This window comes from Periplaneta americana, chromosome 9, assembly GCF_040183065.1.
Source record: "Periplaneta americana isolate PAMFEO1 chromosome 9, P.americana_PAMFEO1_priV1, whole genome shotgun sequence".
Taxonomy (NCBI): Eukaryota; Metazoa; Arthropoda; class Insecta; order Blattodea; family Blattidae; genus Periplaneta; species Periplaneta americana.
Window position 1 is genome coordinate 54,178,830 of NC_091125.1, and position 573,844 is coordinate 54,752,673.

At 36.0% G+C, this 573,844-nt stretch overlaps 2 protein-coding genes and 1 non-coding gene across 6 annotated transcripts; 1 reads left to right on the forward strand and 2 right to left on the reverse strand.

Moving 5' to 3' along the window:
- The first annotated feature begins 20,879 nt into the window (after window positions 1–20,879).
- Window positions 20,880–366,113, forward strand: Imp (IGF-II mRNA-binding protein). 4 transcript variants are annotated; one of them, XM_069834736.1, is made up of 12 exons: window positions 20,880–21,205; window positions 70,378–70,441; window positions 94,004–94,060; window positions 287,126–287,296; window positions 288,845–289,096; window positions 320,864–321,001; window positions 327,776–327,892; window positions 335,626–335,761; window positions 336,069–336,260; window positions 344,051–344,242; window positions 351,875–352,126; window positions 359,163–366,113. In XM_069834736.1, exons 1-12 carry the CDS (start codon window positions 21,031–21,033, stop codon window positions 359,271–359,273), a joined length of 1,857 nt encoding a protein of 618 aa, XP_069690837.1. In that variant the 5' UTR covers window positions 20,880–21,030; the 3' UTR covers window positions 359,274–366,113. The 4 variants fall into 4 exon arrangements, with proteins under 4 accessions (XP_069690837.1, XP_069690838.1, XP_069690839.1 ...); XM_069834737.1 differs by lacking the exon at window positions 94,004–94,060 and having other exon boundaries at window positions 20,881–21,205; XM_069834738.1 differs by lacking the exons at window positions 20,880–21,205; window positions 70,378–70,441; window positions 94,004–94,060 and adding an exon at window positions 180,814–181,246.
- Window positions 366,114–402,627: 36,514 nt separating this feature from the next.
- On the reverse strand, window positions 402,628–456,404 carry LOC138705577 (nuclear receptor subfamily 2 group E member 1-like). The gene is made up of 9 exons (XM_069834179.1): window positions 456,283–456,404; window positions 453,866–453,981; window positions 423,029–423,182; window positions 420,087–420,262; window positions 418,545–418,727; window positions 415,306–415,514; window positions 408,323–408,416; window positions 405,203–405,358; window positions 402,628–402,866 (listed from the first exon to the last, which is right to left on the reverse strand). Exons 1-9 carry the CDS (start codon window positions 456,402–456,404, stop codon window positions 402,628–402,630), a joined length of 1,449 nt encoding a protein of 482 aa, XP_069690280.1.
- Window positions 456,405–482,135: 25,731 nt separating this feature from the next.
- On the reverse strand, window positions 482,136–482,212 carry TRNAC-GCA (transfer RNA cysteine (anticodon GCA)). The gene has a single exon. It is a non-coding gene; the product is annotated as a tRNA-Cys (tRNA).
- Between the last annotated feature and the right edge of the window lie 91,632 nt (window positions 482,213–573,844).

The following is a 573,844-nucleotide window of genomic DNA, read 5'->3' on the forward strand; positions in this document are numbered from 1 at the left end:
GCTTTCCTCTTCGTTTCCTCATACGATCCATATATCTTAATATCGTCTATCATTTGATATCTTCTTCTACCCCAAACTCTTCTCCCGTTCACCATTCCTTCCAGTGCATCTTCAGTAGGCAGTTTCTTCTTAGCCAGTGACCCAACCAATTCCTTTTCCTCTTCCTGATCAGCGTCAGCATCATTCTTTCTTCACCTACTCTTTCCAACTCAGCTTCATTTCTTATTCTGTCTGTCCACATCACACGTTTCATTTTTCTTCATACCCACATTTAAAATGCTTCTATTTGCTTCTCTTCACTTCTTCGTAATGCCCATGTTTCTGCCCTATACAATGTCACACTCCATACAAAGCACTTCACCAGTCTCTTCCTTAGTTCTTTTTCCAGAGGTCGGCAGAAAATACTCCTTTTTCTATTAAAAGCTTCCTTGGCCATTGCTATCCTCTTTTTGATTTCCTGAATTAAAATTATTAATATTATATAAACTCCTAACTATCCTAAATTTGATTTTTAAAGTTCTAAATCTCTCTTTTTAGCACCTAGAAATCCGTTTCTTAATGATTAGTAGCCAACCAGTAAATGAAAATGTGTCAAATTTTGCTAATGTTTTAATAATTAATTTCATAGCACATGATTCATTATTTTCCCCCTAAATTGGAGGTTCGGATACTATTATTATGATAACAGAAAATGATTAGTAAATTTAACCATACTTCCTATGCAGAGAGTCTTAATTGTCTATAAAATGGAAAGAGAAATCATGCGATTATAAGATAACTACCGCGCGCAATCGATGTATTCTATACATTAACCGCTGCGCGCAATTCTGTACCTCAGAGGTAATGTATGATAAGGCAAAATTTGTCAGATTTTCAGATTATAGCACTATAGAATTCCTTTGGACGAGATCTATCTGAAGGTAATTATAATCTATTAAGACCTGGGGCGATTGATTTCGGATTTAATGCATTTCTTTTTTCAAAATAACATGATCTTATATATATATATATATATATATATATATATATATATATATATATACTGCGATAAGTACCGCATAACTCTGTTTACTTCTATACATATCTTATAATTTTCAAGACATGCAATAGTTTCACTATACCAAAAATAAAATAAATATATTTTTTACTTTACTGGCTATGAAAGAAAAACACAACTGAAATTTTGTTTTCAGTCTTTATCCTAAAGTTGATGAAATGTATTTATCATGAAATACAGAATTGATGCACTTCCGAAACTAGTGGTCGGCATTTCTTGACTCGTGAGTCACCTCTTATCACACAAGCAGGGCGGAGGGGTAAGGCATGATCTCCTTCCCTTCCCTTAGCCATCACTTTTTCATTCAAAGTTAAGCGGTGTTCAAGTAAACACGACAGGATCGGTAGTAAAGCCAAAGAATAATTTCGCGTATGACAGACGAACATCTCCTTGCTCAATTAAAATTCGCTACGTGCAGCTTGACTCCTAATTTTAATGAGTTAATTACACATCCATTCTAATGTTTAAATTGTGTATAAAACAGCAGAAAATAAAAACCAAGTCATACAGAGAAATTAAAAAAATAACAAATACATATTGACATTGCATATCATTACCATTTCACAGTACTCCCGATCACCGACTAGCAAAGCGCTGAGGACGCTGGTTCGAGTTCGAGTGGAGTTGCCATTTCGCAAGCCGAATACATAGCCTTAGCGTAGTCAGCTTTTATGGATTGGGAATACGCCTAGCTCGGGGTATGGTGCAATAGACCAGGGATGTTTTCGTGCCAGGTCTTGACCCCACGCCGATACCAAAATAAAAGAAAACTTAACCACCTCTAAGCGTAAGATTAAGCAAAAAAAGTTCTGAAAGTAATCTATAGGTCTACTTAAATTTCTGATATGAATGACATAAACAAGTACTTAAAAATATCAATGTATGTGAGTTATGTAGCCTATAGCCTATTTGTACATATAATATACAATACTACGTACTACGATATATCTCAGTGTGACAGCTGTAATGTTTATAGCTACCAGTTCTCAAGAAAAAAGGGAAATGTAGGCCTATCATTCTTCAATTAGCACTGATCGTATATTTCTTGCCTCGTTTTCGTCGTCATTTTGTTTTAAAAAAGTCTTGTGTCATGCTGATCATTTAACCAGTAATGCTGCTTCTTCTAAGTCTGATGTGGTTCATCATTCTCAAATCTGTTTAGACAGAATAATCAAAATATCTCAGTCGTTTATAATGTTAATGTACAAAGTAGGATATTTTCGGCGAACTATTTTTAAAGTGTGATAAAACTTTATGGATTGAATCAATTATGTATTTAAACAACCTAATAGCTTATTTATATTTTTATAATTTTATTTATTTGCACAACTGAAGTTATTTTTAAAAACTACAGCCTTTAATTATCTCATCCACTTGCAATACACTGCTAAAGTTTCTTGTGGAAACTTATCATGGCACGAACACGTAACTCCTAATCAATCTGTTCAATTTCATGCCGAATTTTGTTCTTTAGGTCTTGAATATCTTTTAACCTGTGAGAGAGTACCCTCTGTTTCAAATATCCCTGTAGGAAAAAAATGGAGTCGTCAAATCGGGTGAACGCGAAGACCATGAAATATCACCAGATCAAGAGATGGGTTCAGGAAAGAGCGTATGCAAAGTCTATGAAATTGCTGAGAAAAAAAAACATTAATTCAGTATTAATTATCCAAACGATATGAGACACAGCGCTGTGAAATACGAATTTTAAAGAAGATACATTCTTAAAGAAGGAGAAAAGGAGAAAAACGAATAATGAAATGGAAGAAAAGATGAAAAAAACTAGAGAGAAGTAAGAGGTTAACGGAGAAGAAATGGAAAGAATATACAGGCTAAAAGTGGGGAAAAGAAGAAACGAGTACCATGAGAGAAGAAGGGAATGAACAAAAGAAGATAAAAATGACAATGACAATAATGGCGGCGGCGGTGATGGTGATGACAAAGAAATAATTTCTTATTATTGATGATGGGGGCTGTAGGAGTGACAATGATGGAGCTGATGAAGAAATAATGATGTTGAAGGTTGTGGTTACATTTCACGAGAACGAGAGAAATTTTACAGAAAGGAAAAATAATTCTGATTATGAAATAAATCTCCAGAATTCACGAACACGACGAAATCAATAATATTTTTACGTACAGTACAGATTATCTTCAGTCTCTGCTTTGCTGTGAAAGTCCGTGCACTCTTTGCAGTTGTTTAGTGTAACAAAAGGATATTCATTTCTTTGTTGTTCACTTAGTATCCAAGTACGAAGGATTTTTTGACTCAGTGTCTAATACGTTGTCTCATGTTGAATTACGGAACAAGAGAAAAAAAGTAAAAAGAGAAAGTAAAATAAAAGGTTAGTTTTCAATGAAAACCTGGCAAGTAATCAGAGCACAGGTATGAGTACAGAAGGCTCAAAGAGGACATTTGGCGTCTACTCTTGTTTTTCTCCTTTTAATTTCCATCGTCGATGCAGCCGTCACTTTCGTCATCGTCTCCATTATCATCGTCGTCTCCTCCATCACCGTCAAAGTTATCATTATCATAATCGTAACCGTGGTTGTGTTTTTGTTTCTGTCATTAGACCAGCACTATTGCAGAATTCAACATATCCGCTTACCTATTTTCTTTCTTTATGTTTCATCCCTGTTGCCTTAACCACGAGATCATGTTTCATTCACCATTTCACTAATGTGACGTCATCCTACTGTATATCAGTGAAATGTAAAGAAATCTTGAATGTAAACTATGACAGTTGTATACCCTCTATCTTTGGAATTTTATAATTTACTTTTTTTCCTTTTTCGTCTTGTCATGTCGACGTGCATTTGCTTTCTGTGTAGCCAACTCTATTTTCCCGTAAATCTCTGCGCAAGGATCGATTAATCGCATAACAATCGTAACATAAAAATGGAGGGCAATTTCATTTCATTAGTATGTATTTAAAAGGTAAAAAATGCATGACTTGAGGTTACGAAAATATACTCTTAACAGTTATGATAAAAAGAGAGAAGCACATAACGTGCAATTTTTATTGTTACACAATCAGTACTTCGTTTTCTTCAGTTGGCATTACTGAGTGAATCGAATTGCATTAATCGATCTTCTTCTGTTCCAGTATCACAAATAATACAGCGATACACAACTACACATTCATAACTGTGATTGCAATTTCTATACATAATTACTTATTTGTAAACGTATTTTATGGATAAATTATTATTAAACTCATTTTATTCGTGAAATACGAGTAGTTATACGCTCCGCTCATGAACTTGTCAATAATATCAGAGCGTGTCGTGATATTTTTTGCTACAATTTTTATTGTTGCACATAACTTTTTCAGACGAGTCTGTCTACAAGTATATCTATCTGTCTGTCTGACTGTGTGTCTGTCTGTTCTTGTCTGTCTGTCCGTCCGTCCTTATCTGTCTGTCTCTTCCTTGCCTATCTGTCTGTCCTTGTCTGTCTGTCTCCCTTGCTTGTCTGTTTCTGTCTGTTCTCGCCTGTCTGTCTCTGTCTCTGTCTCTCTCTGTCCTTGCCTATCTGTTATCGGTCTGTCTGTCTGTCTGTCTGTCTGTCTGTCTGTCTGTCTGTCTGTCTGTCTGTCTGTCTGTCTGTCTGTCTGTCTGTCTAAGAAGCAATCGATTTCTTTACCTATTTCCTTTTCTTTTTCTCAACTCTTGTATTTCGCCAAGTTCTTTTTTCTCTTAGAATTGACGCTAGTAACAAAACTCCCGCATTCACGAGGTATTTCGACATTCTTGCCTATGACGTGGTAGCTACTTTATTCGCTCGTATGTATTACACGGAGCGACCGAAGTAGCCAGCGACCAGCGAATAGGCCTAAAGTAGAACAGAATTCAACTTTGGTCGCTGTCGTTTCTGGATAGCGAATTTGTTCGCTAAGTCTTATTACACGGAGCGAATTTACACAGCTGTGTTCCAACTAGCCAGGGAATAGCGAACGAATATGCCCTGTGTCAAATGTCCTTAAGTCCCTCTCCACGGAAATAGAGAGCAAACAGTGGATTTTAGCAAATTGTAGATGTTTATTCACAAATTTCAATTGGGTAGAAACTATTCCGATGATATTTCTAAATAACTCATTATAAATGCAGAATTCATTAGTGTACCTACACTCTATGGGTTGAACAGGTCATCGTTTGTTCCTGACCCTGCAGCCCTGGCTTAACTCGATAGTTTATTTTCTTTGAAAGCCTTATGTTTTTCATGACTAGAAACACTGCACACTTTTACTACTTCTTTTATGACCTTGCATAAGCAGATCGCTCGAGTCGACGCTTGTGGAAGTACTGCAACGATTCAAATGGACAATTTTCTGAGAGTACTCTCCAACATTATATTTTCACTTAGCTTCCTGCGCGTGCAAGCATTCACTATTAGTGTACAAAGATCTCAGAGTGTACCTTCGATAGTATACTCACAATTTGATACACAGCTTTAAACAATAGAAGATATAATTTTACAACAGACAAACTTTCATACTCCGAGCGAGATTCGAATACACGACCGTGTTTACCACGCAAGGATGAAATTGTGCTTCAGCTGTTTCATACATTACATCGTGTATGATTTAATATAATAGGACAGTTACCTAAGGGGAGTCTGTAGGGCCTACACCGAATTTTAACAAAAAATGAAATGTTGGTTTTTATCGTTTTTCAGTAGTTTAATATGTGCAAACTGATAATATGATTTTATTTCTTCTAATTGTCGGCTTTCAGTCCTCTTCAGCAAAAATATTGTAGTAATTCTCAATGCAGAAAATGTTGTCAATTAAACTTTTTTTTTGCCAACCCCTCAGTGGAATTTTAAATTTATTTAGCCTATTTCATGTTACATGTGCCCTATTTTATCTACATTTGTATCTTTTATCACTTCTGAGAAAAGTGCTCCAAAAATTGAGGAATTTAACATTGCAAGACATGGACACTTTGACACCATTTTCCTTCACTTTCTTATTTTTGTGACATTGGTACACTTTTCTCAGAAAGTATTGTACTCCGAAGGCTGAAATTAATATACAGTATCAATGTGATGGCATTTTACACAGCAAGTTAAAAAAAGATCATTTCTATCTTCAGCAAAAATAAAAAGTAATTTGTTGTAATTCTTAATGCAAAAAATGTTTTCAATTAATTTTTTTGTCAACCGCTCAGTGGAATTTTAAGTTTATTTAACCGGTTTTATGCATAAAGATGTGTTATATATGCCTTATTTTTTCTATACTTGTATCTTTTATAACTTCTGAGGAAAGTGCACCCAAAATTGAGAAATTTAACATTGTAAGATATGGAAGTACAGTCTCCTTTTAAGAAAAGATGAGAACCACCGTTGTGGAGTAACGGTTCCCCTCTTTCATTATCATCTCCGCTTCTTTCATAGGTTTCAGGCTTTCTTTGATGTAAAAACGGCTGCGGGACGCCGTGGATATGTGGTCGTTCGTTGTTGGTGGTAGTGCTATGCACCGTGGGTTATCCACTCGGCTCATGGTAAATCGTGGGACAGGGGTTGAGGCCTACATGGAAAGGTGGCGCGCAGGAGGATCTGTAGCGCGGGTGGCTCATTCTATCCGGGTATTAAGTGGGCTCACCCGAACGACCTGCGAACGAGGACAGTCTCAGTCCGTGTCCTTCAACGAACTATGACTAATAGACTTGAATAATACAAAAAAAAAATAGCACCTCTCTAAAACGAAGTTTGATCCGAGTTTTTCCGAAGATTAGTCAGTGACAGAATATCACTAAAGATTAAATAGGCCTGTGTGCTACATTAGACTGATTGAGTTACAAGAACGATATTACTAATTGCAGTTGATAGTAAATTAAAATTGGATCATTTTGTTGATAATTTCTGACTTAAAAGCGTTAAAATGGTTACCTTTGTGACTCGGCTAACCTCCACTTAGGGTTACTGGTATATCTGAAATTAGAGAAAGCTGCGAGTGAAAGCATACTGTCCTCAACCTGTCAAATTTGCTAACAAAATGTTAAATATTATGTTTTATTTAACGACGCTCGCAACTGCCGAGGTTATATTAGCGTCGCCGGTGTGCTGGAATTTTGTCCCTCAGGAGTTCTTTTATATGCCAATAAATCTACTTACATTAGCCTGTCGCATTTAAGCACACTTAAATGCCATCGACCTGGCCCGGGATCGAACCCCAAACCTCGGGCATCGAAGGCCAGCACTATACCAACTCCGCCAACCAGGCCGACTTTGCCAACAATTCTGATACGATAATATTTTAGGGACGCACAAACTCTGGCTCTGCCATTCTCCATCTTTTTATTTCAATTCTTTTTTCCTCAAACCATGAACACCTGATTAAAAATTACTGAAAATGGACAGATTTATTAGCAGTGATTTTAAAAAAATCATTGATAAGTAATTTTGTCTTCGACTCAGGAGGAGTAAAAAGAAAACAAAAAAGGAAAGACATAGACTATTCAAGTCGAGTTTTATCATATCAGTAATTAATAATAAACCACAAGCGCATAGGTACTTCATGGCATATATGTTGTAATATTCTATTAGGAACTTAAATCACATTATGATATTTATTATTATTATTATTATTATTATTATTATTATTATTATTACTATCATCATCATCTTCTTCTTCATCACCATCATTCGATTAATACTGTCTTTGTTTTGCTCATCTCTTAAGCTGTGAGTTGAACTGAACAGTTGAACAAAAATAATTCAACTATCCCTGAGGTCTGGCATGGCCTATTTCTCTATTTGTTCATTAGAATGCTCGGCTTATAAGATAACGAATTTCACTATTTTTCCATCAGTATCTCGTTGAAGTTTAATAATTTCTAGAGCACTAACTTATGATAACTGATAGTCTGTAGGTTTATTGCATCTGGTTAATATACTGGAGACCACAGTTCATTTTCTGATGCTGGAGCTACATTTTGTGGATTTGTTTGTTTGTTTAAACTAACGTCATCGCTAGTTCCATATTTAAGCTTCATTTTATATTTCTCCTCGTTGGAGTAATGTTCAGTGTGTCTGACTGCGAAACTAGCGGACTCTGGATCGAATCCTGGTTGGGAAAAGTTACCTGGTTGAGGTTTTTGTGGGGTTTTCCCTGAATCCATTAAGAGTAAATGCTGGATCCTGGACCCATTTCGCTGGCATTACTATCTTGATTATAGTTGTAAATATTGTATGTGGACTTTAACTTAATTTTCATAATCGATTTTTTAAATTGAAATTGTACCTAGTTTTTAGTGTTGAGTAAATAATGGGGGAGTGTACAATTAAATACAAGAACAATATGTCAATCAGCAGAAGAGAAGAAAGGCATTGCATAGCTCACAGAGTTGCGAATTTGACTCGTCCTACGAGCCTGCGCCCAGGCGTGAGTTTGAATCCCACTTCAGCTCTCCATTTGGTTAAGATTTTCCAAGGTTTTTCTTTACTCTACGACGAATGTCAGTCAGGCAGGCCAGTGGCTAATTCTCGTACTCATCTTTTGAACTGTTATCTCACTAAACCAATTCAACAGACGTTAAATAACGTCGCAGTTGACATAAAAACGTTAACTGACCAATTGAACAGCAAGAAGGAAAGTAAAATTAATTTTTAGGAGCAGATGCACCTGCAAAACACAGACATATTGTAACAAAATATGTTTTCTTATTAGGAAGAAACTATTATTGAAAGTAGCATGAAGGGATTATACAGTAATTTAAGAATAATGAATTAACGTCTTCACAACATTATGCATCACAGATGTTAGGATACCAACGACTACATTCCAATGAAGCCTGTAGTATCTCTATGGTATTTATTTGAGTTTATTAGTAAAAAACGTTGTCACTATTAACGGTTAAAACATTCTGAAAAGTCTAAAATATGAAAGGTTTCTCAATGCTTTTATTTGTGTTCAACTGTTCCTTGAGATACTCGAAGAGATCGAAATCACGCCCATTTTTATAGACCCAACTTATTTATTTAAAAAAAGAATGTACGAAGCGTCAGAAATAACGCTTTTCTGTGTTCTGAACTAATTATGTAAATGCAATCCAAAATGCAAAACATTCCTGTTCAATAATGGTTTTAACAACTAAATTAAATCAAAATTTTCTGTTTGCTCTAACCTGATTGCTGTTTGCAAATAGCAGTCATTTGTGCACACTTAATGGAAGAGGATACTGTATTTGACTAAAATTCACATTTTTTTTATTTATTTATTTTTTTTGCATAAAATAATGTTTTGACTGCAGAGATTATATTACAAATAAAATTTAAGCCGTAACTCAATGCTATGACATTTAAGGACGTCATTTTTAAAACTCTGTTAGCCAGGTATTGAAAAGACTATCCCCGCTTCATTTTCTAATCTCGTTTGTTTTAAATTTACCGCATTCTCAATCTGATTTCGGTTGTTTATTTTATATAATTTAATTCTTCAATAGTGTGGCAGCCCTATCTCCAAATAGTTTTTCGTTTAATTCATCAGATAGCAGGAGATGGTATTTTTCCTTCCGTTGCTTTTGTCAGACACGCTTGAAGATTGTTTTGATCTTCTGAAGTGTAGAATTGCAGTTCTTACATCTTGGTAGAAATAGTTATTGTAGTGTCTACAAACACATAGTATGTAAATAGTGTGTATTATATTGGTTACAGTTAGTGCAGTTTTGTAGTGCATTTTTATATATAATTCATTATACATCATGGGCAGGATTAGCAAACAGAAGGCTAAACTTGTAAATCATATAAAAACTGTTAGGAACTGCTCAAAAAATTAGGCAGAAAATGTAAAAAAGGTAGTAAATATAGTAAGTCCACAACAATCATTGCCTGGCCCTTCAAGTGAAAGTATATATCAAGTGACTCTTTAGATGTGTTTTTTAATAAATTGCTTTTTCTGGTCATCGTCCTCACTATAAATTGATACAACTCAAAAACTATTATTGATAGGAAGCTCAAATTTTGTACACATTTTAAACAGGCTATTTAAAAATATTTTGCTTCATTAGAATTTTAATATTTAAATTGAATATGAAAATAATTAAAAATATGCAAAGGAGTGGACTCGAAAACTGAAATCCATGATATTCTAAAATCAGTTATAATGTTTCTTTAAAGCATATTATAATTCAAGTGGAGCCATTTTGTAGTAAATCTTTTTTTTTAATCTAATGATAAAAGAACGTCTCAAAAAAAAACTGAGTTACATTAATTTTTGTAAATAGTTAGAAATGGGAGGCTAATTGCCAAATCTGGACCCATTTTTGCTTTTTTTTTAAAACCTAATGCTCAAAATTTAGATTTTATACGTATGGTTGTTCAGCAAACAAAAAATTATAAGTTTCAATGAAACAAGAAGGAATTTAAAATTTCCAGTATCCTCTTCCCTTAAATGCCATCGACCTAGGCAGGGATCGAACCCGCAACCTCGGGTACAGAAGGGCGGCACTATACCGATTGCGCCACCCAGGCCGACCCTTTGATGTTAAGAATGATTTTTGTAATAAGCTGTTTTGTCTAGAGATATTATTCTTGTCTCATTGGAATGTTGAGGTGCCATCTTTTTGCATAACTGATTTGTTGCTATACATAGCTTCAGCACATATTGTCGCCATTTATTTAGAAAGATGTTATTCACTAACACTTATTTCATAGACAAGAAAGTTATTTCTTTGTTAATATGCCATAATAGTACATATTATGTTGTACTATTAAACCTACTTACATTAATGCAATATTCATATTCCAATCTGATTACAATCGAGTACGATGCACTGCAACTTTGAAGATAAATGAGTTTCCATTTGCTTGCCCCTATAATCAGAAATGTACCTATTTTATGGCATGATTAATTATTTTTGGCGAAAAAATGTTTTAATTCGGAAAAATGACTTCGAACAGTGTATTGGTATGTTAGCCAATGAGCCTTGATGCGACTTACTTCATTACTACCGTCTGATTTCAATATATTAACTTAACTAATAATCCTACGCGAACGTTTTTCAGCCAGTGAAAGAGTTCATTGACGTTAGATTGACCAATGAGAATCGAATTGCACTTGCAGTTAAAAGCATTCAACTCAAAATTAATAAGTGATAGTTTTTTTCTCTCCTACTTTCATTTGTTTTATTTGCATCGTCACATCTTCCATGTGTCAGCAATCAAATAATAAATTACGTCAGACTCGCAGTCTCTACATGCAACAACAATTAATTAAGAAGGCTATTTGTAAAGTAACGATCGTTTTACAATAAAATATGAACTACGAAACATTTTGGGTAGGCCTACTTTGTTTTTCTCGGATGCCACACACGTTTATGTATTTTTCTATGTAGTTGCAACTATTGTTATTGAAACATTTGTTGCATCGTAAGACAAGTTTCTGTAGACCCTCTTCATAGAAGTCCGCGCCTGAGAAGACAACCATTCCTGGGCAGCTGTTTTCACTTCATCGTCGGTGTTGAAATGCTTGCCTTCGAGGAATCTCATCAGATGGAGGAAGACGTGGTAGTCTGTCGGCGCCAGATCTGGACTGTATGTGACGTTATCCATTTGGCAGTTCAGATCTTGCGCCGACGCACTACCACGTCTTCCTCCATCTCAAGAGACAACGTGCAGGCTAGGAGATTTTCGTGAAGTGGAGTCAGCCCGACATCGAACTTAGATCACGCTGCTATAAAGACAACGGACATGTGACCATTTATGACGTGATTATATTGTCTTCATTCTAAACACACAAAATTGAAACTGAATCTGAAGGAGCAACTTTTATGAAGACGAAAACATTCCTGTATGTTCTGAAACAACTAGATTCTTTTGTTTCTTAGTATCCCGATATACATTTTTAGAAACAATTGTGTTCCATTGGAAACGAAAATTGAAAATACAATCGTAGATTGCAGGTAGACGAAAAGAGACTTTAATATTTGCACTGAGGCTTACGAGAAATGCCAGTCTAGAACTGAAGATACAGCAAATATATGAAATATGGATTAATTTGTTATGAAAATAGATGGTTTGACCATATACAAAGGCTTGAGTGAAAAACTATTTACGAACTAGAGCTTGAATGTAGACCGAACAGTAAAAGAGACGTACGAAGAAGAAGAGATAGTGTAAACATTTGGAATTGCACGGGCTACAGAAGGAAACGCCAAATGATAGGTAACTGAATTGGGAAAATAAGAAGAATAAGAAAGAAGAGATAGAAATAAAAGGATATACCGGTATAAAGAAACAAAGGAAGTAAAAAGGAACATTGTAACTACTTGACAAAAAATATAACTCGTTAATGTTTAGTAGTATATCGATGAAGACTGAGTGGAGTAGCAATTTATCACAGGTGGTCCGAGTTTGATTTCCGATCTGGCTAGAATTTTTCATGTGAAAAATTCATAGTGATAGTTGTGGCGAATGAGGTCGCAATTGAGATTTTCTCGGAGTTCTTCCGTTTCCTCACATTAGCCATCTACTGTTCATCATTCTGTCCGATCTCCATTCCGTCATCATTTCATAGTCCAATATTTCCCAATGGCGGCTGGCGACGCACGGAGAGGACTGGTTTAAGGATGAGTGTGGTTGTTGCTCGAACCTGGATACTCGACGAGCCTTAGTGTAGTCATCCGGTGTGAATAAGGAATGTGTCTAACTGTAGGGTCAACGTAGTAGGTCGGTATCCTTGATCCCGAAATTTATTTCAATTGATTCTTTTTTTTTAAAGAACCATAGTCCAAAAAAATGCAAATTTGAGATATTAAGCATGTGGTGAGTGTATTGTAGCGATCATATACTGAATTGAAAAAAACACCATAAGTCTATGTTATAGAAATTTTCAGTGGGTTTCATAAATCAACCGTAGTCCAAAGACTTTTTTTGTGAAAACAGCCAATGTCCAGCCTGGGCGATGGTAGCATTTACAAATATGCCATTATCCATACAATTTTAAACTGTAGTAGATTGAAAGTACTTCTTCTTACGTACGCTACTAAAGCCACTTCAGAGAAAAATACTTCAGCACGTGAATTGTATTAGCTTTAGGTGCAGAAGTAACCCCATGGAAGAAATTTAAACAACGAAAGGAGAAGAAACAGAATATAATAAATAAAAAGAAGAGTAGGAAGAGGTCTGCCTCGGTAGCGTAGTTGATATAGTGCTGGCCTTCTACGCTCGAGGATGCGGGTTCGATGCAGGCCCAGATCGATGACATTTAATTGTGTTTAAATGCGACAGGCTTATGTCAGTATATTTACTGACATGTGAAATAACTCCTGCAGGACAAAATTCCGGCACACCGGCGACGCTGATATAACCTCTGCATTTGCGAGCGTCGTTAAATAAACCACAGACACACTTCAGCCACAGCAGAGTATTTTTTCTTAAAACAATCATTGTCCACAATTACCTACATTTACACATGCATTTCTATGAGGAAATTTAAGTTATAAATGTACTTCTGATTTTCCATTTTCTACAACACTTTAAGAAATGGCATGATGAATTTCATATTTGATGTGTCACCGACACCCATGCCAGATAGTTTTTTGCTTTGGACTATGTTTTTTTTTTTTCAAAAAACCCTTCAATTCAAAACGATTTACCATCAGTCTATTGAAAGAAAGGGAGAATTCTAGTTGAAGGCAATGCTTCAATGCAGTCAAGATGCATGGAGCTGTGAATTTTTCGTTAACGATAAGTTGGTGCATCAATGGAATTAGCAACTATAACTTGTAAACATTTTCTACGTTGAAATTAAAATATTGCCTAATCTTTTGAATTGTATTCGATGACTGAAGTGCACATTTTCGTGTATTATTATTATTATTATATTTATTATTTTTATTATTGTTATTTACTTACTTACAAATGGCTTTTAAGGAACCCGCAGGTTCATTGCCGCCCTCACATAAGCCCGCCATCGGTCCCTATTCTGTGCAAGATTAATCCAGTCTCTATCATCATATCCCACCTCCCTCAAATCCATTTTAATATTATCCTCCCATCTACGTCTCGGCCTCCCCAAAGATCTTTTTCCCTCCGGCTTTCCAACTAACATTCTATATGCATTTCTGGATTCGCCCATACGTGCTACTTGCCCTGCCCATCTCAACCGTCTGGATTTAATGTTCCTGATTATATCAGGTGAAGAATACAATGCATGCAGTTCTGCGTTGTGTAACTTTATCCATTTTCCTGTAACTTCATGCCTTTTAGCCCCAAATATTTTCCTAAGAACTTTATTCTCAAACACCCTTAATCTCTGTTCCTCTCTCAAAATGAGAGTTCAAGTTTCACAACCATACAGAACAACCGGTAATATAACTGTTTTATAAATTCTAACTTTCAGTTTTTTTGACAGCAGACTAGATGACAAAAGCTTCTTAACCAAATAATAACACGCAATTCTCATATTAATTCTGCGTTTAATTTCGTCACGAGTGTCACTTCTATTTGTTACTGTCGCTCCGAGATATTTGAATTTTTCCACCTCTTCGAAAGAGGTTATTATTATTATTATTATTATTATTATTATTATTATTATTATTATTATTATTATTTATTTATTTATTTATTTATTATTGATTTATCTATTATTTATTTGTTTATTATTGATTTATTTATTTATTATTTCTGTGTGTGGTACAACAGTTCAGTGTTCCAGTAAAATAACAGTAACTAATGTAGGTTGAAGTATAACATGAAAATATCAAAAAGAATAAACTAATATTAAAAACTAAACAATTAATGAATGACAAAAAACTACATTTGACAAACAGATAGTATTAGTAAAAATGAAGGTAACATTATTAATCATATAAAATAATAGAAAAGCTAAGATTAAAAAACTGATCAGTTAGTGAATATAATGTTACAGTGACAAGAACTATAGCTTTGGATTTATGAAAAAGAAAAGAATCGTAATCATACAGTATATCAACAGTGACAATTATTTATTAGTAATCTTATTACCCGAAGGAATGCAAGTTGGAAATCGCAAGCAGTTAATTATTATTAGGCTATGTTTAACTTATTTTTAAATTGATCGAAGTTGAAACTATGGTCCAGTTCAACTTGAATTCAGAGTTCATTGTATTTAGAACACAGCCCTGGATAGTGGTGGCAGGAGTAGTAATGGTGGTAGTAATAGTAGTACCACAGTCTAGTAATACAGTCACGAAGCTCAATACGTAGGAAATATGCATCCATAGATAGTTGCTAACCACTAGAATCGCTACTATCGCCTCATCACAGACAATGCGAAATAGTACCTGCACAGTCTCTTGTTCCTAGTATCCTCAGAACTCAGGCTTCGTGACTGTATATATACCTCATTTTATTTCATGGAGTGCAGTTCGGTGGCTTATTTGAACACCGAACTGCACTCATTGAAATAAAATAAGGTATACTAGACTGCGGCTTTACCGATAGCTACTACTTTATCCTTAAGGTCAAATATTCCTTTGATTATTAAGAGAAAAGAAAATAAAGGTTATGGAACCAAACCTACTTGTATTAAATACCTATTTGGATTAAATATTTATCTAATGCAAATTTAATTATGAATTTATAAGGTGAATGGAAAATTTGTGTTATAGTTTAAAAGTTGGCAGTTTTATAGAGTAATAATAATAATAATAATAATAATAATAATAATAATAATAATAATAATAATAATAATAGTAAAAGTAATAATAATAAACTGATAGTACATAGAACTATTCTATTGATCAAACAATATTGTCAAATTTTATGAGTGAAAGAGTCTATTTTTATGTTTTTATTGTTGCATTCATACATGTTGTATAAATTATTGTATTGTATTGTATTGTATTTATTAATATTCCATTGTATTCATACATTGCTTTACAGGTAGAATATGAAACAAGTAAAAAAAACTTAATACTATTATAATGTCTTAATTTATAGCCACAGTCTAGATGAAATATATACCGACGAGATTTACAATATAGTCTACTAGTACAACACATAGTTTTAGTATCAATTTCATGAAGTGTTATTGAATGTAATGAATTCACCTACAGAATAGAAGGCGTGAGAAATTAGGTACTTCTTTAATTTGGCCATAAATAATCTTATGTTTTGAGTTTCATTTTTTATATCGATAGGGGGACTATTAAAAAGTTTTACTGCCATTAACGCACTCCTTTTTGATAGCACGATAGACTTGCCGATGGAGTATGAAAGTCATTTTTTGACGTGTATTTATGCTATGAACTGTTGAATTAGTTACAAAGTTTTCACGATTACATACGAGGAAGATTATTAATGAAAAGATATACTGACAAGTCATGGGCATTATTTGTAGTTTTTTGAAAATAGTCCTACACGATTCCCTAGATTTGGCACCTACTATTATTTTTTGTAATAGAAATATACTGTTACTATCTGTGGAATTTCCTCAGAATATTATTCCAAAACTTATTACCGAGTGGAGGTATGCAAAGTATATTGTTTTTAAGGTACTGATATTTACTATCTTTTGCATAGATCTAATAGCAAAACAAGCTGAATTTAGTTTGGGGGTAATTTCTTTAATATGATTTTTCCAATTTAACACATTATCGATTTTTAAGCCACGAAATTTGGTTGTAGTTGTTGTTTCAAATAGGGATCTATTGTTAATTATTGCGCTAGAAATTTGCGAAGTTGAATTTGGATAGGATTTAAATTGAATTATGTTAGTTTTGTTACAATTTCATACCAATTTATTGACTGAGAACCAGTCAGCCACATATTTTGTTCGCGATGGGTGTGATGTAGAATAAGCCAACACTGGATTTTTATTTCCATTGGCTATAATTTATTACTCGTACAGTACAATTACTTCTCTGTTTTCTATTATTCATAAAGAATCAGAAAATATGTTATACTATTAGACAACACTGGTCTTATGCCAATTATTCGGAACGCTGCCGAGTTATTTCGCGGGAGACTAAATTTTGAGATGGGCAATGGTAGTCTTGTCTTAAGACCTTCCCCACTGCAATCTGTTATAATGTCGCAGAAGAGAGCGAGCCTACGACTGTTCTTCAGGCGTCGCTTCTTACAAATGTAGCAAGATTTGGCTCGCCAGTATAACGCCCCTCTCCCTTCAAGCCGATGTTATCTTTAAGCTGAGCGCACAACTTACATCCCACCTGCCCGACGCTTTGTTCCTTAGGTAAGCCCTTTCCCTACAATGTTTTATTTATTTTATACTTTGTTGCCCTTATGTTGCGCATGGGTCCGTCCTAGTCTCTTAAATCAACATTGGACGGATTTGCTTAAAATACTGGGCGTATAGCTATAATTAAAAAAAGATGGGTAAAATATGAATATGAAATAAATAAACATTCAAATAAAATTATACACAAAACATATTAATTAAATACATATGATGATGATGATGATGATGATGCTGTCGTCCTGTTCCGTTGCTAAAGCGGTAGTGTGTGTAGTTATAAATCCAGCGGACCAGGTTCGAATCCCGGCTGGAATGAGGGTTTTATCTCCCTTCTGAATTGTATGCGCACTCATTAATTTTGTTGTTTCATTAAACGGCGACCATGTGTCACGCTAATCACGTAATGTTTAATGTTGGATCATAATCTTCACAATATTGAGAACAGAAAGAATTGAAGAGCCGAGTCTTTGAAGTCGATGAAGATGACGGTGGTTATTTTTTAGTATTCAAGATAGTCATACTAATAATAGTAACAATAGTGTTGTGCTTTATACTTGGTATTTGTTTGATTTTAAATGGCATTAACCATAAATTGCCAGGTCATATTTAATTTGTATTGAAAAACTTACTAATAATACGAATTGCAATGAAAGAGGGTTATTTTATATCCTTCAATTTCTTCGTTGGCAAAAGCAGATGCTGCAGAGCAGTTTTTTTGTTTCAAACCATTGGGACACAAATAATTAGTCTGCTCTCGGTGATATTATTATTATTATTATTATTATTATTATTATTATTGTTATATAAAAGTGGTACAGATTTTCGATCTCTTTGAGCAAACTCTTGACATGTCCTTGTCACTTCTGCATCGCTATATTTTTTTAGCAAGTGACATAGTAATGTGCTTAAGAATGACACAGTTTTTCCTGTTATTTTAATTTGACATGCAGATCTAATTCAAGTGCTGTGTTTATCTATTTTTAATACAAAACAATAATTATTGTAGGTCAGATAATTATGAGAATAATCAACGCATTGGTGTAATATTTTTGCAAAATTTAATTTTAAAAACAAGTAAAACTGTATTACACATATTATTGGAAAACTAAGTTTCCTTATAATTCTTCTGTTACTATAAGTTATTATTATTATTATTATTATTATTATTATTATTATTATTATGTTTAAAATCCTTCCCATAATTAAACATTATACCATTACATACTTTTATGGACTTATTTCTAATGATATTATTCAATAGGAAGATGTGAAATGTTCATATTCATATTATACTTGAATACTTAATTATCTCTTTATCATATGTTATGTTGATAAGCAAGCAAGAAAAATTCAAAATTGACTATACAACAATAGCTTTACACAACTTAAATTGCGCTAATGATGTTCAGTTCTTTGAAATAACCCCAAAAATTGAAAATTCTTGCCCAAGGTACTGGTATCTAAGCTGATACAAATTAATAATATTAATCCAATTCTCTGCTATAAAATTTGCAATATTATGTTGGCACATTGTTTTGTACTCACAAAGATTAGATTCTTTTATTAATTATTATGTATTAGGATTGACCTTTGCTATAATTTTTTTAAACTGACGCAAATAATTTCATTTTATTTTTAAATTAAAATTTTTAATAAGTTTTATTAAAATTAAGTTGAAATAATTATGTCCAGAAACTTACATACCTCACTAAACACTTAGGATGTTTGTACGCGGAAAGCCAATCAGGTTTAAACATTTAAATGAAAGAATAAAATGCGATTTATTAAATACAAGCCCTTCATTAACTATTGTTGACTTGGTCTTGTAACAGACTTTCTCTCTGTTTCAATTTTTTTTCTGTTTGACCTATATCTGTCTGTATATTCCTCTCAAACATACCTGCACAGGAATTAACTATCAAAGCTATTTCAAGAGTCCAGAAGATAATACATTTAACATATATAATCTATAAGGTATTGGATAAAGCAAGAAAGAAATTGTTTTACTACAACATCGTTAAAGTTGAATATATTCCTTAGTTTAATATATTTTAGAAGAGGTTTTTTTGACCACAAATCATAGAGTAAGGAATTTTACTACTCCATCCGTTAAAATGTTTATAATTATTTTTTTTTTGTACTGTATTTTCGAGTACATAGTAATAATGTTCACGAAAGCTGTAGAATGAAAAAGACATGTTCAAGAATTCTGTTGAAGTCTCCAGTAGTATTGCTTTGATGTATGATGTTAATCACTAATAAAATTTATGAAATCACATAATGTTTAGTTTTAAGGTAGTGAAGGTTTAAGGATAATGATCACTTGATTTTTCGAAATTATTTTTACTTGCTTCATATATCTATTTAACGGATGAACTTCTTGGAGATGAATAGTGAAAGTACAAGATAATGTGTTTTATGAAGGTAACATTTTGAATTATCATTTTTTTAAATTTATGCATGGCTTTATGTATTTATATGTAATTATCATTATAAACTGACTATGGAAAACACTGTTTCCTTAAATTAATAGCACTACCTGTATAAATTAAGACTTAAATAGTAAGTTAGATGACTTTTTATGAAGGGTCTTCATAATAATCATAATAATTATGAGGAAAGCACAGCTGCAGTAATGATTACACTGTAGTAAAGGATATTGTATAATTATGTTATTGTGATAATTCAATTTCTGGAAGTACAGTATATAATTTATTTTTCAATATCAGAACTAGCTATTAGATAGATTACTATACAATATAAAATTAATATTATAATTGATTTTAAATATTTAGTGTCATTACTTCAGTATTTTTAATGTTATTAAATAAAGTCATTCTTCGGTTTATAGCCAAACCTAGAAAGTCCTTTAGATGTAGTCGACAATTTATATTTTTATTAGAGCATAGCATCCGAGAAGCAGTGACTTGATTGTTGAAAAGAAAGGTTCAGATTTTGTTTTGTTACTCAACAATGAGAATAATTGTCATTTGTTACTCATTTCGATTGGATTTCGGTTACATGAAGCTGATTAAATTTTATTTAATAACACATATGTTATTCGCGTCCAACATGAAGCAGGTTTAACATAAAAGTTCAGGATTGTGCCTTCAGTCGTTCAGTTCTGCTAATGCATTGTGAATTTAAATGAGTTATTAAACAGTTTTGCATTAGTTGTGTCGTGTAGTTTGAATGCATTATGACGTTCATAGTATTTCTGTCTTAATGTTCTATCTTGTGATAGGAGTGTGTACGTTATCAGTAGTATGAGTGCCTTTATTGAATGTAGAAATCTTATCAGAAAACAATAGTGACATCATTTCGAAGTCTCAATTCAACATGCCGGTAATTTTCATATTATGTATTTTGTATGTTATTTAACGTCTTATTTAATTGCACAGTAGAGTAGTTATTACTTTTGCTATAACAAGTTAATTTTACATACATATTGTATTTGCACTTAATTATCAATTCTTATAAATACTATTTCCCCTCCGACCACGATGCCTAATAATAATGCCGACCAATGATAGGGAGAGGCGGGAATTATTGTGAGCACGTGGTTAGTTGCTCCGCCAATCAGATTCAAGAAACACTTTTTCAATCTTCCCGGCTACAGCCATAGTTGTGGCGTGTCGAGGGCTAACGGGCTTGGTTACGTTCGTTCCATATTTCTGTCTGTTGCAGTTCTTGTTGGACTATCTTGTTTGTGTGTGTGGACGGTGCTAATAAGTTTGTGATTCTTTCACGTTTTAGTGTGTAAAAGTTGTGGACACTGACGAACTAATAATGAGTAAGCTGTACGTAGGAAATTTACCAGCGGACGTGAACGAAGGCACGTTAAGACAACTTTTTCAAGATCATAGTTTATCGTGTACCACGATTCTTGTAAAGCGTGGTGGATATGCATTCGTCGATTGCCCGGATCAATCTACAGCAGACAGAGCGATTGACAAATTAAATGGTAAGTGTGTAAACATAGCGTATCATAACACCTTTCGTTGATGTAGTGTTTACAACACGTAGTGCTTTTAGTGTTGTAGTTCTATAGAATACCCATGCTTTCGGCCTATCACGCGCTTCATTCCCTTTTCACACGATTCAATATGGCTGCCGGTTTTATAGCTGAAGGTCATGTGCGTAGCATTAAAAAAATGCATTATTAATTCATAGGCTATTGCAGATCTGTTGTTTCATCAATATATCCCCAGTTTTATAAGATTTTGATTGAGGGTTGTTCAGTCACCCCGGTATTGATCTCCTGTGGGAGTGTTGCGTGAAACGAGCAGTCCCTCCTGCACCGGCGCCAAGCTCACGCCGCAAAAAGCCGGTTGCCAAGCCGCTTGAAATTAGGCCTACAGGCATCGCCCGTCTCAAGACTTATTCTCATGTAGCTAGATTGATACAAAATGTGTTTCGGACGCTGAACATGCGTGTAAGGAAGATTTACGCCTGTGTTGCATGTAAACACATCTACCAGTTAGATATGTGACATTTTTGGACACCACTTACTATCTACAGAGATTCTAAACATTCCATTTGTTTACGTTTCAAAGTTAATGGTTATTTACATCTGAGCACCAATTAGCTGAGTGTAATCCTACAACATAACATGACCTAACCTAACCTGACCTTATGATATCAGTAAGTAACGTTTACTATGTTGCAGAATATAAATTAAATAAAACATTTCTAGTCAACAAATTGAATACATCCGAAATGGATCTGGCTACCTTGCCATTAGTATATCCTGCATTATCTCAGTTAGCGTTAGTCTATTGCAATTTTTATTTTAGTGTAAAATTTTAATTTGGTCTGCAGTAGGTGTGAAGAATATTATGATTTGATGTCTACAGTGGTGGTAGCAGAATGTATGATTTAATTTATAGACCTAACGTATAAATATAGTTAACTTAAACCTATTTAATTTATATAAATTTAGTCTGGTAATTTAGGCCTAGTTTTCTTATTCTTGTAGGTGAGGTATTCACTGTACAGAAATTAGTTGAATACCGGTAGGCCTACATAAGTTTTGATTTTTGAACATTAAGTTATCCTAAGAAGCACCATTATTTGAAATTAACCTTACATTACGTTAATAGTAGGCCTATATTCTTCAAGAAATTCCTATATAGTACGCATAGGCCCTACCTTCAATATGAATTTCAATCATTCTAGACTTTTGTAAAATTTTGTTGCTTATCTCCCACGTTCAATATCCTGTATTTGCAGGGCAATTTGTATTTCAATCTTGTGATTGAGTAAATGTATTGATATTTAGATTTATTCTATTAATTTTAGAATTTATTTAACGTACATTTTGTTAATTATATTAGATTGTCTTCATTTTCAATGGAAGGGACAAATAGATTAGCAAATTTCGAAAGCCCTATAATAAAATATTTGTATTATATGGTAGGTATGTAGCTAGACTATATTTGGTTTCTGATAAAGTGTGTTTATACAGCCTTAGAGAACTTTGTACTATGACTAGCTCTGAAAATCAAATAATGAAATGAAATATTGTCAGCGATATTTTAGGTTTTGTTGGATTTAGTCATAGTCTCGGTACAAAAGTTGTAATGTCACTTTGCTAGGGAAGAGTAACCATTACACGTTGAACATAAAGTGATATTTTGTATGAGGAGTTAGTTGCAAACGCATTCTTATCTAAAAAAAAAAAATAAATAAAAATTAAAAAAATGATATAAATTGATTTATATTATTTTGGTACTTCTCCAAATTTCTGCTACATTTTTGGTACACAAGTTCTGTTCAATATGCAGTTCAATGAAAATTTTCAGTTTACTTAAATATTGAATCATGTTTTGTAAATGTCTTTTGTTATTTCTTCAAACTAACTATTTATTCAACACTATGCCAGATGGATAAAAATGCCTTTGAATCTAAACACCTCATATACCTATAGGTATCTATTTGGGAAATTTGGATGGATGAATTCTATTGCAAATAATGTTAGTAACGAATGACACACCTAGAAATTTTCCTTGCTGTTTGTAAGAATCACATTACTCATATGGTATTTAAAGAATAAAAATTTCGTGTTTATATCCTCTAGGCTTAACTCACATTACAAAATTGATGTGTTTAAAGATGAAAAGCGAGAGTGAGCAGTGGGGAGTGAGCAAAACTATTTATTTTTTTCTATATGTCCCTAGTTTCTATTAATTTATCTCTCTACCTGTAAGTTCACATCTGAAATGAAAATTCCAATACACAATATGAAAACATACTGTAATAGTAATAAATGAGGCTATCCTTACAGAAATCGACATTTCTTTATTTGTACTGTGAATTAACTTCATGTTGCAACATCAGTACTTCAATAATTTTTACAGAATATTGCATTTCGGAAAAATAGGTATATTCTCATTCGTAAGGTAATAAATGTAAGTTATGGGCTACATTCTAATTTCAGCCATTCATATGTGCACATTCCAAAACCCTATAGCTTATCGCAGTATTAAATATTGAAAAGGAATTGTGAATTTATTATCTGCAGTGCAGATAATGTAGTTTTTATAATATCGGTAGTATAACCAATAAATTGTGAATTAGCTTACTTATTGTTTGTCAATTTCATATTGTTTAAGTCGCAGTTGACATTTTTGGAGTTCCTTCATTGTGGTTTCTCAAGAAAAAAGGGAAATATTATGTGAAGCAAAGAGAGTTGAACTTGCATCGAGAAAGAAGGAAAAGTTAGAAATTAATCTAATTCAGAGCCAGTAAAATATTTGCAAGTAATATCGGTGGATTGATTTTGGGCGGCATAATAGAAGGTTTTTTTCAGTGTGTTAAGAACTTAAAATTGGAGCCGTTGGCATAGCCAAAGATGTTAGACATAGATGACAGAAACATTGTATGTGATATAACTTACATGCACCAGGAGAATGAGCTTGTTAACATTGTTAAATACAGCGCGCACGAGATATTTTTTGGGTCTAGTAAAGGAGAAATATTCGGCTATATTTATTATAAATATGTTTTCTGTATTACTCAAACGCTAAGTTGCAGCAGATTGCATTTTCAACCCCTATCTAAACGAATACATTACTCGCTCATTTATCATGACGTAAATTAGTTAAAATATAAGATAGCGGCATGTCAGGTGCCCAAATTGATGGAATATATTTCACCACAGCGGCTTGAGTTGCGTGATGGTGTAATTGGGCGTTTGATGGCGAGGGGAACGTTGCACAAACAGGTAAAAATAAAAGGGATGCTGTACAAGAAGCAATGTTGCATCGTTATAGTAGCCCCCTTTGTCTCCCAACCCCAGTGCGGAAGTGTCCAGCTCCGCATAGGGTTGCAACGGTCGAGTTTATTTTGGAGGCACAACAAATTTGCAGGACCACCCCGGTGTGATGACTAATGGATTATTGGAACAGGTTTCGTATGTCGATACACTGTCGAGCTCTTCCATCGCTGTTGTTACCTAACTTGTTTAAACCTTGGCGCCAGGTGGCCATCTATTTTCATTTGCTCGTTATTTTTGTACTGTTTTCATAATTTTGTTACATACAGTGATTTTGTCTTACTTTGACTGTAAGGACATAGTAATAATTAAGTACCTACTTATATGGAGGGAATCGTCGGTTGCTGCAGTGACATCTTCGACAATCTACATTTTCCAGTGATGTCGGTTGGCGATTTCATTACAGTATTTTCTTTTGTTTCAGTAACCGAAAACGAACAGCTTCCATTCTTCAGAGTATCGAAATTTTAGTGTAGAAGACGGATGTTTTAGAAATTGAAAAATCTGGCGTTAAATTTATTTTCGTGGACGGGAGGGGGGCTCGTCATTTTTCGGTAGTTTGAGGGGCACTTGCAGGACAGGTTTGTCCAGTCCGAGAGGGGAGCCTGCCAGCCAGACTACTGTGGGATTTACCAGCATGGAGAATTTGGTTGTTAACGTGGAATATTTTGTCTAGCACCCAGCAACTATTGTACTGCTGAAAATGTTCCGGTTTTTTCCTTGGAGTAACTAGCGAGAAGGGCTCCGAGGTATGCACAAGCATTCGTACCCTTCATCTTGGACACTTGTGGTTTGAAACCTCTTTGCTCGGGGAAGGGGCGAACAAGAAAAGAAGGGTCAATTTCAGAGAGAGGATTGAAGTTTCCTATTAGCATATGACATATGTATGGAAGGTGAGGGGGCCGCAGTGCAGGGACTTGAAGAACTGACTGACAATCCCTTGCCAAATTAAAATCATACTGCCAGGCATCTGCAATTGAACCACAATAAATTTATCAAAATCTTGTCCATGACACTGCACATTCTGTCGGAAATGAGTGCGTTTGTTTGGTCCGGTACCTTGCACCACTATGTTTTTTTTTTTTCCTTATGATTTACTAATATAAGAAACCAGAATTAATATCTAGCACGCTGCTCCTTAGGGAAAGGGTGGGTCGACCCTTGAAATCGTTGACTTCCCTTTCAAGTGCGTTCTGAAGTATGCTTGTTGGGATAAAGTTTGGGGGTTGGGGAGAGGCCGTTAGTTTTCAGAACTATGTTGTACAGGAATTATGAAATGCGGTATTCTTTTATTTTCAGAATGTAATTACAGTGTTGTAATAGAGAAATAATTATTGTTTTTATTAAATACGTTTTCAGTCTATCTTATGTAGGCTAATAAGATTTGCTAGGCATTCCAAAATAAAAGAAGGCAAAGAAATTACCTGTCAGGTTTTTTGAGACCTTTTCACCTTTTGTTTTATCTCTCAATATTTAGTTTCTTTATGTAGGTATAGTAAGATAGGACTATATAACGAATGTCATGCAACTTGTGTAATACACTATTAATTCCCCCCCCCCCAAATGAATACCATTTATTCAATTTAATAAGTTACTTTGATTTGTGACCACGAAAACAAAATTAGAAAAGAAAATTATTATTTTTTCAACATATTTGTTTTGATATTATTCATAATCACTGTATATAGCCTATATATTTTAATTCTGTCATAATCTTACAATGTGTTCTGACATAAGGAATGAATAGTGATAAATGTCACATTGATTATTAATTGGTCAAGCGAACGATAATTATTCGTTATACTTATCCAAAGAGCGTATTGAATTGCATTGCTTCTGTGTTGATAGTGAATAAACATTACAGATAAGAAGGTACCGTAGTTAAGCTTTTAAATGTCTGTCTTGTACCTCTTCCGTTAATTATAATGCAAATGGAATAGTGTCGAATTTTTTACTGTTAAGTAAGGGTTGATTGTAACGGAATCCCTTACAATTGGGTAGTCTATATTTGTTTCTTGTCAAGATGCTGTATAATGAGTGATTTTTTTCGATAAAGGAATTACGAATTACTTCAAATTGCGTCCGCATCTCTAATCAAATACGTTCGAATTTGAGATGGCTGGAGTGATGAGAGACCATAACAGACAGCTCAATTATAAGACTGAAAGAGATTATTTAATTATTTTCAGATGTTCTAGTTAATAATTTGAGTGTCTTATGTTCTTTGAAGTCTCAGTTATCAGAGTGACATTTCAAAATTTCGTTCTGAAGAATATCTTCTGAGCATGTATTGAAAGAAAATATGCTTTGAACATGATGCGAGTAACATGAATGCATTTTCACTTACGGTACGTTTAAGTTCTGAAAACAAAGTTGTAATCAATATAAACCCAAGAGGCGATAGCAAATTATGCTTTAAGAAAAAATTAATGTTTCTTTAAGTATTGCTTTTACTTACTGACTGACTTACTTATTTACGGCTTTTAAGGAAGCCAGAGGTTCATTGCAGCCCTCACATAAGCCCGCCATCGGTCCCTACCCTGAGCAAGATTAATCCAGTCTCTAGCATCATATTCCACCTCTCTCAAATCCATTTTTATTTTATCCTCCCATCTATGTCTCTGCTTCCCAAAGGCCTTTTTCCCTCCGGCCTCCCAACTAACACTATATGTGCATTTCTAGATTCTCTCATACCTGCTATATGCCCTGCCCATCTCAAACGTCTGGATTTAATGTTCCTAATTATGTCAGGTGAAGAATACAATGCGTGTACTACTTTTAGGTAATTAAAAAAAAATACCATACTAAGTTATTTTCCATTCAAAATAATTATTCTTGTTTTCAGGAGATGTGTATCATAATATAAGAAAGTATTACTAGTAATATTACATGAATATGTTAGAGAGTTTGTTGTGTTGAAATTTTAAGTTACACGCCAGAGAGACGAAAGTATTTGACCGTTGTTCTTAAAATTAGTCAATTTTATTCTAACCAGACAGATCGAAGACTCAGAATTGGCGCAAACTGTGGACCACAGGTTGTCATGCCTTCATTAATGTAATGTATGACTTCCTTTAGTTATCATACAAAGAACTACTATATATTCAATTTTAAACCGTTTTTGATAAGGAACAAGCTTCATAACATCTTGCCAAAGTGTGTTTTTATTTGTACGAAATATCACTTAATATTTTTCAATATCCGGAGCTGCGCTCGGGTGTGTTTGGACCGGTTGATGTTTTTCCCGAGGTTTTCCCCAACTGTAAGGCAAATGTTACGTAAGCACATAATTTTCATCGACATTAAATAACCTATTCATTTATACAGAGTCGTTAAATAAACTAAAAATATTTTTCAAAGGTCGCCATTTTCAGAGCTGAACAGATACTTTATTCTTATCATGATTCATCATTTAAATAACTTAATTGTTTGTATCTTTAACAGAAGTTCTTACCTTTATTACTCCTAGATAAGTAGAAAGGAAAATAGTTTTGTTCATTATCAGTTGTTTTGATTAAATGTCTCGTGTGTGAATTCACACTTACGTCCAAACAACTATCATGCTCAATAACGTCAGTAATTTGTTCTGTAATTGAATCCAGGAATCGTTCGTTACTCGGAAGCTCTAAATTTTACTGTATTGAATCAATAAAAATAACTAAGCATTGTAAAGCTTCTCTTTATGAGTAAACATCTCACACGTTAGATTGTAAGATGCATAAATTTTTTCCCCATTGCCAAGCAGTTAATGTAGTTGTGAACAGAGAATTGCTTTGCACGCAGAAGAGTAGTTCATACGTCGCATCATATTCTTCTCCTCCTCTCCCCACTATACAAATTAGACAGAAAACTTTTTATTGCTAGTTACTATGTTCTATCAAGTTTCAGTGTTAAAAACCAAAACGTGTTGTACGGCGAAACGTTAACGGATGTAACTAACTTTTTGCATTGTGTGCCTGCAGTATTAAAATGTTGAATTTATGAAATTTATTTCAGGCATACTATCTTTCTCTAAATAATTTTAAACTATCGGGGTATAAGTGTGGAACACAGTAATTTATTTTTAAATTTAGTATATAGAGAACATTAAAGATGGATGAATTTTAAAACCTGAAAGGGTAAAGGGGAGAGTAAAGAAGATATAAAGAATGAACCTCCTGTAAGGCAATAAAACTTTATTTAAATGCTGAGTCAAAGTTCATGGTACCTTATCATGAATGAGGAGATTAAGAATTTCTGGAGATAAAAAATTTCTGTTTAGATTTTTTTCGAACTTGTATGTTTCCCAGTCGAAACTGTCAGTATTGAATGTAAGATGAGGTTAATAATTGCTCGTTCTCGACACCCTTTTAGCAACGAATTCAGTTTTGTGAAATATCTCGTACACTTTGAATGTTAATTTCATATTTCATTTCGTCAGCTCATAGATACTGTAATAAAACTCACAGAATCGGTGGTTCATTGAAGGAATATTCTTTCTATTGGATAAAGATAACGGGTCACTAAGTTAAACAATTCGAAAATCTGACTAGGTATATGAAAGAGTTTGTGTTATTTTGTTTTCAGACATGATTATTTTCATAGAAGTCAGTCGTTGAACAATAATGCAGATTATTTTCACATTATAAAGATGATTTTAAATTGAATGATTCTGTTTTCTTATTCAGTAAAATTGCCCTTTTTAGAAACAGGAGCCAAGTTATTGGTTCCTTTATTCATAAGTACTGGAGAATATATTAAGGTCAATACGGATAGAAAATGGACTAAAAGGTTTATTAGGGATTCCTAGAGAAAATAGAAAATTTATTTGTTCTCTTTCCAGCTTTACTAAAGAAGAAATTTTCAGCAATCTTGTCACAAAGATTGGCTTTATAATTATAAGAAAACAGCTTTCATATTCGGAGACAAATAATCGTTGAATCGTTAATCTTTACAAATTTTTTTTTTCCACCACCACGATGCCACATCAGTATAATATACAAAGTTTAATAAGTTAGGCGTAAGGGTTGGCTTACAAAACTGAGCTTTGTTGGGCCTTATTTACTGCGTCTTATTAAAAGATAGGCGCACAACGTTATCGTCCTACAGTGTAGTTTTTTGGGCGTTATCAGCCTCTCCCTCGTCACCCCTCTCACTTCAGGATGATGTGACGAAGTATGTGTGTGATAAGTAAGCCTGGGAAATGGAAGACCGAGTCATCACACTCTATTTGGACCATTCCGAAATTCTTGAGTATAAGCATTTCATTACTCCTTTTGCTGTTGTATAAGGTTGTATAAGGACGAAAGGAAATAGTTTTTTTTTGAACCGCATTAGATCTGGAAGGAATTTATGTTAGAAAGACACACCTACTTAATTTTAGATGTGCTGTTTTCAAGCAAATTACGTGTTATTTCTACAGCATTGCCGGACGGATTTACTGTTCTTTAATGCTCATTTGAACCAAATTAAGTGTGAATATGCGTGAGATAAGTATATATTTATACGAACGGTGATCTGTCGACGTGTACTGAGTCTGATCGTAACATGAGTGAGTAGTAAGGATTACTTATTTTGAAATATACCTCATGAGCTTCCATGGTATTACATCATCAGACATGGTTGGACGTTTAAAATCTAGAATTGTAATACAATATTATTAACTCTTCACTCCAATACTATCCACTTGCTCATTGCGCTTCACTCAATGTATCGCGCTCTACTTTTCAGTCTTCTCTCTCGTCTCCACTCATTGATCTAAAGTTTCCAATGTTTCTCGCGATATTTCTCTAATAAGTCTAGTTCTTATTCTCTTCACTCCCATTCCATCCGTTTACTCGCCCACTCAATTTTATTCACTCGTTCACTTCAATCACTCTTCTCTCTTCTTCACTTACGCACATAAAATCCTTTCCTTCAATTAATTCAGTCCTCTCCAATCATCTCTTTTCCATTCTCTGATTCCTCTCCTCCCCACACAATTAGTCCTCTCCTCTACACTCGCTGGCTCTTTTTCCCCATCCATTCGCTCATTCCTCTCCTCCATTTACTCCCACAATTCTCTCCACTCACACTCGCTCATTCCACTCCTCGCCATTCGCTCATTTCACTCCTCACCATACATTCGCTTAGTCATACTTAGGGCCTATATCAATTCACTCATACCTGTCCTCTCCGCTATCTTTTTACTCTCCATTCACTCGCTCATTCCTCTCCTATCTATTCGCTCATTCTTCTCCTACCCACTCACTCATTTCACTTCTCTCCACTCGCTCTATTAGTCCATTACACTCCTATTACTTCTCATTCCATTCACATCCATTGCTATTCTCTCGCTCATTCTAATCCTACCCAGTCGCCCTTTCCACTTGTCTCTATACGCTCATTTCACTCGTCTCCACGCACACCCTCATTCCACTCCTCTCCACGCATTCGTTTATTCCTTCTTACTTCACTTAATTTCTTCAATCCTTTCCTCTATTCACCTACTCTCTCATTCCTCTCCATTAGCTCATTCTTCTCTCTCATTCACTTTCACATTCGTGTTCATTCACTTGCTCACACCTCTTCTCTTCTCTTCTCTTCTCTTCTCTTCTCTTCTCTTCTCTTCTCTTCTCTTCTCTTCTCTTCTCTTCTCTTCTCTTCTCTTCTCTTCTGCTCCTTCTCTTGCCCTTACGCTGTTCCCTCCTCAGTCACTCTGTCTTAATAAGCCTACACAATTCTTATACACTTTCTGGCATTCTTCATTTGTCTTTAGACCAATAAATGACATGGGATTTAAGTAAGATATGAAAAATACAGTCGAACTTCTCTAATTCAAAGGCCTTTAATTCGAAATTGTGAATAATTCGAATTTTAGAGCAGTCCCTTGACATTTCTATGCAATGCAATGTTAAAAAGAAGTTTGTAATTCCATATGCAGTAATAACACAATCTAGTATAGTCACGAAGCTTGATTTGTGAGGGTGCTAGGAATAATAGGCTGTGCCGGTACTATTTCGCATTGTCTGTAATGAGGCGTTATTAGCGATCCTAGTGGTTAGCCACTATCTATGGATGCATATTTACTACGTATTGAGTTTCGTGGCTGTATATATTAGACTGTGGTAATAATTCAAAGTGAAATTTAACGAAATTCAGTTCCAGAATTACGAAAATCAGTCCGCAATGTAGTGCGAGCAGACTGTCTTAAGAAGAAGAAGAAGAAGAAGAAGAAGAGAAGGGCCAGAACATCCCGAGAAACCATTGGCTACAATTGAAGGGTCTAGTGCAAGAGAGGGGTTACTCCACTTTACCACATTTCTCAGGAGAGAATTAATTGCCTGCTCTTGCGCCAAACACGTTCAATTGCCAGCGAATCTACTCCACTCTTGTACCAAACATGCCACTAATACTAATAATATAAGCTGAAGAGAGAACTTCAAGTTGCCATTGTCACCACTATAATAAAATTTTCCGTAGCGATATTTCGCCAGTATCTTTATGGAGTAAACTCAATTTAAATTGTACTAGATCTCTTTTTTGTTATGTCTTAATTTATTTTGTATCAAAACAGTTTACATTATTTTTCATTTTAAATTTCATTGAGAGTTGTTCTGTGTCGTAAGGCAATCCCACAATATTGAGTCAGACTAATAAATAAAATAGACAGAAAAAATGTTCTGTGAATTTTGTAGTTATCTCTCTCTTGCACCAAGCTCCTCTTCAATTGTACAGACCACATTCAGAAATTAAGGTGCACTATTAAAGGACAAAAAAATTTGAGTGAAATAATTTTCCAATCGCTCAATAAACTTGAAGCGTTTTTTAATTTGAATGTCCTGTATTTTGACAATGTTCAAAATCTTGAATAAATGCAGTAGTCTTGTTCTTACTGTATTGCATTGATTGTTATACAAGCGTATCCAGGTACGATTTCACATGGACTGTTCCTTTCGAAGAACGTTGGTATATTCAATTATAATGCCTCAGGCGTAGAAAGTAAGATGTAACTTGTCTAATTTGAAATCTTGGATAATTCGATTTTCTTAATGGTCCCTTCAACTTCGAATTAACCAAGTTCGAACTGTATTAAATTTAACGACACACATTTATATACAGTGCGTATAATTTGTTGCTAAAGGGATTAAAATGTCTGTACTCCCACAAAAAGTAGGTACGGAGAACCCACTTTATCTCACGGACTGACTGATATTTTTGTCATAAAAAAGAATTCTGTTTTTGTTGGTAGACTAATATAAATTAAAATTGACTGATCTCTTGGGAGCAGTTAAAACATAACGTCTTTACAATTGATTTCGTGTTTTAGAGCTTCAGTTCGTAGAAAAACACATAATTTCGAAAGCAATCACTCTTCCTCTGTGAATTTCTTCTACTTCCATGTTTTCAGTACAGGTGTAGAAAAAGTTGTAGTCTATGTAATAATAAAGAATATGTTAATATCTCTTTTTGATTCAAACCATAACAATATGCACGTTATTACTTCTTTCATATAATTATATCATGCAATATAAAGTACCGGTAATGTTATTTAATTGAATTTATGCTTTTACAGTATTAAGGACATACAAAATTAGTGGACTCAGTTCGTAATATCGAAACTACCGGTGGTATATGTACATATAATAAGCCTTCTGATGAAACCAATATACCAAAATGCTACTGTAGTGTATCTGATAATGTTGTCAATATATTTCTTGAATATGTACGAAATCCGTTTAGCAAAATCTTACAGGCTACACGGTATATTGCAATTATGTACAATCTCTCAAATACCTTTGGTTTTGAATGTAATAGAAATTATATAATCTTGAAAGTTCAACAGAACTTTAATTGAAATAGAAGAGTAAATAAAGTGAACACGTTTTCTGAAGTATTTAATCCTCCCCATGCAACTTCAGGGCACTATGTTGCTTTCACAATTAATCTTGTGATATAAGTCGTGTTCCTTGAAATACAGAACAGTTGTGTTCTACGAAATTGTTAGTGACTGTGAGTGTCTTGTTAATTTTGGTGCTGATAAGGACTTTAATCTCGCATTTGTATACAGGAATAATCATGGTTATACATTATCTCGAATTTTGTATAATATGATTTTAAAGACTTGGTGAAGAAAGAATGATGCTGAAACTGATCAGGAAGAGAAAAAGGAATTGGTTGGGTCACTGGCTGAAAAGAAACTGTCTTCTGGATGATGCACTGGAAGGAATGGTGGACGGGAGAAGAGTTCGAGGAAGATGAAGATATAAGATGATAGAAGACATTAAGATCATATGCGGAGACAAAGAGAACGGCTGAAAATAGGAAATATTGGAGAATGTTGAGTTGTAGTGCAATACCTGCCCTTGGGCAGAAAACTATGAATTAATTAATAAATGAATATAGATTTTGCATTAATACAACAGTGAAGAAGTAACATTCGTTTTAAAGCTTTCCAGATTTATAATTCTGATAATTGAGAAGTACGTATACTTCTGAAGTTCATCACTACTTAATGCCTCATAACTGTTTTTTAATTTCAGAAAATAACACTAAATCCTGAAAGCATACAAATACATGCACAGATTCTACATTAAATTTTTCACACAACATCTGTCCATATTAAGATAAAAATTAAAAAGAATTCAATATTTTTTATTGAAAAAAATTGTACGACGCTTCATCAACTGTTGTGATTATCTAGCATCTGAATGATATCAAGTTCATAATGCCGGCGAAGTGAGTCCAGGGTCCAGCGCCGAAACTTACCCAGCATTTGCTCTCAATGAGTTGAGGGAAAATTCCGGAAAAACCTCAACTATGTAACTTGTCCCAACCAGGATTTGAACCCGGGTCCGCTCGTTTCATAGTCAGGCATGCAAACCCTTACCCCACAGCGATGGACTATAAATTTTTTTGTTTAATTATCAAAGAGGATTATAATGAAAATAAATAAATAAATAAATATATATATATATATATATATATATATATATATATATATATATATACTTTTACACTATCAAACATATACTCATATTATTTAGTAAACAAACGTGTATTATCGCATGTGTGTTTTTTACGCGTCATAAAACTTAGTGAATGACGTTTCATTACAAATGTTTTACAGCTATTTCGCTAAGTTCATTTACTCGTTTCATTGCAATGATTCATCTCTTCGTTAGTATGGAGAGCTATGATTCTATAGAAGTAATCTGATTTCGTTACTGGTGGGAAAACATTTCACTTACTAGGCCTCATAATTAGAAGAGGTATCAACAGCATTTTAAAATTAGTCCTGGACACAATTTATAGAGAAATGGGAGTCGAGAGGACCAAAGTAATGACTTCATGAATTCTTCCAGATGTACAGAAAATTGAAACAAGAAATGGATTAAACTCCAAAGAAGTGATTCAATAGCTGTCATTAGGGAGATAAAAATAAATATACAGCTACATTAATAAGAGAACCAGAGACATAGTCCTGAGAACAATGTGTGAAATTATTACAGTTTTATAAAGTGACAGAAATGTTGTAACGTTCTAAGTATGCAGAGAGTTTCCTTTGTATATGTTTATGGTTGTTAAAATTTGTTTGCCAAACTATCTACACTTATCTTCATAGTGTACAAACTGTCATTCTCGATGGTCGAGTGCTTACCATGTAGAAACTCCGCAGATGGCAATGGATTTTTAAAAGGTGTTGAAGTACTCGGCATGCATGTTTTGCACCGGAGGAAAAGTTTAATAAAGGTTTTTCATACATATATATATACGTAAAACGTTACTGTCCCTGTCCCTGAATGAGAGAACATGAAGAATGTTACCGACCATTTGTTCCTAACGTTATGCAAATCTACCGGTATCACTTATCCTAAGGGGAATAAATTCCTCTAGAAAGATCTTCGCCGATAAACTGGATAAACCAATGTACGATTAAAAATGGGTGTAAAGATGTTACACATAATTCCTCATGTTACCAGTGAGATTTCCGTTTGTACTTTATTTTATTCATTCATCATTCCAAAAACAAATTAAATGATATACTATGCACCTAAATATGAATTCAATGTTTAGTTTTCAGGATTCTGCTCTGAAAGACATTTTCAAAAATAATATAAAAAAGCAAGATACCTGACTGAATTGAGGTGTACGATTTAAATAGATGTTTGTAATTCATTTTTTACCCATTCACTTGTAACAGCTATATTGTATGTATTTATCTATTTACTGAAATCTTTGTTTAGAAATGACATGACTCTTAAGTGATAATAGTGATTGTAATGAGATTCTATTTATATTCTTGTACTGTCAAATAATCAGCAGTACTGTAATATAGACCGTTCAATGGGAAATTGTAAAAATAATGCTTCTGTGAACGTTTACTTACACAATAATGGGTGTCTAGAACTACTTACTCTTTAAATGAGGAATCCGGAATAAATTATTGTTCTACATTTTTATTCTTAAAAAAAGTAAAACCGTTGTTAAAATTTCATTCTGATATCCTTCCTCCTTTTATTGACTTTCTATCCAATTATTAATAAATAAATAAATAAATAAATAAATAATAATAATGGCTTGGACCGTAATGGTCCGTTCCACTCAAATAGGAATTTGTGTGTCTACGTCGTCTTCCGAATTATGAAACAGAAAGCAATTTTGTCTGATTATACTGGTCAATTAAAGTTTAAACTTTTGTCTGTTAAATGAGAAACAATGGGTGACTTTTTTGTGCTGATTTCAAATCTTTTTACAGAACTTTTCCATCACCCAGGGGTTTAGAGTAATCACATGAAAAACATTTTTCGTATCTATACATTATAGTATTACGATATCTTAGCTGAAATTACATTTATTGACCTAAAATGTATGTGAAGCATATTTTCGGCTGCACTTTGCTTGAGGAACATCTCTTTTTAGTATCCAACAATAGTCTGCCAACGTATTTGGAGATCATTTACTCTGGTAGTGCCTTTCCATTTCCACGTTGTCCTGGTGGGTGAAACGCTCCCCGTGTTCGTCGCTCACAACCCTAGGTTTTCAGGAAAGAAATCGAGATGGGATGCAGAAAGTGTATTTTTTAAGACATATTACATCCCATGATCGTGTAGTTCTCAATCATCTCATTGACAAGTTCTGTATAGTTCTCAGACCTGAAGTTTCCTAAAAAGTTCGTGACAACATTTTTGAAATGCTCTCATGGAGCTGTTTCTTGCATATTTAACTGGTTTTCAAATTGCGTATCTTTCATCAGTTCCCCTATTTGAGGTCAACAAATATTCCTTCTTTTAGTTTAGCTTCACTGATTCTTGGGAACTTATTTTTCAGGAAGAGAAATGCACTGCCATCACGATCCATTGCTTTCACAAAATTCTTACTCAAGCCTAATTTGATATGCAGTGGAAGCAATAAGATTTTTTTCAGAACTTACAAGTGGTTGGTGAAGAACATTATCTTGTCCTGGATTAAAGTGATTCTCTCTTTGCCCAGTTATTTTTTTATATAATGATTACTTTTATCTCTGCTATCCAACTTGCACAAGTAGCAGCAAAATTTAGTATAGCCAAGCTGTAACGCAAGTGAGATAGCTATTACTTTCAAATCCCCACATATCTGCCAAGAAAAATTGTTACACTTGATAGTGGTTAGTAAGAGCTTCATATTCTCATAATTTTCCTTCATACCAACTGCAAGGGCTAAAGGAATGGATGGATATTTGTTTCCATTATGTAGTAACGCTCCATTCAAAGTTGTTTTCGAGGGGTCTATGAACAAATGGCAATCCTCAGGTTTATGCTCAATACCTACTGACTCGAACAAACTCAACATCAATGCAGAAAACTAAGTAGGTCCTCCTCTTTAGAAAACAAATGCTCAAACTCCTTTTGGCGTTGGCGAAAGAAACTTACTTTGGTGTTACCTACAGCAGCTTCCAGCCTTTCAATCTTGAGGCGAGTAATTCTGCCCATGCTGTTACTTAAACCAAGATCCCGAACCAAATCATTTAAACCCTCCTGTGTTAGAAGGTGAGGTTCATTTATAGTATCATCTTCCACAAAATATGGATCATTTTGTAATTCAGTCTGAACATCAGAAACACTTTGAATTACTTCAGTCAATGTTATGTCATCTGGTGGAGTTGGTATGGGAAGTCCTGGGCTATGAAGCACCGGCCGAATTGCAGAAACTAAATATTGATATTTAACAGTGTCTGTACTTCGAATTTATTCCAGATATATTTGTCAAGCAGAAGTAGCAGTCTGTCAAATGATCCTTAGTTTTGCGCCATATCATAGGGACTGCAAAAGCCATATGACGGGATCCTTTTAACCAGTCAGTTAAAAGTGCTACACATTTAGCGCAACAGATTTCCGGGGCCCATATCTTGTTCTGGTGTATTTTGTTGTTAAAACAACAGTCATAAGCTCTTTACTTAGAGGAGTAAAATTTTGCCTCTGTCATTTTAAAGTGAGCTCACAACACACTCTTAACAGAAGTTGTTTCTATCTATAGGACTCTTTCAAGACATGTTTCTTATACATTATACTCTACTCCTTACAATGCACTATTAGGTACGGTATTTTATACTTCTATCACAATTCAATCGGCAACGAAAGAGAGCACAGGATTAGCTTCTTTCTTTAAAGAAAGCTTCTATTCATCTGGGAAATTTACCTTAAAATCACAGTTTTGTGAAGGAAATGTCATTGTTGTTATTCGTGAATTCACAGGCAACAATATCAAATGTTACAAGTCAATTGTTGACATAATGTAATGAAATATAAATGTAAAATACGCCTTCTAATCAGCATGTTATACACCACAAATACTAATAAACTGGTGGGTGATGGAAAATTTCTGACTTCATTTTTGGAATCGGCAGATGGAAATACGTAAGAAACACCCGAAATTATTTATTTAACAAAATCATTGTTGACCAGTGATTATCCTTTTGTCAGTGCAACTTATATTTAATAAATTATAGAGAATTTTTTGCCCAGACTAGTGATTTATGAATTTCTGTATAGGGATGTGTGCTTATGAATTTTTTCACTGTTCATTTAGTACCAGGATGAACCATCTCTGTTAGTTTAAATTAAGTACCTGAGCTATCAAATTTAGTGTACAGGAATTTGTGTGGCATGCATCCATCATCACATTTAATCTGTTTGTCCTTCCGAATTCATCATAGACCATTTTTTCGTTCATACGTAATCAACGCAATATATTACAATCAATCTGTTCGTCCGTCCGTCCGTCCGGATTCACCATTCACCAACTATCTGTTCGTTTGTCCAGAATCACTATATCACTCTCTGTTCACCCGCGTGAGTTCACCGTGTCACTATATATCCTTTCAGATGTTCTAATTCATCAGTCGCCATCTATCAGTTCGTCCGTGAGGAGACACAAATCACTATCTCTCCATTCGTCTGTTCAAATTTATCATGCCACTATCCGTTCTTTTGTCCCTCTTAAGTCAATTCATGCATACACCAACTCACCCATCAATCAATAACTGGTCTGTCCATTTCTCCCTAGTTTTTCTTTTATTACTTCTTCTGTTTACCCTTCTTTGCATTCTCCCTTTTAACCACACATCCATCAGTTCAAAATTTCTCCTACCCAACTGTTCATATGTTCGTCCGGGTCAATCACAGTGACTATCTATTAGTTTGTCCGGTTTCACCATGAATCATCCGTTCATCCCGTTAGAGTTCATCGTAAATCACCATTTATCCATTCATTTGTTCGTGTTCATCATAAGTCACCATCCGTTTATCCGCCCGGGTTCACCATCTCATCATCTATCCGTTCGTTAGTCCGTATTCACCGTAAGTCACCATCCGTTCATCAGGAGTCACCATCTCAACATCTATCCATTTGTCCGGATTCACAGTCACACATTCGTCTGTCCGGATCTACTATACGTCTAGGTCACCACCCGTTCATTTGTCCGGCTTCACCATAGTCTTCACCATAGTCACTATCTATCCGTTCATCCTTTGCATTCTTCCTTCCTTTCTTCCATCCAATCATCCATCGACTCATAATTCTTTCCACCCATCTGCTCGTTTGTCCAGATTCGCTATATCACTATCCGTTAATCCGTCCGATTTCATCATGTCACCATTTATCCGTTCGGATTCATTATAGTCACCATCCGTCCATCCGTGTCTCTTAAATCAGTTCATACATTCATCCTCACACACAATCTTTCCTTCCTGGAATTCATCCTTCGCATTTTTCCTTCCTTTGTTCCATCTATTATCCATCGACCCATAATTCCTCCCACCCAACTGTTCATACGCTCGTCTGTCCATCCATCCTTCTGTCCGTCCATTAATATATCCGTTCATCTATTTCTACATCCATCCTTCCGCTATTTCATTAATAATTTTTTCAACGTTTTCAAGCAGTCATTGCTGCAAAAAATACATGTCATCAAATTCTTCTCAATAATAATAATAATAATAATAATAATAATAATAATAATAATAATAATAATAATCTTCCTGACAAGTATTAGATCGAGTAGCCTGTTACGGTACTTTCTCAATAATAATAATAATAATAATAATAATAATAATAATAATAAATGTAAAAATAAACTACGGGGAAGTTTCGAAGCCTTCTCCATTCATAGAAATGTAATTTCTAATGTGTGTATGAAACTTGATATGCAGTCTTCTGATCGTGTAATATAATGGAATTTGAAAGGAAAGTCTTCTATGGACATGGGAATGGCCTCTTATGACGGTTTCTTGAAACTTAGGAAATGTAGTACAGCGAGGAGAGGTTGCAATAATAAAGAACGCTTCAAAGAGAAAAAAAAAAGCTTCAAGGTCATTCTGCACGATAGGTCTGAGAGTGACTGGAAATGATGCATAGGTAGACTTACATTACGACGATAGAGTTATATAAGTGAAAATGTTCTTTCACATAGGGCTATTTCTGATAACAGTTCGGAAGATACATATTCATAACGGTCATAACCTCATAAGTCACCAGAAGTGACTCAGGCAACCGTGTTGATGTAATGCAAGAAGTATTCAACCTCATTACACATTGCAACTTGTGAGTAATTTATTTCTAGAAGTCGCATTGTTCATCTTAGTTGTGAAGAAAATGTTCCTGCCACCTCTTTCATAGTCTTCATGTCATTACGTAAATCTCTGTGGCAGATTTCTCTTCTATGGTATTTCTGGCTCTGCTCTTCTAATAAAACTGCAGGGAGTCTTGTGGAAGATTGCAAAATTTATGCAACTTTAGGCACGTAGAAGAGATTTGAGTAGCGATAATTTTAATTGCAAGAATGAAAAAAAATGAACGAAATTTTCCATTCCCTAATTCGCATAAGCAGACAAGTTGATGAAATATTTAGGGTCTATGCCCCGATTGATAAGAACAAGAAATGAAAGTTTAGTCTAGATGCTGAAAATGTGATGGCGGTCTAGTCACCTGGTATCTCTCAGCTTCAATGCGACACGATATTTAGGAGAACGCTTTTTGTGCTAGAAACCACCTGAACTCGGTGAGTCATCGCGTTTTGGCGTCCGTGTGATTTTATTGTAAGATATTACACAGGTTTTGTAAGTACAGCGTCACTGTTCCAGTCGAAGCGGGTACAGAGGAAGGTTTGAATGTCTGGCGCCTTACTGCTTAGTGCTTGATCATAGCATTTTATAATTTATTAAAATTACGAATGCAGCATGATTGCATTATTATGTAAACTTATATGTATTTATATCTGTGCATATATAGGTACTATGTAGCCTACTTACGCTTTTGTGTGTAATGTAACGTAATGTTATGTGTGATGTATGTATGTATGTATAGGATAAACACGTATAAAATTTTTGCAAAAATTATAATTTCTTTCAGATCGACACTCGTTAATTAATTCTTATCTCATAAATGTGACCTCTTTTTCTCATAATACATTTGGTAAAATTGCTATCTGCACACTTCAACACCAAATTACCTTTCGTCTCGTTTCTCTTATCTATATTCTAACCACGACGTAAATACCAGACCACTTATCTGTGGCACGCTAAGTATACCTCTTCATAGAACATCTTGTTATTCATCATCTTTTACAATATCCACCTCTCGTCAATGGAATTCCTTGTCACAAAGTATTAGGGGCTGCAAGACAACAAACACCTTTAAGAACAGCTTAAAAGATAACCTTATTAGCATTTCACTCCAATCATACTGATTTAAAATATCACTGACTACATTGTTACTTTTTTCTTTAGACATCATCCTGATTGTGCTGTATTTTAATTGTCTCATAATAATCTTTTTCTATTATCTAATATTATTTGAAATATATTAACATTCTATGTATTTTAGTTTAATTCTGCTACACAGTTTATTTCAGTGTTTAATTAATAGTTCATAGTATTTTGTTGTTTAATTTGTAAATAACTCTTGTATACATGTAACTCTCATCTAAATCAAATTGTTGAATTCTTTGCAAGTTCATGCATATGTATATACACTTTTTGCTGGTTGAGTGGAAGAGAAGGCCTTACGGCCTTAACTCTGCCAGCTAAAATAAATTATTATTATTATTATTATTATTATTATTATTATTATTATTATTATTATTATTATTATTATTATTATTATTGTTTCTGCTAGATTGTAGAAAGTTAGTCAACGCCACCATAATGTTTCGCAGGGATAGTTGTCAACAAAGGGTATCCTTGCGTTGAATAGTTAAGTTCAAGATCCTTAACGTAATGAAATGTGGGAAAATACTTTTTGAAAACTGTTATCGAAAATCGCAATAGAAAACTAAGAATAGTTTACATTGCGTAGTTGTGGATGAAGGATTAGTTAGAATTTGTTTCGTATAATCGAAACCAGTTCAATGCATAAGATCGTAAACTTCAAAGGTTTTGTTTGTCATTATTTGTAAATAAGAAGTAAATTGCCAAAATCCTGAAGTTATTTTGTTATCGTTTGCGTGTTTACACATGTATGACACGAATGTTTAAAATAATGTCCTATCATGTTCCATGAAAATTACAAGTTACTGAAGGTTAGACACATCTACACTTTCAAAACTTGTTCTGAATTTTGTTTTCTTAAAAGTTTTCATGTTCGAAAACTTCTAACTTCTAGGATTTTTTTTCGACTACATTTGCAAATACCAACTTTTTTAAGTATCCTCATTTCAAATTTGCCTCTTCTAGTAGTTGTCTTACTTATATTTCCTTACCCGTCGTGTGTCGAAAGATCCATCGGAATGTTAAATTAGTTTCTATTTATGGACATTTACAGTTTTCGTCAATGTTGTAAAACATTTTAGTTGCATAATCATGAACTAAAGTGTTAAGTGTTCAGCTCAAATGTTAGTGAAAACAACTCGTGAAATGGAATCCTTCCTATTTGTCAGTGTGGTGATTTGTGTTGTCGTAGTTGAAGACGTTGCGGTAGCTTGTGCGGAGCGGACACCATACCTTGAAAGTTACCGTGTGTCCATTGTTCAAAATATACCCAAAATGTGGACATAAGGTGAACCTCACAGGAATATGAAATAACAAAGACATGTGCGTTTTTGTAACTTGAGTCACTAAATTACCTTATGTAAGTTGTATGCATATTTAGTCAACAGTCCGGAGATTGGTTGGCCTGAATAGTCATTAATATGTTTAGCTTGGCTAGATAGACCTGAACCTTCCAAAGCGCATGCGCCAGTACGACTTGTTTATTGGCCCCGCCAATCACAGTAATATTCTACACTTTGTCACTTCATTATTGTTACATTGTCGTATCCCATTTGAACTTCGTCCCGTTATCAAAACCTTTCCTCTACTCTAGTAATCATGTTACGTTTATGGTCAGTTTTTGAATAGAACTGACATTTCAGGATACGAATTTCGCGAGCAGGAAAGAAATAATGCAAGGTCTGACCATACAAATTTAAGTTGCCGAACGTTGCAAAGGCTACGTATGATATTGTTTAGTTAACTGTCCGAAGACAGGTTGGAACCTCATAAGTTACACCAATAAGGCAAAAATGTCCTTTCGCTTAATGGCATTGTGAAAATGGATTAATGTACAATTCTCTCGATTTACCTTCCGCCCACGAGATTCTTTACTAGTTTGCAGCGCTGTATTTAATTAGGCGTCGTTACACTTTCTAGATTAGCATTATTGTGAATATGTAATAATGTGGAAGTTAATACACTGTCTTATCGTATCTTCAGAGAGTTACGCAACAATGTTCCTGTCGAGTGAAAGATTTATGGTTACGAAGTATATTATTGTAGTATATGTTGATGTGTAATTAATTGATACTCGAACTGTAATTTTATTATTGATCCTTTTTCTGTAGAATTTAAATTTAACTCGGGTATTAGAATCAAGAACGATTGTAATATAGGCCTATATGCATTTTACCAAATTTGTCGATGAAAAGCTGTTTACACCATAATGCGTAGTTATGGGGAAAGGGAGAATTCCTGCATTCGATGGGTACAAGAGAAGAGGGAATTTTGAGTATGTTAAATACACTAATCACGGTTTTTAAAGTAGCATTACTATCGAACGAAATAAGCGTAATATAATTTGAATTATTCTATGTCGGAACTTACTAATTTTTATAAAAGTTATGTCTAAATACACAACATTTTAGTTTATTTTAACAAAGTTTTGCTTTATTTTATCAAGTTACATTTTGCAACTGCAAACAAGCGTACCATTGGCAAAACATCTAGAGTGTAGGTTTTCCACTTTAGAGACTCGTATTCAAATCTCGCAAAGTTCAAGTGAAATTTGTGGTGGGCAAATGATGGAGAGATGCATCGATATACCCAGGAAATATGCTTATAAGTTGAAGAGGGGTATACTAAGGATAGGTATCGGGGGTTAGAACTAGGACTCGCAAACTAATATAAGATGAGAGAATGAGAATCTTTGCTTCTCCAAGTGTCGTATGCTATTGCTGCTGAGAGGGTCGGAAGGAGGGGACGGTATTGTCATTTTTCTCGTAGAACTTTAATTCCCCTTGACTTACCATCGTGGCACTATCAACGGGGAAGCTTCAACATACCATCTATCTTAGGAGGCTAACTCCACGAGATTCATGGAGCAAGTAGGCTAACTACGGGAATGTCAGGAATTGGCGCCTGGTATTCGGGTGGGGGACAGTAAAATACAAGGGCAATAAATTGATTTTATTTGCATTAAAAGGTGACCACCATTATCACGTGGTATGAGGAATGTGCCCAGTGTTAAACCTACCTTAGATACCTGCTAAGACAAGTATCATATGTATGTCTCTACAGGTCTTTTTTAGTAGTGGAAGTATGGTAAATAATGTATAACAGCTATACAGTAGACTGTTACATGATTATCATAATATTATGTAGAATAATAATAATGATATACAATTTATTATTATTATTATTATTATTATTATTATTATTATTATTATTATTATTATTATTATGCTTTAACGGTAGCACTGAAAACATAAACTGTTTAATTCCCAGTTTCGTACCAGTATAGCTTTCCATGGAGGATCCCGTGGTAGGATTTTTGGCCCTAGGGACAACACCCAACCAGGAGGACCAAGGATGTCATTTTGGAGGAAAAACATAGAGACATTAAATATTCGTTATTGGAAGAAGATCTATACAGGTGGAGCATGATAATTTTATTGTCAGCTCAGCAGGCTTTCGTAGCTTGGAAAGCTAACATTATTATTATTATTATTATTATTATTATTATTATTATTATTATTATTATTATTATTATTACCCAGATTATTATGGTCACTTGCTGTTGGAGTAGTACATAAAATGGACTGTGTCGTCTTAATATAGAATCAGGCTTTTGGTGGTGATTTCGAACGACCTGCTGTGTCCTGGGTTCGAGTGTGTTGGGAGGAGGAGTCAGCCACGCTACGCGACCCGGAACCGGTTTCCACCCGTCTCTCCCGGGCATGATGGATGTAAGGAATGTGCTTTGTTTTTATCTGTGCGTACCTGTGCCACTCTTGCTTGGAGTACTTGACATCACACAGTTCGAGACGCCCTTCTCTTCAAACTAAACGAAATTCTCATATCCCCCCATATACCCTCATCTGCATTGGAGGAGAGAGTGCCGAAACTTCTTCATATCTGAACATCTCAACCCTTGTTATCGTAATGGTCGTGGCGACTAGAGCCGTTTGCTGTTCTATATCGTAGTTAAATTCTTGTGTTTCAATGTTTTGAAACAGCATTTTTTCGACGCTCTAGAACGCAAACAGGTTGCATTACCCAAATAATGGAGAAATTTTCCTGACGAAGATTTTTATTCTACATACAGTACTTCTCTGCAATGGACATGGTAGCCTATGTGCTTCTAATGTGTCGGCATTAAAGATGAAAATTTTACCGGGGAAATATCCTCTTACTGATGAGTTTGGGTTCTTAAAAAAAGGCTGTAGCGCCACGAATTATTATTAAATATATTAGTTGGTAATGTAGAATCACAAAGCTCTCATAAGCTACCACTTTAATAATGTATTTAATAACTATCTTAAAATCTGGTACAACTCCGTATTTCAAGGTGTTGTAATGGTTTCAAAATAGATAAAAGAGTTTATTTTTACTGCCAAGTTAATGTACTAACTGGGACGTTTGCCCTTCTGGTAGAACGCCGCCATATTTGATTTGAACGTTTGTCCTAATTATTATTGAACTAATTATAATGCGATATTTCAAAGTACAGTTTTTAGCCTACTCAATTCAAATTAAAGATTTTAATTAGCTTCAGAAATGTTCATATTAATACCTTTCGCAAAATGTTTCAAAAACCTTAAACTTTATTCTTAAATTATAAGTTCTACGACCTTAATCTCATTTTTGAATCCGTAACAATTTACAAAGCTTCTTAATAATAACTTATTATTAGAACACAATGAAATTCAAACTTACCTGTTATTGTTGTACATTTTAAACATCCAGTGGTGATAAATATTTATATTGCAATTTATTAGATAACTGCCACAGTAACAATTCTATTAGCGAAATTCGCTCATCAAATACGCTGGATAACCAACATTCATAAATTAAAGAAATTAATTGAAACAAAAAATATCGCAAAATACAGCTTTATAAAGGAAGAACTGTGTTTTTGAAAGCTATATTTTGTTTTTATTGCCTCTGTGATATTTAAAAAGAAAAATCAGTAAGTATTTATGACATCGTAACAACATCGCTTATATACTGTAAACATAGGTGGTTGGCCCTTTTGGTGGTCATGTCTCATTAACATCGGCCCCAACAACCAACATTATTTTCTCGTTTACGGCCACAATATTGCGAGAAAAACGTCAGTTCTTTTGCATGTTGATGAAAAATATGGCATAGAATCACGTAGTCAACATAACTCATTTTATGAAAAAATATTACATTGGCCCTTATGCCTATAATGGGACGATATATATGTATATAAAGATTTCTAGAACAACATCTTACACACTTAAAAGGGTGCCTTTGATTTCCGTAGGTGCGAGCTTTCCAAGTTAAAAAATGCCACTCTAACCATATTTTTCTTGGTCCTTTGTGCCATCTTCTTCCTTCTCTTCTACTCATAACTACGATCTTAGCTCAATATGCCGTAACCACAATTCCCTCCGAAATTAAATATTAGGTATATTTATATAGACGGGTTGATTCAAAGTCGGCGACGTAGACAAACTCCATTATTAGTGCAGATAGCAAGAAATGAAAAGAGGGGAAAGTGTTGAAAATATGTAGTTTTTAATCTTATAAGTCATTGAGGCTGTACACTAGTACCCGCCAATCCCAATGCTGGCAGATTAGTGGTTTTTTCGCTAATAGTAGTGGATTTTAGATATTTAGTCTATTATTTGACGGAAACAATAATCACCAATTAAGATCATGATTCTTTGTTCATAAAAGAATAAAATTAACAAGGTCGAATTTATCGGTGACAGGTTATCGTATTTAGTACTTAAGGGTAGATGGTGCGATATTGTAGTTATATATGCTCTACAGAAAAGAAAGATGACCATATAAAGGATAGCTTCTATGAGGAATTGGAACACACTTTGGTCAGTTATCTAGATATCACGTGAAAATTTTATTGGGGGATTTCAATGCTAAGGTAGGACGGGAGGATATTTTTAAACCGACTATTGGAAAAGAGAGCCGACACGTGACTAGTAATGATACTGGCGTTAGGTTAGTCAACTTTGCCACATCAAAAAATTTAATTGTCTAAAGTACAACATTTCCCCATAAGGATATACATAAATATACTTGGACTTCTTCAGATGGATTGACACACAACCAAATAATTAAGAAATAACTACATATTGTTGTTTAGTCAACTGTCCGAAGATAGGTCTACATGTGCTTATATCATCATGGCGTTTTCAGTCCAAAGGATTTCTTCTAGTAAGTATAGATGAATGGACTTTTATTTTTGTAATTGTGTTGAATAATTATAGTTGTCAGTAGCGCAACTGCTTGTCAGATAAGGCAGGTTCGATTCGAAGATTCTTTAAAATGTGGTGCACAAAGCGTATGTGGACAAACTTAATCTGATTACTTTGTTTTACTTTTCATTCATTAATTGTATTCTGCTCAAAGGCAGGTCTTTCACTGTAAACCCAGCATTCTCCAATCTTCCGTACATCATCTCATCTCCTAATCTGGAAGATATTTGTAGTTTAAAATTGTCCATTTGTGCCTACTTGCTTGTCAGAACAATACAGACTGTACGAAAAATTTTCGTAATTTGCAGCACTTACAACCTCCAACAATAAGACTATTTTCCGTAGCCAGAGAAAATGCGGTTATTGCTTCTGAATGTGAATAAAGAGAGATAGCTAAAATACCGGAGTTTACTTGTATCAGTTAAGTAATAAAAGGTCATTTTGATATCGAGTCTGCTAGTTACATTTATATACATATATATGTATATAAATGTAACTAGCAGACATATATGTGTATATATATATATATATATATATATATATATATATATGCATTTGTTATATATGTAACAAATAATCAGAGAGTTGTCTACTCTAAGGCGGAAAATAGGAAAGATTGGAGAATGCTGGATTTGCAGTGAAAGACCTGCCCAAAATATTGAACTTGGTTTTTTAACATAATGCGTCTGCACAAAAGCTTCGCCATTGAAGTCCTTAATTCCTGGGTTTCGAGGACACAAAAGACGACTATCGAAAGACTGCGAAATCCTAACGGAATAGCTAGCTGGTTACAAAAGACGAATGCAGAAAGGACTGTGCTCGAATAGAAACTACAATTTGACATTGCTTTCAGTCGCACGCGAGACTTTTTCGATCTTCCTTGAAGTGTGTATTTCAGTGAACTGCCCCGTTATGAAGAACTGTACTGTAGTTGGTCCACCATTGATGTAAATTTTGGACTCAGCTGCGTGGGTACTCCGTAGGAACTGTTATAAATTCTAAGAATAGCGTCCGTGTTGAATTATACATTAAAGTGTGACTGGAGTGCGGCGGAAATTGCACCGTGCGGTCATATATCGAATCTGCATTCAACATTGTGTAGCGTAGAATTTCATGTCTGATCCGAGCAACAATGCCCAAGTATAAAAGCGTTTAATATTATTGTCACTTCTTGGAAATTGTATATTCTTTAGAAAACAGGTTACCATCTCTATCCTTGCAAATAGCAAATTATTCACAGTTCGTTCTGGATGATTTTGAAGCAAAGGAATATATAACTTGAAGGCATAAAGGAGTTTATATAAACCAATTTAGTTCGGTTGCAGGAAATGCACGTAATAAATTTCCTGAAAAATATTTCGAATGAATTATAACGCAAATTCAGTGGTTTTTACACTGTAATACAAATCCTGTATCTGAAAATCTAAATGAGGCAGGAAGGCACTCCTGGAGATTGCCTGATGAAGCACAGTAGAAGCAAGCTTAAAGGATGTATGATATTTGATACACCATATTCCGGCCATGAGTAAAGCCCAGAAGTTTAACGAAAGATTGGGAGATCTAACCTGTGCCTTTCTAGTTTTCAGCCGTTGATTCTACTGACTAAGCTATCTCATCGTGATATGTCAGATATGGGAGAATATTCGGTATTGACTAGTATTTGAGGATTGGTTTTATTATGTACGTTTTTTAGATATATTTTCACGAAATTCACAACTTTAGAAACAGCGTAAGGAGTGAAAAGTCTTATTCACCTTTCCATTCTAAGTGTGTGTTGTTAAAAGCAATTTAACTGTAAATTTGACATCTGTAAATTTGTGAAATGAGTAGGAGAATATTTGCGCATTCATTAAGGTAGGGCACTTAGTGCAATTTAGTCATTGCTATTGAACACAGTTTTCGGTTATGTGCAATTTTCTATTCTTTAATCTGTTCGCAGTTATCCCAGTCCTGTACCTTTTAGTGCTAACAACCAAAATTTGCATTACAATGTTGTAGATTTGTATGAATTTTGTGGTCATTGTTATGACCGAAATAAAAGTATTCTTATAATTTGCAAACTATTCAATATGAAAGTAGTTTGTAAGGTCAGTTAATATGTGAGGTCATTGCAGAAGAACGCTCTCTTTCAGGGGAGTGCTAGAATTTTGTTAATTTACAGTTTCTTTGCATTATATTTTTCTGACAAATATTATTTATTGTACCTATTTAATATTCTTCGTGACTATTATGGTTGATTTCAGGTTTGAAATCTCTTTCTCTGACCGGTTTTAACTATTGGTCCGTTTTTCTTTAAGCAAACTGCTAGTTCCATCTCTTCTTTAGTTTCCTACCCCTTCCTTTATAGAAGAAGGTATTTTATGGCTACATTGCGATTCATTGTTTGCAGATATTAATAAATAATTTGCCATTATACTTTTCTGTAACCTGATTTGTTTCCTGAACATCCAGTACATTGATATTCTTTACAATCTCTAATTTGATATTATATCCTGAGTATTTTTTCTGAACTTTATCCTGGAGGACCGGACTTTTGGAGTCGTTGTCCTGCAAGAGTTTTATTTTTCTTGAGATTGATTTATATTAGTCGTGAGATCGCTTTCGTTTCCAATACTGAAATAAAAAGTTGAGCGTACTTCAAGCGCGAACGAATGACAGGGAAAGCGTAACACAAATAATTTTGATGACAAAATTGTCAACACCGAAAAATCGTCATTATTCGATGCATACAGTACGGATTTCCAAAACTGTATTACTGCGCCCTGTTGAAGTAATTACTGAAAACTACCAAAAGACTTCCACTTCCTTCATGATTTTTAATATTTAATTCATTACTTATTTTGTGTTACACCCAAGTTGTCAATATCCCTGTCGCTGAGGTTGAGAGAAGCTTCCTTATTATTTGGTATTGTGTAAAGGTATGTGGCATGAGAGGCATGATATTCCTCTTAGTTGTAAATATATTTCTAAAAATTTGCAATTCGATAATTTTCATTAATTAGTAGCTTACAAATTTCGAATATATTACTTAGTTGACAAAACTAGGAGTTACGAAAATGGTTGAAGAATATGGAGTTTTGAAATATGGTAGAATGAGCACAATTTTCATTTGCTCAGAATATGAAATATTATATATTGCTATTTAATACTTGGATTTCAAGATTATAAATATTTTATTTGCTCTGTACCTAACACAACACAAATAGCCCTGGCTTCCTATACCCATACGCTGTTTAAAATGGGGAGTATATTTTATGTGAAGTTTCCTTTACAATTACTAGGAGCATGATCCAAATGAGTCGAATCATTTGACTTGCCCGCCAATACCTGCCCTGTCGGTCGGCCTCTAGAGGGTGATGAAGTCTGGCAGCTGTGCTCGATTGCTAAGCGCTGCGTATGAGACCGATGTGGACTTATGCTTGTCGCTTCACATTGCCCAGTTGTAACAAGTTGAACGAACTTTTATCGTGATGATCGTCTGAGCTTCAAATTGCAATTTTTTTTTAACTAAACAGTGTGAGTTCCTATGGCTGGGTTTGCCCAAAAATAAGAAAAACAAAGGAAAATAAGCTAGACCTTGCAAGATTTCACTCCTTATCTCTTTTGTTCCAAATTTGGCGTTTACCTTGAGAATATTGTGCTGCTGTAAGGTTATATTCAAGCTCGCACTGCCTTTTTGTCGATATTCTAGAGTTCTTGAAGTCATTGAATAACCTTCTTATCCCTCACGAGGTATTTTTCAATAGAATTGAACTCACGGTATGCTGTGTAAACCAGTAAATAATTAATTTAGCATATTGTCCGCTATATTTAACTTTCATGAGGAATTAAAACAATTACTAATTGATATTAACAAAATTTGTACGATCTTCAAAATGCAGGTGGCGACAGATTCAGACATTTCGTTCGTGTGTAAATTGAATATTTTTACGTTATCCTGCATGCTGCGAACTTGATCCGTACATGAGTTGTTTTTACATTTAACACTATATGGACACATAGTGCACAAGCTAAGGAACCCTCTTTGGATAAAGTTCGTCCGTCCGCAAGAACCAGTCTGGTCTAAGAAACTGAGGGAATATTTTAGCAAACCATTTTGAAGTCCCTCACCCCCCAAACCCCCAACCGCTTTGACGGACGGTCACTGGATAGAGATACGAAGGCTGCTTTCTTGTTTTTTGGACACTAGATATGATTCTATTCACGATAATCCATGTGTTTTGAAATTACGCATTTACGCGAACAGAAAGCATTCATTTGTTGAATGCTCATATTGCATGTGAAACCTTAAACCTGTAGCCAAGAATGAGCTTGGATGACACTTGATTTACATTCGAATACCGAATTCCTGGAAAGACAGTACGTATAGGTAAATTTAGCAGCTTTTAAATGTAATTATTCTTGAATATTCTTATTTGTAATTTTGAAAGTACAACCCTTTTTAAAAATATGTATGTATTTTGTTTCAGTTCTCCAACGTATAAAACAGGTGTTAATAATAACGCTTGAAATGATCAGATGCAGGTAGTTTTTGGTCAATACTCCAGTATCTTGTATATCTATCACAGGTATTTCAGTGTTTACCGTTACACGTTTGTCTGACCACCCAGTTCCTATTCCCCAAAGAGCCAGACATTCATTTTCCAAAAACACTTAAACCTGTTGAAGAAAACAACATTTCAGACTTAAGCTTTCACCAGACTGTCAGTATTTGCTTGACATAACGGAACTGAATACGCTAGAGCTAGACAGACTCAGGTGACTAGCATGACAATAATTGTAAAGCAGCATTGACGTTGTCTCACTCTTAAGAAGTAATTATAATGGTGGGATGATGGGTCCACAAAGCAGTGCATCCACCCGGAAATTTTACAACTGTATCAGTAGCCGTAACTTTCTTATTTATCTGTATATTTAAGTTAAACAGTTTTTTTTTTAAGTTTGTCATACAACTTACAAATGCTTTTAAGGAACCAGCAGGTTCATTGCCGCCCTCACATAACCCGCCATCGGTCCCTATCCTGTGCAAAATTAATCCAGTCTACATCATCATATCCCACCTCCCTCATCCATTTTAATATTATCCTCCCATCTACGTCTCGACTTCCCCAAAGGTGTTTTTCCCTCCGACCTCCCAACTAACACTATATGCATTTCTGGATTCGCCCATACGTGCTACATGCCCTGCCCATCTCAAACGTCTGGATTTAATGTTCCTAATTATGTCAGGTGAAGAATACAATGCGTGCAGTTCTGTGTTATGTAACTTTCTCCATTCTGCTGTAACTTCATCCCTCTTAGCCCCAAATATTTTCCTAAGAACCTTATTCTCAAACACCCTTAATGTCTGTTTCTCAAAGTGAGAGTCCAAGTTTCACAAACAATCAGAACAACTGGTAATATAACTGTTTTATAAATTCTAACTTAGATTTTTTGACAGCAGACTAGATGACAAAAGGTTCTCAACCGAATAATAACAGGCATTTCCCATATTTATTCTGCGTTTAATTTCCTTCCGAGCGTCTTTTATATTTGTTACTGTTGCTCCAAGACATTTGAATTTTTCCATGAAGTAAAAAGAGACAGTATTGTGATTCAAAAATTCGATTTCGAAATGTTTGTATAAATATACTGTAGTACATATAATTTTTTACCTTCATAAGATTCGAACAAATAATCTTCGAACATCTTTTATTGTAACGATTTCATATTCAGGATCTGCAAGTCAATTCATTTGGGAATTATGCACAATAAATATGATTATTTTTATTCTACACTAATTTCATGTTAAAAATAAAATAGCGACTTGTTGAAAATATGCTGTGACGATTTCATTTTGAGTACATTTCCTATAATAAAATAGCAATTTGTTCAAAATAATGTTGTGGCGATTCGCTTCTTGAATACATTTCTTATATAAGATGTGACAAATGAAACGGTATGTATATCATATCACCAGATATTGTTTCAGGGATATTCATTATTTACATAAATATTTCTCTATTTGATAATTTCATAAACAAAAAATTAGGGTTATCAAATATCTACACGAATTAATTTGCGATTTCAACGTAAATATATTGTTAATTTTTCTGTACATAGGTCTAGACTTTTGTATAGAATTAAAGACAGTCACAAATATCTGCGTTCGTTTCTTATCAGTTATCACAAAAGATTAATAACAGATAGACTAGGTAACGTTTTCCTGCGTGTTATTCAGCTGGAAGAGCCGCTAAAATTACCTACTCTCTTTGTACGCACGGATAACATGTCCATAGTAGATATTGCTTTAGAAACGCATTCGCTTACTACCGTTTATTTGAAGAGTAAGGAATGTATTTAAATCTCATGAGCTAATAATCCCATTACTTGTCAATTTTATATCAATTTCAATATACAAGCAACTATTTTATGTGAAATTGTACAGCATTATACTTTAATCCATTTAAACCTTCTAATTTATATACAAAGTAATATGTCTCGCATTTTAGAATTATTAAAATAAATAATGTCTGCAAATCTATAAGACGTATGCACATCTTCTCGAATGTACAGCAAGTTATTTAATTTATTTATGTCTTTTGAATAATTCTTCAACGAAATAAAGTGCATATAGATACGTAATCGGTTACGTAATAAAATCGCCTTTTAGACAAAGAGACGTAACTCTAAAAATCGAATTTAAAGATTGCGCCGGTTTTGAATGCATCCGTATATATGTATGTATGTATGTATGTATGTATGCATGTATCGTATGTATGTAGTTCGCCTTTCAGACGAAGAGATGTAGCTCCAAAAAGTTGATTTTAGAGATATATCAGTCTTGAATATTTCCGTATGTAAACTGGAAAGCAACGATTAATTCTCCGGAGGGCGGAGAAAAGGGCTGAAGTCATTATTTTTGTAATATAAGATTTCCTTCATTAGACCCGTTTCCTAAAAGATATCCTAAAACCAGTGACGTCAACAATAAAGAAACTCATGAAATAGCCGATAGTCACTTTTTGGATTTACAGCAGTTGTTTAAATTTTTCCAGTAAATTTTGCATAGAGTGACTTAAGCCATTTGCCCGCCCACTAGAGAATTGATAAATTACTGTATTGTTGTCAAACACAATATAGGTTACATACTACGAGACATTGCCATTTTTATTACTACATTTTTTTTTCGGTAACTTCCATCTTATAGCCAGAGTCACCTACCTCGAGGACAGGAACTACAGTTTTGGGTGTTCTCCTCAGATACATTGTTTTCATCTGCAATTGGAATCCTTCTTGTTGACTGATAGTCAATTAATAACAAGAATTGAAAACGAATTACAAATATTTTAAATTACGGTGTATTTACATAATTTAATAAATACGAGGAACCATAAAGACCATGGATTTCTATGGAAAACTTGGTAGAAAGTTGTACTAGAAGACAAAAATCATGGATCAAGGCATTTCATTTAACTATTAAAGTATAGTAGCCTAAATGAAGTAACATAATTTTGGGGTACCTGTAGAAAAATAAACGAACATAAAACAAATAACATAAAAAATCCAATAAAGATGCTCTGGAAATTATTGAAAGAAGTTTTGAGTAAAACAACTGTAATAGTGATGAAATTTTACGCTCAGTTAAAGATTTTATGTAATAGAAGCACCATAAAAAATCATGCAGAGAATTGAAATGTTCACAATAAAATACGAAACAGACACCAAACATACATACGTGTTCTGCCCAAGGGCAGGTCTTCCACAGCAAACCCAGCATTCTCCAATCTCGATTTTCTGCCTTCCTCTTAGTTTCCGCATATGATACATCTTAATGCCGTCTATCTGATATCTTCTTCTATCCTGAAATCTTCTCCCGTTCACCATTCCTTCCTGTGCATCCTTCAGTAGTCAGTTTCTCTTCAGCCAGTGATCAAACCAATTCCTTTTTCTCTTTCCCAATAGATTTGATAATATAGTCTAAATACAAGAAAGAATAGGAAAAAAATAGATACAAAACAAAACATAAAATACGAAGAAAGATTAATGTCAACTAGAAGGAAATGGTATTGAAGTGGAGTCTAATTCAATAACTTAACCATCTGTGTAAATATATGATGATGGCGATAATGGCTTCGCCATTACTTAATCGTTACGTCAGTGAATGTTAAATGGGAAGTGAAATACTACAAAATTGTTAAAATATTATTACCACGTTTTTAACTTTCTCTTAAAGATTCTCAGTATTTGTGTCTGCGACACATTCATGGAGCTATTTGGAATAATGCTTTAGTTGAGTTTAACCAGTAGTTTAGACATTCATGTTTTAATTATTTGTTACCTGATTGGAGCCATACATGTATCGCGCTCAAACTGAAGATGTATATGGGTGCAGGGTTCTGTGTAAATTATTTTTAATCTCTGGCAATTTCTTGGAAGATAAGAAAAGCTAATTTTATAACCGCCAACTGAAGATTGAAGATTCGTGAAGCTCATACGAATTATTTCTTACTACAACATTTAAAATATATTTGTGTGTTTTGGTACACTTACGTGATACCCTGGTTAGGCTTTACCGTTCGGTAAGACAATTCAGGCTAAAGATTAAGTATATTCATTGCGAAAGATTAAAAAGTTAATGATGTTTAAATTCTTGTAGGAGGAGGAGGGTACGAAAATCTCTTACAAATTCTGGCTATTTCAATTGTCGAGTGTCTTTCAAGTGTGGCCGCCAGGTCCAGGTATTCTCATGCATTATCCTATGAAACTCATTCCAGCCTAGCAGTTACTGTAATAATAAGCAGGTTTGTGTCAAGTTACAGTAGTTTACCTTTGCATTCTGCACAGTAATATGAATGATTGTGAATTTAGGAGACATAATGGAATGAAGTAGAGTGCGAGAGAACTCTGAGAAAGCTTGCTTCAACACTCTCTTAGTACAAATTCCACTTGAGCCTCGACGAGATTTGACCACGTTTACGACATAAAATCAATGCATTGATCATTCAATAAATATTGCACCGTATTTTTAAAACGTTACGATGTTAGGGACTCTTAGGAACTACATGCATATTATATTTATCTCACTGTGTTTCAAACGGATATCTTTTTGACAATGATACTACAGATCATATATGATTTTAATAATATTGTTAGTGATACTGTTCGCGTCCTAGCTATGTATTCATGTAAAGACAGAAAATCGCATGACAGTAGGAAAATAAGAATGCGGGAGAAATTTATTATTTCAACATAATCTTGATGCGACTTTTATGAAAAAATTATTTGAACTAAATCTACGGTCAGTATTTTGAGATAATTGAACTGAAAACCTATTCTTTATAGTTTACTGCTTTTTCCGTGCTTCTCACTTCACCTTGTAAGATACGTAGACTGAACATGTAGTAATTTTCGGACTTTATACTAATTGTTAAAACACTTCTTAGAAAATATAATTTTAGTTATTTTTAATGGAAAGACGATTATATCCCATTAGGACATCCATATAAATTCCATTCCACTAAAAATTGTCCGCTAACACACAGCTGCTATAGATTTTGAGACCCAGAGAAAGTAGTGAAAACAATACATAACATAGACCTACATAACACAGCCTTTTGATACCACAACCTATATCTTCGTATAATAACATCTCTAATTTAGTGACGCATTGTTCGACCTTCATGGGGCAGAGACCTACGGTACTGAGCGAGAGCATTAACTGAAGTTTTATCTTATTCGGCCGGATATGACCACAGCTGTCTGAGAACTCTGGCTCCCATGATGCTCTCTTGATAATTTGAAGTATTTATTGGTAATGGAGTTCGAACTCTCAGGTAGCTAGTTCTGGCTATAATTTATTAAAATTTTATATACATGTTACTACTTTTTGACCATTGCTCCAATCTGAGTCCATCAAAGGTCTTCGTGAAGTTTATTGTTTTTTTGTGAGATCTTTTATTTAAATTTCTGCCTTATCTATTGTGTTAGTGATCATATTAACGATTCAGAGTAAGATGATAGTAAATACAGGACTACATTTACAAGGGCGCTGTGTTTCTATGAAACTCTTGCATCGTTAATGTCGTACTTAAGATTTTATATATTTTGCAGTAATTTCATCACCATTCAGTTTGAAATGAAGACAAAGCGAGAAGAACGCTTCATGTCACATGTCTGTGATGTTGAGATAATCCCAGCAGGTAGTACGTGGACATGAATCTTGCTTTTCCCTGTGGCGGTCAACTTTCGAAGCAACTTTTCATACGTCTCTGATCGTTTTTCCGTTTCGTGATTTAGGCACTTAGTGTTCATGCTAAGTCACTGTATGGTAGCATTAGCTCATTTTGCACAGAAAGTAGGTATGAAGCTTTTTTCCTGTTTGATCTAGCAGTAAGTATTGAAATACTCTAATATTATCATAATGAGAGATTTATGTATACAGCTTAATATGAAAATAGAATCTTTGAGAAACACGAGTGAAGTGTTGAACGATTGTAATTTAATATTGTATGTATGTGTGTACGTACGTACGTACGTATGTATGTATGTATGTATGTATGTATGTATGTATGCATGCATGCTTGCGAGTAGATAGCCTATATGTTTATGTGCGTTTGTGCGATTACATATGTTATATCAGTAATATACATATGATGAAGATTGTGTTCGGTAGCCAGCAACTAGTCTTCTTGTGACGTGTTAGTGAAATTGACTTGTTCTAGATTCCATTTGGATCCACAACAGTGGTGGCTGCGCTAATCACAAATGACTAATAAGTCTGCATATGAAAATTTGAAGTCTCTAACTTCTCAAAAAGTGTAATGAATCGGTGATGTTGATGATAATGACAATAAAAAGTAATAATAATAATAATAATAATAAAGGTTTTATTTAACCTGGCAGAATTGGCCATAATCAGGAGTAAAACTTGATTACATAGTCAAACATACAAATGTGTAAGATTTAAGTAATTGCATATTAGTGTGAAGTTAGAAGAAAATATGAAATAATAAAATCAGAAAGAGACAATTGAATAAAACATAAGTACGCTACACAAAATAAAAATAAACTGGAATATAATGCATTTTACGTTTTTTTACTGACAACTCATGATAAGATATTCTTTTAATGTATATATTTCAAAGTTCGGCAGCCATCGACTGAGAATTCCAAAGACGAGAAGTAGCAGCAGTGAAAGATGAGTAATGAGACCTGTGCTGTCGACTTTCTACCGGGTTATCGTGTTGTGACTCAGTATTTACAGTAAGTTATAACGGAAAAGGTTGTGAAATTGTACAAATAAGTAATAGGTGATTGAGGTGTGCGAAATTTGATATAAGATATATAATGCGAGGGAATGGTTATTTCATATGCGTAATAATTTATTATTGCACCAGAGATGGCAATCCTTTCTTTACAACAGCTGCAAATTTCTGGAATAATGTTTTCCTAAATGTTAGCGAAACGTTCCCAATTCTGCAATGTTGAGAAAGTGGTGACGCTTTTTATGATTTTAAAGTTCTAAGTCGATAGTAATTGTCAAGTATTCTCACGCATTTGTTGGTGGTGGTAGGCTTTACTGCTCTCTACTAATTAATTCTAATTATTCTGGTTATTTTCAGTGAAAAGTGGAAGACGGCAAGGAGGGTATAGAGTTTTGGGGGATCTGTGTAACGGACAAGGGCGATGTGGGAACGCTGGTGTGTTGGGGGTAGTTTGATCTAAATAAAAACAGTAGTACAACGTACATTTTGGGTGAAAAGTATTGGCGGCCTGCCGACGGCTTACCCCTGCCCGCATTATTGTGAGTAGAACCCCTCGCACCCTACGACATGTGCACCTTGCGCTTCTCATACCCCTGTGATCTTGCCCTTTGACTGTTCTCATACTCCGTACCATGTTGTGGTAGCTCAGGAAACAGCTGCATGTGCGGGCCAATCGCGACGATGCTCTCACGTGAATCCGGTTGCGCGGGTAACGTTTGTAAGCCGGCCCGCCATTGGCTGTAATCTGGCGCGCCCAGTTGTCATTGACATATCGGCCCGTAGTGCATCATCCATCCCAGCTTGCTTCCCTTGCAGCCTCCCGTCCGAAATTTCGTTATTCACGAGAAAAGCTGCAGCCGCATCTTGCGTTTGTTCAGAGCTTTACTACAGCTAACTGAAATGAGTACGCCGTCTTGCCAGGCACTAAATATTGAGCATGCCTGTGTTTAACTTTTAAGAGTAAACGAAATCATTGCTATATATATATTTTTTAATTTGAATCGGAATTTTATTTTAGCTTCTCTCATCAAGAAAGACAATTGAATTTGCATGTACGTATAAAATGCATACATGCATTTATCTATCATACATTAAAACATAATGTAAGTCATATTTATGCCGGATGTTTTTGCCGCTTCTTTACCAGTAGGGTTGTACAATAGTTCTTCATAGCGAAGCAGATTACAACTTACCATTAGTCTACCTGTTTTCATACCATACATTTATAGAAACATGTATATGAAGTCTAACCTTCAGGATTTACTGAATGAGGCAAGTAATAAATAAACAAAATGTGACCAAATATGTGGTATCATTAAAAATATATCAATGAAACAATTTATACAAGACAGACTAATTAAACTTGTAAAATTTCATGAAAAGAAAACATTAGAGGGCCAAAAGAATTTGCTCCTTAAAATCGGCGATAGAATGGAATAGTAATGTTTTCATTCATGGATTGATGTGATTGATTGATCGATTCATTCATTCATTCATTCATTCATTCATTCATTCATTCATTCATTCATTCATTCATTCGTCTCAAAAGGCAAACGAGAATATGTTAAAAACATTTTAAGTTACGAACCCAGATTTACAAGAAATAGAGTAGGGTCATATTGAGCACAGATTGATCAGTTTAATTCTATTACAAACATACAATAAATTAAAGACTTTTACGAAGTATCGTGGTGCCACGGATTTAGTACTTTTGCATTGTATCAGATGTAAAATTTCTCTACGTTTGGAGGCACATGTATATTTTGGATTATAGCAAAAGAGACTAGGAACTGGGGACTTAACTGTTGGATCCATTACCGAGAGCCAAGGTCCAGAACTGGTAACGAATCTAAATACTATAATAGATACGTTCCGTTTCACAGTTTTCCTGAACGTGTAGTTTACACGTAGCTCCGAAGTGCTAAAGCCAACAATTTCGTACCATTCTTTAATACCAAAGACGCCAACTACCTAATTTATATCATGCTAAAGCGAACAAGATCGCGTTATATCGGCATAAGTATGGATTTCATAGGTATTCCATTTTTATATTTTAAATGCCCTCTTTCTCCATATTCTCTGTGTCGTGGTATTCTCAGTTTATCTTGTAAAACTCGGAATTTTGAAAGACCTCGACACCGTAAATTGAAGTCGCTAGCTGAAGACGCGATATTCGTGAAACATTTTAGTAAATTTGTCTACCCGAGCTTGAAGTCTTCACTTCAACAAGCCATCAACAAGGAAGCTTGATATCAGACCAGTCACTTCAGCTAGGAATAATTAAAACACATCATATATTAATGTAATTTTGCAGTTCATTAGTGATGTTGAAGAATATAGTACTTCATGTCAATCCATCTTTTACAAATATATTTTCGAAACCCTACTTGGGGTAAACTTGTTTCCTGTGCCAGTCGCCAAACTTGTAGACTAAAGAAAGATTTGAAGCTTCTTACGACGGTGTTAATGCTCTTTTTTAAAGTAAATAATAATTAAGTTTATTGAAATAAAATGTAGAAATTCTTTAGCGCACTAGTTTTCAAAATACCATGCTTTTTACTGTCGTGTATTACGAAAAACGTTTTAGTATCGCTAGTCCCAGTGTGGATAGCATTACTACAAAAGTCTACTAGAACACTGTGCTTTGCTACTAGCATACATAAGACAACTTTGGCTTACTGTTAGTGATAATACTAGGCTTAAGAGATACCTAATTTATTTATATACATATAGTTTTTTTTTAGCTTTGAATTCGGCGCACTGGAATTCCATGCAGGATCATTACATGTACAAAAAGTAAACAATGAATTGCATGCAGGAATCTTTTAAAACGCATTTGAATAGCCTCCTGAGTTTCGAGCGTATGGTATTACTATACCATACTTCGTACATGATTATGATGTAAGATGTATATGCAGAGATTCGAAGTCTGGTATAATATATCTGCATTTGTGTCCTAACTGTAACTTGTAGAATTTTTTCAGCATTTTTCGTCATGTCAGTGACTTTAAGTGTAGAATTATATTGAACTTTAAAAATAAAACAAATGTCTCAGGACTCGGAAGGCTAGCATGTGTCAACGACTCTCATAAGAGAAAGGTCGACATCCCGAAAGCAGAACAAAATTAATTTGAAGTACTGTTGTTTAGTCAACTGTCCGAGGGCAGGTCTGAACCTCACAAGTGATACCAACATGGCACCACGTGTGAGACAACTAAACCAGGAGATGATGGGGTAGGTTGGCCAGGGTCTTTCCCCTCTATTGCATACTTGGCCGATTACATATTACACTAATCAGACTTCAGATGCACACAAACAATTATTTTTCCTCTGACACATATCGTCAATTGAGATATACTGCCTGTAGGGTAAAGTTGCCTATTTCCATCCTGTGATACATTTTTTAAATTGAATGTCAGTCAAAGCTTTGTCGTTCGACCATAGCGCCAGACATCTTTCTCAAAAGATTGCATCTTTCGCCTACTTTTGAGATATCAGTGAACTTCCTAGCAAGATACCCAATCCTGTGACATTTAGTGAAAAAAATATATCACGGAATTAGACAATTTTACCCTATATAATAGATGTACGTATCGGTCAGAACTTCAATCAGAGGTGAAACAAATACTGTAAATACATGAACAGGTCAGCTGTCTTTTCAGTAATGCAACACGACAGGATGAGAGAAACAAACTACCCTTGTTAATAGTTTTAAGTGTTATTTATTGTAGTAACCTACTGGAAACTTATTTAGATACATTCATCCCAAGAGGGAGATTCAATCATAAGTTATAGCCTATTGTTGCTACCATGATGAGTGAAAAATTAAACAATTTGTTATTTAATAACGGAAAGTGGACATGTTGACGAGAACAGAAACTCGTTGAAGAGAAATAAATTGCAATCAAATAAAAAAAAATGAAATAACAAAAGTTCAACGAAGTAAAATATATGTATACTTTTTTAACCACGGCCTTACCAAATCTTAGCTTCTTCGTGAAGCTGTAGCTATCAGTGTTAAATGTAAAAAATTTAAAAAGGAAAATGTTATACATTCATACATAGCTAAGTGTTCTACCCATGGGCAAGTCTTTCACTGCAAACCCAGCATTCTCCAATCCTTTCTATTTTCTGCCTTCCTCTTAGTCTCCTCTTATAAACCATATATCTTAATGTCGTCTATCATCTGATATCTTCTTCACCGAACTCTTCTCCCTTCCAGTAGATTCTTCAGTAGGCAGTTTCTTCTCAGCCAGTGACCCAATCTTTCTGATAAATTTCAGCATGTCCACACCTGTGGAGTAACGGTTAGCGCGTCTGGCAGCGAAACCAGGCGGCCCGGGTTCGATTCCCGGTCGGGGCAAGTTACCTGGTTGAGGTTTTTTGCGAGGTTTTCCCACAACCCAATATGAACAAATGCTGGGTAACTTTCGGTGTTGGATCCCGGGCTCATTTCAACTGTATTATCACCTTCATCTCATTCAGACGCTAAATAACCTAAGCTGTTGATAAAGCATCGTAAAATAACCCACTAAAATAAAATAAATTTCAGCATCATTCTTTCTTCAGCCACTCTTTCCAAGACAACTTCAGTTCTTATTCTGTCTGTCCACTTCGCACTCTCCAATCTTCTCCATATCCACATTTCAAATGCTTATATTAGTTTTTTTTTTTTTTTCATTTCGTCGTAATGAAAATTTTATATAATTTTAAATTTGTTTACACCTATATGTGATGGCACGCAATTCGGATGCCTCCTATAAAATCGTCGCACTCAACTCGGACATTCCTTTTCCTTTCCACAAGTAATTCGCATGCACCATTTTAATTGTTAACCGCACAAGATTGTCCAAAAATTTAATACATACGTTGAAATATACACACATTGATTATGAAAGGAACTCTAACGTACTAAGGATTGCATAAGTAATGGGAGAAAAGGGTGCTTTTTTTTTATAAATGTCTTTTATTTTCAGAAGTGCTTATAATTAAAACATTTCAAAGTATTTACAGAGAAAAAGTAACACTTCATGGACTGTTTAGAAGTTAAGTGAATTTATTACAAATGATACGCCAAGTGAAGAAGTGTGTTGTTTGAAATCCTTAAGTTGCCTTCGACTGTAAGAAGAAATTTATTTAAATAGTACTATGTAAACTGAAAAGTTTAATTATTTTTTAGATAATATAAAGAAAACAAGACGTGTATGCTAATGAAGGAGGACAGTTTTATTGTAGTGAAATAGAGAATGTATTGTGGAAAGCAATTTGCTTGACCATGTACATAGAAACAATGATGTAAAGCGACGCATGGAACGACCAAAGTGAAAATAGCTTGAACAATAAAATTTGAACCGTCACGGAGCCAGTGATAAGTGATGACAATTTTAAATTTAATTATTATAAAAGTTTTTCTAAAATAACTGAAAAGGTAGCCCATTATTATTTAAGTAACTGTTAATTATATGTATCTTTTTATTTATCGCCTGTTGCATAATGCTGTCATTGATGGATCAGTGCAGGTATTTCCTGGGTTGTCGCACTTGACACTATAAGTAATGACATGACACAGTATTCCAGCAGTTCTTTGGCTTGTACTTTACGTCTTATATAATTTCAGTCCTTACGATTGAGTTCCCAAGTATAAACTGAACTATAAGGTATAGCAGTTGATTAATTTACCATTGCTATATGTAGGCCTGTTGGTTTTGTTAATGCGTATCACTTCCCTTTTAGATTTGGAAGTCGTACGAAACTATTGTTTATTATTAGAGGGACAATTTCAGAGGTATACGAGCGTATTTCATAGTTTCTTTGAGGCAGTCTAATTAATATTATATGCAGAGAAAGGGCGAACTATTATGTAATCAATTTAACATTGGGAGTTTTCAGACCTAAATGGGAGGAAAAAGTGAGAAGAAATTTTCTTGTATCATTGCTTTGGATTTTATTATTGTTGGTATAATCTCCTATACTCTAATTGTATATTGGTAACGAATTGTTTAAAAATTATGTTTGTCGTTTTATTTACAGACTTTTTTAATCTACTAGAAAAAAGTTATTCGTCATTGATGGAATGATACGATAATTGGTTCATTTTAAGCGTTCTCTTGGCAATTTGAAAGAGAGGCTATGATGAAAACTAAAATCTTTACTGATGATACTTAACTGAATAAGAAATGAATAGGCTGCTGAATTTTCGGACGATCTATCATTTTTGACTCCGATCATTAAAAACGTAATTTTTTCTACGTATAGCCTATATCATAATTCATCACATGTTTGTGCGTAGAGTAGAATTTGAAGCTATAATGTTTTATTAATAATGTCGTAGGCATAGACATAGAGGAAATGACGAGCAATAATGTAATGCAGCCTACCTAGTTTTTTAAAACAAATATAAAATCTAAGAAAGTCTTGTTACAGCTCTTCTGTACCTAATTATGATTAATTCTCTAGTTTGAGGAATCTGTGTTGTGGCGAATCCTTAAATTAACATTTACAAGAACTTTTTGTTTTATTTTGTCCATAAAACCGCACTTGTACGCTGCCGTCAAACTATGGAATCGTAAATTTGCAACATATCTGGCATCTGATGTCCCTAGAGGCGTTAAGTAAAGGAATGCGTCTCTTTCTCGCCATTTTCGTCCACATGGAGACATCGGGACTGCAAGAACACGCTTGCTAATGGCCAGTCATACAGTTTCGATGTCAGATTGTAAGAGGCATTAGTGCTCTTCAAGTAACAGTTTAGACATGTATTCGCTTTTTTTGAACATGGATTTGAATTCATGAGTTTACTGAGGTATGCAATTAACACTAGTTACACATTTTTAGGCAATCTACTCGTAACTCTGCCAAGAGAACAATAAAAATATATTTAAATAAAGTAGTGTACAATATTATCAGTTAGCAGTTTCATTGTTTAAAGATATTTGAAAATTTAAACAGGTGTCATGGGTTCAATAATAATAATAATAATAATAATAATATAATAATAATAATAATATGTATGAAGTTCTGGTAGTTGAACTAGTATTGGCTTCCCACGACATAGACACAGTTTCAAATTCAGGTTAGTTCAAGTGGGATTTGGGTAGTGTGTTTTTGGCATAAGTTCGCGAAGTACTCCCATTTCTCCTGTCAGCATTCCAAAATGTCTCCGTCATCGTCATCATCATCACCTTCACTTTCATCTTCATCTTCACTTCTATGTGGTACGCAATAGGCAAAGCAAAAGACAGCAAACTTATCCAGAGATGTTATTAAAGTACAATTCTTTAGCCTATATTATATGGGTAGAAATGTATGGTGCTGTTGTCTATTAAAATAACAGTCATTACATTCTGAATTGACATCAAAATATTATTTAAAATGGTGGTTTGCCATGAATGTTTGCATGACCAGTTTCTCCTTAGTATCTGCTATGGCTCAAGCTGTAGCAGTTATAACTACATATACAGAGAACTCGGATTTTACTTCCTCCAGGGAAGTGGATATTATATTCTCGTCGTTGGGGCAAGGAACATTATATTATGTCCCTTTGCCTATTACGTTTAGCGATAGTTTTGCGCTAAGCTAACATGACCGAAGATCAGTGAATTTGGTTCGCAATCCTCACAGAGGACGAGATGGATAAAGCGGCCGAAATTTTAAATCTGATGGTGGTGGTGGTGGTGGTGGTGGTGGTGAAGATTATTTTCTAATTACCCAGATTTTATTTGTAGATTTTAATATAAATTGTAGAAATGTATTTGGTAAATGTATTAAGCTAATTTTAGTGTGAAATATCCGCAAAGAAAACTAAGATGATGACATTTTCTGGTACTTAAAATTGTTACAGCTAACAAATTATAGATAAAACAAATTGAATTAGTGATTTGTTTTAGTTGTGTAGAATCAGGACTTTTATTACAGATAATAAATATATTTGTGTTAAAATAGGTCAATGACATTTTTAGGGTATTTTAGCGTATAGAAGTGTGTATGGTAGGTAGGCATTGCCTAAATTTGGACTAATTCTACTTTATTTTGTGATTGCGAAAATTGAGTTTCAAAAGGATCTGTTAAGGATTGAAGAAGCATAGATGTGGTTCCTAGGAGCAGCAGCAGGCTTCAAACTTTTGGAACAAAAGGTAGAATGAAGTTGTGAAAAAAATAATTCAATGTCAAAAGCTTAATGGGAAGGGAACATTGGAAAAACAACCTGCTACAATTGGACGAAGTTACGCAATAAGAAACCAACCACCAAAAACCTGTTTTCGAGATATTGACCACTAAAATAAATCTGGTTATTTGTTAAACATTTTATGTATGAAGCATTGTAACATTCACACTATTAAAAAAGTAGCACAAATAATAGCAGTTGATTTAATATTGAAAAGGAAAATAAATAAATGAATTGTATGCAATAAACGAATTTTGCTTATAAACAGCAACAGAATGCATTCTTGAACTTTTGAGAGTTAAAAAAATCCAGCCATCAACAGATCTATGCAAATATCTCATTTTTTTTTCAAATTGTCGATTGGTATATTATTGCACAACTTCGTCCAATTATTACAGGTCACTGAGTTAAGAAAGAAACATGAAAAATAAGGACCAAAATTACAAAATATTAAATAAAATAAAAATACCAGGATCATCCGTGGATTTCATTTTGAGCTGAAAAGAACTAATTTGTATTAGTCAGTGATGTGTTGCCGTTGAAGGATTGTGAATGTTTCAAGTGTAAGGAGAATAAGAATTTGTTCTGTGTTACTGTTCAATTGAGAACACAGCTTTTGGGTAACATTAAGGTTTCTTGTGAGCGCTGATAGCCCGCACTCATTATGGACATGAAGCTGACTGCAGACAGATGGACACGACCTTTCCCATATGCGCACAGTTGTGCAGGCTGCGAGTGGAGTGTGGCTGCTGTGCGCCTGGGAACTAACAGCTCATTATCTGGGGTGATTCGCAAGAAAACCTGGAAAATTACGGGAATTCCAAAACAGGGTTTTGTATGTTTGCACCGGGCAGAGGGAGGATTACTAAATGTAAGATACTGCTCGCGCTTTGTTAGTCTCGTGGTGCGTTACTGCAGCTTTGTAGTGGCAGCTGTAGTGATCTCCCCTTCTCCTAAACCCCACCTCTTTCATGAATCCACACGCGGTCGGGAACACCGGACAGGGGAAATATGGTGGGCCATGGTCTAGACTATCCTAGTGTAGAACGGCGTAGGTCATGGTTTGCTACTTTTAGTTCGTCACGTTGCCAACTCAGGGTTGCGAGCCAAGACGCTCCAATAGTTATGAATTGATCGAATTGTGACAAGTTGCGGGCTGTCATAGCTTCGTCTCGTCGTCTCGGCCGATGGTAACCAAGCCTCTTTAAAACATTTATCATCACGCATCAAACGAATGATGTATTTTATTTTGGAAAAGATGTAAAGAATAACCCTAATGTACGGTAGACGCATATTCAACTCCTGTCTTGTACATTTTTAGATAAGAATTGATGATTTGGCTATAGATTTATTTCAATTTTGTTATTTTATTCTATAGATGGAAGGCATTGTGAGAGACTGGACATCCAGGATGAGTTTTTAATCTGTTATTTCAATACGTTGTAACAAATTCGAGACTATCTAGCGTCAGTGGAGTTCGCAATAGCGAGATGGGACAGAGAATTCACCATAGATTAACTGACATTTGTCGTACAGTTGGGATCAGTCTTGGAAAAAACTCAAACCATCCCAAAGAAGATTCGAACCTACGTTCAAGCGCAGCTTCGGACTAGGAGAGCAGTTCCTTACTCCTAAGTCGATGGCTCGAGTGTTATTAGAGTTACGTTTTGTTACACCTTGATGTACGATTAAGAAACTAAAATGATCTAAAATGCAAATGATCGACTTATTACGGAGCAGTTGAGAATATTCACATTTGAAATAGAAAAAATAGATCCTGAACACGATTATGTATTTCATTCAAAATTTGCCGATATCACAAGTTCAATTTTTTTAAATTGCCGGTTGTGTGAATTAAAATCACAATACACGAAGGCTGTAAAAATCGAAATTAGAAAAAATCAAATTAAATTTCATATGAACTTCATGTTATAAAGTATATCTTCTATCGTTAGCCTACTTTTAAGGTGGTGTAACTTGGGTTAGGCTATATAAAGTAACAAAGCAAACGTCTCCTTTTAGGGGAGATGAGATGTTTAAGAAAAGTAGCCACAGCCGAATACAGTCTAAAATAACTTTCTGGAAAAATTGTACTCATAAATACAAAATAAAATAGACAAATGAACTGATCCAAACTATTAATAGAATTGAATTGGCAAAACTACTTTCTGCCTGTAGTCTGATATGATGAAGCAGTTTAAGGCGCTCTAGAGAGAAATGAAAAGGTTGAAGTGGGGGTGTAACAGGATTCAGAGAGTTTAAAGCATAATTCTGGAAATTATATTCTGCATTAGTAGTGGCAGGCATTCTCTGTTTTCAAAAAGAATCTCACCTTATAAGCACATGGAAGACATCGAGAAGGTTGTCTCTTGTAATTGGGATAAGCAGTGTGAGGGAATCTTAATATAATGCTGGCGTTTCGGATACGTCTTGTTGGTTTCAGGAATGTAGAAAATACAGTACATACTCGTATTTGCATGAAAATCGAGCGTTCCAATTTCAGACTTTTGTGGAATATAGCCTATTGACAGATATTTCGTCTTTTCCCCTGTCCTTTTCATTCATTTAACACTTCTCAACGAATTTGTATAAACTCTGCAATTTAAAATTGTCTTGTAATAAGGAGCTATCTCGTTCTTGACCAATCTTAGTGCCATTATTTAATATTGTTTTATCTCCGATTCGCAGATTCTTTGTAACATCTGCTGTTTAGGTATCTGTAAGTAGAAACTGCTACTTTATTCGCCTGTAAAAAATTCAGTTCCTTCATTGTAAAATTGGAGGGTCTGTTAGCGTTACGTTTTACAGCATTGCACGTTTTGGTACCGTAATGTTTCTAATTATAATGTATTGTTTATATTTTTTTTATCGAACATAAAATACTTGAATACTAATTTTCGTTTTGAAAACGCTATAAAGTGAAATATTTATACATAAGTGGAGCATGTCTCGCTTACGTACACCGTCATATTCTGTATGAACTTTATGTGGCTCACAGTGTGTTTTTTTTTCTTCGCAGGTTACAATTTCTTGGGTTCAGCGTTGGTTGTAGAACCATCGGTAGCTGGAGGAGCCAAGAAGAGGTGAGTATACTCGACGTTTCCATTTTTAAGTAATATTCCATTTAGTTACTTTGCACTTTATTTGCTTTAGATTTTCCTAATGTCTGTGAATTTTAGACTGAATGTAATCTGTGTGATGGCAATGAAATTATTGCATCTGCAAGTTCCGTCAATTTATAGACAATTGGAAGGGTATAAGTATGAGAAATCGACGAGGTAGTGGGATGCACAACAGACCAATTCGGAATAATTTCACACTGCTTGTGTAACCATGACTATATTCTATGTAGATTTTTATTGTATGAAATGCAGGATAAGAGAGTACTCGGAATACAGAGGTTCTGAAACTACGGTAGATGATTACGTCTCCACAGAATGATCGTGAAATTACCAGTTATTTGAAATACATCAACATTTTATAAGCAGCAACCTGATATTACTTACTTAGTTCTTAATAAAAGAACATTATGCATATAGGCTACCATTGGTGTGGGTTGGAAAGAGAGAAGACTGTTCAGTAATCTTTGTATGAAATGAGTGAAAGTCAGGATAGGAGAAGAAATGTCAGAAGGAAGTGAATTTGGGAAAGGAGTACGTCAAGGGTGTCCTTTATCACCTACCCTGTTCAACATCTACTTGGAGGATTTAGTAAAGAACTGTTTTCAGAACTTGGGAGGAGTGATAGTAGGAAGAAGAAGAATAAAGTGCATAAGATTTGCTGATGATATGGCATTGTTAGCAGAAGAGGAAATGATACTGAAGGATATGTTACTGGAGCTAAATGACAGCTGTGAGCAGTATGGAGTTAAGATAAATGCGAATAAGACGAAGAGCATGGTCATAGGAAGAGAAATAAAGACACATTTGCGAATTCTAAATGAGCCAGTAGAGCAAGTGGACAGCTTCAAATACTTCGGGTGTAATATAAGCAGTAACATGAGCTGCAGCCAGGAAGTCAAAAAGAGGATAGCAATGGCCAAGGAAGCTTTTAATAGAGAAAGGAGCATCTTCTGCGGACGTCTGGAAAAAGAACTAAGGAGGAGACCAGTGAAGAGTTTTGTATGGAGTGGCATTGTATGGAGCAGAAACGTGAACATTACGACGAAGTGAAGAGAAGCGAATAGAAGCTTTTGAAATGTGGTTATAGAGAAGAATGGAACGTGTGAAGTGGACAGATAGAATAAGAAATGATGCTGTGTTGGAAAGAGTGGGTGAAGAAAGAATGATGCTGAAACTGATCAGGAAGAGGAAAAGGAAATTGGTTGGGTCACTGGCTGAGAAGAAACTGCCTACTGAAGAATGGTGAACGGGAGAAGAGTTCGGGGTAGAAGAAGATATCAGATGATAGACGACATTAAGATATAGGCCTATGGATCATATGAGGAAATACTGACGAAAGCAGAAAATAGGAAAGATTGGAGAAAGCTGGGTTTGCAGTGAAAGATCTGCGCTTGGGCAGAACGCTAAATGCTAAAGTAATGTTTGTGTATATCGTATATAAAGCATACCAACACTGGGTCTAATTAAAAGAGTAACAAGAAATCGTACCGTTATATACTATAGCTACTTTACGGATTTAAACTCTTAATCTCGTTACTTATAATACTTCAAGACTTTTGATATAAAGAATAGAGTTTAGTGCCACTTAATTATGTGACTAATTCTGGCAATACCATGTCTTGCATTAAATACTTAGGCCTATCTGCATCGTCTTGGCATTGTGGAAACGAAATGTGAGATTTTATATTCATCCATATTTTTCTAGTAGTGCGAACAACTGGTCCAATGTCTAAGTGTTCTCCATTTCCTATGAAACTCTACTCTATATTATTCGTATTCCATAGGTATTCAATATGATTTAGGTCTGGGAACTGAGCAGACCACAGGAACACTTGAATATTGTGCATTTGCAACCACTCAAAGATTGTTCGAGCAACATGTGGTCTAGATTTATCATATATAAAGAAAAGTTCAGGGCCAGATTTTTCAGCAAATGAAAAGTGGAACAGATTGCGATATGTTCTAGATCTCAAATTTTAGGCTAAATTCCTATTTTTGTCTATAAGGATAAACTGAAACTAGTTGAATATCTTCACTTCTTATTGTTTTGGTAGGGTTTTTATTGTATCTCAAATGCTTATTTTGTTAATATGCGTTCTTAATTTTTTTTGTGTAGTAATGAATGACAAAAGTTTTGAATATTATTATGGAGTGGGTTTGGTTCAAAGACCTTGTAATAGTTTTATTATAGAAATTAAGAAATTCCTGGACAGTGACTGGTTTTGTTGAATACTTGAGCAGGTAATAAAATGTGATGAGTGGGAGGGATGTAATCATCATTGTATATGTTGTAGATTTAAATATTTACCTTTAACTTCGGTATCGTTGGAAAGGTACTTTTCCGGTTATAAAATGGTTCTCTCTGAGAAAAGACTAAGTTTCAAAGCAAAAAATTTAGAGAAGAACCTTGTTATGTATACTGGCGTTCAAGGATATCTGACCTACGATTTTTTTATTGTGTAAGCGAATTTTCTAACAACGAGATAACTTAGAACCGAAGATGTAACAATGACAAACTTTGAAATAGTTCCGCTAGTCTCAATAGGTGACACTATTATTGGAACGGGTAAAAATGTTGGAGAAAATGATGGGGTAGATTAAGTATAAATTATTCTGATAATTGACAGTATCAGTATATCAGTGGTTTCCTGCTAAAACTGGTACTTACTACAATCATTAGAGGTAGACGGAAATTTAAATTCTATAATGCGGGTATATTTATACACTATTGCTGACTGACGTACCTTCGCCATCTATTGGTAGAAGTAAAAATTAAAGAAGCCACACTTAGGCTACACAAACAAATTATTGATCACTATCAATTTACTAATTAAGTATCTTCTGACGCCAGTGTACCTATTTCAATTATGAGTAATATGTTTATTTTAATTGCAAATTCATTGGTAAAGAATTTAATTGTAATTATAATACTTGTGTATCAGCAACTATGGAGCAATGAGGCCAATGAATTTATTAATAGGCTAATTATTAATAATTTACGACCTAACAAAAAAGTTTTTAACCGCAATAATGCTTTACTGGTTTTGTCACAGTGTGCCATAATGCGTAATACTCATTAATTAATGCTTTGTTATTTTAGTTTGGGTGGATAGGACACATTTTGTGTCGATAATATCGCATTTTTAGCTGCCTGAAATTGTATTTTTGGGTGTCGAAGACTATATTTTTAGATAATTCTATAATCTAATTTCGGAGCCTAATCTATACTTGTTATTACTATGTACAATGGTTTGCTCACAAAGATTCTGTAATCAAAATGAGATCAATTTTATATTAGTCATTAATTATAGGTCTCCTCCCAACATCCCAATGCTCGAAATTTGTTAACATCTTTTACATATTTCAGTTTTTCTGCATGATTTGGTTGCCTCCAAATGAGTATCATAGAATTTGGATGCAGGCCGAAGCGATATTCATCCGAAAAGATAATATGGCGTTATTGGTAATCTATCAAATTTTCGTGTTGCTGCTACCACAGAATACACCGTCTTCGATTTTCATGCCGAACAACTAGACATATGTTAATGGGTGACCGACATGAAGTAGGCCTACTCATTCATGTAACAGTCTGAGCTAAAATGGTTACATTATGAACATTCTGCGATGGATTTCTTAATAGTATCTGTCGAAGTTCTTTCTCCAAGAAGTCAGTCTTGCTGCAACACTCGTAGGGTAATCGTTGATTTACCTGGGAGTCGTTTTTCTGGACTCCCGAATTGCTGATTGCGACTCGTGTTACGACGCCTCGTCCAGTATTCAGAATTCTAGCGGCATCAGCTTGGATTCCATAATTTTCAGTTATTCGAAAGACTTTAAGCATCTCATCACGACTGAAATGCCTACACCAGCATTTATTTTCACTCTTAAAACTCCCGAAAGTTCATTTCTAAAAAACAATCTCACTGTATCGTGCTAATGTATGTTGCAATAATGTACGAAAACAATACTGGAGGTTGCCATTGTAATGCTAACACGTTGGAGCAACCAAAGCAAATTTCCAATGCAGGCAAATTAGTCGCGTGCCCTCTGTACAATGGTAGAGATTCTACTCAATCAGGAACATGTAGCAAACAATCACTGAGCGGCCCCAGCGTGTGCAAAGTTCAGCTCAAAGTCCTTTGACACGTGACACAAGAACCGAGAGCGAGGTGAACGGTAGCAAAGTTGAGAGCACAGATCAATGCAAGCGAACTACACTTCTCCACGCTGGCGTTCATCAACATTTGGGCACGTTGGCCCAACGTAGCAAGGAGTAGGCTACGTGTCGGCACGGTTTTCCCCTTCTCCCTTCGTCATCATCATTACACCATACACTACACTTAACTTATACGAACACTTACACATGCACTCACCCTAGTACACGACATAACCCTCAACGGATACACATCATGTACAGAGTGGCCCGCCGAAATGGTGTGCTACTAGAAAATGGATCACAGTCCTGCCATCTACCCGCTATATGCGGAACTCGAATCACGTAAAGTGATGTGGATAGGCATTGGATACATACATACATACATACATACATACATACATACATACATACATACATACATACATACATACATACATACATACATACATACAGGAAAATTAATTATGGTCCCATATTTACTCAATATTGCTTTAGTTGAGTAGGTACACAAAAGTTTTCTTTAAAATAATTTGTGTTCACAGGAAAATTTCGACGTATATATTTATGTCCAGTCAGGAAATAAAATGCAGATTTTAGATATTATTTTGGATATTTATTTGTGCCACAGAACAATTGTGCATCTACTGTATGTGGAAACGGTTCACTGTACAATGTATTAAATTTAATTCTCACTTTTAAACATCGTATGGAATATTATTAAGCAATCCTGTTTTTATCAGTTTTGGATTCCACGTAAAGTAAAGGAAATTTACATACTACATAAATTTTAATGACATTAATAACTTTATTATTTGGTTTTGTACAAAAAAATTATTACTTTCATGTGATTCTTTGGTTTGGTATGAATTTGTGTATTGCTTTAATACGGCCACATTAAGTTTGAGAGCCCCTGTAATAGTAGTGTAATTTGTACTGTTATTTTTTTTTGCTAGTAACCTCAAGTTTATGCTTCATTAACATTTGCTTAGTTGTCGCTGAAAGTCATGAAATTGTAGTGTTGTGTACTCTGTACCGATCCATTGAGATGTTGACAGAAAATTAGTTATCTAACGAATGAGGTGCATGTCACTGTACTTATAAATTTGTATTGAACGTATTTTATTGCATTATACGAAGCAAAAACTGAATGTAGGCTATGGAAGTCTGCTGCTTACTAATTTCTCAGATCCAAATTCTATAACGCTATCTCTCAATTCATTGAGATATTGTGGGTAATATGAGCCTTTTCCTCTGTCCCTCTAAGTTGGCAGTTGCAAGTTGTAACTGTATTTACTTTTTATTTCGTAATCACATCTATGCCTAAATATTCACTGCAATCAATGTACTAATTACTCGTGTGTGGATAGAATATATGAAGGGTTCAGAGCCATAGTGGGCCAAGCGCCATTTATTAAAAACGGAGAAAGCAAGGGTTAAAGTTAAGTGAATACCATAGTTTAATGAAGATTGACATATTTAGTTTTAATGTGTATACTTTATATTACTTGCTATATGTTTCCATTGAATTATGGTAATAACTTCATTTTAAACCTTGTTTTCTGTGGTTTTAGTAAATGGCGTTTGGCCCACTATGGTTCTGAACCCTTCATATTTGGTACATCTTAAGGCTGCATTTTTCTGTAGCAATTCTCAAATTTTCTCAGGATGTGATTGAAAAATAGTTTTCATCTGAACAGAAAGAAACATGCTGGTCTTGGCTCTCAAGGTTGATTTTTTATTAAATTGATCTTAAACTATAACAAAGGATTTTGAAGATTAACCCACATCCGAAGGTGAAACTGGCCATTACACCTTCCTGTCAGTAGATTGAGGACCGTGAGTAGTGTTTGCATCCCGGAAGACTGTTGTTTCATCCAGGAAGTGGTGGGAGCAGTTCTTCAGAACTCCTTCGTTTTCAATAAGTAGAAAACTTGATTAAAATTAAGGTACTGTATAATTATTACAGATTTACATTGACAGACACATACAGTGGGATGTAAGACGAATACCGTCGTCCTCTTGTCGAGTTTGTTAAATTTGCACTGATCAGTACTAATCATCTATTAGTTTCACTGGACCGATGGACTTGATTGAAGATAAGTTCAGTTTGATCTGTTAGATAAAATCTTATCGCTCGCTTACGCCACTCAATATTTTAAGCTCACTGAAATTGATGTTCAGTGTACACTCCAATGTAGAACAAGAAAAATTAGTTTTAAAATATGTCTTCTTCTCACAAAAATATCTTGTAGCTATTTCTGAATTTCGTTTTTTTATAAAACGCAGACTAATGGTGCACTCATAATCAGGCACATATAGCACACAGAGTCACTGAGCTGTGTGGAGGGCTCATAGGCTCGTCGGCCCAAAGTCCTTTGACTCTGGACACAAAAAGCCGATAGCAAGGAATGTAGGAATGTTACATTTATATTTCATCTCTATTAAAAAAACAGCTAATCAAATATGTTTTAATTTGCAAATTTTATTTCAAAATTCGGAAATAGTTTTTTTCTTGGTTGTTTCAATTTCTGTAAATACCTTTGAAAACTACACATTTCAGAATTTGACGTATTTTTGTCACAATTGAAGGAAACATCCTGTGATAATGGGGTGAGAGTTTTCCGGTCTAAGAAGCCGTGGTCTATTGGCGATTTTACATCCAGACGTTGTGTTCTACTATCTGTGTCACGGAATTGCATACCGTAAAATTTTATTACTGCACTAATGTACATTTACGTTATTAATACATAATATAAGCAGTCATACATCGGCAGCTTTATAAGAAATATAGGGTTACTCAGATAGCATTAGGAAATTGTTATGATAGAACGTTTAAAGTCTCTTTTATGTCGTACTGCCTTACATATTACTAATGATCTCTGTTTATTGTTGCCCATTATTATTCTTGTTGTAGACTAACGATTCCCAGTTGGTGGTCCGCGAACAACCGGTAGTCCACATAATCCATTCAGGAAGTCCGTGGTATTATTCACAAGGAAAAACGTACTACCTTCACAGACAGATTCGGAGTTTTAATGTGAACAGTTCAACATATTCTGCTTAGTTGATTCTGATAGCTTACTTAGTGGATGTTATGGCACACGCCATACATGAACACTTCGAATCTTAGTTTTCAAGGCAATTCTTACGTTAAAGATAAGATTGAAAAAGTGGTTAAAATTAGTTATGAGGAAACAGAATTAATGGTGGTGGCAATGTCACCAAACCTCTCGGGAGGTAATTGATGAAAAAATTGCTATAGAAGTAAATATAACATTGGCTACGAGTTAACGACCAGATTTAGAGGTTACTTTCGTGCTCCAAATCTTGAAACTTATGAGTAAGAAATCCTTTGGAACGTGGTGATGTACAACTAGCAATTATATTTACGAAAGGGCTAGTTGCACTCGACGTGAAAATATTTTTTTCAAATAATGTACACTGGACTGACATTTTCTGATTACAGAACGTTGCATGAAAAACTTTGAACTACCTAGTTCCTTATTGTTCCATATATTTTTATTTAGGCTACATATCGACATTTTTAATTAATATGAGGAGCAAACATAGAAATCGGTCCAATGTTGGTGCAGATTTGAAGCTAAAATGGGAAGTATTGAGTCGGCTGTGAAAGGGATTGCTCGGGACAAAAACTCTATTCATCTCATTACATTTACGTTGAAAGCTGTTGAACATGTCACTGTTTTCACTTGTAACATAAGTTAGCAAAATTACCTTTACATTTGTTTCATATCTAAGTTATTTTCGTTTTTATTTTATGATCTGTCTACAGTTATAAGGACTGCGCTATATTTTGTCTATCATACAAGTATCGACATTTTTAAAAGTAGGGATTCCATGGCTTCCTTTTTTAAAAGCAAGACGTCCGCTGTCTTTAGCTAATTGGGAACAACTGTTTATACTTACTCACTGGCTTTTAAGGAACCCGGAGATTCATTGCCGCCCTCACATAAGCCCGCCATTGGTCCCTATCCTGAGCAAGATTAATCCATTCTCTATCATCATATCCCACCTCCCTCAAATCCATTTTAATATTATCTTCCCATCTATGTCTCGGCCTCCCTAAAGGTCTTTTTCTCTCCGGCCTCCCAACTAATACTCTATATATGCATTTCTGGATTCGCCCATACGTGCTACATGCCCTGCCCATTTCAAACGTCTGGATTTAATGTTCCTAATTATGTCAGGTGAAGAATATAATGAGTGCAGTTCTGTGTTACTGTTTAGACTATTAGTAATATTGTACATATCATTAAACTTAGTTTAAATTTGCGGCTACGGATAATGCAATAAAAATAAACATCTAAATTTATGTACACATAGTAGTTTCGATTGTCCAATCTCAACGGAACCAAATGCCAGCCACATAATGGTCACATTTTGAAATTATGTTTTTGTAAATGGATTGGTACAGACGTTTTATTTAATGGCGGCCTTTGAGTTTGGGATGGACAGAAAACTTGGAATAGTCTACTTGTAAGAAAGTACATTACAAATTATGTATGTATTGGCCAGTTTTCTTGTAGCAGTGTAAGAACGAGATCGCGGGTAATGTTCTAACCACCATAACTAACCATAAAACATCTATCACAGCATGTTATTAGCAAAAAAAAAAAAAAAAAGAGGGTCTTGCCAATTGAGTCAAGAGAAGTAGTGGCTAATGTAGCGTTCATGAGAAAGAAGGTTGCCTCTGGAAGTGCGATTAATTTAGAAAATGTTCAAAACATAGTTTCAGAGGCAACAGATGTATGACATAGAACTCTTAGGAGAACTGTTAAAAATTACAGACAATTGAATTTGGAGAAATATTTAAGAATTTTTCTAACAGTAGGTATAATATCGATTTTTGAAAAGCGATGACATTAGAATTTTACATTTCAGAACAAAAATACTCTGCACATTTTCTTTTTTGTTGTAGACTGATAAAAATTCATTGCTGAAACTGTTGTACAGGCTTTATCTGTAAAAATTCATTGTTGAAACTGTTGTACAGGCTTTCTCTGTAATAGAATACTTACAGGTACGTGCAATATATCGTACTACTTACAGATTTTAGAGTTACAGATCTGATTTAATAATTCTAAGGTACTTTTTAACTGACAGAATTGCCATTGACATTGGTATTGTAAGTTACTGATCGCGACTATCCCGAAACATTGCAGCCCAAGTAGGTTTTTTTTTTTTTTTGAACGCGTTATGAATTGACTGCTCAGCAAAGTGATTCTACCATCCGTCGTACCACATATTCCTCCACAGCCAAATCCTAATACCATACTTTTATTGTTGATGGTCTGCCATTCTTTAGGGATCCATTTAATCATCTTGTTCTTCGTTCTGGAGATTCGAGGGTTCCTTTCCTCTGTAAATATCTGAGTCGTCTAGAGTCGACGGTAATTCGGAAGGCGGTAGTCCGCTAGCGTTTGCGTCGAGAGAGACAGATAGAGAGGGCAAGGCAGCGTACAACATTGCCACATCGTACTTCACGCGCACGTGCAATACAAATAATGCAGGAGAGAATTTAAATTATCAAAAGACAATAATGACCTTAGCCGTTGATTACTGCAAGCATGACACTAAACAAACCCTCTTTCCTTCACTAACAATATTCTTTGCACTTTTCTCAATCCCACACACATGCTTCTACATCGTTTCTTGTGCGTTGGCAACGTTGCAGTCATCATCAAGATGGCCGGCAGCGTTCTGCTCGTCAACGTTTTTAAAATAATTATACACCTTAAACACTATTTACCGCGCCTGCCTGTGCAATACTTGTTTTTTACAGTCTCTTTAGTATCTTACACATACACAGTAAATGTCAGTTTTACTTATTCAGTGTATTGAAACACTCACACGTGAATAAACTAACTTTGGAAGTACTTGTTATAGACTGATTCTGATTAGTTCTACTGTACTAGTTTGTGACGTCACATACCAGAAATGCTACGGCGCATCTAGCAGCTAACCGCCTTCCTAAATGCCGTCTAGTCTAGTAGGACTTACCCACCACCACTGCCATGTACCAAACTTCGCATAAACTACGAGAAACACTTGCGACGGTGGATCGCCGATACAATGCCGAAAAATCACGTTTTTAATAACGTAGCCGATAATGGAAGAGGAATCGTGGAGAGTCTTGGTGGATTGAGTTGTGAAATGGGAGAACCCCGAGAATCCCTCACAACCTTGTCTGTGTCAATCACAATTCAGGTCCACCATTGTTACGATTTGAATTCATCGTGGTCGTCATAAGCCATCGCTCTGCTAACTGAACTACCCAGGCTACTGTGTACGCCAATATTTTTGGAACCCCAGTACCCCAATATATGCTAAATTCTGTAGTTAGGCTAGAACGCTCATAACCTTATTTTAAGGTATTTATTCGATAACTATGACAAAAATTCAGTAGCTTATATTCATACCTGATGCTTAAGCCCAATGAACAAGTGTAAAACATTTTTCTATTGTACACTTAGGAATAATTCTCTCCTCTTCGTATCATAGAAACGAGTACGTTCTCTTTTATCTTACTTTTTTTCTCCTTCCACTCCTCTCGTGCAATTTCGGCTAACCATACAATGAAACATGGATGTACAAAGAAGGAAGAATAATAAAAAAATACTTTATTATAATTCTAATACACTAGCTCACACAAGATTATATTTTTGTGTTGAGTTCTTGTTCTGTCAAAACATTATAAAATCAATGGTTTTGCTCTGTGTTCGATATAATTTAAGTTATTTAACAGCAATGTTTAACGTATGTTTAACAACAGTTCGAGAACCGCTGCAAAAACATAAAACTTAAACCTAACTGAAAGCAAAAATATGTCGCAAAAACATGATTTGCTATAAAGTACATTTTTCATTTTGCCCTTCGAAGATTGTGACAATTATTACATCGCTGCAGGTTTTCCTTAAGTCGAGGATTAAGTCTCAGAAGAAAACAAGATAGTTCCATTAGGACGATCAAGACAATTGGATTATTATTATTATTATTATTATTATTATTATTACAATAAATGCTATTACTTTGAACTTAATTATTTGTCGTAGAAGACAGTAGGAATCTTCGATAGAAATGCATATTTGTTTTACAAACCTTTCCATGTATGTATTATATATACAGTGCAATTATTAGTAAGCCTATTAGTCAGATTCATAGGATTTTATAATCTCATACAGGCCTATTTTGATGTATTCCTATAATGTTAGTGAGGAATAATGAGCCTGAGCGTGATGTTGACCACAATTCAAGCGTGTAAATTTCAGCCGAAGCCGTACAGAATCTCTTACTATATACCAAAGAGTATTTAAACCATCACAGAATGCGTAATAATGGAAGCTGATTTTAATTGGGATAAAGCGAATGTGAGGTCATTTCTTTTTCGAATACTGATAAAAAGTTGCCCATTTTATAATAGAGCAGGTGCATGTGTAATGGACTCTCTTAATTAACCGAAGTGAAGTGTATTGCCTGACACTGATTACAAGTTGCTGCGAGATGTCTTCATCGGGTCCGATTCCCGTACTTCTCATTTATTCAAGACTAGCTGGCCGTCGTGAATCTGTTTACCCCCTGCCATAGTGCAATTACTAGGTTGCGGCATGAACTTGGGACACCTGTCGGCTTTTCTGGGAATTAATTTCTTGGCGGAAGCAGCAGTGACTGTGTCCACATCTGCCGGACAGCGAGCGCACTGCTGTGTGGATTGCTTGAGGTCATGCCTCAGCACGTGCCACGTGCTCGATCCGATTTTGAGGGTCGTTGTGCTCTTCTATCTGCAATTCACGTCATGGAATTGCATAGCGTAAAATTTTATTACTGCACTAATGTAAATTTACGTTATTAATACATATAAGCAGTCGTGCATCGACAGCTTTAAAAGAAATACAGGGTTACTCAGAAAACATTGAACTGTCTGAATACCGGTAATGTAATGCTCACAAATCAAATAAGATATAAGATATATTTCACACCAAGACTGCGTGCAGTGAGCGAGATTTTGAAGGAAGGTACAAATAGTAAACCTAAATAAAATAAAATCGGCAAAAAAAAATAATAAAAATACTACTGATATCCTTCTCCGAACTTAAAATTGAGAAAGCGCTTAATTAGCAAGAATCAGGAGAAAAAAAAGAAAATCGTTTTTCCCTCCATATTCTAATACTATGCACGGGAATGTTTACTCTTGATCTTTTTTCGTGTCTTAGATTTCATTTAGGGTATAGTCATTTCAACTTGAAGATCATTTCACAACTATCGTGTCCACGCACGTGGAGTAACGGTTAGCACGTCTAGCCGCGAAACCAGGTGGCCCGGGTTCGATTCCCGGTCGGGACAAGTTACCTGGTTGAGGTTTTTTCCGGGGTTTTCCCTCAACCCAATATGAGCAAATGCTGGGTAATTTTCGGTGTTGGACCCCGGACTCATTTCACCGGCATTATCACCTTCATCTCATTCAGACGCTAAATAACCAAAGCTGTTGATAAAACGTCGTAAAATAACCTACTAAAATAAAAAAACGACTATCGACTGTCTGAAGAGGTAAATTTGTTGTTGATACATCGGCCGCTATTTTTACCCCCATGATATGTAGTGGACTTATCAGCAGACATGTCTACCATGTACAATGGGTAAGTAATCATTGTGATCTTGAGAAACATTATCTTTTTTCTTTTGTATGTCGAAATGAAATCAAATCCGGCATTTACCTTTTAAAATAATTAGAGTTCTAGTTATTACTCTAGTTATTTTATGATTGAACGAACCACTGAAAACTCCGATCAGATTGGCCTACCACGGGATTTGAATCCGGAACCTCCGAAATGTAAATCCATTGTTTTACTACTGAGCCATTTCTCTCGGTAAAACCTATCTTGGCCAGTGAAAAATATTAATGCATGCTTAGAAAGTGGTCCACTCAACCTTCTGTCAAATTGACTTCAAGAGCCTTTGCTGTGGAGTGGCACCGCCTCATTCTAGAGCCGATGTTATGAAAGCACGGATCTCTACCTTCATGTCCCATATGCGCATTCATGACGTGTAAAGGGGAAGGTGATCTTTACCTTCAGAAGCGAGTCACGTATAGTCAGCATAGAATTAAAATCGTTCGAACCTACAAAGATGCATTTAATGTTTCAATCCGTTGAACTTACAGAGAGATCCATTTGTAATTTGAGAGTCTGAGATTCCGGATATTTGACGAAACTTTCGAATGCACTTTGCGACATGTTTTACAGCGACCGGCGTAGTTCAATCGGCAGAGGCTCTTGCCTGCTGATCCGGAGTTGCTCTCGGGCGTGGGTTCAATTCCCACTTGAGTTGATTACCTGGTTGGGTTTTTTCGGAGGTTTTCCCCAACCGTAAGGCAAATGTCAGGTAATCCATGGCGAATTCTCGGCCTCATCTCGCTATCACTAATCCCATGATGCTAAATAACCTAGTAGTTGATACACCGTCGTTAAATAATCAACTAAAAAACGTTTCTTTACAGATTTTTTTTTATTTTGCAAGTAAGCTTTCACTAAAAAATTGCCTTATTGTATCGAACCATTTCTTTAGAATGAGAGACACTAGTGTGCATTAACGGTAACATACTGTTTCGCACAGCACATGCGCAAAGAGCTATTGTATAAGCGTTGGTAACTTATTACATCGGTGTGCTCTAGACCCGCTCTCATTATAAAATGTATTCCACTTGCTCTACTGCCTCATTTAGTATTCACGTTTATCTTCATTTTTCTTCCGACAAGCATGGCCTTCGTTTTATTTGCATTTATCTTCATCCCATAATGCTCACAGCCGTCATATAGCAGCTCCAGTAGCATATCCTATGGTATTGTCTCTTCTTCTGCTAACAACTCCATATCAGCAAATGTTATGCACTTTATTCTTCTTTCTCCTACTATTACCCCTCCTATGTTCTGAAAACAGTTTTTCATTAATTGCTCTAGTAGATGTTAAACAGGATAGGTGACGTACTCCTTTCCCAATTTCATTTTCTTCTGACATTTCTTCTTCTATCCTGACTTCGACTCGTTTTTTATAAAGGTTACAGAACATCCTCCTCTAACCTGAGATGTTTATAAAGCGTCGTAAAATAACCTACTAAAATAAAAAAAAACATCGTTCTCTCTTTCCAATCCACACCTATTTCTTCAGGATCTCTATCAGTTTTTTTATTTTTTTTATTTTTGCATCACTAAGCCCATTACCTCCCGAACAATGATCACAGCATTACGTTCATCCTTGACGAACCCAGAGAAAATTCCTCCGTGAACCATGCTTAGAATGCAGACATCCTGCTAACATTCAATAATTTCATACTTTTCCACTCTTTTCAGGCTTATCTGTCACTCTTATTGCAGTCAAAAGCAAACTTTGATTATAGTGATTTGATATAAACGCCTATGAAGAAAGTTGTTTTCCATTACCTTTGGTAAGGAAATACCCAAAAAAAAATGTCTAGTTTTACGACATAATTCAAGGGATATCATGTAGCTGATGGTTATAAGTTGAGTTTGCATACCGGTGAAACTGTAGTAAAACCTCGTTAATCCGGACCCCAATAAGCTTAATTCGGATGGACAAAAAAAAAAAACGATGACTTTGGTTGGTTTGGCTATAGACATGTACTTCAAAGCATCTTCAGCAGCAAGAGTTTTGAGTGATGCAGAGCAAGGTCCGTCGGGCATATCATCATAATTACGGGTGTCACGTATGTACTGCATTGTATGTAAGCCTATTGCTTTACATTTTACAGTACTGTATAGTGCATTTAGGCCTATGTCCTTCAAATACACCATAGTAAACTTTTGTTTCTATAAACGGAGTTTTAATGCAATCTCTACCGTTCTTTTTGGTTATTTCAGTTAATCCGGACTTTCGTTAAACCTGTCAACTAATCCCTCAGTTAGTCCGGATTAACGAGGTTTTACTGTTTATCGTATTTTTTAGGGATATTTACTGTTCTGCTTGATAATTTCGGTTCTTCCAGTGCACTATCGGTCAAATTGATAACATCGACTAAGAATATGCTTCTTATGAAATAATTTTTTGATTTGAAAGGAACTGGAATTGAGTAGATAAACAAACTGTAGGCTATAACATACATATGCCTTTCCTCTTGTCAGTCTCCCTTCTTAACTAGAAACTCAATTTGAAGCGGCAACCCTTTCACCTCGAGGCGTGTGTCGCCTAATTTACTTCCGTTTGAGATTGCGAGCGCACGATGGAGTCCAGACGAAGCTTATTACCGATTTTAACCAAATTTGTTTACATTAGGAGTGAGTTCATATGTAGAGAATCGCATTTTGAGCAAAACTGGTATCAGAACAGTGTTAGATGAACTGTAGAATTACAGAGTTCTTTAATGTTCGTATGACAAACCTTTATAATAGGCTACTCTGATTTCGAGAATTGTGCTTCACTAGTTGACCACATTGCTGAAATGTTTTGCGTGGAAAGTGTGTTTTAATTATTTTAGTCACATTAATTGTGTGATTACTTCAGAAAGCTAAAGACATAATAATACAATATTTTGGTTATGTGTCATCACAGTGAAACCACTAAGTCTCACCCGAAATGTTTAAAATGCTTCGTAGCGATTCTTTCGTTTTCTTTTGATTAATCTCCAAATATCATAAGACTGTACTTGTGCAGAAGATCTGGCAACAGGTTACGTAGATTTCTGCAAGAAGTGGTCACATTTAATTGATCATGTCTTTATGTTTGTACGGTACCCTATATTTATCCAAATTATATATTTTAACAATGAAAAATTGGATTGTATAAGTGGTGGATATTTTCTGTCATCCTGAACGAAGACGACGAAGTCACCCACTCATGAGACAAACTTAGGTCGCTGTTGCCATGTGGCGCCTGGCTTCAGTGGGTTTTATGGTGACCGCGTGTCCATTGCCTGGAGCCAAATGTAATTAACTTTTGTGAGGGATGTATTTACGGGCGAGGAACGTGCTTCTTAATTGTTTTTATTTCCCTTACGTTTGCTCCCTTTCCCCTCCATTTGGTCTTCTTCCATCTCGATAAGTGTTGTAGCCCGCACCTCCGCCAGAATTACGAAGTCCTGAGATATGTAAACGTTCAGTATGATCCACCCTCCGTTTAATGTTTCTACAGTAGCCGTGTTGCAAGCTGGCAGGAAACCATCCTCGCTTACTGTCCACTTTATCGGACACACGTTACCAGTTGGAAATCTGAACCTTTACTAAGTTTTTTGTTTTGCAAGCTTCGTTGAACCTGGACTTCACAAGTTTTGGAAAGAACACTTTAAACATTTAACAGATTATATTGGTGCCTACAGTGGTTCACACAAGTAAAGGTTAGATATTAAATTGAGCAGGTAAAATAAAAATCGGGTCGTCAGAGATAAGGTTTCTGCGTGAGCTAGAAGGGCACAATCTTAGATAAGAAGAACCTGAAAGGTACCTACGAACATAAAGTGGTTTGTTCAACTTCATAGACCGAAACAATAATGGTATGGGTATCCACGAGTTTTAAAAGTGTCTATAAGAATAATTACCTCCCAAAGTACTAATAAATTACAAATAACAAGACACCGAGAATTCGTACGCCCATTTCCTGTGGAAGCATTAAGTTTCTTGAAGCTGGAAACAGCCAAAAAATATTGTAGACGATGATGATGATGATTGACTATGTTGACATAATAAAATTATTCACCTGCTTTGCGTGTATGGCACTGTTTCTTGTTGTGAATGAAAGCGAATCTGAGTTCTGTTCCTAGTGAGATAATTTCTCTTATGGGGAACTGCATTTGTGGCTATTATGTTGTCCCAAGAGGTCTTCCACCATGCTTACTACTGCAAAGTACGCATTTCCATCGTTGAACATCTTTAGTTATGTTATATTACTGATAAGGTACAGAAATTCGTCATAAGTGTGAAAATAACAGAAGTGTTGTTAAAGATTAATGGGTAGAATTCATAGAAAAAAATAATCCATATAATTGTTTGAAAAGTTAATGCTGTTCGTGATTGTTGTTTTGAACATGGTTGGAATTGTTCGAGATTCGAAATAAAAGTTTGATATTTCTTTCATTTTTGTCTTCATACTCCCCGCATTTACATTTAACAAGGTGGAGTTTTCTCTTTAATTACCTAATTCATAATCACTTTTACTTTCCATTAGGTCTAGTCTGGAGAAACAATGAAATTGATAGTCTAAATTGTTCGCACAATCAATTTGACGCCGATGAGTTGTTTGAAGTAGTAGTAATAATAATATAATTACAGAGAATTGGATTCATTTGGAATTTAATACTACAGAATTAGACTATATTAAATTAACTATTTCAGTCTTTACACTCAACTGCATTTCTTAATTAACCCAATTTGTGAACGGATAATTATTTTGATTAAATTAAAGTAAAGCTTGATATTTCGTGAAGCTTTTACACGTTAAAAGACGCTTCACGTGAATATTTTCCAAGTCCATCTCATACCGAAATCACAAATATACAGCAACAACTGTTGTTAATCCGGCCTTGTAGGCCTATAAAGATATACGAGTAAATCACTGGAATAAAGAAGCATCAAAATACATTATTAAATTTATTAATGCGCATCGTCATTGTTGAAATTGCGTATATAAAGAGGCGACATCACGGATGGCTGAGTGGTTTCTTTCGGGAAATGCTGCGATATACGAGTACATAATCTCCTTTAAAAAATAAGGTAGGTTGCGTTGGTGATGTACCCGCGGGGCTCTAAGTACGCGGATCGTGCTGGACACTTAGGGTGCTATTCATAGACATTTCGCTAGCCCGGGCTACGAGCGTGCTAAACATGATTCATATCATATATCGCTGACACTGGTTTATGAATACGAAAAACATTAGTTCGCTGATAATCCACCGAAAGCCCGCGCTAAGAATGACTATGAATACGGCCCTAAGGGTCTTGATGTAGGAGTTGGTTGTGAATTGAAAGACAAGTTAACTATAGTGAAATTTCATTTATACTATTACAGAACTGTGGTAGAGAGAAGTGTTTTGTTGGGGCTCTCCGAATTGTGCCGCTTCGGCTTTGTTTCTATCTCTAATAAGCTCTGCATCATTTGCCTTGGATCATTTTGGGTATTAATCGATTTCTTTCGGACCCATCTTTCACCCGATATGTTTCTTGTATTTTGACTTGGACTTGCGTACATCTGCCTGAGGTGGGACACTGTAACTAATTAAGTATTCATAAAGCCGTAAATGGTTTCTTGTTGTATAAACAGACGTGAGGTTACTTTTGTTTGATATAAAATGTGTATTCTGACGTGAAAGTCTGGAATTCATAGCACAAACAGATTGTGCCACTCCACTTCCTGTTTTGTTTGCACAGCCTCTAATTAATAAGAACATCATAATTACGGTCTAGCGTTGTGCGACCACCTGCCATCAAGTCATTGTACATTGAGCGACATTAATGGTGCGTGATGAGGAAGGTTGTATGACAGTCCAGAGATTACTTGTCTTGTATCTGAACTTGCAGGTTTTTGAATCCGCTTTGCGGTTCTGGTAAAGTGACTGCCAATGTTATGTTTATGGATTATGAAAACAATTTATAGGCCTACTCCATAAAATTCATTTCTCCTTCGCGTTTTGAGTACACAAAATATAGGTCTATGTACTGTATCTAAAGAAAGTGTGCTTTTAAAATGTTTGTAATTGAAAATGATCGATATTGTATTTAGAGTGGTGGGGTTGGAACAGATTTTCAGTGAACACACGACTTCGGGAATGATTTTCTTCGAGTAATTTTGTTATTTTTCCGCCTTGTTTCAGTATCGCAATATTATCTATCCTCTTGCCGATACTAAGTAGGGCTTACCCTAGATACTAGGTAGAATTTTCCATATCGTGCGATCAAACGGCACCTGATTTATTCCTAAGACACACATCACATTGGGGGGCAAAAAAATTGTATTCAAGACAGGATTCAAACCCACTGCCGTAAATCCTAGGCAGTGTTCAGATTTGTCTCTAAGCTGTACATCACGACAGTCTCTAAAAATCTCTACAAGGTTGTAAATTCAAAGAAGTAATTTAAAAAAATAATAAGTACTCAGTATTTAGTTATTTGTGTAACCGAGAGTGAGAACAGTGACAATGTCAATGTCTTTGTGTAAAGAGACAATCTTGTATGAAATTAACATGAGGAAATAATGTATCGCATGTATAGGCCTAAGCCTTAGAAAATTAGAAAATACTTCGCTGTAAAAATGTGAAAATCTGGACGCTGTGTTGTCGGAACCGTTCTCTCTCTGCGTTCAACCTGAAATCAATTCCTCGCCGTCGCTCCCCTTCCTTGTGAACTTGTGTGTTATCACTTATTGGTCTCTCATTCTCTCCGGGAAGCCAACGTCGATAATTCACTTGTCCGACTGGACTGGGTTTTCCAAATTTGTTCTTCCACGTTCTAGTGTTGGATTACGCGTTCCCGTCTGAACAGTGCAATGTTAATGGCAACGATGAGTTATTTACGAGTAGAAGTGAAACGTTGGCTTTTGCGTTACTGATGAAGTGCGTATACAGAAAGTCACCGTTTAGAGTTTAAATCTACCTTCATTTTCGAATGAACAAGAGTGGAAAGAGTATTTGATTTCTTGGGTCGTTACAGATGGCTCAGTCTATGGACTGAGTACTAAAAGAAGGAGCGAAAGGGCTCAGTTCTTAAATATTTATGTCGGTGACCTTGATGGTGTGCTGTTAATTTGTATGATATTCCATACAGAGATGTAGAATTTGAAGTTTCTACTTTTACATCTTGTATCTTGTTTTTCTTCCTGAGGAGAGTCCGTAGGCAGGCGCCAAGCTTGAAATTGTACCGACCTTATTATGGAATGATTATTGAAGTTCTCAGGACTGCATTCTCTAAGTGCCGTGATTCACTATTTCATACCATCCATCGATTCAGCTACAACACCCGATCTGACGGAACCAGATACTTCCGCTCTCCTTACCCCCGATACTTTTGTATCTTCCTGAGATCGATGCCATCTGCGTGCAAGTCACAATACTGCATTTCTGCTGCATCCTTTATATTGAACTGAAGATCGCATTAAGTGTAGGTATCGTGATTCACTATTTGGTACCATCTATCGATTTAGCTGTATATCGTCCAGATCCGACAGAGTCCGCTATGAAAGTCTCTCCGTCCCAGCTGGTGCTTACACAGTTTCCTCAGATAGATGCCATCTGTGTGCAAATCACGGTACTGCGTCTGCTGCTGCATCTTCGGTCGGCCTGAAACTAGTGAAATATGATAAAGTTGAAATTAATGTATACGAAATGAGTCAAAAGTCCATCGCCGAAAATTACCCAGCAATTCTACTTCAATTGGTTGACAGAGAAAACATGGGAAGAAAAATCCAACCAGATAACTTGTCTCAACCAGAATTTGAACCCGGACCAGCTCGTTTCATGGCCGGACTTGATAACCGTTACTCCACAGTAGACTATACTTTGTATTACCGGCTTTGTCCTCCATTTTTATTTTTGAATTTCCCTCAATATCAGGCTCATAACCTCACGATCCTAGATGAACTTCTGTTTGTATTTCCCAATTATAATTCCCACAAGAAAATCTAGGCGCAGAGATTTCTAGCTATGTACTCAGTATGTATAGGTACAGTATGTGTGTATCCCTTCTTTATGCTTCTCGTAGCCTACTTTTCTCTAGTTCGTTCAGGCAAATTTTCAGTCTACATAGCCACAAGCATCAGTTTTAAATCTCTTTCTAGTCACCAGTTAAAAGTAATATAAACAAGTCGTAATTTTAGGCTACTAAAATAAAAGCTCTTAATAAGGTATTATTTTTCTTCATAATATTACATGTAATTTCTTGTTCAAAATTTTGGAAGAGCAGTCTTTGATAACTCGAGTGGTCAGTATAATTTGTATTTGATCCGAGGCTCGTGGGTTAAATCCCTGCGAAATGCAATGCATTTTTGTGGACGAAGGATATCTTTAGAATGAATTTCTTTGGAATTGAAGTGAGGTTGGCAGTTCTATGTCGTGATAACTTACATCTACGGAATGTAACATAGTCATATCACCGTGTTGTCCTTTTTTTCTGTTACCCTGTTATTGGATATAGTGAATTTTGCTTCAAGAAGGCTTTTTTCCTCAAAAATTAAATTTAACACTGTTTGACTGGTAATGGTCACTGGTTATGTTTGGGGGCACTGGAATCTAACGAATCAAACAACAAATCACAATTTTTAGAGTCGCTAATTGTAAATCTTAATGCGCTTTCAGTGGACTTGAAGAATACTGTAAAAATTTGAAATCATGTCTCCTCACATACCCAGAAGTTGCAGCTTTAAATTACAAACTTACTATTACAAATATATTATTGAAGAACGCAGTGCAGGTCTTTAGAATACGACGTATAGAAATGTAAGCAAGTGGTAGGATTTTGATATTTTCATTGAAGAATCTAGTTTCGATAGCCAAGGGGATTGCAATGCGAGATTTACATATGTGAATAATAATAGTAATAATAATAGTGATAATAATGTGAATAGTGTCAGCCATTTTTACTTGTTCTGGAGGAGTGACTTGGGACCTCGCAGAATGAGGATGATGGTGAAGTGTTGTGGAATGATGAGAATTGTGAAGGGAACTGGAAAACCTCGAGAAAAACCTCGCGCGTGGTTTGTCCATCACAAATTCGTGTATGATCCAGATGGGATCGAATCCGAGTCGCCGCGATGGAAGACAGGCTAACCACGCGGCCACGGGTGAGGTTCTATACAGGGTGATTCAGTGACCATGTTACAAAGTCTTAGGATGATAGAGGAGCCAATTATGAACAACTTTCATATAGAAACCTCTGTTCGGAAACGTTAGTGGCAGTGTAACCAGCTAGAATCGAACTCAAGGTCATCCTTTTGAAGTTTGGTTGCAGACGATCATTCCTGCAAACGTTGGTGATTTCTCATAAACATGGTATAAGGTAGTTGTATCATAAATTATATTTTGACTAATTAAATCTTGCAACTTTCCTCGCTACTTGCTGATATGCATTTCATTTATGGAAGAGCAAAAGGCAATGGAAGGAATTTGCACGGTTTAATCAGTCAAAATATAATTTACGATGCCAACTAGCTTATACTGTGTTTATGAGAAATCAACGACGTTTGCAGGAACATGTCGTGTGCAACCAAACTTCAAAAGGATGGTCTTGAGTTCATTTTAGCTGGTTGCACTGACTAATATATCTAGGCTTGTAACTACCAAATGAAATGTTTCCGGACATAGATTCCTATATGAAAGTTTTATTGTCTCCTCTATCATCCTTAACAGTTTGTAACATAGTCACTGAATCACTCTTTTTAGACAGTCATCTGTTGTTAGATCAGGGAATATTGGAACATTGCAATCTGGTATTTTTGTGACATACATACATACTAAGAAAGATAAGATATGTTGAAGATAACTTTTTTTTTCGTCTCTCGACTTGTTATTTTGCATTTCGATTGAGCGTCATGAGTTAATCTCATTTTAAAGAATTTGAAAATAAGGATATCTTCAGTAAACAAAATTAAACAAATTTGAGATACGAGATATTTTGATTCTCAAAATCAAACAACTTTAAAATTGGGATATTCTGACAGCTCAGAATTAATCTTTAAATTTGATAGCCTAATTGAGATATTTTGGTCCCTCAAAATTAGTTTAACGTTAACGTTTGAGATAATTCGACGGCTCAGAATTAATGTAATAACTTTGAAGTCTGGGACACTTCGACCTTTCAAAATTTGTTTATTATCGTACTGTGATATCTTTGGCACCAAAATTAGTTTATTGTACTTACCACATTGATTCTTAGGCTGGCAGCATACTGCATCAGACATTCTGCCTCGGACCGCTCCTTATTCTAATGAGGCTGCAGCATACTGTATCGGACGAATGTCCTGGAATGAATGTCCGATGCTGCAGCCTCGTAAGAATGTGTGTAAACACCGTCACATTGGAAGGTCCGAAACAATACCGGTGCCGTCCGATTCGAGACAGAATGTCCGATGCAGTATGCTGCCGGCCTTCGTCTGCTGACAGTTCTGTCCTACATCTTTACACGATAATGAGAAGTGTGTCGATGAGCAGAATTATTGAGTTCTAATGCGTGCATTATTTCTGATTGAGATCGCCTTATCGTAAGCCATTCGAAGTCATCCTCAGTGGATCGATCATCTGTCCCATATCTTCAGTCAAGTTTGACGAATATAGAGTTGGATATGTGTTTAACCAACCATCATTGCAGAGCGTGAGAAGTTGAAAAGTATGGAATGTTTATGTGATCCCGATGTTTTTGCAGGGGGTCTGGGGGAGCCCTCCCGGACTCGCCATTGGAGCAAGTCGGCAATGGTTGGAGGTAAGCCCGACCCCCGCATTTAATTTTTCCTATTTAACAATTGCTTGCTCTGTAAGTAGCTAACAAATTTGGTCGCTTGGCTATGTTTTTGAGTTAACACCGCACGCTTATATTTTGTCTGTAATATAGTGACTTTAATTTCTCTGTGAAGTTTATATTTTAATTTCTGACGAGCTCGTGGTAAGATACTGAATCATCCAATACTGATGTCAGCAGTGGAGAGTCCTTGATTGACCGACCTAGCTTCGAACTCCATTGTAATTTTTATCTTTTTCCTGCGTCGTTGAATTGTCCTTGCAAGCAGATACAAAGTATGTAATATTATGGAGAGGGTTGTGAAATCAGCGATAGAAAATCTCACGAAATCGTTTTGTATACCCCGCGATTTTGGAAAGACAAGTGATTAAAATTTTTTCTGGAATTGAAGCTAGTATGCCCATTGTTACTTAGTTTGTAGAATGACGATGAACTTCAGAAGATTGAAAATCCGAATTTATGATTATACAAATTATAAAAAAAAATATTGTAGATATATAAAAATGGATTTCAATAATTTTACGAAAATTCCTATTTTGAGCATCTCTTATAAGGAAGAGAGGATTTCTTTTTGAACATAACTGGGGCGCAGTCTTTTTTCCGTCTGTCTATCCCTCCGCGTGTGCGTCGTATTTCTTAAACTACTGAACTCAGTTCTTAATATATGTAATTTACGAATTTATAATATGAATATGAAATTAAAAAAAATATATTCCAATTATGCTGTTTAACGAGAATTATGCCAAAGCTCTTAGCTGCAACTATTTTTCAATATTTCTATTATACCATAAATAGTGCATAATAAAGCATTGTAGACCTATATCTTACGTGTTCAGAATATTATAGATTTATTTGCAGCACCACAGGTCAGTTTGTATACGTCGTTTTTGAAGTTTATAGATTTCTTCATGATTAAGATTTACTGCGTTAGTTGGAAATATACTGTACTGTATTCGTAGTTCATGATGACAGGCATATTTTGTTTTTGTGTAAGAAGTTACATGCAAGTAACTAATGTTATTATTGAATTATTTAAGAATATTTTTTTCTGGAATTTAACAGAAGGTGACCGATGAAGAATCGCTCGCCACCTTGTGCAGAAATTATATGAACGCCGTTTTCATTATTTAACTCGATTTTATATCGTAGTAGATAAACGCCTTTTATTTGCCATGCTTTCCTCTGTAATATTTCTAAATTTGTCACATATACCTTAGTGGTGTATAAATAACTAAGAGAGCTATTTTGCTAATATTTCTCTTTCATAACGAACCTAATGCATTATTTAAAAATATAACTCACTTCTCCAAATTTAGCTCTGATCTCATTCAATTTATTAACTTTAAAGAATTTACTGAACTCAACGAAACTCGAACGAGATGTGCACTGTTTTCAAAAGTGAAATTTCTATTATATAAAGAAGAAAGAACATTAAAAAATACTGTACCATACACAGTTATATACGATACCTTAAATTTTATTGACACCTTGGTGCGGTATGTTGGAATGTATTCGGCAATCTTCCTTTGTATTAAGCATTTTGATGCCCTTCAGATAGTTTTGTAATTCATATATTGTATATGTTACTCGAGATCTAAACAGAACTTACACTATGGATTACATGTGAGAGGTCAGAGAGAGAAATGAGGGGTCTAATAGCAAACCCGGAAGTCATTTTTCGTGAAAACTGAGCTTATAGTACATAATGAAAGTTGAATGCGTTTTGTATGATATTTTTGAGTTATGTGGCAAATCTGTCTCCTCCTTTAATTAGCCCATAAAAATGGCTTGAAAAGCAAACGTAACTGTCTCCAGACGGTACTATGAAGGAAGGACAGCATTCTACAACACAATCATGGAATGATATCAGTACTATATATGACTCAGTTGATTTATGGCGGGAATTGGTAAATGCATGTTATGTTTTTGTGTGTGAATTGAAGTGATTGCATTAGAACTATTATAAATATTATAATAAATCAAGACTATAATAAATATTTTCAAGGAAATCAAAAATAGAAATATTAGTGTCTCCAGGAACTACATCGTGGCATTTCCAAATCTCCAAATTTAATAGACTTTTTATAAAGAAAACTGAAATCGACATTGGTGCCTTGGTAAGAGGTGAACCACACTTCAAAGTTGATATAGCTAGAAACTTTCGTCTCACTTAATGTGAAAAGCAAATGAGTGAACTGGTATCTCAAATAATTCAGAAAGGGGACGTTGTTAAAGATGCAAAAAGAGAATGACATCACAGATTTATTGATTAAGCATTATGGAGAAGATTGCTCCAGTAGGCTATCAACTGCCTCCAGTACTATAATAATCTGTTCACGGTAGCTGAAGGAGAAGCTAGATCTCCTAATGCAGATGACTTGTGCAACAGGGCAAATGGAGAAATAAATAATGACAATTACCTCCTGGATTAGTTTCCTCATGAGATACTTTATTGGTGGCACTTATGAGGCTCAAACCTGTCTTCGGACAGTTGACTAAACAACAGTGGCGTGAAGAAAAATACATTGAACTGTTAGATTGAATTTAAAAACTGTAACCAGAATTGTATGAATCTTTTTTTAAGATTTCTTTGTTGTTGTGGGGGGGGGGGGAAAGAAACATTGAGTTGTGAGGAGTGAATTAAACATGTACAGTACCGTAATTAGAAACTGTAACCGATATTGTAATAAAACATTTTCTAAGTGTTCTTTGTCACAGCAAACGTGGATGTCTCCATCATTTAGTAGGGAAAACAGCAATCTCAAAAATTTAAACTTTATTTTGAAGTATACTATATTTGGTTGTATCTCTACATTTAGGTTCAGTATCTTTTAAAATGCAAATAACATTTCCAAGAATCAGAAAAAGCATCCACTGTGTCCAAAAGAGTTTTTGACTGATATTTAAAAACATATAAAAGTGAAGATTGACGGGTTTGCTGTTAGACCCCTCAAATATTAAGAGATGTCTCTTAGTAGGAAACAATACCAAATAAAGAATTTGGAAAGAACGTATAATTTTATTCAGGCAGAGCTGTAGGCCTATCAACACGCTTCACAGACCCCACCACTTATCTAGTGCTAAGATTAAAATTACCGAAATGATACAAAGCTTTACCGTAGTGAAGTCTAAAAGATCGGAGACATATTAGTGTTACAAAATGATCATGTTACAGGAAAGAACATTCAAGTTTCTCCAACTGTAATGTGATATTTCTGTTTTGGGTAAGAAACAGTAATCTGAACTTGAAACGGACTGAACTTCAAATGAAAGTTCGCTATATTTTAAATGAACACTGGACTCATCGTCAAGTGCTTCTCCTCGTCTTAATTCAGGGCAAAAATAGGCCCTAATTAATTATATTCACCGCTTATTTAAATGTGATTTTTCATAACGTAAACGCGAAAACCTTCAAGATCTACTCGGCTATTTAGCGCCCATGGGATTGGTGATAGCGAGATGGCATTTGGTGAGATGAGGCAGAACATTCGCCATAGATTACGTGACATCTCAGAAAAACCCAACCAGGTAATCAGCCAAAGGAAATTAATGCTGTGAAAATCTCAAAATCGATTTCTTTTTTACAATATCACTAATTAGGTACATAGTTTCGGTGGCGATTATGGAGATACTGCATTTGATGAGGTTTCATAGTTCATGCCGTAACTTAATGGGTTGTGTGTAAGTTTTGTATAAAGGACATGCATATCGAACACTTACTTTAGTTTGAGCTTCTGACATCGTAACATCAATCTTGCCACGTTGCTTCATTGTCCTCTAGTCACTAAGCAAATCTCCATGACATTTTCAATATGTTTTATACAACAGGTTTTCATAATCTGTGTTATCAGCTTCTTAATCAGAGGTTTAAAAAAAAGCAATTTTAAGAAACAATGTATATTACGTAATCCCTATGTAACTGTGAATATTTGTTATGTTTTTTTTTTTTTTTTTCAGTGTTACAGTAATCCAGTAATATGATTTCATATAAGGTCCGCACCATCCCGACAATAATTACCATTGTTACTGCCTTTTTTCGTATACAAACAAAACGTAACCGAATGAATGCGTGTTGTTATTCATATCTTTGCATCTTTTTTTTTTTTTTGTGTACTTATCTAATTTGGTGGTATGCTGGTGTAACAGAGAAATCGCTTTAGCTTAGAAGTTAATGACCCTTGTGTCGTAGAGGGTTTCTGTACTAAGAAGCTCCTGTTTTGGGGGAGGAATGCAAGTGAATGCGATTTATGTTCCGGGCATAAATAATGCCGTAATAGCGATTAAAGCTGGAAGGTTTATTTATTCTCCTACCTTTGAGTAAGCTGACTAGATATTTTAGTTTATAAGGCTGGGATTCTGTGAGTGAGTCAGAATGAAGTTTGTATTAGGCCAATTGATTTGATAAGTCTCTCCATGTCAAAAACAAAAGTTTTCACAGCATTTGCTCATATCACTTTGTTTACAACTTTGCGGCAAAGAGAATTTAGTAGTCTATTCATTCATTCATTCATTCACATTCATTCATAGAAGCCTATTCTGCTCACGGTCAGGTCTTTCATTGTAAACCCAATATTCTCCAGTCTTCCCTATTTTCCGCCTTTCTCGTACGATCCATATTTCTTAATATTGTATCTCTTATGATACCTTCTCTTTCGAACTTTTCTCCCGTTAACCATTCCTTCCAGTGCATTCTTCAGTAGATAGTTTCTTCTTAGCCAATGACTCAGCTAATTTCTTTTTCTCTTCCTGACCATTTTCACAATTATCCTTTCTTCACCCACTTTTCTAGCACAGCTTCATTTATTTTGTGTTCATTTCACATACTACATTCTTCCTCATATCCACATTTCAAATGCTTCTAATAGTTTCTCTTCACTTCGCAGTAATATCCATATTTTTGCCCCATACAATGTCACACTCCACGCAAAGCACTTCACTAATCTCTTCCTTATTTCTTTTTCCAGAAAATGCTCCCTTTTCTATTAAAAGTTTTCTTGCCATTTCTATCCCCATTTTTACTTCCTGGCAGCAACTCATGTTACTACTCGTAGTTAATTCCAAGTATTTAATGGCGTCCACTTGTTATACCGCCACATTTCGAATTCGTACGTTCATTTCTTTATTTTTATTTCGATAACCACGGGCTTCCCCTAATTTGCATTTATCTTTATCCCATACTGTTCATATTTAGCTCCAGTAGCTTATCCCTTAGTGTCCTCTGTTCCTTCTGCTAACGCCATATCATCACTCAATCTTATGCACTTTATTCTTCATCCTCCTACTATCACCCCTCTCATGTGTTAGCTAATTTTATTGACAGACTTTTTCGTAATGAAAATTCATTCATTCATTTATTTTATTCCATAGATCTTACATGAGCAATGAAGCTTTAAGATGTGGAACATGTCAACATTTTACAATATTACAATTACAATTTTTACAAATTTTTATAGTTTTACAATTTAGTAATTTTCTACAATTTTTACAATTTTGTACAATTTTTTTTTACATTTTTTTACATTTTGGCGAGATGTAGATGAGATGAGATGAGGTCCGAGGATTCGCCAAAATATTACCCGGCATTTGCCTTTTCGGTGGGGGAAACCTCGGAAAAACCCAACCAGGTAATCAAATCAAAGGGGGTAATCAAATCAAAGGGGTTGATGCCAAGGACTCGCCATAGACCATCCGGCTTCAGTCCCACGGCTGGGGAAAACCTTCGAAGAAACCAAAGTCCTAAGGGGGATCCAACCCAAGCCCGAACGCAGCTCCGGATCAGCAGCCCAGCGAGTCTGTCGACTGAGCTACATCGACGGCTCTACTAAAAGTATACAATACATAGCCAATCAGATTATTAAATTTACAAACGCAAACGATCATTCATCAGTTGAGCTATATTATAATACAAAACAATTTAATTAAATTTAAGGCATAAACAATTCAACCAGTTGTGATATACAGAAATTGATAATACATATCATGCAAACTACTTCAAATTACAAACACAAACAATTTATCAGTAGAGCTATATAGATTACTATTCAATTTAAAGCATATACAATTCATCGGCCAAAACTATACAAATATATACAATACAAAGTAGCATACTTTCATTAAGCTATACAAATTTGTGCAATTAATATCAAGTAGATTAATTCAATTTATAATCATAAACAATTCATCAGTTGAGCTATACATATTACCATTCAATTTACAGTAGGTCTATATACAATTCATCAGTAGAGCTACACAGACTAGTAATCATTTTAAGAACATATACAATTCATCAGCCAAACTATACAAACATATACAATCAAATTAGTTCAATTTACAAACTTATTTTCGTTAAGCTATACAATTCATATGAAGTAGATTAATTCAATTTATAAGCTTAAACAATTCATCAGTTGACCTATACAGTATACTATTCAATTTACAGTACATACAATTCATCAGTTATGCTAAACAAAAAATACAATACATAGTAAACAGATTAAGTCAATATAAAAACATATTTTAGTTGAGCTATATAAAATTGTACATGTCATTTAAGTAGAATAATTCAATTCACAAGCATAAACAATTCATCAATTGTGTAGAAGGTATGAGTATGTAGAAATTTGGTTAATTCTTTTCTGAACCTTTTCTCGTTGTTCTTCAAATCTTTAAGATAATTAGGCAGTGCATTGAAGACTGTTATACATGAATAGCGAACTCCTTTTTTAAAACAGCTTAGACTAACAGAGGGTAGATGAAGATCTGATTTATGTCTTGTATTAAAATGATGAATGTCTTGATTAGTACTGAATTTATCTTGGTTCTTAATATACAGCATCATTAGGGAAAGAATGTATTCACAAGGTAAAGTCAAGATTTCTAAGTTTCGGAAAATATTTTTACATGAGGTCCTTTTATGCACACCGGCCATTATTCTTATAGCTTTCTTTTGTAAAACAAAAACGTGTTTAGCTTCAGACGAGTTACCCCAGAATATTAATCCATATTTCATTACAGAGTGAAAATATGCAAAGTATGACATTTTAAGTAAGTTTATATCACCAATAGTAGATAAGGATCTTAATGCATAACAGGCAGAGCTCAATTTACGAGTAATACATTCTATATGCGTTTTCCAGTTCAAGTGATTATCCAATTCTAAACCAAGAAACTTTGTGCTTATAGATTCTTTGAGATGAGTTCCATTTAATCGAATACTGTAAGAAACCTGAGCACTATTGTGTGTACTAAATTTGACTGCACTGGTTTTATCAACATTAAGTGCTAGTTTATTTGCATGGAACCATTCATTCATTAGATTCAGCACTGTATTAGAAGTGTTTATAAAATGATCGTATTGTTTGCTTGAAATAATTACACTCGTATCATCTGCAAATAAAATTACATGGGATGAATTGTTTATGGTCAAGGCTAAAGATTAGTTTCATTTTATAGCTATACAGAGTAGCCCCAAAATGATGTCTATACTGTTTATTCATCAATAACTTTGGAACAAGTTAAGATAAAATTATCATTTTCGGGGAAATTGTGGCTTAATATTGTTAGTTGACAGTGATCAGATGAGGACGCAGGTGTAATGGCGGACGCAAGGCTGTCGTTCGAACAACGGAAGGCGATTTGGAAGTGGTATTTTAAGTTTGCAAACATCAGCGAGGTACGGCTACAATGGCGGAACGAGTTTTATACAATACCGCCGACAAGTCTAACAATTGCACGTATCTGGCACAAATTCGGAGCTAGTGGTACTGTTAAAAGATGTGCATAGCTAAATGACGTTCCGGGCGACCTGTAACAACAACTACAGCTACCTCCCGAGCAGTAACAATTTACACGTTCACAACAGAAGTCTGCTGAAACAGTGTGCACCTGAAACCGGAGTCAGTCGATCAAGTGTACAGCGAATTTTGAAGATTGTAAAGTGGAAGGTGTACATTCCAAGACTACTGCATGAAATGAATGAGGATTACCCTGATCGACGAATTCAGTACTGTGAGTGGTTTGAAAACATGGGGAGTTTGCAGGGAACATTGTCTGGGCTAACGAAGCACAATTCAAACTGAATGGTGCTATAAACCGCCACTATTGCGTGTGCTGGACCCCCGAAAATCCGCACATCCACCAGGACAAAGCCGTCAACTTACCGGGACTTAATGTGTGATGTGGTTTGTCCTCCTGGTTTGATTTGGCTGTTCTTCTTTGAAGGCACAGTTAACGGTGCCGTATATCTCGAGACACTACAGACAACAATATAAGATAAATGGGATGGACAGATAGAATAGTGGAAAAGATAGATAGAGGACAAGATAGGTAGATTAGGCGGACAAGATGAGTGACTTAGACGAACAACGTAGATAGCTTAGGCGAACAAAGTAGAAAACATGGGTGGATAAGGTAGGAAGCGTAATCGGACAAGATAGGTAACTTAGGCAGACAAGGTAGAAAGCTTAGGTGTACAAGATAGGTGGATTAGACTGAAAAGAGAGGTAGGTAAGGCGGCAACGTAGATAGCTTAGGCGGACAAGGTAGGACGCTTAAGGGAAGAAGATAGGTAGATTCGGCGGATAACTTAGGTAGCTTAACGGACATCATAGATAGCTTGGGCGGACAATATAATGTAGCTTAGGTGGACAATGGAAGTGGATTAGATTGACAAGATAGGTATATTTAGTAAACAAGATAGATTAGACGGACAATATACAATGGATTAGGCGCAGAAGGTGGGTAGATTTGGCAGACATGGGTAGCTTAGGCGAACAAGGTAGGAGATTAGACGGACAGAATAGGTAGATTAGATGGAAGAGATATCTTAGAATCACAACATAGGCAGCTCAGGCGAAACTCTTAGGTGTAGTAGACTGACAAAATAAATACCTTGGTATGTGAACTAGACATGTAGCGGACGAGATAGGTAGATTAGGCTTGCAACATAGGTAAATCATGTGGACCCATACATTAAGCGAATAACAGAGGCAGATTAGGCGGACCAAATAGGTAGATTAGCCGGACAACTTGCGTTACTTAGGCGGGGAAGATAGATAAGATTAGACGGACAACATATGAGCTTAGGTGGACAACATGCGCGTATTAGACGAACAAGATAGGTAGATTAGGTGGACTAGATGGTCAAGATGAGTAGATCAGGCTGACAACACAGATACCTTAGGCTGCCAGCATACGTAGATTAGGCGGACAACATAAGTAGATTAGATGGAGAAGATAAATAGCTTCGGCGGACAAAATAGGCGATCAGCATAGTTAACTTAGGCCGGAACCGTAGGTAGATTAGACGGCCGTTTGTGTAGAGTTTGCAGTGAAGAAAGATTATACGGAGAAGATAAATACGTGGATGGTTGGGTGAATGGTATCAAACGTGGTAGCCACAGACTTCTGTATTTACGAGGGTCGTACTGAAAGTCATCAGCAACCCATTATTAAAATAAAAGTAAATCCATGGCGCTACAGCCCTGAAGGGCCCAGTCCGACCAGCCGGCTGCTGGCCTCACGCCCACATGCCGAAGCAGAGGTGGACGATCATCGAACCAGAACGGAAGTATCGTGTGGTTAGCATGATGATCCCCCCAGCCGTTATAGCTGGTTTGCTAAACCGGATTTTCGCTATCTATCGTAGCTCCCCAAGTGCATCACGATGCTGGGTGGGCACCGGTCCCATACACTGGCCGAAATTTCATGAGAAAATTTCTTACCCCATGAGGACTCGAACCAGCGCGCATTTCGTAACGCGAGTCCTAGGCAAGATGCTTTAGACCGCGACGCCACGGCGCGGGACCAACCCATTATTATAAATCTTAATTTATATTTTTTAGACAAACCAAGTGTATCACCTTAATCTACTCGTACAGACTTTTCTGTCGCTTTTCAACATAGCCTCCATTTCTTTGCACACATTTTTCCCACCGTTCTGTAAGTTCAAGAGTCCCTTGCGGTAGAAGTACATTTCAGCTTCCTGAAGACATTGATGCACTGCTTTCCACGTGGTCTCCAGCATCTCGTAGCGTTGGTCTTGCAGCTTTTCCTTTACAGAAACGAAAAGTTGGTAGTAGGAGGGTTTCAAGTCGGGACTGTAGGGAGCATGCGGAAGAGTTTCCCACCCAAATGTTCAAGCAATGTGAGGCCTCGCGTTATAGTGTTGCAGGATGATCTTCTTTCCAATCGTTTCTCGCGCATGCACGACAGAGCTTCAAAAGTGTCTAGATATAGTGGACAGCATTTATGGTCTCTCCAGGTTTAGGAATTTCAACCAGAATGCATTCCAGAACTCATCAACTCTTTCCTTGTTGCGTTCCGTGAAGGGCGACCATTACGAGGCTCATCTTGGATGCTCTTGTTCCCGTCTTTGAAATGTTTCACCCATCTCCTAACACTGCTGGCGCCCATGCACACATTTCCGTATCGGACGCTGAAGGCTGAGGTGAATTTCAACAGAAGATTTTTTTCTCTTTAACAAGTAATTCAATATCAGCACGCTGTCGAAACGAACCATCGTTGTTGACCATTTTGCAAGCATTGCATGTGGTCACGTGTTAGAAGCTAATGCCGTCACAATATTTAAATACATAGTGTAAAGTCTGTAGATTATGACCATACAGTCGTTTTTGTTACATTGTTGAAATTGGAATTATAGTAATGTGTTGCTCATGACTTTCAGTACGACCCTTTGTTGTTGGATGTTTTTTCATGTGTTACATATTTCATCCATGCAGAACTTTTCTGTTGTGATTTTTTTCTTTTTTGCGTCTGTAAATGGGAGTTAAGATTGTGATGACTCCTTCCAGCAAGGAATGTTATTCCATCATGTCGGAATTGCTGTGAAATGGAATGGAATTTCGGGAGGGGACATTACAGCTCAGCGCTGCGACCTTTTACTATCTATTGCTCTAACCCTTAAGTTAAGCTCATATCCAAATTCACACCGGTTGACTACACTAAGGTTCGCTGTGTATCCAGGTTTCGAGCAGGCAACGTCCCTACGTCAGCCCTCTCTGTGAGTTGCCAGCCGACGTTCGGGGAATGCAATGGAATGATGTAGGAATGAAGTAATGCATAATATGGGGAAACGGGACCACCCCGAGAAAAAACCTCAACTGCGATTTTTCCGCCACAAGTGTCACTCGAACTCAGACCGCCTGAGTGACAGGCTGAAGCTCTAACCACTCAGCCACCGCAGGTACCGGATCGGTGTATACCTACTAGGAATACTTTTATTATGGAAGAGCACGCGCTCTTGTGGTTTGCGCGTAATCAGATATGCAAATATAGATAAGCCTACTACCTCAGCTTTTTTGTGGCGAACATTCTACGTGAACTTTCACCAAAATTCGTGTTTTATAACTTTTCGGTGCCGGTTACTAGGATTTGAATAATTGCAGGCTTACATTATTGAGAATTTATTTAGACTACTATTCTGTGCGTATTAGAACATGACATGGAATATGTTGAATTTGAGACTCAGAAATCACGTGATGTAAGTTGTTTGAAGTTTGGATGATTGGACTCCCCTGCGTCTGATACACTTGCACCTTACGAATCTGCTGCTAGCACCGCTATTAACGTGCATTTAATTGAATATGTATAGTAAGTGTATAGCCTATTGACCGGAGCTCCGAGTTCGATGCCCGCTTCTGATAAGAGCGTGTTCCGGCTGGATTCTAATTATAGGAATTTTCAGGATAAGACGGGCATGCTTTCCATTAGTGAATTTTAACTGGAACTTTTTTTGGAAGCCACGTTTGTAGATTCGAATCTCACCAAGGAGATGAATGATGTTCGTGAGTATTCTTATTGATTCATGTTAATAAAGGAGATAAATTATAGTCTGAACCAAAATGTTTTGGGAATGAAACTCTTATACTTTTAATTAATTTGTAATAGGCCTATCCGAATTCGGTCAAATTCTTATAATTATGTGTTATTGTACTTGCGTGTCCACTTTCCGACATTGCAATTCGTTTTGAATGTATTGCGTCGAAAAAAGACTAGATATGGATGCACGTCAAGGCGCACTTTGGATAGTAGAGCCGGCAAAAAATTAATTCGCGATGGAAAACGAATTGTTTTCAAACTTATACGTCAGATTTGAAATTGCTAACTAAGAGGATTTTTTTTTCGTGGGGGGGGGGGAAGTTTGTGTATCTAGAAGTTGATAAAAATTTCAGGAGAAGGAAGAGAACTGTAGTGAGTTTATGCATGTTAGGTCTAGCAATTATTTTACTAAGAAATAAAAGTTGAATTTTTTGTGAGGCCTATCGTTTGGATAATTTGGTCTTTCATTGAATCAACACAAAATGTTCTCTTGTGGGACTCCCTTATAGTGTGGTGAGCACGATGAATGGCCACTGCGGAGACGTCTCAGGACACGTACAAGAGAAAAGAATTGGAGTAGGCTGTATCGGAGAGAGAGCCGCAAGTTTCATACAGTACGTGAATACGTCTCTTGGGATGGGATGTTGAATGTAAGGCATAATAATGACAAAATGCATTCATGTTCAGTAGTCAAGTAGGCCTATAATTTTATTTATAACAGGCCACTATCTTGTACATTGAGAGTAAACATGTCTGTTGCTATCGTAACCGTCGTCCTCTATCATTTGCTATCCGTTGCCTTGTACGCCAGCTCCCATTTGCGCTGAATATTATCCCTCGACATTGTGAATTTTCTCTCTTCACTCTACTTCACTCGTGAATTTTTTCAGTTTAACTTGTCGACTGTTAATTGTTGCTCAGTTGAGATTATATCATGGTTCGTTACGAATCGTTTGACATCACTCCGAATATTCTGTCGCTTCTCATTCTCGAGTTATATTACCTCGGCTGTCGCGTGACCCACCAATTCGTGAAACTTCTGTCCCTGTCAGGGCTGAGGCTGGATGGCTCGTCTGTCAGCATCGGATTTGCAAATAACCCGCAGTCAGTTTGTTGAACTGGAATAATTATAGGGCACAGAAGGGGTTGAATATGGCCATAAGTGCATGGATCCATCCGGAATGCGGACCTCGAAAAGTCAGCTAGTTAGTTGTCAATGTGATATTAAGGTCATTCAGCCTTCTCTTCCCCTCAACCAGTATGATACAAAATTACTACATAAACAAAATATAATTCATATAATACAATACAATACATAATTAATATAATGCAATAACAATTCTTTTTATCTTCACAACACACCAATAAAATAATAATAATAATAATAATAATAATAATAATAATAGTCATACTCAAATATGACATTTTTACATTTTCTTTATCATTTTCTTTTCCCTGCACAGTTTTCTAAATTGTCAAACAACAATAAATTCATTCCATGATTCCATTTTAAAGTCATCTGTTGTTTCACACAGATTTCTTTGTTTTAACTAGCATGAATGTCCTCTTTTAAACTCAAGACCGAAACTCTTGTACCATGAATTCATTAACTTCTTTTTCGGTATCACTTCCATTTTCCTCAGACTTAGAGGAGTTAGCTGTGCGGGGTCGGGGTAGAAAGTGACAAAAGAACCATAAAACGGTATCCAAAATTTTTTGTCCGAAGATATGGGGGAGTGTTCTGTTGCACAATTAATCTATTGTCCTCGTGGTATTGCATCCTATCCTCTAATCGTTGTTAAAATAGATCAGACAGTATCCATGGAAAGATTTTCTGTTTGACAGTAGGCTAACTGCTATGGTCAGGTTTCAATCCAAATAGACTACCGAGGCTGGGAGTCGCTTAAGATGGCAGCTAAATAAAGAGAAAATTGTTCTTATGGAAAATTAATTTGGTTCCTGAGAAAATTGTATTTTCAATCAGGTGTCCGCATAAATGAAGAACCGTAAAGGCAGATTCAACTGTAGTTTAATTCTTTACGAATAGCCTACAGTAAGCAGTGACAGCTATGAAATATCGTCGCTAAAAAGACGAAGTGGCGTAAGCGACAAATGTGTAATTTTACAGGAGAGCAGTTGAAAGAAAAGTGTGTTTATTTGCGGACCTACAACTCAAAGCAATAAATTGACACGACAAAGATAATACATTGATTCAGTTCGTTTATTGTTTCTCTTAATAAGGACTAATGGCAAACTCTAAAATTTTGATACCTTATAGGCCAAGAAGGCCTTAATTGGAGATACGTCTGTTCGAAAGGTTTCACTCATAATAGGAAGGCACTTACGCCATACACATGACTGATCGTATAATACTAATTTATGCTATTGCTTTGAGTTGTATTATTCTTTATTTATTTTTTGACTAATTTTATTTTTTTATTTTTATTATACATTATAATTATTTGAAAGTCTAGGAAATAAAGAGGATTATAAACTTATTTTAATAAAGCAAAATCAAGAATTTTTTTTAAATTACATAAAATTAATTAATAACGTATTTATTTGTTTACAAACAATTTTAAGAAACACAAACAAATATTGAAAATGTTCATGGGTTAATAATAATAATTGTACCCTGGAATTAATGTGGGAGTTCCATGTAGAACGTTTTATAAACAACATCTCTTATTACTGGTGTTGACCCTTTGCACAGCTGCTGCAAATCGTTGTACTTCTCAACCGAAATCTTTGGAGAGGTGACATTAAGAAGAGGCAGAGGAAGCTTCAAAATTTCATAAATATTCCGTGATTTCAGAGATAGCTGCTCATAATGTTCGTCCAAATGACTGGTTTTTACAAAAACGCAGTTAGGATCGTCTTTGGTCACTCTGACTTCTCTGACTGTAGTCCAATCAATCTTATTTCCAGACTGAAATTCTCTCAGAGGTCGGATCCGAAGGCTCTCTGAAATACTTTTGTAGTCAAAGAAATCTTCTACCCTCATAGAGTGTACTTCATACGGAGCAGCACGTCGAGCAAGTCGCACAATAGGTACCAGCTGGCAAGGTATGAATATGTCTCCTGCCTGAGCCAGAGCTGTTGAGATAGTGCTGTGTGCAGAATCACCTTCGTTTTGACCATGGTTAGGTTCAAAGAAGCACAAATTGATAGACAGTAAATTCTTAGAGTTGCTTAGAATGTACAAAAGCATGGTCACTACAATGGTATTCTTATTCTGGCCACTGCAACCATCAGCAAACAGCCTGACATTCTTTACACATTTGGCATCTAGTTCTTGGAGGTAGATTCCCACACAGGTTGCAGTCTCAGAAGATTCCTACTTAACTACCTTAAACACTTTTTTACGTGATGACTGTTGAAGTTGTTGTTCTTCTTCAGAAGATTCTTCTGGACGATGGAAAGTGCAATCATTATTGTCACTTGAATGCTTAACACATAGTAAACATTTACAAAGTTTGCAAATATCAGAAGCTTCACTTTTGCATTTGAGAAACTGACACTTTTCAGAATATTGTGGATCACAGTCACTGTCATCATAGTCACTAATTGGCAAGTCCAGCACGGGTCTTTTATTTTCTTCATGACAACACTGCTCCTTTGTAATAATACTATCAGCAGTTTTAGCTTCTACATCGCCTTCAAAATTGTTTTGTGTGTGGCTTTTCAAAATACTGAGAGGAGCATCCATAGACTCCGATTCTGATTCTTCGTTCGCAGAATTTCCTTTTGAATAATCCACCTGAATCACTTTCCCGTAATAATATTTTTTCTCCGGTAACCAGTACATTTTAATTTCAACTCCTATCTTCAATGTGTCACAATCAATACTTTCAATCTCATTAGATGATACCACATTAGTAGATCCATCTCTCCATTTTACTATTACGTCCATGTTTGATATAATGCAATGCCGCTTTAATGAGACTGATATACACTATTGCTTTGCAGAGACTGTTTCTTTTTGTGCCAATTTCATACTCCAGACAGCTTAATAATGTTGAAATAGTTTGTTTGCTCGAATTTATAAATAAATGTTCATTGTTGGCATCACGTGGCAATCCATGGATTATAGGGAGCCTAGCAATACACTGCATACATAGATGTAGCGACCAATTTTAAAAATGGTAATACCTAACGAAGAGACGTAAGCGACTTGCGAGTCTGATACGCCAGTTCGTCTGAAAAAGAATGAAAGAGCAATGGCGTTTACGACGATAACACAATGTTCACTGCCAAGTAACCATTAGAGATGGATGTACGCCAGTTCGTCAGAATACAGATATGGTCCAACGAAGTGTGCTGGCGAAGTATCTCCAAATTTTTTGTTTTGGCTCTTACGTCACTTTGTCAGATAAGCGACGATATGATACGATATAATAAATGGAATATCTTATCAACTAAGAGTATGGGTTATTTACCTTTATTTTATTATTGTTTAGTCAACTGTCCGAAGACAGGTTTGAACCTCATAAGTGACAGCAATAAGGCATCGCTCATGAGGCAACTAAGCCAGAACATAATGAGTGTAGGGTGGCCAGTTCCTTTCTCCCTTCACTGCATACATGCCTGATAATAGATATTTATTATTGTTTCCGAAAGAGACTTTAAATGTTATTCGATGCTCTAATTTTTTTAAAATGAAGCGCAAGTGAATTTATCGACTTGTCATGCTAACTTCTTGCTTCACGTATTATAGCGTTGAACAGCTTAGCTAATCCTGGCTCTGGATAGTTTCTATTCTGAAGCTGTTTCTTATCCCTCTAGAAATAAGTGAAATGGACAGTTGCGGGATGTAGGCCTAATAATATTGTGCTGTAACACAGTAAAATTTCTGCTCACGTGGTCAGCGGCATATTCAATGCCTTATTGAGCTTTGGTCGAAGTATCCCTCACACCCTTTCAATTCAGTGATATGGTCCGCCACAGTGGCCATTTGTATGCGTATGAGCTTGGCTTCCCCTGATTCCAAACAATGTCCGAGCCCTTCTCTTGTTTGCCGAGCCGGAGTGCTAAAGGAGAGGGAACGCGGTTAGTGCTGCCATCTGTAGTCGAGGTGCTTCGCTATATTTAGCGCGTGGGGGTGGCCGGAACGGAAGTTTGTACAGTTGCGATAAGATGGGCGCCATGAAAATGTATGCGCATTACAATTTTTCGTTAATAAGTGACTGCAGAAAGGAGTGTTAAGGAAACCTTGTGATATGTTGAGACTTGGTGTGATATATGTAGTTTCCATTTCGTATGAGTGGTGCTAATGACATGGTAGAGTCTCTCGGAAATAGACAATATGATGCATGTTTTCGGTTTAGGACAAAGCCACAGTTGATACCTGACGTAAATAAACATCGCCAAGTTCATGCAGGTACTGGCACGTGGTGGTCAGCTTATGTTGCAACTTGAAATAGGATTTTTGAACAGCGGGTTGGATGTTTGTCACAATTTCAACTACCTCTCTTACGATCTCTCGCCATCATTTAGGCTGTCTTCCGAGAGTCCTCTTTTACTAAGAGGAACGGATATGTCCTGCTGTCGAGTTTTTATCCATTCTTTTAATATACTGCAATCATTCTTTTTTCAGGCCTAATGGTGCTATTTGATGACTAATATCACTATCTCTTCCAGTCGAATAGTATGTAGTCTGCTGCTGCTGCTGCTAATAATAATAATAATAATAATAATAATTGGCGGGCTTATGTGAGGGCGACAATGAACCTACGGGTTCCTTAAAAGTCGTAAGTAAGTAGTAATCATATCGTACCTTGCAATTAAAAATTAAGGCGTGGACCACATTGGTTTCGTGCATTTTCGAGAAATTATAGCAATTTATAAACAAGTTCTCGAGATTTATTTATAGTTTTCCTGTTTGCAGTATTGGTTGAAGATTTCATAGCACTCCATCTACACAGCGTTGATAAAACACTACTTACACCACAAGTTTACATCAGTTAACAAGGTATTGAACTATTTTAATACTGTAATAATAATTACTGTGTTTTTGTTATTTAGCTATAATTACTTAAAAGAGAGAAATTCCTTCTGCGTATATTATCTTTATTATTTCTTAATATTGTATATAACAAGTTAATAATTTTAGTTATTTTGGCACTTCGTGTGATTTTAGTTTTTTGACGAAAAAATTAATCTTATATGTCAAAAAAAAAAGTACGCAGAAATGTTAAAAAAATATCAGTGGGTCGTATTTAGCAGCAAAATAGAGTTCCTACAAGGACGCGACAAAAAAGAAAGAGCGAATTATAGCCTGTTTACGACGTGCACGTATTCTGCAACCTTGTGCTCAAGAAACTTCAGCGATGAACTGGCCTCAAGTTCTAATTTTTGTTGTTGACATTTGCATATTATTTAGTGAAGATACACGTCTGTTCCTAATGTTTGTTCCTGGATTGAAGAAAGAGGGTAACATCGTACTTAGCCCGATATATTCGAAAGGTCTAATATTTGACACCAAAAACGGCTGCCATATCTAAAATTTTCTGTGGTTTATCTCGGTGTCTCCAATACTTCCGGGTAGTGATACCTTAAATTAGGTAATGACTATAACCTGGAAGTTTTTTTACTTTAACTTGCCTTATTTCATTCTTGCTGAAAACGAACTGCTGTGTTAACTAATTTTTATCGCTTCATTTAAGTACCCTCGTGGGCACTGCAATATACGCCTACGCCTCTATTCGTATGTCAATACTTAAACAAGAGTGAAACAAAACTACCAGGAGCAACGAAAGTTCTGGAAAATTGCCCACGGGCGCTTTGTTCACTGTATATAAAGAATCTGTCACAAGACCTACTGAGTATCGAACACCTATTTCTATAGTGAGGAAATGAAATATTTTTGTACTATTATTCCGGTTCCTTCTTTATAAACATAGGCTTATGTCGCTTCTTGCAAATAAAACCGTAGCCTATATGGAGGGTCTGTCACAGGACCTGCTGAGTAGCCTATCGAACACCGATGCCTATAGTAAGGAAATTATTCTGCTTTCCATTTCCTTCTTTATAAACATTCACTTCTTTCAGGTAAAACCGTACTTAAAATGGACCATGGTGGGTGGAGAAATAATTCTACAGAATTCAGTTAACTGAACTTAATATAGAAGATGTTCACAGAGGCTCACTGATCAAGAGGTTTTCAGGGTCAAGGTGTCACCAACAAGTTTAAAATGTCCTCTGTGTAAACAATAGGCTTGTAGGTATTGTCGCTGACCATTGTTCGTAACAAGTTTTCTGAATGTAATTATTTCTAATTTCGAGAAGGTCTGTTGTGTATAATCGAATCGTGTGTGTTCGATTAGCATACAAAAATAAAGTCACTAAGGTGAATATACTTTCTCACTATACTTTTACACGATTTGCAATAGGCTACAGTTCTTTTATAATGCTACAAATGATATAGCTTTTTATAGTCTATTTCTTGAATTTTATTCAGAAGATATATTGGTCTAAAAGAAATCACCTCAGATACGAAGACAAACTTCCATTTATTGAATTACACACTAGGTATTAACGGTAAGTATTTCCGAAATTAAGTCATTTGCCCTCATAAATGCTACGGTTTAAATAGATGTGTACAGTACCCCTATGTAATTAATTTTTCGGAAGTTTACATAAAATAAGTGAGTGTAATGTGATGTTTTAATATACCAGGCTTTCATTTCAAAACTTCCCAACTCTAAATAACTATTTATTTTAATTACATTTAATTTAAACCAAAAACACATTAATTTCGATATTTAGAGGGAAGTTTAAAATCAGTGTTATTTGCATTTTTAGCTTTCATCCCCTCAACATTATATCACATTCATTTTTTCTCACATTATTTTCTATCGTCGCCTGGCAATCTGGATTTTTGTTCTTCTGAGTTGGTTGTAGGATGAAAACGCAGTTTATTTTGGGTGATGTCATAAATGCAATTCCTTTGTTGCCTAGACAGTAATATAGCCTATTTCAGAACTCCTTTACATAGTATTGCCATAGTATCAAACACCACATAAATTAACGTAAATCCAAACTTTGGTTTTTATTATTCTCTATGATGTTTTAAGTTTTTAAAGAAAATGTTTATAGTACAAAACCATAATAATATATTCAATATGTACACACTTGACGATATGTGTCAGAGGAAGAACAATTGTTTGTATGTATCTGAAGTCTGACTAGTGTAATATGTAGCTAGTCGATGATGTATGCAATGGAGGGGGAAAGGAACTGGCCACCCTACCCCATTATCTCCTGGCCTAGTTGCCTTGTAAATGGTGCCATCTTGGTATCACTTGTGAGGTTCAGACCTGTCTTCGAACAGTTGACTAAACAACAGTAATATATTCCTTAATATTACCTTGTGTTACTACCTGAAATAACCTATAACCAGTAATAATTCTTGTAGTTCTATTCTCTTCAGCTCTAATCAACAAAAACAATAATCCAGGTTACCAGACGACGATAGAAAAAAAAGATGTGAAACGAATGATACGCACAAACAGTTGAATACTCTTTCATATTTAAGTATCATAATAATATAGGGGTGCTATATGAAATTTCAAAGGTGGGATGGAGTCAAACCTAAAATGCATTTAACGCTGGTTTTAAACTTTCCCATCAATATGTAAATTGACGTGTTTCTTGTTTAAATTAAATTAAAATAAATTGGAATAAATAGTTCTTTGGACTGGGAAGTTTCAAATGAATGTCCTATATATGATTATCGAATAGACTGTAAGCCTACGTCAAAACACTTTTCCAGTATCAGGGATGTCGAAAACTTACATTTTCTCGAAAATTTCGGAGGCCATTTTTTACATTATCACAATACTTCCTCTAATGAGAAAGTAAAAGCAGTGATTATCACTGATGTTGTTCATTGTTGATTAGGTTACGAAGCAAATGGCTTTTCTTAAAGATTAAGGGTGCTATGAATAGACATTTCGCTAACCTGCGCTACGAGCGTGCTAAACTAGCCCCGGCTATCGAATGATTACTTGTACAGGATTCATATCATATCATATCGCTAACACTGGTTTATGAATACGAAAAACGTTAGTTCGCTGATCATCCACCGGGAGCCAGCGTTAAGAATGTCTATGAATCTTTAAGAATTGAAAATGCTAGATATGAGCCTATATTTCCATAAATCTAACAGTTTCCGTTTATTTTATTTGGATATAAAAACAGTGAAGTGTTGACGAATCGTAGGAATAGCACATAGTGATAATTTCCAAGTTATAGGGACCTATGCCTTTTATAGGCTAGTCCATTTCAGATACAAAGAAGTATTTGATGTACCGAGGGGAAAGGATTATAGAACCCTACTTTCTTAGATCAACTGCAATAATCATTTTGGCATGATCATACTCGTATTTCATTGATGGGTGCTTGTGAATTTGCGACGAGAAACAAATCTAATAAACAGTGTTGTTGCACACAATGTTTTTTATAAAAGTTTACGTAAAGTAACAGGAAGATAGGTAAAAGCTGGTCGACAATAAACCGGGAACGAGAACCAGAACGCGAAAGGGAAAAGGTGGACGTGAATGTGAAGACCAATGGCGTTCTCTCATGGGTACAAACAAGCCAACATTATCATAGGTTAACCAACTTCAAAATTTATAACACGGAATATTTAAGAATTCGATTCACGTGGTAGTCTTGTCACATATACACATAACACATATTGAAAGTGATTCTACTGAATTTCTGGGTTAGTTACAAGCATTGGACGAAGAAGAAATTATGTCACGACTTTCTTGCTATAAAATCTACGACTAAATCTAGTATGCTGTGAACAGAAAAGAGAACGGCAAAGTTAAAAGTTCGCCAACCTTCACGTTTCCGTTCCCGGACTCTGGTAAGCTTCTCTTTAATTGTGAATGCTAACATTTAAATATTATGTATTTTAACAATTTTTCCGTTCCCGCTCTCGTTGTTTTCGTTCCCGATTTATTATGGACCAGTCTTAAGACATAGTAACGTTCCCGGAGTGACACCACAAAGTCGTATGAAGTATGATGGTCAAGTTCCCATGCTCTTCTTAACCTCTCTGGAAGCAAGTTGGTGGTTAACATTCTCCTGCGTTTTTATCCCGATAAACCTACCATCCAATCTAGAGTGCCAGTTATTTATTTTGTTGTATGTCGAGCACTTATCTGCTTTATTTCCCCAAAAACGCTGCAGTCTTCTTTTGACTTACTATGCGCCTTCATATGTATAGTTCCTGGTTCTTTTGTATCTTCCGCTTTTCTTATTCGAGACGTTTGCTGGTAGATACTTCTGTCCCTAATGCGAGAAACTCTGCAGGAGGAGAAATATCGTGTCGATAATTTTGTCTGAAGATTTCTTCTCGTTGAGGATCATATTTCTACGTGCCATAAATTTTGGACATTGACAATTGAAGGAAGTCATGATAAGAATTATCTTTTTCTGAGAGTTTCAAGTCAACAACTTCGAGTTCAGTGACAACTGGACCATGTGTGTGAATGGACAATTTCATTCTCCTGTTGGTTCTTCGTGCATTCAAGAAAGAACACGGTAAATTGGGACCAGTAGGCCTAAGTGAGTGTCTCCACATTGGAGAAATTAACTTTCCTGCCGCGCCCGTTGCTTGAGGAGAAAGAAAGGATATGTGTCCGACCGGCAACAGGAAAGAAGTATTGATCGGTTCACTCTGCCATCGGAAATAGTCGCCTTACGTAGGAGAAGGAGGGTTCAAATGTTGAGTCGCCTAAGAAACCCGTAGTTGAAAAGAGATTAAATCCATCCCATATATGCAGTCATCATCACCACTGCATGTCTACTTTAGCATCGAATACAATGTTAATTACCTTCGAAAAGAAAGTAATTTCTCTACATTTCTAACTGGTATTTTTCTCCATAGCCGTAAATTTCTCCTTCAAATTGAGTCGAAGTGTTTCATCTCCATACTTTACTTTATTTGAACATAATTCTTAAACTGTTCAAAATATAAATATGACAGTAACTTTATTCTTCATAGGCCTATTCCATGCATGAAATTTTTCTCTTCATCCTATGAAGTCTGCACGTGACGAGGCTGCCGGAATATGCGAAATGAAGCGTCTGAACTATTTTCAAAGGACTTGTACGAGATGTACTTATTTTGGTTTACGGTCTTGTCTCTTGAAATTATTTCGCAAATATACCTATTTTTACATTTTTATTTGCAGGACCGCTATTAATCTATTTGTCTGCCCGCGCCAAGTATCTATACTATTCCCATGTACGGATTCGGGTAACTCGATAATGAAACGATTTAAAATTTGAATACATATTTGATTAAAACCAACAAAATATTTAGGGAGTATTTCATGTTAAAATTCCAATCGAAAAAAAAAAGGACCCACCTCAAAAAATTGAACTACTTGAGTAGGAAATCAAACAAATAAAGATACATTTTGAAAATCTCAGTGAAATAGGCTAATACTAATATAAGCTTATATATCTGCAGTGCTCGGGAAAAGTGACACAAAACAGTTTCCACAAACCTATTTTGATAATTTATTGACAACTTACGGAACATCTGCTCGCTTGGAAAAAAAATGCATAAGTATTCCTCCCATTACAATAATTCATACAGAAAAAAATGAAATCGACATAAACCAGTGTAAGTTGTCAATAAATTATCAAAAAAGGTTTGTGGAAACTGACTTATGTCACTTTTCCCGAGCACTGCAGATATACGAAACAGGAAATGTTTGTTCTTTTCGCCGTAATTCTAATAGCAATTTCAGAGCTTTATTGTCTGTTTACTGGATGCCCTATAACTTATTCATGAACATTGCATTATAATAGATTGAAGAAATGTGAATTTCCCTTGGAATTTATGCAGGTAGGGCCTACCTGTACTATAGCTAGACTAAAAATGTAATTACTAAACTTGTAGGGCCGTATTCATAAACCAGTGTTAGCGATAGGATATGATATGAATTCTGTACTAGTAACCAGTGGATAGCCGGTGCTAGCTTAGTACGCTCGTAGCGCGTGCTGCGAAATGTCTATGAATAGCACCCGTAATGTTGGAAATCGATAGGATGCGTTATGCGTTACGGTGGTTTCAAGTTGAATATCCGTTCACCAGTCAGTACTCTAGCATGCATAAACAGTGTACCTGCTGAATACTCCGTTCGCCAATGACTACCATAGCATGCGTAAACCATGTAGCCTACCTGCTGAATAATAGGCTAATGCCGAAGGTTAAAGGTTCTCAGGCGTATATTTTTGCAGCGGAATTTGGTGAGTGTTTTGAAATGAATGACGGAAACATTACGTGTAAATTATGCAATACAAACATACGAGGTGACAAGCTATATCACATACAGAGACATTGTAGCACAAGAAAAGAAAGGAGGAAACTCAAACCCACGAATAGTTCTATGATAATTTTTCTGCACATAACGAAAGGTACGTAAAAACATATCTTTGTAATGTTATGTAGCGTATATTTACTTTTACAACTATCCAGATTTGTTTATGTACACCTTGTTATCCGCGTAATCGATCGCAGAATCAAGTCAGTGTCCTCGTACTAGCTCATGTCCCCGGCCTATGTACCGTGCTGCAGTCAACTTGTATAATCAGCCCCCAACATTACAAGCCTAGTAATTACGTTTTGATACTTCATAACATGACTGACATGTAAAGTATCTCAAGTGAAATTCGCTCTAGAACAAAACATAGGAAGAAATAATTGATCTTGAAATGATTTATTCTCGTATGAAGCGATAACATAAGTATAAACAGATATAGCGAGCAAGCAATAATAAATACTAATATTACACCAGGATTCTGAAGACCTTCGCTTATTTCGTAAGTCCTAACGTTTTTACTTCCTGAATAAAGGGGAAATATAATTTTTGAAAGAATCAGTTAAGGGATATTGAGGATATTGACGAAAATACATGATTTCAGTATCCGATACCGAAAAATTAGTATTCAGTACCTATGAGTCACCTCATCTGGAAATTGTGCACGAAATTAGATGCTTTTATTAGTAAGGATTAATGGTTTAATTTTAAATAGAAGTACAATGACGATCCATTTCAAAATTCCGTAGACCATTCTCGTCATTGTTTGTATTACAGTAAAATGGACTAGACCCTACTAGCCTATATAACATTGAGACAGTAAAGGTAATATCGACTGAAAATGTTTTGTTGGGATAAATTAATTATAATGATATATGAAATCATTTATATTTTTGTTGCGATTGTTTCTGTGTTGACTCCTTTGACTACAGCAGCGGAGGGAAAGCCAGAGACTTCCTCCAGAAAGAATTGCCATATTTTTTTTTTAACAATGATGCAGCATCACTTTTAACCGCTGGCTTTTTTGTAAGTAAATGATAGGCCCCATAAATGATTACATATATTTATAAATATAACTAATTAATTATATTTAGCTTATAATACCTTAGCACGATCAATACTTTGATATGGATGTGAAACTTGACCATACGAAAAATAGATTCACAGTACAGGTGTAAGCAGAATAACAGCGAAATGAAGTTTATGAGAACAGCCGGTTATACAATAATTACTGGAAATGTCTTCTGATATAACCACTTAGAGACCTATATTACAGTACTAATAGCAGAAACACTTCGATACACGTTTCGAACTCGCATTCCTCGTCAAATTTTTGTTCGTAAAAGAGATCTCCTTTAGAAATACACTAAAAAGATGGCATGAGATCATAATGGATCATTAGATTTAATACATGGAAGAAAGATTAATTACATTTATATACTTTAACACTACAGGGTATTGACCAAACACCGGCAAAACAGACAATACTCACGCCCGTAACTGCCTGCCGCCAGGCTTGGGTTCAGGCGCAGCTAGAGAGCAGGTTAAAATTTAGGACTAGCCCATTCAGCCAGGTTTTTATAAGCCCAGTCCAGCCCGGACCCGAGAAAGCCTGTCTGTGTGCTCGTATTGTAGAGTGACCTGCATTCAGGTATCATGCTTATCATGAAACAGTACTAGTTTGAAATCTACGTTCGTTGGCTATATAGTCACTTCAAAAAATCTGTATTTTCTGGTAAAATACGGCAGAAAATTCTTGATTAAGTAACATAGATTTACAATTTATTGCACTACAGAATTTAATAAAATAATAAGATAAATATTATACATTTAATTTTCCTGCAAAGTGTATCTGACTCAACAAAATAGTTAAAAAAAAAAGAAAACGAAAGGAGAAGAGAGGAGGGGAAGGGAAGAGAAAGGGGAAGGAAAAGGAAAGGGAAATGGATAGGAAGGGAAAGGAAAGGAAAGATGTTTAAAATACATTGGTAACAATTATTATGAATATCAACAACTATTATAGGAAAAAATTCCATTTTAACTTTTTCCTTATCAACAACTAAAAACCTCATGGAGACCTGTAAAATATAAAAAAAAGCTTTTTGTTCTTTCGAATATTGATTTGCTATTTAACTTCTGAGGGATAGATTTCTTTTTATTTGTGAAGTTTAAAATTTGAAGAGAGTGCATTACATTTATATTAGTCTACTATGATGAAAAGAAAAAGTGTAAATAATCTATAATAACTGTTGGCATTTAATGGATATTATGCTGACGAGAAGTAGTTTTCTTTGTATTTATTACGTTTCAGAAGCCGATTAATTAAATTTTAAATAGTTTGTCTATATCTGTATGCTTCCTGTCGGGTTTGGATGAGACTTGGTTGATATTTGTCATGAACCTGAAAGCAGCACAGTCTGGCGCAGGTCGGCGGAACAAAACTGTCCTTTCGGGTCACTATTAGGACTGTTTGGGAGTCACGTGCAACCACACTGCCTGCCTGCCTGTGAGGAAAGGTTGGTTGACGGCAGGCGAGCAATACCGTGCGTTAGGCCACTCACGAAGGTAAACAGTAATGGGAAACCTGAATGAGGTTTTGCCTGTCTCTGGTGTTGACTTAAAATGTTTTACTTTTGTCAGTTATAAAAAATTATATTGAGTGAAATGTAGAAAAAGGAAGATAGTCTATTTATTATTACACCGTTTCTTTATTAGTGATCATTCGATCGAGATCGGATAGGAGAATGGTACCTAGTTATTTGTTTTCTGTTACGAAAGTTGTGTTGAAGGTGGTGGGCTGAAAATCTTAGAGTAGTTTTCCTATATCGCTCTTACTGTTAGACAAAAATACCGAACTCCACCCCCCCCCCCAAGCAATTTTTTTGTTCAAAGCAGAAAAAAAACTCTTGATTATGAAAAAAACTATTTCAATTTTGGGATCAGTTTTTCTTTATTAGACTTTGTAGAGTCTTAGTAATTGAGGAATAATAATGTTATGCACCATATATAAGCTATGGATCTGTATTTGGAGTACTTAAACAGAGAATATATACAGCCATGCATTGGCGTTTTTACGCCGTTTATTTCCATTATGTACGTTACAGACTCGCTATCATTTTATCAAAAGGACCCCGTATTTATGAGCACTATCTGATATCGCTTGGAACCTACAGGACCTAAATCGTGTTTCTAGAAAGAAAACCAATCTTTTGTTGTGCTTAAGGGCTAATTCTTTGACCACTTTTTAGTGTCGTGATTATTGTCCAAGTTCATTAGTTTTCGTTTCACGTTCGGTAACGCATGAATGGAACGCGCTTGCTTGTGCGATTCTGACTGCGGAAGTAGAGGTTGATTTTATAGGGTTTCCGCGACTCGTGAAAAAAATTCTCCGAGATTAATTTGGTGAAGACGGGTTTTTCGCTCGGTTCTTCCCACGCACATAGTGATTTAATGGAGTCACCGAAGTCGGCAAGGTGTTGACAAAAATGGTGGGTAGTGTTATTTGGTAATCTCGCCAGGTAGCAGCACGTCCTGCCTCAATGGCTGCTATCACACGGCTCCTCCCTTCTTACTCTTTCGTATGGAAAACTATTTTTTATTGCCTTCTCCCTCCCTACTTTGCGTATACCCTCTCTACTCCTGCCTCCCCTCCACTTTTATACAATGGGTGGGGCTTCTTTCCACTCATAACTAAGTATTATGCAAGTAAAAACGTTGGTCCTTGTTGCCCCCGTTGCTTCTCCTTTGGCGGGGAAGGGCGGACAGCCTTGATACGTCACTTGGCGTTTCCGGTTTGGAAGGCGAGGGCACATTCCTCAGGAGTCTTTGTTTATTGGCGTCATGATGACTTCTAGAGACCGGCCGGCCAGTGAAACTGTAGACCCAAGAAACTTCTTGTACAGTCTTCAAAGAAAGTAAAATATTTTTCAAAGTGCAACATCAAATAAAGCCAGAAACCTACCAGTTTAGTGTACATTTTACCAAATGGAGTTAAAATGTTTGTTATTTACGATCCATAAATGAGGGGCTCACAACCAGAGTGGACCAAGTCCACCAGTGATGAGTTTGTGGATTAATACAATCTCGGATGAAGAAAACATAGATTTATTCATTGCCATAACAAAGTCCATAACTCATTTGTTACTCCACAGAGGGCAGCATTTACTTTGGAAGGTGAAGGTTGGTAAACATGAGCCAGAAACTTTGAGGCAGTATCTCAGAACTATTCCAGATGGACTTGGTCCACTCTGGTTGTGAACCCCTCAAATGTTGATTAAAATTGCAAGATTCCAGCGCCTGTTAAGAACAAGAAAAGCAAGATTAGAGAATTATTATTATTGTACCCTTTTAGCAGAGTGACAATCTCTTCACGGACATGAATTAAAGGGAATCGTAATTTGACAAGAGAGCGCGTCTGGTCGCGAAATCAGGTCGCACGGGTTTGAATCCCGGTTGGGACAAGTTATCTGGTTGAGGTTTTTTCCGAGGTTTTCCCTCAACTTAATATGAGCAAATGCTGGGTAACTATCGGTGCTGGACCCCGGACTCATTTCACTGGCAATTATTACCTTCATTTCATTCAGACGCTAAGTAACCTGAAATGTTGATACAGCGTCGTAAAATAACTACTAAAAATACTAACCTTACGAAGAATGTCTTTACAAACAGTATGCAAGTATGTGGGTGAGTTTCATAAGTACTTCCATTTTCTGCTCTCTATCTTTACGAGTTTCTTGCAATAAAATAATTCCTAACAAAACTTCATTAAGTCTGTGTATGTAATTATAATACTCTACTAAACTTTCAGAACGGCCCCGAGGTTCACTCAGCCTCCTATAAAATTGAGTACCGGGTCTTTCCCGGAGGTAAAAGGCGGTCAGAGCGTGGTGCCGACCACACCACCTCATTCTAGTGCCGAGGTCCTGGAAAGCATGGGGCTCTACCTCCATGCCCCCCAAGTGCCTTCATGGCATGTTACGGGGATACCTTTACCTTTTTTTTTTTACTACTTTACAGAATAATGTGATTCAAAATCACAAGTTCTATTTGGATATAAGTGATATACAACAACGTTAGACGGTTTTACTTTCTCCCTTAGTTACTCAAGTTCGTGAACTGTTTTTTCTGAATAAACCCGTCTGTTGTTGAATTTATTCACTATGTTTACCAATGATCTTCGCACATTGGTATGTACTTTAATTAAATAAAAATACTACATTATGTTCCTTGTGAAATTGTAATTCTAAAATTCTGTTCAGCTCATGAAACATCAAGAAACTTTGACATCCTTTTTTTTTTTATACGTGGTAGAAGAAGAAGAAAGTTGGGAATGGGCAAGTTAAGTAAACAAATAATGAATTAAAGTTTTGTTTCAGTTTCCCTTTTGTAAAATTAAATGAGTGAGTTTATTAACCATTAACAATATGTTGGAAGGCATTAAAACCATAGAACTTTAGTTGTTTCGAGTTTTGATAAAAAATATATTAAAAACTATTCTGTGATACTGGTGAACAGCTATCTGTAAAGAAACTGGATTTTGCAATCAAACTGTGTAGCGCACAGTAACACGTAGGAAAAATTTAATACGGTGTGTTTGTTTTGTTATTTTGCCTTCACACATTATACCGGTATTTTACTTACGTAGAAATGAAGTTGGTTGCTTTAATAACTGCCACAAAGTCTGTACAACTTACAAAAGTACTGAGGTATTTTGTGGTATCGTTTATAATTGTGAATTGAAATTAATTGAACAGTAGTGTAGTTTATGATTGTCCGTATATTAAGAAACTGAAGCCAATACTTACAGAAAAATAGAATGACGCAAATAATGTAGAAAATTTTCCAGACAAACTTGAGTACTTCAAATGTAGTGAAGCTTTTTCTTCAAGACTTAACAACATAAAGTTTTCAGAACATCTCTGTTGCCAGGAAAAATGTTGTGTAATGTGTTGTATAAAATGCGTAATCCTTTGTTATAATTCATCTTAGATGCCGTATCTGTCGGAAAAACATGCTGTATTAAGTACTAGGTTATTTATCGTCGTTGGAATTTACGATAGCGGGATAGTATTTGGCGGTATGAGGCCGAGGATTTGCCATAGATTACTTGACATTCGCCTTGGAGGAAACCCAACAAGGTAATCATCCCAAGCGGGAATCGAACCCACGCCAGAGCGCAGTTCCGGATCAGAAAACAAGTGCCTCTGCCGACTGATCTACGCCATTGGCTTGTTTCATATTTATCTTTAGAACATTTTGTTCAAATACTTCCAAAATTTGGTCAATGAAGGCGAACAGTAGAGACTCGAAAAGGCATTTACATCTTACCAATGCGGTACTTTTCCTGAAAACAGTAAATGAATCTATAATGAGTGCAAATTGGGACAAAATTGTAAATTTCAAAACTGAAAGTGAACAAGTAAAGTATAAAACATTAAATAAAGTGTTTGCAGTGTTAAGTGTGAGTGACTCTCCTACAGAAAGAGTCTTCAGTGGTGTGAAAAAAATCAGAATTCAAGCCTACATAAATACATCAACACAGGATTCACCTCTAATCCAGAAGATCGAGATGACACCGCATGTAGAAGTATATATGCAATAAGAAATTTGCACAAAAGCATCCGATAGATAAGCATTTCTTTCCAAGAAGTGGCAGTTAACTTGTAATTAAATGTAGGCCCAGGCCATGGTTTACATCTCACTTTGCCAGAAGGGGCCGCACACGCAATATGGAGTTGGTAAATTGGCACCTCTTTCCACAACAAAGGTCTAGACGTGAGAGATCTGGTGACCTTGGAGGCCGTGACTGCTGTCCACTTCGTCCAATCCAGTACATACCGAACATGTTATTTAATTTCTCACTAATAATGCTCTGTGACCTTCAGGGCTGGCCCACATCTTTGCAATCGCATCCGTTGAATGTTCATTGGTAGCTGATTTTGACCGACCATTTCGTTTCACATCACGCACCCTAAACAATGTTTTAAAAATACATAGGCCTACTAAACGTCTATACTTTGCTGTGAAGGTTTTGGAATATCTGGATGGATTGCCTGAAACTCATCTACAGCTTCCTTTGTTCTGTGATTGTTCCCACAGAGCATCATTAGCTCCACTTTCTCAAGGAGATGATGGTAATGATGATGATGATGATGATGATAATAATAATAATAATAATAATAATAATAATAATAAATCAGCTTGCTCTTTAACCTAATGATCGTTTCCATTTGGTAGTCCTTTCTAATAGCAAAGTATGACTATGTCAGAGATATCAAAACGCCACTACTGCGTGCTCTCAAGAACCCGCATAACATATCCTTAAGAGCGATGATTGTACTTTGTCTTGCCAAAAAATGAATCTTGTTGGATTTGTATTGCTTGTAGTATGAGCACGTAATAAAGGCGCTTTAACATTCCTAGACTACATGTAATGATCATCCTTCTTCTCCCTCAGGAACTACAGTATCATCAAGGTGTTTTGTGCATTTTCACCAACGCTAGACTCTTGCGCGTGGTTGATCTCCCTTACCGTATAGTCAGAATGATGCATTGCCACCGCAGAATGTTACGTGATACGTACAAGACTAGAAACACCCAGTCCCATAGAAAGGAGATAAATATCTGTCTACACCAGGAATCAAACTATGAGCAACTTGGTTGGGAAGGGCACGCACTATCACTTTGAACCATATCTAGTTGCGGATGTTTGTTACTATAATAACTTCTTTCTTTTATTTTTTCTCTCTGCCTGCCCCCTTTTTTTGCTTTAATAACCTGACTTCTGGCCATCATATATTATGGATTCCTATGTTGTGGAATTTGCACATCTGATCTGTAACTGACGGTATTTCAAGTTACAAATTGTGAAGTTTAGATAGAAGAATATTATATTTTCCTTAGTGCCTAGTTTATTGCTTCATGCTTGTAGTGTCACTTAATTTATATGACCAAACAATTAAGTGTAACATATACTCTGCTGTCTTTCTTCAACCTCTCGTTTACTTCTTACAGGTTCGTTTAACTGTTAGTCTATTAATTATTTTGTTTACTGAAATTTTGGTTATTGGTGAACTTGTTTTTATATCAAATGGATTAAATTTCTCAAAGCTTGAATTGTGTAGTGATCTACTTCTTCTAGTATTTGAGGAGAACATGCTGCGGACAGTTTGCTTTCTCAAAGTTTTTAAAATGTTAAGGTTACAATCCACTAAGGTTAATTAATTGTTTGAGTTGTTAATCATACTTTCATCTAATTGGATGATACTGGAAGGTGGTGCCCGAGGAGCTCTCAGAGCATTGTTCCACTACAAATCCATTAGGAAGAAGCTGGATCCTGTCCACACTTTCATGTGAAATATTATGCTTGTCATGCGTGAGCGCTTCGAGTGACTAGGACCTATCAAACATGTTTACCTGACTCGCACTGTAACTAAAAGCCCTTCACTGGAGCTGCCTATGTTAGTACTAGTTAGTAAGATTTGTCTTTTGCTTATTTTGCTTATTTTTTATGGTGTGTGTAGAATAGTGTGTTGTGTAATGAACCTGAATTTCGTAGCCTCCTATCCTATCCTCACACCACTCTCTGAGCCAGCACAGTTGTAAACTTCACAAGCGTCCTTACCGCCAAATATTTGATGTAATTCCACTTATTCTCAATACGTTTTAAATTTTATGTCAAACTATTTTGCCTTCACGGTCTATATCGACGGTCATCCGAATTCGTTTCTAGCAGGAAAGTAGAGCATTTACAATGGGAGAAGAATGGTGGATTTGAAGTGGACAGACAGAATAAGAAATAAAGTTGTGTTGGAAAGAGTGGGTGAAGAAAGAATGATGTTGAAACTGATCAGAGAAAAATGAATTGGTTGGGTCTCTGGCTGAGAAGAAAATACTTTTGCTTGAAGGATGCACTGGAAGGAATGGTGAACGGGAGAAGAGTTCGGGGCAGAAGAAGATATCAGATGATAGACAACATTAAGATATATGGATCATATGCGGAGACTAAGAGGAAGGCAGAAAATAGGAAATATTGAAGAATTCTGGGTTTTCAGTGAAAGTTCTTATGTGTATGCAGTATGTATGTATGTATTTATGTTTCTTTTGATCTATCAAGAGAAAAGAGAGAAAATTATATCTAATAATAATTAAACACAGGAGCCTAATTTTTGTCATGCTAGTCTTTATATTCGAGGTTCTGGAATTCAGACCCTGCCCAGGGCGATGGATTTTAAAGGGAGGTAATCAATCCTTAACAAGTTTTCTTCTAGGACATGGTTGGCGGGGATTTACTGGTTCGCGAACCGGAAGTGCTTCGAAACTTGCCTCCAACGCCGGGAGATGGGGCTGTGATTTACAGAGACGGTCTGTTCGTGTAAGTCGTTCTATACCGTACAGATCAACCGTCTGAAGCAACCGGGTATAAGTGAACTTTAGTTACTTTTGAAAAAAAAAATATTGAAAATGTTTAAACTTTCGTTAATTCTGTGAAGTTTTAGTTTTAATTGAAATAAAATATATATATTTCTGCACAGATAGAAGAGAAGGTCCAAATATGGCTGCCAGTTTCATTTTGTGTAATTTTTCGAAATCAGTGCAGGAATAAAGCAGAAAATTACTTGCAAGTATATTCCTTAATACTAAACCTAAAACAAATTAATATAATTAGCAGTTTTAAGACAGAAAAAATATTTTACTGAATTTGCAAAATTCATAATTTTAGTGGAGTGGTCCAAATATATTTTTTAAATACTTCTGAAATGTTGGGAATTAAAGTAAGTAATTATTATATTGTTTCGCATCGGTTAAATGAGATTTAAGTGTTACTAAACTGTAAGATTACATTCGTACTGTGTAATCGATTCAAAAAAATTCAAACGGAGGAAGAAAATATTGTTCATCATTCAAACAGCACAACTTATTTACAAATGTGACACATGTACTCCTCTTTGTCTCCGCCTGTACAGCCACTGTGTTCCCACATCAACACATAAAACATCTTATCTACAGTTCACCGACAGTGTCATCGGAAAACTTTCCTTCACAGAACATGCATGCTGTATCTTCATCGTCCCTCGTTTTGTTTTGCCTACAGGATAATCAAGATCACTAATACCACTCTCGACAAGTTCCATAGGCATACCTACATTGGACTCAGAATCAAAATGCTCTTGTTGGAATTTCATTGCATCTCTCCCTTGTGATTTTGCTTTCCCTTTTCCTTTTCCTTTGTTCTTCTTTCTTTTAAGACCCACTTGTCTATTTCCTCCAGCTTCTACTTCATCCTGATTTAAACACCTCTTTGTAGACTGAAGTCTGGGAGTAGTTTTATGCATGATTCTGAAAGTCCAGATTTGTATGGGGATCCAGTTATAAGGCAAGAACCCGCATTCTTTGCCCCACTTGCCTTGCCTTCTTTGATGCCACAGGAAGCGGTGATATATCAAAAGGACTCACTAGAGTAGCTGTTGATGGTCCAGGAAGTTGACTGGGTGTCCCGGGCTGATCTGACTTGTCAACAGGAGGTGAGATAGAAGCTAGCTCTTGCGACGAAGTCGATGGCTGCGATACAGATTGTTGTAGAGATGCTGATATGTTGCCTTCTTTACTGCACGTCTTCCTTGATTCCGCTACAGCTGCTAGGAAGTCTGCCTCAGAAAATATGTTCCTGTTTGGTGCACATATTCCTGTCTCCTTGAAACCATTGACGGCAATTTCCCCAGTCTGAACGTTCACATATGCCTTTCCAAAGAGTTCCATAATGTCGTTGGTTGTGACAGATCTTTGGGTTTTACGCAGCCACAACCTTATTTCCTCACTGTAATAATTCTTCAAAGGACCCATGAATGTTTTGTCAAGGGGGTGCGTTTTATGTCTTCAATGAGGCGGAAAGGAAATTATTGTGATATGATCAGCTCGTGCCATATCAATCACATCCAAATTTCGAACTTGATTGTAATGGCCATCCGGTATAAGGAATACTGGAGATTCTTCTTTTGGTGCAACTTTCTCAATGAAGTGGATGAGTCACTGTGTAAAAATATTACTTTGTTCCCACGCAGATGTGTGGGCAAAACCAATGGATCCCGCTGGACTTCCTCTCATGGGCTGATCTGATATGTTCTTCCGGGGAAAATCACTGGTGGTGGTACAAGGTGCCCACTGGCACTCATACAGGCAATGACGGTGATTGTAGCACCCCTTTCCGCTGAAGTCAACGCTCCTACGTGCCTCTTTCCTTTTCTTCCATTGTAGTGCATTTTGTTTTGCACTATTGTCAGGCCTGTTTCGTCCACGTTGTAAACCTTATCCTCCGGATAATTGTGTTTATTGTAGGATTCTAACAAAAGGTCAAATCATTTTGTACATTCTCCGTATAAAACCCTAATGTTCGGGCAAATGAGGTGCTGCATGGTTTCCGTATGGCGTTGAAAAAGGATTTACCCAAGACCTTTCTGCTTCATCTGATACGAAAGGGTGAGACAGATTGTTCTTTAACGCAATCTGAAAAGCCATTCTCCTCAGATCACCAAGAGTGCACCCAAAAACTCTTTCTTCCATAGCAAGTAGGCTAGATAAGCTACAAGAAGCTTCTCCAGTTCCTCTCCAAGAAAGGGCTTTCGTCCTAATTTTGTTCTCGCAGCATCGCAGGAGTGACTAGTGTCTTCTTAGACAACGTTTGTAACGTTGTGCGAAGAACATGGAAATATTTCGATGCTTTTAGAGTTACCATCTTCCCCTCCCTCACTGCAACTATTGCTTTGTCTATGTCTCTGCTTCCTATAATTTTCTAGCATCTTTTGGTACATATTTCGGTTTTGATCGTGGCATCCTGAAAATTCAAACCTTTTTGTCGGCTAAAAAATGTGGTCTGAATATGGGCTACTAGCCCGTATTCGGTCCATACAAAGTAGCCCATAATTAGACCATCGTGCTACTAAATTATATATATATATATGTATATATATATATATATATATATATATATATATATATATACGTTGTTGGTAGTAAACGAAATTTGCATCGCTGTACGAAGTCCTCTCTATATACTATACAATTGATGTAACAGAATATTCGTAAGTTATTTAGAATAGTAGCAAAAAATTATAAAGACTTACTGGTGAATATTCTAATAGCAACCGGAATCACAAGCAACACTTTAACACAATCTACACTCTTTCTCTTGTCTAGCGGACTGGATTCGGCAACAACCCCCTCTCTGTGACCTTCAGAGGAACCAATTCCCATATTCACCTTTAGAATGCATCATCATACAGCGTCGAAAACCACCCTAGCCCGTTTTTAGACCATATCCCAGCCTTGGACCTTCTCTATTAATTCGAACTGAAAATTGAGAACAAAAGCATTTTCCAGCTTTTTTAAATAAGCTCGGTCCGAAAGACTGAGACGTCTGACAATACTATGCCTGGACTGTTTAATTTTTTTTTTTAATCATGTAGGCATTCCGAACATTTCTTCAGCTGCTTTCACCATAGAAGTTTTAATGTCTTCTCCGTCAATTGTTTTAGATATGACCATGCATGCCTTTTTTTTCTCTTATACGGAGGAGGGACTCGAAGGCTTGCACTCCAGCCTGAAGCTTATTGTGTTTAGTTACCACTCTATTCTGTGAATGATTGGGTAGCCAAACGGTCGCGCTCTTGTGCAAGTACAGCGCACCGCACCATGAACTTATCCGGGCTAAGGTATGGATGATGATGATGATGATGATAAGTGAATTATTGATGGCGAAATGAATCTAACGCGGTGGACCATGCATGCCTTACGAGAGCCTGAGCGATGTCAAAAGATAAAATGCAATACTCGTAATGTTCATGTGATCTTCGTGGTTGGTCACGTAATGTGTTTGTGAATTGCCTTTGTGGACACCCATTAATATTTTTTTGAACATAAAAGGCAAAGAACATTTTCTCCTTTGACACCATAGAAAAGCAGCTCTTCTTCTCATTCATCATGAAGTTTGTGTTTAAATGATTATTATTCCCTCGTATTGTCTTGAAAGCGCTATGACAATAATTAACTCTAATTGATTGGGTCAAGTGCAAAGGAGTACAAGTGTCATTTCAAAAAAAAATCGTAAGTGCATCCAAGGTAAGCTAAAGCATAAGCAATTTTAGTGGCAAAGGGATGTATCTTTTAATCAGGTCACACATTAAAATTAATTGCATATAGAGTGTTAGTTGAGAGGCCGGAGGAATAAAGAACTTTGGAGAGGCCAAGACATAGATGGGAGGATAATATTAAAATGGATTTGAGGGAGGTGTGATATGATGCTAGGGGCTGGATTAATCTTGCTCAAGATAGGGAACGTTGCCGGGCTTATGTGAGAGCGGCAATGAATCTCGGGGTTCTCTAAAAGCTAAGTTGTTAGTACACATTAAAATTAAAACTTCACGAAATTTACGAAAGTTTAAACATTTCCAATCATACTTTGCCAAAACTAACTAAAGTACTCTTATACCCCTTTGCTTTTGACTGCTACAATTGTTTTTAATTTGTACGGTATAGAACGAGTGATACGTAGAGATCGGCACTGTAGATCACAGCCCCATCTCTCGGCGTTGGAGGGAAGTTTCGAAGCAATTTAGGTTCGCGAACCACTGAATACCCATCCAAGGTCTAGGAGATAAGTAAAGCAGTAGGTCCCGCATCGTAGATTTATGGCAGGTAAAATCACCGTTTTCGTGGTAGGGACGTTGGGGCAAAATTAGTTGGAAATGTTTCGTTCAATTTAAATTTAGACTTAAATAAACTTCTTAATTGAAAACAGCGGTGAATAAACTTCTATTACTACTACTATCACCATTACTACTGTGATCATCACCACCACCACTGCTGCTGCTACTACTACTACTACTACTACTACTACTACTACTACTACTACTACTACTATGTATTGCCACTACAATCACTACTATTATTACTACTACCACCACCCCTACCACTACCACCGCTACTAATGTCACTACTACTACTACTACCTCCAATGCCCTTTCTTCTCGATGTAGGATAGTTCTCGGACAAATAACCGACCTGTTGAGGAGAACGAGGAAAATACAGGCCTACTACAAAAGAAATGGACAAGTTTGAAGTCCTGTAAAACAAACTATTCATGGTACCTGGAAGCACTTTGCACTGTTTTGTAGGGGAAGTCTTGAAGTTTAGTTTATGAAGTCACAATAGTTCAATTGTGTAATCCCTTTGTCAGACGACACATGTCAAGACGATAATCAAGTTCATTCCAAACCCGATGTAACTTAGCCGCTAGTTTATGAAGTCACAATAGTTCAATGTGTGATCCTTCGTCAGACGACACACATCAAGACGATAATGAAGTTCATTCCAAACCCGATGTAACTTAGCTACATCACACTTGCCACAGCACTTCTGATACGTTCTTTCATTTCATCTAAATAATGCGGAAGTAAGGGACTAAAACTCTGTCGTTGACAGATCCGTAAAGGAAAAAGTCACACGTCCTGAGATCGGGACTCCTTGGTGGCCAACGTGCAAGAGCATTATTGTTGTCCTTAGCTCGGCCAATACAACGCTGTGGTAGAATTTCATTTCAGATAGTCTAACATCTGTGTGTCAGTGGGGCGGTGCTCCATCTTGTTGGAAGATAAGTTCAACTTTCTCTTCTGATACGGGCGGTTTCCCGGGCTCTTTTCTTTGCACAAACAGCTTGTTGTCTCAAATTTTCTGTGCCATTCATATATTGACTGTCTAGTCGGTGGTGGTTTTTGGAAAAGTGTTCTAAAATGTCGTTGGAGAACAGTTACAGAATTTGTTTTAGGAAATTGTAGCACAGAATATGCTTTTTCCACAGAATTCGCCATTTCGGCTATTTCTGCTTCTACAACAACAATCACAAATGGGATTAGCAACTGCAGCACTACCATGCAATTTTTCAGAGTTTCTTAACATAGTACCGCAAAACGTATGTTGATATCACACATAGTTGTTGTTTTTTAAGACTTCAGACTTTTCTATTTCTTTTGTAGTAGCCCTGTATATGTGAAACTATTATGCATACTAGTACTATTAGTATTACAATAGGGCTTACTACTAATTCAATCATCATCATCATCATCAAATTTTGGGCCCTTTGTGAAATGTTAACGTCTTCACAAGAGAAGAAATCAATCAGCTGATTCCTTACATCAGAATTCAGGAGGATGTAGGCTAAGTCGAAAATCTCCATCTTGAGATATGGCGTCATGAATGTTCCCATTTTCACACAGTTTTATTAAGCTTCCTTTGAATATCAAAATAGAAAATATATACGTAACTCTGCAGCCCTTTAATTCGGGAGTACCAACATCAAAACAAGCATAAAATTGTATGTATATATATGTGTGTGTGTATATATATATATATATATATATATATATATATATATATATATATATGAATGAAACATGATCAACGATTGTTTGTTTTGATGCTTGCTTACTTTTGCCTTCTGACGCAAGATTCTCTGACCATGTGAAACCGTCCAAGTCCATCTCTTAAAACGACATAGGAAATAGACTGCAGTAAGCAATTCATAGAGGGATATATAGGATATCTCTGCTACCCTGGTAGGTATCGTACCCGGATCCGTTGGGTTTGTAGCCAGGTACTCCTCCACTTAGCCATAGCGGAGAACCATTTTGCAATTTTCCTATTGAATTATCAAAAGTTTTATGTGATTTACGAATTTCTGCTTAGATCTGGATTCTACTCGACTGGATAGAGAGATTTTTCAGATGCTCGATATCAAAGAACAGCCGAAAGTTTTTTTTTTTTAATTTAATGTGTTGAGTATATGACTTGTGCAGTACCAGTACTGATCTAGAACGAACGAGGCTTTTGTAGCAGACACAGTTCATGTTTGTTTCATATAATTAGTATCCCCATGCGTACACCAACAGGGAGCTTTCTGGGTGGAGTTTGTAACTTCAAATTTGCAAACACGAAACTTGGGAGGATTGAAGTGTCAAGTTTTAAATTTATATGCATGAGAACTGACACGTGAAAACGTGAGAGATTCACCAATTTTTTTGCCTTCCTTTTCCACTCTTAATTTTATGCAGAGTTTGCCTTGGTTTCCTACCCAAGGACCTAAGTAGGCCTACTAAGGTGTTTACCCATATACTGTATTGAAATAATTTGCGATTTCTGTGTCAAATTTCGAATAAAGAAAGCCTGTGTTCGAACTTTCCTACATAGCTACATTTACGATGCTAACGGATATAGTGTGTTATCTTCATTTCAGAATTAAAATTTCTTTAGAAGTTTGGTGTTACTTGGAATGATAATGTTCTAATAATCTCTTGCAAATTTTTTGATTTCGCTTTATTTTCCCCATAGTCACTCAAAGGCTTTCCTCGTGTCCCACGCTATGGAAATTGTTGCATAAATATAGACTATTATTACTAAGTAGTTGAGGCAAATATGTCCAGTGTTCAATACTGTCAATGATTGGCATATGATTCATTTTCCAGTTTCGGATCAGCTACTTGGATTGGACGCGAAACAAAAGTAAACAGGATAAAGCTAAAATTTAATGAACGTGAAAAGTGAAATAAGAACATTGTCTGTTTATGGACACAGTTAAGAGAAGATGAGTAGTAGTTGCTAAGGAAATTTGTGAGCTGTTTAGGATGATTAAGGAGGAAAGGGCTATATGTTGAAGAATGATTAGTATGGACGATTGTGAAGGGAAAACATTATATGCCTAAACATACGTCCTATTTTCAGTGATTTCTGAGAAACAGCTATTTGAAAATAACACATGAATCTCGTTTTCTTCCTCCGCATAATTGCTCACATTGATATAGACACAATAAAAACATTAGATCGTACTATTGCCTTTGTCGTGTTGGACACTTGCATATGAGCATGTTATTTGCGCATGAAGGGGTGGAGGGATGAGTCTTCTTTCTGGCTCGCCGACTGTGTCTGTGTCTGTCAGGTTATAGCAGTTTACTAAGTACGAGTACATTCTGTGTATTGAAGTTACAATGTCACGACCTTTACACTCTCAGAGTATGCGAACGTGATGTCATTTCTTGGCCATCGAGATCACCCGATCTTATACCATTAGATGATTATTGTTTCTGGTGTTGGCTAAAGAGTGAAGTGCATCTAGGTTGGCGGTAGCATTTCTGAACATATTATGTTAAGATAAATTGATATTTGAACACAATACACAGATAACGATATCTTAATTTACTATTAGACTACCTGCGCTGTTCCCATTTCATGATTTCGTTGGGTTTCTTCAAAGCCGTTGGGAATAAGATGTGTTTATATAATGTTTTTTTAAAGTATGGCCTTTTCGTCCTGAATCACCCTGTATAGTGAAATAACCAAAGTAATAAGTAGTCTTGGAAGTGTTCTGAAACATGGTTATCATGAAGTAGCCAGAAGGAAGGTAGGCAGGATCACATCGAAGCCCTCCAGAGGACGACGTTCTGCTTATTAGCGTAATATTATGTAATTGAGGTAACAAAAATAATAATGCAGACAGTATTATTATTTAAGCACAATTTTCTAACCCTTGAGAAGCATTATAGATTCGATATATATTTTTTGTATAATTTTTATTTAATTAAATGTTTCAATAGAAAAAATTCAATATAGGCTATTAGAGGGAATGAAATTAGTTTTTGCTTCGCTATATTTTCTGTTAATAAATTATTTGCATTCTCCTGAAAAAAAAAATATATAGGCCTATATATTTTTAATTTATTAATTTAGGGGGAAAAAGTATAGGCCTAACTATCCTCTACATGAAAATGATATGCTGCACTGTGACCTACGGCATAATTTGTGCTATAATTACTGCAGTTATGTTTTTCCTTTACCTTGGATGTTAATAATTTAAACTTCATTATCTTCATAGCTGAGATTAGGCAGTGACGCCCGTTCCGTATTCACAAGGTTTCAGTTCCTAAATAGACTTTTGTTCCTGAATCATTATTTCTATCATATCATTATCTACTCATCGTTGCTTCCGAATATTAAACGTGAATTTAATTACAATAACTGTAGCGCCTCATTTGAGTGTCACTCTTGTCAGATTCAGTCCACTTCGGGCAGGTGTAGAACGTGATGCTGATGTTGCGATCCGAGGCCCAGTAACTGCTCAGTCTCTGTCTCTTTCTGGAAGATTGTCGGAATTTGCTAGGCGAGATTTTTGAGTGACGTTGAACGAAATTGTACCGGAAATTCCTGCCACCTGTTGGCGGTTGCTGCAGATACTCACCTGCGCTGGGCCGTGAATCCTTATCTGAACGTGAGAGCAGGTGCATTCCGTGGCCTGTAACACTCATCTCGGACTACTCAGACCCTGAATCATCTCTAAATCTGCTGGCTCACGCACCCGCCCGCTCATCGACTGACTAGTTATTGCCGGTTTATTATACCCATGATGATTATGATGATGGTGATGATGATGGTATAAGCAGATTCTTACGAGTTAAATGAAATAGTCCTTAGCTGAGATTCAACAAATAATTAAGGTTTGATTAATAATCATCTGCCTCCAAGATACAGAGCCGTTCGTCTACCCTCCTGGATGATTATGAACCAACAGTAGACACTCGCAAATAATTTGACTTCGCTGATCATTTGGCCATTAAGACGTAAGACTTTGGTAACTGTGACATACGACAAATAGGACTCGCCCAGTTGGTGTGGGGAAAGGATAAAATAAATATCCTAACTGCCGGAAAGTGACGTTGAGTCCACGGAATACAGTATATTACTAGAACCACTGCGGACTAGCCTACTACATTATTATTAACATCATAATCATATATTATCATCATCTACTACTACTACTACTACTACTACTACTACTACTACTACTACTACTACTAGTCGACTAAGGCGCTTGCCTGTCGATCCGGAGTTGCGTTCGGGCGCGGGTTCGATTCCCGATTGGGATGATTACCTGGTTGGGTTTTTCCGAGGTTCTCCCCAACCATAAGGCAAATGTCAAGTATCTATGGCGAATCCTCGGTCTCATCTCGCTATCACCAAACCCATCGACGCTAAATAACCTCGTAGTCGATACAGCGTCGTTAAATAATCAAAACTACTACTACTACTACTACTACTACTACTACTACTACTACTACTACTACTACTACTACAGATAACCATAGTCATAGTCACCACCATTACCTTTTCATTGCGTCACCGTTACCACCACCACCACCACCACCACCACCACCACCACCACCGTTGTCAACGTCATTTTTCAACTGTTAACTTTTCTCTACTTCATACTCTGCTGAGGTTATGTGCTTTTAACAAGGGGGAGTAAGGGAGTTGTAGTTGGCGAGAATCCTGGTCAAATGGTCAACACGATTGAGGTGAGTTTAGTACAGAAGAAATTTTATTGAGTTATTTACAGAGAGAAATATGTGACTGGAGCCGTTTCAAAAATCACTTTAGATATATTATTTAATCATCACGAAACTTTACAGTTACATATAAAAACTCCACAAGTTCTTTTTTTTTTTTTTTACATGTCAAAAGTGTCTGATATATACCACTCTAGTGACTCTACAGACATCACTGTAATCAAGTTCGTTCCACACTCGATGCAGCATGTCCGTGTCAATTTGAGTAGGTCCACTAAAAGCATTGGTGATGCGATCCCGCAGTTCTGGCAACTTAGCCGGTAATGACGGCACAAGCACCGGATCTTCTACATACACGCATACAAAAGAGTCAAAAGGGGTTAAGTCAGGGGAGCACGGAGGACATGATGGCAATTCGTGACCAATACCTATTCCTGACACGACCGATCCATCGGTTGCGCTGTCTGATGTTTAAGAAGTCACGAACGGCGAGGTGATAATGAGGCGGAGCACCATCCTGTTGAAAGATGAAGTCCACACTGTCGGTTCCCAGCTGTGGCACGAGCCATTTTTCAAGCATATCCAGATAGCTAAATGTTTACTGTAATGGAGTTTTCGATCAAGAAAATGTCGCCGTAAACTTTAAAATTTGAGACCGCACAGAAAACAATGAGTTTTGAAGAGTCACGAACGTGCTGCACGTAAGAACGGGGATTTTCGATTCGTATATTGTGCCTGTTCACTTTGTGCTCAGAAAAAAAATACTGCTTCACTGAAAAACAAGTTTATCATAGAACTCATCCTCTTCCAAAGCTCTTGAAATCGAGTACAAAATTCTAAGCGACACACTTGGTCTTTGGGCAAAAAAATAAGATGAGGATATTATCTTAAATACTTTACAGTATATTTAATATAAGAACAAGCAATATTATCAGAATAAAATTGGATCAAACAGATTAAAGGTACAGTATTAAAAGCTACATTAAGTAGGCTTGATAATACACTATCTACACATTTAATAAAAATGGAAAAGTCTGTACTCGAACTTTGTACATTTAGAATGGTATCGTACCACTTATTTGCTGCTGCTATCTGAACCCACATTGCTATGGTGAAATTTTGTTGTTGAGCGTACGTCATAAAACTGCATGAATTTGACTTTTGAGAACATTTTATGACTTAAAATTAAACCACACCGTGACAATCTAGAACTGAGCTCAGGAAATCGGACTAACTCCAGTACACCAAGCTGTGGTTGCTGAAAGGTGATTGAACAGGTTTCAGAACTACCCGCCCGAGGCGTGCGTGCCACCGATTGAGAATCGCGATGTGCCTTATTATTTTTTTTTTTCGCATATGTAATGGATTATGGAGGGTAGTGATCTTGGTGTAAAGTGGTGCGAAGATCAGGCTCAACTCCGTTCATTTTGCAGGAATGTTTTAAGACGTAAGTAACCGAGCTATTTAAATATAGTTTTACACATTAAGACATTAAGTATTTTGTATTCTAATTTGTTTTTCTGTCTGCGTATGAAGAGTTAATTTCACAGTTAATTATTGATCTCAGATGTAGTATATTTTCAATAATTATTGGCCTTAAAATTATTATAATCTATGTAGCTTAAAATTAATCATTTACGCCTTAGGCTTCAAAGAAACTTATCATTTTAATCTTATAATTAGAAGAAAACGTATGCGAGGAACTAAGATAGTGGTAGATAACTGCATAGAATAACAATATATCTGTTCATGTACATATAGGGGAAATATGTGACAAAGGCTAATGATTTGACAATTTCATGTGGTAACTTTATTTATGATGTGAAAGTGGGATTTGGATATTACGAGAAGCTGAGAAACTTATAAAGAGAGTTGAGACATTCAAAACTAGATTTCTGAGATTTGTAATGGGGGTAAACTTTGAAGTTGAATAGAATGGGGTCATAAAACAGGGTTAACCATAGCGAGAAGGATGGTATAATTTCATTTCATTTCATTTCATTTCATGTTCTGCCCAAGGGCAGGTCTTTCACTGCAAACCCAGCTTTTTTCAGTCGTTCTTATTTTCTGCCTTCCTCTTTGTTTCCTCATATGATCCATATATCTTAATGTCGTCTGTCATCTGATATCTTCTTCTACCCCGAACTCTACTCCCGTTCACTATTCCTTCCAGTGCATCTTTCAGTAGGCAGTTTCTTCTCAGCCAGTGACCCAACCAATTCATTTTTTCTCTGCCTGATCAGTTTCAGCATCATTCTTTCTTCACCCACTCTTTTCAACACAACTTCATTTCTTATTCTGTCTGTCCATTTCACACTTTCCATTCTTCTCCATATCCACATTTTAAATGCTTCTATTCGCTTCTCTTCACTTCGTCGTAATGTCCATGTTTCTGCCACATACAATGCCACACTCCATACAAAGCATTTCACTAGTCTCTTCCTTAGTTCTTTTTCCAGAGGTCCATAGAAGATGCTCCTTTTTCTATTAAAAGCTCCCTTGGCCATTGCTATCCTCCTCCTGACTTCCTGGCAGCAGCTCATGTTATTGCTTATAGTACACCCTAAGTATTTGAAGCTGTCCACTTGCTCTTCTGCATCATTTTTTTTTTTCCTGTGACATGCTCTTAGTCTTATTTGCATTTATCTTATCTACTCACAGTTGTCATTTACCTCCAGTAGCATATCCTTTAGTATCATTTCCTCTTCTGTTAATAACGCCATATCATCAGTAAATCATATGCACTTTATTCTTTTTCCTCCTACCGTCACTCCTGCCATGTTCTGAAAACAGTTCTTTACTAAATCCTCTAAGTAGAAGTTGAACAGGGTAGGTGATAAAGGGCATTATCCTTGACGTAGGGGTGAGCCGGGTAGTATGGGACATCGGGTAATATCGGACAGTGAGTTTCTTTCATCTACCACACGATGATAGTATTATACCTGATTGACATGGTTACGTTTCTGTGATGTCGCATGGAGAAACGTAACCATGTCATTCACGTACTACCATATGGTGGCAGATGAAAGAAACGCACTTTCCGATATTACCCGATGTCCGATACTACTCGACTCTCCCAGTTTCACTTCCTTCTGACATTTCTTCTCCTATCCTGACTTTCACGCGTTGATTACTGAACAGTCTTCTCTCTATACTCTTTATACTCGAATAATTGAAAATAAGTGATAACCTCACTTTGAAACAGTGGTCCATGATCATCTTGTTTTGGGAGTAAATTTGCATGAAGCCATAATATGAAGACTGGATTTTGAATGGCTTGGGCGAAGCTGATGATAATTTTATTATTACTGATAGGATCCTTGATAGCTTCCAAGACTAATCATTGCTTTGGTATAAAGAAATGATGTCCCTTTGCCGTATAAGATAACTATGTAAGATATTATTTGGGTTTATTTTCCTGGATATTTTATCCTTCCAGTGCTCGACTTTTGCCCTTTTCTGCAACTTCAACTTAAAAAAGCTGCACTTGTTGGAGTTCCATGACTGAAGTTAGCACGACGCCAGGCATTCATCTGAAACAGCACAGATCATAAAATTCAAAACAACTACATTCGAATGGGCAATCGTAGCCTAGCCTTTACGCAACGCCATAATTGTTTCCAAACCATTATCTACGTACATTGCGGCCAGCATATTTGAATTACTTTTTCTAATTACGATTCACATGATAGTTTAATGGCTTTGCGCGATTATTACAGTAAATACTTAGGTAATGACAGCTTAGCCCTGACATCACACTGGACGCAGCTCTTTGATATACAGTATACAATTTTAAACTTAGAAAGGAAATATGTTTACAACTTTCAGAATAGCGTGTCAGGTTCCCAAGATCATGAAACTTTATTGTTTTCTGTAAAGGCGTTTTCTAGGAAAGTTTCCCCAATACGTTACGTCCGGAAGAATGTAAACAAAAATGCAGTTAGCGCGTTTCATGTTGCATTATCTCCAATCTGTGTTCATTTCTCAGAAGAATTGTTCAGGGTTTATTGCACTGTTTCGTGACGTATAGAAGTTCTATTGCAGATCCCCCTCCCTCTCTCCTAGAAGGTGCTTGCTTCTCTTTTAGGGGTTAGTAAGAGTTGAGACGTCCTTACTTAACATACTATTCCTAACTGTATAGATAATTACGGAGAGGGATGCAGTTTTTTTTTTTTTTTTTTTTTTTTTTTTTTTTTTTTTTTTTTTTTTTTTAAGAATCACTGTCTACTCATAAAGTAAACGAATCGCTTTCTTTTAATTGGTTCGAACTCTGGATTTTCTCAACACGATACTATTTCGACAAACTCACTCACCGGTTCGATAAATTAATTAAATTAAATTGTTTTATTTAACGACGCTCGCAACTGCCGAGGTTATATCGACGTCGCCAGTGTGGCGGAATTTTATCTCGCACAAGTTCTTTTATATGCCAGTAAATCCACCGACGTGAGCCTGTCGCATCCAAACACATTTAAATACCATCGACCTGGATCGGGTCGAACCCGCAATCTCGGGCACAGATGGCCAGCACTATACTCACTGCGCCACCCAGTTTGACCCAGTTGGATGTTGTAGACAGGTTTTGACATATAACTTGCGAGAAAAACTGCTTATATTTTCTCATGCCTTCTGTAGACGAATTTTCGTGTCATTTTCTTTTCAAACCGAAATTAGCTTGTCATCAAATAGGCATTTTACGAAATACGATGTTTCACAAAGCTTGAATTTCAAGTTTAAGTCCTGTTCTGTTCAGAAGCTCTTGGCAGATTTGAGACTTGGAATTTCAAAAGATGATGGAATACAAAGAGAGGGGAAGAAATATAATGTAGTTAAATTTATTGGAGTGGAAGTGGTATAAATTTGCAGATTGAAGGCGGTAATAGAATATGCTAAAATAAAATAAAAACTGTTACGCTATTTGTAATTAATTGGAAGATGAGACTGAAAGTCTGCTTAGTTTGGCAACAGCGCGTCGCCGGCTGATTTGTGAAAACCGAGTTCCGTCCCTGGCATTGCAGCAGGGTTGCAAGACTTCCTAACGACAGGAAATAACGATATGTGTTAATATATTTATTTAAGTAACGATAAAATCGTCCAGTTTATTTGATAACTGCAAAGGGATAAATTATTCCTTATCAGTTTCCGTAATTACGAAAGCAGAAATCTGAATCGCCTGCTTATAGAGTAAAACAGTGTTTAAATTTAGAGGAAAAGTTTTTTTTTTTCTGAGAAAAATATTCATTTGGGACTGATAAGGTTCTGTGAAACTGAAGGTGTAGAGGCCGTTGGAGTTCTCCTCATCTTGAAGATACTCTTTCATATCGTGGTAGAATTTTCAAATGGCCCGGTTTTTTGTCTCTCATTGTATTAAATCCGTGGCGCGACAGCCCCTGGAGAGCGAAAGCCGATCAACCAACTGCTAGCCTCACGTCCAAATGCTTCGGCAGAGGTGAACGAACAACCACCAATACGGAGATAACATGTGGTCAGAACTACGATTTCCCCAGTCGCTATATCTGGCTTAGGACACCGTATTTTGCTACTCACTGTAGTTCTTCAAATTCATCACGAAGCTAGGTAGGTACCGGTTCAATACATAGGTCGAAATTTCGAAGGAAATTCCTGCCCCCATGAGAACTCGTGGTGCTAGTCCAATGAATGATGCCTTAGGCCCACGGAACTACGGTGCGAAATTCCTATTTCATTACACTATGTTGTTTTCCATTTACACTATGTAGCCCAACATAATTTGTATCTTTAGAGAAGTAAGATAAACTGTTTCTGCTTCATTATATATGCAGGGATTCCAAATGTGATTTTTGCGGTTTGAATTCCTATTGAAGTTTGCCATTGTTCCACCACAACGGAAAAATTGATTTTAATGCTAATATACTTGTGTTACATTTTAATAAATTTAAGCAACTTTAATTAATGTAAGTCATTTATTGTCTATTTTTAAAACACTAGTTTTGTCATGGAAGATGACAAATGCTTTTATAATGATGTTACTTGCCTGGTGAACGAATTAGATAGCAATCGTGATCAGAGAGAGTGACGACTGCTAGATGACTAGTCAGAATTAAGTTTAAAAGCATTTTTGCTTCACTGCATTACATTCCCTTCAATCCCCATTACTTCACGGAACAGGATTCTGTGCATGCTGTAAATAGGATAGGCTACATACGTATACATCCGAACGATGCGAGATAAATCTATCGCGTCGGGTTTGAACCCGTGAATCTTGGATTAAATTTCAAGTATGGTCACCAGTAGACAGCCGAGGAAATACTGTATGTGCAATATTTTGAACAATAACATAAATATCAATAAATAGATATTAGTGGCCTACAAGGACATGCAAGGAGATTCACTATGTTAGGAGAAAATTCACAAACGATTAGGGAAAATACGAGAATTTTACTTGAAGCAAGTAAAGCGATAGGTTTGGAAGTAAATCCCGAAAAGACAAAGTATATGATTATGTCGCGTGACCAGAATATTGTACGAAATGGAAACATAAAAATTGAAGATTTATCCTTCGAAGAGGTGGAAAAATTCAAATATCTTGGAGCAACAGTAACAAATATAAATGGCACTCGGGAGGAAATAAAACACAGAAATAATATGGGAAATGCGTGTTGTTGTTCGGTTGAGAAGCTTTTGTTATCTAGTCTGCTGTCACAAAAACTGAAAGTTAGATTTTATAAAACAGTTGGTACCGGTTGTTCTGTATGGTTGTGAAACTTGGACTCTCACTTTGAAAGAGGAACAGAGATTAAGGGTGTTTGAGAATAAGATTCTTAGGAATATTTGGGGCTGAGAGGGATGAAATTACAGAGAATGGATAAAGTTTTACAACGCAGAACTGCACATATTGTTTTCTTCACCTGACATAATTAGGAACATTAAATGCAGACGTTTGAGATGGACAGGGCATGTAGCACGCATGAGCGAATCCAGAAATGCATATAGTGTGTTAGTTGGGAGACCGGAGGGAAAAAGACCTTCGGGGAGGCCGAGACGTAGATGGGAGGGTAATATTAAAATGGATTTGAGGGAGGTGGGATATGATAACAGAGAATGGATTAATCTTCCACAGGATAGGGATCAATGGCGGGCTTATGTGAGGGCGGCAATGAACCTGCGGATTCCTTAAAAGCCATTTGTAAATAAGCCCTTCAATGTTCGAACATCAGAAACTTTCTTCTTATTTCATAGGAAAAACTAATCACAAGATGTGCTAAAATCCTTAGCGGTTAAAACATGAAGGGATGGGTGTGGACAGTGAATATTTTTTTGTAGGAAAGTGAAAGAAACACGACAAGATTCATTCTGGAGAGCGAATATCGAATTATACGTGTAAGACAGACGGAATCTTAATTTGATTTAATGTTTTCTTAATTAGTATAAAACTATTGCGATTCGTGTCTAATGGATCTAGTTGTTTAGAGCGCAGACCAAGCTAACATATGCACAGCGTTATGACTCCAATCCTGAAATGAATGGATGATCGCACGCTCCCGCTTCCTTCCAGACCACTTTTACACACATTTCAGATTGACATTTTTGATTTGACGGAAAACGTCGCCTACAGTTGAGTCCAATTTAATTTGAACTTAATTTTAATTAAACTTGTGTTACAAATAAAAATCACCCTACACCTACACATATCGAAAATATACATTCGTAATCTTTAGATTCGAATGACAAATTAAAATTAAACGGAAACTCTTCTGGATACAGTGCATGCTTTGTTGTCGCTATTATGTTTATGCTTACGAAACATTGTTGCACTAAAGACGTTAATTCTTTTCTCATGATCCGTTCCAGATCTGGCATATGGCAGCAAGTCTTTTCCTTCTTGGTGAAGTTTATTGTGGGGAAGCATGTAGTTCGCGGTGATTGACCCAACGAAGAGAATTTATAGATCAGAAATCCAGTTGCTATCGTGTTTGGAATCCCTTGCTGCCCAACTACCATTCTTTAAGTGCCATTCCACTGTTATATTTTACTAAATGTTAAACGTTTTAATACTTCCTTCAAATGCATTTCCTTGATGTCAGCCTCTTTCTCCCTATACATTCATGGAGCATATTTGTTATCATTTTTATCAAGGTATGGATGGATACTTGATAAAATAAGTAACCAAAATATTACATTTCACTGTTTGGTTTTCGTCATGCAATTGATTAGGCTACATTACCAGAATGATGAATTAATTTACAAGTATTTATGAAGAAATGGTCATCCTCCAGCTGGTCGTGTCCATATGCGTCTAAAACGTAGTTATTTGAGAAAGTTGTTTCACTGTGCAATTTATGTTAGGGACGTTTCTTTCTTCTAGCCACTGTTGAAACAAACGGAAATAATCGCTTAAGTTCTAAACTTTATTAATCCTTGCAACATTGGTTTGGCTTAGAAGTTTTTAATCACATAATCAGGGAAAGGATTTATATGTAAATACATATTTACTTATAAAGCTAATATAATTTATATTTTGCATTATCTTTATGTTTCACAATGTGTAGGGTTGAAAAATCCTACTTTTATTTTCCATATTTTTCCATATTTTAGAGTTTAGTACATATTTTCGTTAATTTCCATATATTTTCCATATTTCATATAAAACAGTCCATATTATATTAGGTTTAACAATAAAACAAAACAAAATTCCATTAACTTTTAAAAATACATTTCAACAATAGAGATTTAAACACATGTTCAGTAATCCCTTTAACATCAGAGTTATTTGAAAATTAGCAGTCCTATCAACAATGGGAAAGTAAGTTACAAAACTGTATTAATTTAATTTAAAATTTTTAACAGACTTCAGTTGTGCAGCTCAACAGTTAAATGCCAGTCAGAGTACACATAGGTTCAGTTTTGTAAATCATACTATAAAGACGGTAAATATGCCAAAAGTACGTCATTCAGTCAATTTAAAATCAAAACTAACAAGTTACATTTCAGAATTTAAAGAAGACAATAAAATATTATTTTGTAATTTGTGTCAGTGTGCAGTATCATCTACACAAAAGTTCCTGGTGCAACAACACATTACAACTAGTAAACATCAGGCCAACAAACAACTAAATTCCAAGCAGAGACAATTGTTTTTAACACAACCAACAACATCGAATGTAAGATCTGAGTTTAACATCGACCTGTGCCGTTCTCTCATCTCTGCTGATATTCCTCTCTACAAACTGAAGAATAAGGTCTTCAGGGAATTCCTTGAAAAATATACTCAACATACAATCCCGGATGAGTCAACACTTAGGAAGACGTATGCTCCATCCATCTACGATGAGACAATACAGAAGATAAGAGATGAAATTAAAGATAGTTCAATTTGGGTTTCCATTGATGAGACTCCCGACAAAGAAGGTAGACTTGTTGGTAATGTAGTTATCGGTTTGTTAAGTGAACAATATTCTGAACGAATTCTTTTACATTGTGATGTTCTAGAAAAGTGCAATAACAAAACTATAGTTAAACTGTTCAACGAAGCTATGGGTATCCTGTGGCCAAAGGGTATTATGTACGATAATGTGTTATTCTTTATTAGCGATGCTGCCCCTTATATGGTCAAAGCTGGACAAGCATTATCTGTTGTATATCCTAAATTGACTCATTTTACTTGTGTGGCGCATGCATTTCATCGTGTGGCAGAAGTGGTCAGAAACAATTTCCCTAAAGTAGATTTGTTGATTTCATCAGTGAAAAAAGTATTTCTCAAAGCTCCCAGTAGAGTTAACGTGTTGAAAGAAATGTACCCTGAAATTCCATTGCCACCAAAGCCAATTTTAACTAGATGGGGTACATGGCTAGAAGCAGTTGAATATTATGCCGAACATATAGACTCTATTAACAATGTTCTCCTTGCATTGGACTCTGAAGATGCAGTCTCAATTGATACTGCGAAAACAGTTACCTGTGACATAAGTGTGAAGAATGACTTAGCTCACATTCAGCATACATTTTCATGCATCATAAAAACGCTCAAAAGTCTCCAAAATAGGCACCTTTCACTATCTGAAAGTTTTGAAATTATAAATAGTACTGTGGAACAACTGAATCGTGGTAGAGGTAAAGTTGCAGATGCAGTAAGAGCTAAGGTGGACACTGTACTTTCAAAAAACCCTGGATGTGAAGAACTACAAAAGGTTGTTGCTGTGATGAGTGGTGAATCAACAGTGAAGATTAACTTGGACTTATCCCCAGCAGACATTGTGAAATTGAATTATGTACCAGTTACTTCTTGTGACGTCGAACGCTCTTTTAGTCAGTATAAATCTATCCTCAGAGACAATAGAAGAAGATTCACTTTTCAGCACTTGAAAGAAATGTTTGTAACCTATTGTTATGGTAACAGACAATAAAAATTGTGTTTTGTTGAAACTACATTGGAAGATAAGGTACGTCCATTATATTTTTTGTTTAGTTTGATTAAAATGTACCAATATTTAACGTACATAGTCATTTTTTTATAATTTTAAGTCCATATTTAATTCCATATTTTGGTAAAAATCCATATTTAATTCCATATTTTGGTAAAAATAACTACATATATATTTACATATTTCATATATTTTTAGTCCATATAAATCCGTTCCCTGCACATAATATATGTAAGTTTATTAGTTAAATGACCTATATATTTTTAAAATTAGGATCTCTATAATTAGATACCGGCCCAATGGGACATGGCATCAGATTTCTAAATAAAAGTTCTCTCCAGTTCTTTAGTATCGTCTGTGTTCACTTGTACCGTTGTTCCAATAGCTATATCATATCATTTTAACTTCTCTGAATAGTCTGTGTAGTTCAAATAAATCACAAAATAATTAAAATAACTACGTGCATGCTGCTGTCATGAGAAGGCTTTTCACAACATAATTATAATAATAGTTATTAGAAATTATTGCTAAAATGAGCGTTTCTTACTGATTTCATAGGACTTTTTTTTTTATCTATCGTAGGAGTTGATTTCTCCTTATCACGATGTAATGGAATTTTAGTCGAGCCATATCTAAGAATTTATCTAGCAATCATTTCGTTTTCTATCGATCTATTGCGTACTTTGTTGTAGTGTTTATCATTAGTTTCGAGGATTTCGGTTCGAAGCACAGTCATCAATTGCTGGCCTTTGAATTAGATCCAGCTGAAGGAAAGTAATGCTTGGAATTAATATAACGATTTCTTCACAAACAAAATATTTATTGTCCACCGCAGTACAGGCGAGGTGCTGAAGTATGTATATACTGTTCGCGCAACTTATCTGGGCAGCTAAAAGAGCGAGGTGTAGCGAGGTTGCTTGTAGCGGTAGCATGGTGGGAGAGGGAAGGAGAGGGGCAGCGAGAGAGCACTAGGGAACTCAAGTGCCTAGATAAGTTGCGCGGACAATAAGTGTAACATTGTAGGAAGACTCGATATTAGGCCCAAATCAAGCTTACAGCATGGTTTTGTGTGTTTCAAGTTGATATGATAGACTATGCTATGGAAAATGCACAGCCGTGTATTGCTAACTCCACGCGATAGGGTCACATCGCGTGTTCGTAAAGAATAGGCCGAGAAAAAAATCAAAATGAAACTCTCGGAGGGTACATGAATGCACAAATAGATGGTAGACGGATAGATCGATGGATGGAGAAGGGATTGGTAAACTAATTAATTGATTGACTAGATTAATTGTTAAATCGGTGGGCAGAGGGGCAGACAGACTTTATAGATAGATAGAATTACATTAGAGACTTTCTTTAGATTGTATTGGCAGATTATGTAGGTTTGTCTTAGATAGATTTTCCAGAGCTAACGGATCCTTAACACTTCAGAGATTTACTTTTGCCCATTGTGCTCCCTACTATATTCGATGATGGTCGTAAGTGCGACAGGTAGCTCGGGTGGCTCTTGTGAATTCGATGCAGATAGGTGGCCCATCTTGCCTCAGCCCTGACAGAGCCAGGTCCTATCTGCAACGAGTAGTCTGATACGCTCCAGGGACCGGACCTCAGACCCTTCCTATATTAGCAATAGAAACGCGTATTACCACCAAGACTTCACTCCAGTCTATTTCTAACTATTGCACATAAAAAAGAAATGAAGGGAAGGTGGAGAACGTTGGTGAATTGGTAGAGCGAAACGAGAGTATTTCGAGAAAAACCCTCTGTAATATCTGCTTTGTCCACCACATTTTCCACCGCTGCCTGGCAAGGGAATTGAACCTGGGCCGCTCGGATGAAAGACCAGATGTAGACGCGGCGACTATGAATATTATTTTAGACAAATTGGTTTAGATAGGTTGCTTATATTGTTACATTATAGAGAGTAGAATATATATCGAGTATTATACACAGGCTACATGTGGGGTTATATTTGTTATGTGATAATTATGACAGCCATTCTCTCTTGAGACAAACTCTGTTCTTCACATCGACAAGTGACAAAACATTCATAGGGATAGGGTATGAGAATTTCGTCGGAATTTGAAATTCATCTCCTTCTGACATTTTTGAACATGTAGCTCTGCAGTAGCCAGTGGCACACGTGGTCTAAAGCTGCGCTCGGTCAGGGGTTCGAATTCTGCTTGCGCCGATTATCTAGTTGGGCTTTTTCCAAGGTTTTCCCAAATCTGTAAGGCGGATGAAAGTTAATTTCATGATAAGTTGTTGGCCTCATCTCGCCAGATACCATCTCGCTATTACCATTTTCAATGACCTTAGATAACATTATACTAGATACAGCGTCGTTAAATAACTATGAAAACATGGAAGTGTGAGATGCAACAGCTAGTATGGTTGTAATCTCTAGTCAACATAGGACGACTAGGCAGTAACAAGAAGCGAGGCTTCCTGGCTTTCTGGTCATGTGTCATCATTGCCGAAAAAAAAAAAAGAGCTACAAGACTGGGCACACACTCGGTTCTTCCGCTTCTCGCCGGTAGTGAACCAGGATACGCTGGCATTGTAGCTGGAAGTACTACTGCCTGAACCAGAGCGATGATTTTCAATAATATAATTCATACCGAGTTGTGAATGATCAATTCGTTCGTGTTGGTAGCAAAGTTTTTTCATCGATTTTTTAAAATTTGAACAAAAACGATGTAATTCAACGTACATATCTTGTAATTTAGTTTAATCACTATTATATAATAATACTGAAACAATTTTTGCGATGAAGTCTTATTGTCAACGTTCTTACGAAAATAGCCTCTTATATGCTTTGAAATATCTCAAAATATCCTACATTGCTTGGGTCATTGAATCCGTGTACCGCAATGGCCGCAGGGTTTCGGAATCGAACCCGGGCCCGCCATATGGTAAGCCGCGCGGTCGGCCAGGTGGCGGAGTCTGAATCGATTCCTAGAAATGCCGTGCCGAGCGTCAGTCATGCGATCTTCAGTCACCTCGATGTGAAACAGCCTTTAGCCTGCTTGTGGGATTCGAGCGTCCCATTTCTCGTGAGCAACTAAAAAATTGCGAGCGGAGTTCATGTTAGATACAGATCATCTAGGGAGTCAGCGAATGTTCACCTTTTGCGATCGCGTCCTGTTATAAAACATGTATTTTAAGTTCGCCGCTGTGGAGGCGATTATGGCTCTTAACTCATCGGATTATAATTCGATTCTCCGGCTGCGTCATCTCGGCTCTGGAGAATTATCTGGTCTCCTCAAGTGAGCGGCCGATTTGGAGATGATTAAGTGTCTTGTTTAAAGAATTTTTATTTACGATATAGTTTGGAATATTTGCGCTTGACTATTTCAATTTTATACCATTGAGAAAACATGTTGCAGGACTCCTCTGTTATGGAGTTACCACGGCGCTAAGTTTCCGTGCAAAATAATACTAAATAAGATTCTGAACCCGCAAGCGTAGTTTCCAGGTGCAATCTTTAATTTTTATTCAGAGGAAGTTGTCATATTTAATGGTCCACAAGTATGTAGGCATATACAGGGTGTTTCCGAGGTGCTGTTACAAAGTTTCAGGGATGATGGCAAAGGGCACATGTATCAATTTGAGATAAGGAACCCTGGTCCGGAAATGAACGAGTCGAAAGTTACAAGCAAAACTAGCTGTGTGAAAATGAAATATTTTATTCCTCTGTACATCTTATTTATATATATATATTTATCTGTACATCTTACACATAATGTATTCATGTGACGTTGTTTACGTTGTCTGCTTACAGTATTCCATTCAGTTCGCTGTCTGAGGGATGGGGACAGGAAACTGCACTAAAGCAATGCAGATAGCGTAATGTGTAACGGACACGGTCGGTCCTGATATGCACGTCTTTAGACAGCAGTGTATATGTACAAGTTGCAGTGTCCAGTCGGTTAGTCCTAGTGAAATGGAGGAGTACACGAGAGCGGAATAAGTAGACCTGATTTTCGAATACGGACGAGCCAATGGGAACAGTAGACAAGCTCACAGATTGTATCGGGGCAAGTACCCACGTAGGAGACATCCGACCCATACCATCTTTCCACGACTGTTCCAAAGGTTAAGGGAAGGAGGGCACGTGGTGCCAAATTACAATTCCATTTCCACACAACTATTTTTGCTTATAAGTTTCGACTCAGTTATTTCCTGACCATGGTTCCTGATCTCAAATTGATACATGTGCCCTTCGTCATCATCCCTGAAAGTTTGTAACACCACCTCGGAAACACACTGTATAGCATTTGTTTGTGTACATCTGAAGTGTGGTTAGTGTAATATGTCTATTCAGCGATGTATGCAATGAAGTGGAAAAAGAACTGGCCACCCTAACCCATTATCTCCTGGCTTAGTTGCCTCATGAGTTATACCTTAATAATGTCACTTATGGGGTTCAAAACTATCTTCGGAAGGTATAAACAACAAGCAGCATATAACTCTTTTTGATCAAGAGATTTGTTTATTTTAATTATTATACTTCTTGCAATAATTTGAATGTGACCATTTTGTGGTGCGTAGTTTTAGTTTAGAATTTTCTCATGCATACAAGAAACTAGGCATAGTTGCTTCACTCTTGTCTGTTTTCCTTTGAATCCACAAAAAATAAATGAAGCATAAAATAAAAATTGTGATACCCATTATTAGCCGACACCTAGGTAGCAATAAAAATAATGTACCCTATGAATCCTTATGTAGGCTAATTAACGGACTAAGTTGAAATCAGTAAATTCCACCAACACTACCTCCCTCACATTTCATCCATTATCTGCAATAGTAAAATGACCACCGTTGTGGAGTAACATGTCTGGCTGTGACACGAGGAGACCCGAGTTGAAATCCTGATTGAAACGAGATACCTGGTTGAGATTTTTTCGGGGGTTTTCCCTCAATCTATTCTAATTTCTTCTCTAGACCCTGGACTCATTTCGCTGGCATCACGTTCATTTCATTCATACACTAGTTAGTGAACTGTTGTTTAGTCAACTGTCCGAGGACAGGTCTGAACCTCACAAGTGATACCAATACGGCACATCTTATGAGGCAACTAGGCCAGGAGGTAATGGTGTAGGGTGGCCAATTCCTTTCTCCCTCCATTACATACATCGCTAATTAGCAATATATTACACTAATCAAACTTCAGGTGTATACAAACAATTGTTATTCCTCTGACATATCAAGTGGAATATACTGCTTAATAATGGATGTATATATCAGCTAGAATCTCAATCAGAGGTAACTAGTTAACTATCGGTTGATAAAGCGCCATAAAATAAACCAATTAAAATAGTAAAAAATAGGATGAGGTGAAGTTCTGTGGTAGTACGGGTTTCCGATGCGGATATAAGAAGGGCTCCTGGGCCTTATCAGGCTACTCATGGCGTTCTTTCAGTGTCCGAGGCAGGATGGCCCACCTGTCAATGTCTAAATGCCACCTGGCCACCTGTCGGTCTTGAACAATCATTGCATATATAGAGCGCACAATGGACCAAATTGTGCTTAAATGTATGGAACTATCCTGGGTCAGCCCTCGAAAAGCGAAATCAAGCCAATGAAAACAATAACACACCTTTCTCTCTGCAAAAAGTGACACCAATTTTCCCGACTCAAAAACTGATCACAAGAAAGGCGACTTGAATGTCATTTATTATCTTTATTTTGTATTCATAATGTTAACTAAAATGGCTATTAATGTATTAAAATTATGCAAAATAACCATTCTAATTGAGTATAAAGGGGATCCTTTTACACACTGCTAAGAAAAATTGTCCTTAATTCAAACAAGATTCCGAGCGGGGACTAGAAAGTATACATTTTTGCGATAAGCATCCTTATAGGAGAGGGTAATATTTTCTACTATTTGTTACTGCTCTTTATTTTTTACTACGATCCTGAGAAAAAAAAAACATTGCAATACAATTTTTTCCCCTAATGCCTTATAATAGAATGTAACACAGGGAATTTATTCTCTTTATTTAATCTCGAAGATAATCCTATATCTTAGAGAAAAAACCGCTAGTGACTGAGAAACGACATAAAGGGCAGTATTGATTGGTTTAGAGCAGGGATCGTTAGCACCGAGCACCCTGGGGCTAGCGTCTCTTACCCGCGGAAAACACAGTGCACCATGGTGCACTCGTAGCTGCTAACGGTTATGCTCTCTGTCTCTTCCTGCTGCACGACGGTGCACACGGGACGGCACCGCTTACCCTTTGCACATTTCAGCGAGTGCTGACGACCACTGGTTAAGAGAGTTGTGTTCGATTGGCATTGCTGAGTCTATGTGACCCGAGCCCTACCGTTTGTAGACTATAATGTGTGCATGTTTGAACGAAAGACAATAACTTCAGAAACGCAAAACAAATTCTTGTGTGGTGCATATCGGAGAATTTAGGCTAGCTGTTAATAATTAGCTCTAACCTTTGCACTGTTTAATATTTTTGACGTGTCTAGGAAAATGCCACTGCCAGGTTATCATTCCTGGAGTGTGATACAGACTACTGTGGGTTTGCTATAAATGTATAATGCGAGCAGAAGGTTCCATGACGTCACAGCGTTGTACCTGTATATCTTATATGAAGTAGTTTCTGTTCGTGCCGAGAAATGCTAATGCAGGAATGGTGATAAATGTGCGAATCATGCGTGTTTCATATTGCTCTCATAGGATCTACAGGGAGGTTCGTATCGATTTGTCATGCCGTCTCACGCATCCTTAAATATTTATCTTAGGAAGACAAACGAATTGTGAAGCAGAGGAATTGGATTCCCCCCCCCCCTTTTTTTTTGGTCACGGCGAACATCCAACGTCTAGAATTCCACTTATCCATAAAGACAGAAGGATGCTCGTCATTCTCGGAATGCTCGTATCATTGTTTATTTTATAGATTCTTGGGAAAGAAATTATGCTGTACAGATTAATTTACTTTCCCATGTACGTATTATAGGTAGGTACATTATTTCTAGAACTGGGTTAGATTGGCTTTCATCATAATATTCACATTGTACGTAGCCTATATTTTTTTCTGTATAGTGTTATAACATTAACTCAGTTTTATCCCTCTCAACAAGTCTTCAGAACTTTGAGGAAGATTGTATAAATTCGACTTTCTCGTTCTTCCGATTTTAACGTCAGAGACTGTCGTAGTTCACATCTTTCAGCAAAAAGGTAAACCTAGGTAGGAAAATAGTGAAACCGTCTGGAATCCTAGATACCTTTCAAAGGATATTATTTTCAGTCTTTAAAAGTAACCATTATAAACACACATTTTTCATACCGAGTATACTGTATATAATAATAATAATAATAATAACAATAATAATAATAATAATAATAATAATAATTTATTTGTGTGTGTAATAATTATTATCTGAAATGGTTACATTGCATACTTTGCCGACTAGCTACATATTACACTAGTCAAACTTCAGATACGTACAAAGTTGTTCTTCCTTCGACACACATCAAGTGAGATGTAGGTAGTCTAAATAATAGATGTACATATCAGCCAGAACCTCAATCAGAGGATTGATTTGCACAGTATAAAATGATAAAAATGATCGGAAATAATAATAAAGACAGATTTTATACAACTTACAGCTTTATTAGAATACTTTTTATGTAATTAAAAAAAAAAACCCCACTCTCAGTAAAAAATCCACTGGTGTTTTTCAGGGGAAAATCATGCCAACTCTGGTTCCTGGTATGATGCGCTTCTGTCTACAGTGTTACATTTGCTGGAAACAGCCGTGAGAAGCTGTTTTTCGGATTTGTCCGAAGATTGCGATGTGACTCTTACCTTTTGTGCTGGACAGAAACTGTACGACAATTTGTACCAATTAAGCATTGCACTGCGACCAATGATCCGTTTTGATTAGTGTCTTTTTGGAAGTTTTCTTTACTTGGCAATTTAACGACGCTGTACCAACTACTGGGTTATTTATCGTCCATGGAATTGGTGATGGCGAATCCTCGCCCTCATCTCGCCAAATACCATTTCGCTATCATATTACCTGACATCTGTCTTACGGTTGGGAAAACCTTGGAAGAAATCCAGTCGGGTAATCAGCCCAAGCAAGAATGGAACTCACTCCCGAGCACAACTCCGGATCAGCAGGCAAACGCGCTACCTCCTGAGCTACGCCGAAGGCTAAGTTCTGTTTCTCTGCAGTTGCTGTGTGATTTGTCCTGAAGGAACCATCGGTAGGCGAGGTTTCCTACAAATACCGGTACTCCGGTTTAATATGTTTTAGATATGTAATTTTCGTTTTTGTCAATGTTGCAATATTGACCTACCTATTCCGCTTTGAATTGTATCTGTAATTATACTGTTCTTGAATAATCTCTGAAGTTATTACCTGTCATTTTTGTGCATTTATCACTTTACCAGTGAAGGAAGTAATGTTTCTTCTGTCGTCCTTAAAAACTGTAACAACAGAATAGTAAATTTAATCTCTCTCGATTAAGATTAAAACGCTTTCTTTATGTTTATAAGTAATGGAGACATTGTTTGATATCTTTTTTGACATTACTCTATCGTCCCCCGCATATCTCCTAGTAATACATTCAAGAATGATTCTCAAAGCACCATTTTGATATAATACGTGGCTTTATAGAACATACGAGAGAGAACGAACGCATGACGTGAGCACACTAACCTAGTCCTATTTTTATATTATTGGAGTTACTATTCGCGACTTTCGTCTGTCTGATGCTGACTCCTCATTGAAGGAGCCCTCAGTTTTTCATCTTGTGTTATGTCGAGTAAAATTCAAGAATGCACTTCAATCTTGGCTTCTGAATTCTGCTTCTCAAACACATTGTTAACTGCCGTTTTATATTTGTTTGGGGAGCGGAAGTGTGGAGCAAAGGTTATAGTTAAAAAAATTATTCTTAATGCTTATCATAACTTCGGAACTTCATACTCTAATGATTTTTGGTGAGCCTTAATGAACTCACAAAAACTGGTACCATAATTCCAAGTATTCAGGAAGTTAGCCTGTATGATGGCATAATTAGGGTTGGTGTTCTATGATAAATATGCATTTCAGTTCGTTGAGCATATGGACGTTCGCGCATGCGACAGGGTTTAGGAGGCCTTTTGCACTTAATGGAACATCAGCTGTCCGTCCTTCCTAGAAAAGCACGCAGTATAACAGCAGGATAGCTACCTGATTTTGTGCCTCAATTTTACATCACATTCAAGCATACTGCTGGCTTCCTGTACTATAGTAAAGTTCGATCTGAAAGGAAGTGAGTAGTTTTCAGAATTTAAGAAGGAATTGGTTTTTTTTAATACCTTGATACGCTATTAGCAACTTCACTCGTAGACCTATCCCTCGATTGCTGTAATCGGAAAACATTTCAGACACTCTTGTACAGTAAGTTATAACCATTTAAGAACAGATGAAATTGGGAGCGATATGTAGCCTAGACTACTGTTAACCACAACCGATGATTGTATATAAGCCTTTCTCTGTCTTCCAACTGCGGGCCACCAGCGTAACTCACACGTTAGCGCGTTTAGCTCATCCGGGGCTGTGCTCAGGCGTGGGTTCGATTCCCGCTTGGACTCATTTCTTGTTGAGTTTTTTCCGAGGTTTCCCCCCCACTTGTGATGTGAATATTAGGTAAACTCATGGCAAATGCTCGGCCTTACCTAGTCAAATACCATTTCGCTATTACGAATTTAATCGATACTTAATAATCTAGTAAATGATTAAGCGTCGTTTAATAACTAAAAACAGCGTGTGAAGTTAATATGCTTACTGCACAAGCGACAAAGACATGGTGTCGTCGCTCATAACATCATGAAGGAAATTTACGAAAGCGGATCATTTTCGCCGAATAGAAAGCCTCCCACATTGATGCTGAAGGTCGCCTGTTTTGAACACATACTTCGAATGTTATTGTAAAATAGACTTATGCTGTGCGTGAATAACAATGAATGTACAAGTTAGGAACGCTGTTCTTAATTAATTATTTGAGTACTTCGGGATATTTAGCGGTGTCTGTGAATCCATAGTACTGCTGGTTGAAACTGTTTCCAGGTTTGGTTTACTTCAAACCCCCATGTTACTCGCGATGTTATTATGAAGCGGTTTGAAGTGTCTTGTTCTTTTATTGTGTATATTTACGTCATATCAAAATGTACACATGGTTATATTCATGTATAAAACGCATAACGTCGGCTTAGGGTGTAAACCTGCTAACCGCCAAAAAGAAAATTTTACAAATGAAGCAAAATACTGAGTTTAAATTAACTCTGAAACTTTAGGACCAAATCCAAGTACAGATACAAATGCCACCTGTACTTTGGATTTGGTCCTAAATTTTTAGAGTTAATTTAAACTTAGTTTTTTGCTTCTCTTGTAAAATTTTCTTTTTTTGGCGGTTAGCAGGTTTACACTCTTGAGGCTGTTTCACAATAAACCGGGAACGGAAACGACAACGAGAACGGAAATAATGTTAAAATAAATGCATTTAAATGTGAGCGTTCACAATAGTTGATTGCGAATTCTCACATTTAAATATATCTATTTTTAACAATATTTCCGTTCTCGCTCTTATTGCCGTTTCCGTTCCCGGTTTATTGTGGACCAGCCTTAAGCCGACGAAAACGATATCCAGTTTTCTTCTTTTTGTCTTTCCTTCCTCTTTTCATCTTACCCTCTTTTCTTCCCCTTTATTTCTGGTATTCCCTTAAAAAATATTTGTCCCTTGATACCTTTCTCTTCTTTAACAATATTCTTTGTGTAACCGTTTCCTTTTTGAAAAAGATATACTTAATTCTCAGCTCCTTCATTTTTCCTTAGTTTCGATGTATTGTGAACTTCTTGCAAGAGTAATGGTTTTGATCACTGAGCCCCGACTTATTAACCGGCGTGGGGAGTTTGTATGTGGCTTCTTCGAGGAAAAGCAGTCTACCTTGACAGCAACCCTTATCAAATTATTGCCATATGGAATACGTACCCTTACGAGAGGGCGTACGTTAATCATCTCATTTGAATGCAACTGGTACGCATTGTCAGAATGATGATGTGGCTGTTACTTCTCATTCCATTAGAATTAACATTTTGTTTTCTTTCCTGACCCCCGAAGATTACTGGGTTGTTATTTAAAAATGAGTCATTACGAAGAAAATATTCCAGAAGCAGTCCTCTCTTTCTCTCTCATACTGAGACCGGGCGTATACGAATATGAAAACCTGCTTTTGTCAAAACAGCTTTTTCTGGAACGTGCTCGAACATATTTTCATATGGTTAAAGGTATGACTGGTGAACACTTATCGAGTAAAAAGCAAAAGCGCTACCCCGCACGATTTGGCACGATTATATTACTCGTCAAACATAGCCATTGTTATCTAGTAAAGCATTTTGTTGTGCACTTGCGTCTTTGACCTGTCAACTGCTGTCCACCATATTTTGTTTTCTAGTTTAATACATTGTGACTGTGATTCATTTATCGATTTGAGTCACTATGGAAATATATACAGAAAAGTTAATTGTTTTGATAAAACAGAGACCTACTGTAATTTGTGTCATTATACAATATTGTATGCCATAGCTATGATTAATGCATAGGCTATGCTTTTGCTCTTAGAAAAGCAGGAAATATTATTGCACATTGTTTTTCTGAGCAAAAGCGCTTTACTAACTAATCTGCGCTCGGCTTTAGGCAGTGGACATTCATAGTTAACAAACGTATGATGCCATATCAGTTGACTAATTGGCCTTAATTATCTGTGGCTCAAGTGCTAGAGCGCTTGTCTTCCATCCCTGGATTCGATTCCACACCGGGTCGTAATTGAATTTGTGGTGGGTAAAATTGACGTTGCAGAGTATTTTCCCTGGGTATTCCCGTTTTTCTCTATAATTCTACCAACATTCTACCATCACCGCCCTTATTGTAGCAACCATCTCCGATAGTTAAAGAAATAGGTTAAGGTGAAGTCTTCGCGGTTGTATGGGTTTCCGTTGCTGATATGGAAACTCATGGGACTTCGAGCCTTAGGTCTTGTCAGGAACTCGTCTGGGGACGAGACATTTAGGGCTTAGACAGGATGGTCCACCTATCAGCAACGACTTCACGAATGTCTCCCAGGCTTCCTGTCGGACTTCGAGAATCATCACTTATAGCATAGGACGTACAATGGGCCAATGTAAGCGTAAGTGCAAGTTGAAAATCCAAGCCAAGCAAATATTCATAAAATAAAAACTATTCCACATTCTTCAGTTTTCTATGTGTATTTTATTTGTCATTATGGAGACATGATATTCGTAGTTTAAAAATTATTGTAATTAGATATAAAGTAGTATTGTTCCCGTAACTTGCGAACCCTAATTTTTTAATAATAATTATTCTCGGTTTTGTTTTGCCCCGCATATTTTACACACCAACATCAAGGACACATCGATCAACCGTGAGCAATGGATTTCCTACTATGATCTCAATAATAATAATAATAATAATAATAATAATAATAATAATAATAATAATAATAATAATAATAAATTGCAGTTTTACATATTTTATTTTACAATATCAACAACTCTTGTTTTTCCTTGTTTCAGTAATATTTTACATAATTCATTACTATTAATAAAATTACGTTAGTAACTGCTGTAGATTACAGTATTTATAATAATAATAATAATAATAATAATAATAATAATAATAATCTCTATACTGTATTTCATACAGTGCGTTTCGAAAGTCACGCATATTTCCTGCTACAGCTAAATAGAAATGTTTTTCGAAAAATTGTCGAATACGTCAAACAGTATACATATTTTGAAAGATACTTTTCACAAAACAAACCATTCTTGATATCATTTTTGTGCGAGTTGTGACGTCATCGGAAACATTCTTAATGACACCCTGTATTTTTCTGTATACCATCTGAAAGATTTTATAATTCTCCATGGCTACACAGGCTATCAATTTTTTTTTACAACAAACGTTGATATGGTAAGAAAATAAATAATTGAATTTCCTGGTGTTATGGAAGCACTTTATTGGTAGAAATTAACAGAAAATAACGATGTTTTTAAGTTGAAGTGAGAGAATTGAGATTTTAGTGATGGCAGGATATGGTAACAGGAAACGTACACAAGATGGAAGTATGTGCACTTTTCAATGAAACACATACAGATCGACCTCCTATTTATCAATCTACTGTGAGTAGAATATAAAACAAATTAAATGAAAATGGACATGTGAGAGATGTCCAAAGATCTGGTAGACCAGCATCAACTACTGAAGAATTGGAGCTAGACATTTTGATAACAGTGAAAAATAATTCACATTCTTCACTTCCTGAATTACAATCTACGTTTGATGTATCGAGAACAACCATCTGGAGACTGCTGCGTCGTAATAAATATCATCCTTATAAAGTGCAGCCCTTGCAGGAGCTAACAGAAGATGACGGAGACAGAAGATTGCAATTCTGTGATGCAATGACCAAACTCTGCGATAGAGACCCCAATTTCGTATCAAGCTTGCTTTTCTCTGATGAATCTACATTTTGTCTGAATGGAGAAGGGAATAGACAAATTTGCAGGTACTAGTCAGAAACTAACACATGCTGGATGGTAGAAACTCACACGCATTTTCCCCAGAAGGTAAATGTATGGGCAGGGATTCTAAGATGCAGAGTTGTGGGCCCCTACATTTTTGATGATACTCTTAATGGAATTTAGAATTTTTGTGTAAACAGTTAATACCAGACCTTATCATTCTTCAACCAAACCTCCCGGATCCAAACTTACTTAATGTTTCCATCTGGTATCTGCAAGATGGGGTTCTCCTCATTATGTTGTTCCTGTACGGCATTATCTAAATGAAGTGTTTCCTAATAGATGGATCGGAAGAAGAGGATTTGTAGAGTGACCTGCAAGATCGGCGGTTCTTTCCCCTCTTGATTACTTTCTATTAGATTATTTGAAATGTAAGGTATTTGCTACGAAGCCTGCTGATATTGATGAGTTGAAAAGAAGACTTATGATTGGAGTGTGGGGGATAGGGAGCGTCCATTGGGTCAGCGGGCGAGGGGTGACATTCGGCCGGTGGGCTGGTACACCTCACCTTCATTCATCCCATAGTGTGGCCGACGTGCAATGGGTATCCCTAACCCGCCCTTGCTACCGTTACCTAAAAGTAGACAAATACCACCAACAGTAATTAAAAATGTTAAACAGGGATTTGTGCTGCGTGTTTTACATTGCTACATTGTAAATGGGCAACATTTTGAACTTTAAATTAATTGACATTTGCTTCTGTAACGCATTTATTTTAACTATTTATTTGTTATCATAACAACGTTTGTTGTATAAAAGAATTGGTAGCTAGTGTAACCATGGAGAATAATAAAATCTTTCAGATGATATAGAGAAAAATATAGTGTTATTTAAGAATGTTTCTGATGACGTCACAACTCGCACAACAATGATAATAATAATTTGTTTTCGTTTTGTGAAAGAGTGTCTTTTCAAACAAAGGCTACTGTTCGACGTGTTCGAGCGTTTTTCGAAAAACATTGCTATTTGGCTGTAGCAGAAAATAAACGCGACTTTTGAAATGCATTGCATACGTCAATCATAGTCTTTTGTTATTTCTTATATAACTGTAATGTAGTTTGGCGGTACGAAGGTAAAAAAAAATGTATTTGGGGGTACGCAAGCAAAAAATGATTAATGTCACTCACTGGTATACACCAATTTACTGACACGAATCGTACATGGTCTTGCCATAGGAAGCTGGTCTATGCTACACCCGTGATGAGATTAGATGGTGTGATGGATATTTGTTGGGATGCTACAAGGGAACCGATCTTTCTGAGAAAACCCAAGTTATCTGGACCACAATTATTTATACGCTCGAATCCGGGATCGACCCCGGTCCACAGGATTATAAGTGTTATAAGTCCGACGCTCTAGCCTCTAGACCACAATGGCGGCGTTTATTTATTATAGTCTATTTAATATTATGTTATTTACAATACATTTCATTATTGGTAAATGAAGATTGTTATAGAAGTTCTTATTGCTACAAAATTGGAATGAAATATTGACACAGCTTGCTGTATTCTCAATAATACTAAAATAAAATAGATGAAAGCATGTACTAAAAAATCCGTGTATTTTACATATTACTCTAATTTCTCAACGCCTTAAAAGGGGTAAAAAGTGCCATATTACCTGAACAATTAATTACGGTAAGCTATTCATACTTCTGCTTTATGTGGCTGTAGCTATGGTATTCACAAATATTATTGAAGAGGAGACGGACAGACATGCCAAATCTTGAAACATGGTGATGATGATGATGATGGGTATCTTAATATATAATTAAGTTACACCATTTTAAACCACTTAATACGATTTGATAGAGAGTAAATATTTGTCTTGGAAAGACTGAAATCGTTACGAGTTTGGGGATAGTTTTGCTTCATAACCATTCCGAGAGTTATTCGTCGTTGTTCCTGCAATAACGTCTATGTGCAAAATATAAAATTGTTCAGTAGGAAGGAAAACATATTTATTCATTCTATGGCAGTAGTATATAGGGGATTGTAAATTCTTAAATTTTCGAAAGTAAGAAGTATAATTACATATAGGATATTTTATTATTTGCTGTATCACTATTTAAGTTATTTAATAGAGCAAAAATCTGAAAATCAATAATATGTCACATAGGAGTTATTGCAGGAACAACGACGTATTGCATTCCTCAATCTGCATTATGACTTGAGCGCTGCATCGTTTTTATCTAGTGGCTAAATCTTTCATACTTAGTCTTCAATTCGTTCTAGTCATAAGTTTAATACAGCTGTTAAGAAGCTACTTTCGCATTCCTCGTGCTTTTCACTAGGGCTATGCTTTATATAGGTTATTTACATATCCATATTTACTTTATTAGCCTGACTTTCAAAGAAAACAAGACCTTACAAAATAGACATCCACACTCGCGCGCGCGTGTTTGTGAGCGCACCCGCCCCCCACTCCAAACGTTGTATGGTTGTGTTTGGTATATAATGCTTTTCAAGGACATTTCACTGACGCAAGGAAGCTTCCTTTAATCTGAAAAGTGGTAAGTAGAGGAAATTGTATTTTGTTCTCTTTAAATATAGTTTTATGTTGTGGGTCCAAGCTATGAAGGTAGACTCTCACGCTTGAGCCAGGGGCTCTATCCTCGACAACTTACGTTGGACAAAAGAATTGTAGAACATATTTCTTACGAATGCTTGGGAATTCTTACCAAACTTCGTTGGAGTGAAAGCCAGCATTACAGCTATCGCCGATGTTGTTTTCTTCTTAACGAATAGAGTTTCTTGTTTTAATTCATGATTAAATAAAATGGTACCATCTTAGTTCCTTTTGTTTTTAACTTTCACGATCAGGAAGTGGAAACTGCTTTGAATTCATAAGTTCAAATATGATGAAGCGTATTTTATTGATTGGGAAGGTGATATTGTGATACATTTTTGAACTGGTCTTAATGTGGGTAATCAATGTAACATTATTAAAGTATGTAGTGCCATTTGAAAAATTGATGACGTCACGTGTATTTTGTACCATAATGTAGTTACATGCACCAAATCTCTACACTCATGTTAGCCCCTCGTTTTAACATAACTCTCAAAAACAAAAATTCCAATACTTATCCAAACAAAAATGTTGTAATAGGTGCACAAGATAAATGGGACACTCTGTATATTTAATACAAAAACATGTGTACTTCGACTGGAATGTAATTTTTAAATATTCTATAACACTCACTTTAACTTACTTTATTCTGCTCCAACTGAGATTCGCTGTATCAGGGGTAGAACACCAGTCTTGCCACCGGCGTTCGCCTGCCGATCCGGAGCTGCGCTCGGACGTGAGTTCGATTTCCTCTTGGGCTGATTACCTGGTTGGATTTTTCCAAGGTTTTCCCTAACCGTAAGGCGAATGTCAGGTGTATTATGGTGAATGCTCTGCCTCATTTTGCCAAATACCGTTCGCCATTACCAATTTCTTTGACTCCAAATGACCCAGTTGTTGACATAACGTTGTTAAATTAATAAGGAAAAGAAAACAAGTAGATATTCATTTGTTTTGCCGGTGGCAACAACCTTTCGGTATTAATTGCACAGCAGCTTTAAAGAAGGAATGGATATACATATTCGGGAAGCTATTAAATAATAACCTTTATTAAAGGTAATGTGTACAAATTCTAGCCATTTTTTATTTGTTTTGAGACCTTGCTCGGCACCTCGGAGTAGTACAGCATCAATATGACATCACTATTGTCGAATTCCCTTACCCTCTTACACTGTATACTGCGTCTGGATAATGGATAACTCCCCAAAAGTAAAATTATGCACCTTTTTATAGAATAATAATAATAATAATAATAATAATAATAATAATAATAATTTATGTTAACATGTAGGCTACATAGATGATACCCTAATTCGCAAAAATATTTTATAGATCTTTTTGAGAAGACATACGAGTAATACGTGCACTAATTATATTAAATATTCGGTTTTAATCATCACGTTGTAGCGAATAAAATATGAACCTGGAAACTGGAAGATAATTCTCCTGTTTGTATTAGGGCACTGCAATGTGTGTTCCGAAAGTAAACTTTCTGCTCATTGCGTTTTGTTTGTAAACCTGTCAATCTGAAGGTGCGCCGTGAACGTTGTTGTGTTTTGCGGTGTTCGATGCGTTTCCAAGGGGAGTTAACAGTTAATTTCACATGGAATCGATCGACGCTTTTTCTGGCCTTGCTCACGACGCGTCCCTATTGAAAGAGTTTGTTGCCCCGCCGACGAATTCGCAGAATCTTGAAACCGGCGGGAATGCCCCGTGGTGATGGAATTGATTGCCTGGCCCTGCCTGACGCACTCACCTGCCCCGCCTGCCCGATCCCTTCCATTTCGCGGTGTTTCTCAAATATTCGACGGCTCGTTTTTCTGGAAGTTGTGTAGTTCATTATTCAAAAGATAGTTGCACAGTGAGTTCCTGAACTACATGAAATATGAATTAATTATCTACTAAGGAGATCGTGTTGTGTTATTTATTCGATTACTTACAAGTTCCAGGTTCCATGTACTTGGAAGATTTAGGTGGTCGTCATTGCTATCGTAATAATAGTACTTGTATGATCCGCAGCGTTGGTGAAATTATGTATGTCAATACGGTTAAAAATTAAAACTTTCTTCACACTCCGCTCACATGTGAGCCTTCACTACTCTAACCATCTGATTGGTTCTTTAGGCTGTGATGATGATCGTAATGATAATGATGATATGGCAGTGTTTATGAAATGCATTTATTTTACAACTCCGTGCTCAGGAAACATGAGAGGATATATTCTTACTGATCAGAGTGCAGTTTTCTTGGAGTGTCGCTCATAATGGGTCGGTTATGTGAGACGACTGTAGCCGTGGCTGTGGTTCAAGTTCTACTGTAGCTCACTGTCTTCGATCCACGGCCAGATCGTGATGAAATTTTTGTGGACAAAGTAGATGTTGCAGAGGGTTTTTTCTCGGGGTACGCTCGTTTCCCTCTTATCATTCCACCAACACTCTCCATCTCCACCCCACTTTATCTATCATCTACAATAGTAAAAATAGGACGGGGTGTAGTATTGGGGATAGTATGGGTTTTCGATGCTTGGGGCTGACGGACCCCTGGGGCTTATCAGGGACTGATGCAGGAGGACCACCTGTCAGCGTCGGATGATTAGGAAGGGCTTATTAGATGTTTCTATGAGATGTATTCAAGGAAATGTTTCTTCCTTCAGATGAACGATACTATTATAGGCTTAAAGACTCAACACACACACATCATCTTCCCTGGTGTCTTTGTTGTAGAAATGATAGGTGTATCAGCTCTTCTGATGAGATTCTTGTGCATTTGTTTGTTATGCTATTCTGTCCGGAGGTAGCCCAATTCTTCTTACACACTAATGCAGGCTTTTCAGTGTCGGTTTACCTCAGGTCAACCACTTTCCTTCCTAGGTTTTAAACTTCATACAAAGTTAGTCGCCGAGTTCTAGTGAAACGTGCAGAGTATAATTTTTCGGGGCGCCAACATCCTTTTGTCTGTCCACATTCCTCGTGTAACAGAGATTCCGTGCGCTCTGCTCCAGGCGTCATGCGTCAGTTTCTGGTGGCACTAGCTATGCTGCGGGCTCTTACATTTTCCAACGGGACATTACAATGCTTCCCACAACTTTTCATGTTTACCCCACGAGCAATATCCTTAGGTTGTTCAGTTTTAGAATACCGAACAATAGATGACATCATTTCACACTATGCTGCGTCATTAACCTAATCTCGTTTTGTTGCAGAATTTAACGTTTCAATATTGACATGCTTAAGGTTAGGCTTCTGCTTGTAGCTTTTTGCTTGTAAATACCTATTAGTCTATAGTAGGCCTATTATAAATTTCAGTGCAAACTGCAAAACATGCCTTTCCCCATGGGCTAAGGATATAACAAAAACATACAAGTACCGGTATACCATAGAATTCCGAATTTTGCTGTCTCGATGAGCCTTATGTTTCTGCGTGGAGTAAGCGATTAAAGCGCGACTAAAGCCCACGAAGGATCAAGGCTGACCAACCAGCTATAGCCTCACGCCCACATGCCTTAGTAGAGGTGAACGATCATCACCAGAAACGGAGGTACCGTGTAGTCAGCACGATGATCCCCACAGACATTCGCTTATTTTCGAAACCGGATTTCGCTACCTATCGTAGCTCCACAAATTCATCACGATGCTGGGTGGGCACCGGTCCCATTATATGGCCGAAATTGTATGAGAAAATTTCTTCCCCATGACAACTCACCCGCGCGCACTCCGTAACGCGAGTCCAGGGCCGATGCCTTTGACCACGAGTACGTCGCGGGGGAATAAACTGCACTTATGGTAAGTATGAGGACGGGCCGTTAGATAGCTAGCCTACGTGTTTGATGTGGTTATATTAAATACTGTTCTTATAGAAAAACACAGATTTTGCAGAACGTTGGAAATGCCATAAAAATAATAGTGAAAGCAATGGAGTTGTTTTTAATAGTTTGTTTACGGGCGTTGTATCAATTGCACGGTTAATTGGTGATAGTGAAATGTATTTTTGAGTACGAAGATTTGTTATGAGATTACCTGCATTCGGCTTAGTATTGAGTAAAATATCAAACCGAGTAATCGGCACAAGAGGAATTCAAATCCACGTTCCAGGACTGTGTCGTGTAGGAGACCATAGGCCTATTCGTATTCATCGTGTTCTAGTAATATCATGCTAGAAAACGGCTGTAATTCGAGATCACTGCTATACACTCCTTGTACACAGTTTCCTCGAGGTCTGCAAAAAGGCCTGCTGCTACCATAACCTCTTCATTTGACTAAAATTTCTTCATGTGAGTTTTTGGGAATAGAAAGAAGTCTGAGGGTTCGAGATCTGGTGAATTTGGGGGGGAGGGGTTACGGCAATAATTCGAACCGTAGTTCGTGTAGTTTAGCACCCGCGATTGCAGACGTGTTAGCAGGTGCATTTTCGTGATGAAACAACACTTTCTTCTTGTCATACTTGGCTTATTCTCACTAATTTTCCCCTTCAGTTGAGGATTGAATAGTATTCTCCGGTAATTGTTCTCCCTCTGATAGATAGTCAATCTTGATCATCCCCTTAGAATCCCAGAACACAGATACCATTACATTCCCAGCCGATTGAACAGCTTTTGCTTTCTTTGGAGATGGAAAATCACTGTGTTTTCATTATTTCGACTGCTATTTTGTATCTGGTATGTAGTAGGAATCCAGGTTTCATCAGTAGTCACAAACCGCCTCAAAAAATCGGGCGAATCACACTATCTCTCGAAATTTGGCATCAGACGTGCTTTTGTTCCGGTGTTAACAAACATGGAGATCTTGGACATGCCCAAGATATTGACTAAGATGTGGCACATCCCTTCAGTTCAGATACGCGTAACCTTGCAAATTTCCGCATCGGTTGGCAATCATTCAACATCATATCGTGGATCTTTTCTATTTGTCGCTACTACTGGGCGTCCACTGAGGGGTCGTCTTGCACACTTTCTCGACCATGTTTATATAGTGCCTCCTGTTTTTTCACAGTCGAAAACGGTGGAGCAAATTCCCCCAGTATAGCATTCGTATCTGCTTCAATTTCTGTTGGACTGGTTACATTTTTTTACGAAATATTTAATGAAAGTACACATGTATTGTTATTTAGAGTAATACCAGTGTTAATCTACACTATTCCTAAAAAAAATAAGCATAGATAATATACTTATTAGGCATACAAAACCTACCTGCTAACTTTGTAAGTAATATGCACAACTTTTCTTGTTATATCGTCCATTTCAGAACCTGATATTGTTTTTTCAAAATGAAGGGAAACATGTTCGAAGCCAGAGAATGCAAAAGATACTAAGTACGTGAGAATTGTTTTAGCCTCATCTCGATTTTTTTCCCATAGAATATGTCTAATCAATTCTTTCATGATAATATGAGGTTCACCGCTGTGGATTAATGGTTAGCCTGCCTAGTCGGGAAACGAGCGGCCTCGGGTTCAAATCCTGGTTGGAACTAGTTACCTGGTTGAGTTTTTTTCCGGGGTTTTCCCTCAACCCATAAGATCAAATGCTGGGTAACTTTCAGTGCTGGGCCCGGACTCATTTCGCTAGCATAATCCCCTTAATATCAATCAGACGCTAAATAACCATACTTAGATGTTGATAAAGCGTGGTAAAATAAACTACTAAGAAACGAAAACATGAGGCGCTCAGCGCACATATGGCCCAACCCACAAAATTATATTTCTACTTTACCTCTTTGTAACAGTCCGCGAAATGAGATACACAAAGGAAACTTGTGTTGAAATCTCATGAAAAACTGGGAATGATGATTAGGCCGATTTACACTTTGAAGAGAACAGTATGAGAGCTCTTTAAAGCAATAAACAAAATATTCAAATTTTGTAGGTAGGGTCATTTGTGCGCTGAGCGCCTCGTAAATTTCATCCAGTAATAAAATTACCCACTTTTCCTGATAACTTATCCCAGACAGCTTTTAGAAAATATTTTTCTCACATCCTATCTGGTTTGGAGAAACGCCTAATGAAGGTATAAGCTGCTGCAGATATTTAGGTTGAGGCAATGACAAGATTTTATTTGCTCATAGTGTTTCATAACATTTTTTGATTGCATGTAAGTAACGAAAGCTATCATCATGCGCGGCGAATAGATTGTTTTGATACTAAAGCCAAGGAAAACTGTTCCCAAAAAAAGTCCGCTTACTCAGGCAAACTATCATCATTAACATTGACTAAGGTTTCTTTTAGATTTGTCATATTTGATTTTACGTTCTGTAAAATTCTGTCTACACATGGCGAAGCTAATTGCTGTAAATAGCTTCACTTTTGAAATAACATATTCATTCCAATAACATCACTTTGGTTTGGTAACAAAGTGGATTGTGAATGAAAACTAACGGTATAGAGAACAACTTTGCCTCTGAAGATCTTGAAAATAATGACATTTTTTAATTGTGTAACAGGTAATTTCTTTTCATTTTTCGTTATTAACTCATCAAATTGTATTATTTTGTCCTCTTCAACAGAATTTTTACCTGACATATTCAGCAATTTTTTTTTTTGTGTCGGCAGCCCTTTCTTAAGGATTACTTCTTTTTACTGGCGGCTTTTTTAAAGATATGCTGGTAACTCTTCAAAAATAAAAAAGAAAATTGTAGGACTGAAGCCAATTTTCAGTCTTGGCTTATCATACACAAACACCTTTGCACATGTTTTGAATCCAGGTACGCATTCAATGCAGTCTGATTCAAAATGTTTAATACACACGACACTTGCAATTTGAAGGAGTCCAGTCTTTCTTGGAATATTTCTCACCCAATTGTTACTTAATATTTTGTCTTTTGGAATAATAAAACACGTCATAAATTCACTAACAACACCTTTCAATGTATAATTACTTTTGCAACCCGGGATACAACACTTTCGCGACATTTTGATAATGGTAAGTCCACCGTTGTTTAACATTGACTTACATCACGCCGTCTCGAGACCGGACGGACCTCTGACGTCACGCTCCCCTCCACCAGTATTCCCGCCTGTAGGTGTAGTAGAGTATGCCGTGGTCTATTACATCACGCCGACACCGTATTATATAATGCCTTTATAATGTTAATAATAGGTGTTGAGATGTAGAGCAGGTTTAATGGTGGAAGGAAACGGGAGAGCCCCGATAAAACCTTACGAATATTGCGCTTTCCACCACAAATACAATTTCACCACCACCACCACCACCACCAGGATTTGTACCCGGGCTACCAAGACTGCACTCCGCTTTGTTAATAAATCCGAAACGGGTCATTCCATAGTAAGTGATCACTATGCAGTGGGGGAGGGGGGAGAGAGAAAAAAAATTCATCTCGTGGTTGCTTGTTATATATCACTTGAAATTTAATTTCAGTATTTTGAAGAAATGTTTCCTTTAGAAATTTCAAATGCGTAGGCCTATATGTTTCATTTAGGTTCGCCACTTTTTGATTAGTTATGGCAGTCAACAATTTCACTGTTAGTCACAGGACATACTTTCTATTTTTTTCAGGCTTTTATTATTTTTCAAAGTTACAAGTAATATAATTGGCATAATGGCTGTAGAATAGTCTATAGACTAATATAAAATGTATTCAAGCCTGTAAACATTATAAGAGATTATCTTTTATGTTTGACAGTGGCCATGGTGTCCTGTAACTAACATTTTAAAATTTTAACTTTGCATCTGACAACCCTGATGTTGGCTATGGTGACAACACTGCATTCAATGATAGGCTTTCAACATGGCTGCTTGGTCCTGAATTGGTGTTCAGGTTAGTTTAAATTTATAAATATGAAATCATTTTTAAAATTCATGTATGCCTACTAGGTTGTTAGTCACAGGAGAGATACCGTAAATAAAATGTCAGAGAGAAATACTTAAAATAATTGCATTTTTAAGTAGGCCTATCATGTTTTTGGTTAGGTTGATATACTACATCATGAAGGTCATTATGGCTTCCCATCAGATTCGAGCGATTACTTTGAGATTACCCATGGCAAGGGAGCAGTAGAAGGAGTTGGTGCAGAAGTGAAAAGGAAGGTGCGGCTGAAAGTTTTGAGAGGAGAAGCTGTAGTGAAAACTACAGAAAAATTTGCTGCAGTGACTGGTGTAAATTTTGAATCCAAAATAGTAGTACTATGTATCTGGATAAATTAAGGTATATGGATCATATGCAGAGATTAAGAGGAAGGCAGAAAAAGGAAAGATTGGAGAATGCTGGGTTTGCAGTGAAAGACCTGCTCTTGGGTAGAAAACTATGAATGAATGTATCTGAAGAAACCATATAAAAGGAAAAGGAAGGATTTGCTGCAGTGGCTGGTGGAGATTTTGAATCCAAAATGGTAGTACTATGTATCTGGATAAATTAAGGAATATGGAGCATATGCAGAGATTAAGAGGAAAGCAGAAAATAGAAAAGATTGGAGAATGCTGGATTTTCAGTGAAAGACCTGTTCTTGGGTCGAAAACTGTGAATGAATGAATGTATGTATCTGGAGAAACCATACAAAAGGGAAAGGAAGCATTTTGAAAAGCAATGGGAAAGTATTGAAATAGGTAATAATGGTTCGAGGTACACGACACTCCATTACACCAGACCTGAGAAATTGCTATAAACGTTTGGAAATGTTGAGTGTTTCGTAACTACATTTGAAACTGTGACCTTACTGCGAGTGTGGTTTTTTTTAGGACATTTGTTTTCAACATAATTATGTGATTATTTTACTCTCTGTAAGCTGCTGTTATTTTCGTTTTAAGAAGACAATAGAGCAGCGACCAGTCTCGTGTTGTTAAACTACAGTGTATAACAATTCGCGTTCTCCACCTGGTCCTTCCTTCCCGTGTTTTTATATCCCTGCGAATCCCCAGTATCTATGCTACTAGAAATATTTAAGTTGAAGCCTCAGTCTCTTTTCTGTGCTAAGTAAGTTACGTAGTGTATGTAGTACGCTCCGTAAATAACAAGTGCATTTTTATCAGGTGGAGGCAGTGCCGTATGTGATCACATGTCAGCATTTTCTTCCCTATACTTGATGTAGAAATATATGTTAATCTTCCTGTAATGCTATTATTATGCAACGAAACAGGGATTTATGTGCAAAACGTGAATGATCTGAAGATTTCATGGAGTGTTGCTGCCAAATACCGAAGAAAATATCAATAAACGTAATGATTTCAGGAATATCTGTCTGATATCGCACTCAGCGAAGATTCTCCTGCGAAAATTGAATCGAATCGACATTTATATTCTAAGTTGGAAGAAGAGCAATTTGGCCTCAGGAAGGGAAAAGGTATGAGAGATGCATTTGAATTGCTCTGAACAATTGGCGAAAGATACCTAGAGGAAAACAAGTAAGTGGATGTAGGTAGTACTTGTGGACTTTGAAAAGGCTCTTGGCAGAGTGGATTGGAATAAACGTACGAAGATCCTGAAGAAAATTTATGTAGATTGAAAATAGAGGAGGCTATTAAGTAATTTTTATATGAAACAAGGAGCGAAAGTCGGGTTAGGAGAGGAAATGTCAGGAAAGTGGAATAGGGAGAGGAGTACGACAAGGATACCCGTTATTATCTACCATGTACAACATCTACTTGGAGGATTTAGTGAAGTAGTAAAAGGAGGAGAAATAAATTGCATAAGATTTGCTGATGGTACGTAGCCTATGTCATTGTAATCTTAAGAGTAGATGATACTAAGGGATATGCTACTGGAGCTAAATGACAGCTGTGAGCAGAATGAAATGAAGGTAAATACACAAAACGAAGACCATGGTTACCGGAAGAAAAGTAAAGAAGGTAAATGTGCGAAATCGAAATGAAGCAGTCGACCCGCTAGCGTAGTCGGTATAGCGCTGGCCTTCTGTACTCGAGGTTGCGGGTTCCATCTCGGCCCAGGTCGATGGCATTTAAGTGTGTTGAAATGCGACCAGGCACATATCAGTAGATTTACTGGCATGTAAAAGAACTGCGGGACAAAATTCCGGCACACCGGCGACGCTGATATAACCTTTTCAGTTGCGAGCGTCGTCAGATAAACTATGTTTAATGTTTAAATGAGTTAGTAGAACAAGTGGACTGCTTCAAACACTTTGGGTGTACTAGACCTATAAATAGTAAACCTTACCAGGAGACTGTCTGCCACACACAGTACAATGCGCAATAGGTTTATAGTAGATTTACGGACACCTCCGAAATCTTCCATTGTTTTCAGTATGTCTACTACCAGAGGAAAAATAGCGCTGCGCAACTAGTAACCAATGCAGAGATTCAACAGAATGTTTCCCCCCCCCAAAAAAAAAAAAATCATTTATCTTTTCAAGTAATCTTTAAGTTCAAACTCTAAAACACATATTTTTGCACTTCCTCATTTTTCTGTTGCATGTTATATCCGGGTTTCAATTTTTCGAAACAAGGTTAGGACTGTCTGCTTCGAAAACCTCAATCTGTTTTAAAACTTACGTTCATTTATAATATTTCGAAAAATTCTTGGCCGCCGTGGTCGTTCAGTAACATAGATCACTCACATACCGTCACTTGTAAGTTCTTGGAAAACATCTGCATTATCCATGTGTATTGCGGGAACCGCCATCTTGCACTGTTGAGCCTTGAACTGCAGTTTAAACGGCAGAGAACTGCCGGTCAAGTTAAACTTAAGTTAACACAAGATTAACTGGTAGTTAAGGTTTATAATACGAAGCAGAACAAAAAACTTCAGATTAAACTGAATGTAAGGTTTGAACGGCGTTTATAATACCGGCCCTTAGCGACTTAAAAATTCTGCATGTCGACTATTGAGGGCTATATTGTAAATGACCATTAAAGAATAGGCCTTCTTTAGATTTTATTAGTTAGATATGATATAGTATGATAATCATATTAATAGGCCCTAAGTTATGTTACACTGGCTTGGCAGCATTTTTTGCTGTCTTTCAGACTTGGGAGTATTCCCGGTATTATTTTAACTGTTAAGCCTGGTCCACAATAAACCGAGAACGGAAACGAGAACGAGAACAGAAATATTGTTAAAATAAACGTATTTAAATGTGAGCATTCACAATTAACTATTTATTTACAAACTCTGCAGTGTGCACTTAATAATTTGCGTAGTCAACACCTGTGGAGTAACGGTCAGCGCGTCTGGCCGCGAAACCAGGTGGCCCGGGTTCGAATCCCGGTGGGGGCAAGTTATCTGGTTGAGGTTTTTTCATCTGAATACGAGGAAAGGCTGGGTAATTTTCGGTGCTGAACTCCGGACTCATTTCACCGGCATTATCACCTTCATTTCATTCAGACGCTAAATAACCTGAGATATTAATACAGCGTCGTAAAATAACCCAATGAAATAATTTGCGTCAAGACTTCGAATGCAGTCCCTTCCTTTGATTGTTAAAATTTTATTCTCGCTTTTGTTTTTGTCGTTGTTTGACTGCTATTGTTCCCAGTGAACGTGAATTCAGTCCTTGATTATAGAAAGCACGTATTTAATAAATTACTAGCACTAAAAATACTAATAATAATAATAATAATAATAATTATTATTATTATTATTATTATTATTATTATTATTATTATTATTATTGTGAAAATCTCAGTGCCATAACCTGTAGTTGAAATTAGAGTTTATGTTAAACGTACTCTCATCCTTCCGAAGAATAGGCAGCACATACTCTACGATTGGAATTCACATTACTTTAGACTAATTTTTATTTTTGTAGTCAGCGAAAAACGTTTCGAATATTTGATTTTTAATCAAAAACAACAAAGTAGAAAATGAAGTCGCATAATGTTATTACTGTACTTAAATAATTGGCCAGTATTAACTGCAATAAGAAGTTTGCTCAGACGATAACGCATGAGACTTGAATTCGGGAGGTCCCGGGTTCAAATTCCGTGTCCGACCAACCTGACTGGGGGTTTTCATGGTTTCCAGCAGTCACAAAGGCGAATGTCGGATTGGTAATTTACATACCATGATTCTTCATCATCTCAATCACAATTAATATAATAAACATTAATCAAAATCTAAAATCATTACTTGAACACAAGTCATTTATAACACACAACAGAAACAGGAATTCAACAGTAGTAAATACGGCTTACTGATGGGATACCCAAAAATACTACACACGCGTTATGACCACAGATGTTAATGTATGTATAAGTAAACTTAGCGCTAACAACAAAAAAAAAAAAAGTTGGTTTCTTTGGTGAACAGTAGGTACATTATAGTGACATTATGTAATTATAGAACAATGACTGAAACTAACTGAAATATCTGTTAGCAAAACAAACGTGAAGAATACTCATCGTTGACTGTACTACTGTCCTACGTAGAGCATAGGAGATAGACTAGTATTGGCTTGAAAATGATCTCAGAAAGGAAAAGCAATAACTTAGATGCATTAGGCCCTAGAATTTCTGCCAGGGAATAGTAGTCATGACGAATAATATAGACTTACAAAATAGGTTCCGTGGAGGATGGATGAGTAATAAGAAAGACTTGCTGATATTCGTTTATATTTAGATTATCAATAAATTGAACAGAGTCTGTGGGCTATTACTCTGAGAGTTTCATAATTTGTGAAATAAATATTTTGATTAGTGTCAGGGCTTACGTAGACGTTTCGCTACAAATGTGTCTGAGATATTTATTCAGCCTGGACAATGTGGGAGGAGATAGTGGCATTTTGTTGTCCATAGAAGCCAGATATATATGATAATGTTATAATAGAAGTCTTTATCGTTTGACTTGTAACTTGGCACTGTAGGTGAAGTTATTGTTACCACTAATTCAGAAGTCAAAATTGCGTTCGTAGCCGTTTTCGATTGAACTGCCTTTAATTACTCGTCAACATCACGACTTATGTTATGAAACAATGTCATGATATTAGTTTCAGACCGTAATTGTGAATTTGTTATGATGTAAAGATGAATGAGGGTGGTAACACTTTGATGTCCTGATGGAACTTGCTATCAGGACCACCATTCACGCCTTTGTCTGAAGAATGTGGGAAGTGCTGTCAGCAATTCACTTGTTGAGATTTACTTCGGTCTTCGAATTATCAGTAGTCACTTTTTCCATGCTGTGAAGTATTGGCAACGTATCGTGACGCAGCATAATGTCGATTTCAAAAGTTTGCGAAAATACTGCACAAACTAAGCTCTAATTACCTGAACGCATCTTTAGAACGTGTTATAGTTCTTTTTTATTACATCATTTTTTGTACTAGAATATGTACAGGTGGATGGATATAACTAAGCTGAAATTTGGAAACTATTAGTGCCTAAGCTTTAACCCTTCGTTACTCGCGTTAAATTTCGTAACGCCAGTACTCACCTGGATTACAATGGTAATCCACATTTGTTTTTGTTTGCAGACATGGTTTAAACATTGCAATTAGATTTAAATGTTAAGAAATATATTGTGTTCAGTTATTACAGTAATGAGAATGAATATGTTACGCATAACGGAACGTATTAAATATAAATATTAATAATGAAACGTATTATAGTACACAAATTGCATTCAAGTGACATGTTTACATAATGTTTCCACACTGGACGTGTCTATGAGTCATAATTTATTGTTGCACCATAGTTATGAGTTAGTTCACTATCATCATAATTATGTAGGTTATCTAGAACTGTTGCCCATTCGCTGTTTGAAGGTCACCCGATCTCTTGATGTAAACTCTCCCACAGGAAACGCAAGTTCACTACTGCTGACCTTTGTTACGTCATATTTGATAACTAAATACCTCACTCAGGGGTGTAGCAATGAAAAAATTCAGGGATGCAACAATCATTCACACTTCACATATAATATTTTACAGATGTTTTTGCAGTTCAGATTTAACGCACATGATAGCCTAATCTACATCTGATTCAATTATCTAAGTAGGCCTACGCATTTCTTCCATACAGTTCAAACAAATTACATGTTTAGTACGTCAAAGAAAATAGAGGCCAGCGTCGTGAATTTCTGCTTACATCATAGGCTGAGCATAACTGTTCCAGGACATTCACAGCACATTTAGTTCTATTATAAAATGATATTATTTCATGTTTCTAGCTGCCTCCCGTTTCCTCATCCATTGCCTTATCATAATGCATGGTTGATAATGCTAACAGTGTTTTTTTTTCTTTGGTACATACGAAATAATTGTGCAGCGTTCATTGAATCCAAACAATGTACTGTTAACTTGCCTGTCTTAGTAGTTGCGAAATGAGGAGGGATTTCTCTTTTGTTTTCTGTCTATGTTCCTACAAGTGTAATTTTGTCATTTTCTAGAAGATCTAAACACAGAGGTATGCTCATGAAACAGTTATCGGTGGTCACATTTCTTCCTGTTCCTTTGATGGGATGAACCAGCCTCTTCACCACTGCATGTGCACTGTTACTTCGGTGAAATGGACAGTCTGGTTGAATACCAGCATAAATTTCCAAGTTATGAGTGTAATATGTTTTCACATCCACCTTAGCAAAAATTTTGATCCAACATTTTGTTGGTTTAGTAGGTATATACTCTTCATGGGACATCGTCCTCTGAATGCAACCAACTGCTCGTCTATAGTTACATATTCGCTTGGACTACAGCACTTTTGTGAGTTCTGAACAAATAACTCTAATACTTCACGTATAGCAGCCAATTCATAAATTTCTTTCCTTTCCTTTTGTCATAAATGTTATCAAAGAGTAGACATCGTAACAAAAATTAGAATCTATTGTAGGTCATTGTCAGGTAAATTGACTCTATTCCTGTGCCATTTTTATCCCATAGTTCTCTTACGTTCAGTCTTCCCGATTTCAAGGCGCCAGCAAAATACAAAATACCCAAGAGTGCCTCAATTTCTACGTCATTTGTTAATTTGCAATCTCTGTCACGTCCGTAATTACGCTTCACTTTTTCAATACAAATATTAGTACCCTTACAATTACATTGATTATTGTCTGATCAATAAAGCAGTCAAAACTCTCTGTGTGGGTCCGCGCAATTCATGCAGCCCTTTTAGGGCTCGATAAATGAATCACTATATTTTGTGCTCGTCTTCCTCCTCGTTGAGCTACTGGTTCTTCCTGCCAAATTGTAGTCTTTTTTTCTATCCGTATAGCAGTTTCCATCATTTATAGACATTAGTCTTTCATCACCACCACCACCATCATCATCATCATCATTATCTTCTTCTGAATTAGAATCGTGAACTTCATTCTAAAGATCTCCCCTGTTGCTTTCATCATCACTTTCATTTTCAATGCCATCATCCATATCTTCATCCAGCCATTTGCAAATGTTGTTTGTAGTTTCCGTACCCATTGGAGCAAACTGCGAAGAGGATGGAACGATGTCACACATTTTTTCATAAACTTACTGCATTGCATCACTTATAACCATATTAAAAACTATTTCACTTACCTGAACAAAAAACTGACGTCAGTACTCGCGTGGATTACAATGGTAATCCACTCGGAAAAATTGTGCATCACTTTATAAAACTTCGTATAACTTTCCAAAGGGTTGCGACAAATACGTCTAAACACCAGTAATGCCTCACTTAGACTGTGACGAGAAATTGCATTGACGCTCAACTACGCAGTGCTGCAGGCAGTGACGTAATAGAGGATTAAATATCAGTGGATTACTATTGTAATCCACGCGAGTACTGAAGGGTTAAGTGTGTACATTTCAGGATGTTAAATCTATCTATCTATCTATCTCTTTGAAATTATCGTACTGAATAAATATTACTACACTTTATACATTCCGTGTTGGTGTTGTCACCTACACACATCTGTCCCATCCACAAAAAAAAAAAAAAAAAAAAAAAAAAAAAAAACTGTGGTCTAGAACGGGCGTAACGTGTCTTCCGTGTTAGAAGTAGTGTTGGATACATCTCCATGTGGGTGCAAAAGATATAGATCTGTTCATTGTCTTGTTTAGCACCATTGAGTGAAATTGTAGAGTACGCGTAGGTTTGCCGTGGAAGTTAAAAGAATCCTGATTTTGATATACAGTTGCTTCTTCCTACTGTCGTAAGAAAACTGCGATTGAGTTATGTAGACCTATATAACGGTGGCTTTCTTTCTTATCTGGCCCAGCATGTACCATCACAACTCCCTTGGAATTTCTTTCTGAAAAATATTAGTCTCGCTAGCATAAATATTTTTCGTGACTGCAGTAGGTAACTGCCTCATTCGTCGAAACTGTGAAAGGTGTGCGTAAGTTGTTTATAATGGAGACTTTTTTTTAATCATGTCTTCTTCCTCAACTGCACCTTGCAATAAGGTCACAATACCGAGCCTGAAGTGCAGTTGACTCTTATCCGTCTCCTCCCCTCGAGCAGCCTGTCATGGCGGCCACGGATTATATTAACATTTTGCCGCGAGATGGCAGCACGATCTGGGTGATATTGGTCCGCCCTTCCCTCCCCTTCTGGACCAAACATTTTGTGAGGAGGCTGCCCGTGATGTGTGCGTGGTGGGGATCGTCGTCCAGCCATAGGACGAAGGAGTAGTACGCTCCTCTTCTGGGTGGGGGAATTCCTCGGTGGTGGGGATCTCGTGTATAGCTGCAATGGACTAGAGGCAGCTTGCCTCTCTGGCGGTGAGCGTTGCTACAGGGACATCGTCGCGACATGCGTGGCAACCGGTCGATGTTTTTGTGCTGACTAGTCGTTCCAGTGAAAGTGGCTTCTTGACGAACGACCGACACCGCTATATTTTCATCAGTTTTTTACGGACGTGGTGGTTTACCGATAATTTTGTTCTTGCACTGACGTCAGTAAATCTGGAAAGTGTGACGTCACCACTTTTGTGGGATGCATTCAGAAATCAATCAGGTTGGGGTGATCGAGTGCAGTGAAGTGAAACAGTATCTTTTTTTATTATAAGATTAGTGTGACTTGTGTGAATTCATGGAGTTTGAAGAAGGCTACGCACCTTCCAGCATGACCCTCTCACCGGACGTGGATAGTAGCGATGATGCCAAGAACGGCGGTGGACCCGAAATGAGGTAACATCAGGGGCGTAACCTCGCACGCATCTTCTCCACTGTAAAGAGTTGTTTACCTATTTGTATTTGCGTAATGACAGAATAGATAATGGAGACCGTAGTATTTTTCTGGCACCTGGTACCGTTCCGTTCATCTCGGTTCTTATCGAATCCGTGTCAACAACCGGTTCCTTGCACGTAGTGTAGGGAGTGGTGAATGTTTACTGTGTTTTGTTTATACTTTGTCGTATTGTTGAGTGGAAACATTAGGACTTCAGTTATTTAAAAAGTTAGTTTATGCCGTCTAATTGTGATTTTTTTTTTTTCAAATACAAACTGCTGATAAGAAGATTTTCGTCCCGGGGGAAGTTATACTAAAATTTATTGTAGATATGTCTAAAACGTTGTTTCGTAATAATTTGATTAATTTCTAGGTTTTCTACATATATTCAAGGCCTAATCCATTTCGTAAGAGATAAAAAAAATAGGTTCCGTACTTCGTAAATTTGCTTAGATATATTAGGAGCCCTTCATGCTTTTCGACTCGTTCGAACATTGTCTTCCTAGATTGTTTCAAATTGCGGTCTTTCATAGCGTTGTAAATTCACTTTTCCCCCCCCCCCCACCTTGTTTTTGGTCTTAGTCCTTATCTTTAGTCCAGTGGAATCCTGTTCATTATTTGTTTTGTCTAGTCGTCCATAAGTTGTAGTGTGTGAATTATTTAGTTATTTCTGTTTCTGTAGTTTTACTTTTAATATGTTCTGTTTACATAGTTTTCTGTTTGTTTACGTTCTCCAAAAATCCACCTTTGCTGCAACCCGATCATTTTATTTTATTTTATTTTTTTTGTTCTGTTTTCTTTTTCCTATCTTACCATCAATAATTAATTAATCTTAATTTTAACTTAAGGCTATTTAACAATACTAGCACATACTAACACACGCATAATCATAATCTTAACATATAGCTCTTTAATAATAATAACACACAGACTCTGGTCTTGTGATCAGCGGGGATCATGATAGTACACTTTGGAATGGTGTGAAAAGTATATTTAATATATTTTAATGCTAGAAAAAAAACCGGTATTAAACTTTGTCCTATTGCAGAAAATTAAGTGACGGTCTGCACTTTGAGATGTGTACAACCACAACTACATTCAACAGTACTGGACATGAAGAGTAATAGGCTAAAACTGAGAACGTCGGAAACTTGAGACGTCAGTGGTGATGTATTCGTTTGAGGAAAGTTATGCAGAGACATGTGGAAATTTTTATTCAGAATTATAATTGAAAAGAATTTTTTTTAAATAGCCATCCATAATCTTAAGAAGTGTCTGGTCAAAATAGATGTCTTCACATAACTGTTTTGTCCATTTTGTCCACATACGTTTTTTTTGTCTTTTTTAAACATCATTTTCCTAACTCTTTGCCATTGAGTGAATCACAGAGCACATAGCTATTTGAAATAACTTAATGGTTAAATGAAACATGAATAGCCTTATCATGAAACATACCGCTATAGCCTATTGATTTGGATTAATATTACGTGACGATAAAATACACATTTAGCTTGTCAAATAAATTCTATCCTAATAAAATCGTGCCCATTCTTAACGTAACCTAACCTGAACTGATGCAACTTAACACAACCGAAACATAAATATCTCATTCATTTCACTGAATATTCTTTTAAATGTAATAAGTTTATTTCCTCGGTTGTGTTAAGTTGCATCAGTTCGTAGTTTGACACCAGAACTTTAAATGTAGTAATATGTAGCAAGTTCAGATCACAAGTTTTGTTTTCGACGTTCTATAGTTTTATTATTCATGTTTAGTACTGTATTTACAGCAGTTTTGTATCTTTTATTTTAAGTTTTGTGTTTTTTTATCTGACTTTGCCTTATTTAATGTAGATATTTATTGAGTGAAGTGTCAAGTGATAACTCAAGTGCAAAAGTGGGGTTGGGGCACATCCAAATAGGTGCTAACTTCCAAATAACATCTTTAATTGTTCTAATACAGGCAACGTGACAATATTTAACTCTGCTGTATATTAAGTAGACCATTTGTCGCATGCATATTTCGTTCAGTTTTCCCCCAAAGAACCGATTTTTCTGAATTTAAAAATACGAAATAATAATTAAATCGCACAAATGCCCATTCATAGTAAATATTTACGACAGGATGATGATAATTATGATAAACATTTTTCCAACATTCAAGGACTTGATTAAACATAAATATATCCTATGCCGTAAAAATAAACTATAATTAAAAAAAAATAATCAACAACATATACAAAAGCAATAAATTTGCGACCTTTTGCATATGTGCTTTAGGAAAGGTATGATAGTTTGAGTAGCGATTTTTAATTATAGCTTATTTGTAATTTAATAAATTTGTACGGATGCTTGGAGATTTTAAACCTTATATAATTATTTAAAAATTTACTCCTATATAGGCTTACAATTATGCGCATAGAAGTTGCCTAGTTGTCACTAGTAATTACCGTTACTTCAGACTTCGTGAGGTGAAGGCATAACAACAATGATGTTGGAAGAAACTTAGAGAAAAGTAAAATAAATAATCACAGTGGGATCGAAGTGCAGTCTCTTTTGTGAAAAACCGACTGCTGCGCTGAAAATTAATTACCTGGTATGTGGTAAATTTTACTGTTGTATTGGAAAGATTTGCAGGTTGATATTGTCTTGGTTGCGTGACATAATACAAAATACCACGGAAAGCAACTTGAAAAATGGTGAAAAATTAAAATTCGTAATTATGAGTGTAGCTGACGATTTCGCTTAGCATTTTTATTATTTTCAATATGAATTGTTGTGCTCTGCGTAATTTATTTAGAGAATAATCGGCTCGGCAATGACTTTTTTTTTTACAGAACATACATTCAGCAAATTACACTATAAATGACAGAGAAGCTCGGACGTGGTTTAAGTTCCACTTGGTTTGATTACGTGGTTCGGTTTTTCGCAACTGTAAGATGAATGTTGGGTAATCCCATAGAATCGTTGATATCATCTCGCCAAATGCCATGTCACTGTCACTAATTCTATCGACGCTAAATAACCTAGTACATCGTCGTTGTTCCTGGAATAACTCCTATGTGACATATTTATCGATTTTCAGATTTTTGCTGTTAAATAACTTAAATAGTGATACAGCAAATAATAAAACCTCCTATATGTAATTATTTCGAAAATGTAAGAATTCACAGTCTCCTATGTGCTACTGTCATAGAATGAATAAAATATGTGTTTTCCTTCCTACTGAACAATTTTATATTTTGCACATAGGAGTTATTGCAGGAACAACGACATGATACAGTCTCGTTAAATAAACCGACTAAAAATTCTACACTAGAAATACCGTTGAAATGAGCGAATGTGAACCATATCTATTCTGTGAGCCACTGAAATTCTTGATCATTGGTTGAATGTGGAGGACTATTTTTTGGTAACAGTATTGTTTTGGAAATTAAGAACATTTTCAATTATCGTTATTTTCTTTATCCTATTAGGCTAGTTTCGCCTTCATCGAATGTTTAATAAAGTTGTACCAAATTTGAGTTGCACTCTGTAATTATGTAGTTCCACAAAAGGAATGAGGTAATATGTTCGTCCTTACTCTTCTTCTGAGCATCTGAATAGGCCTATCACAAATTTGATTATACGTATCTCTTACAAATCTTTTTAAGCTGTTGGTCAGTACCAAATAGATTTGTCAAGATTCTCCAGTTAATATTTCGCTAGACTTTAAGAATATTTTTCTTTCTGAAAAATGCTTTTTGTTAATTCTATTATAATTACTGTCACAATATAAATGTCTTCTGAATGTTACATGAACGAATGAACTCCAGAACTACATTCTGTAATTTTACTCGTTATTGTGTCTTGACTGATTCATTGTTTGGGATTTTTTCACTTATGAACTTTGAATAGCTTATAAGCAAACCATCCATGATCATATTTGTGTTTCAAAACCTGAAATCATTTTTTTAACAATGTTAAGTATTAAGTATATAAAATACGTCTACATACTATAACAAGTTTGGAATATTACTTGCAGCTTTATAATTTTTAGTTTTACTATAAAATGTTATTGGAAATAAGTTATTTTTATGCCAGTATGTTAGAAAAGAAAATTTTAACATATACCTACAAGATGTGACAACGTTTTTCATAACAGCATATATTCACCAGCATCCACTTGAAAATCTCCATGAAATTACAAACATTGAAACATAAATATCTCATTCATTTCACTGAATATTCTTTTAAATGTAATAAGTTTATTTCCCCTGCCTTAATATAAGAAAAACGAATAGTATCCAAAATATGTCAGTAGCAAAACTATTCTATTCCTGAGCTGAAAATCGTTCATCATCGTTTTCCTCACTGCATGATATAGACAAAAATTCATAATGGTAGTTGATTATGGGGAAAGAGTGAGGCAGCAACATACCAGAACAGTTGCGAAAAGAATTGAAAAAATAAATAAAAAACGAGCCAAAGCATAAGTCAAAATCTGGAAGACGAAAGACATTACAAGAGGCGAAAATATCTTTGATATCAATGGCTAAACGCAGAAAGATTTTATGTAAAAAAGTGTTGATAGTACTGAGTGATTTGTCTTGGTGTAATCTTCATTCTGGACAAACGTGGTATGCCCTTGAAGGAAATGCCATAACGATTATGACAACAGGGTAAAATTCTATGATTGACTGCTCTCAAACATATTTTGCTATTTCTCACAAATTGTCTTTTATGGACATACAACCTTTGCATTCTTAACCATTGATATGATATCCATTGGAGATTTGCTTAAATTTACAAGACAGATGGAACTTGGATACAGTTCATGCATCATTATGGAAGTTGTTGAAATCACAGAAATAACAGGAATTTATACGAAATCCATCTTTTGCAAGAATTAACGCACAGAGAAAGTTTGTCAGAAGGAATTTGTTCTGTGAAACATTGCGAAGATAAATTAAAATTTCATATATTTTGTGAAGCAAATCATGTTTATGATGAGGTTTTGTGTTCTTAAATGGCAGCGTCAATTTTATTGTCAGAACTGCCTGCCTATACTTTTGTGTTGACAACCCTTATTGAATGGCACAAGCACATATGCAGCGCTTTTAGAAAATCGATGTGTGGGCACATTTGTCGGGAAAGAGGAAAATTATTCTATATTTCATTAAAAAATTAATTAATATCTACAGCCTTTGTTTGATTACTTGATCTCAGCTTGCACACAATTCTTTACCGGTGCCTTTTTGAAGAACATCAGGCTTCAGCAATTCGGCGTTTCTGCTCATTTTAGAAATTGACATCGTTTGGCTTGGTCATTTCTAGAAAAGAGTGTAAAGTTTTTTTTTACGTTAGTTGTATTAGTAATTTCCAGCCAAACACATACAAAGAAATACATACATCTAATATTTAAACTTTTTCTCTTTCGAATTGATGCACCCCGACAAAATGTTCCTTTTTAGAATTCAAATATGCTTATTCCAAATATGTAAAATTAACACAGTGTGGCATGTTTTTGTCACAATCAGTGCATAGACTATTGCATACTTTTCTTACGCTCCGTATTGTACAGGGCCAAAAAGAAAAGGCTCTCTAATTTTCATTGAATTTATTCCAGAACTATAGAAGTCTGTTTTTGGTTGGTGCATAAGTTCGTAGTATTTTTTCATAAGTATATTAAACACATCAGATACACTTAAGAGAGATGTTAATCACCAACAATATATTCTCCTTCACTATTTACAACAGTCTGCCAACGCTGGAGTAGTTTTTCTATTCCACGCTTGTAGAAATCGCGTGGTTGTGAGTTAAAGAAATCGTCAAGCCATGTTCAGAGCGCATTTTCTTCCTGAAAGGAAGTTCCTTGAAGGTTGTTAGCTAGAAAGCGGATAAGGTGAAAATCTGAGGGCGCAAGATCAGGTAAATAAGGTGGATGCGGAATTACTTCTCAACCCACCTCCTGGATAGTGTTTTGTGTCAGGTTACCAGAGTGCGGATGGACGTTATCGGGGAGTAACATCATTTCACGCAGTTTTGTTGATCGTTTTTGTTGGTTTGCTTGTGCAAGAAGTCTCAGTTGATGGCAATAAATGTCGGCAGTGATGGTTACACTTCGGGGAAGCTGTTGAATCTAATATGCACGCCCTCGCAGTTTCACCAGATGCATAACATTCATTATCTTTTGTGGATGCGCGCTGGCCTTTGCACGGGGAATTACTTTTTTGTTCGGGTTCAACCATTTCTTTTCCTTGTGTTAGCATAAAGACACCATTTCTCGTCACCAGTAACGATATTGTAACGATACGGCCAATCGATGAGCAAACAAAGTTGGACATATGGCCACCCGCTGATTTTTGTGGTTTTGGCTTAGAGCATGCGGTACCTATACACCTGATTTTTTAACCTTGCCCATTGAATGCAAATGTCACACGATGGTGGAATGGTCACAGTCCATCACATTTGCCAGTTCGTTGGTACACCGACGTGGATCGTTGTGGATTAATGTGTTTAAACGGTTTTCTTCAAATCCCGAAGGTCTTTCTGAACGTGGAGTGTAACTAATGACTCTCCTTAAAACGAGAAAACTATTTTCTTGCCGTTCTCTCTCCAATAGCATTGTCCCCATACACGGCGCAAATGTTTCTAGCAGCCTCCGCTACTTTCGCCCCTCTATTGAACTCAAAAAGAAGAATATGTCGGAAATGTTCCACTTTCTCACTTGACACTTCATTTTCTAGCGTCCACGGCTCCACTCACTATCTGCAAAAATGAAAACTTAGGTTGTAAACTCAAGCACAACAATTGAACTTCAAATAAAAAAGACCGATAAATAAACCCGTAGCAACCGGAGTACTAACACGCGAAACAAAAACGCTACGAACTTACGCAACAATCTAATGCACTACTGTCTGTGAAAATTGCAACGCCGTGATGGAATCGTGAGAACTGAATCAAATTTATTTTACATATTATTAATAGCCTATTGATGTACGCAAATGATTAACGTTTCAAACAAATACACATGAGTACAACAGTATTTTGTGAAACCTCCACGAGCTGCAATCAGAGTTGCTATACGTCGTGGCATTGGATCAAAGAGGCCTTGGATCTCTGCTTGGGGAATGGCCTGCTAGGCTGCCTGTATACTGTACGTGCCCACAGTTCATGGCAGCTGGCTGCTGGATGTTGACGAACTATTTGTCGACATATCATATTACTTCTTCAATAGGCGCCATGTCTGGCGAACGGTCAGGCCACTGAAGAAGCTGAATGTGCTGTGCATTGAAGAGAGCTTGAACATTCCTGCAACATGTGATCGGACAATGTCTTGCTGGAATATAGCGTCAGAAGTGCGTTGTGGGAAGGGTATGACTTCTGCCTCTACAACATCCTCGATGTTCCGGTTGCTGTTGAGTTTACCCTCAATACGTAGCAACGGAGATCGTGAATGATACCCAATGGCGCCTCACACCATCACGCCTGGCGTTCGGCCAGTATGACGCTGGACAATGCAGTCTGGATGATACCGTTGACTACGATATCTTCTAATGCGTATACGACCATCATTGTAGACCAAGTTGAAACGGGATTCGTCCGAAAACACCACGTGTTACAAATCTGCACGCCACTCTGAGTTCACGAGCCCATTGTAGCCCTAGACGTCGATGGTATAGGGCAGAGGTTCTCAACCTTTTGAAGTTTTGAGAGCACCGCAATACTAAGTGAGCGAGCGCCATGAAATCGAATAGGTTTAATAGGCCTATATATACATAAAATAAATAAACATATATTTCGAAGCAACTCATCTGGCTAATGATATCCTTGAACTTGAATGTTGCTAAGAATTTCAGTTATATCCAAGGAGAAATCTACAAATAAACAGTCCTGCATATGTGACTTAGTAATCATTCGTGATCTTGTTTTGTTCTTGAGGTATTTCATAAGTGAAAGTTTTTTTTTTTCACATAGGTAGTTTGTCCCGAACGCCGAACATTGAGAGAAAAACTTAGCAGTATTTTGGGTCATTTTATTTATTAACTATTCCCCAAAGGATGTGAATTTCTCCTTTTAAAATAAATATTTCAGCGCTAAGGACTGGATATCAGCAAGAGGAGTCATAGTATTCTCGTGAATAATATTGATTTTTCTGATTAAGTCCACACTAAATTGAAAGGCATTCTACACTATGAAATACGAGATTGCTGTAATTTTCCTAAGATATTATAATGGACGGATGGGAGCACTATTTGTTCCGGCAAATACAACGAATTTTGAATTGAAGAAAAATCGCTTCCGGAACGTTGGTGCTCGCGAGCACTTTTTTACTCGCATGACAAGAGCACCAAATACCATTAAAAATGGTGCTCGCGAGCACCAGGTTCAGAACGCCTGGTCTAGGGCCAAGGGAATCCTCCACAAAAGGAGTGCGTGCAACCAGCCCTCTGCGAAGGAGACGTCGAATAGTGGAAGCAGATAATGCTACTACTCTTACAATCCTCCACCGTTGTGCTAGCACTTGTGATGAAGCTGAACGATCAGTCACTACCATGCGGACGAGATGTCTGTCATTCAGTGATGTCACAGATCGTGATCCACTGCGTGATTTTCCATGTGTCCGATTCTCTCGGTGCACTACTTCCACACTCGCATCACTCAAGTGGCATGATGTTCCACACGAGTAGCAATATCGCGATACGAAAATCCACCTTCAAGCAGGCGAATCATTCGTCCCCGTTCAAACTCTGTTGTTTGTTTATACTGCGCCCTTTTAGCACAAGGAGGCATAATGACTAAACTGCTCGTCTTGCTCCACAACAGCTTTCTATTTATGTACCTACCACGACAGTTCAGAGGGCACTGCTGGGTTCAGGGATGCAAATTCATTTTGAAATTCTAATCACTTGTTTGTCATGCTCTGCGTTATATTTAGTATAATGTTCACATGCCTATCTACTTCCTTCATAATGTTACACTTTTTACAGACAGTAGTGTATATGATCGATCATTAAACTTGAAAAAAAAAAATGTAATTTTGGTTCAAGAATGAAGCACTGATAAATATTGCTTACATATTGCAACAATATGTTAATATTGGGAAGTGTTTTTTTCTAGCACGTGTATTAGAATGCATTGTTAATTTAGAGTGAAATTCGAATGCTGAGAAACACAGAGCAGGTTTGCTATAGGTAAACATATTAGTGAAAAGCTTCAAAACACAGATAACGTATTGAGAAGACGTTCATTGTCGGTAAGATGAAGTATTATACTGTGAGATATGTAAGGTTGTGATTGACACTGCGTGGGCGAACTCACTTGTAGGCTCGGCATTATTTTGTCCAATAAAAGTTTATGACCCGTGGTGACAAGAGGGTCATGAAGTGTTACTGGTCAAAATAACGCCGAGCCTATACATGTAAGTTCACCCACGCAGTATCAATCACAATCTTACTCTGTCACAATATAGGTTGATACATAAATTCTTAGCATTTTTGTTCATCACATCACTGCGTTGATAAGAGATTGTTTATCGTTTGTCATTTATAGTGTTGTGCTATTTGTGGGCTAGAGAAGAAGTGTCAAGTGGAAAAAATAACACTTTCGACATATATTTATAATTGCTTCCCAGTTATGTAACCATAACTGTAGACATTTATTGTCAGCAACTCAGACGCCTTGCGACTGCAATTGAACATAAACGAGCGGAAAGACTGCACCATAATGCACGTCCGCACTCCGTTAACATGGCGAAAGTAGCTATCCAGGCACTTGGTTGGATGTGATTCCATATCCCCCATATTCTCCTGATCTTACGCCCTCACATTTTTACCCTTTCCGCTCTCTATTCAACAGTCTTCAAGGCACCTCCTTTGATAACGATGATGCTTTACAAACTTGGCTTGATGACTTAATCCCGAATTCTTTCAATGGACATTTTAAACACTGTTTTCTGTTCGGTTTCTGAAACGATTCGGTTATGGTTGGTTGTTGGCACTACATTCCTCCGATCTCAGTCCGTATTGGCGATAACTTCTTTGGAGTTTTCTTAAAGAATTTCGTATAGACTACGGAGATAATCCACGCAGTATTGAAGAATTGAAAAATTGTAGTTTGGACAGCATTGATCCACATCAAAAGAGAAATTTATAGAACTTAAGAAATCGGCTGCAAATGCTCTTGGATGTCATTACAACACACATTTACTATGTTGACACATAATTACCATTGTTTTAAGTATACTAATTAAATGCACACAAAATATCGCATTTATTATATAATTAAAAAATTGAGTGAAATTATTTTTTTTCTAATCCCTTTTGTTGAAAGAAGTTGTCTGAGAATTGTTTACCCGATTCTGTCTACTCCCTCTTTCCCAAGTGGCTGCATCATAAGGGGAGGGCGGACGAGAATGCACATGGAGAAATGGACAGCATCTAAGACACACTATCAATTAATTAATATTAGTAATTTATTAGACATCGCTTTCAACTACAGAGGTTAGTTAGAGTCGAAATTCAAGTGGGCGAGATTATGCTTACCCTGTCATATTGAACGTTGTGTCCTGAAGTTACTCGCTTTATCTAGGATTAATAGTGTGTCCTGGTTGTGTGCACTCTGTCAAAGGTGAAGAGTTTGTTCTTAATGGGCGACCTCTGTCGGAGGTTAGTCAATTCTGTATGTACGTGCCATGTCAGAAATTAACAGTGTTCCTATAGGTACGTGCCTTCTTATAGATAAATATTGTGTTCTAGATGTGCGTACTGTAAGCTATCGAAAGATGTCTTAGATGTGCCCACCCAATGAAGTTCGTACTGTAAGTACATAATGAGAGATTAAACATGAGATTTTAACATGTTTCTATGTGTACCTATACAAATATGAACAATGTATCCTTGATGTGCATGCCATAGCAAAAATTATTTTTGATGTGCGCCCCGTATAAAAATGAAAGTGTGTTCTGCATTGTGCACATTCGTTCAGATGACCGGTGTCTGTGTTCATGATAAACAGTTTTTCTTGAAAGTGCGCACCCCTCCAAAGATGATCAAGGTTAATTGATATGCGCATCCTTCAAAGAACATGTCCTGGATGTATGCAGCCTGTCAAAGATAAATACAGTAGTGTGTTTTCCTGAATGTACGTACCATATCAATGATGAACAGTTAGCCTTTGTTGTGCTCAACCTATTAGATATGAACATTGTGTCCTGAATTGTGCATAGGTGGTCACCTTATCAAAGATGGTGTCTCCTGGAAGTGCGCAACCTGTCAGAGATGAACAATGTATTCTGAATTATACGAAATCTGTGAAGAATGACCCTTGTGTTCGAGATGTGGTCAAGCTTTACGGTACATTTGAAAAGTTCGTGACCTGACACGTGGCATTGAAAACATGTCAACAATCCCGCCATTGTTAGCGGCCATTTTACATTAGTTCAGTAGTACAAAAACATCATAATTTTCTGGTGACTACTTTTGTGTAGTTTAATTTTTTTGAAGTTAGTGCGTCGAACAGATTGGCAAAAATGGAAAATACCGAGCTTCGTACTGCCATTAAATATTTCGTAAAAAGGGGAATGAGAAACAGAAATTAAAGCAGACATGGATGCTACGCTGGGGGAATCCGCTCCAGCGTTTTTGACTCTGGAAAAAATGGACGACAGTATTTAAACATGGTCGAAAGAGTGTGCAAGACGACCCCCGCAGTGGACATATAGTAGCAGCAACAAAGTAGAAAAAATCCACGATATGGTGTTGAATGACCGTTGACTGATGCGGGAAATTAGCGACGTGACGTGTATCTCAACTGAACAGATGCACCAATCTTAGTCAATGTCTTGGGCATGTCCAAGATCTCCGCAAGGTGATTCCGTGTTTGTTAACACAGGAACAAAAACACATTCGATGTCATATTTCGAGGGATTGTGTGACTCGATTCGAGAAAAATACGTCCGATTTTTGAGGTGGCTTGTGGCCACTGGTAAACCTGAAACATATCAGAGGCAATACTACAGTCGAAACAATGGAGGTACATTGATTCTCCGCCTCAAAGAAAGTAAAAGCTATTCAATCGGCTGGGAAAGTAATGGCGTCCGTGTCCTGGGATCCTAAAGGGACCATCTAGCAAAGGGGAGAATATTATTCAAATCTTCTGCAGGAACTAAAAGGAAAAATTCGCGAGAAGAAACTGGGTATGGCCAAGAAGAAAGTGTTGTTTCATCACGACAGTGCACCTGCTGACACGTTTGCAGTGTTGCTAAACTACATGAACTACTATTCGAATCGTCGCCGCAGACATCCCACCCCCACACTCACCACACCTTGCACCCTTAGACTCTCTTCTCAAAAGCTCAAAAGTTACTTGGCTGGAAGAAATGTTCGTCAAATGAAGTTATCGTAGCAGCCGAAGACTTTTTTTCTGTAGACCTCGAGGAATCTGTACAAGGAGGATATAGCAGCATTGCAGCACCGGGGGAACAAATGTATGAATCTCGGAGGATTATGTTGACAAATATTGTTTCAAAATAATCCTAGTTTATTTTCTATGTCAGGCTTTGTACCTTTCAAACAGTCCTCATATATGAGCCGTTCAGAGCGAAAGTGGTGTAAGTCAAAATTGGGTAATGAGGTTTAAAGTAAAAATTCTGTAAAATACAGCGCAAAGTAGCAATTAATATGGCCTTTTTGCTATCCACTTACTACTAATAGTTTAAATAAATCGAATATTAATTGCTACTTTGCGCTGTATTTTACAGAATGTTTGCTTTAACCCTCATTACCCATTTTTGACTTACACCACTTCTGCTCTGAACGGCTTATATAGACCCGTTTCTTGTTATTTTTGATGTAACTAAAAGTGGTTTTTAAACGTTTTTCTACTGTATTTATGTAGGCCTAATGAAATTAGTCTGTTTTTTTCTATTCTTTGCATTGCTTAAGAGCTTTGGTTCACTTATCTGCTATTATAATAGGAAAATATGTCTTATAATAATACCAATTTTTCTGACATTTTTGTGACTTCCGTAAAATATATGAGGCGTTCAGAGCTAGAGTGGATCAAGTCACAAATTTTTATAAATAGAGTTTAATTCATTTTCTGATTATCTGTAGTTGGATCTTTTCCGAGCAGTAATGGATCAAGTCTTAATTCCAAGCATTCGCCGATAGGTGACACCAGTCACTTATGGCTTAGATTATTTGTTCACGATGTTCTGAGCCATAGTGGACCAAGTCACTAAAGCGTTGCATCAATTAACATCACAATTGTTTATATTTTATAAATCTAGAATTTGAGAATGGAGGAATAAAATTATTGCTAGTCAAATTAGATAATCCACTAGAGCAAGTTAACTTTCTAAGTCCTACTATCTCAAAACTACGTCTAATGGACTTGATTCACTTTAGCTCTGAACGCCTCAAATCCTCGTGATTTGAAACACAAAATACTTCGAAATAGTATAATAACGGTGGACTAAGAAGAAACTTTTTATCTGCTTCTCACGCATAATGGTAGGCTGACTTTGTCCACTTTCTTGACAGATTTATCTAATTTGTAATATTCTATTTGCATAAATAATATGTTTTGTTATTGTATTTTGGAAATGCTGTTTCAGTTCACTGACCTAATACAGCGTTTATTAAACATGTCTATGTCTATGTAGAAGACTTGCCTGTGTTCAAAACAAGAAGATTAAATTATTAGTTTATTTACTCTCTTAAATAGAATGTAAAATTGCAATGTTTTATCGCAGTGGCACGTATTGTTGATTTAGAAATCGTGTTTATTTTCGTCTCGCACCTTAATAATGTTGTTCATCGCAAGTTTCATCTTGAAGTAAGGTTTGGATTCACTTACGTTAATTAGATATTGAATTATTTATTTAGTCTAGTCAGTAACACAATGAGAAGGAGAAGTAGAGTGACTTGTGTTTCGGTTCTCATAATGTAGGTGTGCCGGATATTGTGCTTATTTACAGGTGTGTGTGTGTGTGTGTGTGTGTGTGTGTATGTGTGTGTGTGTGTGTGTGTGAATGCTTAGGTATAGAGTTTTTTTTTATTTTAACTTAATGTGTCAGAGCTTTCTTTCTAAATGACTACAGTACTTCATTGACCTCTTGATAACTTAGTTAAATGTACTAGAAATAATAAGATTTTGAAGTACGAAATGCACTGTGAATATAAGTGACAGGGAAGAAGGTCCAATACTTTCGGCAGTAGGAATTTTTCCTACTATAAAAACATCAAATTTGTTCTTTATGATTAACTTCTTGTAATACAGTGGTTCCCAACTCTCAGCTCGCGAAACCTTTCATAAAGTTGATTGTCCCCTTTTAAGTATGCATAGCCAAGCACATAATTATATTCATTTTTAGGAGATGCTGTTATTAGCATAAATGCAAACTATTTTAACAGTTCTGGTACATTTATCATGAAATGGAGCTTATTTTACGACAGGTTTTGAAAAAAATTGTTCACCTAAAGTTACTATACTTACGGTAAGTTAGCTCATATTTGAGATACCCACTACAAATCGATGATGTTCGGGTAAAGGGTGATAAGTCATAAAATAAGTGCATAGCCACTTGTAGAATTTAAATCGTGTATAGGCCCACACCTGGGGAACAAATCTCAATTTGCACCAAATGACTTAAGTCCCTTTATTCCAACACCATCGAAATAATGTAGTAACACTGAAAATATTGAATTTATGTATGTATTTTAGTTATAGTGACAGAGCGAGAAGGCTCAGAGGTAACGCACTAGACTCGCACTCGGGAAGTCGCGGGTTCAAACCTTGTGCCTGACCAATCTGACTGAGGGTTTTTCATGGTTTCCCTCAGTCATAAAGGCAAATGTCGGATTGGAAATTTACATGCTGCGATTCATCACCGCCTTAATCACCATAATCATAATAAGCGTTCAAAATTGGATATAGTTAAAATGAATACAAGCCATATAGGATAACAATTGAAACAGAATCTCAATAGTTCACGGCCTACTGATATACCCAAAGATCACATACACACTCGATGTGACCTAGCATGTATAAATAAAACAACAAAAAAGTTGAAGTTGTTAATTTATTTTTTTCAAATTAGAACAAATCAAATAAGCAGAATAATGCACGAGGTATATTTTCTTATTTTAATAAGAATTTCACATTTCACGTGTTTGAAATTTAAAGTGGCACTGAAAATTATTACTGTTTTAACATTACCGTAAAAGTGGACAACTTTGCACCACAGTTTAAGGTTTTCTTAAGAGACTTAGAATAACTCGACAAAAAATTATCCGTGTTTCTTAGAAAATATATATGTCAATACTATGATTAGGAACCAAACATTTATTCTAAATTCAGATCTTGGGAACAATAAATACATTAAGAAAAAAATTTTTCAAAAGTGGTGCTATGTTGTATATAAATGTGGGACATCTTTGCACCAAACGATTCTTCTTGCTATATTTCCCTATTACACTCAACTGATGCAAAATTACAACACTACTTATAGTTCAACTTTCACATCATAGAGATCATGTTTATTAGCACAATAGTATAATGAATTCTAACAATATTGATACAATTAGAACATTGTTACATCGCCATATAGCCTATAGTTCCCGCTTTTTAATCAGTTTAAATATTTTGAAATCTGTGGAATATTAAAGTATCCCCTGTTTGACACTTCGGGTTCAGATTTCAGCACTTGGTCGGCTTTTACACTTAGAAGGCACAATGCTGACGTCAGTTCCACCATCCAAAATTACATCTAGCTATATCAGATTCACTATCAGAGAACTGATTTGCTGTAACATTCTTCCTCTTTGCTGACTTTTTAAGAGCGCCGCCTTCTTCTGCTTCTATTTTGCTTGATGTCTCTCCTGTAGTTCTTCAAATGAGACATGGAGTAATGCTTAATGGAATTGAATAATATAATGCCTTAGTAGCCTAACTACTAAAAATGCGTATTCTAAAGCTATTTTATTCTGATTCATACTACAGCTGACTATGAATGTGGTTCACTGATACACAATGTGTGTTGTAAATGCCACTTAAAAGATCGCGGTGCAAAGTTGTATTCCAGAGTAAGTTGTAAGATTTCTGCATTGCACTCATTTAATCCGTGTGGATAATTATTTTAACGTTTTTCAATATGCAAACCAAACCCTTAAGTACAGAAATTAATATAAATTTATTGTTAAAACTTACCTTTTTTCAATATATGATTCGAAAGTTTCAGTAACAATACAAAATGTTCATCATTTCAACAATTCATTCCGTAAATGATGGGCAAATAAACGACTGGAAACTTAACTTGCACCAGATGGTAGTTCGAATCACCGACTTGAAAAAGAGCTAGATGTATAGATGTATAAAATGACAGGTATAATTCAAAAAGTGTTGGTAGTGCAAAGTTACACTCATGGTGCAAAGTTGCTCAGTTTTACGGTGCTCAAATACTTTCTGTAATCACAAAATTGCATGCGGGTTTATGTTACTGCGTAGTTTCGAAATTTTATACCTCTGTCTTAACCTACGAAATGTTATGAAGAGTTATTACTTACCTCTTTGCGTGATTTCAGTGTGAAGGATGCGCTTGCTTTGGATGACAAAAAGTTCGAAAGCAGGAACCACAGAAGGTAAATAACGGTGACAAATTTGTAATGGCGTATACCTAACACTGAAAACTGGAATCAGAAACTTATTAATGGCAAAGATTTATAACTTTTCTGTAATTGAAGTCGGTCAAAATTTGAGAGAGCTGCTATTTCAGTCACGTTTGCTGTGGAGTATTCCAGAACTATTGTCTCTTAGAAGGAATTTTTTTATTCATTTATTATAATTAGATTGCAGGTAAATATTATGTGAAGGTTTTTCTCTTCAATTGTTTTCGTCTATAGAAAACGGTCAATTTGGTTGCTAATTAATTACGTTTCCGAAATGTTAATATTTATATTAATGATTTGATACGGTCTTGAACAGTATAGTTTACACCTTAATATTTGACTACCAGAAGAGAAAGGTATAAACTTTTCTTATATAGTAAATGTCTGCCGTTTATCACAAAGACGAACCGCGTTTTGATCTTGCACGCATTTAGCTTTGTGAAAGGAATAGTTGGTAAGAAACACTAAAATTCAGGAGTTGGGTGAAAGAAAGGCACTTCTCTCAAATACAAGTTTTGAGAAAATTGATGTTGAAAATTCAAACAGTAATAATGTTATCTATGCACGCCTTTACATTTTGGGTACTCCTGACCTCTATCATCACAGTATTGAACTACAACTTGGTGATCATATGCATAACAGATCAGAGAACACAATAAAGCGTTTTACTCAAAAAGGCACATCCTCTAAAATGCCCTTCTTGCACCCAGCCCCTCAATTTCATGTTGAAGTTCATACAATCTTGTAAGAGTTCTACCTGAGATAACTACTTAATTTCAATGTGAGACAAACATTATGCGTTCCATTTCCTCACGGGGTGTTGTAAAATTCTGGAATTTGTAGGCGGGGCTTAATGAAATTAAATATTTCAATTGTATAATGTAGCATAATTTTCAATCCTTCGGGCATGCCTTCGGAAAACAAGATTTTGCCTATGAATGCAGCAATGTATTCAACAAACGTTTTTGCACGATAGTGTGCTTTCTCGTCGTTACAGCAAACGGCCGCGATTAAAAGTTGATTTTACTGAATTCAGAGTTGCCAACCTACATAAGTATGTTTAAATATTATTCATAACTGCTCTAGAGTTGTAATGAAAACCACTGCCTTCTATGTATGCTACAATTCTACAATGCATGCAAAATTCATATGCAAAAGGCAGTGTTAATTAATATAAATTATACGAAAGAAATCGCTGCATTTGAAATGTACTGAACTTTATTTAAACAATTCAAAATTCACTTAAGAAAAAGAAATAAAAATTATTACAATTGAACACGAAATGTTACAAGTACCAGAATGATTTTTTTACTCCTTCACATTGGAGTTCATGATGAAGTTTGTACCTTGGCCAGACTGCTAATCTTTAGTTAGCTATTCATAGGGTAATGTACGTACTGTATATTAAGATGTTTATTATTTTCAAAATATACTATCGTGCAAAAATACTGTACAACACACGTTTGTCAAGTGCATTACAAAATCTCGGAAATCGAAAAAGTCACTCTGCTCGTTTTTCAAACTTTTCCTCGCTCATGTAAAAAGCATTCCCAACCTTGTATCGTAATATACTATTATCGCTACTGATTTCATTCTGGCAAAAAATTCAACACAAGTCATAGACAAGTCAGCACAAGTCATAGACTTTGTACCATCTGTACAATGCCTACACAGCGAGTTCATTCTATTGCATTTCTGCGAAGTGTTCATCTGTCAACTTATTTTCCGGTAGTTGTCTTTCTATTTTAAGGTCTGCAGAATAATAATTAATTACTCTTCTACGGATTCCTCATCAATATACCCGGTAAAAAGTATCAACATGGCTAAATTGGCAAATTCGGTCTAAAGTCATATGTAAGGTTTTTCAAAAGTAAGTTCCCATTTTGAAACAGCTGTATCTTCTGTACATATCAGCAGTTTGGTTTCATATAAGTACATTACTGTTTAGAATTGTTGGTTTTTTTTTTTTATCGATGCATGTTTCGTTGCAATGGTAACTGTGTCTCGCTTGTATAAACAATAATTATTGTTCAGAATACAGACGGCAGTTGTAGGAGAGTAAATTTTCATAACTTTACAATGGTTTTACCTTCACTAGTTCCAATTTGCCTCCTCCAGTGCTATTACGATTGCAGTAGACAATATGCATATGCATCGAGAAGATTTCGAACGTTAGGGCCTACATTGATTGAGAAATGGACGGATGAGGCACATTTCGAATTGAACGGAGGTGTTAATACTCATAATTTGCAGGATATGGGCAGAAGATAATCCGAACACAATTATACAGCAAGGATTACATGATATCAAGGTTACTTTCTGGTGTGGTTTTAAGTCACATTTCATAATAGGACCGTACTTCTGTGAAGAAATTGATAATATATAAACAAAAACAGTGACGGTAACCGGGCAGCGATATTTTCAAATGTTGCAAGACTTTGCAATACCAGCGTTACTTACTTACTTACTTACAACTTTTAAGGAATCCGGAGGTTCATTGCCGCCCTCACATAAGCCCGCCATCGGTCCCTATCCTAAGCAAGATTATCCATTAATATTTGAGGAGAAAAATTCGCTCCGACGCCGGGGATCGAACCCGGATCCTTGGTTCTACGTACCAAGAGCTCTGACCACAAAAGGGAAACATTGAAGGAGGAGAGTTCGATCCGGTGCTGTGGATTTAATTCGGCGTAGTTCAGTGGTCAGAGCGCTTGGTACGTAGAACCAAGGACCCTGGCTCGATTCCCGGCGCCGGAGCGAATTTTTATCCTCAAATATTAATGGGTGAAGTTTTCTTTTACTTCCCCACCCAACAGTTGAGTAGTGGAGGTCACAGTACTGTCACCCCGATTCTTTCCAGGGTCGTAGAGCCAATCACTGTCAGTACTGTAAAAACTAATGTAGTCGATATATTTTGTAAATTGGTTGCGCCATACTCGCTTAAGTATAATGATGTATAATTTTTTTTTTTTTGGAAATGAGGTTATTATTTTGAGTGGCGTAATATAGCCTACTATTAAATAATAAAGATACGAAAGCACAGTAGAGCGGGGAAGACCTGTGCTGTGATCTCATCATGTGCCGTGGCTATATTACCAATGGGTATGGAGGGGGAAGGTAGGTATAATATTGACCATCATGAAACAAACTCTCTTTCCCCTCTCGCAGAGCTCGCATGCTAGGTCTCGCCTCCTCATCTGTATGTTAATCTAACGTTAAAACTGTATTCATTTTAATATAAAGAGTGAAGGCATGGGTAATACTAAAATTGTTTAATTTGAGGTCTTCGTAGAGTTGTCCCAAATGCAACCAAATGTTGAGAATTAAACATTAAAAGATTCCTTAGAGAACTTGTTTATGATGTGTCTTGCTTGTTAAACAATACTATTGGTATGTATTCTGGCTAATTTAAGTGTCGAATACTCTTGTTAGCCCACAGATGATACTGATAGACATATGAGCTTATTCCAGGCCACGTTGCTCTCTCTCTGTTCTTTCTGGTGCATTTACAGGGGGGGGGAGAAACTTACCGATAAAGGCCTTTAGAACACAGCACACTAAAAAAGATCAGAATGGTCACTATAACTGTTGTAATAGACTATTCCTTTCTCTAAAATACAGTAGGAAAACATGACGAAGAATTCGATTGCTTTGTTCCCCTTTCACCTACCTATGTTTCTTTGCTGTTCTAAATTGTGTATTGATATATTTGTATTTTTGGCAGTCACGTCCGATTTTATTTTCATATGTGGGCATTTTATTATATACAAGTAAATCCCTGTGGCATGGAAGCTGTGTCCAGCGTTATTTCGGAATAGGTCTCTGGCTGCCAGAAAATGACAGTTCGTAAAGGAACTAGTCCTTGTTCGTCTTTGTTGTGCTTGTTAACGGATAAGATTTAGTCTGCTCATAGTTCATATTTTATTACCATTTTTCTTGATCGATTTCATATTTTATTACCGTATTTTCTTTGGTCTATTTGTATCTATGACGATAGTTTGGTCTGTTTTACAGAATTGCTTCGAAACCAGATTTGCGGTTTATGATATTGAGTTGTATTCCGATTTTGTCCACATTAATAATTGGTCGCATTTCTTTCCTTGTATGTGTATTTCGTACATATTAATTGTTTTGTCGTAATCTTACGATTACGCATGCAAGACAGAACTCGGTTGCTATAAGCCTTGGTAAGTTTTACGGATAATACTCGACGATTCTTTAGTTTATGTATTGTCTGGACAAACAAGGAACATTTTAAAATTATTGCATGACAGCTTTGATATCGAAACTGATTCTATAGGTTTGTTTTGAAATGACGTACAAAATGAATGGAGAAAGTTCGTAGGGTTTTCACATAGTGCTGTGTCATTTACAATGATTAAGATGTATCTTACCATGATAGTGTTGCAGATGTTTGTGTATTCTCTGGTATAGCGTTGTGTTACACCTGGACACTTAGAAACAGGTGTGTGCCCGATAATTGAGAGCGTATTGATAAGTGAATTCATAATCCAAGTGTGGTAGCTCCGCTTTCGCAGCATGCAGTGTAACATGACAGCTCATCGGTGCCAAAATGATGAAATCTGCCGGCGATGGAAGCATTCCATTTGCTCCTGACCTTACTCACTCGAGTGAGTCACTTGATAATCGTCGTCCAAAGAGCAGATGATGTAACATGTTCTCTCTATGTTGAGGACGGTGTTCTTGATTTTGTGACATTTGTCTTTTGGTGAAAAGCTTTCTTATTATTATAGGAGATATAAAGAAAGATTGTGTTGCTACAAAAATCTTTTTCGAGATTTTTCGCTTTCTTAACGTCCTTGGATACGAAAAGGATGTATTGGGCAATCTATCCGTCTGTAAGAAATGGTTTCTTCTAAACTATAAGGCTACTTTTATTCGGTTTTAGTATGTACAAATCAATTTATCCGCGAATGATGCACGTGGGATTTAATAATTACAATATAAAATTAACATGTTTTAATTTGAAATAAACGTGACACTCCACGTCTAGAATAACCGGACGCGCGCGCGCGCGTGTGTGTATATTTTTTTTTTTGTATTGTGTAGAATAACTTTGAGACGGCCGAGTTGTTATTGAATGAAATATGTTGCTAAAAATGTATTTAATGTTCTCTTGTACTTTTCGTTGCGGATTTGTTCAAGTCCAGAATGAGCAGGTGAAAGAGGATAATAGATAGTGCAACCAGTAATTTGTGAAAGCTTAGGTAATGTGAACAACTGAAGCATGATCGGTATGAATTTTCACACAGCCTAATTAGTCATTTCTATTACAATTTACCTCAGCATCAGTTTTAAATGTTGATTTTAGTAAATAGAATACTATTAGGAATGCCAATATAGAGTTGTTTTATGTGGATTTTTGTGAAATTAATTCCACATCGGCATACAGTATACATATGTGTTTTAATGCGTGCAGTTTATAAAATAAAGCTTATGTCTTCGGGATTATAAATAATACATACGTATTATCTGCAATCCAGAACACAAATTCATTCTTTTTCTTGAGACACATATAAAATAATTGTATTTCTTTGTGTTATGAATCGATGGCCATAAAATATTAAAAAAATCCTTTGGTGCATATTAGCTTTACATAATTGGTTAAATGCTTCGGATTTATCTACATATAAGAAAGGAATTTTAACGATAAATCTCTAGCGATTCCTTTTATGAGCCTTCAAATTAATGTCGTTTTGCGTATGTTTGACAGCAGGTTTTTTTTTATTCCAAAATACATTTTAAAATAGAATGGAAATATTAAATTTAGCACTATTGAGTGTATGGAGTTTATCATGATGCAATAATTACTGCGTATTTCTATGATCTAGATATAACTCTTTTGTTCGTTGCATCGGCATGTCTTGATTTATGAATTATTGATAGACGTTCGTAGTGATGAGGTCATCGGAACAGTAAGATTGACTCATTTATGTTACGACCGAAAATCGTTAATGAAAAATGAGTAATAGTATCAGTTTACATAATATTGTATTATTATTCTGTCACGATCATCATTGTAATCTGTTCGTCTCTTCTTCTAGAAAGTCGTACTTTGAGACTCTTGCGGTACACATGAGGCCTATAGAAGCTTTAGTGGTTGCACGTTAGTAAGAAATTCTGTCACGGAGTTGCGGATACAAATTTTAACAAGAAATTAACAATGATTTAATTCATATTGGACGAATCGTTTGCCGAATAGTTAGCTTATTAGAACTGTATGCAAGAGACTCATCTTCAAGTATTGGGAAGTCTAGATTGAAATTAATGTTGAAAAGTAGCGACAATTATAGGTATCGGCTAAGTGCCTGCGTTTCTCATTGTATAAATTGATCAGTTGTGGAATAACCAACCTTATGTTACAGCTCCATAAACAAGTGCACGTCCTTTCCAGCCAATAGACCTATAGCATTTCCCTTGGGATGCAGTATGGACCATCTTTTCTGACTACAAAAAAAAATAATCCTACTTTTCCTGTAATCACCAAGCAAGTGGCTCTTGGGATGCAGTATGGACCATCTTTTCTGACTACAAAAAAAAAATAATCCTACTTTTCCTGTGATCACCAAGCAAGTGGCTGTTGCACCGATATTATTAGTATTGTTTCTTCTCTTACAATTACTTTGTTTTATGTGGATTGCTCGGAAAGTAACATACCAAATTTTTCTCTCTTAGCAAATATTTTTTCTGTCGTCTAGGAAATTATATAATCATATAAAGCGATGTCTTTTTGACACGATTTTTCAATACACAATCCCTGTCACTAGTATGGCCTTGCAGCTACGAGAAACGAGTATATGTATGTCTTGTCTGTACCACTCTGCTTTCATGCAGCCACAATCTCACGGTCCTAATCTCGCCGTCATCGTTCTCAAATCTCGTAACACTAACAGCAATTTTCAGCTGACTGAAAAAATGAAAATCTAAGGGAGCTAGGACAGGGCTGTACGGTGGGTGGGATAAATCTGTTAGACTACTTATGGGGTTCCCAAACTCGTGCGAGGGCGTGCATTGACATGCTGAAGCAGAATCTTAGCAGGTTTCATGTCGAACTCTCCAATAACGCCTCTTTGTATGGTTTCTAGGTCTTAATAAAGATTTCTGAGTTGGTGTCCATTTGATGTCACATCGATACAAATGTCACATTCGCAATTCCAAAACACAGAAAAATAATCTCTTTCCCGGTGGAGGAACCGCTTTTCAATTTCTTCTGTCGACGGTATTGGAGTGATGCCATTCCACCGAGATTTTGTTTCGGGTTCAAAATAATGGATTCGGGTTTCATCAGCTATGATAATGAGAAGCAAGAAAGGCTCACTACTGGTCTCAGAAGTCTTTTAACAGGTCAGCAAATTTTTTTGTCTTCTCTTTGAATTTTGAGTCCAACTGTGAGGCTTCGCGAAACCCATCTTGCGTATAGTTTTTGAGTGTTTGAGAATGCTCAATATCTCACAAACACTTCGTTTGCTAATTCGAAGATCCAAACCCCAAATTATGGCTTGTGATATTGTGTCGATGCTCTGAATGTGGCTTCTTCACCATTCTGCAACATGCCTGATTTCAAGAATGTTGAGGGACTGCCAGAGGTTGGGAAATCATTGAGATCCGTTTTTCCTGTCTCTTGAAAGTGTTACACCTTCCTGCCCAGCGACTGTGTTTCTATCTATCGCACATGTTCCATGGACTTGCCAGATATGTTTGTGAATGTATCCTGTCGTTTAATTTTTAGAAACAGTAAAATTACTTCAGTTTGTGACGAACATATGACTGATACATTGCTGCAGCGGTACTATTTGGTGGAATGAGCTGTAACTCCGTCTATGAATACAGTCAACAATTTGCTATACGATATTACTTTCCGGGCAACTTTCGTACTGACAATACAACTACCACGACTGTTTGCATTTAGTGTATCTACCATCACTATATTTAGTAATATTACAATTCCGCCACAACTGTTGTTACTAGCAACATATTCACTAACAATTTTAAAACTATTAATGCTCTCATTCCATCACTATTGCTAGTAACATATCTACTGTTAATAAAACATTGCACCGCAATAAAAGTAGGTTTACTCGACACACCACCATATCGTTATAACACTACTGTTAGCACTCACTATCTCCATGTCACATACATAGCTTCTTCTGGTATAGTTTTTGCCAGCTTATAAAAAGATTGTTTACTGATCCAGTGTGTATTATTGTATCCATTAGCTTGCCTCAAACGGAACACGTGTCGCAAATCACGTGTGCCCGTGACTCTCAAAACTTATTTTTATCTGCATTATGTTTAATCACATGGACAATGAGGAGTTGAAAACATAGCTTTGCTGAGCGCAGGTTTGTTATGGCATGTGGTGATATTTAGTATCAACTTGATAAGCGGCACACACCTTCTAGCGTTTTATAACGTGGTGGTAACAGTATTGAAAAAGTACCATCACCTCGTCACATCATTACTGGACATGTAAAGACCATACCTCCTCATTCCACTACGGCGAGTATTGAAAATACAATACCAACACTTCGATACATCACCATCGTCAGTACTGAAAATACTACCGCCATTTCGTCACACCATTATAGCAAGTACTCGAAACAGCATACCACATCGCACGCGTACTGTTAGTAGACCTATTGGAAATACTACCAATACTTCATTCACCACTGTATGTGGCCTGATAGGGCACTTGAAACAACATCTCGTCACACCGCTGCCGCCAAAGTCCACTTGATCTATGCTGGAACATGATTTTTTTTAGAAAGAAAAGGACATACTTACTGTCTCACTTGCACATATGCTTAGAATCTATATTAACACAACTGAAATACTATCTAAGTCACAGTGTGAAGACCACCACTGACAGCCACCAATTTACTGACTAGCAGTACAACAACTAGGAGGAAGGTATGACAACAGAGTTTAGTTTTTTCCGGAAAATCCTAAGCCTTATTGAGAGTTTTGCATCGTACTTCACTAGGGATGGAAGCAGGTCGTTTGTGAGGAAAATGTCTTAACATAAACTAAAATAAGTAATGTAGTTCTGGAAGTACTATAACCACCACTATTGTGGCCAGTACTGTAAATTCTACCACCATTTCGTCACACCACTGCTGCTGGTATACTGGGAATGTTGCCTCCCCCTCACCGACACACAATAAAATATTGCTAATACTGGAAATGAGTCCATTGTTGTGGAGTAACGATTGGTATGTCTGACCGTGAAACAAGTGGACCCGGATCCAGATCCTGGTTGGGACAAGTTACCTGGTTGAGGTTTTTCCCAGGTATTTCTTCAACTCATTAAGAGCAAATGGTGGGATCACTGTAGACGCTGGACCCTACACTCACTTCGCAGGCATTATTTTCCCTACATTTCACTCAGACGCTAAGATAACAGTTGATAAAGCTTTGTGAAATAAACCTTAAAAAGTACTGGAAATATCTACCGCTGCGGATTAACGGTTAGCATGTCTTACTGTGAAACAAGCTGGTTATTGTTTTTCCGAGATTTCCCCTGGGACAACTGAAGCAGAATTGCTGGGCAACTTTCGGCGTTTGGGCCTCATTTCGTCACATACCATTATCATCATTCATTAGGCCATGTTGGCCTAGGTTGATTTCACGGTGCAGCGTGCTGTGTAAGTATGCAGTAGCGTGACTGTTCGGCGACACAATATCATTCACAGTAACAGGAGAGTTAATACAGGTAATGTTATTTTTGCCTTACACTAAAACTCCTAGTACTTTATAACTACCCGCCTCACCATTCACGACTTGTGTTATGGTTTAGTGCCACAAGATTGCTATGCCACCACTTTGTTACTAATACTACTGTTGCTGCTGCCAGTAGGAATAATCTAATCTTTAAATAACATCACTTCAAATGTCTATACAATTAACTGTGTTACCGGAGCTACTACTATCACTGTCGCCATAACTAGATGGTGCTGTTTGTTATTCTTGTAATAAGAGAATTAGTGTAAGATGAGCTCATAATTCTCTCCTGGTAAAGAAGACATTTGCTGAACTTGGATTACTCATTGCTGAGATGCGCTGTACATAAGATAAATTCTCGAAGAATGCTATATTTCTCGAAATTCTCCAAACTAGATTAGTTTCTGGATTCAGTTATGAAGCAGACATGAGGATCAAAATGGCGACTTCCATCGTATCCGTTGGTGCGTCACTTCCGGTGCGCACGGTCGCCCTAACTCCCCTCAATGCCTGCATGAAGAAGGGTCGTTAAAACCATCCCAAGATTTTTTCCTCTGACATATCTGAGCACCGCACACTTCCGGTTTGGGTTTGGCGACTCTACACCGCAATTGGAAGTTTTTCTTTTCTTTTTTTTTTTTTTTTTTTTTTTTTTTTCGTTTGTGTTGTGGAAGGTGGACGAACTTAATTTCCAATTCAAGTGCAGCGAGAATGGTGATTTTATGGTAACATTCGATCCGTCATAATTGCAAAAGAAGTGTCACTGAATACGATGAATTGGCGTTTGACAGGAGTTTTGCCTGTGGTAGAGAATGGAAGCGGTGAGAAATTTAATTTTTATTTGCTACTAGCCGTACCTGTGCGCTCCGCTGCACCCGTTAAAAATAAATGTAAAGTAATTACATAATTAAAATAGGACATTTGATCCAGAGCACATTCGTGTTTGATAGAAGGATAAATCGTTTAATATGTTACTTAATTTAAATTGCATCCAAATAATTAAAATGCGATCATTTTGGTCCAGAGAGACTCATTTGGTGCAATGACAATTCCTTTAACATATTTCTTAATTTTTATTACATGCAACCATAGTTTAATGAATGGTAATAACTTAATTTTAACCCTTGTTTTCTAAGTATTCAGTAAATGGCGCTTGGCCCACTATGGTTCTGAACCCTTCAAATAACTTAAATTACATATTATATTATATTATATTATATTATATTATATTATATTATATCAGAAGTTACTGTAATAACATTATAGCATTATGTCCATCTAGAGAAACTACACTTTCCAATGGTGAAATAATAATTATACAAATCGGTTAATTTAGCTTCCGATATTACTTCATACAAACACAGAAACATTCTCCGTAGGCTATCTTTCATAGCTTTCGATTGTTGCTGTCCAAGGCCCTTTATAGACGAAGTCATTTGTTTTTTAATTCATTACACGGCCTTAGATGGCAGTAATTTTAATTTTAAAACTCATCTCATTAAATATCAGTCATATCAAAATTTTTCAAGGAATAAAACTTATCGCAAATTATTTTTAAAGAAACTTTTGTTATGTAACATTTTTCACAAAAATCAATAATAAGCGAGATATTTCGATTTATTTAATTCAGGCCCCCTTATAACCCCCCTTTTAAATAAAGTATTTTGAATGCCATATAGCCTAAAATCTAAGTTACAACGAACTTAATTTATATTCCAATTTTCATCCAAATCCGTTCAGCCATTATCGCGTGAAAAGGTAACAAATATACAGACAGACATACAAACAAAAATTGAAAAAAAAAAAAAAAAAACGATTTTCAGTTTCAGGGTGGTTAATTATATATGTTAGGACCAATTATTTTTGGAAAATCGAAAATTACCAGAAAAATTTCGGCTACAGATTTATTATTAGTATAGATTAATGGGTATTTATGTAATATGTTCCTTGAAAATACCAACAGAATTTTAATTATGTAACAAGCCATGAGGCTTGCGTGCCCTGTGAATCCAACGTTGAACGCCTCCGGTCGGCTTCGAGAGATGTCGTTACGCAAAGTATGTCTGTTAACCGGAATCATTTTCCACAAATCCTTTTTAGGCTGTTTCATGTAGAAGTTTTACTTTGTTATACAATTAACAAAGGGGGAGTTGTGATGGAACCAAATGATTGATTTGGGAACTCTGTAAAGTAGGCTTGTACTGTTTTAATATATCTAATTGGGCTTCGTTTATACAGAATAATTACCACGTTTATACAGAATAATTACCACCGTAACTTGGATTTTGTTCGTATTGAATATACATGAATTAATGTTCAGGTAAATATTACATACGCACAAGTAAAGAACACATAATAATTTAATTTCATGCTCCCTAATAAATACTTTTTCCTCTCTCGTAACATTGTACATAGAGTAATGAATTTCAAGTCACATGTTACTAAATAGCTGCTTAAGTTTAGTTTTGGATTGCTGAATCAATGTTTATGTCCATGAATTTGGGCTATTATTATACGCAATAATTTGATAAAGATTAGTGTACTGTTAGCAGAGTAAATGATGGGAAGAGAAGTTGTATTTTCAGGTATTTAAACAATCTATGTGGATTATATCATTTTGAAATACCGTATTAGCCTAAACAAATTAAAAATCGCGCTCACGTAATGTAAAATTTCTTAAGATAATGTCAGTAAAAGTTTTAAATTGAGGTTATGTTGACAACCTAAAATTGTGTAAGGTGCCCAAAAAATTTGAAGCTAGGAGCTTTTCGGCTAAATTAATTACGGACACTTTGAAAATAATAAACCTACAATTTGAAATGGATCAGTGAACAAAATCCATAATCAAAATATTCACTACATTTTTTGTGGATGTTCAACAATCTCCAATGAGCTTGTTTTTCCTGAACATGTTACCTATTTATTCTTGACCTGTTTGTCTAAGAGGAAATTTCTGATATAACATCATGAGTTCATGACTCGTTCCAGAGATTAACTTCATTTAAGAATGTGTTTATGGTTCAATTAATAGTGCATTGAACATATTCCGCAAAATTTGATAGAATTGGGTTGAAAATATATTCTACAAACAATCTTATGGTAATTGAGTAAGCAGTAGTATTTTTGGAATCAAAAGCATTGTTTACTTTCTGTGTATTTTGTAGAATTTGCAATTATGGTGATCTTTAATAAAAGTCCTAATACATTGTAATCATTGTGCTTTGAGGGATATGAGTGATGTAAGAAGGCTTTATCTACATTGTTGAGAAATGGAATTTACATGACTTCAGTATGTGACTGAAAGGTTTGAATATTTTGAACAGAGTAATTTCAACATTAATACACAATTGACCTTTTGTAAACACAGTATTTCGTCATCCTCACGGCTACAACACCATCGCTGCAATAATAGGTTCGGAATATACTTGGGTGCGTAAAGAGTTCATGTATTTATGATCTTTCGAATAGGCGGCTATTTCAATGCTACTTCGAACATTCCGTTCCTTTCCTATGGTCCTGTACACCTAACAGTATTCGGCCAGGGCTGGTTCTGGTAAGTGCGCAGTGCTTGCCTGCACGCAGGTGGTCAATCTGTTAGGACTCCCATGAGAATAAAGTCGAGATGTAATTGAATAATATTTTAATTTTGGTAGTGATTGCCGATGTAATATAGGCCTAACACAATTTCAACCCGCTAAAAGTCGTATGCCTCATTATTTAGGCCATGCTTCTCAAAATAATATCCTATCGGTTTTAGTGAGTGGCTTTTAATAAAACATGAAGGAAATTGTAAAGAAATCAAAACACTTTTTGTAATTCTCGACTGCACGTTAGACGCCTCTCTAACTGAATAGATATAATTTTTGTAGTAAGAATTATCAACTATTGACTCTTCTGATGTGTGTGTGCGTGTGTATGTAAGAAAGTCTCTTCAGACTTTCAGGTCCGAGCTGAGCTGGTGTCTGCACACTAAGGCACCCTCTGTCCTACGGCCGGGGACATGCCTGTGGAGATCAGTAAAGCCCGCTGCGGTGCATTGCATTGCCTTGCCTGTGGATTTGGATGGGGAGGGTCCAGGTTAAATAAACTGTGATGCAGCATTCCTGGACGTTGACGGGGCAGGTAGATGCACCGCAGGGAGATAACTATTTGCTAATTTGAAAACATATTACTATACTCGTTGTTTTGGCTTTTTATTTTTGAATGCTTCAAAAGAAATTAATGAAACCTTGAAGATGGATAGTAATGTTCCTGAGAAACTAGACATATACATAAGTTATGGCAATATGTTATCGTGTACATTACACAGCATTATTTGGGAAGAGGCATTTTTGACCATAGTTGGAATCTTAGACATAGATACAGAAAATTACGGTACTGGGTTCTTTAGTGATCTGATAACATACAGAACTTTGCACAGTGACTTTACAGAAACTTGGCATTTATTGTCAAATAAGTAATAAATAACCTGATGTCATCATTTCCGAATCTGTGTATAGCTTTTTGTCACATTATCATTTAGGCCGGCGCGACAAGACAAGTGATTGTTTTATTTAAATATGATGATGATAATAATAATACTAATATTAATAATAATACAACATCCTCTGCTTGAGGTTCTGGCTGATATGTACATTTATTATCAGACAGTACATCTCACTTGACGGTATGTGTCAGAGGAAGAACAATTGTTTGTATGCATCTGAAGTCTGACTAATGTAATAAGTAGCTAGTCGGTGAAAAGGAGGGGGAAAGGAACTGGCCACCCTACCCCATTATATCCTGGCCTAGTTGTCTCAAAAGTGGTGGCTTCTTGGTATCACTTGTGAGGTTCAGACCTGTCTTCGGACAGTTGACTAAACAATAATAATGATGATGATAATACTACTACTACTACTACTACTACTACTACTACTAATAATAATAATAATAATAATAATAAATTTGATACCCAATGGGTATCAAGTTTGACCTGATACAGTACGAATTACAGGAAGTAAGTTCAGAACCAGTGGTTGATCACATCTGCATGGTCCAAAACCTTTTATAGCTGAAAAATGTCATTACTAGCGACATTCAATGTGCAAAAAAGTAAGCAAATGACTAAACATGATCCTACACAGTACCGTCATGCTTGATTATTTTAGTAGTTGTCAGAATTGGAATGTAACAATGAAGGAAGCTGAAAGACGACTAAAATGTATAGATACTCGTGTTACAAGCGGAAATTGCTATCGTGATCATTGTTACTGGCGTTTTATTGGTGTTAGACAAACGATTCAAACATCTCATAAATCCTCTCACTAAATTAGGTTACGTACACTTCAGAAAACAATTTTATTTTGTGACAATGCTAAAGTTTCATAACTACATATCGCTGGAATCGTAATGAAATCGGTATCCTAAGAATGTGTTGTTTTCAGTTACTTTCATCGCTGTTTCGTTTCAACTATAGTTGGCTACACTGTTACATTTGACATCTCATTCAATTTGTTTCTGCTTGTTAGTGTCCCATTAAGTTATGGATTTAATTTGTTCAAGAATGTGCAAACTGTATGTGTATTTGATGTCCCATAATATTACGTTTCTTTAAGTCAAAGTGTGTACAGTATTCAGTAAAACACAATATTGCTTTTTGATACTGTGAAGTATACAGTTTTGCTGATGATGCTCGTTTTATATTATATGTGTGGCTGCCAGTTATTAATATTGTTGCTTGCTAACCTAACCCGCGCCATGTGTGTGTAGGAACAGATTGGAGAGAGTTATCGTGTGCGATGTTGAGTGTAGCATCACGTATGGCTTTGTGCGTGGGTGTGCGGTTGGAGGAGAATAGTCTTGACGGGCGGCGTGCCATCGTTTCCCGCCAGAGGGATCCGGCATCTGACCCGCCCAGTCCTCCGAAAGTTGTCGAGTACCGGCAGGAAATTTGAAGTACAGTTTGTCGTACGATTCAAAGATATGATACGAGAGCTCACCATTGTTTCAAGTTCATTTGTGTAACAGTATGTTACAGATAATTACAAGAAAGTTCTAAATTAATTCATTTACAAGCTGTATTACCTCCACATGTCTGTTTCAGTTCCCTATTGATGTCGGAAAGTATGCAAGCTGTGGAGTAAAGGCTGGTTCACAATAAACCGGGAACGGAAACAACGAGAATGAGAACGGAAATATTTTTAAAATTAACAGTAGATATATGTTACTAGCAATAGTGATGGAATGGGAGCATTAATAGTTTTAATAGTAATATACGTTACAAGAGCGGTATGATGACAGTAACAATATTTCTGTTCTCGTTCCCGTTTCCGGTTTATTGTGAACCAGCCTTAACGATTAGCATATCTGACCGTGAAACGTGCGAGTCCTGGTTCATATACTGTTGGGACAAGTTGCCTGTTTGAAGTTTTTTTTTCCGAGATTTTCCTTCAGCAAATTCGAGCTTTCGACATTGGACTTCGGACTTATTTCGCCATCATAATTACTAGTGTTGTGGGATTTAAGCGATTGACCAATTTCTGTTGTAAGATTAATCGATCGAAAATATTTAATCGAATAATTCTCGTTTAAAATTAATCGGCTGTAGTTGATATTAATTATTGTTTTGTTAATACAAACTGATACTAAAATTTTCGACAATATTCTTCTCTTGGAAATTGCTTACTTAAAAGCACAATAGTAATGTTATTTTCTAACTGCAGAGCAGGTAGAGTAGGAAAACTCTTTGCACAAACACTTCAGAAAGAGATGGAGATATGAGGACAGTGACCTAGTCTACCTTTATTGAAAGTTTAAACACAGTACGAGACCCTTATTAAGTTTTATGGTTTTTCCAAGAAAACTTCCACGTTGTCAGCTCATTTTCCTAGCATATGAAATACATACTTTTCTGTGGTCTCCCTCATCTCTTATAAAATAGGCATGTCTACACTGTGTGCAAGTAAGAACGTAACTACCTTCTTCTCTTTTTAAAATCTGGTAATTCGATTACGATGGGGGCCAGTCTTCTGTTTCGACAGCTGTTTGCAGTTGCAGTTTCTGCGCTGAGTTTGTAGACTATATGAAGGTTGTGTGTTTAGTTTGATAAAGAAAAAAAAATCAGTTTTCTGTGGTTTGTGAAAAGTGTAAACTCCATATATGAGAATTTGAGAGGTAAACTCGGTGAAACGTTTGTATTTAAATTGAACGATCGTGGAGAAGTGCTTGACAGAAAAAAGTTTTTTTTTTCATGTCTAGTGATGCAGGAAACATTGTTACTAAACGTAGAGCGGCACTTAATTCGGAGCATGTGAGTGCACTCACATGTTTAAAATCATGGATGAAGAAGTATTAACTAGGTGAGTCTTCGTACTTTTTGTTATTTATGTTTATCTAAAAAATTCCCGGAGAAATTGACACAATAAATTATAAGCCTCATAATAAATATGTTAGTAAATAATTAAAATAGTTGTTTTGTAATATAACGATACAATATATACAGATATACGACATTAAATACGCTTATCACCGAAGACAAGTTAAATTTAACAATAATTGTGTATTGCAATATAGTAAAACGATTTTTTCAAATCGATCAAAACTCAATTCAAATAGTTAATCGATTAAATATTTTGATCGATCAACAGCACTAATAATTACACTTTCCCTCTTTCATAATCTCCGTTCCGTCCCCATATTTCGGGCTTGCTTCGATGTAGAGTCTGCTGCGGGCCGCCACCGAACTTGGACTCCATGGTATGTGGTCATTTGTTGCTAGTGGTAGTGCTATGTACCGTGGATCATCCAATGGACCTAGGAACCGGGGTTGAGGGATCGCAGTGTTGCCTAAAGGTAAACACATTCTGTAGGTTGTAGGAGAGTTTGAAGCCGTCCGCAGGAAAATCTGTCCGCGGAGGACCTTAGGGCGTGCACACCATTCTATTCCGGATAGTACAAAATTAGCCTACCAAAGCGGCATATGTGCGAGGGCAGTCCTTCTGCTCAATGGGACTAATAGATATCGGAAAACCTTTTCTTTTGATTTACTGATAGAATTGCATGCGTTACGTCAATCGAAGACATTTACTACACTGTATCATGATATAGAATTTATGAAGAGCATATTAGGTTGTCTCATGCGTAATGTGCATATTTCAAGTTTGGCTTTTTATAGGATTTTTATGATTTCCTTCGTTGAGCATTACAATTTACAGGACGCTATTATTGCGTATTGTGACCATGCGATAGCCGTAGCTAAATTGTTAATACAAAAAAATATATAATAAAAATTGAGTTGATGAAGTTCGAGTAAAGGCTGGTCCACAATAAACCGGGAACGGAAGCGACAATGAGAACGGAAATATTGTTAAAATGTATTTAAATGTGAGCATGCACAATTAATTTTCACGTTCCCGTTCCCGGGCTTCGGAAAGCTTCTAGTTAATTGTGAATGCTCACATTTAAATACATTTATTTAACAATATTTCCGTTCTCGTTCTCGTAGTTTCCGTTCCCAGTTTATTGAGGACCAGCCTTTAGTGTCCTTCTAACTAAAGTCTAAAGCAATACTGGAAACAAGATTATAAAGCTGCTGCCGCGGCTCGAAGGATATGTGAGGTCGAAGTTGTAGAACGGTGTTGTTAGTGAGTGTGTAGAACAATTACTTGCTATCCCCCATGTGAAATTTCGGCCCGAGTATTATTTCTGCGCGCAGTGATTGCTTTCCGAATTCGCATTTTCAAAAAGCTTTTACTACATGTGTGTAAATTGTAGGTTTACTTTATGGTGCGCCGCTGTCCACACTTGTGGAGTAACGGTTAGCGCGTCTGGCAGCGAAACCAGGTGGCCCGGGTTCGATTCTCGGTTTGGGGCAAGTTATCTGGTTGAGGTTTTTTTCCGGGGGTTTCCCTCAATCCAATATGAGCAAATGCTGGGTAACTTTCGGTGCTGTACCCCGGACTCATTTCACCGGCATTATCACCTTCATTTCATTCAGACGCTAAATAACCTAAGATGTTGATAAAGCGTCGTAAAATAACCTACTAAAATAAAAAAAAAATTATGATGCGCCATTCTTATATTATCCTCATCTTTTCGTATGTTCATTCTATTTGACAACGCTGCTGCATCTAGGGAACTATTATGTGATACGTTACATTGTATAACGACGCTTGTAAAAGTATTAGGGCCTGTATGTAAGTTACAATACGAAACGTTCATGAGGAAAAAAAGAGCAACTTGTGTATACAAAACCAGGTAGAACAAATTAACAGTTATTTTTCCCTGCCTTGTGCAGTCTCTTTCTTTTTGGGACATGTTATTAACAAAGTCAATTAGTTTTCTCCAATTCGTATTAAGGAGTGGCGATCAAATTCTTCCCAATTCCTACATGACTTGGAATTTTCATAGATCATTATACAGTTTTCTGAACATTGTAAGGACTCAAGAAGCGACCCTTGTATACAGCGAAAAAATCTACCTGAATATAGAAGTGCATTAATGTATACATAGTACAAATCTAGATTTATTCCGGACATATGTATGTGGAATATGGAATCAGTGGACAAATACCTATTTAACGTCATATTTCGATCTTTGCCCACATTTCGGAATTTGTACGTACCATATACAAGTACTAAATGTGTCTTACACTTGTCGAAAAGGAGGAATAGTTTTTATACGTTTTTCTGAACGTGTCTTATTTCACTTATGTAAAGGCTAGCGTCGTGTCTTTTCGAACAAATCGAGAAAGAAAGAATATTTCGTTATTTGAATGAATAATTTCTAAGGAAGAAATAAGAGTGTTTAGATAGTCTTTTGTAAATGTGTTGCTATCTATCTATTGCTATAATTAGAAGAGTGGAGGTGACAAATACAGCATTTGAAACATCTTCTTAATCTAACCAAACCTTGTTTTTGTGCAGGTGTGTACTGTTATGAATAAGGCAAAAAAAAAAGTTTTGCTGTAGGGTTATATTACCTATTTTCCCAGAAGAGATATTTAGATGTCTCCTAAATGGTTGATCATATCTTGATGTGGTCGTACAGTCCTAGATCCGTCCTCGTTCCAGGTTATTTCCGCAAAAGGGAGGTTATTTTTCCATACGAATTTGAGAGGGTCTCATTTCTCGAATAGACTTAATTTGTACTAAGAACCTGATGCTGACCACTCAAAATCGCGTGTGGCGAGAATATTTGAACTATTAAGAGCGAAGTCCAAGTTGGGTAACATAATAAAGAAAAGCGTTTCTTGTTTTATACATCTGTACTATTGTTATCCTCCAAGTGGTGAATGATAGAAAGCCAATTACAAAGTAGAGATGTATTTATACAATAGATATAATTTAAGCCATTAAAAACTTTTTCGCAGCGTGCTAATTTTTGGTTTAATGAAACATGCAATCACGCATGTATGAAAATGGTTTTTTTTCTATGAATACATTTGTTGCCATAACAATTTTGACGTGAAAGATAAGTAAACAACATTAAAGAAATTCTGCGTCGAATCTTTTCTCCACTTTTACTAGTAATCTGAAAAGTACTTATTCTTTATTCATATTGGCGTCCAAGGTTTGTCTTCGATTATACATGCTTCTTCTTGGATTATCGATTATCGATTCGTAAAAGGATTACAATCTCGGAACTGCTCTTCAGGTAAGGACGAATTCAGCATTCTCATCTGAAATGTAGTCATGTGTTCACTAAAGGAATTTGACAGGAAAGGCAAACTATGTTCATTTCTTGTAACATTTTGATTTCCGAGAATATTACTATTATCTGCCAAATGGACTTACATTTTTTGTGCCTCAGGCGTTATACCGTAATATGGGGCTGCTTTCCGTTAGAAGGGAATCGTTACAAATTCCCAGGAAGGGGAAAATGGATATTACGTTATTAATTGGTAGCAAGAGCCCCTCGATTCGCAAGCCCTCGGGCAGGATTCACTTGAACATTGATGTTTCCTGATTATCCTGTGCCGTCCGGAATCCAGGGTTGCAAGGATTTGTCAGCACCTAACCAAGGATAGCGAATTAGTTAAGAATTACGTTGGCAAATCTTCAAATTTAAAACGATTATATATCTCTTACGGGAAGGAGGTCCACAGTAGTTGCTATTGTGCTTCAGAAAAATGCGACATAAACGGATATATGTCGAAAATAATCATATCAATTGAAGATTACTCCGTTGAGATGGTTTGCTCTGTGTGCATTTGTGATAAGGAAATATCTAGAGGTCATAATCAGGCTTTTTCGTAAATATAACACTTAAGTCACTCTTCATTTATGTGCACAATCCTTCCACGTGTAGCTGTTATTAACTATTACTTTCGCTTTATAAAATTCTCTGCACACCGAACTTGGGAGGATTAATACGTAAATGAAACTATTTGTAAGAGAGATCAGTAAGTGTATGCTAGGGGTTACAAGAATTATGTTTCGTTCCTGAATGGTTCACCAATCATTACTAGACATAGCAAATAAAGGGACACCATAGTCATGTGGTCAGCATAGAGCAAAGCTAAGGCATAAAACAGGAAAATCATAAGGCATGCCACACAGAAAAGCTCATTTTTATGTGGCGGTGTAGATAAGTCTCCACTTTCTGCCGGGATTCGACGTCTCTTATGTTCGGAAGCGAAATCGCTTCGGTAGCGCCTTCTGTTATTCACTTAGGCTACATAACTCTGCTACGTAGAAATATATTTACAGTATTTTCAAAAATTCAGGAGAAAAGTGGGCATTGTATTTTGATTGTGTTTGAAAATTCGGAACAGAATTAATTAAGATACATATTTATAAATTTGTTCGATTGAGATGGCAGATTTTAGAATTTGTTCGATGGAAAGGGTAGATAATAAAATGTTCAGTGATACGACGTTCTTGAAAAAAAAAATGACAAACTCTTAGTGGCACATTGAATTCCCAGTAGATCAGTGCTATTCGTAGTGCTGCGTTAGAAGAACATAAGGCATGGGCCACACGGCTTCATTCTCCAAATCTTGTTTTGTTTATGAAATTGCATCTCATCAGAACGTTGCGACCGGATACTTGTCCTGCTGCTGCCAGCCAGGTATGTGACGTCAGAGAGGAACCGAATTCCACGAAATACGTTTCTCTCGTCCGCCCGCTCGCCGGCCGGCCGGCTTTCTTAACTTTGCTCTCTGCGGCCTGGTTAGTCGAAGAGGCTCCACACAATGATGATGGATCATTGCCGATCATGAGGACGGCGGCTGCGGCGGTGTTATTCTTGTCGAGGCTCGAGTTTTGAGTTTATGGAGCCGATAGGACTTCGATTATTTATATGTGTTTTGGTGCCACCTCTAGTAGACAGAACTTGCCATACTTGTTACATAATCAAGTTACATATTAGTTAAGCCTCCCAAAATTGTCTCCTTTCTCATCATTGGCTGTAAATGATATTCATCGTGCAGAACAACATACAGTATATTTTTAAAATGTTACTATCTACTGCCTGCAAACAATAGTATTGCGACTAACCGTTCTCTTCTTACACGTCAGCTCATAAACGTAGAGGAAAATTTCCCAATACCGAACACTTAAGCCTTTTCAAGAATTGTGGAAAATTTAAGTAATTGATTGCAATAATAGTACTGCAACTATGATCAATTAACTTTTACTCTCACAATCTCCATGAATCCACACCTGTGGAGTAATGGTCAGCGCGTCTGGCTGCGAAACCAGGTGGCCCGGGTTCTAATCCCGGTCGGGGCAAGTTACCTGGTTGAGGTTTTTTCCGGGGTTTTCCCTCAACCCAATACGAGCAAATGCTGGGTAACTTTCGGTGCTGGACCCCGGACTCATTTCACTGGCATTATCACCTTCATATCATTCAGACGCTAAATGACCTAGATGTTGATACAGCGTCGTAAAATAACAAAATAAAAAAAAATCTCCATGAATTTAATGACCTACAGTTAAGACAAATTACATAAGCAGTTAAACAACCTTGATATTACAGTACAGCTAAAAAATGAATCCCAGTATCTGACATACAGTAAACACCATTTGTCATACAATTTAAAACAAATATAAGCAATTAAAAGGAAGGAATCATTAGCATGAAAGCGTTTTGAATCGAAAATGAATATTTTTTATATAAAACAATCCTTTGCCACACTGTTTGAAAACACCGCTTATGTGAGAGAATTATTGGATTTACTGACAATGATAACATATAAAACAGTCAATGTTATCTGAATCGGTATAGTCCAAATGCGTCCAATTTCCACATAAAGTTCACCGTACCCAGGATTCATCACTTGCTTCCAAACAGATGATGCATTCTGTTTCATCTTATGTTAAAGTCGATAGTTCTCTTTTATGATTCCATTTGCTTTGCCATATTTGCACTATAGTAATTGAATTCCCTGATTTTAGTTCCTTAACAATGTCTCCTAAGGTACTTTCAAGAACATAGACATGAACAACTGCCTCTCTGATAGTGATCCCCTCTTCCCATTTGCGCCTCTTATTATTTTCCACGTCAGAAGAAAGGCCTTGAAATATTCCCTTGTCCGGTACTGGGGATCAGATATTGTCCGGTACTAAGTGACTAGCATGTTGACCTAAAATTCCTCGTTTCCACATCATCACTCTTGTCATTTTTTTTGCTCCTGTTCGTATTTTCTTGTTTTCTCCATTTCTGGCCGCCCTATATTTCTTATCATTCTTCCCTTCTAATTTTTCGATGTATTTCCTTTACCCTCTTTAAGTCTTACTTTGCTTCCATTGTTCTTACTAGACAACGTAAAATACAAAATATAGTAGTGCTGAAGTGAAGTTTGAAATTTTCACGAAATTGCAATTTTAGACACCTTGATTTTTTCGTTGTACGATATTATAGGCGCGCGACGACTAGCACCACAATTTTGAATGGGCTCTTGTTCTTTACTATTCTTTGACTACGAATGTTTGTTGAAGTCAGAACAATCGCTTTCTTAGTTGAATGGTGCAATCTGTTGATTCAGCAACGCAGGCTTAAAAGTTCCGATGAAGTCTCACTGGGGCACCGTTTCCCCTTCCACGCCGAAAACGTATTAGGCCTTCCCAAACTTACGTGATCAATACGCCAATATTGGAATGGAGAGTGACTGTGGAATGAGAACCCCGAGAAGAACCCTCAGGGTCCTTAGCTTCGTCTTCCAACAATATCCCTCTGCTATGACCGGGATTCGAACCCGGGACCGCAGTCATCGTAAGCCAGTGCTCTGCCAACTGCAGTATTTAGCATAAACATTTTACCGCAAAATTTATTCTTCTTTATTTGAGTGGAAAAATATGGTTATTTGCCCAATCAATTCCAGCTATTTTATTTTGTGATATTTTTGTTACCAAAAAAAAGTTATCTCAGGAAAACCTGATCAGTGCCATTATTGTTCATCACATGCGCCACATTCAGAGATTTAAGATTAAGGCCAGTGTAAAAAAAAATATATCTCATTTGGTCAATTAGATTCATTGATGAAAGAATGATTCCTTGTTAATACAGTGCGTCTGGGAAGTCCGTATACTCCTATAAACCATTTAATTATGAGCTCGTAGGGCTAGTTCCCCAAGGGATCCGTATGTGCTTCATCGTGTCGGACACGTCTGTACACCTCAAGTCTTTCGTGACATTTTTTCCAACATTGCAGATATTATCGAGACATGAATCCCGTACGGCTTGTTCCAGTTCACCGTTGGTTCTGTACCAACGAGCAGCAATCTTCATCTTGAGAATATTCTATACAGAGTTACCCGGTGTCGTGAGGTCAGGGCTACGTGGAGGCTATGGATGTAGAGCTGGAGTTGTTGGGGAGCCACGTCCAATCCAGGCTCCATGTTTCCGTCCCGACAGCTCGTTGGCGAAGGTCGCACGATACGGCCTCGCAGATAAAACCTTTTTCAAGTGAGCGAACATAGCCGATCGTGAAAGATCAAGTTCAGCTGTCGCTTGCGAACATTTCCAAGACCTTCCTTCTTGCACTTCTGGGTCCATCTTTCACACTTCCCATAATATATGCCTTTCTTTCCCAGGAAAGCAGTATCCTTTTCGTCGGTGCAGTCTTAATTAAATCATTGCATAAAATTTTCTTGTACTGTATTTTCCTAATGTTCGTCCTGTTTAAGGGCGTTCGTGTATCTACACACTCGCAAGCAATCTCTCAACAGAAAAATAATGTGCAATTTTAATTCTAACAGTGAAGTACAGGCTCCTTGCGCATGCACCTACAGAGTTACGCGCTCATGACTCTACCCTTCAAAGAAACATCAAAGACTGTAAATAAAGGTTTATGGGAATATATGAACATTACCAAGAAATAATGGGAGACCTTAAACCCGAGTGTAAGATTAGAAGAGAGATGATTTATTGGAACATTTCGCTGCCTGTACACCTAAAGAGTCCGAGGGACAAGTGACATTTTAATCTGTCGTTCTTTCATTTTTAGGAACTGCTTTTTCATCTTTTATATATAGCTGGCTAGTCCAACTGTATCGAAATGTTTTTTTTTTTTTTGTCTACCTGGTAGCTGTGTATTAATTTTCGTTTTCTAATATTCGTGCTCTGTAATTAATTGATCAGAGGGTAACAATCTGACGCGATTTAGGACTATTCCAACGAGTTGTAATTTGAATTGTTAAAATCTCGGCTCTGGTGGAGTTGGTTTCCGATGAACAAATGCAAGGTTTGAGAGTTTTTCTAGGGGTTTTCCCGTTTTCCCCTCTTCATTTCTCCAACACTGTCCACAAGTTTGTTGTATTAGATTCCGATTGGCATTTGTGGTAATTTATGAAAAATACAACGTGGCGCTGGCGTGGTGCACATGATCAGAATGCGCAAAGGTGACTATGTGAACGCGTCTGTAGGAAGTGTTCTGTATTTTTTCACACTGAAGCGTGTGCAAAGTGCATTTTTGCGTGAATTTAACCTGAGACTAACGATGCGTGAGCGTCGTTAAATGGCCATGCAGTTTCGAGAAACGGGCAGTGTTGTTTTCCCTTGCGTGGAAGACATGGTAAGTAAGCTGAAGGTGTCCGAGGAAAACGTGGAAAATATTCGCACGGCCTTCGCAAGAAATACGAAGTAGTCAATTCGAGGTGAATCACTTATTCGGCCTCCACGCTCCCCACATCTTACCCCACTGGACTTTTTCCTGTGAAGTCTTTATGATAGACGCCTATGGAGAACTTGAACGGTTTGCGACTCAAAATTCGTCAGATTATCGTCACTATCAAACCGTAAATGTTTCTGAATACCCGGTTGGAGGTGGACTACAGATTGTATATCTGCCGTGCCATCGGGGCATGCATGTATCGAAATTCTTTGAGTTGATACAAAATGCATGAGTTTCTATACCAGAAATCACCAGGCTTGCTTGTAGCTAGTAACTTTGAAAATTTAAGGCATCCACATTGCAGCTTTGCGTATTCTGATCGTGCGCGCCATGCATTGCTACGATGTGGTATTTTTCATAAATTGCCACATATCATTATACGCTACAAGGATTTTTAATTTGAATCTAATGCAACTTAAGTTATAAATGTGTAATGTTAAGTCTATAAGCGAACATGGTGCATTTTACAGATTCTGACTACATTTCCCATTTTTTTTTTCTTTCGAAGTTCCTTCCCCTGTGGTAGTCGGATAGTGGATAGTCCCACCAGTATGGGTCTGACAATCCCACCATGGAAAAATTAAAACCGTTCATGAACCCGATGAAAAATGTCGGACTGCTTTTTAGATACGAAGTTAAAAAAAATAAGGATAAATACTGAATAAGGCATTGAATCGTTAGCAGTGTGCATCAGTCATAAAGAAGTCAATATTAAACTTAAAGGTTGAGAGGAGAGAGTTTTTTCTTACATATATTTATAAATTCCCACACTTCAGGATTGGACATCTTGGAGGAAGTACGCACTTTCCTTCAGATTTTATACACACAATTTTGTTCTTATCAAAACTGTCACATTTATTTTGTAGACATTGTAGTTTATCTGCAAAAGTATCCCAGCCACAGGCGTAGCTGAGGGGTGAAAAGGCGTGGATTTAGAATTATACTTGGACTGATTACCTGTTTGGGATTTTTCCCTATGTTTTCTGTAGCTGTAAGACGTATGTCAGATAATCCCCTAACGAGTGCTCAATCTCATCTGGCCAAATGTCATCTATTTGTCACCAGTTCCACCTGCGCTATATAACATCGCAGTTGAAGCAATGTATTTAAATAATAACGTACTTCCCTTTCTTAATAGTTCATTTTTAAGGCCTTTAAGTTTGCATTTCTTTTAATACCTTATCAAATTAGGCTGTTGTTAAAGTATTAAATGATTTTCTTCACTTTGTTTTTCTTGGTCCATCCTATGGTTCAGCCGCCCAAAAAGACTGAGAGAATAGTGTGTGATCTTCAGCTAGGGAGGCCTATGTTTGTAGTGTGTGGTGTGCAAAATCCGTGTTATTGTTTACCTAGGGTGATTCAGACTTCAATATGTTGTACCTTGTTCTCGGGATGATGCGTGCGATATAAAATTTTACAGTGTGGAAAGGAAAGAAAAGTGGCAACAAAATAGGAGGAGAAAAAGTGTATTAAAAGTTCTTGTCCAGTAAAAGAGAAATTCATGGTCTCTTTAAATCTAACTACTAAAACATGTACAAATAGATCTTGGGTGACAAGACGCTTTAAACAACTGATACGTAGGCCCCTAGAGTGAACCTAAATTCACACACAAGCTCCCCGGGCCGTCATTCCTCGTTACAAAATACGGAGAAAATATTAGTGCAACTAATATTCTGCGGGCTATAGTTTTCGAGATAGCAAACGCCGTCAATTGGGGTAATATCATTATGAGGTTACGAGTGGTGTCAAAGCGCCCTCCGTTCATTTCAAGAAACTTGGCAATGTGCCGCACTATCTGGAACGCACCGTAACATGTTGGCATGAATCATTGTTATGACAGCGTGAAGACTGGCAACCAGATCTTCATGGTTCTAGATGGGTTGTAGCCTGTAGACTTTCTCATTCAGATGCCACCAAATTGGAGGGGAGGAGGATCATGGAATTCGGCTTCGGTGAACGATGTGGCCACGTTCTAGTCCTTAACGTCCAAGCCACTTTCCTACATCGACTTTGCTCGTGCGTTTCCGTGGAATCTGTTTCACAGATGCAATGACGGTATCTGCGTTGAAGTTCGGACATTTCTTGAACGATCTGCATTCTTATATATTAATAGATTTCTAAGTATTTGCTGTGTAATAAATGCCTTGTAAACAGTTTCATTATCACCACTTGATAGATAACGTCTTATCCTCACTTAACAGCGATGAGAAATCATTGCCGCATTTGATTACATTTGGTATCTTCAAAAATAGAGTCCGCAAGATATGAGTTATATGGCGTTTTTTATGTTGTAACGAGGAATCATGCCACAGTGTGTTTGTACGCGAATTTAGGTTCAGCCTAACTTATATCACAGATTGTCAGGCGTGCAGGAATCGGGCGTGCCCTGGACTAGATGGGCAAGTGCTAAGCAGGCGTTACTCTTACCATGAGGCAAGAGGAGTTACATTATCTACACAACGAAATGCTATTATGATTTTGTTTTATGCATTTCCTTATATATGTTTTATGTTTTTTGCAATACGCAGGGAAATGTCTGAAACAATACTTTACTTTCCTAAAACAGCTTAACTCATTGAGACGGATTGTTTTATATTTTCTAGTAGTTGCATACGCTCACCTCCAAAATTGTTATATGTTTGAAGATGCTTAGTGTTGTAGTGTGGCTCAACATTCTATATTTTTTACTATAATAGTGTGTCCACATACTAAGCATTTGACACGTTCGCCAGTTTGAACAGAAAGAAACCATCTTGAATAACTTTAAATGTAGTGCCGGTACTTGTTCAGTTGTCTTTGTAAATAGATCTCTTATTGTAGCATAAAATTTCTTAAATCTCTAGCAATTTCATAACTTACCTAGATAATTACTAACCTATACATACAATAAATTGTCCAGTTTTTATTAATCAGGTAATATTCTAATACTTTGACTTTATTGTAAATGTAAATTTAATATTAATTATATTCTTGATATTGTATTTGTAATCCTCTGATAGAGAGAAGAGAAGGTCTGAAGACCTTATCTCTATCAGATTAAATAATAACCAGACCTAACCATTTTACAAACCGCAAGCGATGTTGCTTCTTGATTACGCTACGCTTGAATGTGCGACACTGTTTACATTTGCAACAGGTTTCCAGCGCCCATCACTAAGTGCTCGGGCGCCCAAAGTGCAAAATTCCCATCGTGAGCACGTCTGGCCGATATAGAATTTGAAGTAAATATGTTCTGTGTAGAAAATATAAATTATGTTTTTATTTAACGACGCTCGAAACTGCCGAGGTTATATCAGCGTCGCCGGTGTGCCGGAATTTTGTCCCGCAGGAGTTCTTTTACATGCCAGTAAATCTACTGATATGAGCGTGTCGCATTTAAGCACACTTAAATGCTATCGACCTGGGCCGGGATCGAATCCGCAACTAGGGCACAGAAGGCCAGGACTCTACCAATTGCGCCACCCAGGATGACTCTTCTGTGTAGAACTCATCAAAAAAGGTTGATGTATAGCAAAATATTCCTTTACCATCTCTTTATTTTCAGGAAATATTTAAATTAACTAAGTAAAGAAATCTGTTTTCGGAATGGATAAAACAAAATTGCTCTAATTTAAAAGCTATTCTTTTTCTCTAAATTCTGAGAGTCGGAGAATGGTTCCTTCTAACGGCGTACATCTATTTCTTTTTGGAATGATTAAACATCACTTCGTTGGTCATTAACAGATCTGGTTGCGCCCTCCACTTTACCCATGCCCTAACAGTTTCTAAAAGTAGTCTCACATCATAAAATGAGGGTACATAATATGTATAAAATTCTTAATTTCTATCAAATGACTAATTAACTCGTTGTCATAGTAATGCACTTCTTTACGCAACAGAAACGCATATTAGCCTAGTATTTTGTAAATTGTTCGCCCCTGTGAGTTTGTAACTCTCAATATTGCGTTTTTGTATCAATTCAACTATTGTTAAATTCGTGTTTTACGTACTATATTGTGTGTACACAGTATATTAAGGTAGAGTAACGCGCTGCTCTCTAGTGGACGTATAATAAACAACTGAAACACTTTGATGGACACGTTCACATTTGAAGACGGAATGTTTTTCACAGTGCTGTAAACAGGGTTTTTTAGTTCTGCCTCAAACGCATTACTATATATTCTCGAGAAACGTCTTTGTTCACGGAACCTCTGCTAAAGCTTGGTCGTCAGATGAAAATTCATCCTCCCCAAATGCCTATTTAAGTGGAGAACTGCTTGACCTTCACTCAAAGCGAGGGCCGCTATCACGATGGATGGTAAGTGTTTGGCCAGGGAACCGGAAAGAGAGCCTCTTCACGCCCTGCAGTTGTATTGTTTCTGATTATGAAATCTTGAGGATCTTGTCACGAATCTTTTCAATAGATCTGCCGGAATTGTTATCGGTATCTGCGTGGGAAAATTGTCGAGACTACCTTGTTGGGTTTTAGAGGAATGCGTCACAATTTTTCGCCATCCTTACAATTGGTCATAATTAATTCGTAGCAGATTCATATTCGCTACAGGTATTTGTCACAGATGATTTATTAGTAGCAATTTGAATTTGTCAAGGTGATTCATTGGTCACAATTTGAATTGACGAAATTGAATTCCTATTAAATTAACAGTGATTTAGTTAATCACATAGTAAATAATTTCCTGTTTTTTTTTTTTACTCCAAGTTTCCTGCTATGTTATGCCCAATGCACGAAAATAGTCCAGATTGTTTCCTTCCTCCTTATATTGTTCGTAATTTTCGATGATTCGAGAAATACGTGTGCCAGTCTCATTGTATTTTCTTTTCTTCTCAGACGGCGAATGCCCATCTTCCAGCCGTTCAATATGTCCACCTCACCCTGTAGATGTTGAAGTACATGATACAGCGATGGATGATACTTTCTGACTAACACATTCAGTTCACTGGCTTCTGGAAATTCTACCTTAATCACATTAATAACTGCTGATTTGTAGTCTACTAGTATGAATCAGTTGATAACTCGGAAAAGTGTTTGATACAAATTCCTGCTCTTCCCATTAGTACAACAACAGGGAACCACTGATTTGGAATATTCATATATATTGTGTATAGTTGTAGCAGGCTTCTTGGTGCTGATTTACGAACATGTTCCAGCAATTGACGGGTTAGCTGGAAGAAGGGCGTAATCCGAATTACAGCGTTTATCAGTAAAATGGCTATATCTGTTCTTTGGCGGCGTTTCTACCAACCACCACTACTCTCAATAGATTGCAATAGAGAGGTATTATTGAATTGCGTCCGGCTTCCATCTCACTACTGTAGTTCCAGGACCGGCGAAAGTAACTGCAAGGGTGTTCGCATTGTCTGACGAATGTTCTGATCTATCCTATCTTTCGCCTAATGGAAGCGAATATAACCTTTCTGATGTTGAAAGTATCAGTGAAAATGAATTACATACGGAAAGGTAGAAAACGGAAACGGTTTAACAAATTATGAAAGAATAATCTAGCAAGAAGAAACGAAGCTGTGTTGGAAAGAGTGAATGAAGAAAGAATGATGTTGACACTGATCAGGAAGAGTAAAAGGAATTGGTTGGGTCACTGGTTAAGAAGAAACTGCCTTATGAAGGATACACCGGAAGGAATGGTGAAGGGAGAAGAGTTCGGTGCAGAAGACCTCAGATGATAGACGAAATTAAGATCATAGATCAAATGAGGAGACAAAGAGAAAGGCAGAAAATAGGAAAGAACTGAAGAATACTGGGTTTACACTGAAAGACCTACCCATGGGCATTTAACACTATGAGTGAATGAATCTAGAAAGCGACGACGAAATTACGGCAAAGCTTAACATAAGTAGGTCGGGAAAAATGGTGAAGGAAATACAGTATTACTATTTATTTTAGTCAATGGAGAATGAATATGAGGTACTAATAATATAGTCGTATGCAGTGTTATAAAATGTTATATCCTGGCTAGGAGTCTGTCATTTAGGAACGACCATATTTCTGACAGGTTAGCAACAAAACAGTTAAGCCAGTTGTTGCCAGAAGAAATATGAGATGTCTACAGAGGAACAAGCCATTTTCCATTGAGGATTTTGGAAAACTGGAATAAAAACCAACAGGATACATTTCTTATGGTGTATTTGAAGAGGAGGACCATTAAGCAATGTCAAACATCTGTAAAACCATAGCACCGTGAATATTCTTGGGTATACAGTATTATGACTGAGAAGAACTTTTATGCAAGTCCTTTATTCTGTCATTGTTTAAAATATCTAAGAAACGACTGTTTAAAATATCTAAGAAACGACTGATAACTGTACAAAATATAGTGAAACTAGGTGATACTGTAATGACAGATACAGGCAAACGCTCCAATAGTCCTCAAAAGATTCTAGATGTTGTTTATGTTATGTTATTAGATCACGATGTTGTTTATGTTAGGTTATTAGATCACCTAAAGTGGTATAGTGTCTGTAACTGTAGTTAAATGATAACGTGAAATAAGTCGGATTATCATTTTAATGTTGTGATAAAAATTTTGTAAAAGTACATACTGTATATATTTTTCTTTGTAGAATATGTTATATTCTAATTACCATCATTATTGTGGTGTTGTCTATACCACAATAATGTAGGTTTGATATGCATCGTCGTCACTTAATCATTGAACATTTGAATCTGTAAACGTGATTCTTTTACCGATACATGTAGATATTCTTCAGGAATTAGGTTTATATCTAGAGAATATACAGCTTCTTGGGGCACTGACTTCAACAATAACGATATTCAGCAAATGATAGTTTGTCATTTTCTGTGGAGTTGATTTATCATAAAATATGTTGCATCATTCTTGCGAAACTTCAGTCGTTAGTACATTTGAATAAAGAAATGGCGGAAATTCTCGATGAGCAATTTTGGGATTCCCCTATTATGCAGTGTAATAACGACCCATTTTGAAGACATTTATATCAGTGAGAGTGCCAAAATCATTATACATACTGAGGATTGATAGGTATGATAACACCATGACGGAATATCATTATATCGAACGTGACGGAATATCATTATATCGAAATAGTTTCCCAAGGATCATTTTTGTTCAGGAAGAAGCGTTACATTGCTGTTCAGATTTTATTTATAGCATAGCAAAATATCTGGCATTTAAGATTTTTCTGTGATTTCGAAATACCGTTAATGATATTTCTCCATTTCAAGGGCGAATGTTAGCCGCTGCATTTTCGTTTCAAAATACTCTCGTACTAAATTCTTGACCATTTCCTCGATTCCGAATAAGGAAACGACGCAGTAAATTGATGGATTTGTCTTTTGAGGCGTAAAAGAAAAGAACCCTTACACGATTACTCTGAATCCATGTAGGCCACATGCATTTTCTTCAACTCAACACTAACAAGGTTCTCCATTCAGTTGTATGTATCAGCATTTCTTCAGTCATGTGGAGCAATGTGCTTATCCAAGAACAAAGGGTTATGGGAAACAGTTACATTAATGGAACACACTCAATGCAGATTAAAATGTGTTGTGTAGGCCAATATAAATAATAGAAAACTAGTTTTTTTAAGCAATGGCAAGACCCTTAACTTGCCGTTATCCCCCCCCCCCCCGACTAAGCGAGCGTGACTGATGTCACTAGTCCCGAAAAGCGTAGATCACAGGGATGAGGGAGAATTATTGGGTTATCAGTATCACAGGTTAATCGGAGACTCCTATGTTTTTCTATTTGTTTATTTTATCTACCGTTGAGTGAAATGAAGTTGCTGCAAATGAAATGTCCAGGGTCAAGCGCCGAAAATCACCAAGTATTTGCCCTTACTGGGTTCAAGAATAACCGCGGAAAAACCTCAATCAGGCAACTTGTCTCAACCAGAATTTGAACCCGGACTCGTTCGTTTCACTGTCAGACGTGCTAACTGTTACGCCACAGTGGCCTACACCCCTGTGTTGCTTGGACCATGGGCTTTCCAAATGGAAGTTATAACTCTCGAACACTAACACATGGCGACAAATTACCAATAACGATTATTTGCTTGCTTCTTCAAGCGAAGCAGTAAATGAATAATATCCTGACAAGTTTTGTGCATGTCACTGACAAAATTCTACATAATGTTTACTATATAGGGTAAAGGTTGGTAAAATTGTAATACGAGTAATATTGTGATAGTTCTTTTTGAGAATCTATTACAATTTTACTGAGCGAAAGGAAGATCGGTTTTTTGCGTCAACGTATTAAGGGAATGTTCGTGGACAAGTTTCTGCACAAAATCGGTCCTTCTCTCGCTCAGTAAAATTGTAATAAATTCTCAATGAGAACTATCAATATTACTCGTATCACAGTGTTACCAACCTTTACCCTTCCACGCTAACGACATCGACGACTAAGAAGTTGATACGTCGTATCTCTAAATTTGCAGGTGAACAATTTTTTAAATTATATATCAACATTTTATACATTTTTCTGCTTTGCAAAATCTTCTGTTATTTTGTAAACATAATAATAATAATAATAATAATAATAATGATGATGATGATGATGTTAATATAAATAATGATGTAGTTATACTAAATGGTCAGTTTTCTAGATGCGAGGTATCGCTTTTTAGCCATCGATATGCTAATGTACAGTATAGTCCAATTAATACCACGCTTAAACAGATACAGACGCTTTTCTAAAGTAAGGATTTTTGTGAATTCGTTAATTTTCTGTGTACACTATTTTATAAAGAATAAGACACGTTATTGAATGTTAGTTTGGAAGTATGTCGTTGTCATACACAATTGTAAATTATAACATATTCAGTGGTGTGGATTTATGTCTGAATATATGTTTCTGTGTTATAAAGAGAACGGATTTCTATCGTGACTCTTGTTAAGCTTTGGACGCAAAGCGACTGTATTCTGAAGAAAAATGGTAATACTTCGCAAAACAACTTCCACAAGAATGTATCTCGTGTCCTACCTAAGCACTTGAAGGATGAAACGACGTCCCAGATCTTTTATGAATTTCCTTTCCCTGCAAAAATGTACTGTTATAAGAAAATAGACAAGTGAGGCTAGTAATTAGAATTGCGTATTGTTGTGTGTGCTCTCCTTATGTATTAGACTTTTTGATTCATTTAATTGTAACCCTGATGAGAAAATTTAACTTTAAATTGGAGTAGTATGAATATTGTGGATGTTACTGATTTTATGTCGGCATATCTGAAGAAAAGTTTAAAACAACACGATAAAGCTAAATATGTAAGATTATATTATCTCCGCGTGACATTCGTCATAGATAACATGTATTTAAATGCAATGAAACCTCTTTTTCAGTTGTAATAAATTGTTATGAAGCGTAGCTGAGGTGGTAGCGCGTCTGTCTACTGATTCGTGGCTGCGATTGGGCGTTGATTCGATTTTCCCGCTTGGGCTGATTACCTGGCTTGCTTTTTACGAGGGTTTTTCGAACTGTAAGGCGAATGTCAGGTAATCCATTGGTGAATTCATCTCGTTTTGCCAAATACCTTCTCGCTATTACGAGTACCTACTCTAACGACGCTAAGTAACTCAGCAGTTGATACAGCGTCATTAATCTAAATAACAGACTAAATATAGCTATATCTGTTCTAGAATAAATGATGAATTGCGGCATTTAATTTAAAAAAGAAATAAGGAAAACAAAATCACAATTTATTGGACTAAACCCTCTTAGTATTCCTTAAACAAGTGAACATGAAAAATTCAGTAGGCTATAACTACCATGATTATTATTTGTACCCTAACATATTTGGTGACGTTTACATTTGTTTGTTCACACATGATTATCACAATTTATTGGAACTGTGCTACGATTTATACTGAGAAACTTTGGAGAAGGCTATGCTAGCTGTGGTGACTGGAATTCGTCAATGTCAGGACATGAATGGTGGTCATATGCCCAATATTGTTTTTCATAAATAAATTCCAATCTATTGGCTTTCAATGCACATCTCTATTTTTTTATACATCATAAGGTTATTTAGTAATAAAAAAATGGTTCACTTATATTTTAGTCTTCTCTGTATTTGGCATCCGTGTCGCTCCGTTTTTGTCGGCATGAAAGTTTGTGGGATCGCATAATGAGTTCCTTAGAATTGCAACCCTCATGTTTTCTCTTCCTGGTATAGCAGCAGAAGATGCTTCTCTGATTCGAATCCTAAATGTGATCTGAGTATAATTAAGAAAAGCGTGTCTCCATAAACTTCCTTATAAGTGATGTATGTATGTATGTATGTATGTATGTATGTATGTATACAAACTAGTGTAGAAAGTGTTGAATATGCAGAATATGCAGAATCTAGTATGTGTCTCGGCAGAAAATTTTGAACTCAGGCCAGTGAATTGTGTGTTACATGTACTTTAAAAAAACTACACATCGTGTAGAACGGAGAATGTACGATATAGTTCAGGAAATGTTATGAATTAAACTACATTAATTTAACATAGTATTTCTATGCCCGAAGTCGAACGGTTATAGGGATAATTTTGCGAGAAATTTTGGTTAGAGAGACTATTTATAAGACGACTTTAATTTGTTAAATTACTAAGAAAGTTGTCTTAATATTTTTGGTTCACATTAAGTAAATAAGATTTATGTTCTGTATCCTCCATATAGGTAGCGCATATTGCACATTTAAGGAAACATAATTGGCCGGCCGTGCTTTTTTAATTGAGCACCAAACGGTACACTTGTCGGCATAAATTTAACATGCGTATGGATCACAAGAGTACGATTAAAACTAATCCTCATGTGATATACAAGAACAGGATGTATCGTAATCAAGATTTAGAAAGTTGGGAAGGTACATTTGTATGTGTAAATAGTTGTTGACTGAGAAGCAGATGCTGCTGGAGGTAATATTAATACATTCCGCCGAAGTGATGTGCAACTGGGCCACAGTCCTGCCATCTTTCCGCTATATTCGGAACCCGAATCACATAAAGTGAAGTGGCTAGGCATTGGATACATACATATTAATACACTAGCAGTCTTACTAATAAACCGTGTATAGTTTTTATACGAGACTTATGCAGAGTTGAGACAGAAAACGTTACTAATAAACCGTGAATAAGCTATGGACGTATAAACAGGCTGTAACTATACAATGGGAATTGCTTTGCAGTAGTTATATACACGAAACATTTTGTTTAAGCGTTGTATATAGGGAAAAAATGGCCGCCCCTTTAACAGCTGTTCGTATCGACTGTCATTTTATGATGATGTTTACCTTGTAACCACAGAAGAACAAACCAAAGATCATAGAATTATTAGAATAATATTGCTGTAGCTTGTACTCTTTGACCAAAATGTAGTGTGGTAATCGATTAGAGCCAGTTGTACTATCGATATTTAACACGCCACACTAGAGCGCTCCAGTAGAGAACCTCAGATATTCTATTACCTTTCGTAACGAAGTAATGACGAAACTATGACGTAGCTGTGTAACAGTTATCCTGTTATACACGACGTATGTAGTGATTATTAGTAAGGAATTTACACACGACTTATAAATGAGCTACTCATTGTATAAGTATAAGACAGTTAAACGTCTTTATATAGAGTTTTTTATTAGTAAGACCGTAGCTGTACCCGTGCGCTTCGCTGCACTTGTTAGAAATAAATATAAAGTAATTGCATAATTAAAATACGGCATCTGGTCCAGGGGACATTCGTGTTTGATAGAAGGATAAATCGTTTAATATGTCACTTAATTTAAATTGTTTTTAAATAATTAAAATGCGACCATTTTGGTCCAGAGACCACTTATTTAGTGCAATGATAAATCCTTTAACATATTTCTTAATTTTTATTAAATGCAAATAATTCAAATATGATCATTTGGTTCAGAGAATATCCGTTTTTGGTGCAATTTGGTCCCATCAAAATTTTGCTTGGAATGAAACGTATCGGAAATCATTTTTAAAGAAACTTTTGTTATGTAACATTTTTCATGAAAATTAATAATAAGGGAGATATTTCGATTTATTTAATTCAAGCCCCCTTACAATCCCCCTTTTAAATAAAGTATTTTGAATGCCATATAGCCTAAAATCTAAGTTACAACGAACTTAATTTATATTTCATTTTCATATAAACCGGTTCAGCCATTATCGCGTGAAAAGGTAACAAACATCCGACACAGACAGCCAGACAGACATACAAACAAAAATTTCGAAAAAGCAATTTTCGGTTTCAGGATGGTTAATTATACATGTTAACGCCAATTATTTTTGGAAAATCGAAAATTCCCAGAAAAAGTTTGGCTTCAGATTTATTATTAGTATATATTCTAATCAGCTTCAACGTTATCAATGACCTGTGTTGTCAACGACCTCTAATAGTGTAGTGAGAAAAAATATACTAATTTATAATACTCGGGGGAAGCATATTATAAGACTGAAACATTTATGTACACTGGTCCGGCTTAAACGTATAACATTTCATTATTTTATTACATAAAAAGTATTGTTAGTATATACAGTCGGTTTTCTTCTACGGGTATGGTAACTCAAAATGTTTCCTGTGTTTGCATGACGGGAATGTACATCGCATGCGCGCTTGCGCAAACTACGTCGTTCGCGGAAATAGCCAATTAGCGTCAGTAACCATGTGGATTCCACAGCAAAAGTCATTCTGTGTGCTTTCTCTCGCGGAGTTGAAATCTGTTACGCAGGTACAATGTCGATTTCGGCGTGAATATCAACTGCGACTAACTGACGATATTCCAACTTACGTAACAATCATGAAATAGGACAGATGTCTTTGTGAAACTGGGAGTTTGGCTTCAGATATTGCCGTACAGGAGTAGCATAATGAGAAGAAGCCCCATCTTGATGATACCAAGTGGAATCATTAGGTAAATCTGGATCCTGGAGATTTGGGTGAAGAACGGCAAGGGCTGGTAATAATTCTTCACGCTAAAATTCTACATACCGGTCCCCATTAAGTGTATCATCAAAAAAGTAGGGGCCCACAATTTTGCATCTTAGAATCCCTGCCCATACGTTTACCTTCTGGGGAAATTTCGTGTGAGTTTCTTCCATCCAGCGTAGTTTAACCAGTACCCGCAATTTTGTCTATTCACTTCTCCATTCAGACAAAATGTAGATTCATAAGAGAAAAGGAAGTTTGATACGAAATTGGGGTCTCTATCGCAGATGTTGGTCATTGCGTCACAGAATTGCAATCTTCTGTCTCCGTCATCTTCTGTTAGCTTTCAAGGGCTGCACTTTATAAGGATGATATTTATTACGACGCAGCAGTCCCAAAATGGTTGTTCTCGATACATCAAACGTAGATTGTAATCCATTAAGTGAAGAGCGTGTATTATCATCCACTGTTATCAAAATGTCTTGCTCTTATTCTTCAGTAGTTGAAGACGGTCTACCAGATCTTTGGACATCTCTCACATGTTCATTTTCATTGTTTTTTTTTTTTTTTTTTTTTTTGTATTCTGCTCACAGTAGATTTATAAATAAGAGGTCGATCTGTATGTGTTTCATTGAAAAGTGCACATACTTCATCTTGTGTACGTTTCCTGTCACCATATCCAATCATCACTAAAATCTCGTTTCTCTCACTTTCACTTAATAACATTTTTTTGACGTGTCCGAGCATTTTTCGAAAAAAAAAAAAATCATTTAGCTGTAGCAAAAAATATGCACAACTTTTGAAACGCACTGTATGAAGCGTTGTCACTACTCTACAGGGTGTTCCAAAAGTCTCCATGCATATGGAATGTTGAAAATAGAAATGCCAATATGTAATCAATTTGACGGCCTTAGAGAGTCAGATACAGGCAAATGCTATTCAACCAGTTCCGACGTACCATGAGGGACATAATAGTTGAGCGACTCTAGCATTTTCGAAGTCAAAGTATGTCAAACCACAGTCTAGTATATACTGTCACGAAGGTTAACACGTAGTAAATATGCATCCATAGATAGTTGCTAACCACTAGGATCGCTAATATCGCCCCATTACATACAATGCGAAATAGTACCGGCACAGTCAATTGTTCCTAGCACCCTCACAACTCAAGCTTCGTGACTGTATATACTAGACTGTGGTCAAACTGTGCATGCTCCGAGCTGAAACTTTTGGTTCGTGTGATGAGATACTCGCTTCGCTTTTCTGCTTATCAGAGTCTATGCTCCGAAGGAATTAAAATTGTAGCCTCTTATGAACCGCGTTACATTTTTTCGTCCGTTCAACAATTATGTCCTTTACTGTACATGCTCAAACATGTCCGGCGTCACATTATGGCAGGCGTCGATGATACAGACCTGCAGGTGGTGCAAGACGTGGATTTTCTCCTTGTAGGTCTGCGACTTGATGTGACGCCAGAGGTAAAAATCATGAGGTTTGAGATTTAGGAAGCGGATTGGCCATATTAAGCATATCATGTGACATTTCTATCTTGAACTGACATTCCTCTATGTATGGAGAGTTTTGGAACAATCTGTATAACTTTACGTGTATATACTGCGTTCCATAATGTCTGACAGGGGATGTAATTATTGCCGGCAGAGAGAGGGAGAAGAATGGCAGAGGGCACACGCCACTCTTGTCTTGAAGTTATGCGGTCTGGAACGTTCTATCTCCGCCATAATTCAAGATAAACCTAGAATGTGACCTCTGCCATTGGTTGAATAGCAATTATCATTGTACCTCTCTCTGCCGGCAATGTTTACATCTGTCAGACATTATGGAACGCAGTATAGTTAACAGTTTTGTTTTCCGTTAAATGAAACCCTTACTCAGTTCCGTATTTTTGACGACTGGAATTATTACATGTTATGAAATTGTTAACGATGGAGTATCATTCATTCGTTTGTTCATTCATACACTCATTCATTCATAGCGTTCTGCGCAAGGGCAAATCTTTCACTGGAAACCCAGCATTTTCGAATCTTTCCTATTTTTCGCCTTCTTAGTCTCAGCATACGATTTATATATCTTCATGTTATCTGTCATCAGGTATCTTCTTCTGGTTCGAACTTTTCTTCCGTTCGCCATTTCTTTTAGTGCATCATTCAGTAGGCAGTTTTTTCTTAGCCAGCGATCCAGCCAATTCCTTTTTCAGTAACTAAAAGAAATTGAATTAAAATGTGTACAAACCGATTACACAATTTAATTACTAGAATTATTTAATAATTTTTATCGTCATCAGGTTTTATCTCGAAAATGCGTTAAGGTGCAGACAGAATCATTCGATAAAGATGATTGTGTGTATGTTAAAGTGAAATTTGCAATCGTCACCTACGTAACGCACTGATATCACTTTATCTTTCACATGAGGTCCTAATAATACACCATGACTTCCTTTGCACCCACCACTTGAATAAAACAACATAAATTCATCACTCACCAACTCACCTCTATTTTCCCACCTCATTTCTTCTTTCAAGTTTTCCAACTTATCCGTTGCAAAAGAGTCCTCACATTCCACGTTCCAATCCTCAATCTTCTTTTCTTCTCCCTGATGGGTTGCTTCATAATGTGTCCATCCCCAGCATCCCCCTCCCGGACATCCGAATGGTTGGATAGTTTACGTCTGGAATCTTTTACCGTGGAAAGAGTCATCATGCCATGTTTGCAGTTTTTCTTGGGGAAGATAAATGCGGTAGCTTCCCGTTGCTTTCCGCACACCACTCTCTTTCGCATCTTAAAAGATCCCAGGATGCCCCAGCGTGGAAGTGAGGAGAGTGGATTTGACTAATTAGGTCCTCTGGACTTCACCGAAATTCACCGCAAGGGTTAAATATCAGTTCTATCAGGGGTTTTTTTTTATCTGATCAGAGATCGGGAAATCCCAATTAGCCTTTTTCCCCCTCCGTTACAATAAAGTGGAAATTTAATTTTGCGGGTTCGGTCATTTGTGCGCTGAGCGCCTCATATAATGAATTTTCTCGCGATATCGTATTGCTGGTCGTATGTTGAAATAGTCTACCATACGCCCAGTACTCAGGGCTGTTGAAAGATACTTGAGAATTAAGAATAATTGTAATTATAAAGTTAGTTGAGAATTTAGAATAATACTAATTATGAAGTATGGTCCTTTCTACTCTCCGTTCAGACAGCACAAACCTAATCAGCCTCGAGTCATTATCGGTGGTATAATGGCTGTAATAGTTGTCATTGTGCCCAAAGTCATAGGTTCAAATCTGGTTGAAGTTGATGAATGGAAGTTGAAAATGAGTTCCGTGGCAAAGACTTAAGGATGCGAGAGAATACTGTTCTGTTTAAAAGATCTGTGGCAGATTTTCCAGCCATTTCCTGGCCAAAATTTTCTACTTATCGGAAATTTTTACGAATGTTTTAAAGACAATATGGCGCCGGGGAATAGCCATGTGGACAGTGTTCAGTGTTAAAAGAGATGCATACGCACTTGGGATAAACTGGGACTTAAGATGCATACTGCTAATCTAAACCTCTCTGGATTTTATATAACTAGAAACTCTCTGGATTTGATTTACCAGTCTAGGCTTCGTCGTTACTTTAGAAGTTTAAAGTATTACTGGTTTAAACTGACTGGAGACTTAAGTATTGATATATTGCAATAATAGTATGCGTAGGCGAGGGTAGGGAGAAAGAACTGCAGCATAATGGTAATATGCAACATTTAAAACTAATTCTCAGTCGATGCAGTGGAATCCCAAGAATTTACTAATGCATCACAAGTTCGATTTGGGTTGCACATTTCTAGATCTGCATTAATGTCTACGTGATTGATTGATCCATGCATAACATAGTTGTACGTCATTGGTTGCGCAGGTTTAAACACGCTATGTATTGCATGTTCGTATGTTACTGTGGTTAAGAACGTTGATTTTAACTTTTTTTTCTCACCCGTCCATATTTGGAATAATGAAAAGTGCTCTCTGTTCATCCCATTTAAACCCAGATACTGATGACTTGATGAGTGAGTAACTTATTGAAGGCTGCTCCTCATTGAAGGCACTAGTATTTGATCCTGGAAAGTCCTCGAGATCATTGTTAGACGAAGCAAATTTATTATTATGGACACTTTTTCGAAAATCGACTTCCTTCATTTTAACCCTCATGAAACAATGCTACTTCATTAGCTTATGATACCTTTTCTTTACTTATTTATTCGTTATTTTCGCTTAGCTTCACGTTACTTTTCTCTTGCTTTTGTTTACAATATGTCGTCTTTGCTAATTTATCTCCGTCTTTGCTTAACCCTCGTCCACTTTTTTCTTTCGCTTTTTGCTTGTCTTTTAGGGTTCCCTTAGCGTTTCTGGACTTTACGTAACTTCTTAGCTGTCCGTTACCATACTTTCATCCCAGTAATGTTGCTCGTCAGCGGATGCAACGTTACTTGGCGCCCTAACCGGCCGTTCTGCAGCTTTGAGAATAATTTATAACTTGGCCAAGAAAATAAAAACTTTACGATACATAATTAACCCTTAGTCTACTTGAGGGCTGAATCCCATCCGATTTAGTTTTTTTCCATCGAATTGTGTATTTTGACCCGAACATTTTTGTAACTCTTGAATTATTACTAATGAGATGGCAAAATGTAGGTGCATATTTTTCATCGAACAGTTCCAGGCCACAAAGAGTTCTATTCTTCGGCGCTTAAAAAGTTTAAGGAGTCTTACCTCAAGTCATTATGTAAGCCTTTTTCTCTAGATCTAACATTACACAAATATGAATAGAATTATCGTGACATAGGACCTATATGACGTAGGCTCTCCACCTAAGAAAATTCAGAACTTCACATTGATAACATACACACAAATATCCACACTCTAGACGGGATTCGAATATACAATGCTGAATCCCACAGCTGCGCCTTAGGTCTTACCTACAACAATCTGAATTCCCTCATCCGTGTCTGAGGCAGTTATTTCACCATTTGAATTAGGCTATTATTCTGGAGGGTATGCATTGCAGTTCAAGTGTCTTAATGGGTTTATTAGATGAAGTTTGTAGGTACGTTTATTAGGTGACAGCCTCGGCTCACCTTGGTGAAAACGTGGTTCTGGGTTCATTGAATTTTTATTTGTTTGGCATTAATATTGGATAATGTTACAAATTAATATTTGGGATTGTTTTTCTCAATGTAAGTTAGTCTTTGAAGGTCTGTGACTCCATTGTCACCGCGTGTTGTCGGTCCTAAAAGACGTCTATGGTTGGAAGGGCATTAAATACTAGGTATTCGACATTAACTGGCCGCTATGGTTACCATATTATCATCTTGTATGTTATTTTGCAGTATTTATGTGTTTCTCTTTTTACTCCCTCTCTGAATCTCTCTTTTTCCTCCGTTTCACTCTATCTTTTCCTCCATCACGGTGTTTCTTTTCCCCCTCTTTTTTCTCTCCGTCTTTCTCTTTTCCTCCTGTTTCCTCACAGTGTTTTTCCTTTTTCCTCCATGATTTTTCTCTTTCCCTCTTTCACATTTCTCTCTTGAAGCCTTCCGCAGTTTTCTCCTTCCTTCTCTTTCCTCTAGATTCTTATTTCTCCTTTCTTCTCCACCACGGTTTTTCTCTTTCCCTTTTCCTGCCTCACGGTGTTTCCTTTTTCATCATGCCTTTTCTCTTTGCCTTTTCTTCCCTCACAGTTTTTTTCTTTCCTTTTTTCCTAGCTTGTGGCTTTCCTCTTTCCTTTTTCCTCCATCACGGGTTTTCTCTTTCCCTTCTCTCTTTCGCGCTTTTTCCCTTTCCTTCCTCACGGTTTTCGCTTCTCCTCCCAGCGGTTTTTGTACTTTTAAAAGTCCATTCACAATGAAGATTAAACATAACGTAAGCGTTAACTTAAGAATGTAAGCATCACCGTAAAATGAAAAACTTATAGCCTACCACCATTCACGATGAATCGTAAATATAACGGCAAAGATACTTGGTAACCATGGAAACATAACAACGACGCCATTTTTCATATTCTGTTGTGTACTTCAGCGCTATATGATTGTGCGTTGTTTTAAAATCACGTAAGCATAAACATGAAAGTTTGGGGTTTACAAACTTTCATGTTAATGTCTGACGGTAATGTTAATGTCAGTGTTTATTATGAATCATTGTGAATGATCCCATTTGATGACTTGACCGCAAACTTCTGTGTTTATGTTAGGTTCATGTTTAATAATTTTCATTGTGAATGGACCTTAACTCTCATTTCGTATGGTTTCTCTTTGCCTTTCTTTTCCTACGCTTTTTCTCTTTGCTTTTCCTTCTCCACGAGTTTTATCTTTTCTTCTCTTAGATTTACTTTATTAATTGGGTTATTTTAACCATTATTATTTGCAATTATTGTGTGTGATTAAGTTACTACCACCAACGGGTGTTTGCCCATTTTCAGTGTCAATAAATAAATACTGTACATCTTTTTTTCCCTCGCAATTTTTCTATTTCCCTCTTTTTCTGTGACGGTTTTACTATTTGTTTTTCATTTCCTCTCCGTTTCTCTTTTTACTCTCTTTCCACTTCTCATTTCTCTTTCCCTACGCTTCTTTTTTTCCTTTCCCCCGCTTCTATTTTTGCTTTGCCTTCGCTTCTCTTTTTCCTTTCCCTTAGCTTCCCTTTTTGCTTTTCCTCCACTTCTCTTTTTACTTTCCCTCAGCTTGTCTCTTTCCTTTCCTTCCGTTTTTCCTTTCTTTGTTCCTCACAACTTTTCTCTTTCCTTTTCCCTTCCTTTCCGCGTCTCTCTTTTTTCACTCCCTCTCCGTTTCTTTCTTTTCCCTTCCGTTTCTCTTTCCTTTCTGGCCCACGGGTTTTCTCTTTCCCCTCTTCCTCCCTCACTCCTTTTCTCTTTCTCTATCTCAGCTTTTTTCTCGCCTTTCTCTTCCCTCATAGTTTTTCTGTTTCCTTATTCCTTTCTCTCCTTTTCTCTTTTTCACTCCGCCTTTCTCTTTTCTTTTCCACGTTTCCCTTTTCTTTCTACCTTACGGCTTTCCTTTTTTTTTCCTTTCTCAAGACTTTTCTATTTCCTTTGTCCTTCCTCGTGTTTTTTGCTTTGCCTTTTCCTCTCTCACGTCTTTCTCTTTTATTTTTTTCCCGCTTCTCTTTTTCACTTCCTCACCGCTTCCCTTTTCTTTCTCCTTCACGACTTTTCTCTCACAGCCTATTCTCTTTTCTTTCTCCCTTACGGTTTTTCTATTTTCCTTTCCTCTCTCCCTCAACGGCGTTTCTTTCCTTTCTTCCCTCAAAGTTTTTATCTTTCCTTTTTCGTCCTTCACGGCTCTTCGTTTCCATCTTGCCTTTTCCTCCCTCACCGTTTCTCTCTTCTGTCCGCACCTCCGTGCGTTTCTCTTTCCATTCCCCCCTCTCTCCTCTGATCCAGCACTTCCTTTCCCCTCTGCTATTCTCTCTTTCTTTCTCTTCTCAGATTCTTTTTTTCCTTACCATTTTCCCTCTGTCTTGCTCCCTCTCACTCATCCCTTCCTTGTTACGTTCCTCCTTCATTTTCCATTTCATTCACTTTTTCCCATGTCTTCCTGTTTTCCTCGTTATTCAGGTATCTTTTTTCATTGTAGTTCATCTTCCTTCTTTGGACTAGAGTTCATTAATTTGTTGATCCCTGATCATCGGACAGTAGATTTTACTGTTAATATCGATAACTTACGATGTGAAGTGATTTTCCTCAGTCATTCTTGCACGTGATGTTGCAATTGTGTCATTGAAGTGGGTCATCGAATTTTCGGCTCTTCGCCAAGTCTGTTACCATGGAAACGTGCAGTCTCCGCCTACAAGGTATGTAGACTTTCCTTCAGATGCAACCCGCATCATGAACCTAGTGAACGCCTCTTTCATTGTTCACACTTTAGGTTACTGTTACAAGATTGTGAAGTGCCATATCTAAAGATGGACTGTTTCTTAGTCACGGATATTATTTATTTGGTGTATGCTTATATTGAATACAATATTTCATAATTTTATTTCGCTTAGTTCATAGCAGGGACATACAATACAATACAATACAATACAATACAATACAATACAATACAATTAGACCTCTCTGAAATATTAGCTCATTCGACTCTTACATATACAACTGACGTCCTCACGTCTGAGATGTCTTGTTCTTTATTCAATCTGGGTAAGAAATTAACTTTTTAAACTGGATGTTGCTTCTTTCCTTTTCCATCAAGTTATCTGGGTGTAGATTGAGCAAGATAATGTAACAAACGGATCGGGTTCCATCCTACTCTGATATAGGCACCAAAACTGTTCTAGGATTTCTTAGAGTTGCTATCTTTTCCTATGTTTCTCTTTTCACTGTTCCCCCATTATCTCTACATACCTTCACCTCGTCATATCTAAATAGTCTTTGTGGCTGACATCGTTGTGTGATCTGTATTTCTCTTCATGTGAGTTCGACTTTACAATAATTCTGTGATTAGGTCTACTATTCTCTTGCTGCATTGTCTCCACATGTTACAGTCAGAGCATTCTACAAACTTGAGTTACTGAAATTATATTTCAAAGCGAGATTGTCTAAATTTCTGTTGTTCACTGTTATATCCTCTCCCCCAAAGTAAGAAGCGCAACTTTGCACACTTGATTCTTTTGTGCTGCTCTTAATACAAAACGTTTTCGCCACTGAAGGGAAAGAGTTATAAATCAGTAAAATAATTGTGAAATATACTTCCAGCCATAACATAGTGTTTGTCGTGTCCGCAGTGTAGTAATGTGACAAATTTAAGTAACATATACATAGGTTTAATTTTTTATTGATCGTTATCTATGAAAATAATACAGAAAATACTTTGGTCAAGTTCAGAGGATTGGCACTCATAGACTTGTTGCATTGCTTTCATCCGGAAAATAGAGAGTGAAAGAGGTAGGTATCAGATTATATAAAACGATGGAAGATATATATTAATAATGTAAAATCGTTGGGTAAGGAAATTATGTGACGGGACGTAGTAAAACATCGCAAGACATTAGGAAACGACGAGAAGCCAACAACGATAATCTTATCACTTAGTATTTTTAACAAATCAACGGACGAGTGTTTCTCCTGTATTTGTAAGTCACTGCAATCAATTCAGAATAGATATGAATACTTTAGGTTCCTTCCCCCACGCCCTAAATTTAATATAATCTAAGAAACCCAATTTTCTGTATGTTCATTTTCTGATAGCTGGATATGTAATTGCAATAGCACAAAGTTCTGTAAGTTTTATTTTTTAATTTACAGTGGTGAAATAATTACATAATACTAGTTCGAATTTATAGATTTCGTACTCAGTATCATGCAGTTCACAATTTATTATGGCATTGTATCATTACATTATATCTAACTCTTATATAGACTATTATTTAATTATTTAAGTAATGAACTGATGGGTGTGGTCATCGTACTCGAATATGAGCACACACAAATCATCTAAGTTATGTTTTAGAAATTTACATTTCGTCAGCATGTTTGTATAATTGAATTACTATATGTAATTGAGTTCATAAGAAAATTTGAAGTTGTATTATTTAATTATGAAACTATTTAACGTTATCTTTAAACTACAGATCTGGATTGTAAACAATTATTATTGAATCCTCTTGTATTGAAAATAAAAAATTAGAAATATTGTGGGCACTGAAAACAATTTAATTAGCATTCCTTATACAAGAAGATAATTGATATGTGATGAGGTTAAGAAGTACGCGCGTTTCAATCTATAACAGTGATACGCCTTATTGGTAATACTTTGAAAAAAGGTAGGCTTTAGGATCTACTCACAAGTCGGTTTGTTTTTCAGAAGAATGGAGTCCTTCACGCCCAGAATAAAATGTTTTATTGTTGTGTGGGACCGCGAGCTGCTTTCATGTTGCTTGATGGTTGTTCGTTTTAAGCAAACACTGCGAAAGTACAGTCCTTGTACATTCAGAAAAATTGCACGTCGTAAAATCAGAACTCCGAATGAGCGGGGAACGAACACGCCCGATGATAATGGGGTGTGTTGGGTGCAGCTGCTGTTTTCGTCTTGTAGTTCCCTTGTAAGTCGCCAGAGCTCAGCCGTCGTCACTTTAGCTCACTTCTTTACCGTTGGCGCCTCAGCTAGAATACTTCAACGTACAAATAGTGTTGCTGTATGAATAGCCCTTCGTATCATTTCTCTTTACAAGTTACAGTAACTTTGCGAAGATTCGGATCAGTCGTAGATAATGTAGTAATGGTTTCTTCAGTTTTCCTTGACGTGAATTTCTGCAACCTTGAAATGTTAAGAATCCTAGTTATTTATGCTAGGTTCGCCATATAACACAAATGAAACCGGGACAGCTTTTCGGGATTGGTGTTGGACACAATTGGGAGGGAAACCGCCACAGTGATCTAGTGGCTGGATCGATGGACTTATACTATGGACCTGCGTTCGATCTCCGGCGTACCCCCGATTTATAACTTGTGTTGGGCGAGCCTATAGTCCACAGGGGTTTTCTCCGGGAGCTCCGGTTCCCCTGTGACAACCCGACAAATATCCATCATCTCATCTCATCGCTGGTGTAGCATAGACCAGTCTCTTACGGCGTACTCTGGGCAACGACTATGTCGGTAAATTGGCTTCATATGGGTGAATGGCGAAAAATGAAGTAATCGTCATTAGTAAAAAAACAACATTTTGGAGGTTTAAATAATAATAATAAAAATTATAGTCTACGTTCAAATATAAAGAAACGAATTGAATTTTTACATGGTTAAGCATTACTCATCTTTCTGATTTTGTTACACAACCCAGCAGATTCTTTTCTAAGTGTCGTTAAATTCCTACAACTCAAGTCTTCCATGTTATACTGATACTATAATAATAAGATTTCTTCAATCTATTACGCTCATCAGATCATTCGATCAATGTTCATGACAGAAAATATCCTCTCTACATTAGCATTGTGGCTAGGAATGCTAAAATAAATCTCAACTAATTTCAGTTGTTCCGTAAACTGCTCGGAATATTTGCAAGACTGAAAAACGATACCTACTTTGCATTTTTGTAAATGTAAACTTCCTCCCGATCCAGTTCTTTTTCCACTTATTGTTTCAAGCATACGGACTGGTCAAATAGTGAAGAATCATTAATCTGATGTCCTGTATTAAAAATAAATTCGACAGACTTTTCGGTGGTTTTCCACAGAGGGATCTCTTCAACAAATCACCATTTTAAAACAATTTACATCTTCAAAATTGCCACCCATTTTTCAGCATATGCATAACCTACATTATAAAAAGTTCTGGTTTCTTTCTTGAAAAAAATTTACTTCGCAGTCTGACAAATTATTAAAAACACTTTTGACCTTAATATCGTGTTTGACTTTACTATTTACAGTGAGCTCTAAAATCGGGATTATTATAATTTTTTTATAGATTTCTGGCGGGACACTTTTATCGGCACACAAAATCTGGACGTATGGCAACTCTAGTGTTACGAATTTCCGTTGTATCCAGGAAAAGAACAGTATGAAATTCAAAATCAATTTGCTTTACAGCAGTAAAATCAAAGTGTACCAGATACGGACCTAGACACGTCAACAATGTTTTAAAAGTGAAATACTGTATTTTTTCTAATATCACCAGGATATTTATTAAAATAAAACTATATATTTGCCAAGACTCTTTCTTTCTTTCTTTCTTTCTTTCTTTCTTTCTTTCTTTCTTTCCCTTTTATTACGGACTTTACAATTCAGTGCTGTGTTCATGAGAGTATTATATTTTGACCAACACTTGACACGAATACATACATTGTAACATACTACCAGCCCCATGGACTAAAGCTAAATTTCTTCCATTACCGGGAATTGAACTGCAGTCCGCTTGGTTGGGAGTCGCATTTATTATTCATATAACTAAGGCGATGGACATTTGTTAAAATACCCACCATAAACATGCAATTAGTCACATATAACCTACACAGTAATTAAAATATGAGAGCTTGCCTTAGTTTTTGAACAATTTGTTCTACATAACTATATTATCATTAGGCTATACGTTCCCGGAACTGTCATTACACAAACACAAATGAGTAAGGTACCCAAATTTACGTAGCGGTTGCTCGAAGCAATAAAAATTTTGCTTCCTGTGCGCCTTAAAAAAACGGGGAGACATCGATGTTTTGCTATGATAAACATAACAAAGGAGAAGTAAAGATATCGGCCAATACAAAATTATTTTCGAAGAATGTTACACATTTGCATGTACATAAGTTAAGTAATCACGTTAGTACTGGATGGAGTGTTGTGCCTTAACCGTGATTCCGTGTAACACTACTGCGTTTTATACCAAGGACGGATATTTGTAAAATTGTCGGAACTGTTCTCCAGAGGAAGAAATGGCCCCACAATATTACATAAATCACGATTACAGTGTGGTCCGCCTTGAGTCTGACCAAGCGGCTCGTGTTTCGATTACCGACGTGGACAAGGAAAGAGATTTATTATCTATCCACTGGACTGGGTGTTCTCTCATATTCCCTTTGTTGTTTCAGTGGTGGCCATATGCCGTGCTGACTACATGACCAGGTATGCCCGCAGTAGGCTTGTCTAATGTTGGTCAAATGATGTACCTTATCTCACTCTTTCTCAACCCTTTTGATAATGAGTCCTCCTTACCTTAAGTGCAATCTCCTGGCCTAAGATGTGGAGTAGAACAGTGATTCTCAAAGGGAGATCGCGGACCTTTGGGAGGCCAAAGAACACTTGAGGGTCGAAATGAGTGAAATTTCTAGTTCCTACAATTTTAAGCTAGAGATTTTTTTTATATAGAGCAGCCTCTTGTTGTTATAGGCCTAATTAATGTTCCCAAGTTTCATTACTCATTAGTATCAATTTAATACTTTTTTACGTATTAATTTCTGACTTTTTCAAAATGTATTTATTCCCATAAAATAAAAGTTACAGGACTGGAAAAAAAAATGGTACCACATCTTTGACATGCATATAATTTAACAACAGAGCCATAATATGAAGAATTATAAGTAACCTGAAATTTTAAAAATCTAATTTCTTTGGTGTACAGTAATAAATTTTATGTTTTTCTTTTTAAAAATATTTACTTTATCGAAAATGTTGCCGAGTTACCTCTGTGGTAGCGTGCCGGCTTCCAGTATAGCCGGTCCAGGTTCGATTCCCGGCGGGGTCAGAACATTTTCGTGTAAAATGTTTATCTAGATACTAGGAGAGGTGGCGGTGCACACCTTCTAATCACTAGATTGTGCACCAATATGCCTGATTTAAATCCCAAATCACTCTGCAGTGCATATGAAGAGAAGGCATATGTCACTGTTGATACTGATTCGTCCGTCGGACGAAACAATCTTCATTTCTCAAGATAATCCCTCCTGAGATTGACATACTTTGATACAACGGTGATGCAATGTACAATTGGAACTGTACTTCATGTATTTTAGCAACCGCAATTGAGGGCTTTGCCGGAAGAAAGGCGAATAGACCTATACGCCCTTCTTCGGGAAAACGGTTTAAAATGTAGTGAATAATTATAGTAACGAAATTTTGTTTTGCTTGTACTGTACATACCTGCAGGACAGGGCTGCGTGCGTGTATAACATTTTATTCAGGTGCGTTTTAAAATCTTAGATTTGCATGTATCTCAATTCGTCATATTGGCGTATTCGCCCTTTTTCGGCAAACCCCTCAATTGCAGGTTCGTTGTCGTGATGTGAAACAACACTTTGTTCTTGACCATACCTGGCCTCTTCTCCCAAATTTTCCCTTTCAGTTCTTGGCCGTATCTGGTCTCTTCTCCCAAATTTTCCCTTTCAGTTGCTGCAGGAGATTTGAATATAATTCGGTTATTGTTCTCCCCTTTACCAAATAGCGAATCATGATTATCCCCTTAGAATCTCAGAACATGGATGCCATGACTTTCCCAGCTTTTGCTTTCTTTGGAGGCGGAGAATCACTGTAATTCCATTGTTTCGACTGCTGTTTATTTTCGTGGATTCAGGTTTAATTAATGGTTACAAACCGTCTGAAAAATCGGGCGTAATTTTCTCAAATCTTGCCAGGTACTTCCTCGAAATTTGACATCGGACGTGCTTTTGTTCTGGTGTTAAACGCTGAAACCACTTACCTGAGATGTTGGACATGTCCAAGACATTGACTAGGATGTGGTGCAACCGTTCAGTTGAGATACGGATAACCACGCTAATTACACGCAATTTCAGTGGACGTTCATTCAACGTCATATCTTAAATTTTTTCTACGATTTCATCATCTGTTACTGTTACTGGACGTCCACTGCGGGAGTTGTCTTCCACACCTTCTCGACCACGTTTAAATACTCCTGCCCATTTTTTCACAGTCGAAAATGCTGAAGCGGATTCCCACAGCGTAGCATCCGTGGCTGCTTTAATTTTTGTTAGACTCATTTCCTTTTTTACGAATTATTTAATGACATCACGAATCTTGACATTTTCCATTTTTGTCAATCTGTTCTGCGCACAAACTTAAATTAAATTACACAAAAGTGTAGTCAACGGAAAATTATGATTTTTTCGTGTTTGAACTAATGTAAAATGCTAGCGACATTGTTGACACGTTTCAGTGTCATATGTGTTAGGTCAGGAACTTTTCAAACGCACCTCATATATATATATATATGTGTGTGTGTGTGTGTGTGTGTGTGTGTGTGTGTGTGTGTGTGTGTGTGTGTGTGTGTGTGTGTGTGACCGAAACAGGTCAACTTACGTCCTAAATTCATGTTTGGTGAATGTTGCACATACAGAGATGTGCAGATAGCATATCTTGTGTTATCTTGTAAGTTACAGTCCTCGGGAAACGTTTGCGTTATTTGAGCAGTACTTTTTCTGAAATTCTTTTGGCGAAGAGTCCTGCGACGGGGATGTCCTTACGACAAAGGGCAAAATTGACAGCGAAGAAATATCCATTCCGTAGACGAGATTCGAATCCAAACGATCCAGTCTTCGTCATTCTAAAAAGCAAGCAAATGAAACGCTGTAGTCGATCTCGGAACTGTGACGTATTTTGTTATGGGTGCTAATTATGTTTTGCTTGCAATAATCACTAGTCACTCAATTAAGAATGTCACCAATATCTATTCACATGAATCGATGACTTGATCATTACCTTCGGAACTTTTATTTCTGTGTACATATATGTAATTTGCGAATTTAAATATGTTTAAAATTACAACGATTTGTAGTGGGAACGTACTGTGCGTCGCTAGATAAAACGACTCCAGTATTTAAGCCTTACGCCAGCCTCGGATACCTAGTATTATTTACACTGTGATGTGAAGGATGAGCATTTCATGAATACGCTACTTGTTTCTCTAACTCTGAAAATGAAATTTCTGTGCTTGTTCTATGTGTAGACTACAGAGATATCGTGTTAGTAAACAAATTCTGGCTGTTTCCGTATAGCCAACTTGTTCTTTCATAACGTATCGGATCGTTTTCGTGTCTTCTTAATGTTTGAAGTGTGTGATTACTGATTATTAATGAAGACATTTCATCATTATACTTGTGCCACGGCATTCGTATTAAAGAAAATTACGAGCTAAATATAAATTGCTCTATCAAAATGAACTGCTTGAGCGTTTTCATTGTCGTTAGTGTGGCAACCCTGCAAGGCGTCTGGAGGGTTGTAACGCGTAGCATCCTCCAGCTGTTCACACATACACACACAAAACAACACACACACACACATTCGTACGCATTTGAAGCCGGCACGCATGCAGTATGTTTCTCCCTCTGCCTGCCTCCTCTCCTGCTCCCCACCCACTGGTATTGATTTTCGCCTGAAGCAAGTCAACAATTTCGGTGAGCGACATTCTTTGCTTTTGTCTCTTGGGTAGAGGTAAGGATTCCAAAGCACTTGTGAACCGAACCCAGGTTCTTGAGAGCCATTTGCTGTTGCTCTGCCTACGATTATTCCTATAAAAGATGGAAACAGTTGTTACTCATTGATGTATTTAAATATTGGTATTTGAATAGACCTATATTTTGTCTGTTTTTCCAAATAATATCTGATATTGTTCTTTTCAAATAATGTACGTAATTTGCCCAGTTATTATTGTTAAGGAAATGAAACTGGGAGTAATTTTAAGGAATTTGTGTAGAATAAATTGAATTCCATCGTATTTATGACATGTTCACTTGGTGTGACTTGCCAGTTCCATAGGTATGCATTCAATCGATAGTGTTTGGGTAATGAAAATTAAACTTTGGACTCTTATTGAAAATATTTTTACACAAATAAAACACATCAAATGCTAGTATTCTATTTTTTTGCACACTCATTTGTAGAATCTGACTTGTGTAATCACCTGAGGAACAGCTGCATTTGCATAAACGCCTTTACCGAACACCATCGAATTCTGATTTGATACACACGACCTTTGCTACTTTTTCCTGGAAATTGACATTCACTTCATGCTTGCTCTTTATTTTGAAACTTGCTTTCACACGTTGTTTCTTAACGACATACGACATAAAATACACACACGATAATATGATAAATACTAGTATTGTAGATCCACTTCCCGGCAGAAACTTGCTTTTGAATGCCACGTGACGCGAGCTCCTTATTTTGTGTGTGTCTTGTGCTGTAGTCTGCTGACTTGCGTTGTCTTAAGGCTGATGTCTTGGCGAGTCATGCAGACTACATTAAAATTATGGTAATTAAAACAGCCATGTATTTATGTTAATTGATACTATTTTTATCCAAGTGAAGACGGAACGTGTGTCAGAAAACTAGATTCTTAAAGGTGACTGGTGAAAACGTTCGAGATAAGTGTAATAAGTTACTTTAAATCAATGGGAAAGTGGATTGACATTGATTTCACTTCCACGATACACACGTATTCAGGTTGTTAGTTCTTATTTACAAATGGCTTTTCAAGAACCCGGAGGTTCATTGCCGCCCTCACTTAAGCCCGTCATCGCACAGTGGGAAAAAGTCAAATCTAGCTGGACAAAATTAATAACTTCTCTGCATTCTAACAGAGTGTTACGAAACTTTGTACAGACCTTATAGGTATTTCTTCTGTACACGTTTGTGTAAGAGAAACTATCTCTTTATAGGAAATGGTTTTAGGCAAAATTAACTTCTTTCCTACATAACAGGAGTTATAGATAGCATGTTTTTTATGTACAAATTCTGTATGCTACCTATAGGTCTAATTGTTGTAAAAGTTTCATAAAAAATATATTACATATTATACTCGTATAAGTGAAAAGTCTAAATGCACACTATAAAGAAGCATTTCTCTTAGAAAAAACAATATATATTCAACCTGTAACTTCTGTATGAAGTTTCATAAAAATCTGTTGGAAGAAAAGTTATTAATTTTGTTTAGATGCAAAGGATCAGTTCCACTTATGGAACCGTATTTATAGTTTGCACACAATTATTATATTCTACCTGTAACTTGCTTACAGTGTTAGATAGGGGAGTGGTTATTAATCCTGTCTAAATGCACCCGCTATAAAGGGATAGTTTTTCTTCTGCAAACCCAGAGAAGTTATTAATTTTATCCTACTACTAGATTTGCGTTCTGATCTATGGTTAAATACAAATGTTGTTTTAACCTAAAGTTCGATGTCATGTGAATAATTTTGCAGACAACACTCTCACAGTGATCAAAAACTTCCTTATTCCACGATTCGTTTCTGCTGCTAAGCCAAACATTGAACAGTTGCCGCCGCGTTACCGTATCCCCCAGCCCTGAAAAAAAAAAAAAATCTGATAAATGCGCAAGAACGCGGAATCTTTAAAACAAGGATTCAACATTCTAAATGATGCTGTATTAAATTAATGGTAAAAGAATTGTTGCAACAGGACTTGAGCGTATATATTAAAACTCGCATTATATTTGGAGAACTTAAAAAAATTAGTTATTGTAATATTTAAACCCTACTGTAAGAAGAAAAATACTTTACAAGCTTGAACTTGAAGTTACATTAGTAAGTACGTACCTATTTGAACAGATTCCATGTCTCACAACACAAATTACAAACAATTGGAGGGTTCAGAGCCATAGTGGGCCAAGCAATTAAAAAAAAACGAGAAAGCAAGAGTTAAAATGCAGTTAATAACATAACCTTATATTACTTGCTATATGTTCAATTGAATTATTAACTTAATTATAACATTTGTTTTCTCTGTTTTTAATATATGGCGCTTGGCCCACTATGGTTCTGAACCCTTCAATTGGCTCTTTTTCACCCACATAGTAAGCCTCTCTGTCTACTACTGAATAGGACCGAGAAGTGTTGGAAAGAAGTCATTTTTGATACCTTTATAAAAATAGCTTGCTACTGATAAACCAGTAAAAGCCATATCTTATAATATTGTCCAAATGTTAAAGAACGTGAATTCATATTCATATGTGCCTAACTAAACAACTCGAAATTTGATTTTTGTCTACCTAGATTGGGAAAATTCCACACTTTGCATCGGTCTCTATCCTGACAAGATTAATCCAGTCCGTATCCCACCTCCCTCAAAAATCTATTTTAATATTATCTTCACGTCTACGCATTTTGTAAGTTCATGGACGGTGTCCAGTAATTGAAGGTGTGTTGGTGTCCATTCTAAGACATAAGTCGAATATTCAGATTTTGGTGATGAGTAACTCAATCCTCTATTGGCCCGTGTGAACTGAGAGTCACAACCGGTAGTTCTATTTTTTTTTTTTTAACGCGAGAGGGAATCTTTTCCATTGTTGACCAATGTGTGAAGTAATGCGTCAAAAAACATACGCAGATAGCCAATGAACTGATTCATGTATGGGATATTTTTTTCCCCAAATTTTTGTCCATGTAGGGCTAAGCAGACATTTCCTTTTTTGTCTAATTATTTATGTTATTATTTTGCTCCTGTTTTTCCATTCTTAGGTTTTTACCAAAATGAATTATTATTCAGCATATAATTATTAACGAAATAAACTTTATTTTTTCGGCTTCAAAGTTGCAATATGACTGTTGTATCCTACATATTTTAATGTTCCCTGAAGTTTTTATTTTGCCCTCTAGATGTTAATATTATTGATTTTACTATCATGTCATTGTCAACCATTGTTTACCTGGAAAACAACAGTGTCATGTAAAATAAAAATTAATCAAAAATTTAATTTTACTAATATGTATTATTTAGATCAGAGTTAACTAAAGTAGAGGTTTTAAAACATTTTCAGACTTCAGAAAATAATTTGGGATAAAGATGTTAAAGCTTCATGTGTAAAAAAAACGGTTAATGCTTGTAAATAATGTATGCGTAGACACACAAACATATACGCACAAACCATCATTGTTTATTTAAGCAATTTTTCTCCGAAATGTCACAGGATAGTATTAGGACTCCAAACACATAAATGGTTAATTAGGAGTTATTGTTATGGGTGTTGATGGGATATGCTTGTCAAAATCTTTCTTTCTTTCTTTCTTTACTAATGGCGAGTACTTCAGTGTTCGTCATTCAGCCATACGAAGCCAGTTGTGTAGACCAATTTACCGACAGTTGTTGCCCAGGCTGCACATAGGAGTCTGGTCTGATGTACATCCGCGATGAGATGAAATGATGATGGCGATTTGTTGAAATGACACAGGAAACAGGAGCTCCCGAAGAAAACCCGTGTGACCTGGATTACGGGCTTGCCCAACACAAATTATAAGTTGAGGGTCGAACTCGGGCCTACAGTTTAATAAGCCTAGCCACTAGATCACCGTGACGGCTTTTTCAATACCTAAGTCCGGAGGTACATTATGTATGAGCATTTTCTGAACCGTTTAATAGGAAACTCGACAATTAAACAACACTCGGTCAGACTTTTAGTAAGAGAGAAGCAGAAAGGGAGTGAGAGAGAGATAGAGAGAACAGAGAGCAATGACCTGACGCGACAGAGGGTTTTATGCAAGGGGTTGAGTTACTATGACTTTGTCCCAAATCTTTACCTGTTCCGGACGTCAAGACTTGAACCTCCATAAAGTTACCACATTTATTGTTATAATTATTAAGTAGTATTCATTAATCTCGTATACTTTTCAACCCTCGAAGATATCCTCATACGTCGTGCATTGTTGCCAAATTGCATTTTAACCCTACAAAAATGTTTTTATGTTATGCTCTTGTGTTCAGTAACTGACAGGAGTTATGATGATCGTATTATACATGCATACATACATACATGTGAACATAAGCATTTCACGCTTAGTCTATTCATGACAAATAATTTCGAACTTTTATTTTGCGCTTTTAATGGCTTTGAAGTATTGAGCATGATAATTTATTGCAAACTATTAATGAGCTCGTCGTAAACTTCCATGTTAATGAGCACATTATTATATCTCCTCAATACACACAAAAATGTAGATCTCCGTACTAACGGGGAGATTACGAAATTGGAACAGGAGTCATAGCTTACAGGAAAATTATTGATAGTCCAAGCCCTTGTACATCATACAGCCGGCACGGTGCAGTGTCTTCAGGCTTGCTTAGCTTATCACGTGACTGAAGTTTTCACATCTAGACTTATCATTTGCAGCAAATTTTTATACATATGGTTATCGACTTTGGATGTCTGATAGTGAAGTATGAGGGGAAGTTTTGACATGAACTCATTATTAATTCCCATGTAAGTCCGAATTAGGACATTATTATTATTATTATTATTATTATTATTATTATTATTAATATTATTATTATTATGTCACTTTTCTGAAGTGCTGATATATTTTGCTTTCAAATGTTACGCGAGATATTCAGAAATCTTAAAGTGATTAGTGTGTACGTCCTGGAATGTTTGAGAGTCCTCGGAATTGATAGCTATTATAATGCAGTCTGACTTAGGAATACGGTGTAAATCTGTACAGGTTTTGAAAGTCTCTTCTGGCATAAATGTTAGTGCACTCCGGTTGTGTGCAAATGGAATGCCTCTCCTATCAGTGAAGTGGCTTGGTATCGCATCACCATTGTGTGTCAGATAAAGCCGCTATCATACCGATAACAGCAAGTCCGTTGTGGACGTGTACCACTGAAGTGTCATGTGGTTCATAGCGTCTGATTATTTCTTTTAATTACTTTTACATAGAGTCCCGTAATCGTAAATCGTAAATTTGTGGTTGGTAAAACAAATTTTAAGACAGTTTGTACGTACTTGTAATAACTACTGCTGTTTTTTTTCTCCCTCCGTTCCAAAATACGGTATAGTAACAAACAAAATGTTTGATTATTGCGCATGCGCGCACGAAATGTTTTGCGGTGTGGTATTCTGTCCTGTAGTGAAGGGACTATCAGACAGTGCAGTTGTGAATGTTTGTAATCTTCTGTAGTGCATTACTATTATATTTAAATAGTTCATTATGAACAAAAATCAAATGGGCACTGCTGTGGTGTTCCTGTTGCAGGAAATGTAACACCAACCCAGTCAATAATAGAACATCTAAGGCTCAACAGTCGTGCAAAAACGAGTTATAATTTATTGCAGTTTTTTTTTGTTAATTTGTTAATGTCAAAATAATGTTAGTTTTTTCTTTTAATAATTTGACATCACACAGAATGAAATGTACCTCATTTTTATGTTTTTCTTATGTTAATTTATCGTACAAATAAGTATCTAGAAGATGTATTAAAGTTACATTAAATTACTGAGAACTTTAACAAATGTATACCATATTTTGGGAAAGAGGAAGTATTAAAAATTACTATGAGGTTTTTGTTTCTTTGTGTATGTTTTTTTCATTACTGTGTTGTCCTCTAGCTTCTAGCATCAATAATTCAAGATAATTTCATGAATATAGTTTCATTTCTCGTTTTGTTACTATCCTTCACACCCTTACGTCAGTTTTCATATCTAGGCCCTATGTCGTGTTCAAAAGTTACATAATTTTATCACAAGTGATCTATATAAATTGCCAAGAATAGTACCCTGATCGAAATTAGTTATTTTATTAGCAATGAATTGGATGATTAGGTTAATTTTATTTAACATAATGGGTTCTTCACTTTTGTATTGAAATTGTATTGATTGATATTGATAACATGTAATTGCGATCATTCTCAGACCAGAGTATGCAACAAATTAAATAATGCCTGTAATCTACTCCAGAGTAGAGTCCTTTTGCTGGAAGTGTAACAGATCGGGGTTCGGATCTGGCAAAGAAGTCACGATTTATTTTGGTTGTAGAAAGACTGATCGTGTGTTCTGTTTTTAGGGCTGTTATTACTCCTTGATGATCATATCCGGTTATCTGAGTAATCTCACTATTTGAGAATATAAATGATTAGTGTTTTCCGCAGTTCTAACAGGATAAAGAACGGAATGGACCAAGAGGGAGACTCTTTAAATAAATGGCGGTATGTTGACTTCATAATTGTAGAACCACAGAGTGGTCTAGGAATTAGCGAGCGCGATTCTTGCTGCTGACGTGTTTTGAGGTATGAGTTTCATTTACTTTTTGTCTGGTTACCTGGCTCAAGTTTCCGTCTATTTTTCCTCGTAGTGTATAACGAATTATGAGGCCTTCATTGCGAATTCATGCTAAAACATCACACCATTATCACCAATTCCATTCACAATAGAGGAGCTTGCGTCCAAAACCAAACAAGTCCATAATTTTACGAAAATGAGTTTATGATGTTTTCGTTATAATTTTACTGAATTCTATCGATATCTGCATTGATTTTCAGTCAAACTTGGATAAATCGCATACAAAATTGCATTTGAAATACAGGTTTTCGATCAGAACTTAACACGTCCTGGTTTTCGGTCAAAACCGAACACGTCCAAAAGTAACTTGAAAAATAAAAGTGTTAACATTTTTATTTAATATCAAGCAAATCCTATATGTATATCATCCAATGTACTCTTTTTTTCCAACCGAATTTAAACAGATCCCTTTTGAACATTGCCTTGGAAAAAACCTTTGTATAGATGTTGGTAACCTACCCCTACTTCTCTTTGGAATAGCAAATGGATCTGTTTTGTAGAAGACAGTATGTAACCCATCCCTTGGAATAACAAAAAGGATTAGCTTTTCACAGGTGAACAATCTGCACTTGTCTCATAACTCTCTTTTATTTTCTCCTTGAAAACCCACTGTTCATGTCATCTCTGTTCTAATAAAATGGCTGTTGATTGCATTAGTTTTGTAATAAATTTGGGGTCTGAGGTTTCCCCCCCCCCCTTTCATACTTTGAATAGTATAAGAACCGATCAATTGCAAGATTCTGACATTTGTCTCTGTGTTGTATTGGCTATTGTTGTGAGAACACAAGAGAGTGAGAAATCCAATTATTAAAGAAATTAATCTGTGATTTAAATGCAATAAATGTTATTACGAAACAAAACAATGGAAACATAAGTTGTGAATACACTAGAAAGCGACGATCTGCCGGTCGAAAGAGACATATTCTCGTAGAAAGAAATAAAACGTATGTAAAGAAAGAAAGAAAAACATTATAAACATTGTTATTCCAGCAAGAAAGATTTATCGACAATTTTCTTAGATTTTAATTTTTAATGTTTGCTTTAGATATGTAAATTCAAGTGTCAAGTTATTTTATTTTATTTTATTTTTGTTTTTCCTTTCTCTGTTCTTGTTATTCTCAACTATAATGTACTTATTTATGTACAATAAAGTTTACTAAATTATTAAAAAAGAGAGATATGTAAATCCAGACCCAGAACTGAAGAAATTTAATAGACCATGTAACCATGACAACAAATTTTACTGGTACAATAAAGTTACTAATACGGATATCATGATCAATCGAAATCAATTATATAGAAATATTTCTAAAACTAGAACTGTGTTTTGAAATTCTTATAATTTTAATCCGATTTATTTTATTTTTGTCTGTTCGTTAGCTATATTAAGTATAAGGTGTATGCAAATTTTGAGCTCAATCGAACTGCTAGTTTCGAAGTTAATTTTATTTAAAATATGTAAATTAATTATATAATCAAAATATTCCAGGTACATTACATTCAAATACAGCTTTGCGTGCATAGATTATGAAGATGAACTATGAGATTAAACCACAAGTATTATTACATGAATCACTATTTTTCTGTATTGGCTGTCGTATAATTGATATTTTTAACTGTTTACAATAATATAACGTATTTCACTTTTATTATGTTTCACGCAAAAAAAAAATTGAGGGCTGGAAAACTCTAGATAAGGGGTTCTTAACCTTTTTTGGCCAAGACCAAACGTTAACTGGGCAATAAACGTGCGCGACACATGGACCTATTTTGAAGTTCAACAGTGTTATTGTAATGAGAACAAGTAAATAAGTGTAGCAATTAGTTATTGTAATGAGAACAAGTAAATAAGTGTAGCAATTAGTTATTAATATAGAGTTGTAATATTTCATAACAAGCAATAATATTATAAAATATAATCATAATCCCAAGTACTTTAATTAATATTTCTTTAATTTTATTTTTCTGGGAAGTTACGGCGACCCATCCCGAAAGCCACGGCGATCCTTGTTTGGGTCGCGACCCATAGGTTAAGAACCCACGCCCTAGATGATACATGTTGAATGGATAGTTCAATAAAATTCTGAATAGTTGAGACAAACTTGTATTCCGTAAGTTGTTTATTTTTAACCAAAACTGAACATGTCCAAACCATTTTCAATCAATGCTGAACAAGTCCACCTCTGTCGACCAAAACTGAACATGTCCTACAGATTTTTTACAGTAGCTCTAGAGCATTTTGTGCAAATCAGAATCTGATTTACATTATTAATTTATAGGTGGCCCCTCAATGTCCTCACAAAATATTATATTCCTAGCATTAATGTGAGGGCCGATTTCAGTTTGTTTCACAAACTGAAAAACTTGCTTTGATGGACTTGTGTGGTTTTGGACGCAAGCTCCTCCATAAATAACCTCGCCGTTGATACAGATGCGTTAATTAATCATAAAAATAACCGGAGTGTGTGGATAATTCTCAATTGCAAATCTGGTATCAGTTGCTGCAAGTCGAAGTCTTACATATATTATTTGGATTGATTGAGAAAACACTTGTCGCATAGAGATTTTTTTAGGTACCTTGTGACGTTTTTAGTAGAATATTTATTTCCTGTTATATCTGTTCCCTGCCTGAGAATATTAGAGCATTATATTGTCTTTTAGATTTTTCATAATCTCAGAAATTTCTCCTATGTATTAGTGGATTAGTCTCTCCCCTCATACACATACACATGACTTCCTTCCAGAAGTACAAGTAATTTGTTTGTCATAAATTTTATAAAGGGAAATTTATATTTAAATTTAAAAATATTATTTTAAGGGGAAAGATTTTTTTCTAGAGTAACCATTCTATTTTTATTTTAAAGCTTGTTGTGTATACACATATCACTAAAAGAAATAAAGGGCTCTGGTAAATAGTATTACATTTATGATTACTTGAAGATAGGCTATTTTTACCATTATTTTGCATGCGATAAGTACCAACTTCCCTTAAAGACTGGTATAATTAGCAATTACTAAGCTTAATCAGTACTTACTGAAAAATATGTGAATAACATATATATTTGTGCCAGTAAACTACGGCAGTTTCAAGTATGGTGCAGACTTAGGGCCTACTTGTGTTTTAAAGCAGTTGTAATACCGTGTTCATAATGGCATCTTTTATGAGAGTAAGAAGGTATAAAGTATAGAGAACTAGTCATGACTCAAGAAGAAGATTACCACAGTTTGTTTAGATTCGCGGAGTAAATTGTGAAGTGACTTTCATCGTACTTCTTGGAAGAAAATTATAAAATACGAAGACATGCCTTAACTAACAAACAGAAGATGGAAATATTTCTTAGATTTCTACAAAAGTGATCAGACTATCATATTGTTGCTAAAAATAGTGGCGTTCACCACAACAGTATGCAATTCCAAGTTGAGTATCATTTTCACTATTTAACTATTTTCTATGTCAGAATTCGCTGAATAATCGGAATTCATTAAATACTCACTCAAAATAGCTAAATTATTGCTAAAAATTCGTAAGTGAAAATGCAGGTTATTTAATGTCATATACTGTTGACTGTTTTAAAAAATCACGTCCAACTTCAATCAGTGTTGGTAACTGTTGTAAACATTTATGGTCCGATCTAGCCTATGTGGTTTGCACAGTTGAATAGGAAGTAGTGACTGGAGTTCTTCCAGCAGTGACCTATAAGTTTTAATTCTGTAAAAGATTATTCATACAAATTAAGAAAAGTCTAGTGCTTTGAACTAGCAGTAAATTACTAGTCCTTATAATAGTACTTGTATGTAATTAATTTTTATTCACTGCCTCAGGAATGACAACGACCTCGTATTGAATAGTACACAATATCTGACACGTAAGTAGAGTTAATTTTTTTTCAGGCCTTAAATTTTCATTTTTGTAGGCTTTTATTATCCTTACTGAGTTTGAAGTAGAATTTGGGTTACTGAATATGTGTTATATTCAATATTTTGGACGTTACAGAAGTACCTACAGGTAGCGAAGTCACAATGACATTACTCAAAGGACCTAGAAAATTGGCATACTCTTGGGGAATTCGCTAAACTGGGTCCGGGTGTTACGAATAGACAACAAAATAGGCGTCTTATCCAGATCTATGTTCTTAAGATCCTAATTATGTAGTCTGTAAGGAAAATATTTTGAATACCTGAAACAAATTTATCGAAGACATTGAATAATTCAGAATGGGAAAGTTCTTTTATCTCTCGGAAAGTTATGCTTTCCTTTTCCCAGGTGGGCAAACTTGCTCCACATGCAGTGACTCTCGAAATTGATCGGAGTAATGATGCTTTGGAAAGGTCATGTCACGCAAACCTCTTGAGCAAAGATTTGAGCTGAATTATCTAGCAGCCTTTGTCAAACCGGCAGCAGTTAACCCGCACTTTCACATGAAGCTACTCTTGCTCTTCGATTGTATATTTTTAGGAGTTACTAATTCACCCTATACCCGTAGTTTTGACAGTCTCCTTTTATCTAGGTATCTTGCATAACGGTAGAGAAGGTTTTTTCGACTCTGTAATAGATTCAGGAGTATTCCAGTTACGTGACGTGTTATGTGACGTGATGCAATGGAGAACACGCAGTTTATTTTATTTTGTTTGCTTTTAACCAATGTTTTTTTATGGAACATGGTTCCGGCACCTTTTTCTTGTATTTTTAATCATAAAACCAGATAAATGTTTTGATAATTAATTTTTCTTTGAATTCCGCTTAGGCCTGGAAAGTCTTTAAAGTTTGACGAAAAGGAGGTTAAAAACGACAAAATTCCCTTGCACCGGATAGTAATCATTTCCCAGCCTGTTATAATATATCCTATACAGAGTCCCACCATCTTTTTCTTCATAAGAAAAATACTGCTTTTAATTATATTTTGCGCTCCTTAATTAGAGAGGAAATGTAGATGATTTAATGAAATCTCCTTTCCGTGATGCATCTGAAAGAGTGTGATATTAACAGCACACATTGAGCTCTGTGCAGGCATGACAGGTTCATCAGGTTTTTGTGTGCAAGTCTGTACGTGTTATTAATTATATTAAAATATATGTACAGTGTCTATCATTCTTATTCGTACATATCTAATTTAAACTAATAAGACAACATTATGTACAAAATAATTATACTCATATACTAATAGTAGTGTACCATGCTTTAAAACCATTTCTTAGAACGTTAATGTACAACCAGTTTTTATTTTAAGCTCTAATTAACAAAAATATTAATAAATAAATTACTTTGAAAGTAAAACTGTATATCATTTATATTCGTACACTTGAGTAATTTTGACTTATTCGGGGGTGCCGTGCCTTAATGGTAACAGCGAGTGTGCATTACCGCGTGCTCTAGGCTTGTTTTGCTTCAGCAGCCAGTTCTGTTCAAAATGGGCAAGTCGAAGGAACTCAGTGCCGAGCTAAAGAAGACGATATTTAGACTGGCTCTTAAAGGTTATTCTTTACGGAAAATAGGCAATATAGTAAACAAAAGTCATTCCACGATACAATACGTGGTTAATAAATTCAAATACCGTAGATTTACTGCAAATCAGAAGAGAAAACCAAAAGAAAAAATACTAAATGAGAGGGAAAAAAGGTTTAAAATAAGACAGATAAAATCAAATCCACGGTTAAGTGTGCCGAAACCACGTTCTCTCATGACAAAAACCACAAGGAAGACTGTTAGTGTAATAACGGTACGACGTGTCCTATATAAATATGGATTTTTATGGTAGAAGGATAAGAAAAAGGCCCTTTGTAAATAGAAAAAATTGAGCTTTAAGAATTAAATTTCCTAAAGTTCATGTAGATTAGGAGCAAGAATTTTGGGACAGTGATGAGACCAAGATTAATCTTTTCGGATCCGATGGTGCCCATAGACTGTGGAAAAAGAAGAATGAGGCCGATAAAGTGGATAACAATCTTCCCACTGTGAAACATGGAGGTGGCGTCATAATGATTTGGTGCTATAAGTCCTCGAAAGGCGTGAGTAACATCGACTTAATTGATGCAATTATGGACAATGTAGTCTATAACAACATCTTGAAAAATAATGTCAAGGAAAGTGCAATAAAATGGATTTGCCGTCTGTCTACATTTTACAACAAGACAACGACAGCAAACATACGGCCGAAATGAACAAACAGGCTGATATGGAACGTCCCGAAACAACTCCATACTCCTCCTCAATCACCCGATCTGAATCCTATCGAGCATTTGTGGTCAAAACTTAAGGAAAATATACATAAAAATACAATTTCGTCCAAAGAACATCTCAAAACTGTTGTGCTGGAAGAATGGCGAAATTTCACTCCTCAGCAATGTAAAACATTGGTAAAATCCATGCAGAGAAGGTGTCAGGCAGTGATCAAAGCCAGAGGATATGCAACTAGGTATTAGAACGTAATTGTTTATCTTATTTATGTATAGTTATTTAATTTTGTTACTAACTGTACGAATACAAATGACAAGTAGAGAAATTACATGTTTTGTTAAATTTCGTTTATTTACGTGTTTATGGTATATATGGAATTTACGTTTCGTTTTATTTGTTTTCATAATGCTACTGAACAGAATTTTCAAAGAGAAATGTAATACTTTCATTTTATGTGTCTTTTATCACCAAAGTTGTTACATATTTTCACCTGTACGAATAAGACTGATAGACACTGTATATAGGGTATATATATATATGGTGTATGTATGCATATACACACAGTATAAGGAACGAAATATGCAGGGATTTATATTAAAAAAAAGCTAGGATTACATCCAGCGATTGGTGCAAACGTGAATCGTAAATATGCATTCATGCATACACACTTACATACATATACGCATAAATACATACGCCTATATACCTATGCAGTAATTATGCTCTGAAATTCCTAGCACCTAGCAGTAAAAGAAATAAAAACAAAAAAGTGGAAACCACAATGGACTCTTGAATTAAATTGTTGAATCGAAATCACCACGCAATCCATTTACATATATCATTTGCAATGGGAAATTTCTGAGTTAAGTGTTATGGATACAGTTAATATCACGTCACAAATGATTGCATATTTTACAGGAAATTTTCTTTTCCTTAAAAATAATAAAAAAAAACACTATCAAAATACAGGCCCTCAGAGTGGCGGGGTCATAAAAGCTCACAGCTCACAAGAGAATTACCAATAAGCATCGGTACGGATGTGAATCCGACTTAACAAAAATGAGATCATTTTTTTCTTTTTCTCCAGATTCGAAGATTCCAAAAATAATTTTGGTAATATTAGCGTGCAGAAAGAAAAATCATGGTGGACCGAGAAAATTTTTGTCAGATCAAATATTAACAGGAATTGAACGAATGAGTGAAGTGCGTGATATAATCATCATAATTTACAAATGTTTCATTACATTTCTGTCGTTCAGTGATCGTTAAATTACAGGTGGCTTATCTTAGTCGTGACCATCAAGAGTATTAGAGAAGCATTACAACGTTTTGTCGTTTCTCTTCCCCCTCACCGTAAACTGTGACGTTGCACAGAGGCAGAGATAAAATAAAAGATCTGTAATTTACGTTTATTGTTGTAGATTGTGAAACTGCCAACATCAGTTCTCGTACTAGTCGGATGTGTTTCAATGTTTGTAATGTATATTTAAAGGGAATCTATTGTTACTGATGTACCAATTTTTTTTAGACGTTCGGATTTGCCTGCCGCATGTCCTCCCGTAACTTTCAGACAGGCGTTGCGTCGTTTGTCGGATGGTCTAATGTCCATGAACCGAATATTCCAATTTGCCGGTTATCATGTAGAATGGGGAGAATTTTGCGGTTCATAATTGAAGGGGTGTGGCCGGTTTCCGTGATAGGGTAAACGTGATTATTGTACTGAGATAAAAGTGTACGCGGCCCGTCTCCAGGAACCAGGAGAATTGACTTTTCCTGGAAATTAAGATCGAATCAGTATTGTGTGCTTGCTTTTTTGTGCGGATTTAAAAATACGCAAGCAAGCAGGCAGGCGGACAGCACGCGGCCGGCTGACTCGCTCGCTCCCTCCCTCGCTCGGCTGGTATCGATTTTGGTCTCGTCTGCTGGAGGAGCTACAAAAAACTGGCAAGTCTCTCTTCTCTCCTCATTTTTGTAATACAAACAGGCACGCCCTGTCGCTATCTGTGCGGTCCTGTTATCTTATCTGCGTACACAGCACGGCGCCCCAACCCCTATCGGAATGTAGGAATTTTAATTGTTTAGCGGCTCCTCGAGTCTCAGAATATGGCACAGATTCTAGATGTTTTCTGATACCAAACAAGGTGCCGAAGTAAAAACGGATCACAGAGCCGTTACGAAGTACAAGTAAATATAGTAGATTGTTGTTTGGGTTGTAAACATAAACGTTTCAAAAATCTAATTGGAACTGCAGAAAAGTTACATCGGTGGGGGGGGGGGGCAGCTCAAAGAATTTAATATCGACGGAAACTCGCGTTTTAAAAATAGGAAATTCTCTGTAAAAAGGAACCAATCTATACACAAGTTGAACTAAGTAATAAGTTAAATTTCTGTCCAATTAAAGAAAATAATACATAGGCCTAGTTATTCACAACTTACCTATCAAACCCTTCTGCTAAAAATGTACTGTACTCTAAATATATTATGAAATATGTAGTTAAATACAAACGTTAAGGTAATCCATGAGTGGATTTGGACCAAATTTGATCGAAAATTCAATTGCTTTGTTTCAAATCTTAAAAACAAATACCATATACTTAAAAAAGTCAAGAAGAAGAAGCAGCAGCTGCCTGAGGGGCCAACATGTGGAGCAGGGTGGTTTTGAACACGTTAGACAAATGTTTTTTTTTTTTTGTTTACTTAGGTTAAAAATAAGTTCTGCTTTTTGCATCATTTAAATAGTTCCAGGTGTTGTACTTTTAGTCTTGCTGGAACAATATTTTGCTAGTAAGTTAAGAAAAGTATAAGTAATAAGAATGGATATTGTGTTTTAGTGCAAATGTTAATGAAGTGCACTTTATTGGATTATGAAAATCAGACAAGAAAAATCTACACGCCAAACTACTCAAGATACATAGAAAATTCATACCAAAGTTAAGAAGTGTATCCATGGGGGAAGTCTTCATAACAAACACAACAGATAAAAAAAACTGTAACACGGGAGATATTTTTTGTGACCTAGTTAGAGAAAATATAAATTATTATATAATTCAGACACTATTTAGCTTAGAGATTTCAAATTTTGTCAGTTTTTTTTTTTTAAATTATAATGTTAATGTAAAAGAATGTGTGGCAAAATTTTCAAAAGTATTGAATGAATAGTTTCAAGTTTTCAAATTTCACTCATGATCTACCTTAAATCTTCAGTTGCATACTTAACGCCTGTAATTATTGTGTCTGTGATTTCTCCCTTTGTATGGGGATATACAGGCTGAACTGTAAGTAATGTTATTAATTTCAGGGGGTTATTGTTTGAGATATTTCAAACAAAAAAGTTTAATACAATTTTGCACGTTTGTGTTTCCTTTTCGACATAAAAATTGTTTTATAGGAAACATTTCATAGCATGCTTTGGGAAAGCCATTCATTTAATTCCCAATATGCTCTGTCAATAATAAGTGATTCAAAAATTTTAGTTTTGTCTCGTCAGTGTGCGGAAATTGATCGAAAGAAAATGTAACTTTTCCTTCTGAGAAGTATTGTCAAAATATTACATTTGTTCGGATCACATTTCTGCCCATTTTAAAGACAAAATCAAAATTCTTTCAATGGTTTATTTCATAATACACTGCTCTCTTATATTGGCTGTGTATATTAGAGCTGCAATCGGAGCTGTTATACATCGTGGCATTGAATCAAAGAGGCCTTGGATCTGTTCCTGGGGAATGGCCTTCCAGGCTGCTTGTATACGTGCCCACAGTTCATTGCAGCTGGCGGTTGTTGATGGACTACTTGTCAACCACCCATATCCCATACATGTTGAACAGGCGACATGTCTGGCGAACGGGCAGGCCATTGAAGAAGCTGAATGAACATGTGGTCGGGCATTGTCTTGCTGGAATATAGCGTCAGGAGTGCGCTGAAGGAAGGGTATGACTTCTGCCTCTACAACGTCTTCGCTGTACCGGTTATTGTCGAGTATACCCTCAATACGTAGCAGTCGAATGATACCCAATGACGCCCCACACCATCACGCCTGGCGTTCGGCCAGTATGACGCTGGACAATGCAGTCTGGATGATACTGCTGACCACAATGTCGTCTAAAGAGTAGGCTATACGACCATCATTGTAGTCCAAGTTGATACAGGATTCGTCCGAAAACACCACGTGTTGCCAATCTGCACTCTACTCTGTGTTCACGAGCCCATTGTAGACTGAGACGTCGATGATCTAAGGTAGGGCTGGGCACCGGGAGCGAATCCAGACTCTAAACGGGGACGCTTAATATTCATCCGTTACGGCATCAATGCTGCGCAGTGTTCAGCGGGGAAGAAAGGAGTTGAAGAGACGTCATATGGCTCCCCGTGAGAGAGTAGAATCCGCTCTTGGTGCCCAGCCCTGATCTAAGGTCAAGGGAATCCGCCGCAAAGGACCAGCCCTCTCGAATCAGACATTGCTACACCTGTCACAGTTCTCCACTATTGTGCTGACACTTGTGATGAAGCTGAACGATCCGTCACTAGTCACTACCATGCGGACGAGATGTCTGTCATCCCGTGGTGTCGTCAGAGATCGTGATCCACTGCCAGATTGTCGCTGTGTCCAGTATACTGCTTCCACACTCGCATCATTGTAGTGGCATGATGTCCCACACGAGCAATAATATCGCGATACGAAAATCCACCTTCACGCAGGCCAATCGTTCGTCCCCGTTCAAATCCTGTTGTTTGTTTACACTGCGCCCTTTTAGCACAATGAGGCATAATGACTCTTAGAGAAAAGTTCACTGCGTGTTGACTCTAATAACACTGCTCGTCTGGCTCCAAAACAGCCCTCTATTTATGCGCCCACCACGACAGTTCAGAGGGCAGTGCTGGGTTCAGGGATGCAAAATCATTTTAAAATTCTAATCACTTGCTTATCGTACCCTGCGTTATGTTTAGTATAATTTTCACTTGCCTATCTACGTTCCTTCATGGTGTTGCACTTTTTACAGACAGTAGTGTAGTAATTTTGTATCATACTTATTCGGCCTTAACTCTGCCAGTTAAAATAAACCATTATTATTATTATTATTATTATTATTATTATTATTATTATTATTATTATTATTAGCAACACAAACTTCCTTCTTATTTCATCTAGAATGTGCAATAGTTAAAAAATAGGGACTAGGGCGAAGGCTTCGGAAGAATAACGTACGTGTTACGTTTAATGTAATTTTAAGAGCTTGGAGCTCCGGCGTTGGGGCCTATCAGTTATTAGTCTGCGAATAGGCCCTGACTCTGTCAGCATCGGATTCATGAATAACACGAGCTATCTGTCGAACTAAAAAATTAATATATAAAGCATACTGTGCACCAGTATAAGCCTGATTAATTTCATGGATCTATTCCGGATCTGGTCCTCGAAAAGTTAACCAGCCGGCCAGTCAATAACTAACTGAATGTAAACTTGCCGGAAACTTTCTTTACTGTATGTAGAGAATGTAAGATGTTATTCGTGATTATAAATTATAATGTATAACTTCAAAATTAAATATTTCACATGCCAGGGTCAGAAAGCCCTTTTGTGTGCAAGCCGGGAAGAGACAGTTCCTAACTTACTGTCTTGTTTTGGTGCAAGATGTAGATTATTTCCTATGCGCCCATTATTCTTTCATGTTTATACGGCAAGTTAAAAGTGCAGTAGTCTCTTTGAAATTGTTTAAAACAGCTTGCGTGCAACCCCTCTGCGACCCTCTGTAAATTACATGGTAATCAACTTGAAGTGTACAAAATAACCGATTTTACGAATGTTTCGGACAATACAAACTTAAAAAAGCTCAACTTCGTTTGTGTACATTTGTATATCATTGTTTCCTGTTTACGTTCTCCATTATCTAATGACTTTAGCACAAAGTAAAAGTCCTTTGTTAAACGGTTAGTCTGCCTTCACACCTTTCAAATTTTCGGCTTGTATTAGTTTCTCTCTCGTACGGCGATATATAGTAGTCGTGTAGCAACATTTTGTCCAGTACATGCATATGTCATAATGTGACCCTTGGAAATAAATATTCATCTCCTTTTCTTTTTAACTTTCTTTTAAAGTAAGCTATTGTGCTGCTAAAAAGCGTTTTTCCTACGTGTAGCGCTTTATTCTAAAGTACAAGAATTTTATCAAATTCAGTATCTACGAATCAAACAAAGCTCCTTGTTCAAATTCAATATGTACAAGTCAAAACACCTTAATAATTCAGCTGACAGAGCATTAGCTTAAGACGATCGCGGTCTAAGGTCAAAATCTGACGTCGCTGTGGTGGATAAAGTCGGTATTGAAGGATTTTTCTTGCGGTTTTCAAGTTTCCCTCACTTAATTTCGCCAACACTCTCCACAATTTCCCTTTTATTACACTGGTATGTATTATAAAACGTTTTACCCACAAATCTTATGTCGAGGGGCGGTAATGGTCCGAAGCCCGTAGCTTCAGAAACAGCGATATAGTGTAAGAGACATCGGTGTCGCATGGATAACGTTCTATTTCTTCACAATGTGTGATTTTCTGAATCATGAGCAAAAATTGTTCGCCGTTGTGGCTATGTGGATAGCGCGTGCACTTCCTGACCAAGCTGTCCGAGGGTCGATTCCCGACGTGGGCAATGAAAGAAATTTATCTTAAGTTCACGGGTGTTTGTCCGTTGTCCTGTGATATCTCAGCGGTAGCCCTGTGCCATGTTCCATGACCAGGGAGGCCCTCACTTACAAAGATGATTGTTTTTAGTTAATTGAAGTGTCCTGAATCCGAAACTGTATTCAGAATTTCTGTATCACGTCTAGGTTTTTCAGCTCTTAAACCGTAATTAATAAGACATATTTATAGCCTATAGATTCATATGTTTCAAATATCTAAAACCTTATGCAGTATGCGTGTTCTGCGGTGACTATGAGATGAAGCCCTCCTGCACCAGCAGTAATCAGCCAACATTGCTTCATTCCACTTGTCCTGGTGCTTCTTTACGGGATAAGTGGCTCGTGCAATACATTTTCCCCCACCCCCGGTACAAGATATGATCTTGGAAGCGACATGACACTGTAAGAAACTGTGTTTTCATTTTCTGCATCCAAATAGTTTAAACACCGTCTGAAAAAATGACAAAGAAGTAACTTTTAACTAGTGACAAACCAGGAGGATATACTCGAAACTGTACAGTATATGCATTAAGCAGATTACCAATACACCTCTGCTTGTGTTCCCCAGCAGATTTATTACCTGCTTTGGAATCCCTCTTCTTTGGTGGTTCACTTCAACGAGAAGTAACTTTATTGCACCTCTTAAGGAACTTTGTTTTCATACATGAAACATACACTTAGGAGACATATCTACTAGCTACAAATAAGTCATACAATAGTAACATTTACGACATGAGTATTGTAACGTTTCATGTTACAATAAGAGTTTGATAACCGGTCGAGTATTGTAGTATGATGTTACGATAAGTATATCGTGCAACGTTTTATCCCCTTTGAAAAAAAAATATTTTTTGATAATAGTAATTGTATTATTTTCATTAGTTTTGAACATGTCTTGTGGAGAAGCGATTTTATTAATATTAGCTTCTTCCTGCGAGAGGCGATTCGTTTGTTTTATCAGTTTTGAACACGATATATTTGTTTACAAATTTTTACAATTTCAGGTAGGCCTATAGCTCCCTGTAACGCTAACTTGAATAATTTCAAGGGAAAAATTGTCCCAGGACTGCTATTGAACCCGGGATCTTTGTCCAGCGCTCTGCCACCTGAGCTACCCAGGAACTCTACCAGACCTTGACTCAATTATTCTACTTTTTCCACATACCTCAAGTGGGTTGTCAGAGCCCATCATTAAGTTCATACTTTCTGTGTGACTTAAATTGTGTGATTTTCTGTTTTCGAACAGTAACGTGAACTACTCGTATGCTGGGCTCTGACGATCTGTCGCCCCATTTGAGGTATGTGAATAAAAGGAAAATATTTGAGCCGGGGTCTGGTAGAGTTCATGGATATCTCAGTCGGTACAGCATTGGGACGATCAGCCAAAGGTCCCGGGTTCTATACTCGGCCTTACAACAATTTTTCCCTTGAAATCATTCACAATAGGTTTTGTTTATAACAGAAGAACATCAATATGTAGTAAGAGAAATAAACAAAACATTGTTAAAATGAGTTCAAACGAGGATTCAGGTGTTGCAATTACTGGAATTAAATAGTTAGTGTCATCGAAATTCCGCGTAAAATATGAAGTGGAATATAACAAATTTGAAAAGTGGTGTTTCAAGAAAAATATAGAAAGTGTGTTGGAGAAGATAATGCTGGCATACTTTAGTATCTACCTCAGTAGTTGCGTGATAGAAATATCATTACCTAATTTCTGTAATGAATATGTTTACAACATTTTTATTAGTGACGAAAAGTCCACATTACATAATCAAAATGGAAATGTAGAAATATCTAATATTTTTCCATGTTGTGAAACTTGGACTCTCACTTTGAGAGAGGAACAGAGATTAAGGGTTTTTGAGAATAAGGGTCTTAGGAAAATATTTAGGGTTAAAAAGGATGAAGTTACAGGAGGATGGAGAAAGTTACACAACGTAGAACTGCACGCATTGTATTCTTCACCTGACAATTAGGAACATTAAATCCAGACGTTTGAGATGGGCAGGGCATGTAGCACGTATGGGCGAATCCAGAAATGCATAGCCCTGTAAAGTGTTAGTTGGGAGGCCGAGAAGTAGATGGAAGGATAATATTAAAATGGATTTGAGAGAGGTGGGATTTGATGCTAGACTGGATTGATCTTACACAGGATAGGGACCGATGGCGCCTTATGTGAGGACGGCAATGAACCTACGGGTTCCTTAAAAGCCTTTTGTAAGTATGATGCGAGCTTGCCCTTCCAAAGAGGAAGGAATGCGACGGTTTCAACACAATAAGAATATCTTAGAGATGGAAAATTCTATCTCCTTTTTTAATACCATTTTAAATTCACAGACACTATTGTGAATGGGAGAGCTCATCAAAATGAAATAACAGAACTGCAAGATACCGAAATATTCGGAGAATACATTCCACAGCAGCTTTGTGCACAACCAAATTACCAGATCGTTACGGTGTCGGTCTGTTCGTTCCTAGTTTTACTACCTCTTTCATTACAGTTTGGAGAAACTTTCTTGTGGAGACATTCTTTCCTATTTGATTGGGGCAGCATTTATTGAATTCGTTTATCAGATTTATTGCTTTTTCTTTGTGTACTGGTTACTTTCAATTTTAAATGCTGTTGGTAATTTATTAATCTCCAGATAAGAAACCCTTTCCCGTTGTTGAAATTTTATAGATAAAATGAATAACTATTGTGACAGTGCTTTAAGGACAGATTATTAATTACAAAAGTTTGTCTTTGGATTTCTTCTATTTCCCCGATAACATAAAAAATATGAACTGCGATTAATTGGTTTCTCCCCTCAGTCATGGCTTTAGATTTAGACTGATACAGTATTTAGGTATACATACCAATTTAATTGCTCATGTTGTCAAGCGATCTCGCTTCATCAATATTGTTTCATTTCTGAAAGTCACCCTTATATTCATTTAGGCTCAATGATTGGTCATATTAACCCGGGAATGGGAATGAAAATTTCTGATCGTATCCCGAAATCAACTGACTCTCAACACAAAAAATCTTAACCCTTTCTATCAGATTGTCAGGGTTGTAATGGAGAGCAAAGTGAAAGAAATAACTTGTCATATAATTACTACTAGTTAAGATGACTTAGTGCGTAAGACAAGGAACATACAGCCAGTTCTCATGAGAAGGAGGTAAATTTCCATTTTCCCCGTTAGGAACCGAACCATGTTTCGTTGGGTGTACAGCCAGGAGTACTACTTCTTGTGGAGAACTGTTTGTTAAATGTAAAATGATTGTTCGTCTATGATGTCTTCATTTTTAAATGTCATCTGTCCGTGGAATCGACAATTTTTTAAGGAATTACTTTCTTACAATTTACACTCTTTTCCCTTTTTTTTTCCGTCATAGCTGAACTTTTATGCATTACTTTATACAAATTGGGAGATATATGAATTGCAAGTTTCTGATACTATATTTTTCTACGACTTAGAGTATATTAAGGAAAGTATTTGACCTATTGTGCTGCAAAAATAGACTTCGATATTTTCTTGGAAATCTAATTTTCAACATCTCAGGTCTATCGGTAACTCTTGTCCGTTCGTCTCTGTAAGTCTACATCAACAGTTTCTACTAAAGTGCTATAGGCCCTATATAGTACTGAGTATAGCTGGAAATAATGCACATGGAGTACAGGAATTTATATAATAATGGTTATTATTCCATGTGCATTATTTCTACCTGTAAACTGAAGACGAACAAAATCCGTCTCGATACTCCAGTAGAAATGGCTGTACGCTCTCTATGCAAACAAACAATTATGGCGGTTTGGTCTAAATCAAATCAGACGAATTTCTTTCTGTTATCGCATAGTAAAGCGACAAATAAACTGTACAGTATGGACGAAAATGAAATTCTTCCCTATATACAGAATTATATTTACATTTTGTTACGATTTCATCCAAGTATCCGACACCATAAATTAGAAAGGATTGGTCAATCTCGAGGAATGTAGTCATTAGTTCTAAGCCTCCTTTGTTGCGCGTGATGAATTTCCACAAAATGATTCAGTTCTGCAACGACGTGATCAATAGAATTGCAGGTTATTTGAAACAGACTGTGCTTAGAATCTCGTTATAAACTACGTATCTTTTAACATTTGCGCCATCTTTAAGTACAGATTTTCGTAAATAGAAAAAAAAAACTATTGTATGGGGAATTAAAAAGAAACTAATTACTGTATTACATCTACTTAAAGTTTTGATAGTTTATATGCGAAAGCAGACATACTTACTTTAGGGCATTACAAAAATTATTTCTTGTGTGCAATCCAGGAAACGAAGTAAATTTTATTTGGTGAGATTCACCCAGCGTCGTATCAGATTGAGTACTGGATCTTTCCCTGAAGTAAAAATGCGGTCGCAGCGTGGTGCAGACCGTACCACCTCATCTTATTGTTACTGTCAAGGGCAAGAAAGCACTGAGCTCTACTTCCGTGTTCCCCAAGCGCCTTCATGGCGTATATAGAGGTTAGCTTAACTTTAAATGATTTCATTTATGTATCTCTTTCGAATTAATTAATCAATTTCATGTTTTATTTAACGACGCTCCAACTGCCGAGGTTATATCAATGTCGCCGGTGCGCCGGAGTTTTTTTTGCCGCAGGAGTTTTTTTTTACATGCAAGTAAATCTACTGATATGAGCCTTTCGCACACTTAAATGCCATCGACCTGTGCCGGGATCGAACCCGCAACCTCGGACACAGAAGGCCAGTACTCTAACGACTGCGCCACACTGGCTACTCTTTCGAATTACTATAGTTAAAAATGAACTATTATTAGCAATACAGTTGACAACATGAGAAATGTACCGAAGTGTTGCAGAACACGCAGACAAGAAAGTTTGTCTTCTTCGGGACACTGGTATTTTTAAAGTCTTATATGCAAGTCATTAAGTTGAAACGTATACCTAGGTATATCTGTTATCTCGTATGTCTAAAAGAACCTTTTTAATTTGGGGTACTGTATACAGTAATTCCAGATATTGTTCCCTCTCTCTGCATGTCCTAAGGCGTGTCGAATATTTTCACAGCATAGACCTCTGATTTTCTTCTTCTTTTTTTGTAGGTGGGATTTTTAAACATAGATGTTTCGGATGCACAAATACATTATGTGCAATTAGCAGGGCATTTTCAAATATTTTCACAGCATAGACCTCGGATTTTCTTCTTTTTTTTTTTGTAGGTGGGTCTTTTAAACATAGATGTTTTGGATGCACAAATACATTATGTGCAATTAGCAGGGCATTATTTAACGCATTTTGAACTTTGCTTGGTTCTTATTGATTATTCAATAGAAATACATTATTGCGTTCGTGATTCATTCGTACGTACTTAGTTTAATTTCAGAAACCGGGATTTTAATTTAATTTCAATGTCATTACGTTCTGCTCTGATAATACCCATCTTTTCTTGAATAGTGGATTGGTAAACGCCCACGCTGGGGTCTCACGGTGGAGGTGGTAGTATATTACGAATTGCCCGCCCCATCATTGTCCTGATAGGACGGTAGCCTCGGTAGGGATCGAACTAGAGCCTCCCGAGTGCTCGACACCCCCTATACTAAGCTTGGAATCGGTTCGTCCCCTTTCCAGACGGCTAGCCTCGCACTAGTTCGGCTTTAATGTCTGCGAATCCACGTGAAACAATTTGTCATATCGATTTCATTTGCTTGAGGACTTATATGCTATTTTACAACATGCTAATGAGAAGCAGCAAAGGATTCGTTCCGTATAGTTTTCTTCAGTTCCTGTATAGTCTACAGGCTTTTATGGAGCACATTAAATGACTACACAGGTCGTCGGTTCATTCCCCTCCTCGATGCGCGATGCCGAGTTTCAATTGACTGCATTGTTGTGAATTTGATTCACATAATAATTACGTCTACTATGATTGGCAGTATTGTTACTGCGTAGAGATGTATTGTCTTGGGGGTTATCATTTTTTCAACAGTACAGAAGAAATATCTGTACCAAAACACACGCTATATGTATAAAAAAATGTTCTTGACACGTTTAAGTACAGCGAAGGGATGAGGCCAACTTTATTAAAGATCACGAAAGTGACTTTTTTACCGCCGAGATATTATCAATAAGTTTTCAAAATATATTCTATTTCGTTTCGGAAACACGTAATGTGACTGAATTGATCGAGGTTTCCTTTTATCGGAACAATAGGTGATAAATTCATAACATGTAAAATGAGAGGAATATACATGTATCTTTGATCCTTTTCATACATTATGATTCTTCCCTTAATTCGCTTAGAAACTTTTCCAGTTTTCTCTTAGTAATTCTGTTGCCATGTTTTAAATTAAGGCAGATTGCGTTGTCACATAACCTCTACAGTTGCTGAAACGTCGTTAATGTTGCTACACAAACGCCCAATATTTTTTCCGGCTGTGTGTGTGTGCATGTGTGTGTGTGCGCGCGCGCGTGTGTGTGTGTGTGTGTGTGTGTGCGCACTCATGCTTTACGATAACCGGTTTTTTGTCATTCAAGACATTGTGCATGACTTAAGAACCTCTACGCCATAGTCATAGAAGCTCGTTGCATTTAGTTTCACCGCTTACCACATGAGGCGATAGAGTAGTCTCATGTATTCGCACATGTTTAACAACGGAAAAGATAAAATATGAAATTTAATATTTTTACTTTATATCAAATGATTAAATCGCATATTTATGTGAACGATTGTTTTAAATTAATTCTCCACGGCGACCTTGAACTCACAGTTCCTTTGAATAAGCGTATAATTATACATTCTACTAATTTTCATTCTAGTCCCTTCGTGGTGATGCGGTTGCATAAATATTGCTTTGGAGGAAGGTTTTATTTGCAATGTTTCGTGTACGCTATCGCCTTACAACTGGACTAAATGTCGGGGAAAAAAGAAACTAACCAGATAATCGGGCTGAACAGGATTCGAACCGACGCCCAAGCGCAGCCTCGGGTTCCGAGTACCACTCTTAAGCCGAATATACACCGGCGGCTGTTGCGTGCGTATGAACAACTTTTGTTGAAAAGTCGGAAATAATTGTAATTTTATGATTAACTCTTAAGTTAAGGAAAGATTAAGTTAAGGTCAGATTAACAAAATATATAAATTATTTTGACTTTGCGTAATTTGGTTTATAATTTATTGGAGAAATTATAATTTTAAGTGTGTTTAATTATATAGGACTTAATACGTTTTATGAGTCAAGCTAAGCTTAGGCCTACTCCCATCCTGCATTACTTCATAAATATCTCTTGAACTATTTGGGTTAAAATGTTATTTGGCTTGTTTTGTAGATGAACGTTTGTTTCATAAGATGGTGGTGCTGTTTATTACTTCAATTGCTAATCTTGTGAATTTTCGATACCGATTTTAATGAACTTGTAAAGATACTTGAAGATGATTAGTTTAACATTGATAATATAAGTCCTCTGACCTGGTTATAAGAACTTCGAAGGAAGGTATCATTTTTCTTGTAAAGTAACGTGTAAAATTTAGTAAGAACGAAATACACCTAAGTTTGACAGAAAACCTGTAACCAGAATTTTGGAGGTGCGAAAGTTACCTTAGCTACTGAAAATGTGCACATTCCTCAAATACATATTGTACGCTGCCGCGTGCGTGCGTGAATTACGTTATTTCATCACATGAAAAGGGACTATAGTTTTCGTGGAGACTTTGATATCCGTGTGCTGTTCCTCCTTCCAACGAGGGGCTTGTTTATTTTGCCAGTATTTTCACTTTTTACATACCCACATTTTTTTTTTTTTAGGAAGATAGGATCTAAAGTTGGTACACAAGACATGCCATTTCATAATGCGGGTGTTAGCTCAGAACTTAAAACTCGTCATCACACTTGTATCTCGAAGTTGTCATTGGTGGGGTTCGAATTGACTCGTTATCTACTGTGGACACATTGTCTTATGGATCATGACCGCTTTTGTTTGTTTTGTTACGTTGCTGAAAGATAGCATTCTTTATTTATCGCAGATTGAGTAAAACCTATGCGTCCATTGGTGTATAGATTCATTATATTCCAATTTCCCTTACAAGGACTTGTTTTCACATACCTTTCGAATATTCCTCCTTTTCATTCATTCATTCTCCGTCCGTCCGTCCATCCATCCATCCATCCAGCTAGCCATCCATGCATCCATCCGTATAAAAAGTCTGAAATGTAAAGGATTTGTCACCTGTGTGTAAATTGAGTTAGGTACTGTATTTGTTTCTCTAGAAATTGAACTTGTGACAGACACATTGTATAGGAAACCGTTGTATTTATTTAAGGAAATGTGCTAAAATTATGACAAGAAATGAAGAGAGAAAAATTATTGTTTATATCTATCGTGAGGGGCCTTATTATAATCTGAATCAAAAGTTTTAATCGACATTTAATGATAAATAATTATTGAACTCGGCAGGAATCCCATCAGAGTTTGGTAGGTATGACAGCATACTCATAAGGTACTATGAATATGTATTTTCTTACTGAACTTTTCAGAGAAGTTGCAATGAACGCCATAAAGATAATGGAAGAAATCCTCGGAAATAATTCGTAATAGTCGCGTTTCATTTCTGACTTGAATTGGCATTAAATTGATTTTGCTTGTGGTACTATGAGTACAGTGTACCCTAACACCTGTTGTGTGTTTTTGAGGATGTCAGTTTGCAAGCGTCGGGTTTCCGCAATACGTGCACGTATCTCAGTTGCTCGTGTGTGCGCACGTGCGAGATAGAGATAGCAGACGGACGGACATAGGCAGAAGACAGGTGAGCCATTATAGGTATAGTAATACTGAAATTATAGTCATAAGATTAAATTTGTCGTTCATATTAATTTCAGGTTTTATCTCTAGAAATACCCTATTACTAGCTATTGGTGCAAGGATTGCTATAATGCACATAAGTCCTTATGATTTAAATTCTGTAATTTCTCTTAGCCGAATCGTGTGAATATTAAGGGAGGTGATGGGTGAACTTTCTGTTTTCTAAATTTTTCAAGCTACGTCCTTGATTTTGTGTACACATAATCACAATATGATAGATAATGATGTGGTATAGTTTCATTTCTGCGAGTCATTAATTTCTGAGCTATTAACAAAAATATTTTGAAACATTTGCATATTTAAAAATTGTAAGAGCCTTTGCACTTCGAACCTGATGAAATGTGGTGAAAAAAAAAGTTTGAGCAAATAGCTTGTAAAATTTGCATGGAATTAAAATTCAAGGGTGCAGCAATTTATATATGTAGCGTAATGTTTATGCTTTCGAGCGCCGCAGAGCATTGAAACTTGTTCAACACATAAATAAGAGATTGCTGATTCATTTTTCACAAGAAAACGAAAATACGATTTTTGACTGAAAATGACCAAAATTTCACTCCTCTTCCCAATAAATGGGGATTTGTAGAACTCTATATATATATATATATATATATATATATATATATATATATATATATATTGCGCTGTTTTATTCTTAGTTGTAAGCCCGTTGACCTCGTGTCAAAGAGTAGCTGAACATTTGGTTGATGATGTGGCAGAAATGAATGAACGGACCGAAGAGTTTAATTCTTGAAAATTGTGGTGGTGGTGGTGGTGGTGGTGGTGGTGGTTTGATAAAAAATTTCCGAATGATAGTTACTAGCATGAAGGGCAGTTACTAACTAGCATGAAGGGCAGTTACTAGCTTATTCAGTATTATTTGGTATTATAATTTATAGTGAAACGATAGGCGTATCGATGTAATTTTGCGTTAAGACTCGTGCTTGAATAATATGAAAACATAATGTAGAAATCTCATAAGATACCGATGTTAACAAGTATGGCATTTTTTAAAAATACGTATCTAACATACTGAATTAAACAAGGCAATTCGATAACTCTATTATTCGTTATGTCAACATGTCTCATAGTCTCCTCTCAAAACTTAAATTCTTCACGAAGTGACGGTTACATAAATATTGGTTACCACGAGCTAATGCGTGGGGGTATTTCGCATCCGTTACTTGATGGTTAGTCATCAGGGACAACCTGACCATTTACTGCAGCAGGACATTGGGCTGTACCCAAAACAACTATTGGCACCCACGACGCGGGTGAGTGCGACGAGAAACGAGGAAATGTGCAGTCGGAAAATGCTACTGTTTAGGACGTTTGTATGTGTCAAGCACGAATAGTAATTCTATTTAATATGATTGCTAGCCTGGTGGACTATTGTGGATCATGAAGTGCGGACCCCGACGCTGAGTTGTGTCTTTGATGCTTGCTCGGTTGAACTATACGTTCGTGGATGGCAGCCAAATACCGAACTACCGCTAAGACTAGACGTTAAAAAAATTCACTAACGAGACCGAAAATAGTCGTATAATAAAAAGAATGTGTCATAAAAACGTTAAAATAAAAAGTGATACAAAAATAAAGTATGTTTGTGAGACGGATTATTTTCATAACATCGGAAGTGTGCAGACATTTTAATACGACTAAACAAACTCGGAAAAACATGTTTCCCTATCCTCATGCCTCGTGACAGTACGGCATTCGGACTATTGTGCTTGTTTACAATTGTCACAACAAACGTGTGTTTGCATATCAGGATTGTTTGGTGATGGAATGGTTTTGCATGGCCTAAGGGAGTATTCATTAGCTTCTGCTTGGTTATCAGTAAACAAACTTATGATTAGGGGCGGATTTCAGTATATTTGCATATTTTATTCCTTAGCTTCAAATCATATACTACCTTTATATAAATGCGTTTCAAGTTATTTGCAACAAAAGGTCAAGATTTTATAGTGCATAATATTATAGCCTATATGCATTTTAAGGGTATTTCAGCGTTTAGCTTGTATAACAGCATTTTATTTATTTTTTAGCAATATGGTTCTTAAATCAGATTAAGAATACGAAAATATGGAACACAGAAGAAATGCAGACATTGAAACATATTACAGTTATACTCGTATTTTATTTATTGCAATCTGACAACATGCAGATGGTGCACTGTTGCCTGTGCAATTCCGCAGCAACCAACAAAGTACCTATAATTAAATGCATTGCTGATCCTGTGATGTTGAAAGGAGCTTCTCGTCATTTAAAAAGATTTTTTGTGAACAAGAGAATAAACTTGCTGCGTGACAGTTTACAAAATATGCAGAAATAAAGTCATGTTCCAATATTCTTATGTAATAACAAAAAACAAATAATAGCAAATTGCTTAAAATAACTTTTTTTTTTTCAATTTTAACAGTGCATTTTTTTTTTAATTTTTAGTCGATGTATCCTGATTTTTAAATGCATAGGTGCATGCTATTTTGCCGTTCCGCTCTATAGTTATGATATAACATTGTTAAAGGCTATGTAATTTGACTTATTTGTTAGGTAAGAACGGAAATTTGACATTGAGTAGAAAAAATCATACGAATGATTGTTATTAGACTGTAGACCCAATCTTTTAGGAATGTAATATTTTTTGTGCTGCGTGTAAGAAATTGAAGATCGACATAATTAACATTAAATCATTATACTTAGCGGTCATGTTCTATAGTAGAGCCTCTTGCTCAAATGCAGAAGACCCGCATTCGATTCCGGGCTGGGAAGTGAAAGTTTATCTCGCTAAATATACTGTTTTATGTTCCTTTTCTAGTTTGTGCTGTGCTGTCTTTTAAGCAGCGAGTCTGATCCATGCTGACGACATAACTAGGAAGTCCCGCTACTTCAAAATCCTCGTAAGAGTGACTATGACGACTTAAGGATCTCTTGCACTGCAGGTTCTTTTTATCGAATTCGTAATCTATTTGGCGAAATAGAACTTTATTCTAATAGAATAAATGAGTTACGGCGCGGGGTTACGGAAATCTCGAGACGTCGCCTAATTTTCCTATCATACTTTCGAAGCTCAGCATGTATGTTGTGCTCCTCGTATTGCACCACAGCTGTCTCTGTAGCTATCTTTGGTATTGTTTGCATGAAGAAACAGGAAGCACCAATTCTGAGTCTAACAATGCAAAGACTCGCGCCTCTGTGCCTTCGATTAAGTCGGCCTTGACCCCGGAATGGAGATGTCCGGTCCTAAAGTTAGCCTGTTCTACTTCGTGCCGTTCCCACACCCACAGAGCGGACCCGTCATCTCAGGGTCACCATCTTCTTTCACAAAAAAGTTGTGCAACCCGTAGAAAGTTGTACTCTTCGTTGTTTGTGACGCTTGGGCGTGAGTTCGAATCACGCTTACGCTGATTACCTGGTTAGTGGTTTTTCGGAGGTTTTTTGCTATTGTAAGACAATTGTCAGGTAGTTCCATGGCCGAATTCTCCGACTCTCATAGCAAAATACGATGTCGCTGTCACAAATTCATCAATGCTGAATCACCGCTAAGTTTACATGGCGTCATTAAATGTTTTGAAACACTTGTGACGCCGAACTCATGTCTGTATTCGATCTTTTTCTTTTTTCTTTTTTGAAATCAGGAATTCAGTGGCATTCAGATGTAGACAGACAAAATGTCATTGGAATTGAATTAAATAAGTGAGGAAATTATTTCTGCATTATTTTGTTTCAGTTGTATGGTATTGTACCAGTTTTCGCATATTGTAGTACTAAGCTGTCTAATATTAAAGTTGGGGAGACGTTTCTATATAACTACTTCGCCTACCATCATGACACCCTGTCGCGCGTAAGAGGATAAGGACGGCCAGAACTTAAAGAGATACAATCACATTGAAAACAATTTTCAATTTTGGTCTGACGATACGAAGTGTAGACCTATATATGAATAAAGTTACCATTCTTAAGTGCCGTATCAGTAATTTTTTTTACTTAATTCCTGCTCATTTGCGTTCTAGAAATAATGCTTAATACATTTTATACCTCTCTAATTAGCCACCGGCGTGGCTCAGTCGGTTAAGGCGCTTGCCTGCCGGTCTGAAGTTGTGTTCGCGCGCGGGTTCGATCCTCGCTTGGGCTGATTACCTGGTTGGGTTTTTTCCGAGGTTTTCCGCAACTGTAAGGTGAATGCCAGGTAATCTGTGGCAAATCCTGGGTCCCATCTCGCTATCACCAATCTTATCGACGCTAAATAACGTCGTAGTTGAACAGCGTCGTTAAATAACCAACCTTTCTAATTTAAGTGAAATTGCCATCAGCATCTTTTTCATATATCAGTTTTTGTTTTCATGAAACCGTTTTTATATTCATAGCTGCAAGGAGCGCCAGCAGATTTATAATCTCAGTAGGTAAGTTAAGAAAAAACCTAGTGATTGTCCCCCCAATCCTGCGCCCCCCCGAAAGAAACAATAATCATACAGAATTGTAGATAACTTGGTTGTGGAGTTTGAAAGTACGACAAATTTGTAAAATAATGCTAGAATAAGGTATCCCCATTTAATTCTTTTGAGAACATCTTATTTCTTTAATCATATTCCCGCGCGAAATAATGATTGGTACATTTTAAGCCAATCAGTAGTACAGCTTCTCAATGACGTGTGCGTGGTGACGTAATCATTCCCCCTGTGCCCTCCCTCTCACGCACTCGTCCCTCTCCTCTCTCCCACTCTCTCAGTTTAAGAGCGTGGAGGAGAGAAGAGAGAAAAAGGTTTTTAGCTCGCGTTGTGCCTCAACTGAAAAGTGGACATATTTGTAAGCTTATATCGAGTGTAGCTTGGCATTTTGTTGGAGGAAATCACGACAAAATTGACACAGATCCCGTTAGCCGTGTCGTCTCGTTGTGTTTGGAGGTTATAGTCCATGGTTGACGTGGTATGTTGGCCTATGTATGGAAGAAAAAGGTGGTGCGTGCACGCGTCTCTTAAGTTTGAATTTTTTGGAACGTTTTGTCCGGTAGGCAGGGTAGCCGCCAGTGTGTGTGACGTTGTTTGTTTGCTAAGGTTTCGCACGCCCAGCCGGCGCCGACGTGGTGCAAATTATTTTTTAAGTAACGAAGTAAAATGCGAAGTTAAAAAATCTGCATTACATGAGATTCTTGGAAGTGAATGAACCTGGTGAGTTGTTTGATAAAACTAAATCAATAAAACTGTTCATTTGGTGATTTTCCTCGTAGTCTGTCGCTGGTGATTATATAGTTTAAGATGAAATTCACTGATGCATTTTTCCAAATCGTATTTATGCATTGTGAATATTCTGTGAATATATAGGCGATTAATAAATCGCCATTTTTGCATGGAAGGTTTGTTCGCACACCGGCGTGTGTTGCTGAGTCACGCCTGCAGATTCTTCCAGTGCTTTGCTGATGTGGACTTGCGTGTGGAATCGGGTTGAACACGACCGATTCCAAGAATGACCAATAAAAAAAATCATCCACTTAAGGAAGTAGCGTGGCGGCTGTACGAATGGATGGGGGTGTGTGAGATTGGAAGGGATATGCAGGGTTGATGAACTGTACACCCAGTAAAGCTTCTCTCACGTGTACCGTTGCACTTATAATTTGTAACTTAGTTCTAGGTTTCAGTATTTGCTTATAAATTTATGTACCTACAAGAAGGTTATAGCTGTTAGTGTCGTTCATGATACTGGAAATTTGTACGACCATCCATTTGATTTTAAATTTTATTTATGCAGGTTGTTTAATTTTATCCCAGTTTTATTTATTTTATTTTGCTTTGTGGAGGTTATGTCTGAAGTGAGTTGTTGGGAAATGTCATGGATGAATTGCAATTTTACTTGTCACTCATTTTTAATTCAACCGGACATTAGAACTTTATAAGAATCATCTTTTCATTGAGAAATATCAGTTGTCTAAGATAAATTTTGATCAAGGAGATAGATCGCACAGAAATTAGTGACAGTTGATCGAGTTTCTGGCATGGGTCCAGAAAAGAATGTGTAAGACGGGTATGTACGGTTCTAGTCACAGAATGTTAAAGTGCCTCCTTAATGGTACGGTTTTACCCAAAATGTGTTAGCCTGTCATTCTATACATAGCATGTTTACAGGTATTTTTTAATTTACATGTTTTATAAATATTTTTCAAGCATCTATTTACAGTTTTTGTTATGTTTTGTTTACAGTACGGGTGGCAAGATAGTGTTGAGTAATATTCCGTCGCATGTGAGGTTTGAGGACTTGGAGCCATTGCTGACTCCATTTGGTTCCGTCCAGAACTGTGAGAAGCTGAACTCAAGAGATGGCTCCACACAGACTGTGCAAGTCAGCTACGAAACCCAGGAGCAAGCTCAACAGTGAGTACCAATGTTTTGGCACCATAGAAATGTAGTTACGTAAGTATTCAGGGACAACGAAGATAACGCCTGAAGTCTTCAGTGAACTGGTTTAATTTACTATTTTTTGGAGATTAGAGATTCTTCAGTTTATAGAAATAAACACGGATATCTTAACGTTGTGTGATATTATATTTGAAAAGATTAGAGCAAACTGTGTGTTTTAATTTTCACTGATTCAAAAACCCACAAGAAAATGCTTTCGGAACAGGCTACAACCATTTCAAACCATTCCATTAGTAAACAGTTCAAAGTAGTCTTTCTGTATCATTTGTGTTGGAGGTGGAGGGCAGCAGAAGTAATTGACACATCACAATCTTGCAAACAATTTTAAATAATTACTGAGTCTCTCCTAGGTGAACTTGCAGTTATACCCCGATCTTGTTTTTCTTCTACTATACTTGTGTTCCCTCCTTTCCCCTCTTTTCGCAGTTCTCTGCAAAAGTTTCAGAATCAACACTCTCTGTCCATCTCATCTTCTGTCTTCCTACTCCCCATTCACGTCTGTTCTCTGGCATAGGGAGTGCTTCAAATTAGTGAATAAATGAAGAGCATTTTCTTAAAAAATCAAGTATTTTCTCTGGATCAAAAATATAATACGAATGGAGTAAACTGGATTTTATTTGGCCGATCATCATATTAATCATATTTAACTAGGAATGGCTAAGTTAGCAGTGTAGATGTAGCAGTAGCGAGTTGCACTCTAGATTTGAGGTTGCTGTCGGGAGTGGGTTCGAATCTCACGTTTACACAAGTTTTTACAAAGTTTTCCCCAACTATAGTAACTTGTTAGATATTGTATGTATTTAATGTTCTGAATTTGGTAATAGTCATTTTTCTTCTTGCTTCCCAATAATTTAGAGATGGTATCTAAATTTGAAAGTGTGTTACATGTTGTTACTTGTCTCGTATATATTTTCTCTTCTTTGAAGAATAAAGGGCATTTTGGTGATGAAGTATTCCATTTCTGCGGAGGTGCTTGCCTAAACAATCATGACCGGTAGACAGCTACAGCTGATTTTGGAGGGGGGGGGGTCTGGAATTATATTATGCTTGTCTATTAGTATATTTCACATAGCATGTTCATTATCACTGTTAATTTTAGACTGATAGGTCTGGTTGACCTTTTTTTTTTTTTTTATAAATAATTTGTTTTACTGAATCTTATGAAAAATTTTGTTTGCGTGTTTGCTTGATTTTGGTTCCTTTCTTCTCAGCATATTGGCCATCTCATTGCCAGTCACTCCACAATGTGCTGGAATCCATTGTAATATAATTTAAGATTTTGAATCTTCCTGATCTTTTAGGGTTGTTAGTGTATCCTACAGCTTGAATTGCAGCTTTTGAATCTGATAGTATCACAAAATTGTTGCATTTATTCCACCACCTAAAGATATTTTGAATGACTTTGCCTCTATTTCATCATAACTTGTAAGCCTACATATGCCGGCTTAATATGTGTATCTGGATTAGAGATTTTTGTTATGAAGGATCATTTTCTTGTTACAGGGCTGTGAATGAGCTGAATGGTTACGTATATGAGGGCAGTTCTCTGAAAGTGGAATTTTCAATGGAGCGTCGTGGCCGAGCGGGGCGTGGAGGCTCAAGAGGGGGTGCTGGCGCTAGCTTCTCTGGGCTGCCAGGCTCCGGTCGCCAAACCGATTTTCCACTACGCATTCTTGTACAGAGTGACATGGTGGGAGCAATCATTGGTCGGCAGGGTAGCACCATTCGCCAAATCACACAGCAAACAAGAGCGAGGTGTGTTGCATCTATATAGAGTCCACACAGTTCTATTATATAGAATTACAGCGTTTTTCATCGTTAATACCTAATCAAATTTTGGTTGGTTTGCTAGTGGTTACATTGTTCTATCACATCGCCTGTATAGGCATTCAAAGCCGAGAATGCCACTAAGTATACTATACTGGATGTAATATCTTTTTGGGGTTTCTAAGTCCTTATTCACAAGTCTCCGAATTCTGACTGTAGGTGAATGAGTGAGTGAGTCAGATGGACTGCAACATGAATCTTGTAAACTTTGCACTGATGTGTAACTTATAGTTATGACTAAGAATTAAATTTCTGGGTGCTAAAAATGAGAGATTTAGGGTTTTACAGAATCCGATTTAGGTTATATAAAATTAACAATTAATTTTAATTTTAGTAAATATTCCATTTTAAGTGGAATTTATGTATTACTAAGAATTGGTGTTGACAATGAGTGCAACTGAACTTCAAAGTCTATCAGTGAAATAGACTAATTGCTGATTGGTCATTTTCATAAAGGAGGTGCATTGACGAGAAAACTAAATTGTAAGCTCTCGCCTAATGTGCACAACCTATCATCCGTTTTATACTAGATGGGACCCCCCCCCCCCCACACACACACACACACACACACACACACAAAAACTTCGATTCCAAGAAACTAGGTAAAATTTTCTTCCCTCCCCTTCTAAGACCAATATGGAATGAACTTGTCAGACAAATGTTTGTCTGTAAGAGCAATTTTTAGTTTTTTTTTTTTTTTTGCAATATGGTACTGGTATTTTTTATTTTAAACATATGCAAAACACTAAAGAGACACTTTCCCAGACACAAACATAGTTTTTAGGCATTTGTCGGAATATATTGTTCATTTAGGCATTTTAGGTTCTATAGAATTATAATAGAGGGATCTTATGTACATGAAACATAGACATACTATCTTATTTACATATGTCTTGGATGTAGCAAACAAAATAGGTACAGAACTAGAAATCTGTTCCCTAGTTATGACTGTTAATATCAAAAGAAAATAGAGACTGTTGTATACATGCCAGGACACAATTTACAAGATACATGCTGCAGTCCATGTGACTCCTAACCTATTATTTTCCAGAGACTTGAGAATCAGGTCTAGAAACTTTCTCAACTGACACCACATCCATTCCACTATACTCAGTGACATTCTCATCTTTAAGTGTCTATAAATCCGATGTCTGTTCATTAAATAAAAAAATAGGAAAGTCAGCACGACTTTATTATTAAAACTGTTTAAAATCCAATTATACTCTTGTGTAATATTTATCTCTTATTGTCTTAGAAATAATGTTACTCTGCTTCTTTAAAATGAATTTAGTGCTTCTAGTCTATTTGTTTCGCATTTCATATGTTCGAAGTAATTTCTCGTATTAGGCATATTTGTTTCATATGACTTAATTTAGCTGGAAGGCAAAGGAAGTGGGGAATTTTTGTTTCTAAATTTACCGGTAACCATGATTTGTGAATTCCTTTTTGAAGGCCATAATATAAAAATTAGTCCCATCCTTTTATTTTTACCAGGTTTTTACCTACTGCAGTGTACTCCTGATTATCCATGCCAATGACTGGAAAAAAGAATATGGATGATCTGGGAACACGGATAATCAAAAAACCCTGCTTTTACTGTAGACATTTAGAAGGATCGTTGGTGTACTTAAATAGCTTTAAATTTCAAATTTATTTTAACAGAAACTAAATGTTTGAAATTTAAACATGAATAATACATGCCATAAATTGAAAATATGAACTATTTGCCATGCTTACTTACTGTATTTAATTTTTGGATGTAATCTGCACAAATATATAGGCTTTAGCATTTCTGCTTCTTGCTGTTTGTTTCCTTATTCATATCCACATTCTGCGTGCAGCAGTAAAGCCACTGTATTTGAAACCCTGTTGCCCTGTGTTATTCGACACTGTTAAGCTACAGAATGGGAAATGTGTGTGTTTTTTTTTTTTTTTTTTTTTTCAGTTTTTTTTCCCATTCCTCTCCATCGTTCTCACTACTCCTGATCGAGGTGTTTAGTTAGTCAGTTGCTGGAAGCCTGGTTCATGCTTATCACTACAAAACCACTCATTTAAGTTTTCTTGATGAACTTTTGCGAAATCTTCAGTTTCTTTTATTAATGTCAGAATTTCAAGAATGATGCTTTCTTCAACATTCACATGCTTTCCACTGTCTTCCAATTTGGAAAGAATCTTACTCCATGATGGTTGTAAAGTCGATGCTGGAATTTTTGACCACACTTTTAACACACCATGTACTGCATCCAACATTGAAAACTATTTTCAGATTGTGGGCAGGTAAACAGTTCGGTCAAGGACCTTCATTAGCAGTTGAAGTCTGTAATGTTACTTCATAGATGCCATCACTCCTTGATCCGTGGACTTTATAAGTGCAGTGACAGAACTCCTGGAACAAACAAAAAAAATATTAGGCACTTTTTTTTTTTTACATGTCCTTGAATGAATGAGGCTTCTTGACTTTTCCATGCAGAAGCAGCTTCAGTTTGTGGTGTCCTAAAGCATTTCCATAACACAGAATTGTCACTCTCTCTTTGAAAACGTGTCATGGAGCAGACTTTTCTTTTTCCAAAGCCAGTGCCTTGGTTGGTTGGTACTTTCAACATAAACCTGATTCATTGGCATTATACATTTGATCAGGAACTGGATTTTGTTCCTATACATATTCTTGGAAACAGTGCACTATGAGTTAGATGCTGCCACATTTGCACTAATGCTTGTTTAAGCCTGATTATCCACTCAGATGAAGGCTTTGAATTTGCCTTCTAATCCCAATGTTCGAAGAAAGAACTTTGCTTTCTCCAAACACGTTATGCCAGAGATTGATATTCCTTTGGTTCTCCTCTGCTTGAACCACTTCAGAAGAATATTGTAGTCAAGAAATTTGTATGAGCATGTTTACATACTACTTCGTTTTGAGAATCAAGCTACGTTCTCATAGTCTTTTGATAACAACAGTAGTTTTCCTTACTATTTATTGTTCCAGACAGTTTGGACACCTATGCTGTAATTATTCACTAATTCATTTCTAGACTTTCTTTTTTCATGGTGTTCAATAATTTTTTATTTCTGTTTAACACTTAAAACAACATGAAAATACAGTGTAGTCCCTTGGTCGGAATCTTCTGTTATGGAAACTTATAATTTTGAAAGCTAGCTAACTCTGCCTACTACAGGAACACTACTCAATACGTTACTGATAAGATGATCGCTTTGCTCATACTCAACGTTGACATCAGAAGATGCAGTAAAGAAGAAGAAAGAAATTCACTTATACATGAAAATAGAGACTAAATAAGAATTATTTTAACATCTAAATATGTACACATACAAATATAAGAGTAAATAATTACAGTGGTAACTCCTCTAAATAAAATAATTGTTTTAACATTAATGACAAAAATATTTTTAAGTCATTTAGACTGATAGTCTTTCGTAATACATTTACTCAGACAAAAAATTAAGTTGAAACTTTTAGAGAATCTGCTGCGTAGTCCCGCCAACACTTAAGGACAAGTACATCATACTCAGCAATAAGTAGTATTAAAACAGTAAATAGTGTCTGTACTCACCTGGTTGCTTACACCATGTCCTTCGTCTGCGAGTCGCTGAGTTCATTGCTCGGCAGTGGTTGCATCACCTATGTAGGGGTGTGCAAAGAAGCCCAATAATGTAGTACACAGTATCCTGGATCATATATATATATATATATATATATATATAATCAGTAGCACTTTGAATAGAACAACCGCCAGGATCGCCAACCATCCGCCGTAAACGAACACGAGATGGCAGTACAGTACCAGATTCAATTCAAATGGGAGTTATGACATGTCACTTCTTATGTAACAACTAGATGGCAGCGTAATAAACCTGACAAAAGTTGTTACTGTCAAAGCCTATAAGACTGAGCAATCTGGGTATATATGATCTAGAACAGTACGTACAAACATATTAAATGACCTTTGTTCAGCTAATAGTTTTACTTCCTTTCATGAAAAATGAAGGGACTCCACTGTAGTTGTAACATAGTGAAAAAATTTCCAAGAAACTTCTATCTGGCCACATTACATTGTAAGAAAAGTGAATTAGGATCTTACTCACCTTCCATCATAAGTGTACATTTTGTGCCTGTTTCAGGGTGTTATATAAAGCCTAGTTCACAACCAACTGTATTCAGTTCAAGTGTCAGCAAGTACAAGCAGAAGCATTTTTTAAAATTCATTTATTGAGCCAAAATCATGCATGGTTAATTCACATATTCACATATTTACAGTCAGAAGTATACTGTATATGGGAAATAATTCCAAGTCTTTCTTAACATTCATCAGGTCTTCTTTTATTCTTTAGAGACATTTGGACATATTTCCGCATGGTCAGGATCAATTTCTTGCGTTTGTGAGGCATAATTTCGTTGCCTATTCCTGAAATCTCGCGAATTTATAGGACAGGTGGGCAGTTACAAGAGAGCTTAGGACATATAGCCAGGCAACATACATTTCATAGTGTACAGAAACCAAATTCTCCTACCGATCAGACTGGAGTAGGGATGAAGTCCTGTAGAACTTGATGTCATAATGCATGACTCGACAACGGAAGCACTATGTTTTGAATGTTGCCTGGCTATACCATGTATGTATTTTCGATAGCATTTAAATCTGGACTCCTATCTGGCCACTGTAATAATGGAATTTCCTTATTTGCGGACCATTCTGTTGTTGCTGTTTTGTGGCACAGCACATTATGTTGGAAAATTAAATAGCCATTTCGAAGATTCTGGGCAGATGACATGTTCTCCTTCATAGTTTGTGTATTCATGCAAATTCATTGCATTGGTAGTGAATCATAGTATTCCGATATCTTAACAGGATGTTATTGCAGATCAAGAATTATAAACAGAATTGAAATGAGAATAAAAATCCGGGGGAAAATGTTGTCTGTATATCAGTATGGTCCTGTATCATTTATTATAGTTGGGGGGGGGGGGGATAAAGAAGGTGGTTTACCGTCAAAACCTGTATTACAAAAATCTTAACGCGAAAATTAAATGTCCAGTACCAGTGCGCTTTACATAAACTACTAAAATATAGAGAGGTTACTAACAAAAATATATGACCAAGAAGCCATTATTTGAAATAAGCTAGTAGCGTCAAATTTTTGTAGGTATTGTACATTTGGTGATTGTTGTAATATCTATTGCCTCAGGATAATTTACAAAGCAATCACAGTCATATTTCATGTATCTTGTGTTTTGAAATTGTTCTGTTTGGATGTAAAGCGGTCATTAAGTTACCTTTCAAATTTACTTCCATATTTTTAAGATGGTACTTTGTTTGTCGACATCACCAAGTCTCTCTCCTTTCATTCTTAATAAAGTTGTCTTGACATGTACAGTTCCCCAAAAAAGGAATGAGACAACTCTTGGTCGTTGAAAGTTAAAATTCTACAATGCGGTTCACGCGATATCGACATAGCCAGGAAGACATCTGGTTGTGCATGCATAGGCCTATTTTCATCCTACTCCAAAGTACATATCAGTGCAAAATGTTATCAGTTGTCTGTCTACTTCTGGTGTAGGTCTATTTTTACGTCCTTGATCGTTTACCTTTCATATAAGTTTGAAATATACTGTGTAACACGAAAGTAATTCGCCAAAGTTGGAGAACAATATTAATTTTGAAATACAAATTTAGACTAATGGCAAAGACAGCAAGAAACATGGTAAGGTCCATGATAAGAACAAAGATCAGGACCACGATAACATATTACAAGAAACACGACAAGAATTATGATAAATACCACAACATGGACCATGCTAAGGATTACAAGAACCAGAACCACGAAAAGGACTATTTGAAAGACAAAGAAAAGGCTCAGGACCACGATAATGTACTATGACAAGAAACACAACAAGAATTACGATTAATACCACGGCATGGACCATGATAAGTATTACGACAAGGACCAGGATCACGAAAAGGACTATTAGAGAGACAACAAGGACAACTATAAGGACCACGACAAAGATATCAACGACCTTTGAAAGGACTACAAAAAGAACAAAGATACAAATGACAAGAACCACAATAAGGATCACGACATTAACCATGATAAGGAAAACAATAAGGATCACAACATGGACCATGATATAGATCAGGACAAGGACCAGGATAAGGTTCACGGCCAGAACCATGACAAGAATCACAATATGGACTCTAACATGGGCCACGATAAAGATTATAAATATGGACTATGATTAACACCACAACAAGATCACGATAAGGATCACGACATTCATTCATAGTGTTCTGCCGAAGGGCAGATCTTTCATTGCAAACCCAGCATTCTCCAGTCTCCTATTTTCTGCTTTCCTCTTTGTCTCCTCTTATGATCCATACATCTGATATCTTCTTCTACCCTGATCTCTTCTCCTGTTCAGTGCATCCTTCAGAAGGCAGTTTCTTCTCAACCGATCATGACATGGTCAACTACAAACAAAACAAAGATCATGGTAGGACCATGACAAAAACAAGAAATACCACTATAAAGACCATAACAAGGACAATTGGAACGATAAAGTCCATTACAATGGTAACAAGCATTATGATAAGGACCATGAGAAAGCAAGGATTGCTCTAACGACTGTGATAAAGACAAGGATCACGACATGGACCATGATAAGCACCATGACAGCGATCACGATAAAGAGCACGACGTGGAGAATGATAAGTACCACTATAAGAATCACATCAAGGACCATGGAAGATGTATGATAAGAACTAAGTAAGAACCACGAAAGGATCGCGTTAAGAACTGCGTCAAAGGTAACAAGGACAAAGCAAATACAAGGACCATGATAAGGATGACAATATGGGCCACGCAAAACACTTTGATAGGGATCATTACAGTGATCACAAGGAGGACTATGATAGAGATCATAAGGATCACGATTGCGATGAGAAGTATGAGAATTACAAGAACAACTTTAAGGACCACGATGAGGGTCGTGACATGGGCTACGACGAGCACCACAAGAATGATCATGAAAGGGACCACGACATTTGGCCACAATAATCACAAGGAACAGGATTGCGATAATAACTATGAGATTGACAAGGACCACGACAATAACAAAGACAGGGACCACAATAAAGATCCAAACATAGAGCATGACGAGTACTACGAGAATGATCACGATAGGGACCACGATAAGAACCATGATAGGTACCAAGACCACAGTAAGTACAATGACAAAGACAACATACCTAATTAGGACCATGACAAAAGCAGCAAGGAAGACGATAAATACTATTAAAATGCCAACAAGGATCACGACAGTAACAATAAGGATCACGATAAGGACCATGACAAGGTAAACAAGGACCTATATAAGAAATATGACATGGATAAAGACGAGGGTCACGATAATAATTACGAAATGGACCGTGATAAGGACAAAGTTCACGATACGGGTCATGACATGAACCAAGATAAGGACCGTAACAAAGACAACATATACCATGATAAGGATCATGATAAAGACAACAAGAATGATACGGGCCATTGCAGTGACAAGGATCATAAGGACCACAACAAAGACAACAAGGACCACTATAAGAAACATGACAAAGAAAACAGTGTCCATGATAACCATGGCAAAGATAACAAGGATCATCATAAGATCTACAGCAACGATCTTGATAAGGATCACAATTACCATGACAAGGACTGTCATTCACGTCGTGATACTTAGGCCTATCGTGATTCTTGTCGTAGTCCTTATTGTGATCTTTGTTGTCTTGGGCCCTTACGCTGATCCTTGTTGACTTTGTCGTGGTCCTTACTGTAATCCTTGTCTTTGTCATGCTCCTTATCGCGACAATTATTATCTTTATTGTGGTCTTTATCATGGCTCTTATTTTCTTTGTTAGGGTCATTATCGTGATCTTGTTCATTATCGCCATCCTTATGATGGTTCATTTCATGGTCCTTGATCTTTGTTGTGATGTTCGTCGCACTCTTGTCGTGATTCTTGTCGTCCTTGTTGTTTTTAGCATGCTCCTTTAATTGTCATTTCAAATAATAATGCTTTTCCCCTTTGGCAAGTGACTATTGTTTCACACAGTAAATAATGCCTCGAAGCAGGGTCTTAAGATGCTATACAGCAGCCCGACACAGATTTACTCAGGATATTTACTAGCGAGGGCCATGTTTTGAGGTGAGCTATATTATAGTAGAAGAGGCAAGACCTGTTCTGTGACCTTATCATGTGCTGTGGCTATATCACCAATGGGTATAAAGGGGAAAGACAGATGAACTTTTGTGTCAATAGATTCGTATAATGTTAACCATCATGAAACAAACTCTCTTTCTGATAGCTCATTCTTTTCCCTGTCACACAGCTTATATGCCATAGGCTATTTCGCCTCCTCATTTATATACTACAAAAATCTGTACAATTGTAATGTTACAAAATTATGACTTATTCCACATAGTAAAGCTTCAACGCTGATATAAGCTCTATAGAATACAAGAAATGAAATGGGGAGGGGGGGACCAAACTTGATTTAAAAAAGCCTTCTCAAGGAGGGGAAGTTATCACTCTCACTCACATGTTTCCTCTCTTGGAAGGTCTTCCCAAATGGCCAGGGCTATAATATTCTTTGTCAGTATTTTGAATGGGAATCTGCCTGCAGTGAGACTAAAAAGCTGGATAAATGTCTGTCTCTCCAACTTGTCTCAGTGGCTGATGCAGTTAATATTTAAATGTAGTTATTGAAAATCAGTTTCTTAATGCTTGTTGTTAAAGCACTTTACATTTTTTCAATATCATTGTAATTGTTAGCTTCTAATATATAATATGCATTTACACTATATATAAATGGTGTAAATACATTCGTTAGATTAACATTTATAATATTATAATTTGTAGTTTCGTATTGTCTGTGATCATTAACACTTAATCTCAGGACTCTGTTAAACTTTATTTCAACGTTATTCAGAAAAAAAAAAACCGTTGGTACAGACTAAGAATGGAACCCGCTCTCTTCTGCACAATACGAAGAAGACTTAGCTTCTGAGCTATTGAGGCAACATGAAAACTTTCATTTCTGCACAAGTGTTGATCTAGTCATGAAGGTTCAAATGTCGAGTTAACTACACAATTTATGTATACATTTATTTATTATTTCTGTCATAGTACTATATTTTTTTGCAGTTTTTGAAGTGAATTTCGGAATGATGCTAGTAACAAACCAAATAGCCTGAATTTAAGTAACTCAAATATTCGTTATCTTGTGTATCAGTGCTCTGGTCTCTTATGTGCAGTGTCTTACATCTGAGATTTAAGAATATTCCATAGTCTCATTCCTCTTTGGGGAACTGTACACATTTACATTAGATAATAAGCATAGATTTCTCTTTGTGAAAATTATTTGCTCCGATAATGTAATAAATTCTAATACAAATACTATTTCCTGAATAATTTCTATTTGTTAAAAGGCACAGTGATACTGTATCTCTTAATGCTGTTTTAGCTTGCTTTTTATGAGACAACCTTATTCACCTATACTTTGAACAGAAATGAAGACATGCTGTATTGTATTAATGTTTATGTTGATAGAGTATGTGAGTGTATGTCTACTACCTCATTTTATACAGAAGGTGAAGAGTCCATATACCCCGTCATCAATATGGATTTACAATGATTTGACATGCCTGTTACAGATCCGAAACATCCCCATCTACTCCACCATGATCTTTGCACAGACGGATGCATCTCCAGATCCAATTTCCTCATTTCAAATTTGGATTTAAAGTGACGCGAAGAAGCATGCAGCTTGCTTCTTCGCCATTTTCCAAAAGAGGGAAGCTAAAAGGAAAGTTTTTTTCTTCCTCCCAATAAATGTGGCATTCGTCAAAGTTATAAGGACCTGAACTTTTCTTTTTTTTCCCCCCCCCAACACATTTATGTCAGATGGAACAAAACCCACCTCGTGTTATGATTTGTGCAGGGGTAACAGATCAACTGCTTGTACCATATTTTTTTCGATTGCTAGTGATTCAGAAGTACTTACCTGTATGTGATTAATGAATGGTTGCTTCCTGAATTGCAGAGGAAAGACGTATCTGACATTTTGTGGCTTGAATAAGACAGCACACCAGCTCACTTTTCCATAAGTGTTAAAAAGTGATTTATCGAGCTTTTTCGCAGATAGGTGGATTCGTTGGGGATCCCAGAACTTTTCTTCACTCTTGACATAATTATCACAAAGCCAAAATCTAACCATGCCAGACAGTTCTCTTTGGCGAATCATAAAGCAAGATGTCCGCAAAAAGTGCTATGTTTCAAATGCCGAGTTGAAGTATGCTGTGAGCAATGTCTTCACAATTATTGCCATGCCATAAATGCTATGGGCAATAAGCAAATAGACCTGGAGACACTTCCGTCTGTGCAGAGACCATGAAAGAGTATATACGGATATTTTGGATCTGTAATAAGCCAATCAAATCATTTTAATCTATATAGGTGACATGGTATATGGACTTTTCTCATACTCTGTACCATAAGATTTCGATTTTAATCAATCTGAAGGTGGAAACGGAATTTAATCCATCTTATTACATTGAAACCTCTTGTTTCTTTCCTTTTCTCAAAACTAGTTACAAGAATTTCGGATTTTGTAGAAGAAATAATAAAGTTACTGGTGTAATATTTTAAACATGAATGGAATGATCCATTTGGTCCATCCCTGATCTATTTCATCATCAAATTCTGTCAAGGATTATGCCTTCTGCCCTGTTCTTGTTCATTTGGTCAGTGATTAGATGTTGGCAAACCTGTTACGCTTCAATATTAAAGACTCGGTCCTTTGATGTGAACATAATCGGGTAGGAGAGGGAATGTGTTATCTATGGTTTTCAGTTTAATGTTTACCATTATATTCACTGCCATATGTCAAACCAAAAACCAGTGGTAATCATATTGTGATTAAACATATTTCAAGTTGGTACACTATTACGATTCTTTGAGGAGTAATATGAAAAATAGCGTGTAAAAGAACTCCTGCAGAACAAAATTCCGGCACACCGGTGGTGCTGATATAACTTTGGCATTTGCGAGCATCATTAAATAAAACAATTTTAATATTAATAATACTAGTAATATTGTTTGTATAATGGATACCTGTAATACTGATCAGGCCATGGAACATGAGATATAGTTCCCATTTTTGCCACCATTGACTTGGGTTTAACATTACTTCAATAGCCTCCGAAAGTATGCATTGAGTGGAAGATCTTTCTATGTTATTTGTCTATGATTTATATAGCCTGAGAGATGAATGATTATGTGACGAACATTATAATGTATGGAAGATAATCTGTCATCTGCCGGTATCCACTGAAACTCATGATTCCGTGCATCATTCTGTACTACATAGCGTTGCCAACCCTCCTGTCTTTCCGGTGATCTCTGTATTTTCCCGTAATTTTTAATATTCTCATGGCTCCCGAATTTTTCTTCTCATCGAATATTTTTCTCCCTTATTTTTGCATAAGGTAAAAATCATTATTCTAAACATTTGATTTTGCCGTGAATGATGATTGTTTATATGATGACTTTTGTTGTTCAAGAGATGCTTTAAAATGTGCAGTCTTTGTAGAAGGTAATGCTTGTCAGAAATGGGTTTTAATGCTCACCTGTTTAAAAAATAAAACAATATCAATATTATAAATTTGGAAAAATTGGCTAGTTTGTTCTAAGCATACAAAGTAGTAATGCTCACACAAAGAGGGTGTTTTTTTATCTCATGAACAATAATAATTGGACATAATATGTTTGAAACAGAAGCACGGCACATCCATTGGAATCAGAGCTGCAAAGTCAACTTCAACTATTGCATGAAACAAAAACTATTGCATGAAACAAAAACTGTCTCAAAATACACTTGATTTAAGCATAGCTGCCGAAGTGTAGAATAAAGTAGTTTTTAAATAACTGAACAGAATAATTTGTAAATTTTCTATGTGAAATTTTGTCGATTCCTTAATCTCCTGCATTTTCTCCCCCCAAAAAAAAAAGTTGGCAACCCTAGTACTACAAGATACCAAATTGTTTGTGCGCTTGGTATTAGTGTCTCTCAATAAGTTACTGTTTCTGATTGTTATTAATTGGATGAATTACAATAATTTCTTCGCAAGTATGCATTTAATGTTGCTCTAATGTGGAAGAGTTTGACGGTTCATGGGATATCGTTACATATGGCAAAAGTGTGAAGAGATAAGATTTTTTTAGTAAGGTGGGTTGGGTAATTTGGGTATAAAAAACAGCCTTTTTTTTTTTAATGTAACCTGTTGCCATGATACAATTTTCCAGCAATTTTTTTTTAATCGCTACACCTGCAAAATCCACTGTGTGTATTAACAAGATTTTGTAGGACAAAGAAAAAAGCATTGCCACTTTTTATTTCCTTGATTTTCACATCTACTTTCAGTATAATTTCAATTATTACAAGACAAATGAAGAAATTATACCGAAAGTAGCTTTGAAAATCAAGGGAATTAAAAGTTGCAAGCTTCTTTCTTTGTCCTGGAAAATCTTTTCATAAACACATATCAGATTTTGGGCACGCAGCAACAATATACATTAGAACTGTGATCTTCTAGAATGATTCTATTGCATTTTCAAGTATGTTATCCTTTTCATAATAATAGCCCTAAGTTTAACTATATTCGTTTTACCCTATGGATGGGGAAATTTGGGTATAACCTGCTTTAAAGTCTTTACAAAATCAAATTATCCCAACCATATGTTAGTATGTGTATTCTAGAACAGAATGGAGAGGTTAGGTATCCATTTAAAATTTGTAATTAGACTCAACAGATAAAAAAAAAGTTGTTCTTGATGAGGCTTACTTTGTAAACTTAAAATATCTGCCATTAAAATCAGGGATAGAAAACACTTCGGATATTTGTCTTTAACCAATACATAATAATTTGTGTACTGTATGTGGCATGATCTGGAAGGAAAACTAAGTTAGCTACCAATTAACCTATAATTTTACCCATATTACTCCACGTTTGTAAATTGTAATTTACTAACAAACTATTATTGATCTTGCAGTGTAGGCTTTCACGGCCGGAGTCTATAGATCTAGATTCATTTTACGGGCTGAGAGACCGTGGTATATTGGTTGGTTTTATACCAGACGTTTCGTCTGCAACTGCGGACAGCAGCCGGAGTTTACAGGATTCCGTGTTCGTGTGGGAAGGTCTACATCGGTACTACACAGCAGAGCGTCAGGACGAGACTGACAGAACATAATAGGAATTGCCGCCTAGGACAGATCGACAAATCGGCAGTGGCAGCACATGCCTATCAAGAGGGCGATCACAACATAAGATTCAAGGACATAGACATCTTGAGCATGACGACGCACTTCTTCCCCCGTCTACATAGAGAAGCGATTGAAATATATAAACATAACAACAACTTTAATCGCAAGGAAGAAGGCGTAAAGCTAAGCCTGGTACCCAGTCCTAAACAGAACAGATAAGAAGCCACTACAACAAAAGGACGGAACCCAGAACGGGAGCAGCGAACAAAGCGGCGTGGACCGCAGCGACAACATGCCTTGGCCCGCGAGCCGCACTATAAATACGCCCGCACAACCAGCCACAGGATCAGTTGCCTCAGGTACGCTGAGAAGAGTCTTGCGACCTCGGATATCGCTCCACTGAAGATGTCTGCCGCAGTTGCAGACGAAACGTCTGGTATAAAACCAACCAATAGACCACGGTCTCTCGGCCTGGAAAATGAATCTAGATCTATAAACTATTATTGATATATTACTACATTTATTTAAAACATGTGTATTGTACACATGTATAAATTTGGTTACTGTATCACAGCTGGTTCCCAAACAATGTTATCCTGAATCTGATGTGTCATTTCATACACTGGTAAATGAAACGGTTTTTACCAAGCAATATCAGTGTGATCAACACACATTTTTAACACTCCAGGATAGACAATTGTGAAGTAGACAATATACACAGAAATCAGTTGACACATGGGCAACATTACTCTAATTAAAAATACAATTTTCTACAGTATGTTCACTACCGCAAATATTCAAAATGTGCTCCATTTACTTGAAGACAGTGCCTCAATTGATCCTGACATTCTTCTGTCATGCTTAAAAGTGTTACAGGTTTGATGTGCTGGATAATATGGGCGATCCTTTGTTTCAAGTTGTCTATAAGTGTAGAATAAATGTAGACTCTGCTGTTTCACAAATCCCTATAAAAAGAAATCAAGGGGTGTGAGGTCTGGTGACTGTGAAGGCCATGACTGAGTTCTAACCCAGTGCGCAGCGAACATCTCATTTAGTTTCTGGTGACCTGTTAGAGCATAATGTGCTGTGGCCCCATCTTGTTGGAAACCACGTCTTTATCTGTTTGTTCAATGGCAAATCATACAGGAACTCCATTACAGTGCAGTCCAGCAATTTCCCATATGTGTGTCGGATTACATTTTCATCAAAGAAATATGGTCCCACAACCATATCACTAGTATTCCACACCACACCATAACTTTTGGAGCACCTGGGTTGTTATCTTCATGCATCCATCTGGGGTTTCCTTTGGACCAATATCATGCATTTTGTGTATTTGCTTGGTCATCCAGAAACAATAAGCAAGCATTCATCACTGAACAGAACATGCTGAAGGAAGGATCGATCAGTATGCAAACGCTGTGTGATCCAGGTGCAATATGTTTGCCTCTTGAGAGTGTGTTCTTCTTGCATTGTGTGTAAATGCTGTAGTTTGTATGGGTGAAAACTTGCAGATTTCAATATTCTAGGAACAGATTCTCCACTTTCTTGAGCCACATAGCGCACTGACCTTTTAGGGCTGGCCATCATCTTTGCAATCACGTCTATTGAATGCTGTCCATCAGTAGGAGATGTGGGACGACCAATTTGTTTCTTGTCAAGTACACTGAAAGTTGTTTTAAATTTATGCAGTAATTCAGCTACGTTTTGGTATGCTGGTTTTGTAATGTCAGGATGACAACGATGAAACTCGTCTCCAGCTTCTCTTGTTATCCTGTGATTGTCCCCACAGAGCAGTACTAAGTATACTTGCTGTTGAGGAGTCAACATTGATCTCTTCAACTTTCAATGAATATCAATATCACTACTGAAAGCAATAACCAATAATGTTACCTTCTTCAACTCTTTAATAACTCAATAGTTTCAAACAATAAATGAAACAAAACACAAACTATAGCATTATTGTTTACCACACCATGGCCTACTTCAATTATGTACTGTATTAATTTACATATTCCACAAAAACTAATTGAGGAAAACTGATAAGGGGACAAAAGGTGGAGAATTCTAGCAGTACAAAAGGGGAATAAGTACTGCTAACTTAACAGTACAAATGAAAAAGGTTACTCAGATTACGGACATCTTGAAGGGAACATGCCATTGTGTTACTTTGCACATTAATTTACAATTAGTAATGTTTTCCATTTGTCAATTGACTTGTCACACAGTATGTTAAATTGGCATGCGTTTGAAGATTGGGTAAAATTTTATTCAATAAATTGTGACTTACACCCAGATTATCTCACTATACCCAAATAATTCCCCCCCCCCCCCCCCCCAATCAATTTCAAATTGAAATGCATGTATATATTTCACATGGCAAACATTATAGGTCTGTCAGGTAAATTACATAAAACTATTGTAGATGAAGTAATTGTGTAACCTTTAACTTTTTTTTAAAACATTATTTGATGTGCCTTTTTATCATATTTTTTATAAGAATATATGTTCAGGTTTTTTCAGAAAGGAAGATGAGCACAGTACTAATTCATATATGTAATTTCTGGTCTTGTTTCTCAAAATTTTGTGTTAGGGCATAGTATCTTAAAATGTTTAAGGCACGAATCCTGCCTGTAGTGGCTGAGTGTTCAGATCTTCAGCCTGTCACACAGGTGGTCCAGATCCGATTTCGGTTAGGTCTGGTGTTTTTCATTGAAAAATTCGTATGAGACTTGTGATGTATAAGATCACAGTTGTAGTTTTGTTCGGATATTCCCTTTTCCCCATATTGGGCATCTACATCATTCTGTCAACTTCTCTCCATTCCGTCATTCCATAGCATTCCCCAAATGCTGGCGGGCATAGGGACTAGTGAGGTTACCTGCTAGGAACATGAGTGTGAGGGGGGGGGGGATATGTAGAGTTGCCTGCTCGGCACCTGCATATGCAGAGAAGTTTTGTGTGGTCAAGTAGTGTGGATTGGGAAGAATGTGCATAGCTAGAGGATCAGCACTTAATTCTTACAAATGGCTTTTAAGGAACCCGCAGGTTCATTGCCACCCTCACATAAGCCCACCATCTGTCCCTATCACGTGCAAGAGTAATCTAGTCTCTATCATCATATCCCACCTCCCTCAAATCCATTTTAATATTATCCTCCCATTTACGTCTCGGCCTCCCTAAAGGTCTTTTTCCCTCCGGCCTCCCAATTAACACTCTATATGCATTTCTGGATTCGTCCATATATGCTACATGCCCTGCCCATCTTAAAAGTCTGGCGGTCTTACTAATAAACCGTTTTTATACGAGACTTATGCAGCGTTGAGACAGAAAATGTTACTAATAAACCATGCATAAGCAATGGATGTATAAGTCTATAACTATACAATGGGAATTGCTTTGCAGTAGTTATATACATGAAACCCCTTGTTTAAGCGTTGTATATAGAGAAAAAATGGCCGCCTCTCTAACAGCTGTTCGTATCGACTGTCATTTTGTGATGATGGATGCCTTGTAAGCACAGAAGAACACACCAAAGAGCACAGAATAAGTAGAATAATATTGCTTTAGCTTGTACTCTTTGACCAAAATATAGTGTTGTAATCGATCAGAGCCAGTTGTACTATCGATATTTTAACACAGCACACTAGAGCGCTCTACCGGATGCAATACAGAACCTCAGATATTCTATTACCTTTCGTAACGAAGTAATGACGAAACTATGACGTAGCTGTGTTAACAGTTAAACTGTTATACACAACGTATGTAGTGGTTATTAGTAAGGAATTTACACACACCTTATAAACGAGCTACTCTTTGTATAAGTCAGTTAAACGTCTGTATATAGAGTTTTTATTAGTAAGACCGTGGATGTAATGTTCCTAATTATATCAGGTGAAAAATATGGTCACAGTGCTGGATTGTAGTGTCCCCTCTCTTAAATTCTGTTAGATTTCAATGTAAGCTGTAAGGCATATACAGTGAAACTTCACTTACTACATCGTTGTTTGTTAGGATTGTTATTACATACCATTGACTTCTGTTATCGTCGGAATTCTGTTAATCATAGTTTTCACCAGATGTATTAATATTTACATAATCTCGAGCATCCCGTCACCTACCAAAGTAATTCATTTCGTAGGTCCACTATCCTTGTTACATAGGCATCTAAGAATGAGTTTGTTTCTGCAGCAGTTTCCAATCGTTTGCAATTGTCATGAGAATGCACATATCGACTTTACTTATATGCACATTACGGTTGCAAACCGTTGGAAAGAAACATTTATATGTCAAATTTTAATTTGTCACATTCGTAAATAAACCTGTCATTCCATAGAAACATACGATTTTCTTATTGAATTTGCCAGCATTAAGTTTTTCTCTTAGAAATCATATAGGAAAGAGAATAGATTTAATAATTTTTTATTGTAAATCATTAAAGGATAGTATTTCATGTAATACATAATTTTCTTCAAAATTATAACTTAACAGGAAGATATTCGTACATATGTGACTAGGTTTTAGTATTTTGAAACAATTTGTCACTCCAAACGTTAACTCTTACATATTTTATTGTACCTGTCAGCATTCTGTAAATGTACTTTTTAATTATTATAGGGCTGGATGGCACAAATCAACTGCAACAATGGAAAGATACCAGATCTGGTATTGAAGAATGTCGAATAAAAACAAGACAGAAACAACTATATGCTCGCTGTGGTGTTGCATTGGAAATAACAAAGTCCTTAAAACATTTCAGTGAACAATGTGAGGCTTGTAACAGTTAAATTATCATGACGTACAATTCAAAGAAGAATAAGACATATTCAGCATTAACTGACAATGAAATAGTCAAAATTACTAACCTTTTAATATTAATATTTTATATTTTAATATACAGTGAGTCCCAATGAACATTTCTGATATTTTTGTCGCCCAACCAGCTGGAGATTCTCCCTGTTTGCACTACTGTTTGTATCCATGAACTGTCAGTACTTTGCCACATTGACACTTATATATTGTTTCATTACTAGCCTCTAAAGATGCCTATTTGACTATTCTCATGAGTTCATCTCCCCTAATCTGTCAGGCTGATGAAATCCCTAATGCTTAGCTTATTTCGTCTCTCCTGTCTGATACTTATATTATCTTTCAGGTATCCGATTTTTTTCTTTTCACAGAGAGAGAAGGAATGAGGGAAAGAGAGATAGGAATCACCACGTGAAAGCTGCACAGTTGGTGAATCCCTGTCGCTTGAAATTAGCTGTCAGTCTGTAGTCTGTACTTGAGTAGTTGTAATAAATGCACACAATGACTCATAAGCGCATTTAATTATGTTGCATTGTGTTTTGAAATGGTTACATATTCAGTGCCTTTCAGACGAAAATTTCTTTACAACACAGTTCCATATAGAAATACAATATTAAAATTAGTCAATAGATTTAATGAAATGGGTTTTGTGAATGATATATTTTGAATTAGGTTTCGCACAAGGTGATTAGCACTTCCAACAATTACTATGTGGAGGGTGAGTACTGAATGTTGTATTGATAATTATGAGATAATAACATAGTGGGTCTATGTAAGTTTTAATCCTGCAAAGCACTGTAAGTTCGCAGGCAAGCAGCAGTGGTGGTAGGTAGTTTTGCCACTGGTCAGCCTACAGTAACATTGGGAACGTTTGCTGGGATTCACTGTACTCTTTACTGTCAGTAATCACTCACAAAATTAAATTCTATCGTTTTTGCAAATCCTCTCATGGACATAAAGAGTTAGGCCACAATTTTTATTGTAGGTGGAAGTAACGAATTTACAAATTGACACACAATAATCTGGAAGCGCAGTGCAATCATTTATCAGATTTAGATTTATTTAAAATCCTTCCAAATGCAAAATAATCACTCCCTTGCTCATTTGTTACCAACATAATAACTATGTTTGACTCAATATACATTTGTGTCCCCCCCACTCCCACAATTTGTGAAATATATGTTCCTAGTAACCATGTGTGATGAAACATTACATGTTTGTGACACTGGAAAAATTCAGGTAAAATCAAAGAATGTTGTTTTCAACATGAATACTCATAATGTGTAAGGTATGAATAGTTCAGCAAAACCTGAAGCAATTTATAGAATGTGACTTTTATACACAGTCAGTGACTGCCTGATACTTTGTGTTCAGTGGGTTGCATTCTATAACATATTTTTATACAGTATACTCTTATTATAGGTTATAAATAATTGCAAGCTGTACATTACTTTACTTACAAATAAATTTATACAATATAAATTAATTATGTGAATTTGTAGAATTGGACTGGAGAATGCAAGTAAACCACATAATGAAATGTAAGTTACAGATAAGGCCATTGATCATTTGGAAACAAAATACTAGTCAGTACTTCGATAATGATCTTAACTGCCATTTACATGTCACGTATGCAATTTACTTGATGCATTCTCCAGTTCATGGGATTCAATTCTCTGTTAGATTTCGGAGTCTTGTCAACTAGGCCTAAAAACTCTATCGACAGACAACACATCCACTCTAATATACTCTGGATTCTTAACATTTAGTGTATATAGATCTGATGTGTAGTTATTGGACTTTTATTTACTCAGCAAAGATATACTTTGCTCAAAAAAAAAAATACTTACTAAAAGTCACTATTCTATTTAGTTGCCACTAATTCTATTGAGATGTTGTCCCATCTGGTCACAAGACGTTTTTATATATATATATATATATATATATATATATATATATTCACGAGGAGTTACCGTCACTTACGGAGTATATTTCTGAAGACATTTTCCGCAAAAGTGTTGTATAAACATAGGTTCTATTCTCAAATATTATCAGAGTTGCACTAACTTAGTGTAATTCTGAAAATATTGAGAATAGGACAGGTTTGTGAGAACTAAGCTCCGTAAGTGGCAGTAACTGCTTGTGAATCACTCTGTATAAATCTCCAATGTTGATAACCGTACATACACAAATGTTTCTATAAAGCTCGAGAGGAAAGTTCTGGCTGTGGCAAATGTTGAGAATTTTACCTTTTCATAGCTTTGCTTTATATCTTATAGTTCATGTGGTGCCCATTGGCAGGGAGGTTGTGGTCACTACTTACAACCGCATTGTTAAATCAGTAACCTGGAAAACAAATTCTTGTCTTTTCTGGTTTTTTTTATTTGGTTTATTTTACGACACTTTGTCAACTGCGATGGTGATCTAGCATCTGAATGAGACGAAGATGATAATGGCAGCAAAATGAGTCTAGAGTCCAGCACCGACAGTTATCCAGCATTTGCTCTTAATTAATTGAGGAAAAACCTGTTAGGCGACTTGATCCAACTAGGATTTGAACCAGGGCCTGCTTGTTACATGGTCAAACATTCTAACCAATACTCAACAGCGTGATTATTAATTTCACTTTATGAAGCAGTATTAATTAATTCAGTGGGCTCGAATTTAAGTTATCATTACTTTCTTGCACTCAGATTTCAATGTGCAATGATATGCAAAAAAAATTGATAAATTGCACAAGATTTTATTGCAGAATTTATCAAAGACTATGTCAAAAGACTATACTTAGTGATTAAAGATGTCTTACTAAGATGTTTTGGTGTGGCAAATGTTGTGTGATAACAGCTCGTCAAATGAGTTATGTTCTTAGCCTAACTTGGAAATAAATTTTTCTTTATTCACTATAACCACCTTTTAACTCTATACACGTAGCATAGTCATGAAGTATTTCTAAGCCTTAAAGTTTGTCTTGGTCTGCAAACCACTCTTTCTCAGTACTTATTACTGCTTCCCCCTCTCCCTATCCAATTTCGGGAATAGGTGATAGTCTGATGGGGCTAAATCTGGCGAATCTGTCGGGTGGTCAGCCAGTTCAAACCAACTTCATCAGTTTTCTCCAGTGCAGTTAGGGTCCTGTGAGATGGTTCATTGCCTTTCAAGAACAGCATGCAAATTTTACCACATTGTTTGTCCACTTCCTCCTCCACCACCCCAAAGCTGAGTTAATAATGAAAAATAATATGCTTCTGTCACCAGTTTTACCTTGTTCGAAGTAGTCTTATATTTATTCTGTCTCTGCTCAGAAAAACTGATGATAGTGCCCTTCCTGTTAGTTTTTGAAAGCGAAATTCCCTTTGGTGAGGAGATGCACAGTGTTTTCATTCTGTTTATGGTCTTCTTTGTTTTGGATTGTAATGATGGATCCATGTTCGCCCATAGTTATAATTAGGGGGTAGATATTGATGAAAAATCATTTTCTTATTTTTCGCATTGCGGCGATGCCTATTAATGTAGAAATCTGTTCTATGTAAATATCAACGTAAAAAAATATTTTTCATTTTTAGACGTTTTTCAACTAAAAGGTTATTTTTATATATTTTTTCGGCTTATTTTGGTTATTTTCAACACATTGAAGAACTTCTAGATATTTTAGAATGAATTTTACTTTCTTGTTTACAGATAGGCCTGTTAAATCTTTTTCTAAGCAAATAGATCAGTAGTGATGTTTGAGTTTTATATAGAGGATTTTTTCCATGATAAGAAAAAAGCATTGAGCATATGGGGCTATTCCATCAAATGACCAATTGCTATAGAAACGCCCACATACCCTCTACAATGTACTAGACAAGGCCCATAAAACCAATGCTTTTTTTTTTTTAAATGGAATGCTTTGTAGTTTGGAACAAATTCTAGAGTTCATCCCTCATTTCACTGAAGGCTTCACCTCACACAACGAAATTAATATAAAACTAGTGGCCAGAAGCAACGATAGTTGCTTGTGTATTGGATGACTATTTAAAAAATAAATAAATATACAATTAGACTAAAAAATAAAAACAATAAGGGACGTAATACCTTTCTACGATGTCATTGAAGGCAGCAATTCAAATCTAACTTTACATACTGCATATGGGAACAATTCAGTCAAACATAACATTGATTGAAAAAACAGAACTTGACACATTATTAGAAAGAGACTCATATTACAATAATACTTCATTGTAAACAATTTTTTTTTTGTATATGCTATATATCACCATTTTTGCCTCCTTTATCCCTCTGCTTTATATAAACTTAATTCAGATCTAAAAGTACTCTCCAATAAAAAAAACCCTTCAAATAAAAGTTGTAGTTATTTAGATGAAAGTAACAAATTCTTTTCACTTCACATTGCAGTATTGATTATGAACAACATCGTAATAAATATGTGCTAAGCATACTTTCATTATTTGAACCACAGCCTTTTGTATAGGCCTACATAAAGCCCCCCATTACTGACATTATTCAGGACCTCTAATCCTATAATGAAGCTATCTATACCAGCTAATTTGCTATGACGTCAAAAACCTAATATCATTAAACACAGTAATTAATAAATCAAATTAATATACATGTAATGTAAAATTTCTTACTAAATAAGGTTACATAAAGTAAATTCAACAATAAAAAAAATTTACGCACTGGTACTTGAGGCATTTAGTTGCAAAATCAGATATATCACTAAAACATTTTTCAGTATGAAGGAAAAACGTGTTTGTTATGGAATATTGTAATTTTCCATGGTGTATGAGAGTGACATTATTGCATAATTAGTAGATAATAGAGAAAATGTATTTGATGTATTTGGTTTTGAAAATTGTTCTGTGATCTATCTGGGTTTGGTAATGAATAGAAGGACTTACCTTGGTTTGATAGCAAACAACCATTCTATTATATACAATGTATTATTTATAAACCCACTGTTACATTATTACAATTAATTTGTCATAATTGTTACATTTTTATCACAAAAGAAACTGAATTATTAAACAACCAGATCACCTATTTCACAGGAATGGTCTCACACATTTTCTTCTTCATTCATAGAGGAAATTTGATTTTCATCCAAGCTTTCCAGTCTGTTAACAGTACGTGCATAATAGGATAATGTTTGAAGTGATTTCCAGTCATTGCCAAAATGTTTTGTCAGCATAGCAGTTACGTCATTCATTTTTAATTGTGACACTTGTACTCCTGGCAGCATTATGCTTGGCGATGCAATATTTATTATTATTATTATTTTTATTTTTTTCTTACAAATGCTCTTGTATTGACCAGATTCTCTTCTGTAGTGAACTTCACCCTTCACCAGGACGTCATCATTCTTTTTGCTCAACTGAAAGAAAAATATTTTACATGGAAAGTGTCACTGAGTTGGTGGCCGCACTATATTGGAAACAGCTTTTTTCCAGTCATATGTTTTATCTGAATTTGTAGAATTGTAGACCATGGCATCTCAGCCCAGAAAACCTTAATCACAGACACCAGCCATAGATGCACACATTCTAAAATACAGTTTCTCTAGAGATAAAGAAAAATAGTGAAGGATAAAATCGCTGCTAGAGAGTTTAAAACAACAGAGTCTGATAGAAATTAAAAAAGTACCATTGGGACAGTTTTTAAATCTGAGTTCGATAGCAGTGGGAAATAATTTATAATTTCGTATTTTGTCTGGTATGCGGGAAACTGTATGCTTTTGTTACACGTGAAGCAAAAGCACTACCAATGCGCGCAAGCAGAAAACCTGTAGAATGCAACCAACTGGTGGATTGATGTCGGTGCAGTGCTGAGCAGTGAGACGGGCTAGGAAGCAGCCGCTTCAGGCAGTGTTGGTCTTGGGTGGACTGAGCTGCTGACACTTGTGGACTGGCAGTGCTGAGTTGTTGGCTACCGTGCATTACTCTGATCCAAATGAACTTGAACATGTGTTCCAGTATACTGGTTCTGTACACTTTGCTGCAGTGGATGCACATATATCTTATAATATTTAAAAGTAACAAACCCTTTTCACTTCACATTGTAAATTTGGTTGTAAACAACACTGTGATTTAACTGCAATAACTGCGACACGTAAAATGGCATTGAATGAACGAAAACAAAGCCTTCTTGATACACATACATCATTATGAAGGAAGAAAACTGAAGCCTTACGAACGAAACATAAGCCTTCTCTATAAACATATCTTGTTATATTTGTTAAATTATAAAATTTATAAAACAAATGTTTCAAGTTTTTAGTATTTTTGCAAATTTCTTGAGTTAATATCGAATCGAATGAGACATTTCCCATCATGATAGGTGCTATAGTTTTCTAAAAATTTTACGTAAGGAACGAAATTATGTATAGTCTGTGACTCGGGAGAAGACGAGCGCTGAGTGAGAAAAAAGGGTGGTTAATAGATTGTTACGACAACATGTGCAATACTTGTACTACTAGTAAGTGAAAACATTATTTCTGCTTACTAGTACTACATGAATTGCACTACTGTCATAACATTCTCTATTAACTACCCTTTTTCTTCACTCCGCGGTAGTCTTCTCCTGAGTCACCGACAGTAGATAGATAACAGCATAGTTTGAGGACTTTGACGGCTACTGTTCTTTTATGTGTGAGGGTGTCTTTAGGATTTATGTTTGGAATGGAGGAAACTTTCATCGGTTTCCTGGACAATAGGACATTGTGCCCCAATATTATGGTTCGGAAGAAATGTACTGTAGTAGACAGTATTTTCAACACAAAGATTGCAAGAACGCAAGCTGCGCCCACAGTTTTTTTTGTCATTCACACTCCCTCATCTGGAAGATCTGATAACAAAAGTGAAGAGTGGAAGGAGGAGGAGACAGAATGAAGGCACTGACATGGGCCACCCCTGATTGAAACACAGTGTAATCACTCATTAGAATCTATAGTTTTCCCTTAAAACCTTAATTTCGTTGCATGTCCTTTTTTTATCGTAGTCAAACTCTAGGAAGTTGCCTCTTCTCTCTGAGATTTGCGGGGCAGTCATTGAAAGAAGGTGACTAATTTTTAAGAAGTTGTGGTGCGAGTACTTTGAATTGATCATTTAAGTAGATTTATAGGTCGTCATCATCTGCCCCTAGTTATAATACAATCCACAAAATTACAAGAATCCTTTTGAAATATGCATCAAAGTCACATGGAAATTGTCAGACTTAGTCATTTCTGATCACCATTCAGACATTTAGGGATCTATTTAGCAGTAATTTACTCGTACTCAAATCATGATGTATGAAGTGAAAGACGTATTCACAGGAAATTAATCAGTATTTAATGTATGTTTGAGTCCAGGTCGTCGATCCTTCCAAAATTATGATATCAGTATTTTCTGCAGTGGTCACAAAATGGTCTTAACATGGTGTTCATCTTTGATATACGTTCTTTCTCTTCTAAATTCTGCAACCCAATTTTTATGGTAGTGCACCAAGGACAGTGACTCCTCGATGTAGACGTCATATTAACATAAATTTCCTTGAAAAACAACAACATAGAAATACAAAAACTCTTTGCTCTAAATACAAGGTATTCCATATATCCAGAACAATATTGCTACATATATAATATGCAGATCGATCTTTGAGAGAAAAATGGGGCGGCAGGAACAGGTGAAGTGTCATTTCTTATTTTACATTTAATGAAGTACCGACCGAACACTTTATGAAGGAGAACTTGAAGTAAACACAGCTCTTCAAAACTATATGAAAATCATCAGTCAACAGAACTACAAAAACAAAGTGCTTTGACCACTATAGATTGGAAGGCAGATGCCCTAGCAATAAAAAGGCACAAGAATAAAATATACTACTAATCGTAAAATTTCTTCTACTCAGCTGAGAGATTGATTAAACACAGCATGAAAGTCTATTTACAAAAATTCATACAACTTGTCAGTGCAGGTAAATAAATTCCTGAGTTCCCATGTAGTGAAGTTGTAGCCCTCTTTCGGTTGTATATAGGTCATGATTGTTTGGCAGCCCACCTGCATAAACTATTCATATTTAGTACATCTCCACCTATCCTAAACATGGATAAGGACTGCTTCCTTTGTGCCATAACAATAGAAAGACATGATCCACTCGAAAGTGGTAAAATATGACTGGGATGCACAGGTGCAAATGGAGATCATTGAACTGTACCCTTTCAAAATTAGTGCTTTGTCATTGACCACTACTCAATTTTACGACTATTATATTTATATTTTTAATCTGACTTAATTTCTTAAAAAATATCAGAACATAGAATGAGTTAAACATTTTATCAGCAAATTTGAAATAACTACATTGCTCAAAACAATGAGAGGAACATGTTTTTCTTAGGCTGTATTTTTATACAAATTAGAATTCATGACGAACTCTATGTTGCTGTGAAATGTTTCATTTACACCAACAGGATACCGCTTTAGCTGTCTCTGGTTTCATTTCATAGGGAAATTAAAATGAATTGTGTGGCCGTGAAAGAGTTCTATTCTTTTAAACTGCCATTTGATACATTTTTGTTCACATTACATCTCAGTACAACCTGGTTATGTTCAGTACGACAGAATGAAGTACCTAAGCGAGGTTCAGATGGCTAAAACAGTCACACTGCTGCAGGATAATAGCATTCGAGCAGTAGCTGCAGAGCTTAATGTGGTCCCTTCTGTTATCATTAGGGTATGTACACTAGGTCAAGGGCAAAAACGCAAAACATCCGGAAGGCAAAACTGATACCTTGTCAATTGTGCTCTTTGGCATAGAAGCTCTACTGCTTGAGAACATCTCCATGGGGCAACTGGCATCAGTAGTGGTGATCAAATAGTGAGAAATACTTAGGGACATTGGCCTGAGATCAGAAGATCCATACAAACTCCATAGCTCCAACCTCGTCATAAAAGGAATCATCTAACATTTTCTCAACAATATCGCCATTGGCACAAGGTACTGTTCACAGATGAATCTCGGTTTCGGCTAACTCACTGTGATGACTGACTTCGTGTGTATCATCGTCGTCATCAGCATTTTGCAGATGCTGCTACACAAAATTATAGATTTGCCTTAGGATCAGTCATGGTATAGGGTGGCATCACTGTGGACAATAGAACTGATCTTGAAGTGAGAGGCAATATTAATGCTTTCAGGTACACGGACATTCTAATGGATCATGTAATGCCTATTGCAATCGGTATGGAGCCAGAGTTCATTCTGCAACAGAACAACGCAAAAGTACATACTGCAAAGGTCACCATGGCTGTGTTACGGCAGCTCCATATTCAAAGGATGAGCTAATCTGCTCTGAGCCCTGACCCTAATCCCATTGAACATTTATGGAATCAGCTAGGAAGAAGAATTGTGGAGCGTCAAATAGGCCCTCAAACTTTTGAACAGCTTGCAGTTGCTCTTTTTAGAGTGGGAATACATACTGCAATTAGACATCTGCAGACTACTCAGAAGCATGCCTCGCGGATTTACAACAGTTACACAGGCACATGGTGGCCATAGTTGAAAATGTCTTCTTTCCTTCAAAAGGAAAGAAGATCAAGGAGATTTCATTTTAATTTCAAGGACTGTGGCATAGTTTTGCATAAAGCATGAAAGTTTCATGTACAAAGTAAGTAAGATTTATGTTGCTTACAAATGGAGGTTTTGTTACAAGAAACTATTTCATCACCCTTAATAAATGTCTTTCTATTATACACCTCTTTATATAAAAGTGTTCCTCTAATTATTTTGAACATATTTACTGTCACATAATATACTCTTTTCCATGTTAACTGCTTTCGCTTTTGTTTATAAGGAGAGTCCATGGCTACTGTACCGTATATCAATACCTCTTGACATACGGCCATATTATGACACTGAATACCATAAATCCAGGCTATAAATCTCCCATCCACTGCTGCATGTCTTTCGTTTTAGTAAAGTCTATGCTGATGTACTTCACTGTTGAACCAATCTTCCAAACGCGTCTCCATTTCATTCTGAAAGCCCAACATGGCTTTCCAGTACCCAGATCATACACCATCTTTCTTTCTAGAGCAGAGATTAACAAAGCTGAAATTACTGTATTTTCTGTTCAACGAAATAGCTTTTGATAAGGAAATGGGACGTTTCATATAGGATTTTTCACATTTGTAAATTGACATTCTTTGGATGAAAATATTTGCCACATTTGATAAAATGTGGTCGGCACACACAAATGGTAGAAATCTGAGAGTATTCCAGTTAGAGATTGAAATTGTAATTTGTTAGGTAGGTAAGCAGTCTCCCTTTGAGGATGAAACTACTTCTGTTTAGAGATTTCTTCTTGGTGGGTATGCATGTTTATTACCATTGGACAATGTAAAATGATTTTAAACAACCAAAGTATTCTTTTGAACTATAGAAATTGTCCTTTAATTTTACAATAGTTGCTATAATTTTACCCACATTTATAGATGTAACTACCACAATATGTTCTATCATGTACTAAGTTACAGTAGGAAATGGAAATGAATCTCGGATTGAAGTGAGAAAAACAGATTGTGGCCTGTATCTTTCATGAGAAGATATGAAAGAAACCTAATGCAATTCCCCTCCCCCTCTTTTATTGGATATTGTTCTAGATTTTATATTTCAGCCTACTCCTCACATTCAAGTATTACAATGAATTTTGCTTTTTATGCCAGTAAAATTGCAGCATGAGCAGGGTTGTGAAGTTCATGCACTATGGAGTAATATTGCTATTTCTTATATATTTAACCACGCCCTAATACACGTCTGGATATGATAAAATGACATCAACTATATTTTGGTAGGTGTGACATACATTAAGATTGAGGAAGCGTGGTTTACAATGTTACGAAGTTTAAATCTTTCAGTCTTTATCTAATAGTACCTAGAGGCAAGTAGTCACTATTTGAACCATGCGTTAAGTGTATTACACATGCAAGTTACCGTTACAGCGGTTGGTTATCAAGACACGTTGCACTTAAATTTGATTTGTCTTCTTTAAAGGCTTCTGTGATTGGGTATTATATGCATTTCTTCCTACACCACACCTAAGTATCTAGAAATATTTGATGTCAGACGTGTATCAGGGCGTGGTTAAATATATACGAAGTAGCAATACTATGTATTAGATGAACTCCACAACCCTAAACATGAACTTGCCTAAGTTGCAAATATGTGCATGGAATTGTGTGCTCAATGTACAGTTTATGTATAAATATAAAATTTTAACATTTTTTTGTTACTGTGAACATTGTTAGTGGTACAGTATATATAAATGGAGTTGTAAAGAAGATTGTATGATGTTTTCTTGTGTATGAAAGGTCTTCATGTATTGAAAACTTTTTCTCAATTGAAACTTACAACTATGTCTTTCTGCAAAACAGTCCTTACTCAGGAATTTAATTTTGATCATAATATGGAGAGATCTAAAGAGCCTTATATAACATTGATATAAAGAATTTTATTATAACTAAATTTTAATAAATTGTGGTTACAAATTATGTGCTTCGTCAAAATATGAAGTGCATTGTCGTTTGTTTTCTAATGCCAGACATTTAGAATTGTGTGTAGTTATAACCCTGAACCAGGAAAGCTGCTTAGATATGGACATTGAGCATTACTCTGAATTATCATTACAACATTACCTAAATTAAATTACCTTAGGGATAACAGCTTAATCTTTTTTGAGAGTTCTTATTAATAAATGGGTTTGCGACCTCGATCTTGGATTAAGATTTAATTTGCACATTACTGAAATTGGCCTGGGTGATGCAGTCAGTAGAGTGCTGGCCTTCTGTGCCCAAGTTTGCGTGTTTGATCCTGGCCCAGGTCAATGGTATTTAAGTGTGCTTAAATGCGGTGAGGCTCATGTCAGTAGATTTACTGAGATGTAAAGAACTCCTGCGAGACAAAATTCTGGAACACCTGCAATGCTGATATAACCCAGCAGTTGCGAGCATCGTTAAATAAAACTTTTTTTTTTTACATGCCTGAAATAATTAAATTATTACTTGTACTAAGTTTGGGCTCTTCATTAATGTCTCCTTTTAATTCGATATTTGTTCAAAATATAAGCAAGTCTGTAGCTATCTGTAAATGAAAAATGCCATTAATGTTACAGTAATGATGATAAACATGAAGTGTATTAGTAAAGTTGGCCTAAAATATCTTCGTCTTCAATAACTCTCAATTTTTTAACTTAATCGATACATTAATGTGGAAATTCTCATGCTTAATATTAATAACCTTAATAAATAATATTTCAGAATAGCATGAAACTAATTTGAAGGGTGCTGGGAGAAAACAGGTTATGTTACAAAACAGCAGTGTTGAGAAAAACAAGTTTTTATACCTGAGAACATTCCTAGTTTTTAACCAGTGTACTAAATGGAATGACTCTTCTCGAGTTCTCAGCCAGGAGTTGGATTGTTGTTTCCAAGCTTTCGATGACTAGCTCTGCCATCATATTCTACTTCAATCCCTGAAGAAGATGGCAGTTCTAATCATCGGAAGCTTGAAAAGCAACATTCAAACTTGCCTGGCTAAGAACCCATATCCAATGCTGAGAAAGCTTCAAGTAGTACAGTGTACTAAATATTAAACTTTTTGTGATTGCACAGTTTTCAACTTACAGAATGCACTATATCCATAAAATCGCTAAAAATGGACATTCCTTATTTTCTCCCATTTCCCTTCATTTAATCTAGATGGTTCGATATGTCTCTTACATGACACGTTTGAATAGATGTAAATTACTACAACTAATATAACCACATTTATTTTCATAAATGTTATGTTTTATTTAATGACGCTCGCAACTGCAGAGGTTATATCAGCATCGCCAGATGTGCCGGAATTTTGTCCCACAGGAGTTCTTTTACATGCCAGTAAATCTACTGACATGAGCCTGTCGCATTTAAGCATACTTAAATGCCATCTACTGGCCCGTGATCGAACCCGCAACCTTGGGCATAGAAGGCCAGCACTATACCAACTCGCCAATGAGGTCGACTATTTTCATAAATGTATTAGAATGTGAAATATAAGTTTTTTTTTTTTTTTTCTTCCTTATTGCAACTCTTTGTAGTTTACTGTTGGGGATTTGCTGTACTGCCTCTATTATGACGTAGTAATTGGGGTCCAATCCAGCTTTCGCCTTTATTTAACAGATAATTGTATTCAATGTAGGAAAACCACAGAAAGAACCTTACCCAGATTCGTCAACACCTCCCGAATGTGATGGTAATTTTGTGAAATACTTGACAACATCTTAAAACATTTCTTTTTAAAAACCCCATCTCCCGGACATTTTGCAGCACACTTTCTTATTGAGATTTGAGCACATTTTTTTCTCTTGTTTGAAGCAGAGTCTTCATTAGTCAATCATTAGAAGTAATTTTCAAATTGAAAAATAATGCATTCATAGCCTCGTGGGATTTTAATTAATTGTATAAATTTGTTCACTTTCCAATATCCTTTTGTATTTCACTCATGTGACTTCTATAATTGTTTAATTTTTCATTTTTAGAGTTGATGTACATCGGAAGGATAATGTGGGCTCATTGGAAAAGGCTATAACCATCTATGGCAACCCAGATAATTGCACCAATGCCTGTCGAAGAATCTTGGAAGTGATGCAGCAAGAGGCTAACAACACCAACAAAGGGTTAGTTTTCCCTTCTCTTATAAGTGTCTATAATTTCAGCCATTTTATATAGAAATTGTATAAGTACACTTAAATGTTACTAGTAGTGGACGTAGACTAAAAAATTTGTTATTTCTGGAGTAAATTGTGAGCACCAAAGATTATGTATGGTAGCGTTCACAAACTTTCATATTTTGTCACAATTTCATCACTCAAAGTTGTTCATTTAAGAGAATAGTACTGAGATCTATCTGATCAGTGCTGAGCATGACGATTAAATAAGATATTAATAAGTTTCTGTTTCTGTTGCACATGACCTCACTACGCTCAAAATATCAGAATTAATACAGAGAACAGTGTAAAACTATTGATGTGATTAAATAGCCTCTCACCTCATGTTGCGTCTGTTCTTCAATTGTGTTGCAGTCAACTACCAGAAATCGATCATTTTTGATAACCATAGAGATAGTAAAAGTGAGTGTACACAATATCCTTAGAGAAAATAAAGAAATATTGGCATTACCAAGTAATTGAAAAATTAACTGAAATGAATAGTCACAAGTATATATTTTAACATGTTAAATGCAATAGAGGGGCGTATTTCGTGATTTTTTTTTTATAGATTTCGCACAGTGACCCAAATTTCGCGTTATTTCGCGAGTTTGATTTGCTTAAATATGGTGTTTTATGTATCTTATGACTTTTAAGGAACCTGGAGGTTCATTGCCGCCCTCACATAAGCTCGCCATTGGTCCCTGTCCTGAGCAAGAATAATCCAGTCTCTACCATCATATCCCACTTCCCTTAAATCCATTTTAATATTGTCCTCCCATCTATGTCTCGGCCTCCCCAAAGGTCTTTTTCCCTCTGGCCTCCCAACTAGACACTGTATGATGCATTTCTGGATTCGCCCATATGTGGTACATGTCCTGCCCATCTCAAACGTCTGATTAATGTTTTTGATTATGTTAGGTGAAGAATACAGTGCATGCAGTTTCATGTATCTAGAAGAGTAAATGTAATAATTAAAGCAATTGTGGGAAATTTCGTGTGTAACGATATTACCGAAAAATAATATGGTCCCTAATTTTAACTACTACTTAGCAAGGAACCATGGAGAGAAAAGGCTAGGGGAAAAAAAAAACTGACGTATAGCTTCACTGCACTGCATATTTTTATGTAGAACTATGTATGGGTGCGGTCACCTGTAGATAGGTGTGCATAGCTATATTATGCTGCATACCTTTACGTAGAATTATGTGTGAGTGGTACAAGAAATGAAACAAGTAAAGCAAGAAGAATAAAGGGAATGCAGTGGGAACAAGGGGAATGCAATGAGAACAAGGGAAAAGCAAGGAGAAATAGAGGAAAACTAGGATAATACAAGAAAATGCAGTGGAAACAGGAAGGTAACAAAAGGAAGTGTAGTGGAATACGAAGAGAACAACGAGAGTACATGGAAGACAAGGAGAACAAGGGTGAGGGGGTTGCATTTTGAAATGATTGTGAATTCAAACAGTCAGTAAAGTAACCAGTTGTTACTAGACAGAGCTTACGCATCATTTGCAATACAAAAGATAGTTGGTTCCCATTTAAAATAAAAGTTGGCTCTAATATCATGAACATTATTTCGTGTACAAAAAAATGCATGTCCCCTTCAGTGTAATTTAACTTGTAATTGTCGGTTTGTGCATATCTGAAATATTTCACACACTATCGGAGGTGAAAGAGTTAAGTGGGCTATCCTTTATAGTATGAAAATACCAACAAGTTGTATAAAGCTCTTACTAGAGTGTTACATACTTTTGAACTAGATTTATATAAATTAATATTAACTACAACTGACAATACACTAGCCATGATAAATACAAATAGGCAAAAGGCTTAGTTCAGAGACCGAAGAATTACAAACCACATTTGATAACATATCACTGCATATCCATCAAAGTGTTTTGTGTCGCAAACTAAATCCATAACAGTAACGAAACACATAATTAACGTAGTTAATTTCATTGGCGTAAATCATCACTCAGTAATCGGAATTTTGAATCATTGCTTGAAGATGTGAATGTTGAATGTGGTGATTTATTCTGATATAACAATATACGACAGCTAAATAGAGGTACTATGTTGCACAAGTTTTATGAACTTTTTCCAGAAATAAAATAATTGTTATCTCCAAACATTCATCGCACAGGTGCATTTGTCTTTTCTGGAATGCATAACTGATTTGGAAGGTGAATTGTTCCTTTGTATAATGTTTGAAATGGATCTCTTTAATTCTGATTGATGACCCCTGTACTAGATTGCGGAGTAGGGCGTGAATTGTGTGTGTGTTTTTTTAATTTTTATTTATTTATTCATGATATTCCATTAGTAGGAGGAAGAAGAATAAAGTGCATAAGATTTGCTGATGATATGGCATTGTTAGCAGAAGAGAAAATGATACTAAAGGATATACTAAGCTGTGAGCAGTATGGGATGAAGATAAAAGCAAATCAGACTAAGAGCATGCTCATAGGAAGAAAAATTCAGAAGATAAACTTCGAATACTAAATGAGGCAATAGAGCAAGTGGACAGCTTCAAATACTTGAGGTGTAGTATAAGCAGTAATATGAACTGCTATCAGGAAGTCAAAAGGAGGATGGTAATGGCCAAGGAAGCTTTTAATAGAAAAAGGAGCATCTTCTGCGGAACTCTCGAGAAAGAACTAAGGAAGAGACTAGTGAAGTGCTTTGTATGGAGTGGGACAAATGTGGATATGGAGAAGACTGGAATGTGTGAAGTGGACATTCAGAATAAGAAATGAAGCTGTGTTGGAAAGAGTAGATGAAGAAAGAATGATGCTGAAACTGATCAGGAAGAGGAAAAGGAATTGTTTGGGTCACTGGTTGAGGAGAAACTGCCTACTGAAAGATGCACTGGAAAGAATGGTGAACGGGAGAAGAGTTCATGGCAGAAGAAGATAGATGATAAACAACATTAAGATATATGGATCATATGAGCAAACAAAGAGGAAGGCAGAAAATAGGAGAGATTGGAGAAAGCTTGGTTTGCAGTGAAAGACCTGCCCTTGGGCAGAACACTAAATGAATTTTCATTACATGATGTAATAATACATGCTTTAGGTATCCTATTAGCAATTTATAAATATTTTCCTTAATTATTGTATGTACAGTGAGGTCACAAAATGAGCATACCCTACATGTATTCTTATTTCACTTTGTGAATGTTGGTACCATGGTAACCATGCAGTTATAAACAAAAATGGCTGACCAGAGTCAGTTTACCATCGAACAAAGATTAGTGATAGCAGTTTGGCTTCATGAAAGATACCATACCAGCGACACTGTGGAAACAGTGAAGATGGAATTTCGTGACTGCTTTGGTCACATTGCAAGTGCACTGATAACTGAATACGAACTTTTCCAACCGAGGATTGGATGGATCTGCAGATGATCAAGTTCCTTTTGCTTGGCCTCCATGAAGTTCCTAACTCACAACATCTGATATGCTCTCTGGAGGGAGGTTCATCAAGGACAAAGTGCGAAATCACTGCTATAACACAATGACACAGTTAAGAGCAGCTGTGGAAGATGCCTTCAACGAAGTGACCCTTGATTATCTCCACAAAACATCTGCCAGGACATGGCACAGAATTCATCTGTGCTATAAAAATGTCTTCATACCGATGTATTGGATCGTTAAACTATCAGGCATGTGTCCATATCAATCAATCAGTCATATTCATCGTAGTGTCGTAATACATGTGGGGGAACACCCACTTTGTGACCTCTCTGTATAATGCAATAGTGAATGTTTAAAAGTTTGTAGTTTTTGGTGACAAAAATGTTGATATGGTCAAGGAAATTAAACATAATCATACCAATATGTCATATGATACAAGAATCGCATGATTTGATATCAACTTATACACTAACACACCAATTACAGAAACGCTAATTATACTGGAACAAAATGTTGAAGAAAAACAGTATACCCTAACCACATAAAATCGGAACTAGTAAATTTTACAGTAACAATGACTAAACAAAACTACATTACTAAAGAATGTCCCCAAGGATCGTGCTGTGGACCAGGTCTATGGAACATTCAATAATTCACTTCTGAACCTGCACTACATAGGAACTACAAAATTAATCACTTTTGCAGACGACCTGCTAGTAGAGGTAGCAGTGTGCTTGAAGCAGAAAATTTTCGCTAATATAGATATGTAGGAAATTGGCACTTGGGTTACAAATAACATAATCAGAATTAATGGAGAGAAAGCTAAGGTTATGCTGATCTTCAGAAAGAAGAAAATGGATAAAACTAAAATAAGTATATTTTTAAACAATAAAGAATTCGGTAATTTGCTAGGAGATGTCGTTGCATATAGACCACTTTTACACTAAACCTAAAATTTGTTTTTGCAAGATATACTAAAACCCGAAACTGGCCTGACCTAACCTAAACTTTTCCTTAATCTGTGACAGGTTAGATTAGGTTGGTGTTTTAGTATATGTTGCATACACTAAGGTTAGGTTTAGTGTAAAAGCGATCTATATGCAATGACGTCTCCTAGCAAATTACCAAGAATTCGAACAAGTCGAAATAATTAAATATCTGGGAATTATAATTGATAGCAAATTCACATTCAACAATCGTATCCAATATGTTACTGAGAGATGTTCACAGCTCATAAATGTTCTCGGAAGATCGGCCAAACTTAACTGGGGATTGAGGCACCAGGTACTCAAAACAATGTTAAAGGTGCAATTTTGCCCCTGCTTTCTTATGCAGCACCAGTGTGGATGAATGCATTAGAAAAGCAAGTCAACTGCAACAGAGTGCAAAGGCTTATTAATATCGGGGAGGAGGGGTGGTTTTTTCCTTATTTAAATTTATGCCAACTTTTCCGTATAAAATATAAATTTGGAGCCATCAATCTATTACCTCACAAATATGTGCAGCAAGCGCCCTGTGAACGATTAAAAAGAGTGTATAGGGATGCAAAAAAACTAAAAGATATAAAGCTGCAGACCAAACATTAACAATAATGTTAATACAGCTCCTTCCAAATCGTATGTAGTGATAACTAACTAGAGAGGAGCTATGCTTTAGAATGTTCCTAATTAGAAAATAACGTACTTTGTGCAGTCTGAGGAAAGATATAAGGATCCCTGTCATTAGCTTTGATGTATAAATTCGTAAGGATAATTTTTTTACCAACTTTATCTGCAGGAAAAGAAATTTAGAGTTAATTACCATAGTGTGTTTTGAAACTCTCGCGTTACAGTGGCAATAATTTCTAGTCTTAACCTGGATATTAAATTAATTAATCAAATGTTCAACATTGGATTTTTTCCATTTTTTTTTCTAGTACGCTTGTTCTTTAAATGTCTGTGATGTTATTAACACATTTATCTGAAATATCAGTAGCTTTGCAGTTTAGTATGAGCTGCAAGTTCATAGTTGAATCTTCTTCTCTACAGAGAACACATTTTGGTGATGTATAAATGTTCATTTCTGAAGATATGTGCTTCCAGTCCAATCATGTTAAGTACTATTTTGAAGATAACCACTGCAGTTCTTCTTGGAGAATAATTAGGAACAGATTTTTAATTTTTCTAATTTTACACAAAGATTTATTTCGACTATCTTTTTTCTTTACTATTTAATACAATCCATTTATAATTTTGTTTTTATTAATAATTTTTCTGAATAATACAAAATCTCAAACTCAAGTCTCTGTTGGATATTGAACATTTATATTTCTCCATTAAAATAAATCATAGTGTGTATACGTTTGTACATTATTTAGGCGCTTGTTAACAAAAAGAAATATTGTTCGGAAGTATATTATTTTAACTATGAATTACTGGTTAAATCTTCTTGGTACTGCACATGTTACATATCTGAATTTTAATTTTCTCTCCATCCATATTCCGAATCCTAAATCAATGATACATGTAAATGGAGAAGAGATATGATAATTTTGGTAAAGAATATTTCAATTTGGAAGAATATTTACTGAGATTTTTTAATTTATCCTTATAGCTGCAATGATTTAAGTTCATGTTTACATTAAATCATTTTTATTGTATAGGGTGGAAGTAATATAACTATGCAAATTTTAAGAACATATTCCTTGGATATAGAGTACAACAAAAATTGTAATGCAACATTAGTCCCAAATGAAAAAAATAATTTTCATTAAATGAATGTTAGTGCAGTCCTACTCAAGTACGATTCCAATTTTTACTCTTATCATTAGAGAAACTGATAAATTATTTATTGCTTTGCAGTTTCCTAATAAAATGGACTGTTTGTTTCCTTGCAAATTAAATAAAATGATTAATGCGTTTCGTTATTTCCTGTCTTTAGGAAGTCTGACAACTGTACTGGAGTGACTGAGGGAGGAAATTCTGCTGTTCAGACAGATTGCGTGTGTGATTTTGTATGTGAGCCGATGACACACTGTTGCCAGACTACACAGACTTCAAGCCTAATTTTCTAATTAACCATGCACTTAATTACTAAATGCGTAATAGGTTCTTTAATATGATTATTTCATTTAGTCTCTTAGCCCCTTCAATCTTTTAATATGCACAGTTATATCACTTCCATCCTATATAAGAGAATTGAGTTGACAGAGTTTGCAAGGAGGCTGGTTATGAATTAGATTTGTGTGTTTTTTATTCTGAGGCAGAAATAAAATTTCTCTTCATTTTTAGTAACTTTATAATTTATTAATTTAATTTCTGAAATAGTTTGTAAATTTCTGTTAACAGGGAAATATCACTCAAGATTCTTGCTCATAACAACTTAATTGGGCGAATAATTGGAAAGGGAGGGAATACAATCAAACGTATCATGCAGGACACAGATACCAAAATTACAGTATCCAGGTAAGTTGATGCATTAATTCCAACTCATATTAAGTTTATTCAATTACATGTTTAAACAAAGGAACTGGAAACTTGGGTTGGTAGTGTATATTAAAATTATTGATCTGAAGAAACGCATGTTACACCTAAAAAAATCTAGAGACTGTTTTGCATATTACCGAATGTTAAAAAAATACGATTGTGATTAAATTGATGGTCTTTCACAAAAATATATATCTCTTTGTATTGCATTTTTTTATCGTTAATAAATGAAGAGGATGCCACTAACAGAATTTTAATCAGGTTTTCTTATTGTAGCTGCTCAAATTCGGTGTCAGTAGCACATTTTATACTGAGGCCACACAGAGCGCTACCACTATGTACGCGATGTTTGCTTTATACGCGATATTCACTATATCCAGTGCCTACACTTAAAGCTAAATTTGTACGAAACTCTTCTGTCTATTGGTTGCAGCTAAGAGAGAAGAAACAGTATTTCCCGCTCTATTAAAACATTTCATGTCATAGCTTCTGTGATAGTCAATTGCACTGTAATTTTTATCATTGATAGGTTAGTGTCTAAGTAAAGCAGATAAAAGAATTCAAAATCAATTTTTTTTTAAGTCAGAGGGGAGAGAAGGAGAGGTACTAACTTCTGTTCAAAATAGACATTTACACCTTCAAATGTTGATCCGCAGAAAACTTTTTTGTTTTTCACTTTAGATGTGTGGCCAAAGTGAGGGAAATGTTGAGAATAAATGGAAATTACTTTTAAAAGTTGTTGCAACTCAAAATCTTTACCAGTTTCAGATTTACAGCGAGTTATACTAGTGTTTTTGCTTGGGAGGACAATATTCTGCATGCAAAGTGACGAATTTTTGTCTGTTAAAGGCGGATTTTCATGTGAAATCTTCGAGCTAATTTCAAATCTGTTTGCAAAATATTTTCATCGCATGAAGTTTTTGAGTTAATTGTGAGTTTAGTAATTTGTTTAAAATATTTATATTACATAAATAATATCCATGCTGATTGAACACTACTATGGCTTACTTCGAAATTCTGAAGAATGAAAAAAATATCATAGAGGCATTTAAATTCATTATTACTGATATTATTATTATTATTATTATTATTATTATTATTATTATTATTATTATTATTATTATTATTATTATTATTTTATGGAATGAAACTGCCCTGTTTCATTTTCTTGTTTTAGCTGAAGAGCCATTCCACTCCAAAAGATCGAGATTTGACATTGCTAACTCCTATTTTTTTTTTTTTACATTTTGGAGCAAGTTTAACACTAATAGTACATTATGCAACGAGCCTATAATGATAGTAATTAAGACGCAAGTATGTTTGATTATGAAACGCGCTTGCGCTCGTTTCATAATTTTCATACGAGCGTCCTAATTACCATTACAGGCAAGTTTCATACGACTTTTTATGCTCGACCATATTTCTAACTTGAAATTATTCAGAAGTATCATTTTATTTGTATCTGACTCAAGATCGGAAGTGACCTTGTGCATAGCTCGTGTGAGATGTGCGCAGACGCGAAAGTGTTGATTTTTTCCGAGGAACAATAATGTCATTGACCTTGATGTAGAGAATAACATGAACTAATTTTGGTATAACCTAGAAATTGATTTAGAATTGAAAAACGAGATGACAAATTCAATTTATTTGAATATTATTTACAATTAACGCTAATTATTATAGTAACAGAACATATCCTTCTGCGACAGTATTGGATTTCCAGCCTCCGTGACGTTTCCCTCATTATCTTTCGATTGCATATCCGAGAATAATCGAAAACCTGAACTTTAATGAATAGGTGTACTTTAATGACATGCATTAAAGTACTGCTACCAGGTGTATAATTACTACATTTCGGCATGGTCGAGCATAAAATAAATTTTACCCATGTATATTTATATTTTTGTCTATACAATATTTCTGCAGATGTTAAATTCGATATTTTTTTTAAAAATTGCTTGCACCACTTCCTGCAATCAAACTATCTCCGGTTATAATCATTCATCTTGGACTCAAGTGAAAGGCAAAAATATATTTACGAATTTTTATTGGGATTTATATGCAATAAAAATACAGAAATATGATCTAGAGCTTTGTTCTACAAGCATATATACTTCATAACTTCTTCAATAACTGCTCATATTCACAATATGTACCCGTATATTCAAGTGAAAATATGCAGAAAACACTAGTTGTGAAGGTGATTGTTGCAATCCGAATGCGAGTTCTACACTTGGCGTGAATGAAACCTGTCCAATGGTCTACTGTGCATGCTTGTACATGGCAACATTTTGAAAATGTAGTCGAGAATCAAATATTCCGCAATGCAGCTAAGGTAGCGAACATTGCGTATCCAGCTCTGTGTGGCCAGTCCAACTGTGAATAAAGAGAACTTTATTTTGTAAACATAGCTAACATCGTGCTCTGTGTAGCCTCTGCATTAGAGAGCATATTTTGTGAATATTGAAGGCTATCATTATGTTCCATATTATGTTACTCTTATGTTACAACTTTGTGCAGTGAAATCCCAGTATAACGAACTCGAGAGGATACTGTAGTTATTTTCGTTATAGTGAAATTTCGTTAATCCGAAAATTGATTAAATTTGCCTTCAGATTGTGTCCCATATTACGGAATAACAGATATTGTACCTGGGTTTGGTTATACTGTATATCCATATTATATTGCAACTTCAATAAGAATCGGTACCATAATGATAATTATGCATATTCGTCAGCTGAATAATTATTATTCTTGCATATTTTACAATATAAGTTCTACAAAGCAAAAAGTACGTTGTACAGGGTTATATGGGTTAGGTGTTGTTACATCTACAGCCATCTTGTCGAATCAAAATATTACGACCTATGAGATTGGGTTCTGAATTGATCACTCGAAATATTACCTTTGAGACTGATACAGTAATACGTATTATTTTAACAGTTTGACTTCTATCTTTGAGGTCCAATAGCGTCAGATTCAATGGTTTTCTCAATTTTAACTCTGTCCTTGAGAAACGTTGAAAGTGTTGATGCACTTATGCCATATTTTCTTGTGACTTCGCTTTTCTTCTCTCCTCTGTCTACTTATTCGATTTTTGTCTACTTATTCGATTTTATTAAACCATTTCACTTACATATAAATTCAAACCACAACAATTGCATCTACGGAAGTGTATTGTATTCAGAAAACTCACTGAAACTAAGAGTGACCGATGCCTAGTGATAACTTGTTTATTTTATTTTCTTTCGAATTTATTTTAAGTAATTTTTAACTGCTTATTGGGCCTAATTTCGTTAAAATGACATTTTTTTTGTAGCAGGATGAATTATTATGTTAAACTGAATAGTTCAACAGTTCGTTACTTATGCGTTACTTAACATTTTTAACATGTAAATTAATAGTAAAATGGCTGGGACTAAAAAATTATTTCGTTATTCTGAAAAATTCGTAATAGCGGCATTCATTAAAGTGGCATTTCACTGTATTAGAGTTGTGAAAAGGTTTGAAATTATACAAGGCTAGTGGTACAAGTTACACTTTACAGTATATCTCTGTTGGTTGATTGGTGTTTAAGCATTTAACTATGCGATAATTCAACTCCGCTGTTATTACCATTTCTAACTGCAGTTTTATAGTAATACTGATAAGCAAGTTTTCCAGCTGCAGATAACAGAGTGCAAGGATTTTGCGATTCAAGCTAATAATACTGTTGATTTAAAAGTAGAGTTATAATCTGACTTACAGTAAATAACAGTATGTGTAGAACAAGTTCTGAAAGCTGCAACTAGGTCTTTGCTTACTTTGTGCTTAAATAAAATTAACTTTATTAAAGAATGAGCCTGTTGTTGAAACCTGCACTCAAAAGCTTCATTATAATTTACTGATATTTTTCTGTTTCGTAAATTGATAGAAGCTCTATTTTATTTTGTTTCTTTTCTTTTGTTTGTTTGCTTGTTTTTTTTATATGAAATTCTTACCACTTAATAATGTCGTGTAGTTGTGAAATGCTAATTATGTTGGAGTTTGAATTTATGTGAAGAGTATGAAACATGTTTTACTTAACTTAATTTAATTTATTAGTCTGACCCAATATTTTGGGTTTGCCTTGCAATACAGAATAGGTCACAATAAAATTTAAAACGAAAAATTATAGAAGCAGGATTCAAACAAAAGAGATTATGACATAATAGAAAAAAATAGTGAAATAAATACATCTAAAAATTTAGCCATATACTACAAAATAATATTATAATAAAGAAAACATTTGAACTTGTTGATAACATTAATACCACAATCTAAAATAGGCCTATAATTGTCCAAACTGTACCGTAAGTTACCCAGAGTAAGGGAAATTTGGATTTTCGGAGATTTGTTTTCTTATAAACTTTTCTGTCCCATACTGTATTTGTCGTCCATATTTTAAGCTGATTTTTTTGCTGTAATTGTGACATTGTAAAAATGAATTATAATTATGATGTTTCTATACTCAAGTTACCATCCTTGGGGAGATGTGATCATTAAGTTAGACAACTTATATGCGTAGTAAAAGTGATTTATTTATAACATATGTATGAAATAATGTAATATAAAAAATATTTAGACCTTTAAAATAAACTAGGAAGTTGAAGCCAAATACTAACGCAATAAGTTAAACTATATATCGTCCCCTGCAAGGTAAAGTAACTGCCAGAATAACTTGCATGGCACTGCTCATCGACTGAAAGTGCCATGGGCCCCGAAATTCCCCCCCCCCCCACTGATAAGTTGGTTTAAACCAGTGGTTGTCGGCACTCGCTGAAATGAGTAATGGGTAAGCAGTGTATCGCAACATGCACCATCGTGCGTAAGGAAGCATACCCACCAGCAGCCATGGATGCACGCTTGTGCTGTAAGAGACCTGCGGGTAAGAGGTGCTAACCCAAGAGTGCAATGTGCTGATGACCGCTGGTTTAAACTTTGACTACTATGTTTGCCACCATGTTAGATAAGTATCATAACCATATTTCCTATACAGTTAGAAAAATGGTGCTTACAATACTCTGCCTTGCAAGGGACGATATGAGCTTAAATTTCTATAAGGATTTAATTTATTTAAAATTAATAATTAGAGTTCATGGTAGAGAGTATCAGAACTTGTTTCGAAATACAAAACTTGCTATTGAATTTTTGGGGGGGGGGGGTGGAAACGAGCCCATCTTGGTCTTCTCTTAATGTCAGAAATACCAACCACTTTCGGCCACTTGAAATAACTGTACTTCTTTGCTTACAAACTTTTTACATAGGTACTCGTCTTATGTTTTGTCTTCATTTGTTTATAAACCTTGCACATCTGTTCTTTCTTTCAAATATAACATAAATTCAGTTACTGTGAACAGGCTGCTTTAGAAATGTAGCGGCTATTCCTTTACCTTCGTCTGAGAAATTATGTTCTGATCATGGGTAATTGGGAATTGGATTGGAATGAGTTAGAAATGCTTTCTGCATAGAGCTGGTATCTTAAACATTTTCGTGCAAAGCTGTAGTATATTATTTTCTTCGATTGCACAGTTTCCTTTTTCTTCTCTCATCAGCAGTTGTTTAATTATATAATTGTTTGGTATATCATCTTGCTTTGCTTCCATCTTCATATGTCCCATGATGTTTCTCGTGTTTCCCCAACTTTGAGATAAGGTACAAATCTATGGGACTTAATCTGAATCTGGTCTGTCATGATGTTCTTCCCTAAAGTCTTACTGAGGTTTCCATAAATATTCCCACTTAACTGAGGTCCTTGGTGGCTGGTCACAAAGGGACTTATAGAAAATGTGTTAAGATTTGATTAATGAATACCTTAATCATATATTTGAATGCAAATGGAAAAACTTTTGTTCCAAAGTATGAAATTTCACAGAATGGAATGGGCTTTCTTGCGCAGTATACAAAAAAGCCTTGATTACCTGTCTCATATTATGTGACAGTATTGCCACTTTTTCTTCCTAATTAATCGCGAATACCCAGCTAATATTTGAGGCTACAAGTGTGAGTGACAATGACGATAGTTAAGGGGAAGAAGAGATAGTGCCTGAATGCGTGTTCCACTACAAACTGCACTTGAATTAATGGAGATCTTCATGAGGGGTTTTGGGGAGGGAGGGAAATTATATGAATATCAGAAACAAATTGCTGGTAGTAGTTCAGAAAAAAGTGGCAGACTTCTTTAAAAGAACATAAAAATAAGGTCAGAATAAACAGAAAGGATTTTTCAATTCACTGTTCCTCCCCTTGCCTTTATTATGGCGAATAATCAAGATTGTACTGTATATCATCCACTCAATTATGCTGACATAGCAACACTTGGAAAATTCCATTCACTGCCAATTTATATATTGATATTTCACTTTTTATTATTGTAGCTCTTCTTTATTCCGCAAAAAATTGTGTGATATTCGGCAATTGAATTTGAAGTCAGAGTCTCCAGAAATTGTACCATTGCTCATATCTTTTTGATACTTTGGAGAAAGACTCATGATCTGTGCTACATTTTTAGCAGTTAGAACTTCTTATGCAGTTACTTCTTCTTACAGTTTAAATTACCTTAGTGTTAGTAAATTCCCTATGTTTGACAACTTTCTCTCAGTGATTCAATATCTAGATATAATACTTACAATTAGTTAATTTCAAATATATTTAACTACTGTTGTCAACTCGATTCTTAAAAACCCACTATGAAACAGTGCAGAAGTTGCTAAATTGCTGTATTGTCAACATAAAATGAGATTATGAGTGTTAAAAAACCTGCTAAAACCTTTCATCAGCAATACGAATTTAAAAAATGAGGCTATAATGTGCAAAACTAGTCTTATCCAAAATTTAAAAAAAAAATAGTTACATATGGGATGTTGTACTTCATGTAGCTCTTTATCTGCTGATATAGTCAGTTTGTGCAAATCTTGTCTAATAATTCCTCTTTCATAGAGCTCAGAAAACTAGTATCAAATGCAAATGCAAAACTGTCCATATCCATAACGGTTTTTCCTGTTTTCTGATAAATCACTTCACCTGTATAAGGCGAGTTTTGCATTTGATAGCCTCAAATACATTACCTGCTAAACTAACACTGAAAAATACCAGATCCAACAGGAAAACTGTGGAATTAGCAACACTACATATAACAGTTATCTCCATTAGATCAAGTGTTGAAGTATCCCTAAGAAAAAGTTTCTTCCCAGAGACCATTGAAAAGAAGTTTTCTCACAAAATCACAATCTTAAACTACAGATGGCATAATGCGTATCTTATGAATACTTTAAATTTCCTTCACAAAGTTTTCCTCAGTTTCACGGAAGTAAAAATTTATAATGATGTTGGAGTATATTTTGTATCCCGTGTTCAGTAAACTGATGCCCCTATAGTTGTCACAGTTCTTTTTATCCCCTTTTTTATATATTGGGATCATCGGAGCTTTTTGCCAGAAATTAGGAGAAGATGCACCATTCCAAATGAAATTCAGAAAATATAGAAATCTGTAGGAAAACTGCTGTCCAGCATATTTAAAAAGTTATATAATTTATCCCCTCTTCACCAGGGACTTTACCATTTTTGGAGCTTTTGAGGACTGCATTATTATTATTATTATTATTATTATTATTATTATTATTAGAAACTTACTTGCAAGTGACATGATATGTCTATTAACTGACAGTATTAAAACAAGCCTCTTACTTTTGCAGCATCAATGACATTAACAGCTTTAATCTTGAGAGGATAATAACGGTGAAAGGGTCCATAGAAAATATGTCAAAGGCAGAAGCATTGATCAGTGCCAAGTTACGGCAGAGCTACGAGAATGATTTGCAAGCAATGGCGGTGAGTGAAATGTTAATACAATATATGTTCTGGTATAATTTTCTATGTATCCAATTTAAATTACGTATTTAGCCACTTTGTATATATAATACTACCTACTCACCTGATACCAAAGTTGATTCATCCCTCCTGTGGGCAGAGTTTGAACTGGATTTATTTTCAGTAACCCTACTTTTTAAAATCGTGTCCATAGCAATTAAAATAGTTTGGAAAGTTCAGACCTTTTACATTCCAAGAGTTTGTTCGAATAAATGTCCGGAAACCTGTCGTATTTATATCTTAATATTTAGAATGTGTGCTGTTGCAGCCTCAAAGTATGATGTTCCCTGGTTTGCACCCGATGGCCATGATGTCTACCTCAAACATGGGCTATACATCGCGAGGTTCTGCTGGCTTCCCAGGTGGAATGTATGGACCGGGCCCTGCCCCCTACCCTTCCATGTATCAGTCATCCATACCCACAACTCAACCTGGTGGACCACAGGGTGGTGATACTCAGGTAAGATTTTTGTGCACCAACGTATCTTCCACAAGACATGCATTACTTTATTAGTTTACTAGCCGTACCCGTGTGCTATGCTGCACCTGTTAGAAATAAATATAAAGTAATTACATAATTAAAATAAGATGTTTGATCCAGGGAACATTCGTGTTTGATAGAAGGATAAATCATTTAATATGTTACTTAATTTAAATTGTATTTAAATAATTAAAATGCGATCATTTTGGTTCAGAAAGCACTCATTTGGTGCAATGACAATTCCTTCAACATGTTTTTTAATTGTTATTACATGCAACCATAGTTTAATGAACATTGACATAGCCACCGGCATGGCTCAGTCGGTTAAGGTGCTTGCCTGCCGGTCTGAAGTTATGTTCGGGCGCGGGTTCGATTCCCGCTTGGGCTGATTACCTGGCTGGGTTTTTTCCGAGGTTTTCCCCAACCGTAATGTGAATGCAAGGTAATCTATGGCGAATCCTCGGCCTCATCTCGCTATCACCAATCTCATCGACGCTAAATAACCTAGTAGTTGATACAGCGTCGTTAAATAACCAACTAAAATAATTATAATATCAATTTTTGTTTTCCACCTGTGCTTATCTTAATATTTGGATTTATATGAACGTTTTCGACACTCGGTGTGTGTCATCTTCAGATATGGGATCTATGTCATTGTGTGTTGTGAAGACCTAGCTTCTTAATTATGTTGTGGGTTGTTCACTTGTGTATGACCTTTCATGATTTCTTAATTTAGCTAAAATTACTATAAGCAGTGTGTGGTTGGTTGTTATGATTCTGTTAAATTCTATCTTTTGAAAACCTAGCAATCGAAACTCAACATATTATTCAGAATAGCGACCACGAAAACAAAGAATTTCTACTATATAGCACTGCAAAAATTATAGAGAATTACGTAAAAGACCCAACAACCAAAGAAGAGTTCATAACAGCTAAAAAACAACACAAAGAGCTAAAATTACTAAAACAAAAACTAGAGGAAAACAACATCATACACATAAAAGCAGATAAAAATGACGCAATAGTACTGATGAATAAAGCAGAATACATAGACAAAACTAACGCATTCTTTAATAGCAACCAGATCACAGAATTAAAATCAGACCCTACAGAATCATATCAAAAACTGCAATAAAAAATGCACCAGATTTCATACCAAAAAACAAAACCCATAACTATATTATGAAAAACCCTAAAGCACCCAACCTAAAAACACTTCCCAAAACCCACAAAACAGAAATGACAATGAGACCTATAGTAAACAGTAGAGAAGCACCAAACCACAAACTCAACAAACATTTATATAAGTTTCTAAACAATAACATCATCCATGACACCCAACACACTATCATCAACACTAAACAAATTCTAAAAAAAACTTCAAAAACTGAAAACCACAAATAACACCAAAATACTCTCATTAGATGTTACTAATCTATACACCAACATACCAATAGATGAAACCATCAATATAGTCACTAGAAAACTTCACGAGGCCCAATTAGACAATAACCTAATCAAACAAGTTACTCAATTACTGAAAACATCTCTAAAACAGAATTACTTTAAATTCGACAATAAAATATACACCCAATCAACAGGATTAGCCATGGGTGACCCCCTCTCCGGATTTTTAGCTAATATATTCTTACTAGATCTAGAAAACAAACACATAAATAACCTAAGCAAAAAATTCAACTTTAGTATTTACGCGAGATACATCGACGATACATTAATACTATATGAAAACACTCAAAACATAGACAATCAAATATTAAATGAGTTCAACAAACTACACCAAAATATAAAATTCACAGTAGAACAAAGTAACAATAAAAATAGTCTCAATTTTTTGGACCTAAATATAACAATAGAACCTCCAATAATAACATTCAACATACACAGGAAACAAACTTCAACCACACACTCTATAAACAAACAATCCACGCACCCCATTACACACAAAATTAGCAAATTCCGTTTTCTCATTGACAGATTGCTTACAACCCCATTAAATAAAGATAATTATAACAAAGAACTAAATTACATAAAAAAAACTAGCCAGGGAAAACGGATATGAAAACCAATTAATCAATAAATTAATACAAAAAAGAAAATTAAAACTAAATAAAAAAAGACTCCACTACACTCCAACCCGCAAAAATAAAAAACAAAAAACAATGGCACAGTTTGACTTTCTATGGGAAAATATCAAACAAACTCAGTAATTTTTTCAAAAAACAAAACATCAATATAGCTCCCATCACCAACAATAAACTAAACAATATAATTCCGAACAAAACCAACAACAACGAACCATTACTAAACAGCGGAATATATCAATTGAAATGTAAAAATTACCCCAAAACATACATAGGTCAGACTCGACGAAACTTCAAAATTAGATACCGTGAACACACCTCCGATTTTATTTACAATAGGAACAAATCCAAATTTGCACAGCACCTCATCGAGGAAAATCATGAATTAACAAATATAAATGACACATTAAAAATATTAAAAAATCATAAATAACTCCACAATAGACACCGCGGAACAATTTCACATTATAAAAGAATTTAACTCAGGAAGACCTCTCCTCAACGAACAAATAGCCAATACAAATAACCCACTTTTAACTTGTTTAAATTATTCCCGCCGAAACAAACACACACAACAACCACACAGGTCCCACCAATACCCCTCCCTTCCCACTCCAGGTGACGTACATTAAGAAAATATTGTAATTGAGCCCGCCATTCTAGTCTCAGCCATGCACCACATAGGAACACTCCAACATCAGCTAAAATTGTAAGTATTTTCCATACAACATTTTTACGCGATAGATTCCAACTTAATAAAAAACAAAATCGTCTTAATTCAATCTATTAATATAAAGTAAATTGTTGCAGACACGCATGGCCATACTAGACAGCGGACTCAACAGAAAATAGCTTGTATTATATACGTCTAAGTACTCAATAACAGCATCCACGATTCACAGTAGTCAACTTGAACAACATCAAAAACTCCAACATACAATACTATGGAAAATCAGTGAAAGTGCGTCAAAAAGACAGTTTCTACCAAGAACAGTAAAAACAACCCAATTTTAACGATATAACAGGCCAACACAGCCAACCATATATGTGATAAAAGTGATATAGTGTATACAGTGTTTTACAGTGTTTTTATAGTGTATATATTTTACTTGTTTATATTTATGTGTCATAATAATGGTTTTAACATAATTTTCTATTGTCCTATATGGGTTTTCAAAAGATAGAATTTAACAGAATCATAACAACCAACCACACACTGCTTATAGTAATTTTAGCTAAATTAAGAAATCATGAAAGGTCATACACAAGTGAACAACCCACAACATAATTAAGAAGCTAGGTCTTCACAACACACAATGACATAGACCCCATATCTGAAGATGACACACACCGAGTGTCGAAAACGTTCATATAAATCCAAATATTAAGATAAGCACAGGTGGAAAACAAAAATTGATATTATAATACAGTGAGCTTATCGGCATCTCCAAAATGAAACTAACTACTAAACCAACTAAAATAAACAAAAAAACATTGACATCATTTAGATTTAATGTGTATACTTTATTTTACTTGCTATAATATGTTTCCATTGAATTATGGTAATAACTTAATTTTAACCCTTGTTGTTTTCTACGTATTCAGTAAATGGCGCTTGGCCCACTATGGTTCTGAACCCTTCAAATAACTTAAATTATATTGTATTATATAGTATTATATTACATTACATTACATTATATTATATTATATTATATTACATTACATTACATTACATTACATTACATTATTATATCAAAAGTTACTGTAATAACATTATAGTATTATGTCCATCTAGAGAAACTATACTTTCCAATGGTGAAATAATAATTAATTAGCTATACAAATCTGTTAATTTAGCTTCCGATATTACTTCATACAAACACAGAAACATTCTCTGTAGGCTATCTTTCATAGCTTTCGATTGTTGCTGTCCAAGGCCCCTTATAGATGAAGTCATTTGTTTTTCATTTCATTACACAGCCTTAGATGGCAGTTATTTTAATTTTAAAACTCATTTATCTCATTAAATATCAGTCCTATCAAAATTTTTGAAAGAATAAAACTTATCGGAAATGATGTTTAAAGAAACTTTTGTTATGTAACATTTTTCACAAAAATCAATAATAAGCGAGATATTTCGATTTATTTAATTCAGGCCCCCTTAAAACCCCCCTTTTAAATAAAGTATTTTGAAATGCCATATAGCCTAAAATCTAAGTTACAATGAACTTAATTTATATTCCAATTTTCATCGAAATCCATTAAGCCATTATCGCGTGAAAAGGTAACAAACATACAGACAGACAGACAGACAAACAAAAAAATTTCAAAAAAGCGATTTCCGGTTTCAGGGTGGTTAATTATATATGTTAGGACCAATTATTTTTGGAAAATCGAAAATTACCAGAAAAATTTCGGCTACAGATTTATTATTAGTATAGATTTTCATGGTTGGGACATGGGCTATGAGAAACATCTTGTTATAGTTATTGAAAATTTAGAATTCGTATCACATTATACTTATCATCAGTAAATTTCAATACGTATAATGGAAACAGCCATATCTCACTACTCAATTCCTCCAGTGTTCATGATACACAACATCCATGTGTAAGAATAAATTCTGCAACGAAATATGTACATTGCATTTTAGAGATTTTTGTCTTTGCCTTATCTTCCTATAATAATAATTTTACCCTCATTTGGACAGATTTTTGAGTGGTGTTGGAAGATGGTAAGTTTTTATCATCAAAATTATAGTTTGGTGGACATGATATATAGGGTGAGTCAGAAGTCTGGAACCATATACATTTCTTAAATTACTACTGAAAAGTCAGAATGAAAATGGATAAACTGAAATTCCGTGATCACTAGCAACTAACTAGTTTCCCATTTACAGTATAATCCCTATTAGCAGGCACCAAAGGGACTAGGCTAGTTTTGGATACGAGATTTTGCCGAATAATTAAGTAAATATAGAAAAAAAAAATCTTTTCATATTTTATGGTGCCAACTGTTGAAACAGTGAAGCTTATTTGTCATTACTTGATCATATAACTAAATAAACATAAAAACCGTGTGGATTTTCGTTATCAAAACACATCACACAATGCAAGTGTATCTTAAATATTTCTCTTTGGAAGTGATTTATAAAGAAATTTATATCCTACTTACTATGCTTCCATCATTAATCAATTCCACATGTGTTCAGTAGCACAAGAAAACATGGATAGTTCTATCTTCAAAACTGCCCTGTACTCTGCTCTACAAATATCTATAACCAGTATTTGGAAGCAATCTAGATTTTTTACCATTAAGTGGCGGAACCAGTAGCAAAAGAAACACTAATTCAGATCTTACCTATCAGAGACAGTCTATGTGAAAGGGAACATATAAAAATGGGGTTAGTTAAAGAAATAGAGCTTCCATTCGTTTATATTTGTTTTAAATAGGTACTGCAAAATGTTAATGTAGGCATTAACTTAAAAAAAAAAGCTAACACTGAAAACTACGCCAATAAAAACACAGCACACCTGACTTCTTAACTATAACAATCAAGACTGAAAATTCAGACAGTTTAAATTTCAACCAATCAAGATTGGCTTGCAGACTCGGCTATGGCTATGCAGATTTTCTCTCCAACTACTGGGTGTTCAGTTCAAAGTGTGTCATGGCTCGCTGTATGCCGTGACGTGGCTAGTCGATGAGCCTAGAGAATTCAATCTTCCTACACTTCCGCAGAGGTGTATTACTTATCTGCCAGAGAAGTTGCCTAGCAAGTACGGCGTTCATTCAGAAGAGTACTTACCGATACATACGGTAATGCCGGTAGTGGCAGGAATGTGAACTGTTTCGAAACGTGTACTGAGGTGAGTTTTTTCTTACTGTCGGGATATGGGGAGAGGGTTAAGACGGTTACTTACGTACAGTATTTGTTGACATTAACTTGGACGGTCAACATGGACATTTGATTTGTATTGAGGAATGTTGCCGTATGCAACCGATGATAACAACCTGTGTACAACTTGGCCGCGCAAAATACAGTTCGAAAGAGGTTATGGTAGCACACAGACCGTACAGACCGCCATCTCTTGCTACGACGTTCAAGTTATACCGTACACGTTCTCAAGTTCAGATTGAACCTCTTGATTAATAGGCAACTTCTCTGACACAAAAGCTGAAACTCGCTTCAAATCGCTGACTCATCAACAGTGACGTCATGACACACTTTGAAATGAACACCCAGTAGTCTTTCCTATAAAATCCTCCCCCCTCCTCCCAAAAAAAAAAAAACATTGCAAGGAAATCACTATCTGAAAATCTACATTGTACAGTATTAGTTACTGAAAATTCATATCAAATTGAAGTATAATATTGTGTAAATGATACAGTAAAACTCCATTTATATGTTTCATGAGAGTCTAAAAGATGCATAAGTAAAATCGAATAACTGAAATAGCATTTAAGAACGTGTGAAATAAGCATTTAATGGGAAGAATGAGTTACGTCGATTTAATAACATTTTCACAAGAGAAATTTAGAACTTAATAGATAAGCCATCTTTGAGTTTGTAATACTGTAGATACTCAAATTTATAACACTTACTCTTGAAGAAGGTAAGATCGTTTGTTGGAAATTCTTAACTGCTTAGAGCCAAAGCTGGCTGGTATGTTACATTTCGAAGCTTAGCCCAAAAAATTTTACGAAGTTGACTTACCATGTGATCTTCATTTAATGACGTGTAATATTTTAGTAGAAAGCCTGTTGTTATGGATTGCTTGTTCCTAAGGAATAAACGATGCCTTCAAGTTATGATGACTGTTCCATAATTTGTTCAGTTACATCGTGATGTGTTACAAAACATGTCACTATTTCTAAAAAAGTAACAACATCATTAAAACACAAGAATGTTGGAAACAGTATGAGCAGCTTCGAATTTCTACGAATTTCAAAGTGGGCTGCATCTTAACAATGAACACATGGTATTTTTGTTTACTTCCATTTTCACGGGAAACTAATTTCGAGCATAATTGATTCAGAACATATAAATGACGTTTCGTGGCTCCTGGAGTTTAAAATACTATCAATCATAGTGTAAAAAGTGAATAAACAGAAAACGTACTTCTGAAATAAATTAACAAGAAAATTATAGGAATTTTTCCGGGACCTTGGAAAAATATCGAAATGAATAAGTGTGAAATGTACGAAAGAAGTTTTACTGTATTTTTAGTTCAAGTCTGAAATCTCCTGCTGGGGGGAGGGGGGGATAACATTTCCCTCTGGGCTGTCTCCTGAATTCAGAATTCATCACTGTTGGGAAGCATGAGCAAAACTGTCTTAAAACAATTTGTTATTTATTACTTTTTTATTTCAGACCTTTTTCAGTCTTATAATATGGGGAGAGTTGATTTATTCAGTGCAGGACCAATTTTTAGGGAATTCTATTTGTTGAGGCCTTGTTTGTTTTTTTCAGACAATTTTAGTTCCACATAATTTGTATGGAAGACGAGTTCTCTGCAACTTATGTTCCTTATTAAATTATATTATTTGCTTTAATTTTGATATATATTTTTATATGCTTCCCACTTAAGAATCCAGAATAAAACTTGTTATTGTTATATCATGTTGTTACGAAGCATTCTTATTGTAATGTAATTTTGTTCACAGGAGACCACATTTTTGTATATCCCAAATAATGCTGTTGGTGCGATCATAGGGACCAAAGGCACACACATCCGCAACATTATTCGCTTCTCCGGAGCATCGGTAAAGATTGCCCCTCTAGAGCAGGACAAACCTCAGGATCAGCAAACTGAGAGAAAAGTCACGATTGTTGGCTCTCCTGAATCACAATGGAAGGTAAAAGTGATAGTAATATATGGTACAATGACAACAATAATATACAATGACACCATGCCCAGACAAAATGATCTCTACTCTTGATAATGTATATATCTTCAACTCTGTTAAGAATGAGGAATTGAATTTGGCAGCGATGTAGTGTTGCAGTGAAAATACCATCAAAAGCAAAAAAACAATGATAGGCTCTTTATGATGTCCACATGCTAAAATTACAATGTTAGTGATGTAGTCTAGCGAGTCTCACTTCATTTTTTATATATGCCAGTACATTTAAATTAATGGCTAAGGAATGATATTGACATTGAGTTTTTCATGGTTAGGAAGTGAATGTATAATAAACTGTTGCTGCTGCCAGCAGTTGTTTAAAAATGAAAACATATATTAGAACATAATTTCCGGAAATACTTGTACTTTTGCAATGAGAACAATGGAGATTATATTTCATTCCTTTTTAGTGATCCAGTAAAGGGCATTGATGATGGTTTTGTTTTGAAGATCTTTACTTAGTCGTCGGTCTGGGTAGTATAGTCGTTATAGCGCTGGTCTTTTATGCTCGAGATTGTGGGTTCGATCCTGGCCCAGGTCGATTTCATTTAAGTGTGTTTAAATGTGACAGGCTCATGTTAGACTCTGATATAACCTCTGCAGTTGCGAACGTCGTTAAATAAACTATATATATATATTTTTTTCTTAGTCTTCCACATTGTAGTAAGCGGCTGCTGTGAATATAATTCGGCTAGCAGCATTTCCATAAATGCTCTCTTTCCATAAATTTCTTACTGCTCAGATACCATGCACACTAGCCTAGGAAGGACACTCCAGTGTTCTCCAATCTGCATGCATAAAACACAGTAGAGGAGGTCTTAAAACACAGTAGAGGAGGCAAGACCTGTCCTGTGACCTGTGACCTTAACATGTGCTGTGAAATGGAGAGGGAAGATACATTTTAGTCTGAGATGAACTTCTGTGTCTGTAGATTCATGCAATGTTAACCATCATGAAACAAATTCTCGATAGCTCATTCTTTCCGCACTCGCACAGCTCACATGCCAGGTCTCGCCGCCACTTCTGTACAGGATATTTATAGTAGCAACTTATCTTCATGCACTTACATGACGTATAGTACAGTGTAGTTTCAACTCAGTGCAAGCATATGGCTTATTTATGTTTTATAAGCCTGTCTTTAAAGAATGTGCATAATTTTATTTTAAAAGAAATTCAAGTACTGTACTTAGTTTAAATTTAAAATTTCATGGAGAGCTGCAGCTGTATTCTTATGATTCATCTTAGTCACTTGTGCCTGTATTTTTCTTCAGTCTTAGTAACTACTACAATACAAGCTGCTATTTATATGAAAAGAACGTATCTAAATTCATTATGAATACTGATGAAATGCGGTTATATTTTATGTAAATATTTTGGATATATTTAAGGCCCATTCACAATGAAAATTAAACATAAACTTCATACATATAAACACAGAAGTTTGTGGTCAGGTTACCAAATGGGATCATTCACAATGATTCACATAAACACTGACGTTTACATTACCGTTAGATGTTAACATGGAAGTTTGCAAACCCCTAACTTTCATGTTTATGCTTACGTAATTTGGAAACAATACACAGTCAAAGAGCATATTTTGATTGTTCAATGGGCTTTGCCTAGAAGCTATATTTCGATCTACTGACTGTCACGATAGCTAGATGCATGCAATATGGATTCCTTTTACGAGAAGTTGATTATTTTGTATCAAGAAAACCCATGTCTATAGGAGAAACATAAAACATAATTATGAAGGTAGATAGCAGCTAAATAATGTTGTTTTCTAATGCCAGGCATTTGACAATAAAGTCATTTGACCTCTTGCACTCCAATATTTTTCAAAGATATTATCATGGTCAGCCACTGAAGCACAGATTTTGAGGTGTTCCGAATCCATTTCTTGGTTTGAGTTGCACAATGGGCAGTTAGGGGACTGATATATTCCAATTCCAGTCATGGCCTGTTGCCAATCTAAATGCAGCTATAGAGATTTTCGTGGTAAATCATGAATTAACTGTGGATTATGATGCAGAGAGTTCCATTTTTTCTCTTTAGATTGTATTATCAAATTTTGTTTGTTGAAGTTAAAGTATGAAGATTTAATAAATCTTTTACAGAGTAATACGTAGATTTAGTAACAGGTCTGTAAGTAGCAGTGCTGCCCTTCTTTGCTAAAGCATCCACAGTCTCGTTTCCCAGGACTCCACAATCGGATGGTATCCATTGGAATACAATTCTTTTATTGACTGATATTAATTGAGAGAGCATTTTGGTTATTTCTGCTGTTTGAGATGAAGGTGTGTGTTTAGAGACTATTGATAGAATAGCTGCTTTGGAGTCTGACAATATAACTGCATTCTTAAATTTATTGATGTGGCATAGAAGATTCCTGATACTTTCACTTATTGCAATGATTTCTCCATCAAAACTTGTTGTTCCATATCCAAGAGATCTATAAAGTGAGAAGAGACAGCACGTAACACCTGCACTGGCACCTTGTTCTCTGGAGATCAAGGATCCATCGGTGTATAAATGAAGCCAGTTTTGTGGAGGATACCTAATATTAATTGTCTCTAAAGACAATTGTTTCATTATTTCAGTGTTTACTTCTGATTTCAGTGTTTCTTCTGTTAAATTTAGATTATACTCTATATTTAATAGAGTTAAAGGGTTTGGTTTAATTTGTAAGTTTTCTTTTAAATTCGGGATATTGATTTTCTGTTTTAATTCTTGAACCATGGATATGAAACTTTTTTTATTTTTAATCTACAGAGAGGACTGTATGAATGCCAATTGTTTCCTGGTAATCTGATAAGTTTTTCATATTGAATCAGTGCTTTTTCTTCTATTTCTTTTGATGCTGTTAATATTAGTGAGGAATCTCATAGAATCTATTGGAGTTGTTTTGATTCCACTAGTAACGAGCCTGAGAGCTTGGTTTTTAACATATTCTATTTTGTTTATGAAAGGTGAAGTAATTAAAATTTCTCCAGAATGTCAGCACTGGCTGTATAAACATTTTGTATGTAGTGTTCAAAGTATTTCTAGAGCATCCCCATTTCTTTCCTGCTAATCTTTTTAGAAGGGAGAATCTTTTACGAGCTTTTTCAGAAATGTATTTCAAAGGGTTGCTCCATGTTAACTTACTATCAAAAATAACTCCAAGATATTTAGATTCATAAGTCCTAGGAAGGTGTTGCCCATTGTATTGGATATTGAATTCTCTTTCTTTTTTACCGAGTGAAAATATTTGGTAGTTACTTTTGCTTAAATTGAGTGTCATCAAATTTGATGTATTCCATTCATGTAGTTGATTTAGAGCATACCTGCACAAACAGCGCTCTTTCAGAGCGGGAGAGTTGTGTTTTCCATTCGCCGAATCGGAGAGGAAGATACGTCAGAATGACAAGACTTGCTATAGGTAGAGGAGAGGGAAACAACGACTCAGCTATCTAGTGGAGTGCAGTGCGTATTCTCAGTAACTGTTTCACGTTGCTTACCTACTGCTACAGTACGGTATGGAGGAATCTAAAAGACGGAAAAGTAGTGATCAGGCAAATTCTTTCAAAGTTGCATGGGAAAATGCTTATTTTTTCATAGCTGCTAGAGTAAATACTCAATGCTTTATCTGCCACAACATTTTGAAAGGTAGAAAGAAACATAACATAATGCGTCATTACGAGTCCAGACATAAAGATACTAAAGATATTAATCTTCAACAATTTAAATACAGTATCTCTCTTCAGGGAAAAGGCCAGCTCAGTGTTGATATGTTGAATAAATTACGGGATTTCAGTCGTAAACTTAACACTTTTCGTAAGTCAGTTTCGGGAAAGTAATATGGCTTACTTTCGAACGATAGAAACTGCTCGTGATGAAGCCATGTTAAACGATTATGTGCAAATATTAATTGAAATTCAAAATGAATTTAATTCTAGGTTCCAAGATCTTGTCTTAAAGTCCACACCTGTCGAGTAACGGTTAGCGCGTTTAGTCGCGAAACCAGGTGGCCCAGGTTCGATTCCCGGTTGGGTCAAATTACCTGGTTGAGGTTTTTCCGGAGTTTTCCCTCAACTCAGTATGAGCAAACGCTGAGTAACTTTCGGTGTTGGACCCGGACTCATTTCACAGGCATTATCACCTTCTTCTCATTCAGACGCTAAATAACATAAGCTGTTTATAAAGCATCGTAAAATAACCTACTGAAAATCTTGTCTTAATTGGAAAGAAGTTTAAAGTTATCATAATAAATTCTTCAACACCAGTTGAAACAATGTCATATAAGTTACAAGTGGGCCTGGTTGGCACAGTTGGTATAGTGCTGGCCTTCTATGCCCAAAGTTGCGGGTTCGATTCTGGGCCAGGTCGACTGCATTTAAATGTGCTCTTATAACCTCGGCAGTTGCGAGTGTCGTTAAATAAAACATAACATTTAACGATTTACAGCTCGGATTTATTGATCTTCAATGTGGCCTAAGGGCTAAAGATCGTTTGAATAATACTACCTGCCTGGTTGAGTTTTAAAGACTAAACATTAGCAATAATATCCACGACTACACAGGCTGGCTGTGAAAATGATTGCTATGTTTGGCTCAACATTTATATTTGTGAGCAACTGTTTTCTATAATCAACTTTAATAAAGGCAGACATCGAACATCTGTAACTGATGTTTCATTACGATCAGTAGGCTACTGTTCCTTTCAGCTGCCAACAGCATAAAACTCGTTTTCATGTACTGATAAATAAAAATATAACAAAATGATAGTGTACATTTAAGTAAAGGTAAAGGTATCCACGTCACATGCCATGAAGGCATTTGGGGGGCATGGAGGTAGAGCCCCATGCTTTCCATGACCTCGGCACTAGAATGAGGTGGTGTGGTCGGCACCACGCTCTGACTGCCTTTTACCCCCGGGAAAGACCCGGTACTCAATTTTATAGGAGGCTGAGTGAATCTCGGAGCCGTTCTGAAAGTTTGGCAACAAGAAAAATCCTATCACCACCTGGGATCGAACCCCGGACCTTCCAGTCCGTAGCCAGCTGCTCTATCAACTGAGGTATAAAATTTCTATTACTGTAAAATAAGTATTTCTGTATTAATTAATAATAGTCCAAGATAGTTTTGCAAACACTGAACGGGAATTCATTTCATAAACACTCGTAATAGTACTTCCTTTTATGTATATTTTGTACGAGATCACCCCTTCTTCCAGTCCACCCTATACTGAGCGCAGCTAATATCTGCATTCCGCTCATGAGCTGTGAGCTGGCTCGGAGATCACAAACCTTGTGCAGGCCTCATTTAGAGCTTTAAGAGCAGAATTTTTAATTTTGTCTCTATGTCTGTAAAATCCGGAATTCCACAAAACTATATCATCTGCAAATAGTGCTGTTTTCATGTTTGATTCCTCTAATAGGGAGAGTAAGTCATTTATATAAATATTGAATAAAGTTGTGCTGAGGACAGCGCCCTCAGGTAGACCTCGATATGTTTGTAATTAGAAAGTGAATTACTGAATTTAGTGGCAATGAATCTTTGACTAAGGAATTCTGATATCCATCTGAACATATTGCTGGAGATACCTAATTTCTGGAGTTTTAGTAATAATTTATTTCTCCATACAGAGTCATATGCTAACACCTAAATAATGTTATTGCTAACATTTATAGCCTAAAATATTGGTGTTTCATATACTAGTATGTGGATGCAGTTTGTATTGTTTCAATATTAAATAAATAAAGTGCTGCATCTTTTCATGGGAAGAAGAAATCTGTGCTGTTGCTGCGTGGTTAAACTAACTAAATGTATTATAAGGAACCCGAAAGTTCATTACCGACCTAACACAATCCCTCCATTGGATTCTATCCTCGGCAAAGTTAATCCAGTCCTCAGCATCACAACTCACCTCAAATTCTTTCTACATCATAAAAATTCACTCCCATTTCCTATGTTCTGAAAGTCTCCCTGTTGAATTCTCTTCTGATTGAATGGATAAACCCACTATCGTTTACATCCACATTTCTTTGATTTTGAATATCGAAAGCCGTATAATAAAGGCATTGTAGTTAGTAGAAACATAAATTGAACACGTCATCATTCTGCAATTCTCCATTTTTATATCATAGGCAGACCTACTCTTATATATTATTTTGATGTACCGAAATACATCTCACCTACTCTTGTTTTGTTTATTTGGTATCCTTGATTCCCACACATGTTTATATCTTTATATTAACGTTAAAACTGCATTGTGAATGATCCCTGGCATGTTATGTTTGTGCCATATGTTTATGTGCTTATTTTTATGTTACCTTTATGTTTAATTTTCACTGTGAATGGGCCTTTAGAATGTAAACTCCTCACAAATGTGAAACATTTTGCTTTAAACAGTCATTTTGGAATTTATGAAATATTGTTTTGGACAAAAATCTACAGGGTCTTCGGAAAGTCCTTATACATTTCCACTGTAAACTTATAATGTATGTTGACAGTAATGCCCACAAGCAACAATACAAGTCTGGGTGTTGAAAGTAATGGCCACGAGTATCAGTACAAGCCTGGCTCTGTTTTATTTTATTTCCAAATACTTTCACCAATTCATCTGAAATATATACACATGGTTATTGTGGCTTGCAGTTCATGAAGTTTTTTAGATTTGCTTTGTTTTTCAAAAATCTGTGTAAACAGTCAGTCGTAGATCTTTATCAGTTATATGTGTACTGGTGCTGTCTTATTGGCATTATGCTTATACCATATTTGATTTCATCTTCAAGTTTGCTACTGAAATTACACAGAATTTCAGATCAGTAATGTTCACTTGAAGCTCTAAGATACATGGAAAATGGCGCGATATTGCAAAATGTCGCAGCAGATTGAGTTGGTAACTCAACAGTCTCAAATTGAATGAGATTAAAATTAAAAATTCTAGAGCATTCTCTAAAATGCCATACCAAACTATGAAAGAAAATCAGTTGAAAAAAATTAACGAAGCTGTATTTCTATGATTTACCCAACAAATGCAAAAGGGATGCCTTTATCCGGACCTGTAATTCCAGAAAAGGTTAAATTTTAGCAGAGGTAGTGGAAGATGGAAAAGATTTTGGTGCTAGTTCTGACCGATTAGAAAAATTAGAAACTGGATAATAAATGGCATACATCAGCTACATCTAAATGAAGAGAGTAATAAGTGACTGTTACACACATTAATACTGGAGCATCTTCTTTTTATTACCGAAAATAGCACGATGAATTTCCAGGAGAGGGGGAACATGTTATTTGAAACGACTCTGCCTCTTTTAGTTCAGATAAAAGTCAACGTTTGCCGTGACTTTGGAATTGTAGCAACTGCAAAAAAAAAATGGTTTCTATAGTTGGGGTCATACAAGCGCAAAGTGACTTTCTAACTGCTCTATGTATATTCCCAATGATTTAAATGGCATGAATTATGGTCTGCAGTATATAGCAGTGTACAATCCTTCAAAATGCATTTATATTCAAAATAGTGAGAAATTAATGTGATAAAAGTGATTCTAGAAGAAGCATGGTATAAATATGTGGCATGCTCTTTTATACGTTTTTGCAGGCACAATACCTTATCTTTGAGAAGATGAGAGAAGAAGGCTTTGTTGCTGGTACAGATGATGTGCGCCTAACAGTGGAGATTTTGGTGCCATCAAGTCAGGTCGGTCGCATCATAGGCAAGGGTGGACAAAATGTGCGTGAGCTGCAGAGAGTTACGGGTTCAATCATTAAACTGCCAGAGCAGGGTGCCTCTCCTCCTTCCCAGGATGAGGAAACTACTGTCCACATCATCGGACCTTTCTTCTCAGTCCAGGTGAGTCACATTTTAGTAGTGATATACTTTATTGGATTATAAGTCCTGTTATTCTGGGGTTGATTGAGTTGTAGAATATCAGCAGTCAATGATAAAGGATGGTTTGTTTGTTACTGTATAAGTTTTCTCTTCTCGTTCACTCCCCTATCTTACCATCTGTCTATCTACTTATCTACCTCTGTCATGTGTAAAATATTGTAGTTTAAAGCAGAACACGTTAAGTCCAAAATATTACTTCTGAGAAAGATGTACATAATTTATGTCTATAAACTTAGAATTGCAAAGTGAAACCACATAAAGATGATGCAGTTAGTTTTGTCAGAGCCTTCAAACACCTTTTTCTTATAGATAATATTTTTTTCGTTACTGTCATTTATGAACAACAGGCAAAAGCTTCTGTGATTACAAATACTGGTTTACGTCTTGTAAATGTACATTCTTTCAGGTCCTTCAATCCAGATGTGGCAATCACTGTAACCCTGCCATAACTTCTTCCCAACACAGACCTCAGTAGCATGTATTTGACATTAGAATATTATGTCGTTTTCACAATGGAACACGAATATCATAATATCTGGGTTTTCACGAATTGCAGTTCTAGAACTTTTGCCAGTGTTAAGGTCCATCTATGAGGTGTATTTTTAAAATAGGTACAGTTTTTTAATTTTTCCATGGCAGCGCTGCAGTAGAGATTTTGAGCATGCACAATGACTTCCTCCATCCTTTAGGAAGCCAGATGCAGCTGTGAGCTGCAGTTATTTGCAATAGAAAAATTAGAATTGCAAACAATGCAACTAACTTCTCAGTTCTGTCCTCCAGGTCGCAGCATGAAGCTAGGGTACTTACTTTTCACTTCATTAGTGAAACTATGTACATTTCAGCTGTGGCATCTTAAAATCTAAATACAAATAAAATTTACAGTTTAGTTAGAAATTCACATAATCATTGTGAAGAAATCAAGTTTGTAATTATAAAAATAAAAATAATTACCTGCTTACCTTTAACATCAGTGCCAGCTATACTATAATGAATAAGCGTTCATCGCATGCCACATCACTTGCAAAACAAAGGAACAGCATCACACAGCGAGAACCCAGAAATCAATCAGTCAATTGCTCGTTTCGATATTTTAAACTTGCGAGATACCAGAGATCGTTGTAAACAATGTAAACATTTCGGACATACAGTGACACCAACTAATCCATCTGTTAAAAAAAAACAAACATGTTTTCCTAGTTAAAATTATAACGACTCTCGAATGTGAGAGCGTTTTATCAATACAATTTTACTAGTACTTTGGCAATTTAGAAAATCCCCCCAGACACATTAAAAACTAGGACATCTGGTAACTCTACTCTACAAATCTCTGTTGCGACCTATTCTGTTTTATGCCTGTCCTGTATGGGGTGGAGCTGAATAAGTGAAATCAAATGCATTCAGTCATACATAAATAAAAGTCCTACAAATCTCACTAGAAAACATTTCAGGCTCTGTCCACTTCTCTGTCAGAAGAAAGTCTACTTTTCCCACCGGAATCAACCTTACTAATAATTTTTCTTCACTAAGGAGCCCGATCAAGGCTGCCTCCAGTTCATTGTCTCGCATATAAATTTAAAAAAAAAATTCCATGTTGCAGCTGTTTCTGATCTGAGTGAATGATCGCGGTTTAAATTGATACTGGTACTGCTAGTTTTTACCCCCCCCCCTGCAAATACTCATTCTAACATTTCTGCCAATATGGTTATTGTTATTACTTTCTTTTGTTACCCTGAGTTTTTTCTTCTATTATTGTACCACGTCTTGCAGTGTGCCTGTTCCCCTCCAAGAACATTTATTATCTAGTACTGAGTGTTTAATATTTTGTGCTCTCTTATGTAACATTAGCTTCAGGCAAAATCATGTTCATCCTAAACTTTGAAAATCTTTCTGAAGGTTGTCCTCTTTTTCCGTGCTTTTTAGAGATAACCTTCCAGTATTTAATTATATAAGTTTGAATTACGGTCTATTGTGTCCTAATGCAAAAATTTGATATCGCAATTTTCATGGAAATGCATGTTTTCAGCATTCCTAATACTGAAAAATAGTTGTCATCTCGTCTGTCTGTGTACAATGAATAATTTCTGCCCAATTATTGGTTGGATTTTTTCAACAACCCTTCTGTGACCAGATGACTAAACAAGTAGGCCAGTATTTGCAAATTGTAGAGAGACCCTTTCTCAGGGCATTGTTGGTTATTTGTTTCTATGAACATTTGCTTAAGCATAACAATGAATGTAGAAGTTCGTCTTTATATACCACCCATAAATGTTTATACCATTCTTAAATATAGATTCTTTAAAAGTAAAAAACAATATCAGAAGTAGGGGAGAGTCAGGTAGTACTGGACAGTGCGTTTCTTTCATCTACCACCATATGGTAGTACCTGAATGACATGGTTACGTTTCTCTATGCGACATCACAGAAACGTAACCATGTCAATCAGGTACTATAATCGTGTGGTAGATGAGAGAAACTCACTGTCCGATACTACCCGACTCTCCCCTATACAAATGACTAATTTATATGAATTTGTTCAAAATTGATACATTTAAGCTATAAAACTTAATAAATGAAATCAGTATTTTACTTTTAGCAAGAAAGCATTTTGAATGCAATTCAGAAAACAAAGGTTTTTCTAATTTGGATGCTCAGTTAATTAGGTTTGTATATCGAATAATAGTTCAAGAAGATAAAACTATAAAAGGTAATATAATTTGCATTGTAATAAAGCAACTGAATTATTGTCAAATATATGAGAAAATAAGTCATTGTTGTAGGCCTACTCATTTTTTACCTTTTTTTTTTTTTTTCCATGTAATGAGGATGTAAGACAGGAAAAAATCGACTCATAGATCATCATCATCAACTACAAGGTTTGAGCCTTTTGGCCAGTTCTGTCCCCTTAAAATTGCTGTGTCCATTGTAATGACGGATGCCGACTCGACTCGAACATTTAAGTGGAAACTCGCATCCACCAACCCTAATAGTGATAAAGTGGTTCTGCACACTGTCTGTTCTCTCTGCGTCTGTCTACAGTGATTTTATATAAACTGTTGCATAGATTTCGATTATATTTATTAAGTGCTGTTGTTGTTGTTTTCTAATGCCAGGTGTTTGACAATAAAGTCATTTGACCTCTTGCACTCCAATATTTTTCAAAGATATTATCATGGCCAGCCACTGAAGCACAGATTTTGAGGTGTTCCGAATCCATTTCTTGGTTTGAGTTGCACAATGGGCAGTTAGGGGACTGATATATTCCAATTCTATGCAGGTGTTTGGCCAAACAATCATGGCCTGTTGCCAATCTAAATGCAGCTCCAGACGATTTTCGTGGTAAATCGGGAATTAACTGTGGATTATGATGCAGAGAGTTCCATTTTTTCCTTGAATTAAAACCTTTAAAATTAAAATATTTTAATTGGTCAGCATTAAGGTTTGCTTCTTGAATAAGGAAGATATCTATATTATTATCTGAGAGTATGCTGGCTAGTTCAGTCTTCTTGGCTGATATACCACCAGCATTCCATTGTAAGATGTTTAGTTGATTCTGTACCATTAAAGTAGTCCCCGCCCGGAGATACATTTATTAAGTGTGAGTTATCATGATGCATGTGAAATGTATTCGTGTTTAGTAAAAGACCTAAATTGGTCATTGAAATAACTTACAATGGCGCAATTTTAGACAAAATAGCTATAAGTAATTAATGATGCTTTATATCAGCCATACAATATATAAATTAACTCATGACTTACTTTTGATTGTAAATTTGTTTTATGTGAATTTGTGCAAATATACTTCAATTGTAACATTTATAAATTAAATTATTTATTCAGATTGTTATTTTTTAAAGCTGATCACTTCGGAATGAAGCCATTAGTTATTTTGGACTCTATAATTTTTCATAGATGGTTTTATTCTTGGCATCTCATGAGGTAGTCATGATTCATTTCTTCATTTTAGTCTGCATAGTTGGCAAATGGGCGATAAGGACTATATGTGGATACTTTGCCATGCAGTCATGACCTCTCATTAGTCTTAAAGATACAAAATTTGGGCTATCTGAATTTTTCAAGTTCCAATCATAACATACTGTGCATACTTAGTAAGCACTGAGCATGTGCTATATATTATAACTGGAACTTGGAAAATTCAGATGGCCCAAATTTTGTTTCTGGGTCTGTACGACTGCCAATAGATTTTTTGGGTGTTTATGCCTTTATTTTGTGCAGACCAGAAAGTAGTCTTCTTGTTAAGGGTGCTTATAAATTGACAACTTAAAGTTGTTATTGTTGTTGTTTAATGCCTGACATCTGGCAATGAAGTCATTAGCACTCTTGCTCTCCAGTAATTTTGAATTAGGTCTTTCTCTCCAGACAGACTTTAAAGAAAAACCCTGTTAAATACAACAATGCTTGGTCTCTTCTCTCTATCCGTCTCCTCACGTTCTTCAGACACCAATCTCTGTAAGTATCAGAGATAGTGTGTGTAAGTTTAACTGCCAATAGAACAGACTATCCTACAATATTGCCACGATAGTGGATTTCTCATTTGTGTCTTGGCTTTTGGTTACGAAGGTTCTTTAACACTAGCATTACAGGTGATTGGTCAACCCCCAATATTTTCTCTTAGCAGATTTGACAAACTGTATGTGGATCTGTTTGTACAGACCCAGAAAGATTGGCCCAAATTTTATTTCTGGGTCTGTACAATGTGTCTACAAACCTATGGCAATTTCGTTTTACTTGAGTTTTGATGTATGTAGTCTTATATTAACTGAAATATAAGTGTGAAATTTTATCTTCACATGGAATATGTTTGTAATGTGTTATTTCAGAAACCATATTAATCTTTGTATTTATTTACTGTATAAGTTGCAGCGAATTGGGCAACACTGTTCTCTTATCTCTATCTGTTTCTTCCCCTCTTTCTTTCACTGTCATAACAACTGGCACTTGGGATTCAAGGCAGACTTTTACATACCATTTGCCTGTGTGTGATCTATGTTTGTCATACAATAGTGAATTCTGTGTTTTTTTAATAATATGTAACAAAAATTAACTGTAAATAGTAATATCACTCACAACTTGATGAAAGTTTTAATTGTCGAACATGTAAAATATATGAGAAAATATCGTTGCTGCACCTCCAAATTTCAGGAGAAAGAAATAGAATCTAGAGTAACGCTCAGCACTTCTGGCTGCGAAACCAGGTGGCCCGGGTTCAAATCCCAGTTGGAGAAAGTTACCTGGTTGAGGGCTTCATACCAGCCATATTTAAACATATTCACATATCAAGGAGATGAAAACTGATTATGTGTTAAGGACTAGAATTCTATCACATTATCTCTAATGCAATATAATATTCATGCAAAACACTATCAGAGAACTTCCGGTCCACACTTGTGGAGTAACACTCAGCACTTCTGGCTGCGAAACCAGGTGGCCCGGGTTCGAATCCTGGTTGAGGTTTTTTCCGGGGTTTTTCCTCAACCCAATACGAGCAAATGCTGGGTAACTTTCGGTGTTGGACCCCGGATTCATTTCACTGGCATTATCACCTATGTCTAGCATATAGCACTGTTTCCATTAGCTGTTATAGCTCTGAATTGAAGAACTTGGAAAAAATAATATCTCGAAAACATATCAGAAAAATAAGTTTCTTGCTGTCAGCTTTAGACCAGTTCTGTACATCAACGTGAAATTCTACAAGAGTCACGAATTTATCAGCTTTGTTGTTAAGGTACCATCTCCGATTGTTCAGCCTCTTGACGTTCATGGCTTTGGGCCTTGGAAAAATTTCATTCGGAGTTCTCCTTTTTTTATTGGGTTATTTTACGACATATCAAGCAATAAATCTCATTTAGCTGCATATCGTACTGTCAAAATCCCCTTGGTAATTGGTCCAAAAGTCTACCAAAAAATGCTGTGATCATAAGCTTCCCCGATTTTGAGGGCAGTGCATCAACAGTTGAGGCCTTGAACACTTTCTTCTTCACAATGGCAATGGAGATATGAGACACATGAGTGTCAAGCAGTTATTTTGTAAAATCATATCTCGAAGGCTAAGCCTTCCTGGCTGTAGAAATTTATAGGAGATTTGTTATTTCAAATGGGAACGTATGGGGGAAAAAAATCGTTGTGAAAATCCATTATCATTCGGTGAGCTTTCCTTGTCATTACCAGTTTTCAAAAGTAGAATATGATGCTTTGATTTAAAAAAAAACGCGAAAATATGCTACAATAATATAAATATTATGCATTTATAAAAAAAAAGCCAAAATATGCAAATTTATGCAACATAAATTTGGTTTGATAAGCTTAAATGTTGATGATTCGTGAAGATAAGCAATCAGCAATTAATTATAGCCAATGGAAAAATATATGCAAATTCATTAAGTTTCTGGCCCTAGTAATGAGTATTAGTTTGAATTTTTCATCTTCAGTTTGCTGAACCGAGAATGGTGCATTTTATTTACACAGTGATATGGCACGGCAAAGATATATCACTACTTTATAAAGGAACTTTGATATTCAGCCCTCTGTCATTCAGTTGCGAATTCAATACTTTTCATTCACGCAAAGCACCCAATACCGTGTTTGACTCAGAGTTCTTTGAGAAAGTCCCAGTACTAGCTACAGATTTAAGAATTATTGTTTCTGGCTATAAAACATCTTTCTTTACAAAGAAGACAAGAGGAAGAAGAAATTCTTAAATGTAATTTCAACAATGAACTTATGTGCCAGTGAACTACTACACACTCATTGAATGTGTAATATTGTATAAAGTATATAGTTTAGAAAAAAAAAATATGTCATACATTTTTTGTTCTAGGATGTCATTTTCTTCTCTATTTTATTCCCCATTACTGTATGCATAGTGTTTCTTCATTTTGGATTTCATTTTGTTATTATTTAGCACGAGGAAGATTTTCTTTGTGAAGAGAGAACATTTTCTCTTGAATTTTCTTGTAAATAAACTTTTATTATATTTCAGTCGGCTCAACGTCGCATCCGAGCCATGGTTCTTCAAGCCCAGCCTCTGTCTGCAGGGGCACGGGGTGCTCAGAGAGGGGCACCCCCACGCAGGGAACCGCCACAGCAGTAGAAATGTGTAGATGAGTGAAGGGAGAAGTGGCGGTGCCCACGATGGAGTTTGAAACAACGTATATACCTCAATATATTCAGAAGAAAGCAACATAAACTACACCCCACATTTATACCAAAGATGTGATGATGAAGAACGAAGAAACAATTTAAAAAAATAACAACGGGAAAAGAAAAATAACATCTTGAGTTCCTGATAATATTTTGTGTGAAACTTTTTTCGCATCATTCGTCCGTTAACTACGTCATTGATTGCTTATGAACTAGGAGTTACAGGCGATTTTTAACGGACGGATAGTCGGGATAAATTTTTGTGTATGAGTGTAGGCAAGAGGAACGAAGTGGAGTTTTAGCTTCGTTTTCAATTTGATGCAAGGGAAGTACGGCAGGGATCGGAAGCGGCAATTTGCTTCTCCGTTTCCCATCTTAATCATTAATTAAATTGATTCAGGGACTTCTTATCACACATGGATGTAATGTTCTTTTTTATTGAGAGAAAAGGATACAAAGTGATTTAGAGAGAATGGGGTGGAAGTGAGCGCAGTGTGTTGCGCAACAAGAGTTTTTTGTTTTTGTTTTAGAAACAAAATGAACAGTTGCGTTGTGAGGGTTTTGATCAGTGACTGCGTGGCTGGTTGCGCATGCAACACTTTTGCCTTCTTAACTCCTTCCCTGTCTTAATTCCATGATGGCATTAATCTAACCTTCTCCCTCCCTCATTTTTAAGGGAGGAGAGAATTGTTTATGAATGTTCTTTTTTCTCTCGGGGAATCGAAGATCCCTAAGAGAAGAAAAGGGATAATTGCGTATTTGTCGTTGTATCGTCTTACTGTATGTAAAAGGAAAGGTCCACCGAACTTTCATTCAGTCAAAAATGTATTTAAAAAATACTACGATGAGGAAGGGTAATATGTCGATTTTTTTATTAACGTGATTCGATATAAACGGTGTTTTGAGACCTCGATTTTAAGGAGGTTTCGTAATGGAGGTGATTAAAAAAGCAATTTCAGGTTGTTCCGAATTTACCATCTTTCGGGCATCCTGTTATTTAGTTAGTACAAAAATTAAATTAAAATAAAAAAGGGCCACCATTGTTGCAAATATATTGTGGTTCTTTTTTTTTTTTGCCTTTATAAACAAAGTTATTAAACAAAGTTTATTTTTGATACATTGTTGGGAGAAAATCTTTTTTTTTTTGTTAGATTTTTTAATATAAAAATTAAAATGACACGTAGCTTTTTGGGCTATGTGTTAAGAAAAATGGAGAAGAAAACGTTAGCCGAGTGAGTGTGAAAGAAATAGTGGCTGCACATTACTTTTATATAACAACCAATAACAGGCAATGTCCATAAAAGCTGGCCGGCAAGAGAGTGAACTATATCTGAACCAGTGACCATTACATAACCATCTCAAAGTAAACCAATGTGCAAGCAAGAAGCCCGCTGAGCCTCAACGTTTTTCAATTCATTCAAATAAATACTGCCTCTTTGTCTTTTTTTTTTTTTTTTTTCAGTTTCAAAATTTTAAAACATTTATTTTGATAATGCTCATAAATATAATACTTTTCACATTTTGAGTCTCAAAAGCACTGAAGAAAAGAGTGTTAATCTTAAAATGGTAATTTATTTCTGGCATTTTTATTCTTAAATTGCTGGGTTAATGAACCATTATAAGAATACACCTGGATTTCGAAAAGAATGAAAACTTAACAAAACACCACAATCCAAAACCCTCCAAGATAAAAACAAACACAGCTGATCAAAATGAGAGAAAATGTTATTTTATTGTACAAATGCAAGATCTAAAATGAAACTGTTACAGACTGACACTGTAAACTAAGGTGGATTCTGACATATTACTGCAGTAAACAAACAAAAGAAAAAAAATACACTACAGGGGAGACTTTATAAAATCATAATAGAAATAAGCTAAAATGCGACTACACATTTCTGTGTATCCATTCAAAAGTTTTTTATTTGTTAGGAGGTGAAATTAAAACTATGCATATATAAAAATAAAGCACACTTGCAACAAAAAAAAAATATATAAGCATAGCCCTTGGTTTGCAAGTCTCTTGCCGAGCAGAGGTGATCTTGATTATTTTGTATTTGCTGTTTTTGTTACGGGTAGCAAACAGACAACTGTTGGAATGAGCTCAGGCCGTAGCAACCCCCTTCTCTCTGCTATCCCAACTAGGCAGAGTTTGGGTGTTGGGTTGTGCCCTTTTTGCTCCTAGAGGCGAGGCTGTGTTGTTTTGGAACACCAAGCGCCCGAACAGTGCCTAGTCGGCTGGCCTGCCTTGGTTCTGTCGTTCCAGCATGGTCCCAATCTGTTCGGTACAGGGGCTTTCAAACTGACTACGTATAAATAAATAAAAGAAGCGAACAAAAATTATTGAATGAAACTTAGAAGACTGGGAATTAAGTTTTTCCAATGCCATGAAAAATATATAAGTAGTTGTTTTCCCGAATCAGTCTTATATATTGAATTTATAAATATTGAGTGATGCTCAAATCATACATTTCAATTTTACCAAAGGAATTGGACAGGTTTGTGATGAAGATCCTCCGTGGGGTCATCCGAATCCTTTGGACAACACTCGAAACAGGGATACTTAGGGGAAAAATATTACAATGCATACAGAACGAGTATTATGCTTGGGAGAAATTCTTTTTCAAGATAGTAGGGTGTAAGAAAGAAAATTTACCAGTTGATTGTTTGATAGTAATGTTCCATAGCTGGAAGGATGGACCCGTGTGACCAGTTCCTCTTCTGACTACTTGAGAAATAGTTTTGCAGTTTTTCTTCTTTGATACAAACCATCCGTTTGTTCTTTAATTCTTAATTTGTAGACCGCCAGAGAACGGCTTGTTAACATATAAGGTTATTGCATTACAAAAAGCACACTGCTTCTCTATCGAGTGTTGGAGCCATACTTCCACAGGCAATGCCGAGGACAAGCATCTCCCTCCAACTATGTACTGTGACAGATCGATCCACAAAGGAACCATATATCTGCAGTTCTGAATAGGTTTAATGATATAAATGGAGATATATATATTATTATATAAATATTACAGTATGGATGTTAATGTTTATAATATATACAGACAAATGTTTTTCTCTGTTAATTTTTTGCTGAACTCAGGTTTTGCTTTAAATGATAATAATAAGAATAATAACAATAACAATTTACCTCATGGGCTTTCTGTGACGGAAGTCCAAAACAACACAACTACTTCCCCACCTCTTTTTGTGGATCGATGAGTGTCAGGAGGGGTGATATCTGTTTTATTGGTGTGCACTGAGTGTGGTTATCATCCAAGCCACTCTGTAACGTATACGAATGATTTTCTTTCACTTCTCTGAAAGTTTTTTTATTGTTATCAATTGGCTTCTAATTATTGTTTCACGTAGATATTTCAAATGTTGACAACTTCCGCTCTTTTATAGTTAAGGCGGGAATTTTTATTATTGTTTCACAATCTTCGTTCTAGAAGAAGCAGAGTGCTTTTTTATTCATTTGTTTCATGGAGTACCAATTATTATGAAGATAGATTTTCTTTCCCCCCCCCCCCCCATAAGCAGCAATATGTGCTGTTACATATGTTTTATCCGTAGAGATATCTTAGTGGCAGTTTGTTAGGCGTGTTGGCTCCCCAACCGCCACCATTTCTGGGTGTGGTTTTGGCCTTCATCATGTAATCTTTAATTTCCCATTTTCAACATTTTGCATGCATGCAAAAGCAGGAATAATTTTTGTATCATGCCAGAACCATTCACCCAAAGCCCATACACTACCTCAAATAGAAAAATAATAAAAAAAAAAAATTAGAATTTGTTGTTCATGTATTTGAGATAAGAAAACATCTGCGTGCCAGGAGGACAGCTAACAAGCATTGCCTCACGGAACGGGGAAGAATTCTTTACCCCGGCCCACATCAAGGTGAACATAATGAAACAGACATTGGTGGACATATTTTAGCAGACACAGCAGTGAACCACCAAAATGGCACTGAAAGTCTACCCCAGACCACTCAACTAGTAGATCGACTGGTTTATTTTCCTCGTTTTTATTATTATTTTTATTTTAATGAAATATTTCTGAGCTCAGTTGTGTTTTCAAAGTAGACATTATAATTTTGTCTGTTTCATTCAGTGAAAGGATGTGTTTATAGTTATATTCACCAATACTTACTGTATGCCGTTATTAATGATAATATCTTATATTTCCACAGCATCACTTATGTGATGTTGGTCAAGAACTTTCTTTTTCTGTGTTTTGTACACTCATTTCAAAATTTTTGACAATTAAAATAACAGTGTGTTGAATTTAATTTTTTGGGGTGGTAATCTGATAAAACTTCATAGATGGATATGGTATGATAATATATTTTTGTTGTTTGCATTATAATTCAGTGAAATTGTATGTAGAAATGTTTTCACAAGATTTTTTTTTCTTTTTTTTTTTTTTTTTATTTACTTAAGTCTGGCATGCTAGTATCACAAGTAAAGTGTATATTTTCATTGACAACTGATGGATATTCACTTTAGTTTGAGGAAATTGTGTATGCCTATTTGCTGGAAGACTTGCAGCGCAACTAATAGGAACAATGAGCATGGTATTGACAGTGCCATATGATGAGGTACGAAGGAGCGTAGACTCGTTATCGTACAAATTGTTCTCAGGTATAATCAGGTTAATTTAAATAAGATAACTTCTTTGTCATGAACACAGTAGCACCCAAATTTTTGTGCTTTACTAGCATGAATTTTAAAATAAAGAATGGTGACATTTTCAGTTGTTTTTCCCATATATTTTTTTTTTCTTTTCTTTCTTTTTATGGTGCTCATCTGTATTATTTTGAAGAAAAACGAAGGTGACCAAAATGTTGAGAGTTGTAAGATTAAGTTATAGAGAGTTTGTAGCATTGTAACGTATCTCTACAAGCTCTCACAGAAACCAATAGGCCCTATTATTATGATTATTATATTGTTGGTACTAGTAATTTGATTGTAGAAAGATGTATTGCAAACAACAAAACGACAAGAAAATGTTCTATTTATAATGTACTGTAATACACAACATTATAGTATCTTTTATGTTTTGCTCTTTCTGTAATGAACTGATGGTATTTTTCAGTTGAAACAAGGCGTTAAATATCTTTTTTCACTCTGATTATTTCTGTCATTCAGAATTTTGGTAATGTTAATTTATCTCTAATACCTCTTCATGTTAAAATAAGTTTTTTTTTTTTTCTTTTTACTTGACCTTGGCCTAACTTGCCATTAGAATATATTCCTAAATAAAATTATTATCAGGCTTTGTTTAAGCTATTTTAAGTAAGAGAATTTAAATTCTTTGGCATACACATGTAGCAAGTTGTTTCCCGTGGCAGGTTGGGCCTTCACTTAGTGTTTCAAATTCAGGTGAAAATAAAAATAAGGTGCTGTGAATACAAGGACGATGTCTCCTTGTGTTTAGTCTAATGTGAGGAATTTATTATGTCCAGGCTCAATTGGCTGAAAGAGCCTGGAAAAAGGGCATTACAATGTAGATGTATATTGCTTGTGTGGCTGTAAAACACCCATCCGTGGGAGGGGTGGGTGGGTGGGCGGGGTGTCGGATGATGTGGTTTTACAGCACCGTGATGGGAGAGTGTTTGTTGTTTATAAAGGGTACCTGGCATCCATCCCCAGGTGGGTCCATGGCGTACACACCCTACCACATTACTGCCAACTGATCTGGGATTCAAATTGTGCATCTACCTCAATAGATTTTACAATTACCTCGTAAGCCCACTGGCCCCTGCCAGATGATGTGCAGGTGTGTAGCATGTTTTGAAGCTGGTCGTTTTTATGTTCCTTGTGTTACAGGCATGTGCGTTGTAGACCACTCTTTATGCAGTGAGGATTACGACTTGCAGACCCAGAATGCCGAATGTCCCACATGTTGAAATATACTGCCATGTCCAAAGCAAGGAATCTTGAAATTGTTACCCCCATGCCTCCATTTTTATCTCCCCATGTATGTACACAATTTGATGATTGGGGGTATACGTCAAAAATTCCTCACATTCTCACCTATAAAAAAAACATGTCCACAAAATCCTGATATTTACCCTGTTTTTAATCTATATCATTATCCTCACATGGTAGTAACTGGTTTCCTGTTCATAAGCAGAGAGGGAAATCTCGATTGAAAGACAGCATTGTGCTAGTCCTTAAAATTTGTAAACGCAAAATTCATTTTATCTTGTCTCGAGAAATAAGTTCAGGCATAGGTGCTTTCCAGGTTTAAATTCACATGTATTTAAAGACTTTATGAAATAACACGCATCCAACAGCACATTCCTCCAACATACAGCTCTTAATTCCGGATTTTTCCAGTGGTAATAAAATGAATTCAAGTTGGAGAAATGTTTGTATAAATAATTAGGACTGGTATACAGTGTTGATTTTTCAGTTGAAACTACTCTCAAAGAACGCAAGCTTTCATATGTAATCAATAAATTATAATCTTTGTCATTCATTGGCTTCAGTGCCTAAAAAATGAAGTAATGACCTTTTTCTTTTTACAATCGAAAGTAAGCAGTCCATAACCAAGTCAGCCTCAACCACAGAGGCGCCTGCAATAGAAACAAGATACATAACGGGGTGGTTAGAGGCTAGGTTTGAGACGAAAGCTGCACATTGGCACTTGAATGATTGAATTGTATAAGTATTTTGTAATTAGTTCAAAAAGGATTATATATTGTAAAAATGCAAATATGTGGTCCATGCAAGCATGCATTCTCCGTTTTCTACCATGAAAAAAAAAATTAAATTATTCTAGTTAAAATGATGCGTTTAAATGGTGAATCCTTTATCACTTTACCAATTCCTGCCTCCTTTCTAATATGATGCATATTTCTTATTCTTTGGTGGAACATTCCATTCTAATTCATACTGATAATTGTAAAATATGGGAAGAAGCAAGCATAAATTTGGGACATTGGAAATCAATAAGAGTAATAAGAATTTTAGCTGGTGTCTAAATAATTACATTAGGCCAGCATGAATTATGTTGTTCTAATAAAAAATAAGTGTTTTGCACCAGTTTTTAAACTGATTACGAAAATTATATTCGATATTTCGCACAGTTCACCCCACCCTGTTTTTGGCATATTAGCTAGTTTGTTTTCAATCCTGAAAGACATATCACAGTAATAAAAGGGAAAGCTTTCTTGCTTATTTTAGGGGATCTTTATCTTTCGACATCCAGCAGTATTTCCTACCGTAGTCGAAATTTTAGTGTTCTTGAAGTATGTATTTTTTTATTTGTCAATAAATGATAAGGGGAGGGTGTATACATTTCACTGGGGGTGGTATGACATTTCCTTAACTTTTTTTTTTTTTTTTTTGTAAAAAAAAAAGAGGTTCAAGTTGTTCAGACCCTTGTCTAAATCTGTAGTATTAAAAGTGAATTGTCCTCTGTTCTTATTTTTTCGCAAGAATACATATATATATAGTAACTTGTTTTTAAAGTGTTGTTTCGTGTGTTAGAAAATGTCAAAACGTAGTTGTGTAAACAAATTTATTTTGTTACATGTGGGGTCTCTAAGATGGAAGGTGGCCAAAGGCATAGCTCAGTCGGCTAAGATGCTTGCCTGCTGATCCAGCATTGTGCTCGGGTGTTTGATTCCTGCTTGAGCCGATTACCTGGTGGGTTTTTTCCGAAGTTTTTCCCAACCATAAGGTGAATGTCAAGTAATCTATGGTAAATCTTTGGCCTCATCTTGCCAAATACCATCTCACTATCACCAATCTCATCTACTCTAAATAACCTAGTAGTTTATACAGCATTGTTAAATAACCAACTAAAATAAAAAGAAATTGGGAAGAAGAGCAGTTTGGCTTCAGGAAGGAAAAAGGTATGATAAATGGACTCTTATGAATAGGGCAAGGGATTTGGAGTACTATAAAGTAATGGTGAAATATTGTGTATATAGTCAAAGTTGTTGTAAACTTGAACCGAGCTACTTCATTTATCAAACAGGAGTATAGTTCAGTCAATGAAAATTACGCGCAACTTGTTGCGTAATTATTTCAGAACCTGGACAGTACTTGCTTCGCCAGAGTATAAACAGCTAAACAGTTGTGTTCAAGTGTGTCATCAGGAGTTCGTGCATATTTCTCGCAGAGATATGCCGAATAATAGAACAGGTACAATGTATACAAAATTAGGAGCTTCTATTTCAGAATTTGAAGGTGTGTTTATTATTTAAAACAATCCTGCAAATTTTGTGAAGGTTATGTGCCAGGTTCTAGGAATTTAATGTAAAACACCGTGTAATGAAATGGACAGACAGAATAAGAAATTAAGCTGTGCTAGAAAGAGTGGGTGAAGAAAGAATAATGTTGAAACTGATCAGGAAGAGAAAAAGGAACTGGCTGGGTCACTGACTAAGAAGAAATGCCTACTGAAGAATGCTGGAAGGAATGTTGGGAAGAAAAGTATGGGGCAGAAGAAGATACCAGATGTTATAACAACATTAAGATAATGGATCATATGCAGAGTCTTAAGAGGAAGGTAGAAAATAAGGAAGATTGGAAAGTGCTGGGTGGTTTGTAGTGGAAGACCTGCCCTTGGGCAGAACACTATGAATGAATGAATGAATATGTGGGTCATATACAAGTATAAAGCAAATAAAACATAATGGCTTTCATAAAGAATGCTTTGATATGAAGTTTGCCGATGCCCACAGATCTTATGCTCATGAAGTGTGTCATTCTTGTGTAGGAATTGGAAAAAGAAACTCAGTACCATTAGGTATCCCTATGCTATAGAGGGAACTCAGAAATTACAGTGATGATTGTTATTTTTGTACAGTAAAGTGCTCAAAGTAAGTAACATTTTTTTGTCTGCCATTGGATCTGTATCCCATGGTTCTGATACACCTATACCCTCTCCATTAAGTGTGTTATCATCTACATCCACTCCAATCGTTCATACTCTTTAAACAAAGTGTACTTAATTTGTTGAGGAATTTTATTTTACCTAAAGATTCTGTAGAACTTTAAGGATAAAGATTAAAAGAGAAGAATTTATTGGCTCAAGATGCCTATTATTCTTTTTATAGACATTGTGAAAAAGGAACTTTGCCCTTTTTTCGTATAAGGAAAAGGTGTAGTGTATTGCGGAGATGTGCAGTTTTGAAATGTTGTAATCTGGATTATAGTCCCAAAGAGTGGATGTTCTTCTATGAGAAGTCTCAAAGGTGTTTATTGCTTCGTAATGGAAACAATCCTATTCTTATAGCTTACTCTGAAGTTTTAAAGATGATGTATGTTAGTTTGAAATTCTGTTAAGAAAGTTCAATATAAAAATCACTAGTGATCTATGTGTGGAGACTTCAAAATAATTGGACGTCTTATGCTGGATGAGCAAGCCATTTTCACCATGTATTCTTGCTTATGTGGCGAAATCAGAACTATAGGAAAGGGATCAGTGGTTACCTAGATCTAAATTTGCATCAGATGATAAAAAATACATATATCCAGAATGAAATTGAGTCTAATGAAGCAATTTGTGAAAACTTTATATAAAAACATGAATGCTTCATATATTTGTCTATTGAATTTCTCTGTCACCTACAAAAATATGAAGGTTATATATTCACAGGTTCACAAATTCGGAAATTGATGATCGACAGTCAGTTCAAAAACACGAGCAGAAATGTAAAGGAAGCCTAGAGTGCCTTTAGAAATGGCGCTCTTTATTTCCTAGTTCCTTGTGGAGGGAGGACTCCGTATGTGAGCATAGTGAAAGTGATGTTAGAAAGTTATAAACAAATTTAGTTGTAGTATTAGTGTCAAAGTATTAACCCAGATCACATATAACAGATTGATAATTATTATCAGCTTTGAAGGCAACAACTTTTACCAATTTCACTATGCTACCGTCTAGCGATAATAGAAGTCACATTATAACTTCCATTTGAATTGCATGAAGCAACTGTACTTCCATCTAGCAGTCATTACTAATTGACAGTGACTATCCTGGTGGTTCTTCTCTTCTACATGTTACCATTTTTAACATAGGGCTGACCAATCTGTTATAACCCAGCCATACACACATCTTTCCTCTGTAAAATCGTGGCATGTTGGAATGGCACAGTTGGCACGCAAGAAAAAACCGGAGCTTGGAAAAAACTGCCTTCACCCATACACAGTAAATAAGTCACCAGGGGATTTTCACGTGATAGCACGTTGCGTTCAGTTTCCGAGGGAAAGACTGTGAGTGTATGGTCAAAAACTGTCATTTGGCATGTCATCTAAAATGGCATGTTGTCATGTACAAATTTTCAACGTGATTCTTTCCTTCTGCGAATGTAGTATGTTGCATGTGCTTGTAGAGGTGAAGCGAGCATATTCAAATTTAACGATATGGATGAGAGAAAAGAAAAATATATGTGTAATTGCCTGTGCTGTTGATGAGTTGAGAAACCTTCGACAAACGTCTGAATTTAATGATACCTCACCTTGCAAAACAAAGACACTCCAGTGAGACAAAGTATATCTGTAGAAGAACGGCCTATTGCTACTCTCCATTTCCTCGCACTGGACGTAGTTACGAATAAAGATTGATAGTTACAATAATAGATCAAAATACCACAGACTTCGTACATATTGATCATCACTCGAAGAACAACTTTTCTCTAACTTCTCGCATTTTTAAGCTCTTTCCTGAAGGAACTCCTCATCGACTGAATTTTCTTCACAATAAACTCACGATCAACTTTAGGTCCACCTTACGATAAAACTCCACCAGAGAATCATATCCTGCATTCTTCAGATTTATGTTTTCATAATTCTTTGATTTCACCTTTCACAAAATCTCAATAAACTCTGTCAAAAAACTCTCTATCTGTTTAGTGTAGTATGTTACTAGTCAGCAATGTATGCAATGGACTGGGAAAGGAACTAGCCACCTTACCTGATTATCTCCTGGCTTAGTTGTCTCACGAATGGTGCCTTACTAGTGTCACTTGTGAGGTACAAACTTGTCTTTGGACAGTTGACTAAACAACAACAGCATGATGAATGTCGGCCATCACTTCTTTAACTTTAACACACTTAGTACATGGTTTGGCGTGGCGTGTGGCTACTTAGGGTCAACTGATGTGCACATACCACTCCAGAGGATAGAACGTCAAAATATCCCTCCGCATTCTATCATGTCACTAACATACACTTTTTTTCCACATGATTCTAGCACGCTACGATTTTACAGAGGAAACAATGTATGTGTGTTTATGGCCAGCTATAAATATAATCAGAGGTATTAGCCATTGCAGCGAATGTATGACCACATAGGATGATACCACTATACAGTGTGTAACAGACTGATATAATAAACTCATATTGATATTCATAGCCTCTCCACTTCTGCTATTTCATCTGCAGATTCAGTACCAGAAATTGACATTGCCTCCTCTTCTTGACGAAAGGAACCTGCAGACATTTGTTTGTCGGAAGATTGGTCACTGCAATCAAATCCAACATTGATTACATTGTGATTAATCTCTTCTTCTCTTAGGTCATCTCTTTCCCAATAATTTTGACTGATCTTTACATGTTTAATAGCTCTTTGCCCAATCATCTTTTGTATTCGTGCTGAATGCTTCAAGAGTAATTTTTTTCATTTTGGAAAGTGAAACATGAATCATTTTTCTGATTCATCTTATGTGTGACCATGTTCCAGACTATTTTTATAGGATTCAGATTTGGGCAATATGGAGGCAGTTTCGCAGAAATGAGTCCATTGTCTCTTTAAGATTATATCAGTAGAGTTAGCTGGCTGCTGAATGTTTGTTTTCTCTAAACCAACACTGCAGTTCTGATATTGACGAATGTGATGAGGATGGCTTGTTTTCCAGTTTATTATATATTATGATACCGTGCATTGTTTAACACCATAATACTTCCTGCTGTCAAACCAGGAATCAATCGAGTTCTTACCATTTAGAAAAATTGTCGACATTCACTTTGTTGTGATAGTTGAAGATTTGGACATTGCGTCGTACATCAAGAAAAGGGTATCTGTCGGATACAGTGGGGAGAGCCATTAATCCTTCCCATTGAAGGCCTTAAGGAACCAACCTGGACAAATACCCTATGTCCCATCCCTACCTTCCCGTGGTGCAGCTGTTAGTAAGCATAATTTTACAAGCTGAACTAAAGGGAGGGGACTACTCATCAATTAGCACTGGTCAGCTTGATGAGTTAATGACCGAATTTGGTATAATTTTCCTCTATTCAATACCTAATTCCCTCTTTATCCTTTCCTATCCAGTCCTCTGACTGAACTCTTACTTTCTTCGACCCCGATGGCATTGGAGCATTTGAGGCTTAGGGGTTCATTTCACTTTCCTTCCTCCTCTTTCTACTTTTCTGTTCCTAGTGCTGACCTGCTATGGCACTAAAATCGTCCTCCAGTGGCTTAAGGAGGGAAAGCTGGTGGTCAACAAGATCTCTCAGCTAGGTCCAATGGACCTGTCGACCAACAGCAGGTGTGGTCCTCCAGACATTCTGGGGGTTGTGTGTGAATGAAATAGCCACCAAAACGTTAAAATATGGCATTCACTTAAATCGGCTACAACTTGCCATTTAACCAAGAAATGGATTCGGAACACCTCAAAATCTGTGCTTCAGTGGCTGACCATGATAATATCTTTGAAAAATATTGGAGTGCAAGAGGTCAAATGACTTTATTGTCAAATGCCTGGCATTAGAAAACATCAAGAAAGCACTCTGAATGAAACCCACTTCACTACCAGCATGAACTATACTATTAACCATTGTCCTAAACTACTATTAATATGAACACCAGGAACATGGTCACTCTGCCAACAGACGTAGTCAAAAAGAAGCACTGTGACGTCATCTCATCCCACTGTACCTGCTATAGGTAGACTTCTTTGAGGAGTTTTTGAAATGTATACAGCAGTTGATAGGGGAAAAGAGAGTATTAGACATGCGAGCAGCAGTGACTTAGGAGTGAAGTAACACAATGCCTTGTTCCCTGCAGTAGCTGAGGCATCAAACTTCAGCCTGTCACGTAGGTGGTCTGGGTTTGATTCAAGTCTGAGAAATCCATAGTGACACTTGTGGTAAACAAGGTCGCAGTTGGAATTTTTCTCGGGATTCTCCTGTTTCTTCGTATTAGGCATGTATATAAGTCCAACATTTCTCCATTCTGTCATCATTCCATAGCATTCCCCAAACACTGGCTGGCAACATGTATGTTGCCTGCTAGGAATGTGGGTACTAGGGAGTTTGTCTAGGAACATGTGGAATTGGGAATGCACCTAGCTTGAAAGTCAGCACAATAGATCTGATCAGGTCATAGTGCCCCCCCCCCCCCCCATAAATTCAATACAAACACAAGTGCCTTGGAGTTGATGCAATTTAGGCCAAATTTTGGGGTATTCTATTAATTATTTGAATTATAATGTGTGTACAGATTGCAAATAATATTCAATTTGTGTTCTATATTACGAGAAAATCAGTGTCATTTGATAGAAAATAAATACCACTTTTGTGTATGTAATTATTTGAATTAATTTAATTGGGCACAATGCAAAGAAAAGTCAATAATACAAATAATTATGCAAGTTCATCTCCAATTCAAGTGATACAGAATGATTACAATATTAGTTTTCTGAATTTTCTATTTCTCTTTTCTTTAACATGTTTTTCAGTATTATTTAATCTGAGACTGACAATGAACTTGATTTTTACTTTTTCATTTCATGAGTGAACAAAATTGTTGACACACACATGTAGATCCAAACATACATAACAAATGAGCAGCAAGAGTATGCAGTAACTGTTCAGGAATTTGGTGTGGGGTAAATTTCTGTAAAAGTCTCCCAAGTCCTGTTTATGTTCGTATTATTCATCAATTCGTCACATTGTAAATTTAAAAGTTCCATATGACATCTGCTAGGAACATATTTCACATTCATTGAATAAGGGATAGCAAACAGCTGAAACATAACTGAAAGTGTTTTCAGATCGTGAAATCTCGATTCAATCCTGAGAAGGAAGAAAGTTTTGTAGAATTTGCACATACTCTTAAGAGAGACTAATCTCAGAATCACGCACTTGCGATAAATTTTGAAAATTCTTAGTATTTTCAACCAAAAGTTGATCTGCCACTGATCTGAAGCCTAAATGAAATCCTTTACTCTATAAATCTCTCACTATGTGGTGGTAGTCCATTGTTTTGGATTGAGTGACACATGCTGCATAAATGTAAACAAAGATAGCCTGATACAATCAGAATGTAATCTTCTTCCATTTGCAGTTCTGGGTAACCAATACACTTTCTGTGACTACAAAAATTGATCTATCCATTGGCGAAATGGTCTTTCTATGTTTTGGGTTCCTTTTGCTTTATAGTTTAATACTGGGTCTACCGGCAGCGACCTGTACAGCTCTCCGCTCTTGTGCAGGAGTGTTATGCAGTGTTGCAGTTCCTTGTTGGTGAAGTTCATGCGAGTTTCGTGCTATATTTTCGAAATGTTGCCCCCCCCCCCCCCCGGCGCGAATTTTCTGCGGTAACTTCTCTAACACGAATATTTAACAAATATATTGTTTATAAACACTCTTTGTTCTATTATAAACAGTGGTCGAGGCAGATGTTTATGGTCAGTGACGGGCAGGGAGTAAGTGAAAGCAACAAGACAGAGGTCGAAGCAGGTACTGAAGGTCGTTTGATATTTCCTAGACCCATACAGCCACAAAAAAGAATATGGTGAATTTCCCAGGTAAATGCGTAATTGGCATCCTCTGAACATGATACCATTTGGGCTGGTATATTTTTAATTTGTTAACATTTCTTCGACATGCCTTTTTCTCTAATTTCCTCACTTCTAAGTCCATATTGTAAAATCACTCCACATAAGTGTAGAAATCTCATCTGTGAACAGTTAATTCTGTGTTTATGATGTCGGAGAATCCAACATTTACTTCCATATAGAAGAAAAGATTTAGAAATAATGTTGTGATAGGGGAGAATGGTGCAAGACAGGAAATTTAGTGTTGGAGGCCTATGATTAAAAGGAAAACACGTTGAATTAACGTGAAAAATAAATATGTGTATTACACTTTCAAGTACAAAACTAAAGTACAACTTAACTGTATATTTTGTTTAGATAATGTAAACAAATATTTTTCCAAAGAATGGTCAAAACTCCATCTTGCTCACCAGGTGGTGTAAGATGGGGTTATTTTGGCACAGTGCACAAAGATGAACGATGTCGTCATCTTCATCCATTTGTGAGCCCATTTGTGGAAATTCGAACATTGAGTCCATCCTTCAGTTGACTCAGAGTAAAAATATCCTCAATACAAGCATTCAGCGTCAGAGGTATCAGATGATGAAGAAGATGAATGTGATCTTTGGCTCTTGCATTTAGTTCCCAGGCTGAGGCCAACTGATTTCTTAAGTGTATTTTTGCAATTCACTCAGTTTTACTCTTGTAACTAGGCTTGCAGTAGGCTTAGGGGTAAAAATCATGTTTTTCTTCACCTTGTTCTTGTTTTGTCATTCGTTCTGAATCTTTTATGTCGATTTCCATTCGCAGTTGATATGATATGGTGACTCAAGATTGCAATGGCAGTCTTTCCTTGTTTGCGTGTCTTCTTTTTCAAATAAAGGCTGCTACAGCTGGGAATTGGCAAGATGTCCTCAGATGTAAAGCTTAGTTTTCTTGTTTTTTGTTGTTGTCATGTGATGTAGTTGGTTGATTGACCACAGGATCGGAAGCTTTGGAGAATGGAGCCTCGTCTGGTGAAGGGGGAACCAGCCTATCTGTGGTTTCAGGCAGTGCATAGTTGTGCTCACCAAACATCTGGTTTGAAAGGCCAAATGCCAGTCTTACGAAAGCCATTTATTGCTGTTGTCATTGTTGCTGCTCTTACAAAGGCACTGCCATAAAGTGGTTTCATGAAGCTGTAAGCGATGTGTGCAGTGTGGTGGAAAGCATAGCAATACAACATAATCACAGCCATGCTCTTTGTATGTATAAAATGGCCATCCACTAGAAGAACAAGTGATTCTTTGGTTTCTCGACACTACATAACAAACCTCATGAACCAAGAAAAACATATTTTGGACTGTATCCATCCACTTTGGTGATATTCAGCTGTTTCTCAGGGTGGGCAGTCAGTAATCAGCACGGACTGGAGGGAATATAAAAGTAGGTGGCATGTAGTCCCTGCTGCATTAAAAATAACAATGGTGATCTTGTTCCCTCTCTCAGTAGATGTCAGAAGTCTAACTTGTTTTCTACCCTTCAGAGAAAGTATATTTGATCTATGTTTTTGCACTTGGGTGCGGATTCGATTCCCGTTTGGACTGATTACCTGGTGGGTTTTTTCCGAGGTTTTCCCAATTGTAAGGCGAATGTCAGGTAATCTATGGCGAATCCTCGGCCTCATCTCGCTATCACCAATCTCATCAATGCTAAATAACGGAGCAGTTGATATATTGTCATTAAATAAGCATTTAAAAATAATCTATGTTTTTGTATAGTCGTAACTCCCGTTATCACAGTTTTATCACACTCTCGATTTGAAGCTTCATAGGAGGTGTATTAAAAGTAGGTAAGGAAGTAGCGACATATAATTAATCTGTTAAGTTGATCGGCATTTGATTAATTTACAATGGGTCCTAAAAAGCGAGAGAAAAGTGAGGAAACTGTTAAGTGTGTGGTAAGGAGGATCTACAAGACACCAGTCTGCTGCAAGTTCTTGCCAACTTGATAAAAGAAACTGTAACGAACTCAGTTGTGGCTGAACTACAGAAGACAATTATTGAATTCAACAACGAAGTAATAAGTGAGTTGGAAAGTGCTCTGGGGTCATTCCATACAAAATTTTAAAATTTGTAACGTCAAGTTCTTGATTTTTTCAATGTTCTAGTAAATGAATGTCATAATAATAAATAGTTAAATGGCCTAATATGAACTTCATCTCACCAATGGTTGAAAAATAATGAAGGGTGAAATATTCGGGGAGTTGATATGTAGACTATTGTTAAAAATATTATTAAAATGACATGCTTCATTGTATCAACGTAAGAATTGTGTCAATACAATGATGACTCTATATATTTAAACTTGCTTCTGAGTTATTATGGATTTTTACTTCGAGCATGTGGGGCTCTACCTCCATGCCCCCCAAGTGCCTTCATGGCATGTTACAGGGATACCTTTACCTTTACCATGTATTAAAACTTACAGTAAATTAAAGAAATGTTAATATTTTCAAATCGAATATTTTTTTTTTTACCATGCTCTATTTTTTACGGTGAGATAAACAATTTCTTAATCTATTACAAAAATTTTATGATGGGATCTCTAATACTTTGGGAAATATTAAATAAACCAGAATTGCAAATGTTGCCAGTAAGGATCAAAGTCGCGTGCAGTGTATTACGTCGCACGTTTGTACCAGACACCCACACGCGTGCTTAGTGATCAATATGACAAATGCCAGATGTTGTGACATCCGCTCAATGGTACGCTAATAGATTTCACGTGAGAGTTTGTTTGTTTTTTTTTTTTTTTTTTTTTTTTTTTCCTGTTATAATCTCAGCGTAACTTTTTCCCTTCAGTTTAGAGGGTGATTTTGTTCTGTTCAGTCATTGTAACTTTTTCCCTTCAGTTTAGACGGCGATTTTGATCTGTTCTGTCATTGTAAGTTGTAAGTGTTCAATATGCCTAAATTAAAGACGAAAAGTTGGAGTCATCTGTGGTGTTGCAACACTTTCGGACTTGAAAAACATTCGTCACAAGTCTGTAAAAGAAAAGTGACAAGTAGCATGTATAAAAAGGTCCCGTATTTAGTGGTATTCGAGAATGCTTTTGCCATAAGATTTCAAAAATTGAAATAATTAGTGAAGTTGCTGGGACTGAAAGTAAGGTCGACAAATTAACAAGCGAAGAAGAATGTTTACAGAGGCAGGAAATTCAACAAGTGAAGAAGCATATGCTCCTGAATGTAAGGAACTATAAATGTATCTATCAGAAATACTGACGTCATTGTTACAGAGAAAATTAGTAGAAATTTAGTACAGGGAATGGACGACAACTGATAGGGCCAATATGATTTTAGTGAAAAGTGACTGTGTAAATTTCATTAATAACTTAATTGGTTGGCTTAAAAAATTCAAGATACTGTACACAACTTCATTGAAAATTCCCAAGCAAATTATTTAAAGTAGCTGAAAAATGAAATAAAGCCTGGTGAGTTCATTATCATTGGTGATTTTTCAGAGAATTACAGTTTCATTATTCAGGATGCTACACAAGGTCATCACTGGAGTACTTCTCAAGCAACAATACACCCATTCACAGTATATTACAAAAATTCTGTTGGTGGTAATTTAGAGAACCTTTGTTTTCCAGTAATTTCGGAATGCTTAATTCACTATAGTGCAACAGTTCACGGTTTTTTAAAGGAAAATGACAGAACATCTGAAACAAATACATACCAAAATATCTAAAATATATGATTTCAGTGACGGAGCAGCTAGTGAATACAAGAACGAAAAAACTCCGTTAATCTACTCAATCATGAACACGATTTTCAAATACCTGTGTAGTGACATTTCTTTGGAACTAGCCATGGTAAAGGACCCAGTGACAGTGTAAGGGGTACAATCAAGCGACTCGCTGCAAAAGCCAGGAACTCTAATTTCAACTCCTAAAGGACTGTATGATTGGTCAAAATGCAATTTACAGGGAATTATTGTGTCATTCACATCCATTGAAAAACATGAAGAAGTAGTTACAAAATCTAAATCCTCAAAGATTTTCCGGCCTCAGGACTGTTCCCGGAACAAGAAGTGTTCACTATGTGGTTCCAGTTAATGGAAAGTTAGCAATAAAATCCTATTCTGCTTCATCAGAAGTATTGAAACTAGTTGAAATCAGATGTATGACGCACCGGTCGTCAACATGGAAAAGCTTCTCGCAGTGACCAGCAGCAGTGATGGCGCATGGTGCAGCAGCATAGATCACTCTTTACACGGCGAGTTGTTTTAATTTTTAATTTCCTTATTTTTGAAGATCCCATTATGAAAATTTGATAGCCTAATGAAAATGCTCAGTAAATTGTCATTTAATTTTTTTATGTGAATTGAAATATTCGATTTTATGTATATGGCGTTTTTTTAAATATATTTTTGAGTTTTTTTAAACACAATTTTCAGAGCTGCACTGAATTATAGAATCTTAATAACTTATTTTGTAAGCTATCTAATGATATCTTAAAAAAAAATTGTAATTATTCTTATGGTCAGAAAACAAATTTAAAATAGAGATATGTGCTCAAATAAAAATATTTTAACTGCCCATTACATTTAAATGGTAGCTGTCGCAAACATAATTTTGTACATGATTAATATATATACGACAATAAAGAGTTGAATGTACAATTTTTAACAAATTTGAAAATATGAATGTTTTTCGTCATACTGTTTTGCATGGAATTACCCTCTGGTCAAAAGAGACGAAAAATCGAAGCTCTGGAAACTAAAGTGGACGTAGATGTGTCCAAGGATCTTCAACAACACTGGTTAATAGATCAAATAACTTTCCGACATTTACTCTGTTAAATGCTACTGCTCTGGCTACACTGGTGACATCAGGTTATCTCAAAGACAACTGAGGATGACGAACCCTAAAACCAGACAACCAGTCTTTGCCAGCTATTTCTCTTGTTTTCGAAAAGCTTTGAACTTAATCCAACTTTTGAGCCCATTGGTACGTTAGAAGTCTCAGATCATAAGTGGTTAAGCCAAACAATCTTTCTTCCATTTTTATTACATAGTCAACTAACAGATTCTTCTCTTCCACTGAGAACAGTCTTCATTGGTCCCAAACTTTGTACTAAAATTAGTTAGGTTGCTCTATATTTAAAATGCCCTTATCAGACATTGCCGGTGCATTTGCTGCAGTAGGTGTACCAGTTTGTTGTTTCGTAAGTTTCACTTTCTGCCCAAATGTAGACTGTGGGACTTTAAAGGAGGCTGCTGCTTTTTTATAACCCATTTCTTCTCGCATAACTGCATCAACGACAAATTTCATTGACTCTGATGACAATTTCCCTCTATCTGTCTTATGTTTGTAGCTTCCAACTATCGCAATCTCTCAACCAGACAGGTCCATTAGATGTGGAATCAAATGGGGATAGTTACGGTACGTGATATTCGTGTAACTCTGAAACGGGGATGAATATTGAAAAAGTGTATTAAGATTTTTTGTTGCAAATAAGGTCCTAAATCACCTCCTTAAGGATTGATCTGACCTTTTGATACACCCTGTATATATGCAGGGTCCCTACAACATACCAATTTTCCGAGCGCACTTGTTATTTGCTCTTGAGACTTTCTAAGCGGCGAGTATGTGTTGAGTCTGCGTACCCATATATTGCAAGGCAGCACTGCCGCTATTGGCTATCGCCAATAAGCGGACACACCCGCAAACGTCAGGAGGTTTGAGTGCGACTATATTTTTATCAATGTATATTTTCGGGGGTTTTAATGATTTCCATTCTTTAGTTATTTTGTCCAGGTATAAAAAAATAATAATAATGGATAGAGACTAAACCTTGTCTGAGTTCCTGATTCACTTCAAAAACTTGTTACTTTTCCGTGATGTAATATAATTTTTATTAACGTTATTCCATAAATACTTTCTATGGAGTGTATAAATATGCGGTAACTTCTCTAACACGAATATTTAACAAATGTATTGTTTATAAATACTCTTTGTTCTATTATAAACAGTGGTCATACCAACTGTCATTCCATTACATAATTTTGATGGGTCAGTATTTCATAATAGTTTTATTGGTGATTCAGTATTAAGTATTAAATTATGTACTGGCATTCATTGTGGTTTCAAAGAATTCAAGAATTAAAATCGATAAAGCACAGCCAGCTCTCTATCTACAACTATATCAAGAAACTCACATATCGTCCTCGACTGTAATTTCGTGTCATTTTTTCCACTATTTTAATATTATACATGCATATTTGATCGTATTTATTTATATTTTTAAATATTTTACACCCATTTAGCCAATTAATATAGCCTATGTTTTTTTCTGGTTGTGAAGGCTTAGAGCCCCTTCAGACGAGGCCACTTTTAGAAGCGCTGCTTGTGAATAATGAATATAAGTGAGGGCCTTCAGACGCAGCCACAGTCACAGAATAGTGGCGCTGCAGACAGTCTGAGTGATGGCTTCGTCACTGGTGGCGGGTACTAAAAGTGGCACTTCCCGTCGTGATACATGGAATTATATTGTAAGCTTCAAACGGGACCATAGCTACGTCCTTACATCACAACGACAGTATACAGCCTATTGTGCCACGGTGTCTTTTTTTTTTTTTTTTTTTCATGGTAATTCCTGCTAGAAGCTCTTGAAATGATTTCTTAAACATGCGAAAATACGAAAGAAAAATTCTTATGGTTCTGATGTAAATCATCTAATAAAGTGTGAAATAGTCCTCGATTCTATCTTTCCAAAACCAATGGATGGACCGAGATTCTTCTGTTTCTACGACTATTATTTCTCTGTGTGAGCAAAGTTGCCAAAAATATAATCTCTATGTACGAGTATGTCCATGTTCACTGGAAGACTTCAAATATCTCTACAAATATTTCATGTATTAAGCAATGCTTCAGAAGAGCGTTGTGAGCACCACTAACGCACGTTCGTAGTGCCACTAACGAGCCACTAGTGCGCTGCTAAAGTGACCTCGTCTGAAGGGGCAAACTTTGGAGTGAAGATTTGTATATAGAACATACATAGGGTATATAATTATATATATATATATATATATATATATAAATTCTTAAAATACATATTAGAAGGAAAGTAACATAACCCATGAGAGAAAGGCAAATAATTACTGCTACAGGTAATGAATCGTCATAGTTTCCTATACCTTGTTTATCTTCTGAATCCATTTTATCACCCCCCAACAACGTTGTAACAGTCATAAGTTATAAGGTTCAGAATGTTGGAAAAAGTATTTTTAACGACACACACACACACACACACACACACACACACATATATATATATATATATATATATATATATATATATATATATATATATATATTGAGGGGGGTCAGAAGCAAAGGGGTACAAGTGACATTTCTAAGAACATGAGTTAAGTGCATCTAGGGCAACCTAAAACATTTAAAATTTTAGTGGCAAAGGGATACATCTTTTAATATCACACACTGAAATTGAAATAAAATATTTCACGGAATTTACGAAATCTTAAGTACTTTCAACCACATTTTCTCACAAATAACTTAAGTGCACTTACGGTATACCACTTTGCTTCTGACCCCCTCAAATATATATATATATATATATATATATATATATATATATATATATATATAATTTGCAAAGCCGTACCATCTCTGAGTTTCATTTCATCATGAACTAAAGTAACATAAATCTGATGTCAGTCCCGTGTGTGATGTGTAAGGGATCGAAGTTTCAATGGAGGTTATCCTCTGAATTAGATATACTAATAGTAATCATTTGGTTGTCGGTATACAATATAGCATTTACAGATGTGTGAATTTGAATTCTAATCACTAGGAACCAAGGACTGCTTTTTTAAATTGAAGAGTGAGACATATCTTACTTTCTCTGTAGCAACTTACGTGCACCGGATATTTATTATCATAAACATAAGTTCTGAGTCACAGTGAAGAGAAAATTGAAAGAATGATGTGCTTATCATTACATTAAAAAGGCATAACATGTTGTGATTCATATTCAGGACGTCATACATAATGTCTTACGTTTATGAATACTCGCAGTGAGCTCTATAGCTAGACCAAAGAGCTCACTGATTCACCGGCGGCGTTAATGCGGTTATTAGTGTGGATCATCCATTCTATGTAGCTAAATCGATATGTATCGTTCCAAAAATCGCATAGTAACATGTCTGTCAGTTTTTAAACGAAGTCTTATGAAGTGCATGCTTCCCTTTCACCTGTTTCGGTTAGGTTTTGGGTAATAGTATTGTTATTTAGTAATTTTTTAACATTAAGCTTTTCTATAATTAAAACAATTGACATTCAGACATTTTCCTCGGTCATGTGTGTTTAATGAAGAATATTTAAGACGGACCACGAGAACGAGATGTATGTATCAAGATTAAATCGAAAGTTGTAAGTACATAAAATGTTACAGTACAATAGTTCATAGGCCTAGTACTAAATTCCACCCAAAGAATCTGAAAACAAATCATATGCATGTTTCGAATTACGGACTTGGAAAGAAATTTGGGTGAAGATTACTAATGTTCCGATCACTATAGGAACCACCTTGGAAATGCCTTGGATTTATAGTATTGATTAATAATTATTAGAAATTGATGTGATCACTGGGAGAACTGTATGCCCACCCAACTCGCTCTAAGTACGTATCTTATATACGAAAATCGTCGTGCGTGATTTCATTTTTTTTTTTCAATTTCATTTATTGTAGGGTATTCCATAGATCTTACATTAGCAATGAAGCTTTAAGATGTGGAACAAGCCAAAATTTTAGAAGATTACAATTATAATTTTTATAATTCGTTTGCAATTTTAATTTCAATTTTATACAATTTTTGGCGAAATGTAGTGAGATGAGGTGAGGCGAGGCCGAGGATTCACCAACAGATTACCCGGCATTTGCCTTATAGTCCGGGAAAACCTCGGAAAAAACCGAACCAGGTAATCAATCCAACGTCTCATCTTTAATATCATGAAACTTCGATTTCCTTACTAATATATTGTGATCTACACAATCAAATGCTTTAGCCAAATCACAAAAAATCCCACCGACATGTAGTTTCGAATTTAAATTAAGAATACGGCTATATTTCCTTAATGTGACAGTGGGTTTCAGTGTAGCCAACATAGTAATCAAACTTAACCTAACCTCTCACATAATACTACACTCCTATGCAAACCTAACCTAACCTAACCTGTCACATAATACACATCTAATCTAATCTAGCATAACCTGTCACACAATACACACCTGTAGTAAAATTCCTCACGTTTAGTATAATTTCGTTTGCATGTATTATCAACTCTGCTACTTGTGTCGTGGGCAATCTAGTGGAAGTGGATCGTATTTCATAGTAATGTCAAGAAGAAAATATGGCGTCTTTCATAATAATTACATTTAAATGTGTTAATATAGTGATAATTCCATATATATAGTACAATAAGATTTGAAATGTGTTATGGCTGTGATAAAAGTATTGAAAATTGGTTTATACTTAGCGTCACATTGGCAGTGATAAAAGTGTGCAATATTCCTTCAGTGGCCGATCAGTACTCTGCCTTGTCCGAAATTTGTATATTGCTCTTGAAGTACAGTAATGGTAAGTTGTTTGAACATTGCTTTAAGTAAAATTGTACAACTAAATCGAAAATTTCAAGCAAAATATTATAGCTCATAAAAATCTTAACGAATAAAATCATTTTATATATATTATGTATGATTTGATTTAAATGAGACAGTAAGATATTTCTTTAATGCTCATTAGATGCAGAAACTTTAAATTTGTCCGTTTAAGTTTACAATAGATCTACCATGCAGTTTCGAGCAGAACCAAGAACACGGTTACAATACATGGCTAAACTAGCGCTGAAATAGTTCCATTCATACTATGCTCATAGATTACACCTTGCGAACTTGCATATAGCCCTATGAATCTGGACAGATTAGGTTAGGTTAGTTCAGGCTTTTATTATGCCTTTCTATCTGTTTTCAGTTCAGATCCATACCTCGCACTTCACATCCCATCCCATTACACATCGGTGTAAGATTATAAAAATTTGTCATCCTTGTACGGAATGCTAAAAGTAACAGCTTATGTTTATGTCATCGCCGACTCGGCACATAATGGTGCCTAGTAGGCAGCCTTGTCGACTGGAAGCATTGCCTATCTTTTGTAAACTTGTTCCACATTGTCAATATGATTGATCCTGGATAAACTTACAGATTTTCGCAACCAGAAATGTACTTATGTAATAAGTATTGACAAGGTCTCCATCTTCCTGCAATAGAAGTCCACAACACATATTTTCCTGTTAGAGTGTAAAGAATCTGTCTATCAGAGAAAACGTTGAAAATTCAATTAAACATGTACAGTACTCGGTACCGATATATATATATATATATATATATATATATATATATATATTGTTAAATTATATGTTCTAGACTTCTATTACGGGCAAATGGCTTGGGCGATGCTTACTGTAGGCCTATAATTACTATACTGAATTTAGAAGACAACGTCATAACTAGAGACCGGAATCTTAGCCACTACTCTTTGAAGTTAAGTGAGAAGGCTTGTGCAATGAACCAAATGACTTGACGAAGAGTAGTGTTGCGTGGTGCCGTACGATGAAAACAGACTATTCCAGCAACAAGTACAATATATACTTAGACACACACAGACACGCGAGAATGATTTCAAGAGTAGATCTGTGGTGTGTATCACAAAAGAATAAACATAATCTTTGCTGTAAACTTTTAACTTAAAATATTACAGTTTCACAGCACCACTCTTCATGAAATGTTTAAGCCTAATAAAACAATTTTTGTAAAATGTAAGATGATGTAAAATTCTAACTTAAAATGTTAATGTATCAGAGGCGTTACTATTAGCATGTTTAAGCCTATATTGCAATAATCTTTTATGCAACGTTTTAATTTAAAATATTACTGTTTCATAGATACCGCTCTTAATGCAATGTTTAAGCACAAATTACGAATTTTTGTTGTAAAATTTTAACTTAAAACACCAGTAGGCCTACAACTGTAACTAAGACTGCATTGAATGAAATGTTTAAGCCTATGTTACAGTAATCTTTGCTGTAAAATTTAACTTAAAATACCGATACTACTATAACATAGGTACTGCCCTTGTGTATAAGTGTACTTTCCAACAAAATTGTCTTCAACTTTGTTGAAAGGAATGTTGTTGGCATGCACCATCATTTCATACAGATTTCTTCTAAATTCGCCCTCTGCCACTGAATTATTAGTTGAAGGTAGATAATCAGACTCGCATTTTTCTATCAATTTCAAATGATCTATGTTTTTTTAAAATAACTACTGAAGCCCGAGAAAATTTCGAATTATGTTTTTTTAATTATAATGCTGCTGTAAATATCATATTTTAGAACAGATTGTCATTTTTACATAAATTATACACAATTATTATGTCGCCGCTCACTTCTACACTTTCATACACTTATTTTAGGCAGATTTATTTCAATAAGTAGTGCATAATATCGTAAAATTCCTAAACGGAAGTATACAGTACTGTACTTGGTAAGAAGTAAGGAACCTATTCTAGAGTGACCCTGTAGTGCGCGTTATTTGTGTTTGTGAGTAGGGTGCCTACTGAAGGACATATGACGTAATGTATACCCCGTACACACTTATACTAATTCTAATGTTGTGAGACTAAGAAAATCGTCTTTAGTCATAACAAAGTTTTGCTAACGTGGAGAATTAGATACAGCAGCTTTCAACCGCGCCGTTGCGATGATAGCCATTTGGAACCAAGTACACGATGTCGCCAGAATATGGGCATGGCGATTACCTGTGACGTGGTTACCAGGAGAAATTTGTTTTTTCTCTCTTTCTCTCCCTCTGTCGCTCTTAACATTACTGAGAGGTAGCAACACTGTTTACGACAATGTTAGGTAGGGTTTGATGAGGAGATTGTCAATTAGACGCACTGTTAGTGATAAGGTTAGATAGGTTTTTAGACCAGTGACAAGTAGGCCCACTGTCAGTAACAAGGTTAGGCAGGGTTTGATGCGGGGATATATTAGTGACAAGTACTTCACGCAAAAATTACATAAATGGATGTTAGGGCCATTATCCGTTTTATATAATATTTTCTTCTCTCAAATTAGTCCATTTCAACTATATTTCCTGGACCACGTCATATTTCTCCTTCATCTTTCTGTGATAATGTGCTATGTTATCTTTGAAAACGATCATTTTATTTTAGTGCATTAAAAATCCGTCGTTATATCATAGTTATATTCCGTAAATCTTGCACTTGACTTCTGCAGTGAATTCTAAAGAAATATAGTCATCAATTTTACTGACATTTCGATTCTCCTTTGTTTGACACGGCTCGATAAGGCCCAGTGTCTAGTGGGGAGTGTAGTCGGCGCTGCTGTACTGTCGGAATTATGCATTTGTTTCATCAGTAAGTTCATAAAATGAAAAATATGTATCGTACTGTCTATAATCATCTACTGGAAGTAATAGCTTTTGCTTTTTAAATTATAAAATTGTTATTTACGTAAAAGTAGTCAAAATATGCTAAAAAGTCAATACAGTATTATGTTATATTGCATAACATAACCATTTTTCTAGAACGCAATGTCTTTGTTTCACTGTTTTTATTTTTACAATAGTATTTCGACAGCCAAATTAATTTCTTGAATATAATTTTGCAGAGTTCCCATTTAAACATCTGGTTTCTAAAGAAGCTCACATTCATACATGTTCCGTCTGGTTTTGACCTTCAGGATTTCTACGAGCAGCCTACCTGCATTGATGAAAGGATTGTCTGAACCAATAAGTAATTATACGGAATAACAGTGACCACTGATATTTTTAGTTCCATGACTTTGTCTTCGTTCTTATCTTATATTAAGGACTATCTGCATATTATTATCACTGGAGTCCACACCTGTGGAGTAACGGTCAGCGCGTCTGGCCGCGAAACCAGGTGGCTCGGGTTCGAATCCCGGTCGGAGCAAGTTACCTGGTTGAGGTTTTTTCCGGGGTTTTCCCTCAACCCAATATGAGCAAATGCTGGGTAACTTTCGGTGCTGGACCCCGGACTCATTTCACCGGCATTATCACCTTCATATCATTCAGACGCTAAATAACCTAGATGTTGATACAGCGTCGTAAAATAACCAAATAAAAAAAAATTATCACTGGACAAAATCTCATCAATATTACAAAAATATTCCTAACATAAGCACACTTCATTTTCTAAAGGATAACAATACCTTGATATATTGTACACATTGGAATCGGAGAATCTTCATTGCAAGCTCGAGATCAGTAACTGAGGTAAGGTGTTCTAAAAAATATGGATTTTGTCTGAAAAATGTGTGATCTTGCTTCAGGGTTAGTTTCTTGGAAGGCGGAAATATATAACTTACAAATATCAGAGTTGACTTCAGTGTGGTTGATAGTGGACTCTGCATCCTCATTTTCTACTGTACTTTATAAAACTATGTCACTGATACCAGTATATTATATTGCTCAGTAACAAACTGCCTATACTGACCAGATCTACTTTCAAACATGTCTATTTGCAGTTTGCCAGTTAAAATTACTTAACCCTTCGGCGGGCGCGTCTTTCCTGTTATACGACCAGGCGCGCGGAGCACACTGTGCGCCACACAATTTTTTCATTAAAAACGGCCTTTTCTATCATGTTAACTGAATATTTTTAAGAGCGTTCTTTAACACTTCATTATTATTATGTTTTAATACAAAGCGAACACTCGAATGGAGGAATAGGCGCGCGCAGAAGAAATAGGAATTTATCCCCTCCACACAACCGGAAAATGACGGCATGGCGCACACCGTGCGTCGCCGCGCCAGCCGGAGGGCTAAATTGAAATCATAAAAAAAAACAGTAGGCCTACTATTGTAACTGGAGGAGGCCATTAATAGTATGAATGATTGAATTAACTCGAATTGTTCTCTCGCAGGGACAATTGCGCGCACCATACACTTCACGAAATGCACGGAATGCTTGACGAACGAATGACCCATTTTGATAATAATAAATTTTAACCATTTCTCCGCGTTGTGGAATGGTGTAACGTTCCATGATTATTTGCCAACAACTGTAAAAAAAATGGGGAAAAATATAACTGCTATAGCTTCATATACACGGTAGCTGTTATACTCGTATGTTAAAAGGAGGAGACACTTACTGGAAGACCTGATATATCCCATGCACACTTATACTAATTCCAGTGTTGTTGGACTAAGAAAACGGTCTTTAATTATCACATACAGTATACCATCACGGTCCACGGTCTCAGTGCTAACGCGCTTGTCTTAAGCCGGGGGGGGGGGTGTTTCAAATGATGGTCGAATACTAGTAAATTATATACTTTTTCAAACAATACTTTAAAAATATAAAATATATTAATTATACAGTATTATATTTGTCGGATTTCAAAATGAAACCGAGCTATTTTATCGTTAATTTGTGAATTGAGAACGTTGATATGGTTTTATTTGGGGGAAATGGCGAGAATATAGTCTACTGCAATGACTGGAACTGACTGTACGCATTTTCCTGCTGATCCGGAGCTTGGCTGATTACCTAGTTGGGTTTTATCCGAGATTTTCTCCAACTTTAAAGCGAATGTCAGGTAATCCTTGGCGAATCGTCGGCCACATCTCGCCAAATAGCATCTCGTTATCACCAATTCCATCGATGATATATAACTTAGTAGTTGATACAGCGTCGTTAAATAATCTAATTAAGAATCGTCAGCCACATTTCGCCAAATAGCATCTCACTATCACCAATTCCATCGATGCTATATAACTTAGTAGTTGATATAGCGTCGTTAAATAACCTAATTAAGAAAAAGAGCTAGCTGTATATACGGTAATACGCGGTTGGATTGCAGTTTAAATTTCCCGCAGTTGTTACGACATAATGACGCACATTATGACACACCTCGTGTTCTGTTATTGGTGAACTACAAGAGCTTGAGTTTGTTTTTATATGTGTTTTGAAGTTGTGGCTTCGACGAGTGAGGGTTGTGTCATACATCAGACAGTTACTACGACGGCAGTAGATTGCGTAAGATTGAGTGACCAGGAATTGAGTAAGTTACTCGTATTTTAATTAATCATGGAATTTTGTCAAATAGTTGTGCGTGTGAGAAGTGTGGGATATTTTAAAAGCAGATTGCGATAGAGGTTGTTTTAGATGTCAAAAAATGTGTACTTTTGGGAAGGAAAAGAAGGGTTTGTGAGAATTTTATTGTTCTTTGTTTGATGTACTTTCTTTAGTCAGAGTTCATTCAATGTCGAAGAAAGGTATTAGCTTTTTATGTAGGCTACTACTGTTTCCTGATTTACCTCGCCAAGTTTTTTTTTATATAGAAAGACAGTTCAGCTTAAAATATGTCCATAATGTAGTTGATTAATGTTCATTTAGTAGAGAAGTAGAGTAGGCATATATCGTTTTAACAACTTTTCTGACTTTTCGTGCAGACAAGTAGCCCCACTGTCAGTGACAAGTAGTCATACTTTCACTGCCAGTGACAGGTTCAGTGTCGCCAACTCGATTCTTAAAAATCCGCTGTGAAGCAGTGCAGAAACCGCTAAATTGCTATATGTCAATGTAAAATTATATTATTTTGCCGCTGTGAGTGTTAAAAATATCCGCTAAATCCCTATATCAGCAATACAAATTTCATAAATTTTACCCGCTAAACTAACGCCGAAAAACGCTAGATCTAGCGAGAAAACCTCTGAATTGGCAACACTGGACAGGTTAGATAATGTTTGATGGGGCGATATTTGTCACATATTGTATTAATCAATTCATGTCTAATGATGGGTTTACACATGCATGGATTTATTGGCGCCAGTAACTATTGGCCGCAAGTAAAAACAACTTTCACGTGTAAACCTTTACTGGTGTGCAAGTTTCGACACTGCATGCAATGTTTGGAAAAGTTGGTGGTGTTACCGTTAAAAATCAAAACCAGTTTCAACTAGTAAAAACTAGTTTTAAAAAACGTGTATACACAGAAAGCGAGTCTTCGTAAGATCTACAATCAGTGACAGGTTAGGTTTGGTTTGTTTAGGTTTTTGGTGTGTTTAGGCTTTTGTCAAACAAAAACCTAAACTTACTAAACCTAACCTGTCATTAATTCTAGATCTTAGGAAAACTCGCTTTCCATGTACCTACATTTGCTTAAACTAGTTTTTACTAGTTGAAACTGGTTTTGACGGATTTCGAGTTTTAACGGTAACAGTGGCATTCTAACTTTTCAATGAGCCAGTGGTGACGCATGCGCAAGTGAACATTTCTGTTGCACGTGTAAACACGTAGGCCTATGTTAGTATGATATTTTAATTATTGTTCTAATTTGGTGTTGAAATGCTTCATATATGCATAAATATTACTTCAATGTTATATTCGTCATATTATTTAATTGAGAACTACATAAAAATCAAGATGTTCCTTAAACAAATTGTGTGTATTGCCTTTAGTATTACTACTGTAGTTTCAGTTTTAAATAACAAGGTTATAATTTTACCGGTATCTGAAAAAAAATACAATAATTTCACAGTTATAGAAATGCATCCGTGGATTCCTATGACATTTCCGTGAACTTTGCATAAGCGCAGCTACATATCTAGCGTATCTGGGTTAGATTCTCGGCATGAAATTAGAGATGTATTTCCAGTCTATAGGGACTGCATGTGTCTTGATCTACATTTGTACTGTCTGCTGCATAATAATCATATGACAAAGGAGTCCCACTGTTAGTGAATGTTTTGTTTACTAATTGTTCACAATCTCAATAAGGACGATTTGTATCAAAAGACTAAATCTTGAAAGTATAGATCTTTGTTATTTTTTGTCGGTTACTTAATGACGCTGACTATTTAGCATAGATTGAATTGATTATAGCGAGATGGTATCTGGGGATATGAGGCCGAGGATTCTCTATGTAATTATCTGACATTCGTCTTACAGTTGAAGAAAACCGAGAGAAAAGCCAGACTGGTAATGGTCCAAATGGGAATCGAACTAACGCCCAAACACAGATCCGGATCAACGCCCTTTGTCATTAATATTATCATAAAAATACAGTGTTTCTAGGGATTACAACTCCAGTGTTTTCTTTATAGAATGAAAGTATTTCATAAGTCACTTATTCCCAGAAATGGTTGCACTATTCTGCACATAATTGTACAGCTGTCAAAGAAAAAAGTGGCCGCTCTCTAGATACTAAGTTCCCTTCGGGTATCTCCGCTTCAATTCGGAGACAGGCTGTGTTACATGTTGTTGAACCATGATGCCTGCTATATACAGTTATAATTAAAGTATTCTACGTGTTACACTTGTACCGTAATGGTAGTGTTCCGGGCTGGTATTCGTGAGGTCGTGCATTCGAACACCACAGAGTGCTTTTTATGTTTTTTTTTGTTTTGTTTTTAAGATTGAGAGAACATATAATTGCTGTTGTTTCTTTTAGGCCTAATTAACATCAGGTTCATGAATTCATTATGCCTTGACTTTATCATTATTTATTATGACATTATGGCTGCAAATGGAAAGAAAGAAAAATTTTATACTCAATAAAAATATATTTCGTGGCATATACAAAACAAGCATACTGGCATCTGCCTTAGAAAATTCAAACAATGAACGTTAAAAAACCAAACCAAAAGCCACGATTCAATATTTAGTCCATCTTACTCCAAACTCGATCACATTTTGTAATCGAGTGGACATGTCCTGGACGAGCTTCCACAAATCATCAGGACGTCTTGGAGGGGGATTGGGGCAATTTTTCTGCTTATTATTATGCTTCTTTACTTGTGCTTCCGTGTCTCAGTTGGAAAAACGTCTAAATTCAGATGTCAACGTCTCAGGCTCAAATTCTCGTCGTTCATTTTCATTTTATTGTGTTACAGGATAGTATAATGTAGTAATATAAGAATAAAAAGCTGACACTAGTATTATGAAACTGTATTTTTCCAAATCTAACATTAAATTTATATTATTCATATCGCTAAAGAACATAAGAGAATATAAATGATAACTTGAATATTATTTTTATCGCTAAAGAACGATGACAGAATATAAATGATAACTTGAATATTATTTATATCGCTAAAGAAATATAACAGAATATAAAACCTGAATATTCTTTTTATTGTTAAAGAACAATAATAAAATATAAATTATAACTTGAATATTATTTATATCACTAAAGAACGATAACAGAATACAAATGATAACTTGAATATTATTTACAACGCTAACGAACTATAAAAGAATATAAATTAGGCTATATATTAATATTATTTATGTCGCTAAAGAAGAATAACAGAATAATTATAAATGGTAACTTGAATATTATTTATAACGCTAACGAACTATAATAGAATATAAATGATAACTTGAATGTTATTTATAACGCTAAAGAACGATAACAGAATATAAATGATAACTTGAATATTATTTATATCGCTAAAGAACGATAGCAGAATACAAATGATAACTTGAACAAAGCTCGAACTCACAACCTTCGAATCATTAAGCGAGCAATCTACCGCTACTCTACGAGAAGCAGATATCGAATGACTCCATAGTTCCGAAACTGTTTCTACAAGCGCGAGCATCATGTAACATCACCGTGATTCGAAGTGGACTTAGAAAATATTCGCTATTCACGAGTGCGGCCACTTTTTTTGACAGTTGTACATACATAGAGTATAGTTAGTTATCTTCTTACATTTCTGTGTAGATGTAAATGTTTCACGATTTTCAAGTTGTTTAACTACATGCAGTACTGTTTGACAATGAAAATGATACTTATCACTTTCAATAACCAGATTCATATTTGTACTAGCTATATCTAGCTTTTCCCTCTTCTGAAGCTTTCAATGTGTTGTTATTGCTATCGTTAGGATACGCAATTACACAGTCCGGCGACTAAAGGATGAAACTTTTTTTCTTTGGTCGAGTATAGTCTTCATTTAACTACCGACAAATTAATCATGATAGGAAACCTTACCTACCCTTATATTCACAAAATTACCACTGACTGCATAGAGAAGTAGAGGCGTTTATTGGGAGGGACATGGAGCATCCTTAAGCACTTCATCCCAAGTAGGTTCTTATGCATTCGTTGTAGAATGAGTTGTGTGTTGAAGTGCCACTCGGCTAACCACCCATTTCTCTTGTCTACAAACCCGTACACCATATCTATGCTGGTGGTGGTCTGCCGTACCTAATAGATCTACTTTGAATCATGTCTCCGTGATGAGGAAGGAAGAATGTAAGGGACTTAGGTGACGATTTTGCAAATTTCTCTCTCCTATAATTCACACGCCAATGGACACACATATGTATGTGGTGCCATATTTTTCGAAACTGAAATGATGACGATCGATGATGATGATGATGATGATGATGATAGGAGAATTGAGGAGAGTGTTGGTGGAATGGCAAGGAAAAACGGGAGAACCCGAGAAAATCAGTCGCAACCTTTGTTGTCCACCACAAATGCAATTCGATCATAGTCGGGATTTGCACTCGGGTTCGCTATCGTCTTTGCCAACTGAGTTACCAGGACTGCTACCATTGAATAATTTAATATTTTGATATTTATTTATACTAAATTAAGTAAATAAAACATAAAAAGACAGGAACACCGTACGAGCAGATCTTCCATTTAGGTGTGATTCCATCTACTGTAATACAAGTTATGGATTAATCTTACACAGGATAGAGATCGATGGCGGGCTTATGTGAGGGCGGCAATGGACCTGCGGATTCCTTAAAAGTCATTTGTAAGTAAGTAATCAATTTAATTATAATGCAGATGTTTAAATTTTTATTGAACTTAATAACAGAAAATGTTGAAAATTCAGGGTGCATTTTGGTTATGGAGCTTTATAAGGAAATCTTAGTCCTAGACTAATACTGTGTTTTAAACTTGTTCGTGAAAAATGTTTGCTATAATAATGGAAAATTAACGTTTCATCTATTACCTATTGTAAATGTAAGAAGACTTTGGTATAAACTTCAATAATGTATACAGGCTGTAAACTATATTAACTGCCAAAAATTGTGGTGGTAGAGCATAAATAACTAAAAAAAAAGTTGAGTAATATTTTTCTGTAACTGACGAAGTTTTCCCAGAAAAAAAGAAGTGTTTTGTGAGTAACTTTTTAAAAAATAAAATAGATGGTTATTAGCCTATTCGCTTTACCAGATAACGTTTAGTCGAAATACAAACAAATAATTAGGCTACTATTAATCTTCAAAACAAATAATTTAAAAATAAAATAATTATAAGAAATAAATTTCACTAGACATTTCGTTCGGTAGACCGATGTACTGTCTATATAATTTTGGCAGTTTATATAGTTTACAGTGTGTATTTATATACCTAATTGTAAATATTATAGATATAAAATTCGGCAAATATAAGTTTATAAGGATAATCAAAAGGTTTTAAGCAGATTTTAATTATTCTCTTTTGTAAAACATTTAGAGGATCTAAAGACATTTTTGAAGTTCACCCGACGCAATAATGCCACATTGGATGGTGGATTGAAAAAGAGCTAAATAAACATACATAAAATACTGGTGGGTAAAATACGACGAACAGTGACAAATTTATTAATTGTTTTACGTAATCTGTTGCATAGGTAAGAAATATGAGAATTACATTTATCCTTAGTTTCTGAACAATATCAATTTTGTTAACTGTTGTCACAATATTTGTCACTGAACGAATAATTCAGAAAAGTAGGAAAGATGATGGGGTGTTGGACAGGATTATACAATAACAATTACTCTTTAAAGTGTTGGGAAAGAGTTAAATGGGTTATGACAGTAATATTGTAGTTATATTAAAACACAAACAATATTTAGTAGTTTACAGAGTCGGTACATACATTGAAACACTTCACATGATACATTTTAATGTTGAACGCAAGACTCTGATACTGACGGTTTGACCGAATACTTTTGAGACCGTTTCACAATAAATCGGGAACATAAACGACAACGATAACGAGAAAGGAATTTTAAAAAAATAAATGTATTTAAATGTGAGCATTCACAATTAACGAGAAGCTTGCCGGAACTCGGGAACGGGAACGGTAACGAAGAGTTGGTCAAGTTTTAACTTTGCCATTCTCGTTTCTGATCACAGCCTACTAGATTCATTCTGTTGTCATCAAAAAAGCTATTTGGTCGTTGTATATTTTGTAGCAAGGAGGCCGTGATATAATATCTTGTCCATTCATTGCTTCTAAATAACGCAGAAATTCAGTAGAATCACTTTCCATAGGCCTATATATTACTTGTATATGTGACCAGACTACCACGTGAATTGAATTCTTAAATATTCCGTTCCTAAATTTCGAAATTGGTTAACCTGTATTTATATTGGCTACTTTGTTGCCTACTCTTGAGAGAATGCCATTGATCAAGTATACACAAATAACATCAGAATGCGTAATAGCGACTTTACATATCGTTATTGGCATACATATCGATATGCATAGCCGTTTCCGTTCTCTGTTTATTGTGAATGAAAAACCTTCCCATTCTCGTTCTGGTTCTCCTTCCCGGTTTATAGTGACCGGCCTGTAAGGCTGGTTCACAATAAACTGGGAATGGAAACGACAACGAGAACGGAAATATTGTTAAAATAGAGGTATTTAAATGTGAGCATTCACGATTAACGAGAAGCTTGCCGGAACCCGGGAACGGAAACGTGAAAGTTAATTGTGAATGTTCACATTTAAATACATTCATTTTAACAATATTTCCGTTGTTGTTTCTGTTCCCGCTTTATTGTGGACCAGCCTTTATACGACTTCTCGTTACCAGAAACTAAGAATTTAGTTAAATTTCATTGCACATCAACTATCGCTCTTATTTATGCTAATACATTTTAATTATTCGATGTTTTTCACAAAGACAGATTGATTACGAAAAATGCAAACTATTTTACAATGTAAATCGTCAAACTGATCTTTGTCAAAGATGTCCTTTTGAAAAGGGACCAGGGCTGCGAAATCTGTACACAAACTTTTGACTTCGTCTCCTTAATAAAACTCAAGTCTTCATAAAGTATTATGAACCTGTGGTGCTGGATTTCTATTCATAATGCTTTGTATGGCGTAATTACCATAAAATAAACGTTTGGTTAAATTTTATTGCATGTGGAATATCTCATTTTATGCTACTTCGTTTTAATGATACGAGGTTACTCACGAGGATAATGAGACTGATAACAGAACTAGGCTTGGCAGTTCGGACACCAAATCTATAAAGTTGACTACGTCATATACCATATAAATCTTGCTTCATACAATAATATTGAGAATGATAGAGAAAAATCTACAGGGTATGCTGTATCTGGACCAAAACATTGTCCCGTATAATTAGGCTGCTAAAACAAATTTAACACTCTTTTAAGAAAAATGACATACTTCATTCTCTTCTTTTGTTAAACGTAAATAAATAATATATTTTAAATCTAACTTTGAACTTTGTTGCAATATAAGATTGTGTATATCCGTAAATTATTTATCATACGTAAATCTTATTCGATTGTCACTCAATTTTTGTACTGAGAAAACGTTCTATCAACACGACATATCACTGGGACGAATTCGAAATAGTTTATATAATGATTTTCTAGTCTATTATCTTGTACCTATTCCCTATTAAAACATATTACACTTCACATACTTTCGAATAGGTACGATTTTTGCAGGAACGCTTTTAAGTTTTAATTCAACATTGAGATCGTCAGCGGCTTCGTTCATCGTTCGAGATATTTTTCACAGCCCATAAAGCACGAGACACAGTTCAATCATTACGCTTTTTCAGTTTTATGCCACACAAATTTTACACTATATTTTCGTCCTTGACTGTAAAACATTAATCACCGAACTCTGTTACAACCACGTGCAGTTCCAGACTTTATTGCTAGTATTTTAATATACCTTTACGAGATCAGAACTAAACTTCTGACGTAAGGCTTAGAGAAACAAAGAAAGAAAGAAAACAAAAATAGGAATAGTATATCTTAACAACCCAGTCACAACATAGTAAACAATAAGAACTCTATCCCTATTAAACTCCGAATGAATAAGGCTAACTTACTTCATGATCAACGTGTTCTATGTTGCTTAGGAACCCGACAATACATTAGTAAAGTAGCAGCTGACGTAATTCAGTAGCCAGGTGCCTCAGAACTTTAGCCGCCTTTTTCGAATGTTTTGGTATCCAAACTACCATGCCTATTGATCAAGTGAGCACATAAGAGTTCTGAGTCTATACAAATATTTTCGACTCCAACTGTTGAATAACTCAATATTTAAATTAAAAAGAATAATGATATGACTATTGTAATCAGGGTGCAAATTAAATGGGGATGTGGGGGATTTCCCCCCCCCCCTGTTGAAAAGTTATCCCCTTCTCATAAATTCATATTAACATTCCTGCCAGGGGTAACTTCTATCCCCCACTCACAAAATATAATTTTATTGTTTAATACGAATTTACTTCATAAAGTATAAAATAAGCAAAGAAAATAATATTGAAATATTATCATAACCGGCAAGCTGACAACAATCAATAACTTATGAATTACACAGCTTTTCTCTTTAAGCCTGGTTGTGGATATAATTATTATTATGATCAAGATGCAAGACAAGCAAATCAGTGCGACCAAGCGTTGAGCCGTATCGAATGAGGTTATTAATAATTTTATGTATGGTATCCTCTATCTAGGATTCTATTCCCCCCCTCCCCCAATAAAAATCTTAATTCGTACCCTGATTGTAACGCTAAATGTATCGCAAGATGTTTCATCGCAAGGCAACTGAAGTCAGACCTGTATTTAATTTTGAAGTTTCATTGACTGTTGTAGACCATGTCAGAAATCAGTTCTTTAAAGAAAGACGTTAGGCTTAAGGCTTTAAAAACGTAAAGAAAGTCATTACGAATGAGTGCAAATACAAAGACACCACAAATATTCTCCAATAATCCGTGACATCAGTGAAACATACAGCAGAGTCCGTATAGGTCAGTTTCTATCTGATCCTTTTCCAATTCACTGCGGGCTCAAGCAGGGAGATGCACTATCATCTTTACTTTTTAACTTCGCTCTAGAATATGCCATTAGGAAAGTTCAGGATAACAGGCAGGGTTTGGAATTGAACGGGTTACATCAGCTTCTTGTCTATGCAGATGACGTGAATATGTTAGGAGAAAATACACAAACGATTAGGGAAAACACGGAAATTTTACTTGAAGAAAGTAAAGCGATCGGTTTGGAAGTAAATCCCGAAAAGACAAAGTATATGATTATGTCTCGTGACCAGAATATTGTACGAATTGGAAATATAAAAATTGGAGATTTATCCTTCGAAGGGGTGGAAAAATTCAAATATCTTGGAGCAACCGTAACAAATATAAATGACACTCGGGAGGAAATTAAACGCAGAATAAATATGGGAAATGCGTGTTATTATTCGGTTCAGAAGCTTTTATCATCTAGTCTGCTGTCAAAAAATCTGAAAGTTAGAATTTATAAAACAGTTACATTACCGGTTGTTCTGTATGGTTGTGAAACTTGGACTCTCGCTCTGAGAGAGGAACATAGGTTCAGGGTGTTTGAGAATAAGGTGCTTAGGAAAATATTTGGGGCTAAGCGGGATGAAGTTACAGGAGAATGGAAAAAGTTACACAACGCAGAACTGCACGCATTGTATTCGTCACCTGACATAATTAGGAACATTAAATGCAGACGTTTGAGATGGGCAGGGCATGTAGCACGTATGGGCGAATCAAGAAATGCATATAGAGTGTTAGTTGGGAGACCGGAGGAAAAAAGACCTTTAGGGAGTCCGAGACGTAGATGGGAGGATAATATTAAAATGGATTTGAGGGAGGTGGGGTATGATGATAGAGACTGGATTAATCTTGCACAGGATAGGGACCGATGGCGGGCTTATGTGAGGGCGGCAATGAACCTTTGGGTTCCTTAAAAGCCATTTGTAAGTAAGTAAGTAATCCGTGACAAACTTCTATAAAAATGTAGAATAATAAAATTAGTTGTTATTCACCAGCCATAACTGTACTCGCGAGCGAATGTCCTCAATAAATGTTATTTTCCTTGAAAAGTTTCCTTTCATAGTATTACTGTTGGTTGCTTGAGAAGCATAGGCCGTTTCCTTGGGGGGGGGGGGGGCAAAGAAAAACTATAGAATCCCGATATAACGAGTTACGGGGGATAGCATTTACTTACTCCCCTGTTATAGCTTGACCGTGGTACAGTATATCGGAATATGATCCTTTAATAAAAGTATTTTTGGGGTGCATGTTTCTTATAGTGTTACATCCATATCCACGATGTTTCGGACCGAGTTTCAACTGTAGGTCTACTACAAATTATAATAGGGCATAACCATAGGCAGAGTTATGGGAGGGTATGTCCGAGCACTGCCCCCCCCCCCGAAATTTTCCCGAACTCTTTTTTTCTATTAATATTACAAAATATTGAATTCAAAAGACTTTTCTTGCTTTTGTTTATGAATGGGATATTATCTGTAAATGCTACCATCGTACCATCTTCCTGGAAAATGGCTGTTTTCACAAAAAAAATCTTTGGACTATGGTTGTTTTATGAAAAGTACTGAAAATTTTCACTCCTTTAACATGGCACTATGGTGTTTTTTTCACTAACACCTAATTCAATAGATGGCCGCTGCAGACTTCTAACACAGGAGTACAGGCTGTTGCAAAAGAAATATTACAGTGCTTTCATTCCTCAAACGATGTATAGAAATTCTTATACATTCAGAAATTAAAAATAAATATTATAGTCTAGACACATGATCTGAAGACAGTAATTCGTCAATTTAAGCACAGAAACTTAATCATAAACAAAAGCAAGAAAAGTCTTTTTCATTCAATATTTTCTGATGTTAATAGAAAAAAAGACTTCAGACAAGTTTGGGGGGGGGCAGTGCCCCCATGCCCCCCATAACTCCGCCTATGTTGAGAAATTTCATTATTTCTTTCAAGTTGATGGCGATGATAATTGTAACAATAGTAATGAATAAGAAGAAGAAACCTCTCTGAATGATTTACGATTATTTACGTGTATTCAATTAGCAATGTTGGCCTCGTTGTGATCAGACATGAATAATTTATGGAAAAGTGAGCTGTCCGGTCCCGGCAAGAAAGCGAGACATTGTCGGCTGGTGCCAATTGTCAGTCATAAACTATTTACCGTCAGCATCGGAGCCTTCATAGCACCTCTGAATAGCATTGGTCACAGATATGGAATGATTTATTATTTTAAGAACAAGTAAGAAATGCGGTTCTATAACGTATATTTCACGATCTTGGTGTGTTACTTTGTTGCCGTGGTCATAGTTCGTAATTTCGTTCTTACTTGCTGCGAGTTCATTTTCAGTACAGTAAAGTTGCAGAGCTCTGAAGTTCTGACGTTGAATTCTCTGACGCAGAATTTTGTTACGACTATCTGCATCAGAGTAATACACGCAGTTGGCATTTAAAACTCGTTCTGCAATTTTCGGAGCAAACATCATTTTCCATTCGTCACCATTAATTCAGGAAACAGACGGACAAATTTAATGGAGACCCCTTTACGAGCTTAGTGTCAGGAATTTTGCACGTATTTCTCTACATACTATGCATCTATTTTTCCTCGAAGAAGCAATGCAGAATGCAATGCCATAAAATAATCTGATGTAAATTGTCATATTTCAGTACATGTAGACTAATATTCCTCGTAGCAAATATAATATCATTAGTAAGTACGAGTAATATCACTTTCGTGTTCATATTCAAGAAAATTTTGAAAAAAATTCTGAATTACGTAGCTATTACATGAAGTTCTCAAGATATTTGGCGTACGTAATATATGCTTGTACATATGTGTATATATATATATATATTATGTATGTTTGTAATGTATGTACAAATGTGTGTAATATAATGTATGCATGTTATACAGAGTGAATAGTAAGTAATGTTGTTAATTTCATGGGGTTATTCTTTGAGATATTTCGAAGAAAAAGAGTTAAATACTATTTTGCTCGTTTTTTTAGTAGGTTATTTTACGACGCTTTATCAACAGCTTAGGTTATTTAGCGTCTGAATGAGATGAAGGCGATAATGCCGGTGAAATGAGTCCGGGGTCCAGCACCGAAAGTTACCCAGCATTTGCTCATCTTGGGTTGAGGGAAAACCCCGGAAAAACCTCAACCAGGTAACTTTCCCCGACCGGGAATCGAACCCGGGCCACCTGGTTTCGCGGCCAGACGCGCTGACCGTTACTCCACAGGTGTGGACTTTTTTTTTTTTGCTCGTTTTTGCCTCCTTTCAGACATAAAAATTGTTTCATGTTAAACATTTCATAGCGTGTTTTGGGAAAGCCATCGATTTACCATAATTCTCAATATGCTCAGTCAATTTAAGAGAACAGGATATTGTGATAATAAATGATTGAAAGAATTTTAGTTTTGTCCTTTAAATGTGCAGAAATTTGATCGAATAAATGTAACTTCTCCTTCTGAAAAGGAATGTAAAAATGTTCGGATCAAATTTCTGCACATTTAAAGGACAAAACTAAAATTATTTCAATTATTTACCATCAAAATACACTGCTCTCTTATATTGATAGGAACTGGGAATTAAATCAACGGCTTTCCCAAAACACGCTATGGAATGTTTCATATGAAACAATTTTTATCTAGGAAAGGAAGCAAAAATGAGCAAAATCGTATTAAAGGTTTTTGTTTGAAACATCTATCCTCGAAATTAATAATATTTCCTTCCTCATCTTCATCATTATTATTGCCCATTCCCTACACTAGACTAACACGAACACGTACACATACACTCACCCTAGAACACGACACAACTCTAAGATACAAATCATGCATAGCGTGGCCTGCCGAAGTAGTGTGCAACTTGAAAAATGGGTCACAGTCCTGTCACTTATCCGCAATATGCGGAACCCGAATAACATAAACATAAGCGAAGTGGGTAGGCATTAGATACACACACAGTTCACTCTGTATATGCATATAATGTATGTATGTAGTCTAAATTATATGATTTCCTTGCTGCCTTTAGAAATTGAAAATACAGTTAAATGAGTTGTAATATGAACCTCAGTACATAGTATATGAGCAAATACGTGCGAGTTCTTTACACCTGGTATTTTTCTTTAAGTTTTTAATGATAAATTATGCTTCAAAAGGTATATCATATTCTATATTGCGGATAGAATAAACCTAGATACCGTGCACATGACTGGAACATAACGATATCAGTTGTCACAGTACAAGGTTCCTTGTTCTTGTCCTTTTTCTGGCAGTCATATTCTACGAGAAAATTGTACTTTCGACGTATTCTCGACCTATCCCGAAGCAGACTTGACCATGTCCCCTAAAAGTCGTTCTATTGGGACGTCACCCACGGTCTTCCTGAAGAACAGTTCTTCGAGAGACTGTCTGCTGAGACTGCCTACAGATGGTAGCAGAAGTAGGAGCTTGCCGAACCTGGCCTTGTGTCTCGTGGCACAGTACTCGTGCAGCATCACGTGTGTCTGGTCCTGCAGAAGCTCCACGTGTGCTGCGTCGCGCAGACCTCGACATTCTGAAACAGGTTGCCACAACGTTGATAATACTATAACTTACAGTAAAATATCAGTATAACAGAATCCTAGGGACCTCTGAAATTATTTCGTTATAGTGAAATTTCATTATAAAGAAGTGCGTTATTTTTCTAAAGAAAAAAATTGCTCGTTCATTTATCTCTACTTACGCCGTAAATTCCACTTATTTTGCTTGTAGGACTTGAAAATAGCCTTAAATAAAATTAGCAGGTGAACTTACATTGCTTTGAAAAGAAAAAAAAAAGTTTAAAGAAAGACATAGAAAAAGAAAAAAAAAGTTTTATTAAGCTCTTAGCATGACAAGAGGTGTCGTGCTGCTTGCAAAGCCATGTTGTGAGATTGATGAGCTGTAATACGAGTGGATAAATCTCATCCTCGGCTTCACTGCGCATGTGCGGTATATGATAAGGTTAGTGGTCTAATTGAGGCGATATATAAGTGACGTGAGGCCGAGGATCTGAAGTCATTGAAATCTTTACACATATTCTTCGATCTCACATCACTTAAATATCGCGTCAACTGACCTACTAACCTTGCCATATACCTTGTAAAAGACTTTCAGACACTTCAGAGCAGACGATAACTCGATTTTATGAAAGAATGAATTGCATTTATTTATAATAAATACAAATACACATATACACAAGATCCTTCTTACGAGCCTGTACGGCCATTCGTGCTATAACTATGCACAGTTTGATTCTTCAAAGAGAGAAAGAAAAAAAATACTAGTCTACTAATAATAAAACTGTAACAATAATTATTATTATTGTTATCATCAATTATTATCATGGGAATGTAGGGATAAGGTTACTTTGGAGATCCAATCAATTATCAAAATAAATTGGAGAACCGAGTTATACCTCTATGGAGGAAGCAGAGAAGGCAGGCTGGGCTTAGCCTGGTTTCGTCTAGGTGCTTGGAGGGCACTTAAAATCAACGGAGAGAGGACGAGCATATATGTCCTCTTTGCGGTAGAGGCGAGACATCACATATTTTATCGGAGTGTGAAGCCACAGAAGCTCTGAGGAAACGATTCCTGCCAGAGTCCTTCATTACATCTAGCAGAGGGTACCTAGCAACTCGATTTTATGCTTACATCGGTGCACAGACGATTAGCTGATGCGCAACGAAGAGCCAAGGATGAGGATCGTAGCTGTGATTGGAGGCGCCATGTTGGCGAGATTACTGAGCTGTGATTGGTAGAGGGTAGCAAGTAAGGATATATTTTGTATCATAATAATACTGCAACTGTATAGTGACCACTTCAACTTCTTAACTTAAAGATTAAATTCAACAGAATAAATAAACAGTTTAGTCCTCTTCCAACCAATCTTTCCAGTTCACAATTGAAGGACTAATGATTATGCTATGTGGTCATTAAATATCTAGCTAATATAGTATGTATTTGTCCTTGTTGTGGTCCTTGTCATTATCGTAGTTCTTATCGCAATCGTGGTCCTTGTGATCTCTATCATAGTCCTCTTTGTGATCACTTTCGTGGTCCTTATAGTAATCCCTATCAAAGTGTTTTTCGTGGCCCATATCGTCATCGTTATCGTGGTCCTCTGTCGTGGTCCTTATTATCTTTGACTCAGGCCTTATCGCAATTCTTTCGTGGTTTTTACATGGTTCTTTCTTGGTTCTTATCTTTGTCCTTGTTGTCTTTCTAATAGCCCTTTTCGAAGTTCTGGTTCTTGTAATCCTTATCATGTTCCATATCGTGGTATTTATCATAATTCTTGTCGTGGTGTTAGTCGTGTTTCTTGCAATATGTTATTGTGGTCCTGATCTTTGTGCTTGTTGCCTTTGTTGTGGTCCTTACAATGTTTCTTGCTGTCTTTGCTATGGGTTTACGTTTGTCATTCAAAATTAATATTGTTCTTCCACTTTGACGAATGACTATCGTGTTACACGGTATATTTCAAACGTTCATAAAAGGTAAACGATCAAGGACGTAAAAAGGGTCTTACATCAGAAATAGACAACCGATAACATTTTGCACTGATGTGTACTTTGGAGTAGGATGAAAATAGGTCTACGCACGACCAGATGTCTTCCTGGCTACGTCGATATCGCGTGAACCGCGCTGTAGAACTTTTTCGTCGACCAAGAGTCGTCTCATTCCTTTTTTGAGGAACTGTACGTAAAATTTGAAGATTTATTTTAACACACTCTTTTCGTCAGAAATAGCCTCGAGGAAAATAATTATGGATAGTTATAAAACTTATGCATGACTCTAAAGTGCGAACTGAATAAAAATCACTTAAAGACCGAATCTGAAATGCTAGATATCGCTCTAAAAGTTAAAGTGCACCTGCTTTGAAGAGCACAAGCGCCTTGAGACACGCGAACTCCGTGTGGTCCACTCGCAGCAGCACGAATCGAGAGATCGTGTCCCGCAGTCGGCGGGCGTCCTCCTCCAGGATGCTGTGTCTCGTCACAGGCGCCACGGCTCCCCTCACCAGCGTCTCTACAAAGCAAAACACTACCAGATGGGAAAGAGAGGCCGCGACTCAATTAATATACAGTTCCAAATACAGGGTTGCGCAGAAAGAATAGTAGGATATAAACAGACCAGCATATTGTAAATATTACAGCAATACATATAGTAAAAACATAGGTGAAGGTGTACCATTTAATCATTAGAGACAACAGTTACTATTTTTTAAATATGACACCGAGTAAATGAACCACCGTTACAGACCGATTATTTAGTCCTGACAGCTCGGCGACGCGAAAGAGGGGAAGTAATAGGAGTAGCTAGTGGGAAAAGTTCTGGAATAGAGATAAGAGCCAGAAATGCAGTACAGCTTAACAGTACTGGAAACACACCGCTCTACCGCACGCGTGACATCTGATCGCTCTGAATGCATGCGAGTAACTAACCTGAACATCCCTTGGTGTAACTTAATGGACTCGCCTGACCCAGGCGCACATTATCGCCTACTGTCAAGACTAAATATTAGTACTGTACATTGTACGGATTAGCCACCGGCGTGGCTCAGTCGGTTTAAAGCGCTTACCTGCCGGTCTGAAGTTGCGCTCGGGCGCTGGTTCGATCCTCGCTTGGGCTGATTACTTGGTTGGGTTTTTTCCGAGGTTTTCCCCAACCGTAAGGTGAATGCCAGGTAATCTATGGCGAATCCTCGGCATCATCTCGCCAAATACCATCTCGCTATCACCAATCTCATCGACGCTATAACCTCGTAGCTGATACAGCGTCGTTAAATAACCAACTAAAAAAAATTGTACGGATTACTTCGGATGAGTGCTTGACGGGTTTTCTCCACTCGCGCAGGGATCCGTTATGACCTTGGGTGTCCTGACTTTTCATCTTATGGCTAGATGCAGTGTTACGAAATTTTTTCACCCATTTTACGATTGTTCGGTGATGGGAATTTTATCGTGACATCTTAACCTGAAATGGCGACGAATAATTCTTTGAACTGTAATGGGAGACTTGTTATTTAATTAAATTTCTAGAGTGAAAGAGCGGTGCTCTGCAGTTCACGCAGCCATAACTGCAAATGGCAGACTTTTCTCCACTTCATTCCATATACATATGCCACACAGGCGCAGACAATGCCTCTGTACTACGTAACTCAAAAATCAGGTTATTCTTTCTGCGCAACCCTGCATAAACATACATGCATTTCATTCCTTCTCAGATTTGATACCTAGAAGTAAAGACGAACAAAAAATTAATTAAAAAAAAAGATATTTCGTTCCTTCGCGGACGGTCTACAAAGGAAAAAAGAAACTTATTTTTTAGTTACAGTTTTGAAAAAGGAATTACATAAAATTGTTTAAAAGCTCTATCTCTAATTTAGTAGTGTACAGAAACCATTTATTAGACGTACTTAAATCTTATAGCAAATTGTACCTTTTTATTTATCTTAATTCCATATATTCCGTTATTCTTGCTGAGATGAACTATTTTTGTACTCTTCTCAATGTTTGTTTATTTATTTGTATATTTGTCTCACACTATTGCATGTTGCCATTATCACGGCTAAAGATAAACTCTACAGCCCTGCATTAAATAAATAAAATAAATAAAATTTATCTTAATTCCTGTATAGACATTATAGACAATATGTGGCATCTCCTCTGAACCAAACATGGTATGCTTATTAGAGCATTATGATCTCTCTGTGGTGACTTGTGGAAGGTAGGGTAAGCTTTCCTTTCTGCGCATGTTTGGCTCATATCTAATCTTATACTCGTGCGGATGCACCAGTCTTGCTGCTTCTTTGTTTCGCTTGTGCTGCTTGTGAGCACATCGATCAACTTGCCACCTGATTAATACTGTCATCTAGCGGTTATAGCTTCATTCAAAACTATAGGTCGCTACTTCGATCTGTACCTTAACTTACTGTACACCGCTATTGTGTAACGGTTAGCATGTCTGACGTGAAACTAGCGGGCTCAGGTTCAAATCCCGTTTGGGACAAGTTACCTGGTTGAGGTTTTTTCGGGGTTTTCCCTCAACCCATTAAGAGCAAATGCTGGATAACGTTCGGTCCTGGACACTCTACTCATCTCGCTAGCATTATCATTTTCATCTCACTCAGACGCTAGGTAACCATAACAGTTGATAAAGCATCGTAAAACAACCAACTAAAAATAAGTTAATTTACTGATTTGCCTGTGTATTTATTCACAAGTGGCGTGTTGATTGGTTGCTTGCTTATTATGGTGGATGGAAATCTTCGTGGATTGTACGAATACTAGTCCATGAAGTGCTGAACTCATATTCCCAACAGGCAAGAATGAATTTAATATTGATGTTGATGAGAAATGTTCCGTAAATGTTTGCCTAAAGTCCAGTAATTAAGAGTTAGGGCTCATTAACGTTCCATAAATCTATTCATCTTCGGTGATCTGACGTATACCACGTTGGTTTCTAGAATCGCGTGTTCAAACCTTCCTAAGGACAATGGATTTTGAAGGGTGTATTATACACATTCTTTGAGTTTCTTCGAAAGGATACTAAAAATAGGAGACCGATGTCGTAGATTTATGGCAAGTGAAAGAATCCTGTTGCTGAAAGAGTTTTACACAAAATTTGTTAGCTATTTCTTTCGCACATTGAATTTTTCGAAGTTGAATAACCTCTGTAGTTCAAAGTGTCGTTAAACTAAATAATACTTTTATTACCATTATAAACCTGCAACATATAACTTCAAACTTTAATTCCATTCTAAAGAAGCTGTAGAAGAGTTATTAATTTATCTGAAAAGTAAATAATCTTTGAGTGTGAGCTCGGTGATGTCCATGATGATAATTACTCATCTAAATTTATTTTTCTATAACATTAAATCTGTGTGAATGTAACAGAGTTTTTGTTAAAGGAAACGATAGAATCTTCCACCTCTGAGATAGATGTAAGGAAGGGGCAGACATAGTTACACTAGAAATAGTACGTTTGTACCTTCATCCACAGGCAGAGCCCACTGCGCGGCGCTAAGCACGAACAGCTCACTCCACGCCTCCTCCAGCAGGATGGCCTGGTCACGGAATGTCAGCTGTTAAACATCATATCGCATCATTGGGATAGTTATATACAAATGGCTTTTTTTTACAATGCAACAACAGGAAAGAATGATGGAGAAACATCTGAAATACGCAAATGCTAACTCTATCACAAAGGTTTTGCGGTTCATTGGATACCTACGTGAGCTCTAAGCATGATGACCACTTGTCTCAGTCTGAGGTTCAAATGTCCCATTTAAGGTATTTTGAGACATTGACAAAACAGAGAGGAATTTAAAAAAAGAGGCAGATAGATCTATACCTAGGCCTTAGGCCTAGTTACTGTATTTTAATCATGTCAAAATCATTTTGAAATACAGTAAGCACCAAAATAAACAGTAGACCCTGTTGAAAATGGATACCGTACTTTTATGTAAATAGTAATCTATGAACTACAGTTAAGTGAACTAGAACATAAATATAAACTTGTAAAACAGAATTCTGTGTATACTAATTTTTATATGTAAAACACCATCATATTCAAAATGCTTTCCAGTATTTTCTATACAACAATCATAACATTCACGTAGATTCTCAAACACACTTGCAATTGAAGGGTTCAGAATCATAGTGGGCCAAGCGCCATTTATTAAAAACGGAGAAAGCAAGGGTTAAAGTTAAGTGAATGCCATAGTTTAATGAAGATTGACACATCATTTAGTTTTATTGTGTATACTTTATATTACTTGCTATATGTTTCCATTGAATTATGGTGATAACTTTATTTTAACCCTTGTTTTCTACGGTTTTGGTAAATTGCGCTTGGCCCACTATGGTTCTGAACCCATCAATTAATAGAGGTTGCAGAGTTGGATAAAGAAAGGTACTCTTTTCCCTAATCCCACAATATTTTTGTCGCTGGATTCTTCATAAAGATGGACCCCTTTAACATCGGCATCGGGTGATACAAGATCAGGTGAATTGATGGACGAGGAAAATGTTTTCTACGGGAAATTGAGCTCCTCAAAGTGTTCGTTGAGCAAAATGAGTGTGTTTATCGCCGTATGGCTGATGATTTCATCTCTTCGCAACCATTGACTGTGACTTGCGATATTTCTTGTACGACAAAAATTTGAAAATCACATAAAAGCAGCGTGATAATGAGGTCTCTAATACCGATATTGGATAACAGTCTGGAGATGCCTGTCGTCCACAAAATATGGGTTCAATAAACGGTTTGCAGGTACTGCACATCAACATGATCCGTTGGGAATGAAGGGGTTTCTGTGTAATATTTGGTCGTTCAGTTGTGGGTCAGTTGCCTCCCGTGGTCAGTTTTCACAGGCACATTCCCTCCCTGTCGATTAAGGATCGACGATAATAACTCATTTCCCTCCCGATCACATTTTATCCAGAAATATAAACAGCTGTCTTCTCTCCAATTCTAAAACTCATTTCCCTTCCGGTCAGTAATTCTAATAAATACTGTATGCTCCAGTAAACATACAAGATCATATCGGAACATTTAAAAGACGTACCTTTGGACTAAGCATTCTTCATCTCCATTTGGTAGGTGACTATTTCGCAGAACATTCATTTCAAACATGCAAGCTTCTGATAAACTACCGGTACTTCAATTTTGTGAAATTTGTATAGCTGAAAATTCAATACATCCACCAGTTATATCGACCAAAAATATAGCCTACTGCTTTGGAACGTACTTTGCATGCCAAAGTTTTCATGTAAGTTCATTTCATGCTTTCATGAAGCTCATCCGGATGTTTATATTTTTACAGAATTATTAAAGAATATTCGAGTAGAACAAAAATAAAAGTAATTCTGCTATGAAACAATCCTCAACAACAAAGTTTTTTTTTAACATTAAGAAAGAGTGAATGAAGAAAGAACAATGCTGAAACTGATTAGGAAGAGAAAAAGAAATTGGCCTGGCCACTGGCTGAAAAGAAACTGTCAACAGAAGGATACACTAGAAGGAGTGGTGTATGGTAAAAAAAAAATTGGGGCAGAAAACAGTATCATATGCCAGACAACATTAAAATATAGAATGAATAGTATGCGAAGACTAACAATCAAACATTCTGATGTAGGCAGATAAAAAGTTATTTTTTTCTTCCACCATGTTAATAATGTCAAAAGAAGTGCTTAAACAAATTTTGACCACTCGACCGCAATTACGAGGCCGTCCAGAAAGTGATTTTCCCTGGGGCCGTTTTTCGAAAAAAAGCACAATTGCATGGAAAGATTTATTGAAACAGATACAATTGTTGCGCTATTTGTCAACATATCCACCACTGGAATTGAGACATTTTTCACACCATGGAATCAATTTTTGTATCCTTGTGTCGTAGAAATCAGCCGCCTGGGATCGGAACCAGCGTTTGACAGCCGTCTGCACCTCTCTGTCGATCCCATGATATGACACATGTCCGGTGGGGAATATGTTGAAAAATAGCTCAACAATTGAATTGTCTGTTCCAATAATTTTTTCCAATGAAGTTGTGTTTTCTTTCTGTTAACGACCCCTGGCGAATTAATTTTTTTACGGTCCTCGTAATTGCGGTCGAGTGATCAAAATTTGTTTTGTATAAGCACTTCTTTTGACATTATTAACATGGTGAAAGAAAAAAAATAACTTTTTATCTACCCCATCAGAATGTTTTGCTTGTAAGAAGAGGGTGGAAAATATGGAAGATTGGAGAATATTGGATTTGCAGTGGAAGATCTGCCCTTGGGTAGGCAAATGAATGAATGATTAAAGAAGCCAGTAAACTTCAGTCCCTCATCTACGGTTTCGATATAGATGAACTATCTATCTCAGAGTCTCTCTCTGCAGTCGCTTTTGTTGAAATGGATAAAGATTGTTAAAATTTTGATAAACATAAGATTAACAAGCTAACACTTCGAGCATTACACTATATATATAGTGCTGTATGCTCCTTCACTATGTATACCACCGAAATAGATATTGATGTTTTAGTTTAAAAAAAAAAAAAAAAAAAAAAAAAAACTCGCTAAAAATGTAGCAACACTTTCTGAGGGCAAAGGTTTAAGCTCCAACAGTTTAACTGTAATCCTATTTATAGAGTTAAAATCTGGCAAGCACTAAAAATACTGTAATTTTTTTAGTCCTTATGGTTTCACGTATCTGTCATGAGTAGGGATCCTATGTTACGGTGAATAAAAATTTTAAATTTTGGTGTAAAATTTGCTTAATGTCGGTGTTATTTTGCACAAAAACATAAATTTGATGCTATTTCACATTAAAAAAATATAACTTTTTGACTCTCGTGCAAAATACATTAGGGCTACTGTATGTTTCTGCAAACAATAGAGGTCTGTATCATTAAGTGAATCTTACGGCTCTTCGTACACTTTAACAAACTTAACTGTTTTCTATCGGCACTTACGTGTTGTGTAGAGAAATTTCTGTAAAAGTCTTCTATTCTGTGTGTGAATAATAGTCTATACTTATAAACTAACAGGACCACAAAACATTCAGGTTAGTTCTACTCTATATTTAAAAATAGTCGCTCGAAATCCAGATTGAATATTAGATTCAAAATTCCATATTGGAATAGGATTTGAATTTAAATATCAATCTTTTGGCACGAAATTTTAACTTAAAAAGTTAAAATTGCTATTGTAAAACGCAATTTTCGAAATAAATTCGTGCTGTAAACAAAAATTGCGCTCCTATATAAAATTTCGCATTATTTCACGAGTTTGTATTTTGACCTGGAAGGACTTGAAACATAAACTGTTTGTTTTTATCAGATGAAAAACCGTATTTCATGAATTTGTGGTTTGCGAAAACTAAGTATCTCTAGTCACGAGTGAGATTCTAGTTGAATAATTCCAAACTGAGTTAAAACATTCAGCATATTGCTTCTGATTCGGTAACATTGTAAAATTCTTTTGCAGAACGAAAAGTTACATTTGTTCGCATCAAATTTCTGCACATTTAAAGGACAAAACTAAAATTCTTTTAATCATTTATCAGTCGACCTGGTTGGCAAATTGGTATAGTGCTGGCCTCCTATGCCCAAGGTTGCGGGTTCGATCCCGGGCCAGGTCGATGGCATTTAAATGTGCGTAAATGCGACAGGCTCATGCCAGTAGATTTACTGGCATGTAAAAGGACTCCTGCGGGACAAAATTCCGGCACATCCGGCGACGCTGATATAACCTCTGCAGTTGCGATCGTCGTTAAATAAAACATAACATTTAACAACATTTATCATAATACAGTGCTCTCTTATATTGGCTGAGTATATTGAGAATTAAATCATTGACTTTCCCAAAACACACTATGAAATGATTGACATAGAACAATTTTTATCTCGAAAACGAAGCAAAAACGAACAAAATTGTATTAAACTTTTAAATTTAAATATCTCAAAGAATAACCCCCTGAAATTAATCACATCATTTAGGTATCTTCAGCTACTTCAGGTAACAAAGCAAGACATAAATAGAAATTTATGTACTGTACTTTGCTTGAACAAATCTTCAGATAACGATATTAAACACAAAAGTTGAACATTGAAAAGTTAAAATCTTGATGTTTTCACCTAAAATTGATTTTAATTTATGATTTTATTTCTGAGCTCGTGAGTACAGAAGTGGATTCAATCAGCAAGATCCATATTTGTACGTTTAATAGATGCCTAATCACTCCTATGACTAATACTAAGAGCAGAGGAGCAAGTATTGTATCGAATAATATATACGATTCAGGAACATTAGCTTTCTCACAAGAGGATAGTCCTTCTGTAGGTCTGCATTAAAGTACACATTTTGGTAGCGTATTTTTCATGAGTTTAAATATGTATTACAGTATGGTATTTTGCTACAAAAAGAAAGCAAATAGACTTAACTCTACAAAATGCGCATCTATAGTGCACATTCACTTAATTTTCAATTTCATAAACAATTTGCATTTTCCTTATCAATGACAACAGGTTTCGACAGACCGTTTAATACGTGTAGGTCGTCGATATAAAGAACTACACTATACGCTAATTTTGCATTCAACTTCTAAATATATTGTGTACCATGTAGAGAAATTTATATTCTGTACTACAGTATCACATACAAACACACCCAAACGCAATATTTTAATTCGATAGAAATGCTGCTTTAAAGTTGAAAAAGTAATAAATTAAAAACAATAACTTACTTTTTACTGTGAAAAAACTAGACATTTAGGCATCTCGATTTACGTTCAGGAAAAGTCGAGACAGGTTCAAAAGGAGAACTGTCCCGATTAAATTGATACGTTTAATAACTTTACTTTCAGTTTCTAATAGAGGTGCGGTGTGGCAGCATTTGGCCGTCACAGCTTCGGACAACTAGCTGTAAAAGATACTAGCGATTTTCCATAGTGCGACTTTTGTGTTCGGATGATATCTTGGTGATTGTGAATGTTTTCATCACGAACCGACAGATGTTTATGTTTACTGCTTTTCTGGAACTCTACTAGTAGAGTACGCTGTAACCGATACCATGTCTTATATCAGCAATAACCCCGGCGAGTATACTAAAAACAAAACACGCTCTGAGCTGTGTTAACGCGATGTGTAAGCGCGTATATTCCCCAGTGGCGTAGCATGAAATTTTGAGCAGGGGAAGCTAACTCAAGTTTTTTTCTTGCAATATGAGAAAACGTATTACAAAAATACAGTCTTAAAATTAATAGTAGTCGACTTCAAGTCAGCAGTCGAAGATTGGTTGGAACCTCGTAAGTAACACCAATAAGGCATGACCTCAAATGATACGCAGTAAAATATGATTTCACGGTTTACACATATCTCTTAACAAAGTTAAAGTTTCTCTGTATATTTTATATTTTATGTTACAATCATTAGCAAAATAATAAATAAATAAATAAATAAATAGACACGTATACGTATAACATTAGCTCACTCCCTGTCATACTTAGAGAAATCACAATATTAGTATCATTACGTACGTATGCGTCTGTCTTTTGGTTGTGTCCTTCATTGACAGCAAGGGAGTCGGTCATTTGTTTTTTAAATCACACTTTTGTTCGTAAGTCAGTCTTGATAATACAATTGTCCTAAAAAAATTCAAGTAAATTGGTGTCAGGAACTGTTATTTCGCTCATTATTTATTATATCAGCCACAATGCACACTAACACTTCAACTGAACACAATTGACGAAAAGGGATAACTCGGAAACTACTTATTTTAAATGTTAAAGCTAGCTTTTGCGAGCATTGCGACTAGGGTAGTTTAGTTAGAAAGGGATGGAAAATCTGCGGGGTGGATTACACAGAAGAAACCAATTTGCTTGGAAGCTGGTGTGTGCAGGCTTCTTGTTTACTGCTGCATCACAAATCATCCTGAGCTGCCGCATCACAATATTTAACGCGTAAATATAAATTCTATTAAAATTAATAAATAATTTTCTCCATAAACTGCCGGTTTATTATGAAATTAATATTAACTGGGGAAGCTAAGCTTTTTAGCTTACATTGACGCTACGCCACTGATATTCACCCAAGAACGTTTACGAATGATTATGTGAATCATTCTTGAATATGAATATGTGCAATGTAGGATGTGTCAAAGAGTTACCGACGTTAACCATTTGCCTTTTGAGTGGGACGAATATTAATTTTGTTAGATCTCAGTTATGTTGTCCTTCAAGTTACTCTTGCAGTTGTCTGGGCTTTGGAGCTGTCACATACACGTACACCAGTCGCCATCGCTATAAATCACATATCAATCGGACATAGCGATTTCTCAGAGCTGTGATTTTGGAACTATAGTCACGGTCGGAACCAGCAACAAAATCACGGGCCTTCAAATCACACCCCTCCACTAATTTATAATAATAATACGACCCTGTTTGAAAATAAATATTGTTTTATTTACTACTCGAACTGGACGAACTACCTGGAGGAATGAAGGTATGCTTCGCGCCCATTTCACTGCCAGGAAGAGTAGCTTTGCTGCTGATTCGTACACGTTTTCGGCCGGCAGGAGCGTGAGACAAGTGAGGTCGAGTGGACGTAGTGTGTACTGTTGGTTTAGAGATGGCGCAGGAGTCAATGTTCCTGCTTCATTCGCTCGATAACCATGTGTAGTCCCTCCGTCGCAGACGTCTATGAAAAATAACACAATGAACACATCAGCTGAGCTTCCTAATCTTTATTCAGTACAGACAATAAAAATAACACAGTCACTTCAGATTATTAGACTTTTCCACCGTGTCCTGGAATTTGACATTTTCAAAATTTTGGAACTACATATATGTTCCATTCATTAACAGGGCAAATAGTTAAGACCAAAGGGGTGCCTAATATGTTGGGCTCGTTACACGAGGCCACGTCGACTCTAGTAGAAAGTCGGAAAGCGGAAACTTGGCAACATGTGAATCAGACATCAGTCTTCATAAGAGCGAATTTGAAGGAAACGCGTGGAGTATGCGATTTAAGCCTTGCTTTCGCATATTGAAGAGTATTTACAATTTATGCTGAGTTTTTCTTTTTAAGATTAGGCATAAAATCAGCCAAGTATGGATTTCTAAAATGGTACTGAGAAACATTTGAAACAGCAGACGATATAGAACCAGAAAGGAACGAAATGGTAGATGCACCGGTAGCTTCATTTTTTAGAGTTATCCAAGACCCTGATACTTTTAGCTTTGAAGCTGATACATCCAGCCTTCTGAACATTCAGGTTATGCCTCTTTTGAGGTAAACTCAGGGTTACATTGCTCACTTTGTATTGATTACTTGGTAAAGAAAGAAACCAACAATAAAGATATTTATTTTGACACTTTGAATGGAGGGAGACTTAACTCTTTCTTCAGATTTTGTACTTTACATGGCAACAATTGCCTACTGCATTGCAAACATCGATTTTAAACAGAGTTAATGAAGAAAACTTTGCAAAATGTGGAAATCAAAAGAAGTTGTTGTAGTTACTCTCAAAAACAGTTTCATGTAGTGATGTTGGCTTTGTAAACTATGTATGCCCACGTGCGATGGAATATGTTGAACTTGCTGATAAAATACTTTCACTCATTATTATGAAAATAATTAAATAATAATTATTCAAAGGCAAGGAATGATATCATAGTTGCCAGTAAACCAGTATATGGTAAGAGAAAATTGCACACATTTTAGAAAAAGTTGTGAAAAAATAGGCTTAAATTAGATCAAACGTATTTAATATAGTGTATAGCCTAGGCCTAGACATTTAGGTCCAGGAATTGCATGTAATGTAATGGAATAATGCCATATAGACGTCGGAAATAAGATAAAAATATGTAATAATAAAGACATTACTCTTTTAAGATATCTACAGTGACTGTTTATAAATTAATATTACTGAAGTTTGAAAAAGGTGGCCTAGCCTAACTGAATAGATCCATTAATTCTGGTTGAAAACCAACATAGGCCTATGACCTAAATAAATTACAATGTAACAAAATGTGTTTAATATTCACGCCTATGAATTGTGTTCGAGGTTTGTACAGTAGTGGCAAAAAAAAAAAAAAAAGAAAAGAAAAAAAAGAAAACCGGACCGACCCTTGTAGTTTATTTCAGAGCCTTGTTCACTCCAGAGCACTATAGACTGGTAACTAAGACTTTCGTGGTTCGAATCCTGCCTGCGAAGGAAACTTTTTTTTTGTTCCTTATTCAGATTTATTCCCAATACTTTTCGATTGCTGGTAAAATATCGCTGCAATCGAAAAGTATTGGGAATAAATTTGAATAAGGAACAAAAAAAGTTCCCTTCCCAGGCAGGATTGGAACCACGAAAGTCTTAGTTACCAGTCTATCGTGCTCTGGAGTGAGCAAGGCTCTGAAATCAGCTACAAGGGTCGGTCCGGTTTTTTTGCCACTACTGTACATAATGTAATGGAATATTTTTGCAAACAATATAAAACTATAGCAATTGGGAAATAACGAGAAAAATAATGAAGACACGACAAACCCCTTACGAATCCTTGTATTAAATTACAGCAATTTTTTTACGAGATCACATTATTCAATATATTAAAAATATTACTTTACTTTGTTGTAAATATATATATATATATATATATATATAATCCATACTGTATTTATATTGACTCCTTGTACGACGTATGATTAACTTTTTAACTGTTTTCTTCTGATATTAACATTAAAACACTTTGGTTCTCTAGGTGAAGTATGACAGCAGTATGACTGACAAGGGCAGACGACACAATGTTGCCAAGTCGAACCTTCCGACCTTCTTCTATAGTCGACCGTGGCCAGGCTAATCCGGACGACTAAGCCCGTATAGACTAACACCTTTTGTGTACCGTCTTGAATACGTAAGTTTGTGTTTATACTTCATTAAGGTTTATAATTTCAATAATTCTCATTCTGAAGGTGAGGGTGAGCCCCTAGCGCTACGTCAATCAGGGCGGACTATTACGTTGACCCCTGGCTAGGTGCATTCTCACCGAAAGCTGATCGTGCTACGATTCGTCGTATATCCAGGTTCCACGCAGACAACGCCACATGTCTCTAGATCAGCCCCCCACTGCAAACAGTGATCGATAAAGTATATTATGAAGAAGAGAATGGAGATTGAATGGACTTATCTTAATGCCTAGCATGGGAAACGGGAGAAACCCGAGAAAAAAGCACATGATAAAGGAACTGAATTGTTGAAAAACTAGTAAAACATAAGATGAAGTGTGTTTCACCTTCGTGATACTCTTTCAAATGTAGCTGATGACAATAAAGTTGATAACGATGCAATAACATTCCTTTTAATTACCAGTGAAATATTAATTAACAGTTTGTAAGTATAAATGTTATTGAAAGCGTTCTTTTATATTTCTGTCCAGCTATCTCTTAAGCCATGGTTTTTCTGAACCGACGCATGCGAGTTGCGAGGTCCGTCTCGCACAAATCCGGACTACACGAGAGATAGTGAGTGGTTTCTATAACAGCGAGATGCGAGGTCTGCGTACCTCGCAACTATAGAACTACTCACTGTCTCTCGTGTAGTCCGGATTTGTGCGAGACGGACCTCGCAACTCGCATGCTTTACACTCTTGAGAATCTCTCGTGCGCTGTTAAATAAGATACACTCTTTAGTTAGTATCCACTTCTCTAATAGAGGTGTATCATTAACTTATCTCTGACCTTTGACTTCTGCATTGCTATCGTTTTCTGGGTAAGACTTGGCCTCTTCCGAACTCGTCACTTCGTCTTCCTTGGCGCTGGCGGCTGACGACGACATCGCGCGATTCTGTTGCTGGTAGCTGCTGGTCGCGTTGTTAGGTGATAGAGGCGGTGATCCTAGCGACTGCAACTGAAACTGCAGACCTAGTAGTAAACAAAGACAACGTAATGGGTTACTTCACTTTCTATCTTTTAGTCTGCTGCAAACATTAATCTAAATATTTTCATGTAAATGAACATTCTCACCTTCCTTAATATTTGTAGAAAGTAGTTTTTGGCACATTATCTGCCTGCCAATATATTTATAGCATTTTTGAAAATATAGGGTCATCTTTAAGCTGCACAACATTCTTCAATCAGGCTACGTTCCAGAAACCATCTTTCTTTCCCACTTGAATCATGCCGCATCTTAAATATTACTGCACAGTAGAAGTCATGATGGAATTTAATGATAAAAGTATAAGAAATGAGAGTTAAATATAGCGCCAGGTAGGCCTGTTTAGAATGCAGAAGTAACAATGTCAGACTATCCACCAAGTAAAATAAGGAATGCAGAGAAGCTCAAAATAAGATGGACCGACTATTAATTTCATATTTGAAGCCGGTACGGACCATGGGCCTATTGATCTAATGTGTTGTATATTAATGGCGATGACGATTGTGGTTATTATTATTATTATTATTATTATCATTATTATAGTTATTGCGATTATTATTATTATTATTATTATTATTATTATTATTATTATTATTATTATTATTATTATTAAACTTTGCATAAAACACAGCGCTCAACACAATTAAAATTTTACAAAACCCTAGCAGTTCCATTATTAACTTACGGCTCAGAAAACTGGTCATTAAACCGCGCATCAAAAAGAAAAATTCAATAAGTGAAATGAAGTTCCTACGAGGTGTTGCCGGTTATACTTTATTGGATCATCAAAGAAATGAAAATATCCGACAATTATTAAATATTTTTAATTTAGAAGAAAAGTTTAAAAATCAGAAACAAAATTGGTACCAACATATTACAAGAATGACTAATGACAGATTACCAAAACAAATTATGGATTATGCACCAACAGGATATAGAAATGTCGGAGGAACGAAAATAAGATGGACAAATAATTTAAGCCTTGAAGACTGAACAGGCCAATATTCCTAATCCCTGTAGCTGAAGAAGAAGATTAAACTTTGCGTGAAATACGAATTATTTATTATAATACAGCTCATAGGTTAATGTGAAAGCCTGAGATATTTCACTCATTTTTATTTAAATAGGCCTCTATACTTCTCTATTATATAATGGAAGAGGTAGTTTCATAAGCTTATATACATGTGGACATGTTTGTGTTTCTTAACAATTAAACACATTTTCCGATTTTAATAAAAATTCATTAGCAACCGAAGTCAATCGCTTTATCATAAAAATTATTATATCGCGAAACTACTGCAAATACAGCAGCAGAGTGAAGTGAATTGCGTTGACACTGTTCATACCTAACGGCGCCGTGAAAGCCGACGAGGACTGCTTGATGGCCGCGAATGGCAACGCAGCTGTTGCGACGGTGGCCGGGTTGTAAGTCAGCAGTTGCTGCTGCAGATACGCAGCCGCTGCCGCCGCCGTGTTGTGCTGCAACCCGCCGCACAGCGCCGCAGTAGGTGCCTGCACACTACTGTAACCAAAAAGAAACGGGGCTTGTTAACAACATGCCGTTAATAGTGTATATGTTACGTTAAAAGGAATTAATCCGGGAATTATACATCTTTTTTTCCTACTATCTTTAACCACCTCTTTTTTCTGACTTACATACCATTGCGGATAGGGGAGAGAGATTCTTTAGATCGTACACTAGACATGTCACAAATGCGGGTCTCCTTGGCCATGGGCTCGGCATGACGTAGGACCACCGCAGAGACATCACAGGACAATCATAAGACAACGGACAAACACTCAGTCCCGTGGGCGGAAGATAAATTTCTTCCATTGTCCACGCCGAGAATCGAACCTCGGACCGCTTGCTTGGAAAGTGCGCACGTTTCGGTTATTATGTAAATTCGCCTTTTAATCATATTTACCGTAACATATAGGCCTACGCATTACTGAAAGCAGTCAATTCAGTTGGAGCAAAATATGACGACCAGTAGGGTATAGTTCCTGCGCGTTACTTAGAGACTTCAATTATTTAACCGTCATAAAATGACCTATATAATTGCCGAAATAATCAGAATGAAAACTCCTACCTATTTATTGTAATAAAAGCGTTTGCATAATACATGCAGAGTTTTGAATCCTTAAGGGACTAGGATTGAAAATTTAAACTTTTTCACATTTTTATCATAGGCCTATACTCACAGAGAGTATATATATATATATATATATATATATATATATATATATATATATATATATATATATATATATACACACACACAGAGTGAAAGTGGAATAGCCCTGCAGATTAAAAGGGACAACTTATATGAATAGAAAACCTATATTACGTTTAGTGATTAAATGCACGGTTAATCAGAAAATTAAGTTGGAAGTTTCAACAGTCTGGCAACATCGCCCCTAACACTCTTTTCTTTCTTCACGTAATACAGATGTAACAGGTCAACGATCTCAGGTCTGTCTCCCTAGGTCAGCCGTCTCAATAGGGCCTCCTCGGAGCACTTCCTCCTCTCTCTATTTTTTGTATGTAAAAGTGGAACAAGATGCGGGAGCAGTTCGTGTATCTCCGGATGACGTCATTGACCGCGACATTTGAATAAACATCTGCAACCGCTACGATGTTGTGTCCAGCTCCGAGGAAAGGATGTCCTTATTACCGCAAATGTATGAAGAAATAAAAGCTTTCATAGGGCAAGTGAAATTGTGAGAGTTGCAAGTTTCAGTGGGTAACTGTTACTACTTTATTAATCTAAAATTGTTACCTAATTCGAATCAAGACCAGTGTAACAAATATAATGAAGTACTGAAGGACTTGAGAAAAGAATTTGAGGCCAGATTTAAGAATGTTTTGAATTTCTAAGATGTTTTGGTTATTTTTAATTATCGAAAACATCACGAACTATATTATTTAACTATTATTGTAATTAATATATTAATATTGACGTATCATAAAAATATGTACTTTAACAACCAACAAGTTTAATTGTAATTTTATTATTATTTAATTGAATTTTATTTAATTAAATATAGTGTACACTTAAAAAAAGAAAGATACCAAAAACCATTTACTAGAAATGAAGTATTGTTGTTGTTTAGTCAACTGTCCGAAGACAGGTCTGAACGTCACAAGTGATACCAACAAGGCATCACTTAAAGCCAGGAGATAATGGGGTAAGATGGCCAGTTCCTTGTGCTTAAATAATTACGTAACATGTATGATTCTTCATGCTTCAGATATCTTATTTTTACTCATTGATATATCATTAGAAAATAAATGTATTATTATTATTATTATTATTATTATTATTATTATTATTATTATTATTATTATTATTGCAAACTACTTAAGAAATTTTATTCCTTCCGAAAATAATCGTCTATTGTGACAGTACAACTCAAAAGTGCAGATTTGTGGCATTTCTCCCTCGACAGTTACAACTTAGCTCGCTCATGCTTGTAATATGAATCAACGATCGGCTATCTTCGGGTATTGCGCTTATCTCTTCTGCTGACTACGCTATCTACATTTGCTCCCTGTAACAACTTTCATGCGTTGGCCTTGAGACGCCTGCCCTAGGTGAACCTCTCCCTCTCTGACTACAACGTTGTAATCTGTTCGCATGTTCAGTGGCTTGAAATTAGTGATTTTTAAATTACATTTATACGAAAACCGTCCAAGTTATGGAAATATACCAAAGGAATAAATAATTATTTATTAGTTTTTCTATCGATATGAAAAAAAATTAGAGAAAAGTATGAACTTTCCATCAATATGATGTTACACTCTTGTTATATACAACATGAGCTATTCGCTCTGAAAATCTGCAGGTTATTTCACTTCCGACCTGTATTTCTACTGCCCTTTGCTCCAGCTGTACTCTACTCGGTTCTACTCTGCTCAAGTCTTCCATCTATATTTTTTCTCTATTCTGCTCTAGTTCTCGTCGACTATTTCTTCTCTGTTATTTCAATTCTATTTTCCTCCAGTTATTCACCATTTATAGTCTGCTGTGCTCTGTTTTTGTACTCTGTACTTTTGTAGTTGTTCTACCTACCTTCTACAGAGTATAATATTTAAAGTTTCAAAATCAAGTTTGGACGAATATGAGTACCTAGACAATGGCCAAATGTAGGACCAAAATAACAAAACCTGTGCTCACTAAAACTGTAAAACATGGCACGACATGTGAATTGCAATGCTTAGTCTACATAAAAACACGCCACACCAGGCTATGGTACGCTACACTGATCGCTCTATAAACCACGTTACCCTAGTCGGGAACAGAGAGCTGCTGTCGCAGGCGGCAGGTCCAGGAGACCGGGGGGCGGTGCTCCCGGGTGATACAGAGCCCGTCGTGCACCGCTGTAGTGGTGATGGTGGTGATGCGACAGTGGATTCCGAGGCGCTCTCTCGTGCTGCACCGCTGTAACATTTTACAAGTGACTAGTGAAATCTGTCCAGGTTAGAGAAATGTATTGTCTCTGTTTTCAGATCACAGACAAGATGACAATAGTGCGTGAAGACCTCACTACACTGATAGACATTACTGAATAGAAGCTCACTAATTTTGAAGTATCTGGCTTGTCTGAGTGTTTTATTCTTCTTACCTTCTTCGTTTTTGTGGGGTAAAAGAAAATAGGAAATACACAGGTAATTAAAAAATTCAACTGACAAACTTTTACACCTGATCAAATATTATATAGACACATTGGCTATTCCCATGTTATGAAATGGCAATATATAAAAGAGAATGGTCGCTAGAATCTCCACTGTCGAAAATTAACTTTTCCTAACTACCGCAATACTTGCAAGCTCCATGGAGTAATACTTTGGCCATATATAAGTTGTTGTTTTGAAAGTGCATTAGACTGATCAATCTCTTATATGTGATCAGGGGTATTACTTATTATTTCATGTCAGCTCTACAAAAGCCTTTCTTACTGTATCGTACGGAAAAACGATATAATTTGAGCGCGCCAGAATTAAATACCCTAACCCAAATTAACCCATTATCGTATTATCACAGTTTAGTATATACAGTTGCGAATCTCAATACTTACTAAATATGCAAACGTAGACAGTTGAAATATGCATCCATAGATAGTTGCTAGCCACCAGGATCGCTACTATCGCCTCATCACAGACTCTTTCCCTAGCAGACGATAAAATGTATTGTACTTTTGATATCGTGTTCTTTTGAAAAATTAACACCTTCCTTCCACTATTGAAATACGGAATACATAAGGTTTATATATTATTTTCATAAAGTATATATTATATTTTATAAACTCACCTTCCTGGATCTTTCGGAAGGATAACTCTGACCTCTTTTTCTCAGAATGTATAGTGCAACAAACGTCTCCTTGTCCCATATTATTACTCAAATTATTGTATTTTAGCCATTTACAATTATTACAACCGATAACGAACATTTCACAGTTTACACAATTTTTCACAACAATGCGAAATGCGGCACAGTCAATGCCTTTTTGATCTAGACCAGATAATTCAATACTCAATTGTAGTATTAAAATACAGACAAATTGAATGTGCGGAGTATCATACATTACATTATGCTTAATTATAATGTATAATTGCGAATTTAGGAATATAAGATATAGTAAACATAACATATAATATTTCCATATGAATGGCAGGGCATTGGAGACCACTAAAATTAGACAGAAAGGGGCAACTGGGACAGTAAACATAACCTATAATTTCAACATATCTAAATATTCGTGCGGTGCAACTGAAAATTATTGAATCGTGCATAAATGAACGGACAATAATTTCGCAATATTTAATCGAAATAAAGGCAGGTAGGTTTATTACACATAAACAACATAATTTTCACACCAAAAATAATATTACACCTTAACTCGCAAGGAATTTTGTCTGAAGTGTATCCTAATCATTGTTTTAAATTTTATTAATGCAATTACACTACATTTTAGATAAATATATGTTACTTTTTATGTATTCCAATCAATTTATATGGTTGAAACGCCGCCCTTCGTGATCGGGTTAAGCGAGTCACATGGTCTGCCCTACGGCCTGTATTAGATCACGATGGCAGTAACACAGTCTATTGTTCCTAGTACACACAGCGCTCCAAGCGGTTAGCAACTATCGCGAGAAATGCAAAAAATCGCCCCAAGCTTCGCGACTGTATATACTAGACTGTGGTGTATAGTAGACTGTGGCGCCACTATCATGTTTATATGCGTGTTAGGCGGGAACGGGGAGTGGAGGGTGAGAGAGAGAACATGTACACAACCTGCAAAGATGCAGTAGCCTACCTAACCGAGACACGTATGAATAACTCGGAGCGTGAACTTAGATTGAATATATAATCGTAGCAGAGAAGAGGGCCCGGAGATAGATATTACGTACTACTACATGTCAAAATGCTATCACTGCGTACAGAATACTTCCGAAGCAATGGTGCTAACCATACAATATGGATCGTACGTATGCGATAATTTGGTATCATTTACGATCGTGCGATCCGCGAATAGTGCTTAAAGTGTACGATCCTATCGACAAAGAGGTTAAAACATGTCAAAAGTAGAGGATTTTAAATATTTATTACAATGAAATTTTATATATACATTTCTCCAGTATTGCGGGTATATTTCATTTATACATTTATAGTAGTTTCTGCATGTAGGACTTCTGCGTTACAATTATGTAGAAGTCGACTGTTGCAAAACATATTTCTATAAACATTGCTCTCCTATGTCTTCAAACCCAGGTGACACGACAGCTTGATTTTGGTGAACATTATTATAGCGACAAGAAATCACGTAGTGACCATTACTTGTGGCTATTCAAAAATGATGCTGACAAACATTCCTTTGTTTATTTCCAAATATCTCAGAGAAATGGTCTCTCCAATCCTCTCAATAGTCTAAACATAATTGCTGTAGCCACGTAAGCATGTAATAACTAATAAGTTGGTTGTAATGTTTTCAGAACCCCATAACAGAAAAAGGAAATAAATATATTCAATATATGGACCTATTTTGTACATACAAAGGAACAAGGAACAGCCTGTTATATATGGTACTTGCTTGTGCCAGTCATGTTTCGTGGCAGTGTATGTGCAGTAAGAAATGAGATGTCATTGTGATAGGTTATGACGTGAAGTAGTCGCAATGGAATCAGAAGATAGTGATAGTGGCCCTAGTAGGTCCTACTCCCAAAAAATCTACATCCAGTGTACCTAAATATACAGGACGGAAATAAAATTGTAGAAAATTATGGTAAACAATTCCTTAATATAAAGCTTGGTTTTGCTCTGATGAAACAAACTGTAAAAGGGCTAGATGTAGGTTCTGGCTCTTCTGTTCTTGCTGTTGTTGATCCTTCTGAGGATCCTCCTAAGGTACGGAGACAACAAAGTGTTTAAAAATCATTTTATATGCTGATATTTAATTTTTAACAATTATTTCCTTATAAGAATTTAAAAAATCGTTTAAATAAAACACTGTGGAGGGAGTGTAGATAAAATAATCAAAATAGGTCTATTTTATATGTAGTGTACGATCCTCCAGTCAAAAATACGATAATTTGGAACCAATTGTGTCGATCCAGTCAAGCCTCAAGGCTGACTGATGTAACTTCCTTTCCGGACAGTGACAAAGCAGCAACTGGTTGCATTAATATTTGCTGTTGTATACAAGCCTCCGGTAAAGATAGCTGTCCCGAGTAGTACTCATGTTGTTGCCAAAAACTCCTGTATGTTATCGCGATCAATCTGTTATATGTAAGCAGGGCTTCTACGAAGTATTCAGCTGAAAAAGAGAGAGACAAACGGAGACTGAATAAATAAAAATTCTTCGTTCTTACTGTTTTCGTCATATCAAAGTCCACTTACTCATCTCTTTTTCTGAGCCAGTGTCCTCAGATAACATCTGTTTTGTCGGTTTACTTTCGTGTTCTAAGTAATACTGCTGTGTAGAACGAGAGAGGTTATGATCTCTCAAATAATTTTATTTCATATTGATGTCTTAAGCACTGTGAGGCTCAGAATACTGCTTCTTTGAATATCTTTTAACTCTTCTATTTCAGTGGAACATTTTTTGGTTGTTTTTGTCAGTAAGCTATATAGTAAATACAGTATAGACTATAATATTAAAATTACTGTTTGCAGTTGTTGTGTAAATGATAGGCAGCGTTTCGCCGAGTTCGAAGTGGATTTGTGAACTTTATCTTGTGTTTGTCTTATATTTCAGAAAGTGATCCTGCGCCATACTTTACAAGATCAGGAATCCCTCTACTTGCAAATGCCTACTACTTTTCGTTATTTTTCACGAGTGAAGACAGAACTGCTCTAACCTTAATGTAAGTAATAAATAAATAAATAAATAAATAAATAAATGAATGAATGAATAAATGAATAAATGAATAAATGAATAAATGAATAAATGAATAAATAAATAAATAAATAAATAAATAAATAAAAATTCCGTATATTTTCGAATACTCCGCTCATTTTTTTCCCCGAAATGTACAAGTAAAAAATCGGGTGTTTGGCTTATTCGAAATGAAGTCGGCAACATTGACTGATTTTCCTCCCGCGCAAGTGTATAGTTTATGCGTCTTACATTTTCAATAGATGCGTGATGCATGGACACGTATATCTAAAGAGAATAGCTTCAAAAAGTGCAGCATTCCCGATCAGCTGTATGGAACAGAGGACGATTGTGTATGGAGAAGTGAGAGTGAAGTCCAATGCCCGGGTGATGGCGAAAACAACGCAGAATGAAGAAGTTAATAGTGATAGCAGGTATTTATTATAACAAACCACATAGTATCATACAAAATAAAGGTAGTTAATTTACTGACGCGTGCTATTAATATTGTAGGATATCCTGTAAACTGATGACAAAGCAATACAACACTGACATGCGTGCAGTGATGCGGATAGGATGGGATTGGAATGCGTTCTGTTCCAGAATAAAATTTATTGTTAACTGAGTTGTATTTGTGTTTAATCATTTTTAATTTTTTTGTGCATACATTTGTTGAAAGTTTTATTTATTTATTTATTTATTTTATTTTATTTTTTTTTTTTGGCCTTTCAAAAGTGGGGTGCGTGGCTTATTCGAGGGCGCGGGGTATTCGAGAAAATAGGTGTTACTATTATTATTATTATTATTATTATTATTATTATTATTATTATTATTATTATAATTATAACAACCAAAACGCCAGGAGCGTGCGGTAGCGTCGTGGTTAAGGCGTTACGCTGTAAGCTGGAAAGTATCAGATTCGATTCCTGAGGGAGTTATGGATTTTCTCCAGTGATCTAGTCCTTCCGGCCGTACTATAGACCTGGAACTAACAGAAAAGAATAGGCCTATTAGGGGTTTGCCTTGGCGGAAGAGTTAGCAGTCACATAGGGCTGACATCCATGCTGTAACTAATGCTAATTATCTAGAAAGGACAGGAGCCTTAACGTCTCTCTAACCAGTTGGGTGTATATGGCCTGTAATAGGGGCTTCTTGAGCAACATAAAGTCGGCATTAGAATTATAAAAATATAAACATTTTATTTAACCAATCGTTGCGTATCATTACAGAAAACAAATATTTATGAAAATTACATTTAAAATATTTTGAAATGCATCATTGTAATGTGCTAGGAATTATAACAGTTTTCATAATGCATGTCCGTTGAATAAATAACGAGGAACTTGTAGGTAACAGCTCCAAGATAAGCGCCAATAATAAAACTGTAATTTGAATTTGTTATTACAAGATTGGAATCACACAAAGGGGAAACAAACTTATCTGATTATCACACGCTTGTGTACTACATTCTACAGTATGTTCTATCACTGTTGTTTACCTTTCAGTTTTGCAGCTATGGCTGTGTTGAAGTGCAATATGCCGTTATTTGGTGCAGGCCTAATATCTTACAGAAGAATTCATAGCTGCGTTACAAAGCCATTTTCTCACGTTGTGCTGTTTTAGTTATTCATTTAGCGTGTGACAAATTGTTAAACTATTTTCTATCTTTAAATTTGTGATGAATATAAGTCACAGGTATTTAAATTTTGAGATTCGATACGGTCATAGTTAAGCTATTATTATACGAAATGGTTCTGTAGTTTTGTTTTTTTTTAATCTTACTGAACACAGCCTACGTGACACAAACTATTTTCATGATCCACTGTCTCCTTATGAAACACGGTCTGATTATTTCATGTGAACTTAGCGTATGTCAAACACTCTTCGGTATTAAAATGTAAAATATAAATCATCGGAGATTTACTCTATGTCGTGCAGCTAAGGTATTTCCTATGAAATGTATTTCATATTTACTGTTACATTAATTAAAATACAGGGAGATCCGTTCGGGAAGGTACAAAATAAGAACGTTATAACAGAAGAACGGTTACTATTTATTTTGCTTTAATCTATAAATACATTCCAGAAGAATGGGAGATTTGACCAAATTGACCTCAACATGCCCACCATTGTATACATAGCACAATTAACATCGTGAGATTAATCCTTCACATATGTGATCTTACAACTCTGGGCAATGTTTTCAAAAGATGAGATAATTTTTGCTTTGTGATCTTCAATATCCCAGGGTTGCTGTGCATAAACACATTTCTTTACAAAATTTCACACAAAGAAATCGGATAGTGTCAGATCTGGAGAATTTGGAGGTCACGTAATTTGCCCACCACAACCACAGTAGTTGATATCAAATGTTTTTCAGAAAATCACCAACTTCTTTCCTTCAATGATCGATGTCGGTGCACAATCCTGCTGGAACAGAATGTCCATGTGGTTTTCCTGTTGCAGAAGTGATACGAAGAGTAAAATGTGATTGATTTCCGCAGCTCGCGTAATGCCTAAATACGTTTCATGTGGTAGGCTTAGAGTTTTATATAATGTTGATAAGTTGTATATGGCATAGTCATCTCTGCGGACAGACGTTTAAGACTTCTTAGGACTAAAGTTATTGTCATAGCAACACTAACAGCACCTTCGGTTTCAAGAAGACACCTATGTCCAACAATGCTTGTCTTGTTAATAGACCCACATTTTTTTAAACGTGCAATACCATCATTCATTCATTGTTTTCTGTCCAAGGTCAGCTCTTTCACTGCAAACCCAGCATTCTCCAGTCTTTCCTATTTTCTGCCTTCCTCTTAGTCTCCGGATATGATCCATACATCTTAATGTCGTTCATCATCTCATATATTTTTCTGCCCCGAAATTTTCTCCCGTTCACCATTTCTTCCAGTGCATTCTTCAGTAGGCAGTTTCTTCTCAACCAGTGACCCAACCAATTTCTTTTTCTCTTCCTGATCAGTTTCAGCATCATTCTTCCTTCACCCGCTCTTTTCAACACAGCTTCATTTCTTATTCTGTCTGCCCATTTCACACACTCCACTCTTCTCCATATCCATATTTCAAATGCTTCTAGCCATTTCTGTTTACTTCGTTTTAGTGTGCATGTTTTTGCTTCATACAATGCCACACTCCACACAAAACACTTCACTAGTCTCTTCCTTAGTTCTTTTTCTGGAGTCCGCAGAAGATGCTCCTTTTTCTATTAAAAGCTTCCTTTGCCGTCGCTATCCTCCTATTGACTTCCTGGCAGCAACTCATGTTACTACATATAGTATACTCCAAGTATTTGAAGTGTCCACTCGGAGCCTTTACGAACTTGTCTCATAAATAAATATTTACCTATTGGCATCAGTATAACTTTCCAAGAACCAAATCAGTTGACCCCAGTTGGGCACAAATTTTCACAAACATATACTTTTTGTTGCAAAGACTTCGGCCTGGATAAAAGTGAAATAGCATCTAAAATAATTTCAACATTTTTCCTGTGTCTCTTCTGATAGATTCCGGCTTCTACCCTATTATTATTCTCTGCTCTTTCTGAGAACCAGACTGAATCTCTAGATATTGACTTGAAATCACTGTCTCCCTACATTTCATCTCCTCAATTTGGAGTGGTTCCTCAAAGCAATACGCAGGAGATGAATGGTCTTCGGTACGTCTATCAAAATGTTCTTCTGTAGCTCTATGATTATTGTGGAATACTCCAAATGAGTACATAATGCATCCGAGTAACCATCTGGTATTTAAAATAGGAATATATTCTTGTTCCCCTGATGGAAATCAAATTCGAATAAATCACAGCCAGTAATTAACCGAGATACTCGAAGACTCATAGTGGATATTGCTATCGTAATCTTTTGTCTCATATTTTATTAACCTTTTACATTTACATTGTCTTTCGAAGTTATTTTCCCTTCGACTACCAGAGTAGGTTCGTTTTTATACAGAATGCCCTCAAAGCTTGTCCCGATTTCTTACCCCGTAGATTGACAGCAAGATCGACACTTGTCTGTCACACCCTCTTAATGCTGCAAGTAAATGAGACTTAAGGGGATGAGGGATAGCAGCAACCCTTGTGCTGCGGTTATTGAATTTTGTGCTCATTTTGCCCCCATTATCCGACACTTGGGTGGATCGATGGGGGTGACAATGGTTACCATTGTTGTTGCATCATTTGGCGCCCTGTCACTGCGATGTGTTATTGTACCCCGGCAAAGCAAACAAGTGACTAGCTGGAGCCGTCAGCACCAGAAGCTGAGGTTCCCATCACCACCATTTGCTGGCGAGAGTGGCACAAGTCCATGGTTAGTCGCTGCTTGCAGAATTCGCGAAAAATTGAGTGAATTAAGAACATTGTTTCACATCTCTTGTTCATGAAACATTTCTCATTGCTATTCTAGTATTCTGACAGCAAGTCTTTGAAATTATTAAATGAGTGAATCTTCAGATTTTTAGTATATTTTAAAAAGTGAATACATATACTTTGCGTAAAATAAATTCTTAATGACACTTATTACAATGAATTTTGTGTATGTGTGCGTGCATACGTGCATGTATAGACATTCGTATACATGGAAATTTATGACTATTGAAAGAGTAATAGGCCTATTGTTTGAACTTCGATTTACCCTTTCCTCATTAACCATTATTTCAACAGAAGGTAAGTAGCAAACGGTTTGAAAAATCTTCACGACGTTCTAAAATACGTACATAATTAAATTTACTCGTATATGAAGTGAATAAGCAAAACAAATACGGCATACTACAAAATAGACCTGGTGGTCTGATTCAAAGCAAATCAAGAGTCTAAACCGTGGATGTCAGACGCGGGCATATTGTACCCTCTGACAAGGAGTCTAGAGATCTTCCGCTTACAGAATTGTATGCAGACAAACGATTAAGAGAGATTCTACGTCACTGTTACATCTCGTTTAAAGGCTAGAAATGTCCGCTCTTGACATGCCTGTAGAATAGTTTACATTTCAATGCATAAATCATAATTAAAAGCCATCATGCTCCCATTTTATGAGGAAACTTCGCATCATTCCGCTGCGGCTGCTCTCCCCGACCGCAGCGTGGGAAATCAGTTCTGCAGAACATCCCAGCAGCTATTTGCTTCTGAGAATTGTACCGGAACTTGTGTGTGACTGTTGCTTGTTGTTGCAGGAAAGTATAGGCAGGGGTTCCGCTGTAATCTAGTTTCCTCGTAAAATGAGAGCACTGTAATACAGGGTGATCCGTTTGAATATGGATAAAATAAAAACACCGTAAAACATTTACTACTGAACTTTATTTGTTGAAGCACTGAAAGATGCGAAGCTCAACATGACCCCCATTGCGCACCCTGCACAACTCATAACGGTGAAGCAATTCAGCCCATGCCCACTGTAACATAGGAGGGGTGATTTGTTGAAAAGCTTGAGTAATTTTTACTCTCAGATCTTAAATGTTCCTGGATTTCTGTTAATAAACAATATCTTTAACAAAACCGTACACGAAGAAGTCAGAAGGGGTTAGATCTGGAGAGTTTGGGGCCCAAGCCAAGCGGCAGCTGCTTCTCGTACTGGGTTTCACCTGTGACCTCCTGCATGTTTTTTAAACACAGAACCTCTTTGTACAAATATTCGATACCACAACATTATGGAATCGTATTTAGGTACATTATGCACACCACACTCACGTCGAAATTTCCTTTGAACTTTTTTAACACTCTCAAATATAGCATACCGAAGAACACATTGTGCCCGCTGTTGATTTGTAGTAGCCATTTTAATCACCTACGATTTTCATTTGTCCTTTGAGATTATGCATTGTTGATTGTCATATATGGAAACTCTCATCTTTTAATCATAATATAACCAGCAAGAAATTTTTCTTATTATAATAATAGCTTTATAATAATAAATTAATATTATCCATACCCAAACGGATCAGACTGTATCTGGTACCACATATAACAACTCTCTCTTCAATTATTTGTTTAATAGCTACTCATTTTCAGAACATAGGCCTACTATGTATGGCATAATATTATTAAACATTAATTTTTGCAGAAACTGGCCAGTAGCTTCTGTAGAAATTGTTCCATTGATGTTTAATAGAAGTGAGGGAAGATGGCAGAGATGAGGGATATTTAAATTTATCATTAGTGTGTCCTTTTCTATGTCTATGTGCGTGCATGCCTGTATATAGGGTTATTATAATGTAATATAATTGAAATTAATACAACTGCCAACAAATTGAGCAATCAAGATGAACTAAGAGGCTATGGAATGTGCTAAGAATGGTATTCATTCAATGCACATGGATTATCTGCTGCTGATTTTAGACAATCGTGAGTATTGATTCCACTATTGAGAGTAAAGTGGCTTTATCTGTCCAAAGTATTCCGGTTCAATATAGGTTACATCTGAGCTATGAAAAGTTGTATCTTTTTTCATTACCAACTTTCTTCCGTTGAAACATGATTTGAAGTTTTTGATGATAAAATTTTCCAAACATTTGCTGTATGAGATTTGGAACAAGCGTTTCCTTAACGCATTAGTACTACTGAATCATAATGAGTTTTCTCTGGCTAGGTTTTAGCTTTCATGAACAACCACTGCAACTTGAATATCACTATTTCTTGGCCCTCCCGATGTCATTTCATCACGAACAGTATACACTATATCGGTCTTACTAATAAACCGTGTATAATTTTTATACGAGACTTATGCAGAGTTGGGACAGAAAACGTTACTAATAAACCATGCATAAGCCATGGATGTATAAGTAGTATGTAACTATATATGGGAATTGGTTTGCAGTAGTTATACACATGAAACCCTCTGTTTAAGCGTTGTATACAGACAAAAAATGGCCGTCTTTTAACAGCTGTTCGTATCGATTGTCATTTTATGATGATGGTTGCCTTGTTACCACAGAAGAACAAAACAACAGAATAATTGGAATAATATTCCTGTAACTGTGCTCTTTGATCAAAATATAGCGTGGTAATCGATCAGGTCCAGTTGTAGTATCGATACTACTCGCAGCACATTAACGCACACTATCGGATGCAATAGAGAATCTCAGTTATGCTGTTACCTTTCATAATAAAATAATGACGAAACTATGACGTAGCTGTGTAACAGTTGTATTGTTAACCACGACGTATGCAGAGATTTATTAGTCAGGAATTTTTCAGACGACTTATAAACGAGCTGTTTTCTGTGTATAACAGTTAAATGTCTGTGTAAGAGTTGTTATTAATAAGACCATAAATGTATAATTAAACTTGGAAAATGTATGTAATAAGCCCAATGATTATCAAACTTCTGTACATTTTTTAAAGCTTAATTGTTGCAACATAACAACGGAAGCATTGGTTTTTGCATGGAATAACGAAGTCCTTATTCTTCAGACATTCCATAGCCGCTTAATTCATCATTTCTGCTCCATTTGTTTCGAGATTTAGAGATTATATTAATTTCAACTGTGTTATCTGCTTTATATTAATCTTATATACAGAATGTCCCAAATTGATGTATACACTCTTTGAAATACTATTTCACAGCAAAGAAATGAGTTAGAAATATGATTTGTGCGGTTTATGATTCAGAAGGTAGTGGGAAGCACGGAAACATGTTCATCTGTTTATAAACAAACATGGCGGTGCACTTATCGTTCGATGAACGTAAGTGGATACTGAAATGTTATTGCAAAATGGAGAATGTTGTTGACGGTTGACGACATTGGAAGGTTGAACTTGGAACATAAACACCAAGATGGTTACCTATTACAAGAATTCGAGAAGTTTGAAGTCGACGGAATGGTGGAAGATGTGCGGAAGTAAGAGAAGTTCCACCGATAACGAGAGTGTTGATGCAGTCATGCAGGCTTTTGCACAATCCCCAAAGAAGTCAATGAGGCAATGTTCTCGTGAGATTGGTATCAGTAAATCCAGTGTTGATCCAATTTTGCGAGCTCAAAAATGGAAGCCTTACATTCCGAGACTTGTCCACGCACTAAATGAGGACGATCCAGAGATGGATAGGACGAAGAAAAGTGCTGCGGAGTTCCCGCCTCGATCTCCGGATTTAACCCCTCCAGATTTCTACCTATGGGGAGCCCTAAAGGACCACAAACAGTGGAGGAACTGAGAGTTCAGATTGAACATGCATTTAATGATATTCCATTAACAACAATCCAGTTGGTATGTCTCTTTGTTGTATGTCGTTGTTGGGAGTGTACTGTGGCGGAAGGGAGCCATTTTGAACATTTACTGGCTTAAGCAATACAAAACCACAAAAATCGTATTTCTGTCTCATCTCGTTGCTGAGAAATAGTGTTTCAAAATATGTATACATCAATTTGGGACACTCTGTATTTGTATGTCTGTACGTATGTCTGTGTGTATGTATACATATAGTGTATGTGTGTGTTTTATAAACATCCGTATAATTATGTATGTAGTTAGTTTCTCTCTGTGTTCCCTCTCAAACTGAAACAATTTACGTTCATCTACGTCATACTTTTATGACATTGTTGCAGAATAAAATTTGTTGTGAACTACTTATTTCCTTTAAGGCTATTGATTCGTCATGCAGCTTTTAGCAAAGTAGAACAAATGATAATAATAATCTTCGATAGTGTATTATTGATATCACCATAATCTACCACGGATTAGATTGATGTCGTTAGACTTTTTCATTCTCTTCCTCGAATAACCAGATTCCTTCCCTATTTTCTCTGATCGTCTTTTCAAAGTCTTCCCGTCTCATTTTTATGTACCTATGCACTCCAACGCTCACTACATTCAACTTTAGATAATGTTTATAAATGAAAGCAATAACAATAACCTTCGTTATCGCCGTAATCAATGTCGTCGTTGGGATATTCTGGCTAATTTGTGTTTTATCCCATATTTAACAATATTTACCTCCCATCCTCAAACTTTAGAGAATGGAACGACAAAAACTTGTCTGACAAAGAAACAAGGATTGAAATGCAGATATTAAATTTTCTTAATTTTAATTTACTAAACTTACCAAGTGGCCTGCCTAATATGTCAAAGTTATTCCTTCATAGTTTTTTGCCCAAAAGTAGGTATTTCTCTTCAAACCCAGCAGTATCCAATCATTCCTATTTTCCACCTTCCTCTTACAAGCAAACTTTCTCATGGGAACAGATAAAAAAAGTTATTTTTTTCTTCCACCATGTTAATAATGTCAAAACAAGTACTTATACAAATTTTGGCCACTCGATCACAATTACGAGGCCGTCCAGAAAGTAATTTTCCCTGGGAACGTTTACAGAAAGAAAACACAATTTTATGGAAAGGTTTATTGGAACAGATACAGGAATTGCTGCACTATTTTTCAACATATTCCCCACCAGAATTGAGACATTTGTCATACCGTAGGATCAACAGAGAGATGCAGACGGCTGTCACATATTGGTTTCGATACCAGGCAGCAGACTTCTACGACACAGGGATTTAAAAGTTGATCCCATGGCATGACAGTATCTCAATTCCAGTTGGAGATTTGTTGAAAAATACCGCAACAATAATGTATTTGTTTCAATAAATCTTTTCATGAAATTGTGTTTTCTTTCTGTAAACGGCCACAGGGAAAATCACTTTCTGGACGGCGAATGGCCAAAATTTGTATAAGCACTTGCTTTGATATTATTAATATGGTGGAAGAAAAAAAATTACTTATTTATCTGCCTCCATGATAATGTTTGTTTGTTAGTCTCTGATCCATACATTGTCTATCATCTGGTATCTTCTTCTACTTCGAACTTTTCTCCCATTCACCATTCTTTCCAGTGCATCCTTTAGTAGGTAGCCAGTGACCCAGACATTTCCTTTTTCTCTTCATGATCAGTTTCAGCATTATCTTTCTAGCACAGCTTCTTTTCTTATTCTGTATGTTCATTTCACACGCTTCATTCTTCTTCATGTCCACGTTTAAAACGCTTATAGTCGTTTCTTTCACTCCATCGTAATGTCCATGTTTCTGCCTCATACAGTGCCACACTCCATTCAAATCGCTTCACTAATCTCTTCCTTAAATGTTTTTTCCAGAGGTCTGCAGATGATGTTCCTTTTCTATTAAATGTATGACAAAGTATACCTAACAAAATGTGATAGTTTTAAATAATAAAACGAGAACATGAACATAAATTTAGAGTATGATAAAAGAAGTATAAATAATTGAAATTATGTGCAGTTGTTACATAAGTGATTTTTATAAATCTGAATAGATGACTTAGGGGTCATGAGGGAAAATTCTTTACAGATTGTTCTTGGTAAATTAAATTGTCCACAAAAATTTAAAAACTATTGTTATAGTTCCTCGATTTCTAGTAGACTTTCTAGTATATTGCCTTCGAGTTCTTGAATTCCTCTCATCAAAAACATTTCCCAATCATATATATTTTTTTTAATTTCATATTAACATTATTGTTTCTAGAGTTTATAAAAAGTTACGTTACATTACCTTGTTTTGTACTTTCATAGCATATTCTATTTCCTTTTTCTGTTTAAAAATGTAGATACGGTAATTCAATTCATTATTTGTATAGGTTTCCCTTTTTTTATACCTTTGTCTGTTAAATAGTATGTGCTATATAATCCGTATTATTAGATATGGTATTAGGAAGCATATGCAGTAAAAAATACTTATGAGAAGTTCATTAAAACATTTTATCTAGCCTATAGTTACCGTACTTGGAAATCTGAAAAATGTATCTACTTTTGATTGGGGGTAAAAATAAGTCTTATTCTTCTTTCTGCGTAATTAAGTTACGACCTTTGCACTTCAGTATGCATCAGAAGTGTTTCTTATACGTGTGATAATGTTAGAGACTACATGAAATCATAATGAAAGACAGGTATATAACTCTGAAATATTTAAAAATGAAATTATTTCACGAATTGTCTTTAACGTACGATACACTAGTAAATGTTAATAAAAAGAAGCGTGTTTATTGTCCTCGACAACAATTCCGCAGTTTAGTAGTAAGAAGAAACACTAGCATGCCGAAATGTAGGATTTCGCCATTTCTTTCTGTTATCGTGGTAGCCTATGCAACTTTCTATGTGACATGAGCCCTTCCTGCATGCGAGCGCCATGTTTGTCTTAGGTCTTCATTTCCTTCATTAACAGTTTTTTTCCTTCGTCGCTCTCGAAAAGCTCTCTGCTGAGGAGCCTGTCAGACGCAACCCGCATCGACTTACAATTTACCTTGTTACTCAGCTCTTGTTTTTGAGGTGGGGTTGCAGACCCCGAACTTCAGTATCCTATCTCGTAGTAATGATCCAGATCATCACGAAAATCAGCGCAATTTGTAAGAGTATATACTATTTATGATAAGTTTACCCGCTTCCTTAGAGACGGCGATACAGAGAAGTTACAGTAATCTGATACCAGAATTGATGGTACCAATTTTTACAAATATAAATACTCGCCTGTCTAAACAAATTTTTACTAAGAATTATAACTCAGCAGTGTTAAAGATTGCAACATTTGAATATTTTATTCATCTTCGTATACAAGTCTAAGGCCCTAAACCTGCAGTATCTAATAATCTAAGGAAATTCCCAAACTCATTATCATCGCCATTATGTCATCATCGTTATATTATCATCTTGATCATGTTATAATCGTTATCTGCGTCATAATATTATCATCGCTATCATTTCATTTTGTTATATTATCGTCGTAATTGCAAAGTCATAATTATATTATCATCATTACAACGTGTCATATCATCTTCGCCATTGCAACGTCGTCGTCATTATATTACTGTGGTTGTTGCAATGTTTGTATTATGATCGTCATTGCAACGTTGCGCATCGTCTTTATATTATCGTCGTCTCTGCAATGTCGTCTTTGTATTATGATCGTCATTGCAACGCCGCGCTGTCTTTATATTATCGTCGTCTTAGTATTGTGATCGTCATTGCAACGTTGCGCTGTCTTTATATTATCGCCGCCTTTGCAATGTCGTCTTTGTATTATGATCGTCATTGCAACGTTGCGCTGTCTTTATATTATCGCCGCCTTTGCAATGTCGTCTTTGTATTATGATCGTCATTGCAACGTTGCGCTGTCTTTATATTATCGCCGCCTTTGCAATATCGTCTTTGTATTATGATCGTCATTGCAACGTTGCGCTGTCTTTATATTATCGCCGCCTTTGCAATATCGTCTTTGTATTATGATCGTTATTGCAACGTTGCGCTGTCTTTATATTATCGCCGCCTTTGCAATGTCGTCTCTGTATTATGATCGTCATTGCAACGTTGCGCTGTCTTTATATTATCGTCGTCTTTGCAATGTCATCTTTGTATTATGATCGTCATTGCAACGTTGCGCTGTCTTTATATTATCGCCGCCTTTGCAATGTCGTCTTTGTATTATGATCGTCATTGCAACGTTGCGCTGTCTTTATATTATCGCCGCCTTTGCAATATCGTCTTTGTATTATGATCGTCATTGCAACGTTGCGCTGTCTTTATATTATCGCCGCCTTTGCAATGTCGTCTTTGTATTATGATCGTCATTGCAACGTTGCGCTGTCTTTATATTATCGCCGCCTTTGCAATATCGTCTTTGTATTATGATCGTCATTGCAACGTTGCGCTGTCTTTATATTATCGCCGCCTTTGCAATATCGTCTTTGTATTATGATCGTTATTGCAACGTTGCGCTGTCTTTATATTATCGCCGCCTTTGCAATGTCGTCTCTGTATTATGATCGTCATTGCAACGTTGCGCTGTCTTTATATTATCGTCGTCTTTGCAATGTCATCTTTGTATTATGATCGTCATTGCAACGTTGCGCTGTCTTTATATTATCGCCGCCTTTGCAATGTCGTCTTTGTATTATGATCGTCATTGCAACGTTGCGCTGTCTTTATATTATCGCCGCCTTTGCAATATCGTCTTTGTATTATGATCGTCATTGCAACGTTGCGCTGTCTTTATATTATCGCCGCCTTTGCAATATCGTCTTTGTATTATGATCGTTATTGCAACGTTGCGCTGTCTTTATATTATCGCCGCCTTTGCAATGTCGTCTCTGTATTATGATCGTCATTGCAACGTTGCGCTGTCTTTATATTATCGTCGTCTTTGCAATGTCATCTTTGTATTATGATCGTCATTGCAACGTTGCGCTGTCTTTATATTATCGTCGTCTTTGCAATGTCATCTTTGTATTGTGATCGTCATTGCAACGCCGCGCTGTCTTTATATTATCGCCGCCTTTGCAATATCGTCTTTGTATTATGATCGTCATTGCAACGCCGCGCTGTCTTTATATTATAGTCATCTTTGCAATATTGTCTTTGTATTATGATCGTCATTGCAAAGTTGCGCATCGTCTTTATATTATCGTCGTCTTTGCAATGTCGTCTCTGTATTATGATCGTCATTGCAATGTCGTCTTTGTTGCGTAGTGCACATAATTCATAATGGAGCTCGATGCGGATAAATTAGTTGTTTTAGTACAGGAAATATGTATACGTTCTGTAAAATCTTTGAAACAATATCACAACAATAATGTGGTTTCTAAAAATGTGAGAAATTGCAAAAAAAAAATAATAATAATAATCTTTCCACGGAATGAATCTATAAATCCTAAATTAAAATGTGAAATTCCTAATGAAATTCCTTGGATTACGTGAAATGTCTTTATTCTTGTTGTAACTTTTAGGTTAGGAGAGGATGGATTTAATGATTAAATAAATACTACCATAGGCAGGATGAATACACCATATCCAATAATTAGATAATAAGAGAGACTGGCGAATCCGAAGAATGGGAGGAGAGATACTTAAAAGATCGCGGAAACACGCCCTTGTAAGGGAAATTGGGTTAGAAGAAGTATATACGTGAGTTCAAAGCCCGTTGCCCACTTGTCTCGCTCCGATTTTCGCCGCTCCGTTTAAAGAACATTAGATAATTTTGAGTGGGAAAGCCTAAAATGGACATAATGAGACTGGCGAGATACATTAATAGAAAATGAAGCGATTCGGACCACGTAGAAACTACGAGACACGTGTTCGTCTCACACTTCCATTTCCATGATGCCACGAGTGATGTCAGACTAAACTTTTTATGTCAAAACATTATAATTTTCCTCTCCTTTTTGGTTGAATATAGACGTTTCAAGTTAAAATATTAAATATTAAAAGAATTAAATTTCCGGAAAGAAATTAATAACAATGATCCTGTTACAATGCTTCTATTGAAAGAGGAGATGTTCCTGCCTGAAACGTACAAAAATATTTGAGAAACACTCGCTGTTCTTTATACTCGCTTTAACATCTCTGGTCATATCCCTATGAATCAGGTTCGTTTATCAGCATTTCTTGAATGTGTCGATTGAAAAGGGACTTCTAGTTACATTCGAGTACTGTGACACATGACACAACGATATCCTTGAACGATTTTCTTTCGTAATGATGTTCCACATTCACTACATGCAAGTCCTAATGGTGAGTACTGCTAAACGTATTATTAACCTGTCCGTTAATCACCCATAAAAGGGTTTAGAACTTGGTTCTGCCTGCGCATGCGTATGTAGGAGATGGTATCTGGCTTGGCCTATATCTTCATGATAAGTCTGGCCTCCTGCAGCTGGAATGCTGTCCAACTTAAGAGCGCCTTGCCCATTAACGTCGTCATAGTAACGTAGATCCATTGCTGAGAGTCCCTTTGAGCTTCTCTGTGGTTGTCCCCTCACGTTAGCATGTTTGTATAAAACCATGTCAAAATCATGCCAGTGTCGCGTCACTCCCGCTGGACAGCAAATTGAGAGAAGTTAATAAAACGCGTGGTTTGAAGTTGGCTTTGTTAGAATTATTCCGTGAAACTCTATATCGTAACACAATAGCAATATTCAGGCTCAGTGACGGATGTTAAGAGGAGGGGAGGAATCTTCAATTCTCTCACACCTGCGACGATTCCCACAAAGGGCCATCCATTCGATAAGTTCTTGTTGCCTGGTGACATCACTTCGGAAGCGGCAAAAGAGTCTGAAGCATTGCTGCCAAGTTCATGGAAATAAAACTGTTGCACACATGACTGGTACATCAACGCATGCGAATCAACCACTATTTTAGAAGTTTTTATTTCGTACCGAATTCAGGACTATTTCATGAGTTATAATTATGTTGTGCTAGATTTTGGATATTGTACTACATCATTAATTCTTTATACAAGTAAAATGGATACTTATAAATTAATGACAAGATATAGGCCTAAGAATATTGAGTGTTATGGCAGTCTCGAATAATATTTTAAAATAACTTACATGCGATAAATTTGTTTCAGTTTTGCTTTCTCTTTATTAGAAGTAGCCTATAAAAAAGTTGGAATAATCATTATCAGCACCCGAAATGAACATAGTTCGTAGCCACCGATGTAGCTCAGTTGGCGGAGGCGCTTGCCTTCTGATCCGGAGCTGCGCTCGGGCGCGTGTTCGATTAGCGCTTAGAATGATTACCTGGTTGGGTTTTTTCCGAGATTTTCCTCAACCCTAAGGCAAATTCCATCTAAACTATGTGAATTCTCGGCCTCATCTCGTCATACATACACGTTTGATTTTGTTTGCGTTTAGTATATACCGAGTGGCTATGAAATAAGGGCCAATATTTAATAAAGAATAAAAACTTTAACAAAATATTATTACTTAGACTTACATTATTACCACTATAAAACCCCTAAAAATTTTGAAAGTATTCTGTTTATATCAATTTTCTATACAAGATCAGCTTAGACACCATTCAAGTCAATACAAGCTGGAAATCTTAATTTGACGTTTTAGAATGCCTTCCTGCAGAACTCTACGGGAATTGAGCTCCTCAATAATAAATTCGCACAGATGAGCCACGTTTTGAATGGTATGCTTTCGCACCTAATTATGTAAATATCCCCAAAGAAAAAAAATCAGGTGGTGTTAGGTCGGGGGATCTTGCGGGCCATTCAGTAGAACTCCGGCGTCCTATGCACATTCTCTAAATCAGCCATCCAGTCATTCCCGTACTGTCAGCGCGTAACGCGGTAAAGCTCCGTTTTGCTACTATTGCAAGTCAATAAAGTCATTACATACTTGTGCCATATTTCGTGGCCACCCGATATCTATACAACTCAATTGTTTAAAGACTAATGCAGAGGTTATTTAAAGCTGTTTTGCCAAAATTGCATAGAATTTTAATATACTCAAAGACTGTTCTAAACTATCTTTATCGTTCAATATTTAATTACTTAAGAAGCAATGTTGTGGCCACCGGCGTAACTCAAGCTGTAGCGCGTTTGCCTGCTGATCCGGAGTTGAGCTCGGGCATGGGTTTGATTCCCGCTTGAGCTGATTGAATTTTTTTGAGGTTTTTCCAACCGTTAGGTAATCTGTGACAAATTCTCGGCCTTATCTCGCCAAATACTATCTCGCTATCATCAATATTACGCTAACTAACCTAGTAGTTCATACAACCAAGTTAAAAAAAAAACAATGCCAGATGAATGATAGTTTTAAGCCGTCGCTGGTCTACATTCCTTCATTATCCTTAAAAATATAATTTCATCTGATTGGATATTCTTATTCTTCTTTTCTACTTCTTCTCCATCTTCTTCACCAATGGTTAGGCGCATACTTCCAGCTTATTACAGTTAAGTCCATCTTTTCCGTGGGTGTCTACAATCTCCCTTCTCTTGTGGTCGGTAGGTAAAGGCTGTTTTCGTGAGTGGTTCCTCATTCAGCCCTTTCTGTGTGGTCACCCATTTTATTCTAGCCTACAGTCTTTCATAGGCACCTATCTTCTTTGTGTGTCGGACGGCTAGAGCGTCGGCTTTCTACGTTGATAACCCGGATTCGAATTCCGGAGAGTCCATGTGCAATTTGTGGTTCTGTTAGGTGTTAGGTTTTGCGGGTACTTCCGTTTCCCGTATCAGAATTTCACCATTGCTCCACTAATCCTAATCATAACCAGACAGCGGATTTTCGGTCCCAATACTGAACGTTAGTTGTACATCAGTTGCAGGGAGGTCATTAAACTCATAGCTACGTTCCCTCCGTGCGCCAAGGGAAGTGACGTCTTGTCGCTGTGTAGGGACCGAAAATCAGCTGTCTGATCATAACACTTTATGATGTGGACTAACTCCATTGATACGTATATCATGGGCAACTCTTTGCGGCAGAGTTTACAAGTACGGCGGCATGTTTTTCTAGAACAGAGTTTTTCAACCTTTTTGAACATGTTCTACACTAAAGATCTAATTTAAATCTCGCGGCACACTCATGATCTAAACCAGTGGTTCTCAAGCGGGGGGGAATTTTGAGGATTTTAGGAGGGAATGTGATCTATAAAATACAAATAAATTAGTTAAAAGTATATGCATTAATAAATAAAATAGTTTTAATTTTACATGCATTATTATTGAGTCAACATGGGGGGAATTACAGTGTAATGAATGGCGAAAGGGCTCATGGGGGGGAAAAAGTTGAGAAGCATCGAAACAAAATAGACTACACATTATTTACAAAAATAACTAACACACTTTTTTGTATTTTTATTTGAAGTTCATGACAGATATGTAAAATTTAATGACATAAAATTATTGCAATACAATATTAGTGTAGTAATTTTTGTTTAATGCATGTTTTCATTCAAGGAAATATTAAAAAGTATATTATTATTATTATTATTATTATTATTATTATTATTATTATTATTATTATTATTAATGCTAACTTACATGTAGGCGATTTCGATCTATTCAATGTATAGAAGTATTAGAACATGGCAATGTCTTTGCTAATATTATTTACATAATCCTTCTACACAAATTGGTAATACTGTTGTAAGAATCTACTTCTTTCCACAAAATATTATAGTATTAATTCTTGTAAATTAATCATTGTAACCTATGTTCTTCATTTTGTTATCTCAATTATTTAATTTGTACCATAGTTGTTCATTTTATTGTATTAATTGTATCACTGTGCTGGACTTTTATTGGCCAATGGCTGTTGTCCAGCACATAAATAAATAAATAAATAAGTAAATAAATAAATAAATAAATGAATGAATGCATGAATGAATAAATAAATATATATATATATATAAATATATAAATAAATAAACAATTAAATAAATAATTACATGTTTCGCCGAGATGTTTAATGTACGATTTTAAAAAATAGAGACAAGTAAAATATGATTTTTTTTTTTTAGGTAGATATGCTATTCTACACTTTAATTTTTCCAATGTTTGCTACGACATCCTTTAATTACCATTTTCATTTTCTCGCGGCACACTAGTGTGTCACAACACACCGGCTGAAAATGGCTGGAACAAAGGGGTAAATTACCCACAAATCAAGTACCCACGTTTGGAGAAAGAATAGTCTTCGTTGTGTGAACTTTCCAGTTTCGTACTACATTTCAAATAAGTCGTCTCAGCATCGTTGTGCGGCTATATTGGTTTTCATTTATAGTTCGCACTTCACTATCATAATAAGTTCAGAATTGTCATTGCAATCGGTTGTTTTTCTTATTCTGTTCTTTATTGTTCTCTTTTATTTATTGTACCTCTAAGTTTATTGAGCTTTACGTCTAAATCTTCGTTGATGTAGATGACATCATAACCGAAGTAACTGAAGTGGGATCTTTGTTCTATTATTTCGTCTCCCACAGAGATTTTTCATCGGATGGGATATTTGTCTTCTAACTCTATAGACTTGGTGGACAGTCTTTCTTCTCCTTTTACCATAACCTAACTTTCGCTTCCATACATTAAGCTAGCGAGTGAAATAGTATTATAAAATTTTAAATATTTTTCTTTACTATGCCCTTTAGATTTCTATGCTTTGTCTCACAGACGTGCTTAAACTTCATAGTTTCTGTTTGACATTATAGTCTGAATTCTCATTATTCATAGTTAATACGACCTTTACGCCACTCCTCTAGTCTCCATCGACTAGCGCTGCTTGAACGACAGGCAGGAGTGCTCACATTGTCGGCTATGTTTTGTTTGCTACGTCATATTAGCGACAATCTACTCAAATATTGGAGCAGCGGGTTACCCAACACATCGAGGGTTCTCACATGAATTTTCCATATGCATCGATCGGATTTCTCGTCAAGCCTAATAACACCAACAGCTATCACTAGGAAACCACTAGCTTCTGTCATCCACCACCAACACTAACACCGCACTATTGTCACCAATCCAATCGTCGGCACTATCACCATTAGCATGAACTGTGATAATGATCTTCATCATTGCAACCTTGACAGTTACTATGACTTTGTGGTATGCACCATACACTTCTCTTCGATTCGTAATAAATTACAACTCCAATGTTTTAATGATTTTACAAATAATTGATGTATGAAAGACAATCTTCTCTTCTGTTTAATCACCAGCAGTAAAAAAAAATATATATTATATATATATATATATATATATATATATATATATATATATATATATATATTCGACACCATGCTTTATGTAGCCCAGACAATCAAATTTTATTAGTACCTTCGTAATAATAGATTTACACAAATAAAACAAAGTTATGCTTTTAAAGGTACACTCTTAGATAAAAAAAAATGACCGGGCTCCAGATTCTATGTCCGATTCGGAAAACTTCGGGTGCATTCGTCAGAGCATGATATACACGCGGACGAATTTCTTGTTTCCAACATTCCACTGCCCCCACTATATGATGATTTTATAACAAGCTTCTTAAAGAAGAGAGTCATCGTCTCTCTCGCGTAGCGTAGTCGGTAGCATTGTGGTCTTGTATTAAAAAGGTTTGGAGTTCGAATCTCAGTCTATACCTTGTTTTTTTCATTCTCGTTTTTTACTTCTTGTATACTGATAATAACCAGTATTGTGAAATATTTAACAGAAAGTTAAATATTTACAAAGGGCAAGTTAGATACATAATAGCAATCCTTTCCCTTGTATCTTGTATTTAAAGAGATTAAACGAAATCTTCTCGGATAGAAATAAACAAAAATAAACCTTAAGTAAAAGAAATCCTTCTCGGATAGGAATAAACAAACATAATCCTTTTCTTTGTATTAAACAAAATTAAGAAATACATCTCGGAGACCAATAAACAAAAATCAAAATAGACAAAAAATTCAATACCGGGTATGTAATCACTCCGCATCTATAACCGCCTGCATCCTACGGGGTATGGATGCGATCAGGCGTCTCAGGTACTATCGACGTGAAGATACACGATCCCAAGCGTCCTCGATAATGTTCCAGAGTGCTCTTTTGTGGTCGGCCGACGTGGCATTGTATTTATCATCGCGTTCACAGTTTTCTTCACCTCCGACCACACATTTTCTAGGACATTCAGATCTGGTGAACAGGGAGGCCGTTCTATCAGTCTGATATATGGCCTCTCTGAAAACCATCTCATGACCTCGGCACATGTGTGAACACGATGATTATACTGTTGAAATATGATCTCATCATCATCAGGATATATCATCCGTACAGAGGGAAGCATAACGTTTTCCATTAAGACCTTATATTGTTGGGCATTAAGATTTCCGTCGAGCCGCCATAGAACACCCAGAACGTCACTGGACATCCAGCCCCACCATGGAACAGATACATGGCCACTGCGAAAGCGAGTTGCCACATCCGTAGGATCGTATCGGGATCCCCGTGAACGGTAGACTATTTGCCCCCCGTAATTGTCAGAGGAAAAAGTAACTTCGTCTGAAAATATCACCTTATTCCAATCGAAATTAACATTTACCTCTTCAAATGAAAGGCGGATAATCTGTGGTCATCAGAAATGCACCCTTTCGTTACTACCACTCTTGGATAACGTCCTACGTCCCGTAGACGTCTTATGACAGTGCGAGAAGATCCAGGGAAACGGGCATTTACTTTAATTCAAGAAGCAGATTGATGCGGGTTCGCTTCTACTTCTGCAACTAAAGCAGCGTCCTGTGCACGAGTTGAAACACAGCTTCTGCCAGAACCTGGTTGACGATGTGTAATTCCTTCTCTGGATAATCTCACCCATCTTCTAGCTGTGGAATCGTGTACTCCTAGTCGCCTACCTGCCTCAGTAGCTGAAAATCCGGCCTCCCTCCCAAGACAAAGAAGAGCTTGCCTACACGTATCTGGCCTCTGTCTTCTGTCAGCCATGTTACCCCTGATAATGACAAGAGAGAATGGTTGTTTCACATTTAATATGCGCAGTTACATGTGCGCAGATCTATGTTTTCAGAAGTTCCAGATGCCTCTGAATAAATTACACATCAATATAAAAATAAACATCTGACGTTCTTACGGAGTACACGACCTTGAATCGCCTACTCAAGAAGTAAGGCTGTTACCACGGAGCTATTACAAGGCAGATACGTAACGGCACTATTTACGAGTGTAGCCAGTATCTGGAACGCATTGGTTTTGTTTTTAACATTATTCATCTTGTTTTTGCAATACTATTAACATTATGATGATGATGATGATGATTATTATTATTATTATTATTATTATTATTATTATTATTATTATTATTATTGTGTTTGTAATACCATGAATATTATTATTGTTATTATTCTAGTTGTTGCAATATTATTATTATTATTATTATTCTTATTATTATTATTATTATTATTATTATTATTATTATTATTATTATTATTATTACTACTACTACTAATACTAATTTTAGTAACTGAACAATACTCCTTATGGAGAAGGGAGAAGATCCAAGAACTGAGCATTTACTTTAATTCAAGGGTAATTAGGAAGAAGTCTCCGATATTACTGAATGTTTTTGTTTAATTTTTCAACTAATCCCTAACTCCTGTGCACGTTAATAAATGTATCATTTGTTTCTAGGTAGAGAAAAAATAAAACGAAAAAAAAAAAAATATATATATATATATATATATATATATATATATATATATATATATATATATATATACTTACACGAAGGCGGATACGAACCCGGGTTTTCTGCGTGTGAAGTCAGAGTTTTACCACGGAGCTATAAACACAAACACAGTTCAAACAGTTGTTTGCCGATAAGAGTATGTTCTTGGATCTCGCTGGTTTCGTCCTTGCTACTCTGATTTTAGTCTTGTGTATCAGGCGCACAGCCGAACGGAACTTAGATAAATTTTCGCTTCAAGAGTCCGGTCATTTTTTTTTTTTTTGTCTAAGAGTGTACAAACCATCTTTGGTCCACAATTATTGCTAATAATAACACATTGGAGTACATTAATACTCTCCAGTATTTCGGTCACAATAGGTGTATCTCGTATTAAAATGTGACCATAAAGACACACAAATTCCAGTATTTGTGGGGACGATTTAGCAATGTTTTAAAAAATGCAAACAGAGAAGCTAAATTGAAGTTATACACGTATTAAAAAAAAAGTATTCAATATTTTAGAAGGTGCTAGTATGCATCAAAACAAGAAAATAATGTCTAATAAGCATGGGTCCTACAACACATACTTTCTGAGATCTGAACATTCGGTCATAGGAGGTGCTCAATGTTACGTCCATTTATGGCAATGCATTCCTCTGCCCCTCGGCGTAAGGAATCACGCAATCTTTGAAATTTGTTACAATACGTTAATAAGAAAGTCCTGATAACGATCCCCAGTTAATCTCTATTGTAGCACATATGACACTATTATCTATCACCGAGAACGCCTATCCATAAGTTGATTGAGAATCAGTGCTGATGCCTTGTTTCTTCAACTGCATGGAGATTTTCATCAGCTTACACATGCTGATTACGAAAATTCACAACACCATCTTTGCTGTATTGTAGGACAGAGAAATGCATTGCCATGAATGGACGTCACATTGAGCACCTCTTATGAATAAGTGTTCAGATCTAAAAAAGTATGTGTTGTAGGACCCATGTTTATTAGACATTATTTTCTTGTTTTGATGCATACTATCACCTCCTAAAATATTGGATACTTTTTTTAAAACCCTGTATAAAGTGATGGTAGTCTCAATACTTTTACGGATGTGAAAATTGGACACTTATAAAAATCAAACTAAAAGAATTTTGGCATCTGAAATGAGGTTTCTGAGATCAGGCCTATCTATACGTTGAGAGATCAAAAGCGAAACACAGAAGTTAGAGAAGATCTTGGTATATTCAATCTGGTAGAAGAAATAGGAAATTACAGGGGAATAAATTAATCTTGATATATAATGATGATGACGACGAAAGAAATTCCCCTTTTTTTAATTCATTGAAATGTAGACTTCCTCCATTTTATGTTATTTTATTTTTAATTTTATTAATTATATTTCTGTCCTATTCAATTTCACTCTGGTTATATTGTGCCGTATTCTAGAAGCCGTTCCACCGTAGTTGAAGCAAGGCTTAGTCATCTCGCGCAGGTTACATGGGCGGCAGCGCGTGGAAATCTTATGGAGTAGACGCATTTTCGTCCACAGCGCATCCATGCTCATGCTTCAACTACGGTGGAACGGCTTCTTTAAGTTATTAACATCCTATTCTAGTTACATGTGTCTCGGACTTCATTTATATTCTTTTCTATCTCTATTCCACTCTAGTTACTTTTTGTTTCAGTTATTTTTCTATTCAGTTATACTTATACAAAGTGGCCGGTAGTGCAGTTGGTAGAGTAACTGTCTACGGACTGAAAGGTCTTGAGTTATATCTCAGGTGATGGCGGGACTTTTCTCGTTGACAAACTTCCAGAATGGCCTCGGAATCCACTCGGTCTCCTGCCAACTGACTACTAGGTCTTTTCCGGAGATAAAAGTATGTCGGAACTTGGTGTCAACCACACCACCTCATTCTAGTGTTGTGGTCATGAACACATGAAGTTTTACCTCCATGCCCCTCAAGCGTCTTCTTGGTGTCTAAAAGAGATATGCAGGGCGTTTCAAAAGTCAATAATTTAAAGATGAAAAGTACAAACTGAAAGAAACAAAAAAGCTCCAATAAACATAGACCCTCAAATTAACCGTTCATGCGACTTCCTTTAGGCAAAGGAAGCCCTGTACCTTGGCCTGCTAGGTCATCGAATTTAATTCTTATTAGAGTTCTGTATTTGGGGTTATGTAAAAAGCCTGGTTTACACTTTTGAGGTCAACACTCTTCAGGAATTGCGGTTTTGGATTGAACGTTGAAGAGCACAACGTTGCGTATGCATGCACAATATTTTAAACATATCCTCTAGGTGAATTCAGTTTAGGATGTCTGCCGTCTCCTCTTAGTCAGCGAGGAATCTCGGCAGAAAATGTGCGCTACAGCTCTTTAAGAACCCATACCGACTAAGCGACTGCTGGCCTCACATCCATATGCTGAAGCAGAGGTGGACTATCCAACCAGAATGGAGGTATCGTGTGGTTAGCACGAAGATCCCCCCAGCCGTTATAGCAGGCATTCGTAACAGTATTTTCGTAGCTCCCCAATTGCATCACAATGCTTCATGTTTGTTTTACTCTCAGTAAAGGACGCAGTGCGTTGTTTCACCTCATCAATTGTACAATTTTATTCTGTTGGCACTTTACATTACCAGTCTGTTAGTCAGCTGTCTGAACTGTATTGAGTGATACGTATTTAAACCATGGTTAATTACACAGTATTGCAACAGGCATATCTTCAAATGCTCGTTTTGTAAGAACACTCTTCGGACAGTGTTTCTTGTTATCGATAACGGAACCTGTTTCTCGACATTTACTAAAGAATTTAACGACGCAATTTCGATAATGTTGTTGCCACGAAAATACCTCCGAAACTTGGCATAAGCAACTCGTACGACTTATTTTCAGTAGATAGGCCTACTTTTCAATAAAGAAAGTGTCTAACCATCCTAAATTCTTTATTATCGAGTGCTTTTAAGTCCGTTTAATTCGAGACTTGGTTGCAACGGCTGTAATGGTATCTTATTCGTGGCCTTAGTACATAATCTGCAAGCACAACATTTTGTGTTTATAAAATATTTGACATAAGATTCTTCCAGTTACTGCGTAAAAACCGTCCATTTACACACATTTTCTTTATTTCTCTAGACCCCTACCGATTTCGGTATCACATCTGCGTCTATGGTCATTAGGTGAGAGGTCACAATTACAGAAAGAAGTTTTAAGGTAAAATTATGTCGGACAATATTAAGATTTCGTTTCCTTACGTGCAAAGCAATTTTTAAATAGAAGTGTGAATTTTTTATTTTGAAGTAAATAGAATGTTAAAAACTGTAAGTGATTCAAATTGATTACTTATAACCGGTTTCATAATTCGAGCACTTAACTTGTATAATAATCAAATAGTGCTATACCACCAAAATTAAAAATAAAACACACAATATAATTGTATGTATTATATAGTTATTGAAATTGGCTGAGTCAATGCCTAACAAGAAACTGCCTATTGCAGTATATACTGGAAGGACTCGTGAACGGAAGAAAGTTTGTGACAGAAGAAGATATCAGATGATAGACAATATTAAGGTATATGGATCGTATGCGGAAACTAAGAGGAAGGTGGGAAGTAGGAAAGATTGGAGAATGTTGGATTTGCAGTGAAAGACCTGCCATTGGGCAGAAAATTATGAATATCGTTATTATAATGTAACCTGAAGTTAATATAACTACCAATCAAGTTCTGCAATCAAGATGAAATAAGTGGCTACGAAATGTGCTAAGAAAAGGATTTTGTCTCTGCATGTGGATTGTTTATTGTCCGTATTCGACAACTGTGAATATTGACTCCACCATTTTGTTAATATTACTGTATCTTCTTTTTTATTGATTGTAGTCTATTATTTTATTTCTATTGTTGTAATTATATTCTGTATTCTGTATATTTAAATTTAAATAATATAATATAAATAAATAAAATATACCATTGAAAGTAGAGTAAGTCTATCTGTGCGCAATCTTTGAAATAGCCATTCCTGTTTAATTTCTATCTGAAATAATAGCCTACATGTAATGAAAAGTTGTATCTCATTTTATAATCAGCTTCATTCAATTCTAACGTCAATTGCAGTCTAAGGATAGGCCTACATTTTTAGAACTTTGCGTAAGATTTTCCAGACAGTGTTGTAAGCCTATAGTAAGCCTATATGCAAATAAATGCTTAAAACATTAGCATTGCTGACTGATAACGGGTTTTTCTAGCTATGTTGTGGCTTTTATTAAGAGCACCTGCAATTTGAATGTCACTAATAAATGGCCGTCGCGATTTAATTCCTTTATGAACTGAACCAGTTTATTCAAGATTTTGAATTAATGCACGATAAGAAAACATGGTACAAGGGCAGTCCCTTCGATGCATTTTTGTCAGAAATCTTATTAATTTAGCAGGGAGATTTCTACCACAAAACTAATTCTTTCTTGAAAGTTTAAAACCTTTTTCTCAGACTTGGAAAATATGTGTGATGTACAAGTCAAATAGTTAACAAATTTGTTTATTTTTCAAAGCGCATTTATTTCATCATAAGAATGGAACTGTTTTATTTTGCACGGAATATCAAAATCCTCTTCTTCATTTATTCCATAGCTGCTTCATCCTGATGGCTCAATTTTTTGGCAATTATATTAATTTCAACTGTGTTAATTTAAAGTAGCTCTACATTTTTTTATGGATTAAACCTCTTAATTATTAGTTCACGGCGTAACAATATTAAAATTAAAACATAATTTTGCTATTTTTCTTTTGGTGAACTTACCGTCTTTCTTCATGTTGACTTGCAGACACTTGTTGAAGCGGCACGCCTGGCATTGGTTCCGTCGCGTGACGTCAACCACGCAGCGTCCGTTCTCCTTGCACACGTAGTCCAGATTCCTGCAACATTCACACGACAGTTCATTTAAAGTTCCTGACATGAAAGAGAATAGTTGTTCACGATTACATAACATTTGATTGTGTTTGCACTTGGAGTTTCATCGTTCCATTCTATATTTCTCTTAACACAACTTCACACTACTGCCGCATGTTGCCGTCATCTTATTTTCTAAGTGAATTTAGCCTGTACGAGTATGTAGGCACTTCGCTTGAACGAACATGTAGTATTTATACACTTCTCATAGTTGTACAATAAAAGTGTAAAGTGTAAAAGTGTAAATTTAATATGTAGGCTAGTGCATGTTATGAACTGCTCCTACAATGTAAGAAGATTCATGTCCTACGTTTGAATATATCCACATAGGCCTATAAGTTAGAGGCTACATTGCAGTAACAGATTATGCTTAAAAATAAATGCAAATCATACAGTGCGCCCGTTTTATTTCCTTACAGATATGCGGCACTTCACTCTCTGCAGCTGCGATACCGGCTTCCGCTATGCAGCCCTCAAGGTAATTACAAAAGAATTTGTTAGACAGTCACTAATAATTATCACTTAATTGTTATGACTAGACTTCGGATTTTAGGTAAAAACCTATTTTAATCCTTAAAAGATAAGTACATAAAAACTTGCAAGTACATGTTTCGTATAAAACTATGCCTAAAATTGGTATTTTAATAGCACCTAAACATGCCTATTTTGACGAAAAAGTCTATTTTGATCTATTAACTATGTTTTATCTCTAATAAGTCAAAACAACCATTTTTTATTTCGAAAATTTGTGTTTTAAATTCCATTAATGTGTTCCTGGTTCTGTTGGATATAAAGTACGGGATAAACTGGAGCAAGTTCTGCAGAGAAATGTAGGATTGAAGGACTTGCGTACTGGTTCAGATATCTTAGCAGGGTAAAACACGGATTTACAATGTAACATTCCTGTCCATCTAGTGTCAAAATTGAAATAAGCTCCTGTTACTTCAGTGGATGTGGAGCGTTCATTTTCAGCATACAAATTGCGTTGAGTGTCAGACGGCATTGCTTTTTAGTTGAAATTTTTGAAAAAAGTATTAGTAATTTATTGTTAAGCTAATTATGGACATTAGCGAACAGGGCTTAGTAAAAATTGATTATATTTGACTTGTTTTTGTACTGAATTTATGTCTAAAACTTATTTTTCACATTTAATTGTTTAGTTTATATATAACTAGTTAGATATTTGTTGTTCTTGTACTATTAGTAGTAGTGGTGGTAACGGTGTATAAGCATTTAAAATTATTAAATTCTATAAGTGAATTCCTGATGATTTGGAACATGTATCTAAAGAAAATATTATTTTTAGAGCCTATTTTCAATTCTTTAGAGGCTATTTCCTACACTTTTAAGCCTGTTTTAGGCATCACATTTTAACGACCTAAAAATCCGTACCATAGTTATGAGATGAAAAATTAAGTAAATGTAGCTTTATTTAGAAACATTTTACATCAAGTATTACATCGTCCAGTTTTTCCTGTGTGAAAACATAGTGCCGCCCCCTCTACGCTTTTTGCCTTTTATACTTCCAGTTTCTCTTAGTTGTGAAGAATGAGTAGGAACTCCGACACATGAGGTGACAGGTGACACACCGCACTCTTATGGGTTTAAGCTTAGAATTGTTTCTTAGGTTGCAATGAAAGGGTTAAAGTACATATCCAAGTATTTTATTATTATTATTATTAACTTATTATTATTATTATTATTATTATTATTATTATTATTATTATTATTATTATTAATTGGAATTATTTAATACTATCACCGAGTGTTTACCCATTTGCAGATAAATAAATACATACATGGAAATTCATATTTGCACTTGTGTCGTAGTTAATAATGAGTGCATGGGAAACATAATTACGCCTAAAAGTCGCTGAAGTAAACCGAGAAACACTCATTCCTATCACACGATTACCACAAAAGGAATTCTCGCTCATACATCCAGAACTAGCAAAAAACTTATTTTCTTCCCTAGGGATTGGCGGAGTCCAATTGTTTTATGTTTGTCCTTTGTTAATTTGTCATCTGAGACCCTGATCTTAGCTGAAGCACAAAGCGTGACCCATGTACGGGAAACTCGTAAAACAGCTGCAAAAAATAAAACGGACGCATTCTGTTTTGAAATGTACAAGACGTTAATTTTTTCAATCACGCATCCCACTATTCTCCTTGATCGGACTTGTTATGGTGTCAGAATAAAGAGAGAAGTTATTAAGTCTATTAAAGAGTTTACATTTTTATCTCGGAAAATGCATTATTGCACCCACCTTCTGATACTCCTCTTGAAGAAGCCCCTGCAACCGTCGCAGCTAGGCACACCGTAATGCTTTCCCGACGCTTTGTCCCCACACACTCTACATAACGAGTCGTTTTTGCTCCCTGCTTCCATGCTGCAACATAAAATAAATCATTTGTTATGTCAGATGTCCATTGTCTTTTCGACAGCCAATGCTAGAAACACTAATGAATCAAGTGCAATTGTTTGCTTGCACTATGTTAGCGGAGTAGAATTGACAGAAGGACAGATTTTGAGTTCCAGAAAGGCTCAACCTGCTATAAAAGTAATCACGAGAGCTTCAGCGGGGTGAAATGCGGCCGGACCGTGGTGCTAATTACGTCAATGCCTAATTTCTAGATCCTGCTTTCTTGTAAGTTACTATTCTGTTTAGTAGATAGATAGGGATTTATTCAACAATTACACATACATTTTACTAATACAGAATTTACCCTTAAATCCAGTACACGGATCTTTTGACCTTACGTGCTTTACAAAACAGGCCTTATTATGTTTCGCTTTTCACTCACAATAATTGAATCGGTCGGAGCTAAAAGGAATTAAGTCACTTTTGACAACTTTTCAGGAGAAGCAAAAAATATTCCACTAATAACACAAATATTATATTTTTATGTTATAGAAGACAAAATAATATTTAAAAGTCGTAGTTCCTTCTTCTACTGTTCCATGCGCATGACATCAGTTGTTCAAATTGTTGCAAAACCCAAAACTTCATATTTTGACTTAATTCCTTTTAGCTCCGACCGATTCAATTATAATCTGACCACTCTCCATAAAAACACACATAGATTAATATGTGGAAGTTACAAAACACATACAACATGTATCCTATCCCATCCTAACAAAACACAGTATAACAACATGTACTCCACCCTAACAAAACACAGTATAACAACATGTTTCCCATCCTAACAAAACACAGTATAACAACATGTTTCCCATCCTAACAAAACACAGTATAACAACATGTACCCCACCCTAACAAAACAGTATAACATACAGTATATCTCCCATCCCACCCTAACAAAACACAGTATAACAACATGTACCCCACCCTAACAAAACAGTATAACATACAGTATATCTCCCATCCCACCCTAACAAAACACAGTATAACAACATGTACCCCACCCTAACAAAACAGTATAACATACAGTATATCTCCCATCCCACCCTAACAAAACACAGTATAACAACATGTACCCCACCCTAACAAAACAGTATAACATACAGTATATCTCCCATCCCACCCTAACAAAACACAGTATAACAACATGTACCCCACCCTAACAAAACAGTATAACATACAGTATATCTCCCATCCCACCCTAACAAAACACAGTATAACAACATGTACCCCACCCTAACAAAACAGTATAACATACAGTATATCTCCCATCCCACCCTAACAAAACACAGTATAACAACATGTACCCCACCCTAACAAAACAGTATAACATACAGTATATCTCCCATCCCACCCTAATAAAACACAGTATAACAACATGTACCCAACCCTAACAAAACAGTGTAACATATCTCCTATCCCACCCTAACAAAACACAGTATAACAACATGTACTCTACCCTAACAAAACACAGTATAACAACATGTACTCTACCCTAACAAAACACAGTATAACAACATGTATCCTATCCTAACGAAACACAGTATAACAACATGTATCCTATCCTAACGAAACACAGTATAACAACATGTACCCCACCCTAACAAAACAGTATAACATATATCCCATCCCACTCTAACAAAACACGGTATAACAACATGTACTCCACCCTAACAAAACTTAGTATAACAACATGTATCCCATCCTAACAAAACACAGTATAACAACATAGTATTACTAACCTTGTAATGGAACATGCTGTCCAATAAAAAAAAAAAGTATAACAACATGTACCCCACCCTAACAAAACAGTATAACATATATCCCATCCCACCCTAACAAAACACAGTATAACAATATGTATCCCATCCTAACAAAACACAGTATAACAACATGTACCCCACCCTAACAAAACAGTATAACATATATCCCATCCCACTCTAACAAAACACGGTATAACAACATGTACTCCACCCTAACAAAACTTAGTATAACAACATGTATCCCATCCTAACAAAACACAGTATAACAACATGTACCCCACCCTAACAAAACAGTATAACATATATCCCATCCCACCCTAACAAAACACAGTATAACAATATGTATCCCATCCTAACAAAACACAGTATAACAACATGTGCCCCACCCTAACAAAACAGTATAACATATATCCCATCCCACTCTAACAAAACACGGTATAACAACATGTACTCCACCCTAACAAAACTTAGTATAACAACATGTATCCCATCCTAACAAAACACAGTATAACAACATGTACCCCACCCTAACAAAACAGTATAACATATATCCCATCCCACCCTAACAAAACACAGTATAACAATATGTATCCCACCCTAACAAAACAGTATAACATATATCCCATCCCACTCTAACAAAACACAGTATAACAACATGTACTCCACCCTAACAAAACTTAGTATAACAACATGTATCCCATCCTAACAAAACACAGTATAACAACATGTACCCCACCCTAACAAAACAGTATAACATATATCCCATCCCACCCTAACAAAACACAGTATAACAATATGTATCCCATCCTAACAAAACACAGTATAACAACATGTACCCAACCCTAACAAAACAGTGTAACATATCTCCTATCCCACCCTAACAAAACACAGTATAACAACATGTACTCCACCCTAACAAAACACAGTATAACAATATGTATCCCATCCTAACAAAACACAGTATAACAACATGTACCCAACCCTAACAAAACAGTATAACATATATCCCATCCCACCCTAACAAAACACAGTATAACAACATGTACTCCACCCTAACAAAACACAGTATAACAACATGTATCCCATCCTAACAAAACACAGTATAACAACATGTACCCCACCCTAACAAAACAGTATAACATATATCCCATCCCACCCTAACAAAACACAGTATAACAATATGTATCCCATCCTAACAAAACACAGTATAACAACATGTATCCCATCCTAACAAAACAGTGTAACATATCTCCCATCCCACCCTAACAAAACACAGTATAACAACATGTACTCCACCCTAACAAAACACAGTATAACAACATGTATCCCATCCTAACAATACACAGTATAACAACATGTACCCAACCCTAACAAAACAGTATAACATATATCCCATCCCACCCTAACAAAACACAGTATAACAACATGTACTCCACCCTAACAAAACACAGTATAACAACATGTACTCCACCCTAACAAAACACAGTATAACAACATGTATCCCATCCTAACAAAACACAGTATAACAACATGTACCTCCTACCCATAAATCCTATTCTGTATATATTCAATGACGCAATTTCTTATATAAAAATTCATTAGACCTAGTATCCGTGTCTAGTAGGTAAGTCACATTTTCAGATTACATACTTACATATTATTTTGTATTGCAATGAGAAGTTTCTCATAATTTAATTAGGTCTATGTTACATTAAAAAATTTATTTCAACCGTCTCAAGAATTTGGTGTCTTATTAGGATTGCTTGAAGTTCAAGGTATGCTGTCATATTAGTAATTATAGTATTTGATTATCCATTTACATCACAGATACTATAGAGAATCGGTGAGATAATATGGTTATAATGAAAAAAATAGATAGAATAAGGTGACAGTTAAAATTGACGATGGCGTATAAGAAAAAAAATAGCCTAAGCCTATAACTAATTCATTTTGAAAGTAGTGCAGAAAAACGCAAGTAAAGTATTTTATTGTAACTCAGGCAACTCATGCGACATATCTATGCGTTATCATCTATATGTTAACACGTAAATTTTTGTTTTAATGTACAAATCGAATCATTATTTTGCTCGTTTCATTTTCCTTTATCTTTTATGTTTGTTAATTCCGGATCCCAGTGGCCAACCTCACTTGAGGACGGATGATTTAAAATAAATCTTAGTGGTATAGAAGAAACTTCATATTGAATGGAACAAATAAAACGTACATTGAAATGTTTTTAGAACCAAGAGATAAAGTGTTTTTACTTTGCGTCATTCACCAAATATCCTCCTCTGGAAAGACGCACTGTAGATAGATTCATTTGCAGCCTTAGCGTTCACGTTGGTTCAGTCAAGAATAAGCGAACTTTTTTACTTACTCTTTATTAAATTAATATTTTCCAAATGTTCACAGAAGTCACTTTTACATATAGTTTCCGTTAAAATTTAAATGATTTTGCCATCGGATTGGTATTTTTTTCTATTTCTGTGTCGTGGAAAGTAGAGAGGAGTGTTTGAAGTCAATTGGACATTATTTTAGAATAGTGTTCCAGCGCTTCCTTCAGTGGTCCAAAGGAATGGTAAAGGTATGTCACTAAATCGCGATTGTAAGGAGGATGTTAGACAACGGTGCAGTGTATTTGTCTAAAGTTCTCTTGTACTAGGGCTGTAGTATTGGGCTGAGAATTGTCGTGCATAAGCAAAACACTACGGATGGGGACGTCTGGACCAATAGATAGATTGTCTTGACCTTGTTCAGCAGTTGGTAGTAATAGGCAGCATTAATTGTCCTTCGTTCGTGGAGAAAATTGACATAATTATACTCCTTCCGTAATCCTAAATCACAGTGCAAAGAATATATCCCACACAAAATAGGGATTTATTGGACTTGCTACACTTTTTTTGCATATTGGCCCACTTCGAAGCTGGGGTAGATCTATAGCGATCCCTCCATGACTCGAAATAGATGAGAATGCGATTCAAATATACGGCTCCCTCTGCTTTTTACCAATTCAACAGTCTCAAAATGTTCAACGCAGGCACTTTTCTGATTGCATTCAACAGGCTTGGAACACATAGAGCCACTCGTAGCTTTGTCATCCCGAATGGTGGACTGCATACTCTCATGGCTTATCTCAATTTCTCTATAAATTTCGTACACCGTTAACCGCAGGTCATCTTTAATAAGGCCTTGAACTCCTCAAATGTTACAGTAATTATCTAGTGTGATATTGGTCTTGGGGCGACGCGGATGCTTCAAGTTTTGCAAGTCCTTACGTCCAACAGCGAATGTCTTACTTATGCTTGTCATGAAAATATTTTATCTTCGATAGGTTAACAATTCATTTCTGAATTGTTCACATAATCTTTGCAAAATCTCGGTCGGTTGCACGTTTTGGTTGGTTCAAAACTTGATTACAATGCATTGCCAACGGCACTAGGTATTCCTCGCTCGCTCATCAAGCTAGCAATTAAAGAAACGATTGGGAGGTGATGTACATGGCAAGGAGGGGGCCTAGACACATCTACTTTTATCGTCACTCGGTTTCAGTCGCGTCCATTTGTCCGCTCAGCAGTAGGATAAAAAAGTTAGGTTTATATTTGACCATTTTTCATACATACCTCCGAATAATGATAATTAATGTAGATATGGAATGTCAATAGGGATAACAGAAATATATAAAAGAAAACCTATCACAAAGCAGCATCTTTTGCCAACATAAATTCCACGTCGATTCGTCAGAATTCGAACCCAGATTACGGAAAGCAGATGCTCTATCCTTTCGCCAAGATATTAAGTTTGACAAAAGAATACGATTGCTATAAGTAGGGTACACATTCAAAAGAACGAATGAAGGTTGGCTGTTAATGACCTGTACACATTTTACACCCACGTGCTCACTAAACATCAATGAGGTGCTTGCATTCCGGTCTGAAGTTGCGCTCGGGCGCGGGTTCGATCCCCGCTTGGGCTGATTACCTGGTTGGTTTTTTTCTGAGGTTTTCCCCAACCGTAAGGTGAATGCCAGGTAATCTATGGCGACTCCTCGGCCTCATCTCGCCAAATACCATCTCACTATCACCAATCCCATGGACGCTAAATAATCTAGTAGTTGATACAGCGTCGTTAAATAATCAACTAAAAGAAAACATCAATGAAGTGATGGTTCATAATCCTGACCGGACGGACGGGCCAATGTTCAAATGTTGGAAGATGACTGCAGGTAATGTCGAAGCGTATCATTCTGTGAGCAATCAAAGAACACCGCTTTCATGTTGATTGTATGCAGTCATGTAATGATCATGCTGTTGTTCGAGGTCGGATATAATCTTTTATATCGACGGACTATACTGTCCTGTAGCCCGGCGTGACTGCATGGGGTTTGCGTGCCTGGAATACACATGTTGCGACATAAATGACAAATTCGTTTTGTCAACTTTCGAACCAGGTCAACTTTGTTTATAAAACACACCCGTGATATCATGTGCGTTAATTCTTGGTCTGTAATAACGCTTTTAGCTTTTCTTAAGTTCTTTCTTCATTTGTTTTTTATATAATTTCATGAGATATCACTTTGTTCACTAATAAAGTTTTTATTATTTGATTTGTTAATATATATTTAATTACATTTTAATTTTTATGCTAATCTATTTATTAATTTGTGTATTTTAATTCTTCACTAATTCTCTTTAATTTATGTGTTCGTTATAATTTATACCTTAGGCCTGCTTACGGTTTCATTTTCGTACTTCATCATCATCATCATCATCATCATCATCATCATCATCATCATCATCATCATCACCATCTTCATAATCTATGTAGCCTACTTTTCAATGTTTTCACTCTCTTGCTTTTTCGGTCCAAATTCATGGTGGGGATTGAATATTGTAGACCTACTAATAAGCCTAGATCAATAGTATATCGTAATATTTTCGTTTGAAATAAATTGTTGAAAATCGGATTGCTTTTAATTTGCCTCAAGTTACACTTAATATTTAGTCTACTAATTTCGAAAAACCTTACGATCGTGTTACATTAAATACAATTATGGGAAGTTTCAGTGAATATAGTAGTAGTAGTATCTTTTGTCCAGGCACTTGGAAGTTCTCCATTCAACTTCGAGCTTCCCAGTAAAATTTAGAGTCTGAATCCAGAAGATTTGACGCCAAAGCTGGACATTTTCGTAGATGTTCTTGATTCATCAAAGAGTCCTTTAGGTTACATTTTGATAAAATAAAATTCAAATTTTAAACAGGTGTACTGCTAAACAGTCATGACCAGTTAGCATTCGAAATTTTGCTACTGCATCATATCGAGGAGAATCAGGTTATGTTCTTTTTAAGTAAGAAGTACTGACCAAGATATATTATTACTGTTTTCTTGAAATTTCTTTAAAATTTTGATTTGAAATTGCGTTTGTATGAACAATTTGGCATTGTTAATTTTGAAAATGGTATAATTTAATTACGCTGGACATGCTTGAAACAGACATGTTGAGATATAAAGAACATAGACAAATTTCACACAGTAATAGGGTTCAATCAGCGTTCAACGAACACATTTATAACAACCAACATTTCTTTACGAACATAGAGTCAAATATGACTATCCTACATGTACAAAGTAAAGGTCAAACTTTAAACATTCTAGAATCCATAGAGATTTATAAAGACAAAATTACAAATAAAAATAATTTAAATGATAAAGCTCCAATAGACAGTAACATTCTCATTGATCTGTGTATTGCTTTTCAGTTTGACGCGTAGTCATAACACTCCGCATTCAGTCACCTACCCACACCAGCGTCGCATCTCCGCGAACACCAGCTGATTAGTTGTAAGTATCCATTCTGTACTATGGTCGTTTTCAATTTTAAACACATTATTAAACTTCAATTTAAACATTGTAATTTTTAGTAACATTATATCAAGAGATTATTCTCCTTACAGATGACCACTGAAGATAGGACCGCAAGTCCTGAAACATGTATGGTCTAAATATGAATTTCAATATGTGTTTTAATACTGTAATAATTATATTGTCTTTGTATGAAACATTTTTAAATCAATAGGCCTAATTTAATGGGCCGGTTTCTTCAACAAATGTTAAAAATGCGCTAGCATGACTAGCACATTGCTTATCAGCACATGCTAAAATTTTAAAAATTATGTCAAAATCCTTTATTTCGGTTCCATCAACGATTTCCAAATGAATGTTAACTCTCGCGAAAATTGGAAGTAGTATGAATCAGAGAGGCCGTATCAGAACCAAAATTTCACTGAACGCGTTTCACCCGCTTCACAAAGAGAAAACCAGGTGCGATATTACGATCTCTTTGGCAATTATTATTCGTTATTGAAAATGAACCGCGGAACTGTTGATGTGAAAAAAAATAATGGCTCCAATTTTACTAATATAGGAAAGTTTTTGAAAGTGTAATTGGCAACCAAGAATAGACCTGAAGGTAGTTTGCAATGCAATAAAACAGAATGGTGTGAAAATCAAAGTCACCGATGACGAGTGGATGTGAATTAGGCCTACTAATGCATTCGATTGTCATGGAGAGGTTATCGCAAGAACTAAGCAACGTAATGTTTTGCGGCCGCTCTTCAATTTATGGAAACATGACATATTTCCGTCTCATGTTCTCTATATCATTATAAACTAACGTAATTAATAGAATACCTGTAGCATGGGAAATAGAGGCACATTTCCGTTGTATACTCTACCTCTCGCGAATTTCGTCTGCTATCTTCCTGACAACTGTTTTCAAGAGTCTATACCTTAGTAAAAATTCGTCCTGAGGTAGTTTTTCGAAATCATTAATCATAATTAATCTGAAGGAATATACGCAAGTGAAGTAATTAGGAATTATTATTTACCAGCATTTGAGATGGGATAAATATGGTTATTTATTAATACATCCGCCTGTCATAACAGATGATCATATAGGTCCGGAAAACAATTAAAAAAATGCATATATGGAATAGAGAGAAAAATCAATACAATTGGTAGCAATCATAGTACAATATGCAATTTAGAAAGTTTAAAAATTAAACATTATATAAATGATTATGTAAAATACCTATGGATTTCTTTAAGATATTTAAACAAATATTTTTAATATCATGGGATATCATATTATATTGTTTTAAAATGTCAGTAGTATATTTATATGCCGATCCGCGGGCACCAAAAAGCAAACCCCTCACCTCCCATGTGTAATCAATTGCATTATATCTCTCACTCAAGTGAGGAACACATGGGCGGTAAATGACTTGTTTTTCTTGATCAACCGCTAAGGCTTGGGATACATCCTTTTCGAACCGTACAGTTGGGTTCAATATTACTGTCTTTTTCGTCTGTCTATTAAGAGCAACTATATCCGCTCGTCTGTTACTGCCATCCTCAGATATACAATGTACTTCTTCATGTACTTCAAGATTTTTATTTTTTCCTTAAATTATGAGCCAATATATGAGCGAACACTATGATGACGTACATTGCGCAATAAATCTCCTTTAGGACAAATCCTAGCACAGACTTATGTAACAGACTTCGTAAAACAATAGCATATATAAATTTGTAATTCTTCGCTCCCACATCCCTACAAATATTTTGCGATTAGTTTATTTAGGTTCGGTTCAATCTGTCATGCAGTATGGTATAATCGGAAGGGGAGGAGCAACAAAATTTACACTTTCACCGATCATATTGCTTCAAAAACGAATAATTAAAATTTGCTTAAAGAAGACAATTGATCATCCAACAAATTTGATTTATTCCGATTTTAATGTTTTCCACAATGAACAAATCTATAAATATACATTATTAAAACATTATCATAAAACTCATCTGAAATATAAAGAAGAACAACGTGTTTATCCTACCAGAAGAAATTTGACATGACTTTTAGCTCAACCTAGATGTTAAACAATCACTAAAATAAATCGTAGCCAGAGTTACGGGCCAAGGTTATACAACTCTATTTTGATAATAAATCCTGACCTAGGTTATTTTGAGTTTAATAAGTCTAAGAAAAAAATTAAGCAAATTATTTAGTATTAATCTCCCTTTTTTTTGTTTCTTAATTTCAATATGCTATTTATTCATTCCAAGTTATGTTCTGTTCTTGACTTGATTCTCTACTTTTATGTTCGTAATTATTATCCCTTTTTTGTAATAATTGTATTGGTTTTGTAATTTTATTGAATATTTGATATGTTTTCTTTAATACAAAATAGTTATTTATAAGAACTGCCCCCGAACACGAGCTTGCTCAAACGGGTGTGCGCTACGTCAATAATATGTATTTATTGCTGCATAAAATACAAAATATACATGTCTCTTTCAACGACGTACGATACATTTAAAAGATCTGATTCCAATTTACACCAGCCATACTTCAGCCGAAGACAGGTTTTAACCTCACAAGTGATACAAAAAAGGCACCACTTATGAGGCAACTAGGCCAGGAGATAATGGGATAGAATGGCCAGTTATTTTCCTCCTCCATTGCATAAGCTACATATTATACTAATCTGACTTAAGATGTATACAAACAAATGTTTCTCCTCTAGCAAATAACAAGTGAGATGTAGGCCTAGGTCTACTGCCTGATAATAGATGTACATTTCAGCCAGAACCTCAATCAGAGGTAAAACGTGGAACATAAATGCAAAATTAAAACTAATAGACCCTAACTTAAGTAAGTTATAAATTAATGGAACATAGTTCATGTACTAATAGGCCTATATTATGTAAGTCTTATGTGTGATTTAGTCATCAGTCCGAAGACTGGTTGGAACGTCATATGTGACGCCAATAAGGAATCGTGGGGCAATTAAGTCAGGATATAATGGGGTAGGGTAAGCCTAACATATTTCTCTATTCAGACTTGAAATACAAACAATAATTGTTATTCCTCTGACACATATCGTCAAGTGAAATTACTGCCTGATAATAAATGTAAGCTTACTTATCAGTCAGAACCTCAGTCAGAGGTATTATATATATAGCTATACGCCTAGATATAATCTGTTTTTACAATAATGACATAATAGACCTATTAATAAATAATAATCTAGAACAGCTTGGGGTGTACTATAAGCAGTAAGATGAGTTGCTGCCAGGAAGTCAAAAGAAGGATAGCAATGGCAAAGGAAGCTTTTAACAGAAAAAGGGGAATTTTCTGCGGATCTCTGGAGAAAGAACTAAGGAAAAGGCTAGTGAAGTGCTTTGTATGGAGTGTGGCATTGTATGGGGCCGAAACATGGACATTACGACGAAGTGAAGAGAAACGAATAGAAGCATTTGAAATGTGGATATGGAGAAGAATGGAACGTGTGAAGTGGACAGACAGAGTAAGAAATGAAGCTGTGTTGGAAAGAATGGATGAAGAAAAAATAATGCTGAAACTGATCAGGAAGAGGAAAAGGAATTGGTTGGGTTATTGGCTGAGAAGAAACTGCCTACTGAAGGATGCACTGGAAGGAATGGTGAAAGGAAGAAGAGTTCGGAGTAGAAGAAGATATCAGATCATAGACGACATTGAGATATGTGGATCATAGGAGGAAACGAAGAGAAAGGCAGAAAATAGGAAAGATCGGAGAAAGCTGGGTTTGCAGTGAAAGACCTTCCCTTGAGCAGAACACTAAATGAAATGAATGAATGAATCTACAACAGGGGATTATGTCAGTATCATTTAATCATCACAATCCTCTTATTAGAAAAATGAAATAACAACCCAAGAAAATAAAGACATATTCACGCAATGAGTGGGAAATTCTGCCAGTTTTCAAAAATGTTTGACCATCTCCTATGATCTAACATAGTCTATTGAAATCTACTCTTCAGATCGTAAAGCTTGATATAGCCTAGACTTAATTTAAATATCGGATTTCCTTTTCTTATTCTGTTAGCCGAAGGTTTGCTAGATTGTCCTGAGCTTCGAATTTCTACACGATATGAGCTAGAGGAAGTGACTACGGGGCTGGATTTTTCCGATACTTCGGTTTCCCTTGACATCAGTTTATCCATTGCTTCAATATGATCTCATCTTTTTTTTCATTTTGAAAGAAATTTTAATATAAAATTACAATTAACAAAATTGTGAGTTTGTTTTATTTAGCCTATTAAAGGGGTTTATATTGGCGGAGGCGAAAATACTAGACTTACAAAATCATAATCTTGCGAAACATGACTGATTCCAAAACGTAAAGATACACTGTAATCAGGATCAAACAGCAAATTCGCGAGCTAGGAGAAAATTTTATTAGAATGAATATTAAATTTAATTTTAAAGTCATATTCAGACACACATGTGGCTTGAGGTAAGAAGTAATGACTAAACGAAAATCCATTGAGACGTCGGATTGTGCAGTGCAAGATGGCGGGCAAGGAGTCACGCAGGTCGCTGACCAATGACGTCTGCTCTCGGCCATCCTCCACGCGTGTTGTGAACTCGTCGCCAGGCAACGGCACTTTGATGTCTCCCCCTGCACATTATGCTGCCCGCCATCCTCAGCGCAAAAACGAACTCCACGCCACCAACATTATTTTTGTCATTGTCGAAAATGGAATACATTAATAATTACACCTATATAATTAATTATCCTGGAATACAGTAGGCGTTTCATACGTAACCAGTTTATATTTTTAGCCGAGTTATCTAATTTCTGATTATTGTCATATGATGGTTAATTATTGGTCAGTCATTTCGCCGAAACAGTGTCGTCTGCATTGAAATGTAGTTTACTGACCACAACTGGATTATCGCAATTTCATATTTTCAACAACTACAGACTTTCTGTATATTTTGTAAAGATTCTAAGCAAAAAATTGCTGAAATCTGATTTTTTTACAAACAGTGATCAGAACTTGCCAGCCATAATCGAGCATAAACGCTGCGATGTTGGGTTTAAATCTCGTTTTGAGGATGTATTCTTATCCGTTGTCTATGCTGTGTTCTATGTTGTCTATGAGGTCCGATGTGATGTTGATTCCACGTCTTAGTATCCGTCGTGTCTTCACCTACTAACTTAAGGCTATGGATCTGTGAAAATAACGAAACAACCCATTTAAAAAATTGAAATTTTGTTTTTAACTCTTAGTATCCGTCGTGTCTTCACCTACTAACTTAAGGCTATGGATCTGTGAAAATAACGAAAGAACCCATTTAAAAAATTGAAATTTTGTTTTTAACTCTTAGTATCCGTCGTGTCTTCACCTACTAACTTAAGGCTATGGATCTGTGAAAATAACGAAAGAACCCATTAAAAAAATTGAAATTTTGTTTTTAACTCTAAAACATGTTTCCGTATTCTAAATCTGTACTTATTTTGGTCCTATATCAATTTAAAGCCCCTCAGGACCAATTTAAAGGGACCAGCTCGTGCTTGGAGCCCTTTAAACTGACATTCAGCTGTCATTCTGACTGTTCTTCATTCTAACTAATTTTACTTTTCATTCAGTTCATATTTCGCACTGTTATGTAGGAGAAAAATGTGTGTGGTAGACCTGTATAGGAAGGAAGTATATCGATAATATATATCATATAGCCTACTTTGATGCTCGTTTTCTCGATTTTCCAATTTTCATCATTTTGTAACATTAAAAATGCTCCAATGAACGCAGTAGACAGACAGACAGACCGGCAGAAGGCGTATGCGTTCCTCAGTTCATGACAACTCTACAAATTCACATTTTGTTGTCCGTCTTGACTCAGTGCAGTGCTTTATTAAACTGATCTACGGTCATCCTGATGTATTTCACCGCGTTAGACAACCCATGTCCCGCCGATGTAGCCTTTGTGTACAGGTCAATGGAGATATTTTTGCAGTGATTTTGGTGTGTAAATGTTTTTGAACGTCTTTTGCAGTGATTTTTAATATGTAAAAATTTTATAAGAGACTCAAGCAATAAAGCATGGCAATGGTTTGTGTTACATTAAGATCTGGTGCCCTCGCGAAATAGGTAGTGCTTCACAGCACAATATGACATTGGTGTCTATACAACCTCCCGGAGTTTGTCGGTTTAATTACTTTTTACCCTGTATATTTCTAAAAACATAAATGTAACAAAATTATGTCTTAATAAAATAAAACTCATCTCGAAATATTTTATATTGCCTGAATAAAATAAAGCGGCAACTTTTGCTATCGCAGGGCGAGCTTCCAACGCTGGTTATGGAGACAAGGCAGTAACAGGATTTGACAAACCAGAAACTATTGATGTGAAATTACTAAATGGGCCCTATAAGTATTTGAGATATCATTTACTTATCCAAATTATGAAGGAACTTTTTTAAACTATCTGAATTCTTGTTACAAATATTTTTGACACCTGATTAATAAATGGGACATCGCTCATTGCAGTTTACTTTGAGAAACTGAGGGGATATTTTTCGGATGCTGTTTTTTAGTTCTTCCAGGATATGCGGATAATTTTTTACATTTTGTCTTTTGAAGTTCCTCAGAGGTAAACGTCACTGGGATTTTAGACCTCGGAATCGAAGGGACTGCACATTTCTATGGACAGCTCAACCCTCTAACATTGCAATAATTTCGTCCACACAATGGACGTCTGCATGTGACGTCAGAGAATTCTGTTGATAGACGGTAGGTGCCAAAACTGTTTGGAACAAGAAGCCAGACAGTTTCAGACTCACATTTCTTAATTTGGGCAAGTAATTTGCATTTTAACTGTGAAAGCTATACTTAATTATATTTTACATTAATAGCTTGTGGTTTGTCAGATCACCACACTTCATAATCAGCATGTGGGAGCCCGTCTACTGACAATCTAAATTTCTGCTTTTCGGGCAGGAGACAAATTATTCACCAAGTATAATACCATTAAATTATCAAAAGGGAGTAGGGTTAATTAATTAAAGACGACTTAACTTTAGAAAACGATTAAATAAAAAATGCTGTGAGTGAGATTGTTGCATACGCTGTACCGCTATTACCTTCTCCATTCGAGACCCTCTTCTCCTCAAATTTGTTAATGAGGTAACCTACAAGGAGAATGAAGATTTTGAAACTGAAAATCATCAGTAGTCACATAGATTTTTCTATCGAAACTTAGTAGGGGCTAATTAGACCTATGTTTGCGACACATTATTTTCTCTGATGAAAATATGACGTATAGGCCTAAGATATGCTGTTTATAGCCGTTACCGATTAGTATTACTATTAGACTACAATGCAAGAAGAAAACTTTTAGAATCAAATAAAAGCAAATTATTTAGTATTATTCTTCCAAGATAAACAGATGGTAGGCCAAAATAAATTCTCTCGATAGCAAAGATACTGTAAACATAATTAGGCCTTTAACGTAACATTTTAAAAATATATTTTCGTGACATTACAATTTATACTTCTCTTACTAAATCATGATCTTATTATATGATAATGTAACAACGAATAATCCCAAAAATAACATTTTAAGTCTTATAAAAATGACAAACTACATATTCTCATGGTTATAGAATTGAAGATAAAAGGAATCCCATTAAATGTAAAGTACCGATCTAATTAGAATTTTAATTTTTTTTTTCTTTTATAATATTATTATTGTATAATTTAATTTGTCACCTAATTTAAGTACGTATTTAAATTCATTATATTATTCTATATTCTTCTAGCTTAAGCACAGTTTTCTGCTTTCTTTTTGCCTTGTGTAGGCCTATATAATATTTTGTTGTAATAGCATTGTATTATTATGTATTTCTTTCTCCCTCTGATTGACTGGAAGAGAAAGCCTTACGGCCTTCACTCTGCCAGAATAAATAAAGCATTATTGTTATTAATTATTAGGCCTATTCGGAAAACCCCTCTTAAAATACAATGAAACATTACAATCTGAAAATTATAAATTATCTTGCAATCGTGAGACTGGCTTGAAGGTATAGATAATTGGAATTATTATGTCCATCTTTTGTTTGGTCATCCAGTAGGCTTATAAAACAAAGCTTGCTTTGGCAGTCGACCAGATAGCATTTATATCCCTAACTCTCTACCTGTGTTTTCGCTTCTTATTCTGTCTCTGAGCGTTAGTCCTAGAAGCGGGCTTAGGAATCTCATTTCTGCTGTTTCAATCCTCTTTTTGTCAGATTCTCTTAATACCCAAGATTCACTACCGTATAGCAGGGCCGGCTGTGATATAATATTATGTAGTCTCAGTTTAACTTCCTTCCTCATGGCTTTTCCTAGATATATTTTAATTTTTCCATTTATTGCATTGCATTTAATAAGACTTTCCATGTCTTTATTTGTATTGCATATGGAAATTTCATTTCCCAAGTATGTAAAGGAATTTACCTATTCTACTACTACTTGTTATTTATCACTATTTTGGCTCTCCTACTATGTTGACCTTCCATCGCCATAACTTTAGTTTCATTAATGGATATTTTCATGTTATACACTTGCAGAATTCTACTTAATTTTGTTATATGTCCTTGTAGAGAATCTTCTGTAGCTGCAATGAGGATATGAATAGTATTGTATTTACATATTAGTTGCTTCAAAGATTTATATTTTTGAGATTTTGTGTATTCCACACTTCTATGATTTTATTATTATGGGTATATGTCAAATAAGATCGAAGGAAGCCCACATCCTTGTCTAAGTGTTAGGTTTATTATTATTATTATTATTATTATTATTATTATTATTATTATTATACAAAATCTTAACTTTGCGTTACAATATAGGCCTATTGAAATTTAACAAGTTGGATAGATTTTAAAAGTAAATAATAAAATCTTATTATAACGCTTTTTCCTCGTTTTTTTTACGGAGAGGCCCGAAGGTTAGCACTATAATCTTTAATGGGCTTATTTTGCCTTACCATTTCAATATTTATGAATTATTAAGTCCGAATGACAGGTTTTTTTTCTATAGCTATAAGTTTATTGGTATAGATCATTCGTTGTCTAGTGGAACCAAATGGATGCGTGCACCGTAGCTCAGAGTAAGAACCTTATGGTGGGAGGTAAGTGAGCTAGATAGCTGCAAGTGGAAGCATAGTGAGTGAGGAAGCTTCTTAGTTCATTTTATTTTTCCCCTTACGTGCAAGTAAGTTTCACGAGATAACGAACGGCCTATAGTCTCCAGCAGACTCCACGAGATATGAGAATGACTGCCATATTTGCAACAGAATATTATATTGGTAATGCATAGGTTGCAACAAATTTCAAAATTACCTCAAACTGATTCAAATTTGGTTCCTTAACTGGAAAATAAAAACGAACGTTACAAAGAGTGCAATATAATATTCACGAAAAGATGTCCGAAAAAACATTTAAACCAAAGTTTTTCAGTGGAATTATAGGCACCATAACAAACAATAAAGAAATAATGTATACTTACTTGTGTTCGTCTGTGCATTATCACTTTTAAACTTAACGTTAAAATAGCAACATCCAAAGGGTATTTCATGTTCCAATGTTTGTATCAGATACACAAGTCGCTCTTCGTAAGTTCATGAATTAAGAAAACATTCTATATAATAAGAGCTTCAATTCTATATATCTATCCTACCTGATCTTTCAACAAAAAATTCGACCTAATAAGTTGCCTTCAGAGTGTACAAAGAACAGTTCTTTCCAGTTTCGCAGGAGAAATTTCAAAACAGTTCCTTCCTGAAGTTATGAACATAGAATCTATAGAAGTAGTTATTCATAAACATCCACAATTTAATCGCTCAGTAAGTGATCATCCAAATCCATTACTTTATAAAATTCAGTAACTCTGAACTAACCCGCAACAAGTCCAGCCTCATCATCTAAATCCACAATGTGAGATATAAAATGCTTAAGCAACTAGAAATATTATGGAGGAACACGGAAGAATCCCGAGAAAAACCTCTGAAGAACCTTGGCTTTATCTATCAAAAATGACTCTGCCATTGTCGGGATTTGAATCCCGGTTCGCAGTCATCGTAAGTCAGTACTCTGTCAATGAATTACCAAGGAGGATTTTTATAGAACGCTCAGAAAGTGAAACTAATAATTATTTCGTAAAATCGTTATGTAACAATAACATAGCCGAATAAAAACAATATCAAAATGACGAAAAGTCTTAATATATTATACAATTCCGTGTGTTCTTAATTAATATTTTACTTCACTTTCCTTGTGGAAGTCTGTAGTTTCGGTGAATAATCCTCATAACTACGTAACAGAGCAAGTAAAGAGCAAAAATTACTCACGATAGGAACTGAAAGAAGTCTGGCAGGCTTCAGTTATTTAAACATGCAAATGCTCCGATCCGCACATATGTCACTATTGCAGCTACGAGGCGTGCAAGGCTGATGCCTGTGGGAGCCCGGTGCCGTAACACGTGTTTAAGGCAGCCGCTCTATGGCGCAATGCCTTTTCACTTTTTACCTTTCGCTCGCCCCGCATAGCTAATGGGGCTGCGGTCACCAGCTATAGCACGCGGACACCATTCAGACTGGACATATAGGCTTAACATTTTAAGATTCCTTTTTCAGAACGAAAAGTTGTATTTGTTCGGATCAAATTTCTGCACATTTAAAGGACAAAACTAATATTATTTCAATAATTTAATATCATAATACACTGCTCTTCTAAATTGACTGAGCATATTGGGAATTAATTCAGTAGCTTTCTCAAAACACGCTATGAAATATTTCATATACATTTTTTTTTTCTCGAAAAGGAAGTAAAAACGAGCAAAACTGTATTAAACTTTTTGTTTTAAATATCTCAACGAGTAACCCTTTGAAATTAATTACATTACTAGGGACCGGATTTTTATGTAATATCAAGGTATGAAATATGTACATATTTATGTAAGAAAAATAAGCTGAATATGTACCAAAATATGTAAAATCATGAAAATATTTAATATCAATATCTGGCAGGTATAGGATAGGTAAGACTCTTCAGTTGTGATTTCATAGAGCACCCAATTTTTTACAGCACACTTGACACATTACTATTTTTCTATCTCTAGTGAAAGAAGCTTTCATCGCAATCCATGATTTTATTTTTGTCAATAGGGTTAGTTAGTTAAAAGCAGTAGATAAACTCGCACTTTATACTGGAAGTACTGAAACTAGAGAACTGAGTAAAATGATTGACACAACGCTTTACTGGATTAGGAGAAAATAAGAGATGTGAGACTGCGTCGTCATACGATGAAAGAGTAATGGAACGGAGAAAAATTCTCTCCGGCGCCGAGATTTGAACCCGGGTTTTCAGCTCTACGTGCTGACGCTTTATCCACTAAGCCAAAACGGATTCTACCCCGGCGTCGGAAGAATCGTCTCAGTTTTAAGTTCCAACTCTTGGGTTCCCTCTGGTGGCCGCCCTCTGCACTACGTCATAGATATCTATGAACCTAGGACCGAAGTCCACACATGTGCTGAGGTGCACTCGTAATGAGTGACTAGTTGGCCGGGATCCGACGGAATAAGCGCCGTCTTAAATCACGAAGTGATTTACGCATATCATATATATTATTATAATGTACCGAAGTACATATGATATTTCCATGCAGATATTCTGCGTCATCATACGATGAAAGAGTAATGGAACGGAGAAAAATTCTCTCCGGCGCCGGGATTTGAACCCGGGTTTTCAGCTCTACGTGCTGACGCTTTATCCACTAAGCCACACCGGATTCTACCGGCTTAGTTCCATTACTCTTTCATCGTATGATGACGCAGAATATCTGCATGGAAATATCATACGTACTTCGGTACATTATAATAATATATATGATATGCGTAAACCACTTCGTGATTTAAGACGGCGCTTATTCGTCGGATCCCGGCCAACTAGTCACTCATTACGAGTGCACCTCAGCACATGTGTGGACTTCGGTCCTAGGTTCACAGATATCTATGACGTAGTGCAGAGGGCGGCCACCAGAGGGAACCCAAGGGTTGGAACTTAAAACTGAGACGATTTTTCCGACGCCGGGGTAGAATCCGGTGTGGCTTAGTGGATAAAGCGTCAGCACGTAGAGCTGAAAACCCGGGTTCAAATCCCGGCGCCGGAGAGAATTTTTCTCCGTTCCATTATTCTTTCATCGTATGATGACGCAGAAAATCTGCATGGAAATATCATACGTACTTCGGTACATTATAATAATATATACATACATTTTAGCTGCTTCCTGTAAGGAACAAAGTACCTACTAAAACCTCAAACTACAGGCATTTACAAGCTGTTGTTTGAAAAGTGACATTCCTGTCTCATTCAGAAGGGTAGGATTATTCCAGCCGAGGACCATACTTCCTAATTCCTCGGAAAATCCCATTTCCGTATAGGTCTACTAAATTTAAAGTAAAGAGGTCAAGCAATAACCTAAAAACCTATTTATTTTAATCTTTCAACAACTTTCCAGTTTGTTCTTTTACTCCAGCTTCTTTTCAAAATTCGGCTACTTTATTGCGGCTCATCCCATACATGACACGGGTTTTCCCTGGAAGGATTAGGAAGAGGGTGGGTAAGGTTGTAAATTGCATGGGAACGGTGTGTTAATACGTGTGCAGAACAATTATAGTTCGAGACAAATCATGTCGTCCTCGTCTCACTCCACCGCATGAAGGCAACGCTGCTTTCTGAGTGATTTTTACAATACAAGGTAGTTGTATGAGAAAGGTTTCCTTTTGTTCACTCATATTTACAGTGGGCGGTATAAGGTGAGTGCCTCTATTAGTTGCTGGAACTATGGACGTTATGTTTCGTCCCGAACTAAATCCCTTCTTGGGTAGGTAAAAAGATGTTTTAAATTTGTGTATTTCAAAATTTTAAACTGCCCCAACAGAAGTTTTTTTTTTTTTCCTTTTAGAGAAGTAGAAATGAATAAAACGCCTAAATATGTAGATTTATGTAATACCAAGCTATAATATGTAATGTGGGATAAATATGTAACAAATATGTAGTATCAAATTTTAATATATTAATGGCAATTACAAGATTCGCAAAGATTTGTTATTTATATATGGTTAGGTTGAAAGTAATATAATATGTAATTACATAAAAATCCGGTCCCTATACATTACTTATGGTTCACTCTGTATAAAACATAATAATGATACAGTAGGGATGCAATATATATATATATATATATATATGTGTGTGTGTGTGTGTGTGTGTGTGTGTGTGTGTGTGTGTGTGTGTGTGTGTGTGTGTGTGTGTGTGTGTGTGTGTGTGTGTGTGTGTGTTATATTGTTCGATAAAGGAAGCATAATGGCATGAAACATTTTTTTATCTTCTTGTGTTATTTAAAAAATTACACTAAATCAAAATCATCAAGATTAAGAGAATCTTACGCTCTGTAACTATTCCGCGGCAGTATCTAAGTCCTCCATGTTGTCGGGGTAATTGCAACTGCTTTATTTTTTCATTGTCTAATGGAAGAGGCAATTCAAAATCGCGACTCGGGGATCACGGGTGAGGGATTAAACATAAATTCAATCATGCATTACTGCTTCTTAGAAATCGCGCGGTAGCGTCACAGTTAAGACGTAACGCTGCGAAGCCGGAAGGTCGCACGTTCGATTCAGGAAAGGGGTTATGGATTTTCTCCATTGATCTAGGCCTAATCCTTCCGGCCGCATTATGTCCCTGGGGTTTATTCAGCCTCTAACAAAAATAAATACTAGGGCCATTTCCTTGGGGTAAGGATCGCAGTCACGCAGGACTGACATCCCTACTACAGTACAAATAATCCCGATTGTAAAGGTGGAAACTTAACCTCCCGCTACCTACTGGGTCGATTCTGTTTGTAATGGGGTTGACATTAAGCTATTACTGCTTCGTAAATCCTTTTTTGTTAGAGTTGTAAATGTGTCCCTGAGATTTATTTTATTAGTAAATTATTATTTTGTAGAATCAGTCTAGTTACTTAATCCCCTAACTGAGTTTTTCCGATTTCGAAACCTACCATAAATCATTTTATGACACCAGAAACCGACCGATTTACCCCATTTCATCAAAATTCTTAGACCCGTTTTCAAGATAACATTTACAAATATACAAGTTTTTCGTTCATTTCAACCCTCAAAATGAGTTTCCCCAAAGTCGACATCTAGCTTAATCGCTTTCGCGCACCAGAAAACGATAGAAAACTAAATTCTTAGGGCGCTTTAAAAATCATATTTACAAATATGCAAGGATTTCTCTTTTTTTTCAACCCTCTAAATGAATTTACTCAAAGTCTATATCTAGTTAAATTGGTTTCTAGCACCAGAAAAAGATAGATTCATCTCATTTCATCAAAGTGCTTAGGCTCGCTTCCAAAATAACACTTACAAATATACAAGGATTTCTCATTTATTTCAACATTCTAAGTGAGTTTTCTCGAAGTCGAGATTTAGCTAAATCTGTTTATCGCAGCAAAGAAAGATTCCTCCCCTTTCATCAAAATGCTTAGGCCCGTTTTCAAGATAACATTTACAAATATGCAAGAAATTCTATTTTAGTAGTTGTGTAGTGCAACCTAATAGATTATCAATATGTCAATTTTTAGTTAAACTCCTACAAAAGCAGGGTGAAATGGGACAGAAGTGTATTGAGGATGAGGTTACACTTTTACTTTCTCATCATACAAAGTTATGCTACAGAATAAAAATTATGTTGTTTTCTCGGAAATACAAATTTTCAGCATAATTGGTAGCGAACACATGGTTTCGAGTATACTCTCTGTTAGTGTACAGAGATTTCTCCTGTTGTTGGACGGATTTTGTTTATGTTCAGTATTTTAATAAGTGGATTTAATGTTGTTCCGTCAATTTTTTTATTGGGTTATTTTACGACGCTGTATCAACACCTAGGTTATTTAGCATCTGAATGAAATGAAGGTGATAATGCCAGTGAAATGAGTCCGGGGTCCAGCACCGAAAGTTACACAGCATTTGCTCGTATCGGGTTGAGGAAAAACCCCGGAAAAAACCTCAACCAGGTAACTTGCCCCGACCGGGATTCGAACCCGGGCCACCTGGTTTCGCGGCCAGACGCGCTGACCGTTACTCCACAGATGTGGACTTGTTCCGTCAATGACTTAACATGTTATACATAAGGCATAAAACCTTTATACTACATATTTAATTGGTCGTATTAATGTTTTCGTCGCTTTTACTTGCGGCATCATCAGATACCATTTTTTACATTCATAATATAATAGGGCCTAACTTCTGTAATTGCATACCATTAATATCAATAAAGTTAAAAGCTTAAAAATACGTGTATTAAATTTAAGCTTTTAACTTTATTGATATTAATACATACATACATACATACATACATACATGCATACATACATACATACATACATACATACATACATACATACATACATACATACATACATACATACATACATACATACATACATAAAGTAAATATCTATATACGTACATAAGTAGGCTTAAATATATTTTTTCTGCACAGTTAATGTATCCTACAGCATAACACATATACTTCCGTCACTACAAGAACTGTTTTGAGAGTTCCTTGGAAAGTTGGATTTAGTGTGTAAGGTCTAACCTGTCTATAGCGTTATTTGGTTTCGTTTATGTCTCATCATTGTCTCATTTCATCGGATGAGATTCTTTTCTGGGAGCAAACAAACAAATTTATGATGTATTAGTATGCAAGATTTAGCATTTTGACAATGTCCAGCATGGTGCGAATTTTTCTGGCTTCTTCTGTATCGTGCCATAGATGTGAACACATTTGGGAGTTGCATGTTGGCTCGATCATCAGGGAAGACAAAAAAGGGAGAATCTGCTCCATAGATCTAATCCCCAGAACCGAACAGATATAACTTATTTCTTCCTTTCTCATGATGGAGCTGCGTAGCCGCAGAACCTTGTTTTTCTTTTCTTTTCTTTTCTTTTCTTTTCTTTTCTTTAAGATACGGTGCAAAAACCAACAAGGCCTGCACGATCACTGTGATGTTTTGAATGCTTATTATAGGCGTATACAAGTGTGTAATATAAGGGGATATCACTGTAGTAAATAGTATAACAACACTGAGGGACTTATGGCTCTCTGTCTCGATCAGCTTGGCTGGTATCGAAGCGCTATAGCGGCGGGCTTGTGAATTAGTAATGTGGGCAGATTGCTCGATATCTGTCGCGTGTCACCTGTCACTGATTCTACCAACATGGACGACCCTGCTTATCGATCATGCCACATTCTTTCGGTCCGGGACACGATGACAAATTGTGCACAAGTACCGCCGATTAGACGTCTTCATGCAACATCACAGGAACATCCCTGGCTGTGGGCTCTAAATACTTCAGTACAGTACTGCACACAGTTTGACATGTTGCACAAGAAATAGATTAATATGAATATGATACAGGACACATTCTTCTTCAGGCCCTGCATCGTGTGGATATCTTCGAGCTAAAATTATTAACAAATGTGTGGTTCTGTGAATATTTTTTCTCTATGTAGGCCTATAACTAATATGGAACCTTTTCATGACCATCATAATCAAGTATGGTGTGCGTAACTGAAGGGGAATGATTTAAATTGCGCACAACTCAGAACTACATATAAATAAGGTTTGATTATGAGGTAATTTTCTGATGACTAGGTAGGCCTATCGGTTTAACAGAACAGGGAACCTTAGGCCCCTTTAATGATATTTGGTGCTCTCGTCATGAGAGTAAAAAAGTGGTATTTTTTTTTTCAATTCAAACCGTTGTACAAACCGGAACAAACAGTGTTCCTATCCATCCATTACAATATGTTAGAGACCTGATAGGCCTTCTCGTATTTCACATGGTGTATAATCCCTTTCAATTCAATGTAGACTTAATCAGAAAAATTAAGATCATTCAAGAAAATAATATGGCTGCTCGTACAGAACTTCAGTTGATAGATCTCCGTGGTAATATTTTTTTTTAAAAGGAGAAATTCATATCTTTTGGGGGAACAGAAATACAGAAAGACTCCAAATACTACTTAGTGTTTCTCTCAAATGGCTGGCTATGTCCGGAACAACCTACCAATGCGAAAAAAGAACTCTCTCACTTATGAAATACTTCAAGAACAAAGCACAATCACGATTAAATAATATACGTCTGCAGAACTATTTACGTGTAGCTATAAGCGACTTCTCCTGGGCATGACTGAAATTCTGAGTAACATTCAAGCTCAAGGATATCATAACTCTTGTGACTGTTATAAAATATATGTATTTACTTATATATTTTACTTGTATCTATGTATTCTTATAATCCTCTTAAAACTATTCGATTTCATGGTGTTCGCATGGTAGACAGTGCTCACAATCTTCAAAAGGTTGAGAATCCCTGCTCTATGCTATCTGTCCCCCTTAAGGGTATTTTTTTATTATACCCGTTAATTATTCCGAATAAAAAAATAATCTCAGGGACGCATTAAGAAATAATATCGGGACTACAAGAAGAGCAAATGAATCAATAAAACACTATCCAATGATAAACGCGACTACAAGAAACGTTGGAAAGCCGAAAGAAAATAAATAATAATTAACTGATTAATTTCACGTGTTTAACATAACATTATCATGCGAAAACATTCACATGGACGCTAATACAAACCCTTGATTCTGCCTGAGAAACTATTAAATACATCCCACATGTCTGGACGGATTTGGGCTGCCTAAACAAAAATAATCGACTTAAATCTGCCAAAAATATTTTATTGTCTAAATATGTTACAAATATTGATTTTAACGTTATGGGAAAACATATGTCTACTACCATTAGTAGCTAATATTAATAATAATAAAAATATTTCTTCTTATGTATCCCTGATTCTTCATGAAAGAATAAACTTTAAAACTGCTCTCCTGTAAAATAGGAAAATGTACAGTACATATCAGCTTATATCATAACACCATAGGATGTAAATTTGCTTCAAATATTACTGATAAATACGAGAAAAATTCATACCGGCACCGGGAATCGAACCCAGGACCTCTCAGCTTTGCGCGCTGAGCGCTCTTTACCAACTGAGCCATGCCGGGACACGACCCACTGCGCCGGCCGAACCCCTCTCGTGATATAAATTGCTTCAAATAGTTTAGATACAAAGATATTTTAACTATTGAAATATTTATTTCATATTTTGGTAATATTTTTCTTCATTTTCTTATTGTCAATAACGTCAGCCACAATGCCATCCTGCATTCACTCTCTAGTTTTTCCACATGCCATAATATTCCTCCCAGTCCACTCTAGTAATCTCAGAGACAGTCTTAATTGTAATTTATCTCTGTTCACTGAGGGATAAATCTCCAGTTACGTTACCACTCGTTCCACTTTAGCCCATGGAGCTCTAAAGTCTTCCACATTATTGAATAGCTAGAGAACGGCACTGTTTGGTCAGGACATGAATACTATTACTGCATAGATCAAGATGATAATCTGTTAGACGTATACGCGTAGTATTTTTAATCAGGTTCATTTTAGAAAAAAATGTTCTCAGATGTATGTGAATCCAGAGATTGCCAGCATTATAGCTGCGAAATTATGTAAGTTATTAAACTTGTCATTAGGTAATAATTCATATAATTCCTTGCCGCTTGTTCCTGCCATTTTAAAAAGTACGTTGTTCTCTATGACTTGGCTATATGTTTTGAAATTCGATAACTTGATCGCATTGCATTTTCAATTAGCAGTGATTGTGGGTTCGCTTTTCCATTAACAAATGTTTCTCGTAGATCCTTTCACCCTGCACAACAAAATAGGCCTAAATTAAAATAATATATTTCCTCACATCCAATAACTATTTTATTAACATAAAGCATTTTTAATAATTATAATTTAAACTCTTATGAAAAAGTTTATTTGTCAGAATTCTTCTTGTATTACAGATCGATGTGTCGTCTGATATTCTAACGTTTTAAGTAAATTTCAACTTACTTGTTAGCAGTTGAGGCATTGAGTTTTACCTTTATTCATACAGTCCTACTAATAAACCGTGTATAGTTTTTTTACGAGACTTATGCAGAGTTGAGACATAAAACTTTACTAATAAACCATGCATAAGCGATAGATATATAACAGTCTGTAACTATACAATGAGAATTGCTTTGCAGTAGTTATATACACGAAACCCCTTGTTTAAGCGTTGTATATAGAGAAAAATGGCCGCCCCTCTAACAGCTGTTCGTCATTTTATGATGATAGTTGCCTTGTAAACACAGAAGAACAAACCAAAGAGCACAGAATAATTACAATAATATTGCTGTAGCTTGTACTCTTTGACCAAAATATAGTGTGGTAACCGATTAGAGCCAGTTGTACTATCGATACTTAACACGCCACACTAGAGCACTCTACCGGATGCAATACAGAACCTCAGATATTCTATTACCTTTCGTAACGAAGTAATGACGAAACTATGACGTAGCTGTGTAACAGTTGTACTGTTATAGAGGACGTATTTAGTGATTATTAGTCGGGAATTTACACACGACATATAAACGAGCTACTCACTGTATAAGTATAAGACAGTTAAACGTCTGTATATAGGGTTTTTATTAGTAAGGCCGATAATAGATAACATAATACTCTTGTTCCCATGCTTCTTGGGAATTAAAACGAAACCTATAATTTATTCGCCATTCTTCACCACTTTACACGCCCCTAATTAGAACGCTACGGTACTACCGGGTTCAACCTTTGCTTACTGTAAGTACGCGTAAACAGGTAGAATATTTGTGGAAGAAGAAATGAAGGGGTGATGTAAACAGTGCCCGCGCGGAAACATATTGCTCATTTCTTTCGTACCTTGTACCTCATCTCGTAAGGCTCAAGAGTCCTGCATATGACAGTAAAGTCTGTTCGCTGTACTTTTAATCCTGATGTTAACAAAACAAATTGTATTCATCGGCATGTGATTGAAGTAATAACGCAAGATACCTGTATTACTTTCAAATGTCATGTGGCAAGGTGCGAATACTGCATCATTAAAATGGTCCACAAGAGAAATGAAACTAAATCACCGTAAAATTAAGATTATTATACGGTAAGTAATAAGTTGTCTATCGCCATGGAATAACGGTACCCTGCCAGACCGTGAAACGAGCGGCCCTAGTTCAAATCTTGGTTGAGTTTTCGTTTCGAAGTTTTCCCTCAACCACTGGAAGCAGAATTGCTGTGTAATTTTCGTCGTTGGACCTCGGACTCATTTCGCCTTCATTAGTATCATTTCATTAATCATCTTAATATAGTAGTTACAAGTTGACCAGAAGGACATGACGGACCTGGTTTCAGGATTCGCCTACAGATGGCATCTGTCTGCGGGAGCTGCACATATCTAAAGGAGCAGCAGAAGCTTCAATAAGCGGATTGAGGTTAGATTGGGGGAATGTAGCTCTCTCGGATAGATGGCGCCTTGGTGAATCGTGGAATCGACGGCGGCATGGACTTCTGGTTGAGGATGCAGCAGATTCAGGCACATGAATTGCGAACAGATGTCATCGATCTGAGGAGGCTGCGGAATAACATCACAGGCAGGTGAAGAAACGGTCTCCAGTCAGAACTGGATGCTGCAGCTGAATCGATGCAATGGCACCACGCAGTGAATCATGCGCTTGAAAAACGATCCTAAATGGAATTCAACATAAGGAGGTCGCCCAATAAGCCTAAGGCTGCGGTGCTTGTCTGAGGGCCTTCCTCTGGAGAAAAAAGTAATAAGTCGAAATTAATGAAGTTAACATTAGTTACATTATCAGCCGCTGCCAGACAGAGTGATGCCTTCTAATCTGTGTCAGCTTCACTCTCCATTTTTGAAAGGTTCTCCTCGTTTGCATTTTTTTTTACCGAAGGAATACCTTGCTTCTGCCATCCTATTCAATATCACTTACAATCACAAAAATCAACTTTCGACTGCACACGACACTGTCCCTGACGTACTCAATTATTCAAACTGAAAGGACATTGGTGTTAGGGATAGTAGGCCTACTAGTTTCATGGTTTAGAAATGTTTGAATACGATGAAAGAATGGTGTCATTTATTACTGATCGTTTTTTATTGGGTTATTTTACGACGCTGTATCAACATCTAGGTTATTTAGCGTCTGAATGAAATGAAGGTGATAATGCCGGTGAAATGAGTCCGGGGTCCAGCACCGAAAGTTACCCAGCATTTTCTCGTATTGAGTTGAGGGAAAACCCCGGAAAAAACCTCAACCAGGCCACCTGGTTTCGCGGCCAGACGCGCTAACCGTTACTCCACAGGTGTGGACTTACTGATCGTGGATTATAGTTTTGAGTTAGACTGAACAATCCGTTAAGCTGCAGTGATATACCGAAAGGTATCGGAGGTCACAGCACCTACCCGACTCATCCAAGCAGGATCGCGTTGTGTTGTGCAACCTGCTATACTCTGAAGTAACCCTACCAGTAACATATTTTAAAACATTGTTTCCATTTACTGGTATAGGCCTAGGTATGTACTAAAACGGAAACATCATCATATTATGAAACTATACTTTTAGAGGCCACGTTATCAAGTTGTTTTACCAATGACAAGTAGGTACAATCAATTCCATTAATACCGGCAGATTTTGAAATTGTGCTTATAGTCAGTACTTCATTCCCATCTTTCCACTGTTATGCCAGTAAACATGTATAGGTCTCGCAAGCAGGGATTACCGACGATAGGAATGCGAACGAAACAATTCGATAAGGAAGGGCGGGCGGCAGGAAAGGTCACGAGATAAATTAATGATATTCAACAGTACAGTCGGAAGAGAAACGACATCGATAGAATCAGTTTTGCATTGTGATAGTTCCACTGCATGTGAATATGTGTCTTGTTCCAAGTGCGTTTATTTTATTATGGAGTGATGGAGCATTCCCCTCGCAGAGTATCAGTATTTTATTCGTAAACATAATGTTGCGCGTTTAATTCGCTTCGAATTTTTCTCTTGCTACGCTCTTCATTTTCACAGGCGATGTCTCCATCTATTCATCTTCTTGGAAGAGGCAGTACTTCCATCGGCCCGCACCTCTCGCTCCCTCGCCGTGCCTACATACACACGTCAAAACAGACAGTAACGCCACCACTGTTTTTCGGTAATCGTTCCTTGCGCGAGCTATATACAGGACACACAGATAGCCATTCCTATGTGCAGTGGCGTGCCGCTGCACCTCTGAAATGTTGGCATACATCTAATTGTGTCGCTACTTCCTAGCATGAACACCACTGAAAACCGGAATACACAAGACAGTCGAGTCAGCCGCACCTCCACAGTAGTGACGGGGGTGGAATATGAGTTCCGATGTCAGTATACAACTAAGGCATGAGACGGCATTAATGGGATCCAGTGTACACGTGTATTTGTTGACATCCGAATTAAAATACAGTGAACAGACTAATAATTTGTCCGTCTTGTGTGTAGTCTAAAGAAAATATATGAGGTTCTAGAAAGTCTCGACATGAGAAGAAATCCTTCGGCGTCGAAAAATATTAATTCCAGAAAACCTCATCGTCCTTGGATTTCCGTTAGCATAATAACAATGTAATTTTCTGTAATGCTCTCTGTTCTCTGAACTCTGCCACAAGTAGGCTACTCTAAACTACTTTTGACTATAACACCAGCTAAATTTTCAATTCAATTTATTAATATTTATGCATGTTGTTACAGACACGCAAGGCTGTACTAAACTTATGGACCCGACAACTTCCATCTTGTATCAGTAATATATATCTATGATTTACATCAATTTATCAACCACAATTGGATGAAACGTTTTAACAACATACATTTTAATAAAATATAGACATGCTAGTGACAAAGCGATACTGTGGTTCAATCCGTTGTCAAACATCAAGATCAACAGAAACTGCCCTATTCAACGAAGTCTAAACCGGCAAACACAGCCAACAAGTGTTCAAAGTGTTTTTAAACTTTTTAAAGTGTTTCTACAAAGTTTTCATATTTCTATGACTACATTTATAGTTGTATACAATTCTTAAATAGTTTTATATATTTTAGATTATACCACATGAACTGCAAGTGATTTTAACCTAACATAATATGTATATCATAGATCAACTCAAGTTAAGTCAAATGCAATCACACTAGTATGACCCGAATATCATCATATTAAGTTCCATCTAATAGGCAAGGTTTTCATTATAAATGTTAATTTAACACTTCACATCTGAAGATGATACACATGTATCGAAAACGTTAATGCAAATCATTTACTTTTAAGATAAGCAAAGGCGGCATAGTAAACAAACAATTATAGTCAAATATTAATAGCTTATCGGCAAACTACAACATGAAATTAATACTCTAAACTACGTTTACGCGCACGTTCCAGCATCTTCGTCTGTCCACTTCCGATCGGAAACGCGCTTGAATAAACCCGTGTGTAAAGTCAAGTTGTTATTTTGAAGATAATTAGCGGCACGCTCGCATGATTGTCGTGACAGTGGTCAAGCTAATTGCGTCAGCTGATAAGAGCGACACGGGTCTCAACCACGCCCCCACAGGTGTGCGCCCGCCCACAATCTGTTACACTCTGACCTCACTGCCACAGGGTGCCACCAACCCTTTGGACCAGCGCCTTCCAAAATCAAGTCTGAAATAAAAGGAGTTGTCTTTATGAACTTACGACCTTTAGCGAAATGAGATACTCGTATGTTTGTTATCCGCGTTCAGGTCAAGCAGGTGATTAAAAATAGGAGAGATCGTCCACACTTGTGGAGTAACGGTCAGCGCGTCTGGCTGCAAAACCAGGTGGCCCGGGTTCGAATCCCGGTCGGGGCAAGTTACCTGGTTGAGGTTTTTTCCGGGGTTTTCCCTCAACCCATTACGAGCAAATGCTGGGTAACTTTCGGTGCTGGACCCCGGACTCATTTCACCGGCATTATCACCTTCATATCATTCAGACGCTAAATAACCTAGATGTTGATACAGCGTCGTAAAATAACCCAATAAAATAAAATAAATAAATAGGAGAGATCTGTATCCAGCAATTAGAAGATATTTGTGTCAACAATTAGGAGATATTTATATCATCAATAAAGAGAGATTTGTTTAAATAACTTGGAAGATGTATTTATATAAGCAATCAGGAGAGATAAGTGCCAACAGGAGAGATATGTATCAACAACTACTAATGAAATGGTGAGATCCAAACTTGAGTGTTTTTTTTTTTTTTACCGAGAGTAATTGGACTATATTTTCCAGAAGAGGTATTAGTTGCAGCCAAATAGTTGTTGCATGGTTGAAAATGATCTCATGGACTTTACGAATTTGATTATTTCTAAAAGAAACGAGTATTACCATTAAAGGAATATACATTTTGATATATACATCTTGTTTACACAACTTTTAACACTGTATCACTTCGGAATATGTTTGATAAGACTTTCTTGTGTTAAATTCTAACGTACCTTGTTTACATGTTTCGACCTATTTATGGGTCATCCTCAGAACTAGTCCACACAAGGAAGTCTTATCTTACTGTACATATTCCGAAATAAATTTTGGCATTAAGAAGTTCGTGATTGATGTGTAACGTGTTCATTTTTTTCGATTTTCAATATAAAAGTAAATTATAAAGATAGAATCCTATCATAAAACTCATTTAAGGTTTAGTTTCCGGAAACGAGAGGATAAAATTAAATCCACTAGACTGTTATTCTAAATAAAATTATTACACTGAAAAATAAAGTAATAAACTCAAAATAAATTTAATTTCACAATTTTTGTGTGTGCAGAAAAAGTATTTTTTTTTACACCGAAGGCTCGTATCTTCGTATACAGAGTGTTAAAAAAAAGTATCCAATATTTTACGAGGTGCTAGTATGCATCAAAACAAGAAAATAATATCTAATAAACATGGATCCTACGACACATACTTTCTGAGATCTGAACACTTGTTCATAGGAGATGCTCAATGTGACGTCCAGTCATGGCAATGCATTCCTCTGCCCTTCGGCATAAGGGATCACGCACTTTTTGAAATTTGTTTTAATACGTTAATAAGAAAGTCCTGATAACGATCCCCAGTTAATCTCTGTAATAGCACGTATGGCCCTATTAATCTATCACCAAGAACACTTGTCCATAAGTTGATTGAGAATCGGTGCTGATGCCTTGTTTCTTCAACTGCATGGGGATTTTCATCAACCTACACATACCGATTACCAAAATTCACAACACCATCTCTGCTGAACCCGCTCATATCCTCAACCAGACTTTTGTTTTCAGTATTCCTTGCGACGTATCAGTATTCCATGCCAGGGGTGTCAACTACGGTACGATTATCTGGTAGTCTGTTGTAGCCTATTGTAGGGCAGAAAAATGCATTGCCATGAATGGACGTCACATTGAGTACTTCCTATGAACAAGTGTTCAGATCTCAGAAAGTATGTGTCGTAGGACCCATGTTTATTAGAGATTATTTTCCTGTTTTGATGCATACTATCACCTCGTAAAATATTGGATAGTTTTTTTTAACACACTGTATCTTAGAACTGTCATCTTCGAGTTGCTCCACTATATGTTCAAGATAGTGACGATACAGTTCGTTCTAAAAATTGTTAGCATGCAACAAAATGTTATTATGTACCGGCGGTATTTGCTGAATTAGATTATTAGGAGTGAAAATTTACTATATGAACGACAAAGAAATTCCTGGTTTCTCTAAATAATGTGCATTTTCTAAGAGTATGTGAGACTAAAATGTCGTCTCTCTTCACTGAAATAAAATTCGAAGAAGAAATTTGTCCCCAGTCTAACCCTTGAGTTAATTAGCAGTTGTGTCTGCTTAAACCCAAAGGATTTTAGGACTAATTTTCCGCACTAATGACTGACTGACAGACCGAACGAACGGCCGACTGCAGTGAACTCAAAATTGAATTGAAATTAAATGATTCATTATAACAGCACAATTTTGGTACTATCGAAAAAACACGAACATTCTCGTGCATGTCAAGCAGTTCATACAACAGCATAAAGTTTCCGTTGTTCTTTGTAAACAATAGGTACCTAATATTTTCTTTATTGTGGTCGTTTCGCTTTCTCGCGATCCTACACGCATAACGCTCGTTTACATACTTGTTACACTATATGTATTCGTGATCATTTTGGCAGACAATCAGAATCATAACTACATTGTTATAAAATATATTTCAGCCGGCTAAGCACGCAGCTTACAGCGTTAACGAGAAAGGCAAGATTGCGAAATTGAATTCCTATTACAATATTGATATTGGTCCGTTTTCAAGTGACATTCGCGGTTTATAATGGTTGACATGGGTAAGCAACAGCCCGCTTAGCGGTGATTCAGCGTTTCAGCTTTGGCAAAAAAAAAACTCGCAACTTATACATTATATTACACATGTAATTTATTGACTTACCCTAACTGGAAATATATAAAAAATTAAAACTGCCAAAATGGCGACCATTTCAGAATCATCTATAATTTTCACATTCACCACATAAAACATTTAATATCTCGTGAACCACTCAACATTCGCTAATGAACAAGTACTTTAAAAAAAATAGCACGACACTTCTTGTACGATTTCTTCGTAATATCTGTATCTTTTTTATTTGTCTTATTTTACGACGCCTTTTCAACTGCTATGATTATCTAGCGTCTGAATGAGATGAAGATGGTAATACCAGCGAAATGAGGCCAGGATCCAACACCGAAAGTGATCCAGCATTTGTTCTTAATGGCTTAAGAGAAAATCCAGGAAAAAACCTCATTCAAGTAACTTGCCCCAACCAGAATTTCAATGCGGGCCCGTTAGTTCCACGGTCACACATACTAACCGTTACTCCACAGCGGTGGACTAATATAGTAGACTATCATAAATGAATTTTTGCTGTTCCAATGTGTACTGCATTGCCACGAACTAAACTGAACTGCACTGAATGGAAGTCAGCTGTATACCAATGCACTTACCTTAATATCGCTTCAACCTGTGTTATCTCTCCATATTACGTAGCACAAAACCTTCCCACGCTTGTACACACTACTTTCTCGACAGTTGCATTCGATCTACAACAGTAAAAGGCCGATGGAATTTGCCTGTTTGCTGCCGAATCCTCTTAAACAAAAGATAATTGTGTGGTTGTCCCCGAAGATCAATTAACCAATAATAATATACTCCATTACTTTCTATAGCTACATCTTTATTGTTACGCTGTAGGAGCATAAGCTATTTAAGTAAATTTAAATCTTTAACATAAACTTATCACAACAATTTATATCACAAAAATATTACTATGTATTGCAGGTTTGTGGCTCTAGGAATGTTATATGCTATACACCTTGTAATCATTAGTAAATATAAAATAAATATGGTTGAATTTTCTAACTTAGGCCTATATGAAACAAAAACGTGAAAGAGGAAATAATATTTTTTTTAGTTTAAAATGCAAATAAAAATAACAATTTTTTTTAAGAATCATTTCCAGAAAATCTAAGGTACACATTAAAAAAACTTTAATTCAACCGTTTTAACATTATTATAGCTGCAAAACATAAACATTTACCAAAAAAAAAAAAAAAAACTTTAAAAGAAAATGTTATGTAAAATATTTGAAACATTGATGTAGAGTAGAGACTTCTAAGAAATGCTGAAATGTGTTATTATTTGAAGAGTCAGACATAGCAAAGATTACATCAAACGGATTGCACATGTTGTGAAACCCAAGCCGGACGGATTGACTAAAACAGTCACCAAAGACGTTTTAACGGGAAGAAGTCCATTAGGAAGATTCCTTGACAATTTTGAGCGTGATTTATTTATTTTTTCTTGTTGAAGAATTAGAAGACTTATTATTTATGTAGACAAAACTGGTGCAACATTTTGAAGTCAGAAGCAAGAAGAGTGCATAGCTTGTAATTATTTCTACAATTATTTATTTATTTATTTATTTAAATATACAGAATACAGAATATAATTATAACAATAGAAATAAAAATAAAATAATACAATCTATATAAAAAGAGGATACAATAATATTAACAAAATTTGAGGACCGAATGAGCGGCGCTCGTGTTCGGTCGCAGTTCAGATATATTATTAATATAAGAGGAATATAGAAAGTAAAATAAAATAGGAATTAAATTAAAATTACAGCTACAATGAAATTATATAATATAATATTAACATAGAGAAGAATAATATGTTAATAAATAATTATAAAATACAGTAGAAGTAACATTATTAGCCTATGTATACACCATTTTTGGACATAATTGTCCGTTGTTGATCCTCAGAAATATTCTTCTCTTCATTTCTTATTCGGTCACTGCTGTTTTTATTTACCTTCCGATTTTCGTGGTCTCTGTGTTAAATAATGCTATTGCAATTTTCTTCTCTAGGCCTGTAGTTCCATTCAAGCAGCCAAATAACACCGTGAGCGAACACGACTCCGAGGTAGACCTATTAGTGTAGGCCTACACTTTTGTTGTGATGCTGAAAAAATCTACTTCACGATTTTCACTGAAAATTCGTTGGTTAATATGACCCTTTCATCTTCTTCTGAATAGACCCATGGTTCTGTAAATACTTACATCCTTGGTGATTATAAAATTTAGCCGTCAAGCTCAATTCTTCTAAGGATTTTCACTTGCATAGATATTCTTAGTCTCAAATAATATTCAAGATTAGAGTCCAGGATTCGTAGAGAAACAATAATAAAGAGAAAACCATTAATTTGTTTAAGTTTCTGTTTTCTTCTCGCAGTTTTATATACGGGTAAGTTTCGCAGTAATATCCCTCAGGAAGGAATGGAATTTGTTTACTCTATGTGTGTTCGTAGGATTTCACTGTGAATGTGATCACAATTAGATTTTTGAGGTATTCCACCGTATCCGTTTCTTTTTCTGTGTATCATATCCGTAAGCAGCACGCGGAAAGCAGACAATATTATACAACGGGCGGCGCTTATTTAATGGCTGCCATACTTCGTCTTGGCACCACTCAGAGCGCTATACAAGCCAAGCTAGCCCCTCTATAGACTCTTTCTATCTCGTTGATGTTTTCACAATGTCTACTGTTTCTACAGGTAGACTATTCGTGGATTTGTCTATTGTATTTCTATATCTGCCTAGTTATCTATAATTAATGTATCCATATTGTCTGTTTATCCCAGTTATTTGTCCTTCCGTGTATCTATATCATTAGCAATTTATGCAGTTCCTGTGAGATTATTTTTCATGGAAAAGGTAGATTTAGGCCCAATTTTATAAAACTCCCTGACTAAAGATCTACTTTGATCGAAGTTCGAAAAGTGAACCGAGTTCAGACACTTCTTCTATTGTATAAAACTTTTCTGCGATCAAATTACCTTGGTTCAAATGCAATCTAAGTTCACGTGAAAAGGATTTGGCAACATCGCATAAACAGGTGATATACGTGATGCGCGGACAGGTTTGTTCATGTTGCCAATCTAGCGACTTTAACTATTTTTCGACAACAATTTCTTTTAACTTTTATATTGCCTAAATAGGGATTTAGTGACCTTTTTAGCACCCCGTAGTGACAAAATTTAATCTTTCTTTGTTGATAATGAGAAATCCAGCGACTTTACAACTACTTTTTGGCGACTTTCCGTACACTCTGTTGGAGACACTGGTTTTTTGTGCAATGTAAATAATGGCGGACAATAAGAAGAAGGTTGACTGTTCTCCGAGTTGTTATCATGTTATGGTGTTTGATACTGCTAAACATAATAAAGCTTTATAAAACGACAATTTTCGTTTAGTAATACAGTTAATTGAAAATTTATGAATGTACCTATCATATCCATTAATAATTAATGGTTGTTATAAACATAATATAATTATAGGTTATGTTATTTGATACGGCTGAACACGATAGAGCCTTATAAAATATAAGATTGTTCGTGTGTTAAGGCAAGAAATTGAAAGAAATATATATAAATGTACCTATCATATCTATTAATATTAATAATAATGGATATTTTATTTGCACAATCTGTCACTCGTATATTTCAAACAGAAAAGAAATAACTGAACTTGGATCATCTAACTTAATCGGAGAAATTTCTTCAGTCAAAGTTGACTTTAGTTTGAGACAAATTAATCTCAGATTAGACTTTATACAACACAAAATTCCAAATTCAGCTGAAACAAGGATCAATTTAACCTCTGATCTAAAATTAAATGGTTTATACAATCGGGCCTTAATGTTTTGCATATGGAAACTGTAGTTAGTGAATTGAGTTGCGAAACGTTGTTAGCAAAATCCGCTTTTTCTCCGTAAGTTACGCGACACGTGTTGATTCACTTGACGTGAATAAATTACGTCGCTTGGAAAAGCATTTTTAAAAGAAATGAAAGTCATTATAGAACTTAATATCCCCCCTTCTAATGATGGCGTATTGACGAGTTTGTATCGCACCCTCTTCCACACGCGATCTGCAAGCCCAGGTATTGCATCTTGCTGCTGTTTCGGTGGGGCAGTCCTACACAATGCTCGGATAATGCAAAACTCACGTTTGATGCAGGACTCTTTAGACCAGTGTGGTTAGGAAATAACGCAATAAAATTGAGTAGCAAGTACGTGAGTTCTGCAGGAAAAGTTGCGTATCTTATATGTTTGCAATTTCACGACTATAATTATCATCACATCAAATTTGAATAATGTCGGTATCAACTTCCATATTTAAATCATGTGGCCTTTTCTGATTACATAAGAATGAATAATACTTTTTTTACACTGAAGTGTTGGTATTTGTATTTCTTAGTCAAGTAAAAAATCGACAGGTACATAACTTTAATATGCTACCTTTGCATAGAACTACGTGTGAGTGCGGTCATCTGACAAGAGGTGTATAACTCTACTATTGCATCGTATTTATTATATTTATTTGTTGCTACATAATGTATAATACAAAATGAATACATAGAATTACATAATGCACACCCGTCTGAGCAAGCTGCATATCTTTGCATATACAAGGGGAATACAAGGAGAACCAAGGGAACAAATGGAGAACAAGAAAAGGAGAAAGACAATGAACCGACAAAGAGAACAAGGGACAAAACATGTAGTATCAAGGTGAATATAGGGGAAACTTGGGAATAAAAGGAAATCAGAGGAATACATGAGAACAAGAAGAAAACAGAAATACGAGGACAACAAGAGGAACCCAAGGAAAACAAAAGAAAGATATGGAGAACAATGGGGAGACATGGAGAACAAGGGAAAGACATGGAGAACAAGGGAAGACATGGAGAAAAAGGAAAGAAATGAAAAAGAAGGGGAAGACTTGAAAAACAAGAGAAAGACGCGGAGAATAAGAGGAAGACACGGAGAATAGGGTGAAGACACGGAGACTAGGGTGAAGACACGGAGAATAGGGGGAAGACACGGAGAATAGGGTGAAGACACGGAGAATAGGGTGAAGACACGGAGAATAGGGTGAAGACACGGAGAATAGGGTGAAGACACGGAGAATAGGGTGAAGACACGGAGAATAGGGGGAAGACACGGAGAATAAGAGAAGACATAGAGAACGGGTGGAAGACTTGAATAACAGGGGAAGACATGAAGAACGAGGGAAGGACATGTAAAACGAAGAGAACACATGGAGAATGAGGGGAAGGCATGGAGAACGAGGAGAAGCATGGAGAACGAGGGGAAGACATGTGGAACGAAGAGGACACATGGAGAATGAGGGGAAGGCATGGAGAACGAGGAGAAGGTATGGAGAACGAGGAGAAGACATGGAGAATGAGGGGAAGGCATGGAGAACGAGGAGAAGACATGGAGAATGAGGGGAAGGCATGGAGAACGAGGAGAAGGTATGGAGAACGAGGAGAAAAGATGGAGAATGAGGGGAAGGCATGGAGAACGAGGAGAAAGCATGGAGAACGAGTAGAAGACATGTAGAACGAAGAGGACACATGGAGAATGAGGGGAAGGCATGGAGAACGAGGAGAAGGCATGGAGAACGGGGAGGATTGTATTTTTAAGTGAACCAATACTCAAGTTGCACCTCCCCCCCCCCATAACTAGTGAGGAGAAAGACGTAATTCTACTTCAAAATTATAGATAAATTCGAGTAAACATTTCAGAAAAATAAGGATAAAATATTTTAATTTAAAAAATTTAATGAACAACATATACAATTAATTAATTTTAACATAAAAATAAAATAAAACAAAAAAATAATTTATATAATATTTCAGATTATACCGAATTGCACGATAAAATTATTCAGTGCAAATGAAATTCTTAACTTAAAGATTTAATCTGTATTAAATTATCATCCCAAGCATACGTCACAGACAACATTTTAAAACTACTTCTTTTGTAATATAAAAATCGCTCAAAAGAAAAGTTCTTCAGCGTCATAGGCTCATAGTCAACACATGCTAGCATCGATTATATTTTGCTTAGGCCTATATACTTACATGCTTATATACTTCTACATATACTTGAGTATCTTGATCTAAGCGATACCCCTCCCTTTTGTCAGCATAATAATAAGATGTTTCTGCAAATTAGTTGGAGTTTCTTTAAACGAGTTCACAGGAACATTGAATCTTCGTTCTTTTGGTTTAAATGTCGTGTTTGAAAGGTAGGTAATCTTAATCAGTTTAATTATGAAAGATAAGTCTGTTGATATCCAATATGTTGCATATAATTTTTAAACAAATGATTTCGAATAGGCCTATGCAATTGTCTAGAGGATTGTAATATCTTCAGTTTCGTGTTCTGTCAATGGCTTGCTTCACATTGACTACCTCTTTTGTTTTACCATAGAACATAGCGGTGATTGTATCCTCGAGAGATAACAATGCTTTATGAATATTTCTGTCTTGTATTAAGTATTGATACTAAATCTTTGTTTTGTAGCTAGTAGACTATATTGTAAAACACTTCTATATATATTTCAACTAGACTGTGACTATAATTAAGACTTTATAGTAGACTACTATTAAGGTTATTTTTGACATGTTCCATATTCTAGCTGTGAAGCGATGCACGAATACCATGGAATGTAAATAAAGACAATACAATAGGAAAATACGCAACTTTGCTGCGGTTTTTACAAGCTAAAGGATCTACCAGAATCTCTCAGCGACTTGCTCGTTTTCATAAAAACGCAGTCTTTAGAACACATATAATTTGGTTTCGATCAATAGCTGTAACAATATATTATGAATTATAGTAAATGTAAGGATCACAAGGATTGGAAGAATGATGAATTTGAAAATTTAAAGTAGAGAGGGAGAATATTCATGCCATGGCAACAACATATCGGCCTTGCTTCTATAAACAATTGCAAATCGATGAGGGGAGGAGCTTTGTGTTTTTATAATGCGAGTTTGATACTTTGCGCCGTGTAATTCTCTTTATAAAAATGTCAATGCATCTTCACGCATCAGCGTTCTTCATTTTTTTTCCGCAAGACTGCGATTGAATATCGGCAACATCTGCCTCGCATCAAACTCGCATTTACAAGCGTCCGCGAACTCTGCCACATCATCGCCGCCGCATACGACGGCCGCCGGGCTTAAGACCGTCGTGAACCTCCAATCCAACCTCAGCTATCTGGGCTGCAAGCTTTTCTTTTAAATTCGCATTGTTATCAGATATTACGATATGTTTTAGATATTGCACGTGTCATAGATGCAGATCTAACTTTTCAGAACCAAGTATTAGCTTCACCAGATTGGAAGGTAGGAATGTGAAAATTATCTGTTGGATTCGTGGCTAAGAGCTGTTATTAAAAAAATCTTAAATTTTCGTACTACAATGAAGACTTTGGAAGTGTTCTATTAAAGATTCATAAAAACTGAATGCAGTATGTGTCCACTTTTGTGTTATAGTGTCTGATTATTATTATGAGACAGCTAATTATGTAGGAAAGTGCTATGATAAATAAGAAACACACGGTGCCTATACCTGGTAAGGTTTATCTTGTCTAAGTAGCAATAAAACCAAGTCCCTTCAAATGAGGGTGGAGATTATAGGAGGGTTATACATTTTCAGGATTCCTTTCAAAACCTTGTTATTGTACAGGCTACCGGAACTCAGTTTCTTGAAAGACAAGCTCAGTAAAGGAACTACACAGTACGAAGAGAGATATTTTATTATTTTATTTTGTGCTACAGAATGTATCAACTAGTCCCTTCCGCCAGTGGATGGATGGACGGCATCGCTCCACTCTCCCATCGCCATAACAATACAGACGAAATAAGATATACCTCCTTTCTCTCTCTTTTCACAGTGAGATAAGATACATCACACAGGCTTTAACTTAAGACACAAGTAGACTAAAAGAAATTACTAAAATGTCGGGATGAGCCCTTGAGGAAATAGGCCAAGGACCCGTCACCCAACAATATTAATTTCGAATTTGCAAATTTTGTTGTTCGCTTGTCTTCGAAACAGAGCTTCCCAACACCAGCAGACGTGAGGGCCTTGGCTCGACGAGTGGCTGCAGATGTTATGGATTGGGGCGGTATTACCTGTTTATGTTGTTGCGGGTAATCGTGCCAGCCAGTCAACTAACGCTGTAATAGTTAACGGTCTTGTTCGGCTTTTCCCCTTGCAAAATTTACTCAAGTCCCTTCTGTGGAACAGTGTGAACAAAGTAAGACAAATGGCCTTTAGGCTAGGAGCTCACATAAAGGTTAGGATGAGTCCTAAGAGCCCTTGCAAGGACGCGATTTTTTATTCATTCATTGTTATAATTTAAATATATAAGACAAACAAAAATATGTCTACCGAGGTTTGGTAGTGCAACTCTTGCAAGCTATGCATTAAGTCAAATGCGCTTAGTTTTTGTTCCAGACTGAACTGATTTTTTAATTCTTGCTTTTCTTTTAGGTGAAATTCCAAATCTTATTTATAATATCTAATACATCTCTTCTGCTCTCAGAAAACAAACTGACTTAAGTGGCGTATGATAGCTCCTTTGAGCTATAAGCAGCTACTTGGAATCACACCCTTCTGTTTTTTGTTTTACTTCTGCAGTCTTCAAATAGTTTCCTTGAACGACTCACACAGGATCCCGAAGGCGTAGGCTAATCATGTTCATTTATTTTGATATCTGTAATATTATCTAGAAAATTCAATTTCTCTTCCAGCCATTCTGATTATATGATAAAAAGGGAACTGTTCTGTGACTTTCCTCCCAATTTGTGTTATCTGTATTACATTAAAATGAATAGCCTTTATAATAAATATACATTTTTTTCATTGCTGTGTTCTAATTTATAAAAACTTACTATATACTTATAGGGTAAAGGTTGGTAATATCGCGATATGAGTAATATTGTGATAGTTATTTTTAAGAATTTATTACAATTTTACTGAACGAGAGGAAGATCGGTTTTTTGCGTCAACGTGTTAAGCGAATATTCGTGGACGAGTTGCTACACGAAACCGGTCCTTCTCTCGCTCAGTAAAATTGTAATGAATTCTCAGAAATAATTATCACAATAGTACTCGTATCACAGTATTACCAACCTTTACCCTATACACAATCGGCTTTTTTTTTTTTTTTTTTTGCTTACATCGCTTTCTGTATACCACAGTTGAAACAATTGTTTCCGATACAGAGTTCCTAGTAGATCTGAAATTTAGATCCTTATTGGTAGGTAATTTTTGTAGAAACTGTACTCCAACTATCGAATGTACAATCTTAGTGGTAAGTTGGGGTGTATTTTTTAAAAGTCTTGCGAAACATTATAATTGTCTGAAACACTCTTATTAATTGTCATTACTATATTGCAATAAATAATTTAATAACAATTACATACAAATCCTTGTCAAATTTTAACAGTGGAATTTCATTTAGAAGAGGCTTTCATAACAAATAAAAATACACACAAGTTCCACACTCACTAACAGCCTTCAGTATGGCAAAAAGTATTACTGGTTTGGTTGGGCTGGACATGGGACAGGTCCGTACATTTAGGCACGTTTGTCCCATTGTGCGCCCTATATATGCGATGATTGTCCAAGTCCAACAGGCCCAGGTGGTATTCGTGGACTGGTGGACCATTCTGTCTCAGCCCCTGATAGAGCCAAGTCCCATTTCGAGAACGAGTAACCAGATAAGCCCCAGGGACCCGGAGCCCCAAGCTCTTCCTGATCAGCCGACGCTTATAAGTGGGCCATCCTATCTTAGCCTCTGATAGAGCCAGGTCCCGTCCGCATACGAATAACCTGATGAACCCCAGGGGCCCACAAGCCGTACTACTCCCAAGACTTCACTCCAGCCTATTTTTACTATTGCAGATGATATATAAAATGAAGGGAAGGTGGAGTGTGTTGGTGGAATGATAGAGAGAAACGGGAGCACAAAGATAAAAAAAACCCTCTGCAACGTCTGCTTTGTACACCACAAATTCCATCACAACCTGACGGAGGATCGAACCCTGGATGGAAACCAGCGCGCTAATACTTGATCCACAGATGTGGCGCCAAATTACTGGTTTAGATCTCTGCCTGTTAGTGGAAATTTAACCCTCGCATGTTTATATCCGTGGAAATACTACCGAAGCATATGATAAGGAGTAAATCAAGATAATACTGTATTTGATGAAGGAAAGAATGTAGAATACGAGGATACGAATCTGATAACCCAGTTTTTTAATAAAGCTTGATTACATTGAAGAAGACTGTTACGTGGTCCGCTGTGACGTCACCTACAGATAAGGTATGTCGGCGAAGAAAGTATGCCGAATACATCCGCGAATATGCTGTAATATTTGACGTTTAAAACATTCATATGTTTAGGAAACAGATTGACTGAAAACTGACGGTCTCTACAGGCTGGTCGATGGACTGACCGAGTGACCAATATGACTGATTGACAGACTGAACTTCTGACAGAGTCTGTTGAATTATTGATACAACTGAGTGGCCGATTGACTGCTTGACTGATTCCTTACTAACAGAAGACTTTTCGACAGATCCCACTAACTCCAGCCACTTATTTACTTTCTCACTGAATCGCTCACTTCTTGAATAAGCGTAATATAATATTATAAACTGTCTGTAAGAGATGTTTACTCCTAAGAAATGAATTAGCAGAGTCTAGGAAGATAATAGGCCTATTCGGCCATATTTGAAGGTGTTTGAAGAAAATAAGCAACCAAGCAGTCAGTCAAGCAGCAAAGTGATCGATCTAACAATAAAATTATCGACTGATTGACCACTGACCATTCAAACTAATCAACCAATGAATCGACCAACCAACAACCAACCAATTAACCAACAAGCAAACCAAGCAACAGCCCAGTCAAGCTACTAACCGATTGTCTGATTGATCAACAGTAGATTGACCGACTTTGTATGTAAGCGACCGACAAACCTAATTCTTAATGATAGAACAGATTGTTTTCAAAGTGGGTTACTCTTTCAGGAGCACCTGTTCTCTTCTTTCATTTAATCCCATTTCTGTTTACCTTATCACAATAATCAGAGTACTCAACAAAAGGCCTAAGTTATAAAAAATATTTAAATTTTGGAAAATAATAATTGTTATTTAACATCAATTTCATTTTAAAATATCATTCAGTGACAACGAATGATGATACTGCGATAATGGAGCGGAAGGGGATTTTTAATGCAGAGAAATAGTGATATTCTATAGGTATGGGATCGAAATAGAGACGCTTTGGTTAGTTGACAGGCTGATGTGTTGTAAGATCTATTGCATTTTGTTGTTAGGTGTAGAGCCCGATCGCAAACACGTGGCACCTGCGCGAAAGACGAATTGGCATCCACTTACATGGACTCGCCCAAAGTCTTGCTGGGGGGGGGGGGGGGTTAACTGTACGCTCTATGAGTAAGCAGTCGCCGCACACATAGAACCCCCCACTCCGAAACCTTAGAAAGAAGCTCGCGCATGTTGGTGCCACGAGTTTGCGGTCGGGCACTGCTACTGTAGATCTATATCTGAGTAACTGGTCCAGAGATAAATACGCTTAGTAGGTGAACATGTAACCAAAACTCTTAAACCATAGGCCTAGAAGCTAGATAAAATCAAAATACATACTTGAAAAGTGAGATTTCTAATTTGGACGAATTCAGTAACTGTATAACATTATAAACTTATTTCATACGTTATTTTTTTTCTACGGCAGCATTATACTTACTTACTTACTCTTAAGGAACCCGGAGGTTCATTGCCGCCCTCACATAAGCCCGCCATTGGTCCCTATCCTGAGCAAGATTAATCCAGTCTCTACCGTCATACCCCATTTCCCTCAAATCCATTTTAATATTATCTTCCCATCTACGTCTCGGCCTCCCCAAAGGTCTTTTTCCCTCCGGCCTCCCAACTAACACTCTATATGCATTTCTGGATTCATTCATACGTGCTACATGCCCTGCCCATCTCAAACGTCTGGATTTAATGTTCCTAATTATGTCAGGTGAAGAATGCAATGCGTGCAGTTACGACATCATTATAAAACAATTAATAAAGAAATAACCTCGGATATGTAATGGTGGGTAGTTTGATAACATGGTATATAAAGAAAGGGTTAGTATGACAACAATGATGTATTAATTAATATTAGGCCTATAGCACGGCAAATCGTTTCATAATATTATCTTCATGGCACAAGTTATGCCGTCATAATAGAAGTCAAAGACGTTTTAGTTGGCATGGTAATATTTTACGGCACTGGTACTATAATGTGTCATATTATTTACGAAATAATCGTGGTGTAAAAAAATAGTTGTTTATGATAGGAGTTCGTGAATGTCCTCTTTTTTCGCATAAGTATAATGTTTGTGAAACGAGGTGAAGTCGAGTTTCACAAACACACGATGGCCAAAAAGATAACTTTACAATGTTTTTTCTACGATAGCATAAATTTACATGAAATAAATATTTTAAGTTGGAGAGGTTATAATATCACGATGTTACGGCCGTCTAAACTCAGAACCATTGGGAAATAAGTGTCCATGGAATGGCAGCCTGTTTTTTTTCATGATCACAATTTCATTGCCGTCTAAATCGGCCATAATCAACAAAGTGATTAGAAAAAGTTAAATGCTACATCTTGCTGCAGTGAGTTGAACTACTGCATATGTTACTTCAGAATAATGATTAAAATGTAAATATCAATGTTAAATTTGTTACTTGTGTTACATGTAGGCTAAAATTTGTCATGAGTAATTAATTTCTTAGTGAATGAAGTTTGTACATTGAATAAGCTTATTGCATTTTCTTTGGCAGTGCGTAAAATGATTACTTACTTTTACGCTCTAGTGTTTTAAAGGTTCCCTTTAGCACTGAAAACAGTGGGTAAAATGCAACTTTGCGCACTATCGTAGAAAAAATACATTACAATATAACGTTACGGTAATTTGGAAACGGAGGTTCCACTGTTAATATTTTAAAGAAACCTATGCAAAGTCAAAAATTACTCTTATCCTTTCATATTTTTGGTTCACTCAATTTTTACTTTAGAAATTACAATTCAGATACTGTACAGTATTTCAAATTCCATCCAATAATCTAATATTTTAAATAGGAAATGATACATCCATCCTATAAAACGAATATTCTTTTAATCCCTAATAACTCATACATCCACACCAAAACATAAATAATATAGCCTTAAACATAGCATGCGTTAGGAATTGAAACCATCGAAACGTGTCGAACAAGCCACGAATACATTACAAATGAGAGCACAAACTTGGTACAAATTATCGATAAGTGTGGGATATGTCGGAGCAGGAGAACAGAGCCATCAATCAACGAACCCCCGATTTATCGACTGAGGACGTGTGATACGCTTGTGTGTGAGCATTTACACATCGGCACGCACGTCCTCTCAGGCCGTCTAGTGTTGCGCGTGTAGCTCAGGTCATGTGGAGTCTGTTTCACCTAAGTCCTCACTTGTCAGTAATACCTTCAGAGTTTAACTATTCACAAAGCCGGATTTTACTATCTAATACCGCCACACAATCTCGGCTTTTACTCAGAAAGGAGGGGTAGTTTTTTTTTTATTGTATAGCACGAAAAGAACATTCTAGTCTGTGATGCTGAATTCAGATTAATGATCACGACAGAAGGATTGCTTGTTTTTAAAATTAAACACGAGTCTCCTATTGAAATCGGAAGTTCTAAGGATTAGTTCGATAAGCTTGACTTAATACGATGACTGAGTGACTAATTAACAGATTGACTGAAAGATTAGCAGACTGAAAACTGACAGTCTCTAAAGGGTGATCGAGTGACCAATATGACTGACTGAGAGACTGATTTTCTGACAAATTCTGTTGAATAATTGATACAACTGAGTGGTCGATTGACTGCTTAAGTGATTCTAGACTGACAGAAGATTGTCCGACAGCTCCTACTGACTAATTCCAATCACTCATTTACTTTCTCGCTGCATCACTCACTTCTTGAGTAAGCGTAATAAATAAGAGTAAATAAGATTAATTGCTTGTGTGATGATCGCCGTTTACATATTCATCTACTAAGGATATGGAACTCTGGGCCAGTATTACCTACACCAGTGGTCGTCAGCACACGCTGAAATGTGCAAAGGGTAAGCGGAGCCGTCCCATGTGCCCCGTCGTGCAGGAGGAAGAGGTATGGAGCATACCCGCTAGCAGCTACGAGTAGGCTACACCATGGTGCACTGTGTTCTCCGCGGGTAAGAGACGCTAGCCCCAGGGTGCTCTGTGCTGACGACCGCTGACCTACACCTAACAACAAAATACAATAGATCTTGCCGTACATCAGCCAGTCAACCAACTCAACAGAAGAGTCTATATTTCGATCCTATATAGATTATCACTAAAGACCGTTTTCTTAGTTCAACAACATTGGAATGAGTATAAGTGTGCACGAGATATTTATTACGTCACGCGTCCTTCAATAGACACCTTATTTACAAACACAAGTAACAGGATCACTCTAAAACAGGTTCCTTACTCCTAAACAAGTACAGAATACTTCAGTTTAGCAATGTTTATGATATTATGCACTTACTTACTTACTTACTGGCTTTTAAGGAACCCGGAGGTGCATTGCCGCCCTCGGTCCCTGTCCTGAGCAAGATTAATCCATTCTCTATCATCATAGCCCACCTCCCTCAAATCCATTTTAATATTATCTTCCCATCTACGTCTCGGCCTCCCTAGAGGTCTTTTTCCCTCCGGTCTCCCAATTAACACTCTATATACATTTCTGGATCCGCCCATACGTGTTACATGCACTTCCCATCTCAAACGTCTGGATTTAATATTCCTAATTATGTCAGGTGAAGAATACAATGCTTGCAGTTCTGTGTTGTGTAACTTTCTCCATTCACCTGTAACTTCATCCCTCTTAGCCTCAAATATTTTCCTAAGCACCTTATTCTCAAACACCCTCAACCTATGTTCCTCTCTCAAAGTGCGAGTCCAAGTTTCACAACCATAAAGAACAACCGGTAATATAACTGTTTTACAAATTCTAACTTTCAGATTTTTTGACAGCAGACTGGATGATAAAAGCTTCTCAACCGAATAATAACAGGCATTTCCCATATTTATTCTGTGTTTAATTTCCTCCCGAGTATCATTTATGATATTATGCACTACTAGTTGAAATAAAGCTACCTAAAACAAGTGTGAAAGTACAGAAGTGAGTAGAGGAATTCGGAAGATAGTAGGCTATGTCTGTGTAAGTGGAGACATAATTGTGTGTAATTTATGTAAGACTAATATAATCTGTTCTAAAGTATAGTATTTACAGCAACGCTGTAATTTATAACCTTTTTGAAATTGATAGAAGAGAGTCTGACGATCTACCTTGTACTTGTAGGCCCTAATGGTGCAGGCCAACATTCAACAAAGCTGAGGACAAGCTCTTCTTCATATTCACATCTCAAATGCTTCCAGTCATTTTTCGTCACTTAGTCGTAATCTCCATGTTTCTGCTTCATACAGTGCCACATTCCACACAAAGCACTTCACTAGTTCTTCCTTAGTTTTTTCCAGAGGTCCGCAAAAGATGCTCTTTTCTATATTATTAAAGACTTCCTTTGTCATCTCTGTGCTTTTGACTTCCTGTCAGTAGATCATGTTACTACTTACAGAACACAACAAGTATTTCAAGCTTTCTACTTATTCCACTGCTTCATTTCGAATTCGTACGTTTACCTTCTTTTCTTCCGATAATCAAGGTCTTCGTCTTCTTTGCATTTATTTTCATCCCATACTGCTCACAGCTGCCATTTAGCTTCAGTAGTATATACCTTAGTATAATCTCTTCTGCTAACAACGCCATGTTTTATCATCAGCAAATCTTATGTACTTCATTCTTTTTCCTCCTACCATCATCCCTCCCATGTCCTTCACCAAATCTTCCAAGTAGTTGTTAAACAGAATAGGTGATAAACGACATTTTGATTACTCCTTTCCCTATTCCACTCCCTTTTGACATTTTTCTCCTATCCTGATTTTGGCTCGTTGTTTCATTTAAAACTTACTGAATGGCCTCATATCTTTCCAATTCACAGCAATTTTCTTCAGGATCCCCATAAGTTTATTCCAATCCACTTGTCAAAAGCTTTTTTCCAGGTCCACAAATACTACATAGTCCTACTAGCCCAACTTCTTGTTTATTTTTCTCTAGGTACGGTATCTATCTTTCGAAGTTTGTTCGCAGTAGTCCAAATGCATCTCTCGTACCTTTTTCCTTCCTGTCCTGAAGCCAAACTGCTCTTCTTCAACTTTCCTTGCATTTTAGGATATATATGTCAATTCAGTATTCACAGGAGAATCTTCGCCTAGTGCTATATCAGGCTGATAGTGCTGAACTCATTACATTTCTTAGCATTATTTTTCTTCGGCATTGGCAACAATACTTTCCATGAAAACTTCGGGCCAGTCCCCTTTCTCATATCTCATATCTGCAGTGCTTGGGAAAAGTGACATAAGTCAGTTTTCACAAACATTTTTAAATAATTTATTGACAATTTACGCAACATCTGCTCGCTTGCGAAAAGAGACATAAGTATTTCTCCCATTACAGTAATTCATACAGAAGAAAATCAAATCGACATAAACCATTGTGAAGACAGTTTTTTTCCTTCTCCTGTAAAAATAACATTTTTGACTTGTGCCACTTTTCCCGAGCACTACAGATATATTCAGTTTCATAATGATAGTATTTCCTCCTTATCTTCACCCAGGCATTTCACTAGTTAAATGGGGATTCCATCAACTCCTGTTGCTTTCCAATTTCTTCATTTCCCTAAGTGCTAGTTCGGCTTTTTGCCTTAGAACAGAAGATCCTTTTTCCTATTCTATAGCTAAGTCATCTGAACGATTCTGTGTGTCATATATTCTACATTTTTTGTCCATCTGTTTCACATTTCTTAATTGTCTGTTATTTCATTTTCAATTTTGTTTTCTATCAACCACATGAATCTCCTATTCTTATTTCTGAAGTTCAAACGTTTTGCTTCGCGGTCATATCTTCCTTTTCTCTCGAGATCCTCTATTTCTTTTCATTTCTGCTTCAGCCAATCTTCCTTCCCCTTATCAGTTCCTCTCCTTAGTTCGTTGTTCACTTTCCCGTAGTTTCTTCTATCTTCTTCTGTGTTGATGTATTTTTATGTTTTCTCCTGCATGTAGTGAATTAAGCATTCTTAACAAATTGATGGCGATATAAAATTTTAGGTTTAATTTTCAATATAATCTGAAAATATATAAATACAAAATTATTTTACGTTACGTCATGTCTTTGCTCTGAAAAATGAAACCAGTTTTTTAGACTTACTGTAAGGTTGTCAATGAGATGGTCGATAATGCCTTGCAGCTGTCATTTTGCGAAGTCTGGCTCAGTAGGTAGCCTACTTTAAGCCGCAAGTGCACCTCCACATTATGCTTACTTCTATTATTTTGTTATTCTAGAAAATCGAAGCAGGAAATGTACGCTCACATAAGTATGTTTATGCAAATGATATTAAATTTGTGGAATATCAGGATTTGTGGTTCGTGCATTATTGCAACAGGGTCATTATAGGAAACACGATTTTAAAGCAAGAATTAAAAGGTAATCCTAACAGCACATTTTATTTTTTGACTGGCAAACTATTTTTGTCACGACCGTCTATTGTAGGATCAATTTTGTTTTTGTATTTCCAAAGATATGTGGATATGGAGAACAATGGAACGTGTGAAATGGACAGACAGAATAAGAGATGAAGCTGTGTTGGAAAGAATGAGTGAAGAAAGAATGATGCTGAAACTGATCTGGAAGAAGAGAAGGAATTGATTGGGTCATTGACTGAGAAGAAACTGTCTACTGAAATATACGCTGGAAGGAATGGTGAACGGGAGAAGAGTTCGGTGCAGGAGAAGATATCAAATAATAGACGACATAAAGATATATGGATCATATGCAGAGACAAAAAGAAAGGCACAAAGTAGGAAAGACTGGAGAAAGCTGGGTTTGCAGTGAAAGACCTGTCCTTGGGCAGAAAACTATGAATGGATGAATCCTAAAGATACCTGACGAGAGACCATCATAATTTGTTGCTAGAAAGTCACTGAAAGTAGGTAATGAATGGAATACTAGGTTCGTAACTCACTTAGACCACAAGTTCAATTTCTTTATTGTTGTTCCAATCTTACCTTGAATGTTGAAGACTGTTAAAGTTGGACTCTGAGGATTGGAATTTAGAGAATTTTAAAAACTACAAATATCAAATAGGTGGGGAAAACTTGCAAGCCATGAAAAGTCCCTTAGGAGAACTCATTTCTGTTAAAATCGGTGTTTGGAAAGTCTGAGATAAACGAAACGTATTCCAACAATCTGAGAAAATCAGAGAACATAGTAAAGTAAAGATTAATTAAAATACCCTTTGAAAACATATCTCTGTAGAATCACGGGGGTTGTAAACCGCTGCTCTACCCCGTGGCGTATGCTTACGAAGGCAGTGAAGAGAGAATGCTGGTAAAAAAAAGTTTGAGTGTATATAGATGTACTTGTGCCGTTATTGTGCCAATGGGGTCACGTGGCAGTGTGAATCTGTGCATGTGTTGGACATTACAAGTCATTATGCAACTAAGTTATAATAACCTAAGCGTTGTCACCTGTTAGGTAGCAGCAGACTGACATGGTTGCCCAGGCGTGACACACGCTCTATTCCCCCAGAAACGGGCCTAATGATTTGTATTTGAGGAAAATGACAATCGAGTAAAGCATAGGCCTATACTTGGTTGTCTTACCAAAATGGAGTTTTATCATATCACAAAAATTGTAGCAAGCATTTGGGTAGTAGTGTAGTTTGCGATATTCAAAACATAGGCCTAGCCTATAGTATTGCAAAAAGAAACCCTTAATGACGATGATTCAAGATTTTCGTATTGTTCTACGTAGTGAGAACTTTTGAGTCGATTTCTAAAACGAGGCCTAGACCACGGCTATGACTTTAAACCGCGTTCGGATTTATAAAAAAAGATCTTTTTCATTTTTGTGAGCAGTGGCTCGAAACCATGTTCTGAAGCAGAGACCACGGCTGGAGTAGGTTTAAAACCACGGCTTCATGTATGCAAGATAGAGATAGTAAATCAGCTGGATGATTATTAAAGGAAAATTTGTCTCTACGGGTATTGAATCCCCGGATTAGAGTGATGAGAGGCAGGAATAATCCTTTGTAAGTATAACGACAATAATTTCAGGCGAATATTTCCATTTTCGAAGGAATCAACGTAAAATTTAGCAAGAATGCTAAATAATAATTTGCAACGTAATGAAAGAGGCGGCGAGTTGACAATTATTTTATACCTTCTTGTTGCTTTGAGGGAAGTAAGATATAATATTTTATATTAATTATACCTTTATGCATATAAGACTATGTAATTTCATTCTTAATCTTTACAGTAGTTTTGGACATTTTACTCAATACTCGAAAATGATGTGGGCCTATAAGAATATGAAGCAAACGTGATTTTGTCTTCTTATTTTATTTTATTTTTGCTGCGGGTAGAGGTTACACGCTCATTTATTTTTCTTTTTATTCATTTCCTTGTTCCTCATCTTCTGGTCTCATTGTTTTCCTTCTTGTCAGGTTTCTTATTATGTTCATTTTTGTTCTTGTTCTTCCTATTTCCCTTATTTTTGTATATTCTTCCCCTTATTGTTCTCCTGCGGTGGCTGAGTGGCCAGACCTCCGGCTCGGATTCAAGTCCCGGTCAGGTCTGGGGATCTTTCATTGAAAACCCATAGTGACACTTGTAGCGGACAAGTCGCAGTTTGGTTTTTCCTCACGGTTCTCCCTTTTTTACCCCATATTAGGCACCTACATCATTCAGTCACCATTTCTCAATTTCGTCATCATTCCACAGCATTCCCCGATCGCCGGCTGGCGACACACGGAGAGGACTGACCTAGGGACGAGGGGGGTTGCCTGTTCGAAACCTGGGTACGCAGCGAACCTTAGTGTATTTAGCCGGTGTGGGTGTGGGAATTCCCCTAGCTTGAGGGTTAGCGCAATAAATCGTAACAGGTCGCAGTGCTGGACCATAGCCTAATGCCGTCCTCCTGTAAATTCCATTCCATTCCCCTTATTGTTGCTTTTTTTTTTTTTTTTTTTGCACATATATTAGGCTTAAAGTCTAATACATTTCCAATCCAGTGCTTTCTCGGTCTACTGAAATTTCGTTTTTAAGCAAATTTGGGATCATAACAGGAAAGCAGATAACTAGTTCTTTATTAAACGGCCTTTTCAGTTCACGAAGACTGTTCAGAGCCTATGTAATGATGATGCGACATAGGCCTAATGGAGAAATATCGGAATGGGAACGGAAGGAGAAACTAAAGTATTCGGAGGAAACATTTACGCAGTCGCTTTGTCAGCAACAAATTTGTTGAACTATCATGGGAACAGATCCTAGATCCTTTCATGGGAAGGTGCCAGTTGAATGACCTACGACTGAAACTGAGTAATAGTCATTATACCATCATTGTGTCAAATAATAATAATAATAATAATAATAATAATAATAATAATAATAATACTTACTTACTTACTTACTGGCTTTTAAGGAACCCGGAGGTTCATTGCCGCCCTCACATAAGCCCGCCATCGGTCCCTATCCTGAGCAAGAATAATCCATTCTCTATCATCATATCCCACCTCCCTCAAATCCATTTTAATATTATCTTCCCATCTACGTCTCGGCCTCCCTAAAGGTCTTTTTCCCTCCGGCCTCCCAACTAACACTCTATATGCATTTCTGGATTCACTCATACGTGCTACATGCCCTTCCCATCTCAAACGTCTGGATTTAATGTTATGTCAGGTGAAGAATATAATGCGTGCAGTTCTGCGCTGTGTAACTTTCTCCATTCTCCTGTAACTTCATCCCTCTTAGCCCCAAATATTTTCCCAAGTATCTATTCTCAAACACCCCTAACCTATGTTGCTCTCTCAAAGTGAGAGTCCAAGTTTCACAACCATAAAGAACAACCGGTAATATAACTGTTTTATAAATTCTAACTTTCAGATTTTTTGACAGCAGACTGGATGAAAAAAGCTTCTCAACCGAATAATAACACGCATTTCCCATATTTATTCTGTGTTTAATTTCCTCCCGAGTATCATTTATATTTGTTACTATTGCTCCAAGATATTTGAACTTCTCCACCTCTTCAAAAGATAAATTTCAATAATAATAATAATAATAATAATAATAATAATAATAATAATAATAATAATAATCAAATAATAATAATATCCTAAAAATCCCATAAAGTGCAATGCCCTCTCTTTCTCCCGAAAGATGGTTCTCTTACACATATCCCATATCCGACTACATACGTATGTGGGGTTTTCCTTACTCTAGTTACATTTCAGATATTCAACAATAACATTAATGATTGAGGTTCTGGCTGATATCTACATCTATTATCAGGCAGTACAATATGTATCAGAGAAAGAACAATTATTGTTTGTGTACATCTAAAGTCTGATTAGTGTAACATGTAACTAATCGGCGATGTATACAATGGAGGGGGAAAGAAACTGGCCACCCTACCCCTTTGCCTCCTGGCTTAGTTGCATCATGAGTGTTTCCTTATTGGTATCACTTATGAGGTTCAGACCTGTCTTCGTACAGTTGACTAAACAACAACAAAACTAATGTCATTTACACTGATATTTAGCTTATTATTACTTATAGCCACTTCGCTCTCTTTACCATTCGAGGTCAATTCTTCCACAGCACAATGTCAAATATATAGAAAGTTCACTACAAAAATGTCCACAGCTAAATCTTCCAATCAAATAAGGCCACAACTCAAAATGCCCAATGTACAGAAATGTCTATAAGTAAAAACGTTAAATATATAGAAATGTTCACAAGTCAAAATGTTCAATATATGAAAATGTCCACAAGTCAAAATGTCTAATATATGGTATGTACACAGACTGCAGTATTATTAAACAATTTTATTCTTGTAGTCGGTATGTTTGGGACATTGCTGTGACTGATGAATGAGTTGCGTTGCCATGGATATTAAAATTTATAGGAGTAAAATTGTTTCACTATGACCAATTGGCCAATGTGATTGATCCTCAGAAGACAAAAAGAATATTCAGTAATGGCTTCCTGTACAGTATCATCATCGCTCACAAAGCAGAAGTGGCAAAAGAAAAAGTGCTGGTGGTGCCCTGAAAGACAAGTGTGTGAATCTCATTTTGTAACAAATAGCAACCTAGATCGTATCGTCACTCACAAAGATGGTGTCAAGATCATACATATGAGGCTAAAGGAATAACAGGTATCATTCGCGGAAGAGTAGTGGATCGATAAAAATCCATCTCATGTTGTATGAGAAATTACTGCTTAAATTGTAAAATGAAGAGATTCTTGCCAACTTGCCTGAGAGGAATAAATTAACCACAATTGTAAACAGGAAGCAGAACCGCTGTCGACCGTACAATGTCACACAACGAGGAAAAAGGTTCTTGTTTTTGATTCCAACCGGAATAATAAAGATAGATTCATTATTATTCTGAGGTGTAGTCCTACTATAAGCAGTAACATGAGCTGCTGCCAGGAAGTCAAAAGGAGGATAGCAATGGCAAAGGAAGCTTCTAATAGAAAAAGGAGCATCTTCTGTGGCCCTCTGGAGAAAGAACTAAGGAAGAGAATAGTGAAGTGCTTTGTGTGGAGTGTGGCATTGTATGGAGCAGAAACATGAACATTACGACGAAGTGAAGATAAGTGAATAGAATCACTTGAAATGTGGATATGCAGAAGAATGGAGCGTGTGAAATAGACAATAAGAAATGAAGCTGTGTTGGAAAGAGTGAGTGAAGAAAGAATAATGCTGAAACTGATCAGGAAGAGAAAAAGGAATTGTTTGGGTCGCTGGCTTAGAAGACACTACCTACTGAAGGATGCACTGGAAGGAATGGTAAACGGGAGAAGAGTTTGGGGGAGAAGGAATATCAGATGATAGACGAATTCAGATATAAGGATCATATGCGGAGACAAAGAGAAAGGCAGAAAATAGGAAAGATTGGAGAATGCTGGGTGTGCAGTGAAAAACCTGCCCTTGGGCGGAAAACTATGAATGGATGAATTATTATTCAACAGAAAGAATCCCAAATATCTTTGTAATTCACCGTGCATTTATACAGACGATACTTAAAAAACTGTAGGTACCTCGCCAGTTCATGAAACTTATGACATTGCATGCAATGGTGCATGATATTGCACTTCAATTGTTGTTTGCTATTTCTACCAGGAAGACGGAAGAAACTTACAGCCGCATGTAGCCTATGAGATTTTACAAACCGTAGCCCAGTAGCAAGGTCCCCGACTGGAACCAAACTTAGCCTATTGATTTTGGAATTTTAAATTATTTCAACGCTGCACGGCGTTGTTTCCCCGAATGCACTATTAGAAATTGTCAGTTTCACTATTCTCAATCCATTTACAGAAAAATGGTTAGTTTAATATTACGAGAAGCAAACCCCTAAATGTTGAAGAATCAACACAGAGACAGCACATGCAAGAACTTTTAGCTTTGCCTTTCATTCCACTGGATGACACTGAAAGGACATTTGCAGCTCTGTATCATGAAATTCATAAAGATCTCGTAAAATTGGAGAAAAAAATAAGAAATAGGTAGCCTATATGTGATCAATCGTCGAGCAAAAGGACTTCAGAGAGCTACATCGCCAAGATTCCCACTCCTTTCATCGAATTTCTATACAATGACGTTGCAAAGTAGTCATATAACCAAAGGTTTCCACTAAATTTAAGAGAATGGTTTCTGAAAAACAAATTGGTAGGACCATTCCGAGATTTATAGAAAACATAATAGAAGAACAGAATGAGATAGAGAATAGACCTACCATAATCCAAATTCACAATGTTCACACAAAAGTAAGACACCCCATTAACAAGAAGTATATTACAAATCAACGGAGAAATGAAGGCATTGTACACAGATACAGTAGAGGTCTGCACGGACCGAAGACCTTAGATCCGACCCGACACTACCCCGGCCCAAGCTTAATCAGACTCGAACCCGAGGTTAGTTTATACTTATCAACCCGAACCCGACCCAAAACCCGAAGACTAGCAGATAAAACAGAGGCCAGAGGCGTCAGGAATAGCTAGAGAGAAAGAGAGAGAGAGAGAAATGTTATGTTTTATTTAACGACGCTCGCAACTGCAGAGGTTATATCAGCGTCGCCGGATGTGCCGGAATTTTGTCCCGCAGGAGTTCTTTTACATGCCAGTAAATCTACTGACATGAGCCTGTCGCATTTAAGCACACTCAAATGCCATCGACCTGGCCCGGGATCGAACCCGCAACCTTGGGCATAGAAGGCCAGCGCTATACCAACTCGCCAACCAGGTCGACAGAGAGAGAGAGATATCATTGCAACAGGAGCATGAGAAAGAGTAATCTCCCAGGTAAACAAATAAACAGTGCTCTGGTCTAAGACAGAGCAGAAATGAGACAAATGCTGTTACAAAATACGAAGTCGAACAAAAAAATAACTTATACTATTCCGCATGGGTACCAGGTGGACATCTAATCATGCATGCATTAAAATCTTCGTGTTATTTTTAATCAATATATAATTCACGGAAAGAAAATGATTTCGCTTCTGTAAGGACCGAGCCCGGCTGGAACCCGACAAGACCCGCTGGTTTGGCCCGAGCCTATGCAGACCTCTATGACACACTCAAAATAAGGTAAAAAATAATGTGAAGCAATATTTTCGGCCACTTTCATATCATATGATGGTGCATGCTGACCCGGTGCAGAAGAAAATTAGAAAATAAAATACTTTACTTTACAAAATATTGTAAATTTAACTTGCCTTTAATTGTTAAATTATTATTTATTTTTGTTAAGTTTATTTAAGCCAATACACGATTTAACATCTGTGGCATGATACCCGTGTTTAGAATCTATGGGTATACCAGTAGGTCGTTTTCACTATTGTTGAGTTTCTGTTTCTTTTGTGTGTTGTAGATGGCTTTGTGTTTAATGAGACTGATTATAGATTCTGATTAATGTTTATGATATTGGTGATTGAGGCGGTGATGAATCGTGGCATGTAAATTTCCAATCCGGCATTTGCCTTTGTAACCGAGGGAAACCATGAAAAACCCCAGTCAGATTGGTCGACCAAGGAGTTTGAACCCGAGACCTCTCGAATACGACTCTCACACGATACCGTCTGAGCCAAGTCGCTCCGTTTGTTGATTACAAACTACGGACATTGATAATGATCATTTATTGACTGTGGATATTTCCGATATTGCACATTTTAATGTCTGTGGATCATTTATTGGCTGTGGATATTTTCGGTATTGAGCATTTTAATGTCTGTGTATCATTTATTGACTGGACATTTTCGGTATTGCACATTTTAATGTCTGTGGATCATTTATTGAGTGTGGATATTATCGGTATTGAACATTTTAATGTCTGTGTATCATTTATTGACTGGACATTTTCGGTATTGCACATTTTAATGTCTGTGGATTGACTGGATATTTTCGGTTTTGAACATTTTAATGTATGTGGTTCATTTATTGACTGGACATTTTCGGTATTGCACATTTTAATGTCTGTAGATCATTTATTGATTGTAGATATTTTCGGTATTGAACATTTTAATGTCTGTGGATCATTTATTGACTTGACATTTTCGGTATTGCAGATTTTAATGTCTGTGGATCATTTATTGAGTGTGGATATTTTCGGTATTGCACATTTTAATGTCTGTGGATCATTTATTGACTGGACATTTTCGGTAGTGCACATTTTAATGTCTGTGGATCATTTATTGACTGTGGATATTTTCGGTATTGCACATTTTAATGTCTGTGGTTCATTTATTGACTGTGAATATTTTCGGTATTGCACATTTTAATGTCTGTGGTTCATTTATTGACTGTGAATATTTTCGGTATTGTACATTTTAATGTCCGTGGGTCATTTATTGACTGTGGATATTTTCGGTATTACGCATTTTAATGTCTGTGGGCTTTTAAATAATGACCATTTAATGACTGCGGACATTTTTGTTACTAGACATTTAATGTCTGTGGACATTTTTCATACTCGACATTAATGATAGTGGAAATTTTTGCAGTGGACATTTCGCAGTGAAATAATTGACTGAAGATCAAATTTACACTAACATTAATATTATTCCAAGTCTCTATGTAAATGGCTTAATTAGTATTTACGAATAGCCAGTGATTCAAATCTGCTCTAAATTTTGATTCCTACAGCCTTTTTCAACCTCAGTGGTTAGCATAACGTAACTTCACCTCTTAAAACAAAAATTGGCTTTGATTGAAAAGTCGGTAGAGTGCTGACATTCTATGCCCAAGATTGCGAGTTCGATCCCGGGCCAGGTCGATGGCATTTAATTGTGCTTAAATGTGACAGGCTCATGTCAGTAGATTTACTGGCATGTAAAAGAACTCCTGCGGGACAAAATTGCGGCACACCGACGACGCTGATATAACCTCTGCAGTTGCGAGCGTCGTTAAATAAAACATAATTTTAAATTTAAAAAACAATACAGGACAGGCACAAGACAAGTAACAGATGCCCAGTTCATATGGAAGAGAAATAAATGTAGGCTGTACATTTTTGTCGGAAATTGAGTTGCGATTAACCGACTAGAAATGTTGTGCTTAACTCCAGTCGTGGTGGCCGGCCGTGGACCTGACTGACAAGAGTCAAATCGCGCACGGGGCAGAAACCACATATTAGCGATGCGTGATTGAAGGAGGGGGAACCCCTTGTTTATGTCAGTAGCGTTTTGGGAAACCCTCCATAAAGTCGAGTTTTTCTCCCTTTTACAACATCGTCCCCTTGTGTAATTATTTACATATAGTTACAGGTGCTCTGACTTGTATGACGTCATATGTAACAATTAGAAACAAATGACTGAAGAGGGGCGTTCCTTGCCGTCACGCTCTGCGGGTCGTGACACTGACCACAGCAGGTGCTTCTCTGCCCATAGTCCAAAATTCGATTCCAGATTAAGTGCATGCTTTAGTGAAATATTCAGTGGCAGTATTTTATGGGAGAAACTGGAATTTTTACAGTGTTTCGAAGGAAAATGTTCAATTATTGAAGCGTTTAAGTGTGTGCTAGGTGCATGCATAAACGTTAGTTAAATCCAGCTTCCAGTTTGCATGGGAACTCTGCTTCTGTCTACACATTTTCGAAATTACATTCTGTCTCTCTCCCTTTCTCTTATTTTTCTATATGAATGCTTTATTTTAATTAAGTTTCTATGTCTGTATTCCTATGTCTGCATTAGTTCTACTTTGCCAACAGACTACCATAATGGAAAAGGAATTGCAGGCAGTAGTTAGGTAGGCATATAGATACAAATTTAAAGACCTTTCCACATTCTCATTATATGAAGTGTGGAAAAAGTCTCAATATCGTGAAATTGATATATGATATGATATGATATATGATATGATATGATATGATATGATATATGATATGATATGATATGATATGATATGATATGATATGATATGATATGATATGATATGATATGATATGATATGATATGATATGATATGATATGATATGATATGATATGATATGATATGATATGATATGATATGCTATGATATATGATATGATATGATATGATATGGTGGGATATGATATACTCGTATGATATGATACGATATGTTATGATATATATGATATGATATATGATATATGATATGATATATGATATGATATGATATGATATGATATATATGACATGACATGATATATGATATGATATGATATGATATGATATGATGTGATATGATATATGATATATGATATATGATATATGATATATGATATGATATGATATGATATGATATGATATGATATGATATGATATGATATGATATGATATGATATGAAGAGTTAGCGGGAAAAACGATGAATGTCACATTTCTGTTAAGGATTAGATAATGATCTAATTGAGTCTATAACTGCAAAATGTAGTGCTGTTTCTATAAAAAAAATAAAGGCAACGATTACTGTATTCGTGGTGATAATTCTCCTTTTTACCATTTTTCATAAGAACAACATTAAATTTTCGCAGTGATCCATTGAATTAGATAATGGCATGAACCTTAAGAAAACTGTGACAGTCATCGTTTTTCCCGCGAATTCTTCATATGATATGATATGATATGATATGATATATGATATGATATGATATGATATGATATGATATGATATGATATGATATGATATGATATGATATGATATGATATATGATATGATATGTTATATGATATGATATGATATATGATTTTTGATATGATGATATATCATATGATATGATAACATATGATATATGATATATATGATATATGATATGATATGATATATGATATATGATATGATATATGATATGATATGATATGATGTGATATGATATATGATGTGATATGATATATGATATGATATATGATATGATATGATATATGATATGATATGATATGATATGATATGATATGATATGATATGATATGATATGATATGATATGATATGATATGATATGATATGATATGATATGATATGATATGATATGATATGATATGATATGATATGATATGATATGATATGATATGATATGATATATGATATGATATATATTTGATGTCAACATTTACATCCATGTAATGTGGATCTCACAATTTTGTATCCGGTGCCACAATTACATTATTTACAGATATAGGCCTACCTTTTGTAAACGCTCTTCTAATTTAGATTCATACCTCTTACTTATACTCCCTCATTATTGTATCCTCCTCTTTTCCTTACACTTATTCACTATTTACTATAATCTCTTACTTTTGTCCCCATCTAAAGTGATCAGTATTCCAACGTTTAAAACTTAACGACTTAATTTAGATAATTCCAAATTGATACTTTTACCACTCCATTCTTGCTTTCCAGTTCACTTATATCGAACACACTCTGTTTCTAATAATACTTGTTGCTAATCCTTACTATGTCATTATCCAATCGGATCATTATTATGTCTATTTCTTAAGTGTATTACATATTTCTATCTCACTTATTTTCTTCATGCTATGCTTCACTATCCTGGCTAGCCTCCGCCACCATCCTCCTCGCCTATTTTCATTTCCTCTATCTTCTCACTTATCTTCCTACTTAACTTCTCAAATGTATTATCTAATCTGCATACTATATCCTCAATCATCCCTGGACCAGACACATTCACTTCACCCACTTCTGTCATCTTCTCTTCACTTCTCCCCATTTCAGCCCTTATATTTACAGAAACACTTTCACTTCTCTCGACACTGACCTTTCTTCCCACTAAACTAATTAAATCACTTCCAGAATCACTTGAATTTTTACTCGTGTCACTAAACTTCATTGCACTTGTGGTACTTAAGTCGCAGTTATCTGATTTCTTCGCATATGTTTTCTTATGTATTCTCGATCTCAGCATTTCCTGGTTCTGTCACGCTTCCTCCTGCAGGAAATGCTTATTTTGAAATTCAGCAAATTCTCCGTTGTCTATACGTATCTGGTCAACGAGCTTAGTGATATTAATATAGACCTATCTTTTCAGATTCCCTGATATGAGAAAACAGTTTTCGAAGTGTATTTTGGAATCTTATACGTCTTCATCTATCCATCTGAATATGAATCAGGAATTTGCAAAAGGGACCAAGTCCGAAAAGGTAAATTTCAAGAAAACAACAAAAACCTTTTTGTATGGATCTGGATGTATGACAGTCCAAACATGTTGATACACAATTTAAATGTGTGCGTTCTATAGGACTTGGTTCCATGAGAAGTAGGCCTAATCCAGTAAGAGTGTATGGAGAGCCAGAAACGGGTATAAACTCAATTTGCAAAAAATATGGACTTGGTCCCTTTTGCAAATTCCTGACTTATATATAGCATCAGTCCTATCGTCCGCTCGTTTTTATACCTGTCTGTAGATGTGACCTTCCATTTATCCAGCTGCCTATTATTTTGCCTGTCAGAATAAAAAAAAATAATCACACAAAACTGTCTTAATCTTGTTCTGACCTGAAACGTCTATATTGGAAGTACAAATTAGAACAATTGTAACGTTTTGTCATAAAGGCTTAGGCCTGCCCTGACGTCACTCATAATACCATGGAACAGAAGTGAAAGATAAGTTTATATCTAGTGGTTTTCCACGCGGTCCATCTCCCTTCATTCTCTATTTAATATGCCTCGAGATATTCCACACAATGGCTTCCCTTCCAAAATTCTCCAATGGAACAGCAAAAATCGGAGTGAGACAAGTGGCCAACAGGTTTGGAGCTCACACTTCTCAGCACAAATTTTCTTTGCAAGGACGCATATTTCCTACCTTTTAAATGTTTCTCTTCTCATTTCCTTCATTAATTCATTCCACACAATGGTGCGGTTACTACTGATCTGGGAGAGGCTACAGCAACGAAAATATCTTGAGAAGCGACAAGTAGGCCTACTCATTCCTTGTTCGATATTCCTGGTCAGGTCCTATTCCAGGCATCTTAGGCTGGTATTACGCTATCAAAGTTCTTTTACAAAGATGTTTTATAAAATATATAAGTTTATTATAAAATATATCACAGTGTAATGGGTTTTCTTTTATAAAATTCTTTTTGGTGAACGATCATCATCACCGTCTCCTTCAAGGCTTAGGCCTTTCGACCTGTTCCGCCTCCATCAAAATTGGTCTCGCCATCTCTTAACTGGTCTTCCTAGTGACCTCCTTCCTCTTGGATTGTAATCCATGGCTACTTCCAGCAATACGTGTAGTTCGCATTCTACGTATGTGTTCTTCCCAGTCCTGTTGTTTTGTTCTAAGTATTTCTATTATACTTTGCATATTTAGTTCGTTTCTTATATCTTCATTCCTCTTTTTATCTAATAAGTATAGCCAGCTACGTATCTCAAAAACTTCATTTCTCCTGCTTCGATTCTTCGTTCATGGTTTTCGGTTAGAGTCCAGCATTCACAACCGTACAAGAAAGCAGGGATTACCAAGGCTTTATAAAACTTCAATAAACTTTCCTTTCGCACCTTTTTACCTAAAGTACGTCGAATTGTACTACAAAAATAGTTAAATATACTTAGTTTATTATTATTATTATTATTATTATTATTATTATTATTATTCTGGAAGGTCCGAGGTTCGATCCCAGGTGGTGACAGGATTTGTTCTCGTTTCCAAACTTTCAGAACGGCCCCGAGGTTCACTCAGCCTCCTATAAAATTGAGTACCGGGTCTTTCCCGGGGGTAAAAGGCGGTCAGAGCGTGGTGCCGACCACACCACCTCATTTTAGTGCCGAGGTCATGGAAAGCATGGGGCTCTACCTCCATACCCCCAAGTACCTTCATGGAATGTTACGGGGATACATTTACCTCTTTTATTATATTATTATTATTATTATTATTATTATTATTATTATTATTATTATTATTATTATTTATTAGTATTAATTACACTAGCCTGCGAATTTCAACTTTGTGTTTGTTGCCTAAAGTAGGTAATGTGATTTTATATAATGTCGATGTGCTGAATCCGAATTTTCAATCCGTTTGCTTCTATCACGTCAGGTTTGTTTGCAAAATCACTTTAAATGTATTTTGTAATTAAGTGAATTTCATCACAAACTTTTTCATTTCACTTTTTTATTTAAAATTCAAAAAACAATATTTAAAAGACACAACTTGCTGAAATTATGTGTACGCTTGTTCACACATGTCACTAGAGTGTTTTTGCTTTGTTTTGTCTTGTTTACTTCACTATTGGATGTATAAATTAGCACAAAAAATTACACCACTTGCTTCTTAGTTGAGAAAGTCCTCCTGTTCCTCTTTCTTTTATGTTCCTCTTCGGGTATTTCATGCTTTAACATCCAACAATAATCACCAAGCATACTGATGCTCCCGCGTCCCTGGTACCTTCTTTCGAACTCCTGCAGGTCCTTGTGAAATCGTTCATCTTACTCTTAGCTGAAAAAATCCTAGATTTTCGGCGAAATAATCTAGCTGAGAAAACAGAAAATTTTGATACTCATGTTACAACCAAATTCCTTGTGTGCTTCAAGCATGTTAGCCACATTGTTTCGGTAATTAGGATCCTTGTTGCCAAGAAATTTTAAAACAACTTCACAAAACAACATCCATGCTGATTTCTCCTTTTCATCCATACTGTTTTTAAACGCTGCACCAGACATGTTTTCTTATGTAAGGACCATTAAATATATATCTTCTTTCAATTTGCTTCAGATAGTAGTGGAAATTTCTCACATATGTACTCGTACTTAAAACAGCCTCCTTCCTTATTTAAAGCTTTTACAAGTTGTTTCATTAAGCCAAGCTTGATGTGGAGAGATGGCAGAACAACTTTAGTAGAACTCACAAGGCTTTGGCGCACAACATTCTTACAACCGACTTCCAAATTTTGTCGAGGTGGCCAGTCTTTCATAGTCCAATGATCAACTCGTACCCTACTATCCCACAGGCAAAGAATGCATGGAAATTTGGTAAAACCAGATTGTTGACCCAGCAACATAGTAAGAACTTTGAAATCCTCACAAACTTGCCAGTTGTGTTCCTATAGTCTAGTCGCAATAACAGCAGTTGAAAATTTGTGTATGATTTTTTGAGGATCACTGAATAGGCAAAGGGCACTGAACCAAAAATGTTTCCGTTATGAAGGAGGAAATCCTTTAAACTTCGCTTGGAAGCATTAATGAATAGTCTCCTTTCACTTAGGTCATAGTTTGGAAGTCCAAGTTTTAGCATAAATTCTTTCACATTACTGCAATATACAAGATTATCATCTTCGGAGAAAAAATATTTAAAACCTATTTCACGTTGTCAGTACCAATAGAATGATGTTTGTTTAAGATTTTCTGGTCGCACAGGGATTGGTACATTAGGCACAAGTAAAATGGCTCACCGAACAACTGAATACACGATTTGATTTTTAGGTTTAGAATCGTACTCCTTCACATCACACGAACAGAAGTAGCAGTCATTACTATGGTTCGACTGCTCTCTCCAAACCATAGGTATTCCAAAAGATAGCAACAGTCTTCTCCAATTAATCAAATGACGAAGTTCTTCAGTGCATACTCTACATACTTTATGTGGTGCCCAATCTTTACTTTGGTCTCCAAGTTTGATTCCAAAATAGGCATGGTATGACTTTTTCACAAAATCTGTAATAATACACCTCTGCTTAGGCAATGTGTATATCCTACATAAGTTATATAACAAAAGTGGTCTGGATTATTTATTCATCCTCGATGCAACATATTAAATACTTTCTTACTGAACTAAAAACTTTCAACATTCTACTCCACAATACTCCACAAAAATTGATTTCGTTTCGTTTCCAGATGAAACGCAGACTAATGAAATGTGAGAGAAACTAGACGAGTTGAGTTCAGTCTCTCACCAAGGAGTGGCTGACATTTCTAGCTTTCACAAATAAAAATAATGACAAGGCTGCACGTTATTTCGTCCTAACTTCCTTATGTCCTTGCACCCCCTATCTGCTAAGAAACATCCAGTGTCCTTGGTTTTCAATATAAACACCTTAAACATATGTTGAATACATTTTGTTTTCATATCCTAACATACTAAACCTACATATGTTAAAGTATTACAGTTTAAATAATTACGCTATAAATTGTCGTAATATATTATAAAAAAATTAAAATAACAAAAAAATGGTACGTGATAGGAACTTTCTGGCTTTGAATTTGATTTCAGCATGCTAAAAATGCCCTAAAAACATTAAAAATTTGGAGGCAGGAATTTCATCGCAGACTAGTGTTATTATTAGTAGCATTATTACTAATTTATTATTAATTGCCTTTATTATTAATTGTGTTTATTATTAATGTCATTAATGTGTGTCCTACCGGGTATTTACCTATTTGCAGTATGAATAAATTACATACATACTGTACATACATACACACACAAAATTACCCCGTTGGTATGACTGCTTCGCACAAATACCTGAAAGAAAATAGGCCTAGTAGTTCTTTCAGTTTTCTTGAGAAGCTTATTTTGACATCAGCTAGCTAGTCTACTACTATGGCGTCAGTCGCATCCAAGTTAGCATCCAAATTAAAAGATTGGATTTCTAATGTAGAAAATTTTGTGAACTCTAAATTCTTTAGTAGAATACGAAAGCTGTCATTACTTATGATAGATTCACAGATAATGTCACCCTTGATGATCTTACAAAAGAATATGTACTCATGTTCATATCGTCTAGCATAAAGACTCCGATATTTAAAGTATTCACTAAATACCTCATAAGTTAGTTAAAAGCAGTGGACATAGGTAAAAAACTATATGCACATAAGGATATGAATTTTCTTTGAATATTTTCTAATTTTCCCGAATCAGTTGTGAGAGAATTCCAAACAAAAGCTGCATATTCAAGTTTCAATCTAACTAATGTAGGCCTACAGTATGATATTAACAGGGAGTTTGGTTAGAAAAAGAATAAGTTATTGACCTTATTGGTCCCAGCATTCTTGAGTTGAGGAATGATCGTAAATGTAATCAACATGATTATGGAAATGTAATTTAGAGTCAAGGACTCTAATATAATCTTTTCTGTTTATAATTCCATTGTTTTAAAAAATGTTAAATTTTAAAGAAGTAGTTTTACGTGTAAATGAGATGACAACTATTTTTCTTTCATTATTATTATTATTATTATTATTATTATTATTATTATTATTATTATTATTATTATTATTATTATTATTATTATTATTATTATTATAGGCCAAATAATTTAATAAGAACAAAATACTATGAAATGCATTGTGGTTCTCGGCAAATTACTATTTCTCACTTTTGGCTCTCCTCTAATTTCTAGTGAGTAGACTATATAGCCTATCTACCATTGACCTAGGGTAATAAGGCAATGGAGATCTCTAAAATGGCTATTAGACAATAGAGACTGGAACGAATTAATGAGTGTTCCAAATCAATGTGACGATGACTAGAATAGAGAAAATTTCGGAATTAGGGCCTAATTAAGCCTTTATTACTCTGTTCAGTATACTTGAAAAACGTTATGGACTATTTACAAATAATATACGGTAGACTAACTTTGAAAGCGATAGGAAATAATATAATACCAAGTAATTTCTTAATTATAGCCTATTTCAAGGATGCTGGAGGGTGCGTTGTCAAAGTTACAGGAAGTATTTTATTTCACAGGAAGAAGATGTGGATGACCTCAAAAACGGAGAACTTCTCAGCTAAACACTGTGGAAGCGTTGCAGAAGTGTGTAAGAAGATACCAGCGTAAAAGGTAGGAATTATTACAGTTCATATTATAGATATTCTATTAATGTTTGTTTTGTTATGGTAATATATTAGGCATGTAGTTATATTATTTTTTGTTTTTCGATTTAAAGGCGTAAAATATAAGCAAAACTATTATTGAACATGAAACGAGTATTACATATTTTAATGCCCACGTACTCAAAATAGACAGGCCTATAGATTGTTTAACAACTATTAAACTGAAGATGCAATTATTTTAAAATAGTCTGTGTGGGATATAGAGTAAAACCTAATTGTAAAATTATCATGCTATTGATTATGGTGGTGATGATGATGAAGATCAATTAATAGGCTATTACGAAAAGGATCCGGAGCGAAAAGAATAGATATGCGTTATGATCAGTTCAAATTTAAATGCACGTTGCATGTTCCATATAACTTCTGAAGCATATAAAATAATAGTTAAAGAAATAATTATTCCTTGATTGATAATTTTGCACTCAGATCATAGGCCATTTACATAGGTAGTAGATATTCAATTAAATAGCCCTAAATTATATTTTACATACATATTTCTTTATACGAGTATCTATAAAATAAAATTCATACTTTTCCTGCTATTTTTTTCAACTCCCAGGTTTTTATGAAGAGGTATTTTGTTTCTATTTAAGATTTACTGCAACAAATTGCAGTTATTCCATATTTTGGATTAATGTTCTACGCTAGCTCATCTGAATCTAATATATCTGTTTTTAATTATAAAAGAAAGCCTCAGAATAAAAAAGGTGTGCGTAAAAGACAACCTGCAAGAAAGATTTTTTTTTTTTTTTTTTTTTTAGAAATCTCGACCCATTCCTTAGGAGTAAATTCTTTCCCTAACGATGTTTTATTTTAAAATCAAGATACTTTTATTACTAATTAGAGCATTCATAATTTAAATATAAGACACACATGAGATCTCCTTCTACCTTCTGTTTGTGTTATCTCTTAGCCTACAAGAAGGACCTCACTATTCATGTAGGCCTATTACAGTTTTCAATATACTGCCTAAATATTTCAAGGCTTTGAAGAGCCAGGAGAAAAAGTATGGAACATAATTTAATTACTAGGGCATTCGAAAAGTAATGGCAACATAGTTACTGTTTCACACTAAATTTATTTAGGTTACTCTTGACATTACATACTTCAAAATAGTCTCCTGCCATGTCAACAATACGTTGCCAAATTCTCGGAAGACGGCGGACATCATCTGGAGCAGCATTTCTGTATATCTCTCTCACTGATCAATCTAAAGCTCTTTGGATGTCAACTCTTGATTGAAAGCGAATGCCTTGCTTCCACCCAACTTGCAATACTTCAGTATGGTAGGACTTCCCTCCCACAGCCTTCTTGTAATTTCCTAAAGCACTGAGTTGCATGTTTTTCTCTTGCAACTTTTATTTTTATGAAGCATCTTTGTTCGTATCTTTAGGGCTGTACTGTTTACTACAAATCACAAACAGCCACTGTATTTACAAAATAGCCTATGGCTACTTCGAGACTTTCAATATTGCAAATTTATTAAACAATTGCTGCTCTATTACGTAGTACAAGATTTCAATGGTCACCGCTAGGGACACTGATTTACAGCATTGTTGCCGTTACTTATCGGATCCCCTAGTAATATAATTTATTTTATAATACACATTTCGGTTAGGCATACTTTTTATGCTTGCATATTTTGTTATATTAGACAGTGCAACATCCCTGTGGAAAATCTTTTCACTTGCACTTGCACTTACTCGACACTGCGCCACTAATAGGTTGTGTAGGTTCTTAAGATACTTTCTTAACATTTATAAGACAGGTCATAACAATAATTAAGCTGCGATTTTATCGTGATTTTGTCCCTGGCGCAATTTTCTTCACTGTTATTAAATCTGAACAATTATCACCATTTAAAAGTTTTTGTAATCCCTTTTGAAAACAACTTCAGAAAACTTAAATCTGAAGTGGAGACGCAATTTAAGTTAACTGATGGAATAAATAAACTCAACGCGTCATTTCTTTCTACCCTACTTCTTCGTTTCGCTGAGAGGCATGTAATCCGTTATTGCAGGCTGGATCTCCGGACACTTAGGCAGTAGCTATTTAAATTCCAATTTTCCTTTGAATGTCTTAAGGATTTCCTTTGGTATTTCCATCCTGCAAACGATTTTCAAGGATATTTACTAGTCTGTTGTTTGACGCTCTGTCTATAGGGCCTATGTGCATCTCATTCATGTCTTCATACCCATTTTGTAATATTCTGTATTTTTCTATCTTAATTCATATTTTCTATCCATAAGTTACCATATTTCTTTTAAAACTTATCTCAAATTTTAGAATCGCCTATCTTTCATTTTGTCATTCATAAAATTAATGTCAAGAACTTGGAATAATTTCTGAAACTTGGGCTAATATTTTGATAACCATAGACCACTTCTGAAATGACATTGGAATGTTTAGCCAAGACTGAAAATGGAAGTAGACCTAACTTACTCTATGTAGGCCTACCGATAACTCGCTACACTCGACATCTTGAGTAGCAAAACATAGCTGTAATAATTTTAATAATTATAATTGAAATTGAATATGCGATCTCTCGAAGGTACAAAAAGTCGATATAATGAAGATGACACATACCTTCTAATTAGATATAAAATCTTACGTGTTTCACACTTTTCACAACTATTCAGCTTTGCCATGTTAGTAATTACATCTTTTTTGTAGTTTTTCATAAACTATCGGTCAGAAGACATAATGCACACAAATTAAAAAAATACTATGACTTAATAAATTAGATAAATATACCGTTTGTGAATTGGATATCAAATATAGGGCATATATATACGCTATTCTAACTCCAAAATTAACATCTATTTTTTTATTTAACACTTACCTATGCCAAATTTTCAATCTGTCTAAACCTAGATGCCGTGGGGAACCGCTAGCAAATCAAACATTGAAATACTGCAGAGATAGCAGTCTAAAACTTTACGTTCCATTGTCACTGCACCATGGTATGTCCGTAATGATGTCAATCATCATGATCTAAACATTTCAACTGTGAAAGAAGAAATCTCATAAGTTCAGTAAAAATACCTGTACCGATTAAATCAATATCCCATCATTAACGCATAAATTTGCTACAGTCAAATAATGCCTGTTATTATTCGGTTGAGAAGCTTTTGTCATTCAGTCTGCTCTCAAAAAACATGAAAGTTAGAATTTATGAAACAGTTACAATATATTACCGGTTGTTCTTTAGACCTATAGTTGTGGAACTTGGACTAAGAGAAATGAAGTTACAGGAGAATGGAGAAAGTTATACAAAGCAGAACTGCACGCGATCTATTCTTCACCTGACATAATTATGAACATTAAATCCAGACGTTTGAGATGGGCATAGACGAATCCAGAAATGCATATAGAGTGTTAATTGGGAGGTCGGAGGAAAAAAGACCTTTGGGGAGACCAAGACATAGATGGGAGGATAATATTAAAATGAATTTGAGGAAGCTGGGATATGATGGTAGAGACTGGATTAGTCTTGCTCAGAATAGAAACCGATGGCGGGTTTATGTGAGGGCGGCAATGAACCTCCGAGTTCCTTAAAAGCCATTTGTAAGTAAGTAGCCTAAAGTCAAATAATAAGAATACTTAAAAGGATCAATTTTCTTGACTTTCCATTCATTTTTACTTCATCTGTTTGAAACATTGTTATTTTTCTTGTAGAGTGTTTTCTAGATTGGTTTCAGTATGACTTTATAAACAAGAAGTTTATTTTCTAAAGACAGTTTTGATTTATGTGTCAATAACCAATTAGATTTTCTTACGTTTTGAAATTTAAGTCTTTGCGTTTAATTTCAATATTTTTACGCCATGTTAATTTGCGATGTAAATGCATAGGCCTACCTAAATAGCCTATTTAACATGTCTGCTTTAGGAAGTTCTTTGTTCTAAAGTGTTGCAGGAGGGCAGTTTTCAGTTCTGGTTCCGAAAGTAACGTGAACTGATTTGTTTTCACGCGCTTGTATTTTCCATTTAGTTAGCCAGTCTTCTGTTTCTTTCAATTCATTCTGCAGGTTCTCGGATACTGTTGATGGATCTTCATGTGAAGCAAGAATAGCAGTGTCATCAGCGAAAGTAGCCACCAATACTTTATTATAAATTGGAAAATCAACTGTGTAAATTGTATATAATACAGGGCCTAAGACTGAACCTTTAGGTACACCTAAATTTATATCATAGAATGAGGAGAAATGTTCTCTGAATTTTACTTCAACAACTTTCGAAGCTGAGTACGAGCGAAGTAATAAGTTGAAAAAGTATGATTTTCAAAAACTGAAATAACTGGTAATATTTTTTAAATTGCGAGGTTTAGGTCTAAGTAAACCCAAATGTAAGCGTATACTTTTTTTTTCGGAAATTCAAACAAAATAAGTACGTAGCTAAGCTTATTAAGAAACCCTATTGCAGTCACATTGAATAGGGTCTATTATTTTTTTACTTGCAAAACGCTTGTATAAAATTTAAAAATATAGGCTTATTGTAGGTTAACTGTGGTTTATAATCAGATCACAAATAGGGTATGTAAATTTATTACTAGCCTGTAAGTAGAGGTAATCAACAGTACCGTGAAAACAAATAATTCCACATTATTTTTAAAACAATATCCTATTATAGACATTCGCACGAGCGTACAGAGGTAACATCTTAATGGTGTTTAAAGCTGATTAACTGCGTCCTAAAAGAATCAAAAGTATTTACTAATATCGATTACGCTTGACGTTACATAGGCTTTCTTTAAATAATATGCCTATGTGATGAGACCCCAAACACTTAAAAGTAGTCTATATAGGCCTATACATACATAAATATAGGCCCTAAATATAATTATGTAGACCTAGTCTATACATAATTATAACACATTTATATTGGTTTATATTTATGCAGATATGAAGTAGCCCCTATAACTTGCATTAGTTACTTAGGTTAGACTACATAAAATTTTATTGATGGCTCAGAAATTTTTCGATAAAATTAGTAAGCCTACTACTTTAAGAAATTAGTGAAATACTAATCCAAACAAACAATCGAAGTTGCCAAATTTGCTATTTTGAAATTTGTTTATACTTCTGCTATAGGTACTTGTATCTTGCGAGTTTTCTCTGATCACAGGAGGCTCTGCCTAATTGGAATTTAAGCCTATGGCTTAAGTTAAATAAATAAAACCCTAATAATATTGATAATTCATTCTCAGCCAGAATTATCAAGAATTTCATCAAATTTACTTAAAGTAAATTTTCTAAGTTTTGTTCTCCACTAAATTTTTTCTGAACGTCGCCCCAAGTAAATACTTACCTTTGCACTTGTCCAGAGGACATAGGAAAGAGATACACCCATGCAGTTACTTAGATATGAGACTGATAGCAGTATTTTGACAGATTTCCTAGCAAATGATCGCCTTCTGTGATAGGATTGGATGAAATCCGAGGTTCGCTTGTTCAAACTCGGCAGAGTCGGATTTATAACTTAGTGCATTTTCGTAGGATTTTAAATTTTATCGCTTATTATTATTTTTATTCACATAGGCTACATTTTATAAGGTTTACAAAGATAAACTATTAACACTAGGTCTACTACTAATTTTTTAACTGTAGTTAACTTATATAAAATAGGCCTATAAATGTAACGGAAATTATTAAATTCACGGAATTCGAATTTAATGTAGCTCCGTAGGTCTACTAGCTACGTTGCACACATAAAAAATTAATCAGGTTTCTGCTAACTAAAATGTCGGTGAATAACATTAGAAATTTTTTTTTATTTCAAACATTACGCTATTCGTTGTAAAAACTTTTTAAATTACGCCAGATCTTAATAAAAATACGTTTAGGAAGTGTTTTTTTAATACCGTTATCACTAGTAACAAATATCTAACAGTGATAGGCCTATTAAGATTTTTCTGGTAATGTAAGACCTCGGCAGAAGTCGAATTCTTAAGAGGTAAAACACTTTCCAGAAGTAAGTAAAACGGAGGCTCTTCTGCACATAAGTGAAAGAGAGACCTCTCCCTGAATGAGAGGACTCGAAACAAATTTCCCAGCCGTTTCTCTCATTTTCTTCAGGCAAAAGCTTGTTTTTCCTTAATAATTTTTTTACTGCTCTGGTAAATCTGTCAATTGAGAGCAATTGAAGGGCTCCCTGCAAAAAGGAAATGCTTCACTTTTACAAAGTTGTGGAAAACAACAAAAACATTCTAAAAAAATTCAAATTTTAACTGAGTTTCTTTTATATTTAAGAGTATGTCCCAGGTACCTCGGAGTTTAATTTTATCACTCCCTCACTCATTTATTATAATCAGCAATTTAGAGGGGTAAAATGTAAACAAATAATGGAGCTAATCTCTTTTTGCAAGAAGTAATGTCATTAATTTCAGGAAGTTACTCTTTGAGATATTTCAAACAAAAAAGTTTAATACAATTTTGTTCATTTTTGCTTACTTTCCGAAATAAAAATTGTTTTATATGAAACATTACATAGCGTGTTTTGGAAAAGCTTGATTTAATATCCAAACTGTTCATTTCATTTAAGAGAGCAGTGTATTATGACAATAAATGATTGAAATAATTTTAGTTTTAATTTATCTTGCAGCTGTAACCCTATAATTAGCTCCGACAGCTACCTTCTTTTCTCAACGAAACGATTGAAAGCTCAGCTCCAATTCCACTGTAACTTACTAGGGCCTACCAAATGCTCGAAATCACATCGTTCTTGCACTAAAAGATAGCATATTTTTTAACGTATAATAATAATAATAATAATAATAATATTTATTAATACTATACACTTGAGCTACATTAGGCATTGCAGCCCGAAAGAGCAGAAGCTCGTGCTCGGGCGCAGTTCAGATCAGTTATACAAAATATATCACAAAATTACGAGAGTTCATTGAGCACAATCACATTAATAAATGGTAAAATACATACAGCATGTAATAACAGGGTCTATATACAAATAGAAAATACAGAAGTACATGAATATTAGAGTAACAATTTTAACTCAATTAGCTTAAACAATTAAATAATTAATCTGATTTGTTTCTTAAATCTATGTTTGTTAAGTGTACTTAGCTCAGGGTAAGCTCTAATTAATGTATTATATATTTTGGGTCCAAAATTTCTGCTGTGTTTTAATCCAGCAGTTGTGTGGCATTTGGGAGTATTTAGAAAGAAACTGTAGTTTTGTCTCGTCTGGTATTCATGAGGATCATATTTAAATTTATTGTGGTTTTTATGGAAGTAAATCAGCAATTTTTGTTTATAAATTTGTTCTAGATTTGATACGCCAAATTCCTGAAAAATTAATTTTGTTGGGTAATCAAAAGGTTTATATAGACAAATTTTGATAATTCTTTTTTGGAGCAGATTTAAAGGACGGAGAGTCGATTTTGCCATTCCTCCCCAACCTAAAATACCATACTGAATTATTGATTGAAACAGAGCTAAGTACACAGTACGCAGAACATAAACAGGTAAATAAGAGCGTAGAATGGAAAATTTGTGGATTGTTTTACGCAATCTGTTACACAGAAAGGAGATATGCTTGTCCCATTTTAAATGTTGGTCAATAATAATGCCTAAATATTTAACTTGTGAGGATATACTCAAAGCGTTACATGAGCAAGTAGGTAGGTTACAATCATGTATAGTTATACTTATATTATTATTTATTTCTAGTTGCTCAAGGCCATGTGATGTTAATGAAAATGGTATTAATTTTGTTTTAGAAACGTTCAAAGAAAGTAAGTGAGCATCCAGCCATTCTTTAATAATATTAATACCACTGTTAGAATTTTGATAACTTTCATTCCAACTCGAACCGCTAAATATAACCACAGTATCATCAGCATAAGAATACAGAGTACCAGAATATTTCTCAATGTCAATTTTAAGTAAATCGTTGATATATATTAAAAACAAAACAGGACCTAAAATCGTCCCCTGAGATACACCTATATCAATGTTACGTGATTTACTAAGGTGATCATTTATTTTAGTTGCTTGAGTTCTGTTACTTAAGTAAGATTTAAATAATTTTAAACCAATTCCATTAATTCCTAATCTATCCATTTTATTCAAAAGTATACTGTGATTGACCGTATCGAAAGCTTTTTGTAAGTCTAGAAAAATTCCTAGACATTTATTTCCTACATCTAATTCTTGAATTATTTTTGAGGTAACTGCCATAATAGCATCATCAGTGCACAAATTTTTTCTGAAACCAAATTGATTATCATTTAGTAGTTCATTTTTTTTCTAAAAATGTTATTAACCGTGTTTTTATACATTTTTCAAATACCTTAGAGAGACTGGGTAATAGTGAAATGGGTCTGTAATTATTAAGATTATTTTTGTCACCAGACTTGTGAATTGGTATCACCACAGCATGTTTTAGGGCTGAGGGAAATACACCTTGAGATATGCACAAATTAAATATAAAGGTAAGTGGTTTAGAAATAGCTTCGATAATAAGTTTCAGGGTATTTGTTGTAATACCATCAATACCAGGAGCCACATTATTTCTTAAACTGTTTACAATATTAATGATTTCACATTCGTTTACAGGAAACATAAACATAGATGATATACTTTTATTATAAAGCTTATAGTGATGAGTACCAAATACTTTCTTTTTTATATTAGATACGATGTCATGACTTACATTAGTAAAATGATCGTTAAATTCATTTGCGATAGTTTCCTTATTTTCAATTGTTATTCCATTTCGACTTATAATTGTCTTTAATATACTATTTTTATTACATTGGGTGTCAGTAGCTTCGTTTATGGTCTTCCAAAATTGCTTTGGATTATTTTTATTTTTGTTAAATTTTTCAGAATAATATTTGATTCTCTGATTTCTTATTACATTAGTGAGAATATTTCTATATTTTCTGTAGTAATTTAATAAAACATTGTTTTGTGGGTCTCGTTTAACTTGCTTAGCTAACTTATCCCTAGATCGTATTGATTTAACAATACCTGTGGTAATCCAAGGTTTAATTTTTTTGTACTTACTTGAGAATTTGAGAGGGACATGATTAGAATATTTACAAATTAGGTTACAGAGTATTTTATAAAAATTATCGAAACATGTATCTGCGTCTTCATTGTAGAAACAAGTAACACATTAATTTGACTAAAAAGTGAAGTCACATCCTTTTTGCAGCGAGCCCTTCAATTGCTTTCTCTCCATCTTCGTTTAAATTTTCCTGGAAACCTTTGTCGGTGCTCTTTCTCTGTTGAAATTAATTCACTGATACTGAATTACTTTTTCAGCTGTAGGTTTTGTTAAATGAACAAATAAATAAATAAGTAAATAAATAAATAAATATGAACTACGTTTTTTAAATTTCTATAAAGCAGGCCTAATGATCGCAATAAAAACTTTAAATAATTCTGCGGTCCAATGTAAACAATTTTGTTGTTACAATACACTCTCTTATTAAGTTCTTGTTACTTCTCACGTAGCCCTATGTGTTCGAGTACGGACTGTACAAATAAAACTTTCTAAACCAGCGAGCCATGTGTTTTAGAAATTCTGTAACACTAAGGGAAAGTAAAGTTTTAGATATTTACAGAATTATAAAGAATAATTTTTTAACATTTTAGTTTAGCAATTATTTCCCCCCTCTTATTAATTATACATTCATTATGTGATTCATTCACGACTTCTGCATGTGGATCCGGATGGCTGTTGACTTTAGGATAATGAATAGCAACGAAGCCAACTTAATGTTTAATGTTCCTGTTCGAATTAAGTTTTTTTATTATTTCAATAAATATTAATTTAGACATAGCCGAGAAGCTGTCAGGCAACTGACAATAAAATATTACTATGATGTACCGAAGTAGGCTACGCAATAAGAACACAGTAGGTAGAACTTAAAAATAAGAGGGATTCAATCCTGCATCGGAAGTTGAATCCAGTGTGGCTTAGTGGATAAAGCGCCAGCACGTAAAGCTGGAAACCCGGGTTCGAGTCGCGGTGACGGAGAGAATTTTTCTCCGTTCTACCGATTCTTGACAATAAAATAGACTAGGAATATTATTTATAGATCTTAACGATAAAATAATTTCTTATTATGAGATCTGTACGAAAAGCGTCTAATAATCAATATATCGACAACTTGAGGTCTTTTTAAAATATCAGTCTGTGTTTTAAAATTTAAAATTCCGGTCCTAAGAACACTCATCCGTCAAGTAGTAGACCTACGATTGTTACTGTTCATTTTATGCTCATGAATATTAACCAGCCAGTGTACATTTCTCTTTTACCTATTTTAAATTAAATAATTGATATTGTATTAATATTTTTAGTGGGCCTACCAATAGTGGTCCACGAACTATATTTTGAGAGATTCCTTTAGAGTACTCTTAATTTTTTTTATATAAAGGAGACAAGGCGGACAAATATTCCAAGAATGAAATATACAGGAACGTACCATACAGTATGACCATAGATACATGCATATAACATACATCTATAACACCACGTACACACAAAATCTTCGTGCAAATTCGAACAAAGACCGCGCAAAAAAAGAATTGGACACTAATCCTACCTGCGATGGGTCTGCTGTCGCCACGACCGGCGGGAACACGGCCAACAATGACACTGACAAGTGAGCATCGGGGGCGTTGCCAAGAGTCGCGACATGGGCAGAGGTTCACCCCAGCTCCGCTATTGGATAAGAGCAAACAAAGAGGTCCAATAAGGGTTCGAGCTTGACTGATTGGCTGCGCGTTGAATCGAGCTTATTGGTCTGAACCCGGCTGGCATTGCGGAAAAGAAACTACATATCTCCATGGTAGAACTGTCATTTAGATTCAAAGTAGTGGGTGGTTGTTATATACACTACTTGTCTTGTCATATTTTGTTTCATACGCCAAGTGATCTTCGATGACACAGATATCGTACCCTACATACGTAGTCTACATTCGGCACAAGTGTTGTATTGTACTTATTTTATTGTACGAAGCATTATTCATAGATTATACAATTATATTTTGTTGCATTATTTCTACGAGATGTATGAGGCAGGAAACAATATTCAAGGTTCATTAGAGAAAGTGGACATGCAATATTTGTGCTCTAAGCCATCGTCTTTGAGAGTGAGTGTCTGATGAGCGCTATCCATGGAAATAAAAAGTTTATACAAAAGTTTTGGTGACGGAATAACTATTACTAGGCTAATTAGAGACTCTTATAGCCTAGGTCTATAGATCTAATCTTGTATTTACGATGGATTTGTTTAAGATTCTATTGTTTTAATAATTGTTACATTCAAAAGAGGCTGTGCAATCCGTAATCTCAATATAGCGTACAGGGTTATTCAAAAGTCGCGAAAGATTTGAAAATCTTCTAACTTTTTAAGAAGTTCACAGAAAAATGATAATAAAAGAATGCAATTTATTCACGTAGGCCTATACACCCAATTTCTAAGAATACGCCACGCTGTTGAATAACTCGTCTGTTGTCATCTCGCAAATTTATTTACGTTGTACATCGCATATTCTGAATTTTGTCTAATTTTCTGGGCTTCTTGCAAAACCAAAGCAATAGGCCTAGCCTACTAGGTATTCATGTCATTTTCTACGGACTTAGCTCTGCCATAACATTTTTCTACCTGCCTCGGAACCGGTCTCTTCAATTTTTTACAGGCTTCCACAATGACAAGTTGCAGGATAAGTAGCTCAACAATTTAGAGTTCCAAATCTTTCTAGTGCGCTGGGACAATCCATACTTTCTATTTTATACCTTCTTACAATCTATACTACAGTAGGCCTATGTATAACTTTCATAGCTTTCATAGTAACACTCAAAAGGCCAATTCACATTTGTAGAGGTAAAATCATCATTTTCTGGTAGGGACTTGCAAAAGTAAAAAACACACACAGCTCACAAAAGAATAATTTGAATTGTTATTTATTTAGTATGTTTCATTTGTTATAATAATATCAATAGAGGATAAAACAATTGAAATAGAAGTAGTCTTTCTGCGAAAATAAATCCTGCTTTTTATTATTAAAAAACATATTAGGTCTATTGTGTTTGTATAAATTAGCCTACTTAGGTCAACATCTTAATAAAAGTTCTAGCACTTTCAAATCTTTCATGTAATATTAATTCATTCATTCATTCATTCATTCATTCATTCATTCTTTTCTGTCCAAAGGCAGGTCCCTCACTGCATACCCAATATTCTCCAAACTTCCCTATTTTCCGCCTTGCTTTTAACCTCCATATACGATCCTATTTCTTAATATTCTCTATAAGTTAATCTGATATCTTCTTTTGCACGAACTTTTCTCCCGTTCACCATTTCTTCCAGTGCATCTTTCAGTAGGCAGTTTCTTTTTAGCCAGTGACTCAGCCAATTTCTTTTTATCTTCACCATCAGTTTCAGTATTATTTTTTCTTCATCCACTTTTTCTAGCACAACTTCTTTTCTTACTCTGTCAATTTCACACGCTCCATTCTTCTCCATATCCGCATTTCAAATGCTTCTAGTCGTTTTTCTTCATTTCGTCTTAATATCCGTGTTTCTGCCCCATATAATGCCACTACCCATACAAATCACTTCACTAGGCTCTTCCTAGTTTTTCTCCCAGAGGTCCGCGGAAGATTCTCCTTTGCCTATTAAAATCTTTCTTTTGCTATTCCTATCTTATTCTCGTTTTGCCTTCCTGGCAACAGCTCATGTCGCATTGTAATTTCATTCTTAGGCCTATTTCTGTGATAGTTTTGAAGTTTTCATAGCCACCGGCGTAGCTCAGGCGGCAGGTACATTCGCTTGCTGACCCGAAGTTGTTCTTGGGCGTGGATTCGATTCCCGCTTGGGCTGATTACCTGGTTGGGTTCTTTCTGAGGTTTTCCCAAACTGTAAAGCGAATGTCATGTAAACAATGGTGAATCCTCGACCTCATCTAGCCAAATACCATCTCGCTATCTCAATTTTATCGACGCTAAATAATCTAGTAGTTGATTACAGCGTAGTTAAATAATCGGCTAAAAATGTTTTCATTTGCTAGGCCTAGCCTATAGCTAAATGGGATATTCAATTAGGGATGTTTACATTTCACTAGATCCATATGAGCTTCTTCTACATTATCATTCTACTATCACCTAGGCTACCCTCTATCATCATCATGATCGTCATGTAGGGTATATAAGAGTTACGTTTTTAGACCTGTTCCGGTGGGCGTAATGAATTTTTAATAGCTAAAACTGTTGAAGCTATCTTTTCCTTAAGCCTTTCAAAGTTTGTCCTCCACACAGATCAATATGTCATAGTTTGATAATTAATTTCAGAATAATGATATTTTCACTAATTTCTGTAATCATTTAATTTTAAATTAAGTTATCTCTTAATTTTAAATTAAGTTATGTCTTAAATTTAAATAAGTTTAAGTTATTTAGCTACAGACTATGCACGTCTCCATTTATTTTATTCACAAATATGTTCTGAAATATTTCTCAAAAATCTCATTTGTGTTGCCTCAATTTCTTTTGAGATAGGCTAGGCCTATCTATTAAATGCGTGGCACCAAAAACTTATTTTTATAATTTTAATTATTCTTTCAGATATGTAGGCCTACCTAATCTAATAGTCTACTTTTTTCGTGTCTATTCTTTTATTTCTGTCATTTTTCTGTTATTTGGGGTCTACTTTTAGTCTGGTCCCATAGGCCTATATGTTGTCTATGTTTCGCTTCCATATAGGTCTACGCCTAACAAATTTGATACACGTTTTCCTGTAGCAATAAATTTTAGCAATAGGCCTATTAGTTTTACTTTTAGTTACTACCTTATGTCATTAGGCCTATTAAGATACTAAAAACTTAATTGAATAGTATAGTTTCTCGTAGGTCTACTTCATCTGCATAAGTTATGATAAAACGAGTTATAGACCTAACCTTAGGCTTAGTCTACATGGTTTGGTACAAGTTACTTGTGTAGAACAAGCTATTTTTTAGACAAAATAAGAGACGTCCAGTCAACTGATTAAAAGTAATTGTGTACAAATTAAAGCGGTTTTATTTTAAAGGTTCACTAACAGAAATAAGATTTTCCGAATAGGCCTATATCGAACGACTGGTGATCCCGGTTCAAGTCTAAATAGCAGCTTTTGTCGGAGTATCCCCGTTTCTTCTTTCATAATTGAAGAGTGTGATTGCAAAACTCTCTAAGTCCATTTGGCCTTTTTATTGTTTATACATAGGCTAACATAGGCTAAGTTTATATAAGTATGATTATGTCTGAGACCTCTATCGTTAAATTTAAACTTTTTTTTTTCAAAACAACGCCAATCTGCCTCTAAAAGTTTGTGATATTTTGCATATCATTTGAAAACTCGGTGGATATAAGCAAATATGATATAAGTTTTTCCGTTCTACTCATTCTTCACCATACGGGCTATAAGCCCTATGGGCCTATATCTCACCATCCACTTGAAATGAAACATATTAATAAGAAAAGAAAATTATCATCATCATCATCATCATTTAGGTCTTACAGTTTAGATCTTAAAGTTCATTTCAATTAGGGTAAACATTGGTAATTTCGTGATAATTTCATGAAAATTAATGTAAAATGCAAATGTGTAAATATATCCTTATTCCAATTTTTTCATCTAAAAGACGATAATTTGCTGTACAAATCTGGAGACATAAAAGATTGGACACGTTCTTGAACAAGTGCCAAAAACCACTTTTACAACTTAAACTAAAAGGTTGGTTATTTCGTGATAACCTTGGTAACTTCGTGATATTACAGTGATAATTTCGTGAGAGGTAGAAAAATTGTGGAAAAATTCATTAAAGTCAAATGAAATTCTCATTTATTGTTACAAGACTTCAAACATAGTAATTCCGTCTAATATTCATAGCAAGAAAACATAGAAATACATATAAACACATAATAAGAATGAAATCAAAGTAAAAATTGAAATTCAGAAAGGGATCTTCTTTGTTTTGAAAGGGTGAACACTTTTATTACGGACTTTACTAATAGCCTATATTACTAGGGTAACTCCAAAAGTAATGCATAACATTTGTTTAAAAATTATATTTTTATCCTACAGCTTTGCTATTTTCACAGAATGTAGATACATCCTTCAGGAACAAAATGTCACTTTTCCACATAATCCCCGTCCCTTTCAACTGCCTTACGTAACCTAGGAATGAGAGCCTATAGACCAGCACGGTAAAAGTCTGGACCAACACGTCTGAGCCACTCTTTAGCAGCATGCACAAGGGAGTCATCTTCTAACCTCGTTCCGCGAAGGGATCCTTCAGTTTACCAAACAGATGGTAATCTCACGGTGCCAGTTCAGGACTATAAGGCGGATGTTTCAGTGTTGTCTATCCGAATTTTCTGATTTGGTCTGTCATCTTGTGACTGACATATGGCTGTGCGTTGTCGTGCAATAGCAAAACATCCTGCTTCTCCCGATGTCGTCGAACACGACTCAGTCGAGCTTGAAGTTTCTTGGGAGTTGCCATTTACGCGTCAGAATTAATGGTGGTTCCGTGTGGCATGATGTTCACAAGCAAGAGTCCTTCTGAATAGAAAAATACAGTAGCCATAACTTTTCCTGCCGAAGGTGCACTTTTGAATTTCTATTTCTTTGGTGAATTTGCATGATGCCACTCCATTGTCTGCCTCTGTCTCCGGTCCAAAATGGTGGAGCCATGTTTCAACTTCTGTCACAGTTCTTGCAAGTAAGTCATCTAGCACTTATAATTGGCACTTAGCATGATGATAAATCAAACAGAAGCTACACTGAACCCATTGCGTCCCCCTTTTCTTTTTTGTTGTCACATATTATCTTCAGATTTATAAAAATCGTATTGTAATACAATTTTTAAAATAGTATAAAATGTAACGCTTAATACTCAACAAAATTTCGCCTCAAACAACTAAGATTTCTAGCAGTAAAGCTAAGCCTATATGACGACTACAGCTGTATCTAAAATTCCAAAAACATTTCCTAAAATTTCTTTAAGATATAATAAATCATTGTACCAAATATCACATGCTTAACTTTAGTAATAAGCCTGTAATGTAATTACAAACATCCACAAAATTTCTACGCCTGAGAAGTCGACGTTAACTTGCTCTCTCCAAACATAAAAGCTCACTGAAGCAGCTACAACAGTCACACAAAGCGTAGCTGTATGTTTCTGGAAACCGGACAACATATGCAATCCTTTGGCGGAAATTTGAATCCCGTAACACCATTGGTTAGTTCACGAAAGAGCAAAGAAAAAGTATCAGGAAATAACCACTGCCACGAAATTACCAATGTTTACCCTACGCGAGTTTATCTTCTCATTTTTTGTAGACCTAAGGAGGAAAATAAATAAATAAATAAATAAATAAATAAATAAATAAATAAATAAGTAAATAAATAAGAAAGTAGCTGAATAAGTAAATAATTAAATAACTAATAAATAAGTAAGTAAATAGGCCTAACTAATAATTAGCCTAAGTATGTAACTAATAAGTAAATAACAAATAAGTACGTAAATAAACGATAAAAAAGTAAGGAAGTAAATAAATAAATGTTCTAAAGTCTTATTGTTGCATAATGAAGAGGAACTTCGATTACTTAATCTTCCATTCAAATAGAGGAGAAGGTCCAAGAATGGGCTATGGTCTAAAAACGGGCTAGTGTGGTTTTCGGCATTGTATGATGCTGCACTCTAGAATTGAATATGGGAATTGGTTCCTCTGAAGGTCACAAAGAGGGGTTGTTGCCGATTCCAATCCGCTAGACAAGAGAAAGTATGTAGGTTGTGTTAAAGTGTTGCTTGTGGTTCCGGCTGCTACTAGAATTTTCACCACTAAGTCATTATCATTTTTTGCTACTATTCTACATAACTTACGAATATTCTGTCACATCAATTGCATAGTAAATAGATAGGACTTCGTACAGCGATGCAAATTTCGTTTTCTTCCATCAACGTATAACCATTATAATTTTTTTAAATTGAGTCGCATGATGGCCCAAATATGGGCTACTTTGTATGGTCCGAATACGGGCTAGTAGCCCATATTCAGACCACATTTTTTTAATAGACAGAAAGACTTAAAATCGGTTTCAATTTTCAGGATGCCATGATCAAAACCAAAATATGTACCAAAAGGTACTAGAAAATTATGGGAAGCTGAAGACATTGGAGAAAGCAATAGTTGCAGTGAGGGAGGGGAATATGGGAACTCTAATAGCATCGAAATATTTCCATGTTCATCGCACAACGTTACAAACGTTGTCTAAAAAGACACTAGTCACTCCTGCCGATGCTGCGAGAACAAAATTAGGACGAAAGCCCTTTCTTGGAGAGGAACTGGAGAAACTTCTTGTAGCTTATCTACTTGCTATGGAAGAAAGATTTTTTGGGTGCACTCTTGGTGATCTGAGGAGAATGGCTTTTCAGATTGCGTTAAAGAACAATCTGTCTCACCCTTTCGTATAAGGTGAAGCAGGAAGTTCTTGGGTAGATTTTTTTTTGCAACGCCATAAGAATGCTCTCTCTCTCTCTCTCTTCGGAAACCATGCGGCGCCTCATTTACCCGAGCATTAGGGTTTAATAGGGAGAATGTAGGAAAATTTTTTGATCTTCTGTTAGAAGCCTACAATAAACACAATTATCCGGAGGCCTGACAATAGTGCAAAGCAAAATACCGTATGTCACTGGAAGCAAAGGAAAGAGGCAAGTGGGAGCGTTGACTTCAGCGGAAAGAGGTGCTACAATCACCGTCATTGCCTGCATGAGTGCCAGTGGGCACTTTGTATCACCAACAGCGATTTTCCCCAGGAAGAACATGTCAGATCAGCTCATGAGAGGAAGTCCACTGGGAGCCACTGGTTTTGCCCACCCATCTGGATGGGTACAAAGTAATATTTTTACACAGTGGCTCATCCATTTCATTGAGAAAGTTACCCCGACAGAAGAATCTCCAGTACTCCTCATATTGGATGGCCATTACAGTCATGTTCGAAATTTGGATGTCATTGATATGACACGAGCTAATCATATAACAATAATTTCCCTTCCCCTCACTCAAGCCATAAAATGCAGCCCCTTGACAAAACATTCATGGGCCCTTTGAAGAATTATTACAGTGACGAAATAAGGTTGTGGCTGCGTAAAGACCAAAGACCTGTCACAGCCTACGACATCATGAAACTCTTTGGAAAGGCATATCTGAAGGTTCAGACTGGGGAAATTGCCGTCAATGGTTTCAAGGAGACAGGAATCTGTCCACCAAATAGAAACATATTTTCTGAGGCAGACTTCCTAGCAGCTGTAGCGGAATCAGGGAAGACGTGCAGTAAGGATGGCAACATGTCAGCATCTCTACAACAATCTGTATCCCAGCCATCGACTTCGTCTCAACAGCTATCTTCTATCTCACTTCCTACTGACAAGTCAGATCAGCCCGGGACACCCAGTCAACTTCCTGGACCATCAACGGCTACTCTAGTGAGCCCTTTTGATATCTCACCGCATCAAAGAAGGCGAGTAATCGTGGGGCAAAGAGTGCGGGTTCTTGCCTTATAACTGGGACCCCATACAAATCTGGGCTTTCAGAATCACTGCATAAAACTACTGCCAGACTTCAGTCTACAAAGAGATGTTTAAATCTTGATGAAGTAGAAGCTGGAGGAAAGACACAAGTGGGTCTTAAAAGAAAGAAGAACAAAGGGAAAGGAAAAGGAAAAGGAAGGAAGTCCCAAAAAGAGCATTTTGATTCTGAGCCTAATGTAAATATGCCTATGGAACTTGTCGAGAGTGGTGAGAGTGATCTTGATTGTCCTGTAGGCAAAATAAAACCAGGAGACGATGAAGATACAGTATGCATGTTCTGTGAAGGAAAGTTTTCCGATGACACTGCCGGTGAACTGTGGATAAGGTGTTCTATGTGTTGCATGTGGGCACATAGTGACTGTGCAGGTGCAGAGAACATGTGTGACTTTTGTAAATAAGTTATGCTGTTTGAATGATGAACAATATTTTCTTCCTCAGTTTGAAATTTTTTGAATTGATTACACAATACATATGTAATCTTACAGTTTCATAACTCTTAAATCTCATTTAACTGATGTCAAACAATATAATTATTATTTACGTTAATTCCCAGCATTCGAGTTAAGTGTTTAAAAAAATAATATTGGTAGCCCATATTTGGACCACTCTATTAAAATTATGAATTTTGCAACTTCAGTAAAATATATTTTCTGTGCTAAAACTGCTATTTATATTCATTTGTTATTGGTTTAGTATTAAGGAATATACTTCCAGTATTTACTTGCAAGTAATTGTTTGCTTTATTCCTGTACTGATTTCGAGAAATTTCATAAAATGAAACTGGTAGCCCATATTTGGACCTTCTCCTCTATTATAATAAATACGGAAGTTTTAAAAATTTAATCTAATTTCGACTTGAAGCGAGGACTCTCGATTACGTATTTTAAAATATAACATTGCCGACAAATGACCAAGGCACGATCTGAGCTTACGACTACGACCAAGGCTGGTACAGGCCTACTACGTGTACTATTGCATAGCGACAGGCTTCCACGTCCCTTCGTTATCGCAGACAAAGTTCTCTTTTTGTTTCCTTTTCTCCGTATATTTTTCTACTCGTAATTGGTCCAGTGTATTGGAGAACTCTGACGTGTAGTCAACAGTATTCCAGCGCACATAGGCCTTAATAAATTGAGATCTCGTGTCCCTTTCAGATATTTCTTCCTCCTAAACTCTCCTCCTGTTATTGTCTGGATTATGAGAACATTACAATGGGTTAGCCCAATTTGCTGGTCGATAAATGTAAAAGTGTATTCAAGAAGGAGCGCCCTCTTAGAGAAATTAATTTTGGAAAATACGTAATCTTAACAACTCAACGGATTCTCTCGTCTTGAAAGCAAAGAATACTTCTCTTTCCTTAATCAGACTCACATGTAGAATAACTCAGTTTCCTTTGCCATAATGCCACTGTTTCTCTTCATTTTTATAGTCTAATTTGTCATTGAACATTATGAAGGATGTAGTTTTTGTGCTACCACTACCCCAAACCTTGAAGAAGTAATACATCAGACCAATGCTGCGATTGCATCCATAAACATAGATAATAATAATAATAATAATAATAATAATAATAATAATAATAATAATAATAATAATAATGTCTTATTGGAGAGATTGTGGCAAATATATCACTATCGTGTTGATGTATGCCGTAGACCTATAATGAGCTGTTTTACATGAGTGTTTAGGCCTATAACGCGCCATTGAAAACTTTGAAAGTTTCTTAAATAAATTATGTGAGCCAACTTATTATACAATTAATACTTAGGTCTACTTAATAAGAAGCATATGGAACGTATCTACAACTTTTCACATACAAAATTTCACCTGCACGACATTTCACATACTATCAGTTCTCCAACCAGGAGATTAACCGTGAAAGGAATGTGCTTACTATTGCGTCATCTATTGGAGCGAAGTAGATAGATAATATTACCCTTATAACGTCAGTCTAAAAAACATGCGCTCTCCTGCATATGTTATTTCCTGTATGGAGGGATTAAAAGACCAGGAAATTAATCGTAATCTAATTTTGTAACTAGGGTAGTACAGTATAAATATGTGTGTATCAGTGTTATCGTTTGTGTTTTGAGAGTTATCCAATGGAGATGCGTGTACCCACGTGTGTGACCTTATGACATCCTTATGACATCAACATTCATTCACAGCATTACCCTTCTGCGTCTTATTCCCCTGAAACTTTCTCCTGGTTGGAGTACAGTACTGTCATTTCGTGTACCATTTACTCGCCTATACGACATTTGGTGTACTCCTTTTCACATAGGCCTTACCACTTTTGGTAGACTCCATTTCGCATAAGACATTCGGTGTAGGGCCTACTTCTTTTGCACGCCTTTTCATATACAGTTTCCATAATTCTTTTACTTGTATGTTGCAACTAACAATTAAAACGAATGGATAGGCATACAGTGCTGTACAGTCTTTCTTTCATCATACCCCATAATCAGAAGTCTCAGGGCGTTAGATTAGGGGAGTAGGAAGGCCATTGTGAAGATTCACTTCTTCCTATCTACTTTCCTGGAAAATCACGAACATTACGAGCGCAGGTGCACCATCCAGTTGAAAGTACCCCACATAACGTGTTTTCAATGGGAATTCATCGATAGCATATGACTGCAACATGTATAGTTTCACAAACAGACGAGGGCCAAAAAGATAACTTTACGAATGTGTATCATACGATAGCACAAATTTGCATTAGGCCAAAATAAATATTTCAAGTTGGAGAGGTTACAAGACCATGATGCCTAAATAAATATTTCAAGTTGAGAGGTTACAAGATCATGATTTCACTGCCGTCTAAACTCAGAACCATTAAGAAATAAGTATCCATGGAATTACAGCCTGTTCTATTCATAATCATGGTTTCATGACTGTTTAAATCGGACATATAGGCCTAATCAACAAAGCGGTTAGGAAAAGTTGAATGCTATATCTTACTACAGTGAATACTATAGACGTAACTTCAGAATAAAACGGGCTAAAGTGTAAATGTGAATGTTAAATTTGTTAGGTACTATTTTTTGTTACATGTAATAGGCCTATTATTCTTGTCTCTGCGCATGACGTGAATATGTTAGGAGAAAATCCACAAACGATTAGGGAAAACACGGGAATTTTACTTGAAACAAGTAAAGAGATAGGTTGGAAGTATATCTCGAAAAGACAAAGTAGGCTATATGATTATGTCTCGTGACGAGAATATTGTACGAAATGGAAATATAAAAATTAGAAATTTATCCTTTAAAGAGGTAGAAAAATTCAAATACCTGGGAGCAACAGTAACAAATATAAATGACACTCGGGAGGAAATTAAACACGTAATAAATATGGAAAATGCCTGTTATTATTCGGTTGAGAAGCTTTCATCATCCAGTCTGCTGTCAAAAAATCTGAAAGTTAGAATTTATAAAACAGTTATATTACTGGTTGTTCTTTATGGTTGTGAAACTTGGACTCTCACTTTGAGAGAGGAACATAGGTTAAGCGTGTTTGAGAATAATGTGCTTAGGAAAATATTTGGGGTTAAAAGGGATGAAGTTACAGGAGAATGGAGAAAGTTACACAACACAGAACTGCACGCATTGTATTCTTCACCTGACACAATTAGAAACATTAAATCCAGACGTTTGAGATGGGCAGGACATGTAGCACGTATGGACGAATCCAGAAATGCATATAGAGTGTTAGTTGGGTGGCCGGAGGGAAAAAGACCTTTAGGGAGGCCGAGACGTAGATGGGAAGATAATATTAAAATGGATTTGAGGGAGGTGGGATATGATGATAGAGACTGGATTGATCTTGCTCAGACTAGGGACCTATGGCGGGCTTATGTGAGGGCGGCAATGAACCTCCGGGCTCCTTAAAAGCCAGTAAGTAAGTAATATTATTTTACATTATTAAAGATCGAGGTGATGCAGTAATTTCTTATTGAATGAAGTTTGTACACTGAATATTGCACTTCCTTTCGCAGTACGTAAATTGATTACTTACTTTTTACACACTAGTGTTTCAAAGGCTCACTTTACGGATTAATAACAATGGGTAAAATGCAACTTTACGCACTGTCATAGAAAAAGAAACCTTTCGAAATTCACTGTTGAGATGTAAAAAAAAAAAAAGATAAAGTCCATTTACACCGGTAGTGGTAACGGCAAATCAGACATTCACTTTTCGTGGATCTTGTTGAAATTTGTGTTCAATCTTTCTACAACTTTTTTTTATCTTCCCACACGAGAATGTTCGCTTGTAAGAACAGGAAACTATGCGGTTAGTAGACGATGAAATTGGAAATGAAATAAGACAAGTAAGGAATACTAGATAGATGGTCCAAATATGCAGAAGAGCTATATAAGAGAGGCAAACATCCAAATGATTTACCTTTAGAAGATGAAGCAGCCGTATCAGAAGACGAAAAAGAATTTTATATTCAAAGTGAAAATAAAGAATGGGAAAGCAACAGGAGTTGATGGAATCCACATTGAATTAGTGAAATGCTTGGGTGAAGACAAGAAGGAAATTCTACCATTGTGCAACGAAATATATGAGAAAGGCCTGAAGATTTTACGGAGACGGTCTTGCTGTCCATACCGAAGAAAAATAATGCCAAGAAATGTAAGGAGTTCAGGACTATCAGTCTGATATCGCAGTCGGCAAAGATTCTCCTCCGATTATAGATTCGACATTTATATTTTACGATGAAAGGAGACTTGGAAGAAGGGCAATTTGGCTTCAGGAAGAGAAAAGGTAGAAGAGATGCAATTGAACTGATGCGAAAAATCAGAGAAAGATACCTAGATATAAATAAGGAAGTGTAGCCTATATAGTATTTGTGGGTCTGAAAAATAGATGTTTAATAGAGTAAATTGAAATGAACTTATTGGGATCATGAAGCAACTTGGTGTGGTTAGAAAAGAGAGGACGCTATTCAGTAAACTTTATATGAAACAAAAACTCAAGTCAGGATAGGAGAAGGAATGTCAGAAGGAAGTCGAATAGGGGTAGAAGTACAACAGGTATGTCCTTTATCGCCTACCCTGTTCAACAACTACTTGGAGGATTTAGTGAAGAACTGTTTTCAGAACACGAGAGGAGTGACAGTACGAGGAAGAAGAATAAAGTGTATAAGATTTGCTGATGATATGGCGTTGTTAGCAGAAGAGGAAGTGATAGTAAGGAATATGCCACTGGAGCTAATTGACAACTATGTGCGCAGTATGAGATGAAGATAAATGTAAACAAGACGAAGACCGTGATTGTAAAAAAAAATAAAGAATATAAACGTGAGAATTTTAAATGAGACAGTAGAGCAAGTGGACAGCTTCAAATACTTGGGGTGTAAGCCTACTGTTAGTAAAAACATGAGCTGCTGCCAGGAGTTCAAAATAGAATAGCAATGGCAAAGGAAGCTTTTAATAGAAAAAGGAGCATCTTCCGCGGCCAACTGAAAAAATAACTAGAGATGAGACTACTAAAATGCTTTGTGTAGAGTATGGCGTTGTATGGTTCAGATACATGGACATTACGACGAAGTAAAGAAAAACGACTAGAAGCATTTGAAATGTGGATATGGAGAATAATGGAGCGTGTGAAATGGACGGACAGAATAAGGAAGAAGCTGTGCTAGAGAGAGTGAGTGAAGAAAGAATAAAACTGAAACTAACCAGGTAGAGCAAAGATTATTGGCTGGATCATTGGCTGAGAAGAAACTGCCTACAGAACTATGTACTGGAAAGAATGGTAAACGGGAGAGAATTTCGGGGCAGAAGATATCAGATGATACACAACATTAAGATGCGTGGATCGTATCCCTGATCACATATAACAGAGTGATCAGCCTAATACACTTTCAAGACAACTTTTATCAATTTCATATGCTTCCACCTAGCAACTGCAAAATAAGTTACGTTTTAACCCTGATGGAATTGCATGTAGTAATATCACAGTCTAGTATATACAGTCACGAAGCTCAATACGAAGTAAATATGCATCCATAGATAGTTGCCAACCACTAGGATCGCTAATATCGCCTCATTACAAACAATGCGAAATAGTATCGGCACAGTCTATTGTTCCTAGCACCCTCACAACTCAAGCTTTATGACTGTATATACTAGTCTGTGGTAGCTTGCATCAGTACTTACATCTAGCGCTTGTTACCAAAAAATTCATTTTCGATATTATGGATTCTGATGGTTGTTTACTTTTTTATGTTGTCATTTCATAACATGGGAATGGTCAATCTTGTATAGGCTATATAGATTTCATTTCAAAACTTCCCAGTCTAAATAACTATATAATTTAAATCAAATTTAATTACACAAAAATACGTAAATTTAGATATTGAGGGAGAAGTTTAAAACCAGTTTTAGTTGAATATTAGAGTTCACCTCCTCACTCCCAGCCTCCCCAACTTTTAAATTTAAAATTGCACCCCTGTCTTGTGATAGTCTATTTGAATTTTAAAAAGTACTCAATTGTTTATTTATGATGATAGAAACTGGATTAATCTTGCACAGGATAGTGACCAATGGTAGACTTATGTGAGGGCGGCAATGAACCTCCTGGTTCCTTAAAACCAATTTGTAAGTAAGTGAGTAATCAATTGTTCATACATCTCATTCATTTGTTCGCCATCTTTTGTTTTTTATTGTCGCCTGGCAACCTGAAACCTTTTAAATTTTAACATTCACTTTTGCTTGTCTGATTCGAGCCGGGCTCGGGTTTTAAAGAAACGGAAATCACATTTTTCCGCGCAATATACATACTGAAAAATAATGCTTATACAATTAGATGCCCACCCGACACCCATCCAGAACAGTACCGGTAGACCTATCGTAAGTTATTTTTTTAGTTCGGTTTAGTATTTCGTAATGGAATTTGTCTCGTCTCTACTCTGTCATAGACACAGAGCAATTTGTTTTACCTGGGAGACTGATAAGGCTGGTTCACAATAAACCGGAAACGAGAATTGGAACGAAAGCGAAAACGGTAAAATTGTTAAAATGTGTACATTTAAATATGAGCTTTCACAATTAACGAAAAGCTTGCCGGAGCCCAGGATCGGGAACGGAGAGTTGGCCAAGTTTCAACTTTGGCGTTCACGTTTCCGAACACAGCCCACTAGATTTTTTCTATTGCCATCTAAAAGCTATTTTGTCGTCATATATTTTGTAGCAAGAAGACCGTGACATAACCTATACATTATTTTGTTCTGTGCTGTGCATCATGAAGCAAGTTTTATTTGATGAGATTCTAATATTGAGTGTTGAGGAAAATCCTCACGTTTACGATAAGCGGCGCGCCTCGTATAAAGATGAGAAAATGAAGGAGAATACGTGGCTTTCAATAGCTGCATCTTTAAACACCGATCGTAAGTGAATCATATTTTATTACTGTATTGGTTGTATTACACACTCATATTCATGCTTCAATTCAATAACTACTGTTGTGTTCATTTTTGTTCTATTACAAATGTTTCTTCTCTAATTATTTTACTTTATGGTAGACTTAAAAGAGGTTGTGATAATAAAGATGCATGGGCATATTTATAGTACCGTACTTAATTAAATGTTTCAGTTGAAATTTCGAAGTTGGTTAGCCTGTGTTTATGTTGGCTGCCTTGTACTCATGAGAGAACGCCATTGGTCAATTATACACAAATAACATCAGAATTCGTAATATCGACTTTACATATCGTTATTGACATGCATATCGATATGCATAGTCGTCTACGTTCTCGGTTTATTGTGAATCAAAAATTTTCATATTCACGTCCTCTGCTTCTCGTTTTCATCCTGGTTCTCGTTCCCTGTTTATTGTGAACCAGACTATAGACTGTTCTTTGTCATGCTCCTACTGGAGTGATATCACTCGCAATTGTTCCTGGCCTCTGCTTGATCTTCTAATCTTCGGATTTCGGGTCGCACTCGGGTGATGATTGTAAGCTAATCTCGGGTTTCGGGTCGGGTTCGGGTCTGGTTCATATCGGGCCCTGCATACCTCTATTATGTTTTGAAGGTGGTTACGTGGAGTCGTAGGCTAATGGTATTGCACAAATGGTTTATTCTTGAGAAACATAATATTCCTTTTTTATGTTTTCGAATAACGTTGCAGTGTTAATAAATAGAATATGCATTATGCTATTGGGTACTTGAAAACCCCAATTGAATGACAACTGTACCTTTTCAGCATCGTTGGTCATTAAATGTTTCGTGGGGGATTCTTGGATAGGCCTATTTTATTATACCTTCTTACTTTTTTTGAAGGCACAGTTATAGGTGAGACATACTTTCGTTTTGTCAGCTACGAATTACTTGCTCTCGGAGAATGTACACCTCAGTGAAAGAGCAGAAATGTGATACCAACAGGATGGCGCGCCGTCAAACTTCGCAATAGGTCTACGTAAACGTGAATTGTTCAGTATCGATATCCAGTATCGTTTAAAATGCAGTATCGCAACGTTTCTACATGTGATTAATTAGCTAATCCTCCTCATAATACCTCAACCAGAGACACTTTTTTCAATTATTTGAATGTTACGCAAGACAATTCACGAAATGTAGGCTATTCTTTTACAGTCAGATAGGCCTACTGAAATATATTTTGATATTCGTCTGAAGTGCAGATAGAGGACGACTAAGGTCACTTATGCTTAGCCCTATATTAGTATTTTGTTTTCATGGTATTAGCAATGAATAAATTGTATATTACGGTAGTGATCGTGAAATAAGTGTAAAACTTTAAATAAAATGACTGAATGCACCATTTTGAATTACCAAAAATATAGAATAAAGACATTAACTTTTATTTCTATCATTATTCTTATTGTTACTAGATGTAAGAAGAAAATAAAGAACGCAACTGGAATGAAAATAGATGCTATTAAATCACACAGGTTTTATTATTACAATTATTACGCAAAAAGTTATAACTGATGTCATAAAGAATTGAAAATTATGTACAATCACATTCTTATGAACTCTAACTTTCCAAATTCAAACAAAACATCTGATTGCAGTAATGACCTATTTGCTGTAAGCACTCTCAGGGATTGTCAACACACTATGATAAGTGACAGTCTCTATAGTTGTCACATTTCGAATCCTTGCCCAACCGCTAACATAGGCCCAAGTTTCCTGTTTTTATTGCTACTGCTTCTTTTACTGCTAATACAACATAAATCTTCAACTTAGATCTTCGCGAACAAATTGTATTTAGGCTATAGTTCGTCTGACCCAAACATCTGGACACATAGATCTATATTGATTCGTTCGGTACTAATTATTGTATAATAAAAATTTAGAAAAGTAACAGGGGATGTTACAGCGAAATTTGAGTAAATCTCCGCTTTGTGACATTTTGGCATAAGGATTGTAGATAACCTCAAGTTGCTATAGAAGTAAAGACAGTATGTTATATTTCAAATGCTTACTTGAAAAACGTACAGATGTTATGAAAAATACGTACAGTAGTTGAAAAATAATATGCGCGTTTCTTGTAGTAATATTGCACTCTTCTTAAGAAGCGCTTTGTCGCAGCTGCTAGACGACTGCGGAAGAAAGCATGTTGATCGGAAGAAACACCTCAGCTGGGGAAAGAAAAGAAGCAATCGATGTTGGGGCCAGGAAAGAGAATCAATGCGGCGCTCACACACACACGCACACACACACACGAAGTGGTACTATCTGAACCTTTCTTGATATTTACAGACAAGCTATTGCCTTATGGTTTGGATCAATTTCTTGGAAAACAAATCCCGAATGTTCATGTAAGTTACCTGGACAGTCAGGAAAACAAATGAGGTTCGTATTATTGTAGCAGAGAAAGAATTTATGAGGCGCACGGTTGGATACACAAGATGGGATCATAAAAGAAATGAAGACTTGTTCAAAGGATTCAGATCGTACCCGTAGTAGATTAGGTGAACATAGGAACACAAAGAGAAAACTGAAAGATCTATACCAATAGGATGAGGAACCAAAGAATTACCAAAGTAATCCTCCTCTACAGAAACCAAGGACGACCAGTTAAAAGATGGATTGAGTTCGTAACAGATCACACTGTCTAAACATGTTTGGAAGAAGAAGAAGAAGAAGAAGAAGAAGAAGATGGTACGATGAAGATGCCGTTAATTTTAATATCTGCTTGATTATCTGAGTATTTCTTTCTATTTCAGATTCTTTCTCTCTTCTTTTTCTTCCGTCTTGTTTCTTTAGGCTTCAGATTCTTTTCCTCTTCCTTTTCTTCCGTCTCGTTTCTTTAGGCCTCAGATTCTTTCCCTCTTCCTTTTCTTCCGTCTTCTTTCTTGAGGCCTCAGATTCTTTTTCTCTTCCTTTTCTTTCGTCTTGTTTCTTTAGGCCTCAGATTCTTTCCCTCTTCCTTTTCTTCCGTCTTCTTTCTTTAGACCTCAGATTCTTTCTCTCTTCCTTTTCTTCCGTCATGTTTCTTTAGGCCTCAGATTCTTTTCCTTTTCTTCCGTCTTCTTTCTTTAGGCCTCAGTTTCTTTCTCTCTTTCTTTTCTTCCGTCTTGCTTCTTTAGGCCTCAGATTCTTTCTCCCTTCCTTTTCTTCCGTCTTGTTTCTTTAGGTATCAGATTCTTTCCCTCTTCCTTTTCTTCCGTCTTGTTTCTTTAGACTTCAGATTCTTTCTCTCTTCCTTTTCTTCCGTCTTGTTTCTTTAGGTCCCAGACTCTTCCCTCTTCCTTTTCTTCCGTCTTATTTCTTTGGGCCTCAGATTCTGTCTCTCTTCCTTTTCTTCCGTCTTGTTTCTTTAGGCCTCAGATTCTTTCTCTCTTCCTTTTCTTCCGTCTCGTTTGTTTAGGCCTCAGATCCTTTCCCTCTTCCTTTTCTTCCGTCTTATTTCTTTGGGCCTCAGATTCTTTCTCTATTCCTTTTCTTCCGTCTGTTTCTTTAGGCTTCAGATCCTTTCTCTCTTCCTTTTCTTCCGTCTTGTTTCTTTAGGCTTCAGATCCTTTCTCTCTTCCTTTTCTTCCGTCTTGTTTCTTTAGGCCTCAGATTCTTTCTCTCTTCCTTTTCTTCCGTCTTGTTTCTTTAGGCCTCAGATCCTTTCTCTCTTCCTTTTCTTCCGTCTTGTTTCTTTAAGCCTCTTTGTCTATTATCTATTTTTGTTGTGTTCTTTGTTTACAATTTAGTTTGTTTCTTCCTATTTTTAATCTCTCTTTCATTGTTTTCATTCTCTGCTTATTTCATCCTTCTATTATTTCTTTCTTCATACTTTTTATTTAATTGCTGGCTTATTTATGACTCTTCTTTCCTCTCTTTTCTTTATGTTTTCCTCTAATATTTATCTCTTCCTTATTTTCTTAATATTTCTTTCTCTTTCTTATTTACTTTTTTATGTAGGCCTGTAGTTTGTGTCATGTTTAAAAAGCCTTCGAATATAGTCAGTAACTCTAGATACTCGTAATAACAATAACATAGAATGTGCATAAGATAATGAAACCATTACAACCACCGATTTCATCTTCAACTAATGCAAGAAAAGTATATAATTGGCTTAGATGTGTTACGTAATACGACGTTGCCATTTCTTATTAACGTTTTGTATGCGCTTTGCAAAGGATAAAACAATATTATCTATTGTCTTGTCGTTTATGCTAGCCGCAAATATAGCCTTTATGACAGTGCTACGTGATTCTAGAAATTATACAGTAACAAAAACAAAACCTAACTAATTTGTTCGGACTGTTTTAACTCGCTCGTACATGATGTTCTACTTTTTTAATCCTAATTTGAGCTACCGCCGTCAGAGCGCGCTGGTGCTTCGCCCCCATGAGAGTGGGAACAGCTGCCGGTCGCGGTCTTGTCGCGCTAATGGGTCGGAATGGGGATCTCGTGTCGCAATTTGTTTATTGAGAAGTGATCCACATCGATTTGAGTCGGCTCCACTCACTACCTGCGGCCCTTTGCCGTCCGAGCTAGAAGGAGAGACAGCATTATTGCAGAGAACCCACAAGACTCGCATATCTATCCAATTTTAAGGTGTTAGTGGTGATAGTTTAACCATCCTTATAAGCCAAAGAGTCAGTGTAGTGAAAATAGAGCAATGGTGGAAGAGATAGGCACAAAAGATTAAAGTAGGACCATACATCATCTTCTTCTCTTCAAGGGTCAAGTTTGATATTGTTACCTTCATGTGTAAGTTTACAGCAGACTTCTGATTTAACCTTGCTAACCCTTGAGCTGTTTAGACAAGCCACTTCAAAATCTCCTAATTCTAACAACATGGTACACGCAGTACATCATACGGCTATTGAAATGTTTCGGTTCCAATCTACGAAACTTGTGTTAGAATAGCACTTGCGAGTTGGAGCATCGCTAATAATAAAGTAATAATACATGCGCATAAGAATAAGAAATGAAGCTATGTTGGAAAGAGTGGATGAAGAAAGAATGATTCCAAAACTGATCAGGAAGAGAAAAAGGAATTGGTTGGGCCACTAGGTCAGAAGAAACTGCTTGTGGCAGAAGAAGATATCAGATGATAGACGACATTAAGATAGCTAGATGGATCATATACGGAGACTAAAAGGAAGGCAGAAAATAGGGAAGACTAAAGAATTCTGGGTTTGCAGTGAAAGACCTGCCCTTGGACAGAAAACTATGATTGAATGAATTAGAATTGTTTATTTCTTTTCCACAAAGTATAAAGTATGAGTACCATCAACCAGGCCCATTTTTGCTGTCTCATTGTACAAGATATAATGAGAAATTAATGTGATACAGCAAAATTTCAATTTTTAGACTTAAGAAAATTACAAGTTTTCAGCACCTCTGGTGTATTTCCCACCGTTTAATTATTATTTCTTGGCAATGGAGGGGGAAAGGAACTGATCTTCCTACCCCACTATATCCTGACTTAGTTTGCTCATGAGTCAGTGGCGGCTCCTGCGTATTTCTTAAGAGGAGGAAAGAAGTTAACAGCACGAAATGACACCTTCTTGAATGAAACATGCTACAAATTAGCCTACATGCATACATGTAAGACCAGGTAGTGTTGGGGTTGGCCTTCCCTTCTGTATAGCAATAATCTGTTCTAGTAAAATGAGTTTCATATATTTCCAAAATATATTATGTTTTCACTTCCATTCATCGTTGAATAATTGCACAAATTAACATTTACAAGGAAATTCACAACCTCGCAGCATTTTTCGAGCACACTACAGCACCACACGCACGTGTTGGAAGAGACTATAGCTACTAACAAGTAACCGGAATCGTTTTACGGAAATGGGAATGGGAAATAATCTGAAGTACTAGAACACTGCACCCACCCACGTGGTCTGTGTTGCCACATGTACATTTTACAAGTTCATTATCACATGCTTTTGAAGAATGTCAGTTCATGTAAAGTCATACTATCATCATTGTTCAAAGCTGCCGGTGGCCGATTAATTTTTTATGTTAAAAATAATGTAGTTTGGAGTACCTATTTTCAATCTCAAATATATTTGTACAAAACTGACAACTTGGCTGTTGCCCTGTCTAGTACACATTGAATAGAAGTGAATTTCAGGGGCCAAAAAGATCTGCAATACTAACGTAGAACTACTTTCTCTTTGTTTTATATAAACCCGACTTTAACTTTCAAATATCCTTTGAAAGTTTCAAACCATGAATAGTAGCCTATATAAAGTGCAATGAATCATATTTTTTATTTATAATTTCAAAAAGTTTATATGGTGTCTTTCATAGCTTTGCGTTAAAACTGTTTTTATTGTGCCTCCTCCTAGATGTGTTATAGTCTGGTTGAATGCAACATCGTTAGATGGCAGCGGTAGCGAGCTTGCTGCACGACCAGTCGGTTTCTATTTCCCGCCCATGACTGATTCAGAGGAGGATCTCCTCCCTATCCTTTCATTTACTTGCTTTAAAACTCTGCTTCTTTCTCTGGCCGCTAGTGCCAGTCTATGTGTGTTAACTACAGTAAAGGAGGAATGGATTCACTTTCCTCCACACAAACAATTTCACATCTTTCTTACAGTTTTCTAGCAGCACATGAGCGCGCGTCGTTTGAAACTCGATCATCTTATAGTTGTGAACTTAAAAATTATCGAATCTTCCTCGAATTTCAAGGCATATATTTTATTTGGTATTTACTTTCAAAAGAAGAAAAATGTGAGGAGGACGTTCCTCCCTTCCCTCCCCCGAGGAACCGCCACTGTCATGAGTGATGCGTTATTGGTGTCACTTATGAGGTTTAAAGTGTTTTCGAACAGTTGACTAAACGACTCATAATTTAGTTTCATTGATTCTTTTACAACTTGCTCTAAGTCATAAGTAGATCGATGAAATTAAGTTTGAAAATTGATCCGCATTTCCGTTGCCTACAACTCCGCAGCGTTATAGTATCGAAGTCAGTTTTACTGAATTTCGATCTACAAGGATATAACCATCTTTGAGATATTAAAATATGGTCCATATGGTAATAATGATAATAGTATTATTATTATTATTATTATTATTTGTTGTTAAAAATGCACAATACGAAGAAATTGTAAATTAACAAAATTCTAGCACTGCCCTGAAAGAATGTGTTCTCGTGCTCAGGGGATGATTCGATACATAATAAATTTATATGCATAAATTAAAATAAGAATTAATAATTATTTATAACAAATTGATTACATACATTCCTAAATTCCAAACTGTTGGGGGTAAATATATGTGTGGACTTAAAAAAGGCGTTTGACAGTGTGGATTGGAACAAACTGATGGGAATCCTGAAGAAAATTAATGCGGATAGGAAAGATAAAAAGTTGTTCAGTAACTTACATATGAAACAACGAACCAAAGTATGAATAGGAGAAGAAATGTGTGAAGGAAGTGAAATGGGGAAAAGAGTACAACAAGAGTGCCATTTATCATCTACCCTGTTCAACATCTACTTGGAGAATTTAGTGAAGAACTGTTTTCAGAACATGGGAGGGATAAAAGTAGGAGGAAGAAGAATAAAGTGCGTAAGATTTATGGCGTTGTTAGCAGAAGAGGAGACGATACTAAGGGATATGCTACTGGAGCTAAATGACAGATGTGAGCAGTATGGGATGAAGATAAATGTAAACAAGACGAAGACATGGTTGTCGGAAGAAAACTAAAGACGATATCAACTTATGAATTCTAAATGAAGCAGTAGAACAAATGAAAGCTTCAAGTACTTGGGATGTACTATAAGCAGTAACATGAGCTGCTGCCAGGATGTCAGAAGGAGGATAGCAATGTCCAAGGAAGCTTTTAATAGAAAAAGCAGTATCTTCCAGTTAACATCACTACAAACACTATTACTGTCTACTATAACCACTACTACCATAGCCATAATAACATCATCACAATCACAATTACTCTCACTTCGATCACAGTCACTATCATTACATTTACCATTACCACTACAACCATTAATAGAAACTCATCACGACCAATACTGTGATCATGACTAGAGATGAACAAAACTAACTGCCGCTCTTGCTCGCTGTGTTCGCTGCATTTGTCTTTCGAGTCTCGCTCATCATTCTCGAAATAGCATTTGGTCGGCGTGGAAAGATTTCGTAACTTTGAATAACATACATCACTGAAATAAATAACACTATAAATGTTTATTTGAGACAAAAAGACAAAACAGAACAGTATCTTAGATATCAAAATGTTCTGGTTCTATTATATGACATTACCTATGGTTATATAAATAAAAAAAATCTCAAATAAATTTGCATTTCTAAGAAACATAAAACATGACATTAATATTTCTTTACTTGATATTGCACACTTGATCTTAAACATATGCAAAGAAAATTCCTAGCCTTTTAATAAGGGCCTAGTAATTAAATAAAGACTGAGGAAGGAATTATTATACACTGAAAGGTAGAGATGTTTCAAATAGGCTACTTGATTGTTTATACATATATAACAGTTGCCAAAGTAGATAAAAGTTCAGTCAGGTATAAACAACTGCTGACTTCGGGACTTCGGGAGATGATCAATATCGAGTCTCGGAAGACTCACAACCAGTCTTTACGTCAAGGACGCGACGTAATACAACATTGTCGTGCGGGTTTTCGGCTTTGCGGGCGCTGTTAGTCTCGTTTTCTCGATCATCTCTAATCATGGCCATCGCCACAGCTATTATTACCATTATCATTCTCGACATTACCATCAATATCATCTCTATAACATTATCATCCCATCATTATCATCGTCCCTACCATCACCGTCGGCTCGTCATCACTACCATTGTCACAGTCGACATCTCTCATTTGAGTCAATGTACGAAATGCTTAAGCTTTACTGGAAATTAGAAACCGCAGGAAAAATTCTACAAGTATAATTTTAGTGGGAAATGTATGTCTGTTCCTCGTCAATGTGATGCCCTGTGTTCTGTTAGAAGAAGGTCCACCAGCGTGTTCTCTCCACATCTCGGAAGCGTCGGTGTCACTTATTGCCATCTGAATTCCGACATGGATGTAAAATATCTGCCACATAAACCGTTAGCAAATAAGTTGAAATGCATGGGCTCTACATTTACATACAGATACACCTAGTACTATTCGTATTGACTGATTACGATGCAATGCATTGAAACGCACAAGCACGGTGATAAGCCACTTTTCTTTTTGTAGTCTGGTGGTGCATTACAGATATAAACAAGAGCCTTTCGTTCAGTAAAGGGTGAAAGGAAGAGTCATGGACACTTGAAAGATCAATTAAAGAAGACTTGATTATCACTTGACAGTGCTGCCGACTGTACTCGAGGCGAGTGTTTGCGCGATGCAATTTTGTGGGCGTGTTTGGAACACTTGAGACTTTTAAACTGAACATCGCTCCTTATCGATTAGAGGGGAGAACTTGCTTCTTGGCGCCTAGCTCTAACGATGACTTCTCCGACACCTCTGTATAGCAGGCACGAAACCAAACAGGCGGAACTGGATATGACTTAAGGGAACTAATCTCTCCAGTCGATGCGCTCTCATTTCTCAGTGGTACTTTTACTATAATTGAAAATGGGTACTTTCTTGAGATTAACTCTAACGATTTCTTATTTATTTTTCCTTACAAGATTATTTCCCACGCAATAGCGTCGTGGTCTGAGGAATCATGCCTGGACCTCGTTACGGAATGGGCGCTGGTTCGAATCCCCATGGGAAAGGAATTTTCTCATGAAATTTCGACCATTGTATGAGACAGTTACCCACTCAGCATCGTGATGAATTTGCGAAATTACGATAGGTAGCGAAATCCATTTGCCTTAACAGAAGTGAACGATCATCCAACCAGGACAGAGGTATCGTATGGCTACCACGATGACCCTCAGCAGTTATAACTGTTTTTGTAACCAGATTTCGCTACTTATTGTAACTCCCCAAACCCATCATGATACTGGGTGGGAACAGATTCCATACACTGACCTTAATTTCATGAGAGAATTTCTTTCTCATGAGGACTTGAACCAGCGCGCATTCCGTAACGTGAATCCTAGACAGGATGCTTTAGACCACGACACTACGTCACGGGATTTCCAAGATTATAGTTCTGAATAATAGCTGGTATTATTTTATTAGGTTGTTTGTTATTCTGCCTTTATTAGCTATTATAATTACAGTTTAAATTAGTCCCCAGTGTTCCTTTCAAAATTCGATTCAAGTATTACATTTTAACATTAATTTAATTTAATTTATTAGTTGACTCAATATTTTGGGTTTGCCCTACGACACAGAATAGTTCACAATACAATTTAAAATGAAAATTTATATAAACAAGTTTCAAACAAAAGAGATTAAGACATAAGAAAAAAATAGAACGTAGTATAATTTAAAATGAGTATACACCATAAAGATGCTGGCGAAATATCGCTACAGAAAATTTTATTATGGTGGTGACGGTGGCATCTTGATCTCTCTTCAGCTTGTATTTTTCCCTCCACTTTACAAAGGTTTTCAGAATGGTGCCTCTCACTCCGAAGAAGAGACCGGTAACTGTGATTTTTTCAATGTTGTATTTCGCTGATAAGTACTGAATAGTGGGCTCGTAGATTTTCTTTTTCTCTTCGTTCACTTCAGATGGTTGAGTGGCTGAGATTTCAAATCTGATGGTAGATTCAATTATTTCGGCTGTCTGTTTATTCCTATTTATGGCTATGATATCGATCCTACGATTGCTCCCACCATCAGCAATACAATGAACTTCCTCGTGAACGTCTGGATTTTTGGATCGAAGTGCATCTGCGATCATAGAACGTATGGTGTTGTGACGTTTTATTCTGTGTACTTCTCCCTGTGGGCAACTCCCAAGCACATGTGGTAAAGTTTCATACTCACTGCAGTGCCTACAGTGGGTTGTGCCTGTAGTGCGATCAGGGAGAGAACGTACTGGTGCCACCATCGCAATTATTTTTAGCGTTTCTCTCCCCTCAGAACTTGATAATCCTTCATACTTGATGATCCACGAATTGGCTGCAGGTACTTCTTCAAACAATACAACTCCTTTTCCTTTCTATGGACATGCACACCAAGTTTTAAATTCACGGTGCCGAAGATGTTGCCTTAATTGCTTCACGGATCCTGTAGCCTCATTTATGCTCACTTGCAATTCCGACAAGCAACGGGTTCGTATAGACTAATTGTAAACTGTTCACATTATCCATAATCGAATTAACCAGCCTCCACTGTATTATAGCAATAAAAGAGTGCACTGCTGGTACTTAAACTCCTACAGCAGTGGTTCTCAACCTTTCAGAGACCGCAGTCCAGTAAATTCTTTTTCTACAAGACGAGGGCTTCGGTCTCAACTAATTTACTCGTTAATAACTTTACAATTTTTTTAAAGTTCATACATTTAACTAACATAAATATTAAAAATTAACGGTCTGACAAGTTGACAAATAATTTAATTAATTTATATTATCAATCACTGGATTAATGAAATTGTATAGTATGTTCTAGTTCTTCACGCCAACATTATTAATTAAATTATGCTAATGTTCATTGACATACCTTTCTGACAACCAAAAACATACAGTAATATTTATATCACTGATCATTGTATTACGAAAATTATTTTAATTGTGTTAGTTTGGAAAACAAAAAGTAATGGAAAGAATAATTATGCTCTGTAACTCACCACAGAAATCAGCTGAGCAGGGGGAGCAGCAGAACAATGTTAACATTTTGGTGAAACACTTATCACACATACACACGCCAAAAGTTTTTATATGCAATGTATGTAATTTTATGTATAAAGGCGTATGAGTCTCTTAATTCTAAACACTATTTCCAACACTAAGTAATATACTGAATTTAAAAACGCAGCACATTAATACAGCAGTAATTATAAGTTATAGGCCTAGTGCTTAGTTTATTTTATTTTTATTACAGCTGAGAATTTTTAATATTTTAGCTAGGCTACTGAGAACTCTGTTGTTATTTTATGTCTGTTAGCTTGTTAATTCTGGTATCAATTGAAATGGCAGCCAAACGGAGACAGTGAGAAAGTTGGAGGCAGTTCGTCTGTTTCATTTTAAGCACGGCCATGGCAGAAAATGCTATTTCACAAAGATATGTAGTGGGAAAACAAAGAAGAAATCTGATTGCTATTTAATGTGAATTCAAAATATTGGCCAAATATCAGAACAACTGCGTTTGTTGAAGCAGCATGACTTGATGGGTCTTGGAATAATTCTGTTGGAAGACGTTCAGGAATCTCTGCCACATTGTGATAAAGCCCTCAAGGCTTTGCAGAATGCGATCATAGAGTGTTTAAAAAATACGGGGCATAATTTCAGGTATGTATTTCCCACATGTAGACAATCAAAATAGTTCATTACAACATGTATCCGGAAATGCTTCATTTCCGAGTTATGGCCTTCACAACATTGAAATTCACCGGAACGTTTTTCTTTCCGCAGATCGTTGTCATTACAGAAGATGTTCAAAATGTCCACCTCCTGCTTGAATACAGACCTCACATCGATGTCTCATTGACCTGCGAACACGATCCCAAACTCCAGGAGTATTGCGTATGTCCTCAGAACATGCCACAATTCGATTCCGAAGGGATTCCAAATCAGGCACCGGAGACGAATAAACCAATGATTTTAAATGGCCCCACAAGTAGAAATCGAGAGGGTTCAGATCAGGTGAGCGTGGAGGCCAAGCAATTGGGCCACCTCTACCTATCCATCGATCAGGAAACCTTCGATCCAAGTACCGGCGAGCCGTACGACTGAAGTGTGCAGGAGCGCCATCATGCAAGAAGTGAATGTGTTGACGATTGATCAGTGGAGTGTCTTCTAAAACATGAGGTATGGTGTTTTCCAGGAAGTTTGTGTACGCCTGCCCCGTAAGTCTGTTTACAAGTAGGCTACATGGGATCCAACTAATCGATCACCAATGATACCGGCCCACATGTTGAGGGAGAACCGCACCTGGTGATGAGATGGAACAGTTGCACGTGGGTTTTCATACGCCCACACATGCTGATTGTAGAAATTTGTTATGCCATCTCGTGTGAACTGTGCTTCATCTGTAAATAATACTAAGGCAGGAAAGTTCGGATTTACACCACACTGCTGCAAGAACCACTGACAGAACCTAACTCGTGCAGGGTAATCTGCTGGTGACAGGGCCTGTACACGTTGCAAATGATAAGGATACAGTCTCCAGACAGTCGTATGAGGAACATTGACTTGCAACGCTACCCTTCGTGTGCTGATAGAAGGAGTCATGTTCACAGCCTCCAGAATCTTCTCCTGTACCTCTGGAGTTGTAAATCATGGTCGTCCCCTTCCCAAACCAGGAGAGTTAAATTTTCCATACTCGCACAGACGGTAATGGAGACGTACAAATGTCTTCCGATCTGGACATTGTCGCTGTGGGTACCTCTCCTGGTACAAACGACGAGCTAGCGCAGCATTGCCATCCGCCTTACCATACATGAAGTGTATCTCTGCCAGCTATTGATTTGAATACATGTCGCACAGTCTAACGCCTACACAACACGGAATGTAACCTTCGTCTCGGAATGAACTGTCAGAGTGCCCTCTTAATGTCTCCTTTGACTGCAACGACCTGCGGAAAGAAAAACGTTCCGGTGAATTTCAATGTTGTGAAGGCCATAACTCGGAAATAAAGCATTTCCGGACACATGTTGTAATGAACTATTTTGATTGTCTACGTGTGGGAAATACATACCTGAAATTATGCCCCGTATTTTTGAAACACCCTGTATACATCTCGCGACCGACTGACAAGAAGAAAATTGTGTTCTACAATAACAAGACAGCAGCTCTGCCCGTGGACGATGAGTTCCAGAAACTCTGGCGTTCTGTGGCAGCTTTCAACAATCGGGAGGGAGACTCCCGCGACGATGTCAGACTTCTGCCTAAAGATTCATTGGATGTGGATAAAATACGAGAAATTCAGGTCTTATTTCTGAGTTCTATACAAAATTGGCATTAATAGCAATAGGTCATAAATACAAATTTTAGTAAAGTTAATTTCTAAAATGTAAGCCATATAAATAGCTGTCATTAGGAATAAAAAATTAGGAGAAAAGCAGGGTATCAATTTACATAGATGTAGGCAGTGATGGAATGAGACATGTTTCTTCTCGTAAGAATTCTCATATTCTATGCATATATACTACAATGTAATCAATCAGTGATCATTTTCCGCTGCAAGAGACATCATTTCACAAAGTGACTATATCCTAACAAATAGCCTATATTCAAATGTTAGTCTGTTTTGAGGGACCGTGACAGACACTTATACATATCACTAGATTTTTAAGAAGGGTAACTTTTATTATTTCGATAAAGGCAACTGATAAAAAATTGATATTGAAAAAGTGAAAACGAATTTGTCTTGACTGTGTCTTCCCCTTCAGAATGAGTATAATAGTAATTAAAATAATAGTAACAGTAATAATAATAATAATAATATATTATTATTATTATTATATTAAACACACATTTGAAAATAGGCCTAATCTTAAGGTGCGTACACACTTAGCGAACGAACAACGAACGAACGACAAACGATTGTATTCGTTGATTGAAATCGGTACATGTGTACATCGCAGCAAAGGCAAACCGATCGTTTGGTTTGCCTTCGGAAGTGATCCGTCGCTTGTCGGTACATCAAAGGAAGTTGGTATTCGTTGTGGACGGGATTTGCCACTAGCTTGTAGTTCGTAGCAGAACGCAGCGCTTAGTTCAATTTCACTAACAGGATGTCGAAACTGGAGTGGACGGAAGACGCTGTTATAAATCTTATTAATGCATATAGGGAGCAGGAAACTTCATGGAATCCCAAGTGTCCTACTTACCACAATAAAGTAAGAAAACATGATGTTTGGGAAGTTATTGGAAAGATGTTCAGCTGCAAGATAGGCGAGTCAAACACGTGCAAAATTTGAAAATTATTTTTGTTTATTTATTTTCAGTGGATACATGTTTTTTGTTTATTGTAAGGAGCAGAAGTCAAAAAGAAAATTGAAAATTGAATCCCTACTGACATCATTCCGGAGGGAAAGACAGAAGTCCACAAAAAGATCTGGAATGGGAAGTGATGAAGTGTACGATTCAACTTGGTTCGCGTATAAACATATGTTTTGGACAAATTCACGCCCAGAAAAAACAAAGTTCCAACCTTGTGCACTCAAAATAAATTATTGGCACTGAAAAGTGTATTTTCGTAAGCATGATGCGCATACGACAAACACAGACAAATCTCTCTTGTTAGTATTTTAAGATAATTATTGTCAGTGAGGTATCCGTGTACTGAAACTTTCCCCTGGGGCCTATTTCATAAAAGTAATAATTTAATACCATTACTAAAAAGGTAATAACATTAAGTAATATTATTACTGTTCTGTTTCATAAAAGTAATTGTTAATAATAGTATTTATTACTGTAAACGCTCATATTATTACTAAAGTGTTTCATAAAGCAGCAAAGATAATTAAATTTATTAACAATATTGACGTTAGTTCCATGACTGTATTTTAAGTAATAGTTTAATAATTTGTAAAAAGTAAATGCCAATATAGGGTTAGATATTGAAGATAAAACCACGAAAACATTTGAAATGGATAATTCTGACTCAAATAGTGATGAAGAGGAAGTGTTTGTCCGACGTCCAAGAAATTTTAGACAACGAATATCCTACAACCATATGCAAGAAAGTTACGAATATAATGAAATAGTTGACCTTTCAATTCGACAACTTTTCGCAAAAAACTCTGTTTCTTCAAGTTATTGTCACGTCTTTTCCCCGTTTTAAAAAGCATCAGAGACAAAATGAATTACTAACAAAGTCCCTCTCCATACTTACAAATACTTACAAACTGTCATAGGCGCCAATGTAGGTGGACCAGGCTGAAATTGAAAACTATCTTATCTAATTGTAAAAGAGGAACAATTGGAAAGGGTGAAACCTAAATTAAATTCAATTACAGTATAGAACTGTTAGAAAGTAATTACTGTATATTTTACATCATTTTATGTTATTTGAATGATTGAACTTAACGTTTTTCCCTCCTTTCTCGTCATTTTTTAAATTATAATAATTGTTCAGAAATATATGCCTATGGGACATTTACATCACAAAATACAGTAATATTAATATTTTCTGTACCTATTGAAATGTTTTTTCAATATATACTTGTGACAACCTGAATCTATATACTCTTCACTAATTAACATTGTGAAGATCTTGGTGAGCCAAAATCTTTTGCAGACATATATCAACAAGTAGATCTATTACAAAATATATGGACTATTTTAAACCACCCCTATTGAGGGCATAAACTAAAATTAACTTACGAGATTTATAGGTACCGTATCTACAATTCCACATCACAATCTCTAATTAGAACATATTTGCATTTTGTATAGTCAGGTAACTTCTTGAAAATACTACTTCAACATAATCAGCAATTAAAACCCATTAAGACAATTTCAATATTTTTATTAATTTCGTCATAACATTAATCTTCTACAACATCCACACCTTCAAACTCAAACACGATATTTTCTAGGAACGACTTCACCGCGTAAGTACTTATGTCGTTATTGCATTACTTATTTATTTTTGGTAAAAGAGTAATTTTTATGTGTATTTATTTACGCTTGCACCAATAATTTTTAAGCCTTCTTATATAAGTACTTGCGCAGTATTCCGAATTATAACGGAACTTGAAATATCTTACATAAGACGCTTTGCAGGGTCCACTAACCCTGTCGTAACACTGTCCTTAAGGCTGCTACAATATTGTCATCAAAAGTTTTCACTGCTTAACATTTTCATATGGTACTTCTTTAGATAACGAGGTGCATGTTTTACACACACACGCGCGCGCACACACACGCTTCTGTCACTGATACACGGTTTTTGGAATTGCAAACTTTACAACAGCAGAGACGTGAACAATTAGGAATGATAAATATCTGTTCACAATATTTTAGATTTATCATATTGTTTCTTTTACTCGTAAATCAACTGAATCAAATAACAGAAACAATAACTTCCAGTTGCAGTGATTTACAATCTTATCTGAAATAAATTGTCTCCCAAACCTTTACACATATTACGATTTACTCTGTTGTTGCTATTAAAGATAGTACTTCAAAACTTATTTCATTCAACAACTGTTAACAGAGAGAATAATATAAATAGCTCTAGAGTGCAGACCAACTTGGTTATGTTTGTCAGCCTTAACCTCAAATCATCTGGCTACTGTACGTATTTTATGACTTGTGCAAAACGTTTATGAAACAGAATTTAGTCGGTTAATAAAATTGTTTTCATGACTGTAATGCTATTACTTAATATTATTACTGTGTTTATGAAACAGGCCTGCACTTGCTATAATTATATTTTCGTCTGCCTTTATAGCGGACAATCAGCGAATGTGAATGTTTTCTGACAATTTGCTGATGATTTGTACGTCGCTTCAAACAGCGAACGAACAACGAAGTTTTGCTTCATCATTCGTTCGTTGTTCGTTCGCTAAGTGTGTACGCACCTTAAAGGAAACAAAGAAACTATAGCAACCAGATGAGTGTCTCCATCTGTACGGCGGAAACCGTAAGTAGATCTTGACTCCAGCTTCGCTGCAGTGTCGGCAATGTAGTAACTCAACCAACATCATTATTAAGTATTTATCGAAGAAATAAAAATAATAGCAGTTGAAGTAGAGGTGGAAAAGAAGAAGAGAGAGCTGGCAAGGAACCCACAGTGAGATAAGTGAAAACGAAACGATCAAGACTACACACACAAGCAAAATTTAATTATGTTATACATAGTGCGCATTCACCGAGCTTCAATGACTGTTATTTCCAAGTACCTACCTCTTTCTATTCCAGTTCTATTAATGATTTCGTCCACACCTGTGGAGTAACGGTCAGCGCGTCTGGCCGCGAAACTAGGTGGCCCGAGTTCGAATCCCGGTCGGGGCAAGTTACCTGGTTGAGGTTTTTTCCGGGGTTTTCCCTCAACCCAATACGAGCAAATGCTGGGTAACTTTCGGTGCTGGACCCCGGACTCATTTCACCGGCATTATCACCTTCATTTCATTCAGACGCTAAATACCTAGATGTTGATACAGCGTCGTAAAATAACCCAAAAAAAATTAATGATTTCAAATTATGTTCTCGCACAATTCAGATAGTTAGAACGTTGAAAAAATAACGAGCTAGATCTTATACTCTGTATGCGGTGCCGAATCGAACAAGCTAGAGCAACATTTTTTTTTAATTACGACCGCTGGCCAATGTTACTTTATGGAATAGAAACGTGGATTTTAACAGCTAACATTAGACTTCTGGGGGCATTTGAGATGTGGGTATTCAGGACAATGTTAAGAATCTCAGGAACAGTTCACATAATAATGATGAAGTCCTTAAACAAATGTGTAAGGAAAGGCAGGTATTTTTAATGTAAAACTCAGAAAAATAGCGTATACAGAACACACCCTTAGAAATATAAATATTATCTGCATCAGCTCATTATAAAAGTTAAAACTGAGGGCAAAAGAGGAGTAGGTTAACTGTGTAAGTTTTATTGAGCAGTATAAATACGGCAATGGAGAGACTTATATGCAAAAAATTATTCTGAATAGCTGAAGATCGTGATGTTTTAGCCATAGTGATCGCCACCATTCATTAATGATATGAGCACTAGAAGAAGAAATGGAGTTCTCGCACTGCTTACAAAAGTCGTATTGTTATTCAAGAATGATTTAACCATTAAATACACTTGCGTAATTAAGATGAAGTATTTAGTTATGCTCGTCCAGTAATGTAAAATTATATGGATAAAAAGAAAAAACCTTCTAAAAAGTAATGATACCTATATGAAACTAAACTGCTGATATGTACAGAAGATACGGCTGAATAATTTCAAGGGAAAAATTGTTCCGGGGCCGGGTAGCTCAGTTGGTAAGAGCGCTGGTACGTTCAACCAGAGGTCCCGGGATCGATACCCGGCCCCGGAACAAATTTTCCCTTGAAATTATTCCAATCTGCTTTACAGGGAGATTCACCTGAAAGACTAGATTTGCATAATATATACGTCACTGTGTACGTTAACAGAAAACCACAATTCCACGTCACACAGAGATTGTGTGCACTCGATGTGGGTCTCTGGCACTTCGTCAGCCCACGCGAGTTGTGTGGATATAAAGGGAAAAGTTGAGACGGTGTCGGGTGGAGTTCCCGGGTAGCTCAGTTGGTAAGAGCGCTGGTACGTTCAACCAGAGGTCCCGGGATCGATACCCGGCCCCGGAACAATTTTTCCCTTGAAATTATTCAAATCTGCTTTACAGGGAGCTTCACCTGAAAGACTAGATTTGCAGAAGATACAGCTGCTTCAAAACGGAAACTTACTTTTGAATAACCTTATACCTTCGTTTTCATCTGCAGTAATGTAAAGATAGTAACACAGCTTTAAAATAATTGGCATTCTTGTAGTAGAAAAGTAACATGTGAAAAAACCTGATTAAAATGCAATTAATAATTATATTGAACTATAACTTTAATTGGAGAACATGCATAAATATAAAATTATGTTTCACGTGAAAATTCTTTATGTACTGTACAATACTTTTTCATTTATGAAAATTCGATGTAGACCTCTTATCTAGAAATATTTCCTACAGTAACATGGTAATACAAATTATGGTAAGAAACTCGTTAAATCTTACTTGTGCATTGTAATGCTACGTTTACACGGCGACAGTTCAGAGTTAAAGAAGATCTAAAGTATCAGGAGAGTTATCTAACAGGGTGTTTACACGATGACAAAATATAGCTTCTCTAAATCCATTAGAGAGCTCTCATTAGAATTATATAATTCTAAACTCTAATGTTACTTTCCGGACCGTTTTCATGGTGCAGACAGTTTAGAGTGATAGCATTTAGAGAAAAACAAGCTTGTCAGTGCGCTGACTACCATGTTAGAAGCACAACGTATTGCGGCGGCTGTAGTTATTGCAATTCTTCTGAAGAGAAGAAGGCAGAAAAGAAATAGAACTATTTGGGGAAAACCTTGGATATCACGTCGGAATACGCATGGACCTTACACGTGCCTTGTCAATGATTTATGGATGGAAGATCCAATTCAGTTAAGACATTTTCTTAGGTTGTCATCATCAGAAGTAGAAGAAATAGTAACTTTGATCGGACCTGTAATTAGAAAAAATGAGATAAATTTAATATGAGGAATGCAATTAGTATACAGGAAACACCCTCACATCACGCTTCCTAGCAACAGGTTTGTACCCTAAACAATTATTTTATTGTTCTTAATATCAGAAATTATTAATAATACATACATAATGTTCTGCCAAATCACACATATTTCACTGCAAACCCAGCTTTCTTCAGTCATTCCTATTTTCTGCCTTCTCTTAGTCTCCGCATATAATCCATGTATCTTAATATCGTCTACCATCTGGTATCTTCTTCGTCTATCATCTGATATCGTCTTCTACTTCGAACTCTTCTCCCGTTCTCCATTCCTTGCAATGAATCCTTCAGTAGGCAGTTTCTTCTCAGTCAATAACCCAATCAATTCCTTTTTCTATTTCTGATCAGTTTCAGCATCATTCTTTCTTCATCCACTCTTTCTAACTCAGCTTCATTTCTTATTCCCTCTATCCATTTCACACGCTACATTCTTCTCCATATCCACATTGCAAATGCTTCTATTCGCTTCTCTTCACTTCGTCGTAATGTTCGTGTTTCTGCCCCATATAATTCCACACTTCACACGATGCATTTAACTACTCTCCTCCTTAGTTCTTTGTACGAAGGTCCACAGATGCTTTTTCTACTAAAAGCTTTCTTTGGCATTGCTATACTTTTGATTTTCTGGTAGCAGCTCATGTTACTGCATATTCTGTAGTACACCTCAAGTATTTGAAGCTGTCCACTTGCTCTACTGCCTCATTTAGTATTCGCAAGTTTACTTTCTTTGCCTTTCTTCCGACAACTATGGTCTTCGTCTTGTTTGCATTTATCTTCATTCCATACTGCTCACAGCTGTCATTTAGCTCCACTGGCATATCCTTTAGTATCAACTCTTCTGCTAACAACGCCATATCATCAGAAAATCTTACACACTTTATTTTTCTTCCTCCTACTATCCCCCTCTTATGTTCTGAAAAAAGTTCCTCACTGAATCTTCCAAATAGATATTGAACAGGATAGGTGATAAAAGGCATCCTTGTCCTACTCCTCTCCCTATTTCACTTCCTTCAGACATTGCTTCTCCTTTCTTGACTTTATATCGTTGTTTCATATAAAGATTACTGAACAACTTGTGCTCTTTTCAATCCATACCTATTTTCTTCAGGATCCCTATCAGTTTATTCCAATCCACTTTGTCAAACGTCTTGTCTAGGTCCACAAATAGTATAGCCTATGCACTTCTTTGGTCTTATCTAGATATCTTTCGCCGATTGTTCGCAGCAATTCAATTGCATCTCTTGTACATTTTCCATTCCTGAAGCCAAACTGCTCTTCTTCCAACTATCCTTCCATCTTAGAATATAAACGTCGATTCAGCATAG

Excerpts from the sequence above, each read along its gene's own strand:
- Imp (XM_069834736.1), top strand. The coding sequence starts at position 21,031 with ATGAGTAAGCTGTACGTAGGAAATTTACCAGCGGACGTGAACGAAGGC. Across the intron at positions 321,002-327,775 it reads GCTAACAACACCAACAAAGG|GGAAATATCACTCAAGATTC; the intron begins GTTAGTTTTCCC and ends TTCTGTTAACAG. Across the intron at positions 352,127-359,162 it reads GACCTTTCTTCTCAGTCCAG|TCGGCTCAACGTCGCATCCG; the intron begins GTGAGTCACATT and ends ATTATATTTCAG.
- LOC138705577 (XM_069834179.1), bottom strand. The coding sequence starts at position 456,404 with ATGGAAGCAGGGAGCAAAAACGACTCGTTATGTAGAGTGTGTGGGGAC. Across the intron at positions 453,982-456,282 it reads TTCAAGAGGAGTATCAGAAG|GAATCTGGACTACGTGTGCA; the intron begins GTGGGTGCAATA and ends TGAATGTTGCAG. Across the intron at positions 420,263-423,028 it reads GCTCTCTGTTCCCGACTAGG|TAGTGTGCAGGCACCTACTG; the intron begins GTAACGTGGTTT and ends TTTTGGTTACAG.